Source organism: Heterodontus francisci, chromosome 16 (genome assembly GCF_036365525.1).
Source record: "Heterodontus francisci isolate sHetFra1 chromosome 16, sHetFra1.hap1, whole genome shotgun sequence".
NCBI classification, from domain to species: domain Eukaryota; kingdom Metazoa; phylum Chordata; class Chondrichthyes; order Heterodontiformes; family Heterodontidae; genus Heterodontus; species Heterodontus francisci.
In genome coordinates this window covers 60,125,227-60,701,942 of record NC_090386.1, presented here as the reverse complement: position 1 = coordinate 60,701,942, position 576,716 = coordinate 60,125,227, and the positions used below count along the sequence as shown (strand labels likewise).

Below are 576,716 nucleotides of genomic sequence, written 5' to 3'. Positions count from 1 at the left end.
GTTCCTAAACTTCTGACGGTAAGCTTCAGGGACTAACTCATATGCAGAGAGAATAGTCTTTTTTGCCATCTCATAATCTGCAGAAGCCTCTTCAGAAAGCATGGCATAAGCTTCATGAGCTCTGCCTACCAGCCTGTCCTGCATGAGCGATGTCCAGCTTTCTTTCGGCCATTTCATCTGTTTGGCTATTTTTTCAAAAGATATGAAAAATGCCTTTGCGTCCCTTTCCTTGAACCAAGGAAGAGACTGTATAAATTTAAACAACTCCTCACTGGGTCCTGATCTAAATTCCGATTCTTCCTGACCCAAATTTTCCCTGGATTTAAGACTACCCCTTTATCTTAGTTCCATCTCTTTCAATTTAAATTCCCTCTCTTCTCTTTCGCTCTCTCTCTCTCTCTGAAGTTCAAGTTTTCTTTATTCTTTTTATGCCTCAAGTTTTCTCATTTCTAACTGTATCCTAGCCAATACAACTGCATCACTCTCAGATTTGCTGTCTTCATATCTCTCTTATTCCCTTTCTTGTTCCTCGTATTGCCCTTCATCTGTATCATCAACATCATCTTCTTCTACTAATTCCAGATGTTCGGATATCAATCCAATTATCCCTGCTTTTTTGGCACCTGATTTCAATTCCAACCCCAATTTCACTGCCAATTTTTAAAATTTGTTCTTGGTTAAAATTATCAAGCCACTCAGGGAAACATTCTGCTTTCCCAAAAACTCTGCTAAAACCACTAATGCCATAACAATGGTATAGACTGTACTTTATTATGTAAGAGACCTGCTTCTTTTAATTTCTTTGTAACTGATGTCAGATTGAGATCCCAACAATCGTTTCCAATTGATAAGATCCCAGATTCGAGAGCAATTAATCTGATGCCAAACGCAAGACCCCAATTAAAATATGTATTCCCAGAGACGAGTAATTAATATTAATCCAAATACTATTAATCCCTTCAGATTAGTCCGATTCTGATCCCAGACATTAGCCGCTGAATTAAATTATGATTCAACTGCAAGCGAGCCCCCAATTAAGATATGATTCAAATCCCGAGAAATCCAATTAATATGTGATTCAAATCTTGAGTGAGCCCTCAATTAAAATGTTATTCAAATCCCGGGATGAGCCCGCCAATAAATATGTTACTACCGACCACTCCAGTCAAATCACCCAATCAAAATATACGATTCTGAGTGTGTTGGGAGAAACACACTGATAATTCAATCCCATCGCTCCACAGATCGCCTAACATATCATTTAAAACTTTCCAAATTAAAGAAAGACACAGCCAAATTGTACCATCTATTAACCCCCAAATGAGGCTAACCAAACCAGGTGTCTTTAAATCAACAAATTAACTCTTTAATTAGAAGAACTAAATTCTTAAATACTATGAAGATATAAACAACATTTAAAATAGAAAAAATTAGAGTCCTTGCAAATTTACAGTCCAATGTTGCTTGAAGTCCTCACAGAATGTTGCTTGAAGTCCTCACAGGATGTTGCTTGATGTCCTCACAGTCGTCCAATGTGGGAAAAAAGGTTGTTCCACAGCAAACAGTCCGTAGTCTAACTTCAGCAGTAGGTGATGCTTTCCAGCGAATTTCAACAATTAATGACTTGCAAAGACTTCCAATAGAATCAAGCTGACTTTAGAGTTTTTTGAGGGATAAAAGATTGTCACAGTCTAACTTCTCTTTCTTCAATTTAAATTACCAGATATCTCTGTTTTGGCTTGACTTTTCTTTTAGAATTTTGAGAGATAATAATTAAACAAACTAAAAATCCTATTCCTTCAGTTTAAATGGTTGAGAGCTCTTTTCAAGTGCTAAATAACACAGCTGTCTGTGTCCTCTGTCTGTGTACTGTTAGAACAAACTGTCTTCAGCTCAAAGCCAGTTCAAAACTGAATTGTAACAAATATATCACATGAGACTCACTCCCAGTGGCTATATCTATAGTAACGAGAATGCACCCTTTGAATCACAGTCTCCCAATGGCTGTTTCTAAGGCAATGAAAATGCACCTTCTTATAACTCCTGAGGCTTGCTGGTTCTTAAAGCAATATTGATCCCTTGCAAGCCTTAAAGGCAAACCACATATTCCCAAAACAAAACTATAGGACCATGACAGTAGAGATAAAAAGATTCATCGCTCAGCTATTCTATTCATTTGCCTATGATTTGATTCCATCTCTCTCCACTTTCATCTGCAGCTGTAACTCTTAGCAGCCATCGATAAGTTGGGTACTTACGGAGCAGCAGCAGCTACTGCTCCTGATGCCAATATCTGCACTTGTTCACTTGTGTAGTGAGTCACCATGTGAAAACTCAACTATTTCTAAGTTCTCCCACTGAAGTACAAGTATCTGAGCTGCTGCATAGTTCTGGATAGATCCTGTGATGGTACAGCCTGAGAGGTATTAAGCTCCTCTAAGGAATTGGCATCATCATGGATGATCTGGACCATCTCCTGCTGGACACATGAAGGCCTTGTGAAGATAAAAGGCATGAATGAGTACTGAGAAGTTATCATTGTGCACATGATAATATTTCAGTGGCTGTTGGCATCAACATGTCTGAGTATTATATCCCATGTCATTGGCTGATATTTAATTTTGTCACGTAGCTGGCAGCTGTTGCTGGGTTCTGCTACTGGTCATCTTGGTCCTCATCTGAGGTCCAAACTAACACAGCATAAGTGGCACCCATGCTGTTCTGATAGATCAGAGCTCAAAGGGCAGATTGAGCCTCCAAACTGGAGATGACACCTTCAAAGTTTGTAATGTAACCTCTCAGCATAAGTACCATGAACATATCCTTTCATATAAGCAGGTAAGAAAGCTGCTGTGAATACTGAATACTTTTTGGCATATTTTCCTGTCATGGTTTCAGCACCTCAATTGCAACTGTATTCTCCCCTTGCTTTCACTGGCAAGTTACAGGAAGCCCTGGAAATGCCTGGACCTAAATTTAAACTGCAAATCCCATGCCAATATCGCTCTAATTGAGAGATTAACATATCTTGATTGAATTCCACCTCTCCCAAGTGTGTTGTGCACACCCAGCCTAATGCACTGGAGTGAAATATGGAAGTTAGCGGGTTGAAGCCAGCTTCCTGACATGCTCAGAACTTTGCCCCATTTAACTCCCACACTGCACTCAATCGCCCGCGCTCACCCATGTTAAAATTCCCTCCAATTTGTTGGATCCCAACCCATTTCTCACCCTATCCAATTTCATATTTGTGACTACATTGTGGCCAGGACGCAGCGACATGTTTGTAAGTGAATATACAGAAATGAGACCAAAATGATGTAACCACACTATTTGTGGCATTTCTGTCGGTATAGTGCTGTATGCATTGCCTGCTCATATAAAACAATTGTCCGGGGTTCCCAGCAACCAAGCTATGTGCAGTTCATTTGAAGAGTTCACTACGAAGTTGCTTTGAACAATATCCAAACCATTTCTCCACAGTTTTTCTTGGGGATTGTTTTGCTTTTAAAATCATGTATAAAACAGCTTTCTTTGTAACTTTCAAAAACCATAGTTGATCCCTCAATAGTGAATAAGCTATAAAGGCAGAATCAATGTGACAATATGATGTAATTTAAAATATATTTTATTATGAAGCCTATTGCCATACTTGTTAAAAAATCTGCTTTCCAGTTGAAACAGATAGAAACCTGTATGGTGGCTGATATCAACAAATCCTGAAACTATCTCTGCATAGAAAATGCAACCATTGGCTACACAATGAATAATTATTGTAAATAAGATTAAAATACAACCTTAATAGCATTGTAAAAGCCATTTTTCTTTTTAGGACTGGATATTACAAACATGTGCTCCTCGTTCAATAAGGAATTCATACATATTGTCTATGCTTCAGAAATTGGCATTGATGTTTGCAGTGAAGTGGCTTCTCGTTCTTACTTTCACTTCACTAAATGTTTACTGCAATTATTATTGCAGTCTTCTCCAACAGTAGGTTAAGCACCTTGCCCATTCCCAATGTGAACAGAATAAACTATCCATACTTACTTGAAGGTATATTTATTTGTTGTTTAAAATTCCTAAGCATACAGAACATGTGTTGTGCTCTGTAATTTTGGTAATAGTTCACAAGATTTATAGTAGTGTTGGTAAATATTTGCTGAGTTGAATTACTATGCATTTGCAACCAGCCAAAAATGCTTCTGAATGTTTCAAACCATGTGTATTTCTAATATTTAATGCTTTTAAATTAATTTTGATTAATCATTTTACTGGCATTTTAAATATTCCAATTATCAAGAGAAACCTTGATTGCAAATGACTATGAAACTGTAACTGTTGTATGGTACATAGATGATGGTGATATTCAGTCCTCTTAAATGTCAATGTAAAATATTACCTTCAATCAACTGCTTCTTTATGCAGCCAAAAGGCAGCTAAAATGAGATCATGATATATCTTGTTCTATTGTTCTGTAATTACAGCTTCTGATTAAAAAGTCAGTTACAAACAAAGTGATTGTGTCCTAATTTATTTTTTGTTGATAATCCATCACCTCCTGAAAGGTAAAGCAATTTGTTTTTTCCCCATCCCTGTTAAAGGCACTGACTCATGCTCTGGGATGGATCCATGGTTGCCAACTCCTGTGACTCACCCGAGTAATCAGTCTTTGTCTGTCGGGCTGATTAGTGAATGCTGGCAGGCTGTTCCGTGGGGGAAACATCATAACCAATTCTATTTCTGTTCTCACCCTATGCACATGTACATAATTGTCAGAAAGGGCTGAGAAAGCAAACAGGATTGAGAGCCCTAGTTGATTTGTTTCTCTTCTCAAACTCTGTTGAGATTAACGAATTCAACATGAACCAGAGATCAAAACTGGGTTTTTCCTGATCTGTGTGGCTTTGTTCTATGACAGGCACAAAACCATTGAGCAGAGTTCTCCATCTTTTAAAATGATACAGAAAAAGTTCAAAAGAGAAATAATGTTGTTGTGTCACTCATACAAGATGTAATCGTACAGAACTGTGCATGAGCTTCTTGCCTGCCATTTTGGATACTTAGTAGGCCACTTAGCACCTGAATATGGCACACATGGCCCAATATCCAGGACTGTACCACCTCACTGAGACTCTCATCCTTGGTTCCAAATTTTATGCAATATTTTGTCAGTTTAATTGTATCATGCAGCAGAAAATTCCATCATCAGCATAAATGGCTTTACTCCTTGAAATTGGACATTTAAGAAAATTACTTTAGAGCAACAATGTTTGAAAAATAAGATGTGTTTATTGACAGTTGTTTATTGACAGCTTATATTATTTATTCATGTATATTAAGGGGATATTTTGCTCTGAGTGTTAATGGTATAGAAAAATAGGTGTGACTGAAATAGTGAGGAAAAACAAGAAAAAGTCAGGAACTTTTCTTCTGTTGTTACTGATGCCCTTTATTTTTCTACAGTATAGAATAACTGTGAAGAGGCGAAGAAAAAAGTCTATTAGGATCTATATTAAGAAATGGGCAGTTTACCCTAGTAGGGAATTTGTGTTGTTTACAGCCATTCAGAATGGAAGCATGTTCTGTCAAAGAATGGCCAGATCAGCAGGGCTAGTTGTTGTTAGAACTGATCATTTTGGTGGTAACCAGGGAATATGGCTTCAGCTTCCTTATTATTGCTCCAAGTCATTCATACAAATTCATGTGAGCATGAATGTTCTTTATTAATTAACTTTATTAATAACTTCCCTGATAAAGTCACATTAAATACTAAACTCCAATAGGAAATAAGATTCGTTACAATTCATACTACAATTAATTAGATTAGAGATACAGCACTGAAACAGGCCCTTCGGCCCACCGAGTCTGTGCCGAACATCAACCACCCATTTATACTAATCCTACACTAATCCCATATTCCTACCAAACATCCCCACCTGTCCCTATATTTCCCTACCACCTACCTATACTAGTGACACTTTATAATGGCCAATTTACCTATCAACCTGCAAGTCTTTTTGGCTTGTGGGAGGAAACCGGAGCACCCGGAGAAAACCCACGCAGACACAGGGAGAACTTGCAAACTCCACACAGGCAGTACCCGGAATCGAACCCGGGTCCCTGGAGCTGTGAGGCTGCGGTGCTAACTGCAGTACCACATCTCTCAACACCTCCAATTGCTTCTGATTTGTCACACTGTGATTGTACTAGAGGGTACAGAGAAGATTTATGAGGAAGGCTGAAGAATCTTAATTATGAGGAAAGATTGGAAAGGCTAGGGTTGTTTTCTTTGGAACACAGGAGGCTGAGGGAAGACCTAACTGAAACGTAGAAAATTATGAGGGATCTAGATAGGAAAGGCCTATTTCCCTTGCTTGAGGGGTTCATAACCAGGGGCATAGATTTAGGGTAAGAAGTAGGAAGTTTAGAGGGGATTTGAAGGGAATTTTATTTCACCCAGAGGGTGGTGGGAATCTGGAACTCACTACCTGAAAGGATGGTAGAGGCAGAAACCCTTATAACATTCAAAAAGTACTTGGATATGCACTTGAAGTGCTGTAACCTACAAGGCTATGGATCAAGAGCTGGAAAGTAGGATTAGGCTGGACGACTACTTGTTGGCTGGTTCTGACAGGATGGGCTGAATGGCCTCCTTCCATGATGTAAATTTCTATGATTCTATAATTGCTTGTCCGACAACCAAAATTGGATGAGCAGAAATCTCCTCAAAGACTGCTTATTTTTATCTCCATGCCATCGCCCATCTCTCAACGATTCCAACGCGCTCCTGGCCAGCCTCCCATCTTTCACCTTCCATAAAATTGAGGTCATTCAAAACTTTACTACTTGTATCCTAACTCGCACCAAGTCATGTTCGTTCATCACTCCTGTACTTGCTGGTATTGACTCCCAGTCCAACAATGCCTCAATTTTAAAATTCCCTTGTTTTCAAATCCACCTTTGGCCTCACCCTTCTCTATTTCTGTAACCTCCTCCAGCCTTACAGAGGTATCTGCGCTCCTCCAATTCTGACTTTTTGCGCCTCCGCCATTGGTGCCAGTGCCTTCAGCTGCCAAGCCCTAAGCTCTGGAATTCCCTTCCTAAACCTCTCTACCTCTCTCTCCTCCTTTAAGACAATCTTTTCTGTCCTAATATCTCCTCATGTGGCTTGATGTCAATTTTCTTTTGATAACCCTCCTATGAAGTGCCTTGAGATATTTTACTGAGTTAAAGATGCTTTATGAATGCAAGTTGTTGTTATAATTTTACATACAGAATATCAGGTGTCCTCAAAGTAGAGTTGGTAGCTGGATGGAACAATGGGATGTACTAAATGGCTAAGTACTTTGCATGCCTGTGCCAATAAGGCAGTTTAACAGAATTGTGAGAAGCATATGCAATCAAGGCCATGGCGCCCAGATAACTCAGTAAGAGAAATATGCAAACATATTGTGGCTCTGTTATTGACAGCAGAATACCAATTCTTGAATACAGAATGAATGATGTGTTGAGGGCATGAATCAGCACTGGATATGTTGGAATTTTGCAGTTGTCAGCAACTGGAGTGCTGACTTGGGTTGCATTAGAGTGCTAAAGTGGGAGTTTTGTGACTGAGGGTAATTAAGGGTTAGTTTTATCTAAAGTCTAGTCTTTCTTTTATTTAACAAATTAACTTAACAGTTGCTGTTTGGGTTGGAGAAGGTGAATTTTAGACCAGCTTTAAACAGAGTTCACTCAGGCTCTGCTTGCAGCTGCACCTTGTTAATCAGATAATTGGCTTAAACCAATTTTCAGGAGCTAGAGTCAGACAGTATAAAATTGAGCCATCTTACAGTGCTGACTTTGTTTGCAGTGAAGTGCTGACTTGGGTTGCATTAGAGTGCTAAAGTGGGAGTTTTGTAACTGAGGGAGTTTGATGAGGAGGGAGCGAGGAGCTCCTTTCATTTCCTACCTGTCCTCAAAGAGCGTGAGGGGAGCCAAGAGTTTCCAAAGAGCACAGCTGACTGGTGAGTAAGTCCTGGTGGGTATTTTTCAAGCTGGATTGAATTGTAAGTCATTGTTTTAGCAAGACTTAGTTGATTTATTTTTTACGACAATAGTCTTCTAAAGTTTTAAATTTAAAGGGTTTAGTCATGGCAGGAGAGCTTAAAGCCGGGGTTTGCTCCCCTTGCTGCACGTGGGAATCCGGGAACATTTCCAGTCCCCGGGACCAGCATGTGTGCAAGAAGTGTGTCCAGCTGCAGCTCCTGGAAGCTCGGGTTTCAGAGCTGGAACGGCGGCTGGAAGCACTGTGGAGCATCAGCGTGTCTGAGAGCATCGTGGATAGCACGTTTAGAGAGGTGGTCACACCGCAGCTGAAGGGACTTGAGGCAGGAAGGGAATGGGTGACCACCAGGGAAACAGGCAGGTAGTTCAGAATTCCCCTGGGGTCCCGCTTGCAAATCGGTATTCCATTTTGGAGGCTGATGAGGCTGGTTCCTCCCAGGAGTGCAGACAGAGCCAAGCTTCTGGCACCACAAGCAGCCTGTCTGTACAGGAAGGGGGAAAGAGAGGAAGAGCAATAGTAATAGGGGATTCTATAGTCAGGGGAACAGATAGGCGCTACTGTGGCCGTCAACATGACTCCAGGATGGTGTGTTGTCTCCCTGGTGCCAGGGTCCGGGATGTCACTGAACGGCTGCAGGGTATCCTGAAGGGGGAGGTTGATAAGGCAGAGGTCATGGTACATGACATAGGTAGAAAGAGGGATGAGGTCTTGCATCAAGAATTCAGGGAGTTAGGCAGCAGACTAAAAAGCAGGACCTCTTGGGTTGTAATCTCTGGATTACTCCCAGTGCATCGTGCGAGCGAGTATAGAAATAGAAGAATAGCACCGATGAATGCGTGGCTTAAGTGTTGGTGCAGGAGGGACGGTTTTAGATTCCTGGACCCACTGGGACCGTTTCTGGGGAAGGTGGGACCTGTACAAGAGGGACGGTCTCCATCTGAACCAGAGGGGGACTAACATCCTTGCTGGTGGGTTTGCTAGTGCTGTTGGGAGGAGTTTAAACTAATTTGGGAGAGGGAGGGGACGCAGACTCCTAGCAGAAGAGGGACACAGCTAAATACAGGAAAGTGAACAAGTCAGAGGGAATACAGTGGAAGTAAGTTTCAAGGGAGTGAGACCAGGATGGATGGCCTCTACTTTAATGCCAGGAGTATTACAGGTAAAACGGATGAGTTAAGGGCAAGGATTGACACGTGGAATTGTGATATAGTAGCCATCATGGAGACATGGTTGAGGGGAGGGCAGGATTGGCAGCTCAATATCCCGGGATATAGAATCTTCAGGCGAGACAGAGGAAGGGGTAAAAGAGGAGGGGGCATTGCAATATTAGTTAAGGAGTCAGTTACTGCAGTAAAGAGAGATGATATCTTAGAGGGGGCATCAAATGAAGCTTTATGGGTAGAGTTTAGGAATAAAAAAGGGACAGCCACATTGCGAGGTGTTTATTAGAGACCCCCAGATAGTCAGCGGGAAATTGATTGGGATAGTCATTGTGTTAAGGGCTTAGATGGAGTGGCGTTCTTAAAATGTATACAGGAGAACTTTTTAGCTCAATATGTAGAGGATCCAACTAGGGAGGGTGCAGTGCTGGACCTAGTTCTGGGGAATGAAGCCGGACAGGTGGTTGATGTGTTGGTGGGGGGCATTTTGGTGATAGCGACCACAACATGGTACAATTTAAGCTTGTTATGGAGAAAGAAATAGACAAGTTGCAAAAAAAGGTTTTGGATTGGGGGAGAGCAAATTTTAGTAAAATAAGGCAGGATCTGGCCAAGGTAGACTGGAAATAGTTACTTGTCGGGAAATCTACAAAAGAGCAGCAGGGGACATTCAAAAAGGAAATGGGGAGGGTACAGGCCCAACATGTTCCCTCTAGGGTAACAGGTAGGAGCAACAAACCCAGAGAACCATGGATCACCAGAAACATTCAGGGTACGATGAGAAGGAAAAGAGAGGCTTTTAGCAAATACAAGGAGAGCAATTCAACGGATGCATTAGTGGAGTACAGAAAGTGTAGGATGGAGCTTAAGAAAGCAATTAGGAGAGCAAAGAGGGGATATGAGAAAGCTCTGGCTAGTAAAAGTAGGGAAAATCCCAAGATATTCTATAAGTATATCAATGGGAAGAGGATAACCAGGGAAAGAGGAGGACCCATTAGGGACCAAGGGGGAAATCTGTGGGTGGAACCAGAGGACATTGGTAGGGTGTTGAATGAATACTTCACATCTGTCCTCACCCAAGAGAATGAGGATGTAGATGTGTAACTCAGAGAGAGAGACTGTGAGGTTCTTGAGCACATTGTCATAGGGAGTGACAAGGTATTGGAGGTTTTGGCAGGCTTAAAAGTAGACAAACCTCCGGGTCCGGACGATTTGTGTGCCAGGATGCTGTGGGAGGCGAGGGTGGAGATTGCTGGGGCTCTGACCTAATTTTTAATTCCTCTCTGGCCACGGGGGAGCTGCCAGAGGGCTGGAGAACAGCTAATGTGGTCCCACTATTTAAGAACGGATGTAGAGATAAGCCAGGGAACTACAGACCAGTGAGTCTCACGTCAGTGGTAGGGAAACTATTGGAGAAAATTCTGAAGGAGAGAATCTATCTCCAATTGGAGAGGCAAAATTTGATTAGGAATAGTCAGCATGGTTTTGTCAGAGGGAGGTCATGCCTAACAAATTTGATTGAAATTTTTGAGCATGTGACCAGGTGTGTAGATGAGGGTAGTGCAGTTGATGTAGTTTACATGGATTTCAGCAAAGCCTTTGACAAGGTCCCACATGGGAGACTTATCAAGAAAGCAAATGTATATGGGATACAGGGTAACTTGATAAGGTGGATTCAAAATTGGCTTAGCTGTAGGAGACAGAGAGTGCTGACAGATGTCTGTTTTAGTGACTGGAAGCCTGTGTCCAGTGGCATATCACAGGGATCTGTGCTGGGTCCCCTATTGTTTGTCATTTATATAAACAACATAGATGACTATGTGGGGGGTAGGATCAGTAAGTTCGCGGATGACACAAAGATTGGCCGAATGGTTAACAGTGAGGTTGAGTGTCTTGGGTTACAGGAAGATATAGACGGGATGGTCAAATGGGTAGAAAAGTGGCAGATGGAATTTAACCCCGAAAAGTGTGAGGTGATACACTTTGGAAGGAGTAATGTGACACGTAAGTATTCAATGAATGGCCTGACACTGGGAAGTTCTGAGGAACAAAGGGACCTTGGCGTGTTTGTCCATAGATCTCTGAAGGCAGTAGGGCAGGTTAATAGGGTGGTGAAAATGTCATAAGGGACACTTGCCTTTATCAATCGAGGCATAGATTACAAAAGCAGGGAGTTGGAGTTGTATAGAACTTTGGTAAAGCCACAGCTGGAGTACTGTGTGCAATTCTGGTCGCCACATTACAGGAAGGATGTGATTGCACTGGAGGGGATGCAGAGGCGATTCATCAGGATGTTGCCTGGGATGGAACACTTAAGCTATGAAGAGAGGTTGGATAGGCTTGGGTTGTTTTTGCTGAAGCAGAGAAGACTGAGGGGTGACCTGATTGAGGTGTACAAGATTATGAGGGGCATGGACAGGGTGGATAGGGAGCAGCTGTTCCCCTTAGTTGAAGGGTCAGTTACGAGGGGACACAAGTTTAAGGTGAGGGGCAGGAGGTTTAAGGGGGATTTGAGGAAGAACTTTTTTACCCAGAGGGTGGTGACGGTCTGGAATGCACTGCCTGGGAGGGTGGTAGAGGCGGGTTGCCTCACATCCTTTAAAAAGTACCTGAATGAGCACTTGGCACCGTCATAACATTCAAGGCTTTGGGCCAAGTGCTTGCAAATGGGATTAGGTAGACAGGTCAGGTGTCTTTAATGCATCGGTGCAGACTCGATGGGCCAAAGGGCCTCTTCTGCACTGTATTATTTTGTGACTCTGTGACTTGAAGTCACCAGAGGCTACTAACATGGCTGTTTGAGATGACTGACACCAAATAAAGTGAACTGTTTTAATACATGTGTCATGCAGATTGGTCCTTTGAATATATGGGATTTCTTTGATAATCAAGGGTATATCAAAGCATATATTGACAAACCTTCAGACTTTTCAGATTTTTGGTTTTACAGACTTTCAATTTTCATGCATCTTTACTTTTAGTAATCCATAACGAGAGAATATAGAAGGGTGCCTAAAATATCCCCAAAAGTACACTTGCGACAAAGGGAAAGAAATTAGCGAAATCAGATTGTACTGTTATATGAGCCAGGGGCAGCCAGATTATCATCTAAATGTGCAAGTATTGTTAAGATTAAGGAAGTAAGATTTAAGACCAGATACTGATAGTAGTGGAGAAGCTGAAATTACTCAGAGCAGATTAGAATTAGAATATTACAGCGCAGTACAGGCCCTTCGGCCCTCGATGTTGCGCCGACCTGTGAAACCATCTGACCTACACTATTCCATTTTCATCCATATGTCTATCCAATGACCACTTAAATGCCCTTAAAGTTGGCGAGTCTACTACTGCTGCAGGCAGGGCGTTCCACGCCCCTACTACTCTCTGAGTAAAGAAACTACCTCTGACATCTGTCCTATATCTATCACCCCTCAACTTAAAGCTATGTCCCCTCGTGTTTGCCATCACCATCCGAGGAAAAAGACTCTCACTATCCACCCTATCTAACCCTCTGATTATCTTATATGTCTCTATTAAGTCACCTCTCCTCCTCCTTCTCTCCAACGAAAACAACCTCAAGTCCCTCAGCCTTTCCTCGTAAGACCTTCCCTCCATACCAGGCAACATCCTAGTAAATCTCCTCTGCACCCTTTCCAAAGCTTCGACATCCTTCCTATAATGCGGTGACCAGAACTGCACGCAATACTCCAGGTGCGGTCTCACCAGAGTTTTGTACAGCTGCAGCATGACCTCGTGGCTCCGAAACTCGATCCCCCTACTAATAAAAGCTAACACACCATATGCCTTCTTAACAGCCCTATTAACCTGGGTAGCAACCTTCAGGGATTTATATACCTGGACACTAAGATCTCTCTGTTCATCTACACTACCAAGAATCTTCCCATTAGCCCAGTACTCTGCATTCCTGTTACTCCTTCCAAAGTGAATCACCTCACACTTTTCCGCATTAAACTCCATTTGCCATCTCTCAGCCCAGCTCTGCAGCCTATCTATGTCCCTCTGTACCCTACAACATCCTTCGGCACTATCCACAACTCCACCGACCTTAGTGTCATCCGCAAATTGACTAACCCACCCTTCTACACCCTCTTCCAGGTCATTTATAAAAATAACAAACAGCAGTGGCCCCAAAACAGATCCTTGCGGTACACCACTAGTAACTAAACTCCAGGATGAACATTTGCCATCAACCACCACCTTCTGTCTTCTTTCAGCTAGCCAATTTCTGATCCAAAGCTCTAAATCACCTTCAACCCCATACTTCCGTATTTTCTGCAATAGCCTACCGTGGGGAACCTTATCAAACGCCTTACTGAAATCCATATACACCACATCCACTGCTTTACCCTCATCCACCTGTTTGGTCACCTTCTCGAAAAACTCAATAAGGTTTGTGAGGCACGACCTACCCTTCACAAAACCGTGCTGACTATCGCTAATGAACTTATTCTTCTCTAGATGATTATAAATCCTGTCTCTTATAACCTTTTCCAACATTTTACCCACAACCGAAGTAAGGCTCACAGGTCTGTAATTACCAGGGCTGTCTCTACTCCCCTTCTTGAACAAGGGGACAATATTTGCTATCCTCCAGTCTTCCGGCACTATTCCTGTCGACAATGATGACATAAAGATCAAGGACAAAGGCTCTGCAATCTCCCCCCTAGCTTCCCAGAGAATCCTAGGATAAATTCCATCTGGCCCAGGGGACTTATCTATTTTCACACATTCCAAAATTGCTAACACCTCCTCCTTGTGAACCTCAATCCCATCTAGCCTAGTAGCCTGAATCTCAGTATTCTCCCCGACAACATTTTCTTTCTCTACTGTAAATACTGACGCAAAATATTCATTTAACGCTTCCCCTATCTCCTCTGATTCCACACACAACTTCCCACTACTATCCTTGATTGGCCCTAATCTAACTATAGTCATTCTTTTATTCCTGATATACCTACAGAAAGCCTTAGGGTTTTCCCTGATCCTATCCGCCAATGACTTCTTGTGTCCTCTCCTTGCTCTTCTTAGCTCTCCCTTAAGATCCTTCCTGGCTAGCTTGTAACTCTCAAGCGCCCTAACTGAGCCTTCACGTCTCATCCTAACATAAGCCTTCTTCTTCCTCTTGACAAGCGCTTCAACTTCTTTAGCAAACCACGGCTCCCTCGCTCGACAACTTCCTCCCTGCCTGACAGGTACATACTTATCAAGGACACGCAGTAGCTGCTCCTTGAATAAGCTCCACATTTCGATTGTGCCCATCCCCTGCAGTTTCCTTCCCCATCCTACACATCCTAAATCTTGCCTAATCGCATCATAATTTCCTTTCCCCCAGCTATAATTCTTGCCCTGCGGTATATACCTGTCCCTGCCCATCGCTAAGGTAAACCTAACCGAATTGTGATCACTATCACCAAAGTGCTCACCTACATCTAAATCTAACACCTGGCCGGGTTCATTACCCAGTACCAAATCCAATGTGGCATCGCCCCTGGTTGGCCTGTCTACATACTGTGTCAGAAAACCCTCCTGCACACACTGGACAAAAACTGACCCATCTAAAGTACTCGAACTATAGTATTTCCAGTCAATATTTGGAAAGTTAAAGTCCCCCATAACAACTACCCTGTTACTCTCGCCCCTGTCGAGAATCATCTTCGCTATCCTTTCCTCTACATCTCTGGAACTATTCGGAGGTCTATAAAAGACTCCCAACAGGGTGACCTCACCTCTCCTGTTTCTAACCTCGGCCCATACTACCTCAGTAGACGAGTCCTCAAATGTCCTTTCTGTCGCTGTAATACTCTCCTTGATTAACAATGCCACACCCCCCCCCCCCTCTTTTACCATCTTCTCTGTTCTTACTGAAACATCTAAATCCCGGAACCTGCAACATCCATTCCTGCCCCTGCTCTACCCATGTCTCCGAAATGGCCACTACATCGAGATCCCAGGTACCAACCCATGCTGCAAGCTCACCCACCTTATTCCGGATGCTCCTGGCGTTGAAGTAGACACACTTTAAACCAGGTTCTTGCTTGCCAGTGCCCTCTTGCGTCCTTGTAACCTTATCGCTGACCTCACTACTCTCAACATCCTGTACACTGGCACTACATTTTAGGTTCCCATTTCCCTGCTGAATTAGTTTAAACCCCCCCGAAGAGCACTAGCAAATCTCCCCCCCAGGATATTGGTACCCCTCTGGTTCAGGTGAAGACCATCCTGTTTGTAGAGGTCCCACCTACCCCAGAAAGAGCCCCAATTATCCAGGAAACCAAAACCCTCCCTCCTACACCATCCCTGCAGCCACGTGTTCAACTCCTCTCTCTCCCTATTCCTCGCTTCGCTATCACGTGGCACGGGCAACAACCCAGAGATAACAACTCTGTTTGTTCTCGCTCTAAGCTTCCACCCTAGCTCCCTGAATTTCTGTCTTAAATCCCCATCTCTCTTCCTACCTATGTCATTGGTGCCTATGTGGACCACGACTTGGGGCTGCTCCCCCTCCCCCCTAAGGATCCCAAAAACACGATCCGAGACATCACGAACCCTGGCACCTGGGAGGCAACACACCAACCGTGAGTCTCTCACGTTCCCACAGAACCTCCTATCTGTTCCCCTAACTATGGAGTCCCCAATGACTAATGCTCTGCTCCTCTTCCCCCTTCCCTTCTGAGCAACAGGGACAGACTCTGTGCCAGATACCTGTACCCCATTGCTTACCCCTGGTAAGTCGTCCCCCGCAACAGTATCCAAAACGGTATACCTGTTGTTGAGGGAAACGGCCACAGGGGATCCCTGCACTGCCTGCTGGTTCCCTCTCCTTCCCCTGACGGTAACCCATCTACCTACTTCTTTTACCTGAGGTGTGACTACCTCCCCATAACTCCTCTCAATAACCCCCTCCGCCTCCCGAATGATCCGAAGTTCATCCAGCTCCAGCTCCAGTTCCCTAACGCGGTTCTCGAGGAGCTGGAGTTGGGTGCACTTCCCGCAGATGCAGTCAGCAGGGACACTCTTGGCGACCCTTACCTCCCACATTCTGCAGGACGAACATACAACTGCCTTAACTTCCATTCCCACTATTCTAAATTCCCAACAAATCTACTGAAAAACCAAAAAAAAAAGTCAAAACTTGTTAGGTTAGCAATCCAACGGACAGAACTTCTTAAATAAAAAGCTTACTTTATCAACACACCAGAGTCCTTTTTTATTGGTTAGAGGAGGAGGGTGGGTGGGAGACACTACATGTGTAGTATCTTGGGTACAGCCACCACCCAAATATATAGTTTTTACTTACCCAGCAGTCCCCTGGTCCTCCGAAACAAAAGGGAATTAACTTTTAACTTACTCTGAAATTGACTTCCCAGCTGCAAGTTCGTTCCACACCTCAGCTACTGATCCGGACTAAAGGCCTGCTCGGGTATACAATTTAAACCCGACCCAGGCCCGACATGACCACATCTAATCCGAGCTCGATCCAGGCCTGAGTCCTTTGTTTTTCTCCTGTGCCCGACCCGACCCGACTCGACTCCCGGAAATTAATGACGCTTACTCTTCCTCTTACTTCCCTTTCCCTCCCTGACCAAAAGGCAGCACTGCCACTGTGTCTGACCCGGCCCGACCAGACCCAAACCCGAATGCCAGACCCGGAAGAACGACCCGACCCAACACATGTCGTCGGGTCCTGTCTGGTTCGGGTCGGGTAGCCATGCTGTAATCTGGAAGGAACAGTCAACACTTCCACAGAAAGAAGTCTCATCAGCCCAATATCTCAGAAGCCAACATCATTATCCCGGGGAAGGTGAGCAACCAGCTCAACCATACAACTCCCAAGGATGAGGTTGTATAAATTCTGGAGCGATACCAACCATCAGCAAATAGACACTAAATATATCCAAAAGGATGGTTATGTAATGCTGTTAACTTGTTCTTTTGTATGGCACTGCACAAATGCACCATCAGATGTGGAAGGTAATTACAGATATATTTTACTAACACATGTGTTATCAGTACACTAGATAGTTTACAAATGTTATGATGGAAATGTTTTACTGAACCATAAATGTTTCTTTTATTCTCTTACCTCAAATCGTCATGACTCTCATAGCTACAGTTATGTATTAATTGATTTAAATTATTAATAGTCATTTGGTAGTACAGAACTTGAAAATTGCTGAAAATAGAGACGTTATCGAAGCTTTTTATCTTGCATTCATCAGGACAATCTGCAAGAATAACCAATGTAAGGGAAAACAACAACTTATACTGCATGAGAAGAGATTGGTAGAGGCGTTGCCATGGAGAATGCACCAGTTTACAGTGGCTGACAGTTAACTGCCAAGCTTTGTTTGAAATTTAAAACAGGCAGCTTGACTCTGATTGGTCAAAGCATTGCCCTGAGGAATGAACCAGCGAATGGCTGTCACTTATTTTGTTCAGCTAAAACTGGCGCAATGTGTGCACATGCTTTTTCTGTCTGCAAAGCACAGGGCCCTGTGTATTAATATATGTACCTTCCAGTATGCGCAAATGCACCACACTGCGGGCCCTACTGACAATCTTAAATCGTTATCAGCTTAATTCTTAGTATACTGTGGATTATTTAGCAAATGTTGTCCAATTACGGAATCACATCTAATGTTGGGCACAGTGTTTTGAGTTTTGCAAGCATAGGCTGGTTGGGTATGGCCTTTACCTTGCCCGTTGCGAACAGCAGAAGGGCCATGTTGTTTGATACGATCCACTTGTCGTTGGGATGTACGGCCTATATACCTAGCATCACACTGGCATTGAAATTCATATATCACATTAGGCAGGACGTCGTTTTGGCTTGACGGAAGCATCCTGTTAGTGGCAAACACCACACGTGTTGCTACTCCATAGTAACAGTGTAAAACAGCTAGCTTTATCCGCTGCTCAAATTTTTGGGATACATTACCCTTCCAGGTAATTGGCTGACAACCAATTTAAGATTGTCAGACAATCTCTGAGGAAGAGGAACACTTAGAGCAGGGTTGTCCAACCTTTTCGGCCAGAGGGCTCCATTACAATTTTTGCCCGGCTCAGAGGCCGGTGAGCAAATTTCAAAAGATAAAGACTTTAAAAATGTATCTTGCTAATTAAAACAACAACAAATGTGTATTTTTGTGAAGAAGCTTTAAACGAGAAGACTAATTTATTGACTTACTTTCTCGTCACTATGTTAGATACTGATTTAGTGACATACCTGGCATTGTTTTTGCTTGCATAAGTAGTCAATCTCTGCCCACACACTTGATGTAGCGTTGCAGAGTATTCTGGATAGATTTCCAACTGTCAGGAGAGACCTTGATCTCTCACCCCTTCCTCTCCCCCGCTCTGTATGTGTCTCATTCTCTCTTCACCCCATCCCCTCTAGGCCTAGGGGACACAGATTGAATGTTTGTGCAGAAGATGTAAGGGGAATATGAGGAAGTACTTTTTTACGTAGTGGGTGGTAATGACATGGAACACGCTGCCCACAAGGGTAGTGGAAGTGGAGACGATCAATGGCTTCAAAAGGAAATTGGATGGCCACTGAGAGAAATAGACTTGCAGGGCTGTGGGGATCAAACCAGAGAGTGGGACTGACTGCATAGCTCCCCATTCCCTGCTCAGTGCTCTCCACAGCAGCCATTCCCACTACCAGATACTTACCATGCCTGTTTTATTTAAGTTGGGCCGAGCAGAGGCAGGAACCTGTCCAATGTGCAGAAAACAGTGCAAAATGAACAGGGATGGCCGATCCCAGAGTGCCTGTGCCACATTCCACCAATCAGTGCTAACGCTGCCTGGGCAACCCCTGTCAGTTACAGGGAGTGACCAATCACAGACAGGGGGCCCCTGCCGGTCAGACACAGGTCCCACCTACACCCTCTGCCTGACATACAGGGGAGCCATGAATCAAAGTTGAGCCACAGGCAGATTGGCAGGCTGGATGGAAACCTTCGGCGGGCCGAATCCTAGCCCACGGGCCGTATGTTGGACAACCCTGTCTTAGAGGATGCACTGTCCCATGATTCTCCTGCACCTTCCACCAGCGCAGATACTCTCACCTCGGTGGGCATCTGATCGGCTATAAAATCAGGGTCACAAGCTGGTGAGAGCACAACACACGCGCCCGAGCAGCTGGCTGAAACTGAGACAGCCGAGGCCTCTGACAGTCAGAGCAATGTGGGTGGTCAGGCCCACACTGAGCCCCAGGCTGATGACAAGCCTCTGGTGTCGACAGTACAGGGCATATTGGAGTTTCAGAGAGAGGTAAGGCAACATTTGACAGAGATGCCAGATACCATGTGCAGCCATGAGCGGACGATGAAGGAGTCCATCCATGCCATGATTGCTGCCATGTTCCAGGCATATGAGCGCATAGCTTTATCCATCGAGAAGTTGGTGACCATCATAGAGAGCCACATTCTGCATATGCACCATGACTTGCAAACCCTGCCTTGGCCATGACTTCAAATCAGCAGTGGCAGGGCGAGAGAAAGACTAGGAGCCTGGAGAGTTTTTCTGCTCTTAGTCCTTCTCCAGAGTGCAGGGAGGTTCCAACAAGACTTGAGGAGGAGGGGGAGAGGCTGTGCTCCACATCTGGGGTCTCCCCTCAGGGTAATTTGAGTGTGAACAGGGGCTCCTCAGCCCCTCTGTCAATGAGTCCAGCTCCAGCAGCTGTGACACTTGAGCTCAGTCCTGCACCAGTACAGGAAACCTTCAGGCAGCCGGGGCCCTCTAGGCCTCAGGCACCCAGAGAACGACTGCTGAAGTCATCACAGACTAAGCAGCAGCCTGAACAGCAGCCTACCTCCAGTCCAGCTGCCACCATAGAGGTTACACCACGAATAAGCACCCGCAAATGTATTAAAAAGACACCTTGACACACATGGGTATTCACAGGTGAGACAGATATATCATGTTTACTTTATTTGAATGTGCTTTTCTGCCAACCCTGTGGTGATGGCAGCTTCCTGGGAAGCGGGCACACACTTGTAGGAAGCATCTTCTGTGGTCACATACCAGTTGGACATTAATTGAATGAAACCTCTTCCTATTTATGAAGGCAACTGGTTGGTCCATGGAAGCCTTAATGGCCACATGCATGCAGTCGATCACACCTTGGACCTATGGGAATCCCGCAATGATCGGAGGCCTCACGGAGGAGTGGTTGGGGTCTTGTGGCAGGAGTGGAGGTCAGAGGCCTCAGGGGGATGGCCGTTGTGGGGTCCCGATCACGGAGGCTCCTCAGGCAGGCACCTGGATTCAGGAGGTCGGTGTTAGGGCACATATCCTGAATTCACCAAGTCTTTGCTTCGAGGAAGCTGCCAGGTTTCCCAATGAATGGGAAACCCAGCTGACAGCAGTTAAATTTCATAAGTAGAACGACAATGAGGCTCACAGCTTCATTATCATATTTAGAGTTCCAACCCGCCTTCTTGGATTGGATTGGTCGCATAGCCAACTTCCAGCTTCGGTTAAAGCTGGAAAAGGGCAGTTTGGAGGTGGGTTTGGGGCGGGAAACAGATTTCAGACATGTTACCCCCCACCCAAACAAAACCCAATTTTTTTTGGGCTAAATTTCAGCTCAATGGCTTCAGTTTTGCCAATATTTAATTGGAGGACATTTCTGCTCATCCAATATTGGATGTCGGATAAGCAGTCTGATAATTTAGCAGCAGTAGAGGAGCCAAGAGAGATGGTGATGAGGTAGAATTAGGTGTCATCAGCGTACATATGAAAACTAACACTGTGTTTTTGGATGATGTCGCCAAGGGGTAGCATGTAGATGAGAAATAGGAGTGGGCCAAAGATAGATCCTTGGAGCACTTTCATTTCAGAAATAAATGGATAGTATTTTACCTAGAATCCATGACATCCAGATACAATGCAGCTGGTTATTCATTGATGTTTACATGAAGCATATTGTGGGCTGGATTTTATGGTCCTGTAGAAGGTGGATTTTTTTTGGGTAGGCAGTGGGGGGGCACAGAGAATCAGCGCGGAGCCATCTGCCACAGAACTCAATGCCATAATGCCTGTTCCCGATTTTCTCGAAGGCGGCCAAGTTCCTTGGCAGCACTTACGTCATGATGCGACGGAATCACAATTTAAATTTGTTGCATACTTTTTTGCATGCATTTGTATCTAATTCGCCGCAATCCTACCAGGCGTTCACAATCTTGTGCATGACGTGCCGCACTCACGTGCCTTCATTTCCCCGCCTTTGAAAAACTGATGCCACCAAGGCAAGAGTCCTTGGTGCCTCCAGAGGTTAGGTAAGTTAACTGTTGTTATTTAGGGGAAGTGGTTTTTAAATTGGACACTGCCGCTAAGCTCAATCTGTAGATGCATTGTGTGTAAGGGGAGGGGGGAGCTCTGCAAGTGTATACTGTTGGGAGGGTAGGGGAGAACTTGGTAATTGTACACTATTGGGAGGAGGTACTCAGCAAGTGTGTAAGTGGTTTTAGTCGGGATCCAGTACAGGGCACTTAAATGATGTTGGTATGGTCATAATGGCTTGCACTTTTTGAAACATTGTGACAGCAACATGACTCCATACCATATAGCTAATGCAGGCATCCTGCAGAACCATAATTAACACAAATCTTTGTCCAGATAGGTGTACTTTACCTTTTGAAGGAAGCCGAACAACCAAGGAGGATAGAGATGGGTATAATTCACCCTGTTTCCCCGGATCCCCTTGCTGTGCTGAGAAGACTCTGCCGGAGGTGGGCACAACAGGCAGCTGCGGCTCAAGAGGAAGCTCCCAGACGCAAGCAGGACCAGCCCCCTAACCACCAGGCCTCCAACCTTCCCCCCCCCCCCCCGACCGAATCCAACCTCCCACCTCATGACTGGCAGCCACAGCCAGTTGACCACTACCCCCCACAACCGATTGCCACCACACCACCCCTACTGGCTCCATTGATCCCCTCTTTGATCAACCCCCTCCCACACCCCCCAATACCAGTTGAACCCCATTTATGGTGCAAACTTACCTGCTGCTGCAGCTGTCAATGACTGGCTCCCCATCCAACTAAGGCCCAACTGTTAATGAGGTTGGGCCTCCAAGCGCAGAACCATTCACTGATATCAGAGACACGCTGTGAAGTTAAAAGTCCACAGAAGGTGGGCAAATCCTGAATTGTGGGTTCCTGCAGGTCAGGTCAGTAAAAATGTTGCCCATTGTCTTTGGTTCCTGTACAAACTCTGTTGTCTAGCTACCGACTCCATCCCTCTGCCTAGAAACTGTCTGAGGCTGAATCAGACTGTTCAAAACCTTGGTGTCATATTTGACCCTGAAGTGAGCTTCTGTCCACACATCCACAACATCACTAAAAGCGTCTATTTCCACCTTTGTATATCACCGCCTCCACCCCTGCCTCAGCTCATCTGCTGCTGAAACCCTCATCCATGCCATTGTTACCTCATGACTTGAGTATTCTAATGCTCTCCTGGCTGAACGCTGAACTCCCTCCTTGCACCTTCCATAAACTTGAGGTCATCCAAAACACTACCTCTTGTATCTTTGCACCAAGTCCCGTTCACACATTATCCCTGTGCTCACTGACGTACATTAGCTCCCAATTAACCAATGCCTCAATTTTAAAGTTTTCATCCTTATTTTAAAATCTTCCCTGGCATCATCTGTCCCTCTTTTCTCCAGCCTCACAGCCCTCCGAGATATCTGCACTTCTCTAATTCTAGCCTCTTGAGCATCCCCAATTTTAATCGCTCCACCATTGTTGTGCCTTCAGCTGCCATAACCCTAAACTCTGGAATTCCCTCCCTAAACCTTTCTGCCTCTCTACCTTTCTTTCTTCTTTTAAGACACTCCTTAAAACTTACCTCTTTGACCAAGCTTTTGGCCATCTACCCTAATAGCACCTTATGTAGCTCAGTGTTAAATTTTGTTTTATAATGCTCCTGTGAAGAGCCTTGGGATGTTTTATTATGTTAAAGGTGCTGTACAAATACAAGTTGTTGTTGTAACACTGTTCAACTATGCATTTGTTTAAAATGATATCTTGAGATTTAAAGATAAATCAGGGATTCTAAATATTTTATTCTGACACATGTTGTGCCTCAGCTGTATGTACTCCATAGCTGAATAATCAACCTTAGCTCGTTAGCTGATTACAAACTTTGAAAATGAAGTAATTACAAATGCATCGTGGTTGGTTAATTTTTAGTCATTTGCAATATTAAATTTGAATGGAATGAATTTGGATTAGCTGTCAGCCTTAGTTCTGCTGGATATTACTCACCCTTCTCAGTCTAAAGATCATGGGTTCAAACCCTACTCCAGAGTGTACAGCATCTGATTCTTCAATGCAGTACTGATGGTATGCAACATTGTTGGAAGTGCTCTTTCAGATGAGCTATTAAACTAAGGCCCATCTGCTCCATCAAGCAGATGTAACAGATCCCAGGACAGTTCTCCTGTCATCCTAGCCAAGACTTATCATCTCAACCAACGCCATCAAAAACAGATCAACTGGTTGTTATCTCAATATTATTTGTTAGGCTTTGCTGTGTGAAAATTGACTCTCATGTTTGCCTACAAATAACAGTAAGTACAATTCAAAAGTAATTCGCTTGTTGTAAAGTGCTTTGAGACATACTGAGGATGCAATACTAATGCAAGTTCTTTCTCTGAAGTTATCGGGGTAGATCTTATGATTTCATATGCTCAGCACGAATCTATTGAGCTGAATTTTGTCGTTGCGGTGGGAGTCCCGATGACAGGTTAGAAAGCCGGGAGCAATCCCACCTCAGCTGTTTGCAGGACCCCCAGCCTCATTTACCTCTGTCCTGCAATCGATTAGTTGCTTTTGGGGCTGCCATCCCTTTAAACAATGGGCAGCCGCCCAAGGAGCTGCCAGCCAATCGGAGGGTTTGTAGCTCAGCAGTCCCACTCATGGCCCTCCTGCCTTGGGCGCTATGGCGTTGGAAGGATGAATGAGAACGGGCAGAGACTGCTTGAGTTGTGTACCTATCATAACCTCTGCATCACCAACTCGTTCTTTCACACTAAACCCTGTCACCAGGTTTCATGGAGGCACCCAAGATCACGTCGTTGGCACCAGCTGGACCTCATCGTCACAAGGCGAGCCGCCTTAAACAGTGTTCAAATCACACGCAGCTTCCACAGTGCGGACTGCGACACCGACCACTCCCTGGTGTGCAGCAAGGTTAGACTCAGACCAAAGAAGTTGCATCATTCCAAGCAGAAGGGCCACCCGCGCATCAACACGAGCAGAATTTCTCACCCACAGCTGTTACAAAAATTTCTAAATTCACTTGTAACAGCCCTTCAAAACACTCCCACAGGGGATGCTGAGACCAAGTGGGCCCACATCAGAGACGCCATCTATGAGTCAGCTTTGACCACCTACGGCAAAAGTGCGAAGAGAAATGCAGACTGGTTTCAATCTCATAATGAAGAGCTGGAACCTGTCATAGCCGCTAAGCGCATTGCACTTTTGAACTACAAGAAAGCCCCCAGCGATTTAACATCCGCAGCACTTAAAGCAGCCAGAAGTACTGCACAAAGAACAGCTAGGCGTTGCGCAAACGACTACTGGCAACACCTATGCAGTCATATTCAGCTGGCCTCAGACACCGGAAACATCAGAGGAATGTATGATGGCATGAAGAGAGCTCTTGGGCCAACCATCAAGAAGATCACCCCCCTCAAATCTAAATCGGGGGACATAATCACTGACCAACGCAAACAGATGGACCGCTGGGTTGAGCACTACCTAGAACTGTACTCCAGGGAGAATGCTGTCACTGAGACTGCCCTCAATGCAGCCCAGCCTCTACCAGTCATGGATGAGCTGGACATACAGCCAACCAAATCGGAACTCAGTGATGCCATTGATTCCCTAGCCAGCGGAAAAGCCCCTGGAAAGGACAGCATTACCCCTGAAATAATCAAGAGTGCCAAGCCTGCTATACTCTCAGCACTACATGAACTGCTATGCCTGTGCTGGGACGAGGGAGCAGTACCCCAGGACATGCGCGATGCCAACATCATCACCCTCTATAAAAACAAATGTGACCGCGGTGACTGCAACAACTACCGTGGAATCTCCCTGCTCAGCATAGTGGGGAAAGTCTTTGCTCGAGTCGCTCTGAACAGGCTCCAGAAGCTGGCTGAGCGCGTCTACCCTGAGGCACAGTGTGGCTTTCGTGCAGAGAGATCGACTATTGACATGCTGTTCTCCCTTCGTCAGATACAGGAGAAATGCCGTGAACAACAGATGCCCCTCTACATTGCTTTCATTGATCTCACCAAAGCCTTTGACCTCGTCAGCAGACGTGGTCTCTTCAGACTACTAGAAAAGATCGGATGTCCACCAAAGCTACTAAGTATCATCACCTCATTCCATGACAATATGAAAGGCACAATTCAACATGGTGGCTCCTCATCAGAGCCCTTTCCTATCCTGAGTGGTGTGAAACAGGGCTGTGTTCTCGCACCCACACTTTTTGGGATTTTCTTCTCCCTGCTGCTTTCACATGCGTTCAAATCCTCTGAAGAAGGAATTTTCCTCCACACAAGATCAGGGGGCAGGTTGTTCAACCTTGCCCGTCTAAGAGCGAAGTCCAAAGTACGGAAAGTCCTCATCAGAGAACTCCTCTTTGCTGACGATGCTGCTTTAACATCTCACACTGAAGAATGCCTGCAGAGTCTCATCGACAGGTTTGCGTCTGCCTGCAATGAATTTGGCCTAACCATCAGCCTCAAGAAAACGAACATCATGGGGCAGGATGTCAGAAATGCTCCATCCATCAATATTGGCGACCACGCTCTGGAAGTGGTTCAAGAGTTCACCTACCTAGGCTCAACTATCACCAGTAACCTGTCTCTAGATGCAGAAATCAACAAGCGCATGGGTAAGGCTTCCACTGCTATGTTCAGACTGGCCAAGAGAGTGTGGGAAAATGGCGCACTGACACGGAACACAAAAGTCCGAGTGTATCAGGCCTGTGTCCTCAGTACCTTGCTCTACGGCAGCGAGGCCTGGACAACGTATGCCAGCCAAGAGCGACGTCTCAATTCATTCCATCTTCGCTGCCTTCGGAGAATACTTGGCATCAGGTGGCAGGACTATATCTCCAACACAGAAGTCCTTGAAGCGGCCAACATCCCCAGCTTATACACACTACTGAGTCAGCGGCGCTTGAGATGGCTTGGCCATGTGAGCCGCATGGAAGATGGCAGGATCCCCAAAGACACATTGTACAGCGAGCTCGCCACTGGTATCAGACCCACCGGCCGTCCATGTCTCCGTTATAAAGACGTCTGCAAACGCGACATGAAATCGTGTGACATTGATCACAAGTCGTGGGAGTCAGTTGCCAGCATTCGCCAGAGCTGGCGGGCAGCCATAAAGACAGGGCTAAATTGTGGCGAGTCGAAGAGACTTAGTAGTTGGCAGGAAAAAAGACAGAGGCGCAAGGGGAGAGCCAACTGTGCAACAGCCCCAACAAACAAATTTCTCTGCAGCACCTGTGGAAGAGCCTGTCACTCCAGAATTGGCCTTTATAGCCACTCCAGGCGCTGCTTCACAAACCACTGACCACCTCCAGGCGCGTATCCATTGTCTCTCGAGATAAGGAGGCCCAAAAGAAGAAAAAAAAAGAAAGTCCCACCAGTATCACTGGGAGTAGTGGCTGCTGTTGGAACTGCACCTGGAAGAGGACACCATGGAGTCAGGCATGCCCCAGCGAGGGGTCAGTTGGTGAGGTCAGGTGGGGGGGGGCAGTGGGTGTTGTTGCGAAAGTGGCCATTACCGCTGGGGGCCCATTCAGGCCACAGAGTGCCTCCATATGGTGGAGGGCCCACTTGCTGCTGGTAAAATGCCAGCAACGACGGGAAGAAACCCTTAATTGGCCACTTAAGTGTCACAATTGCCTCTGGGTGGGTGGGCCGTCCTCCACTTTCCCTGCTGAGGGTAAAATGGCATGGCAGCAGGAGGACGAGGGACACTCCATCCCCCCCACCTTCCCTCACTGTTTTACAGGCCCTTCCACCTTCCAGCCTGTCCCTGGAGGGCTGGTAAAATCCAACCCATTGTGTGCCAGCCATATTGAGAATTTGGGTGCAGAAGTCATCATACCTTGAAGAATTATAGGAATTGCTACATGAAAAAAGACCAAGGTCCAACTAGTTCACCTTCTGCCATCACGGCAGTCACATGATACAATAATAATAGAATTGTTGACTAACAGTCTACAATAGACCAGGGCATAACATGAGAAAAATCACAGTAGTGGAGAGGTTTTCTTCCCAAGCATGCTCCACTTACCACATGCCATGTCTCAAATTGCCCATGTACTGTATCCTAAAATATTATTCTTTAAAAGAAATCAATTTGCATTTGAATAATTTAGTAATAATTGCTTCTACTGTCTCCATAGAAAGTCTTTTCCTTAGATTGACCATTCACTGAAATGTTGTTTTCGCTGATTAGTTCTGAATTTGCCCCCTTTGAGTGAACGGTGTGTCCTCTGGATCTCCTGTTCTGGACAAGGTGAATTAACTTCTCATGGTCTACATTATCTAGTCTATTTAGAATCCTAAAAACTGTAAATATATCACCTCTCAACCTTCCCTTTTCCAGTGAGAACAATATCAATTGACAAATTGCCCCTCATAATCCAATCCCTCCAAATCGTCAATCATTCTGATTGCTCTCTTTTGTATCCTTCCAATGGCTGCAGTATTCTTTATGTGCTGTGGTGAGAAGAACTGTACACAGTACTCTTAAGTGCGGTGACACAAATGATCTATAAAGTGGGAGGATTACATTACTGTTTTGGCCTAATATTGTCCTTTAAATACATCCCAGCATCTGATTTAAAAACAAGAAATGCTGGAACCACTCAGCAGGTCTGGCAGCATCTGTGGAAAGAGAAGCAGAGTTAACATTTCAGGTCAGTGACACTTCTTCGGAACTAGCAAATATTAGAAATGTCAAAGGTTATAAGCAAGTGAGGCGGGGGTGGGGCAAGAGGTAACAAAGGAGAAGGTGTAGATTGGACAAGGCCACATAGCTGACCAAAAGGTCATGGAGCAAAGGCCAACAATATGTTAATAGTGTGTTGAAAGACAAAGCATTAGTACAAATCGGGTGTTAACGGACTGAAGATTGAACAGCAGCAAGTACAAACATAAAAAAAAACAGCATCTGATTTGCTTTATTCACTACTGCCGAGCATTGTTGCAAAAACTTCAATTTATTGTCAATCAACCTCACAGGTTTTTTTATTTTCCATACATATTATTTTCTTTTCATTTAAGTAATAGTCCCTTCATGGATCTTTTGTCCCAATGTGAAGCACTTTTCATTTCTCTGCAATGAATTTCATCTGCCACTTGGCTGCCCAATTCCCACGCATATTCACATCTTCCTGTAACTTATCCTGTTCTGCTTTGGCATCTACTATCTTCATCAGCTTTGTATCATCTGCAAAATTAGCCATTCATTAATTCTCAATCAATCCTAATGTTTGTAGCTACAGTAAAGTGCTTTTGGTTTGTGGCTGCTAATCGCAAAATAGATTCCTTGGATTCTCGGTTTTCTTTTCTCTCCAACAAATTTACAATTTGATTTTGTGAACTCAGTGTTGGAGCTTATCACTTTTATTAATTTTCACATTGTTTCACCATTGTTAGCTCTGCTATAAAGTTTAAAATGTTTGATAACTTGATCTCTTGATCCATTTATACCAGCATTTTGCTTTGCACATGTCCATAGACCTTGCTTCGACAAGATGAAAACAACAAAATGATCCCCAAAGCTTAGTGAATGCTAATACCAAGTCTCATCTGTGCTGTTTTAGAATTATGCACATATCACAAAAAACTAGCAAAAGGCTTTGATATTATATGCAACTAACCATATTAATACCATTAAAAATAGAGTCAACTTATAATTTATTGTATGTACAGTAAATACGCCTATAATTTCAAGCCCTTCTCCAGGACTAGAGTACATAATCCAGGCTAAAACTTCCATTCAGTTTTGTAAGAAAACCTCATTTTTGGAGTTACCATCCTTTGGATGAAACTTAATAGCCAAATGTCTATCCTGCTGGTTCAGATGAATATTAACAATTTTATGGCATTAGACAAGAAATATTAGGGAGTTTTACCTGTGTCCTGGTCAACATTCCTCCCTTAACCAACACCACTGAAAACTGATTTTAATACCAAAAAAATAAAAAGGGGAGGCTTATGGCAGATTCAGAGCGCTAAAAACAGCAGAGGCACTAGAGGAGTATAGAAAGTGTAGGGGGGGTACTTAAAAAAGTAATTAGGAGAGCTAAGAGGGGACATTAGAAAACACTGGCAGGCAAGAAAAAGGGAAACTCCTAAAGTGTTTTATAAGTATATTAAGGGCAAGAGGATAATTAGGGAAAGAGTAGTGCCCATTAGGGAGCAAAGTGGCAATCTGTGTGTGGAGCCGGAGGACATAGATGAGGTTTTAAATGATTGCATTGCACCTGTGTTCACTATGGAGAAGGACGATGTGGGTTTAGAGATCAGGGAGCGGGATTGAGATATACTTGAACATATTAGCATTGAAAGGGATGAAGTATGAGCTGTTTTAGCGGGCTTAAAAGTGGATAAATCCCCAGGCCCAAATGAGATTTATCCCAGGCTGTTATGTGATGCAAGGGAGGAGATAGCAGGGGCTATGACAAAAATGATCAAATCCTCTCTGGCCACAGGAGAGGTACCAGAGGACTGGAGGACAGAGAATGTGGTACCATTATTCAAGAAGGGTAGCAGGAATAAACCAGGTAATTACAGGCCAGTGAGTCTAACATCAGTGGTTGGGAAAATATTGGAAAAAATTCTGAGGGACAGGATTAATCTCCACTTGGAGTGGCTGGGATTAATCAGCCTGATGTCGGTAGTGGGGAAACTTCTAGAGTCCATTATCAAAGATTTTATAGCAGAGCACTTAGAGAACAGTGGTAGAATCGGGCAGAGTCAGCATGGATTTATGAAAGGGAAATCATGCTTGACAAATCTACTAGAATTCTTCAAGGATGTAACTAGTAGAGTTGATGAGGGGGAGCCAGTGGATGTGGTTTATTTGGACTTTCAGAAGGCTTTCGACAAAGAGATTAGCATGTAAAATTAAAGCGCATGGGATTGGGGGTAGTGTATTGTGATGCATAGAAAATTGGTTGGCAGACAGGAAACAAAGAGTAGGGATAAATGGGTCTTTTTCCGAATGGCAGGCAGTGACTTGTGGGGTACCGCAGGGATCAGTACTAGGACCCCAGCTATTCACAATATATATTAATGATTTAGATGAGGGAACTAAATGTCATATCTCCAAATTTGCAGATGACACAAAACTGGGTCAGAGGGTGAATTGTGAGGAGGATGCAGAGAGGCTTCAGAGTGATTTGGACAAGTTGAGTGAGTGGGCCAATGCATGGCAGATGCAGTATAATGCAGATAAATGTGAGGTTATCCACTTTGGTAGCAAAAACAGGAAGGCAGATTATTATCTGAACGGCTATAAACTGAGAGAGGGGATTATGCACCGAGACCTGGGTGTTCTCGTACACCAGTCACTGAAGGTAAGCATGCAGGTCCAACAGGCAGTAAAAAAGACAAATGATACGTTGGCCTTCATAGCGAGAGGATTCGAGTACAGGAGCAGGGATGGCTTGCTGCAATTATACAGGGCATTGGTGAGGCCACACCTAGAATATTGTGTGCAGTTTTGGTCTCTTTATCTGAGGAAGGATGTTCTGGCTATAGAGGGAGTGCAGCAAAGGTTTACCAGACTGATTCCTGGGATGGCGGGACTGACGTATGAGGAGAGATTGAGTCGGTTAGGATTATATTCGCTGGAGTTCAGAAGAGTGAGAGGGGATCTCATAGAAACCTATAAAATTCTAACAGGACTTGACAGGGTAGATGCAGGAAGGATGTTCCCGATGGCGGGGGAGTCCAGAACCAGGGGTCATAGTCTAAGGATACAGGTAAACCTTTCAGGACTGAGATGAGAGAAATTTCTCCACCCAGAGAGTGGTGAGCCTGTGGAATTCGTTACCACAGAAAGCAGTTGAGGCCAAAACATTGTATGTTTTCAAGAAGGAGTTAGATATAGCTCTTGGCTCTAAAGGGATAAAAGGGTATGGGGAGAAAGCGGGAACAGGTTACTGATCATAATGAATGGTGGAGCAGGCTCGAAGGGCCGAATGGCCTACTCCTGCTCCTATTTTCTATGTTTTTATGTTTCTATCAGGAATAGTCAGCATGGCTTTGTCAGGGGGAGATCGAACTAACTAACTTGATTGAATTTTTCAAGGCAGTGACTAGATGTGTAGATGAGGGTAAAGCAGTTGATGTAGTCTACATGGACTTTAGTAAGGCTTTTGATAAAGTCCTGCATGGGAGATTGGTTAAGAAGGTAAGAGCCCGTGGGATCCAGGGCAATTTGGCAAAGTGGCAGGACGCAGAGGGTGATGGTCAAGGGTTGATTTTGCGAGTGGAAGCCTGTGACCAGTGGTGTACCGCAGGGATGGTGCTGGGACCCTTGCTGTTTGTAGTGTACATTAATGATTTAGACCTGACTATTGGAGGTATGATAAGTAAGATCGCAGATGTCATGAAAATTGGTCATGTCGTAAATAGTGAGGAGGAAAGCCTTAGATTACAGGACGATATAGATGGGCTGGTAAGATGGGCAGAACAGTGGCAAATGGAATTTAATCCTGAGAAGTGTGAGGTAATGCATTTTGGGAGGACGAACAAGGCAAGGGAAGATACAATGGATGGTAGGACTCTTGGAAGTACGGAAGGTCAGAGGGATCTTGGTGTACTTCTCCATAGATCACTGAAGGCAGCAGCACAGGTAGATAAAGTGGTTAAGAAGGCATATGGGATACTTGCCTTTAATAGCTGGGGCATAGAATATAAGAGCAGGGAGGTTATGATGGAGCTATATAAAAAGTTAGTGAGGAAATAGCTGGAGTACTGTGTACAGTTCTGGTCACCACACAATAGGAAGGATGTAATTGCACTGGAAAGGGTGCAGAGGAGATTCACCAGGATGTTGCCTGGGCTCGAGCATTTCAGCTATGAAGAGAGACTGAAAAGGCTAGGGTTGTTTTCCTTAATGCAGGGAAGGCTGAGGGGCGACATGATTGAGGTATACAAAATTATGAGGGGCATTGATAGGTTAGATAGGAAGAAACTTTTTCCCTTAGCAGAGGGTTCAATAACCAGGGGGCATAGAAGGAATTTGAGGAAACAAATTTTCACCCAGAGGGTGGTTGGAATCTGGAACGCACTGCCTGAAGAGGTGGTAGAGGCAGGAACCGTCACAATATTTAAGAAGTATTTAGATGAGCACTTGAAATGCCATAGCATGCAAGGCTACGGGCGTAGTGCTGAAAAATGGGATTAGAATAGTTAGATACTTGATGGCCAGCACGGACACGATGGGCCAAAGGGCCTGTTTCTGTGCTGTATAACTCTATGACTTTACTGTATAGATTGTTTTGTGGAGCATCTTGCAGTTCAAAAATTAAATCTACATTTGGAAAAGCCAAACAAAGAAACAAAAACACTCTACTTCAAAGTCAATCATTGTCCGCTTTGAGATATTTCTGAGATGTGATGAACTGCTAAATAAATGTAAGTCTTTCTTAAAATCTAGTTCTGATATGTATATCATTTGGGAATAAATTTCACAAAATTTTCAGGGAGATATTCCATTTATTACACTGTTTTACTTGCAAGGGATGATGATGAAATGAATACCAGATCATCTGCCTTTGTCACTAGAACTTGTACAAGACATGCAGGACCCAGCTGAGTGGACTGTCAGACTATAGCCATTGCTCACTGTAACTTCTACAAAAAATTATTCTCAAACTATTTGCTAATGGGCTGATGTAGAAATCATTACCAAAGTATATTGTCGTAACATTATTGCTTCAAAAATATTAGCAATTTTTTGTCAAAGGTTTTCCTCTTTTTTGCTCACAGGCACTGATTTTTCTGTTCATTAAAATAAATGAGGAGCAGAATCACAGGCTGGTGAAACCCCAGTCATTTGTGTCCAATGAAATAATATCAGTTACTTCCATTGTATGTTCTAGCAGTATGTATAATTTTGTAACAGATCAGGTATTTACAAAAGAAGCAGATTAACTTTTACTGCTTAAATATTTGGCTTTATAGACGTATTCAATGAAAAATGTCAAAAAGATTTTGGCCCCAGAAATCTAACGGCAGCACATATTGTATGAGCGCCAAGATATGCCCACCAAAGTTCATGGGGTGAGGGGGTGTCTTGTTATTCGTATACTTTTGGCAAGCTGAAGGTACATCTGGGGCATTCCTCCATACTGAAGAGGCTGGAAAGTCCAGTTATATAGCTTTGAGCTGGGGACAGTGGGGGGCATGCCAGGTCTTTGCTTGGAAGAAAACTAAAGCTGCCCTGCGGCTCCTGGTACAAAGGAAGTCAGCCTTTAGGGATTGCATATCCAGCCTGGAACTCTGACAGGCCCTACAATATCTGCTGGTTGGTCAGTTCGTGCACCTGCTCTTATCAGAGTCAATGTTCAGAGTTCTCACTCCCTTACCTCATAGCTTTCGAATGGCAGTGGACAGAGGCTCTGACCCTAAAAAGCCATCCAGAAAACCTTTGTGCTAGATCAACATAACCAGTTCCTGACCTAGCTTCTAGTATCCTGACGGACTCCCACTGAAATTATGGTGTGAGTGTTGGAATGGCTGCGAATTTTCAAGGCCATTTTATTTAAAAATGTTATCAGCCTTACGAAAATGCAAAGACCCATTGAGGGGAATTTTATGCTCGCCCCCTTGGCAGGTTTGGAGGTGGGGAGAGCATATAATCGAGTGGGATAGTTGCAGGGGGACCCCGTCACCTTCCCACCTCGGCCAAAATTAAGTCTGGGGTGGGAAGGCCTGTGAACAGCCTTCCTGCCCCACCACCAATTGTGGCCCTTAACTGAGCAATTAATGCCCAACTAGGGGTCTCATCCCACCGACGCTTCAATTAGCCAAGCACTGGGCCAGCCTGTCACCGCACAAGAAACACGGCAAGGAAAACAGTGCTGGCTAGCTGCCGGATCCGCGGTGGTGGGGGGGGGAGGGGGTGATCCCTCACTGAAAGACCTTTACTGCCGGAATGAGGGACCCAGCATCGGGAAGGGGGTGGGCCCTCTGAGAGCCACTCCATTGCCCTTGCTGCTGACTCCCCCTACAACCTCCTCCCCTGTGACCCCCCCACCCCGAGAGATCACTCCTGCCTGGACCTACCTGTGGCATGGGTCCAGAGCACTCCTCAGCCTTGAGTGGATGCTCCACTGGCAGCAGCCACCGCCTCCACAGTGGAGTTGCTCAGTTAAAGAGCTGCCAGCCTCTGGCCGGTAGCTCTCAGAGGGCAGGACCTCCATGGCTGGAGTCCTTGATCCCATGGAAGGCCCACCGCTGTCCAGTTAAGTACCTAATTGACACTTGATTTGGTGGGCCATCCACAGAAGGGGCAACGAGGGATTCTTGGTAGTGCTTTTGCCAGAGGTCAAGACCCCCGTCGCTCAGATAAAATCCAGGCCATAGTCCAACATTGCAGTCCTCATCAAAAAGCATCATGGCTTTAATGATCATGGCGTTATAATGGTGAAGCATGGTTATAGCCCCTCGCTTTGTCTGAACTGGAAAAAGGATTGCTAAATTAGTTTACCAATGTTTTCATGAAGATAATGCTCTGTAGATTATGCAAAGATACTGTACTAAAATTAGATGCAATATAGTTAGTTATGCTTTGTTGATGAGTTGAAATGAAATTTTAAATTTTGTGATAGTTAATTTAATAAATAGACTTTTGTTCTGTTTAAATTCAACCCGACTCACATTGAATATAATTAATGAGCTACCAGAACTCCTCATAGCTTCTTCCTGTGGATAACAATGTTTCTGATAAATTCTATAGCTCTGTGTTAGTATTCTCGCCTCTGAGATGAAGGTTGTGTGTTCAAGTTCCACTGCAGAAACATGAACACACAATCTGGACTAGCACTCGAATGCAGTTCTGATGGAGTGTTGCACTGTTGAAGTTCTGATATGTTAAACTAGACCCTGTCTGCCCTCTCACATGGGTGCAGAAGATCCCATGGCATTATTTCGAAGAAGAGCGGGGGAGTTCTCCAAAGTTTCCTGCCTGGCCAATACTTATCCCTCAACCAACCTCACTAAAACAGTAATCAAGGAAAAAATCAAAAGGCACTTGGAGAGGTTTGAGTTAATTTGGAAGAGCCAGCATGGATTTGTAAAAGGTAGATTGTGTTTGACTAATTAAATTGAATTTTTTGATGAAGTAACAGAGAAGGTTGATGAAGGGCATGTAATGCATTTAAGAAAGTGCTTGACAAAGTACTACATAAGAGGCTGATGAGTAAAATTGAGGCTCATGGAATAGGAGGGTCAGTGTCAGCTTGGATAAAAAATTGGCTTAAGGACAGAAAACAGCAAGTCGTGGTAAATGGTTGTTTTTCAGACTGGAGGGTGGTAGATAATGGTGTTCCCCAAGGTTTTGTGCTGGGACCTCTGCTTTTTTTATACATATAAATGAATTGGATATTGGAATGCAGAGTAAAATTTCAAAATTTGCTGATGATACCAAACTTGGAGGTGTGGCAGACAGTGAGGATGATACCAATTTACTGCAACATAACAGCTCGCAGATTGGGCAGACAAGTGGCAGATGGAATTTAACACAGAGAGGTGTGATGTGATACATTTTGGCAGAAGGGATAGGGAAAGGCAATATAAACTCAATGGCATAGCTCTAAAGAGTGTGCAGGGACAGAAATACCTGGGGGTTCATGTTCTTAGATCTTTGAAGATGGGAGGAATATTGAGAGAGTAGTTAGAAAAGCATATGGGATCTTGGGCTTCATTAGTAGAAGCAGCGAAGTTTTGCTGAACTTTGTAAATTTCTGGTTATGCCAAAACTAGAGTATTGTGTCCAGTTCTGGTTACCACACTTTAGGAAGGATAGGAGGGTCCTTGAGAGGGGGCAGAGGAGATTTAACAGAATGTTGCCAGGGATGAGGGATTTTAGCTATAAGGTTAGGTTGGAGAGGATGGGTTTGTTCTCCTTGGAGCAAAGGAGATTGAGTGGGGATTTGGTAGAGATGTACAAAATTAGATAAGGTAGACAAAGAAAAGCTGTTTTCTTTAACTGATGGTACAAGGATGGGGAGACACAGATATAAGTTTTTTGGCAGGAAGTGCAGGGGCATGTGAGGAGGAACTTTTTTATGCCGCAAGTGGTAATGACCTGGAACTCACTCCCTTCAAGGGTGGTGGAAGCGGAGACAATCGAGAATTTCAAAAGGAAATTGGATGGGTACTTGAGAGAAATAAACTTGCAGGGCTACAGGGATAGGGGAGAGGAATGGGAATGATTGGACTGCTCTACAGAGAGTCAGCATGTACTTGATGGGCCGAATGGACTCATTCTGAGCATTATGACACTATGGGTCACAGTTTATTCTGGCAATGGGGGTCCTGGTGGTGGGCTGAAAGGTGGGGGGAGCCTGCCTCAAGCCCTCCATCAGACCCCACCATAGCTATTTAACAGCCGGTAGCCAATTAACTGCCCGCTGTCTGGGATACCATCCCTTTACGGAACAAGCTCCCACCTCCAGAAGCTGCTGGCCAATCAGAAGGCCAGCAGCTCTGCAGAATCAGCAGTGCCTCTGAGAGCAATACTGAAGAGAGGAGAAGACCCCAAGATAGTGGGGTCAGGGTTGCTGGGGCCTTTCAGGCAGGCCCCTTTGATGGGGTGCTGGGTGGCTTGGTGAGGGTGGGCGGAGGTCTTCCTTCAGTGATTACCACCGGTGGGGGGGGCCCTCTGGGGACCTTCGATTGCCCCTAAAGGAGGGACCCCACCAACCCTGCTAGGAGGGAACCAGGCTATACCTGGAGCATTTCCGCATGGCAACGGGCTCCTCCACCTTCAATAAAATTGAAGTGGGGCAGGAAGAAGCCCTTAAGTGGCAAGGGCCTCAATTGGCTTGGAGCATGAAGACCATCCTTGGCCTTTACCACCCCAGAAAAAATGGCAGGGGGTCCAGGAAACGTCAGGAATGGTGCTCCATGCCATTTTGTTTGCCCCCCTCCTCCGTTCTGTCTCCGAGAGCAGAATAAAAGCCTGCCCTATGACTCTGACCAAAGGTTACTAAAGATTTCTACATCTATTCCATTTTTTGGTCTTACAGAATATTTGGGTTGAAAACAAAGCACAGTCATTTAGAATTTAATGGTCACTTCTGGCAGCAGTGAGAGGGATGATGAACCAACTGCAATGTACCTTTCTGTACCAATGATTCTGTGAATGGTACTCAGTTCTCTATGTTTCTTAGCTACATATGGATGCTTTCTTTTAGGCACAAAAGCAGAAAATGCTGGAAATACTCAGCAGGTCAGGCAGTATCTGTGGAGAGAAAAACAGTTATGTTGATGACTCATCAACCTGAAACATTAATTCTGGCCAGAATTTTATGTCCACACCCTCCCCCCCACTCCCCCGCCCCAAAGAACGGGCTGGTGACGGGGCGTGGGGGGCGTAAAATGGAGTGGGAGGCTCGCGGGGGGGGGGGCCCTCCTGACCTGGTCCCACCTCCGCTGCCAATTTATGCGGGGCAGCGACGGCGCGAAACGGCCCACCTGCAGCAGGCCAATCAAGGTCCTTAAGTGGCCAATTAACAGCCACTTAAGGGCTTCTGCCTGCCGCCATGGGGATTTTAAGGTTGGCAGGCGGGCAGCCCAGGCCTCAGAAAAGCTGCCTGATAACAGTAAGCAGCCTTCTGACAGCCTGGGGGTGGGGGTCCTCCTGATCGTGCACCCTATGCCCGACAGAAGGCTGCCCTCGATGCCCCAAACACCCCCAACACCCAACACGCACCCCCCCACCCCCCCAACCGACCAATGTTGTGTCGCTGGGGCCTAACCGATCATCCCTGGCGAGGCCCCGAAAGCTTATCCCTTCTACGTTGCTCCCCGACATCGTCATTCTTCAGCTGGGTGTAGTCCCAGCAGTGGCCACCGCTCCCAGTGGCGCTATTGGGACTAAGAGCTGCCAGCCTGCTGATTGGCCGGCAGCTCCATCAAGCGAGACTTTCTGCCTCAACGAGGTGGAAGTCCCACCTCAGGCCAGTTAAGGGCTTGGGGAACCAGACCAGATTTTAAGGCAGACACGTGATGGCCACCAACTTTTCGGTTGGTGGACGGCTCCCCTCTGCCCACTGTAAAATTACGACGTCTGTCTTTTTCTCCACAGATGCTGCCTGTTGGATTACATCCAACATTTTCTGTTTTGTTTCAAATTTCCAGCATCCGCAGTATTTTGCTATTGTATGAGTGCTTCCTTTAAGGTTGCTTAAGCTACAAATTCAATTCCATTGTGGTTATCTTCAAAAATGACTTGATTCTAACAGAGACTTAAATAGATATTCAAACAATGATTTTGTACTTTATGATCTAAACATGCTTTCAAGAGGTAATAGAATTGAAAAGTCAATTTTGATAATCTATGTTTGTAAGTATAGCTTCATGAGAGAGACTGAGGACAGGCAATGAATTATTTGGATATATTTAGCAGGCACAGTGTTAAAGATCAATTTGGGCCTCTTAACATTGAGTAGTAAAACCGTTAAAGAGGAATGCACTATGGCAGAAATATTTTACAGTCATTTTTTATATTTTGTGCTGTATTCTAACCAATATTTAAAGAAATAGGAGATGCATATGGGATTCACAGGAAAAATGGAGACTACAAATTAAATGATAATTGAAAACCAAGTAGTAGAATATTCATAAGACAACAGGACCAAATAGAATCCACCCAAGAGCACGTGAGGGAATGTAGGCAGAAATAAAAAATGTTGTAGTTGGAAGTTTTGACAGTTCATTAAATACCTAATACCAGATATTACCAGGAGACTGGAAAATAGCTACTGTTCTTCTATTTCAAAGGTGTCAGAAGCATAATCATGGGAATTATTGTAGTAGAAAAATATGATTTATCATTATTCAAGCAATTCATGCACATTTAACAGGAATAATGGTGAAAATTTCAAGCCAGAGTGTATTGTGAAAGGCAGATCATGGCTAACAAATTTATTGGTATTCTCTGAGGATAAAACAGAATTGGAGAATTATCATAATGTACGAGATATGATACATCTTGATTTTCATAAAACATTTGATCAAACACCTCACAAGAGGCTTGACTTAAAGTCAAAGCTCTTTGTATCAACAGAATAAATAAATTGACTAAATGATAATACACACATGGTAGGATTAGCTAAAATAATTCTAATTGAATATCTGTGACTAGCAAATCGGCTCAATGTCCACATGATGAATGTTACACGTTGGCTTAAAAACATAGAAACATAGAAAAATTTACGGCACGGAAGGAAGCCATTCAGCCCATCACGTCTATCCAATCTAATCCCACCTTCCAGCTCTTGATCCAAACATTTTATCATGGAGCCAGTGGGTCTATTTCCATCCTTGTTTTTGAGTGTGGTCAGGGTGGTAGCAGGTTGAAAATCATGCAATGATGCAATATTACCACCCGTTCCCACAAACTTGCTGCCCATCGATGCAATTTTGGAGTCGGCTAGAATACAACTGAGTGATGCTCCCACCACAAACTGCGAGAAATCTACTTGAACATGCAAATCTGTAGGACTCCAATGCAAACCTGGTGTTCCACGTGTGTCAAGTGGAACTCAGTGTGTAGCGACATAACTGGCAGTTCTTAAAGGCACCATTCTGTGCTACAATTTTGCCCTGGAAACATTGGAGATACATTTTACTCAATGATTTTTATCTGGATGCTCTTCCTAACCCACAAAAGTCTTCCCACTCAATGCCGCTCCCTCTGCGCCCCCTCTTTTCACCCGTGATTGCCCTCCCCCACCACATAAGATCCTACTTCTGGCTTGTCCTTGCAGAAGAGTTGCCAAACTTCCACTCTGAAATGGCAATCATTCTGTTCTCCCAATGCGCACCTAAAATGAAAATCAATCCTAGTGCCTCATTCATAAAGAATTTGAGGTTCCCTTTTGTGGTTTATGATATCATCTCAACTGCCTCCATGTATTATTACACTGTAAAATACACTGGCATACATGTGACACACTTAATCTCAGAATGTCATGTGCAATTTTCTTTACACGTCAAGGCAATGCAAGTCAGGTGCCTGCTTAGTAAATACAACAGCCTGGATTTCTACTATGTGATAGTTGTAATGCATTGGTTGGCAGATTTACACAATATTCCATTTTCACTAATTTAGTGTAATTTCAAAATACATGAGTCAAAATAGTGAAAAGAGAAATTTCACATAAATGCCTTAAGCACTGCATTATAAATACCACAGCACAGGTCTTCAACCACACAGGAGATCCTTATTTAGGGAAAACACTTCAACTAAATGTAGGGCAAGTTCACAGCAGAAGAGTTTTTCTGGGCTTCAGACTGACAGACAGTCAAGGTTGGTTCTTTGAGATTACAATTATGGCAATTAATTTTAAAATACATCATTACTTCATGCAAAACATTTAATTAACAAATTAAAACCCCTATAGCTTCCACACATGCCACCTGAGTCCAAGGTGGCTACCACTGAGAGTCAGCCATCAGCCAACACACAATTCTTCCAGAGAAAAGTCATTTAGAGAAAGTCACAGGTCAGGTTTTGGAAGCTTAGCTTAGCACTCAGTACAACTGATGTGAGTAAAGTCACTAACATCACTGACACATGACACAAAGCAGTATTATAGTATATTTAAACCTGGCACAGAGAATTCATTTTTAATTGAGAGATAAGGTAGCAACTCAGAAAATGATGATCATAGATATTAGTTGAGGAAGGACAGTTTGGCAGATGGTGCTATTAGTCTCTTGCTCAGTGCTATGGAACAGCAGAGTTCCTAAAGGGACAGCTCAGGCACTTAGCTAAATGACTCTTGGAGGAACACTTGCTGCAATAGTCTTGTTGGCTGCAGAGATGTGAGGGAGATTGGGGGTCATGGAGCATGGAGGTTGGAGCAGAGGGTGATGAGGGAGGCGAATCAGGGAGCTCAGAGGTCATGACCACGGTGCGGGGCGGGGGGTGGGGGGTGGTGGGAAGGGAATGGAGGAGTGGGGAGGGAGAGATCAAACGTTGGAGAGCGTGGATATCAGGGCCTCCAGGAGTTATCTTTATTGTTGTTGTAATGAGTTCTTTTACATTGTCTGATGCAACAGAAATGAGACGTGTGGAGTCCAGTTTTGCTTAAGATCTCAAACAGGTTTATTACAGCTAACTTATTATATACAGTACAGAGCTAACTACTTACAGAACCTTACTCTTGGTATTACAGTTGCAGAGTGAATCTGGCTCTGAGTCATATGACTGCATCCTGGTACTTGGCTTATTAGCATACTAAGATCTTAAAGGGACATCACTCTTAAAGGCAATCATACAACAGTAGTGAGCCCGCGCTGATCGCCCGTCACTGAGCCGCCACGCTATTTCATGCGGGGTCTCATTTAAATGGAGGGGCCAGAACGGCAGCCCCTGAAGAAGTAGAGGGGGCAGCTGCTCCGTCCCCAGCAATGGCTTCGGGCGCAACTGCACAGGCATGGCGCCATTTTTAAAGAGCTTCAACCTTTCAGGTAGATTTAAATTTTTAAAGGAGCCACCGCACAAAAATCAGAAATAAAATTTCAGTTAAATATTCACTCCCCTGTCCCACCACCCCATCCCCTGCTGATTTCTCAATAAATAAAATAACCTACTCCCCCCACCACCACCGCCCCCCCCCCGAAAACCAGTTTTTTAAAATGATGAAGTTTTTGCCCCCAGCTTCAGCACTTTTGACCTTCAACTCCTTCCCACCATCCCCACAACCAATTGGAGTGGTTTCCCCCACTTCCCCCCCACTCCCCACCGCCAAGCAAATTTCACTCCACCTGTCCCCCCCTGCCCACCAGTGTCACTCCTCAGACCTCCATACGGAGATCTGAAGGCACGGGAGCTCCGGCCAGTGGCCGGAATATTGGCGTGGGATGGCCGTCGCTACCAGGTAAGTGTTTATACATTCATTTTAATTTCATTAGTACAAGTAGATTAAGGCTCTGCCGCCCAGCAGCAGGGGTCTGCATCAAGGCCTCGCCACCCCCAGTAAAATTCGGCGGGGCCTTCCTGGCGTTAGGGGTCGTGGCAAGCCTCTCCCGGAAGAATTTTCTGGGCCCCCCCACCATGACTCTCGACGTCAGAGGGCTAATAAACCTCAGCCCATATATTTCCTATAAATTGATTATAGTGCTAAATGATAGTACAAATACAGCCTTTTAAAAGGACTAATGCTGCAGTTGTCCTTATTAACCCCTGTAAATCTTACTTAGTGCAAACAGATTATTAATTCTAATAATGCTTTTCTGTAATGAATTCAGCTCATGTTATATTTGTGCACATTATACAATCTGTCTAGTGCATCCGTATGGAAGTGCCAAGTAATACTGCATTGAAACATTTGAGGTTAATTTGAAAAGTGAGTCTTTAAAAACAAAGGGGGTAATTTTAACCCAACTGACCTTGCAAGAGCAGGGTGTTTTAGGTCAGAGGCCTGTTTACACCTAGCCTGATTTTAAGCTCCATTGAGCCCAAAGTTTTTGAACAAAGCTAAGTTTTTATGCTGACATATAATTGCTGCCCCACAATTAATGAGAATTGGTTCATATCTGTTTGAGTGAAAGAAAAGATGAAATTGACTGGCTAACATACAATACATAAATAAAACAATTCTATCCCTTGGCACACCGGTACCATTACTTCTCACATAATTTCAATCTACAGCTCAGTAACTGACCACGTGAAGCAGTTTGAGTCCTCTGCTGCAATGTGTCAGAGCAAGCTCCTATGAGACAGGGTGCTGAAATATTTAAAATAAGTATGAATTTTGTAGGACTGAGAACTAGAATCAATCAGCTTACGATCGATTCAGTTGTGAGGGCCCTTAGGGCCCTTTAAAATTGAATTCCTCCCCTTCCATACTGGCTGCCAGGGATGGACAGGCAATTTAGATGATGTATTCCCCTTATTTCCATGCCCGTTGAATAGCTTGCCTATGTTTGAGGAGATATTTTCTAAGACCTCCATCACTTCCCAGAAGTGACACAGAAACGGGAAGAATTTCCTGCTATGGTCACTCAGGTTGTGCTAAGGTCCTGGATAACTCCAGTAGAAAATCCCACCTTATAAAATCCCATCTTATTATGGATACAGTACATATGAAAATATTCATAAATATCACAAAGGGTTCAAAGAGAGGCAGCAAGGGCGATGCCAGTGATGTGTGAAGAAAAGGTAAGAAAAAACTGAGTGAACATAATCTAGGGCTTTAAGATCATATAGGAAATTAATATCATGGATGCGTGATGGTTAGGTGAACAGAACAAGAGAACGAAAAGTAAAGTTAAATGAAAATATTCCTTAAAGAGTAACTGACATACAAATCCCAAACTAAATACTATAAATTCTTGACCTGTTCCAATACGTTTTAACTGCAGAAGCTCAACACTATGAATACATTCAATAACAGAAATAACTAAATGTCTAGAATTCAGATCCTGGAAACTGGTTCAATTCCTTTAGGTTACTGCTGAAGAGCTGTTTTGGTCACTTTAGAGTAGAAAACTTACAAAGGTATTTGACAAGCTCAATCTTGTGTTTGCTTATGCAGTTACAGGATTGAAATCCTGGCATCAGAATCCCTTTAATGGTGATCGAAATTAAAGAAAAAATCGAAACAGGCTGTGAAAAGAATGTTATTTTTCTAAAAGATATCACAAAGGAATCTGACAGTTTGGAATTTTTCTTGCTTTTAAGAATTATGGGTCATCACTTCAATATTTTGAAGTCAGAGTATACAGCACAGAAACAGGCCCTTCGGCCCATCGTGTCCATGCCAGCCATCAAGCACCTATCTATTCTAATCCCATTTTTCAGCACTTGACCCGTAGCCTTGTATGCTATGGAGTTTCAAGTGCTCATCTAAATACCTCTTAAATGTTGTGAAATATTCATGTATTGCAAGTCATAGTACGTGTAATGGAAATAAAGTATTGTTAGAAACTTGAGGGACTAAAATCTGACAAGTCCCCGGGACCAGATGGCCTACATCCTAAGGTTCTAAAAGAGATAGCTGCAGAGATAGTGGATGCGCTGGCTATGATTTTACAGAATTCCTCAGATTCAGGAATGGTCCCATAAGATTGGAAGTTGGCAAATGTTATGCCACTTTTCAAGAAAGGAGGTAGAGAGAAAACAGGGAACTACAGGCCAGTCAGCCTAACATCAGTCATTGAGCAGATGCTGGAGGCTATTATTAGGGAAGTCTTAACATTGCACTTGGAAAAGCATAGCATAATTAGAACAAGTCAGCATGGTTTTACTAAAGGGAGATCCTGTTTGACAAATTTATTCGAGTTGTTTGAGGATGTAGCTAGTAGGATAGATAAAGGGGAACCAGTAGATGTCGTATACCTGGATTTTCAAAAGGCATTCGATAAGGTGCCAGATAAAAGATTAATAGGCAAGATTGGGGCTCATGGTGCTGGGGGTAATATATTAGCGTGGATAAAGTATTGGTTAACAGATAGGAAGCAGAGAGTGGGCATAAATGGGGCACTTTCAAGTTGGCAGGCTGTGAATATTGGGGTGCCACAAGGATCAGTGCTGGGGCCTCAGCTATTTACACTCAACATTAATGACTTGGATGAAGAGACAGAGAGTAATGTATCTTGGTTTGGTGATGATACAAAGCTCGGTGGAAAGGTAAGCTGTGGGGAGGATGTAGAGAGGCTGCAAAGAGATATAGACAGTTTAACGGCACTTTAGGTTGACTTTCAAGTGCAGTACTGAGGGCTATGCCATCTTCGGGCGGCACAGTGGCGCAGTGGTTAGCACCCCAGCCTCACAGCTCCAGCGACCTGGATTCGGTTCTAGGTACCGCCTGTGCAGAGTTTGCAAGTTCTCCCTGTGACCGCGTGGGTTTCTGCCGGGTGCTCCAGTTTCCTCCCACAGCCAAAGACTTGCAGGTTGATAAGTAAATTGGCCATTGTAAATTGCCCCTAGTGTAGGTAGGTGGTGGGAGAATTGAGGGAAGGTGGGGATGTGGTATTGGATTAATGTAGGATTAGTATAAATGGGTGGTTGATGGTCAGCACAGACTCGGTGGGCCGAAGGGCCTGTTTCAGTGCTGTATCTCTCTATAACTCGAAGTGAGTGGGCAACATGATGGCAAATGGAGTAAAATGTAGGGAAGTGTGAAGTTGTTCACTTTGGTTGTAAAAATAGAAAAGCAGAATATTTTTTAAAAGATGTGAAACTGGTAAATGTTGATGTTCAGACAGACTTGGGGATACTCGTACAAGGAATGCACAAAGTTAACATGCAGGTGCAGCAGTCTACTCGGAAGGCAAATGGCATGTTGGCCTTTATTGCAAGGGGATTGGAGTACAGGAATAAAGAAGTCTTACTGAAATTGTACAGGGCTTTGGTGAGACTGCACCCGGAATGCTGTGTGCAGTTTTGGTCTCCACATTTAAGAAAGGATATACTTGCACTGGAGGCAGTGCAGCAAAGATTTACTAAATTGGTCCCTGGGATGATGGGGTTGTCTTATGATGACAGGCTGAGTAAATTGGGCCTATATCCTCTGGAGTTTAGAAGAATGAGAGGCGATCTAATTGAGACATACAAAGTTCTGAAAGGGCTTGATAGGGTAGAAGTTGAGAGATTGTTCCCACTGGTCAGGGAGCCTAGACATGGGGACACAGTCTCAGGATAAGGGGCCAATCATTCAGGACTGAGATGAGGGGAAATTGCTTCACTCAAAGGGTTGTGAATCTTTGGAATTCTCTACCCCAGAGAGTTGTGGGTGCTCCATCATTAAATGCATTAACGGCTGGAATAGATAGATTTTTCGCCTTGCAGGGATTCAAGGGATATGGGGAGTGGGCAGGAAAGTGGAATTGAAGCCCAAGATCAGCCATGATTGTATTGAATTGCGGAGCAGGTTCGATGGGCCGTATGGTCTATGACTATTTCTCGTGTTCTTGTGTTCTTCTTCTTCTTGACCTCAATTTGTAGATTTTCTTTTTTGTGAATAAAATGGTAAATTTGACACTCAGCAAAGTGAAAAAAAGTAAAAGATGGGAAATGGCTTTTTTCCCATTCACCATTTTACTTTTATATTTGATGGGTTCAAAAAAGCTAAATAAAGCTTTTTATGCTTCTATTTTTTATTTTTTAAATCCTGAGCCTTTGTCATTTGAATATAATGTGAAAGATTGTGTTAAGTGATCCAAATAATTGGAAATCATGATGTGTGTTTTGCTGTTCCTTTTTAAATCACTGCCTTTCTTTAAACTAAACTGATCAGCTCTGTACTGACCTTATTTTGTTATATCAGCCAAAGGCTTTTCTGAAAAATGCGGGAAACTTTTTCCAAGTTGTGCTAAAGTAGTTGGCTAAGAAGGCAAAAATCCACTTTAATCAATTAGTAACAATATTTAAGCGCATTCTAATTTCATTATATATAATTAACATTACAGAGGTCCATGGAACGAATTATGAAACTGTTAGTCATTTATTTTAAGAAAACTGGTTTGCATTATATTATATATATCACTTATATGAATGTGTCAAAGCCCTGTGATCTGCTATTTCATCTCAAATCAATCATTCATAAATCCCATTTAAAATCCTTGTTGTGTGCATTAGATTTTTATTTTAAAGAAATAATATCCATGAAATTAAAGTTGGCAGCTAAGTAATTTCAAGTAAGTTCTTTGGATCCTGGTGTTTTGTTTCAGTTCTATGTCGAATTATTTGCCAATTAGTTTATAAAGAAGGTTGCTGTGCATTGCATTTTCTGATGAGATTGTGTTGAACAATTCTAGGATTATTTAATTGTTACTATTTTATGAAAAAGTACTTGATCAAATTATTGCTGAAACAAGACATTCTCTAACAGCTTTGTGTAAATAATCCAGTTAACTGTGATAAGTTTATTTTCATTAAGCCCTGTAGAGGAACTGTTATAATATGCTTTTATCATGAATTTTACATAATACATTCTAGAGTATAATTTTGGACTAGGGAGACAGGAAAGAAAATTCAAATAACCTCTAACTTTAGAAGACCTTTTCAATGGTAAAAGTTGGCTTAAAATCCTGAGGATTCTAACATCTTGTCCTTCATGGTAAGCATCATAAAAATACTGGAACTTAGCTCTTCTTTAGGTTTATAATTATGCATTCTTAATGTTAAGAATATTGCAGAAGATTAGTGAGATAGTGGCATCCATTATATTCATTAGAATTAATATTCAGTATCAGATCTTTCTCTTACTGTAGTTGGCATAAAGGATCCCCTCTAGGCACAAGTGCATAGAGGAAAATCAGGAAGGAGGATTACAAGCACTGGATACAGCAAAGGCTAACGGCCCGACAACATCCCGGATATAGTGGTGAAAACTTGTGCTCCAGAATTAGCCATGCCCCAGCCAAACTGTTCCAGTTTGGGTTTTCCCAGGAGTAATGTTCCCTCTAGTTTTTTGTGGCATGCACAGGCGATTTATTTAAATGTGTCACTCACTTTAAAACTTTTTATGCAGCCATGCACATGCGGTAATTTAAAAGGGCCAACCTACGTGTGAACTGCATGGAACTTTTGGGATGCCAGCCATGCAGCTTAGCTAGAACATTGCATAGGATCACTCAGCTCCAGACCTCATTTCAGCTTTGGCCCAGACTTAGGGTGGCACAGTGGTGCAGTGGTTAGAACCCCAGCTTCACAGCTCCAGCGACCTGGCTTCAGTTCTGGGTACTGCCTGTGCGGAGTTTACAAGTTCTTCCTGTGACTGTGTGGGTTTCTGCTGGGTGCTCTGGTTTCCTCCCACAGCCAAAGACTTGCAGGTTGATAGGTAAATTGGCCATTGTAAACTGCCCCTAGTGTTGGTAGGTGGTAGGAGAATTATGGGGATATGGGATTAGTGTAAATGGGTGGTTGATGGTTGGCACAGACTTGGTGGGCTGAAGGGCCTGTTTCAGTGCTGTATCTCTCTCTCTCTCTCTCTATGACATAGACAAAAGAGCTGAGTTCCAGAGGTAAGGTGAGAGCGACTGCCCTTAATATATGAAGGCAGCATTTGACTGAGTGTGACATCAAGAAGTGCTAGTAAAACTGAAGCCAATGAGAATTGGGGGAAACTCTCCACTGGCCTTGCACAAAGGAAGATGGCTGTGGTTGTTGGAGGCCAATCATTTCAGCCCCAGGACATTGCTGCAGGAGTTCCTCAGGATAGTGTCCTAGATCCAACCGCCTTCTACTGCTTCATCTAGTCTTGTGTGGAGTTGATCTCATAACCATTAAATGCATTGCCAGCATATTAGCCCATTGAGTAGAGTGATCTGCACACAATTTTTTTAGCATTATTTTCAGAGTTCTATTTCCCCTTTCCACTACCCCCGATGACTGAGGGTGGTGTGATATGTGCAATTTCTGTTTTATCCCCATCAGCTCTTGCAGATGGGTAAAACTTTTCCCAGTAGAGTGTGACCGCTGATCACTGTCAACCTGATTTGGCATTCCCCGCCTGCCGATCACCTCACTAATAAAAGTTTTGCAGGGGTCAAAGCAGTGCTTGTTCAACAAGGGAATGCCTCCATCCACTTAGTGAACTGGTCCACAATGACCAAAGCATACGAGTAGTTGTTCTGTGTTTTGGGGAGGGACCTGATAAAATCAATCTGCAAATGTGTCCATTGACCTTCGGGTGAGGAGCACTCAGTAGGTAAGCATGATTGGAGTTGAGAGACGGATTATGTTGCAAGTACACGAGGCACCTAACAACTTTCCTCGAGATGTCTGCCATCATTTCTGGCCACCATGCCATTTTGGCAATTTTGTGAGTGATGCTGTCTGCCGAATATTGCCCTCCCACTGCATGAGAGTGAAACAGCTCAAATAGCTCATGACCCACTGCTGGGGAGCACATACCTTGGGTAAGGATGATGCATCAGGATGCTGCATGAGAATGGCATTGTCAGGGCCATTTGGTGATGTCAGGATCATCTCATGTGCCCAGGCAGTAGGCTGCAGAAGGGGTGTACCCTCCTGGTGCCAGTGAGACACTATCGAGAACGAAGGGTACTCCAACTGATTGGAGGCCAAATCTAACTGGGGTAGTAGGGAACTGGTGAGCTTACAAGTCACGCCCTGAGCCAACACATTGTCTGGGTTCCTAGACAGGGCAGCCTGTTTGGCAGCTCAATCCGCCTGGTTGTTCCCCTCATGGTGGGGGCCACTCTTCTTATGGGCCTGTACCTTTCCCATAAAGCACAACTGTGCGCACTTCTGTAAGGCTTCCCATAGCAACGTAAAGAGTGACCCATGGGTTCATGGTTTACTGTCTGCCATGCGATACTCTTTTCTATGGTACAAGGCGACAGACAGCATGGTGTTGATAGCAGAGGCACCAACGGCCCAAATATTAACGGGTTGATTAGAGGTTTCAATGATGGCAGTTATTAGAGCAGCAATCTCTGTGTACTGGGCTGAATGAGGCAAACATTTTTGCTGGATAACTCGATCAGATAGCACAAAGGCGAAACCTATATGGGGTGAACCCAATAGGTGGTATGATGACTCGTCTGCGTAGACGTCAGGTTCTCCTTCTGTTGGGACTCATAAAACAGGGTGTGGTTCAAAGTGCAAGAGTGGCAGGGGACACTTGTGTGGGTCGCCAGAATACTGGAGGAGCTGAGGCAGCAACACAGTCTGATAAGGAGTAATATCGATATCATGCTGCATCAGGGTCAATGTCCATTTGCTAAGGCATTGGGAGGAGACAAGTGAGTCTCCCGGTCTTATCAATAGATTTAAAGGAGTGTGCAGAAAGTGCAGGATCAAGCTCAGGAGGCTAGTAATAAAGGTAAAATGCTGTACTGCTATAAAAGGTCGGCAGCAGATGTTGTTCACAAGGGTTCTACGTCTTCTCGACACTTCTTAGGATTCTTGAGGCAAAAGCTATGGGCAAAGGGAGGGAAAAATTAGAGTATGAGAGAAAGCTGGCAAGAAATATAAAGACAGATAGTAAGAGTTTCTATAGATATCACAGAATCACAGAATTGTTACAGCGCAGAAGGAGGCCATTTGGAACATTGTGTCCACACTGGCTCTCTGAAAGAGAAATTCCCTCAGTTCCATTCCCCTGCCTTCTCCCCATAATCCTTCACATTCTTCCTTTTCATATAACTGTCTTGCTCCCTTTTGAATGCTTCAATTGAACCTGCCTCCATTATTTCTCAGACAGCGCATTCCAGACCTTAACCACTTGCTGCATGAAAAGTTTTTCCTCATGTCACTTTTGCTTTTCTTACCAAATATTTTAAATCTCTGCCCTTTTGTTCTCGATCCTTTCATGAGAGGGAACAGTTTCTCTCTATCTACTCTGTCCAGACCCTTCATGATTTTGAATTCCTCCATCAAATCACCTCTCAGCCTTCTCTTCTCCAAGGAAAACAGCCCCAACTTCTCCAGTCTAGCTTCATAACTGAAATTCCTCATCACTGGAACCATTCTTGTGAATCTCTTCTGTACTCTCTCCAATGCCCTCACATCTTTCCCCAGAATTGGATGAAATATTCCAGCTGAGGCCGAACTAGTGTCTTATACAAGTTCAACATAACCTCCTTGCTCTTGTACTCTATACCCCTATTAATAAATCCCAGGATACTGTATGCTTTTTTAACTGCTCTCTCAACCTGTACTGCCACTTTTAATAAAAGCAAAATACTGCGGATGCTGGAAATCTGAAACAAAAACAAGAAATGCTGGATTTACTCAGCAGGTCTGGCAGCATCTGTGGAAAGAGAAGCAGAGTTAACGTTTCGGGTCAGTGACCCTTCTTCGGAACTGACAAATATTAGAAAAGTCACAGATTATAAACAAGTGAGGTGGGGGTTGGGCAAGAGATAACAAAGGAGAAGGTGCAGATTGGACCAGGCCACATAGCTGACCAAAAGGTCACGGAGCAAAGGCAAACAATATGTTAATGGTGTTTTGAAAGACAAAGCATTAGTACAGATTAGGTGTGAATATACTGAATATAGAACATCAGCAAGTGCAAACCTGAAGAAAAACAACCTGAAAAAAACAGTGGGTAAGCAAACTGAACAAACTAAGATGAAATGAAATAAATGCAAAAAATTTAAAAAGGAATGCAAAAAAAAGGAAGAAAAAATAACTAAAAATGACTAAAAATGAAAGTAAAGTGGGGGGCTGTCATGCTCTGAAATTATTGAACTCAATGTTCAGTCCGGCAGGCTGTAGTGTGCCTAATCGGTAGATGAGATGCTGTTCCTCGAGCTTGCGTTGATGTTCACTGGAACACTGCAGCAATCCCAGGACAGAGATGTGAGCATGAGAGCAGGGGGGAGTGTTGAAATGGCAAGCAACCGGAAGCTCAGGGTCCTGCTTGCGGACTGAGCGGAGATGTTCCGCAAAGCGGTCACCCAGTCTGCGCTTGGTCTCCCCAATGTAGAGGAGACCACACTGTGAGCAGCGAATACAGTATACTACATTGAAAGAAGTACAAGTAAATCGCTGCTTCACCTGAAAGGAGTGTTTGGGGCCTGGGATAGTGAGGAGAGAGGAGGTAAATGGGCAGGTATTACACCTCCTGCGATTGCAAGGGAAGGTGCCCTGGGACGGGGACGAGGTGGTGGGGGTAATGGAGGAGTGGACCAGGGTGTCGCGGAGGGAACGATCCCTTCGGAATGCTGACAGGGGAAGGGAGGGGAAGATGCGACTGGTAGTGGCATCACGCTGGAGGTGGCGAAAATGGCGGAGGATGATCCTTTGGATATGGAGGCTGGTGGGATGAAAAGTGAGGACAAGGGGAACCCTGTCACGGTTCTGGGAGGGAGGGGAAGGGGTGAGGGTAGAGGTGCGGGGAATGGGTCGGACACGGTTGAGGGCCCTGTCAACCACAGTGGGGGGAAATCCTCGGTTGAGGAAAAAGGAGGTCATATCAGAAGCACCGTCATTCTGCACTGCCACTTTTAATGACTCATGCACCGATACACCTCAGTCTCTCTGCTCCTGCACCCCCTTTAGAATTGTGCTCTTTATTCTATATTGTCTCTCCATGTTCTTCCTACTAAAATGAATCACTTCACATTTCTCTGCATTGAATTTCATCCGCCACCTGTCTGCCCATTCCATCAACTTGTCTATGTCCCTTTGAAGTTCTACACTATCCTCCTCACAGTTCACATCGCTTCCAAGTTTTGTATCATCTGCAAACTTTGAAATTGTGCCCTGTACACCAAGATCTAGGTCATTAATATATACCAGGAAAAGCAAGGGTCCCAACATTGATCCCTGTGGAACTCCACCTTCCTCCAGCCCGAAAAACATCCATTAACCACTAATCTTTGTTTCCTGGCACTCAGCCAATTTCGTATCCATGTTGCTACCATCCCTTTTATTCCATGGGCTACGAGTTTGCACACAAGTCTGTTGTGTGGCATTGTATCAACTGCCTTTTGAAAGTCCATGTACAACACATCAACAGCATTGCCCTCATCAACCCTCTCTGTTACCTCCTCAAGTTAGTTATACTCCAGCAAGTTAGTTAAACATGATTTTAGTTAAGAAATCCATGCTGGCTTTCCTTAATTAACTTGCATTTGTCCATGTGACTATTGATTTTGTCCCGAATTACTTTTTCTAGACGTTTTCCCATCACCGAAGTTAAACTGACTGGCCTGTAATTCCTGAGCTTATCTTTACACGCTTTTTGAACTAGGGTGTAATGTTTGCAATTCTCCAGTCCTCTGGCATCACCCCTGAGTCTAAGGAAGACTGAAAAATTATGGCCAGCGCCTCTGCAATTTCCACCCTCACTTCCCTCTGTATGCTTGGATGCATCTCATCCGGTCCTGGTGTTTTATCCACTTTAAGTACAGACAGCCTATCTAATACTTCCTCTTTATCAATTTTAAACCCCTCTAGTGTCTAACTTACCTCCTCTTTCAACATTGCCTGGGTTGCATCTTATTCCTTGGTAAAGACAGATGCAAAGTATTAATTTAATACCTCAGCTATGCCCTCTGCCTCCATGTGTAAATCCCCTATCTGGTCCATAATTGGTCCCACTCCTCCTTTTACCACCCTTTTACTATTTATATATCTATAGAAAACTTTGGGACTTCCTTTAATGCTAGCTGCCAGTCTCTTCTCATGCTCTGTCTTTGCTTCTCTTATTTGCTTTTTGACTTCCCCTCTGGATCTTCTATATTAAGCCTGGTTCTCGATAGTATCTTCTACCTGGCATCTGTCATAAACACACTTTTTCTTCTTTATCTTAATCTCTACCTCTTTTGTCATCCAGGGAGCTCTGGATTTGTTTGCTCTACTTTTCCCCTTTTAGGGAACAAACCTCGACTGTGCCCGAACTATCTCTTCTTTGAAGGTAGCCCATTGTTCATCTACCAGTTTTCCTGCCAGCTTTTGACTCCAATGTATTCATCTAGCTCTTTTCTTACCCCATTGAAGTTGGCCTTCCCCCAGTTAATTACTCTTACCCTGGATTGCTCTTTGTCCTTTTCCATAGTCAGCCTAAACCTTATGATACAATGATCACTATCCCCTAAATGCTTTCCTACTGATACTTGATCCACTTGGCCCACGTCATTCCCAAGAACCAGGTCTAGCAGTGCCTCCTTTCTTGCTGGACTAGCAACATACTGTTGTAGAAATTTTTCCTGAATACACTCTAGGAGCTCTTGCCTTTCACTGCCCTTTACACTACTATTATCCCAGTCTATGTTTGGATAATTAAAGTCCCCCATTAAAAATACCCTATAATTTTTGGACCTCTCTGTAATTTCCTTGCAAGTTTGTTCCTCCACTTCCTTCCCACTAGCTAGTGGCCTATTAACAACAACGAGCAATGTAACTGCACCTTTTCTGTTCCTTAGCTCTAGCCAAATTGATTCTGTCCTCGACCCCTCTAGGACATTCTTTTTCTCCAGCATTGCAACATTCTCCTTAATCAATACCGCCACCCCTCCCCCTTTTTCCCCTTTCCTATCTTTCCTGAACACCTTGTATCCAGGAATATTTAACACCCAGTCCTGCCCTACTTTGAGCCAGGTCTCTGTTATAGCCACAACATCATATTTCCACATGCTAATCTGCACCTGTAGCTCACCAGTCTTATTACCCACACTCCGTGCATTCACATACATGCACATTAACCCTGATTCAGACTTTATTACTTTATCCCTTACTCTGACCCCACCTAATAACATACTATTCCCTACTCTCGTGCTATCTATCTCCCCCAGTATTCTGTGCACCTTGGTATGCCTCTCTAATACTTGCTCCTGGTTCCCACACCCCTGACTAGTTACCATTTTTACTTCCCTCCAATCTGAGCTCCCTCTCAGGTTCCCATTCCCCTGACAATTTAGTTTAAACACTCCCAACAGCACTAGCAAATCTCCCTGCAAGGATATTTCTCCCAGTCCTGCTAAGATGCAACCCGTCCATCTTGTAGAGGTCCCACCTACCCCAGAACCTGTCCCAATGTCTTAGAAATCTGATGCCCTCTCTCCTACAGGAGTACTTCAGTCACATTTTCACATAGTTCAAAACAAACGAGTTAACAAAGTGAACTCTGGTCCTATAGGAAATGAGTCTGGGAATTAATAATGGAAAATAAGGAGATGGCAGATGAATTGAATGGGTATCTTGATTCAGTCTTCACCATAGAGGATACAAGTAACATCCCAGAAATAGCTGGAAATCAGGAATTGGAAGGGAGGGAAGAACTCAAGAAAATTACAAACACCAGGGAAGTGGTATTGAGCAATTTGTTGGCGCTGAGGGCTAACAAGCCCCTGGCTCCTGATGGACTTCATCCTAGTGTCTTAAAAGAAGTGGCTAGTGAGATAGTTGATGCATTGGTTCTGATTTTCCAAAATTCCCTCGATTCAGGAAAGATTTCATTAGATTGGAAAATAGCCAATGTAACTCCTTTATTCAAAAAGGGAGGAAGACAGAAAGCAGGAAACAACAGGCCAGTTAGCTTAACATCTGTCATAGGGAAAATGTTAGAAGCTATTATCAAAGACGTTATAGCAGGGAACTTAAGAAAAATTCAAGGTAATCAGGCAGAGTCAACATGGTTTTGTGAAAGGGAAATCATGTCTAAGCAATTTATTGGAGTTATTTGAAGAAGTAACATGTGCTGTGGATAAAGGGGAACCGGTGGATGTACTGTACTTAGATTTCCAGAAGGCATTTAATAAGGTGTCATATCAAAGGTCATTGCGGAAAATGAAAGCTCATGGTGTAGGGGGTAACATTTTGGCATGGATAGAAGATTGGCTAGCTAACAGGAAACAGAGAGTAGGCATAAATGGATCATTTTCACTGGTTGGCAAGAAGTAACAAGTGGTGTGCTGCAGGGATCTGTGCTGGGGCCTCAACTTTTAACAATTTATATGAATGACCCGGATGAAGGGACTGAAGGTATGGTTGCTAAATTTGCTGATAACACAAAGATAGGTAGGAAAATAAGTTGTGAAGAGGACTTAAGGGGGCTACAAAGGGATATAGAGAGGTTAAGTGAGTGGGCAAAGATCTGATAAATGGAGTGTAATGTGGGAAAATGTGAAATTGTCCATTTTGGCAGGAAGAATAAAAAGAAGCATATTATCTAAATGGTGTGAGATTGCAGAGCTCTGAGATGAAGAGGGATCTAGGTGTCCTAGTGCATGAAAGGTTAGTATGCAGTACAGCAAGTAATTAGGAAAGCTAGTAAAATGTTATCATTTATTGCGAGGGGAATTGAATATAAAAATAGGTTATGCTTCAGCTATACTGGGCATTGGTGAAACCGCATCTGGAGTACTATGTAGGGTATTGGTCTCCTTATTTAAAGAAAGATGTAAATGTGTTGGAAGCAGTTCAAAGAAGTACTAGATGAATACCTAGAATGGGTGGGATGTCTTATGAAGAAAGGTTGGACAGGCTAGGCTTGTATCTGCTGGAATTTAGAAGAGTAAGAGGCAACTTGATTGAAACATATAAGATTCTGAGGATATTCTGAGGAACCCCGACATGGTCATCAAACCTGCAGACAAGGGTTGTGCTGTTGTTGTATGGCGTACCAACCTCTACCTTGCAGAGGCTCAGCACCAACTCTCAGACACTTCTTCCTACCTCCCTCTGGACCATGACCCCAACACCGAACATTAAGCTACTGTCCACAGGACTGTCACTAACCTCATCACCTCTGGAGATCTTCCCTCTACAGCTTCCAACCTCATAGACCCACAGCCCCAGACAGCCTGCTTCTACCTCCTTCCCAAAATCCACAAACAGGACTGTCCCGGCAGACCCATTATGTCAGCCTGCTCCTGCCCCACTGAACTTATTTCTTCCTATCTCAAGTCTATCTTTTCTCTGCTGGTCCAGTCTCTTCCCACCTACATCCGTGACTCTTCTGATGCCCTACGTCATTTTGACAAATTCCAGTTTCCTGGCCCAACCGCCTCCTCTTCACTATGGACGTCCAATCTCTCTACATCTCCATCCCCCACCAGGATGGTTTGAGGGCTCTCCGCTTCTTCCTTGAACAGAGACCTAACCAATCCCCATCCACCACTACCCTCCTGCGCCTGGCTGAACTTGTTCTCACATTGAACAACTTCTTCTTCAACTCCACTCACTTCCTTCAAGTAAAAGGTGTTGCTATGGGTACCCGCATGGGTCCTAGTTATGCCTGTCTTTTTGTGGGATATGTCGAACATTCCTTGTTCCAGTCCTACACAGGTCCCCTCCCCCAACTCCTTTTCCGGTACATTGTCGACTGTATCAGTGCCATTTCCTGCTCCCGCCCTGAACTGGAAAACTTTATCAACTTTGCTTCTAGTTTCCACCCTTCTGTCACCTTTACATGGTCCATCTCCGACACTTCCCTTCCCTTCCTCGACTTCTCTATCTCCATCTCTGGGGATAGGCTATCTACTAATATCCATTATAAGCCCACCGGCTCCCACAGCTACCTCGACTACACTTCTTCACACCCTGCCTCCTGTAAGGACTCCATTCCATTCTCCCAGTTCCTCTGTCCCCGATGCATCTGCTCTGATGATGCTACTTTCCATGACAGTGCTTCTGATATGTCTTCCTTTTACCTCAACTGAGGATTCCCCCCCACTGTTGTTGACAGGGCCCTCAACCATGTCCAGCCCATTTCTCGCACCTCTACCCTCACCCCTTCCCCTCCCTCCCAGAACTGCGACAGGGTTCCCCTTGTCCTCACTTACCACCCCATCAGCCTCCATATCCAAAGGATCATCCTCCGCCATTTCCTCCACCTCCAGCGTGATGCCACTACCAAACGCATCTTCCCCTCCCTTCCCCTGTCAGCATTCCGAATGGATCATTCCCTCCGTGACACCCTGGTCCACTCCTCCATTACCCCCACCACCTCATCCCCTTCCCATGGCGCCTTCCCCTGCAATCGCAGGAGGTGTAATACCTGCCCATTTACCTCCTCTCTCCTCACTATCCAAGGCACCAAACACTCCTTTCAGGTAAAGCAGCGATTTACTTGTACTTCTTTCAATGTAGTACACTGTATTCGCTGCTCACAATGCGGTCTCCTCTACACTGGGGAGACCAAACGCAGACTGGGTGACCGCTTTGCAGAACACCTCCGCTCAGTCCGCAAGCAGGACCCCAAGCTTCCATTTCAGCAACCCCCCCCCCCACCCCCCCTTGCTCTTATGCCACATCTCTGTCCTGGGCTTGCTGCAGTGTTCCAGTGAACATCAACGCAAGCTCAAGGAACAGCATCTCATTTACCGATTAGGCACACTACTGCCTGCCGGACTGAACATTGAGTTCAATAATTTCAGCGCATGACAAGCCCCCCATTTTACTTTTATTTTTAGTTATTTTTTCTTTTTCCTTTTTTTATATATTTTTTGTGTTTATTTTATTTTATTTCATCTTAGTTTGTTCAGTTTGCTTACCCGCTGTTTTTTTTTCATATTTGTACTTGCGGCTGTTCAATTTTCAGTCTGTTGACACCCTATCTGTACTAATGCTTTGTTTTTCAACACACCATTAACAATATTGTTTGCCTTTGCTCCACGACCTTCTAGTCAGCTATTCTGTGACCTTGTCCTATCTAAACCTTCTCCTTTGTTATCTCTTGCCCCACTCCGGCTTTACTTGCTTATAACCTTTTACGTTTCTAATATTTGCCAGTTCTGAAGAATGGTCACTGACCTGAAAGGTTAACTCTGCTTCTCTCTCCACAGATGCTGCCAGACCTGCTGAGTATTTCCAGCATTTCTTGTTTTTATTTCAGATTTCCAGCATCCGCAGTATTTTGCTTTTATTAAGATTCTGATGAATCTTGATAGGGTGGATGTGGAAAGGATGTTTCCTCTTGTGGAAGAATCTAGAACGAGGGGTCACTGTTTAAAAATAAGGGGTCGCCCATGGAAGACAGAGAAGAGGAGAAATTTTTTTCTCTCAGAGGGTCGTGAGTCTTTGGAACTCTTTTCCTCAAAAGGCGGTGGAAGCAGAGTCTTTAGATATTTTTAAGGAAGAGGTAGATAGATTCTTGATAAGCAAGGAGGTGAAAGGTTATTGGAGGTAGGCGGGAATGGGGAGTTGAGGTTACAATCAGATCAGCCATGATCTTATTGAATGGCGGATAGTCTAGAGGTGCTGAGTAGCCTACTCCTGCTCCAAATTCGTATGTTTGTATGTTAGTATGTAAAACGTACCCTGTAACTTCTCACACAGTACTGCAGAAATACTCTGATTGGTAGCCCACACCTCAAAGTTGGGATCAGGTGCTATCAACCACATGGCCTGCAAGACAGCTTCTTAGATGTTGAACAGCCTTGGTACGTTGGTCCAGCCACGCAGAACACACATGGTCATCATCTCCCTTCAACAAGTCATACAATGGTTTTGCGAGCTCCACAAAGCCTGGGATAAAGTTCCTTTGATAGCCTACTAGTCCGAAAAAGGAGTGGAATGATGTCTTAGAGACAGGTAACAGCAGCCTCTGGATAATGTTGCCTTTGTGTCTGTCAGGCATCTGGTTGTGTGGCAAGAAAGTGATGCCCAGGAAGGTGGCCTGTTCTTGCAGCAACTGGACCTTCTACGGGTTGACTTTCAGACCCATGCATTTCAGAGTAGCTAGCAGTTCATCCAACCAAACTAAATGTTCTTCCACAGTTGTAGCTCACAACAGGCCATCGACATATTGGAACAAACAATCAGGACTCGAAAAGTCTTTCAGGACTTGCATAATAAGCTTGTGAAAGGTGTTGGGACCTCAGTACCTTGCTCTACGGCAGCGAGGCCTGGACAACGTATGCCAGCCAAGAGCGACGTCTCAATTCATTCCATCTTCGCTGCCTTCGGAGAATACTTGGCATCAGGTGGCAGGACTATATCTCCAACACAGAAGTCCTTGAAGCGGCCAACATCCCCAGCTTATACACACTACTGAGTCAGCGGCGCTTGAGATGGCTTGGCCATGTGAGCCGCATGGAAGATGGCAGGATCCCCAAAGACACATTGTACAGCGAGCTCGCCACTGGTATCAGACCCACCGGCCGTCCATGTCTCCGTTATAAAGACGTCTGCAAACGCGACATGAAATCGTGTGACATTGATCACAAGTCGTGGGAGTCAGTTGCCAGCATTCGCCAGAGCTGGCGGGCAGCCATAAAGACAGGGCTAAATTGTGGCGAGTCGAAGAGACTTAGTAGTTGGCAGGAAAAAAGACAGAGGCGCAAGGGGAGAGCCAACTGTGCAACAGCCCCAACAAACAAATTTCTCTGCAGCACCTGTGGAAGAGCCTGTCACTCCAGAATTGGCCTTTATAGCCACTCCAGGCGCTGCTTCACAAACCACTGACCACCTCCAGGCGCGTATCCATTGTCTCTCGAGATAAGGAGGCCCAAAAAGAAAGGGGGGGGGTGTTGGGACATTATGGAAACCCTGGGGCAAACATGTCCATGTATAGCTCTGTTCTTCAAAGGTAAACACAAACTTGTATTGATCATCCTTCCTGACCTCCAAAACCCATTTGAAATATCCAGTGTAGAAACATATTTAGACCCGGTTACTATCTGTGATAGAAGTGTCGATGTCTCCCTCTCGACTAGGGAGCAGGCTGGCGTTACAGAGTTAAACCTGTGATAATCAATGGTCAACCTCAAACTGCCGTCTGGTTTCTTTACAGGCCAATGAGGTGAACTGATCATGAAAGTGCCAAGTCTAACAACACCCAACTGAAGGAGAGATTGAATTATGTCCCTAAGGTAGGGGAGGTTTTCCCTAAGAATGGGATATTGTTTAGCCAGTGAGTGTGGGGGCCCATTAATGGACTCCTCCCCCTGCCATTCGACTGCAATTCTACTTACCAGTGACGATCACGAAAAGATGTTTCTGGATTAGTCTCATTACCCTGGCGTCCTCATGTTTCGGGGGGTCATCAACTAACGGCTTTTTCATCGCAAAAATAGAAAGGGCATCTGAAATCTCTACAGCACTCATGTTCCTATCAACTGAAGAAGTCAGCCATAAGTAATAATTATTAGAGTCAGTTATTGCCGTGTACTGGTTCAGTGTATCAGTTCCCAGAATTCGCTTTCAATCTGGAGTTTTCGTTAAAACAAGCATTAACAGTCTACAAGTGAGGCCTCCCATTTGTAATTGAGAGGTGTCACTCATATATGCAATGCTATTCTTCCTGTCAAAGCCCTTAAGCATTAAGCAACTTTTTCCCACCACAGCATGGCGTTCAGGGTGTGGGCTATGTATGATGGTAACAGATGAACAAGTGTTGACTAACATGGTATGTTGTTGGTCCCCTTTTAACACTACAGGGATCACTGGTTGTCTGTGACCATCCCGTCAGAACCCCATTTCTGGCTAACCGAAGGGGGCCAAACCTCTTTATTGTGGGGAGGAGGGACTGGGACTCAGAATATTTGGAAAGAGCCCTTCAGTTGCCAGCGCGGCGGTGGGATCTGAAACCATACACACTGGTTAATCCTGTCTCCCCTGTCTTCCGACAACGGTCTGGGTTTTCATGGAATTAACTGGGCCAACTGCTGTCTGACCCCGGATGGCTTCGGGTCAGGCTGGGGGAGGATATATCATGGTGGTGGGTCCTTTCAAGCGTGGAGAGCATGGAAATGCCTGGATAAATGTCCTTTTTTCCCACAATTTTTGCAAGGACTAGAGCCATGCCTTGGTCCCTCCACTACGGCCATAGATTTTGTTTGTGCTCACCCTTTTTGTGGCTCCAGTCTTAAATTGTTCTTCACCACCTCATATACCCTCACTGTGTTGGTCTCCATTATAGCCCACAGCTCTGTAGGGCCAGTACGTATACTCAATGCTGTTTTCACTGAGGGCTGCAATAGAGCCAGGACCATGGTCTTGTATTGGGCATGATCTCGCCCGTTATTTTCAACGGCCACATGTTGGAGCAGTTCATATTGATCATACAAGCCATTACCAAAAGCCCGTGGTGTTTGGTTGGAGCGCTGGTGGATCTGGCTACACAATACCACTAGATTTAGGTTTCTGATCCCCAAGTAATTAAGGATTGTCAGGATGATATTATTAGAGTTTTGCTGGAAGACTGCACTGGGGAGATTGCCCTGAATGTTACTGGTGAGGGTCATGAACATAATCCTTTCAAGGTCAATTTTCTCTAGTTCAGGGCAACCCCTCTGAAAATCGACTCATCGCCGATTGACCTTGATGGGATCATCCTGGTCCTTAATAGGGCCTAGCTCTCAGCTGCAAGCTTCAGCCTCTGTGTTATTGATAACCTGGGAATCCATATGGGTGCTAGTGATAGCGCCCTGGCCATTACGCCAGGTTGACGTAGTTATTACGACCACTGGCGATTCTGATGAACCTAACAGTCCCATGACCAGCCATCATCCTGATTGTACTGGCTAGCTTCCTCCTCCAGAGTAGTCTCCACCTCTCTCATCTCCAATTTCTACTTCCACAACAGCCCTGGTTGTTACAGCAGACACCACTGCCTGCTGCCATCCTATTTTTTCCCTGTAAATGGAGTAATTTTAATTTATACAGGGAGTGGTAAGCCTCCCAGTGAGGCTGTTTCACCACCTCTCTTAGGGCTCCCCTGGCATCTGTCTCCTGCACTGCTTTAACTGTACTTTAGTTTCTTGTGCATTAATCACGACTGCGTTAGCACTCAGGCTGGAGACATGTTGCTGTTGCAACAAAGCTGTTGTCTAGTGGTTGCACAGCTCCAAGTCCTTGACTTCTTGCTTCAAAAATTCTATCACCTGTTTCAGTTTATTTACTTGCTTATCTTCTGTGTAATAATCCCAACATCTCTCAGAGCACAGAAATGGGCAGCATTCACCAGAAGGTGCCTTTCTTTTTGTCTGTTTGCCTCTGAATAAATTCCATAACTGCATTATACAGCATCCAGTCATCTCCAGTCAGGCATCTGGTCATCAGTTCCTATATATCAGTGTTCAGAAGTTTACTCAATTTATCCTCTAATGCCTCCCGAGCGTTCTTAGACATTCTCTACATCCTCTATTCTAGACTATGCTATGTGTCTTTAATCGCTAGTGGGTTTAGTTAGTCTCACAAACCCAATCGGGTTTTCCCTCCTGGACTGTGTGCCGGCCAAACTCACTAACCCTGAGATCCTTGTTTCTTGCCAAAGAATTTAAAACTTAGTCATGTCCTCCCATGGTCACCACTTTGTAGGGGTAAGGACTCGGCGTGACTATACCAATTGGCAAGTTGCGTTACTTTATTGAGAAACAAGAGACAAATCCAAGTAGCACACTATTATAGATTCAGGCGGTGATTTACAGAACTACCCAAGCTATATACTTCTGATGTTGCAGTTGGACATCGGAACACACTGTGTCTTTGTTCAGTCTTCTGTTCTCTTCTGCCTTCCCCTGTATCCTTCTTCTCCTCTCTTGAGTCTTTTCTCTGTCGGTTATCGTGGAGGGTCCTCTTTTATCTCTCAGTGGTCCTGCCAATTTTAGTCAGCGCTCCTATCAGGGATAGCCCCGTCCGTTTCTAATCCAATTATTGCTGTTCACATTTGTCCTCTATCTCCTGTGATTCAATTTACGTACATTCTAATGAGCTTGTGGCCCCTTTTGTTCTCCAGTTCCTTCTCATTACAATGTGTCTCACCATGTGGTTACACAACTTGTTTCTGCTTACACTGTGGTTTCAACCTAATCCACGGTCTTGGCACTGAAAACTTTTTAACAACTGTAGCATGAGAAGCTTCTAGCTTGACACTTCTAGCTTGCAGCTTCTAGCTTGACACTTTTCCCATAATTCCGTTACTTAGTATATCCAAGCATATAGCATGTTATACATTGTTCAATATGCTTACAAAATGAAAACAATTTTCCTCTATGTGCAGTACTTTTATGCCAAGTACAATAATTGACCCACAGCCTCTTAAACCCAGTGGGTCCCAATGAGTTGATTGTTCTTGACACAATTTTCACCTGAGTGATAGAATGGCTGATCACAGCTGAAATATCCTCTTCAATTCCAGGATTAGATGAATTCTTGTGGAACTTTAATTACTTGTTTGAAGGAAACCTTAAACATCAAATACTGACTGGGAGTTTTAATTATTATTTCCCAAAGTTCAAATATTAATCTAATGAAATTACCAAATGTACCAAATGCATTTAATTACATAACTTTCTATTACTCTGACAATAATAATTAAATGCAATTTGAAATATTGGTTTCCTTGTGTTGGCAAACTGAGGTGAAGGGTCAAGAACTATAGTTCAGGACAGCAGCAAGGATAAAAAAAAGTGAAGAGAAGAGGCAGTTCAAGGAATAATTAGGTGAATCTATGGTCGAGTTGTACAAGCCTATACACAGTAAGAGAAAAGAAAGACTAAGGGAGTTAAGGAGTTCTACAAATTCAAGTCCCTGAGAAAGGAAGCATTAGAGTAGCAGACTGACTGCTGACTACTGAAGAACAGGACAGCAGGGTTTGCGTTCAGCAAAGTTACTTTAACTGACCTTGCCAAACTTCTCAAGTTCAGCTTCGTTTGTGCATGGCTAGTCCCTGGACAAGCCTTGGCCTATCAGAGGAATCTTGTTATCAATAGGATCAGGATATATTATGCACCTTCAGTCCTGAAAGGCCGGTCAGATAGTAGAGCACCTCCATTTTTGGAGCACAAAAGTATTGTCTTGTACAACCTCAAAAACATTATACCACCACTTCTCTTATTTCACTTCTCCAATGCCATTTGTCACATGCACCTTGTCCACTAGTATAGCCTCATTCATTCTATTTTCTTGAACAAGTTGGCATACATTGTCCATCAAAGGCAGGCCACCTGTGGTCATCTCTGCATCTTGAAACCCCTCATCATTTTTGAAGACAAGGCCATGCAGCTCATGGGTATTTACACAGCTATTGCTGTGGCAGATGGCAATGTCTGCTGCATCTTGCCAGGTTAATAACTGAGATCCTATGTTCTGGTAGCGGTCTGCAGCATCATGCACATAAACTTCTGTCTCCTTAATCCTGAGGGGATAATGCTAACCCATTCATAGCTTCTTCCATCATTTCCTACAGATTGACCACAATAAGGGACATAGCCACAGGAAGATGATGATCTGGAGATCCTAGAGAGTTTGTTTCTCCCTTATAACATATAACAATGAGGATGATGATGATAAAGAAGAGAATGAGGGCCAGCCACTCACCATTTTCAGCTGTTGCATCATCTTCTCCAACCCTCTGCAACTTATCACCTGTAGCTTGTGCTTCTTTTCTCCCAGAAACCACAGACCTATGGCTTTGGAGTTCTCACTTGACACACTGAACTCAATGAAAAAAACAATGTCTGATTGTCTGCAGGCTCTAAAGGCAATCTCTCCAAGGTGTGCAGTAACTGCCAGCAGCATGATGTCTGGGGATAATCTGGAGAAGTATAAATTCCCGGCTGTTAACTCTGTTTCTCTCCCCACAGACGCTGCCAGACCTGCTGTGTATTTCCAGCATTTGCTGTCTTTATTTCAGATTTCCAGCATCTGCAGTATTTTGCTTTTGCAGTTTTGAGTGAGCTGTCCAAGCACATTGATTCTATGTTCAAATCTATTCAAATCAAGTTCAAATCTTTTATTGCCTACTGTGTATACCATCTTGTATGAAATTCAAGAATCTGGCTGGTCAGGCATACAGGAAATTAGGAGACAACCTGATATGCAAATATGGCTGGTGGGCCCTATACCACTGGTGCAGATTGTGCAAAAGTTTGTGGATAGGATTTTATGCTGGCAAAGGGATTAGATGTGCAGAAAAAGCAACGTCAAGAACTCTGCATCACTTCTTCTCCGGAAGGCCCACCGAATCTAGTGCCAATCAGGCACTAAGTAGACAGTTGCAGGCCTTCTACAGGATCGAGGACCCCAGCACCGGAGGTCCCGCCCTCAGAGAGCTGCCGGCCAATCAGAGGCCAACAGCTCTTCCACAGAGCAGCGCCACTGCGAACGCTGTCGCTGTTGCAGGTGAAGCACCCACCCAAGGTCCAGGAGTGGCACTGAACCCAGGACTAGGTTATGGTGGGAGCACTCTCGCAGGGTGGGGTTCACGGGGGAGGGGGGTGTAGTGGGGTTGCTAACAAGGACAGGGGTGGCTCTCAGCGGGCCCCTCTCCCCAAGGCTAGGTCCCTCCTTCAGGCACTGTGCCTTTTAACGAGGGACTCCACCACCCTGCCCATTCCCCACCCCCTCCCCACCTTGCAGTAAGGAAGCAGCCTGCACAATTTTCATGCCATGTTTCCCGTGCAGTGACAGGGCCACCCACTGCACAGCTAATTGCGCTGCAGGATGAGGCCCTTAATTGGGGATTAATTGCCCAGTTATAAAAAACTTTGGAGGAATATCTCTATAATAGGTGCGATGTAAGAGCACTGTTGTGATAAATCTGTAAACCATGCAAGGAATGTTAATCAAAGGGCATCAGATAAACGTTCAATCTCTTTTCTTCCATTTGATTCAGAAAATAGCATTGGAGATTTAATTTCCACATTTGAGGTTTACTAGATCATCAGAGTAAAGTGTCTTGCATTAACTCAAAATATATTAACAGTTGCATAAGTCAAGCCAATTACAATTGGAACACTGCATACCAATGAATAAATTAGCCGTCTCTTGCCATAATCATCAAAAAATTAAGTCAAGTGCAGTATATATGGATATCACTTTATTATCAGGTCTATGATAATATTCATACCACTGTAAGGCTAAGCATTAAAGAGTGCATGAAATAGTTGAATACATATTATTAACTGATGGTTCAATAGTTTAGATGTATTAGAATTCTGCATTAATGTGATTCCATTGCAGCACATGGTTACACCTATTGTATACAATTACGTAAGTCAGCAAGGCTTCTAGTTTGCATAGCTTTGGATAACAAGCCTATCCATGTATGTTTAAAGTCTATTTCAGCATGTTACTGATAACCTAATAGATTTGACATTATTATTTCTGTATTTCATCCATTCTTGTCCTCTGGATCATTCTTGGTAGAGTCGGGGAGATCTGCCTCTGTCTGGTGACTAGTATTCAGCCCTGAGATATCTGCATGGTTGATCTCCATCAGGAGCTGTGATATTCCTTCCTTCTGCTCTCTGCTGTTCTTCCTGGTGGATCTAACCTTACATGTTCCTATAGACCTAGAGATTTAGCACATTAGATTAGATTAGATTAGAGATACAGCACTGAAACAGGCCCTTCGGCCCACCGAGTCTGTGCCGACCATCAACCACCCATTTATACTAATCCTACACTAATCCCATATTCCTACCAAACATCCCCATCTGTCCCTATATTTCCCTACCACCTACCTATACTAGTGACAATTTATAACGGCCAATTTACCTACCAACCTGCAAGTCTTTTGGCTTGTGGGAGGAAACCGGAGCACCCGGAGAAAACCCACGCAGACACAGGGAGAACTTGCAAACTCCACACAGGCAGTACCCAGAATCGAACCCGGGTCCCTGGAGCTGTGAGGCTGCAGTGCTAACCACTGCGCCACTGTGCCGCCCTGTTCTTCTGTGCCTCTATTGTCAGAGATGTGAACTGTTACATACAGGTGATGCAGTTAAAGTGTTTGCTTAACTTCTTAAAGTTTTGAATTTTTACCATTTCCATGATGGAGAGATGTGCTGCTGACAACATACTTGTAATGTATTACGATTATTAGATCTGCTTATCACAATAGAGCAATTGATAAACACCAATACCAAATTCCAGTTTACTGTAATCAAAAGAGAATGTGCTGGAAATACTCAGCGGGTCTGGCAGCATCTGTGGAGAGGGAAGCAGAGTTAACGTTTCAAATCTGTGACCTTTCATCAGAATTGGCAAAGGTTAGAAAAGAATTTGGTTTCCAGCTCCAGTCTACTGTGTCTTAGAATTAGAATTAGAATTAGAATTAGAATATTACAGCGCAGTACAGGCCCTTCGGCCCTCGATGTTGCGCCGATCATCTGACCTACACTATTCCATTTACATCCATATGTCTATCCAATGACCACTTAAATGCCCTTAAAGTTGGCGAGTCTACTACTGTTGCAGGCAGGGCGTTCCACGCCCCTACTACTCTCTGCGTAAAGAAACTACCTCTGACATCTGTCCTATATCTTTCACCCCTCAACTTAAAGCTATGTCCCCTCGTGTTTGCCATCCTCATCCGAGGAAAAAGACTCTCACTATCCACCCTATCTAACCCTCTGATTATCTTGTATGTCTCTATTAAGTCACCTCTCCTCCTCCTTCTCTCTAACGAAAACAACCCCAAGTCCCTCAGCCTTTCCTCGTAAGACCTTCCTTCCATACCAGGCAACATCCTAGTAAATCTCCTCTGCACCCTTTCCAAAGCTTCGACATCCTTCCTATAATGCGGTGACCAGAACTGCACGCAATACTCCAGGTGCGGCCTCACCAGAGTTTTGTACAGCTGCATCATGACCCCGTGGCTCTGAAACTTGATCCCCCTACTAATAAAGGCTAACACACCATATGCCTTCTTAACAGCCCTATTAACCTGGGTAGCAACTTTCAGGGATTTATGTACCTGGATACCAAGATCTCTCTGCTCATCTACACTACCAAGAATCTTCCCATTAGCCCAGTACTCTGCATTGCTGTTACTCCTTCCAAAGTGAATCACCTCACACTTCTCCGCATTAAACTCCATTTGCCATCTCTCAGCCCAGCTCTGCAGCCTATCTATGTCCCTCTGTACCCTACAACACCCTTCGACACTATCCACAACTCCACCGACCTTCGTGTCATCCGCAAATTTACTAACCCACCCTTCTACACCCTCATCCAGGTCGTTTATAAAAATGACAAACAGCAGTGGCCCCAAAACAGAACCTTGCGGTACACCACTAGTAACTAAACTCCAGGATGAACATTTGCCATCAACCACCACCCTCTGTCTTCTTTCAGCTAGCCAATTTCTGATCCAAAGCTCTAAATCACCTTCAACCCCATACTTGCGTATTTTCTGCAATAGCCTACCGTGGGGAACCTTATCAAACGCCTTACTGAAATCCATATACACCACATCCACGGCTTTACCCTCATCCACCTGTTTGGTCACCTTCTCGAAAAACTCAATAAGGTTTGTGAGGCACGACCTACCTTTCACAAAACCGTGCCTCAGAGAAGTATTTAATGCAAGTACTAAGTGTCTCAAAACTAATGTTTATCTTCGAACTATGCCTTGAGTAGTATCGTTATGATGCAGTGTTCAGTAGAGTCTGAGTTTTGGATTTTGTGAGGATAATTTTCAACTTTGCCTTGTAGCAAATTTCCTGCCTATTACAGAAACCAACGGAATGAAAATCAGGTGGATTCTACAGCAGGTGGTGTATATATATCCAGGTTACCTCCCAGGTAGTGCTGTTGAAAATTACCCCCCACTGATGCAGGTTCCGTTGCCTTGTAATTGCTAGCACGGATGTCAAAAACATTTCACATGAGTGATCATGAATAATTACTTGGCATTTAGAGCTTCAGGTTCAGAATGAATGTGTCAAAACACAAAAGAAAACATTGCTGATAACCCATAATTTTGCTTAAAACTATTGAGTATTATTTCCATGATGGATGCTGCCCTAACACTTCTGACAAAAACCATTATGAGCTTAAGTCTACCGTTTCAGATATCAGATTCCACTAAGTATGTCACATTCCTTTCCTGGTCAGAATTGATTTATTTGGAGAAGCACATCAGTTTGTTTAATCTACAGTGTTCCCAACATCCAAAGGATGGAATATTCATTTTATTAATTACACATGATTTGTATGCAAGGCCAAACTGTTAAAAATGACCGAGAAGAATGGGAATCTGAAACAAAATTATAAAATCAAAGGAGTGGATGAATTAAGATAAAGCAAATGGATTAATATCTCAGCATTAATCTGTATTGATTATTCTGTGGTTCATATTTTGATGTAGTTATTAGAAGGAATAGAAATTATTAGCACAGAAATATTTTTGTCACTGATTGAAATCAGGCGGCAGAGATTTCTCCTCACAGATGCTATAAAGTAGGAAATTGTCTACACTTTACATAGATCAGGAATTGCCATTTTCCTTTTGCAGTCTTTCATTGTTGCCATACACATAGAAATATAAGAACATAGGAACATAGGAGCAGGAGTAGGCCGTTCAGCCCATCAAGCCTGCCCCGCCATTCAATATGATCATGGCTGATCATCCACTTCAATGCCTTCTTCCTACACTATCCTCATATCCCCTTATGTCATTTGTATTCAGTCATACTCAATGACTGAGCTTCCACAGCCCTCTGGGATAGTGAATTCCAAAGATTCACAACCCTCTGAGAAAAGAAATTTCTCCTAATCTCTGTCCTAAGTAGCTTCCCCCTTATTTTGAAATTATATCCCCTGGTCCTAGACTCCCCAACCAGGGGAAACACCTTACCTGTATCTACCCTGTCTATCCTTTTAAGTATTTTGTAGGTTTCAATGAAACCACCTCTCATTCTTCGAAACTCTAGAGAATACAGGCCCAGTTTCCCCAATCTCTCTTCATGGGACAGTCCCGCTATCCCGGGAACAAGTCTGGTGAACCTTCATTGCACTCCCTCTATGGCAATAATAATCCTTCCGAAGGGAAGGGGACCAAAACTGCACACAGTACTCCAATGTGGTCTAACCAAGGTTCTATACAATTGAAGCAAGCCTTCACTACTCCTGTACTCAAATCCTCTTGCGATAAAGGCTAACATACCATTAGCCTTCCTAATTGCTTGCTGCACCTGCGTGTTAGCTTTCAGTGACTTATTGACAAGGACACCCAGGTCCCTTTGTACATATTCCCTTCCTAACAGCACTGTAGGTATACCTACCTCACATGGACTGCAGCGGTTCAAGAAGGCAGCTCACCACCACCTTCTCAAGGGCAATTAGGGATGGGCAATAAATGCTGGCATAGCCAGTGAAGCCCACATCCCATGAATGAATAAAATAAAAAAACTACACTTTCTAATCTCTTACCATTTAAAAAATACTCTGCACATCTATTCCTCCTACCAAAGTGGATAACCTCACAGTTTTTCACATTATATTCCATCTGCCATGTTCTTGCCCACTCACGAAGTCTGTCTAAATCCCCTTGAAGCCGCTTTGCATCTTCCTCACAACACACATTCCCACCTAGTTTTGGGTCATCTGCGAACTTGGAAATACTACATTTGGTCCCCACATCCAAATCATTGATATATATTGTGAACAGCTGTGGCCCAAGAATGATCCCTGCCGTACCCCACTTGTCACAGCCTGCCAACGTGAGAATGACCCATTTATTCCTACTCTCTGTTTTCTGCCTGTTAACCAATCCTTAATCCATGCCAGTATATTACTTCCTATCCCATGTGCTTTAATTTTGCTAACCTGTGGTGGACTTTATCAAAAGCCTTCTGAAAATCCAAGTATACCACATCCACCAACTCCCCTTTATCAATTCTGTTAGTAACATCCTCAAAAAAACTCCAAAAGGTTCGTCAAACATGATTTCCCATTCATAAATACATGTTGACTATGCCCAATCAGATCATCATTATCCAAGTGTCCATTTATCACATCCTTTAGAATAGATTCTAGCATTTTCCCAACGACTGATGCAAGGCCAACAGGTGACGTTTGCGACCTTCCAATCTGAAGGAACCACTCCAGAATCTCTAGAACTTTGGAAGATGATCACCAATGCATCCATTATCTCCATAGCTGCCGCTTTCAATACTCTGGGATGTAAAATATCCAGTCCTGGGGACTTATCAACCTTTAGCTTATCAACGATTAATTTCTCTAATACAACCTTCTTACTAATACTAATTTCCTTCAATTCCTCATTCCCCCTAATCCCTTGCATCTCTAATTCTGGGAGATTTCTTGTATCTTCCCCAGTGAAGACAGACAAAAAGTAATCATTTAGCTTCTCTGCCATTTCTCTATTCCCCATTATAAATTCTCCTGGCTCTGCCTGTAATGGACCCACATTTGTCTCAGCCAAATGTTTCCTTTTTACATACCTGTAAAAGCTTTTATAGTCTGTTTTTATATTTTTTGCTAGCTTACATTTATATTCTATTGTCCCTTTCTTTATCAGTTTCTTTGTCTTCCTTTGCTCTATTCTAAAATCCTCCCAATCTTCAGGTTTACTAATATTTCTGGCAACTTTATCGGCCTTTTCTTTTAATCTTATAGAATCCTTAACTTCCTTTGTTATCCACAGTTGACTGCCTTTATTTTTGGGGTTTTTGTGCCTTGAAGGAATGTATAGTTGCTGTAAACTATGTAATATTTCTTTAAAGACTATCCATTCCCATGTACTGTCGTACCTTTTAATGTATTTGCCCAATCCACCTCAGCCAGTTTGCCCCTCATACCTTCATAATTTCCTTTGTTCAAATTTAACACCCTGGCTTCAGATTGAACTACCTCACTTTCAAACATAATGTAAAATTCTATCATATTATGGTCAATCATCCCTAAAGGATCTTTTACAACAAGATTATTAATTAGCCCTTTCTCATTACATAAAACTAGATCTAAAATAAACTGTTCTCTAGTTGGTTCCTCAACATACTGCTCTAGAAAACCATCCCTAATACACTCGTCCTCCATAGCATTAGTGCTCATAGGTTTACCCAGTCTATATGCAGATTGAAATCACCCATTATTACTGTATTGCATATGCTGCTCTAATCTCCTGATTAATGCCATGCCCCACACTACCACTACTGTTTGGTGGCCTATAAAAACTCCTACCAATGTTTGCTGTCCCTTGCTCTTTCTTAGCTCCACCCAGATTCCACATTTTGTTTTTCCGATCTGAGATCCTCCCTTACTAATGGACTGATCCCATCCCTTATTATCAGCACAACACCAGCTCCTTTTCCTTTTTGCCTGTCCTTCCTTATTGTCGAATATCCTTGAATATTCAGTTCCCAGTCTTGGTCACCCTCTAGCCACGTTTCTGTTATGGCAATTAGATCATACCCATTTACCTCTATTTGGGCCTTTAAATCATCTACCTTATCGCGAATGCTGCGTGCATTCAGGTAGAGTGCCCTTAACCTTGTCTTCTTGACATTATTCTGCATTCTAAGCCTATTTGATGCTCGCCTTTGTTTCGCCTGCCTTCTAATATCAATTGCTACTTTTCTACCTCCTGTTACCAGCTTTACTTCCTTCCAATCTGAGCTACCCCTCAGGTTCCCATCCTCCTGACAAGCTAGTTTAAACCCTCTCCAACAGCACTCGCAAATCTTCCTGCGAGGATATTACTTCCAGTCTTGTTAAGGTGTAGCCCGTCCATCTTGTACAGGTCCCACCTGCCCCAGAACTGGTCCCAATGCCTCAGAAAACTGATGCTCCCCCCCACCCCCCCACACCAATTCTCCAGCCACATGTTTAATCGATCAGTCCTCCTATTCCTATGTTCACTAGCATGTGGCACTGTGAGTAATCCTTTGATTACTGCTTTGAAGGTCCTGATTTTTAATTTCCTTCATAACTCTCTAAAATCTGCTTTCAGGACCTCGTCCCTCTTCCTACCTATGTCATTGGTATCAATGTGGACCACGACCTCTGGCTGGTCACCATCCCCCAGAAGGATGTCCTGCAGCCGCTCCATGATATCATTAACCCTGGCACCAGGGAGGCAACACACCATCCTGGAGTCACGATTACTGCCACAGAAACACCTGTCTGATCCCCTGACTATCAAATCCCTTATCACTATTGCTCTTCCACTCTTCTTCCTCCTTTCCTGTACAGCTGAGCCACCCCTGGTGCCACAGACTTTGTTGTGGCTGCACTCCCCCGAGGAACCATCACTGTCACCAGTATCCAAAATGGAAAACTGATCAGCAAACAAGATAGACTCAGGGGACTCCTGCAATGCCTGCCTGGTTCTCTTAGAGACTGCCTGGCGGTCACCCATTCCCTCTCTGCCTGCATGCTCCTAACCTGCGGTAATTCCAGAGTGACTGTAAAATTGACTATAAGAAAGGTTTAGTGTGAAACAAATATATAATTCTTCTAGGTATGATTAAGATGCAGACAAAATTAAAAGCTGGAATATTTGATGAATTTCCCAGTGTTTTGATTTGTTTCTGCTGATAAAGGGATCATTGATAAGCAGATTTAAAGCAGTGCAGATAGCTCTCTTGCAAATGATGGGAGCTCATGGACACTGATGAATCGGGCTTTTTCTCTATGGCTGTATAGCTGCCAGAAGTATGTTGGAGCAGTGTTTCCACCTCCTGCAGTGAGCTGGCACTGACTTCCACTAACCTCCCAGGCTCAGCCTCATTTAAAATTTTTAGGTGGGCTCCTGGTGCTTTATTGTCTGTCCCTGGGTGTTCACCACGGGGGAAGAGAAAGGGGGAGGAAAAGCTGTTGCTGAAACAGTTGGATGCCTGCAACAACTTCCAGTAACTGAACATTTTGCTTCCAACGACCAACTTAAGATATGTTGGAGTGGATAATTCATTGGCTGCACTCATGGTATGGGCATTTAAATTTGTCAAAGTGACATACTTTGCTTATCAACACTGGATCGCTGTTGTGTCTTGGCCTTCTTAGTGGCTTATGTTGCTGCGATGGTGATGATAGAAACTTGACCTTGCTCTATCACAGTCATCTCATTTAAATGTGTCTGTTTGCTGCTGCCTCTCATGGAAAAGATATTGCAGTCAAAAATGAACAGTAATCCTGGACAATGTGTTGTGATCAGGTGATGAGGGGTCGAAGGGCTCCCCTCTTGTCCCTCTCCTTGTATGACCGCAACAGGGTTTATTTACTCTTTAAAGTGAATGTTGCTTGCCAATTCAGTGAGTGTTTCACCATTTGGGCTGAAATTTATGCTCCTGTCGCCGATTTCGGCAGCAGGCGTAAACATTGGCAGCCCGCCCATGTGGGCCACGCGTCACAGAGCCACCGCGATATTAAGCACGGCGGCTCATTTTAAATAGTAGGAGCGGACCGCCCCCAACGCCCCCCATCCCCAATTACGTGGACGGTGCGAGCTGTCTGTCCCCGGTAATGGTGTCAGCTGCCTGCGCGCAGGCGCTGGACGCCATGTTTAAACGTCTTTGAGCCCTACCATTCAATTCAAAAATTTTAATTTGAATTAAAAAATTAAAAAACATTTATTTTTCCCCTCTCCCACCCTCTCAATAACCATACAATTAAATACTTGGCCTCTCCCCGCCCCCCACAAGACACTTACCTTGTCCACTTGACCTTCCCCACCCAAAGTGCATAAACTTTAAACTATAACCCTTCCTATCATCCCCTACACCAATTATATTACTTTGACCATGCTCCCGCCCGCACTGAGAAACTTACCTCCTCCCCTCTCCCCACCACTGTTCCACCTTGGTTTCCCAAATGGGGAGCCGAAGGCACGGGAATGCCGGCCAGTGGCAGGAAGATCGCAATGGGACAGACGGCAGGAACGTATGTATTGTTAATTTATTAATTTAAAGTTATTTACCTATGTTAACGGGGGTCCCATCGCCGAGCAGCGGGGTGGGGGCCGCCATGAGGCATTGCCGCCACCAGCAATATCGGGCCGGCCCTCCCGGCGTCAGGGTGTGTGGTGGCCCTCTCCCAGAGGCATTTTCCACCCCCCCCCACCCCGGCCATGACCTCTGACATTGGGGGGGTCTGTAAAATCCAGCACTTTATGTGCTATGATCATAAAAGAACAATCGGACAGGTTTTCTTAAGTTTAACTTAAACTAATCCAAGTAAAATAATAAACTACACTCCAACTTTCACACACACACACAAACGGGTTATAGAGTGGGTATAGGAAAAGGAAGAATATGCAGGATTATGGGGAGAAGGCAGGGGAATGGAACTGAGGGAGTTGATCTTTCAGAGAGCCGGTGCGGACACGATAGGCTAAATGGCCTCCTTCTGCACTGTAATTCTGTGATTCTGTGAACTGGGTGGTCTGAGGCTCCCGGCTTGTAGATGTGGCCAGCAGATTTGGTGGTCCTCCTGGAAACAGCAATACGGATGAATTCCTTCACAGGGTCTCTGTCTGGCACAGTGATAGGCTTAAGTGGTTACGGCCAGCAGGCAGGGTTTGAAACTTGTCAGGTGGAGTCAGGAGAGAGAGGGACCCCACTTGGGTCTCTTCTGATCAATGTCCAGTTGCTTGTCTGCTGCAGAGAGAAAAACCCAGCTTAAAACATGCAGATGGTGGGCCTTGTCACATGGTGGCTCAGTGTGTTTTCCTCTTGCAATTTAATTAGTTCATATCTAGGAAATCCCTTCTCTCAGTAAGGGCTCCATTGTTCAAGTGATTACCTTTGAGTGTGCCATCTCCACCAGTTTAATCTCCCAAGTGTTTGCCTTAAATGTCCTATTAATGGGGACTGGCCTGGTGATTTACTCCAAAATTCCCAAGACATTATTCTGGAGGGGACTGGCCAGACAATTAGATTCCCTCTCGATACATTGCAATGTAGGGGATTTTGTTGCAAATTTTAGTGGCTATTTTAGCTGCTAGGAGTCACCTTTTGGTCTGTTCTTTTCTCCGTTTAAAAAAAATTCCAGCCGATTGATTAAAAAAAACATCATTCGGCATAGAAAGTGCTCATGACAAATGTCTCTCCCAACCTATTTTCCTCACCCAGCTACTCCAGTAATTATGAACGTGCAGCCTGTGAACTCTCTCCCTTGAAAAAGCAAAGAAATCAATACATTTTCTTCTGCTTTTCACTAAGTTAGATAAATAGAACCATATAAAAGTTATGGAACAGAAGGAGACCATTCAACCCAACATGTCTGTGTCGACTGGAAAAAGAAACTAGCCGCCCAATCTAATTCCACCTTCCAGCACCTGGTCCATATCCTTGCCGGTTACAGCACTTCAGGTGCATGTCCAGGTACCTTTTAAAAGAATTGAGGGTTTCTGCCTCCACCACCATTCCTAGCAGTGAATTCCAGACACCCACCACCCTCTGGATAAAAAAGTTTTTCCTCATGTTCCCTCTATTCCTTCTATCAATCACCTTAAATCTGTGCCCCCTGGTAATTGACCTCTTCACTAGGGGAAACAGGTCCTTTCTGTCTACTCTATCTAGGCCCCTCATAATTTTGTACACCTCTATTAAGTCACCCCTCAGCCTCCTCTGTTCGAAGGAAAACAACACTAGCCTATGCAATCTTTCCTCATAGCTGCAACTTTCGAGCCCTGGCAGCATTCTTGTAAATCTTCTCTGTACTCCTTCCAGAGCAATTATGTCCTTTCTGTAATGTGGTGACCAGAACTGTACACAATACTGCAACTGTGGCCTAACCAGCGTTTTATACAGTTCCAGCATTACATCCCTGCTTTTGAATTCTATACCTCAGCCAATAAAGGAAAGCATTCCATATGCCTTCTTCAGCACTCTATCTACCTGTCCTGCCACCTTCAGGGACCTGTGGACATGCACTCCAAGGTCTCTCACTTCTTCTACCCCTTCCAATATCCTCCCGTTTATTGTGTACTCCCTTGCTTTATTTGTCCTCCCCTAATGCATTACCTCACACTTTTCTGGATTGAATTTCATTTGCCACTTTTCCGCCCACTCAACCAAATTTAGATTAGAGATACAGCACTGAAACAGGCCCTTCGGCCCACCGAGTCTGTGCCGAACATCAACCACCCATTTATACTAATCCTACACTAATCCCATATTCCTACCAAACATCTCCACCTGTCCCTATATTTCCCTACCACCTATCTATACTAGTGACAATTTATAATGGCCAATTTACCTATCAACCTGCAAGTCTTTTGGCTTGTGGGAGGAAACCGGAGCACCCGGAGAAAACCCACGCAGACACAGGGAGAACTTGCAAACTCCACACAGGCAGTACCCGGAATCGAACCCGGGTCCCTGGAGCTGTGAGGCTGCGGTGCTAACCACTGCGCCACTGTGCCGCCCCTATTATTGATATCTTTCTGGAGTCTACGGCTATCCTCTTCACTATCAATTACACGGCCAATTTTTGTGACATCAGCAAATTTCCCAGTCATGCCTCCCACATTTAAGTCCAAGTCATTAATATATACCACAAACAGCAAGGGACCCAACACTGAGCCCTGTGAAATGCCACTGTAAACAGCTTTTCATTGACAAAAACATCCGTCAACTACTACCCTTTGTTTCCTGGCCTTGAACCAATTCTGGATCCAACCTACCACATTTCACTGTATCCCATGGACTTTCATTTTACTGACCAGTCTGCCAAGTGGGACCTTGTCAAATGCCTTACTAAAGTCCATGTAGACCACATCCACTGCACGTCAACCCTTCTTGTTACTTCCTCAAAAAACTCTATTAAGTTACTAAGATATGACCTTCACTTAACAAATCCTTGCTGACTATCCCTGAATAATCCATGCCTTTCTAAGTGGCAGTTTATCCTATCCCTCAGAATAGATTTACCCACCACTGAGGTCAGACTGACTGACCTATAAATATTTGGTCTATCCCTTGCACCTTTTTAAATAATGGTACAATGTTCACAGACCTCCAATCCTCTGGTACCTCTCCTGTATCTAGTGAGGATTTGAAGATGATCCTCAGCGCATCCATTATTTCCTCCCTGACTTCCTTTAGCAACCTGGGATGCAATCCATCTGGCCCTGGTGATTTATCTACTTTCAAGGATGTCAGACCCTCTAGTACTTCCTCTCTTATTATGCTTATCGTATCCAATATTTCACACTCCTCCTCTTGAACTACAATGTCGACATCAACCATCTCCTTAACCAACTCATTAAGAAACCTGCCCACATCTTCTGCATCCACGCAGCAGTTCCCTTGTACATCTCTGATAGGCCCTATTCTTTCCTTAGTTATCCTCGGTCTTAATGTACTGATAAAACATCTTTGGGTTTTTCTTGATTTTACCTGCCAATAATTTTTCGTGTCCTCTCTTGCTTTTCTAATTTCCTTTTTTACTTCACCCCTGCACTTTCTACACTCCTCTAGGCTTTCTAAAGTATGAAGGTATTTGTGATCGTCATAAGCTTTCTTTTTCTGCTTTAACTTACCCTGTAAACTTCTATATAATAAGAAGGCTCTAGATTTGGCAGTACCACCGTTTATCTTTGTGGAGACATGCCTACTCTGTATCTGTAGTATCGCGCTTGTGAATGCCTCCCACTGGTTTGCCACTGATTTTCCTTCAAGTAGCTATATCTAGTCCACTTTTGCCAGGTCACCTCTCAGTTTCTTAAAATTTGCCTTCCCCCAATTTAGAATTTTTACTCCTGATTTATCTTTGTACTTTTCCATGATTATGCTGAAATGTACTGTATTATGGTTGCTATCTCCAAAATGGTCACCCAATGTTACTTCCTGCACTTGCCCAGCTTCATTACTGAAGACTAAATCTAGAATTGTGCCCCCTCTCATTGGGCTTGTTACGTGCTGGTTCAAAAAGTTCTCCTCTGTGCCCTTCACTGTTTGTATCCCAGTTGATATTGGGGTAGTTGGAATCCCAACTATTATTGCCCTATAGGTTATGCACTCAGAAATTTGCCTACATATTTATTCTTCTACCTCCCTCTCACTATTTGTGGGTCTATAGTACACTCCTAGTAGTGTGGCTGCCCCTTTTTTATTTCTGAGCTCCACCCATATGGCCTCATTTGATGATTCATTTAGCATATCATCCCTCCTCAAAGCTGTTATTGATTCCTTAACTAATAATGCTACACCCCTCATTTTTTATCTCCCTCTCTATCCTGCCTGAAGACTCTATATCCAGGGATGTTGAGTTGCCATTCTTGCCCTTCCTTAAGCCAAGTTTTCGTTATAGCAATGATAACATGTTGCCATGTGACTATCTGTGCCCTCAGCTCATCAGCTTTATTTACTACACTCCTTGCATTTAAATAAATACCCTTTAACACTGCCAAATTCCTGTGCTGCACACTTTTTAACCTTTGCTTCTTCTGTCTTTCAGAGACATTTGCTAATTTTCTGCCTCCTGTTCTCTGCCCTGAAATTGTCCTATCTAAGACTGTGCTCGGGTTCCCATCCACCTGCCAAGCTAGTTTAAATCATCCCCAACAGCACTAGCAAACCTTCCTGCATGGATATTTGTCCCAATCCTGTTCAGGTGCAGGTATTCCGGCTTGTAAAGGTCCCACCTTCCCCAGAACCGGTCCCAATGCCCCAGAAATCTGAACCCCTCCCTCCTGCACCATCTCTACAGCCACGCATTCATCTGGTGTATTTTCCTATTTCTATACTCACTGGCACGTGGCCTTGGGAGTAATACAGAGATTACTACCTTTGAGGTCCTGCTTGCTAATCTTGTTCCTAACTCCCTAAACTCAGTCTGCAGGACCTCATCCCTCTTTCTTCCTATATTGTTGGTACCAATGTGGACCACGACCTCTGGCTGTGCACCCTTGCCATCCAGAATGCCCTGCAGCTGCTCGGTGATATCCATGACGCTTGCACCAGGGAGGCAACATACCATCCTGGAATCACGTCTGTGACCACAGAAACACCTATCTGTTCCCCTAACTATAGAATCCCCTAACACAATTGGTCTCTTGTCCTTTCTCATCCCTCCCTGCCCAGCTGAGCCACCCATGGTGCTCTGGTCATGACTCTCGCTGCAACCTCTAGAGGAACCCTCTCTCCCATCGGTACTCAGAACTGAACAGGTTAGAAAGTGGGATGCCCTCTCAGAATTCCTGTATTACCTGTCTTGACCTTCTTGTCTGTCTGGAAGCCACCCAGACCCTCTCTGCCTGTGCTCTCTTGAGCTCCGGGGTGACTACCTCCTGAAACATGCTATCCATGTAGTTCTCTGCCTCGCGGATGCGCCACAGTGACTCCAGCCGCCGCTCGAGTTCCAAAACCCGGAACTCAAGCTTCTGCAGCCGGTGGCACTTACTGCAGATGTGTTTGTCAAGAGCACATGGTGTGTCCACGACTTCCCACATGCCACAGGAGGCACATTCCGCTTGGTCGAGCTGCCCTGCCATTACTTAGCTTTACAAACTAACTATTGCTAATGTAATAAGTGGAATAACTTACCAGTTACTCGCCAATCAGCTTCTTCCCCTGTACCGTTGAGGCAACCAATCAGCTTACAGATCTCCCGTGATGTCATTGGTAGTTTATTTTCCCTCTTTTGAAATCCAGCGCGCATCGACACAGCTAGAGAGCCTGCCGCCGACTGCCGCTGCTCCAGTCTGAGGTAGGTGAGGGCCTCGAGCCCCGCTCTTTATTTCTCCAGTTCCCACTCTGGATCTGGCTTCTCCCAGGTCCGCCGCTGACTCCCACTGCACATTTGAATCTGGATGATGAATTATACAATTGAAAAGCTGTCATTTAGAGGTTCACTGTCTCAGGTAAATCTCTATTATTTGTTTTAAAACAGGCAATGCAATGGCAAAAATTGCCTCATCACATCATTTGTTGATGTCATTGTCACACCAAAATCATGCATGCAAGTGCTAAGCACCTATTTGTGGATTCAATGTTCCTTTAATGCTGGTGCATGCATGAACAATGACAAACTACTTAGTGAACAATTATGCAAGTTTCATTACAAAAGTCGGTAGAAAATCTGAACATTTCTGTGATTATTTATGAATCATCTGTAGTTTATTCAATTGGTAAATGTGAGAATATTCAATATCCTCTTGAATTTCAAAAGTTCCATGTGGGTCCTCTGCAACACTAATTAACCAACCAAACAACTAATAAATAATTGCTTACAAAAAAGATTTGTTCATTCTGATTATTTTGTTGAAAAGCATTTGCATTATTAATAGTCACCTTTACATTTCCTGCAAACATAATGCAGGTAATCTTAAGCTGCCAGGGCAAGTGGGGGAGGAGGAGGATGGGGGTGCTAAATATTGTAAAAGAAAAACTGGGGCTGGAATTTTATGCCCCCCCCCCCCCACCACCACCAAAGAGCGGGAAGGTAGCGGGGTGGGGAGGGGCATAAAATGGAGCAGGAGGCTCAGGGTGTCCTTCTCAACCCGCTCCTGCCTCCGCCACCACTTTGTGCAGGACGGCAGTGGCAAAAAAGGGCCTGCCCACCCCAAGTCAATCAAAGCCCTTAAGTGGCCACCTAAAGGCCTCCACCCTCCACCTCGAAGTGGTAGCACTGCAATTTAAATGGGTGAACAGTTTGTTTTACTGCATTAGCATTGAAATGATCACAATTTTATGGGGGAATTTTAAATTTAGTCAACGGCATGCAAGGGCCTTCTGATCCCCGACCATGTAATTATAGTGGCACCAAGGTGAGGTCTCAGTGACGCCATGGGAAGGCTGTCATGGGAAGTAGTAGTTAAAGGAAGAGGGGGAAGCAGAGGCCATTGTCGGCCTGCTGTGCTGGGAACTCTGCATAGGGCGGGGGCAAGATCTCAGGTGCAAGGGACCAGAAGGATCTCGGGTGAAAAGGTCTGATGGGCAATATCTAAGAAGGAAGGGGCGGGTGGGCTATATCTTGGGTGCTGAGTTCTCTACAAGTGAGGTCACAGGGGGCATTAGCATGTATTCCGAGGGGAGTAGCAAAGGGAAAGGTGCCAAGGCAAGTTTGTCTCTATAAGGACAATGCTCTGGAGGGCGACTGATCAGCTGGCATGGGACTCATACACCCTGTCTTTGTGGACCAGCGGCTCAGAGGGAGGGAGGGCCATAATGCAGCTGCACCCGCCTGCAAAGCTCCAAGAAGAAAGCAGCAGCAGCCAGCCATGTCAAGAAGGGCCTACCCACACCATAGAGTGTACTGGACTCACCTCAGCTACATCCAAATGCCTGAGCAGCACTGTCAGTGAAGACTGCAGCTCTCTAGGGAGGCCATCACTGACTTATGCACAATACTGCAGGACAAGTTGCAACCCATGGACTTCTGTGGACACCCAATGCCCATGGCTCTGAAGATCACTGTAGCACTCAACCTTTACACGTTTGGCTCTTTCCAGGAATTCACAGGGGACATGTGTGGGGTCTTCCAGGCAGCAGCCCGCCGCTGCACCAAGGAAGTAAGCAATGCCTTGTACAGGAGAGCCGGCGGCTATACGCATGACTGGACAGACCATGACAGTCAGGGATAGAGAGCCATCAGGTATGGAGCCGTTGCTGGATTCCCCCAGGTGCAAGGTGCCGTCGACTGCACACATGTAGTCATCAAGGCTCCCACAGAGCAGCCAGTCACCTTCATCAACAGGAAGGGCTGCTATTCTATCAACATACAACTGCTCTGCGACCACTGTAGGTTTTTCCTGCAGGTGTGTGCCCGCTTTCCGGAAAGCAGCCATGACGCCTACATGTTTCAATAGTCCCAGGTGCCACAGCTTTTCAGGCCCCCCTGTTTCCTTCAGGGATGGATTCTCGGGGACAAGGGCTACTCATTGAAGACGTGGCTATTGACGCCTGTAAGGAACCCTCACATGGGAGCAAAGGAGAGATACAATGCCTGCCAGGGCTCCACCCGAGCGACCATTAAGCAGGTCATTGGGCTGCTGAAGATGAGAAAACAATGAATGTGAACTCTCTTCATGACACCAATTGCAGAAAATAGTGCAGGACAAATTTAATACACCCGTGACTCCCCAAGTGCATCAAGGTGCTCTTCTTTAAATGTTTTTGTGTGCCTCTATGTGGTGCGACCCCTGTACTTGCAGCTGAGATGGAGGCAGGCAGCTGATCGGGCTGCCCCTTGGCCTGGGATGACTTTGGCAGACGTCCTCTGGCTGCCTGAGGCCTGAAGGGTTGCTGCACGGAAGCCTCCTCAGTCATCACAGCTACTGAAGTTGGGCTCAGTTGTGGAGGGGCTGAGGAGCCGATGTCCACACTCAAAGCACCCTTCGCATGACCTCTGGCAGCTCTGCCAGATGTTGTCTTACCTCTCTCTGCAACTCCAGCATTCATGGTGCTGTCGGCACCAAAGGTTCATCAACAGCCTGAGGCTCAGCATGAGCCTGGACAACCACAGGCCTCCGACTAAGAGTGGCCTCGACTGTCACAGCCTTCATCAGCTGCTCAGGTTGTCTGGTGCTCTCACCAGTTTGTGACCCTAATTCTAAGCCTGAACGCGTATCCACGGAGGTGAAAGTATCTGTGCTGGTGGAAGGTGCATCCTCTGACTGCTCTGCCTCTTCAGAGGTCAATGGCAGCCTCCCTGTCACAGCAGCTGCACTTGCTTCTGGCATTTGATGACCTGCATGAGTGAAGACAAACATTTGTGGGTTAGGGTGGACAGATCTCCTCATGCCAACCACGCATAATGTGGATCTCCAGAAGTGTGGTTGCGGTCACATGTACACAATCCTCACTCTCTTGTGTGGATACTCCAGTCTCACTGTCCGCAATTGAATGGCTGCCCTGGGCCAACACTAGCTCAAGAACCTCCTCCTCAGCCGACATTAGAGGACAAAGATCAGGGATCCTTCTGCCAATCCGTGATGTCTCCCTGGTGTTATGGGCCCGTTTGTCCTGCAAGTGAAAAGAGGGACATGCTAAGACTTTGCAGGAGGAGCAACAGAACATGAATGCTAGTGGCAGATCCTTGTCCCCTGATTGGGTTTCGTACATGGCTCCTCCCCGAGTCTGCACTCAGGGGACGTAATGGGGCTGAACTGTGAAAGAATGCAGCCTGTCACCAAGAAGCAGCCATGCATCTGCCAGGATGGGGTGATGCCTAACCCCCTTGCCACCATCTTTGTGGTCACTCCCTCCCCATGTCATGCTCCCACCCGCGTAGGCACACAGGGCCCAGTTCTGGGGGGGTGACCCCACGGCTGCTGACCTTCTCCGCTATCTCCACCCAGACTTGCTTGGTCAGGAGGGAGGATCACTTTTTGCCATCACTGGGGAAGAGGACCTCCCGCCTTTCCTTGCAGCTCGGAGGAGAATCTCCAGGAAGGCATTGCTAAAGCGTGGGGCCACCCAATGTCTTGCCTCGGACATGGTCCCAGCTCACTCCCATTCCATCCCAACAGTTGTGAGTCCTGGTGCAGGGGTGTCCAGGAGTTCAAAATAACATCAGAGCATCCAGCAGCACTCCAGGTTCACTGCCTCACTGAAAGGCAAAAATACAAACACTTTAAAAATGGCACCAGCACCAGCGTTGGAATCATCTGACACTGCAATCAGCACCTCAGTGCCCACCCCCATTGTGCAATTGGACGGGCCCCACCCCTCCAATGTGTTACGTGGTCGGCTGCCACATGATCACGTTCTGCCGACTGCACACATCTCATGTAGTGACGACACCCACTTCTGGCTCCACTGTCAGAACCCACGATGGGCTCACAAAATTCAGCCCCTTATTAATGATTTTTAGAACTGATTTTTAATTAGAAATATTGCTGCTTGACCTGTGCAGACAGGTCCCAGATTCCCTGAGGAGGGTGCCACAGAAAAATGGCTTTCTAATGAGTTCCAGCACAAAATCCGATAGAAAGTTTGCAGGTAAGTGTAATGTGTGGCTGGCATTATTCATTCCCTGCTGAGAGCAAATTCTGGCCCAATATTCCCATTCAATTATGCTTTAAACACCCTGTACTAGAATCTGTGACTGATACCTCACCTCACCACCATTCTGACAGTTTCTATCAATCAATTTTGCATGTTCAAATGAAACTGATTGAATTATGCATTGTTGTAAGTAAATTATGACAGTTATTTCTTGCATGAGAGAATAATGAAAGATATAGTTCTTTGTATTTTGATTCAGTTATATCATTAAGAAGTTGAGTTGAGTTTGACCTTCTCTGGCTAAATGATGAAAAATATTTAATGTGACCAACATTTGCTCAAGCTAACATAGCAGGTACATAAGATTTTGTGCAATATGCAATAGACTACAATGTTGCTTCTTAGAACTTCACAGTGCTTGAAGTGAAGGTCACAAAAATATCCTAATAAATTCAACTAAAACAATATTAATCAGAAAAACAAGAGAGCTGTAGAATGTTCCTACAAGGATCTTTTTTAAATACTCAAGTTTTAACAGCTTTAAACCAATAAAAACTGGATGTTGAAAAATTAAAGAAGGAATTTTGGGATTTGTATTCTCGTATTTTTGTCTACGCTTAATGCAAAAACTAAATTATAGGTGGAATGTAGAACTGGACATTTTGACATACCAGGAGTTTGGCAAAAATAAATTCATTTCTCTCTCTCTCTGCTACTTGTCTTGTTAAACGTTCTTCCATAACTTACATTTGACTCTTGGAAAATTTTTCATATCCACACACATAATAACATAAAATGATAAATGTGTTTAGAGACTACATTTGAATCCTGAGAATTCAGTGGTTAAAAAGAATTAAGGTCCCCATTCACAAGGTCGATTAACATTATTGTCGGAATTATTTGTTGATTATCCTCATCAACATTTATCTTATTTTACACTTAGTCAGGACACATCCTGTGAGGTTTAAAAGGGCATAGATGAGCAGATCAGATTTGTTAGCAGAATTAGAAAAGTCAATTTCTTAGAATATTATCCATGCAGTGACAGGTGATCTTTGTTTTTGGGATGTTGAGTAGTATTTTGCTATTTACCCTTTATTCATTAAATTAAATGGTACGGTAAGGCCACTTTGAAAAGTGACTGGTTTTATCAGGTAAATTATAAAAATGATTATTATGAAAAGCCAATCTAATTTTTTTTAGCTAAAGTGCCTTTTATTTTTGGGCAGTACTGACCCTGGAGGTTAAATCGATGATGGTATTTGTGTTACTTCTGAAATTTTTATCTAAACCCCATTTATGATGTCACATAAATGGACTAAATCTAACAGTTTAACAGTTCATAAATAAGTACTGAATATAAATTATGACCCTGGGGACCATTTAAGACAGTGCATGATGTGGATAATAGTGACACTTGATTACTGAACATGAACCAGACCTAATGAGCAATTGTAAGATCAAACCAGAAAAATGCTTTTATGTCTGAAAAATGGCAATCTTTTATCAACGTTGTGTCAAGTAAACTGCCATACCAACCTTATTAAAGCACTCAAGAGAATTTCATGGCCTGTGTTTCTCAACATTAATATGAGGCAACTAATTATGTATCTAAACCTTTTAAGTATCACTCATTCAGCAGCCACAGAACAAATTTTGCACCAGAGCTACAGAACGATCCTGCAATCATCATTTGAACTTAATTTTGCAAACAAAGTCACTTTGAACATTCACTCTGTAAATTGTATAAGTATTGTATCAAGAACTAATTGGTTTTACACGCTACACTGCTTGTTTCATTAAAAGAGAAAATGACATTTAGCATATATTAAGTCTAAAATTATTATATAGTTTTTAAAATATATTTTTAATTTTTTTTAATGTGCAATTTTGTATTGGTTTGAGTTGCTCTGTGAAGTTATCAATATGAAAAACTAATTTAGAGTACTTTCTCATTTTTCTGTCAGTTACTTTCAATATGATTTGCATCACTTTCTAATAACGCACTCATAATTTCACAAATATCACCTTCTATAATTCCCATTGAATAGCTATTATATACAACCTAGTGTGAGATTTAACTTGGATGGGTAAAATAATCCAACTTTTAGTATTGTAAAAAATGTGATATTTCAAATAGAAAGAAAGACTTTCTATTTCTTCCAAAGCTCTTCACAAGCAATGAATTAATGCAGAGGTGCAATCTTATCAAGTAAGTAAATGCAGCAGCAAATTGCTCACAGCAATGAGTTGGCCAGTCAATCTGTTTTGATGGTGGTGGTGGTTGAGAAAGTCATGCTGGCCAGCACCAGGGAAACGCAATACTCTTCTTCAAATCATACCATGGATCATTTATGGCCTCTTGAACAACCAGACATGATTTGATAGAATGTAAATTGAACTGGTTCTAAAATTGGTGCGCAATCCACTGCACTGGATTTTCACACATTTGATGAAGATGGAAATTTACCCCAACATTGCATCTAAAAGGCAACAGGCCTGAAATTCTGATATTGTTACTGCAAGAGTTGTGCAGATGTGGCATTGCGGACCAAAATTTGAGGTTGAATTTAGTGAGTCCATTGCGGCAGATCTGGAAATGTGTGCCATCCTGCTAGTCACATGGCCAACTGTCCCACTGTGATCACATGGTGGGTGGCCACTTTACATAACGGAGGCAGGGCTCGACCAATCATGCGGCGGGGGAGGGATGTGAAATCTGTCGAATGACTCTGGAGCAGGTGCTGGGACCATATTTAAAGCCCTGCTTGCATTGCTGCCTTGGATTAATTTGCTGCTTGCTGTTCACTACTGAGACTGGGTGTTGGAGTGACTCCTGGACACCCACCCCCCCCCCCCACCCCCCAAAATGGACCCTGCAGGATGGCAGAGGCAAGACATAGGGTGGCCCCAAGGTTTAGAGATGCTTCCCTTGAGATTCTCCTCCAGGCTGCAAGGGAAAGGCAGGAGGTCCTCTTCCACAGTGATGGCAAGAAGAAGTCTTCCCACCTGACCAAGCAAGCCTGGTCGAAAATAGCTGAGGAGGTTAGCAGCAATGGGGTTACTCCCAGGACATGGATACAGTGCCACAAAAGGGTCAAAAACTTCCTTTGTTCTGCCAAGGTGACCGCTCCATAACTTTCTTTTTTAGGGATTGCAAGTAATTATGCAGGAGGAAGTGGGACATGGGGAGGAAGGCAATATAACGGCAATGGCAGATGGGATTAGGCAGATGCATGGCTGCATCTCGCCACAGGCCACTTCTTTCACAACTCACCCCCATTGACTCCCCTGAGAGCGTCCGGGAGCATAAACTATGTGTGATACTCCAGGACCGGACGAGGGCTGATACTAGCATTACTGTCATGCTGATCTCTCTTTCCACTTGCAAGACAAGAGGGCCTATAACAGCAGGGAGACTTCCCAGACTGGCGGAGGCATCCCAGATCTTCAGCCTCTCTCCACAGCTAAGGAGGAGGCATCAGAATTAGTGGGGGCCCAGGACGACCGCTACATATCTAATGGAGAGACTGGAGTTTCTGTGCAAGAGAGTGAGGATTGTATTCCATCGACATACAGTTCACTTCTGGAGACCCATATCACGCATGGTTGCCATGACAAGATCTGCAGAGCCTAACCCACACATGTTTGTGTCCTCTCACGCAGGTCAGTGGCCGAAGGAGACTCCAGCAGAAGGGGGACAGTGCAACCTCTGAGGAGGAGCAGTCAGGGGAAGCACCATCCCATGACTCTCCTGCACCTTCCACCAGTGCAGATACTTTCACCTCGGTGGGTACACGGCTGTAGAATCAGGATCACAAGCTGAGAACACCACACACATACCTGAGCAGCTGGCTGAGGCTGAGACAGCCGATGCCGCTGACAGTCGCAGGACTGTGGGTGTCCAGGCCCATGCTGAGCCCCAGGTTGATGATGAGCCTCTGGTTTTGACAGCACAGGGCATGCTGGAGTTGCAGAGTGAGGTACGGCAACATCTGGCAGAGATGCCAGAGGTCATCCACAGCCATGACCAAATTATGGAGGAGTCCATCCATGCCCTGAGTGCTGGCATGTGTCAGGCATGTGAGCGCATGACTTCCCCCATCGAGAGGTTGGCAACCTTCATGGAGAGCCAGATCCTACAAATGTGTGCAGACCTAGACACTATTGCCTTGGCCATGAGCTCTACACAGTGGCAAGGCAAGGAGGACAAGGCACCTGGAGTCTTCTCCAGCTCCTCGTTCTTCTCTGGTGAGCAGAGTGATTCAAGTTAGCCTTGAAAGGGAGGAGGAGAGGCTGACCTCCACATCTGGGGGCTCCCCTTAGGGTGCTCTGTGTGTGGACACCGGCTACTCAGCCCCTCCACCAGTGAGCCCAGCTCCAGCAGCTGTGACACCTGAGGAGGGACTTGCACCAGTGCAGGAACCCCTCAGGCAGCCGAGGCCCTCCAGGCCTCAGACAGCCAGAGAGCAGCAGCCAAAGTCATCAGAGGCCAAGGGGCAGCCTGATCAGCAGCCTGCCTCCAGCCCAACTGCTAGCAATGGGTTCACAACTCATAGCAGCACTCATAAACATATAAAGAAAACCACCTAGAGACATTTGCTTCATCACATGAAGTTGTTTCATTCTTGCAATTAACCTTCATTGTGTAAAAGTGATTATTCTATCATGCATTAACTGTGAGCTGCTGACTTCCCCCTTGACCTTTAGTGGATTCCAACATAGGCACAGCACTCATTTGCATAGGGTCTTCCATGGGCCATAGCATGTGGTTTAGCTGGGCGCTAGGCACAGAAGACAAATAGAAAGGAGGCGACAGACTGCATGCATTGAGTCTTTATTGTTTTCACTCTGAGTGGCCATCATGGTTCAGCAATTTAAATTGCAGTCCCGTCACGTTAGGGCAGCGATGCCACCTTGGTGCTTTCCTGCCACTGACTAAATCTGGAACTGATGTCACGGCTAAGTAAGTCCATGGCTAACTTAGGAAGTTAAAGATAGTATCCAATTGAAAGAAAAAGTGTACAATTCAGTGAAGAGTAGTGGGAGGTCAGCAGACTGGATAAAATATAAAAACAACAGCGAAGAATGACTAAAAGAATCATGAGAGAGAAATTAGAGTACAAGAGAAAGCTAGCTAGAAATATAAAAATGGATAGCAAGAGTTTCTACAGGAATTTCAAAAGGAAAAGTGTAATTAAAGTGAGTGTTTGTCCTCTAGAGAATGAGTCTGGGAGTTAATAATGGAAAATAAGGAAATGGTGGAGGAATTGAGCAGATTTTCTGCATCTGACTTCACTGTAAAGGATGCAAACAACATCCCAGAAGTACTTGTGAATCAAGAGAGGGAGGGACTTAAAATAATTACCATCACCAGGGAAAGAATATTGAGAAAATTATTAGAACTAAAAACTGACAAGTCCCCAAGACTGGATGAACTTCATCCTAGGAGGGTCTTAAAAGAAGTGGCTGCTGATATAATGGATGCATTGGTTTTAATTTTCCAAAATTCCCTAGATTCTGGAAAGGTCCCATCAGATTGGAAAATAGCAAAGGCAACTCCACTATTCAAGAAAGGAGGAAGAAAGAAAGCAGGAAACTACAGGCCAGTTAGCTTATCATCTGTCATAGGGAAAATGCTGGAATTTATTATTAAGGAGGTTATAGTAGGTTATTTAGAAAATCTCAGTGCAATCAGATAGAGTCAACATGGTTCTGGAAAGGGAAAGTGTGTTTAACTAATTTATTAGAGTTCTTTGGAGGAAGTAACCAGCAATGTGGATAAAGGGGAACCTGTGGATGTAGTGTACTTGGATTTCCAGAAGGCATTTGTTCCAGAAGCCATTTGAAAAGGTACCACATCAAAGGTTACTAAACAAAATAAGAGCCCATGAAGTAACATATTAGCATGAATAGAAGATTGGTTAGCTAACAGGAAACAGAGGACAGGTATAAATGGGTCATTTTCAGGTTCGCAAGCTATAACTAGTGGAGTGCCACAGGGGTCAGTGCTGAGACCTCAACTATTTACAACCTATATCAATGACTTGGATGAAGGAATCAAAGGTATGGTTGCTAAACTTTCAGATGACACAAAGATAGGTAGGAGAGTAAGTTGTGAAGAGGACATAAGCGGTTGGATTTTAACAAGCCCTCGACGTCATGATCCATGGTGGGGGGTGTCTGAAGATAGCACCAGATGAGGCCCGCCATGGAACTCAATGCCAGTATGGCCCGGCCCAGTCCTGCAGACGGTAGCGAGGCTCCGTGGCGCCACCCCCGCTACTGGTTGATTGTGCCACAATTTAAATACTCAAATCAATAAAATTAATAAATTGAAATACACTTACCTTCAATCTTGAGAGCCCACCGTGATCTTCGGTGCAGTGGTGCACTCCCATGCCTTCAGGTCCCTGTCTGGGGAAATGCAGCGCAACACTGGTGGGGAGGGGAAGGAGGTAAGTTTGTCAGTGTGGGGAGTGGGGAACGGGGTCAAATACACGTAAAGGTGGGAAGGGTTGAACTTTAAACTTTGTGCAGTTTGTGGGGGGAAGGTCAGATTTAAATGGTAAGTGGTTTTTGAGGGGACGGGCAAATATGTAATTGTTATGGGGGATGGGAAAGAGGCATAATAAATGTATTTATTTAATTTTGGGGGGTCATTGAATGTTTCTAAGGCAGAGGTAGACAGATTCTTGACAACAAGGGAGTCAAAGGGTGTTGGCGGTAGGCCTGATAATGGAGTTGAACCCACAAACAGATCAGCCATGATCTTATAGAATGGCAGAGCAGGCTCGAAGGGCCGAATAGCCAACTCCTGCTCCTAATTCGTACGTTCGTATGTACAATGTCAGATTTCCGGTCAGACATATCCAACACAATTCTCCAGCCCTCCACGCCACTATTCCCACTCCAAACAGCCACCCTAAATTCAGCCCTTGATGTGCAAGTCAGATGTTCCAGAATTGCATCTGTTCAAAATCCACCTAAATTCTGGTAGAATTGGCAGAAGATATACTCATCCCCAAAGTGGTGCAAGTATGCAAATGAGGGCAAAAAGATTCATAATTTAGTCCAGAATTTCAACTGACTTAAATTAAGCCTGTAAAAAGGAAGGGGGAATCTTGTGGGCTTAGTCCTGGTACAATGGCGTGACCATTTCCTGGGTCAGGACCCTGACCCTCCAAGTAGCGGGCCTTCCAGTTGCTCCTTATTGCCATCCAATTAGGGGGATCAGGCATGATGAAGCATGAGAAGCATGAACAAAGGATCAGTATTTAAAGGGACACTGGCAGCACTCACAGTGGTAGCACTGTAGGTTGCTCAGTAAGAGATACGAAGGAGAAGGAGAAGGAGAATGGATGGGACACAGGGAAAGGCTGCCCCCAACTACAGGGACGTGTCCCTGGATGTGGTGTTAGAAGCAGTCAGGGCAGGGAGGCAGGTGCTTTTTCCAGAGGATGGCAGGAGGAGGCCAGCCAGTGTCCCCAGACAGGCTTGGCTGGAGGTCATTGAGGGGGTGAGCAATCGGACTGTGGTATGGAGGATGTGAGTCCAGTGCAGTAAAAGGTTCAATGAGCTCCTGAGGTCAAGCAAGGTTTGTGTCATGCAGCTCTCAATTAGCAGCCATCACTCTCTCACCTCCTTTGCAATTTCCAGTACTGATATCCTCTGAGGCACACAATATGTACCCACACAGAAGAATGTCTCCCCAGGCTCTATCTTGATGCTCCATCTTCACAGACTGCGACACTCACCCACAAGCCTTGAGTCCTGCCCTCATGACTGAGGCTGCTCATGCACAGGTGCAGGTGGGGCAGTCTTTGGCAGGAGCCTCATGGGTTCCACATCCTAGAGGATTTCTGCCATGGGCATCTAATGTGTCAGAACTTGGAAATGAGCAGGCTGCCTCCAGCTCTGCTGCAGCCACAGGGGTAGCACCATGTAGAAATAAGAGAAAGAGGACACAGAAATGGCCATAGTTACACCAAGGGAATCACTTGGGTGCATATTCCAATGTTAGTCTCACAAGGAAAATATTTATTTCAAAGGGGTTTGTGTTTTTGTCACCTGATAAGTGTTGTATTGTTTGAGTTCCGTCCCACACTGACCATGGGTAGTTGAAAGCCGTGGAGTGACATGAGACTCTTGGATGACAATGCATGGCTGAAAATGTAATAGGCGGACAACATTTTCAGCGATTAGTTTTGTTTGTTGAAATGGGGTGGTGGGTGCAGTGACTCTATCTGTCACTGGAGTTAGGATGGCATGGGTGCAATGCTGCACACACTGTAATCAACTGAAGTGTGCCTGGATGAGGGCATCGCAGGCTTCTCTGGCATGCAGGTTAATGACAGTATGCATCATGACACCTCTGGATGGTCATGCTTCACTGAGCCATCCTCCTCTTTGTCCTCCTCCTCTGAGGAAGCCAGGTGTGCCCCAACCTCCTCTGGCACCAGTTCCACTCCTCTTTGAAGTGCCAAGTTGTGCAGGGCACAACACACTATCTGGGAGACCATTGACAGCCCATATTGAAGGGCACCCCCAAATCAGTCAAGGTACCATAACTGCATTTCGAGCCTGCCAATGGCTTGTTCTATTGTGACCCTGGGCATTAGAAGACTCCAATTGTACCTCTCGTGTGCTTCTGTGATAGGGTTGCACACTGGTGTCTGTAGCCAGGACTTCAGTGGACACCCCTTGTCACCCACGAGCCATCCACTGAGGCTGTGTGGAGGTCTGAAGAGCTGAGGTACTTGAGACTGCCAAAGGATAAAGGCGTTATGACAGCTCCCTGGAAACCTCACACACATATCTTGTGGTGGTTGCATACCAGCTGCATATTGAAGGAGTAGAACCCCTTCCGTCACAAATACACCTGGCTGCTGTGATGCAGCCTTGATCGCCAGATGGGTGCAGCCTATAATGCCCTAGACCTGAGGAAATCCTGCACAGGGAGGCGAACCGAACAGCCTGCTGGGCTTGACTGGCAGCATCTGTCTTGGACTTAATGCATTGTGATACCCTCCAAAACAAAGCGTCCATCGCCTGGCTAATGCAGCTGTGGGCCGTGGATTGTTAGATTCTGTAGGTGTCAACAGCAAAGCCCTGGAATAAACTGGATGCAAAAAATTGAATGTTACAGTCACCTTGACCACCACAGACAATGGGTGGCCATCTGCTTCTGCTGGCCTTAGGTCTTTCTCCAAGAGTGCTCATAGGTTTGCGAGCACCTGATGTGAGAGCTGCAGCCATCAGAGGCACCGCTGCTCAGAGAGGACCAGAAAGCTGACTCTTGGCCTATAGACCCTGTGCAGAGGGTAGAGCCTTCTCCTAGGTGCTGCCCTGCAGCCATCCCCTCTGTTGTGCCTCGTGTCTGTGGATGTGTTGCATCATGAAGCTGCTGCTCCTCTTGCTGTTGCTGCTCCTGCCGCTGTAGTTGAAGGAAACTGCATCCTCCTCAGTGGTCCACCCTACTTTGGAATATGTGGACCCCATGTCTCTGTGTAAGTTTACAGGCAAAAAGGTCAAGAGCTCCATATAGTTGTCCAAGTCTCCTCAATGAAATGATATCAAGTAGCTTTTCCTGAACACAATCTATTATATGTGCCTCAAGGACTGCTCCCGTCGGTGCTAAGCTTTGACTATGGCTGGCCTAATCTTGCTGCTTTCCCCCTTTATACTGGTGACTTAATGTCAGTTTCAATCCTCAATAACTTCCTGCTATTCACATGCCTTCTGTTGAGTTGCCGACACAGCACATGACCTGTGCACCATAGGGAAATAGGCTTTGCAAATGTAAAATGGCACTTGATTACCGCTTTAATTGCCTCAATTGGCTTCCTGTCTCAGTCGTGGGGTTTTCTGACTTCACTTACAAGCCAGCCCTGGAAAGATAGACAGGTGCAGGTCCAATGACAATTTCTGCTATTTTCCCAGCCCCTGATCCCACGTCCGCCAGCCTGAAAAAATTCTACGTCAAGTGTATGTTAATTGCACTTGTCACATCAGGAAATGGTTGAGTTTTTAGACCTTTAAATGTTCACAAAGATTGTTTGAAACATCAGCTTCAACTGAAGTGATTCGAACATCTTTTCTCAGCTGTGAAACTAAGAAAGGATCCTGCAATCTATCTTTCAGCAGTTTCAGGTACAGTAATCTTTTGCTTCTCATCTTTCTGTCAGAGTCCATACCATCGGGATCACTGAGCTTTCCTATATGCCCTTCTGTTAGATCCTCAGCCAACCATATAGATCAAATGTCTGAAGCTGCCGTTTCTCTCATGCTGAGGAGTACTATTGCAACAACACATCATCAGTAGGGTAAGACTAACCTGTCTCACAATGGTCTAAGGATAGGGAAGGATAAAAGATAGGAGTGGAGATAGCAATATTGATCAAGGACAACATTACAGTTCTACAGAGAGAGATAATATGCTCGTGGGTTCAAAGACTGAATCTAGTTGGTCAAAGTTAAGGACCTGAAAGGAGCTGTTACATTGCTGGGTGTTTATTATTTATCCCCATCTAGTGAGAAGGAGATAGAGGATCAAATCTGTTGGCAAATTTCAGAGAAATGTAAAAACAATAGAACAGAAATAGTAGGGAACTTCAATTACCCTCATACAGATTGGGGGAAAAAAATAGAGTAAAGGGCAAGGAAGGTGACGAATTCCTAAAATGTGTACAAGAGACATTCCTCAATAAGTCTGTTTCTCGCCCAACAAGGAAGGAAGCAATGCTGGATCTAGTTCTGGAGAATGAAGTTGTGCAAGTGGTGTGTGTAGCAGTGGGAAAACATCTGAGTAGCAGTGATTACAATATAATTAGGTTTAAAGTAGTTATGGAAAGGGACAAAGAAAAATCAAAGGTGAAAATACCCAACTGAAAGAGAGACAATTTCAGTGATTTGAGAAGGTGGACTGAAAACAAAGCTTGGCCAGGAAAACAGTAAATGAGCAATGGCAGGACTTAAAGCAGAGATACTTCAGCTACTAAACTCAGCATATTCCCATAAGGAGAAAGATGGGGCCTCCAAAGCTAAAGCTCCCTGGATAGCAAAGTAAGTAGCAATTTAAATAAAACAGAAAAAAGGCAATTTGTGCCAAACTGTCAGGTACAGAATAGAGTAGAAAACCAGGCAGAGCACAGAGAGTGCAGGGGAAAATTGAAAAAGAATCTATGAAGGGTAAACAAAAAGTATGAAAAAAGATTAGTGGGTAACATAAAAGGGAGCAAAAAATCTTTTATCAACATATAAAATGTAAAAGAATAGTTAAAGGAATGGTGGGGCCAATTAGGGACAAAAAAGGAAATCTTCTTTTGGAGGCAGAGGGTAGGACTGAGGTAATGAATGAACAATTTGCATTTGTCTTCATAAAAAAGATGAAGTTAATGTTGCAGTATATGGGAGGGGTATTAAAGTTATTGTGACCATCGAGCGACCATCGAGCAGGCCATTTGTCTCCTGACGATGAAATTCAGGTGTCTAGATTAATCCTGTGGAGCCCTTCCATACGCTCCAGCACCACTGGTAGTCTGCTGTGCACTGCACAACCTGGTGCTACATTTTCTGTTTCAGCGTTCCAGCATTGTAGTATTTTGCTTTGGTATAGACCAGGGGTGTCCAACCTTTTCGCATGGGGGTGGGGGGGGGCCACATTACAATTTTGTCTTACATAGGGGGCCAGTAAGACAATGTCAGAAAGATAAAGGCATTAAAAATTTATCTTACTATTAACCAAAACAACAACAAAGGTGCATTTTTGTGAAGAAGCTTTAAATGAGAAGACTAATTTATTGACTTACTTTCTCGTTACTATGTTAGATACTGATTTAGTGAGATATCTGGCATTTTTTGCTTGCATAAGTGGTCAACGTTTGCCCGCACACTTATTGTAGCGATGCGGAGTATTCCAGATAGATGTCCCTCTGTCAGGAGTGATCTTGATCACTCTCTCTCTTTCCTCTCTCTCTCTATCTGTCTCTCTTTCTCTCTCCCTGTGTCCCCCCTCTCTGTGTTGTTCCCCCATCTCTCTGTCCCCCTCTATCTCTGTCTCCCCCTCTCTGTCTTCTCCTCTCTCTCTGTCACCCGCCCCTCCCAGCCCACAACCGCCCCCCCCACTCCACCCACCACTCTCTCTCTGACAGTTGTAGAGATTGACAACGCTCAGCAGAGTAGCTTTGTGGTTGGTCAGGTTTAAAAAAAAATCACAATGTCAATTTCATAGCTGACAGGTGCTGGGAGTGGGAACGGCAGTTTCCGAACTTTGGGACAGATTTGGGGTTTTCCAGCAGACTTTTAAAAAATTCGGAACACACCGGAAAACCCCGAAACTGTCCAAAGTTTGGAAAATGCTGTTCCTGCTCCCAGCACCTGTCGGCTGTGAAACTGACATGGCATTTTTTTTTTAAAGTGGTCTGGAAGAAGAAGTCAATGAGAAATTTCTCATCTCTGAAATTTCTAGTCACGGATCTCAAAATCTTTTACCATGGACACTGGTGTCCGTGTAAGGACACATTGCCGATCCCTGGGATGAGGAACACCTGGTACAGTTTACATCCATGTACTGGATGGAAACCTTTGATGGGCCAGATCCTGGCCCACAGGCCTTATGTTGGACACCCCTGGTATAGGCATTGAAGGGTTAGGGGTTCCAGCCACCTGTACTGTGCAGCTCCATTGATGCAGTAGTGATCATATGTGCAGCATGGCTTTTTGGTACCAGATACACCCTTGTGCCCCAGGAGATGCTCACTTACTCTCTTGGGTAGACACCCCTGCCTTGCCATCAGAAATGGAGTGGCTGCCTTGATGCCCTGCCAGTTCCTGGCCTCCTCCTCCATCGGGCTTAGGATATGCAGAAACAACACTCCACTGCTGGTCTTGGCATGCTCTTTCCTATTGTGGGCCATCTTCTCCTGCAGACACAAAGATGAACAAAGTTAGTCTTCCAGCAGGGACAAGCCCCAGACCTCTGATGGTGATAGTCCATTGGGTCATGATGGGGCCACACATATGCCTCGTGCATCCGGGCCCTCACAAGGGACATGCTTGAGGTTTAATAATGACTGACATGAGCCCCTCACCAAGATGCAGCCCAGCCACAGACAACATGCCCTGCTGCCCTTCCCCAGTGCACATAACTGGGTGACCACTCCATTAAAAACAAGCACTTCCTCTCGCTGAGCCACATGCAATGCCCAAAAGGTCCAAAATGTTTAGCATTCTCAACTTAGCAGCCTGGATGAGGTCATTGACCCCCTTTCAGCACTGGATCCATGTTCTGGGGGTGACTCCATGGCTGCTGACCTCCTTTGGGGTCTTCCTTCAGCCATGGTCACTGCAGACTCACGATCAGCTCCTTGCCTATTAGACAGCAGATGTAGAAGCCAAGATCCAGGTGTAGCACAGACAGCAGACAAGGTGCAGGGGAACAAAGAGCACTCACAAAGGCTTTCTTTCCATCGAGGCAGGAGTGAATACAGGGCCGACAGCCTTTTAAATATGGTGCCAGCACCTGCAGTTGAGTGAGATGATGGCGCCATCAGTGTCTCCTTCCCTACCTCAAGCCCTTGATTGCACAGGTCCCACGCCTCCCCATCCTTCATTGGCCAGCAGCCGCGTGATTGCGGTCGCCCAGCTGCATTTCACTCATACAACAAATGGCCTGTTTCTGCACTGTACACTATGTAATTCTACTTCTTTTATTTGCTTGAAACATGAAGCAAATGCCTTTACCCACTAAGCCACTGGGAGACGAGATGGTGAATGTTTGAATCCTAACAGTTTTTTTTCCTTCATCCTGATGTTCTAGAAAATTCCTCCAATAAACTGATGTTCCTTTAGGAATCACACTGGCGACAATGAACCAATTAAAGGGGGCGGCACAGTGGCGCAGTGGTTAACACCACAGCCTTACAGCTCCAGGGACCCAGGTTCAATTCTGGGTACTGCCTGTGTGGAGTTTGCAAGTTCTCCCTGTGTCTGCATGGGTTTCCTCCGGGTGCTCCGGTTTCCTCCCACATGCCAAAGACTTGCAGGTTGATAGGTAAATTGGCCATTAGCAATTGCCCCTAGTAGGGAAATATAAGGACAGGTGGGGATGTGGTAGGAATATGGAATTAGTGTAGGATTAGTATATAAATGGGTGGTTGATGGTCGGCACAGACTCGGTGGGCCGAAGGGCCTGTTTCAGTGCTGTATGTCTTTAAAAAAAAATGGTCCCTGCAGTCAAAGCCACAACAATAACAAAACCAATTTTTGCTGCTTTGAAACAATGACTGAAATTTTACCAGCACACTGTGGGTCCTGCTGCCAGCATCAAAAGCAGTCCTGAGCCCACGCAGGCTAACAGCATATTAAGAGGTCACTGCCAGGACCACCGCCTGCCTCTACGAGCTATCAGCCCAATCAGAGGACTAGCAGCTCAGCAGCCTCGGCAGCACCACCAATAGACGTGGCCGCTGTTGAAGCTCCAAGGGGAAGGAGAGGGTGCCTCCATATTGAGGCACCCTTGAAGGGCCAGCAGAAAAAGCAGTTATGTGTCAGAGCAAAGCATTTGATTGGAAGGGTGAACCCTCCAGTGGCAGCATCAGGGCCCCAGGGGCAGCCATTGCCACCAGTGGGCCCCTCTGCGGGCCTTGGGACCTCGTGAAGGAAGGTCCTCCCCAAGAAGCATCTAGGATGCCGCCTCGGTGAAGCTGGCAGGCTCACTACATAGCGCGGCCCATTCCAATGCCAGTAAAATGCCGACAAGTTGTAAAATGGTTGTCAATAGGTGAATTAGTTACCTTAATTGGCCACCTGCTTCCAGTCAGCAGGCTGCCGTTTCCGCCTTTGGTAATATCTGGTGGTGGCGGGAACACTTTAGGCTTCTCTCCTGACGTCTTCTGCCATCATTTTACAACCCCTCCCGCCTCCCAGACCGTCTCCAAAGGGCTGGTAAAATTTCAGCCAATTTCACAGCTTCAATATGCTGCATCGCTTCAAACTATAATTTTTCTCATTTTAGTTATTGATCTATCTGTTCTGAGATGCAAGATCTATTATTCCTGTTTGTACCTCACTTATAGCGGAAGCATATGTGGAAACTACTTGATAATATATTCATCCAGTGGGCAGATCTAATGTTATAAAATGTATTTTTCAATATGTTATAACCATTTTTAGCAGGTCTCTAACATGTATGTTGTATTTACTGTAACGTACAGCTACAATTAATTCCCTTTTAAATTCACTAATTGGTTTTATATTTTAACCCACCAGAAATCTTCCAACCTACCAAACAAATATTTTTTGTTGTACATCTGTTCAACTTATTAACCTATCTCTGAATCCACTTAATGGACCTCTTCTGTTGTACTGCCGGACTCTAGCTTCTCATCATGAAGCAAAATAGATATTTCTGATGTTTAAAATTTCTGGCATTTTCTGGATTTCACTCTGTTACAGGTCAGTGCATTCCTAAATAAAACAAATATTAGCATTATATTTTTATTATCTGAATTTTATTAAAAGGAGCCTTACTTATCCATTGGCCAATTATTTACTTTTTCAAATGTTTCATAATGCTATGGTTTCCATATTGCTCATTTAATTTGCAGTGACCTCAATTTCCTTTCCTTCTATTACATATAAATATACATGTAACAACAAGTTAATTATAGAAAAGAGAAATTCAGCTGTGCCTGTTTTATAGAAATGAGAACAGCTTTCCGCAACATTTGAAATAGAGGTGATTTGATCAAAGCTTTCTAAGGTACTAAGGAAAACAGACAGGGTAAATAAAGATACAATATTTCTGCAGGCTGGGGGTGTGGTCTAGGACTCGGGCGCATTGTCCAAAAAATTAGAGCCAGTCCTTCCTGCAGTTACATCAGGAAATACTTCTGCATACAAAGGGTTGTAGAATTTTGGAACTCTCTTTTCCTAAACAGTTGATGCGAGATCAATTAATTTTAAATCTGTATTGATAGATTTTTGTTAACCACAGGTTTTCAGGGACATGGGGCAAAGGCAGCTGGATGGAGTTAGGCCACAGAACAGTCTTGGTCTCATTGAAACAGGCTGGAGAGGCTAAATGGCCAACTCCTATTCCTGTGTTCTTACATTCCTATAAATCCTTGATTATACTCTAAAAATATTAAGCTATACTTTTGTTGAATTACCAAAAGGTAATTGATTCAGATTGTATTCCCTTTTTTTCTCTAGTTTATGCAGTGAATAAAAGAAGCATGTTAGGTCCAGATGATTCCAGATTCAATTGTGGCTTTATAATGAGTTAGCAGAGCTCAGCTGGATTAGTTATAGGAGGGGTCCTCAGCATTGTCGGGAGGGAAAAATTAGTATAATTCATGCTCCTTAGCTCTATCCAATGACTCTTTCTAGAAGTGTGTGAATTTGGACATCAGGGGCAGGATTTTAATTCTGGGGTCGAAACCCTGCTATCACAATGACTTCCAGAACCCAAACACACACCACTATGGCAACGTGCAGGTGTTGCAAGTTTAATTTGCAAATCACTTAATTGGCCCAGAGTCGCATTCGTCGTCCAATTAGTGGCAGCGGACGCGGGAAGGAGGTGGGACTCAGGCGGCAGGGTGCCCGGTTTAAAGGCCGGATGGCAGCCATTGCTAAGGTCGCCGGTCATCCAAAAACTGGAAGGAGGAGCTGAGCAGAGGGCATTGGGTAGGGAGGGACCCCTGTGCCAGGGTAGCCGCCCCGTTTTTCTGACGCCTCACTGGAGGTGCTGCTGGAAGCGGTGACTGAGTGCAGAGCCATTCTGTTCCCTGCCAGTGGCAACAGAAAGCCTGCAAAGCTTACCAACAGGGCATGGCTGGAAGTGGCTCATGAGGTCAGCAGCAGAGAAGTGGTGAGGAGGAACTGGCATTTCTGGAAGTGTTTCAATGACCTTCTTAGGTCTGGAAAGGTGAGTCCAAAGAAAGACCCAGATGGCATGCCTCCTGGTCAGCAGTCACCAGAATACAAAAGAGAGGGGCATCCTGAGGGCACACAGAGTTCTCCTGACCATGGGAGAGATGTGTGCTCAGCAGCCTTGATGATCCATAAGCATAGCCAGTGTATGCAAATGAAAAGCTGCGCGTGGTGACGGAGAAAGGAATTGACCAATGGCATCTTTCTTCACCTTGCAGGCCAAACCGGAGTTAAATGCTAGGGAGAACAAGAGGACACGCCTGGATGCCGGGTTGCCCCAGTTCACGGCGCTGATGCACTTTGAAGAGCTGGCCCTTGATGTAGTCAGAGTGCCAAGACACAGGGACACTGGAGATGGAGAAATGGGAATCTGCCATAGACAGGGTGAAAACATGTCAACATTTGCAGGTTCAGGGGATACATGGCAATGGTCCCTGTGGAATAAGCAAGTCAATGAATGATGCAGTCATCTCATTATTTTATGCAGCAGAGGCATCTGTTGACTGCCCTGATCTCTCCACATCTTCTCATGTCTCCCACAGGGCAAGATGTAGAGGGGCAGGAGTCCACATTGTGACAAGAAGTTCCCGAGGAGTCAGAGGAGGAAGAGACTTCGGAGCCTGCACCATCATACCTTACTAATGGACCCAATGCCAGTGTCGAACCTCGTACCTCAGTGGGTCCTTGCACGTTATTAGAAACAGTGGCACATCATGTCAGAGCTGGATGATTCAGGTGAGGCAGAGTCGGCTGTGGCCAGTCCCCCTCGGAGGATGGAGGGCAGGCGCAGCCAGTGCCTCAGGAGTCATGAATCAGGTGGTTCTACCAGGAGAATCAGCATGAGATGTGTTCCCATCTGTCAGAGTTACCTGAGGCTCTGCGGAGCCATGGCGTGAGAACGGAGAACATGTGCTCCAAAATGACTCAGTGCTGTGCGTGCGTGAGCTCCGTCATTGAGAGAGTGGCCAACCTCCTGGAGAGCCATGTGTGACATCACTCGGAGTGGATGCAGGAACAGTGCACTGACATGCACAGAATGCATGCCAGTCTCAGCAGCACTGACCAGCCAGTGGTGCAAATGGCGCAAAGGGACATGGAGTGAATGCCAGCTGCGGTCCAGCAGATGGCCTCTCCAGTGATCAAAGGCGCCATCAAATGGCTGAGGAGCCGACAGATGATGATGATGGGGCCAAATCTGACAGGGCTCCCTCATCATCATCCACCCCCAAGGCCCCTCCGATGGACAAAGAGTCATGGCCTGTGACTGAGGCTGCCCCTGCAGCACTGCCTTTGGAGGTGCCCCCCCCCCACCCCCCAGCACCTCCATGCCAAGGCCAACCACCACGGGCATCTCAGTTCCAGACAGGCACTAGCGAGCAACTTGCCTCCACCTCATCCCGAGCCACTGGGGGAGGCACTTGTCAAGGTGGCCGTTAGCAGAGGCCAACACATCTGTAATGTCACTTTGTGAGTCACTTAGGTGTTTCTGATGTAAATAATAGTGCAATGTTAATTGAAAAAGCACTGGGAAAGTTGTTGCACCAAGGCTGACTTGTGTTTTTCCATTTCATGTTGGTGAATGGGAAGTGAGGGTTGGCAGAGTGATGGAGAGTGCTGGCGAAGATTGTGGAAGCTGGAGAGTCTGGGCCTTCCTGCCCCCTTCACCCCCATTGACCAGGGACTGCCTCTGCTCTGGCAGATGCTCCTCCTCATCACTGGGCGGAGCAAGGTCAGAGAAGCTTTATTCCATTCCCTCTAATGCCCTTCTTTCATTGGCATTAGAATGTGGAGTCTTCCTGAACCACCCCTCCTCTGCCATTCCTTTAGCAGAAGAACCTATTCTTGCCCACCTCCACCCAGCAATCCTGGTACCCTCAAAATGCCCTTATCAAGAGTGCAACGATATGAAAGATAATTTTTCACAATGATCACAACTGGTTGCTTACGAATGAGGGCCTTCCCTGAGCCTTCCCTCTTCAATGCTGCCTCTTCCTTCTGTCTCATTTTCCAGCTTGCTCCCTGCTCTATCACCATCTCCTCCTTCCTTCTGCGGCTCTGACAGTGTGTCGTTCCTGCATCTTAGAAAGAAAATCCTAAACTGTGTAACGTAGTGCAGTGGTGACTTCACCTTTAAGAAACTGTACCTTTAAGTGATCAAGCCACTGATGCAACTGATAACATCATCAGACATATATAAGGAGGAGACACCATTTTGAGAGGCACGCTCAGCACATGGCTTTACAGACAGCAGATACACACCAGCAAGGAAAAGACCTGTACCCGAAACCGTGAAGTGTAAATAATAATATAATAATAAATAGTTTTTGTGTTGAATTGGAATATAAAGCTTGTGTTTATCATTTAAAGAAGACTTAAGAACATAGCACAATACTGAAAACTGGCCCTTTAACGAGCTGACAACAAGCTCATTAATAGGCTTAAGTGGCCATTTGCACAGAGCGGACATGTTACCCCTTCTGACTCTCACCACGACCTTTTAAACTTGGAGTGTGCCAGTTTTGCGTCGGGAAACCAGCATGCCAACCCGAGCAGAAGTTTTAAGTGACCACCCGCCCCCTTTGACGTCCTCACGAGTGAATAAAGATCCCACCCCAGACGAGGAAAGGGTCAAGTTTACCTATGATTGCACTCCACTCACTGTAAAGACTCTCCATTAATAACAAGCACTTGGAAGGAGGACAGAGATAGTGATGTATTTGAATTTCATATGCTTCTTCTCTATTAATTTATCGAAGTAATTGCTGAAACAGGTCTGTGTTTGGGTGAACTGAGGCGTACTAGAAACAAATGCAGGATATGGTTGTTAAATGAATGCTGAATCAATTTCAAAAGAATTCTAGGCATGTTGGACAAGTTTCAGTTTGACTGTTACTCAAAAATAACCTCCTTAAAGGGAAGACACAACAAAGACAGCTAATTATTGTTGCTGGTTAGCCATGTAAGATGAGCTAAAGGAAATGTGATTTTAAAGATGGTAAATTTGTTCTTTGTGAAGATAGCCCTACACCGTCCATGATGTGAAATGATTGGCTGTTAAACTGAACAGTTCTGAATTACAAAGTAGGCACAAATAATTATTTGGCACAACAGAAGAATGTACAAGAAGGGGGTGATGGTAGGGGGCAAAAAACTATTGTGGTCCATTAGACCAGTCTAAAGTGTTAAAAATATCTAATCCATCTCTTTTATATCTTCATTCCGTTTCCTCCTGAAGTATTCAATACGAATTGCCTTTTAAACTCTCACAGGGTATAGCTATCCAGTTAGACACAGAAAGAGAATAGTGCAAAGATGATTAATATAACTACAAGTTGTATCTGTATATAGCCTTTAATGTAATAACACTTCCCAAGGCCTCCTTACCAAATTGATCCAGTTCAAAAGTAAATTATTTAATAGGGTTTCAGCCTGTTAAACTGAGCTTCTGCAACTGTGTTTTTCCTGTGGAGTTACAACACTCAACAGTCTGGGCTTGCTATAATTTTTATATACTACCCACCACTAGTAGCTTGAGGATTTCTGAGAATTATTTTGCCCTGCAATTCTGTTAGCTAAACCATGTAATAAAGATAAAATAAGGTACATTTTTTTTACTTTAAAAAATTGTTACTGAGAAATGGTCAATGCTGGCAAAGCTGCATTTTATTTCCTATCCCTAGAAGCCTTGAGAAGGTCTTCTTCTTGAATGACAGCAGTCTTCCTTCTGATGGTGCTTCACATGGTATTTGGTAGAGATTTCTGGGGTTTTGATCCAAAAAGCAATGAAAGAGCAATGATATATAACTGTGGTGAGTTATTACAGTACATCCTGTAGATTATGCCTACTACAATCACAGTGTACCATTGATGGAGGGTGTGGATATTGTGTCCAGTGACAAGGCCACCAATCAATGAAAGTATTGGTTTTTAGGTGGTTTCTTGAATGCTGTGGCAGTTAAATCTATCTAGGCGAGTATGTCATCATATCCCTGGCATCTTCTTTAGAAATGATGAAGAGGCTTTGTGGGGACAGGAGGTGAGTTACTCATCAGTGTCCAGCTTATGCCTTGCTTTTGTAGCCAAGGCCAGAATTTTACCCTAGGCAGACGGGAGTCAGCCACGGACTAAAATGTCGGTGGCGAATTCGCTTCCACCTCGCCTGGGGATCCGACCCATATTTTGCAGATCCCCGGCTTCATTTGGTGTGAGGCAGGACTTCTACCCACTTGAGGTAGGAAGTCCCACCTAATAGAGCTGCCGGCCAATCAGCGGGCTGGCAGCTCTTGGTCCCAGAAGCATCACCGGGAGCGGTGGCCACTGCTGGGACTGCAGTCCAGCATGAAGACAAGACGCTTCGGAGCCTGGAAGGAAGGTGAGTTTTGCTTGTCTCATCAGGGGTAATTGGTCAGGTCCCAGTGAGGCAAGGGTGGTTGTTGGGGGGGAAAGGGGGCATGTTGGGTCTTTGGGTGGTTAGGGTAGCGGGGGCAGCCCTCCATCGGTTACAGGGTGCCCGATCATGAGGGCCACCCCGGGATGCTGAGAAGCTGCCTCATTTTGTTAGGCGGCTTCTCCCAGCTCCAGAGCGCCCGCTTGCCATGCATAAAATCTGCGAGGAGGTGGGCGACAGCCCTTAAATGACCGTTAAGTGGCGGCGGAGGCAGAAGAGGATCGGGAAGGTCTCCCACTCCATTTTACGCCACTCGCCCCCCACCACCATCCGGCCCATATTATCATTCTGACTGGTTCAGTTATGCTACTGGCCAGTGGTGATCCGCGATGTTGATGGCACGGGACTTAGTGATGGTGATGTCATTGGAGTTCAAGGGAAAATAGTTGGATCTTTTCTTCTCTACAATGGTTATTACTTGGCACTTATGTGGTGTGAACGGTATCTGCCACTTGCCAGCTTGAGCCTTGCTGTTGTTCAACGGTCTGCTGAATGCTGGCATGGGCTGCTTCATGCCCGTAAGGGCTACTGGCAGGAGTGCATGTGGCTTATCATGAATTGATCAATACCTAGCAACTGTGACATATCTGGAAATTAGAGAAATTGAATACATTTCCCTATGTGATCTCATGACATCCTTTAACAGATGGGTTAAGTGAAGGTGATTAATAAAGATTAGAGATAGATGGAGCCCAGATGGCCATGAGTTATCAAAGGAATTATGAATGAAGTTGTCATGTCTGGCTCTGTGGTATACTCTTACTCCTGAGTGAGATGGTTGTTGGCTCAAGCTCCATTGCAGGGCACATAATCTAGATTGACATTTACCCCATTGACCTCAGTTTTGCTAGAGCCCTTTGGTGCCATACTCTGTTGAATGTTGACTTGCTGTCACTGGTGGCTATTCTTCCCCCATTACTGGATCAAGGCTGTAATGGGGTCTAGAGCTACCACAGTCTTAAAAATGATCTAGATCCCTTTTTAAAAAGCATTCAAATTGAACAACTCTTGGTTACTTACTGCTGAAAATTGGTTCTATAGATGAATCTGCATCACAACTATGACAAGTGCATGGCACCTACAGGACATGATGTGCATACTGGCATCTCTGATGCAACACACATGCATTTCCAGACACAGTCAAATTTTTATCAAGAAGGCAATGGGAATTTTTCAGTTTTACTACTGAAAAAGATTGAGGAAATCATTTTTTACTCCTTTAACACCCAAAAAAATCCAGGAATTTATTGTTGGAATTAGTATTAAGAAATATGTTATTAATTCCTAATTATACAGGCTAACATCTCTACAATTAGCAGTCCGAGTCACTCAATGCTCTTTACTTTAGAAATGCTAGTAAGATACAACCTGAGAGCAGTCATTTTGTATCTCGGTAGTATTGGAAAATTGGAATTATCTGTAAAGGTTGTTATAGTGCCAGGGATTTGATTTTTATTACCAGTTAAATATTCTTCAGCAGTGCTGGGCATTAGGTTAAATAAGTCTACTAGCTCCTTAATAGAAACATTATTTGTGCACTGAAAGCTGGCAGAAAACCCATCAAACCTATGGGTGGAACTTATGTACATTTGGTAATGTAAGATTTAACAGATGGTACCATCATCTTGCTCTTGATTGTTGAAGTTAATTAAGGTGCACATTTTTTCCCAGTATGCAATTAAATAATGAAGAAGACTCGAAGGAGAAACGGAATAAAGAATGTAGCTGGAAGTAATTATTAATTCAAATCCTTTCCTCCAGGTGTTCTGTCTCATGCTCGTAAGGGCTACTGGCAGAAGTGCATGTGGCTTATCATGAATTGATCAATACCTAGCAACTGTGACATTTCTGGAAATTAGAGAAATTGAATACATTTCCCTATGTGTTCTCATGACATCCTTTAACGAATGGGTTAAGTGAAGGTGATTAATAGAGATTAGAGATAGATGGTGCCCAGATGGCCATGAGTGTACTGTTAACTTCTTTAATTATCTAAACAGAGCATCCATTTGGTTAAGATATAGCTGGTATGTGACCAATACACCATATCCTGAATATCCAGGGTGTCTGCTCTATTTCACCTAGTAAGGAAAATGTTTGAATGGCTACTGGGTAATGATGGCCACCTGTTATTTCCATGGCTCATCATATCTGCACAGGTGTCTATCATACCTGCTGAAGAACATTAGAATGAGGCCCATGTTGCCATCTGTGTACTGATTGAACATGAAAGAGAGTGAGAGAGATGTGGGCTAATAGTGTGCAGAGCAGCAGCAGCGTTAATATCTGATGTACTGAAAAGAATCATGGCTATGGTGGCCTTACAGGCAAACTCAAGCAGGATGTCTGCCTCCAGCAAAGAACTCCATCTCATTCAGGGCTACTTTTCTGAAGTGCAGTCTACTCATGCAGATCTTCTGGCTGAGTTCCTGATAGGAGCTCTGGGGTCAGCAGACAGCCATGGTCAGAGTCTTTTCCTTCTCTGATGGCCACTGATCATCAGCGGGCTGACCTAATGACTGCTATCAGACTCTGAAAACCCTGAAAGATGTATGTTTGTATGCCAACCTTGCAGCTTAGATGTTTCCAACCTCTCTTCGCAGCCTCCATTACATTGCTCCTTAATGGATACAGTGGCTAATCTTTGGACTGTTGTTTTAGACTCATCATCTTCAGATGTTCTTGGAGTTGTCACACATTCAAGGGAGCCTTGTAGAGATGATAAACCTTCACAAATGGTACCACAAAGGATGGCAGAGGACTCCATTGTCACTCCTGCCATTCACTTCATATGCTTGGCGACCATCCTCAGTGCTTCCACATATTCATCTTGGTTTACAAACATTCTTCTTTTCACAGGAAGACTTCCAATATGAATCCACAGACTCTTCTGCTGAGGAATAACTTCCTGAGCCAGTACCATTGGACTCTGCTTTTCCACCTCATCTTTTAGCTTCCTCACACTCTTTGTTTCACCCAGTGTAAGATCTTTCTATCCACTGATGGAGGGAAAGTGCAAATGATGTGGTGGATGAGGATGCTGGGGGATGTGGAGGGATGGGGCATATCTTCCGAGTCTACTGTTTCTTACTGATTTCTTTTATCTAAAGATGAAGAAAATGGAGCGAGTTTTGAATTGGCAAAACAGAGAAGTTGTGAGTTGCAGAAGGAAGAGTACCAATAATTTTCTTGAAGAAAGGCTATCTGTGCTCCTACAGCAGAAAGTAAAACAACACATTGATTAACCAATCCAGTAGCTGGGGCACGACTGCCTATTTCTCTATCTCCAATTTCTTTAGATTCGTGCCTCCTCCAGCAGTTCAATTGCCTCTTCCTCAACTGGCTTCTATAGGTCTAAGGTCAAGAGGCCCAAGCCCTGTGGCTTCACTTTTTTCAAACACCATAAGCCATTTTGCCCTGAAAGAACAATACAAACATTGGACAATATTTGATTCGGACCAAACTGCTCAACAACATGATGCTATCAATATGCTGAGAAACAAAAAGGGGAAGACCAATGTTGAAAGAAACCAAGAACATAAGGTTTGGCTTAGAAGGGCCCGACTGTAGGGAAGGTCCAGTTGCAGGTGGCATATGGAACACTGCGGGTACCAGGGAACAGTAATGCATGTAACCCTCACCAAGGTGCAGCTCTTGTACACTGAGAGTAAAGAATGAGGAACTTACACAAATGGCAGCTCAGGACATCTTGTAATGGCAAGGAGGAGTTCTGTTACTTCATTTGTCCTTGTCAGATCAATAAGATTCTTTGGTAAACTGGATAACATATCCAAACTGCAGATTTAGTTAATACTACACTATGGGATGCAGGAAAGAAGAGCAAAACACAAGTGTATCGGTATCTTGGTTGTTGCTACCTATGCTTTTCAAACATACAAAGTCTCAATGGTACTAATCTGTTTGCAAGACAAGGTCCAAAGAATGGGAAGCAGCAAACCTGCACTAGAGCAATTTGATAGCAAATTGTCACTTTATGTTGTCTATTGTATGTGCACCATAATTATCCTGCTGACTGCATACACCTCATTGTATTCCTTACTCAGCTGGTGTTTTTAGCTGCTACAAGGGTGCCATGAGTCAAGGCTGAAGAGGGAAGTCCGTGTCTCATAGGAGCCATCCTTCCAGCTTGCCTTCTCCTTGAAAGAGCTCAGCCACAGAGAATTGCATTGAAATGAAGGAATCCTGACTGCTACCTGGGAAGTGGACATTTACGTGCTCAATTGCTGGCCTGCTGTAGATTCATGAAGAAGAACTCCATACAATCATGAAGGCAACGGCACTGTAGGTAGGGGCAGGGTGGCTTTATGGGCATCATCAATAATGTCCTCTACTTTGGGGAAATCCTATAAATCTGTAAATGAATGTGCCTTTTCATTCTGTTGCCAATTTTCAACGGAAGTCGTGTTGAAGAGGTTTGGCCTGGCAAGCAACTGCTAATGTATTTGTGTTCTGCAAATTTGATTTGTTGATACTTCCTGTGGCAATTTGGAATGAGGCATAAAGTGTGGTGACTGACTGCCATTGGCAATGCTGTTCCTGTGTGGAGGTTGTGTACAGATCAGATTCTAGCAGACAGCACAACTCCATAACTGCCACCCAAGTAAGCAGACTCTTCAAATACAACAGTCCTCTGACATTCCCAGGCAGGTTTTCCTGGGTTTAAACACAAATCCAAATTGATAAGGCAGCTGCAGGCAGTCCACCTTTGATGTGACTTAACCTGCCTCAGATCCCTCCTCATATCCTCTCGTTTCTCATCCAAAATGAAACCTAAAGAGGAACACTTGTGTTCAGAACATTCCTGCAAACACAATTGCAGCAAAAATAAATTGAATATCAAAAATTCAGCAGTTTAAGCCTTAATAATAAACATCCTCAAAACCCAGAATGGGACTGGTCTTCATTGTCCATGTGATATCACCCAAATGAGGTCACAGCACATTTCTCCTACCCCCCACCACCCACGAGAAAAATTGGGGAACAATGTGCAATTTAATTTCAATCACATTTATATGTATTTTAATATTAAAATATTTTTTCCCACAGAACATGCAAGAGCACTGGACAGAAGGTAAAATGCTGAGTGATTTGAACAGGGATAAAAAGTTGCTTCACAAACTTGCAACTGTGGTTTACTTTTTAGTTTCATCACCACATCAAAGAAAGACCAAAACTAATTAACAGGAGATAACAGCATACTTTCTCTGTAATGGTGGTATGTGTGCTGCTTCAGTCTGTTTTCTAATTTGAAATGTTTGAAATTCGACAGCACCATTATTTCACAAGTGTTAAACTGCAAATTGCATCCAGTAGACTCTGTCATATTAAGTTCCAGTCCGCCTCTTTGATCTTGGTACAAAGCATACACAACTACTTTGGCAAATTATTCAAATTGTTATTGGCTATAATGTTTAGTTTGGCTAAAATGCTTCATAATTACATAAAATATAAGTGAAGAGTGAACAGTTAATATTGTTGTGTTACAAACTTCTAACACAATCCAACTAGTATTTGAAATGAAGTATCAAATTTTGCAATTGCAATTGATTGCAAGTTTGTATGACCAAATGTTCTTCATTATCATTAGGCTTTGCTTATTGTTGTTTACCATTACTATTGCCCCTGCTGTTTTGCCATCTGCTTCTAATGTGATAAGGGAAGGGGCATCCCAAGATAATTTCCTAACTTAGGATTGTATTATGTTCAGTTGTATTTTGGAGAAGAAAATGATTCACTCTGTTTTACTGCTATATTTTTTTCTGCCAATTTTTTCCCTTCTTAGATAACACAAAATAGGGAATGTGGTTAAAGTAAAGAGGATTATGAAGTGGCTTCCAGAGAACAGAGATAGGTTGATAGATTGAAAAGATAGATGTCATGTGAGATTTAATGGAGAGAAATATGACATTCTTTTTGGGAATAAGAAAGAAAGGAAATATACAGCAAACATTAAAAGGAGCAGAAAATCAGAGACTTGGAAGTTCAAATACTTCAAAAGTATAAAAAAAAGTTTAAAAAAGTTTCATTTTATAAACAGTGTCATAAAATACAAAAGTCAAGAGGTAATGCTAAACCTACACAAATTATTGGTTAGGCTGCAGTTGGAATGTTGGGCGCCTTACTTTAAGAAGTATGTCATGGCCATGGAGAGGATGCTATAACAACTTGCATTTATTTAGCACTTTTAAAGTAGTAAAATATCCCAAGCTGCTTCACAGAAGCATTATCAAACAAAATTTGACTCTGAGCCACATAAAGAGATATTAGGACAGTTGGTCTATGAGATAAGTTTTAAGGAGCATATTAAAGGAAGAGAGAGAGGTAGAGAGGCAGGAGGGAATTCCAGAGCTTACAGCCATGCAGCTAAAGGCACAGTTGTCAGTGGGGGAGTGATAAAACGTGGGCAATGCATTAAAGGCTAGAATGGGCGAAGCGCAGAGATATGTAGAGGATGTAATGCTGGAGGAGGTTGCAGACATAGGGACAGATCAGGCCACATAGGGATTTGAACACGAGGATGAGAATTTTTAAATCGACATTGCCAAACTGCAAGTCAGTGTAGTTCAGCGATTACAGGGGTGATGGATGCACAGGGCTTGATGTGAGTTAGGACAAGGGCAGCAGTGGAATGAGCTCAAGCTGACAGAGGGTGCAAGGTGAAGGTTTCAGTTGCATGGCCCTAATCTTTGGAATTCCCTCCTCCCTCTCAACCTTTCTCTCTCGTCCTTTAATAGTACAGGAGAGTATTGGAATAACAGGCTTTAGTTATGAGGAGAAACTGGAGCTCTTTTCATTCGAACAAAGAGATAAGAGGAAATCTGATCAAGTTCTTCAAACAGATTTTTTATAAGGTTAATCAAAGGGACAGATTAATGAATTTATTTTTTATCCAAAGGGTCATGATGACACCAGGGGGTATAGATTTGTCTCAGGTAGTGGCCAAAAAAGGCCAATTAATGGAATTAAACATCAGGTGCTGTGTAAAACGGGTGGCCGATCTAATACCCCCCATTTTACGCCAATGCCCGAGATGAATTTCTACCCCAAAATATCTGCAGAACCCATCATAATTTTGAAAAAGCTAAATATTTAAGAGAAAATTTTTGAAAACTTATTAGTTGATCTGCTGTGCATGGTGAATCCATGCCAGGTCTAGTTTTTCAGTGAAATGGGTTTAATGGGCAGGAATTAATTGGATCAGGGCATGCATCTGTAATTTAGTCCCCCTTTTTAAACTCTATGGTTGTTCTTATACATAAATGATATATTGATGTTTATATTATTACTTATAGTTAAATAGCAACACACATGGCAATTTGAGTGTCGGAGACATGGTCCTGAATTTTACATGAAGGCAGAAACTCCCGCTGCCAGGGTTGAAAGTGGATGGCGAGGCCACACAGGTGTGGGGCAGAGTTTCTTTCGTGTTATTGTCAGCACTGGCCAATTAAGACAGACAGAGGAGGCATCCAGTGAGACAGGGCAGGCATGAGAAGTTCTGGAGCATCAGTCACTGACGCCATCTTAAAAAGTCAAGCAGTAGCACAGGATAATACAGCAGACCCAGAGTGAGCAGTGAGAGAGTCCTGGCAGCAGTATAAATCAAAGAAATGACTGAAGCTCAATCAAGGGTTGCCCCAAGATTCAGCAATGCCTTCCTGAAGCTACTCCTTCAAGCTGTAAGGGAACGGAGGGAAGTCCTTTTTCCCTAGGACAGGAGAAGGAGACTGTAGGGGCAGACCAAGCAGGCCTGGACGGAGGTTCAAAAGTGGTCAGCAGCCATACGGTTGTCCGTCATACCTGGCTGCAGTGCTGAGAAAGGGTCAATGACCTGATGCGGTCTGGCAAGGTGAGAGCAGCACATAACATAAGCTGGTAGCCTTAAATGTGACTGAAGGTGAATAAGAGATAGGTGAAAGGGGTGCCCACCCCGTCAGTGGAGATGCCCAGGCATCAGCATGGGCTGTCACATGAATGTCATAGTCATAGAGAGATACGGCACCGAAAAAGGCCCTTCAGCCCATCGAGTCCGTGCCGACCATCAACCACCCATATATTCTAATCCTATATTAATCCCATTTTTCCCTCTCACATCCCCACCTTCCCTCAATTCTCCTACCACCTACCTACACTAGGGGCAATTTTTTTACAATGGCCAATTTACCTATCAACCCTCAAGTCTTTGGCATGTCAGCCACACTGTGCAGGACACTGGTCAGGCAGAGGTGACTCCTGCACAGCCAGTGCTGATTGGTCGCATGCAGGAGGCTTGCCTGTAACCCCACGTTGGACAGTCAGGCCGCCATCAACATAGGAGTCGTACCTCTCTTTGATGGGTGACTAACAATGGGAATGTATGCAGAGCTCATAATGCTCGGGAAATGTCCAGAACCAGAGGCGGCATGACCTGCATGGCCATCCTAACTCCTGTGGAGGAGGAAACACTGGAGCTGGGTGGAATGGAGGAAAGCCAGGCTATTGCAGATGATGAGACAGGTGTGGAGTCCTGAGAGAGTGAGTGGCCTAATGGATGGGCGCAAATGACCCTCTGGCGAGCACAAAGCAATGTGCCCATGTGTGCACCACTGGCCACATAGAGCCCCAGATGATGAATAGTTAGAAGGGCGTGTCATAAACCGTATTGCTGTCTCATCATCTTATCTCTCTTGTAGGTCATAGACAAGAGCAGCCAGCCTCTCAGCCTGAGAGACAGCCCCCCCCCACCCCCCTCGCATCTGAGTAGGAGGAGAAGACCTCAGAGGGTGGACTGTCACATCATTCCCCATAGCCCCCACCAGTGCAGATAGTGTCGCGTTGCTGGCAGCTGTTTGTGGTTATTAATGGGGTCACATTCTTGTGAGCACAGCACAGATGCCCAAACAACTGACAGAGGCAATGACAGCCAAGGTCACTCACACTCGGAGGACCGTGGGAGGGCCCAGCAATGTTCAGCTTCAGGATAATGACATGCCTCTGGAGTCATCCACAAGGTGGCAGATGCTAGAGCTGCAGCGTGAGGTACGGGAACATCTGGCAGAAATTCCAGAGGCCAAGCGCACCCATGCACAGAAAATGGAGGAGTCCATCCAGGCCATGAGTGCCACCATGACTCTGGCTTCCTCCATTAAGAGATTGGCGATACTTATGGAGCGCCAGATCCAGCAGACCACCCAGTGGATGCGGTAAATGCGCATGGACCTGCGCGCCATCGCCACCTTCATGAGCTCTGTGGAGCAATGGCTGGACCAGAGGTGGATGAGATGCCTGGAGCCATCGTCAAGACATTGGACTCCTCAGGTGAGCAGGGAAGATCAATTGTGCCCTTAAAGTGTGGAGAAGCAGCTATCTGCAGCATCTGGGACCTCCTCCCAGAGTGCTCCTGGTGTGGACAGTGGTTTCTCAACCCCTCTGATGGTGACACCAGTGCCTCATGAAGCCACAGTGATAGAGGTTCCTGCACCTGTGGAGGAGGCCTACAAAATGCCAGGGCCTTCCAGGCCTCAAGCATCTAAAGGGCAACTGCCACAGTCATTGATAATCATGGAGCTGAAAGGTCAGAAGCCTGCCTCTACCTCAGCAGGGGGAGCACCTTGTGGAAGCACCCACAAGTGCGTGATAAGTCTACCTAGCTGCACTTGTGTCGCATGGGATTAGATCCTGTGCACCACTGAAAGAATCCTTTACTTCTTTAAACACTAATGGGCTATTAACAGTTTGCTGGCTCCCACAAAGGGTGTGTTGGTAAAGTGCACAGTGAGGTCACAGCATTTGTGAATGAGGTCACAGCATTGTCCATGCTGTTGCCTCATGCAATGACGGCTACAGGAAAATGGGAAGGGCAATCAAGGAGATGACAACAGGTCTGCAGAAGGTGGAAGATTTATTGGATTGACTGGGTGTATAAGTAAGGCTCATGTGAAATGTGCCTGTATTAACACTACATGAGCCTCCCTTGGGGTCTTCATCTTGTTGCACCTGGTCACCATCCCCCTCAACATCCTCATCATCAGAGGAGGCATTGCACTTCAGGATATCCTCATTGTCCAAAACTTCTCCCCACTGTAGCACCAGGTTGTGTAGAGCACAGCACACCACCAGGATACGCAAGATCCTTGCTAGGATATATAGAAGGCTCCACCAGATCTATTCAGGCATCTGGACCTCTTCTTCAGAAGGCCAATGGCCTGCTCAATTTGTGCATGGCAGTAGTTGTATTTCTTAATTGCTTAGGTTCCTCACAGCTGTCAGCAGCCATCTCTTCAGTGGGTAGTCCTTATCACCCAGTATCTGTCCTTGAAGGCGTGCAGGGGGCCTTAAAAGATCAGGCACCTGGGACTGGCTTAGTATATAAGTATCATGGCAGCTTCCCAGGAATCTTGCACAGACTTAAAGGATCCATTTGCGATGATCATAGACCAGTTGTACATTGAGCAAGTGGCAGTCCTTCCTGTTGATGAAGGCCACTGCCTGGTCTGTGGAGCCTTGATGGCCACAAGCGTACAGTCGATGTCACCATGCACCTGGGGGAATCCAGCAATGACCCCAAATCCTACAGCCCTCTCAGCCAGACTGTCCGGATCAGTGTGGAAGCGTACGTATTTGGCTCACCCTCTTGAACATGGCATTGGTGATCAAATTGGTGCAGCAATGAGCCATAAACTGTGAGTCCCACACATATCCCCAAGAAATCCCTGGAATTATCCTGAGGCATAGAAATTCAGCACCACGGTGACCTTCAACCTTATAGGCATTGGATGCCCGCCCCTTCCCATAGGGTTCAGCTCATCTGCCATTATAGCACACAGCTCAGTAACGGTATCCTTGGAGAGGCATAGTCTTTGGCAACATTGCTGATCTCACATGTGCAAGAGATTGAGCCTCCAATGGTAGACCCTATTTTGGGTGGGGGTGGTATTGTCATCTGTGTGCAAGTGGCTGGTGGCATGCCCCTCTGTGTACCCCTCCTCTCTGCCCCTTTCCAGTCTCCTGATCCCAGTGCCCCTTGATTTGCTGCCTGTGGCTGCAGCTCTCTCCCTCTCTGATGCTCCTCCTCACTGGAGGTCATGCAGCCTGAATGAATGAATGAGTCCCATAGCAAGTAGCTGTGCTCAGTTCTCTGGGCCTCCCACCCCACTTGCTCCATAGATAAAGGTGTCAAGTCCAGAGGGCACTCAAGTGGAATGCCCCCACTGTGCTACGTCAAGTTAGCCCCTGTTCCCAATTGCTACTTATGCTGTCCAGCCAGCTCCACCCTCCCTGCGAAACCAGGCTACCACTCACAATGGCTGCTGACTGCAGTCAACACTGACATCCCACCAAGTCTCCACCTGGTTATAGTGCTATTGTTCCCATGCACCCATGGAAAAATTTGAAAAAACAGGTAAAATTATTGTTTAACAAGCTTAATTACCTTCCCACCTCACTCCAAGGTGACCTCCTCCTGCTAGCTTGGCCAATTTTGTAATATCCAGTTGCAAAGTGAAGATGTTGCGCTTCTCTCCTGACACCTTCTGCCTTAATTTTACCACTCTGTCCACCTCCCAGCCCTTCTCCAATGGCCTAGTAAAATCTAGCCCATGATATCCAGTTCAAATCACAAAGGGGTCCTATTGTTACATCCCTTGGATTACACTACCATTAGGTTAGATGTTGGGCAATATAAGCACATACCTAAATATAAGCTGCTCAGCCTGCTCTGGAGCGTGTACCTGAAAAATTTAAGGCAGCCCATAAACTTGTATAAGAAACCATTACTTATTGATATCTTCATCCTTATTCAGTTTCTTTTCTCATTGCTGTTGAATTATATATTACCTTTCATCCCATTTACTATTCTACAATACATGGTGTGAATAAACAAAGATGTTTTGAGTTCAGAAGTGTAGGAATTAATATCTGACAAATTATCCACCACGGTTGCACCATGGCTGCAGTGTGTAATATATACAGGATGCACAGCAGCAACTCATCACTGTTTATTCAACAGCACACCTCAAAAACCTGAGACCTCTATCATCTAGAAGGACAGGGCAGCAAGTGCATGAGAACACCATGCCGCTTCCTAACTTTGCAGCAGCACATAGCCTCATCAGAACCATTGCTATACAACAGCAGCTGGGCCCTGATTAGCACAGTAATCTGCTAGTAAGATAATATATAGTAACAGAAAGTGTAGATAAAGGTAATGTAGTAAATGTAATATAATTGAATTTTCAGAAATTTTTGATAAGATAGCCTCAAAACTAAGGCCGTAGCTTGTGGAATCAGGGGACTACAAAGAAAATGGATAGCAAGCTTGGTGCAAAACAGAAAACTAAGAGTAAGAGGATACAGGTAGTTTCTCAGATTGGCAAATAGTGGGAAATAGTGTTCCACAAGAACCACATTCATTCACCATTTTGTTAAGATCCCATTAGAGACCATTAACTTTTAAAAAGAGAAACCGAATTTCGATTTATTACTGAAAGAATTACGCCACAAAATTTCACATTTTAAACAAAAGACTTTACTGTACAAAAGTTAAATAAAGCAAAAGACTATTAATTTAATGCTACAATTTGGAAACACTGATTTATGAAAATTAAAATCTTAGCAGTGCATGAAGACGAATACTTTAAACTCTAAATCTCAACAGAACACTTCTGTTTGACTGTTGCTTCCACCCCAACAGTTCCCCTGTGTGTTCCAGAATCTTGATGGTTTGTTCACTTCTCCTGGGACCAATCCAAAGTGTACCACAGCTCTAACATACGAACATATGAATTAGGAGCAGGAGTAAGCCCCTCGGCCCTTCAAGCCTGCTCCACCATTCAATAAGTTCATGGCTAAACTGATTACTCCACATTTCCACCTACCCCCAATAACATTCCACCCCCTTGCTTATCAAGAATCTATCTACCTCTGCCTTAAAAATATTCAAAGACTCTGCTTCCACCACCTTTTGAGGAAGAGAATTCCAAAGACTCATGACCCTCTGAGAGAAAAGATTTCTCCCCATCTCTGTATTAAATGGGCGACCCCTTATTTTTAAACAGTGACCCCTAGTTCTAGATTCTCCCACAAGGGGAAACATCCTTTCCACATCCACCCTGTAACGACCCCTCAGGATCTTATGTTTCAATCAAGTCACCTCTTACTCTTCTAAATTCCAGCGGATACAAGCCTAGCCTGTCCAATCTTTCCTCGTAAGACAGCCCACCCATTCCATGTATTAGTCTAGTAAACCTTCTCTGTACTGCCTCCAATGCATTTATATCCTTCCTTAAATAAGGATACCAAGACTATACACAGTACTCCAGATGTGGTCTCACCAATACCCTATATAGCTGAAGCATAACCTCCTTACTTTTGTATTCAATTCCCCTCACGATAAATAATAATGTTCTGTTAGCTTTCCTAGTTATGTGCTGTACCTGCATACTAACCTTTTGCAATTCATGCACTAGGACACCCAGATCCCTCTGCATCTCAAAGATCCGCAATCTCTCACCATTTAGATAATATGCTTCTTTATTATTCTTCCTGCCAAAGAGGACAATTTCACACGTTCCCACATTATACTCCATTTGCCAGATCTTTGCCCACTCACTTAACCTATCTATATTCCTTTGTAGCCCCCTTATGTCCTCTTCACAAGTTACTTTTCTACCCATCTTTGTGTCATCAACAAATTTAGCAACCATACCTTCTGTCCCTTTATCTAAGTCATTTATATAAATTGCAAGAAGTTGAGGCCCCGGCACAGATCCCTGTCGCACACCACTCGTTACATCTTGCCAACCAGCAAATGACCCATTTATGCTGTGAAGGAATTTAGGTATAATCGGCTTGATTGAGTAGAATTTGGAAATAGTTAGTGTAGATTGATTTAAAGATTGATTAAATGGTTAGTTTTCAGAGCTCACTGAAGTTCCCCTTTAAGATGGTAGAGTTAAACATTTCAAGGTCTCTGTTAGAATACAATCTCTGTTACCAGTGGTCTCTGTTAAATAGAATTGCTGTTACCAGGGATTTGGAAGATAAACACACACATTGAAATATCCTGTGTGATCTCAGTAAGAGGTAGCAATAAAACTTAATTGGTTTATGGGGTTGTTGTTCAGACAGGTCGGCTCTGGAGGTTGCTGTGGTACCATGCAAAGGGTAATTAACAATAAATGGAATGTACTCACAGGAACAAGAGAGGTCAAATAAGTACAATTATGAACATTTTGACCAGATAAAAGCTCACAAACTTTGAATTCCAGTAAAACTTTAAATTAAAGATATAGATTTTAAAAGAGAACACAGGAAGGTCACATCTAACGCAAAAGTCATATGACACCTTAGAAATAATATAAAAATACAAGGTTATGAAGCAAACACTTAGGAGTGTTGAAGCCTCAAACAACACTTCTCATCCCATGCCTTATTCGGGGATTTAAGGTACAAGTTTACTTTAAATTTTGATGGTTATTCTGGATATTCCAAGATAATTTTGATGTAACAATTAGCAAGGTTAAACTTTTGGATTCTATGTTAGAAATAAGAATATGTGTTAATAAATATATAAAAGTTAATAAATCGTTTTATGAGGCATTCTGTATACAACAACAAGAACCACCTCTCTGTGTCTCTTTAAGTGGAGAGATACGTATTGAAGAGAGTTTCCCAGACCCTTATAATATCTGGGATAATTATGACTTAGCCATAAAAATATTAGAAGTTGGCTATCCGAAAGATGGTAAAATTCTCTGTTGGTTTTCTTTCTTTGAGGGAAAGCTAGTGCAATCCTTTGGACCCAAATAAGTGTCTGAGAATTTGTCTGCTTTGAACTTGATTAAAGGAGATTCATGGGGATGTGCTCCTGATTTGGCTGCAGATCCAGTGCTCAAAAGGGGCTTGCAGTGTCTCACAGCAATCCAGTATTCTGTGTTCCGGCAGATTACTAGGATTGCTGAGGCACCTCCCTGGGGAGTGACAGTGACTCCATGGAGAATGTGCATGCTGTCCCGATGAAGCTGTGGTGGTCAGTAACAGAGGGAAGGTAAATTGTGGGACTTGGTAAATGGAGAATTGGGGCTTCGTTCACTGGTACTGCAGTCGGATGAATGGATCACAGTCAGCCTGGTCACAAAGGGGCTATGTTGGTTACCTCCTCCTTTCCTCCTCCTCTTCTTTCTTTGACTCCACTTATTTCTCTTCCTCCTCCTCCTCCTCAGCCAGTCAGTGAAACGCTGGTGGGAAGGGCTATGCCTTATGATGGTGAGGTTGTGCAGCACGTAGCACACCATGTCGAATCACGACACGTACTTGGTCAAGTACTGCAAGGCTCCTCCAGAATGGTCCAGACAGAAGAAGTGTTGTTTAATCACCCCAATGGTTTGCTAGATCACATTTTGTGTGGCAGCATGAATTATGCACTGCAGTCATGAACCATATAGTCAGTGGGTAGCCCTTGTCACCCAATAGTGATCCTCTGGGTTGTTGCAGTGACTCAAATGCAAATGACTTGCTGCAGAATGAAGGCATCATGACTGTTGCCAGGATACCAGGAATTAATTTGCAGGATTTGCTTATGGTTGCACACCAGCTGGACATTGAGGGGGTGAATCCCTTCTGGTTGTGATATATGTCAGAATTGACATACAGCACCTGCAATGTGATGTGCACGGAGTCAATGGCACTATGGGGAAGCCTGCAAGCCTCATGAAACCATGCAGTCACTTCACCTGCTGCTTTCTGGCAAGAGGGCATAAAATGGGCTGGATCCATGGAAAACCCCTCGAACTGTATCGGGAAAATTGTCGTTTGCTGTAAAATGTCAAAATGTATATGGCATGACAAATGAAATGGAAGGGTTGTGAGGCAACTCATGATTGTATTGAAGGAATCTGACCTTCTTTGCACTGTTTGTATTTTTTGACTTGGTGCTGTTTGAAACTGTTTGGTAATGTATTTTTTACAGATTTTTATGAATAAAGTATATTTTGGAAATAAAAAAAATAAAATGTATTCATCCTTCTTAGAAAGCAGAGCCTGTTACGGAGCAATGGATGGAGAAGTGGGAAATGCTGCAAAAATCGCATGCTCCAGCCTGGAAGGAGCCAGATGCATAAAGGTCCATGGCCACAGTCATTTTCACAGCCACTGGCAATATGATCCTTTCCCTACACTGAGGCTGCAGTTGTGGCTGCAACATTTGGCAGATCTTACTTAGGAAGTGAGGATGTCGTTAGTGAAGTGGAGACGTGTGACACACTGTTCCTTGCTGAGGTTCAGGTAGAAGAACTGTTCCCTGAACACTCTGGGTGGATATGGCCTCCTACAGAAAGCCCTTCTTCTCCTCTGCTTCTCCTGCTCTGTATCGCCTCTGCTCATTCTCACTGTCATGCTATACATCAAGGGGAATGGAAACTATTGCACCCATGTCTGGGAGCAAGTGGTCTATGCTGAATTCTTGAAGTCAGGACAACGTCCTTCAGTGTGTGTCACACCACTCCCTGTAGACCTCAGCAAATTTAAACAACTCTAGAAACAACCAAACACTTCTATAATTGCAGCAACAGCCATTAGAAATCAATCAGCAACTAACCTGAAAGTAGTTTATGATCCCTTTAAATAGCCCCTTCCTGTGGAGGTTGGTGGGAGGGGGGCCTTCCTGTTGCTGTACGCATGCTCAGCTGTCTGAGATTAAGACAAGACATTAGTTGGAGTGTGAGCTTCAAAATGGCAGCGCTCCATGGGCATCAAATCAGTGTTACACATTGATTGATGTCACTGCCTACCTACTCTGCATACTTCTGTGATTAAATTAGCAAAAAATACCATTTTAATCAATGCAAATTCCTTTCATTATAATATAGTTAATTGGATTTCAATTTTTCTTGGCCTGGCGCCTGCAGTAATTGGTCATTGGGCTAATCAATGGGCTGAATTGTGTTTCCAAGGCGGGGCTCCCGATGCTGGGCCAAAAAGGCAGGGGGAATTCTGCCTCAGCAAGCTGGATTACCCCCTCCCCCAGAGCACTTCTACAGCGCTAAACCAATTATCAGCCTGGCAGTCAGATCCCCAATCAGAAGGCTGGCAGGTCAGCAGTATCACTGGGATTGGTGGCCATTTCCGGTACTGCAAGAGTTCTTGGACCCAGGCCTAGTGCTGGAGTCCAGATCCAAGGTGAGTGAGGCGGGATCGCCAGGGCCAGAGCGGCAGGCCCCAGTGAGGGGTGGGGAGAGGGTGGGCGTTTAGTGTAGTGGGAGGATGGTTCAGGGAGGTGCAGGTTTTCCCAGCAGGGGCCCTCCCATAGGCCAATGATTGCCATGGAGGAGGGCCTACCCCAAAGTCTGCAGGGAGGTCCCGCGTGGCAAAGGCCTCCCCGCTGCTGGTTAAATCCCAATGGTGGCAGGAAGAGGCCCTTAAGTGGCCATTAAGGGCCGACAAAATTGCGTTGCGACGGGGAAGCGACAGGCCCTCCATCCCCTGCCTCCTGTCACAATTCTATGGGCCCCCGCCTCCAAACTTGTCTCAGGGGAGTCCATAAAATTCAGCCCAATGTAGGAAATTCCCGTCTCCAACCCACCCCCCCTTTTCCTGTCAGTAACCTTAGAAGTGGTTAATAAAGGCTCTGATCTTTACAAGTGGGATCCCCAACATAAGACCGTGAACTAGGGCTGAATTTTATCAGCCCTCTCAGGCTGGGCTGGGAGGCAAGGGGCCTGAAAAATGGCAAGGGAAGGCAGGGGTGGAGTGCCCGTCATCTTCCTGATGCCATTGAATTTTGTTAGGGGTGGGGAAAGCCGAGGACAACCTCTCACTCAGAAGCAAATTGAGGCCCTTAAATGGCCTCTTCTCGCCGCTGCTGACATTTAACCAGCCACTGGGGGGCCCTCTGCCATATGGGAAGACTGACCAGTAGAACTAGGCGACCTCCCAGTGGGCTGCAGAGGGCAGGGGTTGGGCAATCTGTGGCCCACAGAGGGCCCCCAACAGCAAAGGCCACCTCCATGCCAAACCCCACCCCCCACACCCTCATCAACCAATCCCTCCACCCCACACCCACTTACCTTCACTCTAAGTCTCCAGCGCTGCTCCTGGTCATGGGCCTACCGCAGTCCCAGCAGTGGCCACCGTTCCTGATGGCACTGTTGGGACTGTTGAGCTGCTGGCCCTCTGATTGGCTAGCAGCTCTTGAAGGCAGGTTCCCCATCCTTAAAGGGATAGGGACCCTGGCACTGGGCAGTTAACTGTCTGAGCACCGTAAAATGCAGCTGGGGATCCCCCAAATGGCCGAGATGGGGCTCCCCCACTTTCTGGCCCAGCATCAGGAGCCCCGCCTGCATAAAATTCAGACCTTAATATATCCAGGCTCCAGCCTTTTTCTGGCCCACCCACTGCAATTCCTCTGTTGCTACAATGTGCCAGAAGAACTGACGAATTTTGGTCCAATAAAGTCCAAGAGGCCTTTGCAAGAGGGAAGGTGGATACAAAGCAGGAAAAGCAAGATCAGTGTAATCAAAGCTAAAGTTGAACAGTGGGGTTTGAGAAGTCTTTATAATAGCAGGGAAAGAGGTAGCAGAGCAAAGTAGTTTCTGAAGAGTGCAGAGGCATATCAGCCACGAATGATAGAGCAGGGTGAGTGAGAAACAACTACTAATCTAGAATTTGAGTTGCAGATAATGTGGGCAAGGATTGTGGTTGGAGAAGATTAATTCAATAGAATGGAGCAAGGTCATTAAAAATGAAAAGGGGTATCTTGAAATTGAACCAGTGGGCACTGTTGAGTTCAATACAAATAGGGAGGATAGGTGTGCCGAACTTTGTGCTATATATAGAGTTTTGAAATAGCTCATGTTTGTGAAAATGAAGGTGGGGATACAAACAGTAAATTGTAAAATGGGGAATCATTTATTATAATATTTCAAAGCTTGTTAGATTTAGAAATAAAAGCATAGCGCTAGAAGGGAACAAATGTTATTGTCTCCAAAAACACAGGAAAGGACAAATAAAGTCCATAAAGGCTGTTGTGTTTAATGTCAGGAGTGGGAAAATAACTCAAATACATCAAAAGTGACAAATTAACCAAGCTATGCTTTTATTTCTAAATCTAACAAGCTTTGAAATATTATAATAAATGATTCCCCATTTTACAATTTACTGTTTGTATCCCCACCTTCATTTTCACAAACATGAGCTATTTCAAAACTCTATATATAGCACAAAGTTCGGCACATCTATCCTCCCTATTTGGTAATATATCAGCTTTTAGGCAAAGTCAGCATATTTATTTTGAAAGGTTAATCATGAGTAGCTGACGTAAGAGAGTTCTTTGACAGCATCCGTTCAGTTGGTGCACAGAGGAAGATCAATGGATGTTGTAAGCATGGATTTTCAATGGCCATTTGTTAAGTTTCTGCATGAGATTGCTAGCTAAGATTCTGGCAGATGGAACTGAAGATAGCCTCTTGGAATGGATTAAAAATGTTTTGGAAGATTGGAGGCAGAGAGTTGAGATAAAAGGGACAATTTTAGATTGTAAGTTATCTTTAGTGACCCTGAGGATCAGTGTTAGGGAACTTCACTGTGCTTTAAATACATAATATCCATCATTTGGGAATTACTGCTGATTGTTGATGGACTTGAAGATCAAATGATTTTGAGCCAGTTATGAGTGATAGATACTGTCAACTTGATTCCACTGTTTTTTGATTTATTCCAGTCTTTTTGTCACCAGTACTGAAAATGACAGACCTTGAGAAATCCAGCAGGTGCAAGGAGGTGCGAAAGGCTGAATCTATGTGGTAAATGCCTTTACAGCACTGCTTGTAGGTCAGGGGGAGCAGGAGTGTTTCCTCCAGGCCCAACAATCTACAAAGTAAACCACCCCCCCTCCACATGATCTGTCTGGTCCCCACACACACCCACCACAAACAGACCCCACTCCCTGAGCTCTATCTGTAACCCTCATCTACAATCTGCCACCCCACCTCCTGACTACCATCTGCTTCCAAAGCAATTGGGTCACCTACTTCCCTGCAATTGGGAACTCCCAATCAACCTGCTCTCCTTGGCTGTGGCCTTGTGTTGCAGGCTTCATTACCTGACAGGCCTTTAGTCTGTCAATCAGGCTACCTGTGGGTGGGAAACTGACAGGAAAAAAATTTAAAGGAGTCCTGCAGTTGAAAACTGCAGCAGATTCAAGAAACCTATCCTCAGGCAGGGAATGTGCCCCTGGGCTAACATCTAGGCCATAGTTTCAAGTGTGATTATTTAGTGTTTGTCCCCAAAGTAGTTCTATGAATAACAATTAAGCTAATAAAACTCACTGGGGTGTTCCGAGCTTTTCTTTTATATGAGGGATTATTTTTGGAGACTGGTTTCAGCGGCATTTTTGAGATAAGGAGGTTGTTCCCTAGTCTAACTCTATTAACTGACTTTATTTGAGCATTACTTTCATTTACTTGCAGAGGGCTTTGGAAATAAGATAAGACAGTGGGTTGGAATAGTGATGAGTTTCACTTAATTGGAAATATTAAACTGAAATTCCCATATTTAGGATTTGAGTTCAGTACACAAATGTGCTTTGTGCTTCAGGCACCCATTGGTTGTTTTGTGAGGGGCTCAGTGCCTAGTTGTATTCTGTACTGCGGAAAACTGTTTTCAGTTGTTTACATGCACATGGTGCACTATGTAGCAACTAGGGGGAGAGTCTGCACCATCTGGGTTACAGCAATGAACATCCATTGGAAAATGTGAAGACTGACAATAATTAAAAGGCTGGAGACGGCGAGGCCCATCTGAAGCACAAGGTTTAGCTTACCCTGTCTGTTCCTGCATTCCACATTAAGTATTTGTCTGCTTTTATTAACAGCGTACTAACTTCATAATTAATGCTAAATACCCTTACTGGCTCTGAGGACCTAATTTTACATTTGTGGAATTTATATTTCTCCATTATGACAAATTCCACACATTTTTAAAAATATATACTTTTTAAAGTTTGTTTATAATATTTTAGCTTCTATCTTAATCAATAATCATAGTTACTTATTTTGTGATCTGAAAATTTAAATTAAAAGTGAAGGCATTTGGCATTCCTTAAACTTTCTAGTTTGCTGCCTGTGAGAATATTTCAATCTGATTGACATCATTGCTGAAGGATCCCTGAAGATCCCTTTGACGTGGCCAAATTTAAGCTACCACCAGGAAAGGAGAAGTTCACACCACAGATCATTAGATCTTTTTGGACAGCTTTCTTTGAGATCAGTGGCGAGTGTCATTCTTCCCCACTGACCACAAAATCGAGCTCATTATTTGTAAACCTTCATCAGACTTGGTTCTGAAGTTTTGTTTTACTGATATTAACTCATTCTACAGCCATAGAGCCATAGAGTTATACAGCACAGAAACAGGCCCTTCAGCCCATTGTGTCCATGCCGGCCATCAAACACCTAACTATCCTAATCCCATTTTCCAGCACTTGGCCCATATCCTTGCATGCTATGGCTTTTGAAGTGCTCATCTAATTACTTCTTAAATGCTGTATATCTGTTTGAGAGGGGGATGGCCACAGGGGTCTCCTGCACTACCTGCCTGCGCCTACTGCTCGCCTGGTGGTCACCCATCCCTTTTCTGCCTATGCAGCCATTACCTGCGGTGTGACCACCTCGCTAAACGTGCTATCAACGACATCCTCAGCATCACAGATGCTCCATAGTGAATCCACCCACAGCTCCAGCTGCGCAATGCGGTCAGCCAGTAGCTGCAGCTTGGGACACTTCCTGCACACATGGTCGTCAGGGACACTGGAAGAGTCCCTGATTTCCCACATAGCGCAGGAGGAGCATATCACGGGGCTGAGCTCTCCTGCTATGACTTACTCTTAGATTAAGCTCCTTAGTTACTCCCTTCAATATAGAGTACTAATTACGATAGGGACCTTATTCCACTCGAAACACTACGTACTACAATCTAAAATCCTTACCTTTACTTTTACTTCAGCTATTGAAAGTAGTAAAAAAGGGTAACAATACTCACCTGTTGCTACTTACCAATCAGCTGCCTCCCCTTGCAACACGTCACTTTCTGAACTGTGACGTCAGTCGTGGAGCTCTCTTGCGGAGTCTGTGAGAGTCTGAGAGTAGAACTCCCGCTCACCGGTGCCTGTCTCCTCGCAGGTCTGCTCAGTCTCGCTCTTTCCCTGGTCTCTTGCAGCCTCTTTTAAACTGCTGGAACTCCCGTTCACTGATGCCTGTCTCCTCCCAGGTCCGCTCGGTCTCACTTATCGATAGAACCATAAAACCATAGAACAATTACGGCACAGAATGAGGCCATTCAGCCCATTGTGTTCATGCCGGCTGAAAAAACTAGCCACCCAATCTAATCCGACCTTCCAGCACCTGGTCCATAACCTTGCAGGTTACAGCATGTCAGGTACATGTCCAGGTACTTTTAAAAAGAATTGAGGGTTTCTGCCTCCACCACTGTTCCTGGCAGTGAATTCCAGACTCCCACTACCCTCTGGATGAAAAAGCTTTTCCTCATGTCCCCTCTAATCCTTCTACCAATCACCTTACATCTGTGTCCCATGGTAACTGACCTCCCAGCCAGGTGAAACAGGTCCTTCCTGTCCACTCTATCTAGGCCCCTCATAATTTTGTACACCTCAATTAAGTCTACCCTCAGCCTCCTCAGTTCCAGGGAAAACAGCCCTAGCCTATCCAATCTTTCCTCATAGCTGCAACTTTCAAGCCCTGGCAACATTCTTGTAAATTCCCTCTGTACTCTCTCCAGAGCAATTCTGTCCTTTCTGTAATGTGGTGACCAGAACTGTACGCAATACTCCAGCTGTGGCCTAACCAGCATTTTATACAATTCCAGCATCATATCCCTGCTTTTGTAGTCTATACCTTGGCCCAAATAAAGGAAAGCAATCCATATGCCTTCTTCACCGCTCTAACTTCACCGTTCTGCCTCCTTCAGGGACCTATGGACATGCACTCCAAGGTCTCTCACCTCTTCTACCCCTCTCAATATCCTCCCGTTTATAGTGTATTCCCTCACTTTATTTGGAAAAATGCGAATCAACTATCTGTAATAAACCACCAATGTCTATGATGATCACCAGTTAGTTGCTTGATTGCGCACTATTCCATTAAAGAGAGTTAACTGAAATCTTGTATTACCACATGCCCTGCTAAATACACTTCAATTTCTATAAAGATAGAAAGCAGTTTTTCTGAAATGCTGGCTTCCCTATGCTATTTGGCATCATTGATGCATGTAAAAAAGGCATTTGTGCAGCTACTTGTGGCTTAACTGAATAGAAAGAGCCATTAATCCATCAATTTGCAAATAGTATGTGACCACCAGATGCTGTACCTCAGTGCCATAGTTGGAGGCAATGTAGTGATCTAACTTTAAGTTTTACTTCTGCATTTGCCCCTTATTATCATGGAGTTTCTTCACTTTCCTGGTACTGACTTTTGAGAACAACATTATGTATTAGCTTACATACAAATGTGCTTATTTGAAGTATCAATGAGTGGCCCAGCAACAAGACGAGGAGGATTTCTGACGCATGATGCTCCTTGAATCAGTATCATGTAACACAGAGGTTGTACTTGGAAAAGACAACACAGGGTCTGTATGTCATGTACATTTAAGCTAACAATCATTGCAGACTAATTAGATATACTGTCAATATCTTTGACTTTCATTTCTAACAAAATATGAACATTGTAGTGAAATGGAGACTCCCACATAATCATAAGTTTTCTGAGTTAAATCTGTCATGTCATTAGCCATGTTGCTTGACAGAAGACAATGGCTTTCAATGACTTGTAAGTGCAATAACATTGTGGCAACGTTACAACTCACATCAGATCACATAATTATAGGCAATTTATTGCCTTTCCTGAATCCCAGCATCTAGCTGAATAACCATCTCTTCATATGCCTACACCCACAACAGTATCCCAACAGTAAATTAAGGTCCAATTATTTGTTGTTGTAAATTAAACAGCCTACGCCATTGTCAAAAAGCAGCATGTGTCATATTTTAAATTGTTCCATTTGTAGAAGGGTGATAAACCTTCCTATTTGAATCAACTATCTTAACTCCTTCCTAAAGTGCTAATTGAAAATAGAGGGTTTTTAAATTTATTCTTGAGTATGGACCTTCCTGGCAACACTGGCATTTATTACCAATCCCAAATTACCCTTGAGAAGGTGGTGGTGAGCTGCCTTCTTTAAATGCTGTGTTTTGTGTGAAGGTGCTGCCACAATGTTGTTAGATAGGGAACACCAAGATTTGGACCCAGCCATGATGAATGGACAGCGATACGTGTCTAAGGCAGGATGGTGAGTGATTTGGAGGCGAACTTGAAAGTGATGGTGTCCCCATGCACCTGCTGCTCTTGCCCTTCCGAGGGTGATGGGTTTAGAAGCAAGTCTCAACAGTGCAGAATCAGGTTTATGTAGCATGATTGTTTCAAAGGTCAAAGGTAATCAAACATTTTAGTGGCAAATATCATTTGAAAAAGAAACTCTGAAGATCATTAACTTAATAGCTGACAAGTGGCAGTAGTGGGAGCAGGAATGCTGTCATGCTGAGAGAGGACAGCAAGGTCATGCACCACAGAGCCACTGCCATTCCATTGGGGTGGCGCCTCGGCGATCCTAGTAATCTGCTGGAGCACTGATTGCTGAACTGCTGTGACAGCTTGCATGTCCCTTTGAGCACTGGTATCCACAGTGATGATGGGAGCAATCTGAGCCTGCGTGGCAACAATCTGGACTTGCATGGCAACAAGCATGAATCTCAGGACCTCAGTCTGACCATCCACTGCAGCAGTGAGACATTAGGTGGCTTCTATCTGAGCTGCAATGGATGCTGAGACATCGGCCACCAGACACTGCATCACGACTGGGTCCAGAAATGCTGTCATGTAGTTGACCATCACATCCATGATGGAAAGGATGGTCTCTAAGCTCTGCGTGAAGCCCTGTGTTAAGTTGGAGCCAATTCTTGCATGCTCCTTGACGGTGACAATAGACTCTATGGAAGGCCTGGGAATGCACTAAACATTTCTATGTCCATGCCCATCAGCATTCTCCTGTACACCGCGCCTGGAAGTCCTCAACTAAGTCCGCAGCAGTAGAACTCATCTGTGGGGTGGAAAGCAATAGGTCCACGGTCACACCATTTGCAGTTTTCATTTCATGCCAAATAGCAGGATGAGGGTGAAGTGGCACTTGAGAAGGTGCATAAGGAAGGAACATATGCTCATCCTGAATGTTCTTGGTGACACTGGATGCAACAGCCTCAGTCACTGCCTGCTCCATGACGTGGAGCACCCTCTCCTCCAGATGGCTTAGGAGATGCAGGCGTGTATGTGCACTGCCAGTTCTCTGCTCTTTCCTGCGGTTACCTTATCTTGCAGGAGAGAGGAAAGAATGTCAGTGAATGTGTTGCAATGTGTTTGGGTGATGTGCCCTGCCATAGCTAAATAGCTGGAGGTATGTGGAAGCTGCAAGAGGTGGTGTGAGGCTGACAGCATTGTTAAGTGTGAAAGAGTGAGGTGGAGCATTTGACTGTTAGGCATGTGTCTTGATTGCTGCTGGACGAGTGATAGGCGTTTGGTGCATTGAGCAGTGTGAGAGTTTGGTGGTGCAGTGAGTAGGAGATGCATTCACTGACCTTGACCACTCGTGTGAGGTCATCAAACCTTTACCGACACTGTAGTCAGGTCCTTGGGGTCAGACTCCGGGAATTCACCTCCCTGGCCATCTGATCCCATTCCCTTCAGAGGGTGTGCCTTGAGAGCCTCCTGGTCCTCTGCAGAAAGATTGCCTGTCTCCTCTTCTTTGATCTCCTTGGCTAATGCCTTCAATGCAGCATCAGAAAACCTGTGAGCCCTGTCTCTAGCTTGTTGCTCCATTATCAGTCTTCTTCCTTCCAGCAAAGCCTTTCTGAGACTGTTCCACCAGATGCTGTAGCCTGAGTACACCTCCCGAAAGGCAGGCTACCTTTACGAAGTACATCGTGCTAGCCATGCACATACCTGAGCCCCTTGCTGAGTATGCAACCAGTCAGCAACACACTTTGCACCAGGCTGCACGATATAATCATATTGATAAACAGGCAGCTTGAGGTTTGTGTGTGCCTGCCTCAACTGGACCGAGCGTGATTAATCGCTCATCACGATTCTTGCGCCCTCTAACAGGCCTAATCGAATGTCCTAACAACCTGCAGCATTTATTAAAAAATCTTCTTAATCAGCCCCCAACTCCCACAGACGCTGCCCAACTGTACCCATGTGGAGGGCTTTCAAATACCAGGCAGGCCCCAGTCACACTCAAGATTTCTGTTGGAACTACACATACTCACAAGCCCCAGATCTGCCCTCAGGCATTGTTAGACCACAGATCCCCAAGAGCAGAATTTCTCTCCATTAAGAGGTCAAATCTTAGCTCTTCCATTTTCTTCCAGGAACAAGCCCTCTGAATGGTCAGACTGCCCATTCCTCTCCCAGCCTCCCTGCTACCTGCAGTTGCTCCATCCTGTAAGCTTACCCCAGTACCTAGCTCCCCAAGTACAAACTTGGTAGATGTTGGCTGCCATGTTGATACCAAGGTAAAACATAGATAATGACCAAAGGAATTGTAGGTGAGCCAAAAAGAGGTATTCAGAGGCATACAGAAATGAGAGAAGACAGAAAGAAGGAGCAATGTATGGAGAGCAAAAGAATGAGGAAAAGAGTCTGTGCATACAGACAGCATAGTGCATGAGAACCAGAGAGAGAGAGAAAATGAATGGATCACAAAAGAGGTATGTAGAAAGAGTTGGAGAGCAGGAAAGGAAAGCTACATACAGAAATAGAGATTTATTTTGAGCGTGTACAACACCATGGGAGAGCCAGTAGTGTTTTTTTTAAAGAAAGCTTGTTTGTCAAAGTTATACTGTCGCTAGTGTGAAACCTAACTAATGTGGGTCTACTTGCTAGGGATTGTATCACATCATTGCTTAAATTTGAGTTGGATGACTACACAGCCTAGTCCTCTGCACTGTTTCTGTGACTGTGAAGCTGAAATCACTAGCGTTTAGGAAGCAAAATAAAAATACATTCTCAACAAATTCATAATGAAGAAAAAATTAAAAGAAAAAGACTGGGTAGAGGCAAAGAATAAAATAAAGTGAATCTAATCACTTTGGTTTCCAAAGTTGAAACTCCTGGAGACCATGAAATTGGTGAGAAATTAATCAAAAATAGCATAAAATACTGATTGCAGTAAATGTCTTTTGTAATGCAATGAAGAATATCAAATGCAAACAAATCCAGCATTTGAGCACTAAATTGCTAATTGTAAATTTCAGGAATGATTACATCTCTAAATGATTATAATCAAAACCAGCTGTCATTATAGGTTTAAATAAATACAAATGTGATGCATACTATGCTTGAAAAATGCTTAAACACCCTGACATACATCCATTCCTTTTTGCAGTATGGTTCATTAAAATACAAAATGACAGCCATGTTTCATCTCAAATTTTCAGAAAATGTGATTTGCAAGAGCAACTTTGCAAAGTTTTAATCAATTTAGTCCACAAAGGCACTTTAATTATTGTCTCTTGCATAATGCTAACACAATAAATGTTTAGTGTGTTGATTAAAAATAAAAAGATTTAGGAATCAAAAGACAATTTTGCTGACCCAGTTCACTCCATCATCCAGATCCAACAATATTTGTATAAATAACAAAACACTGAAAGTAATGAAGTCACTGACTAGGCAACAATTGCATCTTAACAGCTAGTTACTACTTTGCATTACTTGCATCAGCTTTGTGCAGTAACAGAATAGTGTGGTTGTTTTGTTGTATCCCATAGTTACTTCTGCTCGAGCATGTCACTTACCAACACACAATCCTCCTCCAACTGGGAGTTCAGGGCTGTCCAAGTTACACTACAAACACCAATGCTTTTGGAACCAGTTGGGCATTCTGTGCTTTATCTTCATAAGTGTGAACAGCTTTCTTGCCGCGTGATGCACCATCTGCGTGTTTGGCCAAGAACAGATAAATCTAATCTAGTTCTGGCAAACAAATCTTAAAATCTTAAAAGAACCATAGTTAAAGGAATTTAAAGTCACTACTGTTGTCAAGTGCTCAGTCATCTGAATTGATGGATTGCTCATAAGAGATTTTTTATGATTTTGGTAGGAGTAACAAACAGAGCTAACCTTCATGAATGCAATGACAATGTGGCCACACATTATAACCACAGCAATTTTTCTGCCCATATTTACTGTTCAAAATTATATTTAGTTAGCAAGCATAACTAAATGTCTTTAGACTGAACTCTTGTTTAAAAAATCATTGTTTTGGAGATTATAAAATATACCATTGGATGAAGTGTGAGAATAGAACTGTTCATGATATAACACTAACCAATATTAGGGAAAGGAGAGCATCAGATTTTGCTTGCTTTTTTCGTAGGAAAGGGGAAAAGTTGTCCCATTTCCTCTGGGTCATATTCAGATCATTTAGACCTTTTGATGCAGTGTGTTTTTGTTTAGATTTGAAGTATTTGGACTTTAAATTGCATTCTGGAGAACATACAGAATTGCTATAATAGTAGAGCATCCCATTTATTTTATTCAAATAGATGTCTCATATTAAGAGAAAATAGGTTGAAATGTATCTTTGTCAATAAGAATCAGCTTTATTCTTATTAATTTTATTCTATTAGAGTCATACAGCACTAAAACAGACCCTTCGACCCACTGAGTCTGTGCTGACCAACAACCACCCATTTATACTAATCCTACATTAATCCCATATTCCCTACCACATCCCTACCATTCTCCTACCACCTACCTACACTAGGGGCAATTTACAATGGCCAATTTACCTACCACCCTGCAAGTCTTTGGCTGTGGGAGGAAACTGGAGCACCCGGCGGAAACACACGCCGTCACAGGGAGAACTTGCAAACTCGACACAGGCAGTACCCAGAACTGAACCCAGGTCGCTGGAGCTGTGAGACTGCGGTGCTAACCACTGCGCCGCCGTGCCGCCCATTTTGATTTAATTTGAGTAAGTTACAATTATCCTATGTGGATACTGTGGCTATAGTTCCCACTGGTCACATCATTCAAATAGGCCCAATACTTGGCAATTTGTTATCCTCTAAATAGGTAAATATCTGTTAAAGCCTCAGAAAGTTAATGATGTTTGCACTTGTTGGAGACGTATTTATACATTTTATTGTACTAAATGTTGATCTATGAACTATGATTGATCTAATATGGCATCCCTTCCACTTAGCTGAGGTCATTCAAACTCCTGTCTTTTTTGTGTGTAAAACACACATTACACTAAGCAAACACCATCCTACCATAAAGATAGAGACTGTGGCCTTAATCCTTGTCCCCTATATACTAGCGACACAGGCCTATGGCAAATAATTAATGAGAAGATAACACACTTTACAAGGCCTCAGCCGACTAACAGCAGATAAATATTTCACAAACTTGTGAAAATTAGACATTTGAATTTCAACATTACAATATCAATCATCACTTTCTTGGTGTTGTGATCATGTTGCTATGTGATGTTCTAGCAGACCATCTGCCTTTTTGTCACAAATGCCAAGACTTTGAACATAATACTTGCAATTTTGTATCAATTGTGTATTTTCAAAGTTTCCCCAAATTTTTTAGTATACACTTCACTTTTTATGGTTATTTACAAGGATTGAAAGATCACCAACTGTTACGACACGACTGCTCAAGACAAAGCCCCCAATCAAAATATATGATTCTGATTGCGGTGGGAGTAACGCACAGTCAATTCAGTCCTGTCACTTCACAGATCACCTAACATATCACTTTAAACTTTCCAAATTAAAGGAAACCACAGCCAAATTGAACTATCTATTAACCCCAGATAAGGCGAACCAAACCAGATGCCTTTAGATTGACAAATTAACTGTTTATTAGAAAAACCTAAATTATTAAACACTACTAAGATAAAAGCAACATTTAAAATAGAAAAAATTAGTTTTCTTGTCGATTTAGACTTCCCGATGAACAATCCTCTGATTAAAGTCCACTTGCAATCTTCCAGGGTCCAATGAGGAAAGGAAAACAGTCCAACATCCGAAGCTTCAAACTTCTGTTTCTTCCAGTGATAACCACAGCAGATCAACAACTCGCAACCACTTTCAACAGAATCAATCTGGCTTTAGAATGTTGAGGGATGAACAATATTCAAGAGTTTAAATTATTTTCCTTCGGTTTAAATTAACCGAGATCTCTGTTCAGTTCATGCTGGCCCAGCTGTCTGTGTCAGTTAGAACAGTCTGTGTCAACAAAAAGCCAGTTTAAAAGTTAATCGCAACATTGTATATCTATCCTCTGTCTCTGAGTGGCTGCATCCAAGGCAACCAGGATGCACCTTTTGAAACTGGTTGGTTCCCTCTCTGTATGGTTATATCCAACAGCAACCAAAATGCACCTTCTCGGTAACTCCTGAGACTTGCTTGTTCTTAAAGCAATACTGATCCTTTGCTGCCTTAAAGACACACCGCATATTTCCCCCCAAAAAACAGTATCATGACACCAACACATGTGTGCTAAATGTAATATTAGCGGAGACTAGAAAACAAATGACAGCAGTCTGTGATCTCATTATCAAGTTGCATAACAAGTTGGTACATGAATTGTTCTGCCCTTTAGATTATTGATATGAAACAAGCACATACTTTTAATTCTTTGTGCATTGCCTTACATGTCTCTACTTATTAGTTTCAATTGTTGGCAAATCTGTGACTCTGGAAAGGAATGGCTGCAACAATACCTTTGTTCATATGTGAATATTTTATCTGATAACTATGTCTTTGGCCAACTGTCATAATTTCTCTACTGTGTGGTCCATTTCTTTCTGATTTGAAGCAGTTTAGTATATTTTATTACATTAAAGGTGCAATATAAATTCAAGTTAACAGTCATAATAACTGCCCTCCATGAATGGAACTCACAAATTTTTTGAACCATGAAAAATAACTTGATGTTGGCAGTCATTCAGGTAATAGATTTAAAATGAGGAACATGAAAGTGTCTTGCTGGCAAATTACATCAGTCGGACCATACAACATATAGGGCTGGATTTTGTTCTCCTCCCAATGTCAGGCTCTGTGGTAGGGGAAGACTGCAAGGTCGGAGCGGCAACAGCCCGCCATGAAATCTGATGCCGGGATTGCTGGACCTGATCTTTCCAGTGGTGGAGAAGTTTTGTAGCGCGTCCTCTGCAGCTTTGCAACGGGACCTGACTTTACATATTTAAATGAGCTGTTTGCATTTCTTAACATCTAATCCACAGTGATCTTACCTGCAGTTCTGGATCTTCAGCGTGACAGGCAGCACTTACGTGCCAACTTTCCCGTCCAGGGAAAGCTGGCGCCACTGATGTGGGGAAGGGGTGAACTCTGCATTAATAGTGTAGTGGTAGCATGGGGGGAGGGTGGGGTGTTGGTGGTGGTGGTGGTGCGGGGTGAACTCTGCATCTTGTGCAGTTGTGGTGGGGGGAAGGGGTCAACTCTGCAGTTTCCTCGCATGGTTGGCAGCCCTTTAAAAATGGCGCCAGCGCCTGCGCAGAAACAGTTGACACCATTCCCGGCATTGCCAAGGCTGCCCAGCCACGTGATTGGGGAGGGGCGGGGGGAGGTGGCTGCCCTGCAATTGATAATGAGCCGCTGAGCTCAAGATCATGTCGGCGTGGCAGTGCGTGGCTCGTGCATGTCAGCCACCATTTTTTACACGCACCACCATTCCTAGTGGCGGGACTGCAAATTCCAGCCCATAGACTGCACAACACAGTAAAAATTGGTGTGCTAAACTTTCATATATAACATCAAGGAAAGTTTAATTCTTAAACAGACTATACCATGAATGGGAACAAAATGTCCTGGAAATACTCAGCTTCTCTCTCCACAGATGCTGCCAGACCTGCTGAGTATTTCCAGCACTTTTTGTTTTTATTTCCGATTTCCAGCACCTGCAGTATTTTGCTTTCATTATACCATGAATTGGTGTTAGGCCATTTTGTTTGCAGTTATTAGAAGGAACTGTAATTCCTTATACAATGAATATTATTAAATAACATTAAATATGCATTATAGTTATTATAATTTAAATGAATGCTGGAAAACTTGCTCAATATTTAGAATTTTGGAGGCTGCAGTAAGAGTTGAGACTAGTGTAATCAGAATCAGGATTATTTCTAACAGTACTGTAATTAGTCAGTTTGACCAGAGGCTCAATGAGCTAAAAGTGTAGTATTTGCAACCAGCTTTGGAGCTCTCCTTTTATGATTCAATATGGTATAGAAACGGTTAAACTTTATAGTAGGGTAATTGACTCCATCAGATTGGCTATTAGGCCATGTGAAAGACCCATAGGCCTGTTATGGATCCCTGCCTTTACAGTGCATCAGATGTGGAGAATTAGTCACTTAGTGTTTATTTGTTTTTGTATAATTATCTTGTAAATACATCTATTAGTTGTAGCTTGAGTGTCACGATCTGAGAGCATGATGTTTACTACTTTTCAAGGTAGACGAGTGCATGCACTTGATCGTTGGTGTGTTGTGCAGTACTGAAAGGTTAATTGTTAATCTTTTTGCAAACTGTAGCAATATTTCCAAACTAAAATCAATCTGCCTTGATCATTTTCATATGATATTCATATTGTATAGAAAATAAATTTTAGCATTATTGTACATGTGCAACACTATGCTTGAACACTGAAGATTCTTGACTACTCAAAGGATTAAGAGGGAGGAACTCCTTGTGACCTGTTTTTCTGGAAAATGATCATAGGCATTTTCCCCATGATGCAATGTGTTTTGGAAATGTATCTACTACTAATCAATGGGTAAGTATTTTGCTGATCTGTTACTTATTTGGTTTGTATTTTCATGTTAATGCATAAATATCCTTCCTTTCTTATTGTGCATAACTACTGATTGTCGAGTAACCAGTCTAGTAAAAGAGCAGAGAAGGTTAAGAGGAGATTTGATAGTGGCATTCAAATGAATGATTTTGGTAGAGTAATTAAGAAGAAACAAGTAGCAGAAGGGCCAGTAACCGAACAACACAGATTTAAGGTGATTGGCAAAAGAACCAAGGGTGACATGAAGAATCTTTTTTTTACAGATCATGTTGGTGTGATTTGAGATGACGGTCTGAAAGGATAGTGGATGCAAATTCAATAATAACATTCAAAAGATAACTGGATAAATAATTAATGGGAACAGTTAGAGAGCTATAGGGAAAGAGCCGGGGACTGGAATTAATTGGCTAGCTCTAGCAAATAGACAGCTCAAGCTTGATGAGCTGAATGACCTCCTTCTGTGCTGTATGATTCCATGACAAAGGACCGCTGTGTCTTTTTCATGAGTTAGCTAGACTGTCCAATATGGCACTCTAGAGAGTAATGGGTTTGCTTTTATTTCTGCTTTGTGTTTAGAGTCCTTTAAATCACTGCAATAAAATTCTAACTGGAAAGGAGTGCTCTCTCTCTAATGGATGGTGGTGATCATGAGTCAAGTGTGTTTTGAAACATACTGAAAAGAGTTTGCAGCAGCCAGCGTTCTGCAGTAACAAACTGGCTTTGTACCCGAAAGAAATCTCTCTTTAAAACTGCCAGGGAAGCAATGATGGCGAGAAAATCCAAAATGTCACGTTCCTAGATTATTGATTGTTTTCCTGTTATTTGTAATAAGCGAGAAAAAATCTTGAGGACACTATCAGAATAAATGGATCCTTGAATTTCATGTCAGCCTTACATTCATATTGTTGGAATAGGCCTATAGCCACCAGTAAAAGCATGTGATTGCTTCCTGTGACTGTGTGCCCTAGAACATGTTCCTGTCTACCTGAACTGCAAAGACTGTGATCCACCACTTTTCAATCCCTGGAATCACATCCTTGACTTCAAGTTTGGGTCTCTTCCCTCCTCCCTACTTCTGCATAGCTGAGTGATGTGGGAGGATGCCAGAAGCATACATGCCAGTGTTTCATTTTGACAATTGGTGTTTTCCTAGTTTTGCTGAACAAAATCAGTGTTTTCACAGCCTAAGGCACTTATTGTTAAATTCACCTCAGACTGAGCTGAATTTATTTTATGTTGATGTGCAGAAATTGTGCATGTGTAAAGTTGTGTGAATCAGTAAATTTCTATCTTTGCATGAATGCCATAAATTTGTGTACATGCACGGAAATTATGGGGAAAATGGCACCTCACATTCTCTAAGCCTAGAATTTAGCAGCAGAGAGGAAAAGGAATTAATATTTACCTCACCATTCTTTTTGAATTATTGTCCCTAATATTGCAAGAGACTGTATCATTTCCTATATTACAGTATCTGTTTTATTGCCATAAGCTGCTGTTACCACAAGATAAATCAAGCAATATTAAATTCAGAGCTAGGTCATTTAGAAGTGAAATCAAGAAACAACTTTCACAAAAGGTGATGAAAATCTGGAATTCCCTCATCCAAAAAGCTGTGGATGTTGAGTCAATTGAAATGTTCAAAACTGGGATTGATTAGATTTTTGTTGGGTAAGTGTATCGTCGGATATAAAACAAAAGTGGGTAATTGAGGTTGAGGTGCAGACCAGCCATGATCAACCAAGGAATCCCCTCCACTATGGTTGACAGAGCTCTTGACAATGTCTGTCCCAATTCCCGCACATCTGCCCTCACACCTTTCCCTCACTCTGAGAACCAGGTTAGGGACCTACTTGTCCTTACCTTTCATCCCAGCAGTCTTCACATTCAACAGATCATCTTCCATCACTTCCAGCTCAATGCTACCAGTAAACATATCTTCCCCTCTCCTTTCAGCATTCCAAAGGGACTGTTCCCTTCGCAACACTGTGGTCCATCCTTTCATCATCCCCATAAATGAAGCATAAACATCATCATGGACTGGTTAAGCTGAATGGCCTGTTTCTGTGCTGTATATCCTACATAATTCTATTTAACATCTGCTCCCCCTCCTACAGTACCATCCCATGCAAGTACAAGGAGGTGCAACACCTAGTCTTTCACCTCCCCCCTTTCCACCATCCAGGGCCCCAAATACTGCTTCCAGGTGAAATAGTGATTTACTGGTACTTCTTTCAATTTAGTATAAAGTATTCACTGCTCATGATGTAGTCTCCTTTGCATTAGGGAAATCAAACACAGATTAGGTGATCACTTTGCTAAATGCCTCCGTTCAGTCCAAGAGCATGACCATAAGCTTGCCACTTTATTGCTCTGTGCCACTCCAACTTTGATCTCTCTGTCCTTGGCCTCCTGTGCTGTTCCGGTATATCTGAATGGTATTTTGAGGAACAGCACCTAATCCTTTGATTAGGCACTTTACAGCCTTCTGGACTCAACAGAGTTCAATAATTTCAGATCACAACCTCTGCTTCCGTTTTTTTTGGACAACAGGTGCTTGGAACCATTCTGCTGTGCTATTTACAGCTCCTCAAGACCCATCTTTTGTTTTTCTATTGTCTCATTGCCACCCCTTTTTGCCTTGCACCATCATCCCTTTTATATTTAATCTCTCCTCCCTTCCAACCTGGCAGGGGAAGAAACAATGATCAGTGGCCTTCGATCCTGTTCCAGCAGATTTTGAGTAAAATGGCTATAACCAATTCTAGAGCTTCAGGCCAGGGAGTGCATAACTTGCCAACTGCAGTTTCACCCATCATGCTTTGAAACCACCCAGGATCACAGGTATCTCCGAGAAATACAACGTTCCTCGGACTGCTACTCTCGCCGCATCCTGAGATCCACACTCAGTGCTATGCGCCGCCACATGCACACACTGGACCTCTCTCTCCAGCAGCACTGTCTCACCTTATCTCAAAGCTGTTCTACTCCGCAGTTTCATCTCATCTTACGTCTCATCCGACGCATTAACAAAAAACTTTTTTTCTTCCTTTCAGGTGTTAAGGAACGCAAGCTCCAGCAGCTGATGGGGACTAATGCCCCTCCAGATCCTCCTTCCGCTTCACTTCCCTCTGACCCCACCCCTTCTGATCTGACCCCTTGCCGTGTATTCACTATACCCTCTGACCTCCCCCTCTCTGATGCTGAGCGTTCTGTACTCAGCAAAGGACTCAGTTTTATCCCCTTACGCCCCCACCTCAATGAATTTCGTGCTCGGCATGACGTTGAGCTCTTCTTCCGTCGCCTCCGCCTCCGGGCTCACTTCTTTGACCAGGAGTCCTCCCCCCGACCAGCAGACCCATTCACCCGCCTCCAGCATTCTCCCTCTACCTGGACCCCTCACCCTGGCCTCTTACCCGCTCTTGATCTCTTCATTGAAAACTGTCGGCGAGACATTGGTCGTCTCAATTTCTCTGCCCCCCTCACTCACTCTAACCTGTCCCCCTCTGAACTTGAGGCACTCCGTTCTCTCAGGTCTAACCCCGACATGGTCATCAAACCTGCAGACAAGGGTGGTGCTGTTGTTGTATGGCGTACCGACCTCTACCTTGCAGAAGCTCAACGCCAACTCACAGACACCTCTTCCTACCTCCCTCTGGACCATGACCCCACCACCGAACATCAAGCCACCGTCCAAAGGACTGTCACTGACCTCATCTCCTCTGGAGATCTTCCCTCTACAGCTTCCAACCTCATAGTCCCGCAACCCCGGACAGCCCGCTTCTATCTCCTTCCCAAAATCCACAAACGGGACTGTCCCGGCAGACCCATTGTGTCAGCCTGCTCCTGCCCAACTGAACTTATTTCTTCCTATCTAGACTCTATCTTTTCTCCGCTGGTCCAGTCTCTTCCCACCTACATCCGTGACTCTTCTGACGCCCTACGTCATTTTGACAATTTCCAGTTTCCTGGTCCCAACCGCCTCCTCTTCACTATGGACGTCCAATCGCTCTACACCTCCATCCCCCACCAGGATGGTTTGAGGGCTCTCCGCTTCTTCCTGGAACAGAGGCCCAACCAGTCCCCATCCACCACCACCCTCCTCCGCCTGGCTGAACTTGTTCTCACATTGAACAACTTCTCCTTCAACTCCACGCACTTCCTTCAAGTAAAAGGTGTCGCTATGGGTACCCGCATGGGTCCTAGTTATGCCTGTCTTTTTGTGGGATATGTCGAGCATTCTTTGTTCCAGTCCTACTCAGGCCCCCTCCCCCAACTCTTTTTCCGGTACATTGATGACTGTATCGGTGCCGTTTCCTGCTCCCGCCCCGAACTCGAAAACTTTATCAACTTTGCTTCCAATTTCCACCCTTCTCTCACCTTTACATGGTCCATCTCTGACACTTCCCTTCCCTTCCTCGACTTCTCTGTCTCCATCTCTGGGGATAGGTTGTCTACCAATATCCATTATAAGCCCACTGACTCCCACAGCTACCTCGACTACACTTCTTCACACCCTACCTCCTGTAAGGACTCCATTCCATTCTCCCAGTTTCTCCGTCTCCGACGCATCTGCTCTGATGATGCTACCTTCCATGACGGTGCTTCTGATATGACCTCCTTTTTCCTCAACTGAGGATTTCCCCCCACTGTGGTTGACAGGGCCCTCAACCGTGTCCGACCCATTCCCCGCACCTCTACCCTCACCCCTTCCCCTCCCTCCCAGAACCGTGACAGGGTTCCCCTTGTCCTCACTTTTCATCCCACCAGCCTCCATATCCAAAGGATCATCCTCCGCCATTTTCGCCACCTCCAGCGTGATGCCACTACCAGTCGCATCTTCCCCTCCCTTCCCCTGTCAGCATTCCGAAGGGATCGTTCCCTCCGCGACACCCTGGTCCACTCCTCCATTACCCCCACCACCTCGTCCCCGTCCCAGGGCACCTTCCCTTGCAATCGCAGGAGGTGTAATACCTGCCCATTTACCTCCTCTCTCCTCACTATCCCAGGCCCCAAACACTCCTTTCAGGTGAAGCAGCGATTTACTTGTACTTCTTTCAATGTAGTATACTGTATTCGCTGCTCACAGTGTGGTCTCCTCTACATTGGGGAGACCAAGCGCAGACTGGGTGACCGCTTTGCGGAACATCTCCGCTCAGTCCGCAAGCAGGACCCTGAGCTTCCGGTTGCTTGCCATTTCAACACTCCCCCCTGCTCTCATGCTCACATCTCTGTCCTGGGATTGCTGCAGTGTTCCAGTGAACATCAACGCAAGCTCGAGGAACAGCATCTCATCTACCGATTAGGCACACTACAGCCTGCCGGACTGAACATTGAGTTCAATAATTTCAGAGCATGACAGCCCCCCACTTTACTTTCATTTTTAGTCATTTTTAGTTATTTTTTCTTCCTTTTTTTTGCATTCCTTTTTACATTTTTTGCATTCATTTCATTTCATCTTAGTTTGTTCAGTTTGCTTACCCACTGTTTTTTTCAGGTTGTTTTTCTTCAGGTTTGCACTTGCTGATGTTCTATATTCAGTATATTCACACCTAATCTGTACTAATGCTTTGTCTTTCAAAACACCATTAACATATTGTTTGCCTTTGCTCCGTGACCTTTTGGTCAGCTACGTGGCCTGGTCCAATCTGCACCTTCTCCTTTGTTATCTCTTGCCCAACCCCCACCTCACTTGTTTATAATCTGTGACTTTTCTAATATTTGTCAGTTCCGAAGAAGGGTCACTGACCCGAAACGTTAACTCTGCTTCTCTTTCCACAGATGCTGCCAGACCTGCTGAGTGAATCCAGCATTTCTTGTTTTTGAGTGCATAACACAGTTCGGGTGGTGGTGAAGGATAAGGTAGGAGGTGCACCTGTTAATCGTACCTTCTTCATTAAGAAAATCTTTATTGATTGCTGGGGATTCCAAGCTGCAGACATCTTCTGCCTGCAGGGCTTCCCCAGGAGCGGATATTTCAACGTGACGTTCAAGAACTTGGTGGGATGCATCAAGTTCCTGAAGGTGTTCAAGGAGAAGGGAAGCCAGCCTGTGGTATATTCATATTGGGATGTTCCGTGCTGTCCATTTGCGAATGGTGCTGAACATTGTGCAATCATCAGCGAACATCCCCACTTCTGACCTTATGATTGAAGGAAAGTCATTGATGAAGCAGCTGAAGATGGTTGGGCCTAGGACACTACCCTAACGAACTCCTGCAATGATGTCCTGAATTGAGATGATTGACCTCCAACAACCACAACCATCTTCCCTTGCGCTAGGTATGACTCCAACCAGCGGAGTGTTTTCCCCCTGATTCCCATTGACTCTACTTTTGCTAGGGCTCCTTGATGCCATACTCAGTTAAATGCTGCCTTGACGTCAAGGGCAATCACTCTCACCTCACCTCTTGGGCTCAGCTCCTTTGTCCATGTTTGGACCAAGACTGTAATGAGGTCTGGAGCTGAGTGACCCTGTCGGAACCCAAACTGAGCGTCAATGAGTAGGTTATTGCTAAGCAAGTGCCACTTGTGACAGAAACCACACCTGCCAAAATGAGACATATTAATTTCATCATATGGAACATTATTATTTGAACGTTTACTGGACATTGAAATAAATTGTTTAAGAAGACCACAGAACAGTGGCTGGTATCAAGGCTGCACATTTGCATTCTGAAAGACAGTGGAATGGAGGGACAATGGGAGTACTCCCAGATTCAATTAGCCAGATGGGTTTTGTCAATAGTGATGATCAAAAGACATTGAGGGTCATTGAATGTCTAAGAGCCAGCATTCCACCAACACCCCACTCCCCCCCCCCCCCCCCCCGCACCCCCACCCCATCCACTGAGAGTGTCTGGTAAGCTTGGAGGAATCCACAAACCTCACAGGCGAGGCTGCTCCAAACAGGGAGCTAGTCACATGACTAACCTGCTGACCAACCTGGAGTTAATTAAATTGTGCTCACAGAACAGTTTTTTCAAAGAGACTGCAATTGAACATCAAGAAGGAAGGTCTCCCTCTCTCTGTCTCTCTCTCTCTCTCTCTCTCTCACTCACTCAAAGTTCCAGGGGCCCACGGAAGTAACTTAAGCCTCAAGACAGAAGACCAGCAAAACAAGTTTGAAAGTGTGCACTGGGCCCCAACGAGAACTGCAAGACTTAACTTCAATCAAAGACTTTACATCCAACCTAAAACCAGTAACTGAACTCCATCTATTACTTCAAACCTTTCCCCTTTAATTCTTTGTCCTCCTCTGTCTCTATATGTGTGTGTGTTTACCTTGTATGCATGCTAGCGTGGTCACGTCACATATTTTTAGTCGTTTTAACTCGGTTAGAGTTTTAAGGTTAATAAACTTATACCTTTCTTGTTTAAATCTGAGAAAACTTGTCTGGTTGATTTCTTTTCAATTACATTTGGAGAGCAGTGAACAAGGACTCACTGAGGGGACGCTGAAAACACTGTGTTTTAAAAGTTAAACACTGTTACGGCCAAACCAGGAAAAGGCTGAGAGGGGAGCCCTAGATCCCTTCCTCACCTGGTCGTAACACGCTTGATAGCACTATTGACAACACCTTCCATCACTTTACTGATGATTGAGAGTAGACTGATGGGGCGGTAATTGGCCGCATTGGACTTGTCCTGCTTTTTACATACAGGACATACGTCAGCAATTTTCCGGGTAGATGCCAGTGTTGTAGCTGTACTGGAACAGCTTGGCTAGGGGCGGAGCAAGTTCTGGAGCACAGATCTTCAGTATTATGACAATAATACTGAAGACTGGCATCTGTGATGCTGGGCACTTCAGGAGGAGGCCGAGATGGGTCATCCATTTGGCACTTCTGGCTGAAGGTTGTTCCAAATGCTTCCGCCTTATCTTTTGTACTGATGTGCTGAGCTCCCCCATCATTGAGGATGGGGATATTTGTGGAGCCACCTCCTCCTGTTAGTTGTTTAATTGTCCACCACCATTCATGACTGGATGTGGCAGGACTGCAGAGCTTAGATCCGATCCATTGGTTATGGAATCACTTAGCTCTGTCTATCGCATGCTGCTTACGCAGTTTGGCACACAGGTATTCCTGGGTTGTAGCTTCTCCAGGTTGATACCTCATTTTTAGGTATGCCATCGTGCTGCTCCTAGCCTGCCTTCCTGATTGAACCAGGGTTGGTCCCCTGGCTTGATGGTAATGGTAGAGTGGGGGATATGCCGGGCCATGAGGTTGCAGATTGTGGTATAATTCTGCTGCTGCTGATGGTTCACAGCGCCTCATGGATGCCCAGTTTTGCATTGCTAGATCTGTTCAAAATCTATCCCATTTAGCACGGTGGTAGTGCCACACAGCACGATGGAGCGTATCCTCAATGTGAAGACGGGACTTTGTCTCTACAAGGATTGTGCGGTGGTCACTCCTAGCAATATTGTCATGGACAGATTCATCTGCGGCAGGCAGATTAGTGAGGACGAGATCAAGTATATTTTTCCCTCTTGTTGGTTCCCTCACCACCTACCACAGACCCAGTCTATCACCTATGTCCTTTAGGACTCGGCCAACTCGGTCAGTAGTGGTGCTACCGAGCCATTCTTGGTGATGGACATTGAAGTTCCCCAACCAGAGTACATTCTGCACCCTTGCCACCCTCAGTGCTTCCTCCAAGTGATGTTCAACATGGAGGAGTACTGATTTATCAGCTGAGGGTGGGGGGGTGTGGTGGGCGGTAGGTGGTAATCAGCAGGAGATTTCCTTGCCCATGTTTGACCTGATGCCATGAGACTTCATGGGGTCTGGAGTCGATGTTGAGGACTCCCAGGGCAACTCCCTGCTGACTGTATACCACTGTGCCATCACCTCTGCTGGGTCTGTCCTGCCGGTGGGACAGGACATACCCGGGATGCTGATAACAGTGTCTAGGCCATTGTCTGTAAGGTATGATTCAGTGAGTATGACTATGTCAGGCTGTTGCTTGACTAGTCTGTGGGACAACTCTTCCAACTTTGGCACAAGTCCCCAGATGTTAGTAAGGAGAACTTTGCAGGGTCGACAGGGCTGGGTTTACCATTGCCATTTCCAGTGTCTAGGTCGATGCCGGTTGGTCCGTCTGGTTTCATTCCTTATTGGCTTTGTAGCAGTTAGATACAACTGAATGGCTTGCTAGGCCATTTCAGAGGGCATTTAAGAGTCAACCACATTGCTGTGGTCCTGGAGTCACATGTCGGCCAGACCAGGTAAGGACAGCAGATTTTCCTACCCTAAAGGTCATTAGTGAACCAGATGGGTTTTTACAACAATCAACAATTGTTTCATGGCCATCATTAGACTAGCTTTTTAATTCCAGATTTGTTTATTAATTGAATTCAAATTCCACCTTCAGCCTTGGTGGATTCAAACCCATGTCCCCAGAGTAATACCCTAGGTCTCTGGGTTACTAATCGAGTGACAATACCACGATACCACTGCCTCCCATGTATGCAGCTCATGTACTTGTTTAAGTACCTGGTTAAAACTCAAATTATTCTCCATATGGACAAAATGATAATAATTGTTCTGTTTAATAAGAGCCAGGTGATCACTAATGGTCTTTATAGCAAAAGCGAACTGATTACAATTAATGTTGAACTCTTTCCAGTCTCGTCGAATCAAGAGAGACAAGATGCATGTCATACTGCCCCACTAGTACTTCCCTCAGTCCTGCAATGAAGACTTCTTCCAGCTGAGGTTGATGTCCTCCCAGTCTAACTGCTGACAGGGGCACATCTACTACAAATATTGGAGTCCCTCAGCCCCGACAGATCGGGCTGGTCTATCACATTTTCTCCCAGTGGCCCCTTGGCATCAGCTGCCTGTCATCGGGCAATCATGTCTGTTTCACACAGAGTCAGGGGAGCAAGGGGATGGAGAGGTAGTGATCTGAGGTTCATCGCGGACAAGAGTTCCTCCCATATCAGCATCCTAAAGGTGCAACGTGAGGAGAGGAGTGACACGCCACTTCATCCACCCCCCCCACCCAGGATGCACATCCTCCTCTTCCACTGGATAACATCCCCTTTCCTCATCTTCCTCCTCCTTCAGCTCAATTACCATCTCAATTTTCCCAGGCCAGTGCCCTCTCCAGCTTTTGAATCCGCCAACTCACCGCCATCTCCAGCCAGTCCATCCAAAGACCACGTCCGCCTTGAGAAGAAAATATTTACAATGGTGAAGCATGTTCACTTGGAATGTCACAGAGCTCATATGCTGTCCAAAATCACAATGTGGTATTCACCTTTCCTCACTCTATTATCTATTTGTGCAGCAGACACTGCACTCTATCTGTTGCCCATGAGCTGTATGTTGCTATCTTCATGCTCGGTAAGTTCCTTTAGAAAGACCACACCAACATCAGTCATCGACTGCTTTTGCGCATTTGGAGTCATCGTACTCTTAACAGACGTGGAAAATATACATTAGTTTGTTCTTCATTGTTGATGTGAGAAAGCCTTGTTCGGTGCTTTAGAGACAGAGTATCATTCACCACTGACCACCTCCAGGCTCTTACCCATTGTCTCTCGAGACAAGGAGGCCAAAGAAGAAGAAGAAGATCATTCACTAAAGGCAATTTCACACCTCAAGTCTGTGGGATAGATAAAAAACCTTTGCAAGCATTTAGTGAGGCCATCTCCAATGGCAATTGAATTTTATGACCAATTGACTTTATTTAACCCTGAACACCCAAACTAGCTCTTTACTATTCATTACATTAGTAACATTTTAAGAAAGCCTTGCATTTATATAGCACCTTTCATGACCACAGACGTCTCAGAGCGCTTTACAGCTGATGAGTACTTTTGAAGTGTAGTCACAGTTGTCATGTCGGAAACACAGCACAGCAATTTGCACACAGCAAGTTCCCATAAACAGCAATGTGATAATGATAAGATAATCTGTTTTTGTGATGTTAATTGAGGGATAAATATTGGCCAGGACGCCAAGGATAACTCCCTGCTCTTCTTCAAAATAGTGCCATGGGGTCTTTTGCATCCAGCTGAGAGGGCAGACAGGGCCTCAGTTTAACATCTCATCCAAAAGATGACACGTCTGGCAGTGCAATACTCCCTCAGTTCTGCACTGGAGCGTCAGCCTTGATTCTTATGCTCAAGTTCTAGAGTGAGACTTGAACACAGAAACTGCTTACTCAGAGGCAAGACGGCTACCAACTGTTGTGTTTTCTTTACCTTGTGCTTGCTAAGACCTTGGACATCAAGGCACTAACCACGTATCAGGGGTCAGTTAACACTTAAATAGTGGGTTCCTTTATTGAGGGTAGTAGAATGTTGTGACACTGCAAGAGAACATCTGTACGTCTGGTCTGTTTGGTGATCAGCAGCACTCTGAGGATGAGACTCAGTCACATGGTATGTTACATCATTTCCTCTCTAGCAAGGTGTACTGAAAGTGTAACCACACCCATTTAAAGGTGCACTGCAACACCACCTAAGGCACAGCTAAAAGCTTAGATTTTACATTTTCAAAGAACAGTACAAATCCTAGCAGATCATTCAATTTCTTCCGACATTATTTTGCGCTCATGCTGTTAACACTCAGAGACTGTGCCACCTTGTTCCACACCAACATGCTAACTTTTCATGGCACCCTACGCTTCTTGTTCCACTTTAGTCACTGACAACTTGGCTCCACCTCATTGAGGTATTCATTGCTAAAGTTAAGATCGCTCTTCTTCTCAGTTATCTTTTGCTCTGCCATCTTCTTTTCTGTAAGCAAGTACAAGGCTTTTTAGAAACTGTTAATTATTTTCACATCTTTTTAAAAACTGTTAGTTTTACTTTGCTCAGCTTTTTACAAACTGTCCAATATGTTATGCCATTTTAAACAAGTTTTTAGAAGTTTTTAATACTTTTTCAAATTTTATAGAAGTTTTTACAAGTTTTTAAAGTTTAAAAGTTTATTTAAACACTGCTCATCTCCCTTTAAGTTTCCAGCTGACTTTGTGGGCATGTCTTAGCCTCCTGTCAGTTTTGTCAGATTCTGTGGGTATGATTTCTCTTCTCTGACCCATGTGAGCATGCTAAATTATGCTGTTGAGATCTGTTGCAGTCCACCTCAGGGAGAAATCTTTGGGCTTTCCAACAAAGTTTCCACTAGCCTCTTTCAAGACTTTTGATGCCATAGAGACAGCACTCAGGGTTAGGGATGTTGACTCCCAGGCTTACAATCTCCTGTCCGAGGCCTGACATAAAACTGGAGGCTAGTGCATCCACATCTGTTGGAGGATGCACGAATGCTAGTGAAACGCTTCACCTTGGGCAGTAACCACAGCCTTGGAGAACATTTTGGTAGTTTGAGCCTTTTTGATTGAGTTCAATTTTACAGTTGGTAACATACTTAGGTAAAACCATGAAGTGCTAAATATTCAGAGCAGAACATGGTTCACCAATTTACATATCAATGACATTAAAACAATTGATGGGCCTATCACATGATGGAAAATAATCATTTCAGTAAACACAGCTATAAATCAAATATACTAAACTGTATGAAAGGTCAAATGTGAACTTGTGAAGAAAGAATGAGAATTTTAACATTTTTTTTCATTTCACAGCTTTTAAATTTGACAGTGTAATAACTTTCTTTCACACCTTTCAATTTGCATTGACTTTGGTTCAACATCCTCATAGTTTGTTTGGGGTTTTAGTTTCATGGCCTGATGCCAGTTTAGGTTGAATTATTTTGAGTATTTGACTTTGTGCAATAGTGTAAAATGGGTGAGAGCAAATTGGCAGCCTGCGTTAGATCTCTCCCAATTGTTATTTCCCATTGCTATAACTAAGCCCATGCTTTCTCTAAAGTGCACGCTGGAAATAAGAAGGATTATTAATGTAAGCTCTTCATCCCTCTGATTAAACATTTTTACTTGAGAAAGACAACTTCTATTTAGCTCCATCTGCACAGTGAAAATGGATTTCAAAATCTAACTATTTAAAACAGCAAGTTTGGTGTGAATCCAGGCCCACTTAACAACTGTGTTCTATTCAGACAATCTGTTCCCAGCCTCGCAGTAACCAATTTAAAGCGACCACAGTATACATCAGACACCTCCATAAAGGCATATTAGATAACCCTGTTATGAATCAGAAAAAAATGGATCTCTGGTCTATCATAGTAGATCAATAACTGGTGCCAGTCACAAAACTTGCGTTTTGAGACAATAATTTGCTGGGCCTATTTGAAGATGAAAACAAAGTGCAAAGATGGCTTGTTGGAGCCCACGAATAGTCTCCTCTTTACTGACCAATGGCATCTCACAGCAGCTTCAAAGAAAAGCAGAGTACAGGTACAAGGCTCATACAGTGACCAGTGATAATTGCTATTGAGCATATCATGGGCATCATCAAGCAGTGTTTCAGATATCTTAATAGATTAGTTGCTTTTAGAGTACAGCTTCACTAGTGATTCCCAGGAATAGATAGCATAAAGAAGCCATGAAGGAATAGCAATCTCTGTTTAGGAGAAAACCATGTGAGGTCTGAATCTTTGGGCAGAATTTTAACTGCCAAGGTGGGGTGGTGGGGGGAGGGGGGTTGGTTCAGATTTAGGTGTGGGCAGGGGGGGGCGAGGTTAAAGCCCCGAAAAGTGCCAGCGGGTTGGGAACATGATTTGATCCTGCCCACTTCCAGGTTTAACAGGAGCACTCTGGAGGTGAGCAGGAACCCCCCGCACCGCTCCCCCACCCTGCCACACCCCCGTAGAGATGTCTGGAAAGTAATTTCAATATTTAAATAGTTCATTAATTGTGAATTTAACTCTGCATTCTGGCTTTAACAGCAAGGACACAGGTTTCTTGAGCTGTGTGAAACTTGCCTGGGTCAACAAGGCGAGGGCACAGCAGGGAGCCATTGTTCAATGAAAGTGACAAGCTTAAAAGCCTTTAAACAGTGAAACTGCATAGCTGCTGGGCCAGCTATGTGAAAGGCATGTGCTCACAGCACTTTTTCTGAGAGTGCGTCTCCACTATTTCACAGGTAATTTCCAACTTTTTGGAAGTCATTTCATTTACCTTGGACTACACTCACCTTGATCTGATCTTCCCTGCTGTCAACTTTCACTGCAGCATGGGAGTAGTTTATGGAGCTCTACCTTGGACCTCTGATGAGGAACAAGAGGAGCAGCAACACCAACAGCAGTAGGAGCACCAGCATCAGCACCAGCTACGTTCTCTTCAGCCATATGGTACTACACAGGACAGAAGAGATGGACACAGAGATCCAGTCAAAGGAAGCAATACCCCCAACACAGGATCTACGAGCAAAGGATCAGATTTCTCAACATATCTGAGCACCAGTGTCTCATGAGGCTCAAATTTTCACGGCAGGTCATTGCTGGCATCTGAAGCTCGTGGAGCAAGACCTCCTTCACTGTGGACACAGTGGACATGCATTGCCACTGACCATCAAGGTGGCCATCACTAGAGGGTGACTCCAGTTCTCTGCCTCTCCCAAGAGTTGTGCAGTCTTTTCTCCTGCAAGGAGAGAAAGCAGAAAGTCATGAGTGTGAGAAATGGATTGTGTGGAGAGGATACAATGACATTTGTTGAGGGTGACTGTGAGGGATGGGTATGAGATGTCAATGAGATGAGGGTGAGTTTGAGTGTTGACTGTTCAGATGGGGATATGAGGAGGTACCTGGAGAGAGATGCATAAATGTATTTGTCTGAGGAGTGCTGTACAGGAGAATGTTGAGGGGGGAGACTTTCTACATCTGTATTCCATTCCGGTGATTGCTGAACCCTCAGGAAGCAATATAGAATTCAGCCATTCTGACTACTGCCAGGATCCCTTTGACTAGAGCCCTTTCTTTATTTATTTATTTAGAGATACAGCACTGCAACAGGCCCTTCGGCCCACCAAGTCTGTGCAGACCAAGAACCACCCATTTATACTAACCCTACAGTAATCCCATATTCCCTACCACCTACCTACACTAGGGGCAATTTACAATGGCCAATTTACCTATCACCTGCAAGTCTTTTGGCGGTGGGAGGAAACCGGAGCACCCGGCGAAAACCCACGCAGTCACAGGGAGAACTTGCAAACTCCACACAGGCAGTACCCAGAATTGAACCCGGGTCCCTGGAGCTGTGCGGCTGTGCCGCCCAAACCTTTAACAGAGTGGGAATTGTCATCACACCCACAATCTCTGATTGGTTGGAAAAACCATGAGTGGGACACTAATGCCCGTGGATAAAACAAATGGGTTCCTCAGCTGCAGCTGCCTCCCATGCCTCAGATGTGAGAGAGTCTATTTTAGTAAAATTCCACCTTTGAGCTCTGCAGCTAAGGAAGGAAGTGAACTATCCCTCTTAATAGACATGCAAGTCATTTTTCTTTTACTTCGATTGGATTATTTTATGAATACATTAACTTTTTGTAAACTTTTGCAAATTATTTCTGTAACTAATAATTATTACATTTTTGCAACAGTAGTCATTCTGGTTAGATTTGAAACCCAAAAAAGGTTTCTGAATGACTAGTGGAAATGATATTATACGAGCTAGCAATTTCACTGAGGAGATACATTAGAATATACCATAAGCATAGCTAATCGAATAAGAAAAGATTTTAGACACATTGCAGCATAGTAAATCCATTTCAAATTATTTGCGTGTGTTTTCTGCATTGATGTGCAAACATTTTCTTCTCAGCTTTTAGAGATATTACCAACTTTCCAATTCAATGTGAAAAACATTATTTCTGTTGCAGAAATGAATCATTAATGGTTAGCAATCTAAAAATCCATCAAAATTCTATCTATATGTGATAGTTAAATCAGCATAACCTAGTAGATTTGCTAACAATTCTATCCATATTTTTCAGGCCCAATAGCAGTAGTTTGATTGATTTCGATAATTTTTTGTTATATAAATAAAATTACTTTTGCCAATAAACAGGCTGGCCTTGACGCTAAGAATGATTCCACATGTCTAGATTGATTTGTGCTTTTTAATATGATTTTGACAATAAGTGAGAGTGTTCAAAATATTGAATGCGGTCTAGCATCCCGTCCATCCAGGGCAACGTATTTTAATCAATTAATTCACACTGGGCACTAATGTTTCATCAACCCTGTCACCAGAGAGGCACTGTTGAGCATTGTTATTGCATCTTTCAATGCATTAAAATGTATTTATTCCAAGTGTTTCTCTGCCCATCACTGTTCTTTCAGATTGATTGCATTCATTATCATTTGGCATTTTGTTCTTTAACTCTTCATGTCATAATCCAATCCCATTTTGAGTTGAGTCTCTTATATAGAAAGTATTAAACTCATTTGCTATGCAAGATGACATCTGGCTTTCTTGTGAAAAATGACATTTGTAACTTGAGATACCATCATCTTCTATTCATTTAGCAGTGACACATGCTGCTGCAAAGAGTCACTGAAGATGTGATGACTTCTTCAAAATGTTGAGTATCTGGGATAATGACCTTCACTAACCCTTCTCCTCAAGCAGCTGCCTTCTGCGGAAAATGATCTACCAATGCAAAGTTGGCAGCCCTCCTTTGCCTCACTTCCTTGAGCAGACCACAAGGCCTTTAGCTGAAAAAGGAGGAGTCCACCTTGCTCCCAGGACCTTGAAGATCCCTCACACATCCCTACAATACAGCAAATGCCAAGAAGTAAAAGGCAAATTTTCTTCTTTGGCCTCCTTGTCTCGAGAGACAATGGGTAAGCGCCTGGAGGTGGTCAGTGGATTGTGAAGCAGCACCTGGAGTAGCTATAAAGGCCAATTCTAGAGTGACAGACTCTTCCACAGGTGCTACAGATAAAATTGGTTATCGGGGTTGTTACACAGTTGGCTCTCCGCTTGCGCTTCTGTCTTTTTTCCTGCCAACTGTTAAGACTCTTCGACTCGCCACACTTTAGCCCCACCTTTATGGTTGCCCGCCAACTCTAGTGATTGCTGGCAACTGACTCCCATGACTTGTGATCAATGTCACAGGACTTCATGTCGCATTTGCAGACGTCTTTAAAGCGGAGACATGGACGGCCGATGGATCTGATACCAGTGACGAGCTCGCTGTACAAAGTGTCCTTGGGGATCCTGCCATCTTCCATGCAGCTCACATGGCCAAGCCATCTCAAGCGTCGCTGGCTCAGTAGGGTGTATATGCTGGGGATGTTGGCCACCTCGAGGACTTCTGTGTTGGAGATATGGTCCTGCCACCTGATGCCAAGGATTCTCCAGAGGCAGCGAAGATGGAATGAATTGAGACGTCGCTCTTGGCTGACATATGTTGTCCAGGCATCGCTGCCGTAGAGCAAGGCACTGAGGACACAGGCTTGATACACTCGGACTTTTGTGTTCCGTGTCAGTGCGCCATTTTCCCACACTCTCTTGGCCAGTCTGGACATAGCAGTGGAAGCCTTTCCCATGCGCTTGTTGATTTCTGCATCTAGAGACAGGTTACCGGTGATAGTTGAGCCTAGGTAGATGAACTCTTGAACCACTTCCAGAGCGTGGTCGCCGATATTGATGGATGGAGCATTTCTGACGTCCTGTCCCATGATGTTTGTTTTCTTGAGGCTGATGGTTAGGCCAAATTTGTTGCAGGCAGCCGCAATCCTGTCGATAAGTCTCTGCAGACACTCTTCAGTGTGAGATGTTAATGCAGCATCGTCAGCAAAGAGGAGTTCCCTGAAGAGGACTTTCCGTACTTTGGTCTTCGCTCTTAGACGGGCAAGGTTGAACAACCTGCCACTGATCTGGTGCTTTTTAAGTGAGCTGCTGCTTTATGTGTCTGTCCCAGATATGCAGAACCTCTGCTGGTGTAGGGTCTATCTTATCTTCATTCAGCTCTTGTAGTGAACCTATAATCTGTCATCACAACATAACATGAAGGCTTTAGGTCATGCCATATACCGAAAGTACAAAAACTTTCACTGTTCATCTACCACCACTTACCTGGCTTCTTTTCTCATAGTTCCATGTGTCCCACAGCAACAGGCAGAGGAAGACAAGGAATATCTTGGTGTTGAAGATGAGGAGATATCATTGCTATGGATCAAGAGATGGTTGTCTTAGTTGCAGATCCTCAGCACCCAGATCTCCAGCCTTCAGTTTTTAAAAGACGGATATTTTAGAAGCATCAAACATCTATATAGGCAGTGGAGATAATGTCCCAGAATGTGATGCAGAATTAATGAGCTGTTTGTTCTGATGTGATAAGTCTGTTTTTGAACAAAGTAGTTTTTTTATTCATTCATGGGATGTGGGCATCGCTGGTTAGGACAGCATTTATTGCCCATCCCTAATTGCCCTTGAGAAAGTGGTGGTGAGCTACCTTCTTGAACCGCTGCAGTTCATGTGGGGTAGGTACACCCACGGTGCTGTTAGGAAGAGAGTTTGAGGATTTTGATCCAGCGACAGTGAAGGAATGCTGATATAATTCCTAGTCAGGATGGTGTATGACTTGGAGAGAAACTTGCAGGTGGTGGTGTTCCCATGCATCTGCTGCCCTTGTCCTTCTAGGTGGTAGAGGTCGCGAGTTTCGAAGGTGCTGTCTAAGGAGCCTTGGTGAGTAGCTGCAGTGCATCTTGTAGATGGTTCACACTGCTGCCACTGTGCATCGGTGGTGGAGGGAGTCAATGTTTGTGGACGGGGTGCCAATCAAGCGGCCTGCTTTGTCCTGGATGGTGTTGAGCTTTTTGAGTGTTGTTGGAGCTGCACCCATCCAGGCAAGTGGAGAGTATTCCATCACACTCTTAATTTGTGCCTTGTAGATGGTGGACAGGCTTTGGGACATAAGGAGGTGAGTTACATGCCACAGAATTTCTAGCCTCTGACCTGCTCTTGTAGCCATGGTATTTATATGGCTACTCCAGTTCAGTTTCCAGTCAATGGTAACCCCCAGGATATTGATAGTGTGGGATTCAGTGGTCACAATGCTGTTGAATGTCAAGGAGAGTTGGTTAGATTCTCTCTTGTTTGAGATAGTCATTGTCTGGCACTTGTGTGGCACGAATGTTACTTGCCACTTATCAGCCCAAGCCTGGATATTGTCCAGGTCTTGTTGCATTTTTACATAGACTGCTTCAATATCTGAGGAGTCATGGATGCCTGGGGAAAGGAATAACAGAATATATTTGATACAGTTACAGTGGTTGTGCAGCAGAGAGGAAGGTCAGAATATGAATGAGTGGATTAGGAGTACAGCACTGATCAACACCAAAATTGCATGAGGGTCCTAACTGCTTTATTTGACCCTTTATTTAAACATATTAATGGGGTCCCCACCAGTTTCTGGCTGCAGAACTGGTGGTCTAAATCAAACTCTACCCAAAAATTGGGACTAGCGAATTGCTGGCATGCTGGTGATGTATATTATTCTTAAATTTTTGTCCCCTCATAGCCTCGTTTCTGTCTAAAGACTGCGACAGTGAGACAAAAACCTGTCTAAATGCATTTAAAATTGTTTATACAATGTCCATCCATGTTTTTAAAACATGAGCCTGAACATTAATGTAAAAATCTTTTGACAGGTCATTCATCTTTATTTATGGTTTCCTACAACACTGTTAATTCTAGTGTGTAGGCATTTGCAGTTTGACAGGGTCATTCAGCACAGTTCCCAATAAATCAGGGTAACACAAATTAACTTTAATGACCGTTGAACTTTCAGCTTACCCACAATGTAGTACTTTAACTGTCTTTGAAAACAATGTGTCTTTATAGTAGCAACAAAGATAGTTTTAAAGCTGATAAATTGATGATTAAGGATTTCTATTATTTGGTCATATGAACTACAAACATTTGAATTAAAATATTTGTGACAAAATATTTTCTACAGTACAAATCAAAATTGTTTATTATCATAGTTCAGAATCTATCAATTCTTATTTCAGTACCTATACTAACCCTGGTAATACTCTTCTATGGGCAACATCAATAAAGTACTCCAAAGGAACTCACTTAAAAAGAACAGTAAGTCGAGAATAACATCCTTCAGAATAGGTATCCGTGATATCCTTTTTTTGATTTGTTCATGGGATTTGAGTGTTGCTGGAACCACAAAATTCCCAGTCTCTGATCTGCTCTTATAGCCACAGTGTTTATGTGGCTGCTCCAGTTAAGTTTCTGGTCAATGGTAACTCCAAGGATGTTGATGGTGGGAGACTCAGTGATGGTAATGTCGTTGAAGGCAAGGGGAGATTCTCTCTTGTTGGAGGTGGTCACTGTCTGGTACCTGTGTGGTGCAAATGTTACTTGCCACTTATCAGCCCAAGCCTAAAGATTGTCGAGGTCATGCTGCAGGCGGGCATGGTCTGCATCAGTATCAGAGGCTAGGAATCCTGCAGTGACTAACTCACCTCCTGACTCCCTAGAACCTGTCCATCATCTACAAGGCACAAGTCAGGAGTGTGATGGAACACTCTCCACTTGCCTGGATGGGTGCAGCTCCAACAACACTCAAGAAGCTCGACGCCATCCAGGACAAAGTAGCCCGCTTGATTGGCACCCCATCCACAAACATTCACTTGCTTCACCACCGACACACAGCGGCAGCAGTGTGTACCATCTACAAGATGCACTGCAGCAACGCACCAAGGCTCCTTAGACAGCACCTTCCAAACCCACGACCTCTACCACCGAGAAGGACAAGGGCAGCAGATGCATGCAAACACCACCACCTGCAAGTTTCTCTCCAAGCCACACACCATCCTGACTTGGAACTATATCGCTGTTCCTTCACTGTCGCTGAGTCAAAATCCTGGAACTCCCTTCCTAACAGCACTGTGGGAGTACGTATCCCACATAGACTGCAATGGTTCAAGAAGACGGATCACCAGCACCTTCTCAAGGGCAATTCAGGATGGGCAATAAATGCTGGCCTAGCCAGTGATGCCCACTGATCCCATGAAAGAAATAAAAAAAGGAAAAAAAAATCAAATGGTGCTGAATGAACACTGCAATAATCAGCGAACACCTCACTTCTGACCTTATGATGGAGGGAAGGTCATTGCTGAAGCAGCAGAAGATGGCTGGACCTAGAACACTGTCCTGAGAAACTCCAACAGCTATGTCCTGGGGCTGCGATGATTGGCCTCCAACAACCACAACCATTTTCCTCTGTGTTAGGTATGACACCAGCCAGTGGAGATTTTCCACCCTGATTTCCATTGACTTCAATTTTACAAGGAATCCTCGATGGCATACTCGGTCAAATGTGGCTGTTACGACCAGATGAGAAAGGGGTTTAGGGTTCCCTCTCAGCCTTCTCCTGGTCTTACCGTAACAAGGTTTAATTTTTAACACGCTGTGTTTTAGCGCTCCCTTGGTGAATCCTTGTTCACTGCTTTCCAATTATAAGGCAAAGAAACCAGCACAAGCAGGTTTTCTTAGGTTTAAAGAAGAAAGGTTGAGATTTATTAAACATAAACTTAAATTCTAATTCGGTTAATACCAACGGATGTGCGGCGCCCACACCAGCATGCATATGTGATACACACATGCAGATAGCGACAGAACAGAGCAGAAGGAATAAAGTGGAAAAGTTTGAGGCAATCTCTGAAGAGGGTTTTTGTTACGGATCTTCGAGCTGCCTGTAGAGTCCTTGATTGTAGGTAGGTCTTGCTTTTCATTGGGTCCCAGTATTCTCCTTAATCCTTGTTTGATGTAGGAGATTTTTCTCTCTTGTGGGTCATGTGTCCTCAGTGGGTCCAGAAGCTTGTGAGAAAGAGATGGGAGTAGACAGGACAGGCCTTCTCACTCCAGGAGTGATTCTTGAATGATATGTCAACAGTATTTGGTCTTTTTTGGATAGCTGATTACAGCAGCTTTCTTTTCTGTCCAATCAAGTTGATGACCTAGTTGTTTGTCATGTGCTGCACCCAGTATTCTGTGATGCATCTACGGTTCTATTCTTCAAGAAATGTTAATGAAACTAGTCATTCAGAGGCCCAGCCCTGGAGTCACTGGGTTCAAATCCCACCATGGTAGCTGGTGGAATTTAAATGCAGTTAATTAATAAATGTAATTAATTAATTAATTAAGATCTGGCATTGAGTGCTAGTCTCATGAAAATATTATTGATTGCCATAAAAAACCATCCAGTTCACTAATGTCCTTTAGGGAAGGAAATCTACCATTCTTACCTGGTCTGGCCTACACGTGACTCCAGACCCACAGCAAAGTGGTTGACCTTTAACTGCCCTCCTAAATGGCCTAGCAAACCACTCAGTTGTCAATGGCAATTAAGGATGGGAAAGAAATGCTGACCTTGCCAGCGATGCCCACATCCCATGAAATAATAAAAACAAATTGTAGTCTTGGGAACAGCAGTTTAACTACAATTTTTCTTTATTCTTTCATGTTATGTGAGCGTCACTGGCAAGGCCAGCATTTGTTACCCATCCCTAATTTCCCTTGAGAAGGTGGTGGTGAGCCACCTTCTTGAATCACTGTTGGTGCACCCACAGTACTGTTAAGAAGGGAGTACCAGGTTTTTGACATAGTGACAGTGAAGGAATGGCAATATATTTCCAAGTCAGGATGATGAGTTGCTTGGAAGGGAACTTGCAGGTGGTGGTGTTCCCATACGTCTGCTGCCCTTGTCCTTCTCGGTGGTAGAGGTCACAGGTTTGGAAGGTGCTGTTCGATGAAGGCTTGACGAGTTGCTCCAATGCATCTTATAGCTCGCACACACTGCTGCCACTGTGTGTCAGTGGTAAAGGGAGCAAATGTTTAAGGTGGTTGATGGGGTGCCGGTCAAGTGGACTGCTTTGTCCTGGATGGTATTGAGCTTCTTGAGTGTTCTTGGAGCTGCACCCATCCAGGCAAGTGGAGAGTATTGCATCACACTCCTGACTTGTGCCTTGTAGATGGTGAACAGACTTTGAAGAGTCAGGAGGTGAGTTAGTCACTGCAGAATTCGAAGCCTCTGACCTGCTCTTATAGACATCATATTTATATGGCTGCTCCAGTTCAGTTTCTGGTCAGTGGTAGCCCCCAAGATATTGATGGTGGGGGATTCAGCAATAGTAATGTTGTTGAAAGTCAAGGAGAGATGGTTACATTTTTGTTGGAAGTAGTCATTGCCTGGCACTTCTGTGATGCGAATGTTATTTGCCACTTATCAGCCCAAACCTGAATGTTGTCCAGGTTTTTCTGCATATAACTCTTATAAACCTCAAATTGTGGTTGGTCAAGATTTTGTGAAATAAAAGTGCCTGTATCTATTGTGCAGGAAGTCTTAATGAGGATTCCTAGTAGTTGTCACCAAATTACTTTCTATACCATGAAAGGAGAAGTAGGCTTCTGGTAAAGCAATATTGTTTACATTTTCCAGCCTGTAAATCAGATATTTTTTAGATGTAAATATAAATGAAAACTTTTGGCCGAAGCTCTGGTATAAACTTGTCTAATTTAGGTTCTTTGAAGCTAAAACACTGAGTAGAGGTAGATAACACAGTTTGTTACATGATGTATCGTGTCATTATTCTTGCTGACTGTTAAGCCAGTTCTAAATGGTTACCATGACCACAATTGTGAAAGATGTTGCCAGAATATTAGCACAATTAGATAGAATTTCCTCAGGTTGCTAATGTGAGTGAAAAAGCATGAAGAGGAAAAATCATTTTATACATACACGGGCAATGTTCCCTACCTTTAACCTTGGGGAAGGAAAAAACGTACAGAGAACCATTATGCTGCATCTTTACTTCTTAACATTGCTTCAGAATTTTGGGGCTTCCCCTGAGGGGCAAAAGAGGATCTGTGCCTGCAATGGGTGAAGGCCCAATGTGGTAATACTAATGAGGCAGAAGGGAACTTTCCTGGCCTCCCACTTCAGCTTCCTGTCATTCTGCTCCTCACGTGCCCCAATAAACTGACAGCCGGCTTTATACTTCTACCTCCTTCATACTGTTACAGCAGCCAGAAGGCCCCAAGGCCATGGTCAGGAATGCACGCCTTCTACCATCCCCATTTCCCAATGCAATGCACTGCCAGATAGCCGCTTGGCCTGGACAGACACAGTATTGTTTGGATTGTTTGGGTGTGCTATGCCTGCCCATTACTGCAATGGAGAAGGGGGAGGCAGGAAAAGCTCCATTAACTTTTTCACTCACACTAATGACTGGAGGAAAATATGCAGTTATCCTAAAATGGCAAAGACTGGTAATATTGGAAACACTGGCCCTTAAATTCCTCAAGTGTTCTGCCAGATCCCCGCCCAACCCCTTGCAAGGCCAATGGTGCCAAATAGGCAGAATCGGGGATGGATATTCCTCTTGTTAGAAGCTCCTGCTTCCTGGTTCTGACGAAGCCTGATGCTGCATGGGAGGCTCCATGCTGACAGAACTAAAGTGCACTCACCTCCAGAAGGATGCAAGTGAGCAACACTAGGGATCTCCATGATATGAAAGCAGCCTGGACCCCCAAAGAAACACAAAATTTGGATCAGTCCCCTTGATGTCCATAAAGTCTGGGGTTGGTGGAGGGGTGGGGGGAGGCGGGGGTGGTGGTAGTGGTTACTGGGTAATTGCTGGATTTTGCTGCTGTCTGCTGGCAACAGTTCTCAATGTGCTCACAGTGGTCCAGAAACCCACCAGCCTCATGGGAATGAAGTTCCTTCCCAGTGATCCTACAAACACCTCCTTTGGTGTCAATGCTGAAGGGCAACAATCACAAAACGCCAGGATCACAGCCCACAGTTTTTCAGGTTAGCGATATCATGCTGTACAATTTTATTGTGAGCAGCTTAACGTATTTACATAAAATATCATTCTCCACCCTTTTACCAGAGGTGTTTATTTAAATGGATTATAGTTTCCAGTAAAACAGTGGACAAAACAAACAGAGTATAAGTGCATTACACATTTGCATGGTAATATTGGACAGCGTAATTCTAAATTAAAGTGTTTTACTGGGAGGTTCTGGAGAATCATTATGGGCCAATGGCATCCAGTGATGTATTTAAGACCTACGTGATTACATCTAACTGGTCAAATATTATGGTCCCAGCACTTAGAAGACTTTCTCCCATTGGTGTGAGCTTTATCAGTTGCTTCTTAACAAAATCTCTTCCAATTGCTGAGAGCTGCATCTACAAGAAAAACATTCCTCTCAGGTCTACTGTAGTTTGATCACAGTAACATCAGTACGGTTCATGCGTGACTTAAGATGGGGATATATTAAATATAAGAATTGATTAGCAACACATTGCATTTCCCAAGTACTTTTTTCTCATACTTTCTACAGTGTTGACAAACTGTGCCTCACAGTAAATTCAGTGATGCACTATTCAAACTAAAATCTGATCTTCAATATTTAGCTCTTGCTAACTTGACCTGCCAGATTTATATTTCACCAGCCATTTTCTTGACGCTGTTCCTTGAATCCACTTTTCATTGCCACCTAGAAAATGCCCATTCCAGACAAAACAACTGTTGTGGTAAAGCTATTTTGCTTTGTGTATATTGTGAGTGCATCTTGAATCATCATGTTCATAGTAACTTAGACAGAGGGAAGAAAGAAGTCACACATAATCAGGCCTTACTTTGAATTATTCAATGTGATGTTTTTTTAAATTGCCCTGAAAATAGAATAGAGGTGATCTTGTTATGTTCACATCATAGTTTGTTCAGTCTCCATGGTCTCATGTGACTGAGGTCACCAACAGGAAATATGGGCACCATTTCACTGCCACAAAGCACTGCTCTGACTTTGACTCAATCAATTATATTGTAAAGACAATTCCTCTGACTGCTTTGGACACTCAGCAGCATGGTGAAACCTGGGATTGGTATCAAAACATGGAGAGTTTTTTTTTCTTGTCTCTTTTAGATTTAGTGGGCTGGATTTTAAGGAGACCTCGTGTCGGGATCCGTGGTGGAGGGGGCCTGAACATGGCACCGGATGAGGCCCGCCACAGACCTCAATTCCAGCAGGGCCCGGCCCGATATTGCCAGTAGTGGCGAGGTCTCATGGCAGTACTCCCTCCCCCCTCGCCTCCTGATGTCCCACTGCAATCTTCGGCCTGGTGGCCAGCACTCCCACGCCTTCAGTACCCCGTCCAGGGAAATGAGGCACAACACTGGTGGGGAGGGGGAAGAGGTAAGTTTCTCAGTACGGGGGGTGGGAAGCAGGCTACAGAGCATTCTGGAGGGCGAGGGTGCACAGCCAGGGGTCGTGGTCCACATTGGTACCAATAGGTAGGAAAAGGGATGAGGTCCTGCAAGCTGAGTTTTGGGAGTTAGGAAAGAGATTAGCAAGCAGGACCTCAAAGGTAGAAATTTCTGGATCACTGCCAAGGCCACGTGCTAGTGAGTATAGATGAATGTGGGGCTGGAGAGATGGTGCAGGAGGGAGAGTTTCAGATTTCTGGGACATTGGGATCAGTTCTGGGGAAGGTGGGACCTGTACAAGCTGGACAGTCCACACCTGAACAGGACTGGGATGAATATCCTTGCAGGGAGGTTTGCTAGTGCTGTTGGGGATGGTTTAACCTAAATTGGCAGGGGGGTGGGAACCTGAGGGCAGTTTCCGATAGGACAAATTCAGAGCAGGGAACAGAAGACAGAAAATTAGTGAGTGACTCTGAAAGACAGAAGAAGCAAAGGTTAAAAAGTGTGCAGCACAGGAATTTGGCAGTGATAAAACATATTTATTTAAACGTAAGGAGTATAGCAAACAAAGCTGATGAGCTGAGGGCACAGATAGACACATGGCAGCATGATATCATTGCTACAATAGAAACTTGGTTAAAAGAGGGGCAAAAATGGCAGCTCAACATCCCTGGATGTAGAGTTTTCAGGCGGGATAGAGAGGGGGATAAAAAAAGGAGGGGGGAGGGTAGCATTATTGGTTAAGGTTTCAATAACAGCTGTGAGGAGAGATGATATGCTAAATGGATCATCAAATGAGGCCATATGGGTGGAGCTCAGAAATAAAAAAGGGGTAGCCACACTGCTAGGAGTGTACTATTGACCCCCAAATAGTGAGAGGGAGATAGAAGAACAAATATGTAGGCAAATTTCTGAGTGCAAAAACAATGGGGCAATAATAGTTGGGGATTTCAACAATCCTAATATCAATTGGGATACAAACAGTGTGATGGGCACAAAATGCACAAAATTCTTGAACTGCATTCAAGAGAACTTTTTTAACCAGCATGTAACAAGCGAGAGGGGGTGCAATTCTAGATTTAGTCTTTGGAAATGAAGCTGGGCAAGTGGACGAAGTAGGAGTGGGTGACCATTTTGGAGATAGTGACCATAATACAGTTAGCTTTAGCATAATCATGGAAAAGGACAAAGATAGAACAGGAGTAAAAGTTCTAAATTGGAGGAAGGCAAATTTTACGAAGCTGAGAGGTGATCTGGCAAAAGTGGACTGGATACAGCTACTTGAAGGAAAATCTGTGGCAAACCAGTGGGAGGCATTCAAAAGCAGGATTCTATGGGCACAGTGTAGACATGTCTCCACAAAGAAAAAGTGTGGTACTGCCAAATCTAGAGCCGCCTGGTTATCTAGAATCATTACATAAATGATTTGGAAGAAAGTATAGGTGGTCTGATTAGCAAGTTTGCAGACGACACTCAGATTGGTGGAGTAGCAGATAGTGAAGGGGACTGTCAGAGAATACAGCAGAATATAGATAGACTGGAGAGTTGGGCAGAGAAATGGCAGATGGAGTTCAATCAGGGCAAATGCGAGGTGATGCATTTTGGAAGATCCAATTCAAGAGTGAACTATACAGTAAATGGAAAAGTCCTGGGGAAAATTGATGTACAGAGAGATTTGGGTGTTCAGGTCCATTGTTCCCTGAAGGTGGCAACGCAGGTCAATAGAGTGGTCAAGAAGGCATACGGCATGCTTTCCTTCATCGGACGGGGTATTGAGTACAAGAGTTGGCAGGTCATGTTACAGTTGTATAGGACTTTGGTTCGGCCACATTTGGAATACTGCGTGCAGTTCTGGTTGCCACATTACCAAAAGAATGTGGATGCTTTGGAGAGGGTGCAGAGGAGGTTCACCAGGATGTTGCCTGGTATGGAGGGCGCTAGCTATGAAGAGAGGTTGAGTAGATTAGGATTATTTTCATTAGAAAGACGGAGGTTGAGGGGGGACCTGATTGAGGTGTACAAAATCATGAGAGGTATAGACAGGGTGGATAGCAAGAAGCTTTTTCCCAGAGTGGGGGATTCAATTACAAGGGGACACGAGTTCAAAGTGAAAGGGGAAAAGTTTAGGGGGGATATGCGTGGAAAGTTCTTTACGCAGAGGGTGGTGGGTGCCTGGAATGCATTGCCAGCGGAGGTGGTAGACGCGGGCACGATAGCATCTTTTAAGATGTATCTAGACAGATTCATGAATGGGCAGGAAGTAAAGAGATACAGACCCTTAGAAAATAGGCGACAGGTTTAGATAGAGGATTTGGATCGGCGTAGGCTTGGAGGGCCGAAGGGCCTGTTCCTGTGCTGTAATTTTCTTTGTTCTTTGTTCTTCTTTGTTCATACAAGGAAGATAAAGCAGAAAAAGAAAATGTATGACAGTAACAAAAACTTAATACTTTAGAAAGCCGAAAGGAGTATAGAAAGAGCAGGAGTGAAGTAAAAAAGGAAATTAGGAAAGCAAAGAGAGGACATGAAAAATTATTGGCAGGTAAAATCAAGCAAAACCCAAAGATGTTTTACCAGTACATTAAGAGCAAGAGGATAACTAAGGAAAGGGTAGGGCCTATCACAGATGTACAAGGGAACTTATGCGTGGATGAGTCTTTTGTCTCTGTCTTCAGAAAGGAGAGGGATGATGCTGACATTGTAGTAAAAGAGGACTAGTGTGAAATATTAGATACAAAAAGTATAATGAGAGAGGAAGTTCTAGAGGTTCTGACATCCTTGAAAGTGATAAATCACCATGGCCAGATGGATTGTATCCTAGGTTGTTAAGAGAAGCCAGGGAGGAAACAGCAGATGCTCTGAGAATCATCCTCCAATCCTCACTATAGGTGAGGCGAGGTACCAGAGGATTGGAGGTCTGCGAACATTGTACCATTGTTTAAAAAGGGTGCGAGGGATAGATTAAATAATTGCAGGCCAGTCAGTCTGACCTCGGTGGTGGGCAAATTACTATAATCAATTCTGAGAGATAGGATAAACTGTCACTTAGAAAGGCACACATTAATCAGGGATAGTCAGCATGGATTTGTTAAGAGAAGGTTGTGTCTTACTAAATAGAATTTTTTGAGGAAGTAACAAGGAGGATTGATGAGGGTAGTGCAGTGGAGATGGTCTACATGAATTTTAGTAAGGCATTTGACAAGGTCCCACATGGCAGACTGGTCAGAAAAATAAAAGCCCATGGGATACGGGGAATGTGGCAAGTTGGATGCAAAATTGGCTCAGTGACAGGTAACAACGGGTAATGGTCGATGGATGTTTTTGTGAATGGAAAGCAGTTTCCAGAGGCATTCCACAGGGCTTAGTGTTGGCTCCGTTGCTGTATGTGTTACATATTAATGATTTGGACTTAAATGAGGGAGGCATGAGTGGGAAATTTGCAGATGACACAAAAATTGGCCGTGCAGTTGATAATGAAGAGGATAGCTGTAGACTCCAGAATTATATCAATGGTTTGGTTGATTGGACGGAAAAGTGGCAAATGGAATTCAATCTGGAGAAGTGTGAGGTACTGCATTTGGGGAGAGCAAACAAAGCACAGTGGTGCAGTGGTTAGCACCGCAGCCTCACAGCTCCAGCGACCCGGGTTCAATCCTGGGTACTGCCTGTGTGGAGTTTGCAAGTTCTCCCTGTGTCTGCGTGGGTTTTCTCCGGGTGCTCCGGTTTCCTCCCACAAGCCAAAAGACTTGCAGGTTGATAGGTAAATTGGCCATTATAAATTGTCACTAGTATAGGTAGGTGGTAGGGAAATATAGGGACAGGTGGGGATGTTTGGTAGGAATATGGGATTAGTGTCGGATTAGTATAAATGGGTGGTTGATGTTCGGCACAGACTCGGTGGGCCGAAGGGCCTGTTTCAGTGCTGTATCTCTAATCTAATCTAAATATGCACAGGCAGCTGATGCCATTGCCGGGGACAGACAGCCTACCTCCTCCATGTCATCAGGTCGGGTGGCCCGGCCCGGCTATTTAACTGAGCTGCTGCGCTTGGAACCAAGGCAGCTCTTTGGCATGCGGCCCACGCGGGCGGGCTGCCATTTTTTTCGCCCGCCGCTGAAATTCAGCCCATTGTTATAGACAGAAAGGGATTCCTCTCGTGTATACCTACCTATCTACTAACCATATTCAAGTCTTGGGAACTACAATATATAACTCTTTTAAAGCTCAAATGGTTGGGGATTTGTACAAAAAAAGGTCTGTTAAATTATGTTAAACAGGAAGATCTAATAATGATTTTTAGTAATTGTCACCAAATTACCAAGTGTAGACTTCAGGGGAAGTAGGGTTAAAACCATGCTAATTAGAGCTGTGTCAACCTAATTCAGTTTCCATTTTTTAAGTCATACGCTCTGTATATTTAAATTTCCATTAAAAATTCATACTTCCAGATTTATAATGGAAATAGCTTGTGTAATCTTGTAATTACATTCTCCCAGCAGTGGTAGCAACTTCAATATGGGCGGCACAGTGGCGCAGTGGTTAGCACCGCAGCCTCACAGCTCCAGTGACCCGGGTTCAATTCTGGGTACTGCCTGTGTGGAGTTTGCAAGTTCTCCCTGTGACTGCGTGGGTTTTCGCCGGGTACTCCAGTTTCCTCCCACCACAAAAAGACTTGCAGGTTGATAGGTAAATTGGCCATTATAAATTGCCCCTGGTATAGGTAGGTGGTAGGGGAATATAGGGACAGGTGGGGATGAGGTAGGAATCTGGGATTAGTGTAGGATTAGTATAAATGGGTGGTTGATGGTCGGCACAGACTCGGTGGGCCAAAGGGCCTGTTTCAGTGCTGTATCTCTAAATAAATAAATAAAAAATAAATAAAAATAATATAAATGTGACTGTAGGAATTTATAATGGAAAAGAATCTCTGGAAGTGCATGCTGACGTAAGATTTTTATTACATGTATCTCACGAAAGTGTAAGGAAACTGTATTTCTGCATAGTAACTTACCATAGATAGTACTTTTTATTCCAGTCATAAATTAAGTCAATTGTTAAAAAGACAAGTCTAAAGGCTTAATGTGTGGAGCATTCGCAATAAGGTAGATGAATCAACTGCGCAAAAAGATATAAACGGTTATGATATAGTTGCGATTACGGAGACATGGCTGCAGGGTGATCAAGGACGGGAACTGAACATCCAGGGGTGGATATTTAGGAAGGACAGGCAAAAGGGAAAGGAGGTGGGGTAGCGTCGTTAGTAAAGGAGGAAATCAGTGCATTAGTGAGGAAGGATATTGGCTTGGAAAATCATGATGTGGAATCTGTATGGGTGGAACTAAGAAACACCAAGGTGTAGAAAACATTGGTGGGGGTTGTCTATAGGCCCCCAAACAGTAGTAGAGATGTAAGGGATGGCATTAAACAGGAAATTAGAGATGCATACAATAAGGGTACAACTGTAATCATAGCTGACTCTAATCTACATACAGATTGGTCAAACCAAATTAGCAATAATACTATGGAGGAGGATTTCCTGGAGTGTGAACATGACGTTTTTTTTAGACCAATATGTTGAGAAACCAACGAGAGAACAGGTTATCCTAGACTGGGTATTGTCCAATGAGAAAGGATTAATTAACAATCTTGTTGTGCGGCGTCCCTTGGGCAGGAGCGACCATAACATGATAGAATTCTTCATTAAGATGGAGAGTGAAGTAGTTGAATTCGAAACTAGGGTCCTGAATCTAAATAAAGGAAACTACAAAGGTATGAAGCGCGGGTTGGCTATGGTAGATTGGGGAACTTTACTTAAAGGGTTGACGGTGGATAGGCAATGGATAATATTTAAAGAACGTGCATGAATTACAAAAATTATTCATTCCTGTCTGGCGCAAAAATAAAACCGGAAAAGTGGCTCAACTGTGGCTTACAAAAGAAATTGGGGATCGTATTAGATCCAAAGGGGAGGCATATAAAATTGCCAGAAAAAGCAGCAAGTCTGAGGATTGGGAGCAGTTTAGAATTCAGCAAAGGGGAACAAAGAGGTTGATTAAGCGGGGAAAAATAGAGTATGAGAGTAAACTTGCAGGGAACATAAAAACTGACTGTAAAAGTTCTTATAAATATGTGAAAATAAAAAGATTAGTGAAAACAAATGTTGGTCACTTACAGTCAGAAATGGGGGAAATTATAATGGGGAACAAAGAAATAGCAGAACAATTAAACACATACTTTGGTTCTGCCTTCACAAAGGAGGACACAAATAACCTCCCAGAAATGTTAGGGAACCAAGGGTCTAATGAGAGGGAGGAACTGAAGGAAATCAGTATTAGTAAAAAAAAAGTGCTAGGGAAATTAATGGGGTTAAAGGCTGGCAAATCCCCAGGGCCTGATAATCTACCTCCCAGAGTACTAAAGGAAGTGGCCCTGGAAATAATGGATGCATTAGTGGTCATCTTCCAAAATTCTATAGACTCTGGAGCAGTTCCTACAGATTGGAGGGTGGCAAATGTAACCCCACTATTTAAAAAAGGAGGGAGAGAAAAAACAGGCCATTATAGACCAATTAGCCTTACAACAGTAGTGGGGAAAATGCTGGAGTCTATTATAAAAGAGGTGATAGCAGAATACCTGGAAAGCATAAACGGAATTGGACAAAGTCAGCATGGGTTTACGAAAGGGAAATCATGCTTAACAAATCTACTGGAGTTTTTTGAGAGTGTAACTAGTAGAATCGATAAGGGAGAACCAGTGAATGTGGTGTATTTGGATTTTCAGAAGGCTTTTGATAAGGTCCCACATAAGAGGTTAGTGTGCAAAATTAAAGCACATGGGATTCGGGGTAATATACTGGCATGGATTGAGAATTGGTTGACAGACAGGAAACAGAGTAGGAATAAACAAGTCTTTTTCTGGGTGGCAGGCAGTGACTAGTAGGGTACCGCAGGGATCAGTGCTTGGGCCCCAGCTATTCATAATATATATTAATGACTTAAATGAGGGAACTAAATGTAACATTTCCAAGTTTGCAGACGACATAAAGCTGGGGGGGAATGTGAGCTGTCAGGAGGATGCAAAGAGGCTCCATTGTGATTTGGACAACTTGGGTGAGTGGGCAAATGCATGGCAGATGCAGTATAACATGGATAAATGTGAGGTTATCCACTTTGGTTGTAAAAACAGAAAAGCAGATTATTATTGGAATGGGGATAGATTGAGAAAGGGAGAGGTGCAATGAGATCTGAGTGTCCTTGTACACCAGACACTGAAAGCAAGCATTCAGGTGCAGCAAGCAGTTAGGAAGGCGAATGGTATGTTGCCTTCATTGCAAGAGGATTTGAGTACAGGAACAAGGATTTCTTACTGCAGTTATACAGGGCCTTGGTGAGACCACATCTGGAATATTGTGTGCAGTTTTGGTCTCCTTATCTGAGGAAGGATGTTCTTGCCATGGAGGGAGTGCAAAGAGGATTTACTAGGCTGATTCCTGGGATGGCAGGATTGATGTATGAGGAGAGATTGGGTCGACTAGGCCTATATTCACTAGAGTTCAGAAGAATGAGGGGAGGATCTCATAGAAACCTATAAAATTCTAACAGGACTAGACAGGCTAGATGTAGGGAGGAGTGTGTTTCCGATAGCTGGGGAGTCCAGAACCAGGGGTCACAGTCTCAGGATACGGATATGCCATTTAGAACCGAGATGAGGAGAAATTTCTTCACACAGAGGGTAGTGAACCTCTGGAATTCTCGACCGCAGAAGGCAGTGCAGGCCAAGTCATTACATATATTCAAGAAGGAGATAGATATATTTCTTAATGCCAAAGGGATCAAGGGATATGGGGAGAAAGCGGGAACAGAGTACTGAATTAGATAATCAGCCATGATCTTTTTTGAATGGCAGAGCAGGCCCAAAAGGTCGAATGGCCTACTCCTGCTCCTATTTTCTATGTTTCTATGTACAAATTTTCCACATTAATCAGAAATAAGCCACTTCCATTCTCAGAGTTGAAATCAATAACTCATCACACTCTGTCCAGGGGGAAACAAATGATAAATATTAGTTAAATCAGTTGTTATATTGTGATATTTTTGGTCCCTGCAACAAAATATCAGCAGTTCCTGATTTTTACAATACCTGAATTAACTAAAATAATCCAAAAAGTTACCGTATTATCGGGGATGCACAGGAGCTCAAAGCACAGCCTGATGAGCAGGAAACAACAGCACCTTTGAAGGAGACCTACACTCCCTATCTGAAAAAAGACAACTGAGAATGAAATGGTGCTCATCAAGAAAACAAACTGCTGAAACCTTAATATTTAGTATTGTGAGGGGAGAGAACACATCTACTAACACCTCAGATGCTGGAAAGTTAACTTTCCATTTTGTGTTATAAGCAGAGACCTTAACCTATTTTAAGTAAATGGATTTGCTAATATAGTGTATAAATTTCACTATATTAATAAAAAAATTCATTTGAACATTATTCTGCCACAGAGTAATTTCAAGATCTTATGTTTTAAGATACTGTAATCACAATATTCATAATGCCCTACAGTCAGCCCTACAGGGACCATGATTGGCATCCTTCCATCTATGAAAGATGATGGTCAAGCAGCAAACAATCCAGGTGGTGGGGTGTTTTCTCTTGGTGCACCTTTGCTGCTGGCTGTGAAGGCCATCCTTGAGAAGCAGGTTCTGCTACAAGTGCTGCACGTGAAGCTGCCAAGTGATGCTGTGAATTGTTGTTTTTGACGTTGGCCCCTGTGGCCAAACTGCTGCAGCAACTGGTCATCGTGGTATTACACACCAGTCTACAGGTTGTGCCGCCATTTCCCTCTTTCGTCAGCTAGTGACTCCCAGGTGTGATAGTCAACATTTAGGGCCTTCGTGTCACGCTTGCAAGCATCCTTTAAGTGGATCTTTTGGTGCCGCACTGGTCATCTGGCCCCGGCTACCTCGCCATACAGAAGGTCCTTGGGTATGTGACCGTCTTCCATCCTGCGGATGTGTCGGATCCACCAAAGCTGCCTATGTTTGATTAGTGCCAACACACTTGGGAGCTCTGCCTTTGCAAGGACTGCCACATTCATGATTTTGTCCTGCCAGGATATACTCATTATACGCCACAGACAGCAAAGATGGAAATTATTGAGTTTATTTTCCTGGTAGCTGTAAGTCACCCATGTTTCACAACCATACAGCAAGGTGCTGAGCAAACACAGTCCTTATAAACCATGAGCTTGGTCCGAAGGGTCAGCTTGGAGTTATCCCATGCGTATTTAACAAGTTGTACAAAGGTGGTAGCTGCTTTGCCTCTGCAGGGACCAGGGGGAGGATAAAAGGAGTGGGAGCAGCAGCGAGAGGCAAATCAATGAGGAGGATAAAAGGAGTGGGAGAATCAGTGAGAGGCAGACTGGTGGGGGTGGTGGGGGGAGGCGCAGGTGCATGGGTTCAGATCCCACCGATGGCGTGTGAAAAAATCTGAGTATGACGTCAGAGAAAGATGGATAAGTGATTGGCTGTGACATGGACCCAGCTGAAGAAACCAACAGCAGCGAAGGATATGAGACAGACAGAGAGAGTGAATGGGAGAAATGCACGGACCTAGCTGGAGGGTTCAGGGGATGGAGTTGGCAACTGGAGGTGGGAAGGGGAGACCTGGAGCTGCTCCCTTCGCACACCTAGAGGACAAGATCACACCTACGTTTGTGGTGATCTTGGCCCTGCCAGTTGGTGCCTTCAACATTAACAAGGGGAGGCGGTGGCGTAGTGGTATTGTCACTGGACTAGTAACCCAGAGACCCAGGCTAGTGCTCTGGGGACATGGGTCCAAATCCCACCACAGCAGAAGGTGGAATTTGAATTCAATTAATAAATCTGGAATTAAAAAGCTAGTCTAATGATGGCCATGAAACCATTGTCGATTGTTGTAAAAACCCAACTGGTTCACTAATGCCCTCTAGGGAAGGAAATGTGCTGTCCTTACCTAGTCTGGCCTACATGTGACTCCAGACCCACAGCAATGTGGTTGACTCTTACATGCCCTCTGAAATGGCCTAGCAAGCCACTCAGTTGTATCTAACCGCTACGAAGTCAATAAAAAGGAATGAAACCGGACAGACCACCCGGCATCGACCTACGCACCGGAAACAACCACGGCAAACCCAGCCCTGCCCACCCTGCAAAGTCCTCCTTACTAACATCTGGGGGCTTGTGCCAAAGTTGGGAGAGATGTCCCACAGACTAGTCAAGCAACAGCCTAAAATAGTCATACTCACGGAATCATACCTGACAAACAATGTCCCAGGCACTGCCATCACCATCCCCGGGTATGTCCTGCCCTACCGGCAGGACAGAACCAGCAGAGGTGGCGGCATAGTGGTATACAGTAGGGAGAGAGTTGCCCTGGACGTCCTCAACATCGACTCTGGACCCCATGAAGTCTCATGGCATTAGGTCAAACATGGACAAGGAAACCTCCTGCTGATTACCATCTACCGCCCTCCCTCAGCTGATAAGTCACTACTCCTCCATGTTGAACAGCACTTGGAGGAAGCACTGAGGGTGGCAAGGGCACAGAATGTACTCTGGGTGGGGGACATCAATGTCTATCACCAAGAGTGGCTTGGTAGCACCATTACTGACCGAGCTGGCCGAGTCCTAAAGGACATATCTGCTAGACTGGGTATGCGGCAGGTGGTGAGGGAACCAACAAGAGGGGAAAACATACTTGACCTTGGACTCACCAATCTGCCTGCCACAGATGCATCTGTCCATGACAGTATTGGTAGGAGTGACCACCGCACAGTCCTTGTGGAGATTAAGTCCCGCCTTCACATTGAGGATACCCTCCATCGTGTTGTGTGGCACTATCACCGTGCTAAATGGGATAGATTTCGAACAGATCTAGCAATGCAAAACTGGGCATCCATGAGGCGCTGTGGGCCATCAGCAGCAGCAGAATTGTACTCAACCACAATCTGTAACCTCATGGCCCGGCATATCCCCCACTCTACCATTACCATCAAGCCAGGGGACCAACCCTGGTTCAATGAAGAGTGCAGGAGAGCATGCCAAGAGCAGCACCAGGCATACCTCAAAATGGGGTGTCAACCTGGTGAAGCTACAACACAGGTCTATCTGCGTGCCAAACTGCGTAAGCAGCATGCGATAGACAGAGCTAAGCAATCCCATAACCAACAGATCAGATCTAAGCTCTGCAGTCCTGCCACATCCAATCATGAATGGTGGTGGACAATTAAACAACTAACTGGAGGAGGTGGCTCCATAAATATCCCCATCCTCAATGATGGGGGAGCCCAAAACATCAGTGCAAAAGATAAGGCTGAAGCATTTGCAACAATCTTCAGCCAGAAGTGCCGAGTTGATGATTCATCTCGGCCTCCTCCTGAAGTCCCCAGCATCACAGATGCCAGACTTCAGCTAATTCAATTCACTCCACGTGATATCAAGAAACGACTGAAGGCAATGGATACTGCAAAGGCTATGGACACTGACAATATTCCGGCAATAGTACTGAAGACCTGTGCTCCAGAACTTGCCGCACCCCTAGCCAAGCTGTTCCAGTACAGCTACAACATTGGCATCTACCCTGCAATGTGGAAAATTGCCCAGGTATGTCCTGTACACAAAAAGCAGGACAAGTCCAACCTGGCCAATTACTGCCCCATCAGCCTACTCTCAATCATCGGTAAAGTGATGGAAGGTGTCATCAACAGTGCCATCAAGCGGCACCTGCTTAGCAACAACCTGCTCAGTGACGCTCAGTTTGGGTTCCGCGAGGGCCACTCTCCTGACCTCATTACAGCCTTGGTTCAAAAATGGACAAAAGAGCTGAACTCAAGAGATGAGGTGAGAGTGACTGCCCTTGGCATCAAGGCAGCATTTGAGTGAGTATGACATCAAGGAGCCCTAGCAAAACTGAGGTCAATGGGAATCAGGGGGAAAACCCTCTGCTGGTTGGAGTCATACCTAGCACAAAGGAAGATGGTTGTGATTGTTGGAGGTCAATCATCTGATCTCCAGGACATCACTGCAGGAGTTCCTCAGGGTAGTGTCCTCAGCCCAACCATCTTCAGCTGCTTCATCAATGACCTTCCTTCAATCATTAGGTCAGAAGTGGGGATGTTCGCTGATGATTGAACAATGTTCAGCACCATTCATGACTCCTCAGATACTGAAGCAGTCTGTGTAGAAATGCAGCAAGACTTGGACAATATCCAGGCTTGTGCTGATAAGTGACAAGTAACATTCGCACCACACAAGTGCCAGGCAATGACCATCTCCAACAAGCATCTAACCATCTCCCCTTGACATTCAACGGCATTACCATCGCTTAATCCCCCACTATCAACATCCTAGGGGCTACCATTGACCAGAAACTGAACTGGAGTAGCCATATAAATACTGTGGCTACAAGAGCAGGTCAGAGGCTAGGAACCCTGCGGCGAGTAACTCATCTTCTGACTCCCCAAAGCCTGTCCACCATCTACAAGGCACAAGTCAGGGGTGTGATGGAATACTCTCCACTTGCCTGGATGAATGCAGCTCCAACGACACTCAAGAAGCTCGACACCATCCAGGACAAAGCAGCCCGCTTGATTGGCACCCCAGCTACAAACATTCACTCCTTCCACCACCGACGCACAGTGGCAGCTGTGTGTACCATCTACAAGGTGCACTGCAGCAACACACCAAGGCTCCTTAGACAGCACCTTCCAAACCCACGACCTCTACCAACTAGAATGACAAGGGCAGCAAATGCATGGGAACACTACCATCTGCGAGTTCCCCTCACACCATCCTGACTTGGAACTATATCACCATTCCTTCACTGTCGCTGGGTCAAAATCCTGGAACTCCCTTCCTAACAGCACTGTGGGTGTACCTACCCTACATGGACTACAGCGGTTCAAGAATGCAGCTCACCACCACCTTCTCAAGGGCAATTAGGGATGGGTAATAAATGCTGGCCTAGCCAGCGACGCCCACGTCCCATGAATGAATAATAAAAAAAAACACAACATCAAGATCTAGTGGTTAGGGAGTAAGCCCAACAAAATCTGGAGTGGAGTCCCATTAGGTAGTTGGTGTTTCCCTCAAGTTAGCACTTTCCGGCAACTCCTGCAACCAAATAGACCTCAAACGTATAGGCTTTCATCTTTCCTCTGGACACCAGCATACAAGGTCGAGAGGTGGGTGCAGATGCTAAACAAGTCTGCACCTCCTGAAACCATGCCTAGGCTACGCAGCAAACAAAGAAAGGTAACCTTTTGGCTTGGAAGCTGGAATGTGAGGACTGTGTGCCCTGGAATGAACAGCAACCTACACTCCACAGCAAATGAATGCAAGATTGCCCTGATTGACAGTGAGCTACACAAGCTTGGTGTCGACATTGCTGCTCGACAAGGAAACATATTACCTGACACAGGCTCTATTCAAGTGGCTAATTACACCTTCTGCTGACATGGAGAGTGCTGAAGATCGCCATGAGCAGGGTGGTAGCTTTGCAGTGAGCAACTGGCTGACACAGTCAATTGAGTCCCCAGTAGCAACTTCAGAGCGCCTCATCACCCTATGGCTACCATCTGATGGAGGCACAGTCAGCATCATACGTGCCTACACACCAATTCTGTATGCCAGTATCTCAGATAAAGAGCATTTTAATGACTCCCTAGGTGATGTTCTGAGAAACATCCCAAATGGCGAGAAGGTATTCATCCTGGGTGACTTCAACACATGTGTTGGGGCAGACAGTTGCTCATGGCCAACATACTTCGGTCGTCATGGGGTGGGCAAATTCAACGATAACGGACAACACCTTCTTGATCTTTGTGCCCTGAATAAATTCTGTATCACCAACATCTTCTTCCGGGGCAGACATCGCCACGAGGTATCATGGCGTCACCCAAGGTCTGGACATTGGGACCAACTAGACCTAGTCATCACAAGGAGGCACCATCTGCCCAGTGTTCTTCACACCCAAACCTACCACAGCTCAGACGGTGACACTGACCTCTCTCAGCAACAGAGTGAAGGTACACCCCTGAAAGTTCTACGGTTCCAAACGCGACGGCCTGCCATGCATCAACATCCGTTGCATAGGCCATGATGCCAAAACCAGCACTTCACACTGTCCCTAGAATGCTTGCTACCCACCAAAGTCTTAATGGGAAGCACCAATGCTGGCATTGATGAAGCTTGGAGCTCACTAAGCTCCATCATCTCTAAAGCAACAGAAGCATCATTTGGTAAAGGCAGAATCCACAACAAGGACTGTTTTGAGACCTACTCAGTTGAGATGGTATCTGTCATTGATACAAAAAACAAAGACTACATGATGCACAACATAAACCCAACAGCTAAGACACTGCATGACCTGAAAGTAGCCAAGACAACTGTGCACAGGAGAGGGAGATACTGCACACAAACAAACACTGGATCAACTTATGTCAAGAAATCCGAGCTGCATGTTACAAAGGAAATCTACCAGATATGTACGAAGAGATCAAGAGGGCACTTGACCCTACCATCAACAAAATTGCTCCCCTGAAATTGGCAGATGTTGAAGTACTCACCGACAGAATTAAACAGATGTCCCACTGCCTGAACACTACTGACAGCTGAACTCTTGTGATTTGGACATCTCCTGTGCTTGATGCTCTCCCGCAACTTCTTGTCATGGATGAGTTAGATGAAGAACCCTCATCACTGGAGCTCGAGAAGGCCATAGACTGCCTAGCAAACAGAAGGGCACCTGGCAAGGATGGAATCCCAGCCGAACTGTTCAAGCATGGAAAATCCCATCTACTGCCATACCGTTATGATCTTCTCCTTCCCTGCTGGAAAATAGACTCTGTTCCACAGCAGATGTGTGACACCAAAATCATCACACTGTACAAAATATCATGCCCATGCAATCCAAACTTATGAACTATAAAATGAACTTATGAAGTAAACCCAGAACGGACACTTTTCTTGTAAAAAAATGAAGTAAGAGGTCAGGAGACCTTTCCTTTTCTGGCAATACACATAAAACTACAAGAATCCTGAGCTAATTTTCATGTCAGGACAAGTCTTGGAGAAATCATTAAAATGCAAATGAACATTTCTGTGATAATGGCTGCTTCGCTCTAACTGATTGGGCTGACAATACTGTCTCACACTTTTGGACTCCAAGCTCAAATTCCAAAAAATGGGTGTGAAAAGCCCTACTTTATCAAGGTGAGATGAGGATGAATGACACCTGGACTCCATTGTCTAACAACGGCCTCACCATCAAAAACCATTTATGAGGATAATGGAAAGAGAAACTATGGTCACATGACAGAGACTAGGTTTCTGATAAGGAGCTTTAATAAAGGTATATTCTGGGCAGACAAAGGAGATCCATCTATGGCATCGAAAAGAAATGACCCAGCCTAAGATTACCAGTTTTGAACAACAGGAAAGCAGATACTGGAATTGGCCTTGAACACCCTACCTGAGAAATCATACCGGGACTTTGCCGTTGACATTTGGCTGGAATATAACAAAAACAATCTACAACAACACATCTGTCTTCCTGAACCTCCCAAGTCTTTCTTCAGTGAACAAGGATAAAGATTACAGGCCTGCACCATTTCAAGTCTTCACCCCGAGGAAAAGCAAGTGTAACAAAGAGCTCTTTAAATCATCAGACCTAATGCATGTTATCTTTATAATCTCTATCTTTTCTTGAGTGTGTGTGTATCTGTATGAGTGTGAGAGTGGGTGTTGTTGCCATATATTTCAGGTGCTGTATAATAAACATTTATCTTTCTTTTAAACTTACAAGAAAACATGTCATTTGTCTGTTCTTGACAATTAAAGCACTCAAGGGTTAAAAACAAAACCTTTTCCTTAAAAAAAACGCTGCCTTTGGCCAGTCGAGAGGTGAAAATAGGGAACCAGCCCTATTATCTCACACCTGTCCATAACGACAAACAAAGGTGACAAAAGAGACAGTAACAACTACAGGGACATCACACTCATTAGCATCACAGGAAGGCCTTATTAGAGTCATACTTAAAAGACTCCATTTACTTGCAGACCAAGTGTACTGGGAAGCACAGCACAGTTTCCATGCCAGCAGATCTACTGTGGATATGATCTTCTCCATATGCCAGCTGCAAGAGAAGTGTAGGGAACAGAATTTACCCCTTTACCTTACTTTCATAGATCTCACTAAGGCATTCAACACCAACAGTAGAGCAGGGCTCTACAAGATTTTGGGGAAGATTGGCTGTTCTCCGAAGCACTTCAGTCCCATCCGCTCATTCCATGACAACAAGCACTGCATTGTACAGTTTGATGGCTCCACTTCCGACAGTTTTGGAGTGAAGAACGGGGTGAAACAAGGTTGTGTCCTAGCCCCCAGTCTGTTTGGCATCTTCTTCTCCATGCTACTGACCTTTGCCTTTCCTGCAGATATGGAAGGAGTCTACTTGCACACTAGGTCAGATGGCAAGTTCTGCAATCTATCAAGGCTGAAAGCGAAGGCAAAAATACTTCGCCTCATGATCAGGGAACTCCTCTACGCTGATGATGCTGCGCTAGTCACTCACACGGAAACTCAGCTACAAAGACTCATGGACTGTCTCTCCCATGCCTGTAACTTCTTCTCCTTGAGTATAAGCATAAAAAAACCATGGTCATGGAACAAGGTGTTGCATCACCACCCTGATCACACCAAATAACACTCCACTGGAAGTGATTAGCAAATTCTGCTACCTTGGATCCACGGTGACAGACAATCTGTCCCTTGATGCAAAGCTTGATACACGCATAGGGAAAGCAGCTGCCACCTTTGGCCAACTAGGCTAATCCTTAGGAACAAGTCAATGGTTTATAAGGCCTGTGTTCCCAGTACCTTGCTGTATGGCTGTGAAACATGGACAACTTACAGCTACCAGGAAAATAAGCTCAATAATTTCAATCTTTGCTGTCTGTGGCATATTATGACGATATCCTGGCAGGACAAAATCATGAATGCGGCAGTCCTCACAAAGGCAGAGCTCCCAAGTGTGTTGGCAATAATCAAACAGAGGCGGCTTTGGTGGATTGGACACGTCCGCAAAATGGAAGATGATTGCATACCCAAGGACCTTCTGAATGGTGAGGTAGCTGGGGCCAGAAGACCAGTGGGACGTCCAAATCTATGCTTCAAGGATGCTTGCAAGCATGACACGAAGGCCCTAAAATGTCAGCAATCACATCTGGAAGTCACTCGCTGGTGAAAGAGGGAAATGGCGACACATCCTGTGGACTGGTGAGCACTACCACAACGACCAGTTGCTACAGCAGCTTGACAACAGGCGCCAATGCCAAAAACAACAACTCGCAGCATCACTTGGCAGCTTCACGTGTGCCACTTGTGGCAGAACCTGCTTCTTGAGGATTGGCCTTCACATTCATCAGCAAATATGCACAAGAGAAGACATGCCCCCCCTAATGGGTTGTTTGCTGTGTGTCTTTCATCTTTCGTAGATGGAAGGATGCCAAAACTGCCCTGCTCCCAAATAACATTTAAAAAATGGGTGCAATGCAAAGGAAGAATGTTGCTACACTTTTTCTCCTGAAGAATACTGAACACAAATGTTTTCAATGTCTTTTCTAGTGTTTGCATCTGACTGCATCTGAAGAGGGTGCGAGAATAGAAATTGCATAGAAATGAATGTCAGAGAGGTCTGCACTCAAGCCTCTTCTAATAGGACCATGGGCAGTTCAGGGGCAAAATGCTCTCAAAACGGACTGCTTCTGATTCCACAGCTACCATTTAGGTGCTGTATTTAGGGACAGACTGGTATTGCCAATATAGGTCTCACTGGAGACCATTGACCTTTTGAATAAATAAATGGTTTTGCTGCTTCTGTATTTGAAGCAGAATAGTACTTCTTAATATGATTAATGATGGAGAGAGTGTTCAGTACTAAGCCACCTGCCCTTTTGCAATGTAGCTTATTTGAGACACTCAAGGGAGAATAACCACAAACCCCCCTTGACAACAGCTGAACAGCCCAGCCTTTTTCTGTTTCACTAGCACAGAGTAGGAATTCCCCCTTCTGCTGATGGTACGGCTGCTCCAAGCTACATAAAATAAAAGAAGAAATCTCGCAGTCAATTCATACCCACCTCCTATTTCTGAAGCATTATTCTTCATAGCCACGTTTGATATTCTGGTTCCTCCATCTACTGCTTGGCACAATAGTGCCAGTCTTTTACCAACTTCCTCCAGGCAAGCTATTGGGGTAGCTGAAGAGCTGCTTGATGCTGTTGCTACCCAAGGTGTGAGGGCATGAGGGGAGAAACTAGAGAAACTGTGAGTTCAGCATTCGGGCATGGGAGAAGCTTGATTTGGTGGGTAAGAGTAAGGGATAAATGCAGCAGAGGCAGCTGAATGGATGGTCTCAATCTTAATGGGATAGTAGGGAGCAGAGGAGAGGGTTTTAAGAAAACAGTTTGCTGTGGAGGAAAAAGCTAACTATAGTCTACAGGATGATCCCAGAGTAGTGAAGAGTTTTGGCAGTGGAGAACAAGATCCAATAGTACTCGGTGCAGTCCAATTAGATCTAGTCTTGGATGTCTAAACCAGTTGTGCGCCACATGTGCTCAAGTCTGCACACCTTGGACTTGAGGGAGTGCAGATACAGGTCATATCAGGGAAAACAATCAGAATAGGAGAAAGTAAAGCTTTTACAGGGCACAAGGGCATCAAGGGTGGGGATCAAGGAGAGGTTGAGCAGATCAACAGTTGAAGTATCAGAAGCTCAGTAATTAAGAGTTTGAAAGTGCTGTTGTAAGTGACTTGGGGGGAGAGTTTTTTCCTGGAGTGGATTCAGAAGGAAGGAGGGTTGGTAGAGGATAGGAGGGTGTGGGTGGTGACGAATACAAGAAAGTAGTTGGAGTTGGCCTTGTCTGATTGAGACCACTGGAGTAGAGAATCTATGTAAGTTGGCAAGACCAAGGGGGTTTTTATGAAGATTGGTTGGAGAGTTTAAATGGGGGGAGAGTTTGTGGGAGACAGGAATGCAGTGTAATCTTGGGAGAAAGGACAAGGTGAGCTGAGTTGGAGACTGAAATCACGAAGGATGAAAAATTACTCAGTACAAAGGTTGAAAGGAGGGAGGATATCTTGGGGAGATACTTAAGATGGAACTTGGGAGGGGGGGGGGGATGTGGGTGGGTGGTGGCAGTGATAGAGAACAAGAATTTTATAGGAGACACAAGAGAGAGAGGTGCAACAGGGTCAGGTTCTTAAAAGAGAAGGTATCAGAGAAGTTTGGGGAGAAAGCAAGGTGTGATTGCATGGTAACGTTCATGACACCACTACAGAGTTTGCATTGGGCTATATGGAAAATACAGAGGGGCTTCAGTTAGTGGCAAGCTGTGTTTCCCATGAGCCAAGTTTCATTCAAACCCATGAGGTCAATGCAATTGTCTACAATAGCATGGTAGATGGCAAGGGCCTTCTTTGTGAGTGAATGGAGGGAAATACGGAGCAGGACAATGATAGTTTATCCTATGGCAGAATCCAAAGAGCCAATGGTAGGCGCACTAAGGAAAGAAGTTAGTGAGATTAGCCACCATTGAGTGCGCTGAACAAGACGGTATGTGAAAGTGGTTGACTGGTGAGGTGCTGCTCATAAGGGGCAGTATCTTACCACCTTAGTTTTTCAATGAGGGATGAGACCATTTCCAGGTCTCGCCCCATTGGTTATGAGTTTGCTCACTTGCACAATCTTACCGGAGGTGGTCAATTAACAGGCTTCCTCCAGGAGCCCCGTCCAATTAAGGACAGTGGGCAAGTTGCGCAAGCAGGAGAGCCAATGGGAGTGCCCAAGGCTCTGAGCGACTGGCAGACCCCCGCGCCCCTGACAAGAGAGGTGGGTGATGCCACTGTTGGTGGGGGATTGCAAGGGCTCCTCAAGATGGAGGCGCACTCTGAAGACTTCAACAATATGTTAAAACAAGAGTTACTACAGCTGCCAGTTCATCATTGTAGAGGAGGAACCCCTCCACAGGATGGCCTACGGACACAGATGTGGCCCTCTGGCATCTGCGTATCTGGTGGGGGGGTTGCAGGGTGGATTGGGGGGTTTAAAGGCCTCACTTGTACCCCGGCCTGCTGCCAGGAGACCGCCTCCAACCATCTGCTGGATGGTCCATCCACCCTCAGGAAGATAGCGGCAATGTGACCAGTCTGCCCCTTAATGGCTACTTATTTGTTACTAATTGGCTACCTGTGACTGCCAGGCAGGTAGCCAGTTCCGATATGACCCCACATCTGGCAAGATCACTTGCAGGAGGGATTGCATTGGGTAGATAACCCAACACAAGATTTTGTGAAAATCCCCTTCCAAATTTCCACCCAAGGAGTCAGCAACAAATGTCTCCATTTTTTTTAATTCATGCATGTGATATGAGTGTCACTAGCAAGGCCATGCCTAATTGCCCTTGAGAAGGTGGTGGTGAGTTCCTTTTTGATCCATGGCAGTCCATATGTACCACACTCGAAGAGCTGATAACGGGCAGCCCAGCCAGAAGGGGACTATGTTGATTGCCTCCTCCTCCTCAGCTGCTCACTGTATACCTGGTGTCAAGGGCTGTGCCCTCATGATGGCAAGTTTGTCCAGGATGCATTAGACCACAATGATTTGAAACACATGTTCTGGAGAGTACTGCAGGGCTTCTCCAGATCGGTCAAGGTAACAAAAGCATTGCTTAAGCATCCCAATGGTTTGCTCAACGATATTTTGGATGACATCATGGCTCTTGCCATATGCATGCTGCTCACATGTGCACAGGTTGCGCACCGCAGTCATGCGTTAGCTGTCAGCGGATAGCCCTTGTCGCCCAGTAGCCACCATCTGGTTTGTCATGGTGGCTCAAATGCTGATGATACAGCGGACTGGCACAGACTAAAGGCATCATGACTGCTTCCAGGATGCCAGGCATTGACCTGCATGATGAGCTGAGAATAGTCACACACCAGCTGGACATTGATATAGTGGAACAATTTGCGGTCTCTTAATTTACATGTACCGTCTGTAAAGCAATTGATGCCAAAGTGCCACAGCTGCCATCCTGTAGAGGGGTTTTCCCTCCACAATGATGGCCTGGCAGCTGTGGAAACTCTTGTCTTAACACATTTTTTGAAATCTTCAGATTGTGCCTCCATGTTGAGGCACCCTTGTGATCCCCCATCTACAGTGGCACCATGGGGAAGCCTGCCATCCTGGTGAAAGCATGGACTCGCTCCACCTGCTTCTCTCTGGAAAGAGACAATGTGATAGTTTCCTTTTGCTTACAGAGCATCAGTGACCTCCCATATATAACAATGGATGGTGAACTGCAAGATGTTGGAAATGTTGCCTGCTTCCACCTGCAAGCAGCTTGGCATGATGATCATTTTTACAGCCACTGACAATGCTGTCCTCACCATGCTCTGAGGCTGCAGATCTGCCTGCAACGGGTGGCATATTTTAGTGCGATTTAGAGATTTTAGCGTTCTTTGCTGAGACTGAGATAGGGAAATTTCTCCCTGAAGACCCTGGATGGATACATTCTCCTGTTGAAAGCCCTTCTTCCCCCCCTCCTCCTCCTCCCTCTTTGAGCAGAATATCCTCCTCTGTGTCACCTCAGCTCATTCCCCTTCTTATGCTGTAGGCCAAGGGGATAGAAACTACAGCACCTATTACTAGGAGCAAGTGGTGTGAGCAGAAACTTTGAAGTGAGAACAAAGGCCTTCTCCACATGCCACACCACTCCTTGTAGACTTCACTAAATTTTAAGTAGCAGCTCAAACCACCAAACACTTCTCCTAACTCAATAAAAGCCAGTAGAAATCAATCCGCAGCTAACCTGAAATTGGTTGATGAACCCTTTAAACAGCTCCTTTGGGGGGTGCTGGGGAGGGGTCCTTTCTGCTGCTGAATGCATGTTCGCATGTTCAGTGTGAGGGGTTAAGAGAAGAAATTAGCTACAGCATTTAGGTCGAAAATGGCACTATTAGAATCAGATCAAAGTTGCATGCTGACTAGCATCACTATCTATTTTGCATACTTCTGCTGCACGATCCTGGCTCCCACACTAATGACCTACCCAAAATGGCATCCAGCATGGTCTGCACCAGAAGTGTGTGGGTGGTATGCGGAGGCCATTTTGGATTCAAACATGCTCTTATAATGCCGAAAACACCAGCACTATGCTACTGAATTTTGCAGCCATCTTTTATTGAATTTCCATATATAATTTGCACAAACAGTGACTACACTTCAAAAGTACTTCATTGGCTGTAAAGCACATTGGGCGCCCAGTGGTCATGAAAGATGCTATTCAATTGCAAGACTTTCTTTCTTTAAACTTGGTTAATTATTTAGTTTTAGATTTTGATGCATTAGTTTTGTGGTAACGATTTACACATTACACAATTAATAAATGTTAGCAAAATTCCCGCCCTGTGATGTTTAAACAGTGCAGTGAAAATTGTTGCAATCATTTTCTGGGCAGAAAATGGGTAAAAAGAGCTTCGGTTTAGGCCAACCTACTGCAATTGAGCAACATTGGAAGCATAGCTGATGGCATATTGGTTCGCTTGTTGTAGAGAATTCACTGGTGGTCACTGGAAACAAGTGTTATGCCACTTATTAGCATAATCAAGGTGCCTAAAGCCTGTTTTAGGACCCAAGTTGGAAAGTGATTTGTCTGATCCACATGCATGCAGCCTAAACATGAGTCCTTAAAGGGTCTGCTGGAGGCCTTCACCAATAAGGTAAGATTATTTTTTTTAAAACAAGTACATAAATGCGGAGCTGAGAGGAGCAATAGTTTTTGTCCTGGCTCCAGATTAAAACTGCAGGTCACCACTCATCCTGGACTCACCTCAGCCGAAATCCAAGCCAGCTGATTCTGCTGCTCTACCAGCGACTGACAAGCTGCTTCTGAGGCCACAACTGATGGTCGCGGCTCACCAACAGTATGCATTTGGGGAGAGCAAACAGTGTAAGATTAGTATAAATGGGTGGTTGATGGTCGGCACAGACTCGGTGGGCCGAAGGGCCTGTTTCAGTGCTGTATCTTTAAACTAAACTAATGAGGCCACTGGAACAATTTGACATGCTCCTGCTGCTGGCTTCATTAGACATACGCAGCACGATCTAATTTCTAGGCCATAATTTCACTGTATAACCTTTACTATGCCAATGACACAAACATATAATTTTAATTGGTGAGCATGATAATGGAAAAGTTAGCAAAGAGCTCCTGTAAAAACCTGACCAAGAATTAAATGAACTGTATTTTGATATGCAATAGTATTTAAAAACATAATTGGAATTGATCTCAGCAAATTAAAACTACAATATTCCTTTTGCAACAACGTACCTCTCAATTTCAAAGTATTTTATTAATTGGTGTTAACCTCCCAATGATTTTTCTGTGCCTGTGCTGATTTAGAAGTCACAATACTTTCAATTTTCAATTAAGATTGAAATGCTTTTTAAATTAGTTCATTTTGGATTTTTCTTCTTTATCTTAAATTAATTCCCAACACAATAGGCGACATATCCTGCCTAAGGGAAATTATTGTGCAGTCCTCTGCCAGTGCTATTCTTGAGATGGACATTATAAGTTATGCTGAAATGCAATAGGTTGATTTGCCCGCTTATATTATCTCCCACGCTGCTTCTGGCTTCTCAGTATGTCTTAGCTGAGGTGGGAATCTCACCTAGTGGAGAATCACAGCTGTGAATCTACATTCTACTGGAATATAGGAAATTACAATCCAGATTTGTGCCAATTAATTTTATACAAATTCTGATTTAGCTTGTGTTCTATGTGGATTTTGTTGAGAAAATGCTGGAATCCATTATTAAAGAGGTAGTAGCAGGACATCTAGAAAACAACAATACAACCAAGTAGAGTCAATGTGGTTTTATGAAAGGGAAATCATGTTTGACAAATTCATTAGAGTTCTTTGAGGATGTAACAAGCCGGATGAATAAAGGGGAACCAGTAGATGTAGTGTATTAGTGGAGTGCCACAGTGCTGGGGCCTCAACTATTTATGATCTATATTAATGACTTAGATGAAGTGACCGATGATATTGTAGACAAATTTGCTGACGATACGAAGATAGGTAGGAAAGCAAGTTGTGAGGAGCCTGCAAAGAGATATAGGTAAGTTAGGTGAGTGGGAAAAAAGTTGGCAGATGGAGTATAATGTGGGAAAATGTAAGGTTGCCCACTTTGGCAGGAAGAATAGAAAAGCAGAATATTATTTAAATGGAGAGACTGCAGAATGCTGCGGTACAGAGGAACCTGGGTGCCCTTGTACATGAATCTTTAAAAGTTAGCATGCAAGTACAGCAAGTAATTAGGAAGGCAAATGGAATGTTGACCTTTATTGCAAGGGGGATGGAGTATAAAAGTAGGGAAGTCTTGCTACAACCGTACAGGACATTGGTGAGACCACACCTAAAGTATTGTGTACAGTTTTGGTCACCTTATTTAAGGAGGGACATACTTGCACTGGAAGCAGTTCAGAGAAGGTTCACTAGGCTGATTCCTGGGATGAGGGGTTTGTCTGATGAGGAAAGGTTGAGCAGGTTGAGCCTATACTCATTGGAGTTTAGAAGAATGAGAGGTGATCTGAAATATTATAAGATTCTGAGGGGGCTTGACAGGGTAGATGCTGAGAGGATGTTTCCCCCCGTGGGAAAATCTAGAACTAGAGGGCACAGTTTCAACTTAAGGGGTTTCCCATTTAAGACAGAGATGAGAAGGAATTTCTTCTCTCAGAGGGTCGTTAGGGTTTGGAATTCTCTTCCCAGCGAGCAGTTGAGGCTGAGTCATTGAATATATTCAAGGCTGAGGTGGACAGATTTTTGATTAACAAGGGAGTCCAGGGTTATGGGAGGCAGATAGGAAATTGGAGTTAAGACCACAATCAGATCAGCCATGATCTTATTGAATGGCAGACCAGGCTCAAGTGGCCAAATGGCCTACTCCTGCTTCTATTTCTTTTGTTCTTATGTTGTCTGGTGTTATTACAATTATGCATAACTAAAGAGGGAATAGTTATTTAAAATATGTAAACCTACTACAATAGTTCATCAGTTTTTTATAAGCTTACTGAGTTCAGTAAGATTATTTATCATTTTATTTTGTTACTTCTAGTGTGTGATAAAAATAAAATAACAAAGACAGGAGAAAGTCATTCCTCAAGGTTGTCTTAATTCATTAAACTCCTTGGTCTATTCTCAGGCTTCAAACAAAGAACTTTGCCTAATCCATCCTATCAATTCCTTTCATGATTTTAAAAATTCAAATCAAGTCCTCCCTTTATTCTCTTTTTCGCATGAGAACAGACTGAGAACAATTAGTCCTTCACTGATTTAAGACCTCAAACCATCATTGGTGCCTTTGCTTGAACACTTTCCGATGTTATTTTCATAGGTATGATGACAAGAACTCAAATCGGCTGCCACGTTTCCTACGTTACAACAGTGACTACACCTCAAAAATTTCTTCAGTGCTTTGGGATGATCTGAGGTTGTGAAAGGCGCTATATAAATGCAAGTGCTTTCTTTCTAATTTTTCAAGTTTATGCTACTGACTGGATGAACAAATCAGGGAACCATGTGTCTGCTGCCCATGATTTTTTTGGACATTACAATTAAAGGACAGAATATTGTAGGTGACACACCCGTGATTTCCTGATCTGTGCAGCTGATGCACAAGGTTTCCCACAAATTTGGAAAATCAGCCTTATATTCCTGAGACTTACTCATGCCCACTAACCTTTGATCTTGGCAATTATTGTCATACAATGTGGCTTACACAACACACTATCTACATTTGGCCAGCTAGCACTTAGGGCGGCACGGTGGCGCAGTGGTTAGCACCGCAGCCTCACAGCTCTAGGGACCCGGGTTCGATTCTGGGTACTGCCTGTGTGGAGTTTGCAAGTTCTCCCTGTGTCTGCGTGGGTTTTCTCCGGGTGCTCCGGTTTCCTCCCACAAGCCAAAAGACTTGCAGGTTGACAGGTAAATTGGCCATTATAAATTGTCACCAGTGTAGGTAGGTGGTAGGGAAATATAGGGACAGGTGGGAGTGTTTGTTGGGAATATGGGATTAGTGTAGGATTAGTATAAATGGGTGGTTGATGTTCGGCACAGACTCGGTGGGCTGAAGGGCCTGTTTCAGTGCTGTATCTCTAATCTAAAAAAATCTTTTCTCCTGCTGTACTTTATTTAACAATATACTCTTTTATCGTGCAAATGTAATTTTTTTTAGCATTGAGGTCGTCCCTTACTTTTCTCAATATTAAATGCTATTTTCTTTTCATTAGCTCAGTTGCTTAGTGACAGTTGTGAAGGTAATGAGCCATCTTCCTGTTGTAAAGTGTTATGGCAACTCCCGTCTTTTATTCATTGTGTTGTGCATTCTAATTTCCCTCATTTTGAAGACAGCTGATTAGCAGCATCTGCTGCAAGTGATTTTAGAAAGAAAATGTTAGAACATGCTGAATAAGTTTTCATAAAGAATAGTTCAAAGTGATCCATGAAAAACTAAAGAAATTATATGTTGAAGTGGCAATCCTTTGAGAACAATAGTATTTCTGCATTCACATTTCTAGTTTATTATTTTGTTCTTTTTTGGTGAACTTGTACTTCGTACTAAGGTGAAAAGTGACTAGGCATGGGCATAGGACATTTCTCTTCTTAAACCCAGTGTTTGTTATGATTGTAATTTCTAGTAGTTATATCAGCACATCCCTGCAATTTTGAAACTTCATTTGCATTCTTCCCAATGCTGTTATCTTATCATAGCCATGGTGATCAAAATGCAATAAAGTACAGTTCATTCATACCACAGTGTCAATGTGAACCAGTTTGGGCTTCACACAATGCTGAATTTATGGAGTGTAAATCAGGTGCTGAAGTCCAATCTGACTCGAAAGTGGAGTTACATTACCTCCTTCAAGGAGTGTCAATGCTATTCGCTCCAATGTCATGTCTGGTCCTAGCTCTGGTCAAGCTGTGACAGAAGGCGGCACCAAAATCACTTCTTTGGAAGAGGCCACCCTGAATATTGTTGCATCCAAGAGCACGAAAGGAATAGGGAAGCTGAAGATGCAGGCATTCTGCAAACTTTTATCTCTTTTCCTCCTTTACACTTACTGCAAATTAGGCATACACATCAGACACACTGCTACAATTAGGTGATGAGGGGTCAAAGGGCTCCCCTCTTTTCCCTCTCCTTGTTTGTCCACAAGTTTTTTTTAAGTGGATATACTTATCAATTCAGTGAAAGTTTACTTGTTTATGCACATGATCATAAAAAAAACAATTGACAGGTTTCCTTGAGTTTAACTAAGGAAGAGTTAAACTTTATTGCACTTAAACTGATCTAAGTAAAATAATAAAATACACTCCAAATTTTATACCCACACACACAAATATGTTACAGATTGGGGAAGGATAGATTGGTCAAATTAGAGTCCAGAGAAATAAAAGGGGTATAACAGTCTGTGGAGGTTGATGACTCAGCTGGCTTCAGGTTGAATTCAGTGGTCCTGAGGCTTCTGGTTTGAGAATGTGGACGCTGATTCGGTGGTTCTTTGGGAGACAATGTGGCTGAATTCCTTCAAGGGAGACCTCTGTCTGTTCTTTCCAGAAAGTTCTCCACTGTGTAGCAGAAGGAGGTTTCTGTCTGTTCTTTCCGGAAAGTTCTCTACCCACAATAGCTCCCCCCATCAGGCTTAAGTCAATAAGCACAGTTCCATTAAACCATGAACACTACAGTCTGCAGCAGGGAATATGCCTCGGTGCTCACGGTCAGCAGACAGAGTTCAAACCTTGCAAGGTTTGAGTGGTTTGTTTCCACAGTTTAATATTCAGGTTTCTAGCCAGTGGAATAAAAAAAATTATCCTTTTACCTGGCACATTTTTGTGACAATACTAAATTGCAAGGCATGATCTATTTGGTGATATCCCTTGCAACCAATGTTCGAATGTTTATTTTCTGTCATTCTCGGCCAAGAAGACCAAACTGCCTGTACTGCTTTTAACCCAGATCATGACAGCAGCTTACATTCTCCAATCAGCATTTGCAGCAGATCAGCTTCATAAATCTGGATGTAGTTGGTAAGCTTGAGGATTTAGCATCAGGTAGATACACTACAGAGTATGGAGGTGGTGACAGAGTAGAAGTAGGAATCTATTGGTTGGGTGGCCACATGGCTACTATCGTTGACCTCATGCTCAAATGCAGCAGAGTGGTAAAATGAGGCAGGCTTATCATGGTCCTGTTGGTCTTCAGTGGGAATAGAGATGAAATTAGCATATTGAGTGATACATCAGTCCAGTGTTTGATACATGTGATCAGCATAATAGCTGATAGCTGTAGTATAAGGGTTTGAAAGGGTTAATGTCTGGGACACTGTGAGTAACACCTCCCACTGTGATGATGTAAGAGATGACATGAGAGAAAGACTTGAAGAGAAGAGAAGCAGCAGGGCTTCAGTGGAGTTAGACATAGTTCTGTAAAGCTGTATGTAGTTCTTTAATATATAACAAAGTAGTAATTGTTAAAACTTACCAAAGACTCAGTAATCTCTCCTAGCTAGACTAACCAAACATACAACAATAGCCAGAGGCTAAGTGTGATGATGGCCCTAACTGCCAGTGGCACTGCTGTTATGCTGCTGGTTGGGTCCAGGTACCTTTGCAGCAGATGGCAAAGTTCCACAATTAGCTCCTTATTGATCACCTGGACATCCCAGTGGGGCCGACTTGTGCCCATCTTGAGGCTGGTACACTTTACCTCACTCAGCATACCAGCTCCAGTCTACACCAGGTCCTGGCTCATCTGGGTAAGCAGAAACCTAGATGTATATATATAAATGCTGCGAAAATTATGATATTTCCTGATTACCCATTTTCCCTAATTGGGCTGTTAAGTTTCTTGAAGCTATATAAGCAGGATAGCTTATATTGTTTATGTTGTAAATGGGCTTTCTGCCTCACTTCCAGCAAAGTCACGGTGGTGGAACAGGAACAGTGGCAAGGAAGTTCCTGCCCTAATAAATACATTGGTTTGGTCAGAATAAAGAAGTAGTTCCAATTTTATTGATGGTTTCAAGATTACAGAGGGAATTAATTCAGATAAAGTGTTCACTGTGATGAATTGTTAAAATATCCAACGACATTTGGAATAAGAAAAGTGGATCTTTTTCATACAAAGAATAAATTGTTGAAGGCCGCTGAAATAGACAGAAAAGAAAACAAATTCAAGAGACAGTTAGATTTATACAGAAAGAAAAGACTAAGAGATTTGGTGAGTAAAAGGATTGATCTGTAATAACGGATAGGCTTTTGGAACATGATTGCTGATGTCAGTTCCTAAAAATCTTTGTTCTAATATTCATACATCTTAAGAGCATATTGTTTAGTTTTTAAATTTCTGAAATTGACATGGGACGGTCACAGATTCTTTCCTTGTTTTGTTTTTTGAAAAAAACATCCTGCAGTTTTAATTCAGCTGGAAATTGCACTCGGAAATTGCACTCCGGTCCCCCGATCACCTGCTGTAACTTTGGCAGAAACCCTGGCACAACTGCATAAATGCTGAGGTTATGGCAGGAGTTTGAGCAACACCCCCGCCAACCCTTCCCCCACCATAGAAACTTAATCCCAATTTCTTCTAAGTTCTGAAGAATATCTGCTGGGTACTGACTTGACTCCAATTTCCTGACACTATGAAAAATCTACATCAGAGCTATTGTAAAGTCAATAAATTTGTTCTCTCGTTACTCTGCATTCTACATTGCACAATTGTTGATTTAAATATAAATGGTAGCATTCAGATGATGTACTGAAATATAAATTGAATCATTTATCTGCGCTGGCAAGAAAGAATTACACTATTCATTTTATAATTCATTTTCAAACCTGTGGCATTGCCAAGAAAATTAATTTGAATTTTTAGTTCAATAATCATTTTAATAAGAAAAATCATTAATCATTTCACTTAGAATATCAATTGCTCTTTCACAATTACTACATAGCAATAAAGGCATTTGGATAAAATGTTTCCTATTTTCCTATTTCCTCTTACTCGGTAAACATTGATACTGCAACAACTTTGCTTTTAACATCTTCTCTTCTCAGTAAAGCAGTATTGACCATCTGTCAAAACATGGAGCAATAAAAAGCAAAGTCTTGGAAAATCTCATTTTTATGAGCAGTCAGCCATGAAGATTCTAGTTGATGTGCAGGTTAAAGTTATCACCTCTGTGAAAGAATCAGTAGATACCTCATCAAATAATTAAGTTAAAACTTATTTTTAAATCAATCCTGATTGGGAAATAAATTTGGGGAAGTGGGTCATTAACGTTTACCTTTGTTTTTGATCTGTACTGACAACAGAGTTTTGGATCATGTAAACTAAACTTGTCCTTTTAATCATTAGAACTAGATGCTATTATTAGAAACATGGTACAAATGCCCAAAAAGTGGTTGATCGTGTAATATGTAGCTGCCCGGATGGACTGAAATTGTCATTTCTGATACTGTGTGATCCCATGTTCATACACTACCATACTATACTTTGAGTTCCCCTTCTATGGCCATGAAAGCAATTAACCATTGTAGAGGTTGTCTGAAGAAAAATGAATATGAAAAGGAAGATCCAGAAAACATAATTTTTTGCATTGCATCTCTCAGGAATAAAGGACTGCATTTGTCCTAAGGAAGAACTCTGCTGATTGTGCCAAAGCCCTCCCCAGCACCAGAGGGAAGCAGGACGTCACAGGAGAACCGCAGGCCTGGAACCCGGGACAGGTCCGCCGCCTCGCTTCATCAGTGCCCACTTGGATCTCATGCTGGAGGTTGTGTGGGAGAGGAGGGAAGTCCTCTTCCTGGAGGGGGTCAGGAGAAGGCCACCTTGTCATGCAGCAGGGGAACCTCTCTGTGTAGTGCCAACTCCCTTCACCTCCTCTTCTTCCTCCTCTCTCACCTCCTGCTCACCACCCCCCCCCCCCCCCCAACCCCAGAAGAGCTGTTTGCTTCCAGTGCATCACTGTCCTCAAGGTCCACAACTTTCCGGAGGGCCATGTTATGGAGAGTGCAGCAGACCACCACAATGACTGAGAGTACTGGAGGGAACCACCTGACAAGTCCAGGCACCAGAATCATACCTTCAGAAACCCAAAGGCCTGCTCAATGGTTGTTCTACTGAACAGATGGCATTGGTTGTATCACCTCGGTGCCTCTGTCTGGGGTTCTCATAGAGAGATGAGTAGCCATGTCTTCAAGGGATATCCCTTGTCCCCGAGGATCCATCCACACAATTTGGGGATTGGAGTGAAGATCTACAGCAGCCTGGACTTGTGAAGGATGAAGGAGTCATATCAGATACCAGGAAAGCAAGTGCACACATGGAGGAAGCTCTTACTGTGGTTGCAGATCAGTTGAATTTTGATGGAGTGGAAGCCCTTCCTCTTAATAAATCTGAGTGGGCTATCACTGGGTGCCTTGATGGCCACATGGATGCAATCTATGATGCCCTGCATCTGGGGAATTCAGCGATGGCTGCAAAACCCAATGCCTCTGTGCCTGCGAGGCCATGTCAGTCGTGAAATGAATGTACTGTCCAGCCCTGGCAAAAAGGGCATCAGTGACCTACAAGATGCAGTGATGTGCAGCCCTTTTGCGATGTCACCAAGGTCTGCAGCTGATCCATGGAATGAGCCATAAGTGAAGAAATTCAAGGCCATAGTAACTTTGATGGCTAATGGCAGGGCATGGCGACCAGTGCTGGGAGGTGTAAGGTCTTCAGCAACGAGGGCACAAATACCTCTGACCATCTGCCTGGAGAGTCACAATCTCCTTGAGCACTGGGTTTCTGTAATCTCCAGGTAGCTCCATCTTCGGTGGTAGATCCTGTAGTAAGGGCATGGCTTCCGTGGCCTTCCTGCCGTCTTTCCCCTTCCCGTGCCCTCCTGCTACTCAGGGTTCCACCCTTCCTGCAGAGGGTGTTGCCCCTCATTGCCACTGGGCCCAGAATCTGACAGTCATGCCCTATTGCCAGCTGCAGCCTTCCTTCTGGGCAGGTTGCTGCCCAATTGTGATTGGTAGCCTAGCCCCCTACTCTTCTGCCCCATGGCGCCAGGTGTTGCTGACCCCATTCACTGCCCAGGCACTGAGTGCCCACTCTCCCTGCCACCTGCACAGTGCCAAGGGCATCTCCTTATCAAGTGCTGAGTCCCCATTTTCTCCGTTGACCCTCTTATGGGGCCGGAGTGACGCCCTGGGATAGCCTTGACTGGTTCCCCATTCTATACCCTCCTCCTTTCAGCTGATCAGAAACTGACAGCTCCTGAAACCTGTGCATCCCTTTAAATATTCCACCGTCCCCCTTCAACAAGCTCTTAATGAGCTTTTGAACTAATTTAATTGGCCTCAATTGGGAAGAGAACGGGATCCCTGTACCGCCCTGGTGAACATTGCCAGTGCTGGGAACAGCGTCCTATAATTGTCACGCCATCTGGCACCAGCATTTTTGGCACACCTCACATCACCATCTCCACCACCACTCCCCCCCCCACCCCCCAACTCTGTTCCCAACTTCAGGGGTGGGGGCCCAAAAATTCAGCCTAAGATATTTGTCCTTTCAGTGGATGTAAAAATTGTTAAAAATTCACAGAAGTAATTTGGAAGAGCAGGGGAATTCTCCCTGGTGTCCTGGTCAATATTTATCCCTCATCCATTATTACTGAAAACAGATTATCTGATCATGATTTTATTGTTTGTGAGAACCTGCTGTGCAATAGATTGCCTGGTTTCCTACATTACACCAGTGACGACATTCCAAGAAAAAAGTACTTTATTGACTGTAAAGCACTTTGGAATGTCCTGAGGTCATGATAGGTGCTATATAAATGCAAGTTATTTCTTTCTTTTCTCATTCCAAAGTACTCTGGGATAATTACCATTTAACATCAATACAAAAGAGGCATCATAACTGCACCCACAGGTGCTTATAGCATCATATAGCCACAACAAGCACAGGCCAATATGTTCATCATCTCATATGTGGTAATATAGGTAGTATGCTTGGTATACAAATATGCATTCAAGGCAATTTGTACTACAGCTGTAACATCCCAAAGGAAGGGAGTCTCACTCTTCTTCACATCAGTGTCTTAGGTCAGGATTTGCAATACAATTTTTGAGTCTTGATGAGAAGTAAACCTGTCTAACACTGGTGGTACAATTGTTGTGTAAGTGCAGCTTAAAAAATGGGGGAAAATAGTGGTACAGTGGGTTATCTCACTGTCCTTTGAGCTCCAAAACAAATGGATAGAGCTAACAAGACATAAGACGGATATTTTATTTATCTATGCTAACTGTAAGTATTCTAAATGCGACAAGTTTGGATGTTCTCGATCCAGTTTCTTGTGGATGCATACCAAGAGTAAAAAATAGGATGCTTACAAGTAAATGGGCACCAAATTAGCACTGTCAGTTACAGAGGTCACAAGGATGGTCAGTATGGGAAATAGACTGGTTACAATGCTGCTGTAGGTGGTGATGTTTCAAACATGGGATTAATGAACATAATTGGGCATTAGAAAGAGTTTTACCTGACTTTTCAAATGTCATATCTGACTTCACGCTGGATGTAAAGTGTGTAAAAGTATTCAATTTTCCAGCATGAATGTTCCTTAATTTAATCAACATAGAATTTTCAATTAAATGACAGATTAATTTGGTAAATACTCTGAGGCCTAGTGCAATCATCAGACTAAAAATGCTGCTTTAAACATTTCAGTCTTACACTTAACCATTAGCATGCATTGGATGACTTTTCATCCAGTTCTATTCCTGCTTGGTTGCTTTCAATAAGTATGCTCGCATATCTGCAGGCTTTCCCAATTTAGCATGACATTATCTGAAATTTACCACTTCACTGAGTGGGCTTTCAATAAAGTGAAAGACCTGTGTTATCTATGGAAGCAGCAGTCTAGAGTTTCAGACTGGAGATGTGGAGGATGGATAAATATTCTGAGTTTTGCTATTAACTTTGAAAATTAAGGATTATTTATGCTGAACATTCCCTCAGAAGGTTAATGGAAAAGCAAAATACTGGAGATGCTGGAAATTTGAAATAAAAACAGAAAATGCTGGAAATGCTCAGCAGATCAGGCAGCATCTGTGGAGAATGAATCAGAGATAATGGCTGGAATTTTACCTTGTGGCAGAGGCCTGGTCCACCAGCAGAAATGTCGGGGGCAAACCCGCCTCCACTGGCCCTGAAAGCCATGCAGTGATTTTGCGTGGCCCAGGCCCTTAATTAGAAGAGATCAGGCCTACTGCGCCTCTGAGGCAGGAAGTTCTGCCTCCAAGAGCTGCCAGCCAATCAGAGGGCTGGTAGCTCCTCAGTCCCAGCAGTGCCACCGGGAGCAGTCGCCACTGCTGGGACTGCACCCAGCCATGACCAGCAAGATGAAAGAGGCCCCAGAATAGAGGTACGTTTGTGGGGCCTCGCTGGGGATAATCAGCTGGGCGCCGGCGAGAAGGCTGGGTGTCGCTCAGTGGGGAGGGGAGATGTTCCAGCAGGGGCAGCTTATGCCACGGGGTGGGCCCTCCATGGGACACAGGGTGCTTGATCAGGACGGCCTCTCCCCCCCCCACCCCCAGCCCATAAGGAGGCCGCCAGGTTTAACTAATATACCAGTGGTAGCAGGAGGATGCCCTTAGTTGGTCAGAGGCAGGCAGGCTGTTTGCCACCTCCCACACCGCTGGTAAAATTGCAGCCGGGGCGGGTAGGTGACCAGAACAGCACCTCCTGCCCCCACCCCCGCCTCCAGCCCACTCCTGGTGGGGAGGGGGTGGAGCCATACCAATGTTTCAGGTCTGTGACCTTTCATCAGAACTGTTTTGTAGTTTTCATTTGATTGTGTTTTGTGTTTATTTGGAAAGAATTGATGTTACAGTAATAAAGATGTATCTCATACTTCAATAACTTTATTATTTAAGTATTGAAGTTTGTGTCAATGCAATAGCTTAACCAATGACTTAAAAATGCCCGGTTCAGGAAAACCAAATCTTTTGAAATTGCCAGCAGTGTAAGTGTTGAGTAAGTTAGGTAGTGATGCTATAAACTGAGCAAGCTATGCTAAAAGGAATGGGTTTGATGAGTTGTACATGCGCTAATATATTACGACCTACAGCAGAAATTGTATTTACAACCGAGTTTGCTGTTTTGTTCAAAACATGGATCTTTGATTTGCAATATAAATTGGTGTAAATTGCAACCATTTGTATTGAGTTTGTGAGCAGTAATGAGAGGAATAGCTCTGAACTGCACCAACGGATAAGCAACAATTGTCTGCTCATGAACACCAACAGAGTAGTAATCACGTTTTATTATGTCACACACATTAACATTAATAAAATGAATCCCAAATTCACAAAAAAGTATACAGCAAAATTACAACACCAAAACAGGCCATTCAGCCCAACGAATCCAGCATTTAACCTTCAAGCCTGCAGAAGGTTGTAATTACATTTTTAAAAATTCATTCACGGGATGTGGGCGTCGCTGGCCAGATCAGCATTTATTGCCCATCCCTAATTGCCCTTGAAAAGGTGGTGGTGAGCTGCCTTCTTGAACCGCTGCAGCCCATGTGGGGTAGGTACACCCACAGTGCTGTTAGTTACTCACCTTTGTTCCCATATTCCATCACAACCATTTTCTTCATCCACCTATCCAACCCAATCTTGAATGTTGACATAGATTCTGCCTCAACCCCGGAAATTGATTCCATCACCTTACAATTCTTTGTGTTAAACAGTTTTCCCTGTCCTGTATTCTAAATCTTTTCCATTTAATCTTTTCTCATTCTTAATCCCCTCAATTACTGGAAACAGTCTGTTTCTATATACTCTGTTCCACCCTTTCATAATTTTAAGCACATCAATCATATTGTCCCACAATGCACTTAACAAGACTAACAAAAAAATCCAGTTGTTAAGTTCTCTTTCTATTTGTATTTCCTCATACAGTGGCAGCATTAGAGTGAATCTGTGTTGCACCCTCTCGAAAGCCTCATTATCCTTTCTATATAATGGAGCCCAATATTGCACATGTAGATGATTGGTATGCTGTAAATATAAAAATATATAGACCAGTAAATATATAATATACAGTGAATACACATTGGGTGTGAAATTGGGCTCAATAGCACCCATTATCTGGGTGTTACAAGTGCCCTTAAAGTTCGTAAATGGTGTCCATGGCGCACATTTCTGACACCTTGGTAAAGGCGTTAGTGTGCGCACTGTTAATGTCTGCCAGAAGTATGCAGAGCAGGCAGATCATGATGTCAATCAACATGCAACGGTTAGTTGACACCAACACTATGATTTTGGAACTGAATGCTCCAGCTGAGGCCTTCTCTTAAGCTTGCCCAGCTGAACATGCGTTAAGCAGCAGGAAGGACACCCCACCAGCATTTTTTAAAGGGATCATCAACTACTTAAAGATTAATTGCTGGTTGATTTCTTCTGGCTGTTGCTACAAAGCTTCAAGTGTTTGATGCTTTCTATAATTGCTTCAAGTTGCAAAAGACTAGAGGGAGTGGTGTGGCAGGTGCTGAAGGAGTTTTCGCTGATTTCAAGGTTGTTGCACAAACCCATTGCTCCGAGACGTGGGTACACTAGCATTCCCCTTGGAATACAGCATGACTGGGAGAGTGAGCAGAGGTCACACAGAGCAGGACAAGCTGCTAGAAGAAGGAAGAGGAGGAGGAGAAAGGGCTCTCAGCAGGAGGCCAAATCTGTCCAGGGTATTGAGGGAGCAATTCTCTTACCTGAGCCTCTGAAAGGAACAGAGTGTCAGACATCTGCAGATCTGTAAGGATGTTCTCACTGAAATCTGCCACTTGCGGTAGCCAAAAGTCCAACCTCAGAGCAGGGCATTGCCAGTGGCCTGAAGGCTACCATGGCTATGAATTTTTATATGTCCAGCTTCTTCTGGACTGGTGCTGGGGATATTAGCAACATCTCACTGTCTGCTGTCCACTGTTGCATAAGGGAGGTCATTGAGGCTCTCTATCCAAAGAGAGGTAATTTTATTTCATTCCCTCTTGCCAGAGACAAACAGGCAGAGTGAGCACAAGGATTTGCAAGGTTTGCAGGCTTCCCCATGGTCAAGGGTGTTATTAACTCCACGCACATTGCTTTGCAGGCGCAAGTTAGTGCTAGACTCCTCCATGCTCTTGACATTGACAGGAGCCTTTCTGGCCAGTTTCCTTATGCATCAAGCATTTTGTTATGTACACTCATCAGCCTTCTTCTGTTGTCTGGCTAATCAAAGTCCTCATCTGAGTCCTCTGCAGCTGAACTCTATGCAACCTTGCCCTAGTGTTAGAGGTCCAGATGGAGCAGAATTTGTCAGGAGCATCCAGGAGGGTTTTCTAGAGCAGTATGTAAATAGTCCAACTCGGGAAGGGGCCATACTGGACCTGGTGTTGGGGAATGAGCCCGGCCAGGTTGTTGAAGTTTCAGTAGGGGACTACTTTGGGAATAGTGATCACAATTCCGTAAGCTTTAAAATACTCATGGACAAAGACGAGAGTGGTCCTAAAGGAAGAGTGCTAAATTGGGGGAAGGCCAACTATACCAAAATTCGGCAGGAGCTGGGAAATGTAGATTGGGAGCAGCTGTTTGAAGGTAAATCCACATGTGATATGTGGGAGGCTTTTAAAGAGAGGTTGATTAGCGTGCAGGAGAGACATGTTCCTGTGAAAATGAGGGATAGAAATGGCAAGATTAGGGAACCATGGATGACAGGTGAAATTGTGAGACTAGCTAAGAAACACCAGGGAAACAACAGAGAAATTTAAAGAGAAATATTCGCCTGGGACAGTAAGAAAGCTACATACAGACAAAAGAAGCTGTGAGGAGCTCCACAGCTGTGGGGGAGTCAGAGCACTGAAATACAGGCTACACCAGAGAACAGAAGTGTGGTCTCCTGCAAATAGAAAACCAGCGATCGGGTGAGTTAAAAGCCCTTTGAAAAGCTTAAAGTTATTTTCTTAAGGCATCATGCTCAAAAAGAAAAAAACAGAAAAACCCAATCCTTCACTTAGGCTGAACGTGAGGGTGAAGAGCAGGAAACCCCCGCAGAGTGCACGGACTATTGAAAAGTGCGGGAAACACCGAACACAGCAGGGTCACTCCATTATGGCAACCAAGCCTGAAAAAAACAAATTGAATTTCTCAAAGAAAGGGGAAAACCCTAAAAAAAACTATTAAAACAGCAGGGAATGCTCGAGTACACCTGTCACACTCCATTAAGAGAACCAAGCCTAAAAAAATAAAATGAATTTCTCAAGCAAAAGGGAAAACTCTAAAAAAAAGCCTATTAAAACAGCAGAGAACACTCGAAAACACCTGTCACACTCCATTAAAACAAGCTAGCTTGAAAAAAAAGAGTTGCTTAAAGGGGAACACTCTAAAAAAGTCTATTAAATAAAACAATACGGATCCAAGATTGGGAATACCGGAGAGTTTCCAAAATCAAGAGGGACCCAATATGATTCAAAACTGGGTATTATAGAGAAAAAGATTCCTAAAGTTCAGAATCGCTTCAGAACGCTATACAAAATCTGAAGTGGAACAATTGAACACCTTCCTATATTCTGTAGGTGCAATTGCAGATGACATAATAGTCTGACAACGGATCGAAGAGGATACTAATAAATTCAAAGAGGTACTCCAAACCTTTGATAAATATTTTAATCTCCGTGCCAATAAAATCTTGGAAAGAGCCAAATTTAATAAGCAGGTGCAAATGATTGGCGAATCTGTAGACTCCTATATTAATGACCTGTTTAGATTGGCAGAAGGTTGCGAATACAGTGAATTAAAGACAGAACTAATTGGAGTCAGGATAGTCATCAGCATAGTGGAAGAATCCTTGTCAAACCTGTTGCAATCCAAGGAAGACCTCACACTGGAAAAGGCCATTCAAATGGTAAGACAGGCGGAAGCTCGCAAACAAAATGTGGACATCCTACGAAGACAAGCTGTGGATGAGAAAGAGTCCAGTGCCCATCCAACTGGTTAAGCCAAAGCCAGGAAAACACTTCGAGGAACAGCAAAAAACATACACGTGTGAAGGCGCATGACATAGGAAAACCTTGCCAACATTGAGGAGCCAAGAAGACCCACAGGCAAAAGCAGTGCTGAGTATTTTAAGTGTGTTGTTATGAACAGGTGAGCAATGTTTCGGGGTCTTTTTCTATCTTTACCTGGTCTTATTGTAACAGGGTTTAATTTTTAAACATACTGCATTTTGAGCTCCCCTTTGTTTGAATCCTTGTTCACAATTTCCAATTATAAGGCAAAGAATTGAGCACAACAGGCTTTCTTTGGTTTAAAGCAGAAAGATGAAATTTATTAAACCTTAAACTTAAACTCTAATATGGTTCTCGCTTACAGATATATGATGCACTCACGCTAACGTGTACACGTGATATAAACATGTAAAAATAGGGACAGAAAAGAGCAGAAGAAAAGATAAGTAGAACAGTTTTAGGCAATATCTTGTTACTGTTTCTCGAGCTTGCCATAGTCCTTGATTGAACATATGGTCTTGCGTTTCATTGGGGCCCAGTAGTAGTCTTAAACCTTGTTCACATGGGAATCCTTTTCTCTCTCTGAATTGGCAAGGTTTTCCTATGTCAGGCAGGAGAGGAGATGTTCTCAGTCCATGAGCACATGACATTCTGCCTCAATTCCCTTTGTTGGGAGTTCAAATTTTTAAAAAAACTCCCAAGGTGCCCAGCAGGTTGGTCATGTGACTAGCTCCTTCTATGGAACAGTCTTTTCACATCCTTTGTTGGAGGTTCAAATTTCTCTGCAACAACCAGTTAGCCATGTGACTAAAACTGGTCTGACCACTTCTGTGTATTGGGGAAGCACCTGCTGGATCCCTATTATTTCAACATTGTCTGTTACCATGGAAATGCCTTTCCGGTCAGTGCTTGCAATTTTAACTTTTAATGTTTATGTGGTGAAATAATGTGTGCCTCAGTCTTGGCAGGTGGGGTTTGCCTGACAGTGGAAAAACTGGACAATTTGGGAAGATGTGCCATAGCAAGATTTCTTCATTTAATGATACAAAGCAGAAGACCTTCACACAAAGAGCAGTGAATCAAGTTCAACAATACCCACAAGAGAAAGAACCAGGAGAGTTCTTGGGAGAAATCAGTAATCCAGACTAAGATTTCTGGACAGCAGACATCTACGTGAATGGACACCTCACGAATTTTAAGCTTGACACAGAGGCTAGCTTCACAGTATTGTCTGACCAAGAGTCTTGGGTGAAGAGACATTACCTGCAACCGACAGATATACAGTTGCATGGTCTAGGCTTCACACAACTGCAAGTAAAAGGCAAGCTCCAAGCAACTCTTCAGCATAGAGGCAGACAACTGGTAGAGTTTCAACCTTATCTGTCCTACACAATCAAGAATTTTCTTTACTGAGTAAGAATGCATGCTTGGAACTGCAGTTGATTGCAAAGTTAGCCGAAGTCAAGCACACAAAAGTAAACAATTTCTTATTATCACCAGCAGAATTACTAATAGGAAGGAAGCTAAAAACACAGCTTCCAATATTGCCTCAACAATTAATGCCTGGATTGAAAATTCAAGACTACGAGAAAGGTCAAGAAAGAGAAAACTCCTACAGAAGGAAACAAACCCGGAATTACAATAAGAGATTTCGAGCGAGAAGCTTACCCAAATTAAACAATGGTCAAAAAGTTTGGATATGTGGCCTGGAATGAGAAAGCACAGTGATCTATAAACATGAGGACTATAAGTGATCATATGTTATATGAATGAATGAAGGGATAATATAAAGGAATTTCGCAAATGCAACAGTCAGTAATCCATCTGCAATATCCAGATGAAGATGAGCAAACCGAAACCAAACGAAATACTGCAACCCGTAGAAATGATAAACCAAGTCAGCAAACTTGACTTCCTATGAAGACTACTGATCATCCCAGACAAATTACAGCCAGATCAGGGAGAGTTGTCAAACCTCCGATGAGTCTGAATCTGTAAAGTCAGAGACTTGGGGAGGAGAGAGAGTAATAGAGAAGTCATTAAATGTATATATGTTTGGAAAAATGTTGGATAAAGACTTGGGGGTAGATGTAGTATAAGGATATAAAGGGTTAATACGGAGGACAGTGAGAGACACCCCTCCCACAGTATGAGCAATGATGTGACAGTCACATGAGATAGGCTTGTGAATCCTCCAAGGGAATTCCAAGGGAATGTACAGGCCCAGTACATATCAGGGGAAATGATGCTTTATAACTGGAACAAAATGTTGAAATAATGTCAGAAGTGGTCTTACCCAGGAACTCAGAGCATTGTGATGCCCATGTTTCCACAGCATGCCTTGTTCCATTAATTTTTCTACATTTATTATTAACTATAGTATTCTGGACTCCTAGAAGGAATGTTAATAAAGCAAAGTCCTATTTAGGAAAAGACTCAACAAATATTTTGCGCTCATTTTAATTTTTAAAGAGTTTTCTTACAGTACTGTAGTCTTCAAAAGTAACTTGGTGATCATGAAGGCAGGGATAGAAAACAATCTATCATTCATTGTCAATATGATAATTGGCTCTCTATGGGTGGAATCTTATCAGCTATGCAGAGGCAGATTTGGAGGTGAATGACAGGGAAATTCTGACAGAGGAGCATCGGGTCAGATGTTTGACACCTTCCTGCTACCCACCTGGTAGCAGCGCGTAGCCAATTTGGCCCATCAGGATGCCAAATGGGGACAAGAATATGGAGCCAGTGGGATCTTACCGATGGCAGACAGGACCCCCCATCCCTGCCTCAATGAGGTTGGAAACCAGCAGGTAAGTAGAGGCAGCCTCTTGGAGGAAGGCCGGGGGCCATTGACGCCTCCTTTAATTTTCCCCCTCTTTGAACATCGAGCCATAGCTGTGGCCGCAGGCTATCCCGTTGAGGGTTCCCCCCTGGCAGCTGTGACCACACTTAATTCTTAAAGTTTTATAATTCATCAGAGGGCACCTCCATCTTGAGGCACCCTCACTGTCTCCTGCCTCAGCAACACCCACTATCCCAGTGGGGCTGCCAGCAAGACATCGCTATGGATTCTCCCAATGTGCCTGCTGATTCCCTGGTTGATGCACCATCCTTAATTGGTCGGCACCTAGATGGCCACTTCCTAATTAGCTGCCTCGGGAAGATCTCAAATCTGTTCAGGCAGGCAACACCACTGACAGCCATATTTGTCCCCGATGGAAGAAAAATTTCAAAGGCTAAAGGATTCCACCCTATGGCCGGAATTTTACAGTGGGCGGACGGGAGCCGCACTCCGATGTAAATGTCAGTGCCGATCCCGCCTCCGCCCCACCTGGGGATCCATCTTGTATTTTAGGGATCCCCAGGCTTTAATTGGCCCGAGGTGGGACTTCCACCCACTTGATGGAGGAGGTCCCGCCTCAGTGAGCTGCCGGCCAATCAGCGGGCTGGCGGCTCTTAGTCTCAGCAGCGTCACCGCGAATGGTGGCCACTGCTGGGACTGCAGCCCAACTGGCCGAGGAGGATACCAAGGAACCGGTACTGAAGGTAAGTTTGGGTTGCCTCACCAGGGGAATCGGTCATGCCCTGGTGAGGCTAGAGTGGTCGATTGCCCTGTGCCCGATTGCCAGGTCCCCCCCGGGGTGTGGAAAGACCGGCAGCTATAGCTGGGTGGCCTTTCACGTCCCCGGCACACCCGCTTGCCACGGGTAAAATACCCATGGAGGCGAGCGAGGGCCCTTAAGTGACCGTTAAGTGGCCACTTTCTTGATTGGCCTCGGGCGAGTGGGCTGCTTCTCACCCCCCACCCCCACCCCCCAACCGAACCTCTGTAAGCTTGGTCGGAGGCGGAATCGGGGCGGTTAGGCCTCCCGGAGTCTGCCGCTCAATTTTACGCCGCCCTCACATCACCATCCGTCCCGCTGGGGTGGCGTAAAATACCGGCCTATGTTTCAGCACAAATAACCTTGTCTGACTCATTACTGTGAAAAACCATTACATAATCTACTCGCATTATTATAAAAAAAATTAAATATAGGTCTCGCTCTGCTTTGTAAGAGATGGAGAAAGAATCAATCGAAGGTCAATATTCAGATGTTGTAAATGCAAGGCCACTTTTTAATTGGGCTTTTTTTATGATGTTTCACAAATAGAGTGTTTCATATGAGCTAGAATTAGGATACTTATGAAAGTAAATCACAGATTTTTTTAACCCCTGAAGAAAAAGACAGTTTAACAGCTGAAGGCAAGAAAAAAAATCATGACATCTGGATTCTAAGCACACCTTTCATTCTTTCATTTATATGATCTGCAAAAATGTTTGCATCCATTAAATATCTAAACAAGTCATTTTAGCAGTTTATTTTTATGTTTTATAATATACCTTTTGAGAAAATAAATTATTTTTGTTCATACCTAGAACTAGATTAATATTTATCTATTTTATTTATGCCCAGAAAATAATTCTAGCAGGTAATATTAAAATATTAATTATAAACAATATTGAATGCTATGATGTGATATTTTAGTTTTAGTGCATTGATGAAATTGCAAGAATGACTAAGAAATGACAGCAAAGTGACACACAACTTCATACCAGAATGGGAAACTATTTTCACAGAAAGACACTATAGTTGGATTGTTAAAATTTGTTTTTTTAAATTAATTTTAGAAAACTATTCTTTCAAATAGAAATAAATGTCAATATAACTGAGCCATTATGATGTAATAACTGTGGAAATAAAAAAAACACATTTATCCAGATAACAACCCATACAGCTCAAATAAACAATTCTACATAAATTGGATAAGGATTAGCGTACATGGAGTTTTACAATTAGATTATTGATCAGGGGGAAATTGTTAGAGGACGAAGTATGATGCCTTCATAGTGCTATATATCACTGTGTCAACATTATTTGAGCGAGAACAAACACTAGATGGATAACTCTTTGAGGGATTGGTTTACCCTCTACATCAGTGGATGCTAAGTCTGTGAAGAAATTTCCTAAAAACTGAAGAAAAATTTGAACTGGACACCTCTGTTCACTGATACTTCACTGTCAAATCTTATCTCAAGAAAGTTATGAAGTATGACACAAAGAAAGGTTACACTCACACTTGAAATGGTATCTCATAAAGAGGGTGAAAGTTTTTAATTTAGGTTTATCTATGGTTGATGCATTTCCCAAAATGTGTGATTAAAATTGACAAGTACACTTTGCAACTTTTACCAGGACACTTCTTGCTCATTATCAGCCAGTTATGACTGCATTGGTTTGGTTGGCAAATTCATTCACTGCAGCTGGTAACAGTGGTTATAGTGAAGGATGGTTTTCCGCCCAAACTGGGTCACTTTCCTTTGGTGCAGCTCTTGCAGCAGGACCTCCAACTTTCTAACATCAAAGGGAACATGGTTGCCCACTTTTCTGCTGTGCCAGTCTGAACAATTAACTAATATAAAAACAGAAAATGCTGGAAATACTCAGCAGCTCTGGCAGCATCTGTAGAGAGAGAAGAAGAGTGCATGTTTCAGGTCTGTGACCTTTCATCAGAACTGGCAAAGGTTAGAAATATAATATGTTTTAAGCAATTAACTAACTTTTCTGTCACTTGATTTTCGCTCTCCCCTTTTATGCAGCCCTTTTTGAGAGTTGCCAAGTTTTGCAAACCTCAGCCAAATCTTCCACATGCCAAGCTTTCTGAGTAAACTTTCCAGTGCCTGTCTTCTGTTCAAAATAAGATAGATGAGGCCTAGAATGAAAGATATTGTCATGGCCTGTCCCCTGAGCTATAGGCATGTGTACCTGAAAACTGAGCCAGCAGAAACCATTTTCAACAGAATCACAAATTTGGAGCTATATACATTTGTATTTGTAAACACTTTTCATATACAGTAGTTGCTCATCATTTTAGATTTTCATATTATCCTATATTAGGCATGGATAAACTTAGTTTACATGATGCAGACATGATAATGTTGGAATTAATGATTTTTGATCAATAGTACCAACTTCAGATCATACAAGTTAATGTGTGGATTCACTAGAGTTCGATAAAAAAAAAGACGCTTCCAGAACACTTCTAAAAGATGATCCATGAGGTGTTAAAAGTGGAGCATCTATTTCACTCAAAAAATATATCATCAGATCGTCCCATCCAGGATTTTTATTACATTTTTATTTGATTTGGCTACGTTAGTCTGTTGAAGGTTCATGTTACATTAATCACAGCAAGGAACATTCTCAGGTATTTCTTATCATCGGATGATACAGTATAGAAGAAGGCCATTTAGGTCCCCCATGGTAGGCTGGTCCAGAAGGTTCGAACAAATGGGATCCAGGATGAGCTAGCAAATTGGATACAAAATTGGCTTGGTGATAGGAGGCAGAGGGTGGTAGTGGAGGGTTGTTTTTCAGATTGGAGGCCGGTGACCAGTGGTGTGCCGCAGGGATCGGTGCTGGGCCCTCTGTTGTTTGTCATATATATTAATGACTTGGATGTGAATGTAAGGGGCATGATTAGTAAGTTTGCAGATGACACCAAAATTGGTGGTATAGTGGACAGTGAAGAAGGTTGTCTAAGGTTACAACAGGATATAGATCAACTGGGAAAGTGGGCAAGGGATTGGCAAATGGAATTTAATGCAGACAAGTGTGACGTGATGCATTTTGGGAAGTTAAACCAGGGCCAGACATATACAGTGAATAGCAGGGCCCTGGGGAGTGTTCTTAAGCAAGAGACCATAGGGTGCAAGTATATAGTTCCCTGAAAGTGGCAGCACAGGTAGACAGGGTGGTGAAGAAGGCGTATGGCATGCTTGCCTTCATCGGCCGAGGCATTGAGTACAAGAGTTGGGACGTCATGTTACAGTTGTACATAACTTTGGTTCGGCCGTATTTGGAGTACTGTGTGCAGTTCTGGTCGCCGCACTACAGGAAAGATGTGATTAAGCTAGAGAGGGTGCAGAAAAGATTCACAAGGATGTTGCCTGGTTTGGCGGGCTTGAGTTATAAAGAGAGATTGGATAGGCTGGGTCTGTTTTCCCTGGAGCAAAGGAGGCTGAGAGGGGACATGATAGAGGTATATAAAATTATGAGAGGCATAGATAGGGTAGATAGCCAGAGTCTGTTTCCCATGGTAGGGGTGGCTAAAACTAGAGGGCATAGATTTAAGGTGAGAGGGAGGAGGTTTAAAGGGAATCAAAGGGGTAAATTTTTCACACAAAGAATAGTGGGTATCTGGAATGAGCTGCCTGAGGAGGTGGTGGAGGCAGGAAGAGTAGCGACATTTAAGAGGCATCTGGACAGGTACTTGAATGAGCAAGACATAGAGGGATATGGAATTAATGCAGGCAGGTGGGATTAGTACAGATAGGCATTATGGTCAGCATGGATGTGGTGGGCCGAAGGGCCTGTTTCTATGCTGTACGACTCTCTATGACTCTATTTGGCCCACCACACCTGTGCTGGTTCTTTGGGAGAACTATCCAATTAGTCCCACTCCACTGTTCTGTCCCCATTACCCTGTAAAAAGAAAATCCTTCAAGTATTTATCCAATTGCCTTTTGAAAGTTACTTTTGAATCTGCTTTCACTATCTTTTCAGGCAGTGCTTTCCAGATCACAACAACTTGCTATATTAAAAAAAGCCCTCATGTTGCCTCCAGTTCTTTTGCTATTCACCTTAAATCTGTCACCTCTGGTTCACAACTCTTCTGCCATTGGAAACAGTTTCTTCTTATTTATTCTATCAAAATCACTCATGATTTTGAACACCTCCATTAAATCTCCTTTTAACCATCTTGGCTCTAAGGAGAACAACTCCAGATTCTCCAATCTCCCCATTTAACTTAAGTCCCTCATCCATGGTACCATTCTAGTAAATCTCTTCTGCACTCTTTAAGGCCTTGACATCCTGCCTAAAGTTGCTGCCCAGAATTGAAAACAATACTCCAGCTGAGGCCTGACCAGTTTTTTTTTTAATATAAAGATTTATCATAACTTCCTTGCTTTTATACTCTATGCCTCTATTACTAAAGCCAAGGATCCCATATCTTTTTACTGGTATTCTCAACCTGTGCCGCCTACTTCAAATAATTCTGTGCAAAACCCCCCAGGTCTCTCTGTTTCTGTTATCATGAATTGAAGTCATGATGGGTTTGTATCATTTATGAAGTCAAGTAAATGATGGTGTGGTAATATGATAAATAAATGGATCATAACTACAAGGGGTGAATTATAATGAAAAATACAACCTAGATCTAGAGAACTATGAACTTACTCTTCAAACTCACATGGCTTTCATCAAAAGTACTCTGATGGGGTAAACTTTCTGGCTGCGAAACTGGACTCCATAGTGCTGCTGGTGCCAGTGCTATGGAAGCCCCAATGTGAAATAATGGCAGCTGGAATAGTTCCAGCCACCTCTAGCACAGCCCACACCAGCGCTCTGACTAACAGAGTGTGTGCAGAGGTGTGCCGTGCGTGCACCGGAAGCATATAGCCTCTCAGACTGATTTGATGTAAGATCTGCAATTTAGTTAACAGATCTAGTTAACGTCCTCTCTTAACCACTTCCAGCTGAACATGCATTTAGCTGCATGAGGTACCCCCTCCCCCGCTCTGCCAACCAGTGTTATTTAAAGTGTCAGCCATCCAACTTCCTGATAAGGTGCTTTTGACTTACGTTTGCTGGTGCAGTGTTAGTGAAATTACTGCAGTGATTGATATTGTGTGGGCAAAGCAATGGTAACTGTACTTGTCAATTTTAATCACACATTTTTGCAAACTTTTTGAATTTTTAAGGGCATGCTGCTGGATCTTGACATGGAGGTGAGAAAAGTTGGAAGGTTTGTCAGGAGAAATTCTGCTTCAATAATGGGGACTATAGCTGTAGACCCTCTTAGAAATTTCCCCATTTGGCAGCAGAGAGAGGAAGCAATGTGCAGAGGGAGGAAAGGCAGGAGGAGGAAGGAGGAGGCATTCAGCACATCTGCACTCCAGATGAGCTGTCTGTAAGTGGATATTGAGACTCCAGTGCCCCTAAAATGTAATCCTAACATTACTGTTTCTCCACAATTCTCGACCTTTCAATCCATCTACTAGATACCATCATAGCATCCTCTTGGCCAAAGTCCTGAAATAAAAGCCACCAACAAAAAAACTATTCCAAAGCAACTTTATCCAACAACACGCTCACTTATACATACAAAACTGAACTATCTATCCTTATGCAGCCCTTCAGTGCCTGCCTTGTGGGTGCCTTTCCTTGGCCTGGCGTTCCTACACAGTGCTACCTCAGTGGCTGCAGCATAGATGGTGGATGACTGCTGACTGTCACTGAGGGAGACACTAGATGGCTTTGCAGGATGACCTTGCACAGCTCTGGGCCTTGAGGGCCTGGTTTCGGACTGCACCACCTCGGCATGGGCAGCAGCAGTCTGGGCTGGCTGACTGGCAGGCAACTGCATGGGTGCTGACAGAGTGGCAGTGGTGGGAGCATGAATGCTGTCATTCTGAGAGACAGCAGACGGAGCCACTGGCGCTCACCCAGATTGTCACCTCAGCAATTCTAGTAATCTGTTGGAGCACAGATTGCTGGAATGCTATGACACTCAGCAAGCCCCTTTGAGCATTGGTATCCGCAACCACAATGACAGCAGTCTGAACCTTCATGGCAACAAGCATGGATCTCATGATTTCAAGATGAGCTTCCACTGCAGGACTAAGATGTTGGGTGCTTCCATCTATGCTGCAATTGAAAATGAAATAATGGCTAACAGATGCAGCATCATGCTGATTCTACAGGTGCTGTCATGGAGTTGGCTACCACTTCCATGCTGGAAAGGATGGGCTCCAAGCTCTGCATGAAGTCCTGTGCCAAGTTAGAGCCGGACTCCTCTGTGCTCCTTGACAGTGACAACAGGCTGTCCAGCAGGCCTGCACCAAGCATCTCAGTGTGCATGAACGTCAGCACTCTCTTGTAGGGTGCCCCATCAAAGTCCTTATCTGAGTCCCCTGTAGCAGTACTCGTCTGTGACCAAGCCCTCAGGTGTTCTGGCATATGGACTATCCTTTCCCTCTGGCCTGGCTGAACCTAATCATGCCTGGTGACTCACCATGTGCTGATCCTGAATCTATACAACCCTCTAAGGTATGCACAGTGCATCTTTGCTGATGGCTGCGACTGTCAGATCAAGTGATGGTGCTTCTTCATCAGAGATCAGGTGCAGTTGTCACTAATGAGGCAGCACTGACTGGCCAGCTGGTAGTTCCTGGGTATCTGAAAGCAAAAATGCAGAAGGGGAGGATTGGGGTGAGAGAAGCGGGTGGGGTAGAAAGCAAGAAGTCCATGGTCACATCATCAACAGCTTGCACATCAAGAGAGATAGCAAGATGACGGGTGAGGTGGGATTTGAGAAGGGACATATGGCAAGAACATACTGTCATCCTGAATGCTTTAAGGATGCTGGATGCAACAGCCTCAGTCACGTCACCCTATCACTCCATGATACAGAGCACCATCTCCTCGAAAGGAGTCAGGAGATGCCTCTCCCTATCCAGTTCTGCCTTGCAGTTTTGAGCAAATGTTTCCTGCAAGAGAGAGGGAAAAATGTGAGTGAGTGTGTTGCAATGTGTTTGGGTGATGTGCCTGCCTTAGCTGAATGACTGGAAGTATGTGGAAGTAGCGAAAGGTGAGTGTGCGGTTGATAGAATTGGTCGGCGTGTGAGGGGGAGGTGAATTATCTGAATGTTAGGCCTGAGTCCTGATTGCTAGAGATTGCTGATAGCTGAATGATGGGGATATGGTACATTGAGCAGTGTGAGACGTTGGTGGTTGGTGGTTAGGAGATGTCATGTGAAGATGCAGTCACTGGCCTTGACCACTCACATGAGGTCATCAAACTTCTTCCAGCACTGCTGCCAAGTCCTCGGGGCCAGACTCCAGGAATTGACCTAAATAAAAGCAAAATACTGCGGATGCTGGAAATCTGAAACAAAAACAAGAAATGCTGGAATCACTCAGCAGGTCTGGCAGCATCTGTGGAAAGAGAAGCAGAGTTAACGTTTCGGGTCAGTGACCCTTCTTCGGAACTGACCTCCCTGGTGACCTCCTCTCATTCCCTTCTGTTACGAGCAGGTAAGAAAGGGGTCTAGGGGTCGCTTTCAGCCTTCACCTGTTCTTACCATAATAGGGTTTAATGTTTAAAAACCCTGTTTTGAGCTCCCCCTTGGTGAATCCTTGCTCACCGCTTTCCAATTATAAGGCAAAGAAACCAGCACAAACAGGTTTTCTTCGGTTTAAAGAAGAAAGGTTGAAATTTATTAAACATAAACTTAAATTCTAATTCGATTAATGCCTACAGATACACGACTCACCCATGCTAGCATGCATACGCGATACACACATGCAGATTGAGACAGAAAAGAGCAGAAGAAAAAATAAAGTGGAAAAGTTTGAGGCAATATCTGAAAAGTTGTTGTTACAGTTCTACGAGCTCACTGTGGAGTCCTTGATTGTAGATCTTGCTTTTCGTTGGGGCCCAGTATTCTCCTTCAACCTTGTTCGCTGTAGGAGACTTTTCTCTCTTGGAGTTCATGTGTCTTCAGTGGATTCAGAAGCTTGTAGAAAGAGATGGGAGCAGACAGGAGATCTTCTCAGTCCAGAAGCAACCAGTCTTTCTCAGTTCAAACTCGCTATAGCTAGTTCAAAAGACCCTGGAAAAGCCATGTGACCAGCTGGTCCAACCAGTCCTAGTCCCTGTGGATTGCATCACCCCAGCAGGCCCTGGAATGTGCATCCACACCCTCACTGTCCGGTGATCAACATCCATTTAGGGTTGAATGTGTCAGGGAATGGTCCTTTGTCTACACAAGCACCGTCTGTTAGAATGCAAATGTTTATTCCAGCCACGGTTGATCTGTTCAACAAGTCATTTCCTCGCTCCAGCAACAGTTCAAAATCAATGTTCATATGACAAAACCAATGTGTGTCATTCTTGGCAGGAGGGGGGGCCTGCATGACACCTCCACACCCAGCAGAATGAAATGTGATCTGAGAAAAGTGCATTTAATTAAAAGGTTCGAGAGAAAATATAAGATACAGAAAAAAAATGCATTTCTCTCATTCATTCCCATTCATTCATCAATCCTAAAACTTATTACAGCCTGTCTTTTCTTGGTGCCAGTGCTGCTTTAATTGCCCCCTTTTTAGCATCCATGTAAACATGTGGTTCTTTGGGGAACTTTTTCTTCAGTTTGCCCATTTCCATGGCTGCCTAGAGTCTTTGAGATGGTTAGGTTTAATTAGCCCTGAGTTGGAATTTTTTTTCAGGAGAGTCAGTAGTGGGCGGGTCTATCCTGAACTCCCTTTCAGTGCTTTGCTGAGTCATGCAAAGGCTTTTGACTTTAGGGGGATGGGTGGTTCCCATTTTTCTGACTGCAGGGGAGGATTCTTTGCTCATCTCCCCTTTGTCCTCTGGGACACTCTGCCTGCAGAGTCTACTGCATTCCCCTTTGCCACTTTGACTAGGTGAGGCATCACCCTCACGGTTTCTCTGCCCCCTAGAGATCTTTCTTTGTCTCTGCAGTTTCCTGTACATGCTGTTAACAACTCTGGTGGGGGTGCTTCTAGTGTCTGCATTTACACAGGAGGACGTGGGGTCTAACTTTCAAATTCTTCGGGTTTGACTGACCGGGCAGTAGGGGTTTTCATCCAGGATTCCTCCCAGACTTCCTTTAACCTGCCCCCTTGGTCACTTTTTCCCCTTCCCTTTCTAACCTTTTGCCAGTTTTGTGCCTGCCTGTCCCCTTTTCTTCTCAGCAGGGGTCCCTTACAGTTCACCAGCCCTCTGCTGGAGGGTCCTCCTAACACTTAGGGCCACAGATTTCACTGTAGGTTGGGGTTTCTCCTCAACCTGGCACATGTGGCGGCTCCTGCAGTACTCCACCACATCTTTGTGGAGTTTTGGCCAGTCAAACTGCTGTCTGATGCAGGCTTTGGTCTTTCGTATACTGGCATGTATAGCCACTGTAGTCGCGCGGGCCCTTCTTACTATTTCTCTCCGGTACTTCTGCAGCACCACTAACTGGTGAACTACTGCCCACTCATCAGACCAGTGGGAGTCATTCAAACAGGAAATAGTGAGAGTTCAGAGCCAACATATTCCCGTTAAGGTGAAGGGTAGGACCAACAAGTACAGGGAACCCTGGATGTCAAGGGATATAGAGGATTGGATCAGGAAAAAAAAGGAGGCTTATGGCAGATTCAGAGCGCTGAAAACAGAGGAGGCACTAGAGGGGTATAGAAATTGTAGGGGGGGTACTTAAAAAAGTAACTAGGAGAGCAAAGAGGGGACATGAAAAAAGACTGGCGGGCAAGATAAAAGAAAATCCCAAGGCGTTTTTTTTTTATTTTAGAGATACAGCACTGAAACAGGCCCTTCGGCCCACTGAGTCTGTGCCGACCAACAACCACCCATTTATACTAACCCTACAGTAATCCCATATTCCCTATCACCTCCCTACACTAGGGGCAATTTACATCAGCCAATTTACCTATCACCTGCAAGTCTTTGGATGTGGGAGGAAACCGGAGCACCCGGGGAAAACCCACGCAGACACAGGGAGAACTTGCAAACTCCGCACAGGCAGTACCCAGAATCGAACCCGGGTCCCTGGAGCTGTGAGGCTGCGGTGCTAACCACTGTGCCGCCCATATACTTTTATAAGTATATTAAGGGCAAGAGGATAAAAGGGAAAGAGTAGGGCCCATTAGGGACCAAAATTGCAATCTGTGTGTGGAGCCAGAGGATATAGGTGAGGTTTTAAATGATTACTTTTCTTCAGTGTTCACTATGGAGAAGGATGATATAAGTGTAGAGCTCAGGGAGGGGGATTGTGATATACGTGAACATATTAGCATTGAAAGGGAGGAAGTATTAGTTGTTTTAGCGGGCTTAAAAGTGGATAAATCCCCAGGCCCAGATGAGATGTATCCCAGGCTGTTATGTGAGGCAAGGGAGGAGATAGCAGGGGCTCTGACACACATCTTCAAATCCTCTCTGGCCACAGGAGAGGTACCAGAGGATCGGAGGACAGCGAATGTGGTACCATTATTCAAGAAGGGTAGCAGGGATAAACCAGCTAATTACAGGCCGGTGAGTTTAACATCAGTGGTAGGGAATCTATTGGAAAAGATTCTGAGTGGCAGGATTAATCTCCACTTGGAGAGGCAGGGATCATCAGGGATAGTCAGCATGACTTTGTCAGGGGAAGATCATGTCTAACTAACTTGACTGAATTTTTCGAGGCAGTGACTAGCTGTCTAGATGAGGGTAAAGCAGCTGATGTAGTCTATATGGACTTCAGTAAGGCTTTTGATAAGGTCCCGTAAGGGAGATTGGTCAAGAAGGTGAGCCCATGGGATCCAGGGCGTTTTAGTTTTAGAGATACAGCACTGAAACAGGCCCTTCGGCCCACCAAGTCTGTGCCGACCATCAACCACCCATTTATACTAATCCTACACTAATTCCATATTCATACCACATCCCCACCTGTCCCTATATTTCCCTACCACCTACCTATACTAGGGGCAATTTATAATGGCCAATTTACCTATCAACCTGCAAGTCTTTGGCATGTGGGAGGAAACCAGAGCACCCAGAGGAAACCCACGCAGAGACAGGGAGAACTTGCAAACTCCACACAGACAGTACCCAGAATTGAACCCGGGTCGCTGGAGCTGTGAGGCTGCGGTGCTAACCACTGCGCTACTGTGCTGTAGATCCAAAATTGGCTTAGTGGCAGGAGGCAGAAGGTAATGGTTGAGGATTGTTTTTGCAAGTGGAAGCCTGTGATCAGTGGTATACCACAGGGATCGGTGCTGGGACCCTTGCTGTTTGCAGTGTACATTAATGATTTAGACGTGAATATAGGAGGTATGATCAGTAAGTTCGCAGATGACATGAAAATTAGTGGTGTCGTAAATAGTGAGGAGGAAAGCCTTAGATTACAGGACGATATAGATGGGCTGGTAAGATGGGCGGAGCAGTGGCAAATGGAATTTAATCCTGAGAAGTGTGTGGTGATGCATTTTGGGAGGACTAACAAGGTAAGAGAATATACAATGGATGGTAGGACCCTAGGAAGTACAGAGGGTCAGTGGGGCCTTGGTGTACTTGTCCATAGATCACTGAAGGCAGCAGCACAGGTAGATAAGGTGGTTAGGAAGGCATATGGGATACTTGCCTTTATTAGCCGAGGCATAGAATATAAGAGTAAGGAGGTGTATAAAACGCTAGTTAGGCCACAGCTGGAGCACTGTGTATACTTCTGGGCACCACACTATAGGAAGGATGTGATTGCAATGGAGAGGGTGCAGAGGAGATTCACCAGGATGTTGCCAGGGCTGGAGCATTTCAGCTATGAAGAGAGACTGAAACGGCTACGGTTGTTTTCCTTGGAGCAGCGAAAGCTGAGGGGGGATCTGATTGAGATATACAAAATTATGAGGGGCATTGATAGGTTAGTTAGGAAGAAGCTTTTTCCCTTAGTGGAGGGGTCAACAACCAGGGGGCATAGATTTAAGGTAAGGGGCAGGAGGTTTAGAGGGGATTTGATGAAAAAAAATTTCACCCAGCGGGTGGTTGGAATCTGGAACGCACTGCCTGAAGAGGTGGTAGAGGCAGGAACCCTCACAAGATTTAAGATGTATTTAGATGAGCACTTGAAACGCCATTGCATACAAGGCTATGAGTCAAGTGCTGGAAAATTGGATTAGGATAGTTAGGTGCTTGATGGCCAGCACAGACACGATGGGCCGAAGGGCCTGTTTCTGTGCTGTATAACTCTATGACTCTATGACTATGACTCTATGACTCCTTGCTCACAGGTCTGTGAGGAGAACTCCATTTCCTCATCAGTACCTCATTCTTTAAATAGTAGCAATCAGGATCTCCCTCTGCTTCACTTTCAGACTGGGCAACCTGTGCTAACTCTTACAATACTGAGTCAGCTTGCTGAGCCTCAGCTAGAGAAAATCCATTCAATTCATTCCCTGGGTCTCCTAACTTTCCAAAGAAAGTCTCAGACAGCCAGACCAGGTCATCTGCCTGCAGTGCAAATTCAGTCTCCTCTGGAGGAGCTGGTTTGATCATGGCCTGATCTACTACACATTCAGGGAAACTGCAGGGGACCATCTCCTGCCACGGCCCTGTCTCTCTGACCTCCTGCGGTCTTTCCTTCACTACTGGAGGGGGCTACCACCTTCACCCCCACCAGATCATTCCCGAGGACCAGGTCAACCCTGTCCACATGAAAACCAGGGACAATCCCTACAATCACCGGTCCCGAAACTAGGTTGCACTCCAGGTGCAAGTACAGGTACAGGTACCAGGTCCAAGTGCAGGTACAGGCATACACTGCCCTCCAATACCATTCACCGCCACTCTGGTGTTCACTGCACTCTCTGGGGGAAAGGTCAGGCCTTTTCCCATTAAAAGGGATCTAGTGGCCCCTGTGTCCCTGAGAATTACTATGGGCTTGCTTGCCCCACTCAAGGGGTATGGAGTTATTTTCCCTTCAAACACAAAACCCTGATAGCCTTTTCCTGCACTGCAGTAGTAAACTTCCTGGGTTGCATTCTTACTGCAGTTAAAGCCACAGCTTGTTCTGCTGTGCTTTCCATCATGGTCACTTCTTCACTGAGTTGATGTGCCCTAATTAACCCTAACGGTTTTCCCTTTAGTTTCCAGCAGTCAGCTTTTAAATGCCCTGTTTTATTACAATGGAAGCACACAGATCTTCGGGTCTCACTCTTGCTCACAGTACCTTCCTTTTTGGCTAGAGGAGGGATCATTGTGTCTCCTGCTTTTCTTTATCTCCCAGGACAGCTTGAGCTCCTATCACCTTCCCACCCTTTGCCTCTTTCAGATCTGTGGGGGTGATTTGGAAAGGTTCTCCCCTGGGAAACCAATATATAGATTAAAGCAAACTCATCGGCCAGAATGGCCGCTTAACAGGCTCTCTGGACCCGTTGCTCCTCTACATGTGTCTTTATGGAGAGTGGGAGAGAGTTTTTAAATTCCTCTAACAGAATTATTTCCCTGAGATTCTCATAACTGAGCTGTACTTTAAGAGCCCTCAGCCACTGGTCAAAAGCCAGCTGCTTACTTCTTTCAAACTCCAGATAAGTTTGATTAGCTTGCTTCTTCGGGGTTCTAAACTTTTGGCGATAGGCTTCGGGTACTAATTCATATGCCCCGAGGATAGCAATTTTTGTCAGTTCATAATTTGATGAACTCTCATTTGGCAACAGGGAATAAACCTCATGGGCTTTTCCAGTTAGCTTGCTTTGCAATAAAAGAGGCCAGGTCTTAGCTGGCCATTTTAGCTGCCTTGCCAGTTTCTCAAAAGACACAAAAAATGCTTCTACATCTTTCTCATTGAATTTTGGGATTAGTTGAGCTAGTTTTAATAATTTTGTACCCAGCACTGAATTACGCTCCTCCATATTGGCCATGCTTTCACTGGGGTTAGTCTGTCACCCCCTAGTTAACTCAAGCCACTTCAGCTCTCTTTCTTCGCATTCTTTCTGGAAGGTTCTTTCTCTCTTTCTCTCCTGCCTGTCTTTGTCTTCACGTTCCTTCTGGAAGGCTCTTTGGTTTTGGTTGGGAACAATTTGGCTTCCCACTTCCAGTTTCTCTCGTTTGTCTGTGGGTAAAATCCAGGACAGTAGCCCCCAAATTTCTGTTATGACAAGGTGAGAAAGGAGTCTAGGAGTCGCTCTCAGCCTTCACCTGGTCTAACCGTAATAGGGTTTAATTTTTAAAAACACTGTGTTTTTGGCTCCCCCTTGGTGAATCCTTGCTCACCGCTTTCCAATTATAAAGCAAAGAAACGAGCACAAACAGGTTTTCTTCGGTTTAAAGAAGACAGGTTGAATTTTATTAAACTTAAACTCTAATTTGGTTAACGCCTACAGATACACGACGTGCCCACACTAACGTGCATACGCGATACACACATGCAGATAGAGACAGAAAAGAGCAGAAGAAAAAATAAAGTGGAAAAGTTTGAGGCAATATCTGGAGAGTTGTTGTTACAGTTCTTCGATCACACTGTAGAGACCTTGATTGTAGGTAGATCTTGCTTTTCGTTGGGGCCCAGTATTCTTCTTCAACCTTGTTCACTGTAGGAGACTTTTCTCTCTTGGGGTTCATGTGTCTTCAGTGGATTCAGAGGCTTGTGAGAAAGAAATGGGAGCAGACAGGTGAGATCTTCTCAGTCCAGGAGCAACCAGTCTTTCTCAGTTCAAACTGGCTGTGGCTAGTTCAAACGACCCTGGAAAAGCCAGTTAGTCATGTGATCAGCTGGTCCAACTAGTCCAAACCCCTGTGGATTGCATCACCCCAGCAAGCCCTCGATTGCACTTCCCCACCCCCTCACTGTCAGGTGATCAACATCCATTGTGGGTTGAATGTGTCAGGGAATGGTCCTTTGTCTACACAAGCACCATCTGTTAGAATGCAAATGTTTTTTCCAGCCACGGCTGATCTGTTCAACAAGTCATTTCCTCGCTCCAGCAACAGTAAAAAAATCAATGTTCATATGACCAAACCAATGTGCCTCATACTTGACAGATGGGGCCTGCATGACACTTCTCAGAATGATCCTTGAGGGTCTCCTAGCCCCCTGCTGAAAAAATGTTTCTCTCCACCTTTCCACTTCCTACACTAATGCCTCCATCACCACATGAGAAAAACCGGGGGCCCTCTCTCTTGTCTGTTGCTCCATTTTCTGTGCTCTTGCTTCTCTCCAAATCTTCCTTGGAGGGTGGCACAGTGGCGCAGTGGTTAGCACCGCAGCCTCACAGCTCCAGCGACCCGGGTTCAATTCTGGGTGCTGCCTGTGTGGAGTTTGCAACTTCTCCCTGTGTCTGCGTGGGTTTCCTCTGGGTGCTCCGGTTTCCTCCCACATGCCAGAAGACTTGCAGGTTGATAGGTAAATTGGCCATTATAAATTGCCCCTAGTATAGGTAGGTGGTAGGGAAATATAGGGACAGGTGGGGATGTGGTAGCAATATGGAATTAGTGTAGGATTAGTATAAATGGGTGGTTGATGGTCGGCACAGACTCGGTGGGCCGAAGGGCCTGTTTCAGTGCTGTATCTCTAACTAACTAACTAACTATCTAATCTTCCACAAACAGTCTGCAGCAACTTCCGTACAATGAGTGCAGCTCCCCTTTAAAACATACGGGCAGGCTGACAGAAACATATGTTCTGACATCAGTAGAGACCATTAACTTTAAAACAAGAGATATGTATTTCCCCAGACCAATTAAAGGATTACATGACAAGATTTCACATTTTAAGGTTTTTCCTATAGCAACCAAACTAAAAATCAACATTAACTAGGCAGTACTTAGTAGGTAGCTCATACTCTAAATTACAGAGAACTTATTAACACGCTCAAAAACCCCAAACCACATTTATATATTATAGTATTCTCATCGAGAAGGTATCTTTGCAGTTAAAAGTCTCAGACTCCTCCAAGCTGCAATGGGTTGGATCTCCCTGTGTCCTTCTCAAAACCAATGTCTTCTTTGTTCACTTCTTCCAAGCACATTCAACTGGACTTCCGTACATCAGGCAATCTCTGGTGACCCCATTGGTCTTTTCTCCTCTGCAAACCTCGAGCCTTTGAACCATATTCAAATCTTAGCAGCCTTTTGCTGTATCGGTGATCTGAGAGCAGCTGTTCAAACAGAAACAGCTCACTGGTCCCTCTTTCTATCTTTAGCCTGTGCAGCTGTGCTGTTCTTCCTTTCTTCTTTGCAGCCTCCAGACCTAGGGAAGCCTTTGAATTTATCCAGATCAGAAGTCAATAGTCATTTGCCTTTTATAATTCTAAAAGTCCATGGGCTGAATTTTACTGACCCCATGACATCGAGGGTCATGGCGGGGTGGCCTGAAAATGCCTCCGGGAGAGGGCCACCATGCACCCGGACGCTGGGAAGGCCAAGCCCGCTATTGCCGGTGGCGGCAAGGCCTCGTGGCAGCCGCTTGGTGATGGAGCCCCATTTAAATATTTAAATTAATTTTAATAAACAAATTAATTACCTTTACGTTCCCACCATCTGTCACATTGCGATTGTAGTGCCGATGGCTGGCACTCCTACGCCTTCGGATTTCCGTCCGGGGAACCGAGGCGGAACACTGGTGGGGAAAGGGGAGCAGGTTAAGTTTCTCAGTGCAGGAGCAGGGGAGCGGGGTCAAAGTCATATCATTGGTGTAGGGGCTGGTGGGAAGGGTTATAGTGTAAAATTTATGCACTTTGGGTGGGGAAGGTCATTTGAACCTGATAAGTGCTTTGGGGGAGGAGAGGGCAAGTAATTAATTTGATGGTTATGGCAGGTGGGAGAGGAGCATGATAAATTTATCTAATTTTTAAAAAATCAATGCATCTTTAAATATTTAAATTGAACAACAAGGCTTGAAGCCCTTAAAAAATGGCGTCAGTGTCCGTGCGCAGGCGGCACACGCCATTGCTGGGGACGGACAGCCCACCCCTCCATGTTATTGGGGTGGTGGTTCACCCTGGCCATTTAAATGAGCTGCTGCACTTAATACCGCAGCGGCTCCGCGACATGCGGCCCGCACAGGTGGGCCGCCATTGTTTTCGCCTGCCACTGATTTCGGCAACGGGAGTATAAATTTCAGCCCCATAAGCCTGATCAAAGTAAAACCATCTGGGCTTTCCTTTGTTTCCAGGTGTTAAAAATTGAAACCCGAATTTGCATTTTACAGCCCCTGACTCCCTGTTTACAGTCTGTGAGTCTGGGTGAGCAAACCCCATTCTCCTTTAGGTGTTACAACCTTGCACCCTGCTTTCAAAAGGGTGTTTGATCTGGGTTCCTTGTTTTCATGGTAACTAAGAGCCTTGGGTTTTCTCTGGGCAGAATTTTACACTTCATTAAAGATCACAGCTTTTAAAACATAACCATACTACAAAGTCTAGCGTTCATAACAGTATGCTAGCTATGTATGCTGCTGAGCCACCTTTTGAGAGTCAGTAATGCATTCTGTGCTAGGCTACACACCAAAATCATTTAGGTGAGGAGGTAGCACATAGTCTATGTGATGCCTACCTCACCAGGACTGGGCACAGGGTGATCGCATATTACGATTCCCGCACCCTTAAAGGTGCCTGAATGAATTTTTCCCCCTCTGTGAGGTAATTGGAAAAGTAACTGATGAAAAAGATTCAATTGACTCTTTATGTAGCATCATTATATTCTTACAATGGGCTTTGGTTCATAATTCATGAAATCCCATAGTCTAAATGTTTTTCACTAGGTCACAAGTTAAATTTGGATGAGGAAAGTTACTTGGACCACCTTAAATCAACTATTCAGAGATCCCAAACTACACCATTTGCAGCATTTGTTTTTGTCTTAAATGATTTCAGGGTTTTTGGTTCTATCCCAAAATCCATTCCATATATTGATCACTGTGTAAAGAACTTTCTGGCATTAATCCTAAATTTGCCTTTTACTACTTGGAATCTGTGGCCCCTTGCAATTAAGTTTGAAGAGCTACTCCAGATATATTTTTCACCATGCCATTGAATAACTGTATCAAATAATTCCTCAATTTTCTCCTTTCAAGTTGGAAAAGTCTTAAGTTTTTTTCCAGTCTTTCATCATCATTGTCTGATATATATAAGAATCACAGTCGCAAGTTCTACAGGAGAGCCTGGAGATAAGTTGCAACCTCTTGCTCAACAGCATTAGTTGTGCAAGTTAATGCATGCTTTGGAGTTTTTAAGGCAAAAGTGATCATTTAAAACACAAAACCCGCATGCAAGGTGTTTGCATTTAGATCATGGGCTAGTCTCTTGAAAATTTGCCATACAATTACAGCTCAAACATTCTGTTGACCTTGTTCATTTTCAGCTTTGGACATATGTAATGTCTCAAGTCGCACCGCCAATTACAAATGAATGATGTAAGTCACTAAAGCACCAAGAGAGGGCGAGGAGAAAATACAAGCAGTTGTGTCAGCTCAGATTCTGATTGGCAGGAAACTCAAGTGAGGTAAGAGACGGAAGGTGTTTTGTTTAGCTATGTTAGGAAGATTAAACAATAGACCCCTATCAGTTACAAACTTATATAAACTACAAGCAAGGACACAAGGGAAAAAGGCAAGCCAGGCAAAATGCAACAAAGAAGTGAAGTTTACAGAGGCTTTATTAGCATCTTGTAATTAAATGTAATGCTGAGGAGGTGGAAATGGAATTCAATCCGGAGAAGTATAAGATAATGCATTTGGAGAGGACAAACAAAGCAAGAGAATAAGGGAATACGCAATAAACGGGAGGATATTGAGAGGGGTAGTGGAAGTGAGAGACCTTGGAGTGCATGTACACAGATCACTGAATGTGGCAGGACAGGTAGATAAAGTGGTGAAGAAGACATATGGAATGCTTTCCTTTATTGACTGAGGTATAGAATACAAAAGCAGGGATGTAATGCTGGGACTGTATAAAACGCTGGTTTAGGCCACAGCTAGAGTATTGCAAACAGTTCTGGTCACCACATTACAGGAAGGACATAATTGCTCTGGAGAGATTACAGAGGAGATTTACAAGAATGTTGCCAGAGCTTGGAAATTGCAGCTGTAAAGAAAGATTGTATAGGATAGGGTTGTTTTCCTTAGAACAGAGGAGGCTGAGGGTGACGTAATTGAGGTGTACAAGATTATGAGGAACCTAGATGGAGTAGAGAGGAAGGAACTGTTTCCCCTATGGAGAGGTCAGTTACCAGGAGGCACAGATTTAAGGCATTTGGTAGAAGGATTAGAGGAGACATGAGGTGTCTGGAATTCACTGCCTGGAACAGTGGTGGAGGCAGAAACCCTCAACTCATTTTAAAGGTACCTGGACCTGCATCTGAAGTGCTGTAACCCGCAAGGCTATGGACCAGGTGCTGGAAGGTGGGAATAGATTGGGCAGTTTTTTCAGCTGGTGCAGACTGAATTGAGCTGAATGGCCTCTTTCTGTGCCATAACTTTTCTATGGTTCTATGGAGGTATGCCTTCACTTCTGAGATCAATTCCTCCAACCCCAGAGCCAGCCATCTGCATGGCAGCAGGTGAATGAATAATTAAGTGAATGCTCCAGAAACAAAAGACTAATGACCTCAAAAAACTTTGCAAAGCTATAATTTTCATTAGCCACCAGGCTAGGAGACACCAGAGAAGGTTCAATTACCATCTTATCCCAGCTGTCAAATAAAGACTACTAATGCAGGCATCATGGACGTCTATGGAAGCAATAGGAGATTTAGACAATGATGCAAGCCCCCCAGATGCTGTTAAGTGCAACTAAGTATATGCCACATCGGCAAATAAATATTGGGTTAGTTTTTGCTGTCAAAATAATAGTGAGGCTAATGGAGCTCACTGTTATTTATGGGGAAATGGTGCAGCAACTCCAGGTGAGAAGCAGTCCTTCAATCTGATTGGTTAAGGAGATACGTGGTTTGGTTCCCTATCCACTCAGGTCCCAGATGCCAGTTACCTTTGCTGTGATGTTATCAGCTCACACTTTCACTAACTTGCCATGGCAAAACTTTAAAAACCTAAATGTGCATGGGCAGATCTAACTACTGGCAGATCCAGTTAGATGCCCTGTTACAGCAAAATCTGGCTCATTATAGTTATGCCTATCTATTTAATTCTCCCTCATTTACTAGCGGAAGGGGGGAGAGGGCAGAAATCAGAAATTGGCGGCCCATCTCACTGCTTAATGTTGACTACAAGATTCTGTCCAAAGTCATAGCCAGTCGAGTCAAGTCTGCTCTGGAGTTGGTGATTCACCCTGATCAGACCTGTACTGTACCCGGCAGGAAGATCTCCGATAGTCTCGCGCTACTCAGGGATACAATCGCCTACGTACGGGACAGGAGGGTGGACACCTGCCTCATCAGCCTGGACCAGGAGAAGGCTTTTGACAGGATATCGCACACCTACATGATGGACGTGCTTTCCAAAATGGGGTTTGGGGAGGGAATCTGCAATTAGATCCAACTGCTCTACACAAACATCAGCAGCGCAGTCTCAATCAACGGGTGGGAATCGGAATGTTTCCCGATCCAATCTGGAGTCAGACAGGGCTGTCCTCTCTCCCCGGTCTTGTTTGTTTGCTGTATTGAACCCTTTGCTGAGTCTATTAGGAAGGATGCGAGCATAAGAGGGGTGACAATCCCAGGCAGCGGAGGCACTCAGGTTAAAACTTCCCTGTACATGGATGACGTCGCCATCTTTTGCTCGGTTCCGCTGTCCATGCACAGACTGATGAGCATCTGCGACCAGTTCGAACTGGCCTTGGGAGCCAAAGTTAACCACAGCAAGAGCGAGGCCATGTTCTTTGGGAACTGGGCTGACCGATCCTTTGTCCCCTTCACCGTCAGGTCAGATTACCTGAAGGTGCTGGGGATATGGTTCGGAAGGGCCGGGGCATGCACCAAAACCTGGGAGGAGCGAGTATCCAAGGTACAACAAAAGTTGAGCATGTGGGGGCAGCGATCTCTCTCCATTGTGGGTAAGAACCTGGTCATCAGGTGCGAGGCGCTCACGTTTTTGCTGTACGTGGCGCAGGTCTGGCCCATACCCCACTCCTGTGCTGTGGCGGTCACCCGAGCCATTTTCTGCCCCATCTGGGGATCTAAAATGGACCGGGTCCGGAGGGACACGATGTTCAAATCTCTGGATAAGGGCGGGAAAAATGTACCCAACGTGGCCCTCATCCTGATGACCACCTTCATGTGCGGCTGCATCAAGCTGTGTATAGACCTCCAGTATGCAAACTCCAAGTGTCACTACGTGCTGAGGTTCTATCTGTCCCCGGTGTTGCGAAGGATGGACCTGGTCACGTTGCCGCGGAATGCTCCATGCAGTTGCGCCGTGCCGTACCACCTATCCTTTGTGGAGCAGTTTCTGTGGGAAAACACCTTTGACCATCAGTCCATCAGGCAGTGGTCTGCACGGAATGTCCTCAAGGCCCTATGGGAAAAGGAGACGGTGGATCCTGTTGGATGGTTCCCCGAGCAGACCGTCAAAGTCATTTGGCGGAATGCCTCATCACCAGAACTTTCAAACAAGCACCAAGACGTAGCTTGGCTGGTGGTGAGAAGGGCCCTCCCCGTCAGATCCTTCATGCACACCCGAAATCTCGCCCCCTCCGCACAATGCCCCCGCGGTGGCTGTGGTGGGGAAGAGACGGTTGCCCACCTGCTTCTGGAATGTGTCTTTGCAAAGCAGGTGTGGAAAGAGATGCAGTGGTTTTTGTCGAGGTTCATCCCAAGCAGCTCTGTAACACAGGAGTCTGTGCTCTACGGGCTGGTCCCAGGGACGCACACCGAGACAAACATCAACTGCTGCTGGAGGACTATCAATTCGGTGAAAGACACCCTTTGGTCTGCCCGAAACTTGCTGGTCTTCCAGCGAAAAGAGTTGTCCACGACTGAATGTTGCAGACTGGCACATTCCAAGGTCCAGGACTATGTGCTGAGGGACACACTGAAGCTTGGGGCAGCCACAGCAAAGGCTCAATGGGGAAAGACCACAGTGTAAGGTCACCCCACCAAGCTGAACTGAGGGGCTGGATCCATGGGAAACCCCTCGAACTGTATAGGAGAAATTTTGTGTGCTGTAAATGTAAAAATGTATATGGCATGACAATGAAATGGACGGGTTGTGAAGCAACTCATGATTGTATAGAAGGTGACTGATCACCTTTGCACTGTTTGTATTTTTTGACTTGATGCTGTTTTGAACTGTTTGGGAATGTAATTTTTACAGATTTTTATGAATAAAGTATATTTTGGAAATAAAAAAATAAAAAATTTAATTCTCTTTAATAGCCCACTCCAGAGACATGAGCTAACTGGCTGCCAGATTTCCCTACATCACAACAGTGACTACACTTCAATAGAATCTCATTGGTTGAACCAGTTTAGGATATCCTGAGGTTATGAAAGATGCTATATAATTGGAAGCTTGTTCTCTCTTTTCTTTCTTCCAACCTGTTTTCTTTAATATTTCAGGCCTTTTTAAAAAAAAATGTCTGTGTTATTCACTAAACACACCAATCAATTTTTTGCCCATGAACAAACCCCAGTTTTAAAAAATTCTTTCATGAAATGTGGGCATCGCTGGCAGGGCCATCATTTGTTGCCCATCCCTAAATTGCCATTGACAATGAGTGGCTTACTAGGCCATTTCAGAGGGCAGTTAAGAATCAATCACATTGCTTTGGGTCTGGAGCCATATGTAGGCCAGAAAGGGTAAGGACAGAAGATTTCCTTCCTAAAGACCATTAGAGAACCAAATGGGTTTTTAACAACTATCAATGATAGTTTCATGGCAACATTACTGAGACTAGCTTTCAATTCCAATATTTTATTCATTAAGTGAATTTAAATTCCACCAGCTGCCATGGTGGGATTTGAACCCATGTCCCCATAGCATTAGCCTGGGCCTCTGGATTACTAGTTCCGTGACATTACCACTATGCCACCACTTCCCCCATATCAACTGTGCATTCCATAGGTTCCCTAAACAATCATTCCTACATCTAGCACTTAACCTTAAAACTTCAATGAAATTATAGTAAAATCAAACAAATTATGGATAGCTTACTTTACACCAGAATAATATATAAACTTTACAAACTACTTACTGCCATCCATTTTCTTTGTGCTTCAGGTCTTTTAAAATACAGTCACTCTTTAGCTCGGCTTTTTCGAGCAGAAAATGATTTCCTCCAGCTAGTCTCTCACATGTCTTGGTTTGAGTTTGCCTGTTGCAGACACTTCTTTCATGCTTCATCTGATTTCTCATTCTTCTATGCAGGAGAAGTGTTTCCTTCCAAGCAAAAAAAAACTGAGCACATCACTCACAAATGATTATAGGATGCTACTTTTCTTGACTTCCTAGTTCTCAATAGTTTGCACCCAGTTACAATCTGGTGAGACTGAATTGCAAGGATACCAGAAGAAACCAGGAGGAATTATAAATGTCACTACCAGAAGGGTTTGCTGCTATGACAGTACTGTGTGAAACAAGCTGTTGGTAAATAATCTGCAGGCAATCTATACTGCTTGGGTGATATAATATTGCCATTACTTACAATAATAATATTTAGAATATATGTCCAGTAAACAATCACTAAAGAGCATATCCATAATAACTGGATTAACCTGACAGCTGAATATCCTGTGTGGCCTGGTTTCACCAGTTATTTGCTTTAGGATATGGTCAATAAGTTACAAGTTATTGTTTAAAAAGAATGCCTCATCATCAGAACCCCTGGTAAAAATTGGCATGAAAATGTATTTATTATTCTGTTTTGTTTTTGTTTATTTTAAAATGATTGCTGATAAAATATTGGCATAGCTGTTGTGGGTGAGTTACTGAGCTAATAACATGAAAAGGCGAGATTAACACTCACCACTAAAACAATGAGCACCAGGGCTTATGATTATATAGTGGATTCATGGCTGGCATTCCCAGATCTATGGGATTTCAATATTTAACAAGATCGCTGTTTAGATACAGATACAAAATAGCCCACTAAACTGTAGGATTTTGCACTGCTGTTTTTTTGGCAGTTCGAAAATGTTCTCAAAATTCTCAGAAAACGTAAAATTTGATTACATGCCTTCTCTGAGAATCTCACTGATTATTTTAGAGCAATATTTATGTCATATCCTTACTAAAGAGTCTAAGTGAGAGAAGGAATCTTAGGACTGGAAATCGCATTGAGAGCAAACCCAGATATGAAAAATACCTGATATGAAACTAAAGCGATCTAGAACTGCTTACTTATGCTTTTTTATAATCATACAAAAATCAGCAGTGTCCTTAATGCCTGTAGAATAATGATGTTAATACACCAGCTACACCACAAACTTCAATCAAGGTGAAGCAATTACAGTGTCAAAATAACCCTATATGCCAAATGAGAGATATTAATTTCATTGGTTGGAAACTTACATTGGACTCTTAATGGGGCAAAAATCCTACCCCCCGTAACTTTTTTAAAAACTAACAGCTAAGATGGCCACTACAATTTACATCTAAAATACCAGGAGCCTGAACTGGAGACAGAAAGTCTAACAAGAGGCTCAGCCAGGACAATGGCTCGCTCTAAGTGATTAAATTACCTAAAATGGCTTCATTAGCATGACAGTCAAGGCAATCCTCACACATTAACTTTGAAAGAGCCAAAATTCTCCTAGTGTGAATTGGCATCTTGGGGCATGTGGAACCTTGAATTTCATTAGAAGTTTCCATAAAACTTCATTAAAAACAAGGTGTAGTGAGAGAACCATGTGACCGTCTGTCCATCTCTGAAGAAACTAGAAGTTTTGTTACACCGACAGAGACAAGCAGTAACCGAGTGTGCATCAGCACAAAGTTGTGTGCTTCCCTTTCTCTGTCCCAGAAAACAACAACTTTGAAAACTAGGGGATCCTCCAAGCCTACAGACCACTACAGCCAGCAACCAGGAAAACAAAGCCAACTACAGATTCTGCCTTCAGGAAAACCTGAGCAAAGCAAGCCAGCCAAAATACACTTTGACCAAGCAAGAACTTCAAGAATACAGCTTCAGCCGAGGACTACTGGATCATCCACTTTACAGACTGTAATTAAGTTCCATTTATTCCGGACTTTAATCCAACCACCAAATCTATTTTCCCTCCTGTAACCTATTTGTTACTGTGTGTCATTCTTGTGTGAATGTGTGCATGAATGTGTAGTGTATTTTTTAATTGGGTTAGAGTGTTAAGTATAATAAACTTACCTTTTTCTTGTTTAAACTCAAGAAAACCTGTTTGTTTAGTTCTTATGAGATCACATCTAATCTTTGGGCCTCCTTATCTCGAGAGACAATGGATACGCGCCTGGAGGTGGTCAGTGATTTGTGAAGCAGCGCCTGGAGTGGCTATAAAGGCCAATTCTAGAGTGACAGGCTCTTCCACAGGTGCTGCAGAGAAATTTGTTTGACGGGGCTGTTGCACAGTTAGCTCTCCCCTTGCGCCTCTGTCTTTTTTCCTGCCAACTACTAAGTCTCTTCGACTCGCCACATTTTAGCCCCGTCTTTATGGCTGCCCGCCAGCTCTGGCGAACGCTGGCAACTGACTCCCACGACTTGTGATCAATGTCACAGGATTTCATGTCGCGTTTGCATCACAATAAAGGAAAAAGGTAAAACACTCACGGAGGTATTAAGCGCAACCACTGTTTAAAAGGAATAAACCCTATTGCAGTTAAATAAGAGGGAGCCTGAGATCCCCTCCTTAGCTGGCCGTAACAACAGCTTCACATCACTTCTGCTTCACACTAGCAGTAAACTGCACATTATGCCAACTGTAGTTATATTGTAAAATTAACTGATGGTCCAGTTATCATTGTATACATGAAAATCTACAGGAAAAATATCTCAAAACATAAGGGAAGGCTCGAAAGATGCAGAACCTACAAGAAATCTGATGGGAGCACCATACCCATAATGTGATCCATACTCAAAGCTTTATTCCTTTGAATACTGCTTTTGCAGAATAGGGCACCATTTGAATGTTACATCAAGTATGCAGTGGTATTTTTCTTCCGCATGAACCACTTATATTAATTCCACTCACCTACTTGCTTCCTGTGCTCTTTAATAGTCTTCAGTGGTGATATTCAACTTCGGTGGGGCTGCTAAATGGATAGTAGTGGATGAAGTGCCCTTCATACAGCCCGGCTGATTTTCCCTTCCACCAACATCACTGGAAAATTGATGGGCTGTATAACAGGTGACTGACCACCAATTTTGTACCCTCACTTCGGTTTTAAACAACTATCTAGTTCTTTTAGCAAATACCTACTTCCTCATTTGCTTCATTATCACTTGCAAATGCTGCATATGGAAACTTTTCTACTTCTTTTAGAAGTGCCATGTCTGGCAACACAAAAAGACTACAAACAAAGCAGACTAAGCATACAGTGAGGAAGACACACAGGCCTCAAAGGTTTGTGGATTGTGCCCCCATTACACCAGCAAGACAGGATATCCCCTGTTAGGGAATGATATACAATGACTGGCAAGGAGCGCAACATCAGAATAAATCATTGGTGGGACGGAAGGGGGAAGAAACTTGTTGCTGCAGGCTTTTAAAACTTTCTTTCTTTTCTTTCTTAAGCTTAAGGTTCAAAAAATTCTTGGAGATAAAAAAAAGTAAGTGGAGTGTGTTGTGGTGTTTGCTTTCTCCTCCAGCTTTTGTCAGAGTTTTCAACTACAGTGGTTTCCAACCAAAGGATTCCTCGTGCTTTCTCCAGAGCTTATAATAGCTTCTGCTTTATACTCAGATAACTTAAAGGAAAATGTCAGGCAAGTGGTGGAGGAAGGAGGTGAGTGTGGAATTTTACAGATGCTGATCTGCAAATCTTCTTTGATGTCATCACACAAAGGAAAGACTGCTCACTCTGCTGACAGGGTTGGAGGTGTTAAATTCCAAAAAGCTTGTGATGGAAAGATAATGCTGGAGCTTATATTTACTCGGTTTCACATTTACTGTGCAGAGTAAAAGGGTTACAAACATGTAACTCCTCACTCACAACCTCTCCCAGTCCCAGTGAGTGTTTGCTTGTAAGTGCTCAACTAAAACCCTAATTAACACCCTTCACCTGCATATAATCAAACCATTGACACACAAGTAACAGGAGGTCACCCAAAGGCAATTGCAAGGAAGTGACTGGTGCTGAATAACACCTCCATCAACCCTAGGACATCAGACCAGTGCCACAAGAAGTTTAATAAACTGACCAGAACAGGCAAAGAAAGAACATTATGACCTTCTGCTTTCCACTTTGGCACTATGGAACCACTTCAGTGATCACGCTCATTTTTTAAAAGGAATGACAACTCTTCATTCACATTGCGCAATGGTCCAATGGATCTCTAACTCTTTGACCTGAACCAATGTTGGAATTCCATTGACAAACCGTTGTTGCATTATGATCCTTTTACAACTCCCAACTTCTCATGTGACAGTGTGCTCCTGTTAATATTGTTCGAGGAGAAACTGGCACATTATGTCCAGGAGAGACAAATGATGGGTGAAGGAATTTCGGAACATAAGTGAACTGACGACATCAAGGACCAAGCTATTGAGCTTCAGGAAGCTAAGCATCTGTGGAAGTTAACAATGATGTGAGCGTGGCCTCCAGGAGAGTGGGTGTTGTCTCACTTACAGCTTGTCACTAACAGCAAGTAGGTGGTGGGGGACGGCAGAGGATAATAATGTTGATGAAAAAGAGGAAATACTTTTGTGTTGAGAGATGATCTCAAGGATGAAGACAATGAAGATGATTATTCCACCCCTTCTATCTCTTGCACCTCTGCCCACTCTCCTCAATCACATTACCTTCAACACCTGCTTTATTTGTCCCATGAACTTTCACCTGGGTTGGATCTAGATAGTGAGAATGAAGATACTGTGTCAGATGATTCACTGAGGATGTGAGCTGGAGGAGTGGGAGTGGATGAGGACTAGGCTGTTCTCCTCTGTCTCAGCTGAGGCCTAAAAGAAAATTGTACCTTTCCTCTTTGGGGTTTTGTCACCCATTTTAAATACTCACCACCTTTGGGTTATACAGTGGCAATGTTGCTTATTTCTATTGAAAACATACATTTTCACAATCCATACATGTGCGCATTTGACACCGGATTAAGTAAGTAGTATTTAATATCAATGTTCAGTAAAACATAGGGGCTCCCAAACTAAACTAAATAATCACACAGGGGCCCCCACAAGGCAAATGCTGCTCCTGCATTTGCCATTTGGCAGTCTGATATACCTGTGAAAACACTTGACATAGGGAGCCTCGGGACATTGGAATATAGGAAAATATGAGTATAGGAATATTTAGCTCCTCGAGCCTGTTCTGCCATTCAATGAAATCATGGCTGATCTGTGACCTAACTCCATGGAGAGGCAGTCAGCTCCCTTTACAAGGCCCCAAGGAAATCCCAGTATTAGACAGGAACTTTGGCGTATCGGTATCCTGGCCTAGTTTTCAATACTACTGCCGTGCTTCTGCTCAAGTTACAGTGGGAGTGTAGTAGAAGGGCTGTGAATTTTTTACCCCATTATCCCTGGATTGAAGTTAAGTCAATCTGCTTGGTTTCCTGTCAAAGTAGCGTTGTGGCATACTTGATTATGATCATGAGCAAGTTTCGAAGCAGTGTCATGATATCAACAATTGACAAATGATCTCAGGTTATAATGACTGATTACTTTAATTAAAATACACATTTAATTTCATAATCACTCTGAACTCAGTGATGCAAGTCTTAATACATCAGCTTCTGAGGAGATGAAGATCATTTCTGGCTTTATTTTTTATCAATTCCTTTGACTGTCTTTAAAATTCCCCTGAATTAAACTTTTATCTAACAACGATTCAAAGTATAAAAATTTAATAGCACCAGTTTTTGGACGTGGGGATCATAATGCGTGATTACCCTGTGCCCAGTTGAGGAGATGCAGGCAGCAGACAACCTGTGGCATGCAGCCCAGTGCTAAATGTGCTGCAGACTAGCTGCATGCTGAAGAGGGGGCCCAGGTTTATATAAGGCTAGCATGAGTGACAGCTAGCCTGCGTGTCTTAAGGGAAATCTGCACCTCTTAAAGGGAGGTATAATGAGGCTGCAGCAGCTGGTGCAACTGTACCAAAAAGTGTTTAGAGAAAGAATAAGAGTACCAATGGAGCAGCAGGCCAGAGCGAGGACTCCCAGGTTATCCGATGCAGCACTAGAGGCCATAGTTCAGGTGGTGGAAAAGAAGAGAGAGGTCATGTTTCCACAGGGTGCCAGGAGGCCTTCCAGGCACATACTGCAAAGGAAATGGGAGCTGTTAGCCATGAAGACCTGGCTGCAGTGCCACAAAATGTTCAATGACCTCAAACGAGTGGTCAAAGTCAGTGAATGCATCTAAAAATGCCATCTTCTACCCACTACTACCTCACACACTGCACAATGCACCAAACTCCCATCATTCACCCATCAGCAATCTCTAGCAATCTAGGACTCATGCCTAACATTCAGATGCTCCACCTCAGCCTCACACACTTCAGAACATTGGTACAGGAGTAGGCCATTTAACCCACAAGCCTATTCCACCATTCGGTGAGATCATGGCTTATCTGCCACCTAACTCCATAAACCCAACTTTTCCCCATACCCTTTGATACCTTTGGCTAACAAAAATCTATCAATCTCAGTTTTAAATTTAACAACTGATATAGCATCAATTGCCATTTGCGGAAGTGAGTTCCAGACTTCCACCACCCTTTGCTTGAAGAAGTGTTTCCTAATTTTACTCCTAAAGGTCTTCTTCTAATTTTTTGAATATGCCCCCTACTTCTATAATCTCAACTAGTGACAATAGTTTCTCCCAATCCATGCTAGCGGTTCCCCTTAATATCTTGAAAACTTCGATCAAATCACTCCTTAACCTTCCAAATTCCTCGTAATTTAACCCCTAGAGACCAGGTATCATTCTGGTAAATCTACACTGCACTCCCTCAAAGGCCAATGTATTCTTCTCAGGTGTGCTGACCAAAATTGCTCACAATACTCCAGGTGTGGTCTAACCAGGGTTATAACTGAAGATGACTTCTACCTCCTTGTGGCCTATTCCTCTAGATATAAAGGCCAACATTCCATTAGTCTTTTTGATTACAATGTCTTGAACAGGTACAGAAAATAATAATCTGTGTACCTGGACCCCCAAGTTTCTTTCCACTATTTAGAAAGCACCCTGTTCTATCCTTTTTAGGTCTAAAATGGATGATCTCACATTTTCTACATTGAAATCCATTTGCCACAGTTTTTGCCCATTCACTTAATCTATCAATATCTCTTTGCAATCTCATGCTTCCATCAACACTATTTACGATACCACCTATCTTTGCATCATCGGCAAATTTGGATATGTGATTTTCTATCCCATCATCTAAGTCGTTAATGAATACAGTGAATAGTTGAAGACCCAACATAGATCCTTGCGGGACTCCACTAGTCACTCCTGCCAATTAGAATACCTGCCCATTATCCCTACTCTCTGACTCCTACCACTCAGCTAATTTCCTAACCAGGTCAATAATTTGACTTCAATTCTATGAGCTTCAACTTTAGCTAACAGTCTCTTATGAAGAACTGTATCAAATGCCTTCTGGAAGTCCTTATGAATAATATTCATAGACATTACCCTGTCCACTACTTTAGTCACTTCTTCAAAAAAAGTCAATCAGATTCATTAAACATGATCTACACTTTATGAATCAATGCTGGCTCTCCCTAATCAGCTGAAAAATTTCAAGGTGTGCAGTTACCCTATCCTTAATTATGGACTCCAGCAATTTCCCAACAACAGACAGTAGGCTAACTAGTGTATAATTCCTCTGTCAACTATCTTAAATAGTGGAGTTGCAAGTGCAATTTTCCAATCTAAAGGAACGGTACGGTTCCGAATAGAGAGAACTTTGGAAGATTATAGTTAGGACATCTACAATGTTCTCACATTGCACATGTAGAAATCTAGGATGGAAACCATCTTGTCCTGGGGATTTGTCACTCCTTAGGGCCATTAATTTCTTCATTACTGTCATCTTGTTTGGATTAATTATGTTGAGTCTCTGTCCCTGGATCAATATTAGTTTCCTTGGGATATCTGGCATGTTGACCTCTTCCTCTACTGTAAATACTAATGCAACATAATTATTCAGCATGCCTACCATTTCCTGGTGTCGCTGAGAACCTCCAGGATGATGAACTGTTCCTGCCTTATGCACCTTCTCAAATCCCACTTCACGCTCATCTCTCTTTGTGGCATGAAGTGCAAGCTGCATATGATGTGGCCGTGGGCATCTTACTTTCCACCCAACGTCTCCTTCCCCCACTCCAAACCACCCCCCACCCCAACTTTTCTGCACTGACGCTTTCAGATACCCAAGAACTGCCATCTGGCCAGCCAGTGCAGCTTCAAAATGTAGATTGCGAGCAAGAGGACACATCTTATGAAGAAGCACTGTCACTTGATCTGACAATTGCAGCCACCAGCTCAGATACTGGCACTGCATGTACTTTAGAGGGTAGGGATCAGCATGCGGTAAGTCACCAGTCCCGAGTAGATTACAGTCTGACTAGAGGCAAAGCTCCTTGGAGGACAAGGACACAGACGAGTACTGTTCCAGAGGACACAGATGAGGAATTCGATGGGGTGGTGTACAGGAGAAGGCTGATAGTCATGCACATTGAGATGCTTGGTGCATTGGCAGGACTGTCACAGAACCTACGGTCACCGATAAAGAACTTGGAGGAGTCCAGTTCGAACTTGGCACAGGGTTTCACGCAGAGCTTGGAGCCCATCCTTTCCAGTGTGCAAAGTGTTGGCCAACTCCACGAGAGCACTTGTGGACCCAGCCGCGATGCAGCATCTGGTTGCCGATGTCTCAGCTTGCACTGCAGCACAGTTGGAAGCCACCCAACATCTGAGTGCTGCAGTGGAAGCTCAGACTGAGATGATGAGATCCATGCTTGTTGCCATACAGGCTCAGACTGCTGCCATCATGACTGCAAATACCAGTACTCAAAAGGGTTTACAGACTCTCACAACAGCCCAGCAATCTGTCCTCTAACAGATTATTAGGATTGTTGAGGTACCGCCCTGGAGGAGTGGCAGTGGCTTTGTGGTGGACGAACCTGCTGTCCTCTCTCAGGGTGGCAGCATTCATGCTCCTATCACTGCCACTCTGCCAATGCCCCAACTGTTGCCTGTCAGCCAGCCAGGCCAACCTGCTGCCTCCCATGCCAAGGCGGTGCAGTCCAAAGACCAGCTCTTAAGAATCAGAGCTGCGATTGCATCCTGCAAGGCTATCTTCAGTCTCCCGCATTGAAAGTCAGCAACCTTCCACCAGCCATACTGAAGCCACTCAGGTAGCAGTGTGCAGGAGCACTGGGACAGACAAAGGCACCTGCTAGACAGGCACTAAGGGAATGCATAAGGGTGACTAGTACAGTTTTGTATGTGTTATTGGAAGTATTGTCAAACAAAGTTTTTATGCAATATTCTTTTGGGGGGGGTGTCTTTTATTGGTCAAGAGAATGTTGTGATGGTCCTTAGCAGAGGTTTGGAAAGGTAGGAAATTGTGGAGCAGCAGTGACTTGGGGATGAAATTAGGGGAACTGGAGTCTGATTAGCCACCCACAGGCAGACCATCCTGAGCAATAGGATCCCGGATGCCTCCTCCTCTTCCTCCTCCAGAGGTCCTCGTCAGTGGCCTGTTGACAAGGGCTGTGGCCTCATAAGAGCCAGGTAGTGTAGCATGCAGCAGACCACCACAAATGTTGGAGACACACTCTGGCGAGTATTGCAGGGCTCCCCCGAGTGGTCCAGGCAGTGGAACAGTTGTTTTGGAATGCTAATGGTTTGCTACAAAATGCTCCTGGTGGCAGCATGGCTCTCATTATGTGCCCTCTATCCACGTGTGGTTGGGTGGTTGAGGGGAGTCATGAGGCACGTGCTGAGTGGGTAGCACTTGTCATCAAGCAACCAGCCTCTGGATCGTTGTGGTGGCTTGACTGGGGTGGGATGGCTGACTGGCGCAGGATAAAAGCATTATGGCTGCAGACAGGTTAGCAGGAATTCATTGACATGATGTTCTGTGCATGGTCGCACACCCACTGCACATTAAGGGAGTGGAACCCTTTGCAGTTCGGGTCCATATCACCATTGAGATGTGACACCCTCAGAGCCAAGTGCATGCTGTCGATGGCTCCCTGCACCATTGGAAATTCCGCTACCCTGATAGAGCCATGCATCTCCTCTTCCTGCTTCCCTCCTGCTAGTGAGGAGACAATGAAGTCCCCTCTCCTTGCGTACAGGGCTTCAGTGACCTCCTTGATGCAATGATGCATGGCAAACTGTGAGATGTTACCAATGTCACTGACTCCCACCTGGAAAGATCCTGAGGCATAAAAATGGAGGGCCACAGTGATCTTGATGGTCACTGGCAGCATCATCCTTGCCCTGCTCTGTGGCTGCAGCTCCAGTTGGAGGAGGTAGAACAATTCAGTGACCGCCTCCTTGATGAATAGTAGGGGCCTCAGACACTGCTCCTGGCTGAGATAGAGGTAGAACTGCACTCTGAGGACCCTAGGTGGGTAAAGCCTTCAGTTGAGAAACCTCCTCCACCCGCCTTTGTGCATAGCTTCCCTTCTCTGCTGCCTGTGCTCTAACTCCTTGTTGTGCTGCAGTCCAAGAGGAACTGCAATTATAGCCCCCGCTGAGTGATAGCAAGCTTTCTGCTGACAGGCCTTCACACTTCTCTGAACTCCTTGAAAAGGTCCAGCACCCTTCCTTCTGACTCCAACAACTTTTCAAAACTCCTCCACTAACTCCGCACCAGCAAAAGAATGACAAAAGGACCTTAAAGACCTATACTTTATATAGCACTACCAGGGAGTCTGTTGTGCAACTGAATGCATGTTCAGCTGACAGTATTTAAGAGAGGACGTTAACAGAACCTGTCAGGTCCAAAGTGGCAGGTCAGGTGCCAAATCAGCATTAGACGCTGAGTGACATCACAATCTACCCACTGTGCATGCTTCTGACACATGCATGGCGGGCCGGCACGATCCCCGTTCCAAGCATGCGCATGGTCCAGGCCATGCCAGAAGTGAATCAATTGCATTTGTCAGGAACCTGGACTGCCATAGTGCTGACACCAGCGGTGCGTCAGAACCCAATTTTGTAGCCAATGGGCTGGATTTTAAGAGCCCACCGGATCTTGGTGGCAACGCTAAAGATCTTTCGGAGTCTCAAGAACCGTAGCTGGGGTGGCCCACCCACCCACCCCCTCTCCCCCCTTCTCTCTCCCCCCAATCTCTCATGGAGGGGGTGGGCTGTCCGTCCGTCCCTGGCAAAGGCGTCAGCTGCCTCTGCGCAGGCGCTGCGCCATTTTTAAATGGCAACCAGCCCTGCCGCCCAATTTAAATTTTTAAAGTCCTAACCCCCCAAATTAAATAAATATATTTCTAATGCCCCTTTCCCACCCCCGCAATAACAATTACAATAACTATTTGCCCTTTCCGCACCCCCCGCAACAAAACTCTTACATTTAACATCTAACCTTCCCCCCGCAAACTGCACAAGGTTTAAGGTTCAACGCTTACCACCATTCCATACATCCAATACATTTATTTGACCCCACTCTGCACTGAAAATCTTTCCTCCTCCCCCCTCCCCACCAATGTGGCACCGCGTTTCCCCGGATCTGAAGGCACGGGAGTGCCAGCCGCCATGCCCTCAAGATCATAGGCAAATCTATTTAAAAGTATTCCTTTTATTGCTTTGAATATTTTAATTGAAGACCCATCACCCAGCGATGGGGGAGCCACCACGGAGCCTCGTCGCCACCGAGATGATCGAGCTGGGCCCTCACAGCATCAAGGTTGGTGGCGGGCCTCATCCGGAACCATCTGGAGAATTGCAAATGTTACACGCTTGTTCAAAAAAGATATAATGATAAACCCAGCAACTACAGGCCAGTCAGTTTAACCTCCATCGTGGGGTAAGCTTTTAGAAACAACAATCTGGGGCAAAATTAACAGTCACTTGGACTTGCGTGGATTAATTAAGGAAAACCAGCATGGATTTGTTAAAGGCAAATTGTGTTTAACTATCACGATTGAGTTTTTTAATGAAGTAAGAGAGAAAGTTGATGAGGGTAATGCGGTTGATGTGCTGTATAAAGTGCCACATCATAGACTTGTCAGCAAATTGAAGACCCCCATGGAATAAAAGGGACAGTGACAGCATGGATACAAAGTTGGCTGAGTGACAAGTAACAGAGAGTAGTGGTGAACAGTTGTTTTTCAAACTAGAGGAAGGTATATACTGGGGTTGCCCAGGGATCGGTGATCGGACCACTGCTTTTCGTGATCTCTATTAATGACCTAGATTTGGCAGTACAGAGTGCAATTTCAAAATTTATAGGTGGCATAAAACTTGGAAGCATTGTGAACTCTGAGGAGAATAGTAATAAACTTCATAAGGACATAGGCAGGCTGGTAGAATGGGCAGACACGTGACAGATGAAATTTAATACAGAGAAGTTTGAGGTGATACATTTTGGTAGGAATAAGGAGGAGAGGTAATATAAACTAAAGGGTATAATTCTAAAGGGGGTGCAGGAACAGAGAGACCTGGGGGTGTATGTGCACAAATCGTGGACGGTGACAGGTTGAGAAAGCGGTTAATAAGGCATATGGGATCCTGGGCTTTATAAATAAAGGCATGGAGAACAAAAGCAAGGAAGTTAAGATGAATCTTTATAAAACACTGGTTCAACCTCAACTGGAGTATTGTGTCCAATGTTGGGCACCGCACTTTAGGAAGGAGGTGAAGGCTTTAGAGAGGATGCAGAAAAGATTTACGAGAATGGTTCCAAGGCTGAGGGACTTCAGTTATGTGGATAGATTGGAAAAGCTGGTGGGTTTTCCTTACAGAAGAGATGGTTGAGAGGAAATTTGATAGACGTGTTCAAAATCATGAGGGATCTGGACAGAGTAGATAGAGAGAAATTGTTCCCATTGGTGGAAGGATCGAGAAGCAGAGGACACCAATTTAAGGTGACTGGCAAAAGAAACAACAGCAACATAAGGAAAAACATCTTTGTGATGAGAGTGGTTAGGATCTGGAATGCACTGCCTAAGAGTGTGGTGGAGGCAGATTCAATCATAGCATTCAAAAGGGAACTGGAAAAGCACCTGAAGAGAAAAATTTGCAGGGCTATGGGGAAAAGGCAGAGGATTGCGACTAGCTGAGTTGCTGTTGCAGAGAGCTGGCACAGACACGAGGGGCCTAATGGCCACCTTCTGTGTTGTAACCATTCTATGATTCTTTATAAAACCATTTTGAACCACAACTGTATGAAAGACAGTAGCTAATATTTATTCTGTAAGATCACAATTTTCAATCAAATCTTAGCACATACAGTGGTGAAAACATTGCATATATCACATACCATTTCTATTTTCAGTGTGAAAACACTTGCATCTAATATACATGTGTGGACAGGAATGTGAAAGTAAATAGCAACACCACAGACATTGGAAAAGCCATACAGAGTGAATTTCATTTGATCCTGAAGAGGAACTTGAAAACCGATGTAATGTATGGCTGTACCATTATGTTCAGCTAGCATTGACTTTAGAAATGCATTTTGCCATGGCTCCCTGATTGATTTTTCACTGGAGCATTAGCTGTGATCTCAAGGCCTAATAGATACCTTTTGTTAATATCTGACCGGTATGGCCACCTTCACTGGCACTAGCAGACAGCAATTTGCAGTCACCTGAATTTTTATTTCTTCTGTCTCTCTTATAGGCCTTCCCAGTTCTGAAAGTTAAAGACCAGTGCCCTTCATACGTTCTGGGCTGTACACAGGCAAAATGAGTTAGTCCTATTGTTTTCCATTCCAGCAAAACACTTAGCCACATTTTTTGCCTGCTTCATGATCAATTATCAACTTTTTCCATCAGTTAACAGGCTCCACAGTATATCATTTTGCTCATCGTACTCAGTCTAATCACTTTTTCTCGTGCTAGTTCAAGAACTCCTCATTAGTCATTCTTCTTGTCCAATTAATTTTCAATCACCATCACTCAAATGCCTTCCATCTTCATCTTACTTCAACATTCAAGATCTGACTTTGTCATTGATATAATGCAGCACACAATATATGTAAACTTTCCATTTCTTATCACAAGCTCAACTTTACAATTGCACAGAAACTTCCACATGCTTTAAGCATTTCTGTTCTGATAGTGATCCTTCATATACATGGGTCATAAAATGATGCAGCTGAGAGATTCAGGGAAGGAAATGGGAGTAACAGGGAAAGATGCAGGAACATGTGACTCCAAGATAAGAATAAGAAGCTTGAATAGATTTGATGAAACTATAATAATTCTAATTCAGAGTGACTGAGATAATGATTCAAAAGAGTGACAGAAAGTGTGTTTCGGAAAGTGTGTGTTATATATTATTAGAGTAGCAGGTAAATAAAGAAAAACTGCAAGTTAAATAAAGTACATGCGTGCCATCATGTGGACAATATTAAGAATTACTTAGTAACCAGGGTTGCTGATTCCAGTGAGAGGTTAGGTAGTATCTATTTAATTTCAGCTCAATTTTAATTTACAATGGTCAAGTCAACTTCTGACAGCCCACTGCTATGCAAAATCATATCCATATTACAATATTTATGAGGTATAAAAACATTATAGAATAGTGGGGTTGAAATGCCATGATTCTGAATTTATGGGCATTAAATATAGACAGAAGAGAGTAATGCAGGCATTACTGCCAGGGCCTAGTCATGTAGGCAGAAGTTGTTTCTCAAAGGCTGACATTATTCAAAACTTCTTTTTGCTGTAACTTCTCTTTCCCTTGGCCTTTGGTTAAAACAAATGAGGGCTGCACTTCAGGAACTTCAAGCTTAATTCTGGTTATATTTTGGGAATTCTTTTCATACATTTTTTTTGTTGGAAAAAAGAGCAAAGACTGCAACATGGAATATCATATAGACATTCCCTTATAACTGCTCTATATTTTAGAGGAAGATGATAAACATGAGCAGCCAGTGAATCAGGCAGCATTGGAGAAGAGCCAGGCCCTCAGGGATACCCTGTAGTCAGAGTCTCCAGATCTCAGTGCTCCTTCTCCAATATATTGGAGTTTCTCACTGGAGTCTTAATTTTACCCCTGCAGCCTTGGAGGAGCTTGGTTCCATTCTACAAGATGAGCTACAGTCTAAATCAGAGCGCAGATGACTCTCACAGAGCAAGACACTCCAGGGAGTCTGTTGCAATTTCTACCAAATTAGTCAATTTGCAGTACATAGGGCAGGTTACAAATACCCTTTGTTCCAGAGCAGGCTCAGTTCATCTCTTTAGAGAATGGAGTCAGGCAGGCAAGTGAGTGGGCAATCAATATTGCTCTTTAAAAGAAGTTGCACAGAAAAAGCCTTGAGGAGGAATGAGAGGCAGAGGCTGAAGATCAGGGACATGAAGAAGATGCTGCAGCATCACAGTCAGCTGTTAGTGAAGATTTGCAAAGCAGACTTTATTCGTCAAACCTTCAATCATGCCTGGTTCATTTCTTGCTGTTACACCTCCGCATACATCAGGCCACGATCCGAACCCCAGGATCCTTTAAAGTCTCTCCACTTATACTGCCATATATGTGTCACTGAAAGAATCAAATCCATAGTAGCAATTGAAGTTGCTGTTCATATTGGAATGAAGAAATGCATACAAATTAAAGTTATCAAACACATCATTATGCATCTTGAACAAAATACACAAAATAAAACTAAGACTCACAACCATGTTTATCACACAGTTTTACTATCTCACTCCTTACGTTTCTAAATGCCTCAGAATAGGACTTTTGGGATGAAGGTGGCACTTTTCTTAGGGCCATTGAGTCCTGGGATGGACATGCAGCAGGGTCCACCATCCGGTTTCGATTTACAGTTGTGCACATCTTCCACCTATGAAGGCATCGGAGGACAGACCAGAGAACGGTCCTGTGCTGTCGTCATAGGGAACAGCAGGTTCCTCAGAAAGCTGTGCCATTGGCATTTTGCGCATTTCTGCAAAATAGGCGTTTTCAAGCAAGGTGACAATCTCAGTGGTTGTTAAAGTTGTTTGCTGAATTTTGTTGTATTTTGCTCCTTCCTGCTAATGCTTTGCTTCAGTATTCTTGGTTGCTGCTTACGTTGTACTATACAAAGTGATGGGAATGGGAAGTTCCATTTGTGCTGCATGATTTAGATGAGGAAGAGGAGCTTATGAGGGCACAACATCACCTTGGGTATTTTCTCTGCACCCATCACTATCCTGTGATCCACATTTATACATCTCTCCACATGTACCTGTCTTTGCTGTCTCCATTTCACAAGATAGGCTGTATCAAAGCTGTTACACCTGCTGCAGGGTGACCTACAGACAACACCAGAAACAGGAATGGCTCTTCCTGTGGAAGTGCGGTTACGACAGCACATAGCCTTTTACTATCAGATCCTTCAAAATCACCCATTTGGACATCTGCCACATCAGGCACACCTACGCCCCTCACAGCAACCATGGGTTTAAAAGATGAGATGGCATACTGTATAGGGAAGTGTCACGTGGGGCTTGTGACTTGGGATAGTACAAGTCAGCCAGTAACAATGGTCCCTGGTTTGGTCACGTGGCCCTGATGGGCTGACTCAGACACCTGTTACGGAGTACTCTTATTTAAAATTTGTGATTTCCCTGTCTACAGAAGCAGCTCCAGCATACAGTCCCTGCCACTAGAGTAAACAAAACTGCACTATCTCCAGTTTAAGTCAAGAGGGGTTTAATTTCAACTGCACATTGTTTTCAGCTTATGCAAATTTCAGTTTTTTTTGTGAAATTCTCCCTGTGCTATCTTAATGCAGTTGTTTTGTTTTGGTGAATCACAAAGTTAGCATGCAGGTACAGCAAGTAATTTGGAAGGTAAATGGAATGTTGGCCTCTACTGCATGTAGTATAAAAGCAGGGAAATCATGCTACAGCTGCACAGGGCATTGGTGAGACTGAATGCGGCGATTGCAGGACGGAGCAGGGAAGAGAAGCGGCGATTGAGGCGGCGAGGTGAAGCTAGTGATCACAGCCATTGATGGGGGTTTGAGTTTAATTCACTTTTTTGTGCCAAATTGAATAGCGCCATCTTTATTACTGGCAGCTGCCTGAGACAGCACAGACAGTGACGTTTCAGTCAATGAGGCTGGATTGGTGCATGTGCCAGTACTGCGCCGTCTAGTGGTTGCATTGTCAGCAAATGCAGCCTTCTTTTAAAGCTGTCAGCCTTAGTTTCAGTGGGAGCATTCTCACCTGAATCGGAAGATCATGGGTTCGAGTCCCACTCCAAAGACTGGAGTCCATAATCCAGGCTGGCACTCCAGGGAATGCTGCAGTGTCAGCAGTGGTGTCTTTCAGATGGAATGTTAAACTGAAGTCCCATCTGCCCTCTTGTGTGTGAAAGATCCTACAGCACTATTTTGAAGATGAACAGGGAAATTCTTTTCAGTGTCATAAGCAATATTTATCCCTCACACAACTTCACTAAAAACAGATTATCTGGTCACTTATCTCATTGGTATTAGCATTGCTGGCTAGGCCAGCATTTGTTGCCCATCCCTAATTGCCCTTGAGAAGGTGGTGGTGAGCTGGCTTCTTGAACTGCTGCAGTCCATCTGGTGCAGGTACACCCACAGTGCTGGTAGGGAGGGAATTCCAGGGTTTTGTAGCCACAGTATTTACGTGGCTGCTCCAGTTCAGTTTGTGGTCAATGGTAACCCCTAGGATCGTGATTGCCACATACTCCTACATTACAAGAGTGACTCTACTTCAAAAGTACTTCAATGGTTATTAAGCACTTGGGACACCCCCGAGGTCATGAAAGGCGCTATATAAATGCAAATCTGTCTTTCATTTTATGAAGGATGCACCTTTGATAATGCAGTACTCCTTCAGCTTCATTGAGGTGTCAACCCACAACCTTCAGATTAAGAGATGAGGACGCTACCCATTGAACTAGGCTGGCACAAATGCACAGTAAATCTATTAGCAGGAACAAATAAGATCAGAAACTCATACAGCTATTCACTAAAGTCTGAGTTATGAAAAAGGACTGGAGAAATCTGGGCATTTCATCTTTAACCTGAGGTAATTGAGAGGTGTATGGTAGGAAACAGTGTAGGAAAAGTAAAACTCGAACATTACTTCAAACTGAGCCATGGCAATAGGATAAGGGTGCACAGGGTCACAAGGGGAAATGGGGAATTTAGGCATGACAACAGAAAGCTCTTCACACAGAGAAAAACCAACACATGGAATGGGTTCTTGGTGGGTGAGTGGGGACAGGAACTCTGGAATCAGTTAACCAGCAGCTGGATACTTGATTGGGGGACTATATGGTCTTTCTGTACAGGTGAGCTGAGATGGGCCAAATGGCCTCCCTTAGCAATCCTGTCATGTGATGCTGTGTGATCCTGCTCGTGCCCTCCCAGCATAGGATTTTAGGCCTTGGTGTAATCCCTGTGGTACGTCACTGCTTTGTGAGGTTTCACAATTTGAGGGAAATGTTTAATTTTTAATAAAAGGTTTGTGAACATGGCCCTAAATACTGGTCTTTTCTTCCTCCTTTTTCTGATAACTCCTGCTGCCTTCCTCTCCTGAAGGCACTGACTCTCACTAGGATGTGGGTTCAACGAGTGTAATTCTGTGGTGCCTCACCCAAGTCATCAGTCTTACTGTATGAGTCGAGATAATGAAGGTCGGCAGACCGCTCAACAGGATGAACCCAACCTTGTCTTCACTAACACTTTCCGCAGGAAGCACTGGCGAGAGATCAGGCGTAGAGACCATGGTTGATTTCCTCCCACCTCAATCCAACAGCACTGAGGTCAATCGGCACTCCTACCATCAATTTCCCCCACCTACCCAACCAAAAAAAAAACACCCACACTCATCAGCAAACTCAGCAGACTAGGGATGGAACCTGGACCATGCTTATTCTTTGTGGATAAGGTACTCAGTTATCCTTTATAAGCTGCTCCATTCAGGGAGACCCGCAACCACTGTCTTTAAAAACGGTAAGGAATATTGGACAGATGTTCAAAGTGCATTGAATTAACCATCATCATCTGGTTCTATGACTTTATTTTAGATGTTAGATTTCATCTGATGTATACAACTGTCTCTCTGCTTTGTGGCACCATATACATAAGCTTAGGTTACAGTGCCACCAAGAGCCTGCATTGGGCACAGCAGAATATAAACTAGTTTGAATCCAGTCGCCAAATAATTGGGGAAATCAGCTGATGACTCTCCAAGGGACAGGGGTTTCAGTAGTTCTGCCTGTCCCTCTGGAGCTCACCAGAGTGTAAGCCCAGTGAGCGTCTGCAGATTATTGACCGTGAGAAGACATTACAGCTGAGCTTAATCCCATCCTCATTCTAATATCTGCACACATTCAGCTTCCAACAAGGTCACTGGATAATGATCAGGAGCGGGAAGCCCAGTTGATTCTCGCCATATCTGGAGGAGGTTGTGGAGCCCATCTCTGCAGTGATGTCCTTTAAAAAGCCTTAAGCTAAACATGGAGGGTACAAACATTGTATAGAATACAGTCTGTTTTATTATATTCCTGCACACAGTTGAGCCTCTGATAGTGAGGTTTAATAGCCAATACATTCTTGAAGTGTGCATGAAAATTAATTATTCCATGCAGATTGACAGAATGAACTTACATTTATGTGATACCTTCCAAATCCTTGAGCCCTCCCAAGTTAGTGCATTTTTAAGTGTAGTCACGGTTGTGATGAAAAATAATACAGCAGCCAATTTGTACAGAGCAAGATCACATCACCAACAAATGAGATAAACAAGCAGCTGATTTTTTTTTAAAGTGATGTTGGTAACCTTCACAGTTAAGTATTGAGTTTAATGTAATATAATATACACAGCATAATAGGACTGTTGTCACTTCTGGCCCCCCCCCCCCCTGTTTAAATTCAGACTAGCCTGATGGGATGAAAGTCAGAGGAGCTGATTTTATGAAGTTGCTTCTGGTACAGAGACTTGCCTGTTGGGAGCTCCCAACAGGGAATTAGGGATGAGGATGTTGGTTTGTAAACAATACTGGACTCTTTTGTTACCGAGCAAAACAATGTCTCATTTGTGCAACTCCTCTCCTCACCTCAAATGCTGCATGTGTGAAATCCTTATGCTGTATGTGCAGCATTGGAACTCACACAAGTGACCATTCTTCATATGTGTGCCTGGGCAGAGAGTGTCAGCATAGCATTCAACCATGGGGCCATCTCAGCCCAGCCTAGCTTCCAGTGGAGCAGAGGCCAACTGTAATAGCTCTACAGCAGGCCCAGCTGAAATCAGGCCAGCTCAGAGGGCGTTAAGAGTCAACCACCCGGACTTAGCGTGACAGCTGTAGAAGTATGAAGGCTCCAGCAAGCTTCTTCCACAGCATGCCTTACCATAAGTTCACATCAACATCTTGGTAAATGTCTGTATAACTCCTGAATGCCCCACACCAATCATCATAGATATTTGCTGAAAAAGGTGTCCAATTAATGTTGTAGCTGGGTCAATTGTATTGCGAGCTCAGATTCCCTTGCAAATCTGGTTAGGGCATTAAATGTTAATGGTTTGTTTGCAAGAAGCATTCATTTCTGGTATTACATCGATACAGATAGGACTAAGATTTGTACTCATCAAACTACTGCATATTGGTTGTTCACTTGAGTGTAGCTGTAGCTAGAGATGACAGCTGATAGCAATGTGCTGATGACTTGAGTCCTTTCAGTTTCATGAAATGGTTAGTAATTTAAATAAGAATTGGCAGCAAATCAATTTGAATGTGTTATTAATGTTGCAAATCTACTTATAATTAATACATCTGAGGTGGTTGGTGACATGTCTGCCGTTCTTCTGTAGGTAGCAAAAAAGTCTCCAGAGAATCATAAAATGGTTACAACACAGAAGGAAGCCATTCAACCCATCATGTTCATGCCATCGCTCTGCAAGAACAACTCAGCTAGTCCCACTCCCCCTCCCTTTCCCCGTCGGCATGCAATTTATTTTCTCTTTAGGTGGTTATTTAATTCCCTTTTGAAAGCCACAACTGAATCTACCTCCATCACACTCTCAGGCAGTGCATTCCCGATCCTAACCACTTGCTGCATAAAAACGTTTTTACTCATGTCACTGTTGCTTCTTTTGCTCATCACCTGAAATTAGTGTCCTCAGCTTCTCGATCCTTCTGCAAATGGGAACAGTTTTTCCTTATCAACACTGTGTAGACTCCTTATGACTTTGAACACCTCTATCAAATCTCCTCAGAACCTTCTCTAAGGAAAACAAACTCAGTCTAAGGTGATCATGTGATTTGACTACCTGTTGAGTAAGAGCACAGTTCTTCCTTCCATCACTCTATCCAAAAGCCTAATGGAGTTGTTGATCATGCTTTATATGAAATGTTTCTTGGCATTTGTTCTTGTTTCACCATTTGCACCAGTTTAAAGCAATGCTGCAGTGTCCCGGACCTGTCTTGTAAATTTTATAATGTGCAAGATGAATCTTTATTTTTATATCTTTCTAAGAAATTTGATGTCAACGCAAAGAGGCTTGGCCTCACTGACTCTTCAATTGCAGCTGGAGGACCTGAACGAACACCTGAAGGAAGCTGAGGCAGAGTAATGGGGAGCTAATATCAGTAATGCTAGTACCAGTAATGATCATGAAACTACCTGATGTTGTAAAAACACATCTGGTTCACTGTCCTTCAGGTAAGGAAAGCTGCCATCCTTACCCAGTCTGACTCCAGGCCCACAACAATGTGGTTGATTCTTAATTGCCCTCTGAAATGGCCTAGCAAGCCACTCAGTTGTATCAAACCACTACAGAAAGGTCAAATACGAATAAAACTGGATGGACCACTCGCATTGACCTAGGCACCGGAAATGACAAAAACACACCCTGGCCAGTTGACTCTGTGCAGTCCTCCTCACCAACATCTGGGCCAAAATTGGGAAAACTGTCCCACAGACTAATCAAGCAACAGCCTGACATCGTCATACTCACTGAATCAAACCATGCAGCCAATGTCCCAGACTCCTCCATCACCAATCCTGGGTATGTCCTGGTCCAGCAGCAGAACAGACCCACAAGAGGTGGAGGCACAGTGGTATGCAGTTGGAAAGTCTTTGGGAGTCTTCGACATTGACTCCAGACCCCATGACATCTCATGGCTTCAGGTCAAACATGGGCAAGGAAATCTCCTGTTGATTACCATCTACTGCCCTCCATCAACTAATCAGTCATTGCTCCTCCATGCTTAACACTTAGAAGAAGCACTGAGGGAAGAAAGGGCATAGAATGTAATCACCAAGGCTCCTTCAACAACACCTTCCAAACCCGTGACCTCTATCACTTGGAACTATATCGCCCTTCATTCATTGTCGCTGGGTCAAAATCCTGGAACTCCCTTCCTAATAGCTCTGTAGGTGTACCCACACCACATTTCTACAGCGATTCAGGAAAGCGGCTCACCGCCACCTTCTCAAGGGCAATTCGGGTTGGGCGATAAATGCTCACCTAGCCAGCAACGCCCATATTCCATGAAAGAATAAAAAAAGGAGTGTGATGGAATACTCTGCACTTACTTGGACGAGTGCAGCTCCAACAACACTAAAGAAGCTTGACACCATTCAGGATAAAGCAGCTCGCTTGATCAGCACCCCATCTACAACCTCAAACATTCATTCCGTCCACTATTGGCACGTAGTGGCTGCAGTGTGTGCCATCTACAAAATGCACTGCAGTAACTCGCCAAGGTTCCTTCGACAGCATCTTCCAAATCTGTAAGCTCTGCCACCTAGAAAAACAAAGGCAGCAGACACATGGGAGCACCTGCAAGTCACCCACCAACCTGACTTGGAAATTTATCGTCGTTGCTTCATCGTTGCTTGATCAAAATGCTGGAACTCACTCCCGAATAGCACTATGGGTGTAACTACACCACATAGACTGCGGTAGTCCAAGAAGGTGGCTCACCACCAACTTTGAGGTCAGTTAGGGATGGATAATAAATGCTGGCCTTGCCAGCAATTCCCACAACCCATGAATGAATTTTAAAAAAGGCAAGGCCTAACTACAGTTGGCTTTATTATCTGTTTATAAAGTAAAATTTAACAACTGAGTTTTTAGGTTTCTGGTTATGTGCTTTGGCTTCTGTACTGTAAGAAATTTATAGTCACAGTGTCATCCATCTGGACTCCTGCTCAATATTAACACAGAGACAGTGGCCAGGGGGGAGGGGTGAGGGCATGGAGGCGGCGAGGGCAGTTCTCATCGTGGCTTTCAGATTTTTCTTAAATTTGCAGCCTGGTCATGAGAGAATGGTCACCCTTCATGCATAAGTTCCTTTTAGGGAATGGTAGTACTATGCAAAAACTTTCTTTTTTTTCTTTCATGGGATGTGGGCGTCACTGGCAAGGCCAGCATTTGTTGCCCATCCCTAATTGCCCTTGACGACTGAGTGGCTTGTTAGGCCATTTCAGAAGGCAGTTAAGAGTCAACCACATTGCTGTGAGTCCCTTCCCTAAAGGACATTGGGGAACCAGATAGGTTTTTACGACAATCGATGATAGTTTCATGGCACCATTACCAAGGCTAGCTTTCAATTCCAGATTTATTAATTGAATTTAAATTCTACCAACTACCAATTAGCATGGGCCTCTGGATTACTAGTCCAGTGATATTACCACTATGCCACCATTGTCTTGACGTATACTCAATCCTTTATGAACTAATGCTTATTGTATGTTAAATTCTAGATCATTTTCAGATCTTGGGTGTGGCCACCCATAGTTAAATTGTCAAGAAGCAGCCAATATGATGTTAGTCCAGCAAAACGCTGAAGTCAATGTTATGGAAATGGCAATGTTACATGTGGGTATTATTTTGTATTTTGAATGGTCAACGTAAGTTGATTGATTTCTACGTGAACAAGACAACTATGTGCTGAAAAATGCACTCCTTCATTGCATGCCTTCCCTTTGCTGCATTAATAGAAATTAATATTGCCATTGAAAACTTTTCGTACACTATCAAAGATTCAGTTGTTAAATGCATTTTTACTGTGGTCTGTGTGATTTATCTTGCTCCTGGCAGTGTTATCTCATCGAAGTGCATGAAGTGATTAATGCTAATACAACAGTTCATCAGCAATTTTTTAAAAGATAGATGAACTTATCTAAGTATCTTTAAGTTATTCTGAGCTGTTGGATTGTCTAAATGCAACACCATAGTAGCTGAAACGAACAACATATCAACACATGTGAGACACAGATGTGTCCTATGCTGTTGTTATCATACTTGAATGATTTACTACAAGTGCTGCAAAGGTGGAAGGAAGAAGTGTCACAGAGCACAATGTAGTAATTGCTGGCACTCCCTGATTTTGGGAGAAGATAGTGGCTTTTATAGTGTAGCTGCCAGCTGATAGAACAAGTCACAGTTTATCTACCTTTTTTTATTTGTTCATGGGATGTGGGTGATGCTGGCAAGGCCAGCAGTTATTGCTCATCCATAATTGTTTGAGAAGGTGGTGGTGAGCCACCTTCTTGAACTACAACAGTCCATGTGGTGAAGGTACCACAGTGCTATTAAGGAGGGTCTTCCAGAATTTTGACCTAGCGACGATGAAGGAATGGCAATATATTTCCAATTCAGGATGGTGTGAACTTGGAGGGGCAGTTGAAGGGTGTGATGTTCCCATGCACCTGCTGCCCTTGTCCTTTTAGGTGGTAGAGGTCATGGGTTTGGAAGGTGCTGTCAAAAAATCCATAGCAAGTTGCTGCAGTGCATCTTGTAATTGGTACATGCGACTGCTGCCAATGTGGTGGAGGGAGACAATGTTTGAAGTGGTGAATGGGGTGCCACCGTGTACATGCCTGCTGTCATTTTCACAAGGGGGTGGGGGATACTTCATTAACATATTTAAATTTGTCTCCCACAGTGTAATTGGGAGACTAATTTAGCATTAACAGATCCCGCATGGGTTTCCTGGCAGTGAAAAGAAGGTAGCTGCTAGCTTAATAAGGTAGGTGGCTACTAGTTATAAAAACAAGAAATGCTGAAACCACTCAGCAGGTCTGGCAGCATCTGTGGAAAGAGAAGCAGAGTTAACGTTTAGGCTCAGTGACCCTTCTTCGGAACTACTAGTTATTCTATGGACCAGGAGGAGCAGAGGCCTTCCTCTAGCACCTCCCCCACCCTTCCACAATGACCTCTCCCTTCTCCCCATCCCCACCTAAAGAGCCTTGATCTCCAGCTTCCTGCCCCCTAACCTTCCCCACGATGGTCTTCTCTCAATTGCCAGAGTCGGTCCTCAAGGATCCCTGTGTATGGACTCTTGCTGCTGATTTCCTCATGGCAGCAGCTAAGCTTGTAAATTTGGCCAACTGCCGGGCATGAATTCAAAGAAATAATTTCTAATGAGGTCTTATTGACAAATTCAGCAGGACTTCCACGTCCCTAGTGTTTTTTTTGGGGAAAGTGCAGTGTGTCTTTAAGAGGGCAAAGGATCAGTACTGCTTTAAGAACAAGCAAGCCTCAGGAGTTACTGAATAAAGGTGCATCTTGGTTGCCCCTGGATACAACCATACAGAGAGGGAGAACCAGCCAGCTGCAGAAGGTGCATCTTGGTTGCCTTGGATACAGCCATTCAGAGACTGAGGATAGATATACAATATTGCGATTGACTTTTAAACTGGCTTTTTATTGAGACAGACTGTTCTAACAGTCAGTCACGCAGCTGGGCGAGCATGAACTGAACAGAGATCTGTTAATTTAAATAGAAGGAAGAATTTAAACTGTGACTATTGTTCATTCTTCAAAATTCTAAAGCCAGATTGGTTCTATTGAAAGTGGTTGCGAGTTGTTGATCTGCTGCGGTCATCGCTGGAAGAAAGAGAAGTTTGAAGCTTCGGATGTTGGACTTTTTTTTTTCCTCATCGGACCCTGGAAGATTGCAAATGGACTTTAATCAGAGGATTGTTCAATGGGAAGCGTAAATCTACAAGGACTCTAATTTTTCCTATTTTTTTTTTAAATGCTGTTTTTATCTTAGTGGTGTTTAGAAATTTAGTTTTTCTAATAAATAGTTAATTTGTTAATCTAAAGACACCTGGTTTGGCTCATCTCATTCAGGGGTTAATTGATGGTTCAATTCGGCTGTGGTTTTCTTTAATTTAGAAAGTTTAAAGTGATATGTTAGGTGATCTGTGGAGTGAATTGACACTACATTGCTCACACTGCAATCAGAATTTTTTTATTGGGGGCTTTGTCTTGAGCGGTCGTGTCGTAACATATTAATTGGGGGCTCGCTCACGATTTAATCATATTTTAATTAGGCAGCTTGCATCAGGGATCAGAATCAGACTAATTGAAGGGCTCGCATTTGGAATCATATTAATTACTCATCTCTGGGATAACATATTAAATTGGGGTCTTGTGCCTGGCATTATATTTAATTGCTCTCGCGTCTGGGATCGTATCAGTTAGAAACTGAATTGTTGGGATCTAAATCTAAAGCCAATTTCAAAGAAAATAAAAGAACAAGTTCTCTTGTATATAAGGTGCTGTCTATACCATAGTAATGGCATTAGTGGTTGCAGCAGAATTTTTGGGAAAGCAGAATGTTTCCCTGAGTGACTTGATAACTTTAACTAAGAACAAATCAAAAGAATTGGCAGCAAAATTGTGGTCTGAATTGAAATTAGATGCCAAAAAAGCAGAGATAATTGACATACTAGCCAAACATCTGGAATTAGTAGAAGACAATGATGATGATGATGATGAAGGGAGGAACAAGAAAGCAGAAAGTCAGAGAGTGATGCAGTGGTATTGGCTAGGATTCAGTTAGAAACTAAAAAAAAATTGAAACAGAAAAAGTAACAGTAATAGCAATAAGAAAACTTGAATTGGAAGACAGGGAGAAAGAGAAGGAATTTAAGTTAAAAGAGATGGAACTAAGACAAAGGGGTAGTCTTGAATCCAAGGAAAATTTTGGTCAGGAAGAATCTGAATTTAGCTCAGGATCCAGCGAAAAGTTGTTTAAATTTATACAGGCTCTTGCTAAGTTTGAGGAAAGGGACATGGAGGCATTTTCATATCTTTTGAAAAAATAACCAAAGAGATGAAATGGCTAAAAAGAAAGCTGGACATTGCTTATACTGGGCAGGTTGGTAGGCAGAGCTCATGAAGCTTATGCTATGCTTTCTGAAGAGGCTTCTGCAGATTATGTGATGACAAAAAAGGCTATTCTCACTGCGTATGAGTTAGTCTCTGAAGCTTACCATCAGAAATTTTGGAATTTACGGAGATTGGCTGGGCAGACATATTTCGAATTTGAGAGGGTGAAGCAAATTACTTTTGACCGTTGGATACAGACATTAAAGATAGAAACCACCAAGAGAACTTTTGAGAATTGATTCTCTTAGAAGAATTTAAAACCTCCATTCCTTCAGTAGTGAGAATTCATACAGATAACTTGAAGGTTTTGAAAGCTAGGCAAGCAGCGGAAATTGCTGATGATTTTGAGCTTATGAATAAGCCAACCTATTTTGTCCGTCACCCCCATAAACCCAAGAAGGATAGAAAGTGGGAGAGCGAAAGGAAGGCAAGTAGCCGGGGACAAGAAGGAACAGCTGGAAATGCCCCAGGATCACCTCCTCAGGTCAGCAAGGAAGGTGCTGAGGGTAAAAGGTTTGCAAGCCAAAGTGTTATCATTGCCACAATCTTCGTTCAGAGTGCTGAAAGTTGCATGGTAAACCCATAGGATTTGTTGGGGCATGCAAAGCTAGTGCAGAGGAAAAAAAGTCTGACTGACAGTATAGTAGACCAGGCTATAACTTTAATGATAGCTATTAAACCAGATACTAAAACTAAAAGGAGTGTAGAGATTAGGAATAAAATACCTGAGATTTATAATGAATCTCTGTCAAAGGGGAGAGTAACTCCATATCCTGTAAGTGAGGCAGGAAAACCTATCATTATACTCAGGGACACAGGGGCAACCCAAACCCTCTTGCTGGATAAAGATATAAGGTTTCCATCAGACAGCGCCTTGATCACTAAAGTTTTAGTTAACCGAATTGGCAAGGCGTTATATACCTGTACCTTTGTATAAAGTACGCCTAGAGAGTGATTTAATATCTGGGATATGTAGGTGTTGTCCACAGTTTGCCAGTAAAGGGAATTGATCTACTCCTGGGAAATGATTTGGCTGCATCAAAAGTATCCGTTTCTCCTATAATTACAGAGGAGCCATGTGAAATTAAGGAAATGAAGCAATTACAGGAACAAGTTCCGGGAATATTTCCTGTGTGTGTAGTCACCTGAGCAATGGCTAAACAGGATCCATTGTCGTAAGTAAGAGGGGCACCATAAACAGATAGCAAAGTATCTGAAACCTTATTTGGGGATTTAGATAATCCAAATGAAATGTTTAACAGATCATCTATTATTGCAGCATAGCAAGCTGATCCAGAGATATACCGAATAGTAAAGACGGCTGTGTCAGAAGCTGAGGTGAAAGGAGTTCTGGAAGGCTATTATATGGCAAACGGGGTTTTGAGGAGGAAATGGAGACCACCTCATAGACCTGCTGACGAAGACTGGACAGTTGTTGAACAGATAGTGATACCACCTAAATATCAGCAAAGATTATTAAGGTTAGCATACAACATTCCTTTTGCAGGACATAGGGGAATTTGGAAGGCCAAATCACGCATAAGCCAACATTATTACTGGCCAGGTCTTACAAAGGATGTGAGACAATTTTGTAGGACATGCCATACCTGTCAAATGGTGGGAAAACCACAACCTACCATAAAATCAGGGGATGAAGTATTAGTGTTGTTACCATTACAGGGAGAAGCATTAACAGCACGGTTCAGTGGCCCATATAGAGTGACCAAAAGAGTGGGCAAGGTAGATTGACACCCCTGATCACCGGAAGAAGAACCGGTTGTGTCACATCAATATGCTAAAGCAATATTACCGCAGGGAGGAGGATAAGCAAAGGACAGGTATGTCAGGTAATCGGGACTGTTAAGAAGGAAAAGAATAGTGAGAATGAGGCAGAAGCAGGCCTAGGAAATTCTCAGGTTGAATCACCAATTATCAGATTAGCGAATACAGAATGGCTAGGAAAATTAGACAATATGCTTTTACACTTAGAGGCAAAACAGCGTGAAGACCTAACCAGGCTTTTCATAATGCTTCAAAAAGTTTGTCAGGATAAACCAGGATGTACATCCTGGTTGCCTTGGATACAGCCACCCAGAGACTGAGGATAGATATACTATATTGCGATTGACGTTTAAACTGGCATTTTATTGAGACAGACTATTCTAACAGTCAGACACACAGCTGGGCCAACATGAACTAAATAGAGATCTCTGTCAATTTAAACTGAAGGAAGAATTTAAACTGTGACTATTGTTCATCCCTCAAAATTCTAAAGCCAGATTGATTGTACCAAAAGTGTTTGCAAGTTGTTGATCTGCTGTGGTCATTACTGGAAGAAAGAGAAGTTTGAAGCTTCGGATGTCGGACTGTTTTCCTTTCCTCATCGAACCCTGGAAGATTGCAAGCGGACTTTAGTCAGAGGATTGTTCATCAGGAAGCGTAAATCTGCAAGGACTCTAATTTTTCCCTATTTTTAAAAAATGCTGTTTTTATCTTAAACACTACTAAGAATTAAGTTTTTCTAATAAACAGTTAATTTGTTGATCTAAAGACACCTGGTTTGGTTCGCCTCATTCAAGGGTTAATAGATGGCTGAATTCGGCTGTGGTCTTCTTTAATATGGAAAGTTTAAAGCGATATGTTAGGCAATCTGTGGAGTGACGGGAGTGAATTGACAGTGCATTGCTCACCGCAATCAAAATTATATATTTTGATTGGGGGCTTTGTCTTGAGCGGTCGTGTTGTAGCACTTGCCTTGGTGGATTTTTCCTGTGCTACCACACCCTCCCCACTGTTCCTGTATGTAAATGTAGTTGGTGTATTTGCTTCATTAGAGTCTGCAATACTGATTTGTGACCAGAAGATGGAGAAAATAATCAAGCTTTATACACCAGCACAAAGTAATTGCAGCAACATTTTACCAATAGATACACACCTGTACTAGAAGTATTGAGGTGTATAATGTATTTATCTACATTATTTTAATATTGGTTAAGCCTTGTCTTTTAGCAGTTTATCCAACTCCTTCCCGAGATAAACTGAGATGTACAATAAATTTACTTAACGATACAGTTACCTATCCCTGAAGTATAAAATTGTTTTATGTTGCAGAAGAAAAATTGCTAAATTACTGCAAAGTAGATCTGAAAATATTTGAATATTACTATAGTTACTGTAAGCCTATTCAATTAAATAACAGGAACATCCTGTTAAATTAATTCACTGAATTTCTGCCTTTGTTGCTGTTTATACTGGTTTATCAGCAGGAGGCATGTTTAAGTGGGACAAGGCTGCTTGTCAATTTTCCTTCTTGATAATGAAACACTCTGTTACTGTAGGCCATATTGTCTAGCCACAAACACACCCATAAAAGACAGCTGAGTTTAAATCCAAGCCTTGAGTGATATTCAATCAGGCTGTCTGATTAGGAATCCAGAGATGTAGCTTCATGGAGACCAGACCAGAGCAAGGAGGCTTCAAACTGCCACGACCCTTAATATTATCTAAATAAAAGACAGTAATTTTTGCTCGACATCACGTAATAAAGACCTGATTTGCGTTCTTGAGGTCCTAATTCACATGGAGCCTAAGTTAGTTTGAGAGAAGGAGATGGGACTTAATCTCAAATTACTGTAAATTAAAGAAATTTGAGTAGACTTGTTTTACTACAGACTAAAACGTTTGACCTTGCAGAAATTAATTAAACCTTGATACTTTATATTGCAATGAATGGAAATAAATATAGGTATAGAACATTTTAGAATTTGAGCTTAACTAAGTTAATCTGAAAGCATTTGTCTTCCTATAAGCCATGACTACTGAGGGACAGGAGTGCCTTGAACAAACCACTAACACTAACAATCTGAAAGAGCTGAATTAAAATGAAAAGCAACACAGTAACTGACCTAGAGGTATTTCAACATCACTCTGCTTTTAATTCACTCACTGTGAGGTCAATACCTTTCCATGTCACTGCCCCAAGATACAATAGTTAAATAAAAGCATTAAACAAACTGATAAAAAAAGATGTTAATGTTTAGAGAATGTAACAGTTTGATTGATAATGAGACCCTGATGGTAAGATTCTCTGTTCAAACATTATTACAGTACTTGTAAAGCAAAACTAATTTGTGTTATTTTTTTTAAAAATTCATTATTTAGATTTTTTTCACACTGAAGAGGGAATTGCATCCCTTAAAGGAACCTCCAGCAATCGAACCAGATTGTTGATCTTATAATCAAGCTATGACCTGGAAAAATCAAAATATTCTATTGCTTTGAATGCACTATTGGATGGCAAGACAATCAATTGTGTCAGATTTCACTCAAATGTACATTTTAAAAAGTGGTGAACTGTTATCAATGCAGTGTACAAAGGTTCCCAAATCTATCATCTGAGCTGGAATGAATGGAGCACTAATGTCGTCGTGGAAATGTAAAACAGGTGTGTGTTAAAAATAAATGCTTTGTTGCTTAACCTTTTAAAGATCTGACATTTTTACAATGGCCCTATGGAAACTTTTTTAAAAATAGCAACAAGTCAAACCATCTGATTTCAACCAATAAATGCAGGATTTGGGTGAGGTTTGTTTTCTATGCAATTAGATAAGTTTCAAGCTATCATGGTCTGAATACCAACGTTTACTAATATTACTGGCTATTTCAGAACAAGTATTAGCTTCCCAACAGACAATTCTCTGGACAGATGGCAGCAGGTGGGACTCTGACCTCTTGTGGTTTATTCTGCTAGAGCAGCTGCCTGGACTGATTCTGCAGTCAGTGGCTGGATAGCTCCAGCAAGTCACCGACCCTTATTTTTTCCACTGGGTCCCTAGTGGGTGTGGGAGGAAAGATGCTAAAATCAGCATACGTTGACGCAATGGGGTTTGCCGAAATCTGTTCTACTGAGTCGGGCTGTATGTCCATTTAAAATACAAATAAGATTCCTATGATGTATAAGTTGGAGCTGGTCTCCTCCATGTGCTCTGCCATTGTGCACAGCCTCACTGGCAGGCAGTCCAGTTCACTTAGAAGGCCTTGGACTATACCCGTCAGTTTTTTATAAGCCGATTCCTCAAAATTTTCATTTATGTCTTCTGCAGCTGGACTATTATGCAAGCTCTCACTCTGGCAAACTGCTTGCCTTGGCCATCCTATGCCTGTGCCCTTGTTCCTGCACACTGGTGCTTGGTGTTGTTCACAGTATAGTCCTGTCTTGCGTACCCTCTGAATTATGCGGGATGTCACTTTGAGCTGGTGCCTGTAAGCGACACTTCATCCTTCATGCGTGCTGCCCTCTTGCACTACTCCCTCAGTCCTGTTCAGCTTGTGAACCTGACATGGGAGAGTGGGACGAGAATTAGCACTTAGTGGCAACGGAAGACAAATGAATGGCTGCTCAAAGCAGCTGCACTTTGCCAAGCAGAGACTGCAGTGAGAAAGAAAAAAAAGACGAATACGTGCAGAAAAACCCTGCAGGATTTATCCTCCAGCCGCTCCAGTCACCATGGCCCTGGCACGACCTCTGCCCATGATCTCTAGCATCAATGGCATTACCAGCGCTGATTCCCGCACTATCAACATCCTAGGGGCTACCATTGACCAGAAACTGAACTGGAGTAGCCATATAAATACCGTGGCTACAAGAGCAGGTTAGAGGTTAAGAATCCTGCGGCAAGTAACTCACCTCCTGACTCCCCGAAGCCTGTCCACCATCTACAAGGCACAAGTCAGGAGTGTGATGGAATACTCTCCACTTGCCTGGATGGATGTAGCTCCAACAACACTCAAGAAGCTCGACGCCATCCAGGACAAAGCAGCCCATTTGATTAGCACCCCATTCACAAACATTCATTCCCTCTACCACCGACGCACAGTGGCAGCAGTGTGTACCATCTACAAGATGCACTGCAGCAACGCACCAAGGCTCCTTAAACAGCACCTTCCAAACCCACAACCTCTACCAACGAGAAGGACAAGGACAGCAAATGCATGGGAACACTACCACCTTCAGGTTCCCCTCCAAGTCACACACCATCCTGACTTGGAACTATATCGCTGTTCCTTCACTGCTATTAGTAAGGGAGTTCCAGGATTTTGACCCAACAGCAGCAGTTCAAGAAGGCAGCTCACCACCTTCTCAAGGACAATTAGGGATGGGCAATAAATGCTGGCCTGGCCAGTGATTCCCATGAATGAATAAAAGAAAAATCTCTGTGGGGACAGGACATGCAGATCTGACCTCCCATCTGTCTTCTGGCATGTCAAAATGTGTTAGCAGTAGCCTAATGAGGTGTCTTGAGGGTGTATGTCATGGATGTATCATGAAAGGTGGCAGAGGTGTGGGAAAGTGAGGGAAGTAATTATGAGTGATGCTGATGCCAATTGTAGCACTGGAAGGAGATCCCATGAAGTGTGCTGCAGCGATTGGAGGAGAGTAAAGTGGAGTGGGGTGGGGAAGGCATGCGAGTGATGGGGCTACAGGTGGGGCAGAACTAATCAGACAACAACATATGAGATTTAGGAGTCGTACCTGAGCAATTTGTAATCTACTTCTCCAAGGCTTCCTGCTCCTGGCTGCAAGGCTCCTAGCATTTGCTGCTCTACAACCACTTACCATTTCTGCCAGGACATTTATTGGAAGACCCTTGGGTTCCAGTGGGAAGAGTGCCTCACTCTGCCTATTGCCCCCTGTACCAGAGCCTCTAATGCAGCAACAGAGAATTCGGGACCCGTCCAGCAGCACCTCTTTCTGCCATTTTGACTGTTTATAAAGCAAATTTCTGTTGCCTGTAGCCAAAGAGCATCTCCACTTTAACAGCTGCAAGCTGACTTTAAATCACCTCCTGGAGACCTGATTTTCCCACTTCCCATAAGGCAAGCAACCTATTAACAGCGTAAGCAACACAGGCGGCTCACCTGCTGTAACCAAACGAGGTGCAGGCATGAAAATTCACATTCCCTGATGAAAAATGCAGGTTAAGTGAATTTCACCCCTTTATCTTTACAAATGATCAGTCTTGTGTTTCTCCACTATTTTCTGTTATTAGCAACATGTGCTAATCTCAGGCCAGAGTTATTTCAACTGAGAGAGCAGTTGTCACATAGCAACTGGCCACTATTCCTCCAACAAGTTTCAAGTGATTTTGATGTGCTGAAGGTTGTGTATTTCCTCCAAAGTCTCCCAATTTATTTATCTATCCCCACCCAAAAGGCTGAGCTGGAGAGTTGACGGCTAATTTTGTACTTCCAGTGTGGAAGCTATGTTAACAGGATGCATGGATTGTAGTCTTCTAGCTCAGATTCTGATAGTGGAGTTACTGTTAATTCTAGATCTCTGCTAATACGGTTGTGAGAGTGTATTTGTCAGCACATTAAATGAAATCATTCAAATATATGTTTATGCTAATATTTATCATCACAGGAAGCGATGTAATGTCACATGATTCAGTTCTCTTGCATAGTCAGTTAGCACATGTAAGCTGAACGAGTCTCCATTAAAGCTGTGTGTTCAAAACCTTGATGCCTGCCCTTTACCTTTGTTTGTATTAGTCTATAAAGAGATAATACAAAAGGGTGGCAGTGTATTTTTGGGTATGGAGTACATCAGGGCAATTTTTCACATTAGTGCTATGCCTGTGCTGGGATGAGGGAGCAGTACCCCAGGACATGCGCGATGCCAATATCATCACCCTCTATAAAAACAAAGGTGACCGCGGTGACTGCAACAACTACCGTGGAATCTCCCTGCTCAGCATAGTGGGGAAAGTCTTTGCTCGAGTCGCTCTGACCAGGCTCCAGAAGCTGGCCGAGCGCGTCTACCCTGAGGCACAGTGTGGCTTTTGTGCAGAGAGATCGACCGTTGACATGCTGTTCTCCCTTCGTCAGATACAGGAGAAATGCCGTGAACAACAGATGCCCCTCTACATTGCTTTCATTGATCTCACCAAAGCCTTTGACCTCGTCAGCAGACGTGGTCTCTTCAGACTACTAGAAAAGATTGGATGCCCACCAAAGCTACTAAGTATTATCACCTCATTCCATGACAATATGAAGGGCACAATTCAACATGGTGGCTCCTCCTCAGAGCCCTTTTCTATCCTGAGTGGCATGAAACAGGGCTGTGTTCTCGCACCCACACTTTTTGGGATTTTCTTCTCCCTGCTGCTTTCACATGCGTTCAAGTCCTCTGAAGGAGGAATTTTCCTCCACACAAGATCAGGGGGCAGGTTGTTCAACCTTGCCCGTCTAAGAGCGAAGTCCAAAGTACGGAAAGTCCTCATCAGGGAACTGCTCTTTGCTGACGATGCTGCTTTAACATCTCACGCTGAAGAGTGCCTGCAGAATCTCATCGACAGGTTTGCGGCTACCTGCAATGAATTTGGCCTAACCATCAGCCTCAAGAAAACAAACATCATGGGGCAGGACGTCAGAAATGCTCCATCCATCAATATTGGCGACCACGCTCTGGAAGTGGTTCAAGAGTTCACCTACCTAGGCTCAACTATCACCAGTAACCTGTCTCTAGATGCAGAAATCAACAAGCGCATGGGAAAGGTTTCCACTGCTATGTCCAGACTGGCCAAGAGAGTGTGGGAAAATGGCGCACTGACACGGAACACAAAAGTCCGAGTGTATCAGGCCTGTGTCCTCAGTACCTTGCTCTATGGCAGCGAGGCCTGGACAACGTATGTCAGCCAAGAGCAACGTCTCAATTCATTCCATCTTCGCTGCCTCCGGAGAATACTTGGCATCAGGTGGCAGGACCGTATCTCCAACACAGAAGTCCTCGAGGCGGCCAACATCCCCAGCTTGTACACACTACTGAGTCAGCGGCACTTGAGATGGCTTGGCCATGTGAGCCGCATGGAAGATGGCAGGATCCCCAAAGACACATTGTACAGCGAGCTCGCCACTGGTATCAGACCCACCGGCCGTCCATGTCTCCGCTATAAAGACGTCTGCAAACGCGACATGAAATCCTGTGACATTGATCACAAGTCGTGGGAGTCAGTTGCCAGCGTTCGCCAGAGCTGGCGGGCAGCCATAAAGACGGGGCTAAAATGTGGCGAGTCGAAGAGACTTAGTAGTTGGCAGGAAAAAAGACAGAGGCGCAAGGGGAGCGCCAACTGTGCAACAGCCCCGACAAACAAATTTCTCTGCAGCACCTGTGGAAGAGCCTGTCACTCTAGAATTGGCCTTTATAGCCACTCCAGGCACTGCTTCACAAACCACTGACCACCTCCAGGCGCTTATCCATTGTCTCTCGAGATAAGGAGGCCCAAAAGAAAAAGAAAAAAAAGAAGTGGTTAGATGCCAGTGTCATAGCTGCACTGGAACAGCCTGGTTCCAGTGATGACTAGTTCTGGTCTGCAGCCCAAAATTATACAAGTCCAGGGCATGGTAACAGAACTTCTGATTTTTTCCTCCACCCACACAATGAGAAAGCCACTGGGCTTCACTCGTAGTTGAACAGAAGAATTCTGTATTTTCTATACTTCTTGACACTAGCTGACTATATGATTCAAAACAGAAAGTTCTGGATATACGCAGAAGGTCAGGCAGCATTTGTGGAGAGAGAAGCAGAGTTAACATTTCAGGTCTATGACCTTTCAGCAGAACATTCTGTTTCAGTCTTAGACTTCCATCTGGAGTACTGCATTCAATTTTCATTGCTCCACCTTCACTTGCCTCGGCCCTAAGCTCTGGAACTCCCTCACTAAATTGCTCTCTCTCCTTTTAAGACCCTCCTTAAAACCTACCTCTTTGACAAAGCTTTTAGTCACCTCTCCTAATATCTCCTTAAATGGCTTGGTGTCAAATTTTGTTTAATAGCGCTCCTGTGAAGCGTCTGGAATGTTTTACTGGGTTAAAGATGTTCTCTAAGTGCAAGTTATTGATCTTTTGGGAAGCGCAACCCATAAAATAAATTGTTCTTGGAGGGGGCACAGTACAGATTCAGAAAAGCATTAACTTGAATTTGGCTATATGAATGCTGTTGGCCCTCTACTACCACTGATAACTAGCCATTATTCATGTCCGAGCTTCAACAGTGAATAGTGAAGGCTTTTTGACTGTGGAAGGGGGATGTCAAGGCTGAACCAATCCTAACTCCCTGTCCACACACACCTACTAGGAGAATACTGAATAGTAAATAGCAGTGAGAACCCTGATCAGTTTCCCCTCCCTCCCCGAGGGATGCTGTGGCTAATTATAGTGAGGGCCCTGCTAAATGCAGTCAGATTTTTACAAAATTCACAGTCACAATATTTTAAGAATTGTGAATTGCACATATTTAAATTGTAAATTTCATGGTGCCCCAACAAACCATGAAAATGATCTATTAAAAAAAAAAGACAAAAGGAAGTTTCTGGTTTCAAATGGCATATATTGTATACACAAAAACTATTTAAAAATCTGACCAAGAACCAGTTCAGACACAGTTCTCTCCGCATCCACAGAGTTTGTAGGATTGTCAGACAGCACCATGCTAGCCTTGCAAGGTGGGGGATCCTGCATTCCAGAGTCCCTCTCCTCTCGGTACGTAATTCTGTCAGTTTATTTGCATTTGGCAAGCAACCACCATTTTGCACATTAGAATGAATGAATACCCGCAGCTTTGGGTGATCAAGTTTTTCCAATGGTATGTTAGCGTTTGCAAAAGCATCCACAAGTTCCATTGTAACCAACTGACGATTCACTGAGCTCGCTCTTGACTTCTTAAGAGACAAAGTTGTTGCTTTTTTTTGTGTGTTCGTTTTCTAGCAGTGTAGTGTCGGATGTTCTCTTTCTGCTGCAATTGCCTTTGGACTCTAAGTGGCGCTGAACCGTCGCCCGCTGTGTGCGATCCAATGAAAAATTGCAACTTGTACCAAGCATTATTCCACCATCGGCATGCAGAATTTTGCTTCCAAATTCTTTCACTTGATGTGCTGCAGTAATGGCTGTGGCCATTTTTGATCTGCTCATTCTGGCATTCTCACTTGTCTGCAAACACTCGAGACTGCTACTCTCAGAACTATACTGGAAGGCCTCTCTCATCTATCAATCAGCGAATTGAGCCTTGCGTCATCAGTAAAAAGCACGATGTTTGCAACATGCCCAGCAATCAGCGAGTTAAGCCTAGTGTCAATCAGTAAAACACACAAAGTTCGCAAAGTGGCTGATTTCATGGAGGACCTGAGATTTCATGGTCCGTGTTTTTCAGTCATGAATTTGGTAGGGTGCTAATTATAGGACCCCTATTGTCACCCTGCCTGAGATCAGTTATCTCAGCACAGACTGCTACATGAATCCATTTGAAGATTTTGAACAAATAGTCAATACAAGGAAACCAAAGAATGAAAAATATGTTTATTTAAAAGCAGTGGAGAAAAAAATCTGTACGAGTATGAAAAAAAGTAAGAAAACAGATTAATATTTCCACAAACCATTAAGGTTATAGTTTTAGTTTTCTACAGTGTTTACAGTGTTCATACCATCTCTGTAGTCTGTAGGGACTTACTTGAGGCTTATTTTTCATCTGGAAGGTTTAGTAATGCAACATGATTAGACCAAGGGTCATACAGCACTTAGACTTCAATTTGTGTTTCAATGCGCACATATACAAATGATATAGACAAAATAACTAATGTTTGGGGTGTGAAGTTACCACGAATATAAATTACTTGTGCTATTCATCAACCTCAGCCCTTTATGGGGGAAATTTTGAGGTGAAGTTGCAGCTTTGGCATCACTTATCCCTTTTCTATGTATACAGCCTTCTCAGTGACTGCTCTCAGATTGCTCAAATACACGTGTAATATCAAAATCCTGAACTGTAAGATCCAGCTATATCCTAACAAATATAACAAAAATCCTACAGAATTTGAAATTGTTCTGTCACATCTTAAGTTCTATGTGATGTAATGTAGCTTTTGTAAAATTTACGTATGTTGCTTCATTGGCTTTCTTTCAAAAATCTACAAATATCCTCGATTTAGTAATGTTAAGCAAATAGCTTTCAATCAAATCTGACTCAAGTCTGAACTGATAACCCCTCTCCCTCCAGCTCAATGATACAGTGTAAACTTGATGTAGCTCCAAGTTTCCATTAAGCCAAAGAAAAACTAATCTAGGCTTTTCCAATTCTACCACCAGGAAGATTTAATTTTTGGAATTTTACCAAACTACCCAAGTACTAATAAGACCACTTGTCAGGTTTAGATCTGAATTCATTCCTAACTTGTTGGTTATTTTGTTAAAGACTTAATTGGTGCTCTATTCCAAAGAATTTAACTCAGAATTTAGAATAGCTTACTTATACAATGATTTATTTTAGTCATCTGTAGAAATAATGGACTGAATTTTTGCATCCATAGGGGACAAGTAGGGAGGTGGGTAGATGTGAAAATTTGCCACCTTCTCAGAGGTGGGATGGGCGTTGGAATTACTAAAAGCCTACAAATGGCAGGTAGCCAATTAAAGGGATTTAGTGGTCTATTAATGCCTATTGTCAGAGGCTGACTGAAAAATTCCAGTAGGCCTGCAGATCCCACGGAGCAGCGGGGACAAAGCCAGCTGCCTGGTGGCAAATCAGGGGTGTCAGCGCTGCAGGCAGGCTTTGAGGCCCTTCCCCACCTGCCTGACAATAGCTGTGGCCACAAGCTTCCTTATGCAGATGTTTTCCTTCCATAATGGTGACCCGGCTGCTGAGGCTCATTTTTAATTTAAAATTTTTTAAATGTTGGAGATAGGGCGTCTCAAGATGAAGGCGCCCCCTCTCCTTCTCTTACTTGAACTGCAGGCTGCTGCTCCTTCCAAGCTGGAGGGCCTCTTAATGACTCTCCAGCTTAGAGAGTTCACCCACCATCCTGAATTGGACAGCTAGCCTGCCCTCTGGCCACTAATTGACCAATTCAGTGAAAATCACTGCCAGGTAACTGTTACTCCACAGTGTGGGGTCCCGATTCAAAACCCAAAATCCTGGCCAATAAAACTGAAAATCCAAGTAGTCTAGCTATTCATCAAAGAATACATGCAATATAATCACAGTTTAAAGAAACAGAAGCTAAATATGGTTAATATTAAGTTAAATCCATGTTATTATCTGTAAATGGCCACAGGTTGTGCTCCACAGTGCTTTATGTCACCGCAGTTTTTAGCCAGGTAAAAAACACAAAACATACATTGCTGTTATCTGTAGCAAAACACAAACTGGTATTGGACTTGTAGAATTTTGTATGTATCAACAAAAACAAACACATAGAACACTGACTGATACTGCAGTTAAATTGAAAGTGTCTCATTGTTTCTGTACCTCATGGTTCCTCTACAGGTGACAAAAGTCTTGTCCTATAACAGGTGAAAATAGATTTAAAACATGATTCAAGTTCATGACAAGGTTGAGCATAAGTGGAATGTGGACCAAAAGTAGTTTTTGATTCATCAACTGTAACAATGATTAAGAGAGAGCAAGGTTTAATTGCCTAGTCATACTAATATATTATAAAAGCATCTAAATGGTGAATGCATTCTACTGTAAATAAACAAGATTATATTTAAAATAGAGCAGCATTTTTTCTGCTGAGTCTAACTTTGAGAAGACTATTGAATGGCAAGTAAATGGTTGTTTGAGTTTGCAAATTACATAAAATAAACATACATGAATATTCTTTTCAGCATTACTAATATTAATTGGTGTGTGTTCGTAATCATTAAGAAATTATATGGGATCATTTAGCCAATGGCAGCATTTAACTAATTTATATTTAAAATTCTCTTTTTGCACTCAGTGCTTCTCATTTTTGAAGTGATAAACATTGACTGCAGCAGACCCACTGCAGCAAGATCAAAGTTCATCTCATACTCTACATTCAGAGTCCAAAGTATCTAATTACACCAAAACACAAAATAATCTTTAGTTCCATGTTCTGTATCCTAATCTGATTGTTTCAGTCAACATAATATCTTCTAGCAAAAAACTGCCCACTTATAGATAAATGGCACACAATAATTCTGTAAAAATGTTCCAATGACTTTTATCTTGAATAAACTCATTTTGTTTCATTAGCAAAACCAGCAAAAATCACATTTTAAAATAAGAATATAGCCTAAATTTTCCAATCAGTTACACTGGCCCTAAAATAATGCTGATCATTAAGTCTAGATGTATGTGTCTAATTAAAAACATTCAATGGATCAGAATTCACTGTCAAAATAACAGTAAGGCTAATGGCGTTCGCCATTATTTATCAACAACTGGTTCAACAACTTCAGGTAAGGAGAAGATGAGTGGTTAAATGCGGAGATCCAAAAGTTACGTCCGAGATAACACCACTCTTCCATTAGCTTTGCAAAAAATGGCATCTCGCTGTCTGGCTCACCATTGAAATGTATTTAACGGTGTGAAGTTCCTGTGTTTGCATGGTAAATATGAACTAAACTTGCCACAGGAAATTAAGTCTTGTCCATTCCAGTCTAAGTATCCCTTTAACAATGCGATAGGTGTTGATTACTGCCAATCAACCTCTCGGGTACTGAGAATTAACTATAACAAGCGTTGAATCTTATTCTTTCAGCTTTTAATTATTGTTAGGAAATTTAAAAAATGAAAATTTATAATTTTATTTGACTTTTCTTTTCCATCTCTTTTAATCCAATCTTTCTTTCCTGATCTTTATTTCTCATTCTATACTTGATTTGACATTGAATTCACCTACTTTAATGTACACTTCCTTTTCAGTCCTTGCACTGTTTATTTCACAGTCCTTCAAGCTAATTGGATAAGGAGATACATAGTTGCTTGCCCTTTTCACTCAGGTCCCAAATGCCCAGTTTCCCTCGCTGCGCCATTATCAGCTCGCACTTTCAGCAACTTGCCACACAAAAGATTTTAAAACCTATCATGCAAGGGCAGGTCTAACTCACAGCAGATGCGGTTAGATGCCCTGCCACATCAAAATGTGGCCCATTATCTTTTTAATTCATTTACCAGATCAAACTCAAAGATAGATTGTGAGCTTGTTGAGATAGTTTACACGTCCAATCGCAACTATTTCAAGCATTTACTGCAACTGATTGTGGATCCCACAAAAAGGCAGTAAGTATATTTTCTTTGAATATTCCAGAAAAACTGCTTTGACATTTTCAAGTAGATAGAAAACAAAAGTTAAGAGTTTTAACCATGATTCTATCAGCCTGTGTCTACTCTTACTTCTGCATATTACTTAATGCAAAGGATATAATTGGTCTTGTAGAAATTCCTGTTTTTAAAAAAAAAATGTTATACATTCAATTACACATGAAAGGAAAAGCACTTTAAAATTAGATTCCATATTCAGAAACTTTGTTTTTAGTTGCAAAAAAAAAAAGCTGCATGCATAATTTATATCAGTCACAACAACAATTACAGGATAGTTTGGCAAAGATTTCTATCATTTGACATTGAGTGACAATTATCAGGGTAATTTTCAACTTTGTGGGTGGGAAAAACATCAGTAACAGATTTTTAAAAAGTTGATGGCGTTACAATGCGTCTGAAATTAAGTATAATTTTTGCATCATTTCTAAAATGCTTCTTGACAATAAAGAAAATAAAGTGGTAGCTTTTAATTTTCCAGCCAGCTGGGTGGTGGAATGCTCTGACCCCGCCCCCTCCCTTCCCATCTGTTTCTGCTGGTGGTAGACTATAGGTGTTTCAAGATATGGGCCGGAATTTTACTCTCGTCGGACGGGAGCTGTCCACTGTCCGAAAAATTGGTGGCGATCCCACCTCCGTCTGGCCTGGGGATCCAGACTGCATTTTACAGTCCCCAGACCCTTAATTGGTCTGAGGCGGGACTTCCACCTTATTGAGGCTGGAAGTCCTGCCTAATGGATTTGCTGGCCAATCAGCGGGCCGGCAGCTCTTAGTCCCAGCAGCGCCACCGGGAGCGGTAGCCACTGCTGTGTCTGCAATCCAGCTTCGAAAAGAGGAAGGACAGTCCCGGGAAAAGGTAAGTTTTTGGGACCTGCCTGGGGATGATTGGACGGATCCCGGCGAGGCAAGGGTGGTCGATTGGGGAGACGGGGAAAAAAGAGTGTTGGGCATTGGAGGTGGTTGGGACATCGGAGGTGGCCCTCCGTCAGGCAGAGGGTGCCTGATCAGGAGGGCCCCCCCCCCCAAAGGCCGTCAGAAAGCTGCCTTCTTTTAACAGGCAGCTTTTCTTGGGCCTAGGCTGCCTGCCAATGGTAAAATCCCCGTGGAGGCGGTGGAGGCCCTTAAGTGGCTGTTAACTGACCACTTAAGGGCCTTGATTGGCTCGGGGCAGGCAGGCCATTTTTTGCCACCGCCGCCCCGCATAAAATGGTGGCGGAGGCAGGAGCGGGTCAAGAAGGGCCTCCTGAGCCTCCCACTCCATTGTACCCCCCCCCCCCACCTCCTCCCCACCCCCATATCCTTCTTTGGGGGGCCTAAAATTCTGGCCATGCAAGCGGAACATTCTGAATGGGTGTCCTGTTGCAGCTTGCTAGTTGTGTGGCGGCGCAATATCAGATGGATGCGCCCGCCTGCGCAAAGGAGGCAAACTGAGGGAGGTGGGTGGGTTTGGTACACGAATACAGGCCAGCAATGACCTGCAGTATTATTCTGGAGCTATGAGAAGCACCACTGCTCCTCCTAGCTTCACACAATTTAACTTGGAAAAAGTTTTAACGCCACTTCTGCAGCAGTCCATTAACGGACCACTGATTAAGCTGCCAATGGCAAGAAACATGAAGTGAACTGCGTGCAATGAATGCTCCCTTCATGTCGCCCTAAAAATTGCAATAAGGATCCTATGTCATAGCACCCCAATTTGCATAATAAAGAAGCCTACTGTCTGAAATTGGTGGGTGCTTTGGCACTCATGGGAAGGCTCCTTTAAAAATGGCAGCAGACAGTGTATTAGTGCTAGTGGAGCGGTAAATCTACCAAACCCAATTTGAGGATTAATGCCAATTTCAGCTGGTTAAAAATCAGACCCAGCTCTTCTCAAGTTATTTGATCATGACACAAAGTCTCCAAAGTAAACATAAGATAGCTGATTTTAACTTTAGGCAATGGCAGAAGACAGGTGATAGCAGGCTGGCTGTTCATTAGGCTCTCTGCCTAATTTCCCTTGCTATTGGAGTCAACAGCAAAGGAAATTGGGCAGGTTGCGTGACGGGCGGCCAAGCTGCTACTGCCCATTTTCAGCAACAATGCCAGAATTTAGAATCAGCCCTACTATTTCAAATTAAGAAATATTCTAGAAAGTACTATGCATTGCAGAGTTTTGGAGTCTTCTGAGTTCACTATAGTTTATAACCTTTACCAAATAGTGCATTTTCCTGGAAGCTATTTCAGGTTTTTTCATATGATCTCTTGTAGCTGTAGATCCTAGGTCACAAAATGATAATACACATCATCCAATACAGAGCTTTGAAATTCAAACATAAACAATAAGAAAATGAAAATTTACCAACTGAAGTATTTTGTATGTGATAACAAATATCTGTAATTTAAGGCACTAATCCTCACGGTTCTGATAATAAATGTGACCAAACTAAGCTTTCCTCTCTCAGTACACAAACTCAAAACTGTTCAATGCAACAAGCATCTTGCAGATCAGTTGCACTAATTTCTATTCATTTCACTTCAGTTAATTATCTCATCATGAGGCAGTGAAAGATATCATACTCAGAATAATGCTATATATCTTGTATATTCAACTTACGAAGGAATTTTTCAAATATATACCACAAGTTATAAATACATTTTTCTTTACTTGACAACGTTCCACAAAATCCTTCATGTGGTAATACCCAACAAGGTAGTATTTAATAACACTTATTTATAGAAATGAATAAATATCTGGAAGATAAATGTTCGGTGTGGCTGGTGAAATTATTCACATTGTAATAAGACCTGAAAATACTAAATAAGCATTTCAATTAAAATTTTGGAGAAGCATGCATCTCTGAGGTAATTTTATCTTTTTATATATAAATCTTACAAGGTAAAAACAGTCCTGAATGTATATCCACACAAAAGCATACATACCTTGTTATATGTAAAACAAAGTTTAAAACCATCTATGCTAACTTTCTACAAAGTGCGCACATGCAGAGAAAAGGAAGAAAAAACGCTCATAACATTTTGTACTTTTGCACAAAAATTGAAAAATACTATTCTGAAAGCAACCTAGTAGCAAGTACTGTGTGACATTGCTGGTTTAAGCTGACTAATGAACTTTGAATGTATTGACAGAAATACTGTTAGGCTTTTTTTTAAACATCTGAAAGAACAAATGGCTGTGATTTGTACCTTAAAGATGTAAGCTACTCAAAGTGCCAAAATTTCTTGTCAAAAAATAAATGGTTACAAATTGCAAATATACATTTTTTTTAAAACTAACATGGCCTTCAAAGTGTAAAGAAGTGTTAAATTTGTTGCAAAGTAATGTTGGTCTTCCTTGAATTCTTAATTTAATTCTGAAAGCATTATGAAGTTAAGAGCAGATTTGTGCATTCCCTTATCACCTTAGCTTATTACAGCATTGCTCAAAAATGCATACTGACTGTTTATAAGTATGGTAGGTCGGCATAATTAGTTTTAAAATGTGATTAAAACAGCCCAATGACAAACATGCAACAAACATGAATCATAATTCTCTTACTCATCTGATTAAGATTGTAATGCAGAGAGAGAGAAAAATGTCTTAAAAATTCACAGTAGACCAATATTTCCCTTCATGACATATAAAAAGCCCTATGAACGCAGTGCAAAGCATCCATGTTCTCTTTTTGCAAAAGACAATTTCTAAGGAAGTATTCTCCTCTGTTAGGTATTTTTAGTGTATAAAATGGGGAACACCACTTTACTTTTTTCACCAGAAATAGTGAACAGAGGAAAATACAGCCCTAAATCTTTTAGACTTAAGAGTTAAATACATACAGTAATATCCATATTGAAAACCTTTTTCATTTTACTCAGTTTAACCAAAAATGTCATCAAGCTACAAAAATATGTGAGCAAGATCTCCCTGAACTAACTCAACTTTTTCTTGTTTATGAAATAGAACCATAAGAATCTTTTTTCTCTGCCTCCCCCTCCCTTTGTACAATGGAATAATTCAAGCTTTCAAGCACAATCCTTGGCAGCTAGTACTGTATAATATAAACACAGGAAAAAGGTAAGGCAGCTGTTAGTGTCTACAAATAAATTCACGTCAGATGTACATCTTCCAATGCATCTCATTTGCAAAATTATAGGGCACAAACTGGTGACGGAAAACAGATCAGGGAATTCTTCAAAAGGGGCCACTGTAGTCAGACTTTGCAGTGTCTCTGAGTGTCAAGTCTTCCAGGATGTACAACCTCCCCAAAAGGCGACTTCCTTATTCTCAGCAGGAAAAGTAGCACAAGGGCTTCTGTAATGACCACAAAGAATTTCAACAACATCACTCTTGTTTTGGGTGTAAAATTCTAAAAGTATTACAAGAAAACCTTTGACTTTTATTTTTGCGACTGTATCAAATCAAGCTCTTTAAGGGATCAGACATGTTATGGTGCTTAGTTAACTGAATAAAATTTGCTTCTTACCTCAGAAACAAGTCATGTGAGGAAATGCACAAACAAGATGGCTAGGCCAATGTTTAGTAGAATGACCATGGCAATCATAATGGTATTAGGTCCCTGAAATAAACAAATAATTTGTCAACATCCTGCTTTTAGTGCATAACAAAAGCTACAACTTCTAGACGACAACATTTGCTTTCATTAACGATTTCAAACAGGTGCAAATAATGTGCAAACAGGGGCGGCACAGTGGCGCAGTGGTTAGCACCGCAGCCTCACTGCTCCAGGGACCCGGGTTCGATTCTGGGTACTGCCTGTGTGGAGTTTGCAAGTTCTCCCTGTGTCTGCGTGGGTTTTCTCCGGGTGCTCCTGTTTCCTCCCACAAGCCAAAAAGACTTGCAGGTTGATAGGTAAATTGGCCATTATAAATTGTCACTAGTATAGGTAGGTGGTAGGGAAATATAGGGACAGGTGGGGATGTTTGGTAGGAATATGGGATTAGCGTAGGATTAGTATAAATGGGTGGTTGATGTTCGGCACAGACTCGGTGGGCCGAAGGGCCTGTTTCAGTGCTGTATCTCTAATCTAATCTAATCTAATGTTTTTATAATTAAATTCCATAAGTGTCTAATTTGTACAATAATTTTTAGAATTGTATTTAAAATGTTTACTTTCTATCAGCATGAATACTGTTATTAAAAAAGCAATTGAGAAATCTGGAATTTTATACATCCTCCTTTAGGATTAGTAACAGTCTGCCACACTTGCAATGACGTTTTCAGAAGCAGCAGATAGATCATATCACAGGCTTAATTTATATCAAGTTTTTTTGAAAAATATTTTTGAAAAGATCATGCACACTGTTCAAAGGAAATGAGACGGATTTATTGCAATACCATCCTTAAAAGATTTTTAAACCACATATGGCACCAGTTAAATTAATGCTATAGTTTAAAAAGCTTTCAAGTTTAATTGGTATCACGTACTTTCTAAAAATACTTATTGCAAACATTGTGTGTGAAAATAATTCCATTGTCAATTCTGATGGCATGATGCTACTAGAATGTAACACTTTACACTCTAATACTTCCCCTATAGGATGAGGTTTATACAGATTGGGGTGAAGCACCATAGAATAGGTCATGGTGTGCATCCATGCTGTTATCCGGAGGATGTAGCAATGCAGTCATATACTTTATGCTGCTCACCATGCCACGTGTCATGAGTTTCTAGTACTTCAGTCCATGCAGAAAAGGCTCAAACTCATGCTTATCCAATGTCGAACTGGTGACTACTCTCAATTCTTCTTGAGGGAAAGGTAGGTTGAGTATTTTTGAATTTGGAATAATCCAGAGTAACCTGCTTGGTGATCAAAGTGAAACCTCCATGCAGATTTGGTAATCAAAACCTGGGCAAGTCCACGTAACACCAAGGCACTGTTGGTGGATTCTTCCCAGTCAGCTCCAGATAATTTGATGACCAAAGCATAAATTATGATAATCGAGTGATGCGAGACCTTTTGGGGACGAGCGACCATAATATAACAGAATTCTTCATCAAGATGGAGAGTGACGTAGTTGATTCTGAGACAAAGGTCCTGAAACTTAGTAAAGGAAACTACGAAGGTATGAGGCGCAAGTTGGCCATGAGATTGGGAAACGTTGCTTAAAGAGATGACGGTGGATAGGCAATGGCAAACATTTAAAGAGCGCATGGATTAACTGCAACAATTGTTTATCCCTGTCTGGCATAAAAGTAAAACGGGAAAGGTAGCCAAACCATGGCTTACAAGGGAAATTAGAGATAGCATTAGATCCAAGGAAGAGGCATATAAATTTGCCAGGAAAAACAAGAGAACTAAGGATTGGGAGCAGTTTAGAATTCAGCAAAGGAGGACCAAGGGATTGATTAAGAAGGGGAAAATAGAGTACGAGAGCAAGCTTGCAGGAAACATAAAAACTGATTGTAGAAATTTCTATAGGCATGTGGAGAAAAAGATTGGTGAAGACAAATGTAGGTCCCTTAGTCAGAAACAGGGGAATTTATTATGGGGAACAAAGAAATGGCTGACCAACCAAATGCATACTTTGGTTCTGTCTTCACAAAAGAGGACACAAATATCATACCAGAAATGTTGGGGAACACAAGGCTTAGTGAGATAGAGGAACTGAAAGATATCAGTATTAGTAAAGAAATGGTGTTGGGGAAATTGATGGGATTGAAGGCCGAAAAATCCCCAGGGCCTGATGGTATGCATCCCAGAGTACTTAAGGAAGTGGCCCTAAAAATAGTGGATGCATTGGTGGTCATCTTCCAAGATTCTATAGACTCTGGAACAGTTCCTACAGATTGGAGGGTAGCTAATGTAACCCCACTATTTAAAAAGGGAGGTAGAGAGAAAGCAGGGTATTATAGACCAGTCAGTCTGACGTCGATAGTGGGGAAAATTCTACAGTCCATTATCAAAGATTTTATAGCAGAGCACTTGGAGAACAGTGGTAGAATCGGACAGAGTCAGCATGGATTTACGAAAGGGAAATCATGCTTGGCAAATCTAATAGAGCTCTTCAAGGATGTAACTAGTAGAGTTGATGAGGGGGAGCCAGTGGATGTGGTTTATTTAGACTTTCAGAAGGCTTTTGACAAAGTCCCACATAAGGGATTAGCATGTAAAATTAAAAGGCTTGGGATTGGGGGCAGTGTATTGTGATGGATAGAAAATTGGTTGGCGGACAGGAAACAAAGAGTAGGGATAAATGGGTCTTTTTCTGAATGGCAGGCATTGACTAGTGGGATACCGCAGGGATCGGTGCTAAGACCCCAGCTATTCACAATATACATTAATGATTTAGATGAGGGAACTAAATTTAATATCTCCAAATTTGCAGACAACACAAAACTGGGTAGAAGGGCGAGTTGTAAGGAGGATGCAGAGAGGCTTCAGGGAGATTTGGACAAGTTAAATGAGTGGGCTAATGCATGGCAGATGCAGTATAATGTGGATAAATGTGAGGTTATCCACTTTGGTAGCAAAAACAGGAAGGCAGATTATTATCTAAACAGCTATAAACTGAGAGAGGGGAATATGTAGCAAGACCTTGGTGTTCTCGTACACCAGTCGCTGAAGGTAAGCATGCAGGTGCAACAGGCAGTAACAAAAAGGCAAATGGTATGTTGGCCTTCATAGTGAGAGTATTCGAGTACAGGAGCAGGGATGTCTTGCTGCAATTATACAGGGCCTTGGTGAGACCACAGCTGGAATATTGTGAGCCGTTTTGGTCTCCTTATCTGAGGAAGGATGTTCTTACTATAGAGGGAGTGCAGCGAAGGTTTACCAGACTGATTACTGGGATGGTGGGACTGATGTATGAGGAAAGATTGAGTCAGTTAGGATTATATTCTCTGGAGTTCAGAAGAGTGAGAGGGGGGATCTCATAGAAACTTATAAAATTCTAACAGGACTTGACAGGGTAGATGCAGGAAGGATGTTCCCGATGGTGGGGGAGTCCAGAACCAGGGGTCATAGTCTAAGGATACGGGGTAAACCTTTCAGGACTGAGATGAGGAGAAATCTCTTCACCCAGAGTGGTGAGCCTGTGGAATTCGCTACCACAGAAAGCAGCTAAGGCCAAAACATTGTATGTTTTCAAGAAGGAGTTAGATATAGCTCTTGGGTCTAAAGGGATCAAAGGGTATGGGGCGAAAGTGGGAACAGGCTACTGAGTTGGATATCAGCCATGATCATAATGAATGGCGGAGCAGGTTCGAATGGCTGAATGGCCTACTCCTGCTCCTATTTTCTATGTTTCTATAAATAGGTATTGTGGATAATGCAAAAATCAACAGTCCAAAGCTTACCAGTGATTTAAGCTTGTTAAACTTCAGCAGTACTACAGCACACACGTGTGATTCTACTAAGCCTTGGCTCTGACAACTTGTATCTACATTCTTTGCACTTGGATAAATGATGCGACTCTCTACAGAGAGTACACTGCACACTGAGCAAACAGAAGCTCTGCAGGTGGGCATAGATTTGGGAAGGGAGGGGATTTGTTTATTTTTTGAAGTTTTTACCCCTAAACTTTTGCGAGCATGATTTGTCATCGTTACTATCAACATTATAGAGATGGAGAATTCTAATCAGGATTCTTCTCTTTTTATATTGACCCAGATTTTACGGTGGTAATGACAGCGAAACTGTCAGCTTTTGCAGTTATTACTATAGAGAAACTGACAGCAACTTTGGGAGTCTGCACACACACACAGAATAATGCGGAAATCAGAAGTTGCTGTCAGTGATTCTACCCTCCTCTAGAGGGTGCGCTGTTGAAGTACCCCATCCAGAGTGCAACCCTGAGTAGTGAATTGATGAGAACTTCCACTTCCACACTGTTACTCTTGCTGTAAAAACCCTTGATAAACTTACACCTTGTTGAATGAGGCGTAACTGGATTTTTAATGGCATACTAACTTCATAAAGTTAAATACTCACAGGCCTTAAAAAGCTAATTTTATATTTGTGGAATGTTACATTTCTCCATCATAATAAATATGTTAGCTTTTATTGCAAAAGGATTTGAGTACAGGAGCAAAGAAGTCTTGCTTCAATTGGGCGGCACAGTGGCGCAGTGACTAGCATCGCAGCCTCACAGCTCCAGCAACCCGGGTTCCGTTCTGGGTACTGCCTGTGTGGAGTTTGCAAGTTCTCCCTGTGACCGCGTGGGTTTCCTCCGGGTGCTCCGGTTTCCTCCCACATTCCAAAGACTTGCGGGTTGATGGGTAAATTGGCCATTGTAAAAAAAAAAAATTGGCCCTAATGTAGTTAGGTCAGTGGTAGGAGAATTGAGGGAAGGTGGAGATGTGAGAGGGAAAATGGGATTAATGTAGGATTAGTATAAATGGGTGGTTGATGGTCGGCGTGGACCCGTTGGGCCGAAGGGCCTGTTTTGGTGCTGTATCTCTCTCTCTGACTCTAATTGTACAGAGCATTGGTGAGGTCACATCTGGAATACGGTGTACAGGTCTGGTGCCCTTGCTTGAGGAAGGATATACTTGCCATAGAGGGAGTGCAGCGGAGGTTCGCCAGACTGATTCTTGGGATGGTGGGATTGTCCTATGAGGAGAGATTGAGGAGACTGGGACTGTATTCTCTGGGGTTTAGAATAATGAGAGGTGATCTCATAAAAACTTACAAAATTCTTAAAGGGATAGACAGGGTAGATGCAGAAAGGATGTTTCCCCTGGCTGTGGGGTCTAGAACCAGGGGACACAATCTGAGAATAAAGGGCAAGTCATTTTGGACTGAGATGATGAGGAACTTCTTCACTCAGAGGGTGGTGAACCTTTGGAATTCTCTGCTACAGAGGGTGGTGGAAGTTCAATCACTGAGTAAGTTCAAGACACAGATCCAGAGATTTCTAGTTGCTAATGACATCAAGGGATATGGGGATAGTGCGGGAATATGGCGTTGAGGTAGACAAGCAGCAATGATATAGAATAGCGGAGCAGGCTCGAAGAGCTGAATGGCCTACTCCTGCTCTTTATGCTCCTATTCGGGGGCAAACCCACCTTCACTGGGCCTGGAAACCATGCAGCGATTTTGCGTGGCCCAGGCCCTTAACAGTCCTGGACAGGACTTCTACCCCTCTGTGTAAAATTCCGGCCCTGGTTTACTGTCTGCGAGAATACATCAATGTGATTGGCTGCTTACTCTGCTTGCTGACATCACTGCTGCTGGACAACGGAGATCCCCTCGACTTGGCACCAGAATTAAACTGCCAGCAGGAAAGGGGAAGTGGTGCCACAGAGATCGCAAAATCTTTGTGGGCTGCTTTCTTCAAGATCAGCGGCGAGTACTTGGCTTCTCCGCTGACTGCAAAATCTAGCCCAATATTTGGAGACGAGGATGAAATGAAGAATGCAAATCAGGTTCCAGTGCACAGAAGGACTGCCCTTATCCACTTATACACACAGTTGTGTCTTGAGACCCCAGCACCTGGGAATGTCCAAGGAAAAAAATATACTGCTTTGGATACTGTTGGGGGGAAAGGCCTCTCAGGGGAAAGCAGCAACAGCTCAATTCATTGGCACCACGGTTGGCTCTGCTGCACAGGGGAGGAGTAACAAGTGTGGGAATGCAATAGTTATAGGGGATTCAATTGTAAGGGGAATAGATAGGCATTTCTGTGGCCGCAAAAGAGACTCCAGGATGGTATGTTGACTCCCTGGTGCTAAGGTCAAGGATGTCTCAGAGCGGTTACAGGACATTCTGAAGGGGGAGGGTGAACAGCCAGTAGTCGTGGTACACATTGGTATAAACGACACAGGTAAAAAAAAAAAGGATGAGTTCCGAAAATAGAGAATATAGGGAGCTAGGAAGTAAGTCGAAAAGCAGGACCTGAAGGTAGTGATCTCAGGATTACTACCAGTGCCACGTGCTAGTCAGAGTAGAAATAGCAGAATATATCGGATGAATACGTGGCTGATGGTGTGAGGGGGAGGGTTTTAGATTCCTGGGACATTGGGACCGGTTCTGGGGGAGGTGGAACCAGTACAAACTGGACGGGTTACATCTGGGCAGGAGCGGGACTGATATCCTAGGGGGAGTATTTGCTAGAGCGGTTGGGGAGGGTTTAAACTAAAATGGCAGGGGGAGGGGAAACTTTGCAAGGAGTCAGAGCGGGGGGGATCAAATACAAGAACAAAAGACAGTAAGGGGAATAAGAAAAGTGATAGGCAGAGAAATCAAGGGCCAGAATCAAACAGGGCCACAGTGAAAAATTGTGGGAAGGGGACAAGTAATGTTAAAAAGACAAGGCTTTGTGCCTTAACGCGTGGAGCATTCGCAATAAATTGGATGAATTAATCGTGCAAATAGATGCAAATGGGTATGATATAGTCAGGATTACGGAGACATGGTTGCAAGGTGACCACGGATGGGAAATGAACATCCAGGAGTATGCAGTATTTAGGAAGGACAGACAAAAAGCAAAAGGCAGTGGAGTTGTATTGCTGGTTAAAGAGGAAATTAACGCAATAATGAGGAAAGATATTAGTTCTGACGATGTGGAATCTGTATGGGTAGAGATGAGAAACACTAAAGGGCAAAAAACGTTAGTGGTTGTTGTATATAGACCCCCAAACTGTAGTGGTGATGTTGGGAATGGCATTAAACAGGAAATTAGAGGTGCATGCGATAAAGGAACATCTGTAATTATGGGTGAATTTAATCTGCATATAGATTGGGCAAATCAAATTAGTCACAATACCGTAGAGGAGGAATTCCTGGAGTGTATACGGGTTGGTTTTCTGGACCAATACGTTGAGGAACCAACTAGAGAAGAGGCCATCCTGGACTGGGTATTGTGTAATGAGAGGAATAATTGACAATCGAGTGGTGCGAGACCTCTTGGGGATGAGCGACCATAATATGATAGAATTCTTCATCAAGATGGAGAGTGACGTAGTTGATTCTGAGACTAGGGTCCTGAAACTTAGTAAAGGAAACTACGAAGGTATGAGGCCCGAGTTGGCTATGACGGATTGGGAAACGTTACTTAAAGGGATGATAGTGGATAGACAATGGCAAACATTTAAAGAGCGCATGGATGAACTGCAACAATTGTTTATGCCTGTCTGGCATAAAAGTAAAACGGGAAAGGTAGCCAAACCATGGCTTACAAGGGAAATTAGAGATAGCATTAGATCCAAGGAAGAGGCATATAAATCTGACAGAAAAAAAACAACAGACCTGAGGATTGGGAGCAGTTTAGAACTCAGCAAAGGAGGACCAAGGGATTGATTAAGAAGGGGAAAATGGAGTATGACGGCATGCTTGCGGGGAACATAAAAACTGACTGTAAAAGTTTCAATAGGTATGTGAAGAGAAAAAGATTAGAGAAGACAAATGTAGGTCCCTTACAGTCAGAAACAGGGGAATTTATTATGGGGAACAAAGAAATGGCTGACCAACTAAATGCATACTTTGGTTCTGTCTTCACAAAAGAGGACACAAATATCATACCAGAAATGTTGGGGAACACAAGGCTTAGTGAGATAGAGGAACTGAAAGATATCAGTATTAGTAGAGAAATGGTGTTGGGGAAATTGATGGGATTGAAGGCCAATAAATCTCCAGGGCCTGATGGTATGCATTCCAGAGTACTTAAGGATGTGGCCCTAGAAATAGTGGATGCATTGGTGGTCATCTTCCAAGATTCTATAGACTCTGGAACAGTTCCTACAGATTGGAGGGTAGCTAATGTAACCCCACTACTTAAAAAGGGAGGTAGAGAGAAAGCAGGGAATTATAGACCAGTCAGCCTGACGTCGGTAGTGGGAAAAATTCTAGAGTTCATTATCAAAGATTTTATAGCAGATTACTTAGAGAACAGTAGTAGAATCGGGCAGAGTCAGCATGGATTTACGAAAGGGAAATCATGCTTGACAAATCTACAAGAATTCTTCAAGGATGTAACCAGTAGTTGATGAGGGGGAGCCAGTGGATGTGGTTTATTTGGACTTTCAGAAGGCTTCCGACAATGTCCCACATAAGGGATTAGCATGTAAAGTTAAAGCGCGTAGGATTGGGGGTAGTGTATTGTGATGGATAGAAAATTGGTTGGCAGACAGGAAACAAAGAGTAGGGATAAATGGGACTTTTTCCGAATGGCAGGCAGTGACTAGTAGGGGACCCCAGCTATTCACAACATACATTAATGATTTAGATGAGGGAACTAAGTTTAATATCTCCAAATTTGCAGACAACACAAAACTGGGTAGGAGGGTGAGTTGTGAGGAGGATGCAGAGAGGCTTCAGGATGGTTTGGACAAGTTGAGTGAGTGGGCTAATGGGTGGCAGATGCAGTATAATGTGGATAAATGTGAGGTTATCCACTTAGGTAGGAAAAACAGGAAGACAGATTATCTGAATGGCTATAATCTGAGAGAGGGAAATATGCAGCGAGACCTTGGTGTTCTCGTACACCAGTCGTTGAAGGTAAGCATGCAGGTGCAACAGGCAGTAAAAAAGGCAAATGGTATGTTGGCCTTCATAGCGAGAGGATTTGAGTACAGGAACAGGGATGTCTTGCTGCAATTATACAGGGTCTTGGTGAGGCCACAGCTGGAATATTGTGTGCAGTTTTGGTCTCCTTATCTGAGGAAGGATGTTCTTGCTGTTGAGGGAGTGCAGCGAAGGTTTACCAGACTGATTCCTGGGATGGCAGGAATGACGTATAAGGATTGAGTCAGTTCGGATTATATTCGCTGGAGTTCAGAAGAGTGAGGGGGGATCTCATAGAAACCTATAAAATTCTAACAGGACTTGACAGGGTAGATGCAGGAAGGATGTTCCCGATGGTGGGGGAATCCAGAACCAGGGGTCATAGTCTAAGGTTACAGGGTAAACCTTTCAGGACTGACTTGAGAAGAAATTTCTTCACCCAGAGAATGGTGAGCCTGTGGAATTCGCTATCACAGAAAGCAGTTGAGGCCAAAACATTGTATGTTTTCAAGAAGGAGTTAGATATAGCTCTTGGGTCAAAGGGATCAAAGGGTATGGGGCAAAAGCGGGAACAGGTTTCTGAGTTGGATGATCAGCCATGATCATAATGAATGGTGGAGCAGGTTCGAAGGCCCGAATGGTCTACTCCTGCTCCTATTTTCTATGTTACATGCCCTACTTTATGATGGAGGCAGTGACAGAGTTGTGGTTTCGCATTTAGACAGGAAAGCCTACCCTTGGCATTTTTAAATAAATTCTCTGTATCTTGCTGCAGCTATGACTGACTTTCCTCTCCCACGGACTAGCATATGCTGTGGATGCAATAAACAACCACCAACATGCTCACCAAATTCTGGTATTCCAAGGTATGGACAGATACAGTGCACACTGAATACAATAGGGGGAATTTTAACCCTCAGAAACATATGTATTTGGGTCAAGTGAGATGTGGAAATTTAAAAAATCTCAGACCTGACCTCAACCTGCCTATTTCTCGCTTAACGGATGCAAGGCATGGACTCCTAGGAGGCAGGTTGGTCATTTAAGTGTTATAATGAGGCTGCGTGCCTCAGATTTAACCTGCATTCCAGGTTTCTGGGTCTCTGGAAACTTGGCAACCAAAGGGAGTGAGGATTGCTTTGCGGAACAGATAAGAGCCGTTACAGCACAGTGTGTGGACCAGGAGAAGTAGAAGTGTTTCACCCACCAAGCTTACCTGCCTGTATTGGAAAAACCCCTTTCCTACAGCAATCAGACCCCCACTGGGATTGCCGACCACCAAACCCTCCTCCCTTCACGCCCCATCTCCGGGATCAGTAACCACCCTCACCACTGGATCGTGACTTCCCCCACAGTACTAGTTATCCATCTGCAGGCTCCCTATATGCTCCTGGGCTACTGCCTCCTCCAAAATGCTCCACAACCAAAAGGGAGCCAAGCCGGTCGATTAGACTGACTTCCAGGCAGGGAACCTGCTGGAAAAAAAAGATGCACGCCGTGATGTTAAAAAGGCACAACGTGTGGGAAAACCCAGACTTACATGTTTCCCAACCAAAACTTCTCCCTCTGCTCACAAAACCCACCCTAGTCAAGATCGATACAATGTGCCTGTCCAGCCCCCAGTCATATGGGCCGCTAACAACACTGGAAAGAATTAGCAGGAATAGATAGTCTTCACTGGTGTCTTTTAAGGAACATATTTCTTTAAATCATATAAGTCTGTATTTGTGAACCTTGTTTGAGTATATGTTTATTCTTTATAAAGCCAGTATTGAATTTTCAGAGAGCAACAGCATGTTGGAATGAGACTAAATAACTTGGTGCACCTATAGCATTCCACTGACTTCAGTGAAATATTCAGAACTGACTTTAAATAATTTCCTTCTATGACAATGATATCCAATAGAAATTGCTGACTATGGCGGCACAGTGGCTAGCACCGCAGCCTCACAGTTCCAAGGACCCGGGTTCAATTCTGGGTACTGCCTGTGTGGAGTGTGCAAGTTCTCCCTGTGACCGTGTGGGTTTTTGCCGGGTGCTCCGGTTTCCTCCCACTGCCAAAGACTTACAGGCGATAGGTAAATTGGCCACTGTAAATTGCCCCTAGTGTAGGCAGGTGGTAGGGAATATGGGATTACTGTAGGGTTAGTATAAATGGGTGGTTCTTGGTCGGCACAGACTCGGTGGGCCGAAGGGCCTGTTTCAGTGCTGTATCTCTAAATAAATAAAAAACTAAAAATAAAAAATAAAATAAAATAATCACTGGGTGACTATGGCAACACCTTTTTAGCCACATACACTGATATTAGTTATCACCTATGTTACACACCACTTTAACAGATAACCAATACGCAGTAACCAAGGAAGGAAAGCACACTCAATTATCAAAAAAAAACTCGCATTCTGCTTTTCATCTTAACAATTTACCAACAAATGCACAGGAAAGATAAAGTACAATTCATATGTCATGCAAATTTGAGTACTGAGATCACAATACTGACAATGTAGGCAATACTGCCCTCTCAGCATTTTATATATTATTTTCAACTAAATAATATTTATTTTTGAATTCTACCTGAAATCATTGGTCACTTTTTTTATATATATATTGCAACTAATTGATCTCAAGAGATGAGCTCCTGCAATTTTCTTTCAAACTGGATATCTTTCCTGCTATTCTTTTGCTTACCTGCTTCTATGCTATTCATTTTGTAATATAAATGCTCAAGAAACAGTGTGCAGCGTTACCACAACAACAGTCACATGGTTACCAGAGCCATTATAATAAATGAGATGAAACTGTTGAACACCCTCTTTCCAAATTATTTTCCTTTTATGGCTTTGGCAACATATTTTAGAAGGCATTTGCTATTTGATGTTACTCTGTCATTGGATGTCTTAGTAATAAGACTACCAGGGACTAATGAGCATCAGGTACCACAGTCCAATGAAAAGATGAGATTCTTCAGTGAAAACATTCAGACAGAACAATCATTGTGCTCAAAAACAATGGACAATAGCTACCATGGAAACAATTGCACAGTTACCAAAAATAAGCAGAAACCCACAGAATCTCAGGGCTGGATTTTATATGCCAATTGGACAAGGGATGGGAGGCAGGAGGAATGGTAAAATTAAGGCGGAAGATGTCAGAAGGGAAGCCAGACGCCTTCACATCTTGACAGGATATTACGAAAGGCGACTGGCTGGCGGGAAGAGGTCACACTGGAGTGAGGTGGGAAGGTAATTAAGCCTGTTAAACAGGCAATTAACACCAATTTTACCAGGATTTTTGAATTTTCCACAAGTGCAAACTAAAAATGGCACTTCAGAGCCTGACCAACAAGGTGGAGGCTTGGCGGGGTGTCAGTGTTAACTGCAGTCGGCAGCCATTGCGAGTGGCAGTGTGGCTTGGCAGGGAGCATGGAACTGGTAGTAGTAATTGGGAGCAGGAACCAACTTGCCTAGCACAGTGGGGGCATTCCGCTTGAGTGCCCTCCTGGACCTGACACCTTTATCTACGGAGCAACGGGGGTGGGAGGCCCAGATAATTGAATGTAGCTATTTGGTATAGGCCTCTTTCACTCAGGCTTTGAGACCTCCAGTGAGCAGGAGCATCAGAGAGGGAGAGAGCTGCAGCCACAGGCAGCAGCAAACACAGGGGTACCAGGATCAGGAGCCTGGAAGGGTGCACGGAGGAGGACAGCACAGTGGGGGACGCAATCAGCCACGCACACAGACAACAATAACCTCTAGAGGAGGGTTTACTGTTTGAGGCTCAACTTCCTACAAATGTCAGAGCAGCAGGAGGCTGTTACCGAGCTGTGTGCCATGATGGCAGATGACCTGAGCTCTATGGGGAGGGGCGGGCACCCAATGCCTGTCAGATTGAAGGACACCGTGGCAATGAATTTCCCTGCCTTGACAATTCCAGGGATTTTTTGGGGATACGTGTGGGATCTCTCAGTCTGCAGCTCATTGCTACATTAAGATGCTCACCAATGCCATGTTCGAGAGGGCCAGCCAGTATCCGGGAAGTCAGGCTGAGGTTTTCGGATTCGGACCATCGTTGGATTCCCTCAGATGAAGATTGACATCAACTGTGCACATGTGGCCATCAAGGCTCCCACAGAGCAGGCAGCGGCCTTAATCAACAGGAAGGGCTTCCATTTGCTCAATGTACAACTGGTCTGCAACCACCGCAAACTGATCCTTTAGGGCTGTGTAAGGTTCCCAGGAAGCTGCCACGTCTACATACTAAGCCAGTCCCAGGTGACCAACCTTTTCAGGCACCCCCCCCCCACCGCCCCCACCACCACTCAACTTCAAGGATGGATGATGAGGACCACCCATTGAAGAGATGGCTGCTGACACCTGTGAGGGACCCAAGCGCAGATGCAGAGGAGAGATACAACAGCTGCCACAGGACAACCCAAGTGTTCACTGAGCAGGCCATAGGCCTTTTGAAGATGAGGTTCAGATGCCTGGATAGATCTGGTGGAGGCCTCCAATAAACCCCAGCAAAGGTCTTGCGTTTTGTGGTGGTGTTTGGTGCTCTGCACAATTGGCGCTATAGAGGGGAGAAGTTTTGCACAATGAGGACATCCTGGAACGTAATGCCTCCTCAGATGATTAAGGATATGCAGGGGGATGCTGACTAGGCATAGCAGGACGAAGACCCCAGGAGACAGTCGGCAAGATGCGATGAGACACCCACAGGGGAGGCTCGTGCAGTGTTAATAGAGGCATGTTTCACATTAGCCTTACATTAGCCATGCTTAATCAATAAATCTTCCACCTTCTGCAGATCCATTGCCATGTTCTTAATTGCCCTTACAAACATAAGAATTAGGACTAGGAGTAGGCCACTTGGCCCCTTGAGCCTGCTCCGCCATTCAATAAGATCATGGATGATCTGATTGTAAACAACTCCACATTCCTGCCTACCCCCGATAACCTTTCACCCCTTGCTTATCAAGAATCTACCTCTTCCATAAAAATATTTAAGGCCTCTGCTTCCACTGCCTTTTGAGGAAGAGCGTTCCAAAGACTCATGACCCTCAGAAAATATTTCTCCTCATCTCTGTCTTAAATGGGCAGCCCCTTATTTTTAAATAGTGACCCCTAGTTCTAGATTCTCCCACAAGGAGAAACATCCTTTCCACATCCACTGTGTCAAGACCCCTCAGGATCTTATATGTTTCAATCAAGTCGCTTTACTCTTCTAAACTACAGCAGATACAAGCCTAGCTTGTCCAACCTTGCCTCATAAGACAACCCACTCATTCCAGCTATTAGTCTAGTACACCTTCTCTGAACTGCTTCCAACACATTTACATCCTTCCTTAAATAAGGAAACCAATACTATACACAGTAATCCAGACGTGGTTTCACCAATGCCCTGTATAACTGAAGCATAACACCCCTACTTTTGTATTCAATTCTCCTTGCAATAAATAATAACATTCTATTAGCTTTCCTAATTATTTGCTGTACCTGCATACTAACCTTTTGCAAGTCATGTGCTAGGACAGCCAGATCCCTCTGCATCTCAGAGTTTTGCAATCTCTCATCATTTAGATAATAGATTTATTTTTTATTCTTCCTGCCAAAAAGGACAATTTTACATTTTCCCACATTATACTCAATTTGCCAGATCTTTGCCCACTCATTTAACCTATCTATATCCCTTTGTAGCCTCATGTCCCCTTCACAACTTACTTTCCTACCTATTTTTGTGCCATCAGCAAATTTAGCAACCATACCTTCAGTCCCTTTCTCCAAGTCATTTATATAAATTGTAAAAAGTTGAGGCCCCAGCACAGATCCCTGTGGCACACCACTCATTACAGCTTGCCCACCAGAAAATGACCCATTTATGCCTACTCTCCATTTCCTGTTAGCTAGCCAATCTTCTTTCCATGTGAAAACGTTACCTCCTAACTATGAGATTTTATTTTCTGCAATAAGCTTTGATGTGGCACCTTATCAAATGCCTTCTGGAAATCTAAGTACAATACATCCACCGGTTCCCCATTGTTCACAGCACGTTACTTCTTCAAAGAACTCCAATGAATTGGTTAAACATGATTTCAGTTTCATAAAACCATGTTGACTCTGATTACCTAGAATTTTTCTAAGTGCCTGCTATAACATCTTTAATTATACCTTCTAACATTTTCCCTAAGACAGATGTTAAGCTGACTGGCCTGTAGTTTCCTGATTTCTGTCTCCCTCCCTTTTTGAATAAAGGAGTTGCATTCACTATTTTCCAATCTCATGGAACCTTCCCCCAATCTAGGGAATTTTGGAAAATTAAAACCAACGCACCAACTATCTCATTCTTCACTTCTTTTAGCACCCTAGGATGAGACTCGGGGACTTATCATTTTCCTGCAGCCATTATCACATGAGGCAATAGCATGGGACCTCACTCAGTGTACACCTTATCACCACACCCTTTGTGGGAGCCAGAAAACTGTTAATGACCCAATGTTTAAAGAAGTGAAACATTCTTTCAGTGGTTCACGATATCACATTTCAATTCAGACAAGTACACATCAAGGTGACATCTAATATCAGGATCTAACCCCTTGCAACCCAATTGCAGCTAAGTGGACTTTTCCATTCTGTTGCGGGTGCTCCTACATGGTGCTGTCCCTGTGCTGTCTGTTGAGGTGGAGGCAGGCTGCTGACCTTTCTGTTCAAGGGCTTTCGATGACCGTAGTGGTCGTCCTCCAGCTGCCTGTGGTCTGGAGGGCCCCAGCATATTGAGGGACTCCTCTACAGATGCAGGAACCCCCTCTCTCTCCATTGCTTCATGAGACAGTAGTGTCACTGTCAGAGCGGCTGAGGAGCCAATGTCCACACCAGGTGAGTGCTGAGAGGAGTGAATGATGCTGCATACAGCTGCTCCTCCACCCTTTCAAAGATCGACTGACATTACCCTCTTACCTGAGGAGTCCGAGACCTGGCGATGGCTCCAGGTGTCTCGTTCCCCTCTTGCACAGCCATTGATCCACAGAGCTCATGGAGGTGACAATGGTACGCAGCTCCGCACGATTTTTCTAGCATCCACTGGGTGGTCTGCTGGATATGGCTCTCCATGAGGGTTGCCAGTCCCTTGATAGAGGAAGCCATATGCACACGCGACAGTGACATAGCAGCACTCATGGCTTGGATGGACCTTTCCATCATCCGCGTATGGATGCACATAGCCTGTAGAAGCTCCGCCAGATGTTCCCGCATCTCATGCTGCAGCGCCAGCATCTGCTGCCTTGTGGATGACTTGGAGGTATATCAGCAGCCTGAAGCTGAACAATGCTGAGCCCTCCCACAGTCCTGAGCGTGAATGACCTCGGCTGTTACTGCCTCTGTCAGCTGCTTGGGCGTGTCTGTGCTGTGTTCACCAGATTGTGACCCCGCTACTGATCTGACAGTATCTGCGCTGGTGGAGGGCTGGAGAATGGTGTGATTGTGCACCCTCTGAGGTCTCCTCCTGCTCCTCAGAGGTGGGGGCAGTCTCCCAGGCTCGGTGGATAGATGCTCTTGTCTGCGGCTGGCAAGAAAAGTAAGACTGATGAGAGCTATAAGCTTTGCAACATGCCCTTCTAATTAGATCATCTGGAGCTCTATGTGGCCATGGGTACAATGCTGTGTTCTCGCCAGTAGGCCACTCACTCTCTCAGGGCTCCACATCTGTCTCACCATCTGTAATAGCCTGGCCTGCCTCCATTCCACCCAGCTCCAGTGCCTCTTCCTCCCCAGGAATCAGGATGGTCATGCAGGTCACGCTGCCTCCAGTTCTGGGCATTTCCCGATTATTATGAGCTCTTTTCTGCAAACACATACATTCCCATTGTTAGTCACCCATCAAAGAGAAGTATCGCTCCTATGTTGATGGCAGCCTGACTGTCCAACGTGGTGTTACAGGCAAGCCTCCTGCATGAGGCCAAACAGCACATGCTGTGTCGGAGTCATCTCTGCCTGACTAATGTCCTGCACAGAGTGACTGACATGTAGGTGACAGCCAATCCAATGCTGAGCCTGGGCATTTCCACCTACAGGGTGAGCACCCGCTTCTCCTATCTCTTATTCACCTTCAGTCACATTTAAGGATGTCAACTTATATAATGTGCTGCACTCACCTTGCCAGACTGCATCAGGTCATTGACCCTTTCTCAGCACTGCAGCCAGGTATGAGGGACAACTGCATGGCTGCTGACCACCTCTGCAACCTCCACCCAGGCCTGCTTGGTCCGCAGCGCCACTTTCCTCCTGCTGTCCTGGGGGAACAGGATTTCCCTTCGTTCCCTTACAGCCTGGAGCAGTAGCTCCAGGGAGGCATAAGAACACAAGAAATAGGAGAAGTGGAGCATATGGCCCATCGAGCCTGTTCCACCATTCAATATGAACATGGCTGATCTTAGGCTTCAATTCCACTTTCCTGCCCGCTCCCCATATCCCTTGATTCCCTGCAAAACCAAAAATCTATCTATCCCAGCCTTAAATGTATTCAATGATGGAGCATCCACAAGCCTCTGGGGTAGAGAATTCCAAAGATCCACAACCCTTTGAGTGTAGTAATTTCTCCTCATCTCAGTCCTGAATGATTGGCCCCTTATCCTGAGACTGTGTCCCCATGTTTCCTGACTCCCTGACAAGTGGGAACAATCTCTCAGCTTCTATCAAGCCCTTTCAGAATCTTGTCTCAATTAGCTCGCCTCTCATTCTTCTAAACTCCAGAGAATATAGGCCCAATTTACTCAGCCTCTCATCTTATCCCAGGAACCAATTTAGTAAATCTTCACTGCACTGCCTCCAATGCAAGTATATCCTTTCTTAAATGTGGAGACCAAAACTGTGCACAGTATTCCAGGTGTGGCCTCATCAAAGCCCTGTAAAATTTTAGTAAGACTTCTTTATTCCTGTACTCCAATCCCTTTGCAATAAAGGCCAACATGCCATTTGTCTTCCTAATAGCCTGCTGTACCTGCTTGTTAACTTTGTGCATTCCTTGTACGAGTACCCCCAAGTCTCTGAACATCAATATTTACCAGTTTCATACCTTTGAAAAATGATTCTGCTTTTTTATTTTTATGACCAAAGTGAACAACTTCACACTTCCCTACATTATACTCCATTTGCCACCTTGTTGCCCACTCACTTCTCTTTGCAGCCTCTCTACATCCTCCCCACAGCCGAGAGAATGGCTACCCAACCTGAACTCGACGGGACCCAACGACATGTGTCGGGTTCAGGTTGGGTCGGGCACACTCTATCACCACCTCCAGTAAGTGGCTCCAATGTTAATGTAATTTTTGGACTAGAAAGGTTGTTTAGTTACAGTTTTTTAAGCTTGTGCAGATAAGTAACAAAGTGAAAAACGGAAGCTAGGTTAACTGATGGTCGGGTCGGGTCGGGCAGGGCACAGGAAAAAAAAATGAAAGGACTCAGGCCGGGTCGGGCTCGGGTTGGATGTGGTTCTGTTGGGCTTGGGTCGGGTTTCATTTGCAGACCCGAGCCGGCCTTTACCACAGCGCACCTTTCCACCGAGCTTTCTATCATCAGCAAACTTAGATACATTACTCTCTGTCTCTCCATCCAAGTCATTCAAATAGAATGTAAATAGCCGAGGCCCCAGCACTGATCCTTGCAGCACTCCACTATTCACTGCCTGCCAACTTGAAAATGCCCCATTTATGCCCACTCTCTGCTTCCTGTCTGTTAACCAATCCTCTATGCACACTAATATATTACCCCCAAGACCATGAGCCTGTATCTTGCCTATTAATCTTTTATCTGGCACCTTATCGAATGCCTTTTGAAAATCCAGGTATACAACATCTACTGGTTCCCCTTTATCTACCCTACTAGTTACATCCTCAAAAAACGCTAATAAATTTGTCAAACAGGATCTCCCTTTAGTAAAACCTTGCTGATTTGTTCTAATCATACTATGCTTTTCCAAGCGCAATGTTAAGACTTCTTTAATAATAGTTTCAGGATCTTCCCAACGACTGATATTAGGCTGACTGGCCTGTAGTTCCCTGTTTTCTCTCTACCTCCTTTCTTGAAAAATGGCATAACATTTGCCAACTTCCAATCTGATGGGACCACTCCTGAATCTAAGGAATTCTGGAAAATCATAGCCAGCGCATCCACTATCTCTGCAGCTATCTCTTTTAGCACCCTAGGATGTAGGCCATCTGGTCCCGGGGACTTGTCAGATTTTAGTCCCTCAAGTTTCTCCAATACTTTTTCTCTGCTGACATCAATATCCTTAATTTCCTCACTCCTTTTAGCCCCAAGATTACTGCCTATTTCTGATATGGAACTTGTGTCTTCTACTGTGAAGACAGACACAAAATATTTGTTCAATGCCACTGCCATTTTCTCATTCCCGATGATGATTTCTCCTGTCTCTGCCTCAAAGGGACCAATGTCTACTTTAGCTACTCCCTTTTTATGTACTTATAAAAGCTCTTACAATCTGTTTTTATCTTGCTGGCTAGTCTACTCATTCTATTTTTCCCCTTTTTATCAACATTTTGGTGACCCTTTGCTGGTTTCTAAAACACTCCCAATCCTCAGACTTGCTACTATTTTTTGCAACATTGTAAGCCTCTTTTAGTCTAATACTGTACTTAACTTCCTGAGTGAATCACGGATGGGTCTTACTTGAAGAGTTTTTGTTTTTGAACGGAATGTACTTTTGTTGAACCCTTCAAATTGTTTCTTTTAATGTTTCCCACTGTTCATTTACCGCCATACCTTCCAGTATATTTACCCAATTAACCGCGGCCTGTTCTCCCCTCATACCTTCGTAATTGGCTTTGTTCAAGTTTCAGATTCTTGTTTGTGATTGAAATGTTTCATTTTCAAACTTAACATGAAATTCAATGGTATTATGATCACTATTTCCCAGTGGATCTTTTACTATGACATTACTCATTAACCCTGCTTCATTACCCAATACAGGATCTAAAATAGCTTTTTCCCTTGTCGGTTTTACTACGTATTGCTCCAAGAAACTGTCACGAAAGCATTCTACAAATTCATCTTCTAGACCACTGTTGCCAATTTGATTGTCCCAGTCTATATGCAGATGAAAGTCCCCCACAATTAATATATTACCTTTTTTACACGCTCCAATAATTTCCCATTTAATGTTCTGTCCAATAACATAACTACTGTTAGGGGGCCTATAAACTACTCCCCCCAGCGTTTTCTGACTCCTGCTATTCCTAATTTCTACCCAAACTGATCCCACTTCGTGATCTTCCGAGGCCAGATCCCTTCTTATTACTGTCCTTATGCCATCCCTTTCTATCAGGGCTACCCCATCTCCTTTGCCATTCTGACTGTCTCTCCGAAATATTATGTACCCTGGAATATTCATTTCCCAACCTTGATCTCCCTGTAACCAGGTCTCAGTAATGGCAATTAGATCCAGATCATTTACCTCTATTCGTGCTACTAGTTCATCTACCTTATTACAGGTGCTTCATGTTTGCAGATATAGGAACTTTAATTTCATTTTTTAACCTCTATTCCCTTCAATGACATAATTTGCCAATGTACAATTTTTGTTAAACTTTCTGTCCCTTGCTGTCCCATTCTGTTGGGAGTTACCCACATCACTATCCTGAATTGCTGAATCTTGGGGTTACCGCTGATCAAGCTTCGGCCATTTCTTCACTTTGTGCTCCTCCAGAGCTCTCTCACTACTCCCTCCGGGGCTGCTACATTATCCTGTGCTGCCTGGCTTTTAAAGATGATGCCAGTGATTGAGACTCCAGAAACTGCGCCCCCCCCCCACCCACCCGGCAGCTTGCCGGTCCTTAAGTGGCTGGCCCCGATATCGCGTGTGATACTCCACCTGCCACCCGTTTTCTGTCCTGGCGGCAGGAATTGCTGCTTTACGTAAAATTCAGCCCTCAGTTTCTGCCTTGGCATGGCTTTGCTCGCAAGAAATTTCTCAATCAAATACAAGTCAGTTTAGTCATATGATTAATTTCAGGCAATAAGATTGCTGGAAAATGAAATGAATACAATGACTAAGTGATCACTACAGGTTAATGAAATTGCTTTAAAACAACATTAAGAGTTGAAACAAAAACAAGAAATGCTGGAATCACTCAGCAGGTCTGGCAGCATCTGTGGAAAGAGAAGCAGAGTTAACGTTTCGGGTCAGTGACCCTTCTTCGGAAGGGTCCGAAGGGTCACCGACCCGAAACGTTAACTCTGCTTCTCTTTCCACAGATGCTGCCAGACCTGCTGAGTGATTCCAGCATTTCTTGTTTTTGTTTCAGATTTCCAGCATCCGCAGTATTTTGCTTTTATTAAGAGTTGAAAGACTCAGTGCTGTATCTCTAAACTAAACTAAACTACTTTAGGATAATAAATTGCCAAATATTGTTAGAAGAGGCCAGGTGATCACTAGTGCTCCAAAGAAACATATATAGTAGATTTACTTTTGAAACAGTGCTCAAGCTGACAGTATTGCTGTGGTCATGTCACAAAACTAAGCAGAGCTTCACATAGTAGACTGGTAACACAAAGTGACAAGCGAGTTATGGTCGATCGTACAAGTGGGTATAAAAATCTTCCTTCATTATCCTGGATGCCAGGGGCTTGTTTCGTGAAACTATTAGCTGTTGCTAACAGACTAATTTTAATACTGTTTAATTATATCTCACTTTGCTTTATTAGTCATAGAGTTATACAGCACAGAAACAGGCCCTTCAGCCCATCGTGTCCGTGCCAGCCATCAATCACCTATCTATTCTAATCCCATTTTCCAGCACTTGGCCCGTAGCCTTGTATGCTTATGGCAGTTCAAGTGCTCATCTAAATACTTCTTAAATGTTGTGAGGGTTCCTGCCTCTACCACCCCTTCAGGCAGTGTGTTCCAGATTCCAACCACCCTCCGGGTGAAAAAACTTTTCCTCAAATCCCCTCTAAACCTCCTGCCCCTTACCTTAAATCTAAGCCCCCTGGTTATTGACACCTCCGCTAAAAGTGTCTTCCTATCTACCCTATCTATGCCCCTCATAATTTCGTACACCTCAATCTGGTCCCCCTCTCAGCCTTCTTTGCTCTAAGGAAAACAATCCAGTCTCTCTTCATAGCTGAAATGCTCCAGCCCAGACAACATCCTGGTGAATCTCCTCTGCACCCTCTCCAGTGCAATCACATCCTTCCTATAGTGTGGCGACCAGAACTGTACACAGTACTCCAGCTGTGGCCTAACTAGCGTTTTATACAGCCCCATCATAACTCCCCTGCTCTTATTTTCTATGCCTCGGCTAATAAAGGTAAGTATCCACATGCTTTCCTAACCACCTTATCTACCTGTGCTGCTGCCTTCAGTGATCTATGGACAAGTAAACCAAAGTCCCTCTGACCCTCTATTTCCCAGGGTCCTACCATCCATTGTATATTCCCTTGCCTTGTTCGTCCTCCCAAAATGCATCACCTCACACTTCTCAGGATTAAATTCCATTTGTCACTGCTCTGCCCATCTTACCAGCTCATCTATATCATCCTGTAATCTAAGGCTTTCATCCACAATATGTATGACACCACCAATTTTTGTGTCATCTGCGAACTTACTGATCATATCTCCTATATTCACGTCTAAATCATTAATATACACTACAAACAGCAAGGGTCCCAACACTGATCCCTGCGGTACACCACTGGTCACCGGCTTCCAATCACAAAAACAACCCTCGTCCACCACCCTCTGCCTCCTGCCACCAAGCCAATTTGCCAAATTGCCCTGGATCCCATGGGCTCCTACCTTCTTGACCAATCTCCCATGCGGGACCTTATCAAAAGCCTTACTGAAGTCCATGTAGACTACATCAACTACTTTACCCTCATCTACTCATGTAGTCACATCCTCAAAAAATTCTATCAAATTTGTTAGTCATGATCTCCCCCTGACAAAGCCATGCTGACTAGCCTTGATTAATCCCTGCCTCTCCGAGTGGAGATTAATCCTGTCCCTCAGAACTTTTTCCAATAGTTTCCCTACCATTGATGTTAGACTCACTGGCCTGTAATTACATGGTTTATCCCTACTACCGTTCTTGAATAATGGTACCACATTCGCCATCCTCCAGTCCTCTGGTACCTCTCCTGTGGCCAGAAAAGATTTGAAAATTTGTGTCAGAGCCCCTGCAATCTCCTCCCTTGCCTCACATAGCAGCCTGGGATACATCTCATCTGGGCCTGGGGATTTATCCACTTTTAAGCCCGCTAAAACCACTAATACCTCCTCCTTTTAATGTTAATTGGTTCAAGTATATCACAATCCCCCTTCCTGATCTCTACACCTACATCGTCCTTCTCCATTATGAACACAAATGAAAAGTAATCATTTAAAACCTCACCTATGTCCTCCAACTCCACACACAGATTGCTACTTTGGTCCCTACTCTTTTCCTGGTTATCCTCTTGCCCTTAATATACTTATAAAACGCCTTGAGAGTTTCCTTTATCTTACCTGCCAGTGTTTTTCATGCCCCCTCTTCGCTCTCCTAATTACTTTTTTTCAAGTACCCACCCCCCCCCCCCCCCACCCTTTCTATTGTCCTCTAGGGCCTCCGCTGTTTTCAAAGCTCTGAATCTGCCATAAGCCTCCTTTTTATCCTGATCCAATCCTCTATATCCCTTGACATCCAGGGTTCCCTGGACTTGATGGTCCTACCCTTCACCTTTACGGGAGCATGTTGGCCCTGAGCTCTCACTATTTTCTTTTTGAATGACTCCCACTGGTCTGATGTAGACATTCCTACAAGTAGCTGCTCCCAGTCCACTTTGGTCAGATCCTGTTTTATCATATTGAAATCGGCCTTCCCCCAATTCAGTACCTTTAGTTCCAGTCCATCTTGGTCCTTTTCCATAACCACCTTAAATCTTAAAGTTATGGTCACTATCCCCGAAATGCTCCCCCACTGACACTTCTACCACTAGTTTGCCTTCATTTCCCAAGATTAGATCCAGTACTGCCCCTTCTCTTGTAGGACTTTCTACGTGCTGGCTCAAAAAGCTCTCCTCGATGCACTTTAAGAATTCTGCCCCCTTTAAGCCTTTTGCACTAAGACTATCCCAGTTAATATTGGGGAAGTTGAAATCCCCTATTATTATTATACCTCTCTGAGATTTACCAACATATCTGCTCCTCAATACCTCCCTGACTGTTTGGAGGTCTGTAGTACACTGAGTTATAAAGCACAAGGATTGGTTTATATCCCCCATTATTTGATGCAAGCTGTCTTTATGCTTGCTCCAGGCTCCTATATGGAAATTAAATAAGATGGATTTTAATATTGAATTCATAAGCTGACCTCAGCCTTACATAAATGAGCCACAGAGCTAACAGGATTTTAGCACACTGACTGAATATGAGCACAAGAAAATATAGTCAAAAATTATCAATGGCTGATGCCAAATAGAAAGAAAAGCTGTCCTTATTACTTTATTTAAGAACAGGAGTGCAATCAAAAATAATGGCTGCTAAGCCAGAGAAGGATATATTAGGAGAGGTGATCATATGCTTGATCAGTGACGTGGGATTTACAGAGGTTGATAGTAGCAACTGAGGCTAATATAATCAGTCGTCCTACTTTACAGGGCTTCAGTCACATCTCTGCTGCACAGCAGCCAGCATCTACTATATATATATATGATTTATGCATGGCAGAGACCAGAAAAAAAAATGAAAGACGATGTTTACATTTATTTATTCTGATGGAACAACTGTGGTGCTAAGCTGTCCAGCAGGGCTGGTTGCAACATACTGCAGAGCTCATTCACAACATCTTTATGTCACTTGGAGCCTCCTTAAGCACTACTCTTCTGTGAGTTCAAGGAAACTGTATTTTTAGCGCAGGGTTGTCCAACCTTTTCGCGTGGGGGGCCACATTACAATTTTTGTCTTACATGGGGGCCAGTGAGACAATTTCAGAAAGATAAAGGCATTAAAAAATTATCTTACTATTAAATCAAAACAGCAACAAATGTGCATTTCTGTGAACAAGCTTTAAATGAGAAGATTCATTTATTGACTTACTTTCTCATCACTATGTTGTACATTGATTTAGTGCAATACCTGGCATTTCTTTGCTTGCACAAGTAGTCAATGTCTGCCCGCACACTTGTAGCAATGCGGAGTATTCCGGATAGATAGTCATCTGTCAAGAGTGATCTTGATCTCTCGCTCTGTCTCTCTCTCTGCTCCCCCCTCTCTGCGTTGATTCCCCCCTGTGTCGTCCTCACTCTCTGTGTCCGCCCCCCTCCATTTTCTCCCATGTCCCCCTCTTCTCGCCCCCTCCCTCTCTATCTATCCTTCCCCCGCTGCTCTCTGCTCTCCCCTCTTTATTTCTCCCCTTTCTCTGGCTCTCTCCATTTCCCCCCTTTCTCGGTTTCCCGCTCTCTCTCTCTCTCTCTTTGTTCCCCCTCTCTCTCTTTGTTTCTCTCCCCCTCCACCCCCACTCTCTGACAGTTGCAGGGAGTGGGAGCGCTGAGCACAGCCACTTTGTGGCTAGTCAGTTTGTGTAAAAATATCACGCTGTCAGTTTCACAGCTGACTGCTGCTGAAGCAGGAACGCACTTCCCAACTTCGGACAGTTTCGGGGTTTTCCGAAAAAGCCCGCCAGAAAATCCCAAATCTATCCCAAGTTGGGAAGCACGTTCTTGCTTCAGCAGCTGTCAGCTGTGAAAGCGACGGCGCAATATTTTTAATAAGGCCGGTTTGTGAGAAGACAAAGGGAGATTTCCCAATTTCAGACACAGACCCCTGGTGAGGATGAGGAACGGCCCCGGGTATAGTTTATATCCGCAGGCCGGATGGAAACCTTTGGTGAGCTGGATCCTGGCCCGCGGGCCATATGTTGGACAACCCTGCTTTAGAACAACAACAGATAGGAAGAGGATTCTGATCATTCCTCCAGAAACAACCTAATGCCCCCCCATCACAGCAATCTCAAATGGTGCAAGGGATTTAGTTTCACTAAACAGAAGATTACCATACACATTGACGTTTACTCTACCTTTCTTGTTCTGTGGTAATTAGTTGGCACAGTGGTGCACCTCCTGTGCCCTGAATTCTTCACCAAATCAGACATGAGAACTTTCTCACACTTTTATGCATATAGGAAAATACAAAGGCTTGTGTCTTTAAAGGGTAAGAGTTCGGATCCATCATTTAACCCAATACTTAAATACATCAAACTACTACTGGCACCATGTGTGTGTTCTATTCCAGAAAGCCAGTTGGTGAAGGATAGAACTGGAGCCAATCTTTAAACACGTTTATGTTTATTTACAGAGTTACACATTACAAGCATACACCTTCTAACTCAACAGCCACAGTTTTAGTCCGTGTCGATTTATAAAGCTCAAGTGAATCCCCAATTAATGTCACCACCTGCATACAATTAACAATGTGGCCTTTCCCGCTTAACATGCCAGGATTTTAATGGCAACAACGTAAAAATGTACCAGGAGGATATTTACAAAGTCGAATATTTATCTGGCTGTGCTAAAAATCTACTGTCATAGAAGGCAACTGTTTGTAAAACATCAATTTGTAAATCCATGCATCATCCCTGTGCTCCAATGATATACTCACCTGATCAAATGGTGCTGTAACATCTGCCTTCCCTGCTGCTTCAGGCTGTGTTACTAGTTTAGGTACTGGTTTTGACACTGGTTTAAGCCCAGGTTTCAGCTCAGGCTTGGGTTGAGGTCTGGATTGTGGCTGGGGTTGTGGCTGTTTTTCCTGTTTGGGACGTGAAGCAGTTTCTTGCACTTGAGGTGCTGGCTTTGGTTCTGGTTCAGGTTTTTTTACTTTGACCTCTGGTTTTGGCTCTGATGTTAAAGGTTTTGCTGGGATTGCTTCTTTCTTGACTGGCAACAGTTTTACAGGAGCTTCATCATCCACTAAATCTAAAGGAGGAGGTCCTACCTGTGTCCGCACAGCATAACTGTGATAGCTTTCGTGGACTTTAGCATCATGCAGCTGGTGGGAGGGGGTAGGTTCTCTTGACTTGCTCTTTTGATTTGTACTAGATTTGCTTTCAATCCTTTCTAGAGGCTTAATGTCCAAATCATAGTTGTTCTGTAGTTGCTCCTCCAGTTTTGTTGGTGTTCTTCGGTTGCTCTGATAACCAGAGGTCCTGGGTGGATTCCGGTTGTTGGCAGCTGACCTGTTGTCAACCTGCATGGTTAGTAAATCAGAAGGTGTTCCAGGATGACTGTTGGACCGGCTACTTTTATTTTGCTCCCCGTTCCAGTTGCCAGGACTCAAGTGGCTGGAGTCCTCCATCTTGGGATTTGATTCTCGAACTTTTCTGACCTCTGGTGGTGTCTCCATTGGACTTGGTGAAGGAGTGCCAGCAGGAGATGACTCTAGTGGGGTTGTGGTTTTCTCATGGAGTCCAGGACTCTCTGGAGGAGTAGGTGGAGGCTCTTCTATTGATGGGGGTTCCTGGTCTGTATTTTCAACATTACCTCCATTCTCCATCAGTTCCTGAAGCAATCTTCTCTTCTGATATTCAGGACCTGGAAAAAGAATAATTAGTTTATTGTGAGCTGTTTAGTTAAATTTCAGGATATGTAGACTACTCTACATTACTTCAGTATAATAACGATGCAAACAACCTTGCTCATTTCCTTTTCACCAAAGCAACTCAAGTTGACCACTGGCAAAATAATAATCAATGATATGTCTACACCAAAAGGGAACTGTATTGTACTGAATTGTCAAATAATTCCAAATATTACAGTTGGCCCTCAGTCCATGACAGCTAGCTGCATCTCTGGGAAATTAACCCACTACTAGCATACATTAGAGAACTATTACTGTTTTCATGGACCACAATTCGCAGGAAGCATATTCCTAGTGTTTGAATACACAAGGTTCCTGTCGCAAGTGCATACTCGAGTAATAGCCTCCATTATTTGTTCTTGGAATGTGGACTACACTGCCAAGGTAGTATTTATTGTTCATCCCTAGGTGCTCTGAGATCATTAACAGTGAACTGTGTCATGTGGAATGGCATTAGTGAACCAGTAGAATTTTTTGGTGACAATTTAAAGGCTCTCATGGTCATTCTTTTCTTGAACAGTGCAAAAATAATGAGATTTCTTGAATTTAATTTCACATCCTGCCATGGTAGGATTTGAATTCACAATCTCTGGGTGTGTAATACAGGTACATAACCATTAAGTTAACATACCCAACACTAGCATACAGTCACTGGCGTCTTTAAGATAAAGGAGTAACTGAATGTTTTGTTCTTTAACATTGCAGGTCATAGACAATTTGGAAAAATAGTATGGAACATTTGTGCAGTGAAATAATGAGGTTTGCTCCAATGGTATCAGGAGAGCACTATTTAAAAAAACATATGGGTCCCTTGGCTTTAATAACAGTGGTCTAGAGAACAAAAGCAAGAGTTATACTAAATATTTATTAATATATTATATAAGAGTTATACTAAATTCTTTACAAGTCACTGTGAAGGCCTCAGCTGAACTACAGTGTCCAATATTGGCACCACACTTTAGGAAGGATGTCAAGGTTTTAGAGAGGTACAGAGGAGGCTTACTTGTAGGAATTCAGGGCATCAGTTACATGGACAGACTCGAGACGCTTTGGTTGTTCGAACAGAAAAGGTTAACATCGCTCATCTCAGAAATCCTCAGTCAGACCTTTGTTGCCTCTAAATGCAATTATTTCAATGCTCTCCTGGACAGCCTCTCTTTATAAACTTCAGGTCCAAGCTGCTGCCCGTATCCTATCTCACACGGTCTCGTTCATCCATCACCCCTGTGCTCATTGACCTACATTTGCTCCAAGTCCAGCAATGCCTCAATTTAAAAATTTGCATTCTTGTTTTCAAACCCATCCATGGCCTCATCTCTTCCTTTCTCTATAATCTCCTTCAGTGCTACAACCCTCCAAGATCTCTGCACTCCTCCAGTTCTGGCCTCCTGCACATGTCTGATTTTTTCACTCCACTGCTAGTGGCCATGCCTTCCGTTACCTAGGCCTCAGCTCTGCAATTTCCTCCCTAAATCACACTGCCATCTACCTCTCCCCTCCCGGGGCTCGATGTCAAATTTTATCACTCATTGAAGCACAATGGGGATTTTATTATGTTAAAGGTGCTATATAAATACAAGTTGTTGTTGAGGGGAGATTTAATAGAAGTGTTTAAAATTAAGAAGGATATTGATAGAGTAGATAAGGAGAAATGGTTTCCAATGGCAGAAAGGTCACAAACCAGAGGACACCGATTTAAGGTAATTGGCAAAAGAACCAGAGGAGAGATGTGGAGATTTTTTTTTAATGCAACACATTGCTATGATTGCTATGAGGGTGGTGGAAGCAGATTTAATAACAATCAAAAGGAAACTGGATAAAAATTTGAAGGAGAAAGGTTTGTGGGGCTATGGGGAAAGGGCAGGGGAATAAGATTAATTGGAAAGCTCTTTCAAAAGAGCCAGTGCAAGCACAATGGGCTGAATGGCCTCCTTCTGTGCTGTATCATTCTATGAAAGAAAAATGTTGTATGTTGCCCATTGTCTCCATTCATCATAGATTTTATTTGCCCCAGTACCACACCCTTCAGCCTTGCATCATGAAACCATCTGTCAGTTATTTAATCTCTCCTGTCTTCCACCCCATCATAAACCTTCCCTTTTGTTCTTTTGTCCACCCTTCCCCTTTCAGTTGCTCAAAAACTAATACATTTCTAACTTTTCCCAATTCTGATGAAAGGTCACAGACCTAAAACATTGGGCAGAATTTTCCTGGCCCCGAGGTGGCAGAGGTGGAGGTTGGGGGAGCCAGGAAAGTAGCGGGGTGCCGCATCGGAACAGCACAGGCCGGCTGTGCTGATCAGCTGCCCACTGAAATTAGGGGCTAATTAGAGTGCTCACCAGCATTTTGCCTGTGGCGGAACAGCTCCGCACCACATGTGGAGGTGTCAGCTTAATGGTGGCTGTCTCCCTGTGGTAGTCCTGAGGCGGGTGGAGGGGGGGCATCAGAGCTGTAGGCTCCATCTCCTAAAAAGAGAGGGCTGCTGGCAGAAGAGGCTGCACCTGCAGCCCAAATGCTGACTTCAGAGGGGTTTCCCCACTAATGGGAGGAGCCTGCCTGCTTGGTCCCTCTGAGGGTGCCTCCATTTTGAGGTCCTCTCACATTCTGCTACCTTTCTCAGCAACACCCACCTCTCCTTGTGGTTGAGCCAGCAGTATCAGGAGCCTGCCTGCCATCCTTAATTGGACGGCGAGCTCGGAGGCAGCAAATTAGGCGGCCACCTCCAGGAAAATAGATTCCCCCAGTCTGGTTCCTGGGATGTGTGGGCTCAGGCCCCCCATTTGGTCCTGCCGTCGGGGTCCAGAAGCCTGTGAAAAATTCTGCCTGTTAACTGTGTTTCTCCACAGATGCTGCTAGACCTGCTGAGCATTTCTAGCATTTTCTGTTTTTATTTCAGGTTTCCAGCATCTGCAGTATTTTTGCTTTTGTCTCCATTTATCGTATCACTGGTTGAGAAATTCATATTGTCCTCATCTTCCTTGACAACATTTGGGCTGTTACAAGTATCCTGCAGAATATGCATTCAATTAATGAAATAAAAAGCAACTGATCCCAGAACTAGCAGAGAACAAAACCATCTGGCCCCTTATGTCTACTGGCTGTTTTTAAACAAACCAAAAGTGAACATACTGCCTGATTTTCTATCCAAAGCCCTGTACATTATTCTGCTTCAAATATTTATCCAATCTTCCCTTGAAAGATGCAATGATTTCTGTCTCAACTATTCCATATCAAACCATTCCATGATCCAATAAACTTGCATGTAAATCAATTCTGTGACAGTGATCATTGTATCAAGCTTTATGGATAGTAATCATTGTATCATAAGGTATAGGTTGAATATGGGAAAGGACAAGGAACAATCCAGACTAAGAATAATTAACTGGGGGAAAGCCAACTTCAATGGGGTAAAATAAGAAATGCTGGAAATACTCAGCAGGTCTGGCAGCATCTGTGGAGAGAGAAGCAGAGTTAACGTTTCAGGTCAGTGGCCTTTTATCAGAAAGGTCATCTGATGAAAGGTCACTGACCTGAAACATTCACTCTGCTTCTTTCTCCACAGATGCTGCCAGACCTGCTGAGTATTTCCAGCATTTCTTGTTTTTTTTTTAGAACATTACAGCGCAGTACAGGCCCTCGATGTTGCGCCAACCTGTGAAACCATCTGACCTACACTATTCCATTTTCATCCATATGTCTATCCAATGACCACTTAAATGCCCTTAAAGTTGGCGAGTCTACTACTGTTGCAGGCAGGGCGTTCCACGCCCCTACTACTCTCTGAGTAAAGAAACTACCTCTAACATCTGTCCTATATCTATCACCCCTCAACTTAAAGCTATGTCCCCTCGTGTTTGCCATCACCATCCGAGGAAAAAGACTCTCACTATCCACCCTATCTAACCCTCTGATTATCTTATATGTCTCTATTAAGTCACCTCTCCTCCTCCTTCTCTCCAACGAAAACAACCTCAAGTCCCTCAGCCTTTCCTCGTAAGACCTTCCCTCCATACCAGGCAACATCCTAGTAAATCTCCTCTGCACCCTTTCCAAAGCTTCCACATCCCTCCTATAATGCGGTGACCAGAACTGCACGCAATACTCCAGGTGCGGCCTCACCAGAGTTTTGTACAGCTGCAGCATGACCTCGTGGCTCCGAAACTCGATCCTCCTACTAATAAAAGCTAACACACCATATGCCTTCTTAACAGCCCTATTAACCTGGGTAGCAACTTTCAGGGATTTATGTACCTGGACACCAAGATTTCTCTGCTCATCTACACTACCAAGAATCTTCCCATTAGCCCAATACTCTGCATTCCTGTTACTCCTTCCGAAGTGAATCACCTCACACTTTTCCGCATTAAACTCCATTTGCCATCTCTCAGCCCAGCTCTGCAGCCTATCTATGTCCCTCTGTACCCTACAACATCCTTCGGCACTATCCACAACTCCACCGACCTTCGTGTCATCCGCAAATTTACTAACCCACCCTTCTACACCCTCTTCCAGGTCATTTATAAAAATGACAAACAGCAGTGGTCCCAAAACAGATCCTTGCGGGACACCACTAGTAACTAAACTCCAGGATGAACATTTGCCATCAGATTTTCAGCATCTGCAGTAATTTGCTTTTATTTCAATGGGGAAAGAATGGATTTGGGCCCAATAAATTGGAATCAAAGGTTGGCAGGAAAAACGGGAACTGTATAATGGGCTGCTTTTAAACAAGAAATACTTCAGGTATAGTCAAGGTATATTCCCACGAAGGGGAAAGGTAGGGCAAACAAATCTAGAGCTCCCTGGATGTCAAAAAAAAGATATTATGAAGAAGGAAACGTGTGCCTTTGACAGATGTCAGGTGGATAATACAACAGAGAACTAGGCTGAATATAGAAGGTTCAGAGCAGAAGTGAAAAAGCATGTAAAAGAAGCTAAGAGAGTGTATGAAAAGAGACTGGCAGTTAACATAAATGGGAATCCAAAAGTCTTCCATAAGCATATAAATAGTAAAAAGGTGGTAAAAGGAGTAGGGCCAATTAGGGACCAAAAAGGGGATTTACGCATGGAGACAGGAGGAATAGCTGATGTAGCAACTGAATACTTTGCATCTATCTTTACCAAGGAAGAAGATGCTGCGCAGCTCATGGTGAGGGGTCTGGACAGAGTAGATAAGGAAAAACTGCTCCCAATGCTGGAAGGATCGAGAACAAGAGGAAACAGATTTAGGGTAATTTGCCAAAGAAGCAATGGAGACATAAGGAAAAACTTTTTCACTCAGCGAGCGGTTAGAATCTGGAATGCACTGCATGAGAGTGTGATGGAGGCAAATTCAATTTAGGCATTCAAGAGGGAATTGAATTATTATCTGAAAAGGAAGAACGTGCAGGGTTACGGGAAGAAGGCTGTGGAGTGGCACTAAGTGAATTGCTCGTTCAGAGAGCCAGCGCGGACATGACAGGGCAAATGGCCTCCTTCTCCACTGTAACAATTCTGTGAATTCTACCATTCTTGCCCTGTCTTATATGTGACTCCAGTCCCACATCACCTGCCCTCTGAAGTGGCCTAAGCAAGTCTATCACACCACTAGAAGGCCCACCATACTTGCTCAGAGCAACTAGAGTCATAGAGTCATACAGTATAGAAACAGGTCCTTCGGCCCACCACGTCCATGCCGACCATAATGCCCATCTATACTAATCCCACCTGCCTGCAATAGAACCAGGGATGAGCAATAAACACCTACCTTTCCAGCAATGCCCACATCACAAAATTATGAAATATCTCAGGTGGTTGGTTGTTATTAAAATCCCTAAACCTCAACAGCACAACAGTAGTCGCTGACCAGTAGGGCTTGAAACCAAAGCAATATACCGAAGTCTTGCAGTATCCTGATTTTGCTACTATTTTCAACAGGAAAATTAAGGCAATTGAGTTTGTACAATTTTCATAATGGGAATATACAATATGCAGTTATATATTTACAAATTAGGAGAAGTAGGCCATTCGGCCCCTCGAGCCTACTCCACCATTCAATAAGATCATGGCTGATGTGTTTGTGTTTTGAATTCCATACTCCCATCTTCCCTCGATAACCTTTGATTCCCTTGCCTAACAAGGATCTATCTACCTCCACCTTAAAAATATTCAATGACCCCGCCGCCACCACCATCTTCTGAGGCATAGAGTTCCAAAGTCGCACAACCCTCTGAGAGAAAAAATGTCTCCTCATCTCTGTCCTAAAAGGGTGACCCCTAATTTTAAAACCGTGCCCCCTAGTCTGGATTGACCCACAAGTGGAAACATCCTCTCCACATCCAACTTGTCTAGAGCGTTCAGGATCTTATAAACTTCAATCAAGTCACCCCTCACTCTTCTAAACTCCAGTGAAAACAAGCCCAGTCTGTCCAACCTTTCCTCATAAGACAACCTGCTCATTCCAGGTATCAACCTAGTAAACCTTCTCTGACCTGTTTCCAATGCATTTACATCCTTCCTTAAATAAGGAGACCAAAACTGCACACAGTATTCTAGATGTGGTCTCATCAATGCCCTGTACAACTGAAGCATAACATCCTTACTTTTATTTTCAATTCCTCTCGTAATAAAGGATAGCATTCAATTACCCTTCTTTATTACCTGCTGTACCTGCATACTAACGTTTTGTTACTACTGCACTCGAACACCTCTGCACCTCGGAATTTTGTAGTCATTCTCCATTTAATTAATACTCCGCTTTTTTATTCTTCCTGCCAAAATGAACGACGTCACATTTTCCCACATTATACTCCATCTGACAGATTTTTGCCCATTCACTCAGCCTATCTATATTGGTCTGCAAGCTCCTTATGTCCTCTTCACAACATACTTTCTTACCTATCTTTGTGTCATCTGCAAATTTAGCCACCATGCCATCGCTCCCCTCATCCAAGTCATAGATATAAATTGTAAAAGGTTGAGGCCCTTGCACAGACCCTTGCGTGACTCCACTCGTCACATCCTACCAATTAGAAAAGGACCTATTTATGCATACTCTCTGTTTTCTGCCAGCCAGCCAATCTTCTATTCATGCTGATATGTTACCCCCTATACCATGAGCTCCTACTTTGCGCAATAACCTTTTATGTGGCACCTTGTCAAATGCCTTCTGGAAATCCAAGTACAATACATTAACAGGCTCCCCTTTATCCACAGCACATGTCACTCCTTCAAAGAACTCCAACAAAGGGCAGCACAGTGGTTAGTATCGCAGCCTCACAGCTCCAGCAACCCAGGTTCGGTTCTGGGTACTACCTGTGCGGAGTTTGCAAGTTCTCCCTGTGACCGCGTGGGTTTCCTCCAGGTGCTCCGGTTTCCTCCCACATGCCAAAGACTTGTGGGTTGATAGGTAAATCGGCCATTGTAAAAAAAAAATTGCCCCAGTGTAGGTAGGTGGTGGGAGAATTGAGGGAAGGTGGGAATGAGAGGGAAAAATGGGATTAATGTAGGATTAGTAGAAATGGGTGGTTGATGGTTGGCGCAAACTCATTGGGCCGAAGGGCCTGTTTCGGTGCTGTATCTCTCTATGACTCTAAATTGGTTAAACGTTATTTCCCTTTCACAGAACCATGCTGACTATTCCTGATTATCTAAATTTTTCTAGGTGCCCAGCTACAACCTCCTTCATGATCGATTCGAATACCTTCCCCACGACAAACGTCAAGCTAACTGGCCTATAGTTACCTGCTTTCTGCCTCCCCCCAACTTCCTGAATAGAGGGGTTATATTTGCTACTTTCCATGCTGATGGAACCTTTCCAGAGTCCAGCGAATTTTGAAAAATTAACACCAACACATCGACTACCTCATTAGCCACCCCTTTTAAGACCCTAGGATGAAATCTATCAGGACCAAGGAATTGTCAGCCCGCAGCTCCATCAGTTTGTTCAGTACCGCTTCCCTGCTAACTGTAATTTCACTAAGTTCCTCTCTTCCTTCTACCTCCTGATTTACAGCTATTGTCGGAACGTTTTTTGTTTCCTCTATAGTAAGGACAGAAGCAAAATATTTGTTCATTGCGTCCGCTATTTCCTTATTATCTATTATTAGCTCCCCATTCTCACTCTCTGGAGGACCAACACTCACTGTACTCACTCTTTTCCTTTTTAAATACCTGCAGAAACTCTTTCTATCCGTTTTTACTTTTCTAGCTAGCTTCCTCTCATACTCCAATTTCTTTCTTCTGATTAACCTTTTAGGCATTCTCTGTCGTTTTTTATATTCTGAACAATCATCTGAACTGCCACTCATCTTTGTGCAATTATGTGCCTTTTCGTTAAGCTTGATGCTTTACTTAACTTCTTCAGTTAACCACGGACAGTGGGTTCCCCCCCCTTAGAATGTTTCTTTATAGTAGGAATGTACTTATTCTGAGTATTCTGAAATATCCCCTTAAATGTCTGCCATAATCATATTTACGTATGTTTCTGGAGCATCATCAGCAAAAAACAAATATACTCTGCTCCTAGGAAAACTATTTCAAATAAGTATTTGTAATTATTATTTTTTTTTTAAATCAAAAGCAATATAGGCAAACCATCATTGTGATAGGTAGGGAATGCTTTCTTTTGGTTGCTAATTATAGAGAAAAACTAAATATGTTACTAAGACCCCACCTGCCACGAAGGGAGGCATATTAATTTTGTCATATGAAACATTAATTTTAAAATGTTGCTGGACTGAAAAGATAACTTGTTAACAGAAATCACAGCAGTGGCTGAAAACATTTTTGCATACTAAGAGACAGTTACCTGAAAAGATAAGGGAACTACTCCCTGATCCAATTAACCTAAATGGATTTTGATCACCAGACACTGAATGTGGAACATGCCAGCATTCCACTCCGCCCCCACTGCGGGTGTCTGCTAAAACGAAAGGAATACACAAAAAAGCAGGAGAGTTTGTTTAAGAAGCTAGTCACATGACTAACCTGCTGGCCCTAACTGCTCAGTTTGGGTCAGACTGCAACTGAACTCGAAGAAAGAGCCTCTCGCCTGCCTGGCTCTCTCTCATGAATTTCCAGATCCACTGAAGACACTGAAACCTCAAGAAAGACTCCTACATCGAAACAAATTTGAAAGTGTCCACTGGGCCCCAACGAATTGGCAAGATTTAACTGTAATCAAAGACTCTACATTGAACTCAAAGGACAGTAAATGACCTGCAGCTATTGCTTCAAACCTTTCCCGTCTCTATCTGCGAGTGTGTTTATCGCGTATGCATGCTAGCGTGGGCATGTCGCCTATTCGTAGTAGTTTTAAGAGATTTAGAGTTTTAAAGTTAATAAACTTACACCTTTCTTGTATAAATCGAACAAAACCTGTCTGGTTGATTTTTTTGCCTTACAATTGGAGAGCAGTGAACAAGGATTCACTGAGGGGGAGCTAAAAACAGTGTTTTTAAAAACTAAACCCTGTCACAGTCAAACCAGGCAAAGGCTAAGAGGGAACCCCTAGAACCCTTTCTCACCTGGTTGTAACAATAAGTAGAATCATAGAATTTACAGCACAAAACGCTTATGTTATATTGCTATGAAGGTTGAAATAAGTAGTCTTAGTGATGGTTTAGATACATGGCTGAAAGCTCATCTCCTGTCAAAAATAACACCAAGGTTGCAGGAAGTCTGGTTCAGCCTCAGAGTTACCAGGAATCGATGGCTAGGGAGTGGAGCTCGTGGCCGGGACTGAAGACAATAGCTTTGGTTTTCCCAGCATTTAACTGGAGGAAATTTCTGCTCATCCAGTACTGGATGTCAGACAAGCAATTAGAGATGGTGGAGTGGTCGAGAGAGTTGGTGATGAGGTAGAGCTAAGCGTCATCACTGTAGCTGAGGAAACTGACCGTGGATAATTCAGTTGAAATATTTATGTCAGCTTCCAACAAGACCCCAGAATATCACACCAAAGCAAGATATTCTCAGGGAACATGAAAATATGTTATTTTTCAAATTACTCATTGTGATACCAGTCACACTGTTTATTATGAAGTGCAACTGTCATAAATATTAAAGTTAATTCAATTTATTTGTAACTGATTTACAAACTAGGTATGGATGGCAACACTCCCTCGTAAAATACTTCAGTATTTAATCATGATCAGTAATTGCATTAAAGAGGGATTAAATCACCCATCTGTGGTATTCCACAGCATTGACTTTCCAAACCATCATAATCCACTAAACTTCATGATTATCATCTCAGCAATGTTTTCAAGATCACAGCTGTCAGCAATAGGACTGTACAATATGATTCTTATCGGAGGCCACTGGTAATTCTTAATGTATTTCAACAGCAATTTAACCAGTACTATAAACTAGAATATATTTTCAAGTAGAGGTACCTTCTAATGCTGCAGTGAATTTGTGTAATGATCAGCACCATCCTTTATTCCGCTAGGATTTTTTATAACATGTCTCTGGGGACATTTTTTCCTTGGTCAATAATTTAAGTGAAAGTGAACGTGTGTAAACCTCTGAGTAACACCATCAGAAAGTGGTTGTGAACTTTTTAGCAACGATCATGGTTTAGACTCAGCTCTCACTGCTGTCATACTTTCACCTTCATGTTTTGCTGATTGGTTCAAAGTAAAACACCAGCACATCAAAACTGAGGAAAAGAACTGATGGGAAAGAATGTACTTTTAAGCCATGTTAAACATCCATCCTAAAAGGAAACCCTGTTAAATTATGTCCTGAGCTCATCTAGAATGCACTTTGTTATATGTATTTTGTCTTGTAACAATACAAAGTTATAGATTTGGTACATTTTATAAAAGGATATTAACAAAATATTGCAGTTAGGTTATTTTCCTTAACATATTATGGAATTTTATGTGCCTCAATTGTGTGTGTTCAGTTATATTTAGTTTGAAGGAAATACATAAATTAATCAGTGATTTAGAAATGGGCTAATTGCACCAAATGTGATAGAATTTCTAAAAGTGCCAAACCATTATTTCTAACACAATGTGAAGACACCCACAGTAAGTGGAAGATAACTGAAGTGTTTGGTCAACATCAATTTTCTGCAAGAATAAGTACAAACTGAAAATAATAGAAGCAAAGGTGTGCTCTATCTGTTACTAGGATTGCTGGCAACTTTAAAGCTCTACTGCTGCTGAGGGATAAAAATAGCTGCTGCAAGACCAGGGTGGCAAACAACTTTCCAAGATTTAACTTTGCAGGTCCTGCTGCAGAAGGTGATAGACGGGAGAATGTGCCTTTTTGGAGAAGACGGCATCTGAAGAGCAGTGTGACAGGAGGAATTTCTAGGTCAACATGTGCCATAATATAAATTCTCTCTTTACAGAGGCAAATTAAATAAGCACTTGACAGAGACAGGACAGAATTACTGGTTTACTTTCAAAAATACTTGAACGGATAGTTTGCAGATTTCCCACTGGGAACAATATATTTCCCTATATTCTTCAGATTATGAAAACAAGATGGATGCAAACGTACTTTCTCTCTAAACATAGGCTTTAATAGAGAGCTCTACACTTCAGAGGCAAGCTGGCTCTTACTTTTCAGTCAGAAAAGACAGTCTTGTCCAGCTGGCTGCAAAACCACAAACCTTTGATTGAGAGAGTGAGAGAGACTGCCTCAGAGCACTGCCTCCTTAAGACAGTCAATTGGGATGACTATTCTTTGAGCACTCCCTTAGAAAAGACATATAGCTTTCATTCTAAGTAACTAGATTGATTATTCTCCAAACCTGAATGAAGACAATTATTAATAAACTAATATGAATGAATTTCAGCTAACTGGACTCTGTGGGGCAGGGGGGTGGGTCCTCAATGTCCACTACTTCAGCATTTCACAGAAGTCAGTAACTGCTGTTGTGTCTAGGCTAATACTGCTATAGAGTCATAGGGTTATACAGCACAGAAACAGGCCCTTTTGCCCATCGTGTCCATGCCGGCCATCAAGCACCTATCTATTCTAATCCCATTTTCCAGCACTTGGCCCATAGCCTTGTATACTATGGCATTTCAAGTGCACATCTAAATACTTCTTAAATGTTGTGAGGGTTCCTGCCTCTACCACCCCTTCGGGTAGTGTGTTCCAGATTCCAACCACCCTTTGGGTGAAAACATTTTTTTTCCTCAAATCCCCTCTAAACCTCCTGCCCCTTACCTTAAATCTATGCCCCTGGTTATTGATCCCTCCACTAAGGGAAAATGTGCCTTCCTATCCATCCCATCAATGCCCCTCATAAATTTGTATACCTCAATCAGGTCCCCCCTCAGCCTTCTCTGCTCTGAGGAAAACAACCCTAGCCTATCCAGTCTCTCTTCATAGCTGATATGCTCCAGCCCAGGCAACATCCTGGTGAATTTCCTCTGCACCCTCTCCAGTGCAATCACATCCTTCCGATAATGTGGTGACCAGAACTGTACATAGTACTCCAGCTGTGGCCTAACTAGCATTTTATACAGCTCCATCATAACCACCCTGCTCTTATATTCTATGCCTCGGCTAATAAAGGCAAGTATCCCATATGCTTTCCTAACTACCTTATCTACCTGTGCTGCTGCCATCAGTGATCTATGGACAAGTACACCAGGGTCCCTCTGACCCTCTGTACTTCCTAGGGTCCTACCATCCATTGTACATTCCCTTGCCTTGTTAGTCCTCCCAAAATGCATCACCTCACACTTCTCAGGATTAAATTCCATTTGCCACAGCTCCGCCCATCTTACCAGCCCATCTATATTGTCTTGTAATCTAAGGCTTTCCTCCTCACCATTTACGACACCATCAATTTTCGTGTCATGTACGAACTTATTGATTATACCTCCTATATTCACATCTAAATCATTAATGTACATTACAAACAGCAAGGGTCCTAGCACCGATCTCTGCAGTACACTACTGATCACAGGCTTCCACTCGCAAAAACAACCCTCGACCATCACCCTCTGTCTCCTGCCACTAAGCCAATTTTGGATCTAATTTGCCAAATTGCCCTGGATCGCATGGGCTCGTACCTTCTTAAACCTCGGTAAGAAAAAATTAAGCCCTTATGAGTAATATCGAAATATTCTGTCATAAAATCCAACTTAGTCAAAAATCTTGCTATATTTTCACCATACTCCAAAACAGCTTGTATTTAAAGAAGTTAGATCCCATTTTGAATACAGAATGAGTCTGGAAAAACGTTGATGTTGCATGTCATTATAGCATCATTCACAGGCAACACACTAGATTTTGCTCAGGAGTGAGTTCACTGCCAGGGCAGTATCAGGGCAGAACTGAACCGCTGCCCCAACCCTAACCCATTTCCTTGAGTTGAGAGTCATTCGTCATGCGGAGCAGCCTCCTGATATGATGAACAGGCTGCAGTCCTAGCCGATGAGATGTCACAATTAAAAGGGGTAGAAGCACCTAAAGTCTGAAGCCCAAAAAAAGGTTAGGGAATGGGGCCTGAGAGGAGGGAGATGTGCCACCACATTGGGCTGTGTGTGTATAAATGGAAGGAAAAAGCATTTCCAATAGTTTAGCAGAGCAAAGCTGTCCCTTTTCATTCTAGACACAAATATTAATTTCTTCAAAAATAATTGTTTAGTAACCTAGGTGTATAATTAAGGCATATTTCAGTCCACTCAGTTTATTTGTAAGGTTTCTGAAAATCTAATTTCCCGTTACAACAAATAAAACAAGAAAGCTGAATCAGAACAAAGATCTAATTTAGTTCTAATATTTGAATACCTAACAGAGAGAGAAAAACAGAATTAACATTTCAGGCTGATGGCTTTTTGTCAGAACTGGAAAAATTTAGAGATCTAACAGGTTTTAAGTACAGAGGCAGCAAACAGGGTTTCCTATACAGTTTCAATGAAACTCTACATAAGCTCGAGGAACAGCACCTCATTTTTCTATTAAGCACTGTACAGCCTTCCAAACTCAACATTGCGTTCAACAATTTCAAATCACTACCACTACCCCCATTTTTTCAGACAGCAGCTGTTGTAATGATTCTGCAATTCCCATTTACACTTACTCTGGAACCATCTTTTTTTTTCTTTTCTTGTCCCATTGCCATCGCCTTTTGCCCTGCACCATCATCCCTTTTGTCAATGTAATCTCTCCTGCCTTCCATCCTATCACAGACCTTCCCTGTTCTTTCTCCCCACCCTTCTCCATTCCCAGCCTCTGTACTTCCATAAAACCTGCTACATCTCTAACTTTTATCAGTTCTGATGAAAGGTCATTGATGTGTAATGCCAACTCGCTATCTTTGCAGAGGCTGCCTGGCCTGCTGAATAATTCCTGCAGTTGGTTTTTATTTCAGATTTTCAGCATCTGCAGTATTGTGTGTTTATAATCAAATATTAATTCCTTGACAATAGTGCCATACATTTTTCTGTTCAGCCTTATTATCATTTCAGTAAAAGAAAAACTTACATCATTCACCATTTAAAAAGCTGAAACAGTGAATTGGCATTATGTCAACAAAGTAGGAAAAAACACGATTCAATTGAGATTGGCACATAATAGGCTCCTTGTCGTAATCATGCCAGCAGAGGCAGACAATAAGCAGAGACCAATACCCTGAAGTTTAACTCGGACCACCACCCCCAGCGGATGAGCGACAGAGTGGAATCATTTTCTGCACAAGAGAAGCACAGAGCCCATCCCAAATTGCAGGGACTGGGTCATTAGCATATAGAGGATGGGTGCCTCACACCAGCAAGAGTGCTTCAGCAACCTTCACCCCGAACCACCAGCCAGAATGTCAAAGTGGTGCAATGTCACCCAACTAAAAATAACACAAGTTTCTCTTCAACTCTAACTGGTGCCAATGGATCACTTTCAAGGTTTTTTTTGGCTGTAGTAGTCTTTTGGCCTTGGCTGCAACCTCAGAAGGAGCAATGCCTTGGACATTCATGATTGTTTTTATTGGCTGATTACAGAACAAATTAATCAAGATCCAGTTTTCCAGTCAAGGTTTCCTGTGAAACCAAGTGAAGTTCAATACTGACACTGAGTAAGAAGGCAGTTCTATTTCAGGATGGCTGCATGCCCAGGATTCACATGCATGCCAGTCATAAATAAACCATGTGGCCAATGTTAAAACTATCCAGTCTGGATTTAAAAAAACCTACTACCATTACACCAGCTGTCAGCTTGCTGAAAATGGAATATGCTGGCTACAGACTGCCATTTACTGTCTATTTTAATTACAGTGTATCTCCCAATCTTACAATGTATTAAAATGGATTGAAGAATATATTTTTAATTTATACTTAACATTTAGTTCATTAAAAATGTTAGTCTCTCACTATGCTTATGCTATTTATTAAAAATGGTACATAGTGGCAATATTCCAAATGTATTGCACCTGCCGGTAGTGCTGTGAACATAATGTTATAAGACACAATGCTACCAGGCCACATAGAACATAAAAAAATCCAAAAGTTTAATTTAAAAAAAAAGCAAACTAAAGAAGCAAAGACAGCACATTAAGAAAATCAACAGAATAGATTGAATTGGAAAAGAAATGGAAAACAGTAACAACTTGCATTTATATGGCACTTTTAAGGTAGGAAAATGACTCAACATTTAACTGAAATGACAGGAAGTTGTGCTCCTTTCGAATGTGGCATTGCCTGGAGCTAAACCCAGAAAATAAAATGAATGCTCCCCTATTCAGAAAAGGCTACTGAGAATCAAACTGAAGTGGTCTGCAAAGCATAAAAGTGCTCAACACTGCAGAAATAAAACCCAAGCATAGCACAGTCTATGAAGTGGATCAGAGCATTAAGAAAATATGAATCATTCCCCCAGAACTGTGGCAAAAGTTTGGGTACCTGTACACCTTTTCTCTTTTTCCCTGTACTCTTGGCTTGCCCCAATCCCATCCATCTCCATCCTCACCCTCTCTCGATCCCTTCCCATCTTTTCCTCTCCCCTCTTCTCTTGCCCTTCGTCTTTGCTCTTTCTCCTTCTTACTCCTCTCCTTTGCTCCCTTCCATTCTCCCCTCTCCTCATGGAAAGTAATGAGAACTTCTTGCCACCATCTACTCTTCCATTGTGGCATTATTCAAAGAGGCAGAATGATCAGATATAGTGCCAGTTCCACCTTTACTGGAGGTATGACTACATGAAGCAGGTGTCCTTATTTTACCAATGTGGCAGAAAAGGCCTGATGCAAGCTTCCCAGCAGCATTTAATGGGAGAGTGATCAGCTGCCATTAAGAAAACCACAGAAGAGCAATTCAAGAAGCGTTTAAAAATTTTTATCTACGACTAAAAGGGCTCACACCCTTATAAACAGCAAGGTGCTGCTTTGATTTTCTTACCCATATGGCAGACATCCACACAGCACCTCATCCCGATTTGGGATGAGGTCACTCTCATGTCAAACTGCAGCTGGAAGCCCCGTTTCACTTTGAGCAGCAGAGCAGAACTCCAAGAATTTCGTCCTCTTTGATTCCAGTAAAATGTTACTATTAAACCTTTATTCTCTATTTGTTAATGTACAGCACAAAGACAGAATTTGTGTCCAAATCGTAATTGTAACACTTACATCTGATGTCATGATAATGGAAAATGATATATTTTCTGGATATTTCTTTCTATGATGATAATGCTCTTAAAAAAAAGGTATGGGCACTGGATATTATGTCATGGTTTATTAGGTTTTGTTGGAAAAATACGTCAGTTTTTACATTATTTTAAATTCATTAATGTTCTAATTCGGAAAGCCAGCTGAAGGACAGTACTGGAGCCAATCTATTTTCAGGCTTATATTTATTTACAGAGTGAAACATTGCAAACATACACCTCCTAATTCAAACACACCACAGTTTCACCAAGTGTCTCTTTATATGTGCTCAAGTGCAACCCTAATTAATGCCCTCCACCTGCATATAATTAAACATAATTGATATACAATTAACAATTAATAAATTCTAATCAAAATAATATAAAGCTCCATGTTCACTTTATACTGGCATGCTTCTCAGACTTAATGCTATAGATTTCGCGAGAATTTTACTTCTAAGATATTCCAGAAGCCCTGCTGAGTTTTACAAAGAAAAGCCCAAAAGAAATATTGTCCTTGATTACATAAGGCAGCAGAAGTCAGTGTGAATTAAGCTAAGCTAAATCTACTGACTCCTTTTCATTCAATTTAACTTTGCTGATCTGAACTGAATTTGAGCAACTCAGCAATTATCTCGCAAATCATTTCATCCACAGAACAATGTCAAATTGCAGTTAGATGTGTGTAAGCTAGCTGGATAAAATGCGAATTCATACTGGATTTCTAAAATCAGCATCTTCAGAGTCCCTTTACTTGATGATTGTATACTGCAATTGTAGGTTTGGTATTCTAGAAGAATGAGACCAATCGGCAGAAAAGCCTTCTTCAACTGAACATTATGGGGGGCATTTTAACCCCCATGGATTGGTGGTGGTTGAGAGGAAGTTACAAACATTTTAAAATTTCAAACCCACCCATTTCCAGTTTTAACAGAGTTGGCTTGTGGGGGGCAGGGGCAGGTGGCCAACCCATTCTCAGGAGGTGGATCAGCTATAGAAATCTTTTAAAGGAGGCTGTATGCCCTCATTTTAACAGCATTTTAAAATTTGTAAACTCATGGAGGCCAGGATTCCTGGGCTTTGGAAATTGTGGCATGTAAAACAGGGTGGCACAGTGGCGCAGTGGTTAGCACCGCAGCCTCACAGCTCCAGGGACCCGGGTTCGATTCTGGGTACTGCTTGTGCGGAGTTTGCAAGTTCTCCCTGTGTCTGCGTGGGTTTTCTCCGGGTGCTCCGGTTTCCTCCCACATCCAAAGACTTGCAGGTGATAGGTAAATTGGCTGTTATAAATTGCCCCTAGTGTAGGTAGGTGATAGGGAATATGGGATTACTGTGGGGTTAGTATAAATGGGTGGTTGTTGGTCGGCACAGACTCGGTGGGCCGAAGGGCCTGTTTCAGTGCTGTATCTCTAAATAAAAAATAAATAAATAAATAAAAGGAGGCAAGGAGGGCTGGATCACGAGGTGTCTCTATTGCACTGCTATAGGCCAGAAGGAATGGGAGTGTTTTTCCAGGCCAAACAAGCTTACCTGCACATAATCAGACTCCCACAAATCGGCAGACTCTGACTGCCACGACCCCCGTTCCCCACTCCCCACGATGTCTTCTGCTCTCCAGGTGCTTTCCTGCCTTACAGGCAGTCACAGCCTGTCAATTTGGCTGGCTGTTATGCAGGAAACTTGTTGAAACAATTTGAAAGACTTTCTGCAGTTAATTTCTGCAGGACGTCCAGGAAACCCATCCGAAAATCCTTCTACCCCCTACCCACTTCCCAACCCTGAGTAAATATCGGGCCTATGGCTTTATGAAAGCACATTTGAAAAATATTATCCAATGATAGGTAATTTTTATTCTAATGAGAGTAAGTAATAAGTATGATGTTTAATTCTAAACAGGATTTGAAACAAGGGCGGCACAGTGGCGCAGTGGTTAGCACCGCAGCCTCACAGCTCCAGGGACCTGGGTTCAATTCTGGGTACTGCCTGTGCGGAGTTTGCAAGTTCTCCCTGTGACCGCGTGGGTTTTCACCGGGTGCTCCGGTTTCCTCACACCGCCAAAAACTTGCAGGTGATAGGTAAATTGGCCATTGTAAATTGCCCCTAGTATAGGTAGGTGGTAGGGAATATGGGATTACTGTAGGGTTAGTATAAATGGGTGGTTCTTGGTCGGCACAGACTCGGTGGGCCGAAGGGCCTGTTTCAGTGCTGTATCTCTAAATAAATAAAAGTCTGGATTTCCTCTTGTAGTCTAAGCAATATTTCACTGAGAAGATTAGATATAAAAAACACTGCACAATCTATGTATAAGAACATAAGAAGCCATGCAATGACAGTGGACCATTCTACTCATTCAGCTGTAGCATATTTACCTGACATTTAAGTTTATATTATTGTTCCCTGTTGCCCTATGGAAGAATCAATTTTCTTTTTCAGGTCATTTTTATATTTGCAGGATATCTTCCAGCATTTTAAATCATAAAAATACCTGGTTGATAAAACGTTGGAGACAGCTCCCTAGCGATCGCCCTTGCAATACTGGATTCATTGCTTGCAGCCTGTGAAGCCTGATCTGCTGCTTCAGCCTTGGTTTTTGCATGTGAAGACCTGAAAGGAAATGTTACAGGTGCTTAGAAGCTGAGATTTAAAGCACAAAATATAATTTAAATCAATATAAAGTTTGATTCTTAACTTAAATCTGTGCCATTTTCAATAATCACTAAGAGGATGCCACCTCACCTAAAAGTCTTAAGGAATTGTAAAAGTTGACACCATTTATGAAATGCTAGTCCCCAAAACGCACCATTATCATCAATCTCCATGATTTCACTGTAAGTTTTGCCATGGGAGAAGGACTGTTTTTATTTACTCTCTTCCACTCTGGAATAGGCAGCTTACTCACTGTTGATTTTCCTTCTCATTGATGACTTGGGGCCAAAAATCAGGAATTTATCATGTGAGCAATTGTAGGTCCAAATAAATATCATATTTCTAGGCACAGTCAACTGGGAAACCATGGTAAAATACATTTTGTTTATGTTATAAAAAATATTGTATGGCCCTAAGTTAAAATGACTGCTGGCAGCTATCTTTCAATAAGTCAGTATGGTGAACTAGCCTGATGTTTAATAACGCTTCATGTATATAGCAAAACTTCCAATGTTTTTCCCCATTGAACTATTTTAAAAATCACTAAAGGATACATATATATCACACTTAGAGGTCACCATCACTTTAATTATTCTTTATTCATTCTTGGTTCAGTTACACTCATGAACAGAAGCTTGCCTTATTTTCTTGTGCATAGTTTTATCCTTCTAAGTGTTTAAACAGCTTGTGATATTAACTTTTTTTGCATTCTGTAGCTCTAGCTGTAGAGTTGAAGAAGACAGCATTGGATGTCCGTTCGATGAGCTGGAGTTCAAAACCCAGGCTTAGCAGACGTCCGGATTCACCACTCTACCAGGCTTTCACTAGTTCATATATAGGGATTAGATGTAATATTTCAGAGGGAACAAAGTAAACGAGATATAGCCTAAATAAAAACCTTTTAAAAATCAATACAGTGGATATTTGGTAAAAAAAAACATGCTATGCTTCAATTAACATTAACCTGATTTTTCACCTCTGTATATTGTAAGCCTTCATAGGTATTAATATGCTGTCTTTTTTTAAACTGATTACATTTGACAGTCTTTGACCAGATATTCTACAAAATGGTGATGACTAAAAAAGCCCTTATGAAACAAGTTAATCCTGCATTAGCACCTATCATCATATAAGTATTTACACACCTCTAGGCTCTAGGTCATATACAAGGAATTAAAATTATTTTCAGAACATAATGAAAGCTTCAAACTTTATTGGTACACCAATCCAGCCGATAATTCTGAAGTAATTTCACGAAAATTTCACATAAATTATCAAGATATAGAAGGTACAAGTTGTTGATCTGAGTCACCACGTCATAATATTGTGCCTACCCACTAGATAGACATGATCCAGAGTCTCCCTATATATTATTATGGGTACGGTGAATGAAAAAATATTGGCAAGTAAAATCAAGGTTACCCCAAATACGTTTTATGAATACATGAAGAACAAAAGGTTAACTAAGGAAAGAATAGGGTCGGTTAAAGACCAAAAAGGTAACTTGTGTGTGGAGATGGAAGATGTGGGCATGGTTCTTAACGAATACTTTGTGTCTGTCTTCATAAAAGAGAGTGATGATGCATTGTAGTTAAGGAGGAGTATGAAATATTGGATTAGATAAACATGAGCTGGAATTTCATGATGAGGCGGTGGCCCCATCCACTGGCTTGAAACCCGGGCGATCCCACCTCCACTAGCCCTGGACGCCACGCTACTACTTTGCGTGGCTCAGGCAATTAGTTGCCTGTAGTCGTGGCTTCCACCCCTCTGAGGCAGGATGCTGCGCCTCCAAGAGCTGCTGGCCAATCAGAGAGCTGGCAGCTCTTCGGTCGCAGCAGCACCACCAGGATCAGTGGCCACTGCTGGAACTGTATCCAGCAAGAACAGCCACAATGGATGCCAACCTTGGAACAGGTAAGTGGGGTCGGGGCTCGCTGGGGCCAATCGGCCAGGCACCAGCAGGGGGTGGGGGGTGTCGATGGAGAGGGCAGGGGGGAGCCTTCAAGTGGAGGCGCCTGGAGGTGCCCTTCATGGGGCACAGCGGTGGTGGGAAGATGCCCTTATGTGGTCATTAATTGGCCACTTAAGGACCTCTATTGGCCTCAGGGCAGGCGAGCCGCCTGCCACCTCCCCCACTGCTAAGATACCAGAGGCAGGCAGGCGATGGGCACGGCACACCCATCATCCTATTCAATTTCATGCCCTCCCCCTCCCAGCCCACTCGGGGGTGCGTGGGGGGGGGGGGGGGGGGAACCGTTAAATTCCAGCCATAGCGAGAGAGGAAATATTATGTGGGTTTAGCATCTTTGTAAAGTAAATAAATTGCCAGGCTGCTAAGAGAAGCAGGGGAGGAAATAGCGAAAGCACTTTCTAATCCTCTCTGGCTACAGGCATGGTGCTGGAAGACTGGGGGACTGCTAATGTTATACTGTTGTTTAAATAGGGAAAAAGGGATAGACCAAATAATTGTGGGCCAGTCAGCCTAACCTCAGTGGTGGGCAAATTATTGGAAAAAAAATTTGAGACACAATATAAATCATCACTTCAAAAGGCATAATTTAATCAAGGACAGTCAGCATGAATTTGTTAAGAGAAGGTCATGTCTGACTAACCTGACTGAATGTTTTGAGGAGGTAGCAAGGAGGGTCAATGAAGTTAGTGTATTTGAAGTAGTCTACGTGTATTATAGCAAGGCTTTTGACAAGGTTCTTCATGGCAGAGTGGTCAGAAAAGTAAAAGCCAATGGAATCCAAGAGAAATTTGGATCCAAAATGCTAAGTGGCAGCAAACGAAGGGCAATGGTCAATGGGTGTTTCTGTGAATGGAAGGCTGTTTCCAGTAGGGTTCCACAGGGCTCAGTATCAGATCCCTTGCTGTTTGCGGTATATATCAATGGGGTTAGATTTAGACTTAAATGAAGGGACATGATTCAGAAGTCTGAAGAGGATACATAAATTAGTTGTGTGGTTGATAGTGAGGAAGACGGCAGGAAGATACCAATGGACTGGTCAGGCTGGCAGAAAAGTGGCAAATGAAATTCAATCCAGAGAAGTGTGAACATACAAATATACAAATTAGGAGCAGGAGTAGGCCACTCGGCCCTTCGAACCTGCTCTGCCATTCAGTAAGTTCATGGCTGAACTGATTACTCCACATTTCCACCTACCCCCAATAAGCTTCCATCCCCTTGCTTCTCAAGAATCTAACCACCTCAAGGAAGGAATGCCTTTGGGGAGGGCAGCCTAGGACAAGGGAATAGACAATAAATGGTAAGAATTTTAGAAGTGTACAGGAACAGAGGGGCACTGGTGTGCATGTCCTTGTAGCAGGACAGGTAGATAAAAGGTGGTTAAGGAAACATATGGGATACTTTCCTTTATTAGCCAAGGCATAGAGTAGAAGAACAGGCAGGTTATGCTAGAACTGTACAAAACACTAAATAGGCCGCAGCTAGAATACTACGTACAGTTCTGGTCACCACGTTACAGGAAGAATATATTGCACAACAGCGGTTAGAGGAGATTTACGAGGCTGTTGCCAAAACTGCAGAATTTTAGCTATGAGGAAAGATTGGATAGGCTGGATTTGATTTCTTTGGAACAGGAGAGGCTGAGGGGCGATTTAATTAAGGTTGTACACAATTATGGGGGGGCCAAATAGAATGGATAGGAAGGACCTATTTTCCTTAGCAGAGAGGTCAATAACCATGGGGACACAGATTTAAAGTAATTGGTAGAAGGATGAGAGGGGAGTTGAGGAGAAAGTTTTTCACCTAGAGTGTGGTAGGGGTCTGGAACTCACTGCCTGAAAGGGCGGTAGAGGCAGAAACCGTCATCATATTTAAACAATACTGGGTCTTGCATTTGAAAGTGCTGCAACCTACAAGCCTATAAACCAAGATCTGAAAAGTAAGATTAGGCTGGATAGCTCTTTTTTGGCTGGTGCAGACATGGTGGGCTAAATGGCATCCTTCTGTGCTGTAAATTGCTATGATTCTATGAAATAGAAATCTACCTGTTAAATTACAATGAGTTGGGAAATTTCTTTCTTTGGCCTCCTTACCTCGAGAGACAATGGGTAAGCGCCTGGAGGAGGTCAGTGGTATGTGGAGCAGCGCCTGGAGTGGCTATAAAGGCCAATTCTGGAGTGACAGGCTCTTCCACAGGTGCTGCAGAAAAATTTGTTTGTCGGGGCTGTTACACAGTTGACTCTCCCCTTGCGCTTTTGTCTTTTTTCCTGCCAACTGCTAAGTCTCTTCGACTCGCCACACTTTAGCTCCGCCTTTATGGTTGCCCGCCAGCTCTGGCGAATGCTGGCAACTGACTCCCACGACTTGTGATCAATGTCACAAGACTTCATGTCGCGTTTGCAGACGTCTTTAAAGCGGAGACATGGACGGCCGGTGGGTCTGATACCAGTGGCGACTCGCTGTACAATTTGTCTTTGGGGATCCTGCCATCTTCCATGCGGCTCACATGGCCAAGCCATCTCAAGCGCCACTGACTCAATACTGTGTATAAGCTGGGGATGTTGGCATCCTCGAGGACTTCTGTGTTAGAGATACGGTCCTGCCACCTGATGCAAGGATTCTCCGGAGGCAGCGAAGATGGAATGAATTGAGACGTCGCTCTTGGCTGACATACGATGTCCAGGCCTCGCTGCCATAGAGTAAGGTACTGAGGACACAGGCTTGATACACTCGGACTTTTGTGTTCCGTGTCAGTGCGCCATTTTCCCACACTCTCTTGGCCAGTCTGGACATAGCAGTGGAAGCCTTTCCCATGCGCTTGTTGATTTCTGCATCTAGAGACAGGTTACTGGTGATAGTTGAGCTTAGGTAGGTGAACTCTTGAACCACTTCCAGAGCGTGGTCGCCAATATTGATGGATGGAGCATTTCTGACGTCGTGCCCCATGATGTTCGTTTTCTTGAGGCTGATGGTTAGGCCAAATTCATTGCAGGCAGCTGCAATCCTGTCGATGAGACTCTGCAGGCACTCTTCAGTATGAGATGTTAAAGCAGCATCGTCAGCAAAGAGGAGTTCCCTGATGAGGACTTTCTGTACTTTGGACTTCGCTCTTAGACGGGCAAGGTTGAACAACCTGCCCCCTGATCTTGTGTGGAGGAAAATCCCTTCTTCAGAAATAGGTTGGGAAATAGGAATATAGGCAATAGGAATAAACAAAAGCCTAATATTCTACAGGTTAAGTAGCATTGGTATGGTGACATTCTGACATGGAAAAACAATTGGTCCTGCCCTTGTGTTAGCTGTGTCTGCATTCTTTGGCCTCCTTATCTCGAGAGACAATGGGTAAGCGCCTGGAGGAGGTCAGTGGTGTGTGAAGCAGCGCCTGGAGTGGCTATAAAGGCCAATTCTAGAGTGACAGGCTCTTCAACAGGTGCTGCAGAAAAATTTGTTTGTCGGGGCTGTTACACAGTTGGCTCTCCCCTTGCGCCTCTGTCTTTTTTCCTGCCAACTGCTAAGTCTCTTCGACTCGCCACACTTTAGCCCCACCTTTATGGATGCCCGCCAGCTCTGGCGAACGCTGGCAACTGACTCCCACGACTTGTGATCAATGTCACAGGACTTCATGTCGCGTTTGCAGACGTCTTTAAAGCGGAGACATGGACGGCCGGTGGGTCTGATACCAGTGGCGAGCTCGCTGTACAATGTATCTTTGGGGATCCTGCCATCTTCCATGCGGCTCACATGGCCAAGCCATCTCAAGCGCCGCTGACTCAGTAGTGTGTATAAGCTGGGGATGTTGGCCGCTGTGTCTGTGTCTGCAGGACCCATACTAATTAGTTAGTTTAAACCTATTGTTCACTGATGGCAGTGTAGGTCCCAGGGGAATATATGTTTAAATTACAATTTTCTCTATTGTGTGGATGAGGGGAGGAAACGTGTTAGGAATTTAACTGAGCAGATTCTGGCTTCACAAAAACTGTACCTCCCAGATGATAGATATTGCCTTCTATCATATTAAAGGCATTTCAAGTTAAGTATTGTCAATTTCTTTTGGGATGAACTATGGTGGAACAGCTTTGCTTTACCACAACTAGATAAACTGCTGTGGGGCTAACAAGTAAACAAGCTGTTGACTGACATTGGTTGATTAATGGTAATTTCGTACGATTTTGATATTTTTTCCAATGAAAGAAAAATGACAAGCATGAATTTGGTGCAAATTGAAAAATTGCTGAAAGTAAATATTAAACCTTTCCCCCAAAGATTTATCAATGAAATGCTGGAGATCTGAAGTCTAATTCCACTTAGTGCTCCTTAAAATAACAGAAATATTCATTAGGTATCATTTCCTGCCTGCGCATTGTTAACAGGGAACCTCACCTCTCAGTAACATACATGGGAAAATTAGATGCACATTTTGAATTAATGGCCAGAAGATTGTGTGCAGAATGGGCCTGAATACCCAGCACGAGGTGCATATACAGTTGATGCTGCCATTGAGAACAAGGGCAATGAAATTCAGCTCCCTGTCTGGTGCTGGGGCTACAGAAGCCTGAAACTTAAAAACTGTTAATCATTCCCAGCTGAACATACATTTAACTACACAGTTCAATTAAAATATTTAAAGAGACATTGAATGAAAAATTTAAAAAACATTTATTTTGCTCCCCTCCAACCCCCCTAATAACCACATATTTAATTACTTGCCCTCTCTCCCCCAAAACACGTACCTTGCCCACGTGACCTTGCACCCCCCCCAAAAAAAAATAGTGCATAAACTTTAAACTATAACACTTCCCACCATCCCCTACACCAATATGACATGACTTTGGCCCCACTCCACCCCCTCCCACACTGAGAAACTTACCTCAAACCCCCCCTTCCACCAGTGCTCCGCCTCGGTTCCCCAGACGGGGATCCGAAGGTGCGGGAGTGTTGGCCAGCGGCACAAAGATCGCACTGGGACAGACGGCGGGAACGTAAGTGTAATTAATTCATTGATTTTAATTTATTTAAATATTTAAATGGCGTTCCCATCACCGAGTGTGGGGGGCTGCCACGAGGCCTCGCTGCCACCAGCAATATCGGGCCGGCCCCTCCTGGCGTCGGGGTGCATGGCGGTCCTCTCCCGGAGGCATTTTCCAGCCTCCCCACCGCGACCCCCGATGTCGGCGGGTCTGTAATATTCAGCCAAATATTTCAGGTCAATGGCCTTTCATCTGACCTCTTTAGGAAAGGTGCTTTTAAGTTCCTTTTCTGTTCAGAGTTAGTGGTAATACTGTGTTCAGTGTTATTGGAGAAGTTTTGCAAACGTTTTGGATTTACAAGAGGGTGGTGCTGGATTTTGACAAGGTCGTCAGAAGAGTTTAAAGGCCTATTAGGAAAAAGTCTGCTTCAGTAATGCAGGTTATATTTGCAGTACCTCTTGGACTGCAACATGACTTGGTCAGTCAGCAACACGTTTTGCACTGGCTGCACACTGCGACCATGTTGATAAGCAGGCAGCATGACACATGTCTCATGGGACTGGGTGTGGGGTATTTGTGCTGCGCGACTCCCACGTCCAATATCAGGACTAATCCAATTTTTCTCCTGTGAAGTCAGAAAATTACTTTCAAAGAAAATCAAGGGAAAACAATTACATTTAATAGCCAGAAAACATAGCAAATTGATCTAGCATTTTTTCCCATTAATAAAAAGTTTCATTTATTTTTTGAGAATGGCACTCCCCAACAGAGTTATTTTTATATTTTCTCTCCTTTCCTTTAGTTGAGGAATGGGTGAGAAGCTGTTTCTAGATCTTTAGTTATACTACACTAAAACTGATCGCTGAGATACAAACAAATAGCTCTGGGTGACAAATAGGGACATTTCCATTTTTATTTCATACATTTTTTAAATTAGCTAGAATGAAAATCAAATCTATTCTGTCTCACCAAGATTTAAAATGAAGGACCATAGAGGTAGGAAATGCCAATGTTCAGAAACACTAATTTAAAGTTTCTTTCTTTAATGGTACAGCTTATATGAAATGTTAATAAATGCCAATTAACAGCCAGTGATCTGGTTGACCCTTCTGAAAATAGTGAGCTATTGGGAAAATCCATTTAATCTGTTTCCATATGTTAACACACCTCAAAATGTAAAAACTCTGTTAAACTCAATTTGTTTGTTTACTTTAAAAGAATATGATGGCATAGACCACAGCATCGATAGCTAATTTCAGTTCTGGCAAAAGCATCTAAATTCAGTGGGGGAACTTGAACTCAAATCATCCGATCTCATCTTGAAGGACTACTAAAAAACAACCCTGTTTCATTCAAATATCAATATTTATAAAAGATAGAAGTTGTTGAGCACCAAGACTTTTTCTCTTCGTCTCAAAAGGATATATTAATCCCTAGTAACCGATTTAGTTTTACTGCTTTTTTAAAAATGTTTAATTACGTTATTGAGCCATAGAACCATAGAATGATACAGTACAGGAGGCCATTCAGCCATAGTGCCTCTTTGGTAAAGCTATCCAATAAATCCCACTCCCCTGCTCTTTCCTCATAGCCCTGTAAATATTTTTCCCTTCAGGTATTTAGCCAACTCCCTTTGGAAAGTTACTATTGAATCTCCTTCCACCTCCCTTTCAGGCAGTGCATTCCACATCACAGTAATTCGCTGCATAAAATATTTTTTCATGTTGCTTCTGATTCTTTTGCTAATAGTTTTCAATCTTTGTCCTCTTACCCTTCTGCCACCAGAAACAGGCTCTCCTTACTTACTCTATCAAAACCATTCATGATTTTGAACACTCCTATCAAATCAAATGTGTCTTATGGCTTTTGTATTTTATTTCACACATAAATAAAACTGATCAAGTAAAATACACACTTCCCATTTCATTCCCCAGACAATAAGACACATTTTTCACCTTTATAAATGGTATAAGAATAAAATGGACATTCCATATAATTCTCCAGTGAGCATATAGCATGATAAGAAATTGTTAACCGAGTTGGGCATGCTAACTAGTAAACATACTGAATGAGGGACTCAGATTTGGACTGAGAGATAAATACTGGCAACAACACAAGAGTAAATGTCCTGCTCTTTGAATAGTGCCATGGGATCCTTTATGTGCAACTGATAGGGCAGACAGGGCCTCACTTTAACATATCATCTGAATAATGACACCTTCAACAGTGCAGCACTCTTTCAGTGATACATTGGTGTCAGGCTAGATAATGAGCTCTTATGGTCTCTGATGTGGGATTTGAACTCTCAACCTTCTGACTCAGAGGCGAGTGTGCTACACTGAGCCAAAGCTAACATCTTATTAAGTAACTATAGCATGGAATGCAATGTCAGGTTGTTGAAACAACACTTAGCACGCAGAAAACAACAACGGTCTGTCAACAGTTATCAAAATTAATGAGTATCTTAAGTGCAAAACCAAATGATTTGTGGCTTCCTCCCACAAGTAGATTCAGCAGAGTTCAGTGTCAATTATAAAGATAATACCATCAGAAGTTGATTTCAGAATTCAGTTTTAAGCAACAGCTTTTAATCACCTTAAGTATATTAAATTAATTCTGATAAAGTTTTCTGTTTATTGTTATGGTTGCAAGAAAAATTGCAACTTACTGTCTGGGGAATGAAATGGGAAGTGTGGATAAAAGAAATAGCCAAGGGACCATGTACAAGGAATTATTTTAAATGGAATAGCTTCCCAATAGGGTCTGGTCACAAGTGTGGTGCCCCAGGTTTCGGTGCTGGGTCCTCTTCTGCTTATTAGCAATCTGGAGGAAAACCAATGGCACAGTCAGTAATCTAGAAGAGGAAAACAGATTGCAACTAAATGTGGATAGATTGGGGAAAGTGAGCTGAAGACTGGCAAATACTCTTCAAAGTAGATAACTATGCAGTTATACACATAGGCATAGCATGGAACATGAACAGGTGCTAATTAAGGTAACAGAGAAGGAGCAAGATTTGGGAGTGATCAAAGTTTCAGAGCCGGCTAAAGACAATGCAAACATGATCTTGAGTTGTACAACCCAGAACATCCACTGCAAAACTTGGACCGCAATAATACATGCCAAATTGTATTAATGTGAAACCGCCAGACAGTTCACTGAAATTTTCTGGGGTTGACTAAAAATTAGAATTGAAATTATACTAGTACCCACAAACACTATTTGATTTGTAATGGGTCACACTTCAACCATGCCAAATGCAGTAATATTTCTTAAAGTGGGAGAAGTTTAAACAACTTGTGTGGCAACTTACTGAACAATATCATATCTACTCCTTTTAAGAATTAATGAGAACTGTAATTATCTCATCTTTTTCTATTAGACAGGATGGCTAGAGCAAAGAAGTAGGCCATTTGACCCATTGTGTCTGTGCTGGCTCTCTGCAAGAGGAACTCAGCTGGTCCCACTCCCCAGCCTTTTCCCCAAACCCCTACAATGTTTTTTCTACTCCATAATTTATCCAACTCCCTTTTGAAAGCCACAATTGAATATGCCTTCACCACACTCTCAGGCAGTGCATTCCAGATCCTACATCTCACTCAAAGCATAAAGAAATTTTTCCTCATGTCACCTTTGGTTCTTTTGCCAGTCACCTTAAATCAGTGTCCTCTAGTTCTCCATCCTTCCGCCAATGGAAAGAGTTCTGCCCTACCTACTCTGTCCAGACTCCTCATAATTTTGAACACCTTTATCAAATCTCCTAACCTCCTCTTCTCTAAGGAGAACAGCCCCAGCTTTTCCAATCTATCCACGTAAATGAAGTCCTCATTCCTGGAACAATTCTCATAAATCTTTTCTGCACCCTCTATAATGCCTTCACATCCTTCCTAAGCATGGACACAATCCTTCAGATCAGCCCAAACCAGTGTTTTTATAAAGGTTCACTATAACTTCCTTGCTTTTGTAATTTATGCCTTTATTTATAAAGCCCAGGATCTTGTATGCCTTATTATGCTTTCTCTACCTACCCTGCCACCTACAATGATTGTACACATATACTCCCAGGTCACTTTACTCTTGCACACCTTTTAGACTTGTATCCTTTATTTTATGTTGGTCTCCTCATTTCTCCTACCAAAATGTATCACTTCTCTGTAACAAATTGCATCTGCCATGTGTCCGCCCATTCACCAGCCTGTTTATGTCCTCGAAGTCCATCACTAAACTCCTCGCAGTTCGCAATACTTTCTCGTTTTGTGTCACCAGCAAATTTTGAAATTGTGCCCTGTATACCCAAGTCTAGGTCATTACTACAAACCAAGAGAAGTAGTGGTCCCAATTCTGACCCCTGGGGAACACCACTTTCTCCAGTCCAAAAAAACAACAGTTCACCACTACTCTCCGTTTCCTGTCACTCAGGCAACTTCATATCCATGCTGCCACTGTCCCTTTTATTTAACGGGCTTTAACTTTGCTGACAAGCCAGTTATGTGACATTTTAGAAAATGCCTTTTGGAAGTCCATGTACACCTCATCAACCACATTACCCTCATCAACCCTTGCAGTTATCCATCAAAAAAATCAAGCAAGTTAAACACAATTTGTCTTGAACAAATTCATGCCAGCTTTCCTTAATTAATCCACAATCATCCAAGCGACTGTTAATTTTGTCCCAAATTATCGTTTCTAAAAGATTTCCCACCACCAAGGTTAAACTAACTGATCTGTGGTTGCTGGGCTTATCCTTACACCCTTTTCTGAACAAGGGTACAACATTTGCAATTCTCCAGTCCTCTGGCACCACCCCTGTATCTATGGAGGTTTGGAAGATTATGGCCAGAGTCCCCGCAATTTTCACCCTTACTTCTCTCAGTATCCTCAGATGCATCTGATCCAGTCCCAGTGACTTAGCCACTTTGAGTACAGCCAGCCTTTCTAATATGTACTCTATCAATTTTTAGCCCGTGCAGTGTTTCAACTACCTATTCTTTCACTGTGACATTGCATCCATCTTTACAAGGAAAAAGATGCTGCCAAAGTATTCATTTAGTACCTCAGTCATGCCCTCTGCCTCCATGTGTAAATCCCCTTTGTGGTCCCAAATCAGCCCTACCTCTCCTTTTACTACCATTTTACTATTTATATGCCTATAGAAGACTTTTGGATTCCTTTTATGTTAGCTGCCAGTCTGTTCTCTTACTCTCTCTTTGTTTCTCATTTCTTTTTTAACCTCCCCACCCGACCCCCCCACCCACCCCCAAACTTTCTATATTCAGCCTGGTTCTCACTTTTTATCAACCTGACATCAGGCAAATGTACCTTTTTTCTCATCATCCAGTGAGCTCTGGCTTTGTTATTTCTACCTTTCCCCTTGTGGGAATGTACTTCGACTGTACCTGAACTATCCCCTCTTTAAAGGCAGCCCATTGTTCTGTTACAGTTTTGTCTGCCAATCTTTGATTCCAATTTACCTCTACCTGGTTGCCCTTTACACTATTACGATCTAGATCAGGATAATTAAAGTCCCCTATTATAATTAATTACTCTATAGTTTTTGCACCTCTCTAATTTCCTTACAAATCTGTTCTTCTGTATCTTTACCACTAGTTGGTGTTAGATAGAATACACCCAGTAACTGCATTGTTTCTTAGCTCTAATGAAATAGATGCTGTCCTTGGCCTCTTAAGGAGATTCTCTTTCTTCAACACTGTAATATTCTCCTTAATCAATAATACCTCCTTTCTTTCATTCCCTATCTTCCATGAACACCTTGTATACAGGAATATTTAGTACCCAGTCCTGTCTTTTTTGAGCCAGATCGCCATTATCACCACATCTATTTCCATTTGGCTATCTGCACCTGCATCTCGCCAACCTTATTTACCACACTCCTTGCGTTCACACACATGCACTGTAAACATAATTTAGACCTTTTTGCATTCCTTCTTACTAGGACCCATCTAATACCTTACTATTTCTTACTTGAGTGACATCTGTCTTTCCTAATTCTTTGCGCACCTTGTTTTTTCCCTCCAATGCTACATTTATTTAGAGATACAGCACTGAAACAGGCCCTTCGGCCCACCGAGTCTGTGTCGACCATCAACCACCCATTTATACTAATCCTACATTAATCCCATATTCCTACCCCATCCGCACCTTCTCTCAATTCCCCTACCACCTATCTATACTAGGGGCAATTTATAATGGCCAATTTTTCTATCAACCTGCAAGTCTTTGGCTGTGGGAGAAAACCCACATGGCCACAGGGAGAACTTGCACAGGCAGTACCCAGAATCGAACCCGCTGCGAGGCTGCGGTGCTAACCACTGTGCCACTGTGTTGCCTGGTTCCTTTCCCCCTGTTACGTTAGTTGAAACCCTCCCCAACAGCATTAGCAAACGACCTCACAAGTACATTTTTACCCAGCTCTTTTGTGGCGCAACCAGTCTGGCCTATATAGGTCCCACCTCTCCCAGGACTGGTCCCAATGTTGCAGGAATCTAAAGCTTTCCCTCCTGAACCATTCCTTCTGCCACACATTCATCTCTTCTATCCTATTTCTATACTCACTAGCATGTGGCCCCTAGAGTAATCCAGAGATGCACTCCGGGGACTCCTGGACTACCTGCCTGGTCCTCGACTGCCTGGCAGTCCCTCTCTGCCTGCACACCCTCAAGGAGGTGGGTGACCACATCCAGAGAAATGCTATTCATGTAGTTCCCAGCCTCGTGGGTGCACCGCAGTAATGCAAGTTGCTGCTCAAGCTCCAAAACCTAGAGGTCCAGCTCCTCCAGATAATGATACATTCTGCACATGTGGTTGTCCAGGTCTTGAAATGTCCTGGAATTCTCACATGGAACAGGATATGCATCAAATGAGACAGGTGCACTTCCGCCCCTCTATTTATTAGACTATTAACTGACTTACAGAAATAAACTTAAGACTTAAATAAATACATTTCTGCTGACTGTTTTCATAACAGTGTTGTTGACATGGTCTCCTTTCTTATGGCTGATGTAGACATACAGAAACAAACTATAATTTTACATTCAGGCTGTTAAGCCTGATAGGATTGTGTCAAGAGCAATAAAATGTATTACTGTGATGCCACCTTTATATTTATGAATTGAGCAATGAGTCATTCATTATATGTTCCATGGTTTGTTCTGAGTGACCAGAGATATGCACTGGAGAGTTTTTAATTTTCTATTTGTGCATCAAGCATCCGAATCTGCCATGGTTTGTGTGGACGCAGGTTAGGGTTGCCCAGGGTCACAGAAGATCAAAGCCAGGGATCTTCTGCATTGTGTCTTTCACAAACCATTTGTTTGTGACTCTTGCAAACTCCATTCTGCGTTGTAGATAATTAAGCACGTGGGTCCAAATGGGTTTACGTGATTTCAAGCAATGTTGGGGGACTTAGTGGAGATTCTGGGTGGAGATGTTTATTTTCCTCGATTTACTGGACTTCCTGGAGGGTTACAGCACCACAGCAAATGGCGAGAGGAGTGATGTTCACCAGCGCAGCCATCCAGGGTGTTGGGATCAACTTGAGGGTTCCAGTGATACACCACATTGCAGTGTTCATTAGGACATCAAAAAGTCGAGTATAGCTACTTCTGGTGCATATCAATGCATAATACTCAGTTACGGAGTACACAAGGGTCTTCAATGATGTCTGAAGCACTGACATTGATGCTCTGTGGCTTGTTCTTGCCAGTTACTGGATCAGATTGGCCTCGCCTTCACATTGGCTGCTACTTTCGGTGATTGCGGAAGATTAGTGTACAGTCCAGCCTCACTCCAAGATAGGTCAGAGTGGTGTCATGTCACATTATATTGCCAAAGGAGGTCACATTTTGCATGCACTTAGCATTCCCATTATAAAGATGGAATGTACCGACTGTTGTTTTGTCATTGTTTAGCTTCAATTACCATTTCCGGAAATATTTCTCCACGTTGTTTAGCTACCTGTTCAAGATGGACTCTATGTTGTTGAAGGTGGCTGCTTGCATTGCCAGGGCAAGGTCGTCCACACATGCAAATCTGTGTGGCTTCATTGGCAACATGTCACTGGTGTAGACATTGAAGAGTATCAGCGTGAGTTCTGAGCCTTGTGACAGTCTATTGTTGAGGAGCTGACTGTGTCACCCAATGGACATGTAGATGACAATTACTCAGCATCCTTCATGCAGGCATTGTGTTTTGTGGCAAAGAATGATCCTGCAAGCTTCAGCATGAGTCTTCTAATCCAAAGCATATCATAGGCCAGTGACAGGTCTACAAAAGCTGCACCAATCTTGGATTTCTTCTGGAATACAGCCTCGATGTGCATTGCAAGGGAGAAACTTGGTCACAGCAACTACGATTAGGCTGGAATTCCACATGTTCGTCAAGGATCACTGACTCGATAAGAAGGCTGATTCCACGAAGGATGATACATTGCAGGAGTTTACAGGTCGTACACAGGAGTGATGCTGGTCTATAGCTTCCTGGGTCATCGGCTGAATTTTAGATTTAGATTTAGAGATACATTACTGAAACAGGCCCTTCAGCCCACCGAGTCTATTTATACTAATCCTACACTAATCCTATATTCCTACCACATCCTCACCTGTCCCAATATTCCCCTACCACCTACCTATACTAGGGGCAATTTATAATGGCCAATTTACCTATCAACCTGCAAGTCTTTGCCCAGTTTGAATATGGCAATGACCACTGCCTTCTGCTATGCTTTTGGCTTTTGAATAGTCTCTTGGAACTTAGTAATGCTAAGGCTATTTCCATGCTTCCAGTGGACTTAGAGACTGTAGACCAAAGAACTGCAGCTAAAGAACTAGTTCCATCTCAGATCTGCTCTCTACTCAAGGGCTGTTTCCCCACTAGAGTTGTGGAATATAAATTGACTTTAAATAGGATGCCTGGGGAAGAACAGTACTCAAAGCATCTCTCCTACCTGTAGTTATTACTTAGGGTGCATGCGAGGCAGCTTTGATAAATTATATATAATGTCCTTTTTTTATTCGTTCATGGGATGTGGGTGTTGCTGGCTGGGCCAGCATTTATTGCCCATCCCTAATTGCCCTTGAGAAGGTGGTGGTGAGCTGCCTTCTTGAACCACTGGGGTGCAGGTACACCCACAGTGCTTTTAGGGAGTTCCAGAATTTTGACCCAGCGACAGTGAAGGAACGGCAATATAGTTCCAAATCAGGATGGTGTGTGACTTGGAGGGGAACTTGCAGGTGGTGTTCCCATGCATCTGCTGCCCTTGTCCTTCTAGGTAGTAGAAGTCATGGGTTTGGAAGGTGCTGTCAAAGGAGCCTTGTTGAGTTGCTGCATCTTGTAGGTGGTACACACTGCTGCCACTGGTGAAGGGAGTGAATGTTTAGGTGGTGGATCGGGTGCCCATCAAGCGGGCTGCTTTGTTCTGGATGGCGTCGAGCATCTTCAGTGTTGTTGGAGCTGCATCAATCCAGGCAAGTAGAGAGTATTCCATCACACTCCTGACATGTGCCTTGTAGATGGTGGACAGGCTTTGGGGAGACAGGAGGCGAGTTACTCGCTGCAGAATTCCCAGCCTCTGACCTGCTCTTGTAGCCACAGTATTTATGTAGCTGGTTCAGTTCAGTTTCTGGTCAATGGTAGCCCGTAGGATGTTGATAGTAGGGGATTCAGCGATGGTAATGCCATTGAATGTCAAGGGGAGATGGTTAGATTCTCTCTTGTTTGAGATGGTCATTGCCTGGCACTTGTGTGGCACTTATGTTACTTGCCACTTATCAGCCCAAGCCTGGATGTTGTCCAGGTCTTGCTGCATGTGGACATGGGCTCCAACAGTATCTGAGGAGATGTGGATCAGCCAACATCCCCACTTCTGACCTTATGATGGAGGAAAGGCCATTGATGACGCAGCTGAAGATGGTTGGGCCTCGGACACTACATATGAACAAGAAGCAGAAGTAGGCCATTCGGCCACTTGAACCTGCTCTGCCATTAATAAGATCATGGCTGATCTGTTTGTGTTTCGAATTCCACGCTCTCATCTACCCCCAGTAACCCTTGATTCCCTTGCCTAACAAGAATCAATCTACTTCCGCCTTAAAAATATTCAATGACCCCGCCTCCACCACCTTCTGAGGCATAGAGTTCCAAAGTCACACAACCCTCTGAGAGAAAAAAATTCTCTTCATCTCGGTTCTAAAAGGGCAAAACCTAATTTTAAAACAGTGCCCCCTAGATCTGGACTCCCCCACAAGAGGAAACATCCTTTCCACATCCACCTCGTCAAGACAGTTCAGGATCTTATATACCTCAATCAGCTCTCCCCTTACTCTTCTAAACTCCAGTGAAAACAAGCCCAGCCTGTCCAACCTTTCCTCATAAGACAACCTGCTCATTCCAGGTATCAATCTAGTAAACCTCCTCTGAACCATCTCCAACGCATTCACATCCTTCCTTAAATAAGGAGACCAAAACTGCACACAGTATTCAAGATGTGGCCTCACCAATGCCCTGTATAACTGAAGCATAACATCTTTACTTTTACTTTCAATTCCTCTCATAATAAAGGATAGCATTCCATTAGCTTTGTTACTTGCTGTACCTGCATACTAACTTTTTGTGAATCATGCACTAGAACACCTAGATCCTTCTGCACCCCAGAATTCTACAGTCATTCTCCATTTAAGTAATACTCTGCTTTTTTTATTCTTCCTGCCAAAGGTAACAACTTCACATTTTCCCACATTACACTCCACCTGACAGATTTTTTCCCACTCACTCAACCTATCTATATCGGTCTGAAACCTCCTGATGTCCTCTTCACAACATACTTTCCTACCTATCTTTGCGTCAGCTGCAAATTTAGCTACCATGCCATCACTCCCCTCATCTAAGTCATTGAAATAAATTGTAAAAATTTACCCTGAGGAACTCCTGCAGTGATATCCTGGGACTGAGATGATTTACCTCCAACAACCACAACCATCTTCCTTTGTGCTAGGTAAGACTCCAACCAGCAGAGAGTTTTCCCCCTGATTCCCATTGACTCCAGTTTTGCTCGGACTCCTTAAAGCCATACTCGGTCAACTGCTGCCTTGATGTCAAGAACAGTCACTCTCAACTCACCTCCAAGCTTAAACAATTTTAAACAGTTTAGTGCCTCAGTTGAAATAGCAGATGAAGGACCTGGATATGAACATTTTAAGTATTTGCATGACAATATATTTTCCAGGCATATCGAAATTCACCAAGCTAAAGCAGGACCTGTGTAATTCATTCACACTCCTAGCATCTGCAAGTCATTATTCCTCCTGCTGAAGTTCTGCATTCTGTAATTATTGTGGAGTATCTTGCTAGCATAGACTAACAACTCTAAATTCCCCATGCTGCCTCTCTGACTGAGAAGAACTAATTCCATTCCAACCATAGGTAGTTCATAAATCTAATTCTTCAATCTAACTACAATAACTTTCAAAATCACACAACTGTGATCACAACTGTGTCAGCTATCACATGAAGAATATATTTAACAATTTAAAAATCCAGAATTGTTTTTGTGAAAACTGAAATAGAAACCAGAAAACCTCAGCTTGTTTTAAGTTAAATTACTCTGTTGACATCTGTATAATATTCAAATAACAGTTCCCAATTAAGAATAATGCAGCAAAACACAAGCAAAAGCTGATGTTAAGTGTAGTTTTAGAATAGCTATATTCTTTTCGTGTATATGCCAGTTAACAGTGTGCATCACTTTTCACCCCACCAGCCTCCACATCCAAAGGATTATCCTCTGCCATTTCCGCCACGTCCAGTGTGATGCCACTACCAAACGCATCTTCCCTTCCCCTCCCCTCCCCGTCAGCATTCCAAAGGGATCATTCCCTCCGCGACACCCTAGTCCACTCCTCCATTACAACCAACACCTCGTCCCCTTCCCAAGGCACCTTCACATGCAATCGCAGGAGGTGTAACACCTGCCCTTTTACCATCTCTCTCCTTACTATCTAAGGCCCCAAACACTCCTTTCAGGTGAAACAGCGATTTACTTGTACTTCTTTCAATGTAGTATACTGTATTCGCTGCTCACAATGTGATCTCCTCTACATTGGGGGGACCAAACAGAGACTGGGTAACCGCTTTGCGGAACACCTCTGCTCAGTCTGAAAGCATGACCCCGAGCTTCCGGTTGCTTGCCATTTCAACACACCCCCCTGCTCTCATGCCCACATATCTGTTCTGGGATTGCTGCAGTGTTCCAATGAACATCAATGCAAGGTCGAGGAACAGCATCTCATTTACTGATTAGGCACACTACAGCCTGCCGGACTGAACATTGAGTTCAATAATTTGAGAACATGACGGGCCCCCCCTTTTTATATTTAGTTTTTTTTTCTTTGTCTATTTTAGTTTGTTTCATTGTTCATTTTTTAACCATGTGCCTACCCACTGTTTTTTTTCATGTTTGTGCTTTGGGCCAGGCTGTTCATTTTTCTGTCAATTAACACCCTCTCTGCACTAACGCTTTGTCTTTCAGCACACCATTAACATACCGTTTGTCTTTGCTCCATGACCTTCTGGTCAGTTATTCTCTGTGACCCTCTGTTCTATCAACACCTTGCCTTTTGTTATCTCTTACCCCACCCCCACTTTATTTGCTTAAAACCTATTCCATTTCTAACATTTGCCAATTCTGATGAAGGGTCACTGACCTGAAACGTTAACTTTGCTTCTCTCTCCACAATGCTGCCAGACCTGCTGAGTATTTCAGCATTTCTTGCTTTTAGAACAGTTTGCATCAATCAAGGACAGTGTGAATATTACAACGCATAATGTGTCACAGCTAGTTACCTTTTTGAAATTACAAACATTTCACATTAAATGTGTAAGTATGAATATAATTGAAAGTTAAAAGTTTAATTTTTTTTTCTTTGAGAATTTTCACAGTATTTTACTGTGTCTCTCAACAGTGATAATGTCTTTGTAACTTGAATTTCCTACAATGTCGAATCTTCGACTTTGAGGCAGTCTGCTCTATTTCACTTCACCATACTTGGCAAGTTTTGGCAAGCGTCAGACCACAATCCCCAACAATTTGAAACCCTGAATATTTTAACTCCTTAGCCTCATTCACATCCCTTTGGTCAGCTGCTCACCTGAAACAGACAGTTAACCTGCGGGCAGCTTGTTAAAATTGCGTGACCTAAAGGCCACTCGCTGGCTGGAGGGTAAGTGGCAGGGAGAGTGTTTTGTCAGGATTTCGCAGGTGGGAAGGTGGGAGGTTAGGGGGGAGAAAACAGGCAGCAGAAGCCAAGACATTCCTTCTGGGGCTTGAAGAAGCACTCCAGCTCCTCCACTAACACTTACCTTTCAAGGCCTCTTCAATGCTCAGGGCACCTTTCAGTAAACAGGGTGGCCCCTCCTGCTCTGAACGCAATTAAAAGGCCATCAGGATCCTATTGACCTAACAGGATCCAATTTACATACATACATACATACATACATACATACATACATACAAGAGGCTCCTGCACTATTTAGCAGGTGCCTCATCTGCCACCAAAAACAGTGGCATTAAAATCCCCATGCAGTGAGAACAGGGGGCTATTGACCTACTTAATTCTAACTGCTTTTCATCAGACAGGGGGTGTTAAAATTCCCCCCTTTTGTTACAGTAGATGTTAATTGAATTTATCTTGCTTCCCTCCTATAAATTACTGACCAACTTTTATAGTCAAACTAAAATTTCATCTGTTTTAAGTTTGCTACAAACAGAAATATAGGCTAACTGGAGTATAATTCGTTCAAACCCAAAAGAGGTTTGCACCAATGAAAGAGTTAAGGGTCTCTTCAACTAACTGTATTGAGTGAACATTAAGTTAGCAATCTTCAGCAGCAGGGCTGTTAAAAATACCTACAGCATTGGGGGTCAGGAAAGTGAAAACTCAGCTATACTTCCTCCTCTTTGCTTTTATCCAATGACATTTGATGGAAAATCCATGTGTGTTAAGTGACTGGTGAGCTCAGCTATGATGTCCTCTAGAGTCAAATGGCTGATGGACATATGTCTCAGTTCACACTTAAAGAGCAAGTACTTGAGTGAAATACTGGAGGTACCAGTGCCGACAGAACCCTCAGAAGCAACAGTAGGCAACTTAAACAGGGAAATGGAGAAAGTTGGGGGTGGGCAGTGGTGGGGAAAGTAGCAACCCTGTCAAGCAGCAGACTCCTCCTTGCTGTATCGCTGATTCTTGACCGTTGCCATTAATGTTCATCAGCATGATGATAAACTTATGTTTGACTACTCTAAAGCTTTGGATGCAGGCTATGCTTCAATTTTAAAGCTTAAATGTCTGTGATTTGGAGCTAGAGAGCGTGGGAATGGGCTAGGGAAGCATAAACAGAGCCAGGAGTTTAAAAAAAAACTGGCTAGTAACCAAAGCTTCAGTATATTAGCAAAGCTTTGTAAAAAGGGCACTGTAGACCTGGAAAAGTAATCTGCATATCATTTAACAGATCCGTAAATAAAGACTTGTTCCATAATGCAATGATGTCATTGTCCCTAATCATGCCCGAGAAACATTTTCTTTCTATATAATGTTTATTTAGAAACTAACCTCAAGTCAGCAGCCAGAAGGGAAAAACTTCCATAGACTGCTACAGAATTAGCATTAAGCTCAACATGGATTTAATAAGATAAGAGGTCTGGTAATATTTTTTATTCGTTCATGGGAGGTGGGCATCACTGGCAAGGCCAGCATTTATTGCCCATCCCCACTTGCCCTTGAGAAGGTGGTGATGAGCTGCCTTCTTGAATTGCTGCAGTCCAGTACACCCACAGTGCTGTTGGGGAGGGAGTTCCAGGATTTTGATCCAGCAACAGTGAAGGAACAGTGATCACGTCAGGGTGATGTGCGACTTGCAGGGGAATTTACAGGTGGTGTTGTTCCCATGTGTCTGCTGCCCTTTTTGTTCCAGGTGGTAGAGGTCATGGGTTGCAAGGTGCTGCAGAAGGAGCCTTGGCGAGTTGCTGCAGTGCATCTTGTAAATGATACACACTGCTGTCACTGTGCACTGGTAGTGAGGGAGTGAATGGTTAAATGATGATAAATTGGATGCCAGTCATGCAGGCCACTTTGTCATGGATGGTGTTGAGATCAGAGTGTTGTTGGAGCTGCACTCATCCAGGCATGTGGAAAGTATTCCATCACACTCCTGACTTACAGGCTTTGGGGAATCAGCAAGCAAGTTACTCACTGCAGAATTCCCCAGTCTCTGACCTGCTCTTGTAGCCACAGTATTTATGTGGCTGGTCCAGTAAAGTTTCTGGTCAATGGTAACTCCCAGGATGTTGATGTTGGGGATTCAGCAATGTTAATGGCATTGAATTAGGGGGAGATGGTGGCGTAGTGGTAATGTCACTGGACTAATAATCCAGAGGTCCAGGTTAATGCCCTGGGGCACGGGTTCAAATCCCACCATGGCAGCTGGTGGAATTTAAATTCAATTAATAAATTTAATTAATAAAAATCTGGAACTGAAAGTAGTCTCAGAAATGGTGCCAGGAAACTATCATCTATTGTCATAAAAACCCATCTGGTTCACTTCAGGGAAGGAAATCTGGTCTGGCCTACATGCGACTTCAGACCCACAGCAATGTGGTTGACTCTTAACTGCCCTCTGAAATGGCTTAGCAAGCCACTCAGTTGACAAGGTCAGTTAGGGATAGACAACAAATGCTAGCCTTGCCAGTGATGCCCACATCCCATGAAAGAATTCAATGTCAAGGGGAGATGCTTAGATTCTTTCTTGTTGGAGATGGTCATTGCCTGGCATTTGTTTGGCGGAAATGTTACTTGTGTTACAACCAGGTGAGAAAGGGGTCGAGGGTTCCCTCAGCCTTCACCGCGCCTTACCGTAACGGGGTTCAATTTTAACCAGACCGTTTTTTTTGGCTCCCCTTAGTGAATCCTTGTTCACGAACTTCCAATCATAAGGCAAAGAAACTAGACAAACAGGTTTCCTTAGGTTTAAAGAAAAAAGGTTGAACTTTATTAAACTTAAACCCTAATTTGGTTAACGCCTACAGATACCCGACGTGCACACACTAGCATGCATACGTGATACACACATGCAGACAGAGACAAAAAAAAGAGCAGAAGAAATAAAGTGGAAAAGTTTGAGGCAATATCTGAAGTTAGTTTTGGTTACTGTTCTTGAAGCTCGCTGTGGAGTCCTTGATTGTAGGTAGGTCTTGCTTTTCATTGGGGCCTAGTATTCTTCTTAAACTTTGTTCGATGTAGGAATCTTTTCTCTCTTGCGGTTCCTGTGTCCTCAGTGGGTCCAGAGGCTTGTGAGAAAGAGATGGGAGCAGACAGGAGAGGTCTTCTCACTCCAGGAGCAAACAATCTTTGAGTTAAAAAAATTCTGTGGCTAGTTCAAAAACCCTGGACCAGCCAGTTAGTCATGTGACCAGCTGGTTTAACCAGTCCTGGCTTTTATGGATTGTGTCACCATTTCAGTCTCTGGAATGCTCTTCCTTACATCTTCAATGTCTGGTGATCAAAATCCAAAGAATTCAATGTTGAATGTGTCAGGGAATGGTCCTTTTTTCTCCACAAGCACTGTCTGTTAGTTTGCAAATGTTTTTCAGCTAAGTGTCTGGCAGCCCTTGTGATAAGCCTTCTCTTCTTCCCAGCAGCAGTTTAAAACCAATGCTCATATGACAAAATTAATATGCCTCATTATTGGCAGGTGGGAGCCCAAACGACACTTGCCACTTATTAGCCCAAGCCTGAATGTTATCCAGGTCTTTCTGCATGTGGACACAGACCAGTTTCAATATCTGGGGAGTTGTTAATGGTATTGAACAATGTGAAATCATCAACGAACATTCCCACTTCGGACCTAATGTTGGAGGGAAGGACATTGATGAAGCAGCTGAAGATTGTAGGGCCTAGATCATGTAGGAGAAGGGCGATTGTGGTCGTGGGCGGGGCAGTGACGCGAGAGGGTAATCTGTGATGTGGGTGGCAGGGGGAAGAGAGAGGGTGGTCATGGAGCAGAGAGAGGGTAGTCGAGGGAGAGATGGCTGGTGGGAAGAGATTACAGGGGAGTAGACAGATCGCAGCGTGGGGGGTTGGGGGGGCGGAAGCAGGGGGGCTGGTTGGTGTCGGGTCCGATTATGGTGGAGGGGATGTGGGAGAAAAAGTTGAGCAGACAGATTACAAAGGGTTTATAGGGTAGCTTGGGCCTGGGGAAACTCTCCTGCTCCTCATGGTCAACAAGCATTGCTGTAAAAAGACACTTACCTTATAGATCCCACCCTCCTCACCTTCTTTTACCCACCTGGTTTCCTGAGGCCTGGGAAATCTGGCCAGCATGGGGTTAAAAATAAAAACGCTGTTAAAATGAAGGCACTGGGCCTTCTTGAAAAGGTTTCAACCACTGACCTGCCTCCTGCGAGCGGATTGATGATCGCCCCTCTTAAAGCAGGAAATGAGTGGGGTCGGGCGGGTTGGTTCCCGTTTCAGATTTTGATCTTTGTAACCTCCCACCCGACCCAAATCCAACCAGTTTTTTGTGTTAAAATGACCGCAGTTGTCTGCTCAACTCTTTCTCCCACAACGCCCTCTTGCCATGATCGAACCTGACACCAACCAGCCCTCCCACCTCCCCCCCCACCCCACCACGCTGCGATCTGTCTGCTCCCCTGTAATCTCTCCCCATCTGCCACCTCTCCCTCGACTGCCCTCGCTCTGTTCCACAACCACCCTCTCGCTACACTCCCCCCCATATCACAGATTACCCTCAGAGCTATCTCTGTCATGTGGGTTGGCTACAGGTCTCCTTGCAGCAAATAGCAGCTATAAGCTTGTCTCTGAGCCAATCAGGAGCCTGTGGCAGCAGCTGTTCTTGGTCACTGACAAGTGTGCCAATCACCTGCAAATCTAATTAGTGGCATAAAGGTAGGGGTGGGCTGTCTCTAGTGCCTGCTGCTCTACCCATCATGCTTTCTTTCATTTTGTACCACTTCAATCATGAGATACTGACTGAGGAACTTTAAAAGCAATTCACAGCGTAATTTTTAAAACTGTCCTGCTAAGCAGTATTGGACTCTTCTAGCTTGCAAATGCAGTAGTTGGTCCAGTGATTTTGCACAACTATTAAACTGTTTTTGTTTCTACATAGATATTCCCATCAAGTTCTGATGTTACATTAAATTAAAAAAGGAAAATTATTACAAAGAGTAAAAGGCAATTGAAAAAATACTGAAATATTAGTGTAACAGGATTCTGCTCCTTTAAGAGCTCCTCTGCATACAGACCTTCTTCTTTTGCCCACTTCAAATGGGTGCAGTGTGCAGAGCATGACTCCATTCTGAGCAGAAATGGTGGGCGCTTGTGTGTACATAAATCAAAGCTTACACATTAAAATTGCAACACAGCATCAAACTTCTTCATCCCTGCTCACTTGAATCATGATGGCAGCCAACAATCCCACCAGCCAGAGCGTGTAATTGCACTGTGATTTTCAGCATTGCAATCCAATGAGGTTGCTATTCAGGAAATTGCGTATTAATATTATCACTGGTTCTGACCTGTTTCTATTTATGTCCACATGCTGCTGGGGAGTCTCTACAGCATTTTCGGTGATATGAAGTTCAATATCATGAAATTAAAGCACTGCTGAGAATTACACAAATTAATTTAGCTCCTGTGGTAACCACAGTACATTGGTGGAGTGTGCAGAATTTATAATTAAAACATGTAACAGGACTTTTGCCAGCCTCGTGTTTTCTACTGATGACAGAATGGACAAGTGGTTTTCCAGACATTGTCACAGCAATTCTAGCAGCAACAGTGTTCGTGGAAACAGCAGTCCCAGTTTTCCTAGCAGTTTGGAAGATCATGGGAAAACTCAATAGATCAGCATTTGATTATTATGCAGATCTAAGCTAGCACCAATAGAAATTTCTAATGACTTTGTATTTGTTCTGTAAGCATTTGCTCACTTATTTTTTTTGCCAGCCTTAATTCGAGAAATAAATTGTTGCAAAATTGCATCCATTATCTCGCCCATAAATTCTGAAGTCTTAACTCCTAGACTCAAGAGTTAAGAAGTCAAAATTTATGGGAGAAATCGACACAGGATGCAATTTCAATAAAGACAAGCTAACAACAATTCAAATCACTCTTAAGAAATATTTGGCAGGAGTACCTCAAAATGACTGGGATCGATATTTACCCTCCCACAGTGCACCCCACTTCCCCAATGATAGGCAAGAGAGGGGATTAAAAATATATCGCAAATGCAACCACAACGCACCACCTATGCACCTGCTGCCATTATCACGGTAGCAGGTTATGAGGCGTGCCTATGTCCTGTCTTGAAGAGGTGAGACACTTCATTATAATCAGGGTCCCACAGTGCAATTGGCAGTCTGATTTAAATTTAGCAGATGCTTTGTGGATTTCCCAGTGCTCAGGAAACTCGGTAGCGAAATGGAGATGCGAGCAGATGGCTTCAGAAGTTAGTGTTTTTTTTTTTAAGAGCACTTCTTGTGCTCCAGGATAAACAGTCATGCTCACCAAGCAAATCTTATGCCTACTGCATACTCTCCTCACTGTCGTGATTGGCCAACCCCCCAAGCCGAGCTCCAGCTGCCTGCCCAGCGATTTGCCGAATGTCGGCCCGCATACCCCCACCAAACCTTTTCTGATCTTTTCCACCCTCTCAATTGTCCAACTAACCCCACACTTTGTGTCCTGCAATCTTTGCCGATTGCCAGTGACTGACCCCAAGAGGCAGCCAGCCAATCTGTAAACCTGGCCAACTGCTGGCCAGGTAATGGAATAAAAGATTGATAATTAAGTCCTGCCAAACAGCATCCCCGAGATTTTGGGGTTTACTCTCCCTCCCCATCTCTGGTAATTATCAGGACCATTGTCTCTCACAACAATGAGAAATGTATTTCTTTCTTTCCTTTCTTTGGCCTCCTTGTCTCGAGAGACAATGGGTATGCGCCTGGAGGTGGATTAAAAAATAACAAAACAGTAAAATCATATTAGTCAGGATTGTCTAACACAGACGGCACAGTGGCGCAGTGGTTAGCACCGCAGCCTCACAGCTCCAGGGACCCGGGTTCGATTCTGGGTACTGCCTGTGCGGAGTTTGCAAGTTCTCCCTGTGTCTGCGTGGGTTTCCTCCGGGTGCTCCGGTTTCCTCCCACATGCCAAAGACTTGCAGGTTGATAGGTTAATTGGCCATTATAAATTGCCCCTAGTATAGGTAGGTGGTAGGGAAATATATAGGGACAGGTGGGGATGTGATAGGAATATGGGATTAGTGTAGGATTAGTATAAATGGGTGGTTGATGGTCGGCACAGACTCGGTGGGCTGAAGGGCCTGTTTCAGTGCTGTATCTCTAAACTAAACTAAACTAAACTAAACTAGACTATTATGTTTGCCTGTTTTGCAATTTTCAAATGCGATGCACATCTCTGACTTGCTGTATCATGAAGGTAAATTCAGCAATTTCACCAATGAGCTGGACTCGAAGAGGGAACAATTCAGTGAGAGGGTTGCAGCACTGTAGCACCAATTCTCTGACCTGTGCTTGCTTCAAGCATAGCTCTGTACTCGAAGCGAAGATCACTACACACTTATCCTGCTAAGTCACATTTTTCTGTAGAATTATACATTTTATGTACCACCACCCTCCTCCGCCTGGCTGAACTTGTTCTCACATTGAACAACTTCTCCTTCAACTCCACGCACTTCCTTCAAGTAAAAGGTGTCGCTATGGGTATCTGCATGGGTCCTAGTTATGCCTGTCTTTTTGTGGGATACGTCGAGCATTCTTTGTTCCAGTCCTACTCAGGACCCCTTCCCCAACTCTTTTTCCGGTACATTGATGACTGTATCGGTGCCATTTCCTGCTCCCGCCCCGAACTGGAAAACTTTATCAACTTTGCTTCTAATTTCCACCCTTCTGAAACCTTTACATGGTCCATCTCCGACACTTCCCTTCCTCGACTTCTCTATCTCCAACTCTGGGGATAGGTTGTCTACTAATATTCATTATAAGCCCACCGACTCCCACAGCTACCTGGACTACACTTCTTCACACCCTACCTCCTGTAAGGACTCCATTCCATTCTCCCAGTTTCTCCATCTTCGACGCATTTGCTCTAATGATGCTACCTTCCATGATGGTGCTTCTGGTATGACCTCCTTTTTCCTCAACCGAGGATCCCCCCCCACTGTGGTTGACAGGGCCCTCAACCGTGTCCAGCCCATTTCCCGTACCTCTGCCCTCAACCCTTCCCCTCCCTCCCATTTCCGCCACCTCCAGCGTGATGCCACTACCAAACGCATCTTCCCCTCCCTTCCCCTGTCAGCATTCCGAAGGGATCGTTCCCTCCGCGACACCCTGGTCCACCTCCATTACCCCCACCACCTCATCCCCGTCCCATGGCACCTTCCCCTGCAATCGCAGGAGGTGTAATACCTGCCCATTTACCTCCTCTCTCCTCACTATCCCAGGCCCCAAACACTCCTTTCAGGTGAAGCAGCGATTTACTTGTACTTCTTTCAATGTCGTATACTGTATTCGCTGCTCACAATGTGGTCTTCTCTACATTGGGGAGACCATGCGTAGACTGGGTGACCGTTTTGCGGAACACCTCTGCTCAGTCCGCAAGCGGGACCCTGAGCTTCCGGTTGCTTGCCATTTCAACACTCCCCCCTGCTCTGATCTCTGTCCTGGGATTGCTGCAGTGTTCCAGTGAACATCAACGCAAGCTCGAGGAACAGCATCTGATCTACCGATTAGGCACACTACAGCCTGCCGGACTGAACACGGAGTTCAATAATTTCAGAGCATGACAGTCCCCCATTTTACTTTCATTTTTAGTTGTTTATTCTTTTTTTTTCTTTTTTCTACATTTTTTACAACCTTTTTTTTTGCATTTATTTCATTTCATCTTAGTTTGTTCAGTTTGCTTACCCACTGTTTATTTTCATGTTTGCACTTGCTGCTGTTCAATATTCAGTCCGTTAACACCTTTTCTGTACTAATGCTTTGTCTTTCAACACACCATTAACGTATTGTTTGCCTTTGCTCCATAACCTTTTGGTCAGCTATGTGGCCTTGTCCAATCTGCACCTTCTCCTTTGTTATCTCTTGCCCCACCCCCACCTCACTTGCTTATAACCTTTGACATTTTTAATATTTGTCAGTTCCGAAGAAGGGTCACTGACCTGAAACGTTAACTCTGCTTCTCTTCCCACAGATGCTGCCAAACCTGCTTGGTGGTTCCAGCATTTCTTGTTTTTATTATACATTTTATGTGTCTGTTATACTGTAGACATGAAACCAAAAACATGCAGCTTTCCCTACTAATCTTCCATAAATGTGGAGTCTGCCACTGTTTATGAGGCCACCAAGAAAATCAGTCATCTTCTTGAATGCTGAATTTGCTAATGGGATTTTGCTAGTAGAATGCTTTCAATTTGTAGCATACACCTGGGCTTTCTAATATTAAAAAACATTGTATCCATGGATTGAATGTAATAATTCTAATGGATCTAAATGCACCATTCCAGGTTAAGAGTTAGTGTACCCTTCGTGTGCAACCTATGTTAGACCTATCCAAGGAAAATAAGATGGAACCAGAGAAGAATTAAAATCACAGGTTCCATGATTCTCACTCTGTCCTGTGATAGATACAGATTTATTGATGAAGATAAAACAGAACATGTACAGAAGACTCATAACAATGCCTTCCACTTTACATGTTAGTTATTCACAAGGCTGCTCTTTTCTGTATTTCATTGTTAAAGTATTATTTATACAAAGTTTCCAAGCATTAAGCACAATAAATCCACAAACGTCAGTATCATCTTTAAAGATCGAATTGCCTTGCTATGCACAAAACTGTTAATATACAACTTACAATCAACACCACCAAAAATCAAGACAAACAGGTGTACTCTGCCTTAACCCTTACAACATTCTCAAAATAATACTGTTTTTGATACTGCTACATAAAGTGTAACTGTCCCATCAAATTTTACTCCTTTCTAACATTACAAAAAAGTCAGTATCAAAGTATAAAGATAGGGATAGAAAATAACAATTTAATCTGTTCACTGTTAATCTTTTTGAAAGGAAAGGCATAATGGAATCATAAAGCTGAAGCAGGTCAGAAAAGCTTTTTCCAACCTTACATATAATAAAAACGGCTTTTGTGATGCAAGTAGAGATGAAGGTTGCATTTATGCTGCCACTTTTCATTGATGCAAAGTGGGTATGCATCAACAGAAAAGTAGCATAGTGAAGAAACTTTTCAACATTGTGCTTCCAGTACAAAGCATCACCCAGTCAGTGCATCTTGAAAATTCCAACTTGCACATATATACTCTTGGTGGGTGAGGCTCCCAGCTGGGCGTGCAAAGTCAGAAAATGATCCTTTATAACTCAAAAGATTGTTGAGTGTATTAAAGCCTGAAGGTGCGAGACTCCCAGCAGTAGGCTAAGAAGTGTAGCATAAATACAATCTATAAGAAACTGGTTCTTGTTAAATGTTTATTAACACCCTAAATATATTTTTGAACAGTTTCAAAGCTGCAATTTACACATTAAGGTTAATTCAAGCCCATCTGCCGAGAAGAGCAAAACACACTGAAGCAGCTGAGTAATAAAGCAGTAACCTACCACAGAGTGGTAAAATGCAGCCTCTCTTCTCTGCTTTTCAAAAAATTGAGCTTCAAATCTCAGCTGAGCTACTGGGGCAGGCAAATGCATGAAATGGGACTAGACTGAGGAAAAACTAGGAGAGCGAGTTGGGCTAAGGCAATGGAAAAGAAAACCAGGTGGGGTTTATAATCGGGCAGCTGCTCCACTACCTCCCAAAGCTGAAATGCACTTCCAGTGGATCTGCATTGCCTTTATATGCTCCCTGCCAGCTTCTTCAAGAACACTGGCCAAGGCCTGCGAGCAGATCGCCTACCAATTATTTCAGTCACTGAATGGTGAAGAGACTTAAAAGGTGGAGAAAATAAGAACAAATGGGAGGGGATGTAACATACCTTTTCACATTTTATCGCCCACAGAGTCGCTCACAGCCTGAGATAGATAGAGGTGCCGAAATGTAGAGCTGGAATATGCTGTTCCTCAAGGAGAAACTGGTGAACGAAGGGAAAGATGGAGACAAGGAACACGTTCAAGTGACAAGCATTGATTTACCTTTTATTGTATCTTTGCAGGAATCGAAGTGAAAATTAAAGCAGGGGCAAATGCGGGTTAATTAGGGAAGAAAAATTAGGGAAAGCCAGCACGGATTTGTGAAGGGTAAATAGTTTTTCACTAACTTGCTTGATGAAATAACACAGAAGGTTGATCAGGGTAATGCTGTTGATGTGGTGTACGTGGACTTCCAAATAGCATTTGATAAAATACTGCAGAACAGACTTGTGAGCAAAGTTATAGCTCATGGAATAAAAGGAACTGTAGCAACATGGATATGAAATTGGCTGACTGACATGAAGCAGAGTATTGCTAAATGGATGTTTATTGGACTGGAGAAAGGTATGTAGTCGAGTTCCCCGAGGGTCAGTGTTAGGACCCTTGCTCTTCCTGATATATATTAATGACCTAGACCTTGGTTTACAAGGCACAATTTCAAAATTTGCAGATGTTACAAAACTTGGAAACATTGTGAACTGTGAGGTGGACCTTGCAGAACTTCAAAAGGACATAGACAAGTTGGTGGAGTGGACAGACAACTGGCAGATGAAATTTAATGCAGAGAAGTGTGAAGTGATCCATTTTGGAAGGAAGAACACAGTGAGACAATATAAAATAAAGGGTAAAATTCTAAAGGGGGTGCAGGAGCAGAGGGACTTGGGTGTATATGCGCATAAGTCATTGAAGGCGGCAGGACCAGGTTGAAGCATACAGAGTCCTAGGCTTTGTTAATAGGGGCATAAGAGTACAAAGGCAAGGAAGTTATGTTAAACTTGTATAAAACACTGGTTTGGCATCAACTGTAGTATTGTGTCCAGTTCTGGCTGCCACACTTTAGGAAAGATGTGAAGGCATTAGAGAGAGTGCAGAAAAGATTCACGAGAATGGTTCCAGGGATGTGGAACTTCAGTTACGTTGATGCATTGGAGATGTTGGGGCTGTTTTCCTTAGAGAAGGTTGAGAGGAGATTTGATAGAGGTGTTCGAAATCATGAGGGGGTCAACACAGAGTAGGTAGAGAAAAATGGTTCCCACTGGTGGAAGGATCAAGAACAAGAGGGCACAGATTTAAGGTAATTGGCAAAAAAGCAACAGCGGTATGAGGAAAAACTTTATGCATCCCAGCAATCAGCCTAGTGAACATTCTCTCACCTGCTTCCAATGAAAGTATGTCCCTCCTTAAATAAGGTGACCAAAACTGTACACAATACTCTAGGTGTGGTCTCACTAATGTCCTGTACAATTGTAGCAAGGTTTCCCTACTTTTATACTCCATCCCCCTTGCAATAAAGGCCAACATTCCATTTGCCTTCCTAATTACTTGCTGTACCTGCATGCTGACTTTTTGTGATTCATGTAGGATACCCAGATCCCTCTCTACCGAGCATTCTGTAGTCTCTCTCCATTTAAATAATATTTTGCTTTTCTATGCTTCCTGCCCAAGTGGAGAACCTCACATTTTTCCCCATTATTCGCCATCTGCCAAATTTTTGCCCACTCACCTAACCTATCTATATCCCTTTGCAGACTCTTTGTATCCTCCTCACAACTTGCTTTCCTACCTATCTTCATATCGTCAGCAAATCTGGCTACAATACAGTCGGTCCCTTCATCCAAGTCATTAATTTAGGTTGTACTGTGACACTCCACTAGTTACAGTTTGCCATCTTGAAAATTACCCATTTATCCCGACTCTGTTTCCTGTTAGTTAGCCAGTCCTCTATCCATGCTATATATCACCCCCAACACCATAAGCTCCTATCTTGTGTAGTAACTTTTATGTGGCACTTTATCAAATGCCTTTTGGAAATCCAAATATACTACATCTACTGGGTCCCCTTTATGTGCATTGAGCATCAATGTTTCAAATACCTGTGCAGATCAGGAGAGTGTTACAGTACAGGTTTCCAAGATTACTGTATATTCCACAATTTTTCTCTATAAATTGGCATAGGCATTGTGGAAAAAGGTAGCAGCAACCAAAGGAATTTGATGAGCCTGGCAACAAGACAGAAGATCAGTCTATGCAATGAACAGCTTAGTCAGCAAGATTAAACCTCCAATGCAGAGCATTCCTCTCCAAATGTACTAAATGAAACATCACGTTCATTGGGTCCAGCTGCACATCAAGGCACTGAAACTCTTACGCTTCCTGCCCAATGTCCTTAATGGGCTCCTATCAAAAGAGCTGTCAGGACTTAATCAAGAATCAATCAGTCAACCCAACCTCTCACTCACGCTGACAGTGTCTGGTGCAGATGCTCAACATGTTTTGCGCTGGTGCTCCTTTAGTGACAACATATTGCGTGCCTCTTCTACTTCCTAACTACATGCTCCTCCTAAGTCTTCCCATTATGAGGAGGAAGTGAGTTAATTGCTGGGTGTCAATGTCTGCACTTAGGGATGAACATAGTCCAACACCTTGTACAGTGGTAATAAATAATCCTACAACTCTAGACACCACTGGGATTGATGTACTGGCTGCCTGGACCTGTATGCTCAGAAAAACATCTGTAGTCATTCTAGTGAGCTGTCGCCATAACAGAAAGCTTCACTGCCTTGAATTCCAGCTCCTGCCATTCCACTGCTACTACCTATTGTTCAACACAGTTTAAAGATCTTTATGAGAAAGGACCGGTGGGTAGAATTATTGAATTATGGATGAGCTGAGTCTGATTCTTAACAAGGTGAATGCAGACAAGGGACACCGCTGTAGATTAAAGAGCATGGCTTGTAAAGCCCAGTCAAATTATTGGCAATGTTAACTTTGCCCAAGCTTACATCCTCAGTCAATGAGGACTTCTCTGCAGAAAGGCTTAGGTGTGGCAACACTGCCATTGTGCACTGGGGTACTGCTCTGGCACTCCAGCTGCGGGCCCTCATTGTAAAGTGCTGAATGCCCAGACATTCCACAACTCAGGCCTCTGTACAATTTTACAGGAGTAGGAGCCCGAACAACCTCTGTTCATTGTTTGTTCCCTATCATTAATCGGCCCTAAGCAGTCAAGGGTTACCACTTTGATGACCCACCCAACCCCTCCTGTCTCTGTTCAATGCCTCTCATTATGTTTTGTTTTCTCTTGCATAGAAGTATAAAAAGGGGATATGTTAGAAACAGAATTGTGAGATAAAATGCATGCATTAGGCTCTGCCACCTTTTGAATTTTCAACACTCCCACTGCTGCCTCATCAACAATGGATGCCAACGAAGCAATTGAGGTAATTACAGCAACATTGATAGAGCCACTAACAACAGAAAATACATCAGATGACACCCTTCATCACTAATATTTCATTTGGCTATGCCTGTCCAAAGCCACAGATCCGGCAGTGGAGGTTGGAGAGCTGGTGGATAATCCTGCCCACTCAGTCATGAGGCCACACAGTAACTCAAACCAAACCATAGTCTCCCATTTCAAAAAAGAAGCTTCTGGAAGATTTTGTTAGAATGAGAAATCAAAAAAGATTTGTGATAGTATCTATAGCAAATCCTATTAGCAAAACGTTTCCCTTAATGGTCATAGCTCTGCAAATTTAACCCTTCATTCCTTTGTTCTTTTTAAATATATATTTTATTGGTGATTTTTTTGTCTCCTCTGCATCCTTGAGGTGTCTATAGGTGAGATTGCAAATCAGTCCCAAATAGTGGTCAGTTTTGTACTGCAGATCTCTGCCCACTATGAATTGTGTTGATATTGTTTAATTGCGTTCCATGCGGGGCCTTTACAGGTAGCAGACAGAATGTGGACTCAAATTGCTAGTTAGGAACCCAAGGTGAAACTACATGTGTTCAAACCTAATGTGCATTTGTGGATTTCTATTAATAAAGTTTTATGCTGGCTAACACGTTTCCTTGCGATCATACATTGACTACATATCCTCCACATGAATAATCATAAAGATTTGATCTCAATGACATAATATGAAGTGCAATTTAGTTTATTTTTTCCAACACATAGCATGGAACAGCTATGTTCTAATTCCACAAAGAATTACTTATGATTACTCTGCAAATTGTACAAATATTGTAACTTTACACGCGTTCATAAATAAATGTGCCCACTTAGATCAGCAAGTAAACGATATATCCCAATGGAACAATTAAAAGGTCTTAAATTTCCAGCACTCTGCTGATCAACAGCTTTCTTACCTTTTCTGGATCTATCTTTGGGTAAGGCAATGCTACTGCTGAATCTGAATAAGGTAACATTGAAACCACTCTCAACTTGGAAGCAAAAATCAAAGCAACATAAAAAGCCCTGTATTTCCTCAAGTGAAGACACTGCCAAAACCCACTGTCATGTTGAGGGAGGTAGATAAATTACAAAAACTAGTTTTAGCTGGAACAAATATTCCTGGAACCATTCCATGATGGATGCACATATAGCAAGAATAAAAATTTTGAACTCGGGGCCACAACTGAAGAGATTGGGATTGTTCAGTAATACTGAAGTATGAATGTTAACTCATAGCAGGTACTTTTTAATTCCCCCTACCCCACCATCGCCCACCCCCCCCAACACAATCCATACATTTCAGCTCTCCCCATCTCTTTTGAAAACACTGGGATCTAAATAAAACATTCCACCATTTTATAGGTCTAAAATAAGAGCAAAGAAAACCAAGTTAGCAATGCAGAGGCCCGTGCCCAATTTGCATGGAAAGTCAGGCAGCTGCTAAATTGGTTGGGCTTTTCTTTTTTTGTACTGGTAGTCCTGGCAGCCATCTGAAATAAGCGCAGGCCTCATCTCAATATTGAAACGAGGTTCCTGAACTCATTTTAGATCCAGACTCCTAAATTTGTTTGCCTAAGTTAGAGTTTACAATGCACAAGATCCGACTAGCATTTCTGGGTCCTAAACAGCTAAGCCAGTGCTCCTCGATAGGGCCATGAAAAGAGATCCAAAAACATGGAATATTTACAGTTTTTGAGGAGTCGGAAGAAACAGGAGCGCTCCTCCTAGTTCCACAAAACAACTGCGGACCGTCACTGGCCCATCTCTCCCCCCACCCTGTCATACTTACTACTGGGTCTTGAAGCGGGACAAAATTCGTTAGACCCCAACAAGCGAATTGCATCAGGGCACCCAAAGGGACGAGTTTACTTCTGTCCTCAACCTTCTTTGCTCCGGCATGCTGGCGTAATCACATCCAGTTTGGGGCACTAATAATTTAGGCCCTATCAACTCCTTCTGGGAAATGGTTCCATGGGGTGGGGCAGTACCTTTCCTACACAGCCTTAATTCATGTATGAGTCTTGACACTGAACGTGAGCAGCTTATTTTACCATGGGGAGTATCACATCTAAACCTAATTCTGGCCTTAACGGATACCTACACTTGTGAACTTTTGGCATTGAACGGCGATTAAGCGAGGAGAGGAAACCTCAGGCAATTTTCCCATCAGGGTGCTAAGGCCACTTTGGAACACCTCTATCATCACTTAGCTGAGATCAGCCAATTTAGCACAAATCAGAAATTAAATCTAGAATCATCTTGGGGTCTCAGCTAGATAAACTAGCTAACCAACTGGACAGCAAATTCTTAATTGATAGATCAATGGTGAATCTAATTTTTCTGTATGTTTTTGTCTATGAGAACCAAAATAAAAAGCAATATCTTTGCATCCACACAGTACTTAAATGGTGTCACTAATGGCATGGGAATCCATTCATAGGTTCACAGGGACTAAGTTTTTCTTAGACTAGTCATCCAACAAAGACAACAGCAATTACACAAGCTCAACTACGGTTTTATTGCCCGGAATTGAAATTATGCAAAAATTAGTTTGCGAGATTTTCTTTACAGTGCTTAAATATTACTGGTAATTTGAATTTCTTTCTCAAGCAAATAACCATCAACATCAACTGTATTTTTCATTTGCATGCACCAGCAAAATTTGTTAAAAGGTAGCACTACAAGTATCAATGAAATTAGAAAAGTGTCCCTTTTCAGTGTAAAAATACTGCATTGAAAATATTCCAAGTTCAGAAACAAAGCAATGCCTGAATAGGCAATGTCAGAATACTAAACTGTAATTCATTTTTATATAATCTTCGAACAATTATAGGTTGAGGGGAGTGACATTTAACTTCAATGACAACGCAAAATGGCCAATAGTGAATCGGACACTTGTCTTATCTTCGTCTGACCTTCAGGAGGTGGCGGCAGTGGGTGTTGGGGGAGGGGGTGGGGAGATGAAAAATAGTACACTGCTGCAAGATTAAAGACCTGCAACAGTTTAAAGTGCTAAACGCTCAAAAAATAGACTGGGAACACAGCATTTTCAATTTTAAAATAAAAGCAAAATACTGTGGACGGTGGAAATCTGAAATAAAAACAAGAAATGTTGGAAATACTCAGCAGGTCTGGCAGCATCTGTGGAGAGAGAAGCAGAGTTAACGTTTGTCAGCTATTCTGTGACGTTGTCCTATCTACACTTTCTCCTTTGTTATCTCTTGCCCCATCCCCACTTTACTTGCTTATAACCTTTCACATTTCTAATATTTGCCAGTTCTGAAGAAGGGTCACTGACCTGAAACGTTAACTCAATTTAAAAATAACTGGCAGATCTGCAGGAAGGTACATAGCCTCACGGTATAGTTAAATAGTTGTGCAGGTTTTGCTGGAGGATGTAAGGCAGAGGACAGGGAGGTCATGCTTGGACTACATATTGTAATTCTTTGTCATTCTTGAAATATCATCCATTGCCATTTTATGCTGAGTTCCTTAAATGTTGTAAACAGTGACAAACATATTTTCAGCACATGGTTCAAACCAAATGCAAGAGAGAGTCTTAGATCCTCTACTGTGTAGGGTGTGAATGTCAGCAGTTTGAGTAACCTGCTTGTGTTTGTCTTCCAGCATGTGTTACCTACCACCTAAGTGATTCTGTACGGAAGGGATGTGTGCTAGCTGGCTGCATGTTTCACTGACAGTTTGCTGGAATTCCGATGGCTCTAGACCCTTTTGGGCTGTGCATTGTGAAGCAATGCATGCAAGTCAGGCTCAAGCGACACTCTGGTGGCAGAATTATGTTGCTTGTTTTCAGTAGGTTCCGCCCATGTCTGATGCATCTGCTGTTTCTGGGGCAGGGCGTGGCCAGCTTCAATAATTGCATGCCGCTTCTTTCTGACTCCCCGCAGCAAGATTTTCAGCACTGAGTTGTATCAGGTGCTCAACTAGTTGCACTTCTCAGCTGCTCTTGGGCATTAGCATTCCTCCTTTTTCACTATCTGCTGTGTGGGAGACAGAGCTCGCATTTTGATCCGCAAATTAACAAAAAATCATGTGTAATCCAGCAGGCTTTGTTACTTGTAAAAACTTCTACTAACGTCCACAGTTAAACCTGATGCCGCACCAGCATCAATTATGGGCTCATGAAATTACATTATCATTGTTTATTTGTTCCTACATTAACATTATTTGAATCTACCAATTCATGAGCAGAGACCATTTTTGTCAGCTGGGCTAGCCCACCCCCACGAAATTAGGCCTAACACAACTGCTATTTTGATGCTGTATATTTGTATTCTTGCTATTCAAATGTGCTGTTAATTCTAAGAGAAGTCAAACTTTAGGATGTTTTAGGTTACTGCATCTACGGTCAGTAATGTTAAGATATTTATGAAATAAGCCTTGGAGTTTCCAAAGTGAATGGGAAATAAAATTTTCTGAATGTTGCACTGTGTTATGATACAAATTCTTTAATTTTTGGAGTTTTCTAAACAGTCTAAATCTTTCCATATGGAAATTATGTATTTTAAGTTATTCAGCATGTTTTGGTTTCTAAGTGTTTCCTTTTTGGAATCATATGCCTTTTTAAATAACACCAGATCACCACTTGAGAAAGTCTGGGCAAAATTCTAAATGTAAACTTTATATTGTTCCATTAAAACAACCTTGAAAGTTATGTCTTTTCAACATATGCCAATCAATCTGCATCCATGGCAAGAAATGCCCATACTATTCTGCCTACCCTCCCTGGATAAGTATACAACCAGAGCTTCCTCAGCAACTCCACAGCACACTTCCAGAAAGAGGGGAGATTAAGAGGGAAGACAGGAACTATGACTGCTGAAAACATTAGGGCCAAACCTACTTCCAGATTCCCCCAACTGCTCCCAAGTTTCCTTTGAAATGCTGCTGGAAATGGCCAAATCCTGACCTGTACCAGCCATGGCTTGTGGGCAAGTTGAGAAACTAATGGTAGCAATGTGGACAGAGGCAAAAACAGTGTCCGGACAACATCACTTGATCCTGATTTTTCATATATTAATAAGGCCGTTGCTGTTTACAATGGAAGCTTTGGCTGCCTAAGTCAAAGGCTACTAGAAAATTGGAACAGGTGGACCTCCAGGGATAATTCAGTGTGACTTACTGCTGGAGGTTTCCATGTTGGTACAATTAACACCCTATTTAATGCCTAAAAACAAGGCAGCAGTAAGACAAAAATAAGGCCCATATTTCTTTACAGCATCTTGTACAAATGCATAGAGTTCATATATATATATTAAAAAATTGTATGATTTAATTCAAAAAAAATGTTGCTGTGCTAATTTGACTAAGAAATGTGGAACGCTGCTTTGTTTTAATAATGGGCAAAAGCTCAAACAGGATCAATAAAATGAATTGTTAGATTTTAGCTCTAGCTTTTGAATGATTTGCAGCTTGACGCGTTCACCAATCTCATCACTACATCTACAGTGAGGAGATGCCTCTGTGTAGATCCAAGTACTAATCGGGAATAGGAGCAGACGTCGACGATCAGCTGTTACATTCTCTTTCAGCAATGATAAACCAGCTTGTACATTGCCTTATTTAGTAAGGGCTCACTGCTGACTCTGGGAATCATGTGCGTCATTTTCACCCTGCTTGACTGGCCCAAAGAGATTCTCATTTCCAGCTGTATAGAGCACGTATGTGCATTGGGCGTTCAATGGCAATTACAGAATTTAATGGGCAGATGAACTGTGGTTTGAAAGGGCTGAAGCAAGTCCTGTAGAATATGTTATTTGTGTTAGTCAAACTATTCCCCAGCTTAGCATTTATTTTACTTAAAAAACATTTTCAAAGCTTGTTTTTTTTTCTACAGTTTGATGCAAAAATAAGTCAAATTAACCAAAAAAAAAAGTTAAAACTTGCCAAACATACTTGGCATTTAATCAAACCCACTGTTTTCAGTTCAATGGGTAGCACTGACATGTTGGCAACGATAACATTGTTTTAAATAATAAGTTAGACAACTGAAATAATCTCTGATTTTCACATTCTGTTTATCTAAAACATGAAAGATTTATGCTTAAACTGTGCATACAATATCTTGCAAGACCATTAAACTCTTGGAATCTTAAAATTTATCAGGCTGACTGATTTGTCACAGAGAATAAATGCTGCACTTAGTCTGCTTCTTGTCTTTATTTGGTCTTATCCCTCATGACCTTCTAGTAAAACATTTGCAGAGTGCACGGCATTACAAACATGGGCAACTTTAGTACTACCTGAATATGAATTGTCTGCATTTCCTTAAATCTAGTCCTGTCTCTCCAAACTTTCACTCTTCTGCCTAAAGTCACAATATCTAATCTCTCGATGCTGTCATCCATTTAAGAGGCCAAACCACATGAAGATACTTTCTATGCATCTCGTTTTTATCCAATCTGACATTTTTCTCTCTTTCACTCACTGTTCTCCCTACAGGGCTCAATTTAAAGTTAAAGTTACAGGACCAATACAAAGGCAAAACAGCATGCAGCAATAAACAGTGATCCATCAGCGTATGAAAAGTACACTTCCTGTCATTTAAATACAAAATCTGTTGTACAAAAAGCTTTCTGGACATGACAGCAGAGGGAATTTACCAGTATTGGAATCTATCTACTAATCCATGTGACTAGTCACACTTTCAGTCTTCTTCTTAGGCAGTTCCTCAGGAACGAGGATGACTTTCTACCGCTCCAGGGTTTTGGGTCCTTAGGTGACTGAACAGTCCAATTTTGGATCTGCACACTCTGCCACAGGTGGGGTAGGTGGTGTTCGGTGAGGCGAGCGAATGGAATGCTCGAAATTCCAAACGCTCCTTCCACTGTTTACACTTGGTCGCTGCCTGGGCAAGTCGACATTGTTCAAACTGACTGGCACTGCCGCGGATGCTTCTTCTCCATTTTTGGCAGTCTCGGACAAGAGATTCCCACGAATTGGTGGAGATGTCACATTTTTTCAGGGAGGCTTTAAGGCCATCCTTGTAGCGTTTCCTCTGCCCTCCTGGCAGCCTCTTACCATGACGGAGCTTGGAGTAGAAAGCTTGTTTTAGGAGTCTTGTGTCTGGCATGCAGACAATGTGGCCTGCACAATGTAACTAACTAGCCATGACCAGAGTCTCAATACTGGGGATGTTGGCCTGAGAGAGGACACTGATATTGGAGCGCCTGTCTTGCAACTGAATTTGCAGGATCTTGCGGAGGCACCGCTAGTGATATCTGTCCAGAGCTTTGAGATGTCTGTTGTACTGTGTCCATGTTTCCAACGCATACAGGAGGGCAGGTAACACTGTGGCCCTGTAGACCATGAGGTTGGTGCCAGGTTTGAGGTCTTTGCCACCAAACAATCGTTTCCTCAGATGACCGAAGGCTGTGCTGGCACACTGGAGGCGATGCTGAGTTTCATCATCGATGTCTGCCCTTGCTGAGAAGAGGCTCCCAGGTATGGGAAGTGATCAACATTGTCCAGTAGTTCACTGTGGATCTTGATAGTCGGGGGGCAGTGTTGTGTTGTGAGAGCAGGCTGTGAGAGGACTTTTATCTTCCGGATGTTTAGCTTAAGGCCCATTCTTTCATATGGTTCCATGAATGCATCAATGAGGGTTTGAAGCTCGGCCTTTGAGTGTGCGCATACGCAAGTATTGTCAGCGTAATGCAGCTTGATGACAGAGGTTGGAGTGGCCTTGGTTCTGGACTGGAGGTGACATAGGTTAAATAGTTTGCCGTTCGTCCCGTAAAGTAGATCTACTCTGGCAGAGAGTTTCAAGGAGATGAGGTGGAGTGTTGCAGTGAGGAAGATGGAAAAGAGCATTGGTGCGATGACACAGCCTTGCTTGACCCCAGTTTGCACTCAGATTAGGTCAGTGGCAGATCCATTGGCAAGGATTACAGCTTACATGTCATTGTGCAGCAGGCCGAAGATGGTGATGAATTTCTCCGGGCAGCCAAATTTGAGGAGGATGTTCCATAATCCCTCCCAGTTATAGAGTCAAAGGCCTTTGTGAGGTCAAGGAAGGCCATGTATAAAGGTTGCAGTTGCTCCCTACATTTTTCTTGGAGTTGTCTTGCTGTGAAGATCATGTCCACTGTGCCTCTTGATGGACAGAATCCACATTGCGATTCCAGTAGCAGCTCCTCAGCCACGGGGAGGAGGCGGTTGAGAAGGACTTTTAGGATGACCTTCCCTGTGGCGGACAGCAGGGATACCCCTCTGTAGTTACCACAGTCAGTCTTGTCGCCTTTTTTGAAGATGGTCACAATTACGGTGTCTCGGAGATCCTCTGGCATGCTCTATTCCTTCCATAGAGTCATACAGCACAGAAACAGGCCCTTCAGCCCATCGTGTCTGTGCTGGCCATCAAGCACCTATCTATTCTAATCCCATTTTCCAGGGCCAGATGAGGGAGATGAGACCATGTATTTGTGTCAAGAGTGCCTCTGCACCATATGTTAGAGTTTCGGCGGGAATCCCGTCTACACTGGCGACCTTGTTTTTTTAGCTGTCGGATGGCCTTTTCGATCTCATGTCGGGCTGGGGTGTGGTCAAGTTCACTCGCATCAAGGACTGAGTTGCGATTGAGTACCATTGATCCATCAACAGTTTCACTGGTCTGAGGTTGGTGAGCTGCAGCCAGCTTCAAGCTCTTCACTGCTAATCTTTTTTTTATAAAAAAATAAATTGGAGAAATCTGTGCAAGTTCAATGTATTCTTACATGACAGAACAATAAGAAACATTTCATTCAATTAAATTATATATACCAGCTATGTTATTTTCTAGTAATGAACTGTAATTCATTTGATAAACATTCAGTATAAAAATCAACCTAATTGCCGTGGCGGCACAGTGGCGCAGTGGTTAGCACTGCAGCCTCACAGCTCCAGGGACCCGGGTTCGATTCTGGGTACTGCCTGTGCGGAGTTTGCAAGTTCTCCCTGTGTCTGCGTGGGTTTCCTCCGGGTGCTCCGGTTTCCTCCCACATGCCAAAGACTTGCAGGTTGATAGGTTAATTGGCCATTATAAATTGCCCCTAGTATAGGTAGGTGGTAGGGGAATATAGGGAAGGTGGGGATGTGGTAGGAATATGGGATTAGTGTAGGATTAGTATAAATGGGTAGGAATATGGGATTAGTATAAATGGGTGGTTGATGGTCGGCACAGACTCGGTGGGCCGAAGGGCCTGTTACAGTGCTGTATCTCTAAATAAAATAAATCATTACATATCAACTGCACGGAGCATTTTTTTAAAAATTCATTCATGGGATGTGGGCGTCGCTGGCTAGGCCAGCATTTATTGCCCCTGAGCTGCCTTCTTGAACCGCTGCAGTCCATTTGGGATAGGTACACCCACAGTGCTGTTAGGAAGGGAGTTCCAGGATTTTGACCCAGTGACAGTGAAGGAACAGCAATATAGTTCCAAGTCAGGATGGTGTGAGACTTGGAGGGGAACTTGCAGGTGGTGGTGTTCCCATGCATTTGCTGCCCTTGTCCTTCTAGGTGGTGGAGGTCGCGGGTTTGGAAGGTGCTGTCCAAGGAGCCTTGGTGCATTGTTGCAGTGCATCATGCAGATGGTACACACTGCTGCCACTGTGCGTCAGTGGTGGAGGGAGTGAATATTTGTAGATGGGGTGCCAATCAAGCTGACTGCTTTGTCCTGGATGGTGTCGAGCTTCTTGAGTGTTGTTGGAGCTGCACCCATCCAGGCAAGTGGACAGTATTCCATCACACTCCTGACTTGTGCCTTGTAGATGGTGGACAGGCTTTGGGGTGTCAGGTGGTGAGTTACTCGCCTCAGGATTCCGAGCCCCTGACCTGTTCTTGTAACCACGGTATTTATATGGCTACTCCAGTTCAGTTTCTGGTCAATGGTAGCCCCTAGGATGTTGATAGTAGGGGATTCAGCGATGGTAATGCCATTGAATGTCAAGGGGAGATGGTTAGATTCTCGCTTGTTGGAGATGGTCATTGCCTGGCACTTGTGTGGCGTGAATGTTACTTGCCACTTATCAGCCCAAGCCTGGATATTGTCCAAGTCTTGCTGCATTTCTACATGGACTGCTTCAGAATCTGAGGAGTCACGAACGGTGCTGAACACTGCACAATCAGCGAACATCCCCACTTCTGAACTTATGATTGAAGGAAGGTCATTGATGAAGCAGCTGAAGATGGTTGGGCCTAGAACACAACTGATGCTACTGATATTTGCCTAAGACCCATTTTCCACAAAAGAAAGTGTCGAAGTAGGTTGCCAGTATATCATAGAAAAAAAAGTTGCCTCAAAAGGTGATTGCCTAGCAGACTATTTCATGAGGGAAACAGAAGCTAGTATTGTGTTTGGATCACAAGGTCTGTGGGATTTGATCTGCTGCTTCTGGCCAAGAAACATAGATAGCAGTAGTATAGAATGATAGATTTTCCAAGTCCTCACCTACCTATGGTCTCTCACCCATTCCCGCAGCATATCAGAAAAGTCTGGGACACGTTTGAACAGAGCTGACGGGAACACAGCGGGGAGACATTAGTGCTCATAACTGCAGTGTGGAATAAGTTGTATAAAAGAGGAGATTTAAACTCACTTACTCATGCAGTGGTACCATCACTAGACCTGTAGGGTTTTATTTTGTGAAGAGAGTGTGTTTGGACTCGAGAAAAATGTGAGGTTGCTGGCATCCATGGCCACCTCTAGTCATGCCTGCTTGGTCTGGTTCACTCGAGCTCTTCTTCCAGATGGAGGGAAGAATACAGCTCTCCTGTCCACCACAAGCTCCATCAGGGCCTGATGGGAGCCATCAAAAAAAAATGTGGGGCCGCCAAGGATGGCTGTCCCCCTGCTCATTCATTTCCAAAGACAACATCAATCCCAGTCATGGCTGCCGTTTGCCTAAAAAATTATCCCCGTGCTTAGCTCCCACCTTCCACTCGCGACAGACCCCTCCAAATTGGGCACTGAACTTGGCTCCTGGCCAATTAGTGGCTGACACTTTGAAAACTGCATTGCAACACTGACGTGGTGCGGGGTCGGGACACGGAAATGTTCCAGGCATTGGGTTCCCGACCCTGGAATGGAAATTCGTGCCACAGTTTTTGATCCGCCTTAATTTGTCAGGCTACTGATTTGTGCAAAAAAGGAGTCACGACAGTCACTAAAATGATTATTGCACAGATGTCTAATTGTTATAATATGTCTTTTGTTTCCACTTCCATGTAATTCAAATTAAAATCTGAGACTAATTAGGAAAAAGTTAAATATGTTTAGAGGATGTGTTTTAGCCAGGTATTCCCATGTGAAACATAAGCTTGCTGCATGGGAAATATTGGGGGAAGGAGGAATCCTACTTTACGGATGGCGTGCATTTGTTTGCCAATGCACTCAGGCTGTCTACTTAATTCACTTGATCATATTGTCATTTCTTAATTAAGTCAGCCCCACTTGAATGAAACTCAACACCTTCCATTTATTTAGCCCCTTTAATATTGAAAAATGCCCCAAAGCCCTTCCCTCTGATTTATAAAAGAATTGACCTTCAATGAACACAGACATTCAGGCACAAACCCAAGATTAATGACAGGGACAATGCAGCAGGTTGGTCTACTTGTTTTTGAGACGAATGAAGGAAATTAAACAAACAGTTAAGACAGTCTACTGCATCACTACCCACATACAAAACCACATCATCTCTGCAACCTCGCTATCTTCAGTTTTTATCAGGGGTTTATGCAATCAAAGAATTCCTCACACTCTCACAAACTGTTGATTACTGAGCATTCACTTTACACGAAATTGCAGCCTCACATTTTAGGAAAATTTGTTACTCGTGTATTCTCCTTCCAATGTTAGCAAAGGTGTCTTATGTATTAACCTTAGATCTTCCTCCTGCTTCAAAATGCAAAGAAGCCTTGGTAACATAACTTAGGGATGTTTTGTCAATTCACTCAGCATTGCAGTTTTGTCAGACTTTTAAAGTTTCAACTAACTTACAAAACCTTGATCTTGATGAAACTCTTTAAAAAATGAACGTAAACTGTTAGATCCTTTTAAAGAATAGTGAAGCTATCAAAACTTTATCGGAAATTAATTCTCAGGATTCTACTTAGAATGCAGCATTTGAAATGCATACATTTTTTGTGCACTTGTCAAAACTAAACTGTGGTACATTGCTATGCCACAAGCCAAGCCACAGATAACAATCTGATAATTGATCTTGGCCATTAAAACAGCATAGACACACAGATGTCATTTTTGGCCAATGTAGCACTGATGTCAATGTTTAAGATGCTGGGAATTTGCATTTGTTATAGCTGTTTTGTTCCTCTTATTCATTTTATTCATTTAGAGATACAGCACTGAAACAGGCCCTTCGGCCCACCGAGTCTGTGCAGACCAACAACCACCCATTTATACTAACCCCATAACCCCCAACAGTAACCCCATATTCCCCATAATAGTTATTCTAACTATTTTATGCATAGATCGATAAATTTTAATTATTTTCTCAAAGGCAAAACTGATGAATAAAAGTTGAAGTAAACTTGAAATAGTCTTTAAAATAACATATTGTAATAAATTCTTCTGCAGCTTAATAGGTGCATTAAAAGATGAAAATTAGGTATTTCAAAGAGGTGTTTGACACCATCTTTCCAGGTGGTGCAGCAGGATGATGATGAGTAGGAGCTTGTGCCAGAGAAAAATGTGCAATACAGACTTTCCACTTCACGTATAAATTTCATAGCAGTAGAAATATTCAAACACTATCTAAAAACTGAGAAACCCAGTTTAAAGTGTGCTCTATGGTGCAAATAAAAAATTTGGATACTGACAGGTGAAATTAAGTGGAGGACACTTTGAATTGCAAATCAGTTTCAACAATAAAAGGGGGAAACTGTTACTCCCGGGCAACATTGTAATGGCTGCTCCTCGATAACATTCCACTGGCCAGCTGCCCACCCAAAATGGATCTCCACAGCCAACTTGGCTTGGCAAAGAGTCAGGTATGCTGAGTGAGGCAGAGGTTTGGTGGGGGTGGCTCCATGGTTTAGAAGCAGACCAAACCTTCTTTAACAGGCCTGGGAAGCAGTCCTAACTATTTCTGGCACCACAAAGGTAAGTTTTAAGCAAACCTGGCAAGTTGTCCACTTGGTGCGTGCCATGTTTTACTGAGCGGTGTATCTGTTCATGAGCACTTAAAATTGTCAGTGTCCGAATGACATTATTGGATCCCAATTTACAGTTATTCAAGAAAGTTTTGTTAAAATGGCCACTTGGAGAGAAAGGAGTGGCACTAACTGCCTAGAGGGAGTTAAAATTCTTTTAGAGTTGGTAGTGAGGCAGAAAACATGCCACAGTAGATGCATTAACTATATCATCTTCCCCAGCTCATATATTTCAAGAAAATTATAGCTCTGATTTTGCTTTTTAAATCATTCAAGTCTGAGCTGCTGTGAAGAGTAACCAAGGAAATGTATGACTAATTCAGTACAGCCATCTATCCAAAGTTATTTTTTTCTTGTTATCAATTATATTCATTAATGAACAATTTCCTACAGACACGTCATTCCATACTCTTGCCAATATCATTTCAATGTCTGGAGAAAAGCCTTTGCCTTATTTTGGTAATTTGAAACATTTAAGTGGTTCTTATAAACAAACCAGGGTAGCTGTTGTAAAATTATAACATAAATCTCACATTATCCTATGAATCACTGCAAGAAGCATGAAGACCAAATTTTCAAATAAATCGTATTCATCTAGTACACAATAGCTTTCTCAATAGAACTACACTGTAAACCAGAGAGTCTTATACAGAATATTATCATATGTCCCTTCGCTGCGTATGTTTCAGAAATTCTCAGCATAATTAACAGAGGGGTTGTCACAGAAACTAAACATTGGGTGGAAGAAACAGCAGTCCTGCCTCACACATCTGTATCTCCTGTTAAAATGTTATTATGGTGATTATGCTGATGTCAGCCGCCATGAATATGCTTCTCTGCTGGTTAAAGAAAATGTCAATGGGATGCATAGGGACTGAAATGGGAGAAAAGGGAAATTTTTCATTGGTGCTTTATTAAAACAGCATATCTGATTTCAGAGTATCTGCTTTCCAGCTGCTCCAGTAAAATCTGTTATGACTCTATATCACTTAAGGTAACACACGCTTACATACCATGTATGATTTTTAAAAATTATGTAAAATTGCCAGCACAATTAAATTGCTTTTGATTCAAATTCCCATTTAGAAGGTTGCTAAAAATTTGGGCATTTTTCTACCAATTATATCATGGCGGCAAAAATTCTGCCAAAGGCTTTTTGTTAAAAATTAAAACACATTTCTGTGCGTCAGCAAAAATGCTGTGAAATGTTGATTTTATACAGCAGTATGCATGTCTGATTGCAAGCAACATCTTGAACTGCCCAAACATATAACAGGATTCTGTTGCATAGAAAATCTTTCATCTGCAAGTACAAAGGATTGAAAATACTGAGGCTGCGTAAATTCCTTTAACATCAAAATAGCCATAGTGGCCCAGACCTTTCAATGCACGTCAAACACTCGGTGAACAGGAGTCCAAACATCAAATATTGTAAATAAGCACGCCATTCAATAACCTTATAAAAATCTATGTCTTATTACAGCTCGCACAGGTTGATGGATGAAATGTTAAAAAATTTTACGCACATTACCGAGAAGATACCAACCAAGACTCACTTACAAGGATCACTTTGATGAATGTGCACTCCCAGTCAGGAACCTGGGCTGCTGGGGCATTTTGATATCTTTGAACTTTTTATCTTCAACAAAAGGATTGTGGGATTGAGGTTTGTTTAAGAATCTGAGTTGGATGATCAGCCATGATCATAATGAATGGCGGAGCAGGCTCGAAGGGCCGAATAGCCTACTCCTGCTCCTATTTTCTATGTTTCTAAGAATTGTGTTTGAAAACAAAATTAATTTGCACAGGTTTAAGAGAAAGGTCATAATGCTACAAGCATTTATTGAAAACAGACAGACTTCCACAACCGATACAATGATGGCAAATTGTTTCGTCCTGTGCTAGGGTGTCCCCCATTTATCTGGAGAATAGTGGGAAATGCCTTCACACACTGAGGCAGGAGGGGAGGAATTCAAGATCTTAGCCACCCGCTTCACCTCACCAGCTGGGGACACACAAATAGGACAGCTAGCAGTCAAGTTTAGAATAGGTGACTGAGACATAGGCAGGAATTATACAGGATCTGGCGGGGTCGTGATCCGAGAAGTGGAAGAGGGTAGCAAAGGTTCTCCCACTCAGACTTCATCCCCTGCCACAACCACACGCTAACTGACCAATTAGCGGCACGCCAGTGGATTTTTTAGAAAATAAAGGCGCCATGGGCGGGATCGTCGGCGTTGGCGGGGGCAGGGCAAGAGCCGGAAGAAGGGCTGCCAGCACCTTCAGTGTCACTGTTACGACCAAGGCGAGAGCAATGCACTGTCAATTCAGTCCCATCACTCCACAGGTCACAGCATATTATTAAAGTTTTCCCACCCAACCAGAAAACTGCCAAATTAAACCCTCTAGTAGCCCCTGAATAAAACAGAACAAACCAAGAATCTTTACACAACAAATTAACTATTTATTAAAAACTAAATCTTGAACACTATTAAGAAAAACCTATGTCTAAAGACCTTAAAAATTATTTTAACCTAGCTCCTCCATTCACACACATACACTCAAAAATCATAATCGTTTTTAAAAATTATGTTTTAAAAATTAGCTGTTTCTTAAGAATAAATAAATAACTGGATTGTTAGTCTTTCTAGGTTACGTTCCTGATGGTGAGGTATCCTAGTGTAAAAATATTCAAATGCCACTCTAAGTCTCCACGCGGATTTGATGAAATAGTCCTTCAATAGATAAGCATTCAAAACACTTTAGCTGCAGCAGGCGTCACACAGTTCTTTCAATGATGAGCACAGCAATAGATCTACTTGAATTTTAGGACCGGCAGTCTCTCAATCGAAACCTGACTGCGAATTCCAGCAAACACAATCAGTCAAGACAGATTCAATCTTGAAGTAAAGGCTTCCTGGCTTGGAAATGAAGAAAAGGGGTTTTGCTACCTCCCACAATACAAATGGTTTCTTCAGTTATTTCCTCCTTAGGCAATTAACTCAGCCTGTAGCTCCTTATACAATTTCTGCTGAGAGAAATAGCTCTTTGCTACAGTAAGCACACTTCGCTGGTGTCTCTCAAAAACTGGTTTTAGCTGTTTTTTTCCACAGAGTTAAATTGAAACATCATATCATGTGACCCCCTCACTCTCCTGCTGTTACCTCGGTAACAAACGCAGCTGGTACACTGTGCCTCAGAAATCTAACACTTCTCTATCTGTCTTAAAAGGTATACTGTTTTTAAACAGTCTTAGAGTCACACTGTTTCAAACAGAGGAGAAAAAAAACCAGTTCCATGACAGGCTGAAAGATTGTTATAGGCTCCTCAGATAAAAATCAGGGCAACAGCAAGCATAACGATTGACAGTCAGAACCAAAATGAGCGTATCCAACATGGTTTTGACCCACTGGACCACAAGGCATCCCACCGCGACTCCCTTGGAGGACCACCAGCCGCTTGTGGCCATTAATGAGACATGAACCGAAGTGGCCACAGTTCAGCAATGACTGCTTGCATGTCCTCCTCCAGGCAGCTGAAGCAAGTTGGAAGGTCCTCTTCCCAGAGGACTGAAGGAGGAGACTTTCCCAGCTTACCAGGAAGTCCTAGATGGAGGTTGTAGAGGAGGTAAGCAGCTGTGGGGTTGTTAGGAAAACCTTGGTCCAGTGCCGCAAGTGGGTCAACAACCTTCTCCGCTCTGCCAGGGTGAGGGGCAAACCTCAGTCCCCGTTGGTTTGTAATCAGATGGGCAGCAATGCAGGTGTGGATGTTGGAAAGCGGAAGCTCTCCAGATGGAGTGAATGGCTGCAGCTCTGTCACGGGGCATGTGTCTGGCACATCTGACCCACACAAGGGTGCAGACGTGTGTCAGTCTCACACGCATGGCAATGGCCCCCAGAGGTAGCATACAGCAAGAGCGCAGAGCGGGTGGTCTCTCAGGTCCGATAACTGAAATGATTCTCATATGTCTCCAGAGGAGAAGTGAATCCAAAATGCCCAGGAAGATCTGGCGGAGATTCCAGAGGGTATGTGTGCTCTAGCTCAGTCTATGGAGGAGTCCATCCAGGCTATATGAGTACTGCAATTTCGGTCTAGTCTGGGCATCTAGCTTCCTATATTGAGAGACTGACGACTCAGATCCAGCAGACCAACCAGTGGCTGCCTAGATGTAGACTGCTGTTGCACAGACCTACACACCATCACATTTTCAGTGAGCTCTATGCATCAGTGTCAATACGAGAGAGGGACAAGGCACTTGGGGTGTCCTCCAGGTTTCTAATTCCTCTCAGGTCAGCAGGGAGATCTAAGTGTTCCTCGTGATGGCAAAGGAGCAACAGCAGTCTGCATCTAGGGGCACCTCTCAGGGTGCTCTTGATGCAGACAGCAGCTCCTTAGCCCCTCTGCCATTGACACCAGTGCCTCAAACTGCCAGGACAGAGGGTGCTCCTGAGACTCCTCAGGTGCATCTCAATATGCCGGGGTCCTCACGGCCTTGGGCAGCCAGAGGACGACTGCCAAGGTCATCCCATGCCATGGGACAGCCTGATCAGCAATCCACATCCACTGCAGCTGGCAATGAAGGGGGAATGACACATAGGAGCACGCAAAAAAGATTTGAGAAAGCACTGTAACAGCATTTGGATTTCATAGATGTGATTCTGATTAATGTTAATTGCTGATTAGCTCGTGGAACCTTTATTAAACTTCTCCTTTTGCTTCTGAATGTCTCAATTAAGTGATGATGTACACAGCAAAATGTATTTGTGTAATATGGAGGCTTGGTTTGTTTGCAACAGTGAACCAGGGAGTGTGAGATTAAAAGATGGGCTATTACCTATGCGCTAAGTGCTGATAGGTGGGTGGTAATGGGGGATACAGCAAATGTTAATGCCTGCAGTGAGACTGAAATGGCTGTCGTTGCCAGACTAGATGATTGGTGAACTGCATTTCAGGAGAAAGCCCTGAGTATGAGAGCCTCCCTGGCACCCAACTCTTCACACACTCCAAATGCTTCCCCAGGCCGTACAGGTAGCTGCGCCTCCTCATCAACCCCTTCACCCTCCTCGTCTGAGGATGCCTCGAGCTCTACCATGTCTTCAACAGCCAGAGCCTCCCCCCTTTGCGGAGCAGGCTCGAGGGGCCGGACGGCCTACTCCTGCTCCTAGTTCTTATGATCTTATGATCTTATGATCTTAAATGATGTATTGGTTGGCCCTCTGAAGAAGGCATCAGTTACAACCCTTATGCAGTGATGTGCAGATGATTGGGAATGCCACACATCTCCAGTGGCAGCCTGGAATAAGCCTAATGCAGAGGTTAAGGGTGACTGTGACCTTGACAGCCACCAGCAACGGATGGCCACCCACACAGTTGGAGCTGACCTCTGCTGCCATCATCTCACACAGAAATGTCACAGTCTCTCGGGATAGACACAGTCTTCTAAGACACCAGCACTCTGACATCTGGAGGAAGGGCGACCGCTGCCAGTACATCCTGCCTACTGGGTAGCCTCGTCTCCTCGCAGATCTTTGCACCCGGTGAACTCTGTGGCCTTCTGCCCCTCCCCCATCATGAATCTGCACCTGCAGGTGGCAAGCAAGTCGCTGTTGTCCTTGGCCACCTGCCTGCCTCTCCAGTGCTCTTCCTCGCTGGAGGACCCTCTTCCAGAATGGACAACACCCATGACAGCAGCGTGCCAAAAATGAAATGGGGAGAGTTTTGTACTGATTGATGCGAGGAAAGGCAATCCCACTCCCCGGTAGAAATCTCCCCAGCTATGGCCCTGCCAGGAGGATCACTCGCTCAAGTGAACCCTGGTGAGTCAACAATATCAGCTCAGAACCTTAAATCCACCTTTAGCTTAAAGACTCGAAACTCACAAAATCCAATACCTGCTGAACCATGCCGCTCATTTAAGCCTGCCGAGCCTCCTACCACCACCAACCCCCCAACTCCCCCACCCCGAGTGGCCTGGCGCATCCCGTAAAATGGTGTGGGGCACGTAAAATTGAAGTCTGTGGCCTCTTTAATTACCTGAATTGGCTTTAATCGGATGGCGAGCGGAGTTCCCATCCCTGCCGTCCAACGTGCGTAAAATTGCGTTCAGGCATCAGGCTGTCGGGAACCCGATCCGACGTCATGACCCGCTATTTTACGCTCCACCGGCCTTCTTCAGGTAAAATTCCAACCATAGTTTTTCCCAAGAGCTAGAAACTAAAAAATGCAGTCAGCCAATTTTTTTTACATAGTTAGTAGTAGTCTGAAAGAAAGGGAATGCCTAAAGCAAGTAAAACCACCCACGAAACAGATGGGGGTAGGGATCCAGTGTAGAGTTTCCACTTGGGCGCAATTGGGAAATTGGCCCAAAAGGGAAATTGGCCCAAAATGCACTTGAAATTGCGTCGGTTAGGTTAGGTTTTAAGTTTCTGCTGAAAATTTACTTACATAAACACAAACACAAGATCTTCCATGACCAGCACAATGCAATCAGACAACTTAATAAAACATAATTGTTACTTGTTTTTTTAAATTTCCATTCTCAAAGCGTGTCTGGTTAAACCATTCACCAACGCATCTCCACCAAAATTCAAGAATAGAGAGCAGTTGTCATCACCACCTTCTTGTATGCGTCAGAATCACAGGCTCTGTACAGAAAACAAACGCGACTGCTGGAGCGCTTCCATCAATGCTGTCTTTGATCCATCATGAGCATCAGATGGCCGGACTACTACATCACAAACAATGAAGTCCTCAACACAGCCAATATGCCCAGCATTGAATGCATTCTCTTACAAACCAATTTCAATGGGCAGGACATGTGTCATGCATGGAGGATTCCATAATACAAAAAGCAGTGCTTTATGGTGAACTATGCTCCAGTAGGCAAGATGGAGGTGCACCTCGCAAACAGTTTAAAGACCAGCGGAAAAGACAGCTCTCTCTGGCTGACATTGAATAATGGGTGTAGCAACAGGAGGCTGCTGACAGAGACAGCTGGTGGACAACAACCAGGAAAGCAGCCGACAAGTTTGAAACAAACAGATGCGAGACTGTTGAAGAAAGGTGCTGACAATGGAAGGAGTCTGCTTATACCAGAGTTCCTCCAAACCAGGAGTTCTTGTGCCAACTGCTCAAGAGCCTGTAGATCAGGAATTGGCCTCTTCAGTCACCAACAATTATGCCAACTACCACAGATATAAGTCTTCCCATGATTGTCACCTGCGAAGAATCTGCCATCGTCACTATCAATAAGTAATCCTTGATGTATTTAAGGGTGGTAACCTGGTTTTATTGATAAAGCTGTAGGAGAGATTAACCCAATTTAAAATCACTGAAAATTACTTTAAAATTGCTAGACTGAACCATTTAACAGTTTCATTGCTGTATACCAGTCAGTTTCTTAGTAAATTAAATACTTTTTGATAAGAAATGTGGTCAATTTGAAGAGCCTTCCCAATCCAGCACAATCTCAAAGTCGACCCGAGGGGGTCGCCAGATTTGAGAGGGGCTTAAATGGGGGCATGGTTTTGAACATAACACACTTATGTTTAAAATTCCCCAATCTTTTGTGCTGCTTTGGCTGATTCCACCCAGATTGCACTGATATAACTAGCACAGGGGCGGCACAGTGGCGCAGTGGTTAGCACCGCAGCCTCACAGCTCCAGGGACCCGGGTTCGATTCTGGGTACTGCCTGTGTGGAGTTTGCAAGTTCTCCCTGTGTCTGCATGGGTTTCCTCCGGGTGCTCCGGTTTCCTCCCACAAGCCAAAGACTTGCAGGTTGATAGGTAAATTGGCCATTATAAATTGCCCCTAGTATAGGTAGGTGGTAGGGAAATATATAGGGACAGGTGGGGATGTGATAGGAATATGGGATTAGTATAGGATTAGTATAAATGGGTGGTTGATGGTCGGCACAGACTCGGTGGGCCGAAGGGCCTGTTTCAGTGCTGTATCTCTAAACTAAACTAAACTAAACACTAGCAGAAACAAGTAGAAATTCTCAATCCCAGGGTGTGTAATTTATTTTTTTTCCCATGTTTTTGAGGAGAAAAGTGAGATTTAACTAAATATATGGAATTTGTTTAGACTGTCACTTGCTCTGTGAAATAAAGCAACTTAATTCATATCATACATCAACTTACAAAGTATTTTTCAGTCTGTCTTCATAAAGATTGAAGAAGTGCATGTAAGGTCATGTGTAAAAGACAGATTATTCAGTTCAGATCACAATGATAACTCATTGTTACACCCCTGGATTATGCTATCATATGGTTAAGATATTTGGCAAAGCAGCACAACCCTAAACATAACCTGCAGAGACCACTTACCAGAATCAGCACTGCTGCACCCAAAAGAAAGGAAGAGTTGCATTTACCTAGTGCTTTTCATGACCTCAGGACATCCCAAAGCACTTTACAGCCAATGAAGTACTTAAGTGTAGTCACTGTTGTAATGTAAGAAACACGGCAGCCAACTTGGGCAGAGCAAGCTCCCACAATGTGATAATAACTAGATAATCTGTTTTCGTGATGTTGATTGAGGGATATATATTGGCCAAGACACCAAGGGAGAACTCCCCTACTCATCTTCGAAATAGTGCCATGGGATCTTTTACATTCACCTGAGAGGGCAGACAGGCCCTCGGATTAACTTCTCATCCAAAAGATAAATTAAAAGGAATATCTACGGCCGACTCTACACTTGCAACAAAGGACTTTTGGGAAATTGTAGGCGCGTTACCAATGATTTCCCAATATGCAATCCTGGCAGGCAAGGCTCCCCACCAGGAATGGGATTGGGAAACAATGAAAATTTACAGCATGGACAGGGGCCAAAACGTCTCTCTGTTGACATTTTCTGGCTGATGTTCTCCCTTTTTCCTCTTCCCCTGAAGACACTGGGGTGAAATTGGTCTTTGATTGTAGCACAAAACAGGTGATAGTGAATCAGCAGCCTGTTTTACATCCCACTCAATTTCTTTTCCACTGACTATATATACCTACACAATAAGGACTTCCCAGCATATAAATCCTAGGGATCTGTCATTATGGAGAAAAAATAATTGGCTTCAATATGTGCCTGAAGTGCTGGCCTTTTCAATTCTGTCAGTGACTTTCTTAACATGGTTCTGCTGTCCAGAAAAGGATTGTCCTAGCCTGCATTCAAAGTAATGAATGACTGTCATGCTGAAGTATCTAAAACTGTATTAATTCTTCTCGTTTTATGCAAAACAATTGTGTATCAATGTAAAAGTGATAATAACTCAAGAGTCACATTAACATCCTTACCCCCCATCCACCCCCGACACCACCCTCCCCCCCCCCGCCCCATTGCACTAAAGTGAGACTCTCTCAAGAAAGTAGCCTCTTAACCCTTTAGCTTTGCATTGAGCGCTGTATAACTTTAGCCTGGGAAAAAAGCTGTATTTTGAAAATGCCCAAGTATTCTATTGGACATCCTGGGAACTTTACAAACTTACTCATCAGAAGTGTACAGACTAAGCATCAGGTCAAACAGTCATGTTAAAATGTTAGACGGCTTTTTTTTTTTACATTTTTACTATGAATTTGTTTAATATTAACTCCCGTGGCACTATCTTTGAAGTCTATCTCCATCACACACACAATGCCCAGGTTGAGAATGGGGGCAAGTAACATATTCTGCCAACGGTACTCTGAAATTTGTCATTAGGATGTATGTGAGTGCAGCCCAGGTAACACCTCCTATGATTTTCCTTCCTTCCCTTTTGGCAAAAGTTTAGCCTCCATTTTGTGCCTCTGCTTGGCAACAGTGCTGAAATTAGAAAGTCTTAATTTAAGGAAATGTAAAATCTCATCCAAACTTTTGTTGCACATCACATTGAGAGTCCAGATGTGTATGTTTATTCCAATGTATTACCAAGAGTCAAGTTTAGTTTTGGCAACTATATTGACTAAATAATTTGATGTAATGTAACGTTGCTAAGGGGTCAAATAAACCAGGGAGAAGTGGAAAGATAAATGTCAAATAAGCAAGAGATGCATATCAGTAAGAGGTAGTAAGTTGTTAATAGTTGTAAGGTGAGCATTGAAAAGCTAAAAGGGACTGATAGATGGCAGACACAAAGGTGAAACGAGGAAGCAACAGATCGTAATACCCGAGAGAAAGGATTGCCTCAAAGATCAAGTAGTATGGAAGAGGGAAACAGACACTCAAGAATGAAAAGTGTTTAAAAAGTATTTAAAAGGGAAACGGATAGATTAAAAGGGATACAGAAAGTAGTTTAGTAAGGGACAAGACAAATGACACAGAGAGATATGTCAAAGACACAAGCTGATGAAAAGTCACGTAGGAATTTCAAGAGGTGGACAAGGGAATAGTAGAGGCACAGAATAACCTGAAGAGAAACAGAAACGTGAGACATGCATATTCAGCAGTACAGGGCAGAGAAGGTAAATAGCCAGGCAAAAAAGATAGCATTCGAGGTGGACGGACAGATGACAGTGATGCAAAGTGCCACTTAAGAAGACAGTTGACAGAGATCCAATTCAGTACTGGAGAGAGACAACAAAATAAGTAGCTACACCAGGAAAGAAATAGGTGGATGACAGGGACATCAATCACATTACGGAGAAGCAAGACAGAGATAAGACACAGCAGTGAAAAAGATGTATAAAATGGTGCCCAGGCAAGGAATACCCTGTTAATGGCAATAGAGAAGAGAATACAAGAGAAGAGATTAGCTAAGTGAAATTCAGAGTAGTACTAGCAGTTAAACAGGTGACTGACACCAAAGCAGAGTTTAGCAAGAAGGTGAGAAGAGGTAGAAGGTGTCAGATAAGACACACTGGAGATAGTGTACCTCATCCACCCTCCAAAGACTTTTTGCCCTGTTCCCACTCCATTCCCGCCTGTCCTCACCTTAACTGGACCCTTGAGCATTTTTTTTTTTTAGGTGGCTGCCTGAATTACTAATATATGCGGACTGAGGTCCTATTATTTCACTAGAATTCCAATGGCATTTTAACGGCCGACTGGGTGCCTGCTGCGACACTCAAACAATCCTGATCTTTTACCTACATTTGCCAACTCTTCCTGGCCCCACAGGGAACTTCTGGGTTCTGCTGCACCAAGCATCCCCACGATACACTGCTGAAGCCACCTCCACGAAGACCTATCTGAGTGCTGACAGGCAGCCTCTAGGCCACCTGATCTTCGCCTGCTGGCAACTGGCCATCTGCCTCTTTACATCTGTTCTGAGCAGGCAGCTGACTGGTAGATGTAAATGAACCAGGGAGTTAAAGGAGCCCAGGCCTCAAACTGACGACATTGGGAAGGTTTGATACTCATCCGCATTCTGCCCTCCCGAAACTCTCCCAGTTAAAATCTCCTTCAAGTGTGCTTGACAGATGAGAGAGTTGCAAAGACTCAAAGCCAGTAAGAGGTACAGAAATAGACAGCAGCAAAGGCATAATTTCACATTTTCATTAAAAATGGCTCCATTCTAAAGTACAAATGGAAACTTTAACTTCTGACAATTTAATCAACCTACCATTAAAATTAGAACTTTCAAAGAGTTAAAATGACAATTTTTGCAGGGGATCTACACAATCTTTCTGTCTCCCAATTTTGGTGTCACAGTTATGTTACTTCCCTGCCTTAAATGCACAGTTCTATGGATGGCATTTTATGATTGTTTCACTCTCTGCTACATTTCTTACTTTCCATTCGTAACATCATTTAATGTGTCAATTCATACATAAAGTGTGAGGCAACACAATTCTAGCAATAAAAATGTTAATTCTGCCCTTCAACATGACAAAAATGAAAGACCAAATAATTAGTGCATTATAGAAAATTCTGCATTTTAAAAAGTTATTTCAAAAATTATTTTCCCAAAAATAAAACAAATATAAAACAATATTCCAGTGATGACTGATGCGTTGTTATATGACATGTGTCCTCTCCGTTACTGTGTAGTGCTATTCTGCATTGTGCTACATTCAACAATCATAGGATGTGAAGCAGAAATACTAGCTTAACTTCCTGGACAAACTGCCCTCACTGAAAGCAAGAGTGATGTGCTGGGTAAAGCCTTTTTAAATGGTCTGTTTAGTTGGAGGATTGAGTGGAACTGGAAAATACCAACCTATGATCCCATATCACATAGAAAATAAGGACTCAACATGTATGGGAATTTTAATTCAACCGCTTAACATGCTGAAATCTCTAACGCCCCTCCAATCCAAATGATACTGGTTAAAAATACCCTCAGCGCTTCTGACCACTTACCATTCCCAAACCTTGGCATCCCCAGTGCTGATGTGGAAAGCATCATCTATTCCAGTGGCATTCTGTAACATTCCTGCTCACCTCGTACTTAATGTCAATGGTTGGCAATCCAATTGACCCTTACCAATATTGGGACCTTGACAATAGGGGAAAGAAATTCATCTCGGGCAGTGGCGCAAAACGGGCGCTATCGGATCAGCCGCGCTTTTTACGCAGCGCCTGATATTCGCTTCCGTTGCAGTCTTTGGAATTAATTGGAACGGGCGGCCGGCTGGCTGGCCGGTGAAATCGCGCCCGTTTTGCGCCACCACCCTCGGTCTTACGGACGCGGTGCTGCCTACCTGGACAGGGCGATCTCGGACTTCTGGCGGGCGATAGCCGCGGCCCTCTGCGCCCCCTCCATGCTCCTCTCCACCTTCTCCCGCAGCTTGTTGGTCCTCAGGGGGATCAGGTGCTTCTTCTTGCCCTTGACCAGCACGTTGTTCTTGTACTTGCCCTCCTCCCTGCGGCCGTCCGGGAAGGTGGTGCAGCCGTAGCCGTGCCTCAGGTTGTCGTGCCACTCGCCCTCGTACTTGAGGCCGCTCGACCTCTCGCTGACCCCGTAGCCCGAACGCTTGTCGTTCTTCCACTCGCCCATGTAGCTCTCGGTGGTGGTGGCGTCGATGTCGGACTCGATGGGCGGGAAATCGTCGCCCCCTTCGCCCAGGCTGACGGTGGAGTTGGCGTCGCTGGCGGCCGAGCTGAGGCCGGCGTCGCTCCTGAGGAAGCTGAGCTTGCTCCTCTGGCTGGACAGCGAGCTCTTGGACTCGCTCTTCCTCAGCTTGCCCAGCAGCGAGCCCCGTCGGAACAGTCCCTTCCTCTTGGGCTTCTGCTCGGCGTCGCCGGCGCTCTGGAGGCTGAGGGCGAAGCCGCCGCGGCTCGGCCCCATGGTGGAGGAGGCATGAGAGGAGGGGGTGGCGAGGGCCAGAGAGTCGGCGGGAGGCTCGTGTTGCAGCACGGCGCCGTTGCTGTGCTCGCTGCGGAGGGAGGTGAGCGAGGTCCGCAGCGGCGAGCGGATCATGGTGGCCATCCCGTAAGGAACACTCTGGCGCACTCCATATCCATGGCGCATCCCTCCGGTAAACTGGCCCTGGTATGTACCTGCAAATATAACCAGAAAACAACATTCGTTACTCGTCAGCCACAATTATTATCAACAGACTACTAAAAAACATCTGATTAGATAGTCCATGGCTGAGGGTGATATCCCCAATCAACAAAACATTACCTGGTCAGGTACTTCATTGCTATTTGTGGGCCCTTGCTTACTTGACACTTAAAGTGATTCACTTGCTGTGGAGTTCTTTGGGACACCCTGAGAGGGTAAAGAGCGCTATATTAAATGCAGGTTCTTTCTTTAACCCATAACAAACAGGGCTACTTTAAAATAAAGACATCCTGCTGAATGACTCAGCCCTCTCAATTCTCCAACAGGTTTGAGGTTCTTTCAGCTTGTAAAGGATGAGAGCGAGGGCTGCAGGATGGATGAGCAAACTGACAATGGCACTGTGGTAGCGGAAGCCATTCAAGTGGGGGGAGTAAATAGGAATAGTGGTAGTAGGAGATAGTATAGTCAGCGGGATAGCCACCATTCTCTGCAGCCAAGAACGAGAGTCCAGAAGTGCCATCGAGTCTGCACCGATGCATTAAAACACCTGACCTGTCTACCTAATCCCATTTGCCATCACTTGGCCCATAGCCTTGAATGTTATGACGTGCCAAGTGCTCATCCAGGTACTTTTTAAAGGGTGTGAGGCAACCTGCCTCTACCACCCTCCCAGGCAGGGCATTCCAGACCGTGACCACCCTCTGGGTAAAAAAGTTCTTCCTCAAATCCCCCTTAAACCTCCCGCCCCTCACCTTAAACTTGTGACCCCTCGTAACTGACCCTTCAACTAAGGGGAACAGCTGCTCCCTATCCAACCTGTCCATGCCCCTCATAATCTTGTACATCTCGATCAGGTCACCCCTCAGTCTTCTCTGCTTCAGCGAAAACAACCCAAGCCTATCCAACCTCTTTTCATAGCTTAAATGTTCCATCCCAGGCAACATCCTGGTGAATCGCCTCTGCACCCCCTCCAATGCAATCACATCCTTCCTATAATGTGGCGACCAGAATTGCACACAGTACTCCAGCTGTGGCCTTACCAAAGTTCTGTACAACTCCAACATGACCTCCCTGCTTTTGTAATCTATGCCTCGATTGATAAAGGCAAGTTTTTTCACCACCCTATTAACCTGCCCTTCTGCCTTCAGAGATCTATGGACAAACACGCCAAGGTCCCTTTGTTCTTTGGAACTTCCCAATGTCAGGCCATTCATCGGATACTTCCATGTCCCATTACTCCTTCCAAAGTGTATCACCTCACACTTTTCAGCGTTAAATTCCATCTGCCACTTTTCTGCCCATTTGACCATCCCGTCTATATCTTCCTGTAACCCAAGACACTCCACCTCACTGTTAACCACTCGGCCAATCTTTGTGTCATCCTTACTGCAAACTTACTGGCCTTACCCCCCACATAGTCATCTATGTTGTTTATATCATTGACAGACAATAGGGGACCCAGCACAGATCCCTGTGGTACGCCACTGGACACTGGCTTCCAGTCACTAAAACAGCCGTCTGTCATCACTCTCTGTCTCCTACAGCTAAGCCAATTTTGAATCCACCTTATCAAGTTACCTTGTATCCCATGTGCATTTGCTTTCTTGTTAAGTCTCCCATGTGGGACCTTGTCAAAGGCTTTGCTGAAATCCATGTAAACTACATCAACTGCACTACCCTCATCGACACACCTGGTCACATGCTCAAAAAATTCAATCAAATTTGTTAGGCATGACCTCCCTCTGACAAAGCCATGCTGACTATTCCTAATCAAATTTTGCCTCTCCAAGTGGAGATAGATTCTCTCCTTCAGAATTTTCTCCAATAGTTTCCCTACCACTGACGTGAGACTCACTGGTCTGTAGTTTCCTGGCTTATCTCTACAACCTTTCTTAAATAGTGGGACCACATTAGCTGTTCTCCAGTCCTCTGGCACCTCCCCTATGGCCAGAGAGGAATTAAAAATTAGGGTCAGAGCCCCTGCAATTTCCACCCTCACCTCCCACAGCATCCTGGGACACAAATTGTCCGGACCTGGAGATTTGTCCACTTTTAAGCCTTCCAAAGCCTCCAGTACCTTGTCACTCCCTATGACAGTTTGCTCAAGAACCTCACAGTCTCTCTCTCTGAGTTCCATATCAACATCCTCTTTCTCTTGGGTGAAGACAGATGTGAAGTATTCGTTCAACACCCTACCAATGTCCTCTGGCTCCACTCACAAATTTCCCCCTTGGTCCCTAATGGGTCCTACTCTTTCCCTGGTTATCCTCTTTTCATTGATATATTTATAGAATATCTTGGGATTGTCCCTACTTTTACCAGCCAGAGCTTTCTCATACCCCCTCCCTGCTCTCCTAATTGCTTTCTTAAGCTCCATCCTACACTTTCTGTACTCCACTAATGCTTCCATTGATTTGCTCTCCTTGTATTTGCTAAAAGCCTCTCTTTATCCTTCTCATCGTACCCTGAATGTTTCTGGTCATCCATGGTTCTCTGGGCTTGTTGCTTCTACCTATTACCCTAGAGGGAACATGTTGGGCCTGTACCCTCCCCAGTTCCTTTTTGAATGCCCCCCACTGCTCTTCTGTAGATTTCCCGACAAGTAACTCTTTCCAGTCTACCTTGGCCAGATCCTGCCCTATTTTACTAAAATTTGCTCTCCCCCCAATCCAAAACCTTTTTTTGCAACTTGTCTATTTCTTTCTCCATAACAAGCTTAAATTGTACCATGTGGTCGCTATCACCAAAATGCACCCCCACCAACACATCAACCACCTGTCCAGCTTCATTCCCCAGAATCAGGTCCAGCACTGCACCCTCCCTTGTTGGATCCTCTACATATTGAGCTAAAAAGTTCTCCTGTATACATTTTAAGAACTCCACTTCATCTAAGCCCTTAACACGACGACTATCCCAATTAATGTTGGGAAAGTTGAAATCACCTAATATAATTACCCTATTATTTTTACACACCTTTGCAAATTGCGCACATATTTGCTCCTCAATTTCCCGCTGACTATCTGGGGGTCTATAATAAACACCTAGTAATGTGGCTGTCTCTTTTTTATTCCTAAACTCTACCCATAAAGCTTCATTTGATGCCCCCTCCAAGATATCATCTCTCCTTACTGCAGTAACTGACTCCTTAACTAATATTGCAATGCCCCCTCCTCTTTTACCCCCTTCTCTGTCTCGCCTGAAGATTCTATATCCCAGGATATTGAGCTGCCAATCCTGCCCCTCCCTCAACCATGTCTCCGTGATGGCAACTATATCACAATTCCACAATCATTGCCCTTAACTCATCCGTTTTACCTGCAATACTCCTGGCATTAAAGTAGAGGCCTTCCATCCTGGTTTTACTCCCTTGAAACTTACTTCCGCTGTATTCCCTCTGACTTGTTCGCTTTCCAGTGTTTAGCTGTGTCCCTATTCTGCTAGGAGTCTGCATCCCCTCCCCCTGCCAAATTAGTTTAAACTCCTCCCAACAGCACTAGCAAACCCGCCAGCAAGGATGTTAGTCCCCCTCTGGTTCAGATGTAGACCATCCCGCTTGTACAGGTCCCACCTTCCCCAGAAACGGTCCCAGTGGTCCAGGAGTCTAAAACCCTCCCTCCTGCACCAACTCTTAAGCCACGCATTCATCTGTGCTATTCTCCTATTTCTATACTCGCTAGCACGTGGCACTGGGAGTAATCCAGAGATTACAACCCAAGAGGTCCTGCTTTTTAGTCTACTGCCTAACTCCCTGAATTCTTGATGCAAGACCTCATCCCTCTTTCTACCTATGTCATTGGTACCAACATGTACCATGACCTCTGCCTTATCACCCTCCCCCTTCAGGATGCCCTGCAGCTGCTCAGGACTGGTGAGGTACTTGCAGCGGGAAGTGGAGGATCCAGTTGTCCTGGTCCACATGGGTACCAACAACATAGATAGGACTAGGAAAGAGGTTCTGCACAGGGAGTATGAGCAACTAGGGGATAAATTAAAAAGCAGAACCTCAAAGGTAATAATGTCTGGATTATTATCTGAGCCACGAGCAAATTGGCGTCAGGTAAATAAGATTAGAGAGCTAAATGTGTGGCTCAAAGCTTGGTGTGGGAGAAATGGGTTTCGATTCATGGGGCACTGGCACCAGTACTGAGTAGAGTGGGAGCTGTTGGGATGGTCTTTATCTGAACCATGCTAGGACCAGTGTTCTGGTGATTTGTATAACTCGGGCAGTAGAGAAGGATTTAAACTAAATAGTGGGGGCGAGGGATCAAGTGAGGGAAGATGTGATAATTTAGAGAGAGGAGAAGGCAAGGGAGTAGATTAGATTAGATTAGAGATACAGCACTGAAACAGGCCCTTCGGCCCACCGAGTCTGTGCCGAACATCAACCACCCATTTATACTAATCCTACACTAATCCCATATTCCTACCAAACATCCCCACCTGTCCCTATATTTCCCTACCACCTACCTATACTAGTGACAATTTATAATGGCCAATTTACCTATCAACCTGCAAGTCTTTTGGCTTGTGGGAGGAAACCGGAGCACCCAGAGAAAACCCACGCAGACACAGGGAGAACTTGCAAACTCCACACAGGCAGTACCCGGAATCGAACCCGGGTCCCTGAGGCTGCGGTGCTAACCACTGCGCCACTGTGCCGCCCTGTAGCAATAAGAGAATTGATAATCTGAGTGTGGCAAGAAGGGAAGATTGGAGGGAAGCAAAACTGGTAACACGATATAGAAAAGTAGTAAACAAAATTAGAAGACAGATGAAGTGAAGGCGAGCATCAAATAGGATCAGAATGAGGAATAATGTTAAAACGACAAAGTTAAGGGCACTTTATCTGAATACACGCAGCATTCACAATAAGGTAGATGACTTGAAGACACAAATGGAGGTAAACGGATGTGATTTAATTGCCATTACAGAGATGTGGTTACAGGGTGACCAAGACTTGGAACTGGATATTCGTCATTTAGGAAGCATAGGGATAAATGTAAAAGGAGGTGGTGTAGCGCTCTTAAGGGATGAGATCAGTACATTAGTGAGAGAGGATCTTAGCTCAAAGGATCAAGATGTAGAATCCATTTGGGTGGAGCTAAGAAACAGCAGGGGCAGCAGACATTGATGGGAGTTTATAGGCCACCAAACAGTAGTGCTAATGTTGGCCATGGTATGAATCAGGAAATTAGGGCTGCATGTAACATGGGTAATACAATAATAATGGGCGACTAGGGATTGGCCTATTTTAGATTTAGTATTATGTACTGACCACCTCCAGGCGCATATCCATTGTCTCTCGAGATAAGGAGGCCCAAAAGAAGAAAGAATGAGAAAGGGCTAATTAATAACCTTGCTGTAAAGGAGCCTTTGGGAAATAGTGACCATAATGTGATAGAATTTTACATTAAGTTTGAAAGTGATATAGTTCATTCTGAAACAAGGGTCTTAAATCTGAACAAAGGAAACTATGACGGTATAGGGGCAAGTTGGCTATGGTGGATTGGAAAAATACAATAAAAGATCTGACGGTACAGGAAATGGCTAGTATTTAAAGAAGTATTACATGGTCTACAACAAATAGCATTCCTCTCAGACACAAAAACCCAACAGGAAAGATGAACCAACCATGGCTAACAAAAGAAGTTAAAGATTGCATTAGATCAAAGGAAGTAAGTGGCTTATAAGGTTGCCAGAAACAGTGGTAAGCCCAAGGTTGGGAGCAATTTAGAATCCAGCAAAGGATCACCAAGAAACTGATAAAGAAAGGGCAAAGAGAATATGAATGCAAACTAGCGAGAAACGTAAAGGCAGACTGTAAAAGCTTCTTTAGGTATGTGAAAAGGAAAAGATTAGCAAGGACAAATGTGGGTCCATTACAGACGGAGACAGGAGAACTTATAATGAGAATAGGAAATGGCGGTGAAACTAAACAATTACTTTGTGTCTGTCTTCATGGAGGAAGATACAGAAAATCTCCCAGAAATACTCGAGAACCAAGGGACTTGTGAAAATGAGGAACTGAAAGAAATTAGTATTAATAAAGAGGTAGTAGCCAAAATATTAACTGGATTGACGGATGATAAATTCCCTGGACCAGGTGAGCTACATCCCAGAGCATTAAAGGAGGTAGCTACAGAGATAGTAGATGCATTGGTGGTTATCTTTCAAAATTATAAAGATTCTGGAAAAGTTCCTGCAGACGGGAAAGTAGCAAATGTAAACCCACTATTTAAGAAAGGAGGGAGAGAGAAAACGGGGGACTACAGACCTGTTAGTCTGAAGTCAGTAGTAGGGAAAATGTTAGAATCTATTATAAAGGATGTGACAACTAGACACTTAAAAAATAATGATATGATTGGGCAGAGTCAACATGGATTTATGAAAGGGAAATCATGTTTGACAAACCTGTTGGAGTTTTTTGAGGATGTTACTTGTAGCATAGATAAAGGAGAGCCAGTAGATGTGGTGTATTTGGATTTTGGGAAGGCTTTTGATAAGGTCCCATACAGGTTAATAAACAAAATTAGAGCACATGGGATTGGGGGTAATATACTGGTATGGATTGAGAATTGGTTAACAGACAGAAAACAGTTTTGTAGGAATAAACGAGTCATTCTCAGGATGTCAGGCTGTTACTGGTGGGGTAACGCAAGGATCAGTGCTGGGGCCACAGCTGTTCACAATCAATATAAATGATTTGGATGTGGGGACCAAATGTAATATTTCCAAATTTACTGATGACATAAACATAGGTGGAAAAGTGAATTGTGAGGAGGATGCAAGGAGGCTTCAAGCGGATTTTATCAGGCTCAGTGAATAGGCAAGAACATGGCAGATGGAATATAATGTGAATAAGTGTGAAGTTATCCACTTTGGTGAAAAAAGAGAGTATTTCTTAAATGGTGAAAGGTTGGGAAGTGTTGCTGTCCAAAGGGACCCGAGTGTCCTTGTTCATGAGTCACTAAAAGCTAGCATGCAGGTGCAGCAAGCAATTAAGAAGGCAAATGGTATGTTGGCCTTCATCGCAAGGGCAAATGGAGTAAAGATGTCTTGCTGTAATTGTATAGAGCCTTGGTGAGACTGCACCTGGGGTATTGTGTACAGTTTTGATCTCCTCATCTAAGGAAGGATATATTTACCATAGAGGGAGTGCGATGGAGGTTCACCAGACTAATCCCTAGGATGGCGGGATTGTCTTAGGAGGAGCATTTGAGGAAACTGGGCCCGTATTCTCTAGAAATTCAAAGAATAAGAGGTGATCTCATTGAAACTTAGAAAATTCTTACAGGGCTTGACAGGGTGGATGTACATAGGATATTTTCTCTGGCTGGTGAGTCAAGAACCAGGGGACATAATCTCAGAATAAGGGGTAGACCATTTAAGACTGAGATGAGAAGGAATTTCTTCATTCAAAGGGTTGTGAATCTTTGGAATTCTCTACCCCAGAGGGCTGTGGAAGATCAATCATTGAGCATGTACAAGACAGAAATCAATGATATCGTGATACTAATGACATCAAGGGATATGGGGATAGCACGGGAAGTGGCATTGAGGTAGATGATTCGCCGTGATCTAATTGAATGCCGGAGCAGGCTCAACGGGCTGAATGGCCGACTCATGGTCCTATGAATTTAGAACCTTGGTTAGACCACACTTAAGAGAACTGTGCACAGTTCTGGTCTCCATCTAGGATACAGAGAAGATGCAAAACAAAGACTTGCATAGATGAAATCAGAACTGAGAGATTTATAGCCATCAGGAAAGAACTGAATGGCCTGGAGGCTCTTTCTCTAGAAAAGAGAAGGCTGACTTAACAGATGTATTCAAAATGATAAAGTGGTTTGATAGGATAGATATAGATAATGTTTCCATTTATGAGACCAAAACTAGGAGTCATAAATACAAGATACCTATTAATCCGGTAGGAAATTCAGGAGAAACATTTTTACTCAATGGTTAGAATACTGAAACTTGCTACCACATGGTGTAATAGAGGCAAATAGTATAGATATATTTAAGGGGAAGCTGGATAAGTAGACAAGGGAGAAAGGAATAGAAGGTTATGCTGATAAGATGAAGAGGGTGAGAGGATCTGGCACTAAGTCAAGTGAATCTCCAGTCTTCCAGCAACACTATTGGGGTTTTGGAGCTTGAGCAGCAGCTGGAGTTACTGGTGCTTCCGGCAAATTGAGTTTCATGGATAGCATGTTTCTGGATGTGGTAACCCCACAGTTTAAGAGAATCAAGGGGGAGAAGGAATGTGTGACTCCCTAGCAATCAAGGAAGACCTGGCAGGTAGTGCAGGAGTTCCCGAAGTTCACCTCTCGCTCCACCCTGCATTCAGTTCTAAATATTGATGAGCATGATGGTTCCTTTGGGGAGTGAAGGCAGAGACAAGTCCATGGCAAAATGGGTGGGCATTGGTGGTAGGGGATTCAATAGTGAGGGGAACAGACAGGTGCTTCTGCAGCCACAAATGTGCCAGGATGATATATTGCCTCCCTGGTGCCAAAGTCAAGGATATCACTGACTGGCTACAGGACATTCTGAGGGGTGAGGGTGAACAGCCAGAGGTCTGGTTCCTATCAGCACCAATTACATAGGCACAAGAACATAAGAAATAGGAGCAGGAGTAGACCATATGGCCTACTCGAAATTATCATGGCTGATCTTAGGCTTCAACTCCACTTTCCCACCCGCTCGCCATACCCCTTGATTCCCTGAGACCAAATATCTGTCTATCCCAGCCTTAAATGTATTCAATGATGGAGCATTCACAACCCTCTGGGGTAAAGAATTCCAAAGATTCACAACCCTTTGAGTGAAGAAATTCCTCCTCATCTCAGTCCTAAATGACGGCCCCTTGTCCTGAGATGGTGCCCCCGTGTTTTAGTTTCCTCGACCAGCGGAAACAATCTCTCAGTTTTACCCTATCCAGCCCCTTCAGAATCTTGTATGTTTCAATGAGATCACCTCTCATTCTTCTAAACTCCAGAGAATGTCAGCCCAATTTGCTCAGCCTCTCATCATAGGACAAGCCCCTCATCCCAGGTACCAATCTAATTAGCCTTCGTTGTACCGCCTCCGATGCAAGTATTATCCCTTCTTAAATGTGCAGACCAAAACTGCACACAGTACTCCAGATGTGGTCTCACCAAAACCCTGTACAATTGTAGCAAGACTTCCTTATTCCTGTTCTCCAATCACCTTGCAATAAAGGCCAACATGCCATTTGCCTTCCTAATTGCTTGCTGTACCTGCATGCTAACTTTCTGCATTCCTTGTACAAGCACCCTTACAACTTTCATACCTTTTTAAAAAAATTCTCATTTCTATTCCTATGACCAAAGTGAATAACTTCACACTTCCCTACATTATACTCCATCTGCCATCTTGTTGCCACTTACTTAACCTGTCTATATCTCTTTGCAGCCTCCCTGTGTCCTCCTCACAAGCTTACCTTTCCACCTACCTTTGTATCATCAGCAAACTTAAGATACATTACTCTCTGCCTCTTGATCAAAGTCATCAATATAGATTGTAATTAGCTGAGGCCCCAGCACTGATCCTTGTGGCACTCCACTATTTAATGCCTGCCAACTTGAAAATGTCCCGTTTATGCCCACTCTTTGCTTCCTGTCTATTAACCTATCATCTATGCATGCTAATATATTACCCCCAACCCCATGAGCCCTTATCTTGCCTATTAACCTTTTGTGTGGCACCTTATCGAATGCCTTTTGGAAATCCAGGTATACTACGTCTACTGGTTCCCCTTTATCTACGCCACTAGTTATATCCTCAAAAAACTCTAATGAATTTGTTAAACAGGATTTCCCTTTAGTGAAACCATGTTGACTTGTTTTAATGATACTGTACTTTTCTGAGTGCATTGTTAAGACTTCCTTAATAATTGATTCCAGCATTTCCCCAACGACTGATGTTAGGCTAACTGGCCTGTAGTTCCCTGTTTCTCTCTCCCTCTTTTCTTGAAAAGCAGTGTAACATTTGCCAACTTCCAATCTGATGGGACCGTTCCCAAATCTAAGCAATTCTGGAAAATCAGCTAGCGCATCCACTATCTCTGTCGCTATCTCTTTTAGAACCCTAGGGTGTAGGCCATCAGGTCCTGGAGATTTGTCAGATTTTAGTCCCTTAAGTTTCTCCAATACTTTTTCTCTGCTGATATTAATTTCCTCACTCTTTTTAACCCCTAGATTACTGTCTATTTTGGTATGAAACTTGTGTCTTCTACTGTGAAGACAGACACAAAATATTTGTTCAATACCTCTGTCATTTCCTCATTCCCAATGATAATTTTTCCTGTCCCTGCTTCCAAGGGAGCAATGTTTACTTTAGCTACTCTCTTTTTATATACCCATAAAAGCTCTCACAATCTGATTTTTATATTACTGGCTAGTTTACTCCCATTCTATTTTTTCCTTTTCTATCAACTTTTTCATGGCCCTTTGCTCGTTTCTAAAACAATCTCAATCCTCAGACTTGCTACTCCTTTTTGCAACATTGTAAGCCTCTTCTTTTAGTCTAATACTATCCTTAACTTCCTGAGTGAGCAACAGATGGGTCGTTCTTGCAGAGTTTTTGTTTTTCAACAGAATGTATTTTTGTTGAACGTTTTGGCAGAAAGAGGGATGAGGTCCTGCAGACAGAGTCTAGGGAGCTGGAAGAGAGATTGAAAAGCAGGACCTCAAAGGTAGTAATCCTCAGTTTACTCCCTGTGCCACGTGCTACTGAGTACAGAAATAGGAAGATAGAGCTGATGAATATGCAGCTGGAGAGATGTTGGAGGGGGGAGGGCTTTAGATTCTTGAGGCATTAGGACCACTTCTAGGGCAGATGGGACCTGTACAAGCTGGATGGGTTGCACTTCAACAGGGTAGGGACCAATATCCTCATAGGGGGGGTTTGCTAATGTTGGGGAAGGTTTAAACTAGCATGGCAGGGGGATGAAATCAGAGTAGATTTAAGAATGTAAATGCATAAGGTTTACTAGACTAATACCTGGAATGGGCGGGCTGACTTACAAGGAAAGATTAGACAGGCTAGGCTTGTATCCGCTGGAATTTAGAAGTGTAGGAGGTGACTTGATTGAAACATATAAGATCCTGAGGGGTCTTGACAGGGTGGATGTGGAAAGGATGTTTCCCCTTATGGAAGAATCTAGAACTAGGGGTCTGTTTAAAAATAAGGGGTCACCCATTTAAGACAGAGCTGAGCAGAAATTTTTTCTCTCAGGGCCATGTGTCTTTGGAATTCTCTTCCTCAAAAGGCGGTGGAAGCAGAGTCTTTGAATATTTTTACGGCAGAGGTAGATAGATTCTTGATAAGCAAGGGGGTGAAAGGTTATCGGGGAACGGTGGAAATGTGCAGTAATCAGTTCAGCCATGAACTTATTGAATGGCGGAGCAGGCTCGAAAGGCCGAGTGGCCTACTCCTGCTCCTAATTCGTATGTTCGTAGAACAGAGAAAAGTTGGAAATGGAAGGCAGAAAATTCACGTGTTTAGAAGGCAGAGGAATCAAAGACTAAAAAATAGACAACAAGGGAGTTTGGCAGTGCTAAATGGTATACACATCAATGCAAGAAGTCTAGGGAATATGGCAGAAGAGCTGAGAGCACAGATTGACATGTGGGAGTATGATATAGCTATTACTGAGACATGGCTGAAAGGGCAGGAATGGCAGCTCAACATTCCTGGTTACATACAGGATTTTCAGATGAAACATGGAGGTGGATAAAAAAGGAACAGGGTGTCGCAATATTGATTAAAGAAACAATTATAGCTGTGAGGAGGCATGATATGATGGAAGGATCATCAAATGAGGCCATCTAGATTGAAGTGAAGGACAAAAAAAAGGGGCAGTCATACACCACTGGCAGTGTACTATAGATCCCCAAATAGTAGAGGGAGATGTAAGAGAAAATATATAGGAAAATCTCTGAGAAGTGCAAAAATAATAGGGCAATAATCATGGATGATTTCAACTACCCTAATATTAACTGGGATAGAATTAGTGTGAAAAGCACAGAGGGAGCAGAATTCTTAAAATGCAGTCAGGAGAACTTTTTTAGCTAGTACATAGCAAGCCCAACAAGAGGTGGCTCTGCACTTAGTTTTAAGGAATGAAGCTGGGCAAGTGGAAGGGGTATCAGTTGGGGAGCACTTTGGTGGAAGTGATCATAATTCAGTTAGATTTAGGGTAGTTTTGAAAAAGGTCAAAGATAGACCAGGAATAAAAGTTCTTAATTGCAGAAAAGCTAATTTTACTAAGCTGCGATGTGATTTAGCTAAAGTGGACTGGAAACTGCTAACTGAAGATAAATCAGTGCCGGATCAGTGGGAGGCATTCAAGGAAGACATATTGAGGGTTCAGAGCTAGTATGTTCCCTTAAACGAAAAAGGGTGGGAACAACAAATTTAGAGCCACCTGGATGTCAAGATGCTTAAAGAAGAGAATAGAGGAAAAAAAGGGAAACATTATGACAGATACCGAGGGCTGAATACTGCAGAAAACCTAGCGGAGTATATAAAGTGTAGGGGTGAAATTATAAAGGAACTTAGGAAAGCAAAGAGAAGGCATGAAAAAATATTGGCAAGTAAAATCAAGGATAGCACAAAGATTTTTTATAAATACATAAAGAACAAGAGAATAACCAAAGAAAGAGTAGGGACCATAAGGGTAACCTGTGTGTGGAGGTGGAAGACTTAATGAAATCTTTGTGTCTGTTTTCACAAAAGAGAGGGATGATACAGATATTGCAATCAAGGAGCAGGAGTGTGAAATATTAGATGAAATTAACATAGTGAGAGAGGAAATATTAAGGGATTTAATTAACATCTTTGCAAGTAGATAAATCCCTAGGCTTAGGTGAAATGTATCTTAGGCTGTTGTTTAAAAAAAGGAGAAAGGGATAGATTGAGTACTTATAAGCCAATCAGCCTAACCTCGGTAATGGGAAAATTATTGGAAAAAATTCTGAGGGACTGGATAAATTTTTATTTAGAAAGACACAGATTAATCAAAGACGCATGGATTTGTTAAGGGAAGGTAGTGTCTGACTAACATGATTGATTTTTTTGAGGAGGTAACAAGGAGGGTCGATGAGGGTAACGCATTTGATGTAGTCCATATGGATTTTAGCAAAGCTTTTGATAAGATCCCACAAGACAGACTGGTCATGAAAGTAAAAGACCATGGGATCCGAGGCAAAGTGGCAAGGCGAATCCAAAATTGGCTCAGAGGCAGGAAGCAAAGGGTAATAGTCATTGGGTCCTTTTAGAGTCATAGAGTTTTGCAGCACAGAAACAGGCCCTTCAGCCCATTGTGTCTGTGCTGGCCATCCAGCAACCAACAATTCTAATCCCATATTCCTGCACTTGGTCCGTAGCCTTCTATGTTATAGTGTTTCAAGTGCTCATCTGAATACTTCTTAAATGTTGTGAGGGTTCCTACCTCCATCACCTCTTCAGGCAGTGCGTTCCAGATTCCAACCACCCGCTGGGTGAAAAAATATTTCCTCAAATGCCCCCTAAACCTCCTACCCCTTACCCTAAATCTATTCCCCCGGTTCTTGACCCCTCCGCAAAGGGAAAACGTTTCTTCCTGTCTAATCTATCAATGCCCCTCATAATCCTGTACACCTCAATCATGTCTGCCCTCAACCTTCCCTGCTCCAAGGAAAACAACCCTAGCCTTTTCAGTCTCTCTTCGTAGCTGAAATGCTCCAGCCCAGGCAACATCCTGGTAAATCTCTTCTGCACCCTCTCCAGTGCAATCACATCCTTCCTATAGTGTGGTGACCAGAACTGTACACAGTACTCCAGCTGTAGCCTAACTAGCGTTTTATACAGCTCCATCAAAACCTCCCTGCTCTTATATTCTATGCCTTGACTAATAAAGGCACCTTATCTACCTGTGCTGCTGCCTTCAGTGATCTTTGGACAAGTACACCAAGGTCCCTCTGACCTTCTGTACTTCCTAGGGTCCTACCATCCATTGTATATTCCCTTGCCAAGTTAGTCCTCCCAAAATGCATCACCTCACACTTTTCAGGATAAAATTCCATTTTCCACTTCTCCGCCCATCTTACCAGCCCATCTATATCTCCTTGTAATCTAAAGATTTCCTTCTCACTATTTACACCACCACCAATTTGCGGGTCATCTGCGAACTTACTGATCATACCTCCTATATTCACGTCTAAATGGGGTGGCGCAGTGGCTAGCATTGCCGCCTCACAGCTTCAGCGACTCGGGTTCGATTCTGGGTACTGCTTGTGTGGAGTTTGCAAGTTCTCCCTGTGACCGCGTGGGTTTTCACCGGTTTCCTCCCACAGTCAAAGAATTGCAGGTTGATAGGTAAATTGGCCATTATAAATTGCCCCTAGTATACGTAGGTGGTAGGGCAATTGAGGGAAGGTGGGGATGTGAGAGGGTAATGGGATTAATGTAGGATTAGTATAAATGGGTGGTTGATGGTCGGCACGGACTCGGTGGGCCGAAGGGCCTGTTTCAGTGCTGTATCTCTAAATAAAACAATAAATAAAAAATAAATAAATCATTAATGTACACTATAAACAGCAATGTCCCAGCACCAATCCCTGTGGTACACTAGTCACAGGCTTCCAATCGCAAAAACAGCCCTTGACCATTACCCTCTGCCTCCTGCCACTAAGCCAATTTTGGATCCCATGGGCTCTTACCTTCTTAACCAATCTCCCATGCGGGACCTTATCAAAAGCCTAACTGAAATCCATGTATACTACATCTACTGCTTTACCCTCATCTACACATCTAGTCACCTCCTCAAAAAATTCAATCAAGTTAGTTAGACACGATCTCCCCCTGACAAAGCCATGCTGACTATCCCTGATTAATCCTGTCCCTCAGAATTTTTACCAACCACTGATGTTAGACTCACCAGCCTGCAATTACCTGGTTTATCCCTGCTACCCTTCTTGAATAATGGTACCACATTCGCAGTCCTCTGGTACCTCTCCTGTGGCTAGAGAGGATTTGAAAATTTGTGTCAAAGCCCCTGCTATCTCCTCCCTTGCCTCACATAACAGCCTGGGATACATCTCATCTGGGCCTGAGGATCTATCCACTTTTAAGCCTGCTAAAACAGTTAATACGTACTCCCTTTCAATGCTAATATGTTCAAGTATATCACAATCCCCCTCCCTGATCTCTACACCTACATTGTCCTTCTCCATAGTGAATACCAATGAAATGTAATCATTTAAAACCTCACCTCTGTCCTCCGACTCCACACAAAGATTGCCATGTTGGTCCCTAATGGACCCTACTCTTACCCTGATTATTCTCTTACCCTTAATATACTTATAAAACGCCTTAGGATTTTCCTTTATCTTGCCAGCCAGTGTTTTTTCATGTCCCCTCTTCGCTCTCCTAATTACTTTTTTAAGTGCCACCCTACACTTTCTGTACCCCTCTAATGCCTCCGCTGTTTTCAGCGCTTGGGATCTGCCGTAAGCCTCCTTTTTTTCCTAATCCAATCCTCTATATCCCTTGACATCCAGGGTTCCCTGGGCCTGTTGGTCCTACCCTTCACCTCAACAGGTACATGTTGGCTCTGAACTTTCACAATTTTGTGATGGAAGGCTGTTCTAGGTCCCTTGCTTTCTGTGATATATATCAATATTTGGACTTGAATGTAGCGAGTATGATTAAGAAGTTTGCAGATGATAGAAAAATTGGCCATGTGGTTGATTAATGATGAAGAAAGTTGTAGACTGCAGGAAGCTATCAATGGACTAGTCAGGTATGCCAATGCTGGTAAATGGAGTTCAAAACAGAGAACTGTGAAATAATGCATTTGGGGAAGGCTAACAAGGCAAGGGAATACACAATAAATGGAAGGATACTGAGAAGTATAGAGGAACAGAGGGATCTTGGAGTGCATGTCCACAGATCCCTGAAGGTGGCTGGACAGATAGATAAAGTGGTCAAGAAGCATGTGGGATACTTGACTTTATTCGCTGAGGCATAGAATTTAAGAGCTGAGAGGTTATGCTGGAACTGATAAAACACTAGTTTGGTCACGCCTGGAGTACTGCATGCAGTTCTGGTCACTGCACTGTAGGAAAGATGTGATTGCACTAGGGAGGGTCCAGAAGAGATTTACAAGGATGTTGTCTGGACTGGAGAATTTTAGTTATGCAAAAAGATTGGATAGCCTAGGGTTGTTTTCTTTGTAACACAGGAGGCTGAGGGGAGACCTATTTGAAGCATATAAAATTGTGAGAGGTCTACATACAGTGGATAGAAAGGCCCTATTCCCTTTGGTTGAGGGGTCCATGACCAGGGGGCATGGATTTAGGGTAAGAAGTAGGTAATTTAGAGGGGATTTGAGGAGAACCTTTTTTACCCAGAGGGTGGTAGGGATCTGGAACTCACTGCCTGAAAGGGTGTGAGAGGCGGAAACCCTGATAACATTTAAAACGTACTTGGGTATGCACCTGAAGTGCCATGATCTACAAGGCTACAGACCAAGAGCCGGAAAGTGGGATTAGGCTGGAAGGCTCCTTGTTGGTCGGCGCAGATACGATGGGCTGAATGACCTCCTTCCAAGCTATAAATATCTGTGACTTCTATGATGTCATTAACAGTCAATCACATTGAAGTATTCTCACAGTCATTCAGTTCTCATCCATTCAGTGATTTCTAATCAATTGCAGACTGGGGGGGGCATAGAACTATGCACGCTATGGAGAAGCATAGAATCACTGAAAGCAGCTTCTGCATTTCCACGTTTAACTGCATGTGTGTGGACTCCAGAAGTTGCTGTCAGTTTCAGAGGAGCAATGATGGTGAAATCTGACAGTTTCACTGTCATTACTACCACAAAATCCAGGCCATTGTAATTCTAGAGCTTAGTTCTTATAATTTAAATGGTACAATAATTTACTTCAGAAAAGCTGATGTTAACTTTGTTAAAATGTTCCGAACACGTGAAGTTACTATAGAATGAAGTGGATGAATAGGGTAGAGAAAGAATTGAAAAAGATAAATCATGTTAATGTTAACAGCAGTAAGTTTGATATCACACTTAAAGAACTGAATAAATGTCAACACAGCTTAATATTTTAAAATATATAAAGCGTAGAATAGGTACGATAATTTGAATTGTATGAATGAGTAATTTGATTGTTGCAAATAATACAGGGTAGTAACTGAGAAAACTAGAAATCCTCTAATCTGTTTGGAAGTAGAGTGATCATCCGGTACCAGTGATAAGCAGCAAATCTTCTTTGCTTTTATTATAGCCACTTTGATTCTGCTGAAATTGGTAGTCTTTCTAAAGGTAAGCATATGGATATCCCCAATTACATCATCGGAGGCCGATCTGCTTGGGGTTGGGATCCTTTTCACCTACATTATTATGAGTCAACATTATCAAAACTAATACTTCAAATAAAAATGTATCAGATGAGTCAGATTGGGATGGAAAAGGAATGGGTAAGTCTCCCACTCCATTTTAACTGCCCTATCTGGTTTTCGCCAGGTGGGGGGGGGGGGGGGAGATGATGTGAGCGCATTAAAATAGGGGCCTATGGTTCATTTTCTTATTAAGATTTTGTTGTAGCTGTTCCCAACAGTGCCTGATACAAACTTTACAATATGTCCAATTGTCAGTGTGATAAAGACTAAGGTTTGTACAGCCTTACACAAGTCAGATATTAGGCCTAAATGCTGTAACAAAAATTGTGAATTTTTGATTAGCTGTTTGTGTTAAATGATGAGCTCTTAGCTAAAAAAAAACTGTTTACCATGGCTAATGCTGGAACAGTGATACCAATTGCAAAAGTGGAATAAGTTGTAAAATTTCAAAACACAATGATGATTCTAAAACAGTCAACTTAAGAATGGGGACAAAGACAGCCACTGATGAATCCTGATCATTGGCTGATGCACCCCTTTGTCATGAGAATGATTTTTTTTGGTAGTGGTTTGGTTAAGAGTCAACCACATTGCTGTGGGTCTGGAGCCACATGTAGGCCAGACCAGGTAAGGACAGCAGATTTCCTTCCCTAAAGGACATTAGTGAACCGTATGGGTTTTTACAACAATCGACAATGGTTTCATGGTAACCATTTGACTAGATTTTAATTCCAGATTTATTAATTGAATTCAAATTTTATCATCTGCCGTAGTGGGACCTGAACCCATGTCCCCAGAGCATTAGCCTAGGCCTCTGAATTACTAGCCCAGTGACATTACCACTACACCAGCACCTCTCCCCCTTTATGAAAGATCATGTGACAAATCTCAGAATGGCAAAATGCCGAACAACTGGATGTTGGTGATATTTACACTAAAACAGTCTAAGATTATAATTGAATGCGAGGTGATGGTGCCATAAAGCACAGAGCAAACTTTTGGAGAGCACCCATGTCACACACACCTTTGGGCTAAAAGACTGGGCTGAAGATTTTTCCCATAGCTCTGCACCAATGTCATGTTATAGTCAACCACTGGGATTTATGCAAGAATGCTAATTTCTAGAGAAAGGCCTTATTTTCACATAATGACATAGGTAAGATTGCAGACTGACTGAGATACAAATTTGTCTTGGGCAGTAGTGTGAAATGGATGGTACTGTAACGGTTGTCTGTTATACACCTCTCTTGATATTCAGTTGTATTGCAGTCAATGAAATTGAATATCAGGCAGGTAGTATAGCGAGCAGCTGATACGCTATCATCCATTTTACCGCAATGCACTTTCCCCACTTTTGTTTTTGGTATGGTGAACCCTCATCCTAGCCCTGTTTGGCACAGCATATTGCAGTTCCAATGCCCTGAGCTATCCTTGTATGTAGGATAGAAAACTCCAAACTTCTGAAAGCATTTAACAACTGTATGTTGCAGCAGATTTATTTTGATCATTAAATTAGTACTAAATTTTCTAAAATACTGCTTTGTATTCTTTCTTGTTGCACATTAATAACATCTTTATTTCTAGTGTTTCAATCTGTTAATTTAAACCAGAAATTGCAAGTCTTAGAAATAATTTAAAATGCAACATGCCAATGTACAATAAACGGCAGAAAGTGAGAAAGAATGTGCATTTACTGGCACCTTTAATGACCTCAGAACGTTCCAAAGCATTTTACAAGCAAAGAAGTATGTTTTGAGGTGTAATCATTGTTGTAATGAAGAAACACAGCAGCCAATTTGCTCACAGCAAGTTCCCATAAGCAGCAAGAAGATAATGGCTAGATAATCTTTTAGTGATGTTGGGTGAGGGTTAGATTTTGGCCAGAACAACAGGAGAACTCTCTTTCTCGTCTTCAAATATGTATCATATGTAACATGGGATCTTTATTATCCACTTGAGGGGGCAGGTAGGGCCTTAGTTTAAAGCTTCATCTGAAAAACTGCATTTCCAAAGTGCAGCACTCCCTCAATAATGAAGTGTCAACCTAGATTATGTACTCAGATCTCTGGAGTGGGACTTAAACCCACAGTCTTCCAACTCAGAGGCAAGAGTACTACCACTGATTGAAGGTTGACTCCTGAGTGTGGTTAGCATACTAAGGAATGTTCCCAAACAAAACTAAGTGCTGGCATGGTCTCTGGAGTTCCAAAACATGGAAGCTGCATACCTGTGATTTGATTACTGCATTGGTAGTTTTTAAATTTATGTTTGTTTATTTGCTGGCTGCCTGTCTTGATTTTGTATAACCAGCAACTTTGGTGCAGAATAATTCAAAACAGTGTCAAGTTCTGAAACTGAATGTAACTATACATTAGGGATGATATTAACAACTATTTCATGGATAATAAAATAGTATTTGGTACTTCCCCAATGCCAACAATGAAGCGTAAAACTAAACAACATCTGCAAAGAGTACTTTCACCACTGAAAGGCCCTAATTTAGTTGATACATTATTCATTGCCGTTTTCAGTTGCAATTGTGAATTTTCAGAATGCAGATTTTTAACACTTTAGTGAAATGAAAATGAAGGTGTAATCGTGTATGGGAGTTAGATTGGCTTAGGTAATCCAAAATCATTTTTATCCATAACCAGATGCTGATTTCAACATGTTTTACTGTATATATAATCACTTATGGATTAACCTGTTGCAATGTTTTCAATCTTGTTAAAATATATTAAAATATAATTTCTATCAAAGATATTCATTGCATGTACTGCAGTGTAATATTGCAGCTAAGAGTTGATGCAGTGTGGGTTGCTTTGTTACTATGGAAACTAGCCAACTCCTCTGGCAGCATCACTGTTTAGTGCACACAGTACACAAGATGTTAAGTTGTTTTATAAGTTGGAACATTTTATTAATTTAGATACATTGCATTTCACAATAATCTGATACACAAGTGGACAAATGCTTATGTTTTTATAACTAAAAATATACAATGGAGATAATTTTTTTTAATTGCTTCAATTAAAAATATTTACAGAAATTCAGTTAATGTGCATTCAAGTGAAATGATTCTATAGCTTTGTGATAATTTCAATGGAAGAAATAGAAACCTTTCCATCAATCAGTTTAACCATGATCTAATGCTAAATATTTTAATTCTGATTGAGCTGTTTCAAGATTTTCTAAAGCTCCTATTTGTTATTTCCCCAATCCTAGCTATAAAATGTAAAACTGAATTGTGGACAAAAACTCATCTGATACATATTTATTTGAAGTATTAGTTTTGACAATGTTGACTCATAATAATTTGATCAAAGAAAATTAAATTCAGCTAGTTACATGAGAATTTATTTCAGTTTGAGTCCAGTCACTTTCCAGATTGGAATCATTCTAACAACTGATGACAGTTGTTCAATAATTGATGGCTGTACTTCAACCTAAAGGCTGCATAAACAACTTTCAAAATATCAAGGATAATTTTACCAAACCAATCTTGTTCTAAATAAAGGAATCAACTGTAACAACAACCCAATTAGAGGTAAAGTATTCTCCCATTATCAATATCTAGTTATGGATGAAAATTCCACTTTGGAATAAAGTTCAGGTTACTGAAAAAATGTAATTTGCATTTCATAGATTATGTTTAAACACTGTACAGTTTACATATACAAAGTCTAGGAGATCAGGTTAAAAGGAAGTTGAGATGCAAGAGGAAACACCTACGGTTATAAACAGTAGACTGCAGATTTGGCAGAAAGTCGGCCCACTGTAGCTGCAGTAGAACTCCTATTAGGGTAATAATTATACTGATTGGGCCAAGAAAAACAGTGAAAAATCTAAGATTCGACTGGTTGCGATTTACAGGAGCTACTGAATTGTTTCTCCTCTTCTAAGATCATACCATTGAATAACCTTTTAGATAGGGTTTGAGAATGTGTATCTTTTTCCAAGTAGGAAACAGTCAGGCAATCCCTGCAACCTGGAGGTGGGGAGAGGAGATCCTTCTGGGATTGCAGTATTGGAGAGTGGCCAATGTAGTACCCATTTTTAACAAGGGAGATAGAGCTAGTCTGGGTAATTATAGGCCACTTGCTTTAACATCGGTGATTGCATATAGTCTGCATGAACTATATAAAGGCTTTTGATAAGGTACCATATGGGAGATTACTGGAGAAGTTTAAGGGGTATGTATGGTATAGATGGGAGGATAGCAAACTGGATTAAAAACAAATAAGTAGACAAGTAGTTATGGGATGTTTTTCAGTTGGAAGTGAGTAGTCATATCCCTCAAGGTTCAGTTCTGGGCCACTTCTGTTCACAATGTATATCAATGATTTGGATATAGGCCGAGAGAGAGTTGAAATTTGCAGATGATACCAAAATAGGAGGTATAGTTAATTCTTTAGAAGACCAAAGGAATATTTATAAAATGGGCTAAAAAGTGGCAGATGGCATTCAATGTCAGTAAGTGTGATCCAATGTATTGTGATAAAATAAGTAGCAGTAATTATAATTTAAATGGAAGTAGGTTTGGTGCTGTGGATGAGCAGAGAGATTTTGAGATGCAGTTCACAGAACATTAAAAGCAGTGTCTCAGGTTAATAAGCATTTTTTTTTTAAAAGGCAAGTGAAATTCTAGGTTCCATCATGAGATAGGGAATGTTAAAGCGAAGAGGTAATGATAAGTCTATATAAAACTTTAATAAGAGTTAGAGTTCGGTGTGCAGTATAATTATGAGGATAATTAACTACAAGGAAGGACCTGAAAAATTGGGTCATTTTTCATTAGAACAACACACATATGGTGTGATATCTGTTTCAATTAATGAAAGGATAAGATAGGGTAGATAGGAACAGATTGTTTTCAGTAGTTGAGGAGTCAAGAATGAGGGCCTATGCAAACAAGATTAAATGTAAGATGTAGAACAGAGCACAAGAGAAACTTCTGTACATTGAGAGTTATGAAGCTGTGGAATTCACTTTTAGGGTTAGTGGCTGAGGCAAAAATTTTGTGAACGTTCAAGGTTAGATTGGAAAGGTGTATGAAGAAAAAAAGGTTGAAGGGACATCAGAACAAGATGGGTAAATGTGATTAGAACAATTTGCTGAGGTTAAATGCTGGTGAACGGGTTGGGCCGAATGGCTTATTTTCATGTTGTAACTATATGTATATATAGTTGCTAGGAGAAATATGGAAAACAAAAAATCTCTCTAAAATGGATACTTTTTCTTAATCAGCCAGGTGTCTGGCATTCCTCATCACCATGTTTCAGAATATCCAAATTAAGTTAATGAGAAATCTACACCTACTGATAGGGTTACTATTTTCCCAAAATGTGTACACATGCTCTCTTTTGTAAGGACATATCTCACTTGCTTAAGTCCATACATGTTAGGTACAAATTTACAAAGTCAAGAAGGGCTTAGTGTGTGCAGGGGTACTGTTGATGTTTAACCAGTTATAACTGCAGTTTACTGGAGCTATTTCCCTCTACTTGTCAAGCTAGCGCTACCCTACCATTCATGCAGAGCTATCTGAAGCCAGGTGGGAAGAATTTCAGCTCCTAGTAAAAGTCCTACCCGTCCTGGATCCTCTTAGGGGGCAGACTGCTTGGTCAGTTATTAGCAGTGACCTGGATGGAGTACTGTGGGCCTGTCTGGGTCAGGTATTGAATTACCAAGTCTGAACATACATCACCAAGCTTGATTTCCTGGAACCATCTAGATCCCAAGGAGACCCTGATTAGCTCCCCCACAAAGATAATATGCTTTTGAAAAACTCTTCTAAATAATGAGAGAAACATAGTCTTTTCTGGCCCACGATTGTATACACTAGCACATAGAGTCATAGATTAGTGACAGGAATTATTTCCCCTTTAACGACTGATTCCTATTTCCTCAACAAAGTCTAAACGTTGTTAGAGAAAATCATGACATGTTTTCCAGTTTGGTTTCTGGCAACTTTTGTTTTTTGACAATGCGCTGATGTGTACACGTGAGCTGAGTAAACTAACAAATCCTTTCTTCACACTAACTTATTGAGCATGTTAATTGTAAAATAAAAAAAAAACTCTTCAGTTTACATTCAATTCTGTACTCGTGGTACATGTTGATACAGTTACCATGACAACCGGAAAATCACAAATAACGTTGACAAGAGGCCAGGAAACAATTCAAAAAAAAATCTGATCCCCCCCAAAAACACATGATTTAAAAAATTAGATTTCAAATTAGGAAAAGAGGACGAATGTGAATGTTGTCGTATTACAATTGCCTCTTTTGATGTAAAATGACATGTTTGATGAGCCGGGAGGGATTTGCTTGAATTAAATTATTATTAATAATAAGGCCGGGAGGATCTTACCTCCATCCGCGTAGTTCTCGGTGCCGTAGCCGTCCTGGAGCCCGTTATTCCAGGTGCCCTCGTACCTGGCCCCGCTCGCCTGGCTCTGCCTGACTCCGTACCTGCCTTTGAAGCCGTGAGTCCACTCGCCTTTGTAAACCCAGCGCCCCTTGGTCTCCAAGCCCAGGCCGTGCCTTTTGCCCTGAGACCAGTAACCCTGGTAAGTGTTGCCGCTGGGCCAGGTGTAGACGCCGACCACCTCAAAGCCGTAGTTCCAGGAGCCCGAGTACTCGCCCTGGCCCTTGGGTCCGGTGCAGATGCCGTGGCCGTGCGCTTTTCCGCCCTCCCAGCCTCCGCAATACGCCCCTCCATCGTCGAAATCAAACCGTCCTCCACTCATGCATGAAACGGATGCCGCCCGGGACAAAAGAATCAGCGAGAGGGATTTGAATCTGAATGAATGAGTCTATAACGGAGGAGGGCGGCGGTGGGGGCGGGGGGGGGGGGGGGGATACAAGGCGCTCCCTGCAGCAGAGAGCCGAGTGAGCGGCGTCTCTCCCCGGCGAGCAAGCGCACGTCAGTGGGGAAAGCAGAGGCGACAGCAGCAGTGAGCCAGTCCCGCTCTCCCTCTCCGCACACAGCCGGAATGTTATAACATACCTAACAAGGCTATCAGATCCCACTCGGCTCCAAAAATAAAACCCAATCAACAATCTCCGCAAACGCCTTTTTTTAAAACATTACCCGCATCTTTAAGGGGCGGGTGTCTGGACTAATATTTCAAACAGTGAGCACACAATGTAATAAACCAAAGTCTATTTACTTAAAAAATACGTAGTGCTATTACAAGCATAGCCTCACATTTTACGCGTCTGCATAATTCGGGAGCCAGGATTGATCATGTTTTTTTAATGTAAATTGCCACCACTCTATTATCAGTTTTGATCATTAAATGTAATTTTTTTTCTTAGCTCACAATAATGCTATCAGAACACAACATTGCAGTTTTGTCTTTCAATTGGGCGCCCAGAAACGTAACGATAATTAAACGCCCCAGGTCTGCACTGACAGCTCTCTTTCCAAAGCTTTCCTGTAAATTTCCCAGTGTGTCACTGAAATCCTTTTGTTTTTGTTGGACTTGTAATGAAATAACCTTTGCTCTTTTGAAGAGGTTGTAGAAACAATGTTTTTTTTTGCTAAATCTGTTATTTGGATAGTTGTTTCAAATGTTTAGGGATGTAAACAAATATCCTGAGTTCTGGGTGGGAGGACCCTGCAATTCCTGTCACCGCAAGGCGACGAAATGTCCTAAGTGCGATTTACTAAAGCTTCAGACACGGTGATAGACTCACGCTCGCCCCAGTCAGAGTACAATAGTCATCAGCCATATAAGCTATATTGTTCTACTCACACTACATCCACCATGTGTTATACCTTTCAGGTTTTTTTTACATTAAATATACATTTTTCATTTTCAAGATCACTTACTGCATTTAAAACGTAAATTTTGCTGCAATTACCATTTTTGCTTCATTCCTTAATTGGTCTGTCTGGTGGTGCAGCAGTGAGTGAGTTAGTTATGTATTGGAACTGAAGTTTCCGCGAGCAATATACTAATATTTTCCTACATGTGGGCCTCTTGTGTATTAAAAGACAGATGCCTAGTTATATACGTAAGCGGCAAGGTTGTTAAGGAGTTTACATTGATGATGTTTTTTCTTCTCCTTCGGTGTTCGTATTGATTACGGATTTGTTATTTTCAGGGCGAGGAACAAGCACAAATCTGGAAACCCGTTTTTGCAGCTTGCCATGCAGAGAGCCCTCTCTCGCGAAAGGAGAAAATTACATCCGAATTTCTAAAATCCAGCAGCAAAGCTGGTGTAATAATGTGCCACCGTTGCATTTTCCTTATGATCAGTGATCATAAAGTGTTAGTTATTCTTCAAGAAATAGAAATGTTTGTATCAAAACATAAGTACTTAAAAGGCTACACACTAAAAATTGGATTGCACAGCGCCCGTTTTACTCGTGTAAAACAGGCGTCTACGGGTCCATTATGGCAGGTGGTCTGTGCACACTCATTCCACACCAGAGGTGTGCCACCCTCCCTATTGGTACTGCAGGCATCCAGCATGTATGCCCAAAACTGGCCTCGGGTTCATTGCATGACAATATTTACCATGCTTCATCATCTCCAAACAACTGCTGAGAAATCTACATTAGTAGAATTTCAGCTTGACTTGTATGGAGAAGGATCGACCCCACTTACCCAAATCCAGAGAGTTTAGGTGCAGGATAGGAACCCTTCAGTCTTCACAGGGGTAATGCTGGAGTTTAGCCAGCTAACATAGACGTGCCCCTCCAGAATGCTTACTGTTCATGTTAAACATGGATGATTAGCATTTGTGGGGGTGCTGGCTCCAAAAGCACAAGATGTAACTAACACAATTAATATGAGCTGTCATTTCTTCATGACGTTCATAAGGGTCTGTGGCAGTGACTAATTATGAGCATTTTTTTAATACAATTTATTTTAGGACCAAAGCCTAGAAATTACCATTGGTGATTTTAGCAGCAAATACTTAATACATTTCTGTGGCATTATAGGGTCAGCATTTTTTTTAAGTATTTACTTGTTTAATAATTTAGTGCAAGAAATTCAAAATGAGGATTCATCTGGAATTAAATCAAATTATATTGGAAAATACTATACCAGTAAAGTGCCACTAATAGTATGTCTCACCTGGGAGAACTTTATGGTGGAAAACCTGTTCACAATCAAATCAGTCTACTAGCAAAATGAAGGTAAAAGGTAACTTCTCATGTAGTGAAATGGGTTAAATCATTATCATCTTGCAAAGGGAGGTTTCGTAAATAGCTATGACAAATATGACACACAATGACATGTGCAAGCGAAGCAGTGTGATTTCAGTGATGCAAGAATATTTTGCAATACACCACCACAATATCAGGCTGCATATTTGGGTAACAAAGAAAGCTTTACAAGCTAACCTGTGAGGTGCTGGTACCCTTTTAATTTCCTTTTCTCTCCTTCCTCATGAAAAATAATTCAACCTTGCTAACCTTTCCACTCTTATCTATATTTTAAAGGAGTCTTAATATTGAGTTTTATCATAAAATTTTCTGCTTTCTCAGTCAAGAATATGTAGCTAGAAATGAATGTTATAAATCAACAACTTGAATCTGGAAAAGAACTAAAAATAATTTTTTTTAAAGTGTCAAATGTAATGATTTATAATATTCTGGTAATAATTTCTTTCTGGCAAAAGCCATAATAACATTTGTGCAACTATTTATACTGTAGCACAGAGTGTAAATGGATAGATAGCTAAATCTCAATGTGCATAGTGTGCATGTGTGTGAAAACAAGTTAGAAAATTATTTGTGGCCGATTTTTCCCTACTTGTGAAAATCATGCATAAAAGTGTCAATCCCACCTGAATGTTAATATTTTAATAGCACTCAGACCTCTTGAATCAACTTATTTTCATCATTATTCATAGGCCCACGTGTGTATCAGAGCAAGTGGGAGTACATTAGTGAGGGGAGTGGAAAATTGCATATTTGTGAAATTTAAAGCGATAGAGAAAATTGAAGAGATTGTCCCAAGAGTGGGGGGGGCATTATGAATTGTGAATTCCTTTAGAATAGCTCAGAAGGCATCTGAATTCATTAGGAGTATTTACCAAGTCACACCAACAGAGGATTCAGAAGCTATAGCCAAAAATGAAGGGAAGGGAGGCCTTGTGCAAGCTTGAGGCTGCAGCTGACTGATTTTGATACATTTTAGCGATAGGTGTCCTAATGGCAGATGTTACAGCTTAGCAGTTGGCATTCTGCTGGTCCAGAATATGTGAAAGGACTTTGCCACAGCTGTTGTCAGGTAAGTTTGACAATGCCTGCAAATATGGTTGGTGGCATTTTGCTCGGTGTGGCCAGTCAGGCTTTGCTGGCTGATGTTCACCCTGGCATGTCTTCATTCGTGCAGTAAAACATAATATGTTGTGATTAGGGTGCTTCTGAAGAACCTTCCAGCTTAACAGTTAGTCAGGCCTGCTTATGCATCTATCATCATTGAGTCTGCTGTCACAACTTAGCTTGAGAATTGGAGTCTGCACACACACTAGTCAGATGCCAAACTGAGGTCCTGTCAGCTCTATCTGCAGATATGGCAGTATGAATACCAATGAAGGGCACAGAGCATCACTCATACAGGCCATCTGACATCCTTTCGGTGATTCTTTTCTTCCCAGCACTTTTAATAGTAGATTTCCCACTGATGTCTTAACTGTGCAAATAAAAACAATTGTCCCAAGGTTTGTGAAAATCTAAGTGGTGGGAGAACAAAATAAATTTTAAAAAAGGACACAAATGCTCTCAAAACTGACAAAAGAATATTTCCTTTGGTTATTGAAGTCCATTTGGCTCCAGCACTTAGCAGCCCTAGATACCCACCTATAATGGCAGTTGATGTAAAGCAACATCGACCTGTTATTAAACAAACAAAAAGATGTGGGGGTGGGGAGGGTGTTAGAACTGTGCTACTATATCATTTAAACATGGTAAGAAAGCTCCTACCTGTTTCAAACAGGAGTTTCCTTCCTCTGGCCTCCGTCCACCAGAAATACACATGATGCATGAACAGAGCAGAAACCAGGTATTTTGGCTCTCTCTTCCAATTATCTGTCCCTAAACTCCGACACCCAGGATGTTAATAGGAAAATTCGTCCCATTCATGTTGTAACATATGTGCTATATACACCATGACACAAGATTCAAACGGCCCTTAAATGTACTAGCAGCTGAATGAGTTTTCAACAAAGATTTGACACAATACAGTGCAGTTATGCAGATACACAGTCTTCTGTAAAGTTGATTTAAAAGGAAAACACAAGTGAGCCACTGAAAGCTCGGGTGATGCGAGGTGAATGTAGTGCCTTTATTAAGTTGGAAAAGTAGTACAATGACTCAAAAAGATAAATTTAGAGACTCTGAATGGGATAATGAACAGGAAATTTTTCACTCAACCCATCAACTATGGCTATTGCTAGAAATACTGGGGTAAATTTTCATCTTTAGTAATTTTGCAGAGCTTTATATGCCAAGAATGCATATTATGAATTCATACACTTACACAGCACAATTTTCTGTCCATTAATTTTTTTCACATCCCAAAGATCTAATTGGTTCATAAGTGAAGTTCCTATGATTCCTTAAGTATGACTGACAGGATTTTAGAGCAATCAGGCAATAATATTTAGAGCACTATGTTCAGTTCTGGGCACCACATCTCTGGGATGTTATACAGGGGATGTAGCACAGATTCACCAGAATGATACCTGGGCTAAATTATGTGGACTGATTGCATAGATTAGGCTTGTATTCCCTTGGGTATAGAAGATTAAGAGGGGATATAATTGAAGTGTGTAATATAATTAAAGGGGTTGATGAGGTAGATAGAAATAAACTATTTCCTCTGATAGTGAAGTCTAGAAGAAGGGGGCATAACTTTAAAATTAGACCTAAGGTGTTCAGGGGTAATGTCAGAAAGCATTTCTTCACACGAGTAGTGGAAATCTGGAACACTCTCCCAACTCACTGTTGAGGCTAGGTCAGTTAAAAACTTCAATAATGAAATTGATAAATTTTGGTTAGGCAAGGGTATTAAGGGATATGGAACCAAGGTGGGTAAATGGAATTAAGATACAGATCAGCCATGATCTGATTGAATGACAGAATGGGCTTAAGGGGTTGAATGGTCTACTCCCATTCCTACGTTCTTATGTTCCATATTGTAACTGGCCCATCCAGCATAGGTGAGTTGGCCAGCAAAAAAAACAGCCATCATTAATGTTACAAGGTTCTTGGGTCTTTGATTATCTCCCTAGCCTCTGCTTGTTAGTACTGACTCAGAAAATATGTAATATTTGTGCTGCCTGATCATTATAATCATACAGTCATGCAACCAGGGCTACCTGTGCTATTCACCTATCTGGGGGGTTGGGGGTGATGGTGAATGTGGAGGGGCAGACATTGGGCATCTCTGATGCCACCTAAAGGCAGCCAACACCTTTTAAAGGAGAGGCACACTCTGGGCTGAATTTAATAAGCCCGCCACCGGGAGTAGCGGCGGGCCTGGTAAAGGACGCCGTTCCTGTTTAGCAGCCGCCCCACCACGATCATGCGGTGGGAAGCAATTTTGCATAGAGGAGGCACAGGTACCCCCCAATCACAAGTGGGGGTGGGCGGCGAGTCATTGATTACAACCTCAGATGACTCCGGAGCAGGTTCTGGTGCCATATTTAAAGGCCTGTCAGCCCTGCATTCACTCCTGCCTTGAATACATTTACAGTTTTGTGCAGCCTAAAATTCTGCCTGACTGGTTCCTGAAACCCCCACCCCCAAAGAGGGAAGAAGACAATGTCTGAGAAAAGACCCATGGTTCAGTGATGTGTCTCTCTGCAGATTCTCCTGGCTTCAAGGGAAAGGCGAGAGGTTCTATTCCTCCGTGATGGCAAGGAGAGGTCCTCCCGTCTGACCAAGCAAGCCTGGGTGGAGATCGCAGAGGAGGTTAGCATCCGTGGGGGTCACCCAGTGCAACTGGGTCCAGTGCAGTAAGAGGGTCAATGACCCCCTGCTTTCTGCCAAGGTGAGTGCTCCATACCAATCACCTTCTTGAGGACTATATGTGACTACACAGTAGTGTGCGACATGGGGAGGGTAGCTGTGCTGTGGTGTTGGCTGAGTGGCTAGGGTTCTGTCTCTTCCTGACATATGCATGGCTGTTTCTCGTCCATATGCCACCTTCCTTCATAGTTCACCCCCTTTATTCCCCTGACAGCTAGTGTCAGCATGACAGAAATCAAGATTTACCAGTAGGGGACGAGGGGCTGAAATGAGAAGAACTGTCATGTTGATCTGTTTGCCATTCTCTACTATCTCCATCCTTCCTCTTGCAGGTCAACAGAGCCCATAATAGGAGGGAGATGGCCCAGACTCCATGCACCTCCGCCGAGGAAGAAGCATTGGAGCTGGCAGGCACCCAGGGCAGCCGCATTATCTTGGATAGGGAGATTGGAGTCCCTGCGCAAGAGAGTGAGGATTGCCTTCCGTCGGCATTTGCATCCATCTTGGAGATACACATCATGCTTGTTTGGCATCAGGAGATCTGCACAGCCGAGCTCACAAATATTTGTGTCTCTCATGCAGGTAACCATTCGCAGGGGTCCTCAGCCACGGGGACAGGCATCCACCTCTGACGAGGAGGACCACTTAGAGAATTCATCGTCCCATGACTCTCTTGCACCCTGCATCAGTGCAGATACTTTCACCTTGGTGGGTACCCTCTCGGCTTTAGAATCAGGGTCACAAGCTGGTAAAATCACCACAGACACGCCCGAGCAGCTGGCTGAAGCTGAGACAGCCGAGGCTTCCGACAGTCAGAGAACTGCGGGTGGTCAGGCCATGCTGAGCCCCAGGATGATGATGAGTCTCTGGTGTCGACAGCACAGGGCATGCTGGGATTGCAGAGAGGGGTAAGACAACATCTGGCAGAAATGCCAGAGGTTATGCGCAGCCATGAGCAGATGATGGAGGAGTCCATCTATGTCATGACTGCTGCCATGTCTCAAGCCTATGAGCGATTGGCTTCCTCCATCAAGAGGTTGGTGATCCTCATGGAGAGCCAGATCCCACAGATGTGCGAAGATCTGCACACCATCACCTTGGCCATGAGCTCAGCACAGCAGTGGCAAGGTGAGGGAAGGAACAGGATTCCAGTGGCTTCTGCAGCTCCTGGTCTTTCTCTGGGGGAGCAGGGAGACTGAAGACAGCCTTCAAAGGGAGAAGAGGCTGCCATCCACATCGGGGGGCTCCCCTCAGGGCGCTCAGAGCGTGGACACTGGTTTCTCATCCCCTCTGCCAATAAGCCCCGCTCCAGCAACTGCAACAACTGAGGAATGTCCTGCACCAGTCTAGGACACCCCAGGCAGCCAGGGCTTTCCAGGCCTCAGGCAGCCAGAGGATACCCACCAAAGTCATCACAGGCCAAGGGGCAGCCTGCCTCTAGCCCAGCTGCTGCCTGCCAGGATCACATCATGTAGGAGTACCCTGAAAAGTATTAAGAAAACCACCTAGCCACATTTTGGGTTTCGGGGTGTACCATATACATTTTGTGTTAAATAATTAAAAGATCTTTTGTTCGAATCATTAAGCTTCATTGTCTGAAAGCCACATGGCATTATGCCTTAATTGAGAGATGTCAATCTCCCCCTTCTCCCTTAGTGCAGTGTCAATATGACCACAGCCCTCATTAACATGCCAATGTGAGGAGAGCCCTCGTTAACAAATGATCCCCCATGCACTAGTGTGCATTGCATCCGTTCGCAAGACAGGAACCACAAATGGAAAGGACATGACAGAGTTCAGGCATTAAGGTGAGCCTTTATTTCATTCTCTGTGAATGGACACCAGGTTGGCTGCCAATGAGTCATTATGAAGTTGTCTCTTACCTCCTTTGCGTGTTGCTCAACCCATCTGGCCTTGTGCCTTGGCACTTGAAGATGTGACAATTCTGTTGGTGGAGTCACTGATGGACCTCAGAGCTCAACCTTGATGATGGCCCACCCTCTGTTCCAGCAGTGTGAGCAAAAAGACCCATTACACAGCAGTTTGGCAACCCAATACTAACCCCCCACCCCCAAACCCAAACCCGTCCACAGCCCCCTTGCAGAGCCCCCGGTATCCTGAACCTCCTTGCAGAGCATGCAGCAATGCTGTCCTACAATGGCCTCCAAACTCCCCTCTTCCCCTATGCTGCCTACCCATCACAGCAATGTGTTCTCTTGCTCAGTGCTGCCAGGTTTTACCAGTTGTGAATCCAGACGTACGTCAGTGCCGCCTGTCGATCACAGAATCGCTTACCGATCATTAAATCGCTTTTAATTATATTTAAATATATGTAACTCAGCATTTCAGCTATTTTAAATAGATTGTGACTCTCCATCCCCCACACCACCATACCTACCCTCGACAGCCACACAAAATTCTGTCATCTGCCTGCGGAGCAAAGAGAAAACTCAACTTTAGTGAATGGCTGCAATAAGTGCTGGGAGAACAGCAAAGTCGTCACAGGCCAAGGAGCAACCTGATCAGCAGCTTGCCTCCAGCCCAGCTGCTGCCACCAGGATCACACCACATAGGAACATGTATTAACAAGACCACCTAGCCGCATTTTGGGTTTCAGGGGTGAACAATATACATTTTGTGTTAAATAATTAAAAGATCTTTTGTTCAAATCATTCAGCTTCATTGTCTGAAAGCCATATGGCATTATGCCTTAACTTTGTTGCTGCCTTGGATGTCCTGGTGCAGGTAGTGGACAGGAGGATGAAAGTTTTCTTGCCCAACAGAGCTGAAAGCTGTCCAGGCATCAACTCAGGAGACAGTGGGAAGAGGTCGGAGAACAGGTCAGTAGCAGGAGTTTAGCATCCAGAACGTGGCTGCAATTCAAAGGTGTCAAGGTGAGAAATAAAAGGTGAGAAATTGAACACAGTGTAACAGAACAGTATTCTTACAAGAACAAAATACTGCAGATGCTGGAAATCTGAAATAAAGGCAGAAAATACTGGAAATACTCAGCAGGTCTGGCAGCATCTGTGGAGAGAGAAACAGAGTTAATGTTTCAGCTGGATGAAGGGTTATCGAGAATTTCCAGCATTTTCTGCCTTTATTTCTGATTTCCAGCATCTGCAGTATTTTGCTCTTGTAAGAATACTGTTCTCTTACACTCTGTTCAAGCCTCCACCACCTAGAGCCTCATTTCTCATAAGGCTCCCCTGTCCCACTTCCCCTCACTCTCCTACAATCACTGTACCACACTTCACTGCACCTCCTTTTCACACTCACCACTATTACAATCCTCACTTACCCATGACTCACATCTGAAAGACTGACTACCAGGTATTCAACCATGACAGGCACATTCTCCAAACACCTCACAAGACTCTCACTAATGCATTCCCTTCTTTCTTCAAAGAGAAGGTCACACACAACTCCAGACAGCACACTGGCATGGATGGGGAAGAGCCCACCTGCAAACCCTCTCCACCCTCGAAGAAATCGTAGACAGGGTAAGAGCTGCAGCCATGTTGACTGGTCATGCTGGAGGAGATATTTCTTCATACCTAATCCTCTTCTTTCACTTTGACTTCTTTCTCATCCCACAGAATTTGCTTGGCAGCACAGAGGGTGGGCCATCATCAACCTCTTCCCTATTTTGCGTTCCCTTCACACCATCAGCTACCCATTTTATATCAGATGCTGTGTGGAAACCCTTCTGTCAGTCCCAAAGAGTAGGCCAGTTTACTGGAACATGCACCGTCACTTGATCTCACCCTTGTAAGCACCAGCTCATATATTGGCACCACGCGTACTATAGAGGATAAGTTAGTGGAGGTGTCTTCACGTTGTGAATCACCAGGTACAAGTGTATAGGGGCTAGGGGAAAGGCTAGGACATGCCACAGGTGCCAGCTCACCTGAAGGAGAGATCAGTGTACTAGTTCTGCTGCGGAGAACTCAGATACTGACTTCAAGGGCCTAGGCTACTGAAGAAAACAGATGCGTCTATACCAGGAATTACTCAATGCACTGGACAGACTGCCAGTGAGCTTGCACTCAATGGCCAGAACTTTACGTTAAGATGGTGGCCCCGCTCACTGGTTTAAAAAGTCGGGGGTGAACCCGCCTCCACTGGGACTGGAAGCCACACTGCAACTTTATATGGCCCAGGCCCTTTATTTGTTCTCGGATGGGACTTACGCCCCTCCAAGAGCTGCCAGCCAATCAGAGGACCATGGGGCACAGACTGCCCTATCAGGAGGGACCCCCCAGCCTGCAAGTAAGCGGTCACGTATTACTGGGCAGCTTCCTCAGGTGCTGAAGTGCCCGTCCGATGCTGGTAAGATACCAGCAGCAGCAGGAGGAGGCCCTTAAGTGGCAATTAATTGGACACTTAAGGGCCTGAATTGGCCTGAGGTGGGCGGGCCATTTGCCATCTCCCCTGCCACTGGTAAAATAGCAGCAGGGGCGGCTAGGTGACAGGAATGGCGCCCCCGTCTCCCACTCAATTTTATGCCCCCCAGCCCGCTCCCAGCCCATGTTACAGAGCATGGAGGACTCCAATTCCAACTTGTCTCAAGGCTTCACACAGAGCATGGAGACCATTCTGTCTGATATGGACTGAGTGTTCTGTTTCATTAAAACCACAATGGCACCCCTACCATGGAGCTTCTCCTTACAACTCTCACAGCTGCCCTAGAAGCTCAGATGGCTTCCATCTTGGCTTTGAGAGAACTGTTGACAGGGACTTTTAGAGCATCACATCACTCCTATAGTCTATGAAGTGTGAAGGCAGAATTCCAGGTGTCACCCTTACTCCAAGGGAGAGGCACTTGCTATCATCCCTCAGGATGACAGCATGCCTGCTCCCTGCAGCCCACTCTTCCAGTGCCCTGCAACATAAAAAGCCTGGACAGCCTACCTCAGCCCACACCAAGATATTGTAGTCTGCAACCAGGCCCTCAAGGTCCACAGTTGCTTGAGGTCATCCACCACAACTATCTAAAGTGCCTTCATGGAAGCTCAGAAACCTTTCATGCAGCCATGGGAACACTTCATAGGGACAATAGAATAGGAAAACGAGACAAGGTAGGTGCTAAGGGTTTGCACAAGGATGATTAGTGATAATTTTTGTAAATGCTGACATATTGTGAGAATAGTTGATAATTTGTTGTTGGTGTTGATCTTTGTAGTGAAGTGAGGGCAAGACCCATGTCTGCACTGAAGGAAGGCAATCAGACGATAGTTGTAAGCAGAATGGTAAGGATTGTGGGACTGTTGGTGAATGGGGAATGGGAAGACTGATTTAGATGAAGTGCTGCTCGATGGGCTGGTCTCAGAGCTCTGGCAAGTAGAGGTGCTGGTGATCAGTGCCCCTCCTTCTTCTCTTCCTGCTCCTTCTGCTGTACCTGCGACAGTCCAGGTGGCATTAAAGGCTGATCCCTCATGATTGTGCAGTTGTGAAGCAGATGAAGGACACTCAGGGTGTATTACAAAACTCCCCTAGAATAGTTCAGGATGAAGAAGCCATGCCTGAGCATGTCACTTGTTTGCTTGATGACGTTTCTGGTGGCAGCATGGTTCTCATTGTAGGCTTGTTCTGCACCTGTGTCCAGGTTCCTGACAGGAGTCATAAACCATGTCCAGAGGGGATAGCCCTTGTTGCCCTGTAGCCAGGCTGTAACTTGCTGGTTTGGTTGTAATAAAGGCAGCATAGAGAACTGGTGCAGGATGAAAGAGTCATAGCTGCTGCCAGGATACTGACTGCAGATTTGCATGGTGCACTGTCTGTAATTGCAAACCAGCTGTAGGTCCATAGGGAAGGGGATGTAGATGTTTGTCTTGGGTAGAGTACCTCAATGACCTATCTGATACAATGGTGCACTGTAAACTCTGATATGTTGCTCAAGTCATCGGCTACAGCCTGAAAAGCATCTGTGGCATAAAAATTAAGGGCCATAGTGACCTTGACAGCCACAGGGTCTGCTGTACAGACCCCAGTGTGAGACTATAGTTGTGGCTGCAGCAGGTGACATAGCTCAGTGACAGCGTTCTTGGTGAAGAAAAGCACCTGACACATTGGTCCTAAGTAAAGTTAATGTAGAAGAGGTGCTCCTTGAATACCCATTGTGGATCTGGCCTCCTATGCAGTGCCCTCCTCCTCCTCCTCCCTTTTACACAGCTGTTCCTGCTTTTTGTTGTCTGCCTTGCTGCTTTCCATTGCCCTTCAGCCACAAAGCAGCTCTATAAGACCACCCATCATTGCAGCCAAACTATCTCTGAGGCTGCCAACAACAGTACAACGCCAGCAAAATCTTGCACTGTTTAGACAAAGTGAAATTCACAGAATGATAATACACACCAAAAAGCACTGAAAAGTTAATCAGAACCCTGAAATGACAAACCAGCCACGAACCTGTAGGTACCGCATGATCCTTTTAAATAGTGCTGGTGAGGGGTCCTTCCTGCCAGCACACCACATGTTGCTGGGCAAGATCAGCACATGATGAATAATGTACTGGGCATACCAATATTGGAAAAGGTCCTGCCTAATCTAAATAAGTTATTCTGCTTTTCACAGAAATATAATGTGCTTTTGATGCTACCACATCAACGCACACCAATATGGCAAGTTAAATGTTCTAAGTGACTATAGCAGGAGGTTTACAGTGCTGTGCTAGCCAATTATAACACTGACTTTATTTCAAAAGTGGGTTGATATGCATCACCTATTAGTGTCATAGAAAAGCACCAGTATAAAATAATTTAGGGCTGAAGCCAGGTAATTCAGAAGGAACTGTTATACTTCACGAATACTTTGTCATATAACTTGACAGAAAGTTTATATGGTACTGTCAGTTATTGAAAGGTTTCAATTTGTAACGCAGTTTCTAAACATGCTGCTCAACAAATAAAACATGGTTTGCCAAAATCATAGACTGGGCAACAGCTTAGAGATGCTAAAAATATTTTCAAAAGCATGTTGTCCGATAACAGTCTTTTGTGTTTGTAACATTTATAGCTGTGTCAAAAATTATATTTTAATTTTCACTCTAAACCTTAAATGCTGTATGCACAAATATAAGACAAGTATCAAAAATAAATGTACAAGAAAAGACTATGGAATCTTTCCTGTTCCTTATTCCTGAATCATTGAGGAGTAGCTCTAGATATCAGTATGCAGTGTAATTTAAACCTGCAACAAATGTAGGTTGCACATATTTTCGCAGACTTTGGAGTGCCATAGGACATAATCATCATATATTTCATGTCATCATGTAAACATCTGACATTCAAGTTATGCTGACACTTACAGCTGAATTTTAACTCACTCAAAACCCATTCACTTACACAGAGTTAAAGTCTAGCAGACATGAAGAATATTAAGTTGAGTGAGGTACCAGAAAGCTCCCAGTGCCTGTGGGCTCACAAGTGTCAGCAACCTGGAAATTGGATGGTTCTGCACCAGTTCTACAGGTGTAAAATGGGCACCTAAGAATGTAATATGCAGGCTGCCAAGCACGTGCTCATTTTGCTCTGGAGGTGCGTTGGCCATATTAGATCTGGTTGGTCAGTAGATATCTAGCGCGTGTGTCTGAAACTGGTGTTAAGCCCAGTACAGATACAAATTTCCTTTGTGAAATTGATCTGGAAATTGATCATACGTCGTCCATGCAGTCAGTTTTTTCAGGTGCTCTGCAGCTAAATCAGTGATAAAGGAACTATTGGAGGCTGCCACCCAAACAGCAAGTCTTTTACTTACCTTATTGTGAAGCCAGGAGGAACAGGAGTGCTTTCCTTTCAGCTCCACATTAAACTGTAGGTTGCTGCTGGCCTCCATTCGCCCTTCTCCTGACTTCATCCCCCTGTCCCAGGCTGTCATGAATCTCTCAGCTGGCCTCCAAGCTACTTCATCTTGCGACCCACCCTCACATCCAGTGAATTGCCTCTGGATTCACAAATGATGCCTGCAACTCCCTGGTCTTTGTCCTGATCAGGCTGTTTGCCCTGGTCCTGTTGCCAACATCATTAAGCGAGTGCATTGCACTGGGATTGTGCCCCGTCGTGGGCATCTTCCAAAATCCAGGCCTTTAAGTGTTATTCATTAATCAGAATTTGTGGAGTGTGGAGGTTTTGTCAGTTTCTGAGGAAGGGTCTACACCGAAAATGAAAACAGGTTTTTCTCCTGTATTGACATTAACAGACTTGCTGTGTATTTCCAGCAGGTTCTGACTTAAGTTCAGATTTCCAGCATTTACAGTTTTTTTTTTACTTTTATCTCCAATGTTGATTTTAATGGAGAATGATATTCCTGCAATTGATGCTCAATTATTTTTGGAGCGAAGGAAATATTTCATAATTCTTTTTTCTTGGAAAGCTTACCTGTGCTTATTCATTTTATGTAGGAAATTAAATTATAATTAATTAAATATCATCTAAATGGTGAGAGATTGCAGAGCTTTGACTTGCAGAGGGATCTGTGTGTCCTAAAGCATGAATCACAAAAGATTAGTAAACAGCAAGTAATTAGGAAAGCTAATAGAATGTTATTGTTTATTGCGGGGGAATTGAATACAAAAGTAGGGAGGTTATGCTTCTGCTACACAGGGCATCGGTGAGACCACATCTGGAGTACTGTGTACAGTATTGGTCTCCTTATTTAAGGAAGGATGTAAATACATTGGAAGCAGCTCAGAGAAGGTTTATAGACTAATACCTGGAATGGGTGGGTTGTCTTATGAGGAAAGGTTGGACAGGCAAAACTTGTATCTGTTGGAATTTAGAAGAGTGGGAGGAAGGATGTAAATACATTGGAAGCAGCTCAGAGAAGGTTTATAGACTAATACCTGGAATGGGTGGGTTGTCTTATGAGGAAAGGTTGGACAGGCAAAACTTGTATCTGTTGGAATTTAGAAGAGTGGGAGTAAGATGCTGAGGAGTCTTGACAGGGTCGATGTGGAAATGATGTTTCCTCTTGTGGGAGAATCTAGAACTAGGGGTCACTGTTTAAAAACAAGGGGTCACCCATTTAAGACAGAGATGAGGAGGGTCAGAGATGAGAACCTCTCAGAGGATCTTAAGTCTTTGAAACTCTATTCCTCAAATGGTGGAAGCAGAGTCTTTGAATATTTTTCAGACAGAGGTAGATAGGTTCTTGATAAGCAAGGCGGTGAAAGGTTAACGGGGGTAGGTGGGAATGTGGAGTTGAGGTTATAATCAGAGCAGCCAAGATCTTGTTGAATGGTGGAGTAGGCTTGAGGGGCTGAGTGGCCTACTCCTGCTCCTAATTCGTATGTTCGTATGTATGTTAAATTAGATGAGGGCCCATTTCAGTGCAAATTCTATATGGTTCGCTGGAAAGAATAGAAAGAATATGGAATCAGAACAGTTGCAATATAGAAGAAATGTAGGTTGCAAATATTTTGACAGACTTTGGAATACCATCAGACATAATCATCATATATTTTATGTCATCATGCGCCCGCTCTCTTCAAGATCAATTTAGCTAGTTCCACTCCCCAGCCCTTTCCCCGTAGCTATGCAAATTTTTTCCCTTCAGTGCTTATCTAATTCCCTTTTGAAAACCACGATTGGATAAGCCTTACAGGTAGTGGAATCCAGATTGTAACTTCTCACGGTATAAAAAATATTTTCCTCATGTTGTCTTTGGTTCTTTTGCCAATCACTTTAAATCTGTGTCCTCTGGTTCTTGACCCTTCTGCCAATGGGAACAATTTCTCTCTATCTACTCTGTATAGACCCCTCATGATTTTGAACACCTCTATCAAATCTCTTCTCAACCTTCTCTAAGGAGAATAACCCAGTTTCTCCAGTCTATCCACATATCAAGTCTATTATGTGGCAGTTTATCAAACACCTTTTGGAAGTACTTAGAAACCACTTCAGCTGCATTACCTCATCAAAAAACTCAATCAAGCTGTGTAAACACAATTTGCCTTTAACAAAGACTTGCTGGCCTTCCTTGATGAATCCACACTTGTGCAAGTGACTGTTAATTTTGTTCCTGATTATTGTTTCTAAAAACTTTCCCACCACTGAGGTTAAACTGACTGGCCTGTAGTTGCTGGGTTTATCCTTACACCATTTTTTGAACATGAGTGTAACATTTGCAATTCTCCTGTCTTTGTGCACCACCCTCATATCTAGGGAGGATTGGAAGATTATGGTCAGTACCTCTGGAATTTCCCCTCTTACTTTGCTCGGTATCCTCAGATCTGTCCTGGTGACTCATTAACTTTAAGTACAGCCGGTCTTTCTAGTACTTGCTCTTCATCGATTTTCAACCATCCAGTATCTCAACTACCTCCTCGTTCACAGTGACTTTGGCAGCATCCTCATCCTTGTTAAAAATTGCTGAAAAGCACTCATTTAGTATCTTGGCCATGCCCTCTGCCTACATGTGTAGGTCTCCTTTTTGGACCCTAATCGGCCTCACCCTCTTACTACCTTTTTACAATTTATACGCCTATAGAGGACGTTTGGATTCATAGAAGACTTTTGGATTCAAATTGATTTTCTCATCACATGCTTTCTTACATTCCTATAAATTGAAATATTCCCAATACAAGGACTTTAATGTCTGCATCAGTATCTACTGAGATTATAGAGGTTGTCCTCTTATTTTTTTCTTGGAACATTCTCTTGTGGTAGATAGACTCTACCAGATGGTTAATGCAGCTATTAGAATGGTGAGGCTAACAGCACTGAACACATTTTTAAAACTTCTATAAATGTATAAAAGTACAATTGATCACTAAGGATACAATGATTGACCAAAATACAGGTTATGTGAGAAATCTAGAAACGTCTTTTATCTTTACAGTCTGCCAACACACATTGCTACGCATGCTCAAGTGATAAAGCTAGAGTTTAAACGAAAGTTAATTTTCTGTAAATTTGTGCTGGATAATATGTTACATACTTTTATCAGCTTCTCCTGCCTTTTATTTTCAATCTTTTCTGCTGAAGTTCATGACACATGCTGGGCTATGGTTTCATGGGCATTCCAGTATTCCATCCAAAATCTCGATGCATAGGTAATGAGTGTAAGTTAAACAACAATGGGAAAAGATCCCAGATGTAAGAAAAGAGATCTAAAATGGTGTTTCCAACAATTCCATTAAACTTCTGAAAAACAGAAGGAGAAAAGAAAAAAAGACTTGCATTTATATATTGCCTTTCACAATCTCAGGATGACCCCAAAGCATTTTACAGTCAATGAAGTACTTTTGAAGTGTAGTCACTGTTACAATATAGGAAACAGCAAATCCTGGAGTGGGACTTGAACCCACAATCTTCATAGTGTTGAGAACCATAAGTACCACAGACTGCTGTTTTAGAACTAAGGTGTTGTTTTTATAACCTGAACCTGGTTCTAAGTCATGGCCAGAGTTTGTCACAGTTAAGTGGAGATTATGTTTTCCAACCAAAAGAAACCTGAGATAACTTAAAAGGCGAACCAGCCTATCTAGTACTCTCTTGTTGCCATTACTTAAGGCCAGAGACAATAAAAGGAGTTTACCGAATAATCAAGTAATTAAAATGTGCTTATTATAAGTTCTTGACATATGTCTGTCTGAGAGGATTGACACCAAAAATGAATCCTTGCAATAAAATGAGTCACCTTGATTGGTCAGATATTGAAATAGTAGGAAATAGACTTTTGCTTTGTAAAATTAAATGTACAAATTATTTCTGACACCCAAAACAGGTGAAAGGGGAAGAGGTATTCAAAGATTCAGAGAAACTTGGATGCATCTGGAGGAGGGTTCAGAAGGTTAAAGAAAGTAAGTGCTTAAGGAGCAAGAGATGTTAAAGTATAAGTTACACGTTTAAGAAATTTCTGATAGCGGCAGAACTTTACAGTGTATCATCTGTTATTAAGCAGATATGTTTCTCTGAGAACAGGGAAACAGAAATTAGAATTAGCCATAGTCCAAACATAACATGAGATATGCAAGGTTGGATCTGTCAGGAAAAGAAGCAGAAGACTTAAAAGAAAACAGAAACCTGTTCTGCAAATTTTCAACATGGGTGGAATGTAATACAGACAACATTTGGATTGGTCGTCTGTTATATGCCCATTTTTTTTCCATTGAAATCAATGTAAAAGAAAATGGGGCAGTGTGTATTATGGGCAGCTGATCCAATATCACCCGTTTTACAAAACCAAAGTTGAAAGTTTCACTCTACATTTACAAATAGAGAATCACGACACTGATGTCCCTAAAAATAATTCAAACATTGCAGAGGGAGATAGGACAGCCAACCTTACCACAGCTGCTTCAGAAGGATAAAGTTCAATGAGATCAAGGAATAATACTATTAAATCTACAAGCTCATTAGAAATATACTTAATTAGGCTGTAGACATACGCTGAAAAGACATGTTCAAAGCTGCTCACAGTGTCCTTATATACTTGAGTCCAATCTTGCCCTCACCTGACGTCTACAGCAGGAGTCATTGCATACACATCAGGACCCTGGCTACTTTTTTACATCTATAACCCACAGGTACTGAGATCAATTGTAATGCCCTTATCACTGGTCCATCAGTTATCACCTAAGGTAGCAAAGACCATGTATCAAACCAGGGACCTACCTGATTTGTATGGCTCAATATCATGCCAGCCAGTATATTTACATACTAAGCCATCTGGCATGCAGTCTTAGTCCTTTCCTTAACTTCAAAATATTATCAGATCTAGTAGCAATATCTAAACTTTGGATGTTCCTGCACTGTGCTGATCATGGCAATATTCTATATGCTGGAAGGTTCTACCATCTGACGCATTTTGGACCAACTGTTGCTTTCTACTTCATGCATGCATATGTTAAATAACAAAACAACTTATCATGCCAGAACATACATACCTATAATAAAACTATACATACTATTTAAAACCATTATTATAGAGCTCTGTTATACCATAGATGTTATCTGATACAGTGTTATAGGATGAATGCTAGCAACCTGTATGTATTTCAGAACGGTAGGAAGTTTCACGTCATATAATCTCTCATCTGCAACATGTAACCACTAATATGCATGAAGTTTAATTAAATCCTTGTAGACTTCACACAACCATTGGATGCCCCAATCTTATATATCATTCAGCCAGCCCATTACCGTAGATATATATATTGTTACAAGTATTCATGGCTCTCAAATGTACATTCTTAGATTACCGTGTGACCACATGTACTTATATATACAAAATACCTGTATATATATTTATATACGCACATATCATATCTAATACATATTAAAATGATGTGGCAGGTTGGAGGCTGCTGGGTCTCTTCCTGTTTCTGGTTCTGGTGCTGATGCTGAGGCTGAGGCTGATGCTTTCCCCCCTCGATTCTCGCCCTTTTTTTTCTCTGTCATGGCGTCTCAGAATTCTCCTGCTTCAAACTGCAGCTGGTGGCCGATCTCAACAGAAAACGATGGAAAAATCAACGAGGGCGACCAAAGCAGCACTCCAGCCGCAGAACAGGCGGGATTTTTCTCCGATAAAAACGAAAAAGACAGCGACAGCATCGTCTTGTATCATTGGACTCAGTCCTTCAGCTCTCAGAAGGTAAACCCTGCAATTCGCTGTAGGTGACCAGAGTGCATAAAATTACACAACAAAGGGGAATGGAAATGACTCGCAGTCGATTTATAAGGTTTTGTTATTGCAATATAAAGTTTTTTTAACAAAAAATTGAAGGCATAAAGAATTTGCTAGGATTTTGTACTGAATGCTTCCAGCACTGTGCCCTTCTTCCAATCTCCAGATTTAGTCTGTGACTTTCATTACCTTGTATGGTTGCTTCATAGCGAATAGTCTAGGCAATGAAATCAAAGAGTGAATTTTACTTGAGGAATGTCATTTCATTATGGAAGGAAATACCGCAGCAACGCCCACAATGTCTCAAAAACATGGAATAATGTGGAGTGCATGTTAGCAACACGGGAGGCATTGTGTACTACCACGGTGTTGCATAATGCAGACATATGTTTATTAATTACTAAAATATGTGTGTTGCATTTGGATGGTTATGCAAATCTAACCAACATACGGGTAAAAGTATCCTTGAAAAGGAAATAATGTAAAGACTTCTGTATATTTACTCGCAATAAAAGGCAGTAGAATGCATTGCATTGCAAACATCTCACTCAGTTGTCATCAAGTGACAGTAGATCCTTTAGAGCAGGTTGATTCTGAATGTCATAAGTGCAGAAATGGCAAACCCCTGCCGTGTTCACATCTGCTGTTTATGATATGGATGAGGGTTTTCAACTTCCTCTTGGCTTTTATTGGTTAGCTCAAATACATTGAAATACGTCTTCTATAGTATTTGACGTGGTATAATGTACCGGCAAATGGCTTTGGGTATCCTTGACACTAGTGTAGGAAACAAAAACAGCCCGTAAACGTCAGAGCTAAAAAGATGTAGTTTAAGATATTCAAATCAAGAATAGTTTCTGATCAGTAATCATGTATCATTGATTTAAGAGGACTTTCATTTTCTTTTGAATGCGGTATGAACAAGTGTTGGTAATGGAGCAAAATCTGCATGGTGAACCTAAAGTACCTCCTATTTCAGTGCCGCAAATCTAATATACTTTAAGGTTGCAGCTATAACATTGATAACTCTCTCTCTTAAGTCGCATGCTATTTCAAAGAGCAACGGTGGTGCAAATAGGCAAACCACATGACATTTTCTTAATAGAAGTAAGAGAAATTGGCAATCTTTCTTTCATATATGATTAACACAATAGGAATTAATTCAATCTCATATGTAGATATTGAACATAACCAGCTGTTATGGTTTGTGAGGTCACCTGAAACCCTTGATTGGATTTCTGTCTTGAAATTCACTGCAAAGTATTACTGGGCACAGCATTTTCACCAGAATTATGCAGTTCTCCAGCATTTACATTCAAATTGTGTTCTGCTACGATGAAATTTGACCAAATATGTAAAAAAAAAGCCTTGCCCTTAGCTTTTAATGACTCACATCTTTCAAATGCTGCAGTGAACTCAGAAGCTGTTAGCAACTTCTGATATGATATATAAACAATCTATCTTCTGTGTTTAAAAGTGTTTAAAACTGTAGTTATTTCAGGCCATGGAGATTATGTTCCTGTAATATTGCACCTTTGTTGTCCAATGTCATTTTCTTATATCACATGCACATCTACACCAATATACCCTTCATCCCTGCAGTTACTTGATCCTCATGCAAGACCTGAATTTTTTAATAACTGAAACCAGTAGTCACTTGTTCATGTCTTTATCCCAAAACCAACTTGAAATTACTTTTTACACATCTATGTTATTAATTTTCAAAGTTAATCGATCCCTTCTTTATTGGCACCCATGCACACTCCACTATTAGAGTAATTAGTCGTTTGGTAGTACAGAACTTGAGTATTGCTGAAAATAGAACATTTTGTTGAAGCTTTTTATCTTGCATTCATCAGGATAATTTGCAAGAATACCAATGTAAGGGAAGCAACGAACTTATACTGTATGAGAAGAGAGTGCTGATTGGTTGGCAAGTGGATTCTGATTGGCAGATTCATTGCCATGGAAAATGCACCAGTTTATGGTGACTGACAATTAACTGCCAAGCTTTGTTTGAAATTTAAACCAGGTACCTTGACTCTGATTGGTCAAGGCATTGCCCTGCAGAATGAACCAGCGAATGGCTGTCACTTATTTTGTTTAGCTGAAACAGGCACAATGTGTGTACATGTTCTTTTTGTCTGCAAAGAACAGGGCCCTGTGTATTAATGTATGTAGCTTCCAGTATGCGCAAAGGCACCACATTGAGAGCCCAGCTGACAATCTTAAATTGGTTGTTAGTGTAATTCTGAGCACACTGAGGGTTATTTAGCAAATGTTGTCCAATCGCGGAATCACATCTCATGTTGGACACTGTGTTTTGTGTTTTGCAAGCACGGGCTGGTTGGGTGCGGCCTGTACCTTGCCCGTTGTGAACAGAGGACTGGACATGTTGTTTGATACGATCCGCTAGTCTTTGGGACGTATAGCTAACTGGCGGGAGGCAGGTACAGCTGCATGTGCTTAACCCCATGGAGGATACGGTGCTGGCCATCATTGGAGCAGCTGTCACTGAGGCAGTGGTCAACGCGGACTGAAACCATCAAGGATGACAAAGATGCCTAATCCACCTTCTCAAATTCTACTTCACCTTCAACCCATAATCTGTTATGATTTACAATCAGCAGATGGTGTAACCATGCACCTCTTACTTTCCACCCCCTCCCTTTCCCTCACCCCAATCCTGCCTTAACGCCTTTATGCTTTCAGATAAGCAAGAACTGTTGCCTGCCAGGTAGTGGTGCAGGAGGATGAAGTCCTTGAGGAGCAAGATACTGATGAAGAAGAAACACTGTCACTCAATCTCACACTCACAGCCACCAGCTCAGATACTGGCACTGCACAAACTTTAGAGGATAGCTTAGAGGTAGGACCTGCACATGGCCACTGATGGAGCTCAAGAATACTGGACATCAGACCAGCTGAAAACTGGATTGTCCAGTATAAAAGCAGATGAAAGGTCACCCTAATTCTGCAGCTTGTAACCATGGAGGGTGTCTGTGCTTGGGAACCTGTCACTATGCAAATTGGGCGTGGGGCTAGGGCCGGGACCAGGAGCAGGACGACAGCCAGTGAGGCGAACTCATTAACATTTGTAGGCTAGCAATGGGGTTTGGGGCAGAGTCTCTGTGGATCTGGGCAGCAGGCGAGTGAGTTCGGTGTGCCAGGCCGTCCAGGAAAGGATGACCACAGGCCCCTGCGGTACTTCACTGCAGCAGAGCAGTCAGTGTGAGGCACAGGAATGATCCTGTTCAGGGCAGCAACCATTTGCATTGTTAGTGACCCCCAAATAAAAATACTGGACATAAAGGAGTCCGATACTGGACAGGGGACAGACCAGCTGAAAACCGGACTGTCCAGTATAAGCCGGATGAGTGGCCACCTAGCACGTGATGAGTCACTGGGCATGAGCGGGCTGCAGCCAGGAAAGGATAATGCAGGTGCCAGCTATCCTGAGGGTGAGGTCGCACACAAGTTCTGCTGCAGAGGACTCAGATAAGAACTTTGATGGGGCAGCATATAAAAAATGTCTGATGGGCACGCACAATTAAATGCTTAGTACATTGGCAGGTCTGCAAAAAAGCCTGTTGTCACTGTCAAGAAGCATGGAAGAGTACGGCTCTAACTTGGCACAGGACTTTGCACGGAGCGTGCATCCCATCCTTTTCAGGGTGGAAGTGGTGGACGACTCCATGTGAACACTTGCTGACCTGACCATGATCCAGTGTCTGATGGCTGATATCTCAGCTTCCATTGCACTATAAGCAGAAATCACCCAACATCAGAGTGCTGCAGTAGAAGTTCAAACTGAGGATATGACATTTCAGTTTGTTGCCATGCAAGCCCAGCTTGGTGTCGTGCAGGCTCAGACTGCTACCATCATGGCTGTGGATACCAGTTCTCAAAGAGCTTTTCAGAGTGTCATAGCAGTCCAGCAATCTGTCCTCCAACAGTTTACTAAAATAACTGAGACACTGCCCTGAGGGAGTAGCAGTGGTGCTGTGAGACACAAATGTACTGTCCTCTCAGGAAGATAGCATTTGTGCTTTCACCACTGCCACTCCACCAGTTCCCTTGCTGCTGCATGTCAGTCAACCATTCCAGACTGCTGTCACCCTTGCTGCGGTGCTGCAGTCTGAAGCCAAGCCTTCTATGTCCAGAGGTGCTCGTGGTCATCCTGCAAGGCCATCTACAGACTCCTACATTAAGGGCTGGATCTTAGTCTCCTCCCGACATTGGATGTGGGGGTGGGGGGCATGTGAGGAGAATCAGAGTGGTGGCATAGTATTAATGTCACTGCATTAGTAATCCAGAGCCCAGGCTAAAGATCTAGGACATTGGGTCGAATCCCACCACAGCAGATGATGAAATTTGAATTCAATTAATAAATCTGGAATTAAAAAGCTAGTCTAATGATGACCATGAAACCATTGTTGATTGTTGTTAAAAACCCATCTGGTTCACTAATGTCCTTTTGGGAAAGAAATCTGCCATCCTTACCTGGTCTGGCCTACATGTGACTCCAGACCCACAGCAATGTGGTTGACTCTTAAATGGCCTAGCAAGTCACTCAACTCAAAGGCAATTAGGGATGGGCAATAAATGCTGGCCAAGCCAGTGACGCCCACATCCCACAAACAAATTTTAAAAATTGTGAATAGTACTTGCAGATTTCATATGCTCTACATCACTGACTGTTCACTATTTCACTGGGGTTTCTTTCTTCCTTACTACATTAATGTTACATTTTACACAGGCAATTATCTAGTTCTTGGTAAAATTCTGCTGCTGATGTGTAAAACTTTCAAATAAAAGTGTAGTGTCCCAAAGATTGGAATACGTTTCAAATTTAGATTTTCATGAACGTGTACCTTCTGCAAATGCAACTCTAGTGTTTGTTTCTGAGTGGTGCAGAAGGAAAAGTAATACAAATTAGTACAATGACAAACAGACTTGTGCTTTGTAGAAAGTAGATGACACAGTACTAAATGTGTTTGGTTGGAATTGGTCCCACATATAAATATAGGGCCAGATTTTGTGGGGAGTTGACAATGAACTGTTAACGTTCGCTGTCATTACCGCTCTGCAACTGACTGGACCTTCAGGATGTTGGGCATGCTCAGATTAGTGCAGCAATGCTAAAGTTGCAGTCTGTCATTCAGCGATCCACCATGGGCTGTGCTGTGGACCCCCTCACCGACCCCCCAACTAGAGCCGACAATCATGAAATAAGCAAGATTTCAACTTTTCTGCTCCCACATCGCTGTTAGAAACCCCTTAAAAAGTTACACCTTGTTCATTAAGGTGTAACTGGGTTTTTAAATGGTGATTAATAAAATTTGATGAACAACAGAACTAAACCATAAAAAAATTCTATAAACACAAAGTGCCATTATATGATTAATTAGTAGATATTTTAAGCTAATTTTTAAATAGTGTTTTCAGAATATTTTAGCTTCTAGCTTCACCCCATGTGTATGTCCCAATCTTTAATTTGCTCTGTGTAAACAGTTTTAAAACTAATATTATTTTTCGACTTTTTGTTTCCTGTTTGTGTGTCTGTGAAAATCCTTTAATATAATTGACGTTCCAAAGTGCTTCAGAGCTAACTAAGTATTTTTGATTTTGGGCTGAATTTTTAGGTCCCACTGGGGGGCAGGAAAGAAGGCAGTCAGGTGATGAAAATATTGGCGCCGACCAGCATGCCAGTTCCTTGTCGCCATTCACATTGCCAGCTGGGGGAGGGTGGCCCAGAGAACCCACCTGATCTGTTCATAACTGCAGTTGAGGTCATTAAAGAGCTCATTGAGAGTTTGTTGAGGGACATTGAGAATTTGGTGGGGGCGCACAGGCTTCACACCAGGTGCACAGAGGCGGATACACAGCCCAGTCATGGCCACCCAAACAAATTAGGTGGGCACTTAAAAGGGTGAAGGGCTCAGAGGGTGACTCGGCCATTGGCACACAGGTGCCATCAGGTCAGTGCAGGTTGCAGGGAGAGTGGTCAGTAAGTGCTTAGACAGTGCGGGGTGTTGACACCCTCCTGGCATTGCGGGAACATAAGAGGAGGGGACAAGTCTTCCAGACTCAAGTAGGAAATCATCTGAGTGGAAGAAAGGCAGCAGCTGGCAATGGGAGCAGGGCTCTCAGATTGCATTCCAGTGGCGATGGGGAGCAACATCCTCCGCAGGAAAGGCAGAGCCCCGGGCATAAGGAGGACAGAGGAGAGGGACGAGGGGAAGAAGCAATGGTGGCCATGCCCTCTGCTATAGAGTGTACCACTGCAGACGGACTACCTGAACATGTCAGAGAACCAGTTCCACAGGAGACTGCGTCTGTTCAGGCACATGGTTACAGAGATTAGTCGCGGAAGACCTTAGACCTCGCAGCACTGCTCGCCATGCCTTTCCAGTAGCCGTCACTGTGGCCTTGAACCTCTTTGCTTCTGCTCCTTCCAACGATCAGCAGGACACCTTGGTGACATCTTGCAAGCAGCTACACAACACTGCATCTCACAGATCATTGATACGCTTTTTGTCAGAGCTGGACAGTACGTTCAATTCCTGACAGATGGGGCCTCGCAGGCACAAAGGGCATTGAGTTTCGCCACCACACTGGATTCCCCCAGGTGCAGGGCATCATCGATTGCATCCACATGGCCATAAAGGCACCAACTGACCGCCCACTGAAATTTATCAGCAGGAAAGACTTTCACTCACTCAATGTTTAACTGCTCTGTGACCACAAAAAGAGCTTCCTGCATATATAAGCTCATTTTCCTGGCAGCAGCCATGACTTCTTCATCCTCCAGTAGTCCAGGCTGCTGCAACTTTTTATTCCACCCCCACTCCCCAAACTATGTGGTTGGATTCTAGGGGACAAGGGATATCCCTTGAAGAGATGGCTACTCACCGCTCTACGTGAACCTGAGACAGAGGCACTACAGCTTAAGCCATCTGCTCACTAGGACCACCACTAAGCAGGCTATCAGGCTTCTGAAGACGTAGTTCCAGTTCCTGGACCTGTCGGGTGGCACCCTGCAATACACTCCAACAAGGATCCCACATATGGTAGTGGTCTGCTGCACTTACCATAACATGGCCCTCTAAAGACGTGTGCACCTGGACGAAGGTGAAACGCTGGATGGACACAGTTCATCAGAGGAAAATGAGGAGCTGAGGTGGAAAAGGAAGACTACAGAGGTGCCCCAGCTGCATAGGGAGGTGGCCGGGGCCGGTGTGGTGCTCGAGTGTCTTGTCAGGATGCCATCAACATCAGGGATCATCTGAGTCAGGCTCATTTCAGCTGTGCCCTTTCAACCCAGGAGGAACAGCATGGTATGAAACTCATTTTGAGCTGCCTATGAGAATACTTCCATTGAAGATGTAGCCTCAAACAGCTCAACTCTTACCAATGAAGGATGCACATCTGTCCAGAGGTTTTGCTGTCACCGTTCACGAACCCTTTCTCCCTTTTACCACTTCAGCCCTCTTTTCCTGTCCCGCCATTAATAAAAGAAAGCTCACACATCTGGCTTCATGTGTCAATATTCACATGGCAGTCAAAAAGACAAAAAGTGAACAGTAACAGGTGATAGACACCTCAGTGACCCACTCAGTGCTCTACCCGATGTGCTGGCCTCTGCTTTCGGCTATGTCTATGTGGTGCTCCCCTAATGGCCCCGGATGAGGTGGAGGCTGCCTACTCATTTGTCTCAGCTTGTGGCCTAGATGCACATGGTGGTTGTTCTCATCTTGGAGGTTCCAGTGAGGGCACTCCAGTGGCTGCTGCACCAGTGCCATTGCATGGGCAGCCTCCATCACTGGACCCTGGTCCACAGAAGCTCTCTCTGTCAAAGGGGCCAAGGATGATGATGATGGCACTTTGTGAGAGATGGCACCCTCATCATCTTCAGTGACTGCCTCAACTCTTGGCTGGTGCTCTGAATGGCTGGAAGGGATCACCTGTTGGGACATAATTGGCATTCCCTCCAAGGATCTCTGCGCCGTCAATGCCACTGATCAGTCCAGGCTACATAGTGTGGCATGCATCCTGTGAATGTCAGTGTGCAATTCCTGCATACACTCCATGTGCCGCTATATATGGCTGTCCAGGAGGTTGGCCACTCTCTCAATGGTGGTGCTCTTACGCTCAAAGCCCTGAGCCATGGTGGAGGACATGAGCTGAATGGACTCCTCCATTCTCAGCCCATGACCCCGCATTGCCTCAGGGAACTCCAACATGTAGGAGCACAGCTGTTACTGCTGTTTTAAGTACAGCCTCCTTTCCTGTGACTCCCGAGGCCCTGCATCTGGACCCAGCTGAGCATGTCTGTGGCTATCCTCCATCCTCCAAGGGGGACTGCCCACAGCTGCCTCTGCCTCAGTCACCTCCTCCTGTACACTCATGATATGCTCATCACCCAGTGCCACTCTATTTAATCATGCGCAAGGACCCACTGAAGTGACTGTATCTGTGCTGGTGGAGGGTGTGCTTGGAAGATGTGATGGTGGTTAGTCTGAGCTCTGTTCCAGCAGCACGGTCCAGTGGTCTTAACGTGTTGGCGTCTGCACCTGTGGGAGACATAAGAAGCAATCATGAGAACTAATCTTGGACAGCAGAAGCCTCTGCAGTGCTGAGGCTTCCCAATGCAGCTCAGTCTTCGGCATGCTGTAGGACAGGGTAGAGAGCAGGACACCCACTTAATGCCTGATTTCCGGTTTGTGTTCACCCTCTCCACCAGGCATGCCCATCTCGCCTTCCCTGACTTGCTCATAGTCAGTGAGCCTTGCAATCTTCATGGTTCCCTCTTCCATGCTGGTGATGATGATGTGTAGGAAGGGAACCCTTCCTCCTGTCTGGGCCTTTTGTGGGCATTGTGAGCCCACTTCTCCTGTAAGGACAAAAGAGAGAGTTAAGGCATGGATGGCCTCGACAGCCAATGCCAGAGGCACATTGACATAAAAAGCTGCATGTATCAGGTTTGGCAGGTCCTCAACAGCACTGTGGCTGTGCCTTGCTGAGGGGCCAGTAAGTACCTCCCATTTTCAGGAGCAGCATGTGCCCTCGGGCTCCTCAGCTGGAGTGTCTGCAGGAGGGTGAATACCCAGAGGCCTGTCCTGAGGGTCAATATTGCACTCACATTGCCAGAGCGAAGAAGGTAATTGAACCTCTTCCTGAACTGGATCCTGTTCCTGCGGACCACTCTCCGCCTGCTCATTTACTCCACCACTTCAATCCAGGCCTGCTTGGTCTGAGAGGGTGGCCTTCTTCTGCCACTCTCTGGAGAGAGGACCTCTCTCCTCCCCCTCACTGCCTCGAAGCGGACCTCCAAGTCTGCATCCGCAAAGTCAGGGGCAGCCCTGGCCCAGGTTCTAGCCCCCTGCCTTTCCTGCGCCATGTGCTTTCCAGCAACTAACTCTGTAAAACGGCAGCCACCCAATGGCTGCCATGGTGGGTTTAAATTGGGCCTGCTGTCTTTCAGGCCCGCCTACATTCCCACCTCCACAGCCTCTAATTGGCAGCCCAACCTGCCCTCCAGCCAATTAACAGTCTCGTGAAAATCAGGGGTGGCATCAGGACCTGAAATCAGTTCTGACATCTGTTTCCCAACCCCAGATGGAAATTCAGGCCCATAGTCACTGTTGTAATGTTGGCAAATGCAACAGCCAATTTGCACATAGCAAGGTGAAAACTGACTAGATAATCTGTTTTAGTGTTGGTGGCTGAGGCATGAATATTGACCAGCATTCTGAGAAAAATCCCCTGCTCTTCTTAGGATAAGGTCATGGGATCTTTTACTTCCACCTGAGAGAGTAAACTAGGCTTCAATTTAATGTTTTACTGAAAAATAGCACCTCCCATTAATGCAGCACCCCCTCAGTGCATTGATGTGATAGCCTAGTTTGTGTGCTCAAGTATCTGGTGGGAGCTTGATCCTATGACCTTCTGATTCACAGACAAGAGTGCTACCACTGAGCTAAGGCTGGCTCAGATTGTAGAATACACTGAAGCACTGAGCTATGAGACCCACCCCACTTCCTCTCATAGACAGTTTCTCATCAATTTGAGTTCCAGAGTTCCAGTCTAGGTGTGGTCTCAACCACTGCATTCTGAAGCTTTAACATAATTTATGTAGACTTAAAGGCCACTTTTTTAGTCCAAGCATAAAGTTGACCTCAAAACAGAGCAGTATCTAACATTATATCTGCCATGCTAGGTCCCCACCTGCCAAGAACGAGGCACATTAATTTTGTCATGAACATTAATTTTAAACTGTTACTGGAGTTAAGAACGGACTTGTTAAACAGATCAGCCGTGGCTGGAAAATATATTTGCATATTAACAAAGAGTGTTTGGAAGGGCAAAGCAGCCATTCCCTGACATTCAACCCACAATGGTCTTTTGATCACCAGACGTTGAAGGTGGGGGAGCTCGCATTCCAGGTTCACTGCTAAGATGGCCGAATACACAAATGGACATGGTCAAACTAGCCAGTCACATGATTAACCTGCTGGGCAACCTGAGTTTTTTGAATTTGTACTAACAGTTTGGGCAGAAAGTCAGTTTGCTCCTGGACTGAGAAGATCTCTCTCCTGTCTGCTCCCATCTCTTTCTCACAAGCCTCTGAATCCAGTGAAGACACATGAACCCCAAGAGAGAAAAGTCTCCTACAGCGAACAAGGTTTTAGAAGAATACTGGGCCCCAACGAAAAGCAAGATCTGCCTACAATCAAGGACTCTACAGTGAGCTTGAAGAACTGTAACAACAACTCTTCAGATATAGCCTCAAACCTTTCCACTTTATTTTTCTTCTGCTCTTTTCGGTCTCTATTTGCATGTACGGGTATGCATGCTAGCGTGGATGCTTCGTGTATCCGTAGGCATTAATCGAATTAGAGTTTAGGTTTAAGTTGAATAAATTTCAACTTTTCTTCTTTAAATCTGAGAAAGCCTGTTTGTGCTGGTTTCTTTGCCTTATAATTGGAAAGTGGTGAACAAGGACTCACCAAGGGGGAGCTAAAAAACACGGTTTGTTTGAAATTAAACCCTGTTACAGTAAGACCAGGTGATGGCTGAGAGGGACCCCTAGACACCTTTCTCACCTGGTCGTAACAGGATTTTACCCACAGAAAAATGAGAGAAATTGGAAGTGGAAAGCCAAATTGTTCCCAATCAAAAAAGAGCAAGATTTCAATACAGGTTTTCTTGTGGTTGTGCATGCTTGAATACTAACATGTCTGCAACTGAAGCTAGTAGCTCTCCAAGCCAGGGTGAAGTAACTTGGGATAAGTTAAAAGCACTGTCGATGGAGGAGTTGAGGAAAATGCTTGAGCAGTGTGGGATCACTGTACGTAGCAAGGCTAGGGCGTCTGAACTCCTAAGGCTAGTGGCCAACCATTTTTCCCTTGAATCTGAAGGCGCAGAAACAGGGTTAGAAGCAGACTCCGACTGGGTATTGCTAGCAAAGATACAACTGGAACAAAGGAAACTTGAATTAGAAGACAGGGAAAGAGAAAGAGACAGGAGAGGGAGAAAGAGAGAGCCTTCCAGAAGGAACATGAAGAAAATGAAAGATAGGAGAAGGAAAGAGAGAGAGAGGAGAGAGAGAGAAAGAATAATCCAGAAAGAATGCCAAGAGAGCTGAAGCGGCTTGAGTTATTTAGGGGGTGACAGAGTAACCCGAGTGAAAGTATCTCCAATATGGAGGAGCAAAATGAGCTCAACTAATTCCAAAATTCAATGAGGAGGATGTAGAAGTTTTTTGTGCCCTGTGAGACACTGGCACGGCAGCTAAAATGGCCAGCTAAGACCTGGCCTCTTTTACTACAAAGTAAGCTGACTGAGAAAAGCCCATGAGATTTATTCCTGTTGCCAGATGAGCGTTCATCAAATTATGAACTGACCAAAAATGCTATCCTCGGAGCATATGAATTAGTACCCGAAGCCTATCGCCAAAAGTTTAGAACCATGAAGAAGCAAGCTAATCAAACTTATCTGGAGTTTGAAAGAGGTAAGCAGCTGGCTTTTGGCCAGTGGCTGAGGGCTATTAAAGTACAGCTCAGCTATGAGAATCTCAGAGAAGTAATTCTGTTGGAGGAATTTAAACACTCTTTCCCCCTCTCCATAAAGACACATGTAGAGGAGCAGTGGGTCCATAGAGACCCAGAATCCTGGCCAATGGGTTTGCATTAATTTATAAGTCGGTTTCCCAAGGGAGAACCTTTCCTAGTCACCCCCACAAATCCTAAAGGGTCAAAGGATGGGAAGGTGATCGGAGCCCAAGTAGTCCTGGGAGAGAAAGGAAAGCAGGAGACACAGGGGGCCCTCCTCCAACCAAAAAGGAAGATGCTATGAGCAACTGTGAGACCCGGAGACCTGTGTGCTTCCATTGTAATAAAGCAGGGCATTTAAAAGCTGTCAGCTGGAAACTAAAGGGAAAACTTGTAGGGTTAATCAGGGCACACCCGCTCAGTGAAGAAGAAACCCTGATGGAAAGCACAGCAAAACAAGCTGTGGCTTTAACTGCAGTAACAGTGAGATACAAGAAGTCCACCGCTGCAAATGCAGGAAAATTTAAGAGGGTTCCTGAGGGTTTTCAGGTTTTTGTGTCTAAAGGGAGAGTAACCCCATACCCCTCGAGTGGGGCAAGCAAGCCCATAGTGATTCTTAGGGACACAGGGGGCACTAGATCCTTTTTACAGGGAAAAGGCCTGACCTTTCCCCCAGAGAGTGCAGTGAATTCCAAAATGGCGGTGAATGGTATTGGAGGGCGGTGTATGCCTGTACCTTTACACCAGGTGCACCTGCAGTGCAACCTAGTTTTGGGATCGGTGACCATAGGGATTGTCCCTAGTTTGCCTTTGGATGGGGTTGACCTGCTCCTCGTTAATGATCTGGCAGGGGTGAAGGTGGTAGCCCCCCCAGTAGTGAAAGAAAGACCGCAGGAGGTCAGAGAGACAGGGCAGTGGCGGGAGACAGACCCCTGCAGTCTCCCTGAATGTGTAATGAATTAGATCATGATCAAACCAGCTCTCCCAGAGGAGACTGCAATGGCACTGCAGGCTAATGACCATGAGGTCTGCCTGTCTGAGACTTTCTTTGGAAAGTTAGGAGACCCAGGGAATGAAGTGAATGGATTTTCCCTAGCTGAGGCTCAGCGAGCCGACCCAGTATTGCGAGAGTTAGCACAGGCTGCCCAATCTGAAAGTGAAGCAGAGGGAGTCCCTGATTGCTACTATTTAAAGAATGAGGTACTGATGAGGAAATGGAGTTCTCCTCACAGACCCGAGAGCAAGGCGCGGGCAGTAATTCACTAGTTAGTGCTGCCGCAGAGGTACTGGAGAGAAATATTAAGAAGGGCCCATGAGACTACAGTGGCTGTACATGCCAGTATACAAAAGACCAAAGCCCGCATAAATAAAACAGCACTTTGACTGACCAAAACTCCACAAAGACATGGCGGAGTACTGCAGGGGTTGCCACATGTGCCAGGTTGAGGAGAAACCCCAACCTACAGTGAAACCTGCGCCCCTATGTCCTGTACTGGTGTTAGGAGGACCCTCCAGCAGAGGGCTGGTGAACTGTAAGGGACCCCCGCCGAGAACAAAAAGGGACAGGCAGGCACATGGCTAGCAAAAGGTTAGACAGAGAAGGGGAAAATGTGACCAAGGGGGCAGGTTAAAGGAAGTCCAGGAGGAATCCCGGATGAAAACCCCTACTGTCCAATTAGTCAACCCCGGAAAACGTGAAAAGTTAGACCACAGATCCTCCTACATAAATGCAGACACTAGAAGCACCTCACCAGAATTGCTAACAGCAGACGTTGAGATCCCCATGTCACCTCTTCTCCGGAAGGCCCGCCGAATCTAGTGCTAATCAGGCACTTAAGTGGACAGCAGCGGGCCTTCCACGGGATCAGGGACAATGTCACCTGAAGTCCCACCCTTGGAGAGCTGCCGGCCAATGAGAGGCCAGCAGCTCCTCCACTGAGCAGCACCACCGCAAAGGCAGTGGCTGCTGCCAAAGAAGTACCTGCCAGAGGCCCAGGAGTGGTTCAGGACCCATGTTGCAGGTACGTCAGGACGGGAGGGGTCTTGCAGGGTGGGAGTCACAGGGGAAGGGGGCTGTAGGGGGCTCGCTAGCAAGGATAGGGTGTTGGCTCTGAGCAGGCACCCCCTTTTCCCAATGCCAGGTCCTTCATTCAGGCAGTGTGCCTTTTAATGAGGGAACCTTCCACACATCACCCACCCTGCATGCCAAGCACCCCTACCTCCCCCACCACCCCACTCCCTCCCAGGAGCCAGGAAGCAGCCTGCATAGTTTCTTGTCCCTTGCTTCCCGTGCGGCGAGAGGGCCGCCTAATTTCAGTGGTGGCGGGATGAGGCCCTTAATTGAGGATGATTTGCCCAGTTCAGGGCCTCAATTGGTGGCAGGGCGGAAAGGCCGTTCACAGGCCGTTAACCCTGCCACCCGTCACCATCCCACCCAATTCTATGCTCTCCCCACCTCCAAACTCACCGTGGGGTAGTCACCCATTGTTGGTTACGGGGAGCATTGTTCCTGAGCTGTCTAAGGTCCATTAGAACAAGTCAAAATGGTTTTACTAAAGGGAAATCTGTTTGACAAATTTATGAGAATTTTTTGAGAAGGGGCAGTACTGGACCTAATCCTAGGGAATGAAGTTGGACAAGTGGTAGAAGTATCAGTGGGAGAGCATTTTGGGGATAGTGACCATAATTCTGTAAGATTTGAGGTAGTTATGGAAAAGGACAAAGACGGGCCAGAAATAAAGGTACTGAATTGGGGGAAGGCTGATTTCAATTTGATAAAACAGGATCTGACCAAAATGGACTGGGAGCAGCTACTTGTAGGAAAATCCACATCAGGCCAGTGGGAGGCATTCAAAGAGGAAATAGTGAGAGTTCAGAGTCAACATGTACCCATTAAGGTGAAGGGTAGACCAACAGGTCCAGGGAACCCTGGATGTCAAGGGATATAGAGTATTGGATCAGGAAAATAAAGGAGGCTTATGGCAGATTCAGAGCGCTGAAAACAACAGAGGCCCGAGAGGAGTATAGAAAGTGTAGGGTGGCAATTAAAAAAGTAATTAGGAGAGTGAAGAGGGGACATGAAAAAACATTGGTGGACAATTGGCTGTTGTGTGAGGTGATAGCAGGGGCATTGACACAGACTTTCAGATCCTCTCTGGCCAGGGAAGGGGTGCCAGAGGACTGGAGGACAGCGAATGTGGTACCATTATTCAAGAAACGTATCAGGGATAGACCAGGTAATTACAGGCCAGTGAGTCTAACATCAGTGGTTGGGAAACTATTGGAAAAAATTCTGAGAGACAGGATTAATCTCCACTTGGAGAGGCAGAGAATAATCAGGGATGGTCATCACAGCTTTGTCGGGGGAGATCGTGTCTAACTAACTTGATTGAATTTTTCGAGGAGGTGACTAGATGCGAAGATGAGGGTAAAGCAGTTGATGTAGACGACATGGACTTCAGTAAGGCTTTTGATAAGGTCCCGCATGGGAGATTGGTTAAGAAGGTAAGAGCCCATGGGATCGAGGGCAATTTGGCAAATTGGATCCAAAATTGGCTTGGTGGCAGGAAACAGGGTAATGGTCAAGGGTTGTTTTTGCGAGTGGAAGCCTGTGATTAGTGGTGCACCACAGGGATCGGTGCTGGGACCCTTGCTGTTTGTAGTGTACATTAATGATTTGGACATGAATAAAGGAGGTATGATAAGTAAGTTTGCAGATGACACAAAAATTGGTGGTGTTGTAAATAGTGAGGAGGAAAACCTTAGATTACAAGACGATATCAATGGGCTGGTAAGATGGGAGGAGCAGTGGCAAATGGAATTTAATCCTGAGAAGTGTGAGGTGATGCATTTTGGGAGGACTAACAAGGCAAGGGAATATACAATGGATGGTAGGACCCTAGGAAGTATAGAAGGTCAGCAGGACCTTGGTGTACTTGTCCATAGATCACTGAAGGCAGCAGCACAGGGTTGGTAAGGTGGTTAGGAAGGCATATGGGATACTTGTCTTTATTAGCCGAGGCATAGAATATAAGAGCAGGGAGGTTATGATGGAGCTGTATAAAACGCTAGTTAGGCCACAGCTGGAGTACAATGTACAGTTCTGGTCACCACACTATAGGAAGGATGTGATTGCACTGGAGAAGGTACAGAGGAGATTCACCAGGATGTTGCCTGGGCTGGAGTATTTTAGCTATGAAGAGAGACTGAATAGGCTAGGATTGTTTTCCTTTGGGCAGAGAAGGCTGTGGGGGGGGACCTGATTGAGGTATACCAAATTATGAGGGGCATAGATAGAAAGAGACTTTCTCCCTTAGTGGGGGTGTCAATAACGAGGGGGCATAGATTTAAGGTAAAGGGCAGGAGGTTTAGAGGGGATTTGAGGAAATATTTTTTCACCCAGAGTGTAATTGGAATCTGGAAGACACTGCCTGAAGGGGTGGTAGAGACAGGAACCCTCACAACATTTAAGAAGTATTTAGATGAGCACCTGAAACGTCATAGCATACAAGGCTACGGGCCAAGTGCTGGAAAATGGGATTAGAATAGATAGGTGCTTGATGGCCGGCACGGACACGATGGGCCAAAGGGCCTGTTTCTGTGCTGTATAACTCTATGCCTCTATAAAAGGTGAATAAAAATTGTTCCCTCAAAAATTTATTCCAAAAACATACAATAGAAAAAGTAATAAATACAGGAAGTCTGTAATAACACTAGAAAAAGAAAATGGTATTGTAAACAATGCAACAAAAAAACATAAGTACGAACTTTCAAATTCTACAATGGAAAGGAATATTGAAACGAGTGGATAAAAGGTGGCCAGTACAGTATTGTTCATTAAAATAAAAGCAAAATACCACAGTTGCTGGAAATTTTAAATAAAAACAGGGAGTGCTGGAAATACTCAGCAGGTCTGGCAGCATCTGTGGAGAGAGAAACTCTTTTCTCTCTCCACAGATGCTGCCAGACCTGCTGAGTAGTTCCAGCACACTCTGTTTTTTATATGCAATATTGTCCATGCTGCACTCTGACTGAAGTTGAAAGTTCCACCCATAAAGGCTGTTCCCCTTTAAGAGTTCCACTGCATATGGAACATCCCTTGTGCCCGGTCAATCAGCTTTAAAGGCCAAAAGCACAATTCCAATTGGAAAAAACAGCAAATTATGCCATCTGCTTACCTAAATATTTTTGTTTGCAGTCTGGGGCCTAGACTATGGCATCAAATGTGCACAACCACGCCAGTACACAAAATGTTGCCAGGCAGGAAATTACAAACAGCGGATTTGGATACAAAACATAGTTAAGGCTTGTTTGACCCACATTCAGAACCCTCGTGCACCCATTCTGTGCTTGCCCAGCAGACATATATGTTCAGAAAATTTATTGTACATTCTACTGTTTTGGCTTTATATTCTACTTTTTTAACTGCTGGTTAAATTGCTTGACCCTTGACTATAACTAATATTCTCAGGTCTATTCTAAGTCTGCCTGTGCTAATGAAATACTATTCATATGTGCATTACTTCATGTTTACGAATGTCCTTTCACCTTGAGGACTTATGTTTCAATTCATCCTAGACTGATGAGAGGCAATTTCTGGCTAAGGGTCTTAAGTGAAGTTAATTTGAGATCATAGTACAAAGCTTTTTATAACTTGGCTCCAAATTATCAGTTGCACTTAAGTTGGTAATAAGGATGTGTGCTGCAGGAAATGGAAGTACCACGTTAGTGTACTTGAAGATGCTTTTCTAAGGTTTGGGCTAAGATATTATTACGACCGCGGCGGGAGGAGTGCACTGTCTTTATCTAGTTTCACTTCTCCACGGGTCACAACATATATTTAAATGTAAGCCAGTTATCGATACAACCAATTATATACTCTTATTTTATTTCAGAATAAAATCCACTAACCAGGTTTCTTCAATAAACAACAGAATGATTAATTTATTATAAAACAAGACTTATTCAGTAAAGATGCAAAGCATTACACACAGATTGAATATGAAAGTTCCCTTTTAAATTAGCCCAACACACACATACACACACAGAGGTTAAAGAAAACATTAAAAAGTTTTCTCTGCAGAGATCTCTTGACAAAAAGACAAAAAAAAACTTTGGCCATATACTTGTTAATTCTTGAAGGAAAAGGAGAAGATATGGAATGATAACAGTTGTCCCTTTTCTGGTGTTTCAAATACACGTAGACGGCTGTCAATGGGGGATCTTTTTGGAGCAATTCTCTTCAGGCGACATCAAAGGCTAGTCTGGCAGGCTTTCCAGGAGAAATGCGACATCAGGGGTTTCAGCTATCACACACTGAGTTCTCAAGGTTTGTCAGAGATGTGGAGAAAGGGTGAACTGGTGTCTTCTCTCTTAACTGACTCAAAACAATATCCAAAACAAAACCAACTCTTGACCACCATAAATCTTGACATGTCACTTCTCTGTAAACAACTCCCCCTAGTCACCAAGGCTCTTGCTGTTTACGTAGCTGAAGACATGTGACTTCTCATAAATGTGTTTTTAATCCAAGTCCCAACGTCCTTCTAGTAACCTTTTAAAAAAAAATGAAGTCCAGCAGCTCCTCAGATTTCCACAGACATTGACACAAAGGTTCTCAAAAAATATTAAAACATGGAAATACCTTCATAACAATATGTTGTTGGAGTGACATAGAGAGAGATGCAGAGAGTTCTTATGTTTAGGTGACAAATTTGAATCTTGCTTTGCCTTTTTTAAAGCACAGAACAGGTCCACAAGCGACCAATTTTTGTTGAAAATTGCATGCGACTAAAATACACAGGAAGTGCACTGGTTCAGGTGTTGCTTAGTTGTCCCAGGCTCCTACTCGAAACAAGTGTTGACCTAACTCTTGTTTCAGGCCCCTTTACAAAACTAGATTGCGTTTGACCACAGCATGTGTTGTGCATGCCACAGTTAGTCTTTCTCAGTCCTTGAAGTAGCCAAAAGAATTGTCTTTAAAGGGACCATTGAAGGCTGCTGCCAAAAAGGCAAGTAATCTTCCTTGAATGTGGAGTCATGAGGAGTTGGAGTGACCAGGATAATAACTGGTCAAATTAATTCCAGAATCTCAAAAGACATTAGTAGGAATGTCCTACATTAGAACAGTGACTACACTTCAAAAGTACTTCATTGGCTGTAAAGCACTTTGAGACATCTGGGGCTGAATTTTACGAGCTCTCCGGTGTTGGGGGTCGTGGCGGGGGTGAGGCCTGGAAAATTCTTAGGGGAGAGGCCCGCCAGAACCCCCGATGCTGAGAAGGCGGGACCTTAACTTGCCGATTAAAATTTATGATAATACATGTTAATTAACTTACCTGGACCGGGCAGCCATCCCATGCTGATATTCCGGCTGGTAGCCGGAAATCCCATGCCTTCCGATCCCTGTTTGGGGATTCAAGGCGAGACACTGGTGGGGAGGAGGGAGGAGTTTAATTTTCAGGTTGGGGGGAAGTGGAGAAAAGTGATTCAATTGGCTGAGAGGAGGTGGGAAGAGGTTGAAGGGCAGAAAGAGTACAACGTTTGGGGTTGTAAGGTGGGGACCGCAAAAATGGTTTTTCGGTAGGGGGTTGGGGAGATGGAAATACATTTATTGGTTGATGATTGGGGAACAGGGCCTTTGATCTCTACTTTAATGTTTATACTTAAATTACATGCGGATGTGACTTTAAGATTTAACATCAGCTGTCAGGGCTTGAAGCCCTTTAAAAATGGCGCCAGCGCCGGACACCATTGCCGGGGACAGAGCGGCTGCTCCCTCTACGTCATCAGGGGTGGCCACTCCACCCCCTCTATTTAAATGAACCCCCGCGTGAAATATCTTGGGGGTTCAGCGACGGCGGATCCGCATGGGCAGACCATCGAGATCAGAGAGCACCGTCGCGATTTGCAGCGCAATCATAAAATTCAACCCCCGGTGCTTATGGAAAATGCTAGATAAATGCAAGTCTTTTTTTAGTAGGATGTAGCAACATGGTGGCTAAACTACTCAGCTGGTGAGGTATGGTACGATCTCATTATTTACAGAGTACCATAGAACTTCTTATTTTTACTTGGGCTTTGTTTTCATAAATTTTGTGTATTTATCTGACTCAATAATAAAGTCCATATGAATTATGCTTGTAAAAATCTTCCGTGATGCTCACACCAACAGAATAAAAAGGATAATTTAAAAATAACCACCCAGAATGTATCAAAGGGTAAATTCTTTTCAGCTTAATTATTTAGACACATCTATCATTTCTTAGCATCTCATGGGATAATTGTCTCACATTAATGGATGTTAGGATTGAGGATGACAAATTAAAATGTGCAAAATTGTTCCTGAGTTGCCACCTGGTGAAATTAGTCCTGTGTATATTTCCCAACTTGTATTATTTATCTCACTGATTACATGATTAATCACATGATTAACAATTTATTTCTGACATCAGTAATCTTTATTGGAATCACTGACATGGTAAGGAAGCTGTACCCACAGAGGGACTGTAGTTCTGGAGGTCAGGCCAAAACATTGGAAGTGCGAAGAACGAAAGATTTGCATTTAAATAGCATCTTTCATGACCATCGGATGTCCCAATACATTTTACAGCCAATGAAGTACTTTTGAAGTGTAGTCACTGTTGTAATATAGGAAACGTGGCAGTGAATGTACGCACAGCTAGCTCCCACCAACAGCAATATGATAATGACCCGATGATCTGTTTTTGTGATGTTGACTGAGGTATAAATATTGGCCAGCACACTGGGGATTCTTTGAAATTGTGCTATGGAATCTCTTAGGTCCATCTGACAGAGCCTTGATTTAATGTTTCATCCAAGAAACAGCTGCTCCAACAGTGCAGTGCCCCCTCAGTATGGCACTAGAGTATCCGCCTTGATTTTTGTTCTGAAGTCCTGGGGCTGAATTTTTGATTTGGGCCAGGAGACAGGAGCCGGGACTGTCCTTGGGGGAAAATAGTCAGTCTTTAGGATTTTGGCCTGGGCTGCCCCTTAATTGGCATGGAGACAGGCTCCCTGTCCAATTAAGGGCAGGTTCTCGAAGCTGGAGGACCAATCAGTTTCAGGCCAATCAGGCCTTCCAGTTTCAGAGAAGCAGCTGGCTGCAATGAATGTTAAGTAACTGAGAGAGCGCTTCAACATGGAGGTGCCCTCTCAACAACTTTAAAAAAAAATGTAATTAAAAAATAGAAAAAGCAGCCAGGCCACCACTGTGGTGGCGGGCAGGGGGGGGGGGGAAATCCCTCTTCATGGTGGCATTTGGCTATATCCCACCAAGGCAGGCAGGGAGGTGCTGTAGGCCTGCCTGGAGCACAAGAACATGTTGTAAATAAGGTCTCAAAAACTTCAGTCATTGCTGCCTTAAAGCAAATATGCAAACCATAATGCTTCCTCCTCCCCCAAATCATTAGATGAGTATTGATTTACATTTGTTTGATATCATTGACAAGTCATATGAAACGTGCTTCTTTATTTCAGGTTCGTCTACTAATTGCAGAGAAAGGTGTGCAATGTGATGAACGAGATGTTAGCTTACCATTAACTGAACACAAAGAACCATGGTTTATGCGACTGAACCTAGGTGAAGAAGTGCCAGTGCTCATCCATGGAGACAACATCATCAGTGATTACAACCAGATTATTGATTACCTAGAGAAGACCTTTGTGGGAGGTAATGTTTTATTATGTCTGATTACTCAAAAGTGTTTACAGAATACAAGATGAAATTTGCCTTCTGGCCATTGAAAATATAAAATGCATGTGGGAAACCAGCCGTTGACTTTTGTTTATATCATTGAGAGCAGCGAGTGAGTTCATTTTTTTGTTTATAGTTTTATTTATGATACTTTATGTCTCAAACTATTAACTCCAAACATGCTTGAATGGTCATCCAATGAAAAAGCAATTCTTCTTTTAATTCATGCACGACCGAAAGCCTACAAGAATCTGTGAATTCATGGAATCTAAATAAGCACAAAATCTATTTTATGCCTATGTCCTACAAGAATTTTAGGGCCAGTGTGAAAGGAAAGTAGGCAAGCAGGTTATTGATCCAATGTACATAACATGCTTCCTTGGACAAGGTCTGTTGCTGGAAAGTGGGTGATGAGGATTTCAGTACAGGTATTTGTCTAGGATGGAAATTTTTACCCACTGTGTTTTAATCTACGACCACAACAACTTGCAATTAGTGCCTTTCGTATAGAACATTGTCCTCAGGCACTTCATAAAGGAGTAAGGAAAATATGAATGCCATGGCAAAGGAGGTGACCAAAAGCTTGGTGAAAGAGGTGGGGATTAAGGAGGGTCTCAAAGGGAAAGAGGAAAGGAGAGCAGCAGAGGCATTTAGGAAGAAATTTCAGAGCATGGGGCTAGGTGACTGTTATATTAGTCATATCATATTTTAATGTAGTTTGAAATGGTTGCCTCAGGGTGGCAGTGTGATTTGCTGTTGGAACATTAAACCAATCCTAACCTTTTTAACTATTTTAATATTTTAACATTACATACACATAGTTGTCGTCTTACTGTTAAGTATACTTGTACTTTTTCCAGACATGCATCCTACTTTTAAAACATTGTAGTCTTTTCACAACGCCTCAGCCTATGGTGGAATGGCCATAAGATGGGCCAAGACCTGGCTACACCAGATCACTGCCTTTCCCAGATGTTTCTGTATGATGAATAAGGACTGAAATTTCCACCCTGCTCCAAACAAGGCCATTAGTGTTGGAAGATTATAGCCAGGCTGTAGGCAGGCAGTGGCGGGGTGGCAGGGGGTGCGGGGTGGGAATTCTCAGACTGGAAGTTCTCGCATCCTGGCTTGGCATACATTTTGGCCCCTTTACAGGATCTGACAAGATACTTGTTGATTCTTTCCATAGGGTAAGCCCGACAACCCCTTTCAACCCACATCATTCATTCCCAACATTTACACAAGGATATTGCAACTTCTCTACTAGCAATCCCCCCACCCCTCGCCCTCATCCATCACACCCATCACCCCCCCAACCCATCACATACAGCAATTTTCAGCCGCGTGATTTTGGAATTCCAGTTCTTTCAGTGGATTTCACAATTTTTTAGAAACAAGCTCTAACACATTTGTTTGTTAAAAACAAACAAAAATAAATAATCTTCCAATATTATAGAATATTCAAGAAGCCTTTCACTAATCAGAACTACTTACTCATTTATTTTTAAATGAAAATACAAGTGGTCATTTTTCCGACTTCACTTTGCTGGTGGTAAACGTCACCTGGGACACAGAGATTTGAGCATGATTTTCCAACCATTTATATTAATAGACATAACTTTGAACACACAAATTTCTGATAATTGCTTGTACCAATGAGACTCCCTGCTAGCAGCATGAAGTTGAAAATTTACTCCTATGGTATCTCTTCTCTTTGGCCTCCTTGTCTCGAGAGACAATGGGTAAGCGCCTGGAGGTGGTCAGTGGTTTGTGAAGCAGCGCCTGGAGTGGCTATAAAGGCCAATTCTAGAGTGACAGACTCTTCCACAGGTGCTGCAGATAAAATTGGTTGTTGGGGCTGTTACACAGTTGTCTCTCTCCTTGCGCTTCTGTCTTTTTTCCTGCCAACTGCTATGTCTCTTCGACTCGTCGCGCTTTAGCCCTGCCTTTATGGCTGCCCGCCAGCTCTGGCGATCGCTGGCAACTGACTCCCACGACTTGTGATCAATGTCACAGGACTTCATGTCGCGTTTGCAGACGTCTTTAAAGCGGAGACATGGACGGCTGGTGGGTCTGGTACCAGTGCCAAGCTCGCTGTACAATGGGGATCCTGCCATCTTCCATGCGGCTCACATGGCCAAGCCATCTCAGGCGCCGCTGGCTTAATGGTGTGTATATGCTGGGGATGTTGGCCGCCTCGAGGACTTCTATGTTGGAGATACGGTCCTGCCACCTGATGCCAAAGATTCTCCGGAGGCAGCGAAGATGGAATGAATTGAGACGTCGCTCTTGGCCGATGTACGTTGTCCAGGCCTCGCTGCCGTAGAGCAAGGTACTGAGGACACAGGCTTGATACACTTGGACTTTTGTGTTCTGTGTCAGTGCGCCATTTTCCCACACTCTCTTGGCCAGTCTGGACATAGCAGTGGAAACCTCTCCCATGCGCTTGTTGATTTCTGCATCTAGAGACAGGTTACTGGTGATAGTTGAGCTTAGGTAGGTGAACTCTTGAACCACTTCCAGAGCGTGGTCACCGATATTGATGGTATATGGACATTAAAAAAAGAGACTGTTTAAGGTTAAAGTGGAATTTACTATCTTGTTGAATCACCAATACAGTTCTTTGAATCACTTTCAAATGGAAGCTGCTAAAGCTTTAGGTTCTAATCATGATGATTATTGAGAGTTCTTCCAGTAATACTGTATTATTTCAAAAAAACTGCCCCCTTATCACCTTTAAATGGCTTATAGATTGCAGCTCCCCCCTGCGGTAGGTGATCCTACTGACATCTTATTTCAGAGAATACAGATATACAAAGAGGAGTAAAAAGAACTGAACCACCTTTGAAACTGCAGCACTTGCACAGTTCAGTTCTTTACCATTTCTTTTATGCAAGCCAGGGCCACTGGCTGACTTGACCTCCTCAAGATCATTACTGGAGGATTTCTTTCACTGCTGTCCTGGAGTCCTTGAAAAATAGAAATCAATAGGTAGGGAAGATGACTACAGAAGCACTAAATGCAATTCGATATCATTTAAAGATGAACACAATTCAGTGGATTTATACTTTAATCTAAATTATTCACTCTTTGATGTCTGTGTTTTTTTTTTAACAGTTCAGTATAAAACTGGTTTTTGAATGGCTATAGAGTTCAAGATACATTCATCCAACAGGATAAAGAGGATAATTTTAAAAAAGCACCCAGAACACATCAAAGGGAAAATACCTTTCAGATAAATTATTTATACACACCTGTCACTTCTCATTATCTTCTGGGATAATTGTCTCACATTAGCAGATGTTGGGAATTAGGATAGTACTAAGGGTAAGTCAGAGGATGATGAGCATGTTTGCACTAAAGATAGAAAAACACTGAAGGATGACCTGATAGAGGAGTTCAAGGGTATTGCTTGCGATAAAAGAAATAACTCCCAACCCAAGCCTCCTCTCCCAATTCCTGGCCTCTTATCCCTCCCCTCCTATCTGACCTCCTCTCAACCCCCAGTTGTTCCCCATGACCACTGACATCTCCGGATTCCCAGCCCAAGTCCCCATGATCCCTGGACACAGCCCCAACTCTAAATCCCAGACTGCCGATCACGATCTGACCCCCAGCTCTGACTCTGGCCCTGATCCTAGACCTGGCCTCAGGACCCACTTACATGATCTTGCACTTCTCTTCGCTGGCTGACCCAAAGGCAGGGTAACCTCAGGTCTCACCAGTGAGGCACATGGTATGTACGCTGTGCCCCTGCGCATCCAAAAATTGAATTTCTAGACCATTGTTTTTTTATTTACTGGGTGCAATTTCAACTTTCATTGTTGGGTGAAAAACATATGATGGCAAATCAGTGAGCTAATTCACACCTCATTCAATTTTCTTTTCCATCGAAATCAATAACGTATGCCAGCAGTGAGGCTCTGAATGAGAAACATGTCATCTTTTCTTTGCCCTCTTGTTCTGATGTCTATTTTTTAATGGGGAAGGGATGCACACTTCCCCTGGTAAGCAAGGCTTCCATTACTTATTTGATGCATTGGTGCTCTGAAGCCCTCTCTATCTTCCTAGTCTGGCAAATATCACTATTGACAGTCATTTGAATTGACCCTATAATTATGAGTTAGCCATTAATTCCCTTACTGGAAACCAAAAACTGAATTGTAAACAAGTGCATCTTACTCAAAAAAACATCAATTCTTACCCTTAGAATTGATAAGCCAGATATACACCAAATACACATGGTGCAAATTAGAAATTCACATTTTGTATCAAAGACTTTTGCTTGCATTTCTTAGAGTTAAATGCCTGATGTGTTCCTTAAATTGGTGTAATACCTTGATTTTAAATAGCCTCTGGTGGAAAAGCAATATTTAAAAAAAAAATTGTGTTCACAAGGGAACACGTTAGTATGGAACACTTTGAGGACCAGTATAACATGGTTAGTAGATTTTATTATGCCCAATAATAATACATAACAATAAATTCAGGAGTACTTTGTGCAGAGTGCATTTTTCCACTACCTGCAACAGCTATCCTCATTTCCTTTCTAGGTACACTCATATTTCTGTGCTGAATTTAGGAGAGTGACACAATAACCAACCTCCCCATTACTCTTCCCCCATTTACACATCCAGCTGATGCTAGTCTCCATCAGGCAAGGGGATAAAGCAGAATCCTCAAGTCTGGTGAAGCCAACAGCAGCTTCCAAAACCTACAAAGAAGTGGGTCTTTACTGTGATTATAAGAGGGTAAGTCATCAAGTTTATGTTACCAACTGTAGCTGATAACAAAGAACCATGCATCTGACAACAGCTGCATTTTGTAACTGTAAAATTGTCTTCTGCTAATTGAATGCAATCTGTGGGCAGTTGTGTGCTGTAGGCATATGTGAGCTGTGGGCATGTGCCCACTGGGTAATAAGCCCAGATGAGCCAAAACATTTCACTCAGGATCCTTCCAGCCATGCAGCACATCAGTCCGGCTGTGATTCAATCCAAGCCAAGTATTAGTAAATGTTTGAAAATGTGGAACTGCACATCGTCAAAGTGCTGCTGACTGCCAGCATGATGACTGGAATTGTTTTAATTTGGATTCGTGGAGACAAATGTCTATGAGCTGCCTCTTAGAATTTATACATATAAATCTGGCTCTCTTATCCCAGTGTCAGGATCTAAAAAACCTGGTTAGCAAGTCTGTCACTGGGATAAGGGAGCTGGAGTTGGTGTAAAACTTGGGAGCCAGCTAACAAATAATGAAATCAGAACTAAAACAGCACCAATATAAAATCGGCTTCAAATTTTTTTTTATGTCAAGTAATTTGTTCAATTTCTGTCCCAAATTTCCTTGTCTCTCATTATTTTATAATTCGAGGAATGTTTGGTCACATAATTAGACTATAAGGCCATGCAAAACGATTTTTTTTTAGTCTCGATTGGGAAACAGCTGGTGGTGGGAGGGCAACCCTGGCTTATTTCTGGGAACAGGAAGGCTGCATACACAGCCAGCTCGATAGAGGTCGCTCTATTTATCACATGATAAAATATTTAAATATTTATAGAATATGCATAGCAAAGAAGAACTAAATTTAGATAGTTAATTAACTGTTCAATAAAAAGCAAAATCTGGTTTCTAGTCTTCACATTTTGATTTGCAATATTAATAGGAGTCATCAGTGGCTCTAAAATAAAGGATTTTCTCCTGCCATGTGTCATGTTCATGAATAATGTATCTTTTCTGATCTGTACTCATAGTAGCTATCTCAGTGCCAAGTGACTCATAAGTATATTAGAATTAACAGTTTCCCATTAAAAGCAATTACATAAAAAAAAGAAATTCTAATGGCAGTTTTTATTTCATTTTTAATAAAAATGTCAATATTCTTACTGGCTCAGGATGAAGATTTCCCAGCCAGCTGAAATGAAAATCACTCTAGAGCAATGGGACACAGGGTTGTCACTCCTGATCGCTATCCAGCAACCCCTCTGGAGGTGCATCTAAATGAATGTTGGATGAGGTCAATGTTAGGTTTGACTATTATGCCGTGTTTAAATATCAAAGCTCATTGACATTGGACACCTGAGTATGGTACTGGAGGGTAATTGGTACCTGTGAAATAGTATCCCAATAGTCACTCTTCATAAGAGTAGAGAGGAAAATTGGTGAGGAGCACAGAAAAACTATAATATTAGTTGCATCGGAATTATGCTGATGGGAGTTGCAGTGTTACTGAAGCTGAGGTTCCTCCTTAACATTGCAGGCACGTTTATGAGTTGTTGCCACCAACTGTATCTGATTTGTGGTAATACAGCAAAATGATGATCTGTGTGGATTAGGGTTTCTAGCTGATGAACAGTCTGGTGATCTCAAAAGCTGATTGCAAGGTGTCAGAAAGATGTTATTTAAATAATAGAATATAATAAATAACAAGAGCCGGGTAATTTGACTAGAAGCAGGTTCCAAACTACATCGCCTTCAATGCACCAAATCTGTTTTCAACTTTAAAAAATGGGACATGCAGGTCAGCACAAGGTGGCAATGGGTAAAAGAGAGTGGCTTTTGTGGAATGGGTATCTATTTACCCATCATGCATAATGGCTCTAACTCTGGGATTGAGTGGTTCCTGGGTTGCTAGAAATGGCAGGTAAATAATTCCCCATTCCACAGAGTTGGGAACTGCAGAGGTATAGGGTTCCCCACTCTCCTGGAATGACAGAAGCCAAATGGATCATAGGTCTCCAGGGCACTGCCTCTAGCAGCCTGGGAAATCACTGGATTTTTTTCATGGAGATTATTTATGTGACGGTCATCACATGAAATTTCTCGTTGTTCCGTGATGACACCCAACCACCTCCACAGAGTGCCACGACCACATGGAGTGCAGTCGGGAGACAACTGGAGAGTCGGAATGTATGGGCTTGACATTCAGGAGAGGGTCTGAAATGGGGTAGTCTCAACATTCAGTTTGTTGGGGGGTGGGGGGGATATGGAATTAATGCAGGCAGGTGGGATTAGTATAGATAGGCATTATGTTCTCGAAACTCCATGAAGGAAGACTGAAATCGGATGGGGGTGCTCAGAAATCAGGCATGAGAAGAGATGGAGATTGAGGAATGGAGTCTCCGGGAGCAAAGGAAAATGGGAATAAAAAGAGATTTGGAGTCAGGAAATTGAGCGCAAGCAAAGGGTCAGGGTGGGCACCATCATTGTTTGCAGAAACTGGACGAGCAACGACAATATGGAGTGGGAGCAACAATGAGACAGGAGCAGCTAGTAAAGTGAAAGAACCCAGGGGGAAAGGAGTCATAGAATCATACAGCAAAGAAACAGGCCCTTCGGCCCACTGCGTCCATGCCGACCATAATGCCTATCTATACTAATCCCACCTGCCTGCATTAATTCCATATCCCTCTATGCCTTGCTCATTCAAGTACCTGTCCAGATGCCTCTTAAATGTCGCTACTCTTCCTGCCTCCACCACCTCCTCAGGCACCTTATTCCATATACCCGCTATTCTTTGTGTGAATAATTTACCCCTTTGATCCCCTTTAAGCCTCCTCCCTCTCACCTTAAATCTATGCCCTTTAGTTTTAGTCACCCCTACCATGGGAAACAGACTCTGGCTATCTACCCTATCTATGCCTCTCATAATTTTATATACCTCTATCATGTCCCCTCTCAGCCTCCTTTGCTGCAGGGAAAACAGACCCAGCCTATCCAATCTCTCTTTATAACTCAAGCCCTCCAAACCAGGCAACATCCTTGTGAATCTTTTCTGCACCCTCTCTAGCTTAATCACATCTTTCCTATAATGCGGCAACCAGAACTGTACACAGTACTCCAAATACGGCCTAACCAACGTTATGTACAACTGTAACATGACATCCCAACTCTTGTACTCAATGCCTCGACCGATGAAGGCAAGCATGCCATACGCCTTCTTCACCACCCTGTCTACCTGTGTTGCCACTTTCAGGGAACTATGTACTTGCACCCCAAGGTCTTTCTGCTCAAGAACACTCCCCAGGGCGCTGCCATTCACTGTATATGTCCTGCCCTGGTTTAACTTCCCAAAATGCATCACTTCACACTTGTCTGCATTAAATTCCATTTGCCAAACCCTTGCCCACTTTCCCAGTTGATCTAAATCCTGTTGTAACCTTAGACAACCTTCTTCACTGTCCACTATACCACCAATTTTGGTGTCATCTGCAAACTTACTAATCATGCCCCTTACATTCACATCCAAGTCATTAATATATATGACAAACAACAGAGGGCCCAGCACCGATCCCTGCGGCACACCACTGGTCACCGGCCTCCAATCTGAAAAACAACCCTGCACTACCACCCTCTGCCTCCTATCAACAAGCCAGGAGGAGGAAGGTTTTTAAACTGAGGGCTATTGGACTGTCGGATTTTTCACCACATGTGCTTATTGAGGTAAAAACAAATAATTACTATAACAGGGAAGGGGATCAACATCGGAAAGGAAGGAATATAAAAGGATCTGAGTTTACAGGTGAGAGCACCAGCACTGGATGCTCGAGACCTCCTCCTTTGCTGTAATTTCTTGGTTTCCCCTCTCCACCTACTCACAGGTGGCTTCTACATAGGAACATAGGAGCAGGAGTAGGCCATTCAGCCCATCGAGCCTGCCCGCCATTCAATATGATCATGGGCTGATCATCCACTTCAATGCCTTTTTCCCACACTATCCTCATATGCCCTTATGTCATTTGTATTTAGAAATCTGTCAATCTCTGCTTTAAACATACTCAATGACTGAGCTTCCACAACCCCCTGGGGTAACCTTAGATCCTTTTATATTCCTTCTTTTCAGATGTTGATCCTTTTCCCTGTTATAGTAATTATTCATTTCTACCTCAATAACCACGTGTGGTGAAAAATCCGACAGTCCAACAGCTGTCAGTTTAAGAACCTTCCTCCTCCTTTCCCCCTTGGTTCTTTCACTTAACTAGCTGCTCCTGTCTCATTGTTGCTCCCACTCCATATTGTCGTTGCTACTCTAGATTCACAACCCTCTGAGTAAAGAAATTTCTCCTCATCTCTGTCCTAAGTGGCTTCCCCCTTATTTTGAAATTCTGTCCCCTGATTCTAGATTCCCCAATCAGGGGAAACATCTTAGCTGCATCTACCCTGTCTATCCCTTTAAGTATTTTGTAGGTTTCAATAACATCACCCCTCATTCTTCGAAACTCTAGAGAATACAGGCCCAGTTTCCCCAATCTGTCTTCATAGGCAGTCCCACCATCCCAGGAACAAGTCTGGTGAACCTTCATTGCACTCCCTCTATGGCAATAATATCCTTCCGAAAGTAAGGGGATCAAAACTGCACACAGTACTCCAGGTGCGGTCTAACCAAGGTTCTATACAATTGAAGCAAGACTTCACTACTCCTGTACTCAAGTCCTCTTACGATAAAGGCTAACACACCATTAGCCTTCCTAATTGCTTGCTGCATCTGCATGTTAGCTTTCAGTGACTTATTGACAAGGACACCCAGATCCCTATGTACATCTACACTTTCTAATCTCTTACTATTTAAGAAATATCTGCACATCTATTCCTCCTACCAAAGTGGATAACCTCACATTTTTCCACATTATATTACATCTGCCACGTTCTTGCCCACTCACTAAGTCTGTCCAAATCCCCTTGAAGTTGCTTTGCATCTTCTGCACAACACACCTTCCCACCTAGTTTTGTGTCATCCGCAAACTTGGAAATACTACATTTGGTCCCCACATCCAAATCATTGATATATATTGTGAACAGCTGGGGCCCAAGCACTAATCCCTGCAGTACCCCACTAGTCACAGCTGGCCAACGCGAGAATGACCCGCTTATTCCTACTCTCTGCTTTCTGTCTGTTAACCAATCCTTAATCCATGCCAGTATATTACCTCCTATCCCATGTGCGTTAATTTTTCTAACCAACCTCCTGTGGGGGACTTTATCAAAAGCCTTCTGAAAATCCAAGTATATCGCGTCCACCGACTCCCCTTTATCAATTCTGTTAGTAGCATCCTCAAAAAAACTCCAACAGGTTCGTCAAACATGATTTCCCATTCATAAATCCATGTTAACTATGCCCAATCAAATCATCATTATCCAAGTGTCCACTTATCACATCCTTTAGAATAGATTCTAGCATTTTCCCAATGACCGATGTAAGGCTAACAGGTCTGTAATTCCGTTTTCACTCTCCCTCCTTTCTTAAATAGTCGGGTGACATTTGCGACCTTCCAATCTGCAGGACCCACTCCAAAATCTATAGAATTTTAGAAGATGATCTCCAATGCATCCACTATATCCATAGCTACCTCTTTCAACACTCTGGGATGTAGAATATCAGGTCCTGGGGACTTATCAACCTTCAGCCCCATTAATTTCTCCAATACAACCTTCTTGCTAATACTAATTTCCTTCAATTCCTCATTCCCCCTAATCCCTTGGATCTCTAATTCTGGGAGATTTCTTGTATCTTCCCCAGTGAAGACAGACACAAAGTAATCATTTAGCTTCTCTATTTCTCTATTCCCCATTATAAATTCTCCTGACACGGCCTGTAATGGACCCACATTTGTCTTAGCCAAGCATTTCTTTTTTACGTACCGGTAGAAGCTTTTACAGTCTGATTTTATATTTTTTGCTAGCTTAAATTCATAGTCTATTCTCCCTTTCTTTATCAGTTTCTTCTCCCTCCTTTGCTGCATTCTACTATCCTCCCAATCCTCAGGTTTACTACTATTTCTGGCAACTTTATAGGCCTTTTCTTTTCATCTTATACAATCCTTAACTTCCTTTGTTATCCATGGTTGACTGCCTTCACCTTGGGGGTTTTTGTGCCTTGAAGGAATGTATAGTTGCTGTAAACTATGTAATATTTATTTAAAGACTATCCATTGCCTATGTATGTCATACCTTTTAATATATTTTCCCAATTCACCTCAGCCAATTTGCCCCTCATACCTTCATAATTTCCTTTCTTCAAATTTAACACCCTAGTTCCAGATTCAACTACCACACTTTCAAACATAATGTAAAATTCTATCATATTATGGTCACTCATCCCTAAAGGGTCTTTTACAACAAGATTATTAATTAGCCCTTTCTCATTACATAAAACTAGATCTAAAATATCCTGTTCTCTAGTCGGTTCCTCAACATACTGTCTAGAAAACCATCCCTAACTCACTCCAGAAACTCGTCCTCCACAGCATTAGAGCTCATTAGGTTTACCCAGTCTATATGCAGATTGATGTCACCCATGATTACTTGTATTACCCATGCCAAATACTTCTCTGATCTCCTGATTAATACCATGCCCCACACTACCACTATTGTTTGGTGGCCTATAAACAACTCCTACCAATGTTTGCTACCCCTTGCTGTTTCTTAGCTCCACCCAAGCAGATTCCACATTTTGTTCTTCCGATCTGAGATCCTGCCTTACTAGTGTACAGATCCCATCCCTTATTATCAACGCAACAGCACCTCCTTTTCCTTTTTGCCTGTCCTTCCTAAATGTCAAATATCCTTGCATATTCAGTTCCCAGTCTTGGTCACCCTGTAGCCATGTTTCCATTATGGCAATTAGATCATATCCATTTTTAGTTCTTGGAACTCATGCACAACACTGGCTGGTGCATAAGCACGAGCAAAAATACTCAAGTACAGGGGACCCCATCTTTCTAAGCCAAATACATTAGCATTTTAATAGTCATGTGACCAGATGTCACGTGATCGTGCATTGGACTGTTAGAACTTCATGTAATCAAACCTCCAGGTATGCCTCCAACCAGAGTTGACAACCTTAACCAAGTATTCCTTCAAACATCGGTCTGTCGAGCAGCACACCATCTGACTTCAGGTTGTGAAATGCAATTTTTCTGCATCTGTCAAATATTATCAGGAATTTCTAATTCAAAATGGTGTTAAGTTCATGGCAGAGGAGCTCAGATATAGTGTGTGAATGTGGCTACGCAGGAGGAAAGCTCTCAGCTGATTGCAAACAATGGGTGTGTCAAAACTCAACCGAACATGTGCGAGTGATTGGAGAGAATGGGAGAAAGTAAAGCTGCAATTGGAGGATTATATCTCTGTCCACCAGTACACCAGGTACTAATGAGTTGCTACCAACCCCCTACCCACCTCCCCGAACACTTCAAGCATTAGCAGCTGTAGTACACAGAGGGTGGGGATCCCTGGATATGAGTCTGCAGGACACTAATCACCCCCTAATTTGGCTGGCTGCTCTCAGGTACCTCTGCCCTACAGCAGTCACTTTGCCCTGGGCAGGTTACCATCATAGCAGATCCTAGAATCAGGACATCCCTCCCTCAATGGGAATGGACCCCAGTACGGCAATCAACTGGGAAACTCAACAAACAGAAAATAGAACTGAAGTCACATCCTGCTAGGCCAGAATTAGGCACAATTGCAGGTGAGAGTGCATATAAGGAGGAACACTAGGAGATCGAGTCAATCATGGGATATTTGCCTTAGCTGCTTTACTGTTGTTACGACCAAGGCAGGAGTAATGCACTGTTAATTCAGTCTCACTACTCCACAGGTCACAGCATATTAGTAAAGCTTCCCACCTACCGGAAAAAATAGCCAAATTAATCACTTTATTTATCCCCAGAATAAAACACGCCCAACCAGGTTTCTTTAAACAACAACAAAATTAACTATTTATTAATAAACCAAGTTTTCAACAATAATGGGATGAATTTATATGTATGAAAAGACTTTATAACTCCTCAATCTTCCTAACCCTCATGCACACACACACATTCAATTACCAAAGGTTAACTGGGGAAAATGGTTATTTATTTTATGACAGTTTCTTAGGGATAATAAAATAACTGGGTTGTAACTTCTGGTTGTATTTTCCAATTCGGTGAGGTCTCCCAGAGTCGAACAGTCAGATGTCACTCGATGTCTCTCCAGGTGAAATTAATGAACAGTCTATGATGGGTAGGCACCACCCCCTGCAAGTTCCCCTCCAAGCCACACACCATCCTGACTTGGAACTCTATCGCAGTTCCTTCACTGTCACTGGGTCAAAATCCTGGAACTCCCTTCCTAACAGCAATGTAGGTGTACCTACCTCACATGGACTGCAATGAAGGCAGCTCACCACCACCTACTCAAGGGCAATTAGGGATGGGCAATAAATGCTGGCCTAGCCAGAAATACCACATCCCAGGAACGAATTAAAAAAAGGTGTTCAAGGTAGTTCATCTGTAGCAGGTGTCACACAGATCTTTTCGCAACAGGTTGTAGCAGCAGGTCTATTTAAATTTTAAAGTAGCAGTCTAACTGTAGAAACTTCCTTGAGAGTTCAAGTACTTCCAACAGGACTTACTCTCAGCAAAGGAGCCTTCTCCACAGAGCACAGCAATTACAGAACTCACTCTTCAGACAGGAATTCTTGAATGGAGGCAACAGCAACCTGCCACACCCAAAACATAGGCTTTCTTTTTCCAAAGCAGTGTTTCTCCACAGAGTGTAACAATTCTTCTGCTCTCTGGGTCTCTTCCCCTCTCTTTAGGCAGGTCAAAACCTCACCTTAAATGTAGCACTTTTACCCTTGAAATGCAAAGCTCATTTTCAGAGAGAATAGGTTTTTCTCTGGTCTATCAGCAAATCACAGCTCCAGTCAACTTCCAGCTCTCTCTTTCTCCTGTTTTACTGCAGAACTCAAACTAACAGTTTTCCACAGGAGTCATAAGACTATCGTAAAAGTTTCTGGTTGCTTGGATACAAATTGCCCTGCAGCCTGGACTCGTCAAACATTAAACCTCTGCAGTTATTGTTCACAGATTTTTTTTCAGTCTTAAAGGCACACAGACCTCCAAGTTAAAAAAAATGCTTATGACACTGTACATGCAATGACCATTTTGAAAATAAGGACACCTGCAAATAAACAACACCTGATTCAAGTCTCTAATTTATGCATTTGCTGTAGTTGAATACATTTTGTTTCTGTTTTGACAGATGCATGTTATGTTTGTGTTTGGTCTCACCTCATGTTTGGCCTATATTGGATGATTAGTTAGCCCGTCAATAATAGCAGAGAACTATTTACAACACGCAGCCTAAGGTTTGAGATCTGAATGGCACAGATAACGTACCACAATTACAACATCCTCACCAGTTCAATGAAAGAAGCCACACAAAAGATTTTTCTAAAAACTGCAACGCAACAGAGTTTAAAATAAAAGAACTGAGTCAGGATTGAAGTAACCCCTTACTCCCATAATGAATGGTCTTTGAGGCATATTTGCCAATGGTCAGCCTACTCAATTACACTGAAGGATAGAGAAACTTTCCAAAAACCGATGGGATAATAGTATAGAGCAGGTCTGCTGTGTCTCAATCTACCAAGAAGTTATGAAGTTCTAGTGATAACAGTACTAATATATGATGCAGAAAATTGGGAATCAAAGCCGATTGAAGAGAAAGAAATGGGTCCATTTGGTGATGAATGTCATTGTAGGATACTTAAAATAAAATGACAAGAACGAGGATTAACATAACACAGACAGAATATAAGCATAGAAATTACTGTTTGGGTGATGGCTTATGAATACATTCATACAGCATTCCTCTTCCTCTACTTTAATGAAGGCTTTAGCCCATTTAAAATTAACATATTAATGCCACTGTTAAAATAGTGACACAGGAATGGCACTGAAATGCAGTAAGCATTTGTATGTTATTACTATGAGCAGTGTAAATTAGTGCCCAAAAATCACTTCATAGTAACGGCTAGCCAATTGAAGAGACAACAGTGATCAGGGACTGGCAGTGAGAGCTCTCACCAAAACAGGCATGCCCCTCATTAATAAAATTAAACAGGCCGTGTACGATGCCAATACAATTTTGATGTCTAAACCCACGTTGCCTGCACTGGACAAGGCTCACCCACTCATACCAAATGGAACATGAGCAAAGTAACAGCCCTTAAAGGGTTCACTGGAGGCTGCTCAGACAAGAATGCTCTTCCTATACCTCGACAAAAATATTAGCAACCATTCTTACCTTCGACACAACCTGCTCCCCTCACCACCCGCCAATCATTCTTTAAGGATAAATACCAGCCAGCTCTGCAGATGGACTGCCAGATTTCCCATGCCCCTCCCCTCCAGTGAGCTGTGTATTAACCTGTTTAGTGTGAACAGTTTACTGATTCTGTTTAAATGAGGCCCAACCATGTGTTGTGTTTCCTTCTATCCTTCAAGCACAAACTCACCAATCACTCCGGTAGGACTGGTAAACAATTCTGTGAGGTCTTTATTTGAATATTACAATAGTATATACACATTGATGGAGAGCTCTTACTAGTACATCTTACTTGGTCAACTAACACATTCCAACAATTGAGACACGTGACAGAGACATCATATCCTGTATGAGGATGTATACAGATTATGGACATACCCACTTAAAGACATACTACAACATGTCCCTTTGTTATAAGTGTGTAATCTAAACTTTAGAAGAAAACAGTTAACAAGGATGTCATAACACTATTTACATTACAGTAAAACTTTCATGCATTGTGAGTTCACAACTTTATGAGCTTACAAGTCTCTGAAATGTAAAGGTGGTTTGCTTATATAACCCAATCTGGTCACAGTGAAACTTCTTTGAGATCTCTGACTGTTATCACAGCAGTCTTGATTCGGAGGTGTGTTACTTTCTGACACAATGACATTGTGTTGGTTGTCTTCACCTTGATCTTCCAGAGTGCTATGTTCAGGTCTCACCTTTGAACGTGTTCTATTTGCGGTAGGACTGCTGAGTGTTGCATAATTGGGTATCTCCATGAGCTGGCATCAATTTCTGTGTAATGTCGCTCCATTTGCCATCACTACTTCAGCTCTCGACAAATCTTCGCTATTTCAGTTGGAAACCACGTTCCCTCTGTTAGATGTAGAACTCAAACTTTTTGTCCTATGGTCAAACTTGGCAATTCTTTACGTGCATGCTGGTCATGCATATCCTTCTGTTTTTCCAGTAACTCGTCTCACACAGCTTTTAAGTATGATGGGTGGTGGCTTGGAAGAATCATTTGGACTTGCCTCCCAAACATAAGCTCAGCAGGTGAGGGTAAACTTGCACTCAATGGTGTTTCCTTTAGATGTAGCATTGCAACCTGGAGATCCTGCTTCGTTTGTCGTCATTTTCTAATCAAGGACTTAACAGTACGGACTATGTGCTCCGCAAGGCCATTTGATAGAGGATAATATGGTGATGACGTAATGTGATCAATGCCCCACTTCATACATGTCCTGAAATGGCTTGCCCAAGTACCATTGTCCGAGACAACCTCTTGTGGTCTTCCAAACAGACTGAAAATGGTACTTTGTGCACTGGCGATGGCTGCACTGAACATATTGTGTAGTTGTTGAATTATCAGGAACTTGGAAAAATAGTTAATCACTAGTAGAAATAGTCATTATGAACACAAAATAGGTCTGTAGCAATTCTGATCCATGGATGTGATGGAATCTCACGAGGTATCAATGGCTCTTTGTGCTGACTTGGCTGGTGTGCCTGAAATTCTCTCAGTCTTCTCTATATCACTGTTGATCCGTGGCCAGTATATGGTTTCTCTCAGCAGATACCTAGTGCACTCAATGCCATGTGAGCCCTGTGTAGTTGTGTTACAATGTCTGGTTGGAGTGACTCAGGTATTACAACCAGAGTACCCTTGAATATAACACCTCTGGATATTCCTAGTTCATCTCAGTAGGCCCAAAATGGCCTTAAGCTTTCCTGGACTTCTTGTATTGCATCAGGCCAACCTTCGGTTATGGTTTTCCATAATGCCTGGAGTACTGGGTCTTTGGTGTCTCTCCATGTAATTGTTGACATTTGTGTTGCCCAAAATTCATCAAGTCGACTTGTAATACATCTTTGACTTCTGTATTTAGTGAATCGACTTGCAGATTCAATGAATTATCTGCATTCTTTGTTCGATTCGGCAGCCTGCTTAAGGTGTCTGAAGTAACCATCAAGTTGCCTGGCTTGTAGCAAACATCGCAACCATATCCTTGGATCTTGATCAACAATCATTGCAACCTAGGTGGTGCATTCACTAACTTTTCGCCATGTCATCTCAAGGGGTTTGTGGTCTGTTTCCACAATGAAGCCTTTTCCAAATAGATAGGTATGGAATCGGGTTATACCAAATACTAGAGCTAGTATCTTTTTCTTTACATTGGAATAGTTTGCTAACGCTGGAGATAGGCTCTTTGACCTGAACACAATGGGTTTTCCACCTTGCAGGATGCAAGCTCCAAGCCCCTTCTGTGATGTGTCTGCCTCCAAGATGGTTTCCTTCCTTTGGTTATAAAACTGGAATGAGGATGTTTCCTCTGACAGTAACTTTTATTAACACCTCAAACATGTGCTGATGGTCCTCTTGCCATATGAATGGTACTTTCTTCCTCAGCAGCCCTCTGAGGGATGATGCCTTTTGGGCAAAGTTGAGAATGTATGGCGAGAGGAAGTTAAATAACCCTAGACAATACTGTATTTCCTCCCTGTCCTGTGGGGTAGGTATGGAATGTATGACCTCCAAATTAGTGGGATCTGGACGGATACCATCGCTCAAGTACATGGAATCGAAAAAGTTAATGTGACGCACATTCACCTCGCATTTTTGACTATTGAATATAAGGCCTTTGTGACGTGCTATCAATATTAAAAGGAGTAAATTGAGATCACGCTCTTCCTTTGCCTTGGCCACAATGGCAATATCATTTGCAATGCAGATGCATCCCGGCACCTCTCCAGTTATTTGGTCCACGGGCCATTGGAACAAGTCCTGGCTGACTGATAATCCGAAAGGAAATTTTTGAAAACACTACTTTCCAAATGGTGTCCGAAATGTTGTCAACTCCTGTGAGCCTTCTGCCAGATGGACAGACCGGTAACCATTTTTAGCATCCAACTTGCAGAAGAATTTCGCAACGGCGAACTTTGGATTCAACTCCTCCAAAGTTAGAATCTTGTGTGGGCATCTTTTCAATGCCCAGTTAAGACATCTCGTATATAAACATACCCTAATCATTCTGTCTTTCTCTACCACGCACGTAATCGAACTGCACTGGTCCAAGTGCTGATGTATTTTGTGGATAATACCATCTTGCTCCATTTTGCCCAGTTCAACTTTTAATTTGCCTTGGATATACATTTTCCTGGAGGGTTTTGTGATGGAATTTCATCTCTTCATAGGTGTAAGACTGCATTCTCGTTAAAACTGCTGATTGTATCGAACCGGTCTAGGTATTTAGATTTCAAGTCGAGGACTGACTCAATGGGATTGTTCTCCATAACCGGTACCTTGTTGATCCCATGAATAGTCATAAAGTTACACAGCACAGAAACAGGCCCTTCAGCCCATTGTATCCATGCTGGCCATCAAGCACCTTTCTATTCTAATCCCATTTTCCAGCACTTGGTCCGTAGCCTTGTATGCTGTGACATTTCAAGTGCTCATCTAAATACTTCTTAGATGTTGTGGGGGTTCCTGCCTCTACCACCCCTTCAGGCAGTGTGTTCCAGCTTCCAATCACCCTCTGGGTGAAGAAGGTTTTCCTCAAATCCCCTTTAAACCTCCTGCCCCTTACCTTAAATCTATGCCCCCTGGTTATTGACACTTCCGCTAAGGGAAAAAGTTTCTTCCTATCTACCCTATCTATGCTCCTCAAAATTTTGTATACCTCATTCAGGTCCCCCTCAGCCTTCTCTGCTCTAAGGAAAACAACCCTAGCCTATCTAGTCTCTCTTCATAGCTGAAGAGTCAATAAAAAAGAATGAAACCGGACGATCACCCGGCATCAACCTAGGCACCCTGTCGACCCTGCAAAGTCCTCCTTACTAACATCTGGGGGATTGTGCCAAAGTTGGGAGAGCTGTCCCACAGACTAGTCAAGCAACAGCCTGACATCGTCATACTCACGGAATCATACCTGACAGTGTCCCAGACACTGCCATCTCCATCCGCGGGTATGTCCTGTTCCACCGGCAGGACAGACCCAGCAGAGGTGGCAGCACAGTGGTATACAGTCGGGAGGGAGTTGCCCTGGGAGTCCTCAACATCGACTCCGGACCCCATGAAGTCTCATGGCATCAGGTCAAACATGGACAAGGAAACCTCCTGCTGATTACCACCTACCGCCCTCGCTCAGCTGATGTGTCAGTACTCCTCCATGTTGAACAGCACTGGGAGGAAGCACTGAGGGTGGCAAGGACACAGAATGTACTCTGGGTGGGGGACTTCAATGTCCATCACCATGAGTGGCTTGGTAGCACCACGACTGACCGAGCTGGCCAAGTCCTAAAGGACATAGCTGTTAGACTGGGTATGCGGCAGGTGGTGAGGGAACCAACAAGAGGGAAAAACATACTTGACCTCGTCCTCACCAATCTGTCTGCCGCAAATGTATCTGTCCATGACAGTATCGGTAGGAGTGACCACTGCACAGTCCTTGTGTAGACAAAATCCCGCCTTCACATTGAAGATACCCTCCATCGTGTTGTGTGGCACAACCACCGTACGAAATGGGATAGATTTCGAACTGATCTAGTAATGCAAAACTGGGCATCCATGAAGCGCTTGTGTATACGGACATCCAAATCTCTTTTTTTTTTTTAAAGAGATACAGCACTGAAACAGGCCCTTCGGCCCACCGAGTCTGTGCCGACCATTAACCACCCATTTATACTAATCCTACACTAATCCCATATTCCTACCACATCCTCACCTGTTCCTATATTCTCCTACCACCTACCTATACTAGGGGCAATTTATAATGGCCAATTTACCTATCAACCCGCAAGTCTTTTGAACACCAACATTTAATTTTTTTCCCCCCAAAAATACACTTTATTCATAAAAAATTGCAAAAGATACATAACAAAATGGTTCAAAGCAGTTCAAATTTGACATTTCAGAAAGTACAAGAGAAATCAGATTCCTTCGGTATAGAACATGAGGTGCCTCACAACTCTTACCATTCCATTTTGTATACAATGTACATTTGCATTACACAGCAAGAACATTTTTGGTGCATACAGCCCAAGGGTCTTTACATGGGTTCCAGCCCCTCGGTTGAAAACCAACATTTAATAGTTTCTCAGCATTTAAAAAAGCACTTAAAAATCTGTTTTTCAATTCTTCCTACCAAATTGAATAACGTTACATTCCCCACATCATACTCAATTTGCCACCTTCTTATCCACTCACTTAACCTATCTATATCCCTTTGCAGACTCTTTGGGCTGAATTTTTACTGCAGAGGTGGGACACAGGAGCCAGGTTTGCTTTTGGGTCAGAAACCCACCTCTGGCGGCACAGTGGTGCAGTGGTTAGCACCGCAGCCTCACAGCTCCAGCGACCCGGGTTCGGTTCTGGGTCCTGCCTGTGCGGAGTTTGCAAGTTCTCCCTGTGACTGTGTGGGTTTCTGCTAGGTACTCCGGTTTCCTCCCGCAGTCAAAGACTTGCAGGTTGATAGGTAAATTGGCCATTGTAAATTGCCCCTAGTGTAGGTAGGAGAATTGAGGGGAGTTGTTGATGTGGTAGGAAATATGGGATTAATGTAGAATTAGTATAGACTTAGTGGGCTGAAGGGCCTGTTTCAGTGCTGTATCTCTCTCTCCCTCTATGGTGAGAAAATGATTAAAGTTAAGATTTTTGTGTGGGGGAAGCCCTTAATTGATATGGAGGCAGTTTTCTGTTCACTTAGAGCCAGTGGGGGTGGGAATGGAGGTGAGTCAGATGAAGTGTTGGACTCATTTGGACTCCCCTAGACAATCATCACTGAGGCTGCTGGTTGCCCGAAGGGAGAAACCTGCTGATTATGTCAAAACCTTCCACAGCACCAGAGGAAAGGGAGATGTCACAGGGGAGTTGCAGGCCTGGCACCCAAGGCAGGGTTGCCCCTCACTTCATTGATGCCGACTGGATCTACTGCTGGAGGCGATGAGGAAGAGAAGGGTGGTCCTCTTCCTGGAGGGTGGCAGGAGGAAGCCACCTCAGTGCAGCAGGGACACCTTTCTGTTCAGCATCATCATCTTCTGCCTCCTCTTCCTCTCTCACCTCCTGCTCTTGCTCCTCCCCTGAATAAGCTGTTTCGTTCCAGGGCCTCACTGTCCTCAAGGTCCACACCTCTCTAGAGGGTCATGTTAATGGAGAGCACAGCAGACCATCACATTGATTGAGACCCTTGTAGGAAGGTATTGGAGGGCACAACCGATTGGTCCAGGCACCAGAATCGCATCTTCAGAAGCCCGATGGCCTGCTCAATCGTTGTCCTACTGAGCAAGTGGTATTGGTTGTATTGGCTCTGCGCCTCTGTCTAGGGCTCCTGCAGCAAGGTGAGTAGCCATGTCTGCAAGGGATATCGCTTGTCCTGTAGAATTGATCCACAGACTTGGGGGTTGGAATGAAGATCAGAGGCAGCATGGACTGCCAGAGAATGACGGAGTCATGGAAGCAGCCAGGAAAGCCTGCGCACACATGGAGGAAGCTCTTGTTTTGGTTACAGACCAGTTGAATGTTGAGGGAGTGGAAACCCTTCCTCTTGATAAATCTAAGTTGGCAGTCACTGGATGCCTTGATGGCTATACGGGTGCAATCGATGATGCCGCGCATCATCAGGGGAATCCAGTGATGGCGGTGAAACCCAATGCCCTCTGTCCCTGTGAGGCCACATCTGTCATGAAATGAATATACTATCCAGGCCTGGCAACGAGGGCATCAGTGACCTGCGAGATGTAGTGGTGTGCAGACGTTTGCGAGATGCCACTGAGGTCCACAACTGATCCTTGGAGTGAGCTAGAAGGGACGAAGTTCGAGGGCACATTGACTTTGACGGCTACTGGTGGGGCATGGCGACCAGTGCTGCAAGGTCTTTGGCGATGAGGGCACAGATACCTGTGACCATCTGCTTGGAGAGTTGCAGTCTCCTGCAGCACTGGGTCTCGGTCATCTCCAGGTGGCTCCATCTTCGGCAGTAAACCCTATATTCAGGGTATGGCCTTGGTTGCCTTCCTGTCCCTCTTTTCTCTCCCGTACCCTCCTGCTGTTTGGGGTTCTGCCTTTCCTATGGAAAGTGTTGTCCCTCATCGCCACTGGGCCCAAAATCTGACAGTCATGCCCCCATTGCCATCTGCAACTTTCCTTTTGGGCAGTTGGATACCCTATTGTGATTAGCAGCCTTGCCCTCTGCTCTTCTTTCCCCACAATGACGGCAGAGGGGTTTTCGACCCCTTTCACTGCCCTCTGGTGAACATTGCCGGTGGGAGGAACAGTGTCCTGTAACTGACATGCCGCCCGGCGCCAGCATTTTCACACCCCAACACCCCCAGCCTCCATTCCTGGCTTCGGGGGGGGGGGGGCCTGAAAATTGAGCCCCAAAGTATATGTTTAACGTTTCTGTCATTTCCTTATTCCCCATTATAATTTCTCCTGTTTTACAAGGGAGGCAAGGGTTACGGGGGGCCAGCAAGAAAATGTAGTTAAGACAACAATCAGATCAGCCAAGATCTTATTGAATGGCGGAGCATGCTTGACGGGCTGAATGGCCTACTTCCTGGTCCTATTTCTTATGATCTTATGTCTCAGCCTCCAAGGGACTCATATTTACTTTCTCGACTCTCATCTTTTTAACATAGTTGTAGAAGCTTCTACAATCTTTTTTTATATTTCTTGCTAGTTTACTCATATTTTCTCCTTCTCAAATAATTTTTTCATCATCCTTTGCTGGTTTCTAAAATTCTTCCAATTCTTAGACTTACTACTTTTTTTTGACAATATCATAAGCCTCGTCTTTTAATCTAATACTATGCTTAACCTCTTTAGTTAGCTATGGTTGAATCACTTTCCTGGGAAGTATTTATTTCTCAATGGAATGTATATTCATTGAGAATTATGAAATATTTCTTTAAATGTTTGCTATTGCTTATCTACCGTCATAACTTTTAATCTAATTTCCGAATCTACCTTAGCCAACTCGCCCTCATACCTATCTAATTTTAGAATTAGAATTAGAACATTACAGCGCAGTACAGGCCCTTCGGCCCTCGATGTTGCGCCGACCTGTGAAACCATCTGACCTACACTATTCCATTTTCATCCATATGTCTATCCAATGACCACTTAAATGCCCTTAAAGTTGGCGAGTCTACTACTGTTGCAGGCAGGGCGTTCCACGCCCCTACTACTCTCTGAGTAAAGAAACTACCTCTAACATCTGTCCTATATCTATCACCCCTCAACTTAAAGCTATGTCCCCTCGTGTTTGCCATCACCATCCGAGGAAAAAGACTCTCACTATCCACCCTAACTAACCCACTGATTATCTTATATGTCTCTATTAAGTCACCTCTCCTCCTCCTTCTCTCCAACAAAAACAACCTCAAGTCCCTCAGCCTTTCCTCGTAAGACCTTCCCTCCATACCAGGCAACATCCTAGTAAATCTCCTCAGTACCCTTTCCAAAGCTTCCACATCCTTCCTATAATGCGGTGACCAGAACTGCACGCAATACTCCAGGTGCGGTCTCACCAGAGTTTTGTACAGCTGCAGCATGACCTCGTGGCTCCGAAACTCGATCCCCCTACTAATAAAAGCTAACACACCATATGCCTTCTTAACAGCCCTATTAACCTGGGTAGCAACTTTCAGGGAATTATGTACCTGGACACCAAGATCTCTCTGTTCATCTACACTACCAAGAATCTTTCCATTAGCCCAGTACTCTGCATTCCTGTTCCTTCTTCCAAAGTGAATCACCTCACACTTTTCTGCATTAAACTCCATTTGCCATCTCTCAGCCTATCTATGTCCCTCTGTACCCTACAACATCCTTCGGCACTATCCACAACTCCACCGACCTTAGTGTCATCCGCAAATTTACTAACCCACCCTTCTACACCCTCTTCCAGGTCATTTATAAAAATGACAAACAGCAGTGGCCCCAAAACAGATCCTTGCGGTACACCACTGGTAACTAAACTCCAGGATGAACATTTGCCATCAATCACCACCCTCTGTCTTCTTTCAGCTAGCCAATTTCTGATCCAAAGCTCTAAATCACCTTCAACCCCATACTTCCGTATTTTCCGCAATAGCCTACCGTGGGGAACCTTATCAAACGCCTTACTGAAATCCATATACACCACATACACTGCTTTGCCCTCATCCACCTGTTTGGTCACCTTCTCGAAAAACTCAATAAGGTTTGTGAGGCACGACCTACCCGTCACAAAACCGTGCTGACTATCGCTAATGAACTTATTCTTTTCAAGATGATTATAAATCCTGTCTCTTATAACCTTTTCCAACATTTTACCCACAACCGAAGTAAGGCTCACAGGTCTATAATTACCAGGGCTGTCTCTACTCCCCTTCTTGAACAAGGGGACAACATTTGCTACCCTCCAGTCTTCCGGCACGATTCCTGTCGACAATGACGACATAAAGATCAAGGACAAAGGCTCTGCAATCTCCTCCCTGGCTTCCCAGAGAATCCTAGGATAAATCCCATCTGGCCCAGGGGACTTATCTATTTTCACACTTTCCAAAATTGCTAACACCTCCTCCTTGTGAACCTCAATCCCATCTAGCCTAGTAGTCTGAATCTCAGTATTCTCCTCGACAACATTTTCTTTCTCTACTGTAAATGCTGACGAAAAATATTCATTTAACGCTTCCCCTATCTCCTCTGATTCCACACACAACTTCCCACTACTATCCTTGATTGGCCCTAATCTAACTCCAGTCATTCTTTTATTCCTGATATACCTATAGAAAGCCTTAGGGTTTTCCCTGATCCTATCCGCCAATGACTTCTCGTGTCCTCTCCTTGCTCTTCTTAGCTCTCCCTTTTGATCCTTCCTGGCTAGCTTGTAACTCTCAAGCGCCCTAACTGAGCCTTCACGTTTCATCCTAACATAAGCCTTCTTCTTCCTCTTGACAAGCGCTTCAACTTCTTTAGTAAACCACGGCTCCCTCGCTCGACAACTTCCTCCCTGCCTGACAGGTACATACTTATCAAGGACACGCAGTAGCTGCTCCTTGAATAAGCTCCACATTTCGATTGTGCCCATCCCCTGCAGTTTCCTTCCCCATCCTACGCATCCTAAATCTTGCCTAATCGCATCATAATTTCCTTTCCCCCAGCTATAATTCTTGCCCTGCGGTATATACGTCCCTGCCCATCGCTAAGGTAAACCTAACCGAATTGTGATCACTATCACAAATTTGCTCTTTAAGTTTTCATACTCTAGTTTTGAATTTATGTATGTCACCCTCAAACTCAACATGAAATTCTATCATATTATGATCACTTTTCCCCAGAGGATCCCTTACTAGATTACCAATTAACCCTGTCTCATTACACAAGAAAAGATCTAAAATAGCCTCTTCCATGGTTAGTTCCATGAGGTATTGTTCTGGGAAATGGTCTCAAATGCATTCCATGAACTTGTGCTCCAAACTACTTTCGCCAAATTGATTTGTCCAATCTATAATATTATTGAAGTCCCCCACGATTATTAGATTGCCTTTGTTACAAGCTCCTCTTATTTCTTGATTAAGACTCTGTACAACAGTATACCTAGTGTTAGGGGACCTATAAACTATTCTTCCCAGTGTTTTCTACCCCTTGTCATTACTTATCGCTACTCATACTGATCTGGATCCCCTGAGGGGTCCAGATCCCACAGGAGGTTCTGGATTGTGGTCGGGGGTGGTCCTCAATGATAGCCACCGGGTCCCAATTGCGGGGGTGGAGATCTAGTGGTGGTCAGGATATGGGATCGGATGGTGGCTGAAGGAGCATCAGCTGAGAGGAGCATCGGATGGTGCTTGAGGAGAGGGAGGGGTGGGGGGGCGTGGGATGATTGGATGGTTGTCCAGGCAGGGGTGGGGGTTGGGTTCGGATGGTGGTCTGGGTCGGGGGAAGCAGTGGATGGTGGTTGGAGAGGTTGAATGGTGGTTGGTGTGTCGGATGGTGATCCAAGGAGTTTTGGATGGTGGTCTGGGGGTGTGATGGATGGGGGTCCAGGGTTGGGGGTCGGATAGTGGTTGGGGGAGCGGGAATGTCAAATGGTGGTCGGAGCGTGGAGTTAGATGGTGGTCGGCGGGGGGTAGGTCCGCTCGTGGTCGGAGCGTGGAGTTGGATGGTGGTCTGTAGGGGTTGTGGATGGCAGTGGCAGTCAGATGGTGGTTGGGGAGGGGGTTTGGATGGCGGTCGAGGGGGACGTTGAATGATGGTCAGTGAAGGTGTCGTCGGATGGTGGTTGGGGACAGCCGTTGGTGGTTGGGTGTTCCTATGGTGGTTGGGGTGGGGGAACTGACAGATTGTGGTGAGGAGGTGGCTAAATCGTGTTTATTGGGTAGCTTATTGTGCCTGGAGGAAACAATCTGACTCCTCCTGACGCATAAGCAATGCTATAAAGACACTTACCTTATGGATTCAGCCCCTCTTGCCTCCTTCAAGCTGTCGATTTTCTCAAGGCCTGGGAAACCAGATTGCCTGGGATTAAAAATAAAATGACTATTAAAATGAAAGCATGCAACCTTGTAATAATATTTGAATGACCAACACATTTTTTCACAAGTGAATTGGTCACTTGCCCCTCGTACGACTCCCTTAAAGCCAGAAATGGGTGGCTTTTAGGTGGGTTGGGTTCCTGTTTCAGATTTTTTGCATTGTAGCTTCTGACATAACTTCAACAAACCTATTTTTGGAAGTTAAAATCAGCCCAATGAGTTTATTCATGTTGTAATGGGAATGGGAAAAAAGTCTTAAATTATCTAAATAATGAACACTTCAATAGCCAATTGTGTTTCATTAATACACCCATCTATTTCTGTATAAATACAGCATCAGGATCTGAGAATCACTGGACTTCCTAAAAAAAAACACACATAAAGGTCATTTTGAACATTATAGCATAGATAAGAATGTACAAAGTAATGTCATTTAAAACATTAGAAAGCTGGAAATACCCACCAGGTCTGGCAGCATCTTTGTAGAGGGAAAGTGTTAAGGTTTCGATGTTCAATCTACAGGAGGCGTGAAAGACAGACTTATGAACAGCTGCTGCCCGAAAGTAGCAAAAGGGAAATAAAGGAGAAAAACAAGAGAGTAAAACCAAAACTAGCAAAGAAAAAGGAAACAAAATGGGGACGGAGTTTACGATCTAAAATTATTGCAGACAATAAACACCTCTAGATGCATCGGGCTGGATCTTACTTCAGGCAGACAGGAATTCGCCACCGACATAAAAGTCGGTGGCGAACCCACTTCTGCCTAGCGCAGGGATCCGTCCCGTAGTTTACGGGTCCCCGGGTTTTAAATGTCCCGAGGCAGGACCTCCACCCGTTTGAGGAAGGAGGTCCCGCCCCAGTGAGCTGCCGGCCAATCAGCGGGCCGGCAGCTCTTAGTCCCAGCAGCGGTACCGGGAGAGGTGGCCACTGCTGGGACTGCAGCCCAGCTGACACCATGGAGCCTGGAGATGAGGTAAGTTGGGCTTGCCTCACCAGGGGGATCGGTCCTTCCCTGGTGAGGCTGGAGTGGTCGTTTGGGGGGAGGAGACGTCTTGGGTCCCGGGGAGATGGGTTGGGAGATGGGAGCAGCCCTCAATTGGACACCCTGTGCCCGACTGGTATGGTGCCCCCCCCGGGCACGGAAAGGCTGGCAGCTATCGCTGGGTGGCCTTTCACATCCCCAGCACACCCGCTTGCCTGGGTAAAATACCCGTGGAGGCGGGCAAGGGCCTTTAAGTGGCCGTTAAGTGGCCACTTAAGGGCCTTGATTGGCCTCGGGCAGGTGGACTGTTCCCCACCCCCCCCCACCCCCACGGCCGTAAAGTTCACTGGAGGTGGTAGCGGGGCGGGTAGGCCTCCCGGCGCCTTCTGCTCAATTTTAAGCCGCCGCCACACCACCATCCGACCCGCTGGGGCGGTGTAAAATTCAGCCCATCTTCTATTTCTTTACTTGTCATATTCAACTCCCTCTCACCTGGCACCATCAAGCCTTTTGTCATTTAATCTCTCTGCCCTTCCATCCTATCTCTGAATTTTTAGTTGTGTTCTTTCTCCCACCCTCATCCCTTTCACTTGCTTAAAACTATTATATCTCTAACTTTTCCCAGTTCTGATGAAAGGTAACAGACCTGAAACGTGAACTCTGTTTCGCTCTCCACTGATACTGCCAGACTTGCTGAGCATTTTCAGCATTTCGTGTTTTTATTTCAGATTTCCAGTATCTGTAGTATTTTGCTTTTGCTCCAATATGTCATGTTATTTTACAAATAAAAAACTTTAGGAAGCAAATGCAGTAAAACTCTCTTCGTATTGGTATGACCGAGGCGGGAGGAGTGCACTGTTTTTTCCACAGATCACAACATGGATTTAAATGTGTACCCAGTTACCAATACAGTCAATCATAGACTATTTTTATCCCAGAATAAAATACAACAACCAGGTTTCTTCAATAAACAAAATTATCAGTTTATTATAAAACAAGACTTAACTAGTAATGAAGCAAAGCATGCACACACAGATTGAAATAGCAAAGTTCTCTTTTTCCCCTAGCCCCTCACAGATGCACACACACACCGCACTACCACTACCACCGCCCCCGCGCCCCCCCCCCCCCCCCACCCCAGTTAACTGAAAAATAAGGGTTTTTTCTCTTTAGAGCACTGTTCCAATAAACAAAAAAAAGAGTACTTTGGCCAAATACTTGCTAATTCTTGAAGAAAAAAAAGATATGGAAAGATGTCAGTTGTCCCTTTTTGGTTTGCCATCTCAAATACGCGTAGATGGCTGTCACTGGGATCTTTCTACTAGAACAGTTCTACAGTTCTTGACAGGTGACAAAGAAGATCAGTTTGGCAGGCTTTCCAGGAGAAATGCGACAACAGGGGTTTCTGGCAGGCTTTTCAGGAGAAATGCAGCATCAGTTTCTCTATTTCTTACACTTGATTCTCAGGAAGTTCTCAAAGAGATGGAAGAGGGTGCTGATGCTGACTGCTCTCTTGGCTGGTTTTCTCCAACTACCTTCAAAACAGTTCACACCCCAACACACTGTCCAAAGCAAAACCAAAAAACAATGTCACAAGAGTCAAGCCTCCTGACCCCTATAAATCGTGACTTGTCACTTTTCCGTAAACATTTCCCCAAGTCAAAAAGCCCCTGCTGGGTATTTATCTGAAAACAGGTGACTTCCAGTAAGGGTTGTTTACAAACCAAGTCCTCTTAGTGTCTTTTCAATGGCCCTAGTGAAAAAAACATCCATGGAATCCTCTTCAGTTTTCCCAAATAAAACAATGTCCATAATTATAAAATACATGAGTCCTCAAAAAAAACTGAACAAAAAATATAGAAGCACCATCCTAACAGTATACCAAAGTCTCAACAGACTTGGTATTTGTACTTGTCAATTAATTGTAATTTGTTTTCTGGTCCTAGGTAATTACAATTAATAGATACAGGTTATATGTCTATTTTGATTGATCATTGCAATTATAAGGTAGGGAAAATTTTTAGATATATATAGGTAAATATGGACTGAACAACATTTTCATTCAATTAACAATACTCAATCCATTTATTCAGAAACCATAAGATAAAGGTTGATATATGTAGCAGATATATTGCAAATTATAAACCTGAATATAAACATTGCTGTACATTGATATATGTACCAGAATCTCAGAATTGCTACAGCACAGAAGGAGGCCATTCGACCCATCGTGTCTGCACTGGCTCTCTGAATGAGCAATTTATCTGGTGCCATTTCCCCTGCCTTCTCCCCATAACCCTGCACATTACATTGTGTCTTTTCAGATAACAGTCTAATTCCCTTTTGAATACCTCAATTGAACCTCCCTGCACCACACACTCGGGCAGTGCATTCCAGATCATACCTGCTCACTGCATGAAAAAGATTTTCCTTATGCAGCTTTTGCTTCTTTTGTCAATTACTTTAAATCTGTGCCCTCTCATTCTCGATCCTTTCATAAGTGGGAACAGTTTCTCCTTATTTACTCTGTCCATGATGATTTTGAATACCTCTATCAAATCACCTCTCAGCCTCCTCTAAGGAAAACAGTCCCAAATTCTGCAAAAAAATCTTCATAACTGAAGTTCTTCATCCCTGGAACCATTCTCGTGAATCTTTTCTGCACGGTCTCCAATGCTTTCACATCTTTCCTAGAGTGTGACACTCAGAACTGGACACAATACTCCAGCTGAGGCCGAATTAGTGTCTTATACAAGTTCAACAACACCTCCTTGCTCTTATACTCTATGCTCCTATTAATAAAGCCTAGGATACTGCATGCATTATGAACCGTTCTCTCAACCTATCCTGCCAACTTCAATGACTTATGCATATTACACCCAGTTCCTCTGCTCCTGTACCCTCTTTAGAATTGTACCCTTTGTTTTAGATTGTCTCTCCATTTTCTTCCTACCAAAATGAATCACTTCACATTTCTCTGTATTGAATATCATCTGCCACTTGTCCGCCCATTCCACCAACTCATCTATGTCCTTTTGAAGTTCTACACTATTCTCCTCACAGTTCACAGCTTCCAAGTTTTGTATCTTCAGCAAATTTTGAAATTGTGCCCTGTACACCAAGGTCAAGGTCAATAACCCCTGGGAAACTTCACTACAAGCCTTCCTCCAGCCTGAAAAATATCTATTAACCAGAACTCTTGTTTCCTGTCACACAGCCAGTTTCATATCCATGTTGCTACTGTCCCTATTATTCAATGAAGGATAACTTTGTTCACAAGTCCATTGTGCAGCACTATATCAAATGCCTTCTGGAAGTTCAAGTACACATCAACAGCATTGCCGTCATCAACCCTCTCTGTTATCTTACATATTTTACTTTGCCAGGGAATGCATAAAAGTATGGTAGTTTTAATTTACAGTCTTTTATTTGTAAATATAACATAGTGTGCCTTTAAGTACAGCATACAAGCATTCAAGAGCTGGAACCTGTCATTGCCGCTAAGTGCACTGCACTGTTGAGCTACAAGAAAGCCCCCAGCGAGTTAACATCCGTAGCACTTAAAGTAGCCAGAAGCGCTGCACAAAGAACAGCCAGGCACTATGCAAATGATTACTGGCAATACCTATGCAGTCGTATTCAGCTGGCCTCCAACACCGGAAACATCAGAGGAATGTATGATGGCATTAAGAGAGCTTTTGGGCCAACCATCAAGAAGAGCACCCCCCTCAAGTCTAAATCAGTGGACACAATCACTGACCAATGCAAGCAAATGCAGCACTGGGTGGAGCACTACCTAGAACTGTACTCCAGGGAAAATGTTGTCACTGATACCGCCCTCAATGCAGCCTAGTCTCTGCCAGTCATGGATGAACTGAATGAACAGCCAACAAAATCGGAACTCAGTGATGCCATTGATTCTCTAGCCAGTGGAAAAGCCCCTGGAAAAGACGGCATTACCCCTGAAATAATCAAGAATGCTAAGCCTGCTGTACTCTCAGCACTCCATGAACTGCTTTGCCTGTGCTGGGATGAGGGAGCAGTACCACAGGACATGCGCAATGCCAATATCATCACCCTCTATAAGAACAAGGGTGACCGCTGTGACTGCAACAACTACCATGGAATCTCCCCACTCAGCATAGTGGGGAAAGTCTTCGCTCGAGTCGTTTTAAACAGACTCCAGAAGCTGGCTGAGCGTGTCTACCCTGAGGCATAGTGCGGCTTTCGAGCAGAGAGATCCACCATTGACATGCTGTTCTCCCTTCGCCAGCTACAGGAGAAATGCCGCGAACAACAGATGCCCCTCTACGTTGCTTTCATAGATCTCACCAAAGCCTTTGACCTCGTCAGCAGACGTGGTCTCTTCAGACTACTAGCAAAGATCGGATGTCCACCAAAGCTACTAAGTATCATCACCTCATTCCATGACAATATGAAAGGCACAATTCAGCATAACGGTGCCTCATCAGACCCCTTTCCTATCCTGAGTGGCATGAAACAGGGCTGTGTTCTCGCACCTACACTTTTTGGGATCTTCTTCTCCCTGTTGCTCTCACATGCGTTCAAGTCTTCAGAAGAAGGAATTTTCCTCCATACATGATCAGATGGCAGGTTGTTCAACCTTGCCCGTCTTAGAGCGAAAACCAAAGTACGGAAAGTCCTCATGAGGGAACTCCTCTTTGCCTACGATGCTGCATTAACATCCCACACAGAAGAGTTAGTGCAGAGACTCATCAACAGGATTGCGGCTGCCTGCAACGAATTTGGCCTAACCATCAGCCTCAAGAAAACGAACATCATGGCAATGGACATCAGAAATGCTCCATCCATCAATATCGATGACCACACTCTGGAAGTGGTTCAAGAGTTCACCTACCTAGGCTCAACTATCACAATAACTGTCTATCGATGCAGAAATCAACAAGCGCATGGGAAAGGACGCATTGTACAGTGAGCTCGTCACTGGTATCAGACCCACCAGCCGTCCATGTCTCCACTTTAAAGACGTCTGCAAACGTGACAGGAGGTTCTGTGACATTGACAAGTCGTGGGAGTCAGATGCCAGTGATCGCCAGAGCTGGTGGGCAGACATAAAGGCGGGGCTAAAGTGTGGCGAGTCAAAGAGACTTAGCAGTTGGCAGGTAAAAAGACAGAAATGCAAGGAGAGAGCCAACTGTGTAACTGCCCCGACAACCAATTTTATCTGCAGCGCCTGTGGAAGAGTCTTGTCACTCTAGAATTGGCCTTTATAGCCACTCCAGGCGCTGCTCCACAAACCACTGACCACCTCTAGGTGCTTACCCATTGTCTCTCGAGACAAGGAGGCCAAAGAAGAAGAAGAGCAAGCATTCGTTAAATTTTAAAGCTTGAGAAATGTGGGACATTAACTTTAATCTCCATTCTGAATAGGTGTTTATTATGTGAAATCTTTATAACTGTAATTCACCAAGATGAATTTTCTTAGGCTAGGCTGAGTGTAGTCAGAAGAATATTATGATGTTTGGGTGCATTGTTAAATCGCTATTAAATTGCTTTATATTAAAGAAGTTGTTTGATTGAAAGGGTCGTGTTGTAATTATAAAGTTTCAGTGTTTAATAATTATACAGTCAAAGATAAATTGAAGAATTGGTAATGCTTGATAAATTATTATTTTATCTCCAGAAAACTTCCCAAGATTAATTCCAGAAGCAGGGAGCCTTATTAATTCCAGAATGCAGCGCTTTAAAGACCTGCTGGACTCACTCCCCATGGATGCCTACACTCATGGCTGCATTCTACATCCAGAATTGACCACGGAATCCATGATCCCAAAGTACGCTACGGCTGAAATTCGCAGTAAGTTGATGCACAAGCACAAAGAGTTTAACACACTTTGGAATGGGGTTGATGTTGTATCTTCTGGGTATAGTAGCCTTGAAATGAGGTTGCTGGATTGACAACCCAACAATTGTTAGCTTAAATGCCAACTGGGAAAGTTGTGAAATTGAATTCAACAAATTTTGTAATTTTCAGGCTAGCACCAAAAGAATGAACATGAAACTACCTAGATTGTTATAAAACACAACTGGTTAATTAATATCCTCTGGGGAAGGGAACCTGCCACCTCTAACTGGTCTGGCCTACATGTCTTCTATAGGCATATTAACAGTTAGAAGTTTGTCGGTGGAACAGTGGGGCTGATTAGGGACCAAAATAGAGATCTATTGGTGGAGGCAGAAGGCATGGCTGAGGCACTAAATGAGTGCTTTACATTGGTGTACACCATGGAAGAGCTCTTTGTCGAATCTATGGTAAATGAGGAGGTTGCTGGGATACTGAATGAAATAATAGTAGATAAAGAGGCGATACTAGACAGACTGGTGGTACTTAAAGTGGATAAGTCTGGATGGGCTGCATCCGAGGATGCTGAGGGAAGTAAGGGTAGAAATTGTGGGGAGCTACCCACAAACTTCCAATCCTACTTAGATACGTGGGTGGTGCCAAAAGACTGGAGAATTGCAAATGTTACATTCCTGTTCAAAATTGGGTGTATGAATAAACCTAGCAATTACAGACCAGTCAGTTTAATGTCTGGTGAAGAAGCTTTTAGAAACAATAATCCAGGATAAATTTAACAGCTACTTGGATAAGCATAGACTAATAAAAGAGAGGTAGATTGGATTTCTTCAGGGCAAATTGAGTTTGACTAACTTGGGATGATCTTTTTGAAGAGGTTACAGAGAAGGTGGATGAGGGCAATGTAGTTGATGCTGTGTATTAGGACTGTATCTTTGCCAGAGTGTTGCAAAAGCATAATTTTTACGTGTAAACAGGGCTTCTGCCAAAATTATAACAGCAGCTCCAAGAAAATTCCCAGCATCAGATACCATCAAAATACTTCTTAGACAATGTCAAGACAAGTAGACATATTTGAGTATGCCATTTCTTTTGAGGTACTAGCTTATGATAGGATACAGTGACATACATCTAGAATAAATGTGAAATGGTCTCATTTTAATTATTTCATTACACATGATTAGGTACGGAATTGTCAAACTATATCTGTCTTAATGATGTTGAAGGTTGATTTCAAGACTCTTTGATTTGTCATCTTAGGTTATCAATTATGTATGAATAATATTCATGCTGAATGAGCTGATAATCTGAGAATGTGGATCAAAATGTCCTGAAGTTAACCTTCAACAAAACCTGAAGATAGGAATAACTCACAAATCACAATGATGGCACTTTGTATATGAAAAATGCTTATGTGCATATAGAGACACATATTCTCAATAACTGTGAGGAGAAGCTGTCAGCTTTCTGGATCTTTTCCACAGCTTGAATACAAAGCAGTTTGACAAAATAAAACAAAGTCACTGAATAGCATTTTGTTCTCACAACACAACATTGTCAAGCTTTAAACTGTGGTTCTAGTGCAATGTTCTACATTTGTTAAAAGCATAAATGCATCAGGTAAGTAAACAGTAGAATTGCTACTATAACCATTCCATCACAAACCATTTTAGTGTAGTGTAGTTTTTTTTATTTACCCCATTTCATTTTTCATTTGAAAAAAAATTACCAGATTGTTTCTTGTCCTTGTAACAACCTGCAATCCTGGAAGTGATCCTTCTCAGGAAGATGCAACTCTCCCTCCTTCTCCTCCCCTATTACTTGATCACAGTTCTAGTTTACTATTTGGTGATAATTGTGAAATTCTCAGCCTCTATATTTGTCCTATATCTAACCCATGGAGGCACTAAAACTGTAACCATTAAACCTCAATCGGTTTCTTTTGACTGTTTTATTACACCTTAATTATTATCGAGTTTTCTCTCCTTCCTAGACAGTAGAGGAGTGAGCTTCTAGGTCCACAGGGAAACCTTGTGCCTTCCATATCATGGGCTTTCAGCCCCCAGCTACGATGGCCTACCAACTCCCCAACCCACCCCCCCCCCCCTCCAAATCAACCCAAGACAGTGCCAGGACTGTTCCTGCTTGTGCCCGGCACTGGCCTTCTGTCACCCAAAATCCCACGTCCTCACCCCAACCCCTCCAATCTGGCACATGTTAAAATTGACCCTGCCATTTTTTAGATGAGACATTAAGCCAAAGTCACATGCGCCTGTTCAGGTGGCAGTATTCAAAAGTGAGCAGGAAATGTCTCCCGTGTATCCTGGCCAATATTTATTCCTTAATGAATACCACCAATAAGAGATTAACTGGTCATTATCTCATTGCTGCCTGTTGATCTTTGCAGTGTGAAAATTGGCTGCCTCACTCACCTACAATGCAACAATGACTTAACTTCAAAAGTAATTAATGGGCTGTAAAGTGCTTAGGATTTCCAGAGGCTGTGAAAGGCACTACATCAGTACAAGTTATTTATTTTCTTTGTCTGGCTCATGCACATATTTGTTTCAGATTAACTGAACAGCATACACATCTGGAAGTCATCATTGGGCATCAGTTGTATAGATTTCTCAAATATTAAACCCACACTTATAACACGACTGGAGTAAATACAATTATGCCAACAGGCACATGTATAAACATTGGCCCCTATAGGTAAGGTATAATCATAATGCATAATAACTGGACCAATGGACTTTGGCTTGCTGTGCATTCCCTCTCCCTTTGACGCCATTGGTGGTCTTGACTTCAGAAGTCTAGGTGACCGCTCTGAGATTTACTCCCTCTCTACCAAACTCTGATCAAGCCTTTGCTCAGTATACATTTTTGTCTGATTAGGCTGCCTTGGGACATTTTTAAGGTGCAATATAAGTGCAAATTATTGTTGTTATAGACACATAAGCCTACACTGCTGTAGTTTGCAATCTTTCTTCATACAATCACCAAAATGAGTTCCCAAGTAGGAGCAGTGAACAGGTGAATAGTTATCTCCCAATTAACTGAATTGTTAGAGAACTAAAAGAGATAGCGAGAGAGAGGATGCATAAATAAGAGCTGTGAGAAAACAAATGAATCCATGAGTGAAGACAAGTGAAGAGCAACATCATACAGTTCTCCATTTTGTGTAGCACGCGAAGACCTAAGCTGTTAAAAATGTTTCCATTTAAAATTTCCATCATCCTTTGTCACAGGATTGATTGAGTGCAGAGCCTTTAATACATCACGTAATGGGAGTGCTTTGCATTCGATCTCAGGATGTATTTAATGGAATCTATATGCTTTTCGCTGTATGCTGTGTGTCAAATTGAAAATGAATAATTCTCTTGTGGCTTAGTTGGTAAATGGCACTGTTTCAGATGAAGTGAGGCCACACAGAACATCAACTCGGGTTCAATCCCTCATCCATGTCGTTAGTTACTCTCAACTGGTTGGCAGAATGGATACAATTGACCTCAACACCTTGGGCAAAGGAAGGGAAAAATCAGGCGGGGTTACTACTGGTCACTATGTAGCAACTACTATTGCAATATGCACAGATCAGAGCAAGACATTTTTGCACTTGATTGTAGTGCTTCCACTTCCATAGTTGAATATTCTACTGCTAATTGTTATCTGGGCTCAACCATGAGAATGGCTAGCAAGTGTTCAATCACACACCATCATAAGTCTGCCGAAGAGGGTTAACAAAAATGCTGTAAGACACTGAGCTATAGTATTGCTTACAAAGTGCACTTTTTTTTTGAGTTTTAATGATGGTTTACACTGGCCATCAGTACTGACCCCAAATGCATTTTTTCCCTGTAAGTTGCCCCTGTCAAGAATTAGACTGCTATTCTACTTGTCCAAATCTGAAATCCATGCTTCTAACCACTAGACTCCACACTGCCAATGGAGCCTTGGAAAATTGGCCCTGTGAAATCTTACCTTCAGAATTGAAAAGAGCAACTCAGTAATCCTATATTGAAAGACTGATCTTAAAGTTGCCAACTCACCTCTACTCTGAGGGTAGAAAAATCTCTTCTGTTACCAACATTTGCCTCTTGATCTATGTTTAGGCAAACAAGGGGGAAGAATGTGTGGAAAATCTCATGCAAAAGTGGACACCCTTAATAGAACTTAGTCTAATTTGTCAGCATTGCCACCTACAATGTTCTACAAATCATACAGTGGATAATAGGCTTAATTGGCTATTTGTGAAGCATATTAAGTATCAGATATTTTTCTCATGGTCCCTTTAGGTTAATTGAACTCCCGCTTCTACAGAGGTGTTCCTAAAATACCTGCATAAATCTGATTTGATTTAATAAAATTTGATTTAGTAGTGACCTTCACACCCACAGGAAGAGCCATGTCTGTGATACAGTTGTCTGCAGCTCAGTAGCTCAGTCTGCAGGAGAAGGCAGAGCTAAGTGACAACTTCCTTTGTCAAGGCGAGATGAGGAGATCGGTCTCCTCTGAGATGCCAAGGAAGGACTGTCTGGTCCAGTTAATGTGAGTGACAGGGTACTGACATTACACACGTAATTTCAGACCTACATTTGGTGTACTCTCACAAATGTGTTCCTCATCTAAAATTTTAATACCTTGGAAACACCCTAAGCAATTTCTGTCTTAAGTACTTTGATTGCAGGACCTACAACTGCAGAAGCAACTAGCAGTACTGTTTAAAAATACAGGAAACTACATCTTAAAAAGCAAAACTGACGCCCGTCAGATCAAGAAAACAAATGGAAGGAAACAAAAGTAACTAAATATCAGTTCTTCCTGAAAAAAATTAAACAGTTTGTAGCAACTTTTCCTAATCAATACCAGCTTCACAAATCTAACTTTTGCAGGCCTGGTTGGTGATTTAGTCATCTGCCTATTCCACATGGAATAAGTATATGTCCTGGGCAAAGCTTGCCCAAAGAACACAAAACTCAGCATAATTTGCACAGTTTTACTATTCCAATTAGGCTTGTACCAGACATCACTCTTTCTCCATTTACCTGCCCACTTTTTTTGCTACTGCCGGATCAATCTGGCAGGTGGGCCTACATGCCTGAACTTTCAACCCTCATTCACCACCAGCAGGGCTCCAAAGCGTGGCTTTATTGCATATTTTGTGAAATCATGTGACATTAAAAAGATACTAGTCCGTGTCAGTGTTCTAATCTAAGATATAAGAGCAGAACAAGCTCAGAAATCTGAAGTTTATGCTTCTTAGAATAAAATCGACAATATTTACTTGAATGCAAATATTTTATATAAACACTCGAGGTTAACCCAAATTGAATGGCACTGACACTATCAGTTAGTTCTACTTGATTTACTTGAACACCCAAATCTAGCATTAAGAGAGTGCTGAAAAATGCATGAGTTCTTGGTTTATTTAGAACCATTGTATCCTAAAGGATTTTGGCCGGAATTTTACAGCCCCCAAACGAGCAGACTGGTGGTGGGGTTGGTGGGGGTGGTAAAACTGAGTGGGAGGCGGAGAGGGGGCTGTTCACAACCCCCTCCCGCTCCAATTTTACATGGGGCGGCGGCAGAGAGAAACAGCCCTCTCGCCCCAGGTCAATGAAGGCCTTTAAGTGGCCAATTAACTGGCATTTAAGGGCCTCCTCCCACTGCCATGGGTATTTTACCCTCTGCGGCTATATGGCAAAGGCCTCAAGAACCATGCCTGGCAAAACCAAGCGGCTTTCTTGCGGGCTGGGGGGGTCCCTCCTGATCGAGAACCCTGTGTCCCACAGAGGGCCGCCCCTGAAGCACAACCACCCCCACCAACCGCCCCAAGCCTCACTGGGGCCCGGCCGATTGTCCCCAGCGAGGCCCTCAAAACTCACCTTTTTCCAGGGCTGTTGCCTGCAATGGCTGGGTGTAGTCCCAGCAGTGGCCACCGCTCCTGGTGGCGCTATTGGGGACGAAGAGCTATCGACCCACTGATTGGCCCGCAGCTCCATTAGGTGGGACTCTGTGCCTCAAGGAGGTGGAAGTGCCGCCCAAGACCAATTCAGGGTCTAGGGAACGGAAAATCCCAGTCTGGCTCTCCAAGCCCGGCAGAGGCGGATTCGCCGCTGAGATTGGCGAGCTAACAGAGAGAAGGCATAAATGAGTCATAGAGTTATACAGCACAGAAACAGGCCTTTCGGCCCATCGTGTCTGTGCCGGCCATCAAGCACCTAACTATTCTAATCCCATTTTCCTGCACTTGGCCCGTAGTCTTGTTTGCTATGACGTTTCAAGTGCTCATCTAAATACTTCTTAAATGTTGTGAGGGTTCCTGCCTCTACCACCCCTTCAGGCAGTGTGTTCCAGATTCCAACCACCCTCTGGGTGAAAAGTTTTTCCTCAAATCCCCTCTAAACCTCCTGCCCCTTACCTTAAATCTTTGCCCCCTGGTTATTGACCCCTCGCTAAGGGAAAAAGCTTCTTCCTATCTAACCTATCAATGCCCCTCATAATTTTGTATACCTCAATCACGTGCCCCATCAGCCTTCTCTGCTTTAAGGAAAACAACCCTAGCCTTTTCAGTCTCTCTTCATAGCTGAAATGCTCCAGCCCAGGCAACATCCTGGTAAATCTCCTCTGCACCCTCTCGATTACAATCACATCCTTCTGATAGTGTGGTGCCCAGAACTGTACACTATCTGTGGCATAACTAGCATTTTATACAGCTCCATCATAACCTCCCTGCTCTTATATCCTATGCCTCGGCTAATAAAGGCGAGTACCCCATATGCCATATTAATTGAATTCAAATTCCATGTGGTGGGATTCAAACCTATTTCCCCAGAGAAATACCCTATGTCTCTGGGTTACGAGTCCAGTGACAACACCACTACGCCACCGCCTCCCCTTGACAGCTCAAGGTAGTGTTCTACCCATCTCTCCAACTGTTAGATACAGTCGATGATGACCACCCCTACATTTGTCTTTTACCGTGTCAGGCCAGCCTTCTATGATGACTCTCCACAGTGCCTTCAGTTGTGAGTCATTGGCTGTTTCTGATTGTAGTTGGTCACAAATGACCAAAATGCAATAAAGCGATTTTGAGCACATCTTTCCCCTCGATGTCCATGCTGTCTATTTGTAGATCCAGTGGAACTTCTTCATTCTTGTTCGGGTTTGGCAATCTGCTCAACTTATCAGTATGGTACCCGGTTTGCAGCAGACGTCGAAGTCGTACCCCTATAATTTCACTGTGTCGCTGTAGTCAAGGTGGTGCTCTGGTTTGCACCAGATCATCTCCAGTGGATTGTGGTCGGTTTCCACAGTGCACTGTTTACCAAACAGGTAGGTGTGGAACATTATGATCCCAAACACCAGAGCAAGTGTTTCATGCTCTATGTTTGAGTAGTTGGATGGTGCTGAGGATAAACATTTGGACCCGAATGCAATTGGTTTGCCATCCTGCAAGATGTATGCTCCTAGCCCTTTCTGTGAGACATCAACTTCCAGGATTGTCTTCTTCCTTGGATCGTAGTACTGCAGGGTACAGATTCCTGCTGACAATGCTTGTTTGAGAGACCCAAACATATGCTGATGGTCCTCCTGCCATACAAATGGTACGTCTTTCTGTAAGAGCTCTCTCAGTGATGATGCGTTGTCAGAAAAGTTTGAAATGTATGGTGCCAAGAAGATGAAATATTCAAAACACCTCTGTAGATCTTCCTTGTCCTGTGGGTTAGACCTATGCAGAGTTCTTTTCTGAATGGCAAGATGTAACAAGTGGTGTGCCTCAGGGATCTGTGCTGGAGCCTAAACTTTTTACAATTAATGTAAATGACTTAGATGAAGGGACCGAAGGTATGGTTGCTAAATTTGCTGATGACAGAAAGATAGGCAGAAAAGTAACTTGTGAAGAGGATGTAAGGGGGGCTACAAAGGGATATAGATAGGTTAAGTGAGTGGGCAAAGATCTGGCAAATGGAGTATAATGTGGGAAAGTGTGAAATTGTCCACTTTGGCAGGAAGAATAAAAAAGCATATTATCTAAATGTGAGAGACTGCAGAGCTCTGAGATGCAGAGGGATCTGGGTATCCTAGTGCTTGAATTGCAAAAGGTTAGTATGCAAGTATAGCAAGTAATTAGGAAAGCTAATAGAATGTTATCGTTTATCGCGAGGGGAATTGAATACAAAAGTAGGGAGGTTATGCTTCAGCTATTCAGGGTATTGGTGAGACCACATCTGGAGTACTGTGTACAGTACTGGTCTCCTTATTTAAGGAACGATGTAAATGCATTGGAGGCAGGACAGAGAAGGTTTACTGGACTAATACCTGGAATGGGAGGGCTGCCTTACGAGGAAAGATTGGACAGGCCAGGCTTGTATCTGCTGGAATTTAGAAGAGTAAGAGGTGACTTGATTGAAACATATAAGATCTTGACAGGGTGTATGTGAAAAAGGATGTTTCCACTTGTGGGAGAATCTAGAACTAGGGGTCACTATTTAAAAATAAGGGGTCGCCCATTTAAGACAGCGATGAGGAAAATTTTTTTCTCTGAGGGGCGTGAATCTTTGGAATTCTCTTCCTCAAAAGGCAGCAGAAGCAGAGTCTTTGAATATTTTTAAGGCAGATGTAGATAGTTTCTTGATAAGCAAGGGGGTGGAAGGTTATCGGGGTAGGTGGAAATGTGGAGTAATCAGTTCAGCCATGAACGTATTGAATGGCGGAGCAGGCTCGAGGGGCAGAGTGGCCTACTCCTGCTCCTAATTCGTATGTTCATATGTTTTTGGCCGGTGGATGGGGCCTCCCGCCCAACGTCCTTTGTTTTATTTCCTCTTATCATTGCTATGCCTCTTATCAACATGTATTCAAACAACTATCGCTCCAGAACTAAATACAGCACGGTGCATTTCGCTGCCACCTTTGTAATGGCTTAATAATGAAACTGGCACTCTGCTTTATGTTATGCCATCTCTGAGACTCAGTTCAAGGCAACAAAGCAAGGGAAGAGAAAAAGTCTTTAATCATTGATCTCAATCTATTAATATGAATTATCCCTTGAAGGAGTAATTAGAACAGGTGACCAAATGTTTATTCAAAGAGATAGGTTTTAAGCAGCATCTTAAAAGAGGTCAGAGAGATGGAGAGGTGAATGAGTTTGAGTAGGGAATTCCAGAGCTTCAGGCCTAGACAGCTGAAGGCACTGCCACCTATGATGGAGGTTGAAGGAACTGGGGGATGCACAAGAGGTAAGTTGGAGGAATACAAAGCTCTCTAAGAGTGTAGGGCTGAAGGAAGTTATCGAGATAGGGGCGGTGAGGCCACGGAGGGATTTGAACACAAGAATAAGAATTTTAAAATTGAGGCATTGAACCAGGCGCCAATGTAGGTCAGCGAACACAACGGTGATGTGTGAATGGGCCTTGGTGCGTGTTAGGATATAGAAGAGTGTTGGATTATTCTATCAACTGCTTAAGAGAACTCCAATCATAACCACTGCACTTACAGTTTTGTGCTGTGTAAGATGATTTTCATTAAGCACAATGGTCTGATGAAGGGATAGTGTGTAATGTGAAAGCAGCATTAGTTTAGCAAACTGGAATAGCACCAAATTTTGCAGCTTGTATGATTTTGCTCTGATCTAATTTAGCATAGCATATGTTGATATTTGTCATTCATATTGTATGAATGTATGAGTATCCAAATTACAACTGCAAATTCAATTCACACATAATAAATACATATTTCATTTGAACACTACATAGTCAAATAAATTCTACTTGAATGATCTCTACTGTAACCAATTTTGCTTTTGGAATTGTCATGCAGGCTCCCACCTGCCAAGAATGAGACACATTAATTTTGCCACATGAACAATGATTTTTAAACTGTTACTGGAGTAAAGAAAGAACTTGTTTTAAAAGAAAAACACCAGACCCTTGACTGGAAAGACATTTGCATAGTAACAGACAGTACTTGGAAAGGACAAAGGGGCCACTCCCTGCTCCAATTTAATCCACAATGTACTTTTGATTACCGGACGTTGAAGGTGGAGAAGCTCGCATTCCAGGTTATCTGCTAAAATGGCCGACTACACAAACTGACGTGGTCAGACCAGTTTAGTCACATGATTAACTGGCTATTGGAGTTTTTGGAATTTGAACTTGCCAGAGTTTTAAAACTCAGAAAGCTGTTTGCTCATGGACTGAAAAGACCTCTCTCCTGTCTGCTCTCATCTTGCTCGCACCAGCTTCGGAAACCATTGAAGAGATATGAACCCCAAGAAAGAAAAGTCTCCTACAGTGAACAAGATTTAAGAAGAATACTGGGCCCCAACGAAAAGCAAGACTACCTACAATCAAGGACTCTACAGCGAGCTTGAAACACAGTTTAAAAAAAACCCTCTTCAGAGATTGCCTCAAACCTCTGCACTATTTTTATTCTGTCTCTATTTGCATGTGCATTTCGCATATGCATGTGCTAGCGTGGGGCGCAGCGTGTATTCATAGACGTTAACTGAATTAGAGTTTAAGTTTAAATTTAATAAAATTTCACTTTTCTTCTTTAAACCTAAGAAAGCCTGTTTAGGCTAATTTATTTGCCTTATAATTGGAAAGTGGTGAACAGGGATTCACCCAGGGGGAGCTCAAAACACAGTGTGTTTAAAATTAAAACCCTGTTACAATAAGACCAGGTGAAGGTTGAGAAAGACCCCTCGACACCTTTCTCACCTGCTCGTAACAGAATAATTGCTCGAAGATTTTGCCTAAAAGCGCCGCACTTGATTTGATCAACTTAAAGAAATTACAACAATTCTAATATTTAAGTTTGTTAGTTTTTTATGGTACAGTTAGGATTTCAAACCTCAACAGGACCTGATAAAGTAGTAATTAAAAACTTGTTTTGCCAGACCAAAAGCTGTGTCAGCTGAGGGAATGATTTCTGATGCTTCTGTGTACTGCTTTTTTTTTGCTGCATTGTACAAGGCATAATAGATATGAAATCATATTCCTTTGTCTTTCCTTCTGACAGGGCATTTAGTAAACACCGCTGCAGAACTGATGAAGCTTGACCAAGAACAACCTCAACTCACAGAGCCATATCTTTCCAAACAAAAAAAATTAATGGTAATACAAATTAAGTTTCCTTTCAACTTGATTCTAGAAATGAAACTGTCACTTTTCACTTCAGGTTAAGTATTTTTGCAGACAAGGTGCTGTTAGACCTGAAATAGATCATTGTAGTGTTTGAGCTGAGCTATGCAAGGACAAAACTCTATTCCAGGAAAAGATTAAGGATTCCCCATCTTGTTTTTCTCCCCAAATGAATCAACATTGAATGACTAGCTATCAGAAAGTAATGCAAGTTCAAGAAATCAGTAAAAATGAGGGAATCTCAGGTTATCTTCCCAACTGTGTCAATTAGACGTACAAAGGGCAGAACTTTCCCAGCCCCGTGTAGGCGGCTTTGGAGGCGAGGGTTTGGGTGGGGTGGGGGGGGGTGGGGTGGGGGGCGAGAAAATCAGAAAAAAGCATCAGGCTGGGCTCGCCAACATGTTCCCGCCTTATGTTTTTCCCAGAAGCGGTTTTGCAGCAGTGACAGCAACCTACCCAGCAGCACAGGAATTCAATTAAGGTATTTAATGAGAAAATTAGCACCAATTTTACCACAGTAGTGCAATCTTCAGAGCAATGCACAGGCCTACCGCTGTCTCAGCACTCGGACAATTCAGAGGAGGCAGCTGCACAGCAGGAGGTCATAGGTGCAGTTGATTTGAAGGATTACCTGCAAAAAAATGGCAAGAATGCTATCTTCCCGGGCCACAGGCTTGCCATTATGCCCTGATCTCCTGGAGACGTATGTCTCCAACAGTGCTGGGACTGATGTAGTGGCAGCTGCTTCCCTGGTAAAGATGACGCCTCCATTGAGTTCCTGTCGCTCCTGCTGCTTGGGTCTCAGCACTGGTGAGACCCGAGCAATGGTCCATGATGTGTCAAACTCCCGCCTCCGGAACCCACCCACCGTCCCTGATTGTATGGTGAATTCATAGGCAGCCTGCTAATTGGCTGCTTCTGCAAGATTTCTTCGGTGGGCACACTGCTGCAGAAGTGCAGAAGATTCCGGCCAAACTTACCTCAACTTTATCCAGAAACCTAAAATACATTACAGAGAATAAAAATGTGTTAAACATCTACAAGAGAGATACATTATTTGCACAATACAGTGTTAGAACAATGAAATAAATCTAGAAAGTATTAGAAGATCAGTTAAGTATTTGAAGGAAAAAGATAGTTGAAAGATTTGGGTGGGACACTTTACAGTTCTGAAGAAGGTTGAATTGTTTGATCGGTCTTTCTATTTCAGATGCTGTTTGCTCCATTGTGCTTCTGCAACATTTTGTGTTTATATTTCTGATTTTCAGCATTTGAATGTAGACAAGCCACAACTGGACCTGACTGCTTGGTCAGGAGAAAAACTATTCCATTCTTCAGCCCAACCATTGATTCCTTTAATCACCAGTAAATGTACTTGGGTTTATTCCCTGCCTTGAGATTTTGTCCCATGCCTAGGACAAGATACTACTGTATAAGCATTGTCTATTGCAGGGCAATGGAGACAATGCATTATTACAGACTCATACAAATAATCGTCCAAGTTGGTTATTAATGTTTGACCATCTATCCTAACTTTCAATTAAGCCTAAAAAAAAAAGAGCTCGAATGAAAGATCTCCTATCAGTAACCTTTCATGACGAGATACCTAGAAGCCAGAAAACCATAATAAATTTTACATCTATTTTAAAAGTCATGTAAAAATCTCACTAAAAAATTCAAAATAACTAATAGGCTCCAAAAAACAAATAGAAAACTGAGCTCTCTTATCTGAACTCATTAAGATTACTTCAGAATGGCTGCTGGTACAACTTTTAGACAGGGCCACAGGTTTGCAGCCTGACTAAGTACTATAGAGTAAATGTGAGAACTCTGGTTTATCTACCTATTGGAACAACATAGAAAGGCTCTCTAAGACTGCAGGCCATTTCTCAGCCTGTCACACCACTAGCATAAAGTGAAATGGACCATTTCTCAATAAAATGGAATTGTACGGTCATAAATTGAGAATGCAATTGAGAACAAGGTTCAGAGGGGGAAGTGTAAAAAACAAATAAGAGAAGCAAAGAGAGAGTATGAGAATAAACGTGTGGCTAACATAAATGGGAATCTAAAAGTCTTCTATAGTCACAAATAGTAAAATGGTGATAAAAGGAGGAGAGGGGCTGATTTGGAACCTAAAAAAGGGGATTTACGCATGGTGGCAGAAGGCATGGCTAAGGTACTAAATGAGTACTTTGCATTTGTATTTATCCAGGAGGAAGATGCTGCCCAAGTCCTGGTGAAAGAGGAGGTAGTTGAGACACTGGCCGGAATTTTATGTTGGGCAGGAAACCCCGCCCACTGGCCAAATAGTCGGGAGCAAGCCTGCCTCCACCGGGCCTAGGGAGCCACGCTGGGATTTTTCACTCCCAGGTCCTTAATTGGCCTTGGGCAGGACTTCCACCTCCTTGAGGCAGGAAGCCCCGCCTATGGAACTGCGGGCCAGTCAGTGGACCGGCAGTTCTTAGTTCCATCAGCACCACCAGGAGTGGTGGCCACTGCTGGGACTACACTCAGTCATCAAGCAAGGTGAAGGATGGCCCCGGAACGAAGTTAAGTTTTTTGCACCTTGCCAGGGACAAGGGACGTCAGCAGTTTGGGGGGCATGGGGCGGGGGGGGGGGGTGGTGATGGTGGGGGCAGTTGGGGCTTTGGGGCCGGCCGTTCGTGGGGCCGGCCGTTCGTGAGGCGCAGGGTGCCTGATCAGGAGGGCACCCACCCCACCCCCCCCCCCCCATCCCCATCCCACAAGAATGCTGCCAGCTTTTACCTGGCAGTGTTCTTTGGGGCTGAGCCTCAGTGGTGGGAAAGCTTTTAGAAACGATAATTCGGGACAAAATTAACAGTCAGTTGGACAAATGTGAATAAATTAAGGAAAGCCAGCACTGATTTGTTAAGGGCAAATCATGTTTAATGAACTTCCTCGAGTTTTTTGATGAAGTAACAGATAGGGTTGATGAGGGTACTGCAGTTGATGTAGTGTATATGGTTTTTAAAAAGGCAATTGATAAAGTGTCACATAACAGGCTTGTCAGCAAAGCTAGAGCCCATGGAATAAACGGGACAGTTGCAGCATGGATGCAAAATTGGCTGAGTAATCAAGGCTCAGCAAGCCAATCCAGAGTTAAATAAAGTGGCACAATTGGCTCTAACTGAAGCTGAAGCAAAGGGAGTTCCAGGAGGCTACTGTATTAAAAATGGGATACTGAAGAGAAAGTGGAGACCTCCTCACACACCTTCAGATGAAGAATGGACAGTTGTTCATCAGATAGTGGTACCATCCAAGTGTCATCGGGAAATATTAAGGATAGGGCATGAAATTCCTATAGTGGGACATGTTGTGATCCGAAGACCCAATCACGTATAGGTCGGCATTTTTACTGGCCAGGTCTTTCCAAGGACGTGGTGCAGTTTTGTACAATGTGCCACATGTGCCAGATTGTGGGAAAACCACAACCTGCCATAAAACCAGCACCTCTAATTCCCATACCAGGTTTTAGGGAACCATTTAGTAGGGTGTTGGTAGGCTGTGTAGGACCTTTACCGAAAACAAAAGCAGGACATCAATATATACTCACTATCATGGATATGGCTACTCAGTTCCCAGAGGCCATTCCCTTGAGAACAATTTCCGCTAAGGTAGTGGTAGAGAAGTTAATCCAGTTCTTCACTATATATGGATTACCGATTGAGATTCAGTCGGATCAAGGTTCCAATTTTATGTCCAAAATTTTCCAGGAAGTTATGAATAATTTGGGTATAACACAGTTAAAGTCTTCAGCGTATCACCCACAGACACAAGGGGCTTCAGTATGGTACCATCAGACCCTCAAAACAATGATCAGGGCATACTATCATGAATATCCCCATGATTGGGATAAAGGGCCAGAATTTCTTTTGTTTGCCATGAGGGATTTAGCTAATGAGTCTACAGGTTTTAGTCCTTTTGAATTAGTTTATGGACATTAGATAAGAGGTCCTCTAAAACTAATTAAAGAAAGGTTTTAGGGACAAATCTTCTGTGTTAGATTATGTATCTGTGTTCCAGGAACAGCTCACGAGATCTGCAAAGTGGCTCAGGAACACCTGAAAGCTTCCCAAACAACCATGAAGAAATGGGCACTCAAGCATGCCAAAATATGAACATTTCAACCAGGGGATGAGGTGTTAGTATTACTGCCTTTACAGGGTGAACCGCTGAAAGCACGGTTCAGTGGTCCATATAAAGTGGTCAAAAGAATTGGTAAAGTAAATTATTTGATTGACACCCCAGATCACCGGAAAAAAAAATCGGCTGTGTCATATCAATATGTTGAAACAATATCATCACCTGGAGGATAAGCAAGCATAGGTATGTCAGGTAGTAGGGACAGTGAAGGATGAAAGGGATAGAGAGGATGAGGCAGAAGGAGGTTTAGACAATTCTCAAATTGAACCTCCTACTATCCAGTTAGCTAATACTGAATTGTTAGGGAGATTGGACATTATGCTTTCCTATTTAGATGCAGAATGATGAGAAGACCTAACAAGGCTACTCACATCATTTAAAGAAGTCTGTAAGGACAAGCCAGGATGTACAACCTTAGCCACACATGATGCGGATGTAGGGGAATCCTTTCCTATAAAACAGCATCCTTATTGCTTAAGTCCAGAGAAACAGGCCCAGGTAAAAGCAGAATCCAATACATGTTGGAAACCATCTAATTGAACCCAGTCAAAGCAACTGAAGTTCCCCAGAGGTGTTGGAGCCTAAACCTGATGATTCAACTAGATTCAGCATAGACTACAGAAAGGTTAATACAGTAACAAAGGCAGACTCCTACCAAATTCCTCATTTGGAAGACTGTATTGACAGAGTGGGCAATGTCACATTTCTTACAAAAATAGATTTGTTAAAGGGATTGTGGCAGGTTCCTCTAACCCCAAGCGAAAGAAATATCAACCTTTGTCACACCAGACGGTCTTTTCCAATGCCAAGTGATGCCATTTGGGCTAAAAAATGCCCCAGCCACTTTTCAGAGACTAATGAACCAAGTGGTAGCCTGTATTCCTAATTGTGTGGTTTATCTTGATGATGTGCTGGTCGACAGTGCTACTTGGAAGGACCACTTGGAACAATTGGAAGCTCTGTTTAGAAAATTACAATCGGCTGATTTAGTGATAAACCTTGCCAAAATGTGAATTTGCAAAAGCGAGGGTAACCTACCTCGGGCATATAGTAGGGCAAGGACAAGTGTTGCCAAGAACAGCAAAAGTACAAGCATTGGTGGAGTTCCCTGCCCCCAAGACTAAGCAAGAAATCATGAGGTTTTTGGGGATGTGTGGTTTCTACCACAAGTTTGTACCAAGTTTTAGTACTTAGAATTAGAACATTACAGCGCAGTACAGGCCCTTCGGCCCTCGATGTTGCGCCGACCTGTGAAACCATCTGACCTACACTATTCCATTTTCATCCATATGTCTAGCCAATGGCCACTTAAATGCCCTTAAAGTTGGCGAGTCTACTACTGTTGCAGGCAGGGCGTTCCACGCCCCTACTACTCTCTGAGTAAAGAAACTACCTCTAACATCTGTCCTATATCTATCACCCCTCAACTTAAAGCTATGTCCCCTCGTGTTTGCCATCACCATCCGAGGAAAAAGACTCTCACTATCCACCCTATCTAACCCTCTGATTATCTTATATGTCTCTATTAAGTCACCTCCTCCTTCTCTCCAACGAAAACAACCTCAAGTCCCTCAGCCTTTCCTCGTAAGACCTTCCCTCCATATCAGGCAACATCCTAGTAAATCTCCTCTGCACCCTTTCCAAAGCTTCCACATCCTTCCTGTAATGCGGTGACCAGAACTGCACGCAATACTCCAGGTGCGGTCTCACCAGAGTTTTGTACAGCTGCAGCATGACCTCGTGGCTCTGAAACTCGATCCCCCTACTAATAAAAGCTAACACACCATATGCCTTCTTAACAGCCCTATTAACCTGGGTAGCAACCTTCAGGGATTTATGTACCTGGACACCAAGATCTCTCTGTTCATCTACACTACCAAGAATCTTCCCATTAGCCCAGTACTCTGCATTCCTGTTACTCCTTCCAAAGTGAATCACCTCGCACTTTTCCGCATTAAACTCCATTTGCCATCTCTCAGCCCAGCTCTGCAGCCTATCTATGTCCCTCTGTACCCTACAACATCCTTCGGCACTATCCACAACTCCACCGACCTTCGTGTCATCCTCAAATTTACTAACCCACCCATCTACACCCTCTTCCAGGTCATTTATAAAAATGACAACAGCAGTGGCCCCAAAACAGATCCTTGCGGTACACCACTAGTAACTAAACTCCAGGATGAACATTTGCCATCAACCACCATCTTCTGTCTTCTTTCAGCTAGCCAATTTCTGATCCAAAGCTCTAAATCAGCTTCAACCCCATACTTCCGTATTTTCTGCAATAGCCTACCGTGGGGAACCTTATCAAACGCCTTACTGAAATCCATACACACCACATCCACTGCTTTACCCTCATCCACCTGTTTGGTCACCTTCTCGAAAAACTCAATAAGATTTGTGAGGCACGACCTACCCTTCACAAAACCGTGCTGACTATCGCTAATGAACTTATTCTTTTCAAGATGATTATAAATCCTGTCTCTCATAACCTTTTCCAACAGTAGATTTTACCCACAACCGAAGTAAGGCTCACAGGTCTATAATTACCAGGGCTGTCTCTACTCCCCTTCTTGAACAAGGGGACAACATTTGCTATCCTCCAGTCTTCCGGCACTATTCCTGTCGACAATGACGACATAAAGATCAAGGAGAAAGGCTCTGCAATCTCCTCCCTGGCTTCCCAGAGAATCCTAGGATAAATCCCATCTGGCCCAGGGGACTTATCTATTTTCACACTTTCCAAAATTGATAACACCTCCTCCTTGTGAACCTCAATCCCATCTAGCCTAGTAGTCTGAATCTCAGTATTCTCCTCGACAACATTTTCTTTCTCTACTGTAAATACTGACGAAAAATATTCATTTAACGCTTCCCCTATCTCCTCTGATTCCACACACAACTTCCCACTACTATCCTTGATTGGCCCTAATCTAACTATAGTCATTCTTTTATTCCTGATATACCTATAGAAAGCCTTAGGGTTTTCCTTGATCCTATCCGCCAATGACTTCTCGTGTCCTCTCCTTGCTCTTCTTAGCTCTCCCTTTAGATCCTTCCTGGCTAGCTTGTAACTCTCAAGCGCCCTAACTGAGCCTTCACGTCTCATCCTAACATAAGCCTTCTTCTTCCTTTTGACAAGCGTTTCAACTTCTTTAGTAAACCACGGCTCCCTCGCTCGACAACTTCCTCCCTGCCTGACAGGTACATACTCATCAAGGGCACGCAGTAGCTGCTCCTTGAATAAGCTCCACATTTCGATTGTTCCCATCCCCTGCAGTTTCATTCCCCATCCTACGCATCCTAAATCTTGCCTAATCGCATCATAATTTCCTTTCCCCCAGCTATAATTCTTGCCCTGCGGTATATACCTGTCCCTGCCCATCGCTAAGGTAAACCTAACCGAATTGTGATCACTATCACCAAAGTGCTCACCTACATCTAAATCTAACACCTGGCCGGGTTCATTACCCAGTACCAAATCCAATGTGGCATCGCCTCTGGTTGGCCTGTCTACATACTGTGTCAGAAAACCCTCCTGCACACACTGGACAAAAACTGACCCATCTAAAGTACTCGAACTATAGTATTTCCAGTCAATATTTGGAAAGTTAAAGTCCCCCATAACAACTACCCTGTTACTCTCGCCCCTGTCGAGAATCATCTTTGCTATCCTTTCCTCTACATCTCTGGAACTATTCGGAGGTCTATAAAAGACTCCCAACAGGGTGACCTCACCTCTCCTGTTTCTAACCTCGGCCCATACTACCTCAGTAGACGAGTCCTCAAACTTCCTTTCTGCCGCTGTAATACTCTCCTTGATTAACAATGCCACACCCCCTCCTCTTTTACCATCTTCTCTGTTCTTACTGAAACATCTAAATCCCGAAACCTGCAACATCCATTCCTGCCCCTGCTCTACCCATGTCTCCGAAATGGCCACTACATCGAGATCCCAGGTACCAACCCATGCTACAAGCTCACCCACCTTATTCCGGATGCTCCTGGCGTTGAAGTAGACACACTTTAAACCAAGTTCTTGCTTGCCAGTGCCCTCTTGCGTCCTTGTAACCTTATCCCTGACCTCACTACTCTCAACATCCTGTACACTGGAACTACAATTTAGGTTCCCATTCCTCTGCTGAATTAGTTTAAACCCCCCCGAAGAGCACTAGCAAATCTCCTCCCCAGGATATTGGTACCCCTCTGGTTCAGGTGAAGACCATCTTGTTTGTAGAGGTCCCACCTACCCCAGAAAGAGCCCCAATTATCCAGGAAACCAAATCCCTCCCTCCTGCACCATCCCTGCAGCCACGTGTTCAACTCCTCTCTCTCCCTATTCCTCGCTTCGCTGTCACGTGGCACGGGCAACAACCCAGAGGTAACAACTCTGTTTGTTCTCGCTCTAAGCTTCCACCCTAGCTCCCTGAATTTCTGTCTTAAATCCCCATCTCTCTTTCTACCTATGTCGTTGGTGCCTATGTGGACCACGACTTGGGGCTGCTCCCCCTCCCCCTTAAGGATCCCAAAAACACGATCCGAGACATCACGAACCCTGGCACCTGGGAGGCAACACACCAACCGTGAGTCTCTCTCGTTCCCACAGAACCTCCTATCTGTTCCCCTAACTATGGAGTCCCCAATGACTAATGCTCTGCTCCTCTTCCCCCTTCCCTTCTGAGCAACAGGGACAGACTCTGTGCCAGAGACCTGTACCCCATTGCTTACCCCTGGTAAGTCGTCCCCCGCAACAGTATCCAAAACGGTATACCTGTTGTTGAGGGAAACGGCCACAGGGGATCCCTGCACTGCCTGCTGGTTCCCTCTCCTTCCCCTGACGGTAACCCATCTACCTACTTCTTTTACCTGAGGTGTGACTACCTCCCCATAACTCCTCTCAATAACCCCCTCCGCCTCCCGAATGATCCGAAGTTCATCCAGCTCCAGCTCCCTAACGCGGTTCTCGAGGAGCTGGAGTTGGGTGCACTGCCCGCAGATGCAATCAGCAGGGACACTCTTGGCGACCCTTACCTCCCACATTCCGCAGGAGGAACATACAACTGCCTTAACCTCCATTCCCACTATTCTAAATTCCCAACAAATCTACTGAAAAACCCCCCAAAAAAAGTCAAAACTTGTTAGCTTAGCAATCCGACGGACAGAACTTTTTAAATAAAAAGCTTACCTTATCAACACACCAGAGTCCTTTTTTTTGGTTAGAGGAGGAGGGTGGGTGGGAGACACTACACGTGTAGTGTCTCGGGTACAGCCACCGCCCAAATATATAGTTTTCACTTACCCAGCAGTCCCCTGGTCCTCCGAAAACAAAAGGGAATTAACTTTTAACTTACACTGAAATTGATCTCCCAGCTGTAAGTTCGCTCCGTACCTCTGCTTCTGTCCAAGCTGCTGCAACCAAAACTAAAAGAAATTGATTTTAAACCGCCCAAATATATAGTTTTCACTTACCCAGCAGTCCCCTGGTCCTCCGAAAACAAAAGGGAATTAACTTTTAACTTACACTGAAATTGACCTCCCAGCTGTAAGTTCGCTCCGTACCTCTGCTTCTGTCCAAGCTGCTGCAACCAAAACTAAAAGAAATTGATTTTAAACCGCCCAAATATATAGTTTTCACTTACCCAGCAGTCCCCGATCCTCCGAAAACAAAAGGGAATTAACTTTTAACTTACACTGAAATTGACCTCCCAGCTGTAAGTTCGCTCCGTACCTCTGCTTCTGTCCAAGCTGCTGCAACCTAAACTAAAAGAAATTGATTTTAAATCGCCCAAATATATAGTTTTCACTTACCCAGCAGTCCCCTGGTCCTCCGAAAACAAAAGGGAATTAACTTTTAACTTACACTGAAATTGACCTCCCAGCTGTAAGTTTGCTCCATACCTCTGCTTCTGTCCAAGCTGCTGCAACCTAAACTAAAAGAAATTGATTTTAAATCGCCCAAATATATAGTTTTCACTTACCCAGCAGTCCCCTGGTCCTCCGAAAACAAAAGGGAATTAACTTTTAACTTACACTGAAATTGACCTCCCAGCTGTAAGTTCGCTCCGTACCTCTGCTTCTGTCCAAGCTGCTGCAACCTAAACTAAAAGAAATTGATTTTAAATCGCCCAAATATATAGTTTTCACTTACCCAGCAGTCCCCTGGTCCTCCGAAAACAAAAGGGAATTAACTTTTAACTTACACTGAAATCTATACACTATAGCTGTTCCACTGACAGATTTGCTACAAAAAGAAAACCAAGGTAGTGCGGTCAGGGGACTGCCAAGCATCTTTTGAGAGGCTGAAAGCCATTTTCATTAGTGAACCAGTGTTGACTGCTCCAAATTTCACTAAGCCCTTCAAGATGGCAATTGATGCTAGTGCCCTGGGGGTCGGTGCAGTCTTGTTACAAGACAATGAGTCAGCCATAGAAAGGCAAATGGGATACTTTTCCAAAAAGCTAAATCGACACCAAAAAGATATTCAATCGTAGAAAAAGGAACTCTAGGCTTATTACTAGCTCTTAAGCATTTTGAAGTTTATGTCTGCCACGACTACAGAGAGACACTGGTATATACTGATCATAACCCCCCCCTAACCTTTGTGGAAAAATTCAAAAACCAGAATGCCAGACTATTCCAATGGCGTTTACTATTCTAACCTTATTACTTAAAGATTATCCACATTGCGGGAAAAATAATGTAATTGCGGATGCTTTGTCTGGAATCTAACTTTGCTTTCAGTTATCTGAGTGCAAAGTTGGTACAAAGCCGGACTGTGTTAGCTACAGGTAAAATGTGAATGAGGATGAGTGTGTAAATGTGTTTTAATATTTTTCACCTTCTGTTTTTTTTCACTCTTTGTAATGAAATGCATTTAAAAATGGCGTTTCATTCCTCCAAGGATGGAGGTATTATGAAAGTGCTTCCTTTTTTTTTAATATTTTATTTTTTGAGGACTAGTGTTCAAACTGAAAAGAGTACATGGATGTGTTTTTTCTTTACCAAGTTCACTGAAGGGTGAAAGGTTCACTTGAAATGTTGTTTGAAAACCACCGGTGCTGGAAGTCATGTAACTTCAGAAAATCTATGATTATTTCACAATTTCTGCATACTCAGAATACTCCCAGTAGGAAGGTAAACCCTGAGTTATAGCTAATATCAATATTTTGACCTCATAGTCTGGCTGAGCATTGCCAGTAAATAAACACTTCAATATTACTGTCACTGAACAGTTGCATTTTCCATTATTCAACTTTGAAACAGTATCTGACTGTACCAATCAACACTTGAGCATTCAACAACACTCAAAGTCAGAAGTTAAAAATGGTAAGAAAAGGGAATCAGCAGGCACTATATGAACCATTTTATTAACATGATCAACATTTGGTATGGTTAGAGAAGCATAGAGGTTATGTTACTGGACTAATAACTTAGAGGCCTGGACTAATGATCTGGAGATATGGGACCGGAGGCAGGCGGGCAGAAAAATCACTGTTGGAGAGTGACGTGCCTGCCTCCGGGTCATTTTCAAAGAGGTGGGGTCGGAGGCCCAATGGCTACTCGCTCACAAGCAGCGGGTAGCCAATTAAGGAGCCTATTAAGGCCCCTCTCCCATGCTGACTGGAATTTTCCAGTTGGCAGGCAGGCACCCAAGGTGGCTTAAACAAAGCCAGTGGAAGGCGGCAGACCAGGGGATGTGTGGGGGGGGGGGGGGCAGGCACTCCATATCACTTTTTAAACATTCAGCCCTACAGTTGACTTCAAAATTGCTGTGGCCACAGGTGGTGTGGCAACTGTAGCCATTTTCAATTTCAACAATTTTAAAAGTGTTGAGAGGGTGCCTCCAGCTTGAGGTGCCCCCTCTGTCCATTACCTGCAACGTCAGGATCCCAACCCAAAAATGAAAATCCAGCCCATGAGTTCAAATCCCACCACTAGCTGGGCAACTTAAATTCAGTTGATTAAATAAATCTGGGATAAAAAGCTGGTATCAGTGATTGTGACCCCGAAACTACTGGACTGTCATAAAAAACCCTTCTGGGTCACTAATATCTTTTAGGGAAGGAAATCTGCCATCCTTACATGGTCTGGCCTTTATATGACTCCAGATCCACAACAATGTGTTTGACTCTTAACTACCTTTTGAAATGGCATAGTAAGCCATTCAGTTGTATCAGAAACCATTATCAGCAGCTTACCACCATCATGAACAATAAATGTTAACCTTACCAGTGACAGCTGCATCCAGTGAAGGAATTAAAAAAAAAGTAAGGAAAGGACATGCGAGGAGGTCTGTGATAGGGTGGAAAGCTGGAGAAATTAAATGGTAAAAAGGCATTATGGTGCAAGGCAAAGGGGGGGGGGCAATGGAACAAGATGGGTCTAGAGGAGGTGTAAAACTCCAGAACTATTACCAGCACCCTGCTGTCTGAAAAAATGGCAGCAGTGGTTACAATCTGAAGTTGTTAAACCTAGATGATTGTAAAGTGCCAAATCAAAAGATGAGGTGCTGTTCCTTGAACCTTGAATGAGCTTCATTGAAACAGTGCAAGAGGCTGAGAACAGAGAGATCAGATTGGGAGTGGGACGGAGAATTAAAATGCCAAGCTACCAGAAACTCAGGGCCAAGCTTGCAAACTGAATGGAGGTATTCAGCAAAAAAATTATTCAATCTGCGTTACGTCTCCCCAGTGGACAGGAGACCACATTGTGTGCGAATACATTGCCACTCGTGAGGTATACGCAAGACTGTACACTGCTACCAGTCTCTGAAAGCTATATAGTTGCTTGGCTTTTAATGAATGCCAGATTCAGCATCTATTAATACCAATATCAAGTTGGCAAAAACTCTTTATATATTAGCATTAAATATATTAAATCGGTATTGGCAGTGGCAGCAATAACAGGGGCAGGAAAGTACTTTACTGGCTGAGGGTCCCAGTGAGACTTGCAAAGACCCATATGACAAATACTGTTGATATTGGCTTATTAAATTTTGAAGAGCAGTTTTCTGTAGCCTTTATTCACACATGTAATTAGCATTAATATCAATGTGATTATCAGGACATTAAGATAACCCCATCTGCACTGTAAATTAATAATGGGATATAATGTACAAGAAATTGTTTAAAATTAAGTTGCTTAGGACCATTAAAGGACTGGTATTTTCCTCTGGGGTTCTCCTGATTGGTTGTCATACGTTTAGTGGGAAGCCCATTTACACGTCTGTTCCAGGTTTCCGCTGAAGTTACCGCCACCAATGGGGAAATTCCTGGCCTTAATTTACTTAGGGAGCAAATTTCTGCAGAGCTGTGCCTGCTCGGGTGGCGTAACTTTGCTAGAAATTGTATTCCCACCTGTATTTATTTATTTATTTTTATTTAGAGATACAGCACTGAAACAGGCCCTTCGGCCCACCAAGTCTGTGCCAACCAAAAACCACCCATTTATACTAATCCTACATTAACCCCATATTCTCTTCCACATCCCTACCATTCTCCTACCACCTACCTACACTAGGGGCAATTTACAATGGTCAATTTATCTATCAACCTGCAAGTCTTTGGCTGTGGGAGGAAACCGGAGCACCCGGCGGAAACCCACGCAGACACAGGGAGAACTTGCAAATTCCGCACAGGCAGTATCCAGAACTGAACCCGGGTGGCTGGAGCTGTGAGGCTGCGGTGCTAACCACTGCGCCACTGTGCTGTAACGGGGTTTCTGCCAATATTATGGTGGCACAATGGGAAAAGTCCCAAGAAAAGTTGCTTGAAGTCCTCACAGCCGCCCTCACAGATGGGGGAGAAAAAAGGTTCTTCAACAATAGAACAATCTGTAGTCTAATTCAGCAGTTGAGTTGATGCTTTTCTTTTCCAGCGATCAATTTCAGCAATTACAGTTCAGTAAAGGAATTGGTTGTTTTCTCTTAAAAAAATTAATCTGGCTTGACTTTTCAGAATTCTGAGATTATAATAAATAAGGTATAAGGAGAGCTCGCATTTCCTTCACTATATCCTGGTCCAGCTATCTGTCTGTGTCTGTTAACTGTGTCTCAAAAGCCAGTTTTTCAGTTAGTTTCAAACATCAATTGGAAACATTGTATCTCATGTCCTTGATCCTGAGTGGCTGTATCCTCTGGCAACAAGAATGCATAATTTGACTCAGTCCCTGCAGCTTGCGGCCTTAAAGCAGTACTGATCCTGTTACAGCCTTAAAGGCACACTGCATACTTCCCGGAAAAGAAAAAAACTACAGGATCATAACAACCCCCAACAAGCCTGACTCTAGTAGTTATAATGGCTTTGTCACACCGTTTAGGATTAGTTAACCTCTAACCAGGGAATTCATTGCATAATTTTTTGTTTTGTTTTAATTTCATCTTCATGTACACCCTTATTACTGTTAACATAAATATCCATTTCACTATTAACCAGGTTATTCAGTTGGGATTTTTTTTAATACATGAAAGTGAACCATATAAGGTTTAAAAATAGGATCATTTATATTCACATCCTTATATTATCTATTTTGTCAGGAGCTTCTACCTGTAATTCCTTTCTGTGAACAGAGGACAACTTGTTGCATAGATCCCTAATAAACTGTTGACCACAGAAAAAATTCATCAAGTGGCAAGATGTTTGAGAGATGCACTATCTACTGCAGAGTAACGTTCTTGATGTTTCTGTGCAATTTACATAAATAATAGCACAGGGGCCTACCTTCCTCCATATGGAAGGCACCTTGGCCCCGATTTTAACTGCCCCCACCTGCCAGAAACCTTGCAGGGGAACAGTTAAATGCTAGTCATTTACCTGCTCTGACGACGCTGCTTTTCCACCATGTTCCGAAATTAACATCCTCCTTTGAGCGGGTGAGCAGGAGACACATGAAGGAGGTAGGGTGCTACTTTAAATATGCAGATCAGGTTGGATGGATGATGTCAATAAGACCCTATCTGCAATTTTGATTGGGGGCCTGAGTGGGGGAACAGTGACGGCTTTCCCACTAGGCCAGACTGTTGGGTGCCAGAGGTGGGTCAGAAGAGGTCCAGAAAAGAAGCTTTATTTTAGGTTTCTTTGTGGACCATGAGGTCAGGAGTGCCTCTCTGGGACACTCAAGGAAGGCTTGGGACTCCATAGCTCAGAGCTAATTGCTGCCACCCACCCCTTCCCTACCTCCTCCCATTCCCAAAGTGAATTTTTGTCCCTACCTTAGGCACTCAATGTCAGCATGAAACACTATATAAATATTATATCCCCCAATGAAGTATCATCACATGGAAGACTTTGTCAATGTTATCATGTTTTTGAACACATTGAATAATTCACTATTAATTAAGTACAGTGATTTTTCTTTTTAAAGTGCCATGCAGTGATTACTTACATTTCTGGGTACTGGGATCAACATTCACAACAGACAAGAATTTCTTTCAATAATTAATAATTTCTTTGGATGACAATCACGTTTGTTCATTCTTGTTAAATGCATAAATGCCAGATAGAAGTGCTGGATATCTCTATGGGGTATAATCCCTTTTTTTCTCAATAGGTCTATCTGATTGAGAATTGAACTGCACTATAAACCGTAATGTAGATTTTAACTCGAGCTAAAAAGTGGTGCTCAATAGCAGCATATTGTGATAATCAAGCTCAACTGTATTTTAAGAGACACGGTTTTAAAGATTTGTAAACACACTGGGCTGTATTATACCAGCACTCTGGAGATGGACAGGGAGGTGGGAGGGCTAGTAAAATGGTGGTGGAAGGCATCGGGAGGGGAGCCCGATGTCTTCCCGCTGCTATGGGATATTACCAGCAGTGGCAACCTCAGCGGCATGGCTGCCCACAGTTGGCCAAATAGGCCACTTAAATGCCCACTTTATAGTCACTTGCTCCCCCCAGTGTCAGGGGGCACCGGCGTCACATAGGAAAACCGCTAGGTAAACCCTGGCGGCCTCCCAGCTGGTTCCCGGGAAGGTTGGGGGTGGGGGGGGGTGGGGTCTCCTCCTTAATGGCCGCTTCCTGGCCCATGGAGGGGCTCCCTCCAGTGGTAATGGCTGCTCCTGCAGCTACCTTAATTAGCTTCCCTCCATCTTGTCAGGAATGGAGTTATGCATGGATGATTCCACAGTGTTCAGCTTTATTCAGAAGCCTTCCCATGATGAAGCAGCCCATGTCAACCTGCAGCAGGACCTGGGAAATATCTAGTCTCAGGCTGACAAGTAGTAGGTAACATTCATGCCACATAAGTGCAGGGTAATGACCATCACAAACAAGAGAAAGCTCAGCCATCACCCCAACCTTAACAACAACATCAGAAACAACTTGCATTTAGATAGCAAAAACAGCACTGCCATCACCAAGCCTCCCACCATCTTGAGGGATCACCATTATCCAGAAACATAACTGGACCAGCCATATCAACAGCATAGCTACAAGAGCAGGGCAGACATAGGATACTCTATGCCAAGTGGCTTACTTCCAGAACCCTCAAATCCTCTCCGCCATCTAAAAAGCTCAAACCAGGAGTGTGATGGAATACTCACCAGTTGCCTGGATGAGAGCAGCCACAACAACATTTAAGAGGTGCAGCATTTTCAGGACAGAACCGTTGCTAAATTGGCATCTCAGACACTGGACCCAATGGCCTTCTCCATCACCAGCATACTGTGGTTGTCGTATACTAAGTACAGGACTACTTGCAGTAACTCATTAAGGTTGCTTTCACAACTTCCCTTCCCCCCTCCCCCCACAATCTCTACCACCGAGAAGAATAAAGGCAGAAACGCCATGATTAAGCCATCACCTCCAAGGTCTCCTCTATGTTTTATCTTTTCAACATCAACATATATCACCATTCTTCCTTGTTGCTGGGTCAATATCCTGGAATTCCTTATCTAACAACATTTTTGCACAATCATCACAAGGACTGCAACAGTTATAGGAGAAGGCCTACCACCACCTTTTCAGGCAATTAGGGATGGCAGTAAATGCAGCCTTGCTAACATTATCCACTCCGTGGGAACAAAAAAAAAGAGCAAAAACTGCATACTTTGTTTGAAATACTTTGAAAGGTAGCCTGTGCAGATGACAAATGATTATGATCTGGTCTCATTTTGCCAAGTCATTACCCAAGAATTTTCCACTGTTTATTTCATATTTATAGAAATTTGCATTATGCTGCATGGCATGCCTAATAAATGTCCACTGTTTAATCACATCGTCCATATATGTGCAAGCCGTTGGAAAATGTTTCCTTCAGAAATAAGATTCCATTTATTATACACTGAACTTGAACATAAACTACTTTGCACTTGAACTTTCCTTGTTAATTTTGTAAGACAAGTTTACTTCATCTGCAATTGAAGTTAAAGGTTACTTTGCAATAATCCAACCCTTTTTTAAATTTAATGGAACCACCAGGCAGAGGTGATGTCACAATATTTGTGCAGTGCAGTAGCTGCAGTATCACTGTAAGCAGTGCCAAGCTAAATTTTGAAAGTTTTAAAGTTAAAATTTTCAAATAGACATTTCACTGAAACACCAATACACTTCTAATGGAAAATAACTGACTGTACGATCAGCAATTTCTAACGTTAAAACTATCACTAGCAGTTTGAGGCCAGCAAGCAGGGCTCCTTACTTGTATGTATGGGTAGAATGCTGCTTTTCCCAGTTCAATAGCACTATCAGCTAGCAAGCTAATTCCATACTGCATACTCACACCACTGGCCACAATGAGCACGTTGAACAGTTCAGTTGTTAATAAATAAGGTTAAATCACAGTAATATGCTGTTTTCACATTTTTCCTAGGCTAAAATATTGGACCATGATGATGTGAACAATCTGAAGAAAATTCTTAGTGATTTGGGGAACGTTTTAGATCAAGTGGAAGCAGAGCTTGAACAGCAGAAGCACGAACTAGCAGGTATGGAATTGCTGAAAGAAAATGTTTACAGTAATACAGTAATATGTGTTTGTGCAAACTAAAGTTTAAATAACACCTAGAATGCAAAATTGTAAAAATTACCATAAATTTACAAACAGCAGGTGCTTCACTGAAATGTACTGTGGTGTTCTGGTTGGTAATTGTTTTACTGGTAAAAAACACTTTTTGCTTTTGTTTCAGCCTCAGCCAACACACACAAAGTTTGCAGATCAGGTCATCTATAACCTTTTGAAAAAACAATAAAAGCATGTGTGTTCTTACAAACATATAGACAATGATAGACATGAAAAAACCTACTGGTACATCCAGCTTGTCCCATCAACTGCAATGCTTTGAGCATCAAAATATATACACTTCCCACCCCACCTCCAGGGAGATCTGGAGATTTCTGACCCCCTTAGGGAATCATAATTATTCAGGAAGCCACTCTGGTCCTGATTAATGTTATACAGTATCACAAGAACACAAGAAATAGGATGAGTAGACCATATGGCACATCAAGCCTGCTCCGCCATTCAATACTATTGTGGCTGATCTTCGGCTTCAACTCCACTTTCTCACCTGCTCGCCATATCCCTTGATTCCCTGAGTAACTAAAAATCTGTCTATCCCAGCTTTAAATGCATTCAACGATGGAATATCCACAACCCTCTGAGATAGAGAATTCCAAAGATTCACAACTCTTTGAATGAAGTAATTTCTCTTCATCTCAGTCCAAAATGATCAGCCCCTTATCCTGAGACTGTGCCCCTATGTTTTGACTTCGTAGACCAGCGGAAACAATCTCTCAGCGTCTATCCCATCCAGCCCCTTCAGAATCTTGTATGTTTCTAAACTCCAGAGAATATAGTCCCAATTTACTCAGCCTCTCATCATAGGACAACCCCCTCATCCCAGGAACCAATTTAGTGAACCTTTGCTGTAATGCCTCCAATGCAAGAATGTCCTTTCTTAAATATGGAGACCAAAACTGCACACAGTATTCCAGATGTGGTCTCAACAAAACCCTATACAATTGTAGCAGGACATCATTTTTCCTGTACTCTAATCCCCTTGCAATAAAGGCAAACATGCCATTTGCCTCCCTATTTGTTGGCTGTACCAGCATGCTAAATTTTTGCGTTCCTTGTACGAGCACACCCAAATCTCTTTGAACATCAACACTTACAAGTTTCACACCTTTTAAAAATGATTCTGCTTTTCTATACTTATGACAAAAGTGAACAATTTCACACTTCCCTGCATTATACTCCATCTGCCATCTTGTTGTGGGCAATAAATGCTGGCCTACTGGCCTAGCCAGTGACACCCACATCCCGTGAAAGAATTAAAAAACTCACTTAACCTGTCTGTATCTCTTTGCAGCCTCTCTGTGTCCTCCCCACAACTTACCTTACCACATAGCTTTGTATCATAAGCAAACTTAGATATATTACTCTCCGTCTCTTCAGCTAATTCATTGATATAGATTGTAAATAGCTGACGCCCCAGCACGGATCCTTGTGGCACTCCACTATTCACTGCCTGCCAACTTGAAACTGCCCCGATTATGCCCACTCTTTGCTTCCTGTCCCTTAACCAATCCTCTATCCATGCTAATATATTACCCCCAACTCCATGAGCTCTTATCTTGCCTATTATTCTTTTGTGTGGCTCCTTATTAAATGCTTTTGGAAATCCAGGTACACTACATATACCAAAGTGATTATCGACAACGCAGCCGGCAGCTGATGTCATCAGACGGGCATGTGCGCAGATTGGCTCCTGCTCTCTGTGCATGCGCTGCGTTCCACATTGCCAGGACTGGTTGGCGCATGCGCAGATTACGTCATCGAGTAATGCGGGGATGGGGGAAGCGGGGAGAGAGGCGGGGAATGGGGGAAGCGGGGAGAGAGGCGGGGAATGGGGGAAGCTGGGAGAGAGGCGGGGAATGGGGGAAGCTGGGAGAGAGGCGGGGATGGGGGAAGCTGGGAGAGAGGCGGGGATGGCGAAGAGGGGAGAGAGCCGAGGATGGGTGAAGCAGGGAGAGAGCCGGGGATTGGGGAGGCAGGGAGAGCGTGGCCGAAGACCTTGGTGGTGGCGGCGGGTGCGCTCTCCTCCACCCGCCCGCCTGCTCTCTCTCACACCCCCGGACCGCCCACTCGCTCGCTCCCCCCCCACCCGCTCACTCCCCCACCCCGGCCCGTCTGCCCACTCCCCCCGGCCCGCCCAATCACTCGCTGTCTCGCTCCTGCCATTGTGTGCTGCCATGTGTTTAGGTTGCCTTCGTGTGATTATTTGAGCAGCGCCATCTTTAGTCCTGGCAGCTGCTGACGTCACAGATGTGACGTTTTAGTGGCAGAGGCTGCATTTGCGCATGTGCCACTGCAGAGCCACCTACTGGTAGCGTTGTCAGCAAACGCAGCCTACATATACTGATTCTCCTTTATCTACCCTACTAGTTACATCCTCAAAAACCTCTTTAGTAAAGAGTAAAAAACCCTTCCTTTAGTAAAACCATGTTGACTTGTTCTAAACATACTATGCTTTTCTAAGTGTATTGTTAAGACTTCCTTAATAATAGTTTCCAGTATTTTCCCAATGATTGATGTTAGGCTGCCTGGCCTGTAGCTCCCGTTTTCTCTCTCCCTCCTTTCTTGCAAAGCTGTGTAACATTTGCCAACTACCAATCTCGTTCCCGAATCTAAGGAATTTTGGAAAATCATAGCTAGCGCATCCACTATCTCAGCAGCTATCTCTTTTAGAACCCAGGGGTGTGGGCCATCCAGTCCTGGGGATTTGTTGGATTTTAGTCCCTTAAGTTTCTCCAATACTTCTTCTCTGCTGATATTAATTTCCGTAATTTCCTCATGCTTTTTAGCCCCTAGGTTACCGTCTATTTCTGGTACAAAACTTATGTCTTCTACTGTGAAGACAGACACAAAATATTTGTTTAATGCCTCTGCCATTTCCTCATTTCGCCATGATAATTTCTCCTGTCTCTGTTTCTAGGGACCAACGTTTACTTTAGCTACTCTCTTCTTTTATATATACTTATAAAAGTTCTTACAATCTGTTTTTATTTTTCTGGCTCGTTTACTCTCATATTCTATATTTTCCCTTTTTATCAATTTTTTGCTGATCTTTTGCTGGTTTCTAAGACACTCCTAATCAGCAGACTTGCTACCAACCTAATGTAAGAAGTGATCTCCACCCCAGCCAGAAACAGGTCCAGCTCTCTCTTGAAGGAATTTTACAGGGCCAAAGGTTTAAGAGAACTAACATACTAGTTATCATTGAATCCACCACAAGTTCAAAGATTATTTAGATATATATAGATCGATTCCTATCCTATATATTTAGTTTTGAAAAGATGTTTAAGATCAGTACCATTAACATTTTTTGGCAGAATTGTTAATCTGCCATGTTACAGATTTGCCCATATTAAGTTTTAGTCTTGCAGGAATATCTAGTTCTTTTTGGAAAAATACATTGAAAACAAGTAGTCCTGTTGATCTTTCATTCTTTCGTTCTTTGTTGAACCTTTAACTACTTATTTTTGAATGCTTACCCAAGTTAATGAAGTTGCAAAGACTGTGATCACCAACAATATGCACACTGGGTTAATGACTATATCTATGAATAATATGCCTTCCGTAATACAAAGTTAGGAGGTCAAACCAAGTGTAGGCTAATGCCTTAAGAGATGGAAAATTCTTGATTCACATTTAAAATAGTCACATACTCTGTAATCTGATGAGAACAGTCAGCTGCATCAACATTAGTATAGCCTTAGAATGTTAGCACAGCTCAGTTGGTTGCACTATCACCTCTAAATCAAAAGGTTGTGGGTTCGAGTCTCACTCTGGGAGCTGGGCACAAAAATCACAGATGACATTCCAAAGCAGTACTGAGAGAGTGCTGCACTGATGGAGGTACTATTTTTTGGATGAGATGTTAAACTGATGCACCCAAAAGATCCCCCAGCACAATTTCAAAGCAAACCTGCAGTTATCCCCAGTGCCCTGGCCAATATTTATCTCTCAATTAACATCATAAGAACAGATTATCTCGTCATTATCACATTGCTGCTTGTGGGAGCTTGCTGTGTGCAAATTGGCTGCCATGTTTCCTTCTTTACAATAGTGACTACACTTCAAAAATACTTCATAGTTTGTAAAGCGCTTTGGGGTATCCTGTGGTCATAGAAGATGCTATATAAATGCAAGTCTTTTTTCTTCCAGAAGACAAACTACACAGGCAAGATTTAATATTTGCACCAATTAAATATAATTTTTCAAATTACCATATAATAGTTTTAATGCATTACATTCTTAAATTGTTTGTTATTTTATCATTGGTCAATTTTATGCACCAAAATTAAACAAGGGGTCACCTCTGTGTCCTTAGGCAAAAACTGAATAATAGCCAATTTGTTTTCAATGTGATCTGCATCATCATAACAAATAAATGGTAGGCAAAAATTCTGCTAAGCTGCATTGCTGTCGTATTATTCAATCACCACACTGGCCCACAGAGTGGATGATACATAGCACTGAATGTACATTATTGTTTTTAATTGAATAAATTACCAATTAAAGATCTATAAATAGCTAAAAGTTTCATTACGAGTAAAATTTATTGTTTGAAAAAGAAATTCTAGCTAGTCTTATCTCTATGGATAATTTGTTCTTCTGCTAGCTGTAAGAACTTTTTAGTTATCATTATCACAATGTGCTTATAAAAGACAATTTCATGACAATTTTTACTTTGTGCAATATTAAATTAAGTAAAAAAAAAAGAGAAATGTGGCTCTTCGAAATTTGTAGAAAGCTGTAAAAACATATGAGATGCTAGGATTTATAAATAAGAATATAGAGTACAAAAGTACAGATGCAATGCTAAATCAATACAAATCATTGGTTAGGCTGCAGTCAGACTGTTGTGTTCAGTTTCTGGTGCCTTTTGGAAAGATAACACAAGGCCACGGAGAGCATGCAGAAGGGATTCATTCAGATGGTATCAGGAATAATATTTTATTTAGAAGAAGAGAGATTAGAGAAACTAAGGCTTTTTACATTGGAAAAGCGAAAGGTTAACATGAGATTTAATAGAGGTGTTCAAAATTGAGGGTTTTGAATGGAGGTAAACAGGGAAAAACTATTCCCACTTGCCAAATCAGTAACTAGAGGGCATAAATGTACGATGATAGCCAAAAGAACAATAGTTGAGAATAGGATTTCTTTTAGTGATCCAGGAAGTGGGTAGCACATGGAATGCCCTACCAGAAAATGTGAAGAGGAATAATCCATTGATGAACTATAAAGGAAAGTGGCTAAATATTTGAAAGATATTTCTTAAAATGTATAGGGAAAGGGCAGGGGAATGAAACTAAGTACCGAGCTCTTTGAGAGCTGGTACAGGCACAACGGGTCTATTTATACACTATAACATCCCATGACTCTAAATACTTAGAACTGTAAAATGTGTTGAATAACATTGGAAGCAATATAAGTACTAACCAACAGAGAACAATTTTTACTGAAGGGCTGGATGGCATGATGAGCAAAACAAGATCATTTCACTTCTGAGACTAGGCTTAAAACCTAGCTCACATTTGGTATTTTACACAGCTTTCTCTGATAGTTAGATGTGAGTACAGTAAGTCTGGATAATTCAGCTACCAGTAAATGAGATTATACTACAATACTTCCCTCAAATTAAGTACCAACTCAGCATTCTTATTCAGAAAGACTACAATAGCGGCAGCAACAGTTTACATTTATATAAGACTTTAATATGGAAAAACATCCCAGGACACTTCACAGAGAAATCAATACATGGATGCTGAGCTAAGGACGATATATTAGGGGCAGTGAGCAAAATCTTGGTCAAAGAAATGGAGTTTAAGTGAGTCTTCAAGGAGGTGAGGGAGATGGTGAGGCAGAGTGATTTAGGAAGGGAATTCCAGAGCATGGGGCCTGGCGAAAGCATGGAAACCAATGGTAGGGTGAAGGGGTGAGGGAAATACACAAGAAGCCAGATTCAAAGGGACAGTGCTTGGGGGTTGGGTGGGAGAAGTTGATGGTAGAACCGGAGGATGTTACAGAGATAGAGAGAATGCAACAAAAGGCTAACATTTTTCTTTTAACTTTGAGGAATTTTGCGACTGCGAGTCAACTTAGGTTAGCGATGATCAAATTTATGAACAATCTGGTTCACGTTCAGACAGTGGCCAGGGAGAGGAGTGGAGTATGTAGTGACAGATTGTGGTGAGGCCAGACAATGGCTTTCAGCTTCCCAAAGTTTATCTGGTGAAAATTACAACTCATTTAATACTGAATGTTGGACCAGCAATCTGAGAGAATTGAGACAGCAGAGGGGTAAGGACAGTAGCATAGAGGTAGAGCTAGTTATCATGTGGAAATTGACACCATACCTGCAGATCATGACATCAAGATGCAATATTTACATGACAAAGAGGAACCAACCGATAACAGGCTCACCAAGCTGGATAATGGAAAACTGGCATTGGAGGAGAATGATGATGGGGCCAATTATGTTGAAGGTTGCAGAGGGATCAACAAGTACAAGGAGGCATAAAGGACAACAACCACCGAGAATGACTATAATTGAAACTAGTGCTGGTGTTCCTAACCTTTGGAGGTGGCAAGAAATTCCACCAGCGACGTAGGTCACCTCCATATTACATCTGATCCAAGTCAGATGCCGAACTTTACAGCACTTGATAAACTGGGCACAAGAAAGGAAAAGTAACTCCTTCCCAGCACTTCAAGATCATGTATGTTCAATAAATAAAATATAAACTGCTTTTTGATTTAGCAGCCATACTGTAATGCAGTTTATAATGATTTGAAAGTGCATTTTGCATTGAAATAGGATATACTATACCCCAATCCTGACAAGTGAATAAACTCTACTACTGAGCATCTCACTCTCAATCCTGGTTCTAGAAACCAAGATTGGTACTTAGGGACTGTTAATTTCACACCCACCTGGCATTTATTTTGATTTAATCAAACCTGTCGATTACAGGAGTGTGTCATGTTTTTAAAAACGTGGGTGGGATTGACAGTGAATTTGCTGAAAACTGAACATAGCAGCATTATTTAGGTTTGCCAGTAAAGAATGCATTTTATGCCTTTTCAAATTATGGCCCTGATTTTGCAGTAGTAATTACAGCAAAACTTTCAGCGTTCACCTTCATTGTTCCTTTGAAATTGATAGCCAGTGATTCTACATTTCGGAGGGTGAAGAACATCCACTGTTATACTACCAGTCTCACTGTAAAAATCCTTGCAAAAGTTACACTTTGTTGAATGAGATGTAACTGGGTTTTTAAAAAGCATACCAAGTTCATAATTACTGCTAAACACCCTCACTGGCCCTGAAAGAATATATTTATAATTGTTGAATGTCAGATTTCTCCATTATGATAAAATAATTCCAGATTGTTTAAAAAAATGCTTTTTAAAGATGATGATTTAGTTTCTACCTTAATCCCATGTGTATGTCCCAATTATTTATTTCACTATCTGTAAAATTTAAAATTTAAAGTGAAGGGATTCAATGACTTTTACTTCCTGGTTTGTTGTCTGTGAGAATACTTCAATGTGATTGGCTGCTTACCCAGCTCGATGACATCACTGCTGCTGGATGCCTGGAAATCCCCTTGTCTTGGCACCAGATTCAAACTGATGTCAGGAAAGAGGAAATCCACACTACAGAGATCACCTGATCTTCGTGGGCAGCTTTCTTTGAGGTCAGCAGTGAGCGTCACTGCTTTGCCGCTGACCGCAAAATCCAACTCATTAACTTTTATTTTGTTTTATAAAATGATAAGCATTTTACAAGATTGTAATATTGAAACTTTCAGTGCAAGATCTCATGCAAGATTTTGCATCCCTTTGTTTTCTAGGCCAAAAGTGTGAAACGTGGCTGTGCGGATCAGTTTTTACCTTAGCCGATATTTCCCTTGGAGCAACATTACATCGCCTCAAATTCCTGGGGCTCGCTAAAAAGTACTGGGGAAATGCAGATCGACCCAATTTGAAAGCATATTTTGAAAGAGTGCAGAAACGCACTGCATTTCGAAAGGTTTTAGGAGACATACACACCACATTGCTGTCAGCTGTTTTGCCTAATGCATTCCGCCTTGTGAAAAGAAAACCACCTTCTTTCTTTGGCGCCTCATTTTTAATGGGAACCCTAGGTGGAATGGGATATTTTGCTTACTGGTATCTCAAGAAAAAGTATATGTAGAGGAGTAAATGTAATTCTGTGGTCTGTGTAATGTGTGATATTATGGAATGTTTAAAAAAATGTGACTAATTTTAGTAGGTGAATTCTGTAGTACTGTTAACATTCCATGCCATAGAATGGTATATTATACAGCACATATACTTTAATTGCTGTTTTTTTTTAAATGCATAGGTTTAGATTTCCCATGCAAACTTCAGCCCAGAACTTTACTAAGCAGCATAAATACCACCAGATAGTAAAGTTACAACTCAAAGAACTGAGAGTTAGGAAATTGCATTGTATATTACATTTTAAAAGCTAGCAATCCGGCAAAGCCTTGTCCTGTTGATAGAATTTAGAAATAAACAGGCTCTGGTAAGTTGGACTGACAGATTAAAGCTAATTTTCATTAGACACATTACTAACTTCCACCAAGTCACTCTGCTCAAGTCATTTTATGATCAGATTTATACAAAACCACCCAGCACCATCATTCAACCATTTTCTTTTCTTACTGATTTAAAGTTTTAACTCTGCTTTGAGGGGTATTAGTGGACCATTTTCAATCATACTTTAGGCCAATCCATTTTATTTTTCTTTTGTTGAATGAATTGTGAACGCATTTCATACTTGAAGAGGATGAAGTTAACATTCATAATTGAGTAAAAAAAAATTGAAGTGCACTTACTTGACTCACAAATGCAATTTTATTTTGAAAAAATGTCAATAGCCCCCATTTAGGATTTCTTTAGATCATTCTCTAGTTCAAAGGGAAGCTGCACAATCTGCTCCTGAGCCTCTCCCAGTCTGTTTTCAGTGATTTAAGAAATGGGCAATAATTGTCCAGGTGAACTTTCTAGTTTTTCTTTTCTGTGGGGCCTAAAGTTGGCAGTTCCACCCTACATTCCAGCTAAATTCATGAGTTGACATATTGAAAGCCTGTGTTGGTTTATTTTCCATTGCTTACTTCTTGGTGCTATAATTTGCTACATCAATGTGCCGTTTCTTCAAGCCACTTTCCAAACATTTTTTTTTCTAGCCTTCCCCTATATTTTATTTGCTTCACTCCCCTTCTTCTAAAGGCAGCAACTCATGCTGGGGTATGGTTCCACATGCATCAGCGTTCCTCCATTGCCTTATCCAAATGGCTATTCTTGATGTTCAAGCTAAACAGCGAGTGCTGCCAGGCTATTCAACCATGGGTCCATTACATTCACTTGATGTCCACACATAACTAATTAGGAGCAGAAGCCCTGATTCAATAGTCTAGGGATGTGGAGGCCAAACATGGTATCTGCCCACTGCCCCTGATAAAATCAGCTGTCAGTATAGATCATGGTTTAAACCTGGCAGCATCTTGGTCTGCATAGTTGAGTCCGAGACCACACAGTGCATTTACTTAATGAACAATTGGGGAAGCTTAAGCCAAATATCTCTTCAATTTGCTTTTATGTTTAAAAAAATTACTAAGAAAAAGAACCTAGAATTGTCAGGCTGAATGTTACCATCTCCTCGATGCCACGGGTCGCAGCGCGGGGGCCGGTAAAATTCTGCAGGGAGAGACCTGCTTCAACCCGTGACGTTGAAAAGGGCCCGTCGCATATTATCGGAGGTGGGGGGACCTCGGTGCGGCCTGCCCACCCCCGCCACCTGGCAGCGGGGCCTTCATCTAAATATGCCGATTACCATTAATTAGATGCAAATAAACTTACCTGCAGGCGGCAGCTGCCCCACGCCGATTTTATGGCCGCCATTCGTCCTTCACACACCATCGAAACTCCATATGGAGTTCCGAGGTGAGAATCTGGTGAGGAGGGGGGAGGAATAACATTTTTAAGCTGGGAGGGGTGGGGGAGAGGGGAAATCAATTTTTATTAGTTGTGTGAATGGTGGGAAGGGGTTGAAGGGCAAATGGTTGAAGGTTAAGGGGGAAAGTTCAGGTATGGAATAAAGTGTTTATTGTCAATGAGGGCCAATTAAAAGACCATTGGGGGTGGATTGGAGATGGGCCCCCATAACACAAGTCTCTATTTACTAAAAATTGGCACTCATGTTCCTTTATAAATTGAAATCTGTGTTAAGGGCTTAAAGCCCTTTTAAAAATGGCACCGGTGCTTGCACAGTGGCACCTGGCACCATTGCTGGGGATGTGGCGGCCGTGCCCTCTATTTAAATGAGTCCCCACTCATAATATAGCGGGGGGGTCAGGGACGGCACATCCGCACGGGATGCACGCCACCATCAGAATGCGTCGCTGCCGAGTGCGGCGCTACTGTAAAATTCAGCCCGTTGTGACTAATCTCTGCCCAATTGGTGTATTGCACATAATGTGATTGACATTATAGGGGCCTTATCAAGAGCAAACTGTAATTGGTGCAATATCTATTTATAAAACAAAAATACATTTACTTAATACAGAAGGAACAAGAAGGATCTACTGGTTCCATCTTCATTCTAGTGTTTTTAGTACATACAAACAGCATGCAAAACCCCATGCCAGCATGCCAATGAAGCAGGAACATGCCTGAACCAACTAACAAAGGTAGTTAATGATAACCTACATTTTAACGTTCTCTGTATTATTGCCTAAGCAACATACATGCCCAGATTTAGGTACAGAAAGTGTTGAAAGTGAAGCTTCATACAGCAGCAATAGAACCAGAACTAGAGAATTTTTCCAGCTTTGTTTCACATTTTATTTTAATTGTCTTTCATAGCACCTCTGGATAAGAACCTTAAACTATTCCAGTTTGGTCCAAGATTTGTTTGTACAATCTGAAATGTTATCCTATGAAATAGTGTCATGCAAAAATAGCTGAGCATTCTCATAGAAGAAAAATGGCATATTCTTGAAATTTCTCAATGAACATAGTGACTCACGGCACAGAAGTAGAAATTTTAAATAAACCTAATCAGTATTGTAACACTTAAGATGTTCCCTTTGCAACACTACAGTTGTGGGCACAAGTTATCTCACCCGCATCAACAATCACATTTGTGGTATTCATTCTCACTGAGACCACTGCTAGTCACATCACAGAGACTAACAAGTCATCACTGGGTGGATTGTCATTAGGTGTTGTGGAGGAATCAATTATTATTTTCCCAATTACTCAGCTGAGATAGTTATATAAAGGAAAAAGCTCTCGAGATTGGATAGTTAAGTCCTGATTAGAATCACTGCATACCCAACCCTGATCAATTCTTGAGATTTCAAATTATCACTTGAAAACATTATGTTGTAGTCTCCTTTCTTAGTCAGAAACCAAGATAATAAATCTTGGTGGAAGTCCAGTTCTTGCCTTCTACATGACATAATTCTGTGTAGGTTTTTAGAAAATTGAACAATTTAAGCAGTCTCAATACTGTGATCTAAATTTGTCTCCGATAAAGATTCCAAACTAGATACTTTGCAAAACAAGTCACAGTATCTGCAAAACTTGATTTTAACACAGATATCACTATACAATGCAGGAACAAGGACCTCGTCTTCAATGTTTACATCAGGAATCTAGCCTTCCTGACCACGCAACAGCCTTAAAATGCACACTATCAAAATGGATATCACCTTGAACATTTCTTAAATACCATATGCTCCATTTGATTGTAAATTTCTTTTAAAAAACATCAAATGTAATGAATCATCAGTGTTTCAATTTACTGGTAATTATGTGAATAGACAGATTACTAGTTCCAAGTTCTAATTCCATGAGACAAAGCAGTAATGTGTAGGATCAAATAGCGTCATTGAGTTCACAGTATGATGGTACTCAAACCAATTACCTAGTCAACAGATATGCCATGGGCATGCAACGTTTTGTTTAGAAAATCTTTTTTGAATGGCGAGGTAGCAGTCCCGTTACAACTGTTTTGCCCTGGAAGAGGTATGCCACTTTTTCAGAAAAAAAACAGCAAGTCCAAAGCAAGGAATGGGTAGACGTGGAACGACTTATGCCTCAGGAAAGAATATTACATGCATGTCAGGTTTGGAAGTTCAGAAATTCATTTTAAAATTTGCTGCAAACTCAAAATGCAGGGCATATAGGGCAAAATATTTTATAGTAATAGACACTAACTAAATATATACTTCAAATACTTTTTTTTTTGCTTTGTGGAAACACTACATTTGCAATGGATTTGGCAATTTCTCTGCTTTTCAGTTCCATCTGATAAAAACTGTCCTTAAGACAAGAGTAATAGAATATAATACAGTTTTTAATATCGTTCTTAGCCTAAAATAATCCAGAATAACACAATTACACATTTCAATACCGTGTGGCATGAGAAACATTTTCACAAACTGTGCAGCTGATGGTCGTTACAAATATGAGGAAAAAAGTGGAAACATCAAAGGAAAACTGCTGATTTGCACAAGAGATCATTTTGTGGGACTATCGGACTGAAATTTGCTCCATTAACTTATGAAAATTGCATTTGCATTCATAGCAAAATTTATACATAGGAATCTGGCCTGTGGCCATTGATTGAAGGACCTTTTTGTAATTATCATAAAGAAACTGCAATATAACAAACTAGCACTTCTTAGTTATGATTGTTTTTAGAATCCCTTGTCCATTCTCAGTTCCCCAGTGCGATCAGTGATGTGAAACAGTATTCAACATACCTGCAATGCCAGTTTTCCTGCCAAATTTCCAACACAAAAATAACCCAGGATTGTGTTCTTGTCTAATTAATGACCATGACACTTATCAGGGCTTGGCCTAGATCTTGAACAATAAATGTTTTGGTGATCAAAATCACATATGACTAACTGCTGAAAGTTTCACTGAATGTACTGTACTACTAATGATATTCACCTTGCAAGCATTCTGCAATTCTGTTCATGTACTGAATTGTAAATGATTTTTATTAATATACAATGTATGGCAATACTAATATTATGGTTTTACTTTTTTTTGATGACATGCTAAATAAATGAATGGCCACCATATTTTGGTAACTTCTAGGCAACAGCATTCCCACAAATCTTTTAGTTTCATGCAATTGGTCAACTGATGCTGTAAGTGTTGTCATTTTTATTTCTGTCTTCCAACACTGCTGCCTTATTTTATATTGTTCACTTAAGATAAAACATTTAATTAGCAGTAAGACCTTAAATTAATATTTTACCCAATTCTCAGTTCCTTTCCATACAAAATAATTCCAAATGTATCTTCTCGTGCAGACTAATTTGGTAAAGGAAATGAGTTGAGGAGCAAAATGTTATATAAAATTCACTCTTTAAAAATGTGTATGTTGTTACTGTGGATCTTTAATGTTAAAAGTTGACCTGTATTTGCTTGTTTTGCGGGGACGATCCTTGGTGAGATACCCTGTCCCTGAGTAAACAACATTCCCAGAAGAGTCCCCGGTTCACAAAACTCATCCCCGAATACTCTGCCATTTTATTTGGATAAACTTTATTCATCCTAATTGCAGCTCACGTAATTCTTCACCTTCACTCAGGAACTCAAGGACAGACCAATCAACAGGGCCCACTGTCAATTGACAAATTCTCTGGTCCATTGCTGCCAATGGGCAAGGAAAGGGCAGATTTCTGTTAGTCTTGTTGAATTGCTTTTACTGATTGTGCGGGGGAGGGGAATTCAGTGCTGGCCAATGGAGCGGCTGTGCTTGCATGGGAGGTGTGCTGGTAGTGTTGGCTGTGTGAGCCAGAGTCCGGAGATAGAGAACATTGAAGGTGCGTGAATGCGTGGAGTAGAAGGGTTTTAGTGTCTTCCTCTTTAGTCCTGCAGACAGGGCTTGGTACCTCATTCTCACTCAATCCTATGAGAACAGTGCCAGTCTGTGGCTAAACATGGCTCTGTGTATATAGATGCTGTGCTCCCACCCTGCTTCTCCCTGGATTCAGTTTAGAAAATATAGTCATGCTAGTATTTGCTCAACAGGCAAGTGCCAAACCATAGAAATTGTATGTACATGTCAAGCTATATAATTGGTTAGAAGCTGCCATTTATACATTATCACAAAAACCTATTGTGTGCACCTTGTAGTGACTAAATCGCAACCAATTTCTCTCCACATAAACATCAGAGTACATTTGGTGAGAAATGCATAATGCCACTTTATCAAGCTGCACAGAAAGATACAGTCATATTTAGAAAAATGAAAAATATATACTATTGCAAAGAAACAAAGGCAAGCCAAGGTAGTCTTTTTGTTATGTCAGTTCCCTTTAAGATGAGTGGGGAGAGGGGAAACAATACCGAAAAAATTCTCATGATACCAAACAACCTCTTCTAGGTTAATTATAACCATTTTGAAATTTTTCAAAGCTATTTTATGAATCCATCCCTTATATTTCCTCCAGCCATACATATTTATAATTGTATTAGCCAGTTAGATGGTATAGTTCTTAAATAACCAAAAATGTACCTCAATACTGTTATAAACCTTTGAAAATGTCATATAATTACTGCATTTCTGCAAAACTAATGAGACTATCACACTAAGCACAGTTTTAACAAAATAGATATGTATGAACAAAATAAATTCCATTCAAAGGATTTCTTGGCTGCTTTCAGCTCCACTCCCCTTGATCCCTTACTCTTGCCCTGAATTCACATCACTCTGCAACTTCTCCCTCATCTCTACGTTTCACCAGGCTCATTTTCTACATGATACCTACCTCCTTTTCGCTTTGCTTGCAGACATTGCTGTGGACAGATTCCTTTCATCCATCAGCATTCTCGTCATCTTTCAATACTGCCATCATTCCTCACATGATCCCCGAGGGGTGAACAACTGCACTCACTGATAGTTTCTCTTTAAAAGGTCGAATTTTGGATTTGAACTTCATTTGTCATTGTGGGAGTGGCTTCAGTGCTGTCATATACATTTGAGACTGGACTTTTTTTTAAAATAAGGTTCAGCTTCTTCCTAGAGATGGGCCCTCGAAAATGTATTATAAATTAGCTGTGCATTATGAATGTAGATGTGTGAAGTAAGTTAAGTTTGATTCTTGCAACAGTCTGATGCTAACAGTGACAGAGCTAGGTGTGGGTGATCTGGGGAGACTGGGCGGGGGGAAGGTGGTGGATGCTGTGGTTAGGGTAGGGTTGAGCTAGTTAGTTGGCTGACTTGACAGGAAGGGAACTAAGCTGAGAACTGGAGGATTCCCGCATAACTAGTCCAAAGGGCAAGCTGGGAACCACAGACTTGCAGGCCAGATGAGTGACAAGTTCTCTGGGAGCAAAGTAGTGGTAGTTCTTCAAAGCTGTGATGGCCAACCTCAAAATGAATGTGGGGCATTCACGAACACACCACCCCCTACAGGCTCTGCCAATGGCTGCTAGTGGAAATTCACACTAATACTGTCTAAGCTTTTAAATTAGACACAGAGGAATGTCAGAACAGGGAACCCTCATGATGTGTGTGGGTTGCATTATGTTGACCATAATGGATCTTCAGTATCTGGGGCAGCATGTAAGAAAATGGAGTCTCTGCAGTTGATGATTTCTGCGCTCAACAATGACACCTCGCATTTATATAGCACCTTTAACGTAGCATTATCAAAATAGATACCAAGCTTGGTCAAAGAGGTAGGTTTTAAAGAGCATTTAAAGGAGGAGAGAGAAGTAGAGAAGCAGACAGGTTTAGACACGAAATTCCAGAGCCTAGGACTTATGCACTTGAAGGCGCAGCCGCCAATCGTGAAGAAAATTGGGGATACACAAAAGGCCAGAATTGGAGGAGCGCGCAGATCAGGATGCATTATAGGAGTGGAGGAGGTTACAGAAATAGGGAGGGGCAAGGCCATGGATGATATGTAAACAAGAATGAGAATTTTAAAATTGAGTCATTGTCAATATAGGTCAGCGCTTACAGGGTCAATGAATGAATGGGACTTGGTGTGAACAAATTGGCCACAGCCCACAGTGGTAGAAGGATGAGGGGTTTCTGGATTGTACTCTCCAAAATGTGGTCACCTAAGAAACAGCACTAGACAGTTCAAGACACTGCAGTGTAGAAAGAGGGAAGTCAGTAACCATTTGCAAGACAACAGGGTTGATCGGATTATAGTGAATCCGAGCTACTGGAAGTGTCCAAAAGATGCATAGTATTGGACAACTGTGAGTAAGACAGTGACACAGAACAGGATGATCTCAAACAACTTTGTGGTACCATGAAGTACATGACTACCCAGGAGGGAAGAAGGCAGGTAGGCTATATGAATGGAATAGTTGTGGCACATTCTGTAGTCATGGGAACAGATAACCTTTTTTGTATTTATGGCCGAATCCCAAATGGCATGTTGCTTCCCTTGTGCTATGGTGAAGGAAATCACAGACTGGTGGAAAAAAACTTCTGAAAAGGGAGGGAAAGCAGCCAAATGTCGTGGGCCAGGTTACAACCAGTAACATGGATAAAAGTAAATTTGAAATCTTTGAGGGAGTTTCAGGAATTAGGCACTAGATTGAAAAGCAAGACCTCAATGGTGGTAACCTCCAGATTGCTTCCTGTGCCAAGCACTGGACAACTTAAGGAGAGGCAGATTAGGAAGATCAATACCTGGCTGCAGCCAGGGCTGCCGTGGATGGGACAGGTTCGCATTTTGCGGCATTGGAGTAATTTCTGGAACAAGTAAAGACTAAAGGAACGCTCTCCATCTGAACTGAAATATTACTAATAGCCTCCCAGAGAGGGTAAATGGAGCAGGGGCTGGTCGGGGGTGAGGGTGGGGAGCGCAGGGGGTGCAGGGAATGATGTCTGAACTAAATATGGTACAGGTGTGGGAGAAGTCTATGTGAGAGACCAGGGAAGGAAAGCAAGATTAATAAAGCTATTATAGGCAGAAGACTGATAAGAATGGGATAGGGGCCATGAGATAATGAGAGCCAGAAACACCATTGTGGAAAGGGCAAGGGATCTCAAATAAATGATTTTTAAAAATCATTAGAGAGAAAAGGTAAGTATTCCAAAAAAAAAAATTAGGAATCAGTTAGATTGAGAATTGACTTAGGTTTAGACAGGGCTGGAAACGTAATACTCCTGGTGATAACACCACATTGAGGCACAGAGTAGTTGACTGGCTGTGTTAGTAAAGGATTCGACCACTGCTCTAGAAAACAAGGATGTCCTAGGAAGTCCAAAGAAAGAATCCATAGATAGAATTAAGAAATAGAATGAGAAATTATACAACATTTGGACAAGTGTGCATTAATTATCGAAAGCCAGCACAGATTTGTTAAAAGCAAATCATGTTTAATTTACCAACTAACTGGTTAATCATGATTGTGTTTTCTGATTAGGTAACAGAGAGGGATGATGAGAGTACTGCGGTTTATGCCGTGTATAGGGAGTTTCACATGGCGTTTGATGGAGTGCCACATGGTAGGCTTGCCAGCAGAGTTGAAGCCCATGGAATAAAAGGGAAAGTGGCAGCATGGATACGAGGTTAGCTGATTGACACGAAGCAGAGAGTAGTGGTCCATGGATGTTTTTGGACAGGAGGAAGGTATACAATGGTGTTCCCCCAGGGGTCAGTGCTGGGACCACTGCTTTTCTTGTGATATATTAATGACTTAGAGTTGGGTGTACAAAGTACAATTTCAAAATTTGCAGTTAACACAAAACATGTAAGTATTGTGAACTTTGAGGATAGGGACAGACTTCAAGATGATGTAGATAGGCTGGAGGAATGGTCAGATCTATGGCTGATTGCATTTAATGCAGAGAAGCATGGAATGATAGATTGTGGTAGGAAGAACAAGGAGAGACAATCTCAAATAAAGGGTACAATTCTAAAGGGGGTGCAGAAACAGAGAGAACTTGGGGTATATGTGCACAAATCATTGAAAGTGGCAGGGCAGGTTGAAAAAGTGGTTAAAAAGGCAAATGGGATCCTTATCTTTATAAATAGATGCATAAAGTACAAAAGCAAGGAAGTTCAGCCTCAACTGGAGGAGTATGTACAATTCTGAGCACTGCACTTTCGGAAGGATGTGAAGCCTTTAGAAAGGGTGCAGAAAAGATGTACGACAATGGTTCCAATTATGAGGGACTTCTGTTATGTTGGTAGACTGGAGAAGCCTAGAGAAGAGGAGGTTGAGAAGCGATTTGATTGAGTTGTTCAAAATCATGAGGGGTCTAGACAGAGTAGAGAGAGAAATTGTTCCCACTGGTAGCAGGGTCAAGAACTAGAGGACACAGATTTAAAGTGATTGGCAAAAAAGCTAAAGGCGCCATTAGGAAAAACATTTTCCCCCTGCAGTGAGAGCATACAATCTGAAATGCACTGCCTGAAAGGGTGGTAGAGGCAGATCCAATTGTGGGTTTCAAAAAGGAATTGGATAAGCACCTGAAGAGAAAAAAATTAAGGGCTACAGGGAGAGGGCCAGGGAGTGGGACTAGCTAAATTGCTCTTGCAGAGAGCCAGCACAAACTCGATGGGCTGAATGACCTCCTTCTGTGTTCTAACCATTCTATGATGCTAAAATTCTCTGTTCAGTACAGGAACCAGTGAAAATGAAACAGAGGTAAGGATCTGAAAATAGTCTAGAATGATGGGCAAGAAAACAGAGTAATGCATAGGGTAACTTTAACTATGAACTGGGATGAAGGTAACCCTGTCAAAAAGTGAAGAAAGTGTTTTAGAGCAGCATTGAGAACTGCTTCCTGGTCCAAGAAAGAAAAAATATTTAGTTCTAGGAAATAAAGAGGGCCAAATAATTAAACTGAGAGTAGCAGAACAAATGAGAAGTAGTGACCACAACTTAAGATGCAATGTAATGGAAAAAGACAATGAAGTATCAAAGATAAGGATGCTGGACATGAATAAAGCAAACTTCAGAGAGCTAAGAAGAAATCTAGCCCAAGTTAGCAAATGGCCTTGTACAATCTACACCTTCTCCTTTGTTATCTCTTGCCCCACCCCCACCTCACTTGCTTATAACCTGTGACATTTTTAATATTTGTCAGTTCCGAAGAAGGGTTACTGACCCGAAACGTTAACTCTGCTTCTCTTTCCACAGATGCTGCCAGACCTGCTGAGTGGTTCCAGCATTTCTTGTTTTTATTAGCAAATGGGTGAACAGATCAGCTGTGGGAAATATGTAATTTGGATATAGTACAAAATAAATATATTCATATAAGGTACATTATGTGATGGACACACAGAATGATTGGGAGTGGTGCAGTAGTTAGCACCGCAGCCTCACAGCTCCAAGGACCTGGGTTCGATTCTTGGTAGCGCCTGTGTGGAGTTTGCAAGTTCTCCCTGTGACCGTGTGGGTTTTCGCCGGGTGCTCCGGTTTCCTCCCACAGCCAAAGACTTGCAGGTGATAGGTAAATTGGCCATTGTAAATTGCCCCTAGTGTAGGTAGGTGACAGGGAATATGGGATTACTGCAGGGTTAGTATAAATGGGTGGTTGTTGGTCAGCACAGACTCAGTGGGCTGTTTCAGTGCTGTATCTCTAAATAAAATAAATAAACTTAGAGAGGCACGTGAGGAGTATTAGTGCTTACAATACAAAAGAAAATTACAAGGAAAATAGAAACTGTAGTGAGGATTTGAAAAGGGAAATTAGAAAAGCTAATGGGGAATATGAAAATAACTTACTAACAAATAATATAAAAGGGAATAGTAAGGACTTGTTTGAGCATTGAAGAAGTAAAAGAACAATAGCCCACTCAGGGATGACTGTTTAATTGTGAAGGATGGAAACACTGTCAAGATATGAAGTAAATATTTTTTTTTCATAAACGATGGCGGAAGTGAGTATGTAGAAGTATGTGGCGGTGGGGGGGGGGGCGGGACGGTTGATCAGTGGCCCCTCCTAGGGGTCCAAGGGAAGATTTCAGGCTGTATGCCAGTTGTCTGTCAACAGTAGTCTCCCCTGAATATTGAGATGAGTGGACTGGTCTCACCGATACAAAGACTGTGCATGCGCAGTCAATTCAGGTTCTTACTGTTGGACACTATTAGCACATGGTTAGACAAGTTCCTTTGCGTGTCACTGACTTCTACAGTAGTATTTATCATGGCAACTTTTTTTGATCCAGCCCTATTCGCTTCCACATTTCCACTCACCACTGAGGACTATTAAACTTCTTTTTAACTTTTCTCAGGGATTAAAACTTGAGTTGGAGGAGGAAAATTCCATGAGTTCACCCAGCATTCATGGACTGAGGTAGCCTCCCTCCAAACACTTTTCTTTCCTCTCCTCTCATGAGGAGCCATCCATGAGGTTAGAAACCACTCATGCATTTGAAGAGATTTTTTTTCCCCCACTGATTAGACTGGTGCTTGAGACAGGGAGGGTGTGCTATCAATGGAGCGAGTGCACGTGCCATGTAGCTTTGGAGTGGGGGAAGGATGGTCTGAAAGAAGGAGACTTACCAGCCTCTGGTAGAGGCAAGGACATAATAACTAGGAACTGAGGTGATCCTCTCCTTCAATGTCTTCAGCCTGAGTTAATAAAATAGCTGAAGATGCTATCACAATTTTCATCATACCTCAGACTCCAAGGTTTATATTCACGGAAATGTGCTTCTCTAACAGACAGATAGGTGTAGTATGGGCACTCGTATCCTTTAAGTCGATAGTGCTGGTTATTTGTGAAGGGTCAGTAAAGGGTTTTTGGCAATGAGTGGCTTAAGGCCCTTTTATTTTTCCATTTCTCAGGTGTGCCATTCGGCTCCGCCATTACTAGGCTGTTAATTCAAGTCACTGCTTTCACCACCATATTAGTATTTGGTATCGAAATAAGAGGGAAGTTTTGTTTCCAAAATGGAGGAAATGGGCCTGAAATTTTAGTCCAGTCCAACTGAATGTGCACAAAACAAGCCGATAATGAGCACTGCATTTGTTGCTCTGGGTTTATTTCCTGTTAAGCAAACAGGTGCAGCAGACCTTAGGCAGCAAATAGGCACACAATGTAAATTTAGGAATTGATAAGCTCCTCTTGACGTGAGGTGTAATAGAGCTAGTTCAGCAGGAGCAAGAAAACTTAGAGAACAGGAAAAAAAAAATCATGTAAACGTACACAATAAATATCCGATATGGATAAAATGTTAATGCGACCATCAGTTTTAAAACTAAAAAAAACACAACAGAACTCCATCAAGCTCACCCATGAGCTGAGGAACATCGAGGAGGTGGAAGTAAAAAAAACAAAGCTGCCAATAAACCTGCAAATTTAAGGAACATACAATGGTTAAGGAAATACAATGTCATTTTACTGTTTTTGTCCAATTCCTTGGTCTTTTGCTCTCCAAACATCTCTCTTACAATTCCAATGGCACACGGCGTTATCAACTCCTCAGCAAGCATGTGTGTTTTTTGGTTTACAAATTTCTGCACTAGGAAGTAGGATGACACTACAAGTTTTCTGTCCGTGGTAGTTGTGGACTTCATCAGTATTTTTCCAGCTCCTTGGCCTTCTGATTTTATTTGTACTGGAAATGAGAAATACCTCAACTACAGTGTGTAATTTGTCTACAAGTACTGTCCAATGAATCTGAAAGTGTCCAACTTAGAGACATTTAATTACTAAGCATGAAATATATAAGAACAAGCAACATTCATTTTTTTTTGAGTGAAAGGCTAAGGAAGTGGTTGTACTTAAGCACTAACGAAATCCACAACTATCACCGATAGAAAGCTTGTAGTGTCATCCTACTTATTTGCGCAGAAAATCATTAAAGCAAAAAAAACCGCACACAATTGCTGAGGAGTTGATAACGCCGTGTGCCATTGAAATTGTAAGGGTGCTGTTTGGACGGCAGAAAGCCAAGGAACTGGAAAACATACAGATGTTAAATGACACTGTCAAACTATGGATTGATTTAATGTCAGAAGACAGTTTTGCAGTGCATTGATCGGCTGTGTGGCAATGACTTTGCTGCACAAAGTCTTGAATCCACAGACATTTTTGAAGTGTCTCATTTACTCACCCATGTTTTGTCTGTGTAGAACAAGGAAATAAAAGACAATGTTTTGTTTTGCAAAGAGCAAAAGACAACCACAAAGTCGGACAATATTTTCGAAATATTGAATGATTTCATGACTCCAGCAGACACACCAACTGGACAAGTTGTATTGGGATCTGCACTGATGGGGCATCAGCAATGATTGGAAAGCATTTCGGTGTTCTGAAAAGAAGAAAAGCTTTTGCACTTCATGATTTGAACACATTGGACAAATTTGTTTGGGTCATTAATTGTGTGCAGCGGTAGCAATTCGCAACCTGTCTGCACTGGTCCCATTGGGAGTAGGCAGCACGCAAACTTCATGCTGCCTCTACATTCCCCATAATTGTGTCATGCAGCCCAATGTGATCCACGCTGCTGGCCAGCTGAACACACAATGGGAGCCTAAGAGCGTGCAAGGCTCACCTCCAGTTCTTAAAGGCAGTCTGTCCCTCTTAAACGAAGCTGTCCTAGAACACTCAAGTCTGAAAACATCTGAAACAAACATTCAAGTAGAAGGAAAATGGAGCACCAGCCCAGGGAGAAGATTCCAAGATTCACTAATGTTGCTCTGGATGCACTAGTGACAGAGGTGCAGAGAAAGGGAGAGGCTATGCTTCCTTGGGAGGACAGGAGGCCCTGTCCATGTCCTCAGAAGAGATGACAGTAACTGGCCAGGGAGGTCAATGCCCAGAGTCTGGACCCGAGGACCTGGCAGCAATACAGAAAGTAGTTTAATGATCTCACATGCGTGGTCAAGGTCAGTGAAAGCATCTTCACATCACACCTCAGACCCACCAAACCACCAGCTTGTCACACTGCCCAATGGACCACATCCCATCACTCATCCAGCAGCAAGTCCCTGGCACTCAGGACTCATGCCTAACATTCACATACTTCATCTCACTGACGTACAACTTCCGACAATGCCAACTTCATACCCACATCTCACTGCCTCCCCATACCTCTAGCTATTCAGCTATGACGGGCACATCACCAGATACAGTGCCACACAATCACTGATACTCTTCCCTCTACCTTGCAGTAAAGGGTGTCCATAACAGGAGGAAAGAACAGAACTGGCAGGGGTCTTCCATAACTCCATGCACTCACCATGACAGAAGAGATCCTGCATTGCCAAGAACATACCAAATGATGGTAAGTACTGCCTTATGCCCCTTCTCAACTCCCTACTCACTCTCATTCTGAAATAAATCAAAAATTGAAAACTGCAGATGGTGTGGCCATGGACATCCTGCTTTCCTCATCACTTCCCTCTCTTATCTCACCACCCACCCCCAACGCCTTCTGATTTTAAGCTTTCATATACCCAAAATCTGCTGGCCTCAACACAACCAGGATGGAGAGAGAGAGCAAGCCCACACAAATGAGGAGGAAGCATCATCACTTGACTGACTCACAACGAACAGACTGCTGCCACCTATGCCAAGATTCTACAGTCCTCGGTCGGGCCCTCAAGGCTAGAGTTGCTCAAGGGCATTCCGCAAGGCTGTCTGCAATCTCACCCAGTGAGTCAGCAGCCTTCCACCAGCCATGCTGCAGCCACAGGGGTAGCACTATTTAGGAGCACTGGGACAGGCAAAGGCAACCGCAAGACAGGCAGGAAGGGAATACACAAAGTGAATAGTTCATTTATGTTTGTATAATTGCATAATGTCTTTATCCAACAACACATCCAAAGATATTTGTTGGTAACTTTTATTGTTGGATGATGGCCAAGGAGATGCTGTGATCAGGCATCTCAGATGGATGTGACAATGGGGAATGATGGGTTCATGTTGGTCTGGGGATGTTCTCCCAGTGGAAGCGGAGCTTCACAATCAGCTTGTTGACAGCCCCTTCCTGCCTCTTCCTCCTCCTGCTGAAATGGCCTCTGGATCCCTGGAGGTAATGGCTGTGACCTCATCTCAGTGAGGTTGTGCGGAACTCAACAGACATTACAAACTTTGAGATCCCCTCCACCCGGTGCTGCACTGCTCTGCCCAAGCAGTCAAGGCAGCAGAACCATTGTTTGAGGCGGTCGATTGCTTCCTCGACGATGTTCCGAATTGCTCCATGTTGCTTATTGAAGGCCGCCACTCTGCTCACATGGTGGGATGACAGAAGGGAGTCATCATCAATGTGCAGATGGAGTAGTCCTTGTTCCCCAGCAGCTGTCCTCTAATTCCTTAAGGAGGCCTGAGGACATGAAGTGGGTACAGTTGACTTAGAGGATAAATGCATTGTGGCTGCTGCCAGGATAGCAGGCATTCATTGAGCTGAAGATCTTGGCATAGTCACACACCAACTGCACATTTATCAAATGGAAGCCCTTGTGGTTCCTGTAACTCTTCCCATTGACATGGAGGCCTGTAGAACCACATGGGGACAGTCAACGGTGCCCTGCACCACCAGATAACCCACTATTCAGGTGATGCTACATGCCTTCTCATCCTGCTTGTTCCTCCTGAGCAAGATGAACTACCCTTGTCTGGCATATATAGCATCCATCATCTCCTAGGCGCTGTGATACACAGCACGCTGTAAAATGTTGGCAATGTCTCCCAATCCCACCAGGAAGAACCCAGAGGCATAAAAGTTGAGGGTGACCCCCTAACTTTGTTGGCCACTAGCAGGGCCATCCTGGTCTTGGTGAGAGACTTCAGATTGGGTTGCAGGAGGTGGCACAGCAACATGGCCACCACCTCGATGAACCGGAGTTGCCTCAGGCATTGCTCCTGGATTAGGTGAAGGTAGGAGAACTATACTCTGAAAAGGCTTAGTGGCTAGGGCTTTCTATGGAGACCCTTCCTCCTACCCCTCCCTGTTGGCAGAACCTCCCCTCTCTGCGTCAACTGATCCATGGCCTGATCATGTGGCAGATCAAGAGGCACTGCAACAACTGGCCCCATACCTGGGTCAGCTATTCCTGACTGCAAGCACCAACTGTCAAAAAACAACTCCAAAAGCACAGCTCAGTACTTCCACAAACTCAGCCTGAACAAAGGCAAGTCAAAAAGCAAATCACTTGCAACCTACAGAACCACATGGGTACCTTAAGGGGCCCTTTGAATGGGTTTGGTATGGGCCCATCTTGCAGCTGAATGCTGGCTCTTTGTAGAGTGATACATGAATTTGTCCAATGAACGCATGTGGTCCAAATTTGTAACTTGGTATCACATCAGCTGGTAGGGTTGTGAGACCAGGTAATGACAGCAGATTTCCTTCCCTAAAGGACATTAGTGAACCAGATGGGTTTTTACAACAAACAATTGTTCCATGGTCACCATTAGACTTGCTTTTAATGCCAGATTTATTAGTTGAATGCAAATTTCACCATTTGCCATGGTGGGATTTGAACCCATGTGCCCAGAGCATTAGCCTGGGCTCTGGGTTACTAATTTAGTGACATTATCTCTACGCCACCACCTCCCCTTTATTAAGTCCAAAGCAACAAACTACTGTTGTTTTGCTGCACTTTGTTAGGAAGCAGGCACAGCGCACAATTCCATGCTCACGCGGCCAGAGGTGAGATGGCTATCTCAAGACAGAATGTGTACCCGTATATTTTATCTCAAGGTAGAGGTACATACTTTCTTAGCTGATAAGAAACCTAAACTTGGTGTGGCGCTGAATAGTGACATGCGTCTGACTAAACCAGGCTACTTCAGATATATTCAGTGAAATGAATACGCTGAATAAACGATGCAAGGTGGGAGAACTCATTTATCTTGCCCAATGTGAGGGGACAACAGATATGCTGCAGCTCTTCCATTCTTCAAGAACAAAAAATGATTTAGACACAATCAGACCACATCTGGCAGCGCATCTTTCTGCTCTATGCAAAATTTCTAATACTTACCTTCCAGAATTCACAACAGAAAAATCTGCTACACACCTGTGGACTACAATCCCCTTCAGTGAGAATACAGAAGCTAAATTGCCACCTTTTGTCCAAAAGCTATTAGAAGAGTTCATTGCCATTTGATCAGATGGTTCCCTCAGAATCAAATGAAAGCAAAATACTGCAAGATGCTGGAAATCTGAAATAAAAGAGTGCTGGAAATACTCAACAGGTCAGTCAGCATCTGTGGAGAGAGAAGTAGAGTTAACCATGCAGGTCTGTGACTATCAGTTTGTTTTCCCTCAGAATCAAGTTCAGTGAAATGTTGCCGGAGACATTTGGGTGTAAATGCTCTAATGAATGCAGCACTGCTATTTAGTACAACCTACTTATGCGAAGCTAAATTTTCAGCAATGACATCAATGAAAACGAAGTACCGAGCCAGGATGAACACGGACCATGACATGCGCTTGTCAAAGATAGAACATAGAACATAGAACATAGAAAATACAGCACAGAACAGGCCCTTCGGCCCACGATGTTGACCTCCATGTCTTGACAGAATTGTTGCTCAGCACCAGAAACAAGTTTCACATCAAGTAAAATATATATATGCTTAAATGTATAATTGATTTTTATTCAGAAAATATTTGTTGTGTTTCAGGGGAATTTTCATAACGCAGGAGTAGGGCCTCAAAAGCAAAAAGGTTGAGAACCCCTGGTCCAAAGGATATGGTATAAGAGTTCTCTTTAACTGTAGAAAATGAACAACATAGGTAGAGACCAGTTAGCCTCATACCAGTTCTGGGAAAACTCTGACTCCTTAATTGGAGATAAAATTAGTCAGCATTTTGAAATACAAGCATTAATCAAGGTCAGCCAGCACAGAGATTTATTAGGCAAGAAATGTTTGACAAATTAGCTGTATTAAAGTAGCTCAAGTATACATAGAGAAAATGCAGTAAATGTAGAGTATGTGGATTTTCAGTAAGTAATCGCTAAGGTGTCTCAGATGCTTGTTAGAAAAATTCAGGTATATGGTACAAGAAGAAATGTAGCAGCATGGATAGCAAATTGGTTGTCAGACAATGAGTTGGGATAAATGCACACTTCTTTGATTGGAGAAGATTTGCAAGTGTACATCCCAGTAGTGCTAGGCCCACTTTTGTTCAAAGTATATGAAAGATTTGGACATCCATCGAAATTTGCCAACGACACTAAAATCAAATAGTGAGGAGAAATGTAAGAGACTTCAAGATGATATAGACAGGTTAGTGGAATGAGCATACAAGTTGGCAGATCTAATTTAATGAGAGGTAATACGTTTGGGATAAAAATGATGGAAGAATACAGTCCAACAGTTAAGACACTGAAGGTGTACATGAGTAAGGATCTAGGGGTTCAAATACATAATTCCTTTAAAGTATAAGTACAGGTAGATAAAAGATTTTAAATAGAACAATGTGGGTTTGTAAATTGAAGTATTAAAGAAGTACTCGCACATTTGTACAAAATATTGGTTAGTTAGATGACCGTGTGCAATTTTTGATGCCTGAAAATTGATAGGACAATAAAGCCATAAATAGATCACGTTGATTCCAGATGATGCCCCTCCACCTGAGCAACAGAGGTAAAGGTTATGAAGGGTTTTGACAGTGAATAAGGAGAAAGACTATTTCTTCTGGTTAGAGATAGAAATGAACGATCATTCATTTAAAATGGTCACTAAGAATGAGAAGCGTTAGGAAAAATTTCTTTGTAGAGTTGTGTATGCATGAATGCACGGAACCCAGGAATAGTTGGAGTAGAGATCTATCAGAGTTGACAGCCAACATGGACTCCTGTGCTGAAAAAATAATGGTTCTATCAGACCAATTTCTGACCTCTCCTTCCTCCCGAAGGTCCTTGTTCACAAGAATGTAGATTTTGATGCAAGTCTGTCCAGGGTTTAGGGACAGCTGAATTTCAGGTATAAATTTTTTAAATACTTGTGCAAAATTGTGCATCGAGTGTGTAACAGCAGCTTAACCTTTGAGTCGCTATGTACTCCATTGCTGTTTGTAGTAATAGCGGCCAATCGACACTTAGATCTAACATCTGTCTTTACACCTAGCATTGGAGACAGTTAGCTTCCAGTTAACTGTTCAGTAGTCTGAAATGAAATGGTGTTATTTGACAGCATTTTTCTAACCCCCATGCATTTTACACCATGCACAAACAGGTGAAAAGTGCAAATTGTGAAATGCGTTGAAAATTACTGAGCTGGTATCAATGGGATCAGAAAATTGGTATTACCTGAAAACACATGGCTCCGAGCATCAGACATTGATACACCATGTATTAGTTCCAACATAGTTATAATAGGAAAACTGGGGAAGGCAAACAGGAAATTATGGTCAGTGCTAAATTTCACAATTCACATGGCCATAGAGAACTAAGGGCCCGGGATAAAGGTTGTCTCACCAATGACCATTCATGTATATCAGGCAGCTCAACGATGGCTTTTAAAAGTGGTGGTGGTGATCACCGACATCCCTGTGCTCACACATCCAAACCAAGGTGATGGGTGTGGTCATGCTAGACCCCCACCTGCCAAGAATGAGGCATATTAATGTTGTCATATGAACATTGATTTTAAACAGTTGCTGGAGCGAGGAAATTACTTGTTAAACAGATCAGCTGTGGTTGGTAAAACATTTGCATACTAACAGAGTGCTTGGAGGGACAATTCCCTGCTCCAATTTCATCCACAATGGACTTTGAGCACCAGGTATTGTGTGTAAGAAGAGACATTCCAGGGTCGGCTAAGATAAGAGAATCCAGAGACGTGGTCAGACCAGCTAGTCACATGACTAACCTGCTTGGTAACCTGGGTTTTTCTGAATTGTCCTGAGTTTGAACTGAGAAAGACTTTTTGCTCCTGGAGTGAGAAGATCTCTCCTATCTGCTCCCATCTCTTTCTCACATGCCTTTGGACCCACTGAGGACACACGAACCACAAGACAGAAAAGTCTCCTACATCGATCAAGGTTTAAGAATAATACCGGGCCCCAACGGAAAGCAAGACTTACCTACAATCAAGGACTCTACAGCGTGTTCAAAGAACAGTAACCAAAACCATCTTCAGATATTGCCTCAAACTTTTCCACTTTATTTCTTCTGCTCTTTTCTGTCTCTATCTGCATCTGTGTATCACATATGCATGCTGGTATGGGCATGTTGCGTATCTGTAGGTGTTAACCGAATTAGAGTTTAAGTTTAATAAAGTTCAACCTTTTTTCTTTAAACCTAAGAAAACCTGTTTGGCTAGTTTCTTTGCCTTATAATTGGAAGTTAGTGAACAAGGATTCACTAAGGGGAGCTAAAAAACGGTGTGTTTAAAATTAAACCCTGTGATAGTAAGACCAGGTGAAGGCTGAGAGGGAACCCTAGACCCCTTTCTTACCTGGTCGTAACAGTGTGAAGAAACAAAAGATAAATAAAACTAACAAAGACTAATTGTTTACTTTAACATTCAGCCATCATATGCAGAGATTGGATTGTATTAAGTCTTCCATTTTTCATAGCTATGAAAGCTTATGCAGCACACTTTTTTTTAATAATGATAGTGGCCTCAAAAATTATGTATTATTTAAAACAATCTTCCACATTCTTACAGCATCAGCTTTTATATAACATCTTTAACATAATAAAACATCCTAAGGCATACTTCACAGGAGTGCAAGACGACAAAAACTGGCACCAAGCAAAGATGATATTCGGATGGACGACTAAAAGCTTGATCAAAGAAGTAGATTTTAAGGAGTGTCTTAAAAAGGAGCAGAGGAGGGGTTTGGGCAGGGAATGACAGAGCTTAGGAACTAAATGGCTGAAAGCACAACCACCAACAGTTGGACAAAAGCAGTGAGGTATGCATGAGGACAGAGCTGGAAGAACAGAGTTCTTGAAGGGTTGCATAGCTGGAGGAGGTTGCAAAAATAGAGTAAGAAATCCTTTTTTGATGCAATTAAAAAGGCAGAACTCCTTAATTGTTAAATATTTTAATGGAATAAAAACAGCTACTGAACTCCAAACATGCAAAACTAAGATTTTGTGTTACTACAAAAGAGAAGAGCCTGAAATTGTATGAAACACTATATAAACCAGGTAGGTCAAAGACTTTCTCTAGATTCTGAGTGAAACCTATACAGGACACAGTATCAAGTTAAATTTCAAAGTCAATTTCATTTGCATTAAAACTTACTAAGTTTTTAGATATTACTTATGCAATGACACATTCCCAAACCATTATGCACATCTACTGTGCTCAATCTAATTGACTAAATTCCTTTTCTTAAGCATTATTTACAGCTGAAACATTCCAAGATCTTTTATGTAGCCAGTAGAAACTTTTCTTAACTCCACACACAAGTTGGTTAACAGTTTACATTTCAAATAAAATCTTTCATTGCATTCAAATCATTGAACAAAATGTGAATGAGAAACATTTTTAATATAAATTCTTCCTATGTGAATAAAACAGACAGCAAAGTGGTTAACAGGACCAGATTGTGTAAACACTGATTTAAATGCTGTAATTTCACTTTATAACATTATCCTACACCAAGTTCTCGATTTTTTCCCTATATTTCCACAGTGCTGTCAATAACATACAACCATCTCTCAAAAATACAATATACACATTATGAGACAGATACACCATTGTTCTAGCAACTTGCTCTCTATACATCACAAAAAACATCTTCAGTTGCAGCACACCACACTCCATGTTTTGGTTATAACAGTACATCATAAATTTCAACACTTTAGATAGAAGAGGATCACCTCTTAAATCCACGAGGTACTATAAATATTGGGGCACAAACAACTTGTCAGCAGTGCTCGCCAGAAGCATTTGGAAGATTATCATCACCATGCTTTGAAGGTAAAATATTCATAGCAATATTGTCACCAAGTATTTTAGGTGAATCACAATCAAATCAACAGTTTAAGCAACATCTTAGCTGTAGAAATGCAACTCCAGTCTACTCTTGTAAAGCAAATATAATAGTTAGGTTAGATTAGAGATACAGCACTGAAACAGGCCCTTCGGCCCACCGAGTCTGTGCCGAACATCAACCACCCATTTATACTAATCCTATATTCCTACCAAACATCCCCACCTGTCCCTATATTTCCCTACCACCTACCTATACTAGTGACAATTTATAATGGCCAATTTACCTATCAACCTGCAAGTCTTTTGGCTTGTGGGAGGAAACCGGAGCACCCGGAGAAAACCCACGCAGACACAGGGAGAACTTGCAAACTCCACACAGGCAGTACCCAAAATCGAACCCGGGTCCCTGGAGCTGTGAGGCTGCGGTGCTAACCACTGCGCCGCCGTTACACGAACAGATGTAGACGTCATACAAAATAATTACTCAAGGCTGATTATACTATTATATAATTTAGTAAGTGTTTAGAATTGGCCTTTATAACCACTCCAGGTGCTGCTCCACACACCACTGACCACCTCCAGGCGCTTACCCATTGTCTCTCGAGATAAGGAGGCCAAAGAAGAAGTGTTTATAAATACAGAGCTGCTTTTAAGACAAAGGGTGCACTGAAAAATACAATCAATCATACTTCAACAGGCTGATAAATGCTTCATTGAATTATCAGCATGTTGGACCAATTTGCTTGACTCAGAAGTTTTAAAGCTAAGGCTAACTAAATGAAGGTTTGTTGGAAGTTAAATTTAGCAGGTGAATATACTGAGACTAATTAACAGTAAAAACTAATTTGTCTAAATTTTTCTAATTGTCACCACGGGATATTTCTTCGCTGTACATATTTGTAGACAATTTTTTTTTTTTAAATGCCCAAAAAGCATTGGAGAAATAAACATTTCTCAATGGAATTACTGATTACAACTATTGCATGCACAGATTTTTTTTCTTCAAACTTCTATCATAGGAAAAGTTGAAATAGAAGATACATGCATATTCTGCTAAAAATTATGCACAGATAATGAAGAATGGGCTAAAAAATGGAGATAAGAAATATATAAACTAAAACAAATGGACACAATTGCAATCGCCTTACTGAGGACCATTTTGATTCTAAATAACAAGTTAAAAACTTTGATAGATTTTTTAACTTTCTGGGTGATAGCGTAACATAATCTATCAAGATCAAGAGAAGCACAATAATGGCGAACATCTCCGACAACAGAGATCTGAATTCCACCAATTATTGTTATTCCATAATTACACCTGGGCTGCTACATGGCAACATATGCAGATATACCATTAACTGCAGGTATATTTTTTTCCTGATTTAAAATACTACTCTTTAAAAATCCTTCTTTAAGCAATCAAAACTCAAACTGATTTAGCCTGTCAGAAAGTGAAAGCTAATCTTCTGTAACTTATGCAACTCAACTTTAGAATCAACCCCAGCAAGGCAAACGTAGGCAAAGCAAGGAACTACTGAAAAGCAAACTCACAATACTAACAAATATACTTTTAAACCATATTCAGTTTAATCTATTAACATTCTCATGTGGGAAATTATATTAGTTAGACTTCATCACTCGTGTTCAATATCAGTCCTTGCCTCAATTCTCAGCGAGATCAAATGATCCTATGTATGGATAATACTGATTATTTGCAAATATATTGTATTGCTAAAATACAAATCATAGTCTTTATGCTTATAACGTGTAGACATGATGAATGTTTTTATTTGCCTGTAGTCAATATAAATGTTACTCTTTTGCACTTGAATATCTCCGATTGCTACTCATTTTTGTTCCCAATTTCAGGTGGCAGTCCAGGAGAAAAAGGTTTCTTATACCAAAACCTGTATGTTCCATACCAGGCAGAAATTCCAAAAGCAGTTCCAATTATTTTATGAGACATATCATGAAAATACACTGCAGTACAGAAAAACATCCAAACCCACAACAGAAGCAAGGCATTTAAAGCAATAAACAGTGATTTAACGAATGTCGATGTGGCCTTCCCAGGCTTTTGCTCCACCTTGTGAAGTTCATTCATGACTGCTATTTCTTCTATTATTATCAGCACACAGTACGACAATAAGAAGGAGTGTCCAGAGATATCGAAGCCAAGCCACAAATGGCCTTGTTTCTTGCAAGTGTATAGGCTTTCAAATTCATGGAGAACAATCATATTTTGGGCTTCGTAGCACTCACCCGTGAAATTTTCAACAATGTGAAAGATCCTTGTGCTAAGAAACCAAACAGCAGTTCCTACCACACATGAAGTTATGCGACGTACTGCAAACAGAACATCCCTTTGAACAAGGTAGTTTGAGGTGAAAACAAAAGGAAGCAGCAGGCTCACGGTCCAACCCCATGAAAATTTGACAAAATACCTACAAAATAAAATTAAAATAACTTTAACACCAAGATGGTTCCTGAATGATCTCGCTCATTTTCAATTTAGGGGTTAGTGCAGCAGTAAATAACTAAATGCTTATGATCCTCTTTGTACACTCTCAATGTATAGCTCCATCAATCATAATTGAAAAAGTTTATTGAAGTTTTTCAGTTTTGCATTTCTTACAAACCATATCATCTTAGTATCTATGGAATAACTCAAATTTTCCCCTAGTTTTTTTAAATTTAAGTTTTAACAGTTCTCCCTAAAATAGTAAGGCAAAGGTTAATGAATCGAAAGGGAGATTAGAAAAATATTTACATAATAAATGTGCAGGATGTGAAATTCCCTATCACAAATCATTAGTAGCAAAATTTATAAACTTGTAAAAAAGGGATTTAGATTATTGTTTGGAAAACAGAAATATTAAAGTTGCATGGGAGCATGAGGCGTGAAGCTCAGGGATTAGACTGAGCTGATCAGAGAAAAACACTGGCCCAGACTTTAGGGCTGAGTGACATGTTTTGCGTTGGTTCAAGGGAAAACAAGTAGCTTAGCCATAATATCATTTCAACTAAATTTGAAATTTTACTGTTGGAGTTTTGAGGGGGGATGTCAAAGCAGTAATCATTATTCATCAATGCATGTAACACTGTTGAACAACCAAGTTCATTTTTAATTTTGTGACAGGTGCCAGGCTGAACTAGTTTCATTTCATACAGCAAGTTTTCAATAATATTCTGTGAAATAAAATTACATTAGGGCTGCAATATGAACAGTAGCAGGAGTCTGGGTCCATCTCAATGAAACTAATGTTTTGGTGCTAAAGTGCAATATCTTTTAATTCCGTTTTGTGAAAATGCAATGACAAAATAGACAGGAGCCAAAAGATGGTGAAAAAGGTTGGTTTTAATAAATGTTTTAAAGGATGAGGGGGCAGTGAAGGTTTAGGAGAATTCAAGTTTGGTGCCTGTCCCATTAGCCAACCAATGGTGTAGTAAAGGGAAGATGCCCAAGGCACTAATAGGAAGAGAGAGTTCATTTGGGGGTGGCGGGGGGGGGGGGGGGGGAAACAGAGTTGTAGCAGCAGAAGGTTAGAGATAGGGAGGGACAAGCCCTGAAGGGATCTAAACACAAGGTTGAGAATTTTAAATCTGAGGTGTTGCAAGGCAGAAGCTAATGCAGGTCAGCAAGGACATGAGTGATGGTTGAGTAGGACCTGGTGAGAGATAACCATTGCAGAAGTTTGGATGAGCTATGCTCTTGAGAATATTGAATTAATCAAGTCTGGAGATGACAAAACATAGATGTGGGAGTCAGCAGCAGATGGGATGACCAAGGGCAGAAATGAGCCATGTTACATAGTTGGAAGAAGGTGGTCTTTGTGATGGTGAGGATGTGGGATAGGAAAATCAGCTCAGAGTCAGAGGTTGTGAACAGTCTCATTCAGCCCGAGACAGTGGTTGGGGAGGGGATGGAATCAGTGGCTATAAGTGCAGAGTTTCAGAGGTGGAAGAGATGGCTTCAGTCCTAATGTTTAACTAAGAAAATTGCTACTTGTTGCAAGTAGGTGGTCAATTAAACAATCTGAACAGAGGCAGTAGAGTGGTCAAGATAGGTGGTGGAGAGGTAGTACTGCATTTAGTCAGCATACACATGGAAGATGACCCCAAGTCTACTGAAGATGTTGCCAAGGGGCAGCATACAGATGAGGTAGCCAAGGATAAATCCTTGGGATACTCCTGTGGTAACAGTGCAGGGTCAGGAAAAGAAGCAATTACTGAAGATGCTCTGGCTACAATCAGATGGGTAAGAGTGGAACCACTCAAGGGCTGCACAACAGAGAGGCATCAGAAGAGAATGTTGTCGTTGATCATATCAAAGATTGCAAACAAGTTGCCAATGTTCAGTCACTGAGGATGTCAATTGAAATTAGAGCTGTTTCAGCGCTGTGACAGAGGCAGAAATCCGAATGGAAAGATTCAAACAGATGGGCATAGCTTTGGGAGACAACATGGTGAAGGATTTTAGAGTAGTTTGCAAGGACTGATGGATAAAAGCTAGCTTTTTTTGAGAAGCTGTGACAACAGTGGTTTGAAAGGGAGAGAGTTAGGTAGTTCCCAAGGAGTAGGCACCATTTACAACATGAGCTAGTACGGGGACCAGGAAGGGAAGTCGGGCAATCATCGCTCTTCTCCTTTAACACAGTCCTTAAAACCTACCTCTTTGACCAAGCTCTTGTTCACCTGTCCTAATGTTCCCCTCTTTGCTCACGGTCAATTTATGCATGATTACACTCGACAAGTACCCTGGGACATTTTGTTATGCAAGCTGTTGTTGAAAACTGACTATACAACTACTTAAATCCAGGAAAGAAATTGACTTTGTGTAGTGAAGCCAGGCAGAACCAGTTATTTGTCAGTGCATATTCAGCACTTTATGCAACAGAAATCTTTCTGCAAGTATTGAGGACTCCAATAATAAAAACCTTCAGCTATGGTTTGAAACAGCAGTGCTCCACAGATAATGTTGTATTCCCCACTCCAGTTTATATGGAATTAATATATTTTCTTTCAAGCATTTTGTACCATGGAAATACAGTGGAGATAAATTTCAGGAGCAATGTGTGTACTCACACCACTTTCTTCCACATTACTTCACAGAGCAATACACGTGGAACCTGTGTGTGCAAAATGATTGCTTTCCCCATCCACTAGCATTATGGGTAATACTTTTGCTTCTCTCAAGTCAAGGACTCATACATGCGCCAGCAGCATTTCAGTATCTCACTCTTGTAGCTCTTCTTCCCATATGACCCTAGACAGTAATCATCATTCAACTATTCATTGAGGACATCACAGAATAGCCCAATGTTGTCCTCTGCAACCAGCCATTCACAAGCAGTACCCAATAAGAATCCCCAGACATCAAATCAAGTGCAAGAATAAAAAAAAATCACTTTGCAGGAACACGAAAATATGTCAATGAACCAGCCATTAAACTTCCCCACGAAGCAACTTCTACCTGGCGCCAACGCTGAACACTTTTTTTACACCATTACTGGATTCAGCAAGTAGCTGAGGACACGGGGAGGGCGATAGGGCGAACTACAACCCCGCCTTTGCCGTTTAACGGTTGGGAGGCGGGCTCGCTCTGGCCAAGCCTGCTCAGCCTCCCGGTCCCAGGGCCCTTCAATACTTACACGTTAAGGACGTTGCGCCGGTTGGAGAAGTAAGAATCGGCCGGGAGCTGGCTAGCTTTAAAGAGCGAACCGCCGAGGGTGATGAGAGCGAGGAATAGCGCCAAGTAGCGGCGCAGCCAGACCCGGTGAAAGGGGAGTAGCAGCCGCACGAAACCATCAACCGACATCTTGAACCTGACAGCGGCACAAGCGGGTACACCCCGGCTCCCCGCTCCGCATTGGTGGGAAATGCCTGACCCCGCCCCCCGCGCACCGTACTGGCGCGAAATGTCTGGACCCGCCCCCTCCGGCTCTGCATTGGTGGGAACTTCCAGTTCCGCGTGATGGACAGTTAAAGGCCACGCCTTCTTAAAAGGGAAATGTATGAAACGTCATTGCTGCAACATGTCAACCACCAACAGCGCCTTCAACGAAATAAAAACTCCCAAGACAGGAGGGTTATGGAACAATAATATGAAAGCAAAATACTGCGGATGCTGGAAATCTGAAATAAAAACAAGAAATGCTGGAAATACTCAGCAGGTCTGGCAGCAACTGTGGAGAGAGAAACACAGTTAACGTTTCAGGTCAATGATCCTTCTTCAGAACTGACAAATATTAGAAATGTAAAATGTTATAAGCAAGTAAAGCGGGGATGGGGCAAGAGATAACAAAGGAGAAGGTGTAGATAGGACAAGGTCACAGAATAGCTGACCAGAAGGTCATGGAGCGAAGGCAAACAATATGTTAATGGTGTGTTAAAAGACAAAGCATTAGTACAGATAGGCTGTTAATGGACAGAAAATTGAACAACCGCAAGTACAAACATGAAAAAAAACAGTGGGTAAGCAAACTGAACAAACTAAGATGAAATAAAATAAAATAAACACAAAAAAAGTTTTAAAAAGGAAAAAGAAAAAAATAACTAAAAATAAAAGTAAAATGGGGGGCCCCGTCATGCTCTGAAATTATTGAACTCAATGTTCAGTCCGGCAGGCTGCAGTGTGCCTAATCGGTAAATGAGATGCTTTTCCTTGAGCTTGCGTTGATGTTCACTGGAACACTGCAGCAATCCCAGGACAGAGATGTGAGCATGAGAGCAGGGGGGAGTGTTGAAATGGCAAGCAACCAGAAGCTCGGGGTCCTGCTTGCGGTCTGAGCAGAGGTGTTCCGCAATATGGAACAATATTGGATAGGAGGCACACAGAATCACAGAACAATTACAGCACAGAAGGAGGGCACTCTGTTAGTCATGTCTGTTCTCATCTCTGCAAGAGCAGCTCACCTTAGTCCCACTCCTCACCTTTTCTCGCTCACACACATATTTTAAATCCACAGTTTGGCAACATTCCACCTGGGAAAGATGAGGGACACGCAGCAAACAATCTACTTAGGTGGGGCGTCTTCTCTTGGTGCATCTTTGCTGATGGCTGTGAAGGCCAATCCCTGAGAGGCAGGTTCAGCTACTCAATATAAATATATAAATAAAACAGTAGTTCCCATTCCAGGTCTCCCACACATTTTAAAACCACAGGACAATTAATCAATCCATGTTGCTTAAATTATTGAGTCCTTCCAAACTATTGCATGAAAAATTAAAGACAGAGTTATCGGATAAAAGCACATTAAAACATGACTTCTGATTTCTCTGCACTTCAAAAGAAGGCAAACTCAAATGTCATCAATCAACGTCAGTTTGTGTCATTATCTCGCAGCTTTTCAAAACACCTTGGATCACTTAGACCAGCGGGATTAGCATTTTAAAACATTTTCAGTCAATCTCTTAACTTCATGTTTCCAGACACCATGACTCCCTGTTTTTGTGTATGTGAAGCTTCTCCAAAATTATAAATTGACATAAAAGAGAAACAAAGCTTTGAAGTATGTCTGTTTATTGGTTTTGACTTGAATCTTATGACTTTTCTGCTTTTTGCTAAACATTCCATGGCCTGAAAGTGTTTCTTCACCAGTGACTCTGTTTATCTGTAATGAAAACATCTTGCAACTATTAACAGGCTACTTTAATTCAAAATGCTGGTCAGATTTGGTCAGTTTTCTGTACACCTGTACGTTTTCATCTAAACTATCGATGCTGCTGGTTTGGATAGCCTCGCAAGTCTCAATCACAAATTTTCATTAAAATATATTACTGTCTCTTAAACAAAGGTATAACATTTACAATTCTCCAGGACTTTGCCACCACCCCTGTGTCTAAGAAGGATTGGAAGATTATGGCCAGTGCCTCCACAATTTCCACCCTTACTTCCCTCAGTATCCTTGGATGCATTTCATCTGGTCCTGGTGACTTATTAACTTTAAGTACAGCTGACCTATCTAATGCCTTCTTTTTATCAATTTTTGCCCATCCAGTGTCACAATTACCTTCTCTTTCACCAAACTCAGGCAGCATCTTCTTCTTTGGTAAAGACAGATGCAAATTATTCATTTAGTACCTCAGTCATGCCTCCACTTCCATGTGTAATTCCCCTTTTAGGTCCCTAATTGGCCCTACAACTCCTTTTACCATCCTTTTACTATTTATATGGCTATAGGAGACTCTTAGATTCTCTTTTAGGTTAGCTGCCAGTTCTTTCTCATACTGTCTTTTTAATTCTCTTATTTGTTTTTTCACTTCCCCTTTGACCCTTCTATATTCAGCCTGATTCTCAACTGTATTATCAACCTGTCATCTGTCATATGCACTTTTATCTGCTTCATCTTACTCCCTATCTCTTTTGTCATCCAGGGAGCTCTGGATCTGTTTGCCCCCTAACTTGCCCCCTTGTGGAAATGTATCTTGACTGAACCCAAGCTATCTCCTCTTTAAAGACAGCCCATTGTTCATTATAGTTTTGCCTGCCAATCTTTGATTCCAGTATACTTGGGCCAGATCCATTCTCACTCCATTGAAGTTGGCCCTCCCCCAGTTAATTATCTTTGCTCTGAATGCAATGGTCACTGTCCCATAAATGTTCCCATACTGACACCGAATTCACTTGATCCACCTCATTCCCCAGAGCCAGATTCCAGCAATTGTTTTATTCATTCATGGGATGTGGGCGTCGCTGGCTAGGCCAGCATTTATTGCCCATCGCTAATTGCCCTTGAGAAGGTGGTGATGAGCTGCCTTCTTGAACCGCTGCAGTCCATGTGAAGTAGGTACACCCACAGTGGCTGTTAAGAAGGGAGTTCCAGGATTTTGATCCAGCGACAGTGAAGGAACAGCGATATAGTTCCAAGTCAGGATGGTGTGTGACTTGGAGGGGAAATTGCAGTTGGTGATGCTCCATGCATTTGCTGCCCTTGTCCTTCTAGTTGGTAGAGGTCGCGGGTTTGGAAGGTGCTGACTAAGGAGTCTTGGTGCATTGCTGCAGTGCATCTTGTAGATGGTACACACTGCTGCCACTGTGCATCGGTGGTGGAGGGAATGAATGTTTGTGGATGAGGTGCCAATCAAGTGGGCTGCTTTGTCCTGGATGATGTCGAGCTTCTTGAGTGTTGTTGGAGCTGCACCCATCCAGGCAAGTGGAGAGTATTCCATTGACTTGTGCCTTGTAGATGGTGGACAGGCTTTGGGCAGTCAGGAGGTGAGTTACTCGCCACAGGATTCCTAGGCTCTGACCTGCTCTTGTAGCCATTGTACTTATATGGCTATTCCAGTTCAGTTTCTGGTCAATGGTAACCCCCAAGATGTTGAAAGTAGGGGATTCAGCGTTTGGAATGCCATTGAATATCAAGGGGAGATGGTTAGATTCTCTCTTGTTGGAGATGGTCATTGCCTGGCACTTGTGTGGTGCGAATGTTACTTGCCACTTATCAGCCCAAGCCTGGATATTGTCCAGGTCTTGCTGCATTTCTACATGGACTGCATCAGTAACTGAGGAGTCATTAATGTTGCTGAGCATTGATGCAATCATCAGCGAACATCTCCACTTCTGACCTTATGATTGAAGGAAGGACATTGATGAAGCAGCTGAAGATGGTTGGGCCTAGGACACTACCCTGAGGAACTCCTGCAATGCCTCCTTCCTCACTGGACTGGAAACATACTGATGTAGAAAATTCTCCTGAACATATTCTAGAAACTCTTGCCCCTTTCTGGCCTTTACACTATTACAATCCCAGTCTATATTAGGATAATTAAAGTCCCCATTATAACTACTCTATAATTCTTGCACCTTTCTGTAATTTACCTGTAAATTTGTTCCTCTATATCTTTCCCACTGGTTGGTGGCCTATAGAATACACCCAGCAATGTGATGCTGCCTCTATTGTTTCTTAGCTCTACCAAATAGATTCTGTCCTTGACCCCTCTATGACTTCCTCTCTCTCTAGCACTGCAATGTTCTTCCTAATCATTACAGCTACCCCTCCATAAGGTGATAGAGGCAAATGTTAAAAAGCTTGGTAAAAGAGATAGGTGTTAAAGAGCATCTTAAAGAAGGAAAGTGAGGTAGAGAGGCGGAGGGGTTTAGGGAGGGAATCCCACAGCTTAGGGCCTTGGTAGCTGAAGGCATGGCCCCCAGTGGTGGAGAGATTAAAATCAAAGATGCTCGAGGCCAAAATTAGATGAGCGCAGATATTTCAGAAGGTTGTTTGGCTGGAGGAGATTACAGAGGTAGGGAGGGGTGAGGCCATGGAGGGATTTCAAAACAAGGATGAGAATTTAAAAATCAAGGCATTGCTTGACTGGGAGCCAATGTAGGTCAGAAAGCACAGGGGTGATGAGTAGACAGAACTCGGTGCGAGTAAGGGCACAGGCAGCAGAGTTTCGCATGACCTTACATTTACAGAGGATAGAATATGGGAGGCGGGCCAGGAGTGCAGTGGAATGGTCAAGCCTAGTTAAGGGTTTCAGCTACAGATGGGCTTAGGCAGGGGCAGAGACACGTGCTGTTACAGAGGTGGAAGTCAATGCTCTCAGTGATGGTGCTGATATGTGGTCAGAAACTCATCTCAAGGTCAAATATGACACAAAGGTCACAAACAGTCTGGTTCAGGTGTTAGTCGTGAACCTTCGAATCAGATTTGGCCAAGTTCAAATATATTTAGATCCTACAGTAGACAGGAGAGCAGCAAAAACTTTTTTTTAAATGTATAGGCTGATGGGAAAAAGAAAACTATCCAAACAGACATGAGGTCAATCAGACAAGGCACTGAATAAAATGAAAGAGGGGTTGGAAGACTTCTGATTCAAAATAATGCCCTCTTACAGTTTCCCTTGGTTTGGTCTGGAGGATCAGGCCTTGCCTGTCAGCCTGCTGCCCACCACCCATTGTGCACACATCAGCTTTCGAATTGCGTGCTAGGGCAATTGAGGAACAAAAGGGATTTCTTTGCAACTGCTATTTTTTTTTAAATGACTTGCATTTATATAGTGCTTTTCATGACTACAGTCCCAAATCACTAGACAGCAATGAAATACTTTTGAAGTAGAATCACTGTTGTAATGGAGGAAACACAGCAGCCAATTTACGCACAGCAAGCTCCCACAAACAGCAATGTGATAATGATCAGATAATCTGTTTTTGTGATGTTAATTGCAGGATAAATATTGGCCAGTACATCAGAGATCACTCCCTTGCTTTTCTTCAAAATAGTGGAATGGGATCCTTTACATCCACCTGAGAGGGGAGACAGGGCCTCGGTTAATGTCTTATCTGAAAGACTGTCATTGACATATACCCATTTGCACATCGGTCACGAATATACAAGTCAAACTTAATGTGAAGGACGTCTGGTTTACGAATGTACAGGTGACATGTGATTTCAGAGATATCATCATCGATGTGTGTGCTAACCTTCTAGATTGCACCAATGATTCATCTTTCTGTTCCAGTTCAGGCCTAATGCAGAATCATTCAGGACAGCTTGAATGCTGGTTTGCTATTAAGGGATAATTACATTATTAATAACTGCTGCATTTTGATGATGGGTATCTAGCTGAAACGATAATCTCTGTTTTCTCTTTTTTTGTTTGTTCATGGGATGTGGGCATCGCTGGCTAGGCCAGCATTTATTACCCATCCCTTGAGAAGGTGGTGGTGAGCTGCCTTATTAAAGGGCTGCAGTCCATGTGGGGTAGGTACACCTACAGTGCTGTCAGGAAGGGAGTTCCAGGATTTTGACCCAGCGACAGTGAAGGAACGGCGATCTAGTTCCAAATCAGGATGGTGTGTGACTTTCAGGTGGTGGTGCTCCCATGCATCTGCTCCCCTTGTCCTTCTAGGTGGTAGTGGTCATGGGTTTGGAAGGTGCGTCAAAGGAGCCTTTGTGCGTTGCTGCAGTGCATCTTGTAGATGGTACATACTGCTGCCATGGTGTGTCGGTGGTGGATGGAGTGATTGTTTGTGTACGGGGAGACAATCATGTGGGCTGCTTTGGTCTGGATGGTGTCGAGCTTCTTGAGTGTTGTTGGAGCTGCATCCATCCAGGCAAGTGGAGAGCATTCCATCACACTCCTGACTTTTTTTTTTAGAACATTACAACGCAGTACAGGCCCTTCGGCCCTCGATGTTGCGCCGACCTGTGAAACCATCTGACCTACACTATTCCATTTTCATCCATATGTCTATCCAATGACCACTTAAATGCCCTTAAAGTTGGCGAGTCTACTACTGTTGCAGGCAGGGCGTTCCACGCCCCTACTACTCTCTGAGTAAAGAAACTACCTCTAACATCTGTCCTATATCTATCACCCCTCAACTTAAAGCTATGTCCCCTCATGTTTGCCATCACCATCCGAGGAAAAAGACTCTCACTATCCACACTATCTAACCCTCTGATTATCTTATATGTCTCTATTAAGTCACCTCTCCTCCTCCTTCTCTCCAACGAAAACAACCTCAAGTCCCTCAGCCTTTCCTCGTAAGACCTTCCCTCCATACCAGGCAACATCCTAGTAAATCTCCTCTGCACCCTTTCCAAAGCTTCCACATCCTTCCTATAATGCGGTGACCAGAACTGCACGCAATACTCCAGGTGCGGTCTCACCAGAGTTTTGTACAGCTGCAGCATGACCTCGTGGCTCCGAAACTCGATCCCCCTACTAATAAAAGCTAACACACCATATGCCTTCTTAACAGCCCTATTAACCTGGGTAGCAACTTTCAGGGATTTATGTACCTGGACACCAAGATCTCTCTGTTCATCTACACTACCAAGAATCTTCCCATTAGCCCAGTACTCTGCATTCCTGTTACTCCTTCCAAAGTGAATCACCTCACACTTTTCCGCATTAAACTACATTTGCCATCTCTCAGCCCAGCTCTGCAGCCTATCTACGTCCCTCCGTACCCTACAACATCCTTCGGCACTATCCACAACTCCACCGACCTTCGTGTCATCCGCAAATTTACTAACCCACCCTTCTGCACCCTCTTCCAGGTCATTTATAAAAATGAAAAACAGCAGTGGCCCCAAAACAGATCCTTGCGGTACACCACTAGTAACTAAACTCCAGGATGAACATTTGCCATCAACCATCACCCTCTGTCTTCTTTCAGCTAGCCAATTTCTGATCCAAAGCACTAAATCACCTTCAACCCCATACTTCCGTATTTTCTGCAATAGCCTACCGTGGGGAACCTTATCAAACGCCTTACTGAAATCCATATACACCACATCCACTGCTTTACCCTCATCCACCTGTTTGGTCACCTTCTCGAAAAACTCAATAAGGTTTGTGAGGCACAACCTACCCTTCACAAAACCGTGCTGACTATCGCTAATGAACTTATTCTTTTCAAGATGATTATAAATCCTGTCTCTTATAACCTTTTCCAACATTTTACCCACAACCGAAGTAAGGCTCACAGGTCTATAATTACCAGGGCTGTCTCTACTCCCCTTCTTGAACAAGGGGACAACATTTGCTATCCTCCAGTCTTCCGGCACTATTCCTGTCAACAATGACGACATAAAGATCAAGGACAAAGGCTCTGCAATCTCCTCCCTGGCTTCCCAGAGAATCCTAGGATAAATCCCATCTGGCCCAGGGGACTTATCTATTTTCACACTTTCCAAAATTGCTAACACCTCCTCCTTGTGAACCTCAATCCCATCTAGCCTAGTAGTCTGAATCTCAGTATTCTCCTCGACAACATTTTCTTTCTCTACTGTAAATACTGACGAAAAATATTCATTTAACGCTTCCCCTATCTCCTCTGATTCCACACACAACTTCCCACTACTATCCTTGATTGGCCCTAATCTAACTATAGTCATTCTTTTATTCCTGATATACCTATAGAAAGCCTTAGGGTTTTCCTTGATCCTATCCGCCAATGACTTCTCGTGTCCTCTCCTTGCTCTTCTTAGCTCTCCCTTTAGATCCTTCCTGGCTAGCTTGTAACTCTCAAGCGCCCTAACTGAGCCTTCACGTCTCATCCTAACATAAGCCTTCTTCTTCCTCTTGACAAGCGCTTCAACTTCTTTAGTAAACCACAGCTCCCTCGCTCGACAACTTCCTCCCTGCCTGACAGGTACATACTTATCAAGGACACGCAGTAGCTGCTCCTTGAATAAGCTCCACATTTCGATTGTGCCCATCCCCCGCAGTTTCCTTCCACATCCTACGCATCCTAAATCTTGCCTAATCGCATCATAATTTCCTTTTCCCCAGCTATAATTCTTGCCGTGCGGTATATACCTGTCCCTGCCCATCGCTAAGGTAAACCTAACCGAATTGTGATCACTATCACCAAAGTGCTCACCTACATCTAAATCTAACACCTGGCCGGGTTCATTACCCAGTACCAAATCCAATGCGGCATCGCCCCTGGTTGGCCTGTCTACATACTGTGTCAGAAAACCCTCCTGCCCACACTGGACAAAAACTGACCCATCTAAAGTACTCGAACTATAGTATTTCCAGTCAATATTTGGAAAGTTAAAGTCCCCCATAACAACTACCCTGTTACTCTCGCTCCTGTCGAGAATCATCTTCGCTATCCTTTCCTCTACATCTCTGGAACTATTCGGAGGTCTATAGAAGACTCCCAACGGGGTGACCTCTCCTCTCCTGTTTCTAACCTCGGCCCATACTACCTCAGTAGACGGGTCCTCAAACGTCCTTGTGCCTTGTGGATGGTGGACAGGCTTTGGGGAGTCAGGAGGTGAGTTAATCACCACAGGATTCCTAGCCTCTGACCTGCTCTTGTAGCCATGGTATTTCTCTGGCTACTCCAGTTCAGTTTCTGGTCAATGGTAACCTCCAGGATATTGATAGTGGGGGATTCAGCATTCGTAATGCCATTGAATGTCATGGGGAGATGGTTAGATTCTCTCTTGTTGGAGATGATCATTGCCTGGCACTTGTGTGGTGCGAATGTTACTTGCCACTTATCAGCCCAAGCCTGGATATTGTCCAGATCTTGCTGCATTTCTACGTGGACTGCTTCAGTATCTGAGGAGTCACGAATTTTGCTGAACATTGTGCAATCATCAGCGAACATCCCACTTCTGACCTTCTGATTGAAGGAAGGTCATTGATGAAGCAGCTGAAGATTGTTGGGCCTAGGACACTACCCTGAGGAATGCCTGCAGTGATGTCCTGGAGCTAAGATGACTGACCTCCAACAACTACAACCATCTTCCTTTGTGCTAGGTACAACTCCAACCAGTGGAGAGTTTACCCCCTGATTCCCATTGACTCCAGTTTTGCCAAGGCTCCTTGATGCCATACTCGGTCAAATGCTGCCTTGATGTCAAGGGCAGTCACTCTCACCTCACCTCTTGATTTCAGCTCTTTTGTCCATGTTTGAACCAAGGCTGTAATGAGGTCAGGAGTTGAGTGGCCCTGGTGGAACCCAAATTGAGCGTCACTGAGCAATTTATTGCTAAGCAAATGCTGCTTGATGGCACTGTTGATGACACGTTCTATCACTTTACTGATGATTGAAAGTCGACTGATGGGGCAGTAATTGCCCGGTTTGGACTTGTCCTACTTTTTGTGTACAAGACATACCTGGACAATTTTCCACATTGCAGGGTAGATGCCAGTGTTGTAGCTGTACTGGAACAGCCTGGCTAGCGGCGCGGCAAGTTCTGGAGCACAAGTCTTCAGGACTATTGCCGGAATATTGTCAGGGCCCATAGCCTTTGTAGTATCCAGTGCCTTCAGTCGTTTCTTGATATCATGCAGAGTGAATCGAATTGATTGAAGTCTGGCATCTGCGATGCTGGCGACATCAGGAGGAGGCCGAGATGGATCATCAACTCGGCACTTCTGGCTGAAGATTGTTGCAAATGCTTCAGCCTTATCTTTTGCACTGATGTACTGGGCTCCTCCATCATTGAGGATGGGGATATCTGTGGAGCCACCTCCTCCAGTTAGTTGTTTAATTGTCCACCACCATTCACAGCTAGATGTGGCAGGACTGTAAAAGTTAGATCTGATCCGTTGGTTATGGGATTGCTTAGCTCTGTCTATTGCAGGCAGCTTATGCTGTTTGGCACACAAGTAGTCCTGAGTTGTAGCTTCACCAGGTTGACACTTCATTTTGAGGTATTACTGATGCTGCTCCTGGTATGCCCTCCTGCACTTTTCATTGAACCAGGGTTGGTCTCCAGGTTTGATAGTAATGGTAGAGTGGGGGATATGGCAGGCCATGAGTTTACAGATTGTGGTTGAGTACAATTCTGCTGCTGATGATGACCCACAGTGTCTCATTGATGCCCAGTTTTGCATTGCTAGATCTGTTTGAAAACTATCCCTTTCAGCACGGTGGTAGTGCCACACAACATGATGGAGGGTATCCTCAATATAAAGACGGTACTTTGTCTCCACGTGGACTGTGCGGTGGTCACTCCTACCAATACTGTCATGGACAGATGCATCCGTGGCTGGCATATTGGTGAGGACTAGGTCAAGTATATTTTTCCCTCTTGTTGGTTCCCTCACCACCTGCTGCAGACCCAGTCTATCAGCTATGTCCTTTAAGACTCGGCCAGCTCAGTCAGTAGTGGTGCTACCGAGCCACTGTTATCAGATACTGAAAATCCTGCTATTTATTTCCAACATTTCTGTTTTTTATTAGTTCTGGCAGGCCCCCTGCCATTTTGTCTGGGACAGGGAAGGCCGAGGCCACTTAAGGGCCTCTTCCCAACTCCACCTTAATTTTGTAGAAGACGGAGGGGTCTCCGGCTGCAGGGAGACGCCACCAGGTAAAGCTTGGCAGCCTCCTAGCAGATTCAAGGGCGCATCCCAGGGCCACAGAGACCCCCCCCCCCCCAGTGGCGATGGCGCCCAGGGTCTTCTCTTCTCCTCGATACTGCAGGGCCTCCTGCAGTGGCCACTGCTCTCAGTGGGTGTTGCCAATACTGCAGAGCTGCTGGCCTTCTGATTAGCTGGTAGCTATGGAGGTGGGAGCTCATCCCTTAAAGGGACTGCATCTCTGATGGTGGATTGCCTGCCCGCCGTTAAATAGCTCTGGGGGTCTGATGGAGGGCCAAGGCGGAGTCTCCCCCGCCTTCTGGCCTGCTGCCAGGACCCCAATGTTGCCACAATAAATGCAGATCTATGAAGCATGACTTGAACGATTAATTTTAAGCACAAAAAATGTATACTGAGCTCTATGTTATGTGACTCGGAAGAGGGTGCATAATTGAGAAATAAAAACTATGGTTTAGAACTAAGTTTTAGATGAATAGATTTCACAGAAATAAACATTTACAGTAGGTTAACGTGATGCCTATTTTCAAAAAGGCTGACAAACTATACACTTACAGACCCAGAATGGGTGGTCAATTGGCCCTGCTGGTATACCACCAAGGCAGTGAAGGTGTTATTTTCCTCATGCTATTCATGCAGATTCTTGTTACAATTTAAAGCTTCTTGTTCTTTCAAACTTCAAAAACATTTATTTTCAATTGTAAACCATTAAATAGATTTTATAGGCTGCCACATTCATAATAAGAACAAAGAACATAGAACAAAGAACAGTACAGCACAGGAACAGGCCATTCGGCCCTCCAAGCCTGCGCCAATCTTGATGCCTGCCTAAACTAACACCTTCTGCACTTCCGGGGCCCATATCCCTCTATTCCCTTCCTATTCATGTATTTGTCAAGATGTCTCTTAAACGTCGCTATCGTATCTGCTTCCACCACCTCCCCTGGCAGCAAGTTCCAGGCACTCACCACCCTCTGTGTAAAAAACTTGCCTCGCACATCCCGTCTAAACTTTGCCCCTCGCACCTTAAACTTATGTCCCCAAGTAACTGACTCTTCCACCCTGGGAAAAAGCTTCTGACTATCCACTCTGTCCATGCCGCTTATAACTTTGTAAACCTCTATCATGTCACCCCTCCACCTCCGTCGTTCCAGTGAAAACAATCCGAGTTTTTCCAACCTCTCCTCATAGCTAATGCCCTCCAGACCACGCAACATCCTGGTAAGATTAGATTAGATTAGATTAGAGATACAGCACTGAAACAGGCCCTTCGGCCCACCGAGTCTGTGCCGAACATCAACCACCCATTTATACTAATCCTACACTAATCCCATATTCCTACCAAACATCCCCACCTGTCCCTATATTTCCCTACCACCTACCTATACTAGTGACAATTTATAATGGCCAATTTACCTATCAACCTGCAAGTCTTTTTGGCTTGTGGGAGGAAACCGGAGCACCCGGAGAAAACCCACGCAGACACAGGGAGAACTTGCAAACTCCACACAGGCAGTACCTGGAATCGAACCCGGGTCCCTGGAGCTGTGAGGCTGCGGTGCTAACCACTGCGCCACTGTGCCAGCAAAGGTCCCAGCAATGATCCCTGCGGAACACCACTAGTCACATCCCTCCATTCAGAAAAACACCCATCCACTGATACCCTCTGTCTTCTATGACCGAGCCAGTTCTGTATCCATCTTGCCAGCTCACCTCTGATCCCGTGTGACTTCACCTTTTGTACCAGTCTGCCATGAGGGACCTTGTCAAAGGCTTTACTAAAGTCCATATAGATAACATCCACTGCCCTTCCTTCATCAATCATCTTTGTCACTTCCTCAAAAAACTCAATCAAATTAGTAAGACACGACCTCCCCTTCACAAAACCATGCTGTCTCTCGCTAATAAGTTCGTTTGTTTCCAAATGGGAGTAAATCCTGTCCCGAATAATCCTCTCTAATAGTTTCCCACCACTGACGTAAGGCTCACCGACCTATAATTTCCTGGATTATCCTTGCCACCCTTCTTAAACAAAGGCACAACATTGGCTATTCTCCGGTCCTCTGGGACCTCACCTGTAGCCAATGAGGATGCAAAGATTTCTGTCAAGGCCCCAGCAATTTCTTCCCTTGCCTCCCTCAGTATTCTAGGATAGATCCCATCAGGCCCTGGGGACTTATCTACCTTAATGCTTTGCAAGACACCCAACACCTCCTCCTTTTTGATAATGCGATGACTGAGACTATCTGCACTCCCTTCCCTAGACTCATCATCCACCAAGTCCTTCTCTTTGGTGAATACTGATGCAAAGTACTCATTTAGCACCTCGCCCATTTCCTCTGACTCCACACATAGATTACCATCTCTGTCCTTGAGTGGGCCAACCCTTTCCCTGGTTACCCTCTTGCTCTTTATATATGTATAAAAAGCCTTGGGATTTTCCTTAATCCTGTTTGCCAATGACTTTTCATGACCCCTTTTAGCCCTCCTAACTCCTTGCTTAAGTTCCTTCCTACTGTCTTTATATTCCTCAAGTGCTTCATCTGTTCCTAGCCTTCCAGCCCTTACAAATGCTTCCTTTTTCTTTTTGACTAGGCTCACAATATCCCGTGTTATCCAAGCTTCCCGAAACTTGCCAAAGTTGTCTTTCTTCCTCATAGGAACATGCTGGTCCTGGATTCTAATCAGCTGACGTTTGAAAGACTCCCACATGTCAGATGTTGATTTACCCTCAAACAGCCGCCCCCAATCTAAATTCTTCAGTTCCTGCCCAATACTGTTATAATTAGCCTTCCCCCAATTTAGCACCTTCACCCGAGGACTACTCTTATCCTTATCTACAAGTACCTTAAAACTTATGGAATTATGGTCACTGCTCCCGAAATGCTCCCCCACTGGAACTTTGACCACCTGGCCGGGCTCATTCCCCAATATCAGGTCCAGTACGGCCCCTTCCCTAGTTGGACTATCTACATACCGTTTCAAGAAGCCCTCCTGGATGCTCCTCACAAATTCTGCCCCATCCAAGCCCCGAGCACTAAGTGAGTCCCAGTCAATATAGGGGAAGTTAAAATCACCCACCACCACAACCCTGTTACCTTTACATCTTTCCAAAATCTGTCTACATATCTGCTTCTCTACCTCCCGCTGGCTGTTGGGAGGCCTGTAGTAAATCCCCAACATCGTGACTTCACCCTTCCTATTCCTGAGCTCCACCCATATTGCCTCGCTGCATGACCCATCCAAGGTGTCCTCCCGCAGTCCAGCTGTGATATTCTCCTTAACCAATAATGCAACTCCCTCACCCCTTTTACATCCCCTTCTATCCCGCCTGAAGCTTCTAAATCCTGGAACATTTAGCTGCCAATCCTGCCCTTCCCTCAACCAAGTCTCTGTAATAGCAACAACATCATATTTCCAAGTACTAATCCAAGCTCTAAGTTCATCTGCCTTACCTGTTATACTTCTTGCATTGAAACAAATGCACTTCAGACCACCAGTCCCGCTGTGCTCAGCAACATCTCCCTGCCTGCTCTTCCTCTTAGTCCTACTGGCCTTATTTACTATGTCCTCCTCATTTATTTCACTAGCTGTCCTACTGCTCTGGTTCCCACCCCCCTGCCACACTAGTTTAAACCCTCCCGAGTGACGCTAGCAAACCTCGCAGCCAGGATATTAGTGCCCCTCCAGTTTAGATGCAACCCGTCCTTCTTGTACAGGACAGGACCCATCTGTCCCTGAAGAGAGCCCAATGGTCCAGATATCTGAAACCCTCCCTTCTACACCAGCTGCTCAGCCACGTGTTTAGCTGCACTATCTTCCTATTTCTCGCCTCACTGGCACATGGCACAGGGAGTAATCCAGAGATTACAACCCTGGAGGACCTGTTTTTTAGCTTACTACCTAACTCCCTAAACTCCCCCTGCAGGACCTCATCACTCTTCCTGTCTATGTCGTTGGTACCGATGTGTACCACAACCTCTGGCTGTTCGCCCTCCCCCTTCAGAATGCCCCCTGTCTGTTCAGAGACTGGAGTCATCCATTTTTTGCATTGTATTTGATGGGCATGGACTCGATGCGCTGAATGGCCTCCTTCTGTGCCATAACGACTCTATGGGCTGGATTTTACCTTCGGTGGTTAGGAATTCACTGACGTGAAAGCCTAGCCTGGGGATCCGTCCTGCATTTTACGGGTCCCCGGGCTTTAATTGTCCCGAGGCGGGACTTCCACCTGCTTGAGGGAGTCGATCCCGCCTCATTGAGCTGTCGGCCAATCCGCAGGCTGACAGCTCTTAGTCCCAGCAGTGCCACTGGGAGCAGTGGCCACTGCTGGGACTGTGGCCCAGCCGACACCATAGTTCCAGAAGGGAAGGTAAATAGGGGTTGCCTCACCAGGGGGATGGGTCCTGCCCTGGTGAGGCTGCAGTGGTCGTTTGAGAGGAGGGGGTGTCTTGGGTCCCAGGGGTGGATAGGGAGGTGGGGGCGGCCCTCAATCAGGCACCCTGTTGCTGACTGCCATGCCCCCCCATCCCGGGGCGCAGAAAGGCCGGCAGCTATCGCTGGGTGGCCTTTCACGTCCCCAGCATATCCGCTTGCAATGGGTAAAATATCCGTGGAGGTGGGCGAGGGCACTTAAGTGGCCGTCAAGTGGCCACTTAAGGGCCTTAATTGGCCTCGGGTGGATGGACCATTTCCCACCACCTGCCGGACGCTGTAAAGTTGGCTGGAGGTGGAAGCAGGGCGGGTAGGTCTCCAGAGCCTCCCGTTCAATTTTATGCCACCCCCCCCACGCCACCATCTGACCCACTGGGGATGCGTAAAATTCAGCCCAATGACTCTATGTTCTGGGTTCACAAATGGTTCTCCACATTTGATGTGCTTCAGGTGTATTACAGTAAAGTAGATAGAATTAGGAACTTGAAAATAGATAGAGCAGCAGGGCCAGATAACATCCACATGAGAGTCCTCAGGGAGGTGGCACACATGCTCTCCAAGCCCCTAAACTGTATTTTTAATAACTCACTGCACACTGGGATGATTCCGAGTGTATTCCATTTTAAAACAGTGGATGTGCTTACCACTTCAGTGAATGTTTTACCTTTTCCCTTGTGATTGTAAATTGGACAGACTTTCTTGAGTTTAAACAAGAAAGAGGTGAACTTCTTGTCCTTAAAAAAACTAAACCCAATCTAAATAAAATAATAAAACTGTGCTACACTTTCACTCACACACACACGAGAATCACACACACAAATAGAATACAGAGTGGTAAGAAATAGTTTGGTTTGGATTAGAGTTCAGAACAAGTAAAAAATAATATACAGTATGTGGGGTTGGGTAATTCTGTTGTCTTCTGGCTGAAGTTGTGATCTTGAAGTCATTGGCTGGTAGAAATGCACTTTGTGGCTGGCCCACCTGCTTTAGGTTACTTTTGGAGGCAGAGTTGTAGATGGCATTTCTCCACGGGGTCTCTGTCTGCAGCAGTGATAGACTTGGAGATTCCAAAGACGCAGACAGGTCTCAAACGTGCCATGTTTTCTGGAGAGAGAGAGTGAGAGACAGATACACACAGCCCCACTGGGGTCTTGTCTGGTTAGCAATCAAAGCTTGTCTGCTTCAAAATCTCAGGAGCTTGTCCTTTTGCAAAAGACTGCTAGTGTTTCCACAGATGAGGGGGTGGTCACATAATTGTCCAGTGCCCTCGTTTGCTATTTAATTAGATTTGAGTCTAGGTATTTTTAATCTCTCTTGAGTCTCATTGTTTTGATGTTCACCCCCTGGAAGTATGACTCCACTGTTAATGCTCCAAGATGGCTTTGAATGTTTTGCCATTAGTTGTGAAGCTGTTAGCTGTTTCCAAATTCATGAGGCATTGTCCTGGATGCAATCTTGTTAGACATGCATCTCCAATTTGATGTCTTGGAATGTAAGGTATTTCAATGAAAATTGTGGTGGTCATCTTGGCTGCCAGCTTTTTAAAAGTTAACTGTAGGATCCCAGCTCCTTTTAAAAGTTTAATGTAGGTTTCCAACTGATGAATCACAAATCTTCATTTAGTTTGGCAATTTTTCCTGATATACTGCACAATAGACTTCTTTACCAGATTGAAGCTTCTGGTATTAGTGGTAATATATTGAGGTGGGTTGAGAACTAGTTGACAGGACGTAGGCAAAAAGTAGTTACAGACGGATTTTGATCTGTTTGGAGAGCAGTGGTGTCCCACAGGAATCGCTGTTGGGAGAAGGTTGCTTTATACTATTTTTATTAATGATGTAGATGTGGACGATGGGACCACAATCGGCATATGCAGATGGTACTAAGATCTGCACAAGTGTTAGGACTGTAGCCAATCCTCAACGGCTTCAGATAGATCTTAATGTATTAGGAGTTTGGGCTCATGACTGACAAATGATATTTAATTTGGAAAACTGCATTGTTACGCATATGGACAGGGTGAATGTTCAACATATATATATATATATATATATATATACACCTTTCAGGGCATTAAAGAACAAGGAGAAAAAAAAAGGATCTGAACATTAATAGTTCATACATATCTAAAAGTAGATGAAAAATGCCATGAAACGATAGCATGAGCGAATAGGGTATTGGAGTACATTCATAGGACCATTGATTATAAGATGAAGCATACATATTGTTCTTGTACTAGACCTTGGTCAGGCCTCACTTGGAATACTGTGCCCAGTTTTGGGGTCTCCTCACATGGTGGGTGATATTGAGGCTTTAGAAAGGGTGCAGAGGAGGGTCACTACACTAACTCCTAGTATAAAGCATCTTAGTTATCAAGAGAGAATAAAAGAGTTGGGACTCTACGCGTTAGAGAAGTGTAGACTTAGGGGTGATCTGATTGAGGTTTATAGGATAATGAAGGGAATAGATCAAGTTAAATAGATTAAGGGAGAACCAGGGGGTCACAATTTTAATTTGTGTGAGGCCAGATCTAGGTTAGATGTCAGGAGGTAGTTCATTTCCCAGAGAATAGTAAACCTCTGGAACAGGCTGCCGTCTTGTGCGGCGATCACCAATTCACTGAATTCCTTCAAGTGAGAACTGGACCTATTTCTGGCTGCGGTGGACTTCACCTACAAAAGGTAGGCACTGCAAGGAATTCAGGGCCAGAGGGATCTCCTGGACTAATTTCAATCACCCAGATGGATTGGAGAGGAATTTTCCAGATTGTTTCTCCCCAAATTGACCTGGATTTTATTTCGTGTTTTTTGCCTCTCCCAGGAGATCGCATGGTTTTGGGTGGCATTCAGAATATATATATTGTGATACACAAGGTATCACAGTTGTGTGGGACAGGTTGGATGGAGCAGAGTGTCTTTAGTTGTCTGTCGTTTGTATGTCATATGTTCCTATCATCACGCCATAAAAATATAATTTAAGCTCCACATGTGATTCATGCACATAGGGACTGGGGCTAAATTGCATAGAATATGCAGCCCAGAAACAGGCCATTCAGCACAACGAGTGGTGTTTATAACCAAGACAAGAGTCTGCCCATCCCAGCTGCCATATCTCAGCCTTTCAGCATATCTTTAAATGAACCAAAATGGAAAAGATGATATCAAATATATGCTATAGAATATATGTGAATGCAAAAATGCAATGCTCATGTATAAGCACACACAATATAATATAATTTACAACACGATAGCTTATTAAATGTTGCAGTGTTGCTCCCAACCAATCAGATCAGTAACTGCAAATATAAGACTCACTGATCAAATTAACAAGATCTCCACCACATTCTGAGAACACAACAAAGGGAAGGTACTTTTAAAAAATTCATTCATGGGCTGTGGGTGTCGCTGGCTAGGCCAGCATTTATTGCCCATCGCTAATTGCCCTTGAGAAGGTGGTGGTGAGCTGCCTTCTTGAACCGCTGCAGTTCATGTGAGGTAGGTATACCCACAGTGCTGTTAGGAAGGGAGTTCCAGGATTTTGACCCAGCAACAGTGAAGGAACAGCGATATAGTTCCAAGTCAGGATGGTGTGTGACTTGGAGGGGAACTTGCAGGTGGTGGTGTTCCATGCATTTTCTGCCCTTGTCCTTCTAGTTGGTAGAGGTTGCGGGTTTGGAAGGTGCGTTGCAGCAGTACATCTTGTAGATGGTACACACTGCTGCCATTGTGCGTCGGTGGTGGAGGGAGTGAATGTTTGTGGATGGGGTGCCAATCAAGCGGGCTGCTTTGTCCTGGATGGTGTTGAGCTTCTTGAGTGTTGTTGGAGCTGCACCCATCCAGGCAAGTGGAGAGTATTCCATCACACTCCTGACTTGTGCCTTGTAGATAGTGGACAGGCTTTGGGGAGTCAGGAGATTAGTTACTCGGCGCAGGATTCCTAGGCTCTGACCTGCTCTTGTAGCCACGGTATTTATATGGCTACTCCAGTTCAGTTTCTGGTCAATGGTAGCCCCTAGGATGTTGACAGTGGGGGATTCAGCAATGGTAATGCCATTGAATGTCAAGGGGAGATGGTTAGATTCTCTCTTGTTGGAGATGGTCATTGCCTGGCACTTGTGTGGCGCGAATGTTACTTGCCACTTATCATCCCAAGCCTGGATATTGTCCAGGTCTTGCTGCATTTCTACATGGACTGCTTCAGTATCTGAGGAGTCGCGGATGGTGCTGAACATTGTGCAATTATCAGCGAACATCCCACTTCTGACCTTCTGATTGAAGGAAGGTCATTGATGAAGCAGCTGAAGATGGTTGGGCCTAGGACACTACCCTGAGGAACTCCTGCAGTGATGTCCTGGAGCTGAGATGATTGGCCTGCAACAATCACAACCATCTTCCTCTGTGCTAGGTATGACTCCAGCCAGCGGAGGGTTTTCCCCCTGATTCCCATTGACCTCAGTTTTGCTAGGGCTCCTTGATGCCATACTCGGTCAAAAGCTGCCTTGATGTCAAGGGCAGTCACTCTCACCTCACCTCTTGAGTTCAGCTCTTTTGCCTCATCAGTTGCGGGAGGGCGGTAGGTGGTAATCAGCAGGAGGTTTCTTTGCCCATGTTTGACCTGATGCCATGAGATTTCATGGGGTCCGGAGTCGATGTTGAGGACTCCCAGGGCAACTCCCTCCAGACTGCATACCACTGTGCCGCCACTTCTGCTGGATCTGTCCTGCAGGTGGGACAGGACATACCTGGGGATAGTGATGGTAGTGTCTGGGATATTGCCTGTAAATTGTGATTCCGTGAGTATGACAATGTCAGGCTGTTGCTCGACTAGTCTGTGGGACAGCTCTCCCAACTTTGGCACAAGCCCCCAGATGTTAGTAAGGAGGACTTTGCAGGGTCAACAGGGCTGCATTTGCTGTTGTCGTTTCTGGTGCTTCGGTCGATGCTGGTTAGTCCATCTGGTTTCATCCCTTTTTATTGACTTTGTAGCGGTTAGATACAACTGAGTGGCTTGCTAGGCCATTTCAGAGGGCATGTAAGAGTCAACCACATTGCTGTGGGTAGGCCACATCAGGTAAGGATAGCAGATTTCCTTCTGCTAAAGGACATTAGTGAACCAGATAGGTTTTTACAACAATCGACAACGTTTTCATGGCCATTAGACTAGCTTTTTAATTCCAGATTTATTAATTTAATTCAAATTCCACCTTTGGCTGTGGTGGGATTCGAACCCCTGTCCCCAGAGCAATACCCTGGGTCTCTGGGTTACTAGTCTAGTGACAATACCACTATGCCACCGCCTCCCCTTAGCTGTATTAAAGACTGAACTGCTGGGAACACTCAGCAGGTCAGTCGGCTTCTATGAAGAGAACACATGAGTTAATGCCTACAAACCTTTACTATAGCTCCCATTTTCTCTTCGATGGAAAGTGATAACTGGAAGGAGAGTCAGTTTGATGCTTGGGATATGGGCCCTAAATCAGAACTCTCTGCTGGCGGGTAGTCTGCAACTTCAGTATTGACATATCTTTTTTGTTCTCTTTGACCCTGGGCTGCTGGAGCTTGCTTTGCTTTGCCAGTTTTTTGTGCTTCTAATCTCCCTGCCTTATTCCCCACATCAATACTATTCACTTCTATTCACATGAGTTTTATAAATGCATTTAATTTCCCTCATAATGGCTTCTATTGCCTCAGTTCATATCAGCCACTAAATCATTTCCTGTTCCACTTGAACATTTTACAGTTAATCTATTTTCTCATGAGAATGTGGTATTTTCCCTTTTGGTTTATTATTTCAATGCTGTTCATCTGTAATATCCACCAGTTCTAATGAAAGGTCCACATCGGGTGCATTAATTTGTCAGTTCTCTCCACAGATACTCACTAAGTGTTTCCAGTACTTTCTGCTTTTGTTTAAGATATCCAGCTGCTACAGTTCTTTTGCTTTCTGCCGAACATTAGCTGCATGTCTGTTGCTTAGCAACTGTCGCACCATCAACACAATTAATTTTTAGAAACTTGGATTTACTTAGAGCAGGGATGATTTATTCTTCTGTGTTATGAAATGAGGAATCATATTTTTTTAAAGGGATCATTTATAAACACCAAGTGATATTTATTAAGGGATTTGTCTGTCACTACTTTACACACAGCAATTGTTAATGAGCTCCACCTTCCGAGGAGAACACTCTCAAAAGAGCAGAAAACTCACAACAAATGTTACAGCACTTATATAAATAATATAGTACACCTATAAGTACAGTTATAGTACACTAATATGCCAAACTTGGGGGTGTGGCAAACAGTGAGAATGATACGAAGTGCCTGCAACAGGACAAAGATAGGCTAGCAGAATGGGCAGACAAGTGGCAGATGGAATTTAATACAGACAAGTGTGAGGTGATGCATTTTGGCAGAAGGAATAGAAGCAGTTAGAAAGAGTGTGCAGGAACAGAGGGACCTGGGGTTGCATGTGCATTGATCTTTGAAGGTGGCAGGACATATTGATTAGCAATATCGTGGTTACTATATTGTCCAGACTGGCCAAGAGAGTGTGGGAAAATGGCGCACTGATACGGAACACAAAAGTCCGAGTGTATCAGGCCTGTGCCCTCAGTACCTTGCTCTATGGCAGCGAGGCCTGGACAACGTATGTCAGCCAAGAGCGACGTCTCAATTCATTCCATCTTCGCTGCCTCCGGAGAATACTTTGCATCAGGTGGCAGGACCGTATCTCCAACACAGAAGTCCTCGAGGCGGCCAACATCCCCAGCTTGTACACACTACTGAGTCAGCGGCGCTTGAGATGGCTTGGCCATGTGAGCCGCATGGAAGATGGCAGGATCCCCAAAGACACATTGTACAGCGAGCTCGCCACTGGTATCAGACCCACCGGCCGTCCATGTCTCCGCTTTAAAGACGTCTGCAAACGCGACATGAAATCCTGTGACATTGATCACAAGTCGTGGGAGTCAGTTGCCAGCACCCGCCAGAGTTGGCGGGCAGCCAGAAAGGCGGGGCTAAAGTGTGGCGAGTCGAAGAGACTTAGTAGTTGGCAGGAAAAAAGACAGAGGCGCAAGGGGAGAGCCAACTGTGTAACAGCCCCGACAAACAAATTTCTCTGCAGCACCTGTGGAAGAGCCTGTCACTCCAGAATTGGCCTTTATAGCCACTCCAGGCGCTGCTTCACAAACCACTGACCACTGGTGCTTATCTATTGTCTCTCGAGATAAGGAGGCCAAAGAAGAGAGGTTACCAAAGCATTTGGGATCTTGGGCTTCATAACTAGAGGCATAAGTACAAAAGCAGGGAAATTATGCTGAACCTCTATAAAGCTCTGGTTAGGCCCCAACTAGAGTATTGTGTCCAGCTCTGGTCACCTCACTTTAGGAAAGATGTGAGGGTCCTTGAGAGGGTGCAGAGGAGATTTACCAGAATTGTTCCAGGGATGAGGGATTTTAGTTACAAGGTTGTTCTCCCTGGAGCAAAAGCAATGGAGGGAAGTTTTGATAGAGGTGTGCAAGATTATGACAGGCTTACATAAGTTAGACAGGGAAAAACTGTTTTCATTAGCTGATGGTACAAGGACTAGGGGATACAAAGTTAAAGTTCTGGGCAAGAGATGCAGGGGGAATGTGAGGAAGAACTTTTTTACGCAGTGAGTGGTGACCTGGAATTCACTGACCATGAGGGTGGTGGAAGTGGAGACGATCAATGATTTCAAAAGGAAATTGGATGGGCACTTGAAGGAAATAAACTTGCAAGGCTACAGGGATTGAGCAAGGGAGTGGGACTGACTGAATTGCTCTGCGGAGTGCAATCAATGGGCTGAATGGCCTCCTTCTATGCTGTGCTGTAAATGACTCTATGACCTGATGCTCTAAGAGAGTCCGAGAGTCTTGAGACCATTGCACTTGATAATACCGTAAATTCAAAATTGTTGCCTACTCAAAAAAAGGTTGAATTATCCAGTAGTTAGAATGAAGTGATTTTGATGAAGCAGTACAACAAAACACAATAGAAACACTAAAAAAACTCATGAAACAGCAAAGCAATGATTGAATGCTCATGATTGAAACTTGAGCACAGTCCAAGCTGTGCAACGTAAAGTTCAGTCATTTTCAAAATATTCTGCAACCATGGTATTCATCCACAAAGTATTTAGTGCAGAGAAAAAATTATTGGGGCATTTGACACAGTTAGTGATCACTTCCTCAGCAATCATACAGGACTACACACAATGGCCATAGATGGGTCTGGTTTCTCTACCACTGTCTTTTCAGTGGATCCATTCACTTGATTCTCTCACTCTCATTAAAAGCAGTATCCACCTGCACAGCATCAACAATATTATCAATCAACAGGATCAGTCAGCAAACCTGACATTCCTTATCAACACAGAAAATGGATTCAAATCTCATATCTACTGGCAGTTGTAACAAATAACTTGGCTCTGAAAGTGATTTACAGCTTTATAGTTGCTTATCAGTGCCTATGTAGGATCCTCAAGTGTGGCGAGATGAATGTAAACTTCTGAAAAGAATTTCCAATGCATTTTGTCCTTAGATGTAAGTACTTCACACAAGCCCCACAGTTCTCAACAACAAGGTGACTTTTCTACCTTGCAATAACTTTGTTCAGTCAAAGTAATGCATCGATTCCACATAAAGAACAACAGTCTTCCAGACTTTTGTTGTGTCTGTAGTTTACAGGTAGAGTAACAGCATCATCAAAATAGCAAGGAGATGGAATTGGAATTCCCAATCACCAGTAGTTTTTTTTTTGTTTCCCAATCATGCCAGCACAAAACATGACAATAATTCATTACTCACCTTACACTCCGACCTGATGAAGTACTTTTTTATTCATTCATGGAATGTGGGTGTCTCTGGCAATACCAGCATTTATTGCCCATCCCTAATCTTCTTCAAAGCTGCAACAAGCAAAGTGGATAATGGGGATCCTGTAGATGTAGTATATCTGGACTTCCAGAAGGCATTTGATAAGGTGTCGCACAAAAGGTTAATACACAAGGTAAGATCACATGGGGTTAGGGGCAATTTATTAGCTTGGATAGAGGATTGGCTAACCAACAGAAAACAGAGAGTCGGGATAAATGGGTCGTTTTCTGATTGGCAAGTGGGATGCCACAGGGTTCGGTTCTCGGGCCCCAACTATTTACAATCTATATTAATGACTTGGATGCAGGGATAGAAGGTACTATAGCCAAATTTGCAGAATGCACTATAATAGGTGGGATAGTAAGTTGCAATAAAGAAATAAGAAATTTACAAATGGATATGGATAGGTGGGGTGAATGGGCCAAAATTTGGCGGATGGAGTTTAACATGGATAAGTGTGAGGTTATCCATTTTGGTCAGAAGATTAGAAA

The 576,716-nt window shown here is 43.4% G+C and overlaps 3 protein-coding genes across 9 annotated transcripts; 1 reads left to right on the top strand and 2 right to left on the bottom strand.

The window, feature by feature from the left end:
- Window positions 1-275,609: 275,609 nt before the first annotated feature.
- Window positions 275,610-411,162, bottom strand: jph2 (junctophilin 2). Of its 6 annotated transcripts, XM_068048249.1 has the most exons (6): window positions 410,425-411,162; window positions 385,816-386,614; window positions 325,441-325,559; window positions 305,394-306,325; window positions 278,770-278,862; window positions 275,610-278,597 (listed from the first exon to the last, which is right to left on the bottom strand). In XM_068048249.1, exons 1-5 carry the CDS (start codon window positions 410,801-410,803, stop codon window positions 278,782-278,784), a joined length of 2,310 nt encoding a protein of 769 aa, XP_067904350.1. In that variant the 5' UTR covers window positions 410,804-411,162; the 3' UTR covers window positions 275,610-278,597; window positions 278,770-278,781. The 6 variants fall into 6 exon arrangements, 4 of the variants coding, with proteins under 4 accessions (XP_067904350.1, XP_067904351.1, XP_067904349.1 ...); XM_068048250.1 differs by lacking the exons at window positions 275,610-278,597; window positions 278,770-278,862 and adding an exon at window positions 284,553-284,626; XM_068048248.1 differs by lacking the exons at window positions 275,610-278,597; window positions 278,770-278,862 and having other exon boundaries at window positions 305,100-306,325.
- Window positions 411,163-428,781: 17,619 nt separating this feature from the next.
- gdap1l1 (ganglioside induced differentiation associated protein 1-like 1) lies at window positions 428,782-525,178 on the top strand. 2 transcript variants are annotated; one of them, XM_068048253.1, is made up of 6 exons: window positions 428,782-428,851; window positions 452,232-452,424; window positions 485,700-485,873; window positions 496,899-496,993; window positions 515,000-515,114; window positions 523,054-525,178. In XM_068048253.1, exons 2-6 carry the CDS (start codon window positions 452,319-452,321, stop codon window positions 523,395-523,397), a joined length of 834 nt encoding a protein of 277 aa, XP_067904354.1. In that variant the 5' UTR covers window positions 428,782-428,851; window positions 452,232-452,318; the 3' UTR covers window positions 523,398-525,178. The 2 variants fall into 2 exon arrangements, with proteins under 2 accessions (XP_067904354.1, XP_067904353.1); XM_068048252.1 differs by lacking the exon at window positions 428,782-428,851 and adding an exon at window positions 430,450-430,644.
- A 19,996-nt stretch (window positions 525,179-545,174) lies between these two features.
- Window positions 545,175-551,971, bottom strand: fitm2 (fat storage inducing transmembrane protein 2). Its single transcript, XM_068048247.1, has 2 exons — window positions 551,744-551,971; window positions 545,175-548,536 (listed from the first exon to the last, which is right to left on the bottom strand). Exons 1-2 carry the CDS (start codon window positions 551,908-551,910, stop codon window positions 547,936-547,938), a joined length of 768 nt encoding a protein of 255 aa, XP_067904348.1. The 5' UTR covers window positions 551,911-551,971; the 3' UTR covers window positions 545,175-547,935.
- Between the last annotated feature and the right edge of the window lie 24,745 nt (window positions 551,972-576,716).

What these genes read in the sequence shown, in the direction of transcription:
- jph2 (XM_068048248.1), bottom strand. Translation starts at nt 410,803, where the DNA reads ATGAGTGGAGGACGGTTTGATTTCGACGATGGAGGGGCGTATTGCGGA. An exon ending in CGAGAACTACGCGGATGGAG is followed by an intron (nt 386,615 to 410,424) that starts GTAAGATCCTCC and finishes TTATATTTGCAG; the next exon opens with GTACATACCAGGGCCAGTTT. An exon ending in TCCAACGTTTTATCAACCAG is followed by an intron (nt 306,326 to 325,440) that starts GTATTTTTATGA and finishes TTCTTTTTCCAG; the next exon opens with GTCCTGAATATCAGAAGAGA.
- gdap1l1 (XM_068048252.1), top strand. Translation starts at nt 430,450, where the DNA reads ATGGCGTCTCAGAATTCTCCTGCTTCAAACTGCAGCTGGTGGCCGATC. An exon ending in AGAGAAGACCTTTGTGGGAG is followed by an intron (nt 452,425 to 485,699) that starts GTAATGTTTTAT and finishes TTTTATCTCCAG; the next exon opens with AAAACTTCCCAAGATTAATT. An exon ending in CGCTACGGCTGAAATTCGCA is followed by an intron (nt 485,874 to 496,898) that starts GTAAGTTGATGC and finishes TCCTTCTGACAG; the next exon opens with GGCATTTAGTAAACACCGCT.
- fitm2 (XM_068048247.1), bottom strand. Translation starts at nt 551,910, where the DNA reads ATGTCGGTTGATGGTTTCGTGCGGCTGCTACTCCCCTTTCACCGGGTC. An exon ending in CGGCGCAACGTCCTTAACGT is followed by an intron (nt 548,537 to 551,743) that starts GTAAGTATTGAA and finishes TTTATTTTGTAG; the next exon opens with GTATTTTGTCAAATTTTCAT.